We start from the raw sequence: 576,716 nt of genomic DNA on the forward strand, positions 1-576,716 counted from the left end.
ATACACAACAATGTCTTCTTAAGTGCCACATTATGGGGATACAGGAAGTTTAACTGTAAATTAGGCAAACCTGCATAGGGCCTATTGCATGGTCAGGTCAGGGGAATCTTTAAGTTAAATTTCAAGCCTTTTTGTTTTTAGGGTCTTGTTGTGGGATTCATGTTAGGATTAGGTCATAGTACTAGAACGTCATGATTTTAAATTCTCTTCAAACTTGAAAAAAATCTTTATTCACAAATATCAATAAATGACAAGGATGTTTATTATAATACTTGACAGGTTTGGGTCTATATGTGCATTGCTATATCACAGCCTATGGTTCACATCAAACAAATCTAAATAGTGTGTTCATTTGAGTCAGTAAATAACCTGAAAAATTATACACTCAACATTCCAGTTTTCTTGTATAATGTTGTACACAAAAATATATATTTTTATGGTAACAAAGGCACTGATTTGTTTTACATTCAACAATACACTTATTTTTATTCCAAAATAACATCTGTAAAAAAACAAAAAAAAAACAAAAAAAAAAAAAACATGGAAATTTGCTGATGCCATACTTTCAGTATGGCATATTTCAGTATACTTTCTGTTTAACTCTAAGGGACATTTTCTAACTTATAAGGCTGACATGAGTGTTGAGCTTTTAAGCTTTTTATTACTTGTCAGGATTCAGGCTCTGGTCCACAAACCTACCCAATTTTATTCTTTAAGCTTGGTTTTATATCATAAATTGTATTTGATTCAACCACCACATCCGTGAGGTAAGTGGCGTCCAAATTTTATTTTTTTTTTTCAGACTTGTTTAACTTGGCCAACATATACTGATATGCAGTACTCAGAGTTATACACATCAATCAATCAATCAGAAAAGACAAGAGCAGAACAAGCATAGAAATCCAACATGTTTGAATCAGTAAAGTGAGATCCGGTAGTTCCATGTTTTTCCAAAACAAAAGATTCTGTAATAATGTTTGGGCACTTTTATTTTCTGGCTTCTGCTCCAAACCACAATTTCTTCTGACTTTGTGCGAAAAGTATATGAAGGTAAGCAGAACACAATCTTTGTGGTCCTTTCTACTGACAACACATCTTTAAGGGTTGAATAGTAGCACCACTTTCTGAAGCTATACTGTAAATATTTATGACAGGGTAGATTTAGCACTTTATGTCTGTTCTTGTTTCATGTTGATAGCCCCAGTAATTGTTCTTAGCTCTTAGTCATAAACCAGGCAATCTGACTAAATCTGAATCTCAGAGTTAAACAGCAAATTCCACCATATAATTCTGACCTGCCCTACAACACAATATAATATGGCTACTATAGGATTGTCAAGTATGATATCACAGTTGTTTGACACAAAAAAAACATTGCATAGAACATTGTGGTAAACATAATTTGGTAACATATGTTATATATGAAAATGGTGTCTAGAGGTAAACCAGAGTATGCTTATCACTGTGCAGCTTTAAATTTAAAGCATTTTACAAAGCAGTAGAGATAATAAATCTGTCCAAAGGCCAACATGAATGATTTGAAATTCCATTGCACCTGAAAAGTAGCCAAAGTTTTGAAATCATCAGGTAACAGTCCCATAAACATCCTAGAATATTATAATGTCATAAGAACCTGGCATATCAAGTCAACAAATAGACTTGATAGGCTGGGTAGTTAGGCCACATGTAAAACTGCACACTATTACTACTGTTTTATTAGCTAGCTAGAACAGTTAATATGATATTAGCAATTTGATCAACAGCAACACTGAATTACTTTGGACGAGGATTTGAACCATTGGATGAGGGGAAGAGGATTTCATATGATGGAGGTTCCTCATCTGTTTGGGAGAGGAAGTTTTCAGTCATCATAGGGGCAGAAGGGACACTTACTCCAGAGGGGAGTGGGGCAAAGTGATCATTTTCTACTTCCAGTGTATTGTAAGTTGGTGGCGTTGAAGAGAATTGAGAATGTGCCTGGCCAGAGGAAGGTGGATGAAGAAGTGTTGCTGGAGGAGGAGGGTGAAGAACAGAGGCTGATGATGATGAAGAAAATGGATATCCATATGCGTTTATCTGCTCAGGCACAGAACACATGCTTGGAGCTCCAGCGTACATTGCAGCACTAGCTGGGTATTGAGAAGTGGCTGATGTAGCTGAAGAATAAGGACTAACAAAAGATACTGGAGCAGGGAAGTCACTGGTGCTCGGGCCTCCAATAGCGCCACCTGCAGTATGAGGACTATCCCAGAAAAGGACTACTGGAAACACAATCTCTGGGTTAAAGGAAAAACTGATGTCCAGGGATGCCTGTAAATAAAAATAAATGTGAGTACATGTTCAATATTCAAATACAATAAATTAATAAATTAACAGTATTAGTGGTTTTGCCTTAATGCGGTACTCCACTGAAAGTATGTCACAGTTTTGAATGGACAGGGGTGTATCGGGAGGAATCGTCAATGAAAATGTGTGTTCCTTAAGAGTTTGGGGTTTAACACACTCTCGGTATTCTCTGCAAATTACTAATTTGTCATGTTTAGTATTTCCCTTTACTCGATACTCCACATCTTGAATGAAGCTGAATTTGGGTGTTGCATCTTTGGATGAGGAATTGTTGATCTTTGCATTTATCAACACAGAATCACCTAGAAGGATACATTACTGCAGTTAAAATAACTTTTACTTCAAGACAACCAGGACAACTTTATAGAGGACCAATATCTTACCTGGGACATAACCTCTCCTGTCGACTGTAACATCCATCTGCACAGTTCCTTTATTGAAAATACCAACTTCCTTATTTGTTGAGCCTACTTGTTGGAACTAGAGCACAAAAAGAGTTGGCTGGCTTTATAAATAATTTAGTAATCTTGGCAGTTTAATATGAAGTGTTATAGTTTCTTCCTGTCAAATTAACTGTAACCAAATGACACAGTACTCACATTCATTCGATTAATATTAGGAAATGCCTTTGTCCGGAAACAAATCTCTTTTTCATCTGTACGGTCAAACCTCCAGCTTCTACACAACCTCGCTTCAAGTTTGTAAACAACCTTTCCAGAACCACCTCGAAAGGATGATGGCATGTTTCTAAAAAAATTAAAATATATATATATATATATATATATATATATATATATATATATATATATATATATATATATATATATATATATATATATATATATATATATATGGAAAATATTATAGCCTGCATATTTATTTATTTTTCTCATAATATTTTTGCATTAAAGAGGTGTAACTGAATTTATATACTTACCCTAATGGTATACCGATGCTGAATTTGAAAATATGAACCCCTGCGGGAAGTCTGGTGTCTATAAAAGTAATAAACAACTTATTAAGTATCTTTATTTTCAACAGACCTAATATAAGATGTGACCACCTAAGATGACTAAAATTAGCACGAGACAACGCGTACCTTTAGTCTCTTGAGTGATGAGAAAATGCTTCTCCTTAAACAATCTTCTGTTCGCGCTGTAGGTATGAGAGTCTTCCCCATGCTGTTCAGTCCAATGAACTTTAACATCGCCTTTAAGTTTTACGGAGAGGCTTTCGATCTTGGTTTGTTTTTCTAGTTCCAGTGTAACCTTTCCCGTTACTGTATCGCCCTCCGAAAAGATCCCATAATTGTGTAAGTCATCGTAAGTTATCGCAAAGTTTTTCAGGGAAGGCATTTTAAAACTAGGCCACAAGAAAACAAAAAATTAAAAAAAAAACGAAAGTAGCATGCTAGTTAGCGAAAAATGAAAACATGATCTTGACAATCGTTGGCCCACAGCACTGGCAAGACCACGCCTGTGATCGTGTTGAGAGCAGCAGTGGAGAGTGTCGGTCTTTGCTGCCATCTGCTGTGCGCTCAATGAAAGGTCAACTCAAAAGGCCCTCTGAGCGCGAGGGGAACACCAACACGTGCTGCTTACGGTGCCTTCACGTCCTAAAATAATTATCGTAATCACTATAAATCGACATCAAAATTGCACAAGAACACCACCTCACGTCGTAATTACCCCTGAAAAGATGGAAGATGTTTATGATACACGATCTAGCGAGATGAGATAAACTTTGACCTTTCATCATGGCGGAGAGCAGCGAAAGTGTCGTGAATGGTAAGCACTAACCAACCCTAAACCCTAACCCTAAGTATTTCATTCTGTTAAACGTTTTCTGCTGCTGTTAGCTGGTTAGTGTGTAGCCTGCATAATGCTGTGGTTTACATCATTTTAACTTCGCCATTTACGCTTATTATTAAAATAAGTAAAATAAATGATAAAATATAAAAACAATACAACAACAACAATACAATGCAATAAAATATGAAAACCCAAGTAACAGGTCACGGTCCGATGTGTTGTCTCACTGCGATAACAAAAGTAGTTGAACACAAGAAACTCGTAATTTCCACTTCACAGTTGGAAAGGTTAATCTTTCCCATACCACGTGAAGGCAGCATTAGCTTGTCTCATCAAGAGAGATTTGTCATCATCTGCCTTTTTAGAGTTCTTTTTAAGTTTCCATTTTCTTGTCTTTCATAAATACATGATTTACTTATAAATAACACACTTAATGAAAATATCTACATCGACGATTGGTATAAGTTTAACTGAATTTGAACTCAAGTTTCGCTGCTACTCAACAGAAACAAGCAAGAAACATAAACAAGATGTACACACAATAAAGAGTGATCCAATATCATACTATCACACATCAGAGCATTTTATAATTAAATATTACACAGCATTATAATATTGTGTGGTGTAAATTACAACCACCAAAATATAGCTGAATATTTACTGCACATCACGAGATAGTTTCCAACATGAATTTTTGATTTTGTGTTTCTTTTTCTCAAATAGGCTGGACAAACCCCAGTTGGGATGGTTGATGTAAATAAAACTGGAAAGAGCGCATGCACGGTTTTCTGTATTTTACCTAAAGAAATTTGAATATTTTGCCCCTATTATTGTTGGTAGGGATCAAATTGGTCAAAAATAGGGACACCTGGGGCATTTCTTGTATAAAACTGGGACAAATCACTGGTTTTGGATAAATCTGTAGGGACAGGGGACAAAACTGGGTAAATAGGGACATCTGGTCACACTAGCTAGACACTATCTTTGTTGAAGTGAATAAGTAAACACACATGTTAAAAGAATGGTGGTTTTGCAATTGATCTTTTAATGGCAAAGACTTGAATCACGCCCCTTGGTAGAAGCTCATTAATCGTGCTGCATGTGTGTGCACTTGCTGGATAGGTTGTATTGGAGAAAGGCGGCCTTGGTCAAGTCCAGTCTTTATTAAGATTAATGAACAGCTTGACATTTTTAGTCCTCTGTCTGAATCGATAATTTTAATACTCATGAGGGCCAATGGGGATCTGAGCTTGTGGAACACACATTGTGGCCACAGGGCACATGTTAAATGTCCAAGTGGTAATCAATGCAAAGAAATTAGCTATTGATCTCTTATAGTTTTGTAATAGGTTATCTATTGGTTTGCTCTTTCAGAAAATTCCAATATCAGTCGGATGGAATTGTGCTGGTAATATTGCTTATGGGAGTGTTTGTTTAGAGCATACTCTTTCCTGCAGATGTGTGTGGTCTTGGGCAGGGTCACGTTATAATTAGTAATTGTAATAAACATGTGAAGACAATAGTGATGTATGTTGACTATCTACCTTAATTGCAGTAAACGTAATCGAAGGTCTGCATCTAACATCTATAAAACTGTGTACAATTTAAAGGTGCTACAGTTGTATTCATGCAGATTTTGGGTTTTCTGCACTGGTATAGGTTAACATCGCATAGCAGCAGATACTTTACTAGAGTAATCGAGAAGAATCGGTATCAGAACTGAAAAAGCTGGATTCGTGTATTAGTCATTAATATATGTTAAGGCAATTGTATGTCAGGGAGGGAAATTACTACACATTGTTGATTTGGAAAGAAAACAGAAATATTATTTAATAATATATTGCTGTCTTAACCTAGCCTATTTTTGTTTGCACTGTGTACAGAGTATCTTGATAAACTGAACTGGATGGTTCTTCTCTGCTGGAGAAGTGGGAAGCTCTGACACAGTTCACTTTCATCAGGCTGGACCCAGTGAAGTTGCTTCCAGGAGGATCACATCACATCACTGCAAAGCTGTATGGAAGGTGCCATTTTCAATATTATATTATATTTTATTCTCTCTAGTAGGGATGCAAGAATACAGTCTGCACTGCTTTACAGTGCATTATTCATTCACAACACACTCGGTGGTGGAGAGCTATTAGACTGTTTGGCTGGCAGGCTGTACCATCAACTAATGCACACACAGCATTCATACTATGCAGTGTGGGTGAAGTGTCTTGCCTGAGGACACAACAACAGTTTTCACTAGAGTCACTGTTGCCCCACTGTGGCACCCGGTATTCCCAGCAGCGTCACATCCAAGTACTAACCAGACTCGGCCTTGCTTATGTTCAGAGAGCAGCCGGTATCTCAATATAAGTCGCAATACTGATACTGATGTTGAGTCACATATGTGTACCCTATTATATTGTGAGGATTGTATTGAATGATTTGATATTAGAGTGAGTATTGTTGCATCTTTACCCCTAGTTAGTGAGAAAATATTAAACTTTCCCTACTTGTGTTCTTTTAAAAATGCGTCGAGTAGACCAATAGAAGGTGGTGACTGGGGCTGTTCAGTCTTAACATTACACTAACAATTAGAAAAATAAATGTATGCTTCATTAAACAGTTTTTGTTTTCCCTAAAATATATATTTTTTGAGTAATACATTAAAGCAGAAAAGACTTTGATGAGTTTTGATTGGATTACTGCATTATTCCACTAGGTAATTGTACTGTGAGCATTTGCCAGTTGATAGAAACCATGACAACAGGAAAAGGGAGGTCCCTCCAGTACATTAGCTGACAGTAGTCATAAATCAGTAGAAGAGATAAGTCTTATAGATCGCCCCAACACAGGGATCCTATACCAGTGCCATCATTACAGGAAAAAGGTGACGGTTGTGATTGATTAAAATGGTGCTGGCTAGCTTAGGTTAAATCATGTTAAGTGATGTGACATTGCAGTTTCACATATCATATTTCTGTCAAGACAATGATGGTGGAAAGCATTGTCAAGGCATGATCTGACAACAGCAGACATCTGTGGGGACCAGGCTGGATTTATGGGAACGTTTTAGTGGTCTGAGGGAGATGAGGGAGAGTAAAAAGTGCTCCTTTTTTGTGCATTGTCACTTCCCAAGTGACTGTAAATTTTTCTCCAGTGCTGTTGGGAGTTGGAGACATTTACACATGCTGACAAATTGTCTGCTGTAAAAGTATTTACTGGTCTTGTTCTTTCTTTAACTTGGCTCCTTGCAAACACAACCTCAAAGTGTACCTTCTGCAAATGTATACTGTATAAAACACACCACTGAGCTCATGATACAATCCAGGGTGCTGACAATATGTTCATGAATATCCAACTTCTCAAAAAAATAAACCAATTATAATAATTGTCACTATGAATTATGTCTCAATTGTGTGAGAGTGAGAGAACATTTGTGAACATTTGGAGCTTTTGGCCCAGATAAGTGGAGCGTGTTTTGTCTAAGACAAAGATGTGTAAAATATTGACTTTTCCAAAGATAAAAAGCAATAGATTAAATGTGTTATTATTATAGCAATTAATTAAATTTATCCTTCTCCTACCAAACAAAACTTTTCTGTTATCCCTGCTTGCTAGGAAATCCCAAAAACCTGGTTTTGCCACAGGGTGGCACTATGAGACTGAGAATGTCAACAACATGTTAATGCTAGCGTCTCTCTTGCGGGGGTAGGTGGGACAGGGGAAACACACACTTGCCTTTCCGACAGAGCTATAATTTACTAATAGTGCAGGCCCGCCATTGTTGTTATCTTTTAATAGATTTGTATGAGGAAAAGCAGGTGTCTGTTGTTAATGTGTCCAATTGCCCACGTTGCCTACAGAATTTGGGGCATCCATCACTGTCGCGGCAGTGACACCCTGTCGTTCTACTTCATGCAGTGGGCCAGTCGGGCTGAGCTAGTAACAGATGAGGCTTCTCTCTCCTCCAGACGCCCACATTCACGCTGTTATGTGCTGCATGCATTATATACACACCACTCACACCTATAGCACATTTTAAAACTTGTAGTTCTTTCATCAGGTTTATAAATTTATTTTAGAAAAAACGGTAAGCATACTGTATGACCTTCCAGCTGTAGCCTGGGTTTGCCCTGTGCAGCTGTGAGAAGGGTAGACAGAGTTTCCTGATTATACCCAACAGTTAGAATGGTTTCAGTCTATGCCAGCACCACTTTAGATCAAGGCCCTTGATCTATTGAGTAAAGAAAAACAAAGGCCTTTAAGCAACAGAAAAAAAAGAATAATGTTTTAATAAAGTTTTTCCAAGCTTTATTGAAAAACCTTTTTAGTTTTTTATACTGAGCATTGTGCAAATAATTACATTTCGAGATTAAAATGTATTTTAAAACATGTTCTTTAATGGAAACTACTATTTTATTCATAACAATGTATAAGAACACATGTTTTGTGTGTTTTGTATCTTAAAACACATGTTTTTTTAATTGTGTTGTATTTTATAAAACTGCCAGTAATGTTACAATAAATACAGTAATAATAATAATTATAATAATTAATGAACTTTATATTACTTTAGTGTTTATAGTACACTTCCATAGACATATTTTGCTTTTAGGACCAAGGTCAGGCAGATGCAAGTGGCCACTTTAGTGAATGTATAATTCACTTGAGCTGTCAAAAATATGGCTGCTTATATGTGGGCAATTTTCACATTTTTTCTTTCCTTTTTCCTTCTTCTGTGGAGCCATCTGAGCCCATGAACAATTCAGTGTTTCTCATGTGTTTCATTGTCTTCTTTAATGTCTGTCAAGGAGCGCAATACACATAATAATTCTGGGAATGCTTGGGCCATCCCTCTGTATGACAACTTCAATATTTCTGCTCTAGCACAGTCCTGAGCTCAGCTTTGGTAATAATTTGCCGTTTAGCTGTGTTGTTGCTTTTTCTACAATTTCCCATTTGGAAAAGGTGAGGGAGCAGAAAACTGGGGGAAAATAACCCCTTGGTCTCTTTCTTTTGTGACCCCCAACCTTTAATTTAATTGGGCAGGCTGTGCTTTCAGTTTAGCACTCTTTGGCTTTTTAAGGTTAATAACAGGACAGAACTGTTTATGTTAGTATATTATGGATTTAACACTCACTCAGCGAAGCGTACCGCACTTGAAATATGGAGCTTACCTCTTGTCTTCCACCTCTCTCTGGCCCCAGCCCCCCAAAAAGACAAACGGTATTCAGAACAAAAGGAGGAGGGAAACCTTGCCAATTAGCCACTAATGAGACAAGCTTGTGAGGATATCCAAATCCTCAACGTGTTAACATTTACAACACATCCCTCCCACCACCTCCTGCCCATTCCCAACTCTCCCAACCTGCACCTCCCTTGTGTGCCCTTGCATCCCGCCTGTAGTAGGGCACCTCTTAGGCCCTCTGTGATTATTCACACATGGCCCTGGTGCTGCCAAAGAAAGAAACTGCTATGTGTGGCTAATGGAAGAAACTCTGCTCTCACACATGGCTGTAGTTCTTATCTCATTGTTTTTAAATATTATTAGATGATTTCTTTCTTTACTTCCTCATACATTTTTTTTCCCTTTACCACCTTATTGCTTTTTGCACATTCCTAAACGTTGCCCTGTCTTCTAAAGAACTGGACATTGGTCCAATGAGATGAGTGTGTCCCTTGCCAGCCGTTCTCAATTTTCCTTAATATAGTAAGGCCAAGAATTGGGTGGGTCGGTTGCGGTTGGGTGGCTGGTGAGGGAAACACATTTGATAAGTGAAAAATAATATGCCAGGAGAAAAGCCAGTCTTCCCGGTTGCCTTTGATATGCTTTTTATCAGAGATGCCGGTGTTGGAAGTGAAAATAAAATCTGCTTTTGTAATCACGATCTTTGGACAGCCTTGAAGGATTCGCCACTACTCTTTTTCCGGCCTCATTTTCTCCTGAGTGTTGGGAGCAAGCTTGGAATCTCAGCAGGGAAAATCAAATATGAGTTGGCCTGGAAGTGTTGCAGTAAACAGTGAGAAAACGCAAACACAGGCCAGATCAGGGAATATCATGCACCGTAATGTTTGGAGCAAAAGAAGAAATGTGTAATGGAACAGCCCAAACTCCACTCTCGCCTACACTGGGGACTTCTAATTGATTCTGTGCTGTGTTACTGTACGTCTTATGGCAACATGGACACTTTATTATGAAACAAAGCATACAAGTGTTAATAGGCCATTGTAATTTTGCAATACAGTTGGCCACGGATGACTGCTGCTTTATTGCGTTGGCTTTTTTTGAAATATTTTGAGGGCAGGAGGGAGTAGCACTTTGAATAAAGCTTAGCACTGACTGAAACAATTAAGTAAAACACAACTGAAAAAAAGAAGCAGTTGGGGAGCGCAACTAAATCTAGGGCTCAACTCGATATGTTATTTGTCAGGGGCAGAACGTCTGTGCATGTTAACTAAGTGTGCCACTGGACTTGGCCTGCTCATAATGCGTTTCTATACAAACACATTCTCTCCGGGATTTCTATTATTAATTCTGTCTGAACACATCCATAAATGAATAATGAAATAAATAATACAGTCGTTATTACTTTTGGCAGCTGGGTCATTTCTCGTTTCCTGTTTTTTTTTTTCCTACTTCTTTTTCCTGCTAATTAACTTTCCAAGGAATTGTCCCCCTTTTTTTTTAGCCAATTTTATCCGCGCACCACTAGACATATGAGTGGTTGAGGTCTAAATATATGAAAACTTGTGGGCAGACTTCCACAGGCTTTAATGTACTGTCTTAAAGATACAAATTAAATGTTTATCTTTTGTTTTCATAAATCTGTCTCGTGATCTGCACAATGCTGGTATTGACTTGAATGGTAGTGGTCATAAGTACTTATTTAATATTTGCCCTCTGGAATTATATGATATCAATGATGATTTTCTTCCCACTTTCTCCTCATTAGAGCCTTTGCAAACTTGTTCAAAGGGCTCCCTCATTTTTGTTGCATTTTACTGTTAATTAGTTTGCTTTGTAAGGTTAGACACAGGGACGGAGCAACTTTGGGAGTGTTGGGCTACCATCTGTGTGCATACGCTTTAACTACGTACAGATGGTGTGTGTGCGAGCAGGCAGGTTTCTTCATGTGTCTTCTCTCTAAGCATCTGTGGGGACTGCTTTGGTTTAACAAATATATGCCTTCTCACAGGTAAGTATAAGAGTCAAACACTGCAACTTGTCAGTCACACAACAAGCAGTGTTATTTATCAGACTATCTTTTGCTTTTACAGCCAAATGAAGGGCCAAGCGATAATGACAAAAATGAATCATTTGATATTTTTGGTGGATTATTTTGATGACTATATAAACGTGCCTGTAAATGTCTTGGCTTCTTTTGGTGTCTTTTGTAATGGTTTTTACTGTAGATGACATACATGTGCTTTTCTGTGTTTTATGTGGGGCTGCCTTGGTACCTTTCTTTGATGGGACAGCTGCCCTCAGATCTGTTGCAGTTCATTGCCTGATGCATTGCTACTGGGCATTTCAAATGACCCTCCCACAATTAAAACAGGGTTAGCAAAATGATTACTGGCCACCTGCCACATACTTTGTGAAACTGTGCAGTGGTCAGATGCAGTGTAACTATGTGACTTTTGGGCTGAGTTCCATGAAATTACTGCTTGTAATTAGCAATTAGAAGTACTGGGAGAAATCTCCTCCATCCTATTACATTTCTGGTAACTGAACACTAACGGAGTATGTTTTGGAATACTGCCATACTGTCTGTGGTTTCCAACATGTATATTTTCTCCTAAAGTAAGGAAATGTAAACACCTTTATTATCATTTAACTTCATTTGCTAATGCCGTACTGACAATATTGTAAGTTTACTGGCATTTTTATATTTATGAACGCTACCAAGAGACTTTGTTTTATACTTTTCAATTAAGACCACAATAATTTTGTAACAACAAGCCTGTCACGATAGTCCTTAAATGTCTGAAAAGTGGTCCAAAACACAGACAAAAAGATTGCTTTGTTCATTAGTTCCCCTCCTTCTCTCATTCCAACTCTCCCCAAGGTTCTATTAGGAAATAGATCCCAGGTGTTCGATAAGCCTGTAGTGGACATGACAGCAGTGCAATCAAGTGTATAAATTTAATTGCAGGCTCATTTTGTGCCGTTTATTAGCCGTTTAGGGGCACAACGCTCCACTTGAACCCTGTTATTGCCAGACAGAACAGCTGTTTGGTTCCTTACAGCTATGAAAAAGTAGCCACATGCTTATAAAAATAGTATTTCTATTTTGGTGATGCATAGTTTTGAATTCAAATTGATTACTATTTAACTAAGCCAACAAATGCATATGTGATATTGTTTATGAAGACTCAAACTGAGACTGCAAAATTCTCCTCAGGGATTTATTAAAGTTTTTCTCATTTGAATTGGATAAGTTTGGTCTCTTTGATGCTTACTAGACAACTATTGATGCAGACTTATTACTCTCTTACTGGTATTTTTCTATCTGAGTGAGTAATTCAACATTATACACAGGTTAGCCTTTTAAAGTACTGTACTACCTAAAATACCTAAAAGTATACATTTTAAGTATCTGTACTTTACTTGAGTACATTTTAAAATTGATACTTTTTATTTTTACTTCACTACATTTGAGAGCAAGTATCTCTACAACACTATGTTTATGAACTGGACTGAAACATAAATTTTTTTTATATTATTGTGTGAGATCTGCTGAAAAGGTTGAGGGACTTATTTTTTAACATGTTCATAGTTTCAGCAAACAAAAATATACAAATAAAAATATCTAGAAAACATTTATTCAATTCAGCACAATTCTTTATTAAAGTCACTGCAAGCTTTATTAGATCCAAAATCTGCGCAGCATATTTTTTACTCTTAAATACTTTTACTTAAGTAGATTCTTCATGCAATACTTTTACTTTTACTTTTTAACTTTTTTTTTGCTTCACTATATGTACTTTTACTTAAATGAGTACTTCTTCCACCACTGGCCTTTTATGATTGATACATTTATTAACAGTGAATTTGTAATACTTTTCAGAAAAGGCTTGAGTGGCCCAGTGCTCTTGGTGACTTTGTCCTGTTTGTAAGTGCGGCACACACGGTGGGGTTTGCAGATGTACGCTGCTGGTTGAAACCTTCTTCTACTACGACACCCCATTAATAAAAAGCCCAGAGAAAGCCGTGTTAATTGTTACCATGCACTTGGCCCCGGCATTCCTATAAATCAACCGACTAATTGCAACAAATTGTGGGCTGACATTAAGCTATGATTCCGAAACGGCAAATATTCATCAACATTGCAACCAGCGCCATAAAACACAGAGCGGCTATTTCCCTGGCCAAACATATATCTCCTAGCCTCCCACCAGCCCCAACAGCTATTAATTATGGATCTCTCTTGTCTTGAGCATTTAAGTGCTGCGTGGAGAGTGAATGAGATACTTGTAGACTATACAGGCATTTATGTTTCGCCATTAAGCTCACTGTACAATGTGAATACTTTGTAATAGGATTTTTTATTTACCAAAAACACTGGAGGCATTTTTCTATAATCTGATGCTCTTAATTTGTCTTTGAGCAGTCAATCTGAATGTAGTGAGCATTTAACCTTCTGCGCTGTGTTTATTGCGCACAGACAAAAAGGCTAGTTAAATCTCTGTGTGCACGCTCTGACAGCAGCCATAACTGTCAATGCAGGTGATCTATCTCACAGCCCCATGCATTACTACTACTAATGTTTCACCATCCTGCCACTTCCTCCTCGTGCGACTGGAAACACCTACAGTATGTTGGGAGTGCTGCTGAAGAGCCCGTCCTGCAGCTGTGCATCACAAGCTTAAGATGTCGAAGCCAAAGGTCACCATCTGATTTGTTATGTAGGAGTTCACAGAGAATTTTGATGTTCGCTGATCAATTCCACATCCAGCTTGTATATAAATCAATTTTGTATCCTGGTAGTTCTGTTCACAAATTGCCTTGAAGTATGCCCATTAAATCATTTCCTGTATGTATGCGCACACACACACACACACACACACAATTATTTTTTAAAGTTCTCAAATTCTAAACTGTGATACTATGGGCAATATATATACATACAAGGTAATAAATTAAGAATAGAAAAGTACAACAGAAACTTACATTTTATTCTTTTAAGAGTAAAGAAGAGTAAATGATGACTTTATTGCTTAAATTTACAGTCCATTCACATTTTGTACAATCCTTGAACCTCAACTGAGATACTTAAAATTCCATAAATGTGATCTGATAATTGTTATCAGGAAAATTCATGAAATACACATTTTTGTCAATATCCCCCACCACACAATCAGAGGGGATTGGGGTTGACTTGCTGAAGATCTTTAAAAAAAAAAAAAAAAAACTTCCTTTGACACTGTTAAACATTGACGGCCTTATTACTGCATTCTCTGATTCAGCTGGATGTGTTCAAGGATCTCCTCGGCGGTGAAAAAGGTCAGCTGCTCTTAGTTGTGCTCAGCTAGAATACTAATACTGTCCTTATTCAAATGATCTGCTCCAGCGCTTATTAAATTGATGGCCCGGGCGCTCTAATTTAATAGTGTTGCAGTCCAGAAGAGGGACACAGCTGCAGTCACCGATGAATTAGGTGCTTCTGAGGCAAAGTTCAAGCAGGAGCCCCCTTTTTTCGCTTTTGGGGTGCATTTTTCCCAGCAAATTAGCAGTCAACGGCAGTGTGCAATTAATTAGCACAAACCAGGAAAAGCTTGTCATTTAATAAGGTGCTTTTTTTTTTCCACTTACACCTCTCTCACACAGAAATATCTTCCCCCATCTCACCATAGCTCATTCTCCCATCAAATACCTTGTCCCCTTTTGTGTACATTTGTGTGTCCCTTTGTTCACGCCACTTGAATGCAATGAATTGATCCGTTAAATTAGTCTGCTATTAATACCATTTAATGTATATCTGGTTATGAGCAAGCAGGGGCTTGGAAATTCTCTGTGGCGTCAGAGTTAGAGCTCCCACTGGGTCGGCTGCCGAGAATGAAGATGGCCAACTGGCGGATTTCATCCAATAGCTGTAATTGGATAGTAGACTTAAAGGGTGTGTGTAAAGTGAACATTTTAAATATAAGGCACATATACATAATTTTTTATTATTATTATGAGGTTATTTTGGGAATGAGTGAATGTATATATTTTTAGTATTTTATAACAGAGAAACATGAAGAGCTGTCATTTGTATTCACATGTTTTTGTATTATTGTTTTTTTTGGTAGGAAATGCTATAGTACTTCTTTTTTCTCCTTCTGTCATGGTGTCAGTACTGCGTGACTGCTGAATGTGGTACACAAGGGCTCATAAATAAGAGTGTAGGGCTCTATCAGTGTTGATGGAGGTCTCTTCCCCTGCTACACACACAGGTCCTGGCCCAGAGCCGGCCCGATGCAGCCCTCAGCTAATAGACTCTAGTGAAACCAGTCAGCATTGTTGCTGTTAGATGGATGTGACCTTGATGCCATTTAGTACAGTGATTTGTGTATTGGCACTTATTTTGATGCATGTGGAAGTGAGCCTTAAAAGCCCTTTCACAAGACACCCACACATGAGTCGAGAAGATAAAGATGAAATGAAGAACAGCCCAGAAGATGGAAGGAAAGAAAAAGTGACGTAGATGAAGTAGAAGAGATTTACTCCTGGGACACATTACATAATACATCATTCACAAAGCATTGTTGCCAATATGTCTTTTATATGGCTTAAATTGCTGTTGCCATCCCAGGGCCCCTTCAGCGTTTTGACAAACACATCACAACAACACACACAAACATATTGTATTCTCTTTCTGTACAGTTGTGTACAGTTATTGGAGTGTATCACAGGCCTCCTGGGATGCCACAGTGTGCAGAGAGGAACTTGTGCTGGGGACTACTGTACGGTATTGATGGAGCTGTGTTTCTGTTAGGCAGTGAAAACAAAGTCTCCCTGATGCACAGTGTAGTGTAGGGGATCAATGCACATGGAGCGCTTCATTTCCTCAGGCTTCCGCCAAAGAAACACTCACTGAAGTGTCAGAGCTGCTGCACTGGTTGTTTGACTACAACGGGTTACCAAACCAGCAGCAGTGCTGTGCAGGGAGGAATATTCACACACAGTGATGAGAGGAGACCCAAATACCAGCGCTACGTCCCCTGTGCCACATGATTTATACAAAACTTCAACATTATCAGCTTCATTAATGCTATTTGGACACTATATAACATGCTGCTGTATGTTGATCCATGCTGTACATTTTGCATGTCAAATGCAATGAGCCCAGAGGAGCTAATGTATCTTAATCACACAGTAAAATTAGCTGTAGTGTTCTATTTGTTCGTAAAGATGAGGCTGTTTACATTTTGTATTGTCTGCTAAAATATTTTAAAAGTAAATAGTCAGTGATTAGGGCTATGTTATCACACATTAGTTTGTCTATAGGGAAGGGCTTGGCTTCTGTGCAGGATGTAACTAGACATGAGAGTGTGTGCAGGGAAAGGTTTGGCTGGCGCTGGGGATGATACAGGGCCAGAGCCTGGGGCAGCCAGGGAGAGTGAAGAGCCCAGCTGTCACCTCAGTCAGCCCCTTCTCTGGGGGCAACTGTCAATCAGCAGTCCCTCATATCGCTCCGTCATTGAAGCTAATTGCTATTGTCAACCCCAGAGACCCAGTGGATGCTAATGCTAGTGCAAATGCCCTTTTGGAGCGGGAATACTGCCTCTAAACATGAGATAAAGAAAATGCTTAAGAGCTGGGCAAGTGAATCAAAGGTGGTTGTGTTGATGCGTTAATAAGACATTAGTCAAATTAAAGATGGGATCACAAAAAATGACCTCAAACGGTAGCCAGATCTTTGGTGCCAAACTGCTTTAAAAGGCAATGCATCAGAAACATAAAACATGCAGCTCAAATGCAGAAATCCACACCAACTTTACCATAAGTGCACACGTATGCACACGGCAATAGACCTAATGAAAATAAGATGGATGCTCTTTGAGAGACGAGTGGCTGTGTTATTAATTGCTGTCTGTCCCCTCCTCCTGATAATGATGGGCTGTATCCGGGAGAATTTGCAGGAAATAGATTTTATTTGGACGGATTATTTATTGTCCTTCGCATTGGAGGGGTGGTGTGTTTAGAATAGTAGGGTTTAAATAATGGCCTGAGAGAGATAAGTCCTCATGTTAATTCTTCTTGTGTGGATGCCTTCTTAACTACGCCGTCCCCATTGCATAGATTTATCCTCACAGACACTGAGAATTCAAATAGGATATTCACTTTGCCACATGCTTTTTCATTGGCAAGCATCAAATTTTTACTTTTTTGTTAATTAGTTAAGCACAAATGCTTGTCAAATTCTCAATTGTACACACATGTGTATTATGTTTTTATTCCATAGGAGAGGTGCATATTTTCCCCTATCACTACAGTAAAGAACACAACCCGTTGTGCCAGTTGGCTGAAACAAAGAGAGTGTGTCCAACCAAAATGGTAAAAAAATGGGCTCTCTTCTTGCTTCTCGCCTTGTGCTTGCTTCATTTGTGGAAGTACAGAGGGACAGCATTATCATAAGACAACACTGCCCCCCTCAGCTCCATTCTATCAGCCGCTCACAACCCATAAATCAGAGCGCTAGTGTCATGGCGGCTGGAGGCGTGGCTGGTGTGGTGACACGGAGGAGCCTAGTGTGGGTGTGAAATCACTTGACCCTCAGCATTAACCTTTCCCAAGTGAATGGCCGCAGCTCTCGTCGGCAAGCTGGGAACAAAAGCGGACTGGTATTGATTAAACTGTGCTGCACACTTGATATTAAACACATTGCCGTATACATGCCTTTGTTGTTTTGTGTATGCTGCATCACTTTTCCACACGTAAAGAATATCACAAATTAAACCGACGGGTCTTATTTAGAGGGTTTAGGTAGAGATGAACAAACACATGTATTCACGCGGAGTAAAATCTACATGGCCTGGTGTTCGGGGGTCAGAGGTCATTCAGAGTGATAGAGAAAGAGAGCGAGAGAGAGGGGAAGGTCCAGGTCTCCGGGGTGATCAGTGTTTTGTCATCTGTAGCGGTGTTTACTTTTTTCAGCACGCGTTCCCCTCTCTTCATCTCCTCCCCGTTTTCAGATCGATACGCAGCGTCCGCAGAGGTCCAGCAGAATGGATGTGTTTCAGTCCAAGCTTAAACTGAACCAGAGACTTGACCATCTCCCACTACACTCTTATCTTCATTTTATTTATAAGCATGAGTTTTGGGGAAAAAAAATCTGATAAAAATTGCGAAATGTGTTTAAAAAGTAGGATTCTGTTCAGAGTGCACATTGTAAACATCTCCTGGAGCATTAACATTTGAGAGAAAACTCAAATATGAGCTGCTAAATTACAAGAAGACCCTGCATTTCATCTTGTAGAGGTCAACCACAACAAGATTTTTCTGTAAAAAGAAAAACATTCTATTATCTAATACAATTGCAGCCTTTGTGACTAGATAATTGTGCCAACTCAAACTGATTTCTGATGTACAGCACTAGAATTTGTTATCATTTTCTTCATGCTGTTTATCAAAGAGTTGTCATTTACAAAAAGTAAAAATAAAATAAACATTTAGCCTGAATTTAAGTTCAATTTGGATAACCATTTATGGAGAGCTCTTCACTTGCTCTTTTTACACTTTTATGAACGAGGGATGCTTTTTATTCAAGTGGCAATTTAGTCAAACCCACCTATAAAGAATAGGTCTACTTGTGCTTGTGCTGTACCCCATAAATTTGTCATTCATTGAATTTTAAAAATACATTTGGTATGTCTGTGTTACAGTATGCAACTTTAATTATGATTTAAACCATAATTAATCACTGAAATGAATTCATATTATGGTTGTACTGGATTCAAAGAGTTTTTTTTGGTTGAGTGTTTTGGGAGTCTATGTGCCCATTCAGTGGGTGATTAGTTCATTTTGAGGCAGCGGTAACTCAGTGACACACACCTTAACCTTAGCGGCAGGACAGGGTGAGTCTCCTGCATCTGTTCCAGGAAGTGTCTGTCTCACTCAGGCCTAATTGTGGCTCCTATAAGAAAGCTGGTACGTGGGAGCAGGAGGGGGGCTGTCACGTTCCCGTCACGTCCCAGTGGTCCGGTAAATAGAGCGTGTGAGTGTACTTCTCCCTTCACTCACTGATGGACCAATAGCCTGTCCCTCCCAGTCACCACTTTTTAGGTCCCCTCCTCTGTGCCCATACTTTCCACTCCTCAGCTTCCTCTCCACTTATTTATCTCTACACTGTCATGTAGTAGAAAATAATTAATTGCTGCACCCAGTGATGATTTATGGTATTACTGACATAATTAATGATACACATCAATTTTCCAGCTTAACTGAAGGGGGCTGCAGTTGCCTGTCTTGGCACCGAAAAAGGCCACTGCCCCAAGAATATGAGAACGCCCCCAACCAGTCCTCCTCTTTCTCTTTTTCTTTAGGTTTCATCTACCACAACAAGAGCGCTTATCTGTACATTGTAAATAAACCTTAAGAGGTAGACAGTTGTTTCCCATATAGATATAAGTTCAATCATTCTTTTCTCTTGTCTATACATTTGTGTGCTTGTGGACTCTATAATGGCCACTACGCGTGTGCGTAGGTATACATTGATATATGATTCATGAAGATGCGTGTGAGGCATATGTAATTCCAGCTCTACCCTCAGGACTAGAGACAACAAGGTAGTGCATGAATATTTGATTTGCAGGGAGAAGGTATAGGATCTATGCACAGCATTTTAAGCAGACAACCTGGAATATTCCTCTTCGAAATCTATACTGTCTGGGTTGTCATCATGCTAATATGTGTTATTTAATCGTCTGCACCTTTCAATATTTATGCATTACCTGGCAACGCTCGATTTAATTATTTGTTTAAGTTGGTAATGTTTATTTCTTAAACTATATTTTGAGTAACAGTGTTAGTGCCTTAAAGTTTGCCTTTATATGTAAAACAGTGGTGGACACCTGTGTTTGCATACATTTGTATATACTTTGTGGATGCAGTAGCAGGGACTTGGAAAGCCCTCTCGCTGACCTCGAGTACAGCAAACTCCATTTGAGAGTTTCCCGGTGGCTCCAGCAGCCTGCAGCTAAATGTGTGATCAGGTAGTTTCAAAAAGCGCCTGACAGTGTCAACACAGCGAATGTGGACTGGAGGTGCGGAGGGAGTCGCGGGCCGGGGATTAGTCTCCATAGCAACCGCAAAGTATCCCTGTTTGTAGACAGACAAATTCTGCTACATGTAAAAATGATTGGCAGCTCTATTCCTCCACAGCTGACCCATATAAATTAGCGAGTAAGCATTATAATACCCAGCTGCACTGGCTGGGTCTCCATACTTTTTAAAGTCCTCTTGTAAGTGCTTCTCTCTGACATTTGCATAAGAAACATGGCATGCTTTTTGGGGGGAGTCCAGGCTTGTTGTGGGGTGCTTTCATATCTTTGGCTTGACGGCTTCTTTGTGATCAAGGGAATAAAGGGGAGGGAGTGTTGCCAGATGAGAATAACTTAATTTCCAAAGCCCAAGATGAGAGAGAAGAGTTAAGGCTAGACGTTCTGGTCAAGCAATCGTCTTAGTTAAAAATGAACAGTGCCTTTAAAGGGCAAGTAGCCCAGAGACAACTTCAAAACCCACCTCATTTTTGTAGTTGAAACCACATTTTGACATTTTAATAATTTAAACCACCTGCAGCCCACACTGACAGAATAAGTGGTTTAAAAGTACGCCTTTATAACATAAAAAGACAAACATTGTAAACAGTATTTGGCATAAGTTAAAACACTTACTTGTACGTATAGTATCCAGTTGGTGATTTCTAACAATTTTCACATTTAATAGTATTAGGTATAAAACTATACACAGATATGTTTTCTGATCTTATTGATTGCATACGCTTTTATTCCGTGTTGGGATAGTCACATAATTAACACAAGGGGGCAGCAGTGTTCCACATAATTCTGTGTGCATGCTTATTAACAAGCCTTTATCATGAAGAATTTAATGCTCTGATAAATAATGTGTTTTTAGCATCACAGAATTTGCACAAAAGTACAAGAAAGCACACTCACATTGCAAATATTTTAATTAATTTTGACAGCCTTTTAGAATTTTTTAAAACTCTTTCTGACAATATAATTTTGCTTTGCTGGGACAAAAATTAAAATAATTTTCATTTCACAAGAAATCACTGGTTGAAAACTGGGGTCAAGGTTGACTCAAAGAAAGTAATCAAAACAATCACTCGTTATTAGTGTTGCATATTTATTCAAATGTCTTTTGGCTTCAGAATAATCATAGTATCTAATTACCTAATCCAACCAAATTTAAAGTGAATTTGGATTTGATTTTTCTTTTTGGTTAAATTAATTCCTCTTTCAGGACATCATTTAGCACATATTTCATATTAGTTAGTTGTGTATAAAGAAATTGGTGTCTTTGGTATATTCTAAACCTAAATAATTAAATAAAAATATTAAGTCAATATAATTTTAATATTAATCTACTGTGACTATGTTTAAATTCTAGAAGAGTTTTAGAAGCCTAAACTCACTGTTCTCTCAGACTGCCCTGTATTTTAGTGTCCCCTTCCAGGATGAGTAGTTCTTTTTGAGGCAGCGTAACTTGGCCACACACACCTTCACCTTAGTGGCAGGTTAGGGCACTTTTTGTTCCAGAAAGTGTCTGTCTCGCTCAAGTCTACTTTAGGCTCCTATAGCTGGCACATGGTGTCAGATAAAAACGTACCAATACAATTACCAGCTACAAAAGTTACATTTTGTACAGTAAATTTGCTAACGTTTTCAGTTGCTGTTTGTAGATGTGACTCATTTTACCTTTGTAGTTCTCAGTTTTACTCCAAAGTTCAAAGTTATTTATTTATTTATTTATTTTTATTCTTGCCTGGTTTCTTTTTCAACATTACTATTTTTTAATTTGCTGTAGATCCCTTTTTTCTTTCAATTTGAACATGATGGTATAAAAATTTAAAAATATAACCACTACTTGCCTAAATAAAACAGAACAACACTTGTACTCAATCTACTCATTAAATATTGTGAATGGTCTATTTTCACCTCTGATACTCCAGACTTGTGCTCACCTCTGATCATGCAGTGTATGCCCTCAGCTCTCTGGGTAGTCATTGTTTAGAGCCGCTGGTTTGCATGTTGTCACCTGTATCCCATTAAGAAAATTCTCACCTCAGCAGCAGCAGCCCCCGCTCACATGCCGAGCCTTATACTCCCCTTTTCTCTCCTCCATCGCTACCCACAATTCCACACCTGGTCTACTGCCCTTTTTCCAATGCACGTTTTGTGGAGTTGGCCTTTTCTCTCTGTGTTTTCTGCTATGCTTCGTGGAGACCTTGAGAATCACAGCCCTTCAGCATTTATATCTAGTCTGCATTTTTGGCTTTTCATTCAGTCCCTTTCTCTTGACCCACACATTTTAGTCCGGTCTATCAGAGAAGTCTGCAGATGAGTGCAGATGAGGTTCAAAGGCATTGTGGAAATATTGGTTGGTATCTCTTTGGTTTGGGTCAGGGACAATAAACTTGCCCAACACCAAATTACTTTTTTATTTTTTTTATTTTTTGTTCAATTTAATATTCTCATTTTTATTTTTTTGTTTTAATATATATGCATATATTATTATAAAGTCCTTTAATAAATGTAATTTGTGATTGGTTTTATGCTGGGGGTATTCAGCGTAAAAGATGCATTTCTGCCACCTACTGGTGTGTGAACCAGGGTTGTCTCGTTTCCCATTGTTTCTTACAAAAGGAAACAAGACTATTCAATTAAATAAGGAACTATATTCAAGTTTGATTTGTTTTGAATTTTGCTCTATTTTCAGCACTGTTAGTTTTTTAGATAGAATAAATGTTTGCACCTTCTCAGAAAATATTTGGAGTCAGAAGTGACTGATCAGTTACACATTTTTGCTAATAATTGTTTGTGTTCATGATTCTTGAACACACAGCACTAGAGTCCCGGCCCTTGTGTACTAAGTAGCTGCCCGTAGACCCAGGCGTCATCATCTGCCAGTGACATGCGCTCGGCAGGATGTGGCAGCTTCCTTAGAAACAGGCCCACTTCCAATCATCTACATGCCATAACCTTACGGCCGGCTTTGTCCACACCTCCGCCAACATTCATTTGTGTCTCCCCAGCAGGTCTGACCGCTGAACAATTCCCCAGTCGGAGCAGAGGGAAAATACATTTGACTGATTAAAGATATCTGGTGACTGTTCTACATGCTGTCAGCACCCTGTTAGTGTTCCCCCCAGCGTCTTTTTCCCCTCCTCTTTTGTTTGCTTCACTCGTTATCCAACTATTGACCAATAATTTTATTTAAGTAAAAAAAAAAAAGCATTTTTTTGGGTTTGTTGCAGAATGTCTTATTGGTGATGTGTTTTGAGAGGTATATTTTAATAATAACTTCATTTAAAACAATTATTTTTTTCTCAACTCAGTAAAAGCATTATCTCACATTGGGTTTCTGTAGCATCTTGGTACAGATGAATCTCAACAAACCCTAAATTGGGTCAAAGTACACCCATATAATACTATTTTGTCAGTCTGTTTATTTAGACTTTTTTTGTATTCCTCTGAGTAAATGCATGCTGTACACAACTCTGCTATTATGACAATGGGGCACATGCAGCGCCTCTCCAGACCAGCAGGGGACGGTATTAATTGACATGTATGCTGAGATACTTCAACAAATGTATGCACTACTAATTAGGAAAAACATTGTCTTCTTTGTTCTCTTATTTGTTGTTGATTTTATTGTCATACATGTTTGCAGCCTATTTCATGTTATTAGTTTGAGTGATTTACCCAGCCTACGTTGGCACAAGCTCACAAACACAGCGTGGCCTATAACTTCAAATAAGTTGATTGTTCTACTTTCTTCACAGGGTACTGCAGTATATGGGTCACACATTTTGGAAGGTAGAGATGTGGGAAGAAGCTTATCTTTTTTGAACATTTTGCCCGTTTTCATTCCAAGAGTCACCTCCAAACCCTAATTAACAGAGAGAAAGCCATGAAATCAAACTTCACTAATCCCAAAGGTGCCTGGGCAGGCAACTGGCACAGACAACGTGAACACTACTATCCTATTCCATTCTTTTTTAATTCATCTATGTTTTGTTTGTTTATTGTGTATTTAATCTGGTATTGCAGAGTAGAGAACAGGTGTAAAAGAGAAAATAAGTTGATGATGAAATACAGGGCATAGGTCTTAAAACATTAAACCTTGTCCACAGTTAAATTACACCTTGATGTGTGTAGCATATTTATAAGCATTAGGGCCTCGGAGTGTTTGTATGCATTTTCATTTGTCAGGGCCAACAAGTGTATGTTAGATGTCAGTGAAGGTTAGAGCACGTGGAATGGGGAGAGCAGAGGAGTGCTGCTCCTGTGTGACACCAGTGCTGTAGACAAGGGTTAAGCAGGGAATAGGGAATAGTCCTGGGGTAATAGGATGGGGGCGGAGGGTTGATGAAGGGTGAACAAAGGTGATGCAGTGTTTCACGACACGACACCCTGATATGCTTTGTTGGCTCATTTGATAGGAGCCTGTGAGTGAAGGAGCATGCCCTCTAGGGAAATTTAATAGCAGTCAACATCAGCCTTTACAATATGAAAGTAAAAAATAGGGTAAATATACTAGACAGAGAGAGGAATAAGTCAGCTCTGTGTGCTGTAAACGGACGGACTATCTCTCTTTATGATTAGCCAGTGGACCAGCTTATGATGGCTACCCTTCATTTCAGTTATCATCTGAACAGTGTGTAAGTATGAACAGTCTGTGCGCATTGCAGGGCCACATTTCATTAAACATGGAGACTCCAGGGTCTCTCCTCAGTTCTCCACATATCTATTTGATTTCTCTGATATTTATCCGCACAGCCACATTACAGTCATTGCTCCTTGTCTAGACAGAAATGGAACTGTGAGAGGTGACTTAGTCCCATGTGTGAAGTATTATTCTGAAAACCAGGCACAATCTGATGGGCTCTGAACTTCAAAGTCTGTGTCATGGGCCCAATAGCATCTTGAAAAGGGTACCAGGCGAACACTTGACCTTCCATTAATTGTCTTCCATGCATAACCACTTGTTAATTACTGGCAGACCTAAAATGGCTTCCAAAGCTGGTTATAAAAGGTCACTTATACTGTGTAATGAACAGTCTCAGTGGCTCTTAGGTCTGATGGCCTGCTACTAGCTAAAGATGTCTGAAGTTGTAACAGAAATTCTGCCTTGAAATAATAAGAGGTAGGTGTAGTCCTTTCTCTATTGTAAAGAGTGTCTATCAGTTATAATCCTATAGTGTCCTCGAGTAGAATATAAATCTCCCTATTCAACATTCACGCCAAATACTCGTGTTAAGTTGAAGCAAAATGTAAGCTTTGTGAATATGCGAGATGGCAATTAATAACCTTCATAACTTCATTGCGTGCTCTTACACCCCTCCCTCATCTCATTAGCCTCTGTCCCCATTCTCTTTATCTCCCTTACCTAGTCTGCATGAGGAGAGTATACATTCTTTGTAGTGACAGTACTATCGCACGGGGTCATCATTTTGCCTTTCCACACAGTATAACGATAAGCACTTGTGTTATTTTAAAGAAACGGCTCAAAGAGAGAAGCGATAATACGGCGATAATGTGATTAAAGAGAAAAGGTTTTACATGATGCACATTAACAGTTTTGTCCTCTTTTCATGTCTCAAGAATGATTACCTTTAAGTATCTCCTTGCTCTTTAGAGAAGCCGATGAAAGCCTCTAAATGGTAGCTTAGCAACTAAATGAACTTTCCAGGCTTCTTAAGATATTTAAGAATGCCCTTAGTTGCTTGCAATTTTAATTTTTTTTTTTTCCTCCTCACTTTACATTTTAGTTTTTCTTCAAAGATCAGGTTGTCTTTTGCCTCTTGATGGGGAAATTACATCCCGTGCCTAAAAAGGTCTCATTCATTTTTTTTTTTACATTCTTGCACAGTTTTTTTGCATTATCCCTGAATTAAATTTACAGACTTTTGATTGCGGACTAAAAAGATGAAGTGTCTTAAATGTTGAGAGGGTCTGTAACCTTTTCAAGGGGCCGACATTAGAAGTATGCAATCTCAGATAGTGCTTAGTTGTATTCTCTCACCTCTCTCATTTTGCACTTCTACCTCCTTCACTTTCCCTGCCCCTTTTAATAGCTCTTGGTATTGTCTTGGTCCTTGCTGACAACAAAGGGGATAAATGCAATGCCTACTGTAAGTCCCTGTGGTTAGGCCTTGGACATGACACGTGTCAGCCTATGATAAATTGGCTGTGTGTCTGTTCAATTTCAAATGCAAAGCTCTGGAGAAAGTGAGGAGTGAGAGAGAGGAGGAGAAAAGGAAGAAAAAGAAGAGAACAGGGTGGAAGAGAGGACAAGAAGGAGAGATACAAGCGTATTTTTGGCAATAGGACAGGGGGAAGCATCAGATGCTGCAGTTTGGCTTGATAAACTATTATTCAAGTTTAAGGTTGAGTGGTAGGCTCGCTTCCTGGTTGTAAAGGTAAAATCCTGGCAACAAGACAGGAGTGGGTAACATGATGAATTGGTAAAACAAATGAAGGAATATGATGTTTTGATTAGATTTTTGGGAAGACTTATGTGTGACTATGTGACTTTTTTTTTCTCCAGGATAGATGCAGCGATTTGCACAGAGAGTTGAACTACAGTGCTTCAGATGCTTGGTTAATAATCTGCGTGTGCTAATCAGTGCAGCTGGGCTGGGAGAGTTGGCGCTCTGACACCAGGCAGCCATGCAGAGCTTGGGAGGAGGCAAGAACTTGAGCCAAATCCAGCTTGTTTTTCCCAAGCTGAGCTTCACGGGGTGCTGCTGGGCAAAGAGAGGGAAGAGTAGCTTCTGTACGGGTGTAAGCTCTGCCTACCTTATTTGTCCATATGAAAACAGAAGGATGACAGTTGTATTAACTATGCTGTGCTGCAACGTTGCCTATAGAAGTAGTGAACTAAAACTGTGCAGATCCATTGCATCTAATACTAGCTATTGTGTGGTTAAAGCACCTTTGATATGTTTTAAGTTAAATATGTTTTTTTCATTCATCTAATAGAAATGTAAGGAAGATATTTTAATGGAGTTTCATTTCCCCACCTCATCTTTAAACTAGCCTATGGGTAACATTTAATCTTTGTAGTCTGGTGCAAGTTGTGTCTTTTTAATCATATATTTATCTTTACTGACATCCTTTCCCACATTTTTTCTATGATTTGACTCTTTTCCACCGAGGGCAATCTTGATGCTCTATAATATATAGCAAGTGAATCCCCTTTTGTACATGCCTGTTTGACCTTTAAATGTCATTTGCAGATATGTTGAGGTGGCTCAGCGCTAATGCTGAAATTTGATAAGTTTATCTCACCCCTAAATCCAAAAGGCCCTGGAGAAGGAACATCGGTGTATCTACAGACATGAGGCATAGCCCACGTGTAGCACACAAAGGAGCTCTGAATATATACGTGTGTATTTAAAACAAAACCGCAAAGTGGTATGGACTCTTGACATAAAGTGAGGTCCTAAGCATGCAAGACCTTGACTTTGCTGAGCCAGGACTAGCTTTTTCCTCTGTGATCTATCCACAGCTGAACTCTCTGACACCTCATCTGCTGTACTGACGAGACGTCGCTGGGCCTTAATTGAAGTGGGTTTGTCTCATCCCTTCTCTCCCATGATCCTCTTCTCTATGGGTCACTGAGAGGTGGGGGGAACCCCCTTGGGCAGGCCGCATTGGTGGGATTGCTATTTGCCTCCTACCACCCCGGTGAGAGGATGTTAGATTGAAGTTATTTTATGCTTGGCTTACCTCTCCCTTCCACTCTTCTGCATCATATCTTCTGTTCTCTTCCACTTCCTTCCCGTTTTTCTCTCTGGCCTCGTGCTCCCACAATCGCACCATTCTTAAAACCTCTCATGCAGTAAGACTGGAGGAAGGCATCCGTTACAGTGTGAAACTACTGTAGTGTTATGGAGGTCTTATTATTGAATAGGCATACTTTTTTCCAGTGGAGCCAAATTCTCTTTTCAAATGATTCTCATCTGTTTTTGTCATAAATGCACTGAGTTTTGAGAATAGTGTAAAGTCTGCAGGTGTAGACAAGTGCGTGATTCTGTTTGGGGAATAGTTGCAGCATCACATTTATACATCCCAGTGTGTGTAAAACATTTGAGTGTTGAGCCCTTCTTCAAATGTCTATGATGTGTATGGTGTCAGGGCTGTTTGTTGCTCTAAGTGTTGTGCGCATTAGAGGGATGAGGGTAATGATGTGCGAGGCAGTTGTGTTTTGTGCCAGGGCGACCCTGCGGCTCACATCTCATTCCCTGCCCAATGTGTTTCTGATTCTCTTCATCCCTCATCAGTAGTCACTGCCTTTTGACAGCAACTTCATGTGTATAAAGTTAGCCCACAAGCACATGTACCCGCTATGTAGGCAGACATACATTATGAACAGATATGCTGTGAAGGCCCATAGACATTTAGGCAATCTTGATTCAGTTACGTCATAATAATCACATATGTAACTTTATGTTAATATCAGCTGTCCAGTTTGATGCATTGCTACAGTGTTCTTGGATCAAACAAGGAGGGCATTGAATTAAGACAGGTCCATTTCTAGTTTAGAAATACAGAACAATACTTTGAGGTAGATGCTGCTTCAGTCCCAAAAAGCTGTCAGGAGCATGCTGCTGCATATTGACTTGTCTGTTGTCACTGTTTTGGTTTTAGATGGCTAACACCTGCTATTTCCCTACCCACAGTTCCCAGGACCTGGCTGAGATACAAAGGCAAATATATGACAAAACTCTCTTCTGGACTCCTCAGCGTTCTGGTTCAGTGCCGTAATTGGCCTAGGGTGAACATACACTGGCAGTAATGTATTTGAGAAGATATTGAAAAAGCTGATGAGGGAGACAGAGGATGTGTTGTAGAATACAAAAGTTAATAATGGTGGGGATTTTGACAAATGGATCTCCAAATGTATCCTGATATCATTCTAAATTGCATTCCTTTGCACACAGTTTTGTGTTTTTAATTTATACATTTTCTCATTGACTATGCAAGGTGCTTATATAGTAGATGAGGCTGTTTCACTTTGTGTGGAGGATAATGCATGCAGAAGTACTGTTGTGCTTTGTATATCCAGTATACAGCATACATATTCTCCTGCAGATAGCATAGACAACACAGTGGAATATTCCCATACTGTCATCACACAGACACACTGATTGTGTCTAAAAGAGTCATGGGCTCAACTCTTACACAATGTGCTTTTGAGTACATGCATATCATTTTATTGCTGCATATATCACCCCACACCAAGGCATCCAAAAAGAGAACATGATCTATACCAAAACATTAATCATCATTCATTGTATGTTAATAAATTCAGAATTTCTCCATTTACCATGCGGACGTCCATGCGTGCTGGAAATGCAACCTTTCCAGAGCTCATAAATCACACACACTGAGTCATCTGACAAAGTACCCAAAACACAGGCTGAGGCGTGCGATCCCCAGGGCACAAACACACGCCGTCTAATGTGGCGGAATCAGAGAGGGGACCATGGCTTTCTGATGCGTCTCACTGATGCTCTGCTGACAAACCTTAACAACAAGGAGCACACTTTGGAACATGGGACAATAAAAGGCGGCTGAGTCGGAGGGGACTGTGGGATGCCTCTGGCCTCCTCTGCGGTACTTTTTACTTGAGCACAGTACCTCTCTGTCTTTGTCGAAATTCTACCTACTCTCCTTCACACCATCTCCAGGGGCTAAGGCCATGTGCAAAACAACTCACTCCACTGGGGTTGGTCCTTAGTTGTGTTTTTTTTTGTTTTGTTTTGTCTTTGTTTTTGTTTCTTTGACAAAAAAAACAACTTTTTTCTCTTTTAGGGTTACCAAGTTGTAACATCTGCCTCCCACTATACTTATTAACTATTAAATATGTACTTACTGTTTTATACTAAATATAAAACCATTAAGTGGGTATGTCAGTATAATAATTTTTTTCAGGAGTGATCCGTGGTAGCTCACCATAGGACCAATTCTAGTTCCGCATGCCAATATTTTCAGAACTGACAATAGCTTCTGGATCCTAGTTGGCTTGATTAAAAAAAAATATATATACATACAGATTTTTTAGAAAATTCATTGCAGGATTTTTACCACTGTTTTTTACAAATAGTTTAGTACTACTCTACACACAGTATGGCACATGTATTCAAAATTCTGTGCGGAAAAAGTGAGCCCATTTGGGGCTTTGTCATGATTATCAGTACTAAAACAAACAAATATTTTGTATGCTAAGTTGTTTTTCTACCAGTTACTAATATACATATATATTGTATCAAGTTCAGAAGCTCATTTGGCAAACAGAAGCAAGTGAAAGCACAGAGAAATGATAATACAGTGGAGAAGAAGTTGAGCTGGTTTTGTATACATTATGGAGAAGACCCTCTGTAGTGCTATTATGAACATGATGTCATCGCATGTTAATGACCACACTATTTGCAGGGTGCAATATGAGCACCTTCTGATATGCAAAGTTCTTGGCCTACGAATGCCTGAATGTACGGAAATCTAGGAAAATAGAGATCAATAGTGTGGTGAACAGACGGCATTATTTATTCCCCCTTTTTCATTCCTCTCTCATTTTCCTCCTTTTTACCCCCCTTTGGGTCTCTGGATCTTTTCCCATCTCTTCTGTGTTGCCTGTTCCTATCCATGACTCCCCCGAGACTTTAGTAGGACTTGTGGTTATTTCTGACTCTGGAATATGGTCGTGACTAATTGATTCGACATCTGATGGAACGTGTGTAAGGTCTCTTTTTTTTCCCCTATCGCATCTTCAGCCTTGCCATTTGCTCACACAAGCTGGAACCATTAATGTATTGTGCATATATTTATGTACTATACACCAGTGTTTGATATGAAAAATGTGTTTATGCCAGCACTGTCTGTGTTTTTCTGTAAACCCCACATAGTGTTGTCCCCAGTAATCTAAATTATTACTGGACTGTTTGATGTTGTCCTTGGAGAGTAGGAATTTCTGTATACCAACGCATTCCCACAGGTCTCATAATAATGGATTATATGGCTAACACTCAAAATACACCCACTTTTGTATCTGTTAGATCGCTTTGTATTGTTTAACATGTTGTTGAGTTGTTGCACCACATAAACACAATTGAACCCAGAGACAATTTGCCGTGGGAACACATTTAATTCACCTATTGAAGTTTTGCGCTGCCTTTTCCCTCTCCCCACTGTCTTCCTCTCCTCAGGTCTTCTGTCTTTGTCTTTGCCGTGCCATTTTGGGGAGAGTCCAGAGACCTAATGAAGCGGTTCTGATGGGCCAAGTCCCAGCGGTCTTCTTGGAGCTGTGGCAGGCTGCTGTTGATGCCCTCTCCAAAGGACTTAATTGATCTAATCATTTAGCCAAGTGGTCAAAGTAATCAGTCTCTTGTGGGTGCACAGAGAAAACAATGACACGTGTTTAGTGGCTTTGGGCTGCATCCAGTTTTATGTAATGTATAGGAATAAGTGCTTCAAGTATGAACTCTAGTTTTCTTTATCTGTATTAAGTGTTCTAATCCAAAGTTTTTGTTTGTGAGATAAATTTTTCATAGTGACTTGATACATAAACTTCTCAGTCAGGCTTGCGTGCTTTGTATGTAATTTTAATGAACACAATGAACAGTGTGAAGTACCTTACAAAGTCCCCTTCATTTACATCTTTAAAGGTCTGCGAAGCAAGGCTCAGTGGAACTCTGCTCATAAGGAAGACACATTTAGTATATCGTCTGGATATGGAGAAGGCCACTGGGGAATGATCAAGTGTGCATCCCATCGACCCGCATCCTCTTCCCCATTACCCTGACATTTCATCCCTACTTTAATTCCAGGCCTTTCTAAAGAGCAGGTAATAGTGCAGAGGGGTACAGGGACCCAGAATTAAGCAGTTTTACACCGAAGGGTAATTTGGTGTGATAAATGTGCCGTCGCTGGTAACTAATAATACATATTTTAAGTAGCAGCAGTGCAGCTCAGCGGCCCAGTAAAGGTAGCATCATTATTAATGTGGGAGTCGCTGCGTGTTTTAGTCAGGGTTACGGCACCAAGGTCAGAGCTGCGTTTCACTGAATTAAAAGCCATTTTGAGCTATGGCACTGCTAATCAACTCAGACCTAAAGGTGCATAGCTCAGTTATAATGAGGCACCAATGAATTTAAATAAACAGCAAGATGTAGTGATTTATAAAGGCAATGTGCTATCCTTATAGCTCGTTAGCCATGACGGATACTCTTTATTCTCTGGGCCTCTTTACCCACAGGACCCTGAGCTTTTAACCAAGTAATGTCTGCCTCCATTGTCAGCGGATACGCATTTGGAGCAGGACACTTATCCCCGTCATTATGAAAAGTGGAGACACAATACAAGAGTAATGGTAATGTATGCCATCCAAATAGGTGATTTTTCTCCTCCCTCCCTCCGTTTTTCTGCCAATGTAAAAACTACCCAGGAGTTTTAGGCTCGTGAATTCATCACCATATTTTCACAAAGGATTTCTCAAATATTCTGAAAGAAAACATAATCCTTGACTGTGGAAATGTTTTGCATTTAAAGGGGATATATTCTAGTTGGGGAATTCATAGTAATGTTTGAGGGGGGGTTATGAAGAAGAAAAGTTTAAGTTTTTGAGCGTTTACTTCTGTAAATCATTTTTTGCATGAGCAAAATGATTTAGAGGTTTATTTCAGTTTGAAATAATTTTACTTTAACAGTCCTTTCACTATTAATATGCTGATTTAGATTTTTTTCTTATTATATTTAAGGCACCAAGTCACTTTACTCGCATTTTACTTCTCGTAAATATCTCTATTTTCATAAACAGTTCTTAACCAAAGTTGTATCCTCTTATGTAGTGGCCCGTACAGCAGTAATTGCATGGTGCTTTACTGTATTGTAGCAGTAGCCAGCTGAGGCAGTGAGCCATGCCTTCATGCCCGCCTCTGGCCGACCCCCGCCGCTCCTGTTGGGGCAGACTCAGGGCATTAGCCACTTCATCAACCTCTTTGTTGCCACCCTCTCCATTGTGTTTTCCTTGAAGGACCATGCGAATGAAGCGGTGTCTGCTGCTTCCTTGATACAGCTCATTCAGGGGACTTTATGAAAACCAACTACTCACTTGGGACAAGACCTGCTTTAATTTCTACACTGAACATATCCCAGTGATTAGCACTTAAGATTTTCAACTCACTCTCTGCTTCCTTAGATGCCATTCATCTTTTATAGACTAGGCCCATGATAATGTTTTGAAGAATATAAATGCCACCATGCATTTAATATTTACAAACAACATTTCTTACTGTATTCTCTGAAGTACTAAAATGTTGACTCTGCTCCAAAATACACTTGTTTGATTTCTCATGTGAACATGGTGCACTGTGACACCCATAGCTTTCACTATTCACACTCACTCACCAAGCCTCTCCACATTTCAGAGTAATTTTCACTCCTGACACCGTGGCTGTACCTACCTGCCAATTTCTGTCTGGCTTCCTGAATGGGTGATTTGTAAAGCCATGTTCACCTCAACACTCTTAGGATTTACTCAGGAGTGGGCCTTCCAGGCGTTTGAGCTGTCAGTTTGTTCACTGCTCACAAATGGAACGTAATAGCTACTCAGTTAGCAACAGACAACTGAATGACTTCCAGATTAAGGGAAATACAGTGGTAATATAGCAATACAGCAAGTATAAAATATATGATTTGATGACCACAAGTAACTGTGCTTGTTATAGCCATACTGGGGTCACGTGTTGTGCTAATTCCAGCCCCAATATACTGTGAATTAAGAGAAATGAACCAGGATGGACATTTCACACTAAATGTGCCAAATTGCTCCATGTAGAACTGCACTCTGCTGGAATTGTGTTTCCTTGTGATGCTTTTATGTGTGCATTGCATTATGTTTATATTTTCTGTGTCATTCTTTGTAGTTTATAAACACGCTGTGGTTGTTTAAAGGACTGGAGGTCATATATTTGTCTGCATTTCCCCATAGGTCATTGAGGTCGTAACAACCCCAAAAGCATCTCACTAGGAAAATGAGAAGCCCTACTCGGCTCCCCACTGGCGACCGGGAGCACCCCTTGCCCGCACCCGCCCTGATGATTAATGCCACCCCCGTCCAGCCACAAACCTTTCTGCCTCAGATAATGCCAGGCAGCAAGCGCGCCTGACACTTTTAATGTATAATTAAGTAGAAAAAGTCAGCACGGGCTATGCAAATTTTTTAAAATGATAAATGACGCTGTACAGCAGCAGGGATTGATTTGGTGTAAATGAAACTAATTAAGGAAATGTCAAACATAATTAATAAAACAGGTTTAAGCTGCAAAACATTGTCAATTGAATGAATGAGGAGGCATTGGCTCCCATTGTTCAGGCTTTATTTAGGTCTTGTGTTTAGCTTGTTCCCTGCTCCAGAATGCTCTCTCCCCTCCTCGCTCCCTCCACCACCAATTCCCTGAGAGGGGGAAAATAAATTTGCTTGTCTCTCTGCTGACTGTAGAAATTAATTGCTGAAATCTTGTCCCATCCAAGTGTTACATTCACACGCAGGACATTAACATAACTAATTTGAAAGAGCTCAAATGACTGCATAATGGAGCTCCGTCACCATGCATGACAGTGGCTGGTCATACCAAATTAGCTTGGTTTTATAATTGAAAATTTTCCCCTCCTTTTTAATTTTTACAACATTTTCCCCCTCTTTCTTTATCTGACTTTCACCCCTTTCACAGCTTGAAGTATCTTGTCCTGATGTCTGCTCGAGTTTTCTTGATAAGAACAAAGGTTTTATAATTTACAAAAAGAGTACTTGACCTATAATTAGAGAAGAAGGAGAGGTGGGGGGGTGGTGGTAGCAGAGTCAGATCCTTAGTCCTGGTAATGATGCTAGAGACCTTGCGGCCTCTGGGGAGCCTGAAGAATAATGGGACGGGCTATTTTTATTGGGGGAGTAAAGCAATAGGCCACCAGCCACTGAGAAGCTCCACTGCCTGGTTCGCTAAAGTGCGGCGGAGGCTAGCGGGGCACCGGCGGGGGGCAAAGGAGGGTGAACGCAGTGCCCGCCAGACTGCCAGTGCTCGGGCCTGCCCATCAGTCCTGAACGTCAGACTGATGCTGCGCTGTCGGACCTCTGCGCCCCCCACGCCAGCATCTGCCCTTGCCACATCCACAAGCGGGCAGGTGGCTGGAGGGGTGGGTAAATAAGTCCGCAAACATCTGCCACTGTGAGGGTAAGAGAGCCGTAAAGATACAAGGTGAGGTGGGTTACAGTGGGATGATGTAAGTGCTCATTATGATAACACAACAGCAGTGATGGAACTAATTAGACAAAGTACGTTGACGTGATCAATGTAGATTACGTCAACTAATGTTCTGTTTTGCTTTGAATATTCCACAGTATGGCATTGAAAGTAGCACTTGATCCAATTTCCTTTTTACTGTTTACAATTAAGTAGGCCTGTCACGATAACAAATATTGAAGCACAATAGTTTGCTGAAGAAATGACAGACTATAATAGCGAATTTATACCCCAAAATCTATTCTAAATCTACAACAAACAAACAAGCTGCAAGAAATAAACAACAGAATTAAACACTTAAGTAGTTTATTTTCTTCTGTAATGAGTCATAGAAGTTATTCATTCAACCTTTTATGACTTCAATCTTATCATATAGCAAAAAAAACAAACAGAAAGTTTCCAGTAGTCTCAAGAAAATGTGCACACGATAAATAATGACCCTATATTAAAAATATAATTGCATTTGTCATACATTCAATGATAAGTCGAATAGTAATTATCATGACAGGTTTACATTTAAGTGTAAAAGTGTATTGGGACCAAAGTATACATCAGTCACTGCACCTCTGTTGTCAATATATTTATTCATATATAAAATACTACACAGACATAGCCATCCCTGGACAAGTACTGAACTGTAAATAAGGGATAAACATGAATGTACAAACTTGGATAGAAATCCTATTGTTTAGCATGTGCCTGTTTGTGTATCAGCTGCCAGTATTTTGGTGTTTTGGTTTTACATGTTCTTAACACCTCTTGTTTATCATACTCCCACATAGCAATCCTCAGGAGTTAAAAAAGCAAAACAAGAAAACTAAAATGACAAAACAAAAGAGGAAAACACAGGGACAGCCAGTGTTTTCATTCTCTTTGCATTGTGTCATTTTCATTCTCATCTTTATTTCATTATTCCAGAGAGGACACGCGCTTGAGAAAGTTAACTCAGAATCCTCAACTTTTTTGTCTTTCCATGTATAACTTTCTAACTGCCAACTTGGTACAGCATTTTGCTCTTTCTGTTTTGGTTATTTTTTTGTGTTGAACAAAGCTTTTTCCCTTTGTATCAAATTCTTACTATCTTATAATGTACAATTATTTGTGTCTGTATTATTGTGTACCCGTAATTTGTAGGGTCACTTTATGCTTGTATTGAATATAGTATGTTTCTTTTTCCAATATATGATTATCTGCATTCTAATTCTGTTTTATGTTCTCATTTTATTGTTTTCGTCTCTTTGCAACTGTTTACAAAATACATGCTACTACAGGATAGGTGTTAATTAACAACTGTGTGAAATATGCAGAGACAAAATATTGTTGCACTTAAACTTCACAAGGTAAACATTTTAAAGCTATAATCATACTTTCTCATTTAAAATAATGATAGGAAAAGGACTACATTGTGTGCTCGACAAAGACTCAAAATGCATGGACACAAAAAATATTAGAATAATTTAATGGAACTAAATAATAACATGTACATAATTCACTTCCGCAATGGTATTGCTGTATAGCCTTTTTCTGCAAGTGCGTAGAACATGTATTTTATTACGTAAAAAAATATACGACCTGCTTTGCACCTCTTTTGAAAAGTTCTCAAAGTTCTAATTTACCTTGCAAGTTACTTTCTCTCACTTTTTCTTCCATCTCAACCCTTGAAATGCCAAGGGTCACAAGTCAAACATATGCAGCACGGATTACAATTTATTACACCGCATTTGCCTGATAATTTTTCTCTTTTGACAAGCTTAGGTAAATCATAAGGTCTGCTCTATTATATATGAGGGCTTGGCAGGCTTGATGAGTAACGCTCGCTGCTATTGGCTGTTACCCCTGTGGTGGTTAAGCTCCCATAAGACCAATAAGACTTCTCTGTGTTTCCGGCAAGAATGGAGCCAGTGCAGGAACAGGTAGAGGTCCACATATTTATAGAAAGCGTATGCAAATGTGTCAGTGCCACATTGGATTGTTAAGCCGAGAGGTGACAGTTAAGTACATGTACATAAAAGGAGAAATATATAGCCCTCTCCACTTCTCTGAGACACGTCTAATCAGTTAGGCCTCCTCTCTTCATTTCATTTGAATATATTCAGCTTGGACTTGGACTAAGGGATTGTCTCTCTCCACCCATGTATATTATTCCTAGCCACTGAAGGCTCATTATTTTACAGCAGGGTGTGTGAGAGGTGGCCCCAGTGTCTGAACTCTGTGTCGAGGCTGTATTAATCAAACTTCACACAGCAGGAAAGAGTCCACCCACTGACACGGCTCTTCGCTCCACACTTGAGGACAAAAACACGCTGCTACACCACACATTACAAAACCTTGCTTTTAAAACTAGTAGGTATGTTCAAATAATGTGATAAAACGGGTCACATTATGATTGTAAATAAGATCAGAAAAGATTAACTGTGAAAATTCCAGAAAAAAAAGTGAATCGAATATGTCCTCCAAGTACAGTAAAGTGATTTTTATCATTCAAAAATTTAATAAAGCTGGTTGCGTACCAATCAAACTCTAAAAGACAGTCTGAATTAAATATTTTTTTAACATATATTTCTCTAGCGTATTTATGTTGAGTGTGCAGAAGATTGTCATTTAATTTTCATGATAAAGGTTTCATTACCTTTTATATTGAAACGTTGTTCTTGTTCCATTTTTATTTACTTATTTATTCTGTTGTACTTTGGTTTACAGGAAAGAAGAACAGGTTAATGGCATGGGGCAACGACAGTGGACAGTGAGTAAAACATTATTGCTTTCTTGTCAAATGCCTGTTGTAAAAGATATATACACACAAGCTTGAGTTATGATAATGCTCCTTATTAAAACTTTTCACGCCAGATGACTGTCTGTCAGACTGCTCTAATATATAAGGCCCTTGGAGCGATAGTGATGTATGATCCTCAAACCTGACAGAAGTAAGAGAAGAGATAAAAAACAGTAAGACACTGCTTCTCACCGTCTCGTTTAGTATTGTCCCTTCTTCTTACCGACTCTCCATGTCTCTATCTCCAAGCATTGCCCCCTCTGAGCAGGTCGGCACTCTCAAGTGGGTTGCCTATAGTAGTTGGAGCCTATAGTTGGAGCTCAACAACACCCACTTGCAGTGCAAAGGGTGAGCATCTTCTGTTACACAACTGGCACTGTGATACTCTCAAACTCCTCGGCTTTTCCTGCTAGTCTCACTGGAGGCGAGAGAGAGGGGAAAAGTACGTGCAGGAAGTCGTGTAAATTTAAACTGGCAAACTTTCTGATGGAAATAGCACTGACCCCGGAGTGGTCTTGTCTTGAGTTGAAGCATTGTTGTAATCAATACAGGCTCTCGTGGGGATGCCCGGGCGAGGACCTTTCGTTCCCCGTTTGTGGAAATAATGGAGAAGACTGTTTGTTATTTTTTCCCAGACATGGCGCAAACTAGCGAGATATGGCCAGGGCATTGCAGGTTATGACGGCCGGCTCAGGGAAACAAATACAAAGAGGAGCATTTTATCAAGAAGCTGCAGAGAGTGTTTGAAGCAGCTGGAGCTCAAGGGTCATAGAGGGAGAGCAGGGGCTTTCGTTTGACCAGCGAGTCTTGGTCCCTGCTCACTTCCATAATTGTTAGTAGTAAGATTTGTAGTTTAACACACATATGTAGGTAAACTAAAATTGTGCTCATGTTTTTTTTTTGTTTCAGTGTTGTTGTTTTTATCTTTATGAATGTAGTTATCATATAAATACAGGAATGTTTAGAAAATTATATTATTATTATAGCATAGGCCTGTCACAATAACACATTTTGATGTGTGATATATAGAAAATAAAAATGAAAAACAATAATATTGAAACTTATTTATGCCACTGATGCAATAATATTACAGCAAGATTACCCTCCAAAAAGATTCTAAATTTACAATACAGTTAAAAAAAACACAAACACTCCAATGACTAAACAGCAGAATGAAACACTTCATTAATAAGTTTGAATCTATAATGAGACATAAAAGTTATTTATTCAAACTTCTTATGGCTCAAATCAATACACAGCTGAACAATGACTAGAAGTTCTTGACTAGTAAGAAAAAGTACTCACGATAAATATTGACCCCCAACATGATTATTCCATCTGTCATGTATTGTACGATAACTCAACATAGTATTTATTGTGACAGGCCTGTTATAGTATGTATTAGTCTATTCTGTTGCACTGTATGCAGGGTTGGGCAATATTGATAAAAAAAAAAAAAAAATAAATTTGGCATAGGAAATGTAAATGTCTTGAAGTTGAAGCATCACATAAAAAAAAAAAAAAAATGAACAAAGTTAAGTGCAGAAATATAATTTTATACCCTAACTTGGAAGATTACATTGCAAGGTCAGTTTGTTTTATTTTCAATGTGCTCATCCTGCAGCCTTTAAAGATTATTATTATAGACATTATACTCTGTATTCAACTTTTGCATTCCTCCAAAACAAACACACAAAAAATGAGATTGGTGATAGAGAGGAACAAGAAGACACCCAGTCAATTTAAGTGAAGTTTTACTGGCAGCAGAGCTATTGTAATGCTGACAGTATTGTGGGTGCTCCAGCAGGCATTCATTTTGAATGATGGAAAGTGGACATGTCTACAACTTTGGAAACAACTATTTGCCCAATAGGGTTATCAAAAAAATCGGCACTCAGATACTAATTGATACTAAAAATAACAAAACTAAATGTTAATTTGAGAAATATTATCAATACCCACCAAATTACATGATACAAATTTGGACCTTTTGTGGATAGTTTTAGATATCCATATCATAAGTTAGATTAAGAATTGAAGAAGCTATTGTTTTGTGTCCACATTTTGTTGTATTTAAATATGTTTTAATTATTAAAATTGATATTACGTCGCCTATTCCTCAGAAAAAAATTTTGTGCTGTGACAACACTATTATCTAGCTGTGGTTTGACCAACAGACAGCTACTTTCGTCTTGTTTTTTTTTTTTTTTTTTTTTTTGTCCAGTTCCATCATTTTGTGTGTTTAACATTATTACTACATTTTATTTTATCTGTTTGGAGATAGAGAAACCATGAGGGATTGTGGAAGCCTGTACTATCTTTGTGTGTTGTATTCCTCACGGGCCTTGGTGACTCTTCGTTGGCTGCCTCTCTATCTCTGTCCTTAGGTGGCTTACACAGTATCATGCTGCTGAACCATACAAATCCTAAATTAAGTGCTGTGGAATTGGAATTGGCTCTCTTGTGAAGTGTTCCACTTGCACTGGAGCTTAATTTTGCCTACTCATATCATTTGATTCAGTCTCTCCGTCTTTCTGTTGCTTGCTGCAACAACCCATCACTCTTATTCCTGATTCAAAATAAGCTCGTTTACCACAAAGTGTCAGTCTAGGTTAATGAATAATGCCACTCAACTGCTGATGTTCTATGTGCACATCACAGATTGTGGACCTCTCCTCTCTTTTCAACCATTTCTTTCTGCTTTTAAGTCTAACAATATTGGACTCTCCACGCCTTTTCAAGTTCCACTTCAAAACCCTCCTTTTTATGTCTGTTTAAACCTCTTATAATTGTATTAATGGTGTTTTTATTGTGTTCAGGTCCTGTAAAGTGACCTTTGGTGTTAGAAAGGTGCTTATAAATAAACAGTATAATTATTATTGTTAATAATATGCATTATTTCATATGGTTCCATTATGTACAATATGATTAGTCTTAAGTACTGAGTTTTGTTTATGTCTCCATTATGCCCCAGTTTTTCCTCAGTTTTTCCATCTACAAATATTATTTATCTTCCTCTAGCCTAATCAAACATTCTGGGCTATAGTTTTGCAGTCAATTCTGCTGCTTTTTCAATAGGGAGGTACTGGTTTGTTCTCCTGTATAACTCCAGTGTTGACCATATTGCTTTCCTACATTTGTTTAGTCAGTCCAGACATGCAGCCCCACCTGCAGCGATGGCCCAGACACTATTCCATATGATACTGCTTATTGTTGTAAAGAATCTGTGTGTTAGAACTGGCTTCATCCCTTAGGCTCAGTGTCTTTTCACTGTTTGATATACAGGGCTGGAAGAAAGAGGTCCAGAAACACTATATTCTCGTCTTTATTGGCCAGTGTGATAAGGATTTTGTTCACACCTGTGAGTCTTTTGTTCTGGGGTGCAATGGCATTTTGTCTCCACAGACAAGGTTAGGTTAGCTTCTATTTAACGTTTGATTGACATTATTTTAATGACATGCCATTGGGAGACATAGTATATGTCTGCAAAGTGAAAGGGAAGTTCATCTTTTTGTCCATGCTGTTCTTTCAGTCGATCACCCTATAGAAGGTATAGGGTTTTCTTTATGATTAAAATTGTATAATTTTATCTATGACAATTGGTGATATTGCCTATAGTTTAAAATATGAAAATTGCCACCCTTTGTTTGCATAATACTAATGCATGTAAAACAGTATAAATCCATGCAGATAAACTCCTTCCTAAGTGTGACACATGCAGCTTGAGCTTGGCACGGCGTCCACGTTCAGCCTGGCTGAGCACAACTTGTTTGAATGTCATATTTCTCCCTGTGTTTTGTCAGAAAATTAACTTCCTGTGAGTTTGCGGCAGAGCCGAGCATATGGCCGTAGCTCTCTGGAGATGACAGCCTAGCGGAGCGGGAGCTCGTCGGTGCCGCTGCCCTGCTCTGGCGGCAGATGCTCCGGGCTTCTCCGCGATTAAGTGGAGATCATCACTGTTTTCTTTGAGCACCGCTGTGCCTTGTACTCTGAAGTGTTCCGTTAATCACTGCCTGCCTTTTCCACACAAGCTGCCAAAGCACTCATTAAGTTTGAACCTCCTCTCACCACTGGCTTTCACAGAGAGCATGCACTTTATGACCAAAATCTATGTATTCCTTTGGAAAGGTCTTATTTGACTGATGAAAAAAATCCTGAAATGCAAAGCCAGAATATTTTAAATCTAAATAAACTGGCAGTGGGGTTAATATAACAATGTACAATCCATGAAGCAAAAGAATAATGGCTGTTTATCACTCTTTGGAGCTTTGGAGACACACATGCAGTCATAATGCAGTAAATAGCATCTGTAGCCGCCATCATTGTATTGTTAAAAGATTGTGACATGCTTTAACCCTGATTAATCTTGATCTCCGACACAAATAATAATGTGATTACAGCCTCTTCTCACAGCAGTGGAAAATACCATTAGATAGTGCTTTTCATGTTAATCGTCTGTGTTGGAAGTATACCTCAGTGCTCCAATAGGGCCGAGTAATGCTTCCTTTCTTCTGAAGACATCCAAAATAGCCCATTTGCTGCACACCCACACACACTGCTTAGCTTTCTAACACCCTTATTCTGCACCCATCAAAGCTCTGCTCGCTTGTCCTGGTGCAGTGATAATTTCCCCACAAAAGCAGAATGGCATTACTCCGCTTTTGAAAGCATTTGCATAGCAAAGCAATAACATGCACCTTGTAAATAAAGGAATTGATCCTGTTCATTGCAGGTTGGATTTCCTGGATAAAGCCGGTGGAAATGGATCTGCACACATCTCATATTGATAAGCAGGCCTTGTTTTTTCATTGTAAAGTTTTCATTGCAATATCTCTGCTTCATGATTGTGCCTGTCAGCATATTCAAACACGTGGTTCTCTGTACAGAGCTTATGAGCTGAATTTGGTTACTTTGCAGAGGAAAAGTAAAAACCAGTTTGTCTTACAAAACTGTGCTACAATACTAGCTCATTCATTCAGACAAAAATGGCAACGGCTATTTTCTATTGACTGGGGAAATTGCTTTGCATTGTTAGTTGTTGATTAGGGATTTTGTTTTATTATAAAAATGTGATTGACGGCGTCAAATATTTAGTAACAAGGGTCAACAACTTCAACTTGAAATCAAACACATTCACAACTGAACAAATTACCTCTGTGTTACAGCAAGGTACAGTGATTTTTGTTAGTTGAGGAAATTCCTTGTCAGGAGCAGCCAAGGGAGAAGGTGTCATTCTGATATTACAAGCGCACTAATAGCTTCGCCGGAGCATACGTGTATGCTGCGCTTCAGTGACAGTGCGTTCGATTTCAGCACTGACCACTGCTGATGCCAAGCCTCTGGTTCTCATCTTAGCCTCTCGGGACATGTGAGCACAGACACCCATCCTCTTCATCTCTCTTTAGATTACTCCTATGGCAAAGACTGGGCTGAGATACACCTACTGGCCATATTATTAGCTACACCTAGTGGCTCTGAATAAACATATTTCATCAGAAAATTACAATTCAGAAACATAATTCAGGTGTAAGAACTTACACCTTAAAATTTTGAATGGGCTTCTCCTGATGTTGTTTGTAACTAGAGAGGGGTGGAGATGAAATTGACCCAGACATTAAACTAAATTATGAAAGTTTAAAAAATATCTTCAAGTCTGAGAGATGTGGTTTGAATTGTTCTGATGCTAAAAACACTGACTTGTCTGTTTATATATTTGTATAAACATAAGCATTTGGGTATGCCTATAAAGTGTGTCCATTTGTACAACTTGCTGACAGCAAAGTGTAGTGTTCACTGTATAAATGTCTATCATATGTCTAATGTTACTCCACAGCTACAGGCCCATGCAGCATGTGGGAACTTTGTGTGGGTGTTCAGCGACCTAAACTTCTATGCCCATCTTCCCTTGGGGCTTTTCAAAGGACTCCTGTTCCCATTCCTCCTCCCAGGCCCTGTGCTGGGCTGAAAAATGAGAGGTAAGGAAAATGAGAGACGGGGAGGTAGTCTCAGCTGTGTTGGAAGGCTAACCTGTGCCTCTGGAGATACAGTGCCAAGACAAGCCCAACTCTCTCACTGCAAACTGCCTTCTCTGGCTTGTTTAGGGTCACATTCTTGTATAGCGACTTGTTCTGCACTTTAGAAAGCTCCTATAGGCTTCCCTTTATTGTCTTGCATTTATCATGGGTTATTATGCAGAGTTGCACTTAAAATATGCGTTATTTTCTCCGTGCAGACGACAGACTATGATGCTTGTGACCTTGTTTCCGTTTGAGTCATATGCCCCACTGTTCTCTAATATGCCCCTAGTGTATGTGACGCTGAAAGCACGTTTATTACACATCAATAATTCTGTACATTTCCCTTCTGGAAAACTAATTCTCGTAATAGGATTTTGCCAATGTGATTTGAATAATGATCTCAAAACATCCCATTTTAGGCTACTTAACTAAATAGAATATTACTGATTGCAACACTTATCCATGGTTGCGGGTTTGGTAACCTTCTTTTCTGTTTCTTGCCAACAGCCAATTTTCTCTCAATTAAAGCATGATATTAACACTTAGCAAGGCATAAACAGAAATAACCGTACGGAATATCATGCCTCAATTATGTGCTTAAGTGTGGGTGTAGAGATGGATGCCGTTTCTATAGTCAGGGTGCTGCGGTTCTGATGCCTGCATGTGTGTCTGGAAGGAATCACTGCCAGTGTTTGCAGGTTAACAGCTGTATCCCATGAACATCTCCTAAAGGGAAAGGGGCAGTGGCAAAAGAAAACAAAAGGCAGGTAGGAAGAAAAGTGGTTGCATTGTGAGTCAGTCAGTGGTACTGCCAGTTGGCCAAAGTTAGCAGGAAGCTGTCCTAGTAAATGGCAGCAGCTGCTCGCAGTTCGAGAGAGCATGTCCCAGTCAGAGGAGAAAAGCGATGGCATCTACATTAATACTACCTTAATGGCCCATCTGGCGCTCCGTAGGGTCCCTGGCTGCGCCACCGCCTCATAGGCGTTTGACAGCAGTCTCCAGCGCACCAGACGCGCATGGCATGCCAAATGGTGGGGAGACGGCTCTGTGGCGCACAGATCTGTCAAACTCCTCTCTGACGCTGTACTCACACAGGCAAAGAAGTTAAGGCAAGTTTTCACACGTGATTGGTTCTTGACATAGATTTGGGGAGCGTATGGCGGTGGGAGATTGTCTGTCTGTCTTCCCTACTCTCTCCTAAGACATCCCAAATGAACACAAAGCACAATCTATTCGATAAAGTGGCATGACCAGATTAAACCTCAATGAGAAAGTCAGGTTAAGATTAGCCAGTGGTGGATTTACTCTGGTCCGATGGAAACTTGAGATAACACTAATATTTTTGCTGCAAGTTGAATCTTTTGTAAACAAATACTGGAACAAATTTCCTTATTGGGGGGGATTGTGAAAAGGTCTTATCAAAACACCACAGGGGGTTCAGGCTATAATTGGCATAATTGGGTGACAGAACAGGCAGCAGTTCACAGTGAAGTGCAGAGATGAACTTTAAGGAGAGGGACAAATTGTGGATTAGCAGATAGCCTTCAGATAAAATGTGAGTGAGTTAATGCGCGGAAAGGTGTTTCATGGGGATTCTGTTGTACAATAACAAGTCATTTTTCACAAACCATACATACAAGTTATGCACAGATAATTTATAGTTAATTTATAGTGTTTTTAGATTCAGTTGATTTTTATCAAACTCCTACTGGTATATTCTGTTCAGTTAGTCAAATGACATAAATATAATGTTGTATAAACAATGTAAAGATATCTCAGTCAGGAGTGTTGTAAAATGTTTATTGCTGCTCTTTTTGTCACAGTTCTTCTCTAAAGGACATTTTGAGAGATGGCAGTTCAAAAATGGAAGAGCAGCTTTCTTAGTAAATGCATTTCAAATGGCTTATCCACTAGGTAGCCCCAGAGGACACCTCAGGGATAAACCTTGGCAAGAAAGGAAGATAGAGGAAAGAAAAGTGAAATTGGAAAAACGACACATCCGTGACTAAAACAGTGAAATATGTAGAGAATGGGTATCCTCTTAACCTGGATTTCTCTTTGGAGGAATCACTGCTCACATATCAACATTCACTTCCCCAACAATTTCCAATAGTCTGTGTTTACTGTTTGTGCTGGTGTGATGGTGACCGTTAAATACAAGGAATATGCATACAATACAGTACATACATAGTGCAATAGTGAATGAATCTTAAATGCCCATTTTAATAAAATAATGTACAATGTAGTTACTTAAGTCAGGGCAAAACTCTAGGCCTATAGGTTGGCCTTTGCTTTAATGAAAAGACAAAGTACAGGAACAAAAAAGAGTTTAACCAGTGACAAAGATGACAGTAAAGATATATACGAGAAACTTTTCAACTTTCACTCATATTCCCACACGTGTTATAGAGAAGGCACCTCCTTTTGCAAGCTTTTGGCCAAATAGGCCAAGTATGTGCTGTGAGTGAATCCACCCTCTCCATTCTCCATGTTTTCCTTCCTCTTGCTCGTTTCCCTACTTCTCTTTTTTTGTCTCGGGGCATCTCCGTTCCTTAGTGGCAAGCCCAGCTGGGGGGTTTTGTTGGCACTATGTGTGAACTCTCCCTGTCTACTCATGTAGGCTGGTGTCCCCCACTACACTGCATGCTGCACTTAACATGCCCTCTTTAGCATTTTTTGTGTTTAATCTTAAACATACATTATGCAAATGATTTTGATATTCAGAAAACACTGAACTGTTCATCCCCTTTACTGCCACGAGCAGTCCACATTAAAACCACTAGAGGGAGCATCATATATATAGTATGAAGTATGCTGTGGGCAATGTGGTACTCTCTGCTTCTGAAGCTTCTAAAACAAAGTGTGGAAAAATATATATAGAAACTTTAGTTACTGGTGGTTTCTTACAACTCAATATCATCTGCTTTTAGGCTGTGCGTGTGCGTATGTGAAGGTGATAATTCTTAAGTTACAGCTAAACTCTGGTAGAGTGTATAATGACAGAAGCATGAGGCATGCCAGGGCATGCTTTCAATCTGCTGTCTTAATGTAATCAACATGGGCAGAAGTCTGGTCACCCAAACTGGAACAAAACAGGAGGAAATCTGCAAATAATTTATCATATCCTGTGGAGATTCATCAGTTACACATGTCAAAATGATGCTGAGCTGAAAATTAAAAGGAATCTGTTGTCGTCATTGTTTCTCATATGGAGATGGATTGTGGAGGAAATTCAATGGACATCTTGTGAAATCCTGTTTTACATGAAATGACTGTTCATGAATTTACATTATGCATTTAGAATCAAATATTAGTCACAATAGAAGTAGTCTGTCCAACCATAAACTTTCCTTTCAAGTTACAAGCAGAGCCGATGGGATTTGCTTCGCTCTTTGTGGCCTTTTCTTGTGGCAGAGCTGCCAATGATCTAGATCTGGCATGACATTTTACATTGTGCTCTCTAATTGCAGCAGCTGATAGTGGCATAGCTCACCATACAGCTGCATAGCTCCTCTTGTGTCGGCTGCTGGCCTTTTTTTTTTTTTTTTTAACTACCATCGGGCTGTGCTGAGTAATTACATTGTGGATTCCTTGTCTGATTTTATGGCAGTCGTTCAGCTGTACAACTTTATCTGTCCTTTTAGTTTTAAATGCATTTATTTCCTCTTGTTGTTTTTTAAAGATTATGTATATCAGATAAATGTAAAGGAAATCATTACTTTATTGGTGCAGAACCAGAGCTGTCAAAAAAGGTAGACTGTTTTTACTAAGGAAAAATTTACAATGTATATTGTTAACATAGTGTTAAGTTATCGCAATATCCCATGTAGTTCTGGAATAATGTATGTTTTATACTATTGTGTGACTCGTTACTGTATCTCTTAGTGCCTAAACCAAAGGCTAGCTAAACCTGTGTGGCAGATGCAGCAGTAATTATACAGTTGTTTTAAGGCTGTCAGGTAGCAGTAAAAAGATGGGAGCCAGGCATATGGGGGAGAAGAGAAGGAGATATAGGGAGGGGGATGCAGAGGGGGGTGGAGGGGTTTTGATGGACGGACATTGTAACTCCAGCATCTGGTAATAGCTGCAGCTGCTGTATCATTTTCCAGCCACCAGCTTGCCAACTAAATAAATATTGCCACGATCTGTCTTGTACTACCAAGTGTAAATTACTTTAACACGTCAATAACTAGTTTACAATGATGTTTTTTGGTGCCATTTTAGAACATATATTGATTTCACATTGGAGGTAAATGGCATAAGGATTGTTTCCCCACTGTGTACCTTATTTTACAAAGAAAGACTATGCAGTTGACAAGGGTAGAGAAAAAGGCAGACTCTATCAGCAGTACTGCAGTACAGCTGCAGTAGCCTGTAACCCTTATAACTCAGTGGAACAATTGATGATGTGATAATTAAGTAGTGATATTGCCAAAAACAGACCAGATTCTGGTCACAATAACTTCAACACATATCCAAAGTCATACATTTGTCATATGAAATTCTTAAATTAAAGTAAATTATTTAGAATTAATAGTTGGCTAACAGTGTGTGCCTGGAAAAAAACTGAAAACTGGGTGACAAACTAGGTGCTTATGATTATCACAAATAAAAATGCAAGCATGTCTTTCCATCCATATGGGGTCCTCCTCTCCACCACAGATGTTGGGAGACCCGCAAAATCAGCTCCGAAGCCACACTGTAATCACCACAATTTTAATCACGGCTTTGCGTTGTGACCCACTTCTTTTTTGGTGCACAGATCTGATTGCACGGCACTACAGCAGTGACTAACATGACAAAACTGCAGCCTGTTATTAACCTTCACATCATCTATATGCTTCCAAGACATCATACAGCCAATCTTAATCCCAAAATTACACCCACTTGGGCCAGAAAACCTTTGCTTTTGTCAAATTTAAACATTTTCGTTCCTCCTAAACTAAAATGATGATGCTATCTTCCCATAGGACTAAACTGACATTCACATATAAAAACAGGTGTATTTATAATGCTATGACATCACACTCAGTGATGGGTAGACTAGCCCAAAATTTTACTCAAGTTAGAATACCATTCAAAATAACATTTCAAGTAGAAGTACAAAGTGGTGGTTTAAGAGTAAAAAGTATTTGAGGAAACTACTATTCAAGTAAGAGTAACCAGATGTAAATATCTGATGTATAATTTGAAATGGGAAATATCATATCTGAAAGAGCAGTGCACAAAACACAAATGTTCAAATTACAGCACGTAAAATAACCTAAACTTTTACATAAGTAAAAGTACTGGAGTAAAAGTATGTAGTCTAAAATTACTCAGAGTTGTACAGTTTCTTAAAGTTAGTCTGAGTAAATATAACTGAGTTAACTTTAGACCTGTCATTATGAAGTACGATATATATGGCTACAGAGAAATATTGCGATAAATGATAATATTGAAGCTATTTTGTGCACTGACTCAAGTCTTACACTGTTACATAAAAATGCCAAAAATATTCACTATTGCAAAAAAAATTGTAGACACGATAAATATTGAGCCCCAGATTATATTGTTCCAGTTATTACATATTGAACAAAGTAAATATGGTAATTATCATAATCTTCCTCTGATCACACTACTACAAATATATCATCTTTTACTGTATAAAATTCAGCTTGAATGAAAAACAAGGTTTCGACAAATGGGATTTCTTTGACAATACATTGCACATGCACACACACCCACAGTCACAGCATTATAATCTAGACATCAGTGATAATAAAGCAGATTGATTATTCCTTCTCAAGCTTCAACACCATTTAATTGTGTGGCTTGAACACTGCAGTGAGGGTCAGGAGGGCTCTCTCTCTCTCATTTGCGAGCTCAAGCACACACAAATAAACACAACTGAGAAATGCACACAAATTCAAAAATCACATTTGGTCTTCATCCTACTATTTCTAACTTATTTTCTCACTGTGTCTTCTCACTGGGGCCCACAAAACATGTCCAGACGGGCGTTTGCCAAAAAACATTATTTTTTTCAAACACACATGGTGCCCCGTTGTGGTCTCATTGCATTTATTTGTTGAACATCTCAATTAAAACTCGGCAGGAGGTGTTACGCCCTGTGGAGGAACGAAAATACTGAGGTGGCTTTCTGTAATCATTGTCCACAGATGCCATAGTGTTTTTTAAATGTATTATTTATTTCTGTCTTTTATTAGTGTGCACTATTTCCTTCCATCTTTGTGATATTGGATATGAAAATGTTTTCTTTGGTTTGCATAATCTTGTAAACTTCCAATACTACATCCAATATGACTTTATGCAGTCACTTTGGAAATGTAGACATAATAATTACAGACTCAATATGTTTTGCATTCTTCATCTTTGTCATTAAGTGCCTGCCATATTTGGCATAGTAGGCATCATATTGCAATTTAATTTGGAATAAATTGTATTGCCCATCCCAACAACCCATTTATCTTGGCACAATAATTTGACATTTTCTGGATTATTATTATTTCTTTTTTCCAAGCCCTTAAAATGTCCATTTGGCACAGAGGTAGGACAATCCAGGCCATCTGACATTCTCCTCTGGCCCTCTCCCTCCTCTTCACTTTGTTGTGTATCATTGTGGTTTCCGAGGTCTGCTCCAGAAATGTTCTCTCGGTGAGATTTGGTAAGAAGTGCCCTCAGCAGGGCCTCCATCTGCCATTAGGCCTCTCCACACTTTTTATCCCAAGACCTCGGAGACCCCAAACTGCCAAATGAGTTGAATTATGGCCAGTTATGTGGAGTAGACTTGGCATCACCAGGGAGAGGTCTGAGTCAGTGCAACTAACCACACTCCTGACCATTAAAAGGGGCTCTGACAAGGCTCCTTCATCTTTCCCTCTGCTCCAAAGACTAGAGCTGCACCAGTGCCCCCTGAGGACTGATGCTCTTCAACACTCTAACCAGTGAGCGAGACAGGTGCAGAGATGGCCAAAATGAGGAAATGCTTCAGTAACTATTTCAGTATTTTTTTTAACTTTCAGATTGAAATGAACGAACTCATGCTTTTTTTTTTTTAGATGTATTAAACAATAAACAGTGCAATATATTTCCAAAATACAAATATTCTTGCACCTAAGAAACTGTTAGTGTTCATTTTCATTTTATTAAAAAGAAAATGGACAGATATCCTAACTAGACAAGCAGAACACATATCATTCATACCTCTTGATGAGTGAATGTCCTTATAAACCAATTTAGCTACTTTTATTTGCGTTTTTATTTAACCACACATAGTAGTAGTAACACTTGTTAAAACAGGCATTACGACATGGTTTCTTGCCAGGGTGTGAAGAATAAAAGAGAGGCACACACATTCACAAACACACACACAGTTTTAACCACGAGGACGAGGCTCCCGCCAGCCTATAGACCACAGTTTGCATGTTGCACAGACCGACAGACACCGGAGACACAGCGCGTGCACACTCACACACCACTGGATTTGATCTGTCACAATAACAGGGGCATCATGACATGATGGATATAGCTCTTTTTGCTCAGCTCTCTTTCATTCTGACTCTCTTCGGTAATCTTGATGCAGTGTGTAATGTTTGCTGTAGCCGGCGGCTGAAATTGAATGAGTGATACAACTGGAGGTGCTGGGATTACTGTGGGCAGAATTGATGCTATCCGTCCAGTGATGTGTTATTTTGAGGAAGAAGTGGGGCAACAAACCAGAGAGAGAAATGGTCGCTGCTCTGTATGATTCTACAGTTTAAGTGGTGCAAGACAAATAGAATAACAGTTGATGTGCTAGCAGGGGTTGTAAATGCTTGAATAATTTTCCAAGATATAGACATTCATCTTCTCCATAGTCTTTTATACAGGGTTATGCATGGAAACTTAAATGCTTTTTGTCTCCGTAGCCACAACTGCAGCCTCAGCCAACTCGATGCACAACTTTAGAGGTGAAGAGGGTTGTGTCCAGTCTCCGCTGCTCTAATAGGGTCAGTGCAGAGAAGGGTCATAGGTACACTAATGACACCTGCAATAGATGCTTCTTCCTCCAAGCCTAAGCTGGGGCTGAGCTTGTGGGAATTAAAGTATGCCGCTTTGAGACCGGCAGGCTGTGCTGGGGTCAGACGCAAACCACAGAAAAGACTAAATTCAGCTCTTTCTGCAGGTTGGGGGCTTCAGCGCGGGGTCTGGGGCTATTGTTGTGGGGTCAGGTTAAAGCTGCCCAGATTGCCGGAGCAGCTGACAACCATTCATCACACTTCAGAATACATGTATGTGCCGTACAGCTGGTACAGTGTGGACAAACTTTTGGTACCACTATTATTATAAACTTAACACTGTTACTATTTTTAAAGAAATATGTTTTGTTGTAGGGAATATTTACAACTTATTTTTGTATTATTTTAATGTAGTGGTTTGTGGTAAAAATAAATTAGTTAGGATTATGTGAAAATCACTAAGGATCTCAGAATTGACTCATTGTAACTACATTGAATATTAAAATTAAACTTACTTATGAAGTTGACTGTATTAACAATTATACTAAAGTAAATTTCAGAAAGATATTTCATAAACAATGAGCCATATGTACAGCTCGTGTGTCCTTAATCTTCCAGTTACATTTCAGTCTGCCACACATGTAATCTTCCTGTGCTTCTAAAAGTAATGATAGTATTTTCAGCCTTGTTCAGACACTGTGGGAGAAATTAAATAAGAGGCTATTTTTCTCCCCCATGTAAACAGCTGGCAGCATCCCATGCTTGCACAATTAATGGGCATCTAATTGGCAATAATCATTTTTACTTAAGCAAATTTAAAATAGGCAGTTGCCCCTAGAAGAACAGCTGTCGGTGAAACCTTCTGGCAACATAGCGTGGTTGTTTGAGATAGTGGATGATAGCTAAAAGGAGGTGGTCGAATACAAAAACATTCCACTCAAGTAATGACACATTCACAAATATAAATTAATACTATCTACATAGTTTTTTGTATAATCCATTGCATTCTCCATTTTCACTAACATAAGATTTTAGAAAGTTAGTAGAAACTATACTGAGAAAAGAAACTGACAAAGGTTTAAAATCAAAACACTATTGAAAAGAAATGTATCATAAAGTTCAGTTGTGTCAAGGAAAGTTCCATTTGTGACCAAGTTTAGAGTGCTTAAGCCTTGCTCTGATGTTTCTTCACAAAAGTACTTTTCAAAGACCATAGCGACTATACTTGCTATTACTCTTTCACAGTTAAGTTCAGACATGTGCAAAGAATATTATACAGAGATGTCATTTAAATCCACACTAGATAAAAGCATCCTCAACAAGGTCACCATTCAATGGAACAATGTAAAAAGCACAGGGTTTATAGGACTCATGGCTGGCAGCAAACACAATCCAGGAATTAAAGAATTTTAACAATTCTGCTTATGCTATATCCAGTCATTTTCATTTCATTTTCAAAATTGTACACTTTTGTAATATTTTTGTGCCATGATACTAAATGGTCTTGTCTCTGTTTATAGTCATTCATTCCAATAGTTTGGTGCCACTATGCTGTGAGGTGCTAGTGCTAACCACTGCGCCACTGTGAAGGTCTGGTGTCTGGTGACTTCCTAGCTCACTGCTCATGCTGTGTTGGAGAAAAAAATTATTACAGGCAATTGCAATTATATTTGCAATTTATGTTTTCAAATAATTTTACTATTTGGATTTTAAATAAACAGAGATGTAAAGAAAATCTAGTACATTTTAAAAATTTTTGTAGATGTCTAAACCTTTAGACCATTAAAGCAGGATATTTTGTTTGTTCTGTCAAGGATATTTTATTACCTATAATTGCTGCCAGTTATTTTTCAAGAAAACCTAAAGGAACGCTGCCACTGCTCAGTTGTTTTGTTTACATTTATATTTAACATTCCGCTTGATTTTCAGGCTTGGGAGAGGGTTGTTTCTCAGGCTGACAGGACTGGGGCTTGGTCAACTGGCACATTGGTGATGACACTTTGTTGAAATAACAGAAAAAAGTAAACATTGCTAATTAATATATTGAAATAGAATAAAGCCAAACCAATTTATAATTTGTGAAGGGAAAATCCAAAAGATCATAATATATATTGTTTACCTTCCTGTTAGCAGCTGCTTTTGGATTCTTGTCAGACAGATGTAATGTGTGGGATGTTTGAAAAAGTAACTGGATTGTGTTGGGGACATGGATTAACATCATTGTTTGAGCTATAACCAACAGAAGGTGACTTCCCCAAAGCTGACTGCCATCTTATCTGTTTCCCCAACAGCGCTGTAATCTGCAGGGTGAGCATGCTGCAGATCATTTCTATCCGGCATGAGGACAATGCAGCTGCCACTTTGTTGTGCATCATGGATTACTGTATATGCATCTTGTCCCACCCTAACATAGACCTCTGACAAAGGACATAATTGAAAACGCCACCATGGTGAAATTGTGTATTGAACGGGCATATACTGTACATGACATGTTTACACTTTGAACGCCTTCTGCTATAGCACGTGCTAGTTGTCAAAGAGATGCTGTAAGCTGTGCCCTGTAGAAATCATTTAGGCTTACTTGTTTGTTTAGTATGTTTGTGTCAGGAATTATGGCTTCTAGAAGAAATCAAATGGGCCAGATTCAATTAACTCCACAGAACCTTTCAAATACTGCAATTATGTGGGAAGATAATGGATATGCTTTACCCTTCAACCTTAACCCCATCTTTTGCCATTTGTCTGTGAAGTTAATTGAAGCCTGCAGATGTTGTTTGTCTTAAGTATAAGTGCATTTAATCACATATTTTAGCTTCACATTACACTTGTTCTTAAGCTAATTAATTTCCAATGTGTATAATCTTTTAATATTATGGATTTGCATTTTATTAGCTTTAGAAGTGGGATGTTTTAATTAGTTATCAGAATGTTCTTAATTTCATATTTCTAATTTTAGAGACATTTTGCCCTTGTTATGACAAATAAAATTTTACACACCAACTCAATAGTGAATAGAGAAATGTTCCATACTTAATGGGACCAATATTTAACTTCTTGACGAAAATCATGTGATATTCTGTGATTTGTCTTTTCTTTGCAGGTTTATTGGAGTAATCAGTCAGCAGTCCAAAATAATATTATACTTTTAGTTTGTATGTTTGCTCACTCCAGTCAGAGTGTTACCATATTAAAGAGCAGCCATGCTTCTGTATATGATAATGTTCAGTAGAACACTGCTGACATGTGTGTGTCAACTAAGTAGCCCCAAACTAGCTGGACAAACAGCCTTGTGCACTTTGTGTATTTGTTTATTTTGCAGATAAGAGCAGTCTTTTATGGATAAGCTGTGGCGTTTCCCCGCTCTGTCAGGCTGGGACAGGCTGAGGGGAGATAAAATAGAGTCTGTTAATCTGGCGCTGGTGTGCAGAGAGAGTGATGTTATTGACCTACGCTGGCAGCAATGTGTTTCAATTATACACCGCCATCCATTTTTCAGGCAAGTGAAGCGATGGGAGGGGAGCACGGAGTTCAGGCCTGGGTTAGAGTCATTCTCCATCACTTATGACGTGTCTTTGCAAAGCACTTTAATTGAATTACCCAATTTATTCTTTAAGCAACAATGCCCTGGCACAGACCCATGACAATTAGATACAAGTTTAAAATAAGCCACTTTGCATAGTTAATTTTTCTTCCATAGTGTACATAGTGAAAGTGCTGAGCTGAGCAACCGTTTATACTGATGATTAGAACACATCCCTGATGAACTGACCTTACCTTATACCTGTTAGAGAAAGTCCTTTCTGTGGTGTAGTCAGGGCTCTCTCTGCCAGCTCAGTATTGTTATCTTGTTGTCTTGGCCCACGTCATCAGAGGTATATTACACCCTATAACAGAAGCATAGCCAGACTGGACTGCATTAGACTGCAATGGACAACACTATCACAGTGTGTGGAGGGTTCATGTCTCTGTGTGTTGGGTCCTGTACTGATGGTAAATAAACTAAAGAATTGTTGACTGTTGAATTTTTACTTCTGCTCAAAAACTTGAACTTGAAATAAACTGTATTGTGTAAGTGAAAATACAGTATTTATGGAGTATAATATGTTTGTGTACTCCACTGGCATCTTCTTGATTGTGCATCTGTCTTTGTAGTTCTTTAAAAGTTCCATTGTAAAGAGGGCACTTTGCTTCACTTCCCCCTTTTGTTCAGCCAAATTTTGCTGAATATTTTCTGTGTTATTTACAAATTGCACTTGGCTGAATGTGATTAATTCTAATCAAGTTCAATTTATTCTGGTAGAGCAGCTGGAACAGGCCTAAGTGGTGCTTGCTTATGTCTGTGAGCTGTCTGAGAAGATAGTGGGATTGTCAATCACATGGCCCCGGTTGAGTGTGTTAGTATCATGCTTATAACAGTTACACTGTGTCCTGCCTGTACTATGGCCTCACACCTGGCTGCTCACCAAGCTCTCTGTGCTACCAGTTTTTAGCAGGACCTGTTGTGCTCTATCTTCCAGCTCTTTGGGTCTAATCAGCTGTACTGCTCATCGCTCCACTTGTGGAGGGAGGAGCTGTGGATGCCAATGTTCTCTATAAGCATGTAATGTACACTAATTATGTTAATTTGTTGTATTGCAGATGGCCCGGTGTTGATTGCTGCTTTAGGATCAGGAGAGGCCTATCTGAAAATGAAACATGGAAAGTTATCAGATGTTCATTACACTACAACCTAAACCAAACATTATTTTGGATCCTGTCTTTTCTCTTGACAGCTCCTCAAATAAATGTATGGTAACCTAGAGTCAACTTAAATGTTAAGTTTTAAGCTAACATGCATGCATCTGTGGCCAAAATACATATTCCGAATCCTTTACACACATGTTTTTAAGTTTGTTTAAGTCTTTTTAAGTCTGTTGTTTCAGTGGCATAACAAAATGCAGCACTATAAGTTAACTTCATCTGTTTTGAATATAAGTAATGCACTGCTATTTAATTTCATAAATTCAAACTCAAGCCTATGGTCCATATGTTACATTGCATCGTTTTTTAATGTTTGGTGTCAGTAGACTCAGAACATAGCCTACAGTTAATGCCAGTGCTTTATGAGAAGTGTGACATTCTGGGTGTGCCAAGGTTTACCGTGTGTGAGACAAGCCGCTGCACTCAGCTTTCTCTGTGATGCTCAATGCTGTGGCCACTGAAACAGGCTAGTGCAGCCCCCATCTCCTTTAAACTTGGTAAAGTGAACCCTTGCTGATGTCCAAATGAATAGGGCTCTTTCATAAAGCCATGGCCATTGAACTCTAGAGACAGAATATAGCCTTAAGTCCTGCAACCTTTGTGGCTGGGGGTTCCTGCCAGGCATGATTCCTGTTTAGTGAATAAGTGGGGTAATTATGGTGCGGTTTGGGCCATGCAGCAAATGTCACCAGCAGATAAACAGTGGGAGCAACCCTGCTGTAAAGGCCTGATTTATTCACCCTGGACCTCCTGTAGCCTGCAGATGAATTGGGAGCATTTGAGTGGAAAAAAAACTAACTGGCTTGTCTTGAATCTCTGCAGTTCAAGGATGCATATAATTAGAATAAAAGTAGTTAGTGGATCATGCTCCAGGTTATTCTTACATTGTCATGCACTATAGTTTCACAGATTTCTGAAAGTCAATTAAGTGCTTACTTTGATAATAAGACATGTAACATGGATATTAGGAAGACTTGTTATTCTCCTATGTCCACTGAAATATTACATTTAAATGTGCACAAGATCACTTATTTGTACTGATCAGGGTCACTTAAGGCAGATTTAGAAGGATTTTCTTTCAAACCCTAAATGCTTTTTATTATTATACAGCCATCACCTTCTTGCTCTGTAATTGGTCATACTTATAGGACAGCTTGTTCAACTAGGAGCTAGGAGATGACAGAGCCAATGAGCATCATTTCATTACCTTCTCAAATATATAGCCCTATATCTCCTCCAGATTAGCTTTGTCTAGAATAACAATGATAGCTTTAAGTGTCTCTAATTGAGGCTGCTAACCCTCCCTTCGCATGGAAGTGCTTACTCATTTTATCTGTCCTTTTAATAATTACATTATCATTTTACACCCCTGCCGCTTCCTTGGGAAGTGGGGCCAGTGTGTGTGGTGGTGAAAGCTCATTATTGGAGCTGAATTATGTGCAGTTTATTGATCCCCATGGTGGATTATGGTGCTCTAAGTTAGTCTAGACAGAATAGTTAGCCAGATGACAGGGAGGAAACAGAAAGGCCCCAGGGGGAAATCCCTGGGCTCAGTTAGTAATTAATGCTGCCAGGTAATGGAATTTAAGTTTACACTAAATCCAGCAAAGCTGACATTTGCGACACAGTATAAAATAACATTACCATAATGAATCGGTCAAGACCAGGAGGAAGGTGTTACATGGTATTTCTTTCATATTTTTTACTGAATACATTTTTTAACAATCTACTATACATAATGATATTGTGTATTTTGCTTATTTGTATATTTTTAGCCGTTTATCTTCAGACTTAAACTACTAATATAAATACAGTTATAAAAAGGGGTAAGGAAGCTTTAAGTCATGAATCATAGATTTTAGTAGGATTTACCAAAGGTCTGTTGTACTTTGTACTACATAAAGGTGATGTGTTAACACGTGTTACCATATTGCTGGAGTGTACTGCCAGGAGCCAAACTGCACTCTAAAGGCTGCCCTTCATAAAACACTGGATCACCACCAGGCAGATTGCTGCACCTGTTAGAGCAACCTTTCACTGATACTACGCCAGGAACTTTGCCCTGTAATGAGGCAAATGTGGAGCTCAAAGCCCCTCCGTGTCTTTTGTGTGCCTGCTAATGTCCTTGGCTCATATGCTGTGTGTTAGTAAATGTGCATGTACAGTATATGTGCCTGATGAAACCGGGCCACAATGTCCACAATGGGAGGAACTTAGGAGGAGGAGAGTGAAGCCGCTGATTAGACTGGTTTTACTGCTCCTCTGACAACCTAGAAAAACACGACATTACTGACCTTGCTTAGCCCAACCCTTATATATCTAATGATCTCTGAGTACCTTAATGATACAATGTGTTCTTGCTCTCCCCCCATTTTGACTATCCTTTTATGTTCCTCTCCAGCCATTCTTTCTTTTTAGAATAAGTGCACGCACACACACACAGACTTGTCCACATTCACACCCTCACAGTACATAGCCCTAAAAACCCCAGTCAGCAGTTTGGGGTAGGAGTCTAGCAAATGAGCTGTCCTATTGAAATAGAAAGGAGAGTGCTCTGTTCTGCAGAAAATGCTGCTATGGCAAGCCTTACAGAAGAGGGACGAAGGGGAAATTGCTTGTTCGGACAAAGAAACATGAAAATGTCCTTTCACTACAAATGTACCAATTTACATTTAGGAGACTGGATATCCATTTCTTAGATGCTCTACTTTTCTTCTCCCTTTTTATGTCACAAAATGCCACTAAATGCTGTAAATGGTCTGAGAAACACTATTCAATTTAATACCTGCATTTTCAATTTATCCTCTTCTGGGCTTTTAAATGTGTGCTGTGGAGTGTGCCAGTTTAATAGGAACAGCAGCTAGTTTTTCTATATTTTAAAATTGCTATGTAGAAGATTTCAGTGAAAAATGTGAGAGCTACATGATGATACTCGAATGAACATAGCAAAAATGGGTCACCATCCAATTTATTAGCCGGTCCAAAGTCTGGATAAATATAGTGATACTTTACTTTTTTTTTTTTTTTTACATGTGCTAGCATGGGAGATGTTTCTGTATTCTGCTGTTGCTGTTAATTCCCCCATTTAGCCCACTTAAAACATAAATCTCCATTGGTGCTTGTATTCCCGCACCGCTTCAGCTCGGTAATTAAGATTCCATTCTGGCTCTGAATAGAAATGTGAAGATGGAGGGTTATCACTGGACTTCACTACCCAATGAAACACCTAGAGTGACCTCAAACATAGCCAATGGGGTCCTCCTCGCACCTCTCCTAGCCCCTCTCCCCCGGGCATCATGTTGTGTGGTCTTCTCTCTCATTACTCTCAGTGTGAAGGCCTGGGACGTGGGTGGCGAGCTGGGGAGGAGCGGAGGAGGGCTTCTGTCCCTGGATGAGTGAGTGCGGATAAGAAGTTGTTTGAATTCATAATTGTGTTCTGGTGAAGGGGACAGATTTGTAAAGCAAGGCTGGGTTCATTGTGTGGCAGTGTGAGTCCAGCGGAGGGTGTGAGCTGCTCAAAGCTAATGTAATCTACGCTATTAGAGAGGGTTAATTAGCTGCTGAACTGGAGCCTGAAGAGCACGCAGGGAAAGAGGGGAGACATGCATTGAGATAGAAGGAGGCCGGGCGGCGAGGATAGAGAGGTCTTGAGGGAGTGATTAGCTAGCGCTTGTTGTAATATAGCCATACAGTCAATAAGGCTACTCCTCCGAGGACCGGGAGAAATCCAGAAGAACAGAGAAAACAGGGAGGAAAGTTTTACCTCATAAAAAATGTCTGGAGGTCAGCTACGGTGACACATGCTCAGGCACAAGAGATTATGATTTATTATTTTCATTTTTAGAGTGAACAAACTTAAGTAAACAGTTACTGTTCGTATAATCATGTATGGATTATGAAGGTTTAAAAGCAAACAGCTAGGTAAATGTTGTTAACCAACTTGTGTCTTATTTTCTGAAACCTGAAATACACCTGCACTATCATGTCTGATAGTGCAGGTGTATGAGTGTAAAATGGGCCTCATGGTGGGTTGTTTAGTATAGTCTTTATGTACTGATACAATTTGCTATTTCTTATTTTGGACATCTATGCACTTTTACTTTTAAATTGAATATTGTCAAACACTGATAACAGTACATGTGTGAACAATGTCCTCATTAAATTGTAGTGTTGTGACAATTCTAAAATTTGAAACTCAATTTTGATACCATGGACGTGCCTTTATATTCAATACAATATTGGTATGTTGTTGCAACATAGTAGTTTCTTTAACATTACCATGTGGTATATGGTTTGAATTTCGATGAAGATCACTTTAAAACTTTTCAAGAGAAGGCTGAAGTTCCTATTAAGGCTATTTATATAATTTTTCCAGTATTGACACTTGCTTAAGTCAGTACACCTTTGATACTAGTTGTAGTACCATTGTAGTATTATTTGTATCTGGGTATCAATAAAATTTTTTAAGAACCCTACTGCTCTAATGAGGCTGTTTACAGTATTTATTTTAGAGTATTCAGCCCCATGTCCATCCTGATTCCCTTTGAGCACCATTGCATTTAAGAGGTGTAGTTCAGGCCTTGTCCCGAGGCATTCTGACCACACAATAATTACCTTAATAGCAAACTGAGCCAGTTTGCTGATATTTGTGTTTTTAACCTATTTCTCGATCTAAAGGTGAGATAATAGAGAAAATCTTGAAAGCTGGATGGAAAAAAACACAGTGTGGAGTTATACCCTCAATTTAATAGCAGAGTGAGGTGTTTCTCCAGCATCATCAGATCAATGGAGAGTAAATAGCCCACACTTCTTGTTTCACCGTGCAGTATTGATCTTTTCCTCAGCCTCCACTTCCCTTTTCCACCAGCTTCTTGTGTCTTTCAACCCCAGGGACCGCGCTGATTGCCATAGATTGGACAAGCTAACAAGCGCATGATGAGGAGCCGAGGCTTTCTTTTCTTCTCCTCGGCTTTCATTTTTTCTTCTTTGTGGCACTGGCATGAACACACAAGACAGACAGGCAGACATACACACAGGGACTTAAAAACATCACAGCTCCACCGCCATCAAGGAGTGTTTCTTTCTTGTTTCTACAGTTTTTTCCGGCTTCATCTGGGAACTACTGTACGCTGCTGTGGAGCCGATCTTGCGGGCAGGTTGCCAGGTTGATGGAACTTAACTAGATGGAGAACTCTTGATACAGTGTGCCTCTTCACCTCACCGGGAACTTTATTCTTTCCAGATGGCGCCACATTTTCTTTCGGCGAAGTATCTCAAGTGCAGTGCAAGTGGGTAAGTCTTAATGCTGTAGTTCTGTAAGCTGTGATAGGAGCAGAGATGACGAAGGGAAAGCCCTGCCTATTCCCAGCCCCCTTTCTCACTGCATAGGCAAATGAGGGCTGCAGCAAGTTTCAGTTATATGCATGTTCCAAGTAGAGGTGGGTGATTCTGACCAAAATAAATCTTTAATATTTTATGAATTATTATTTTGCAATGCTTCATAATTGTGCTCAGCTGTGCCCATTAATGTCTTGATTGAGGTTCAAGTAATCACAAAAGTGCATGAATATCACTTTATACCTTTATTTTTAAGTCCAAGTTGTAATTGTCTTTTCCTTTTTATTTTCAGCTTGTCTTTTTGAATGGTCAATACATAAAGTTTGCTGTATTTCTCAATTAGAATTTAAAAAACTTCAAAACAACTAGATGTTTTCTTGTACACAATAAATTAGCCGCCTTTAGTTGTAAATACGAGAAGAAATTACCTAGTTAAACTTTCTATTTAGCACGTGGTGTGGTCTTTTTCAGCCCAGCACACAAAGTAATAATAAATCTTGTATATGTGCTGCTTTGTGGTTCAGGATCAATATGGAGTGTGTTTATTGAATTCTGTATTTGTGTTTGTGGAGGGCGTGCATAAACTAGCTGCAGTAAGTGATCAGATGTGCTTTTAAGGCTCATTAGGATCCTGCTGGCCTTATAGATATGCTTTACCTGCTTTGATTAGTTAATGGCTCAACAGCTCTACTATGCACTGCTTATTTCTGCAGCATGCCTGATGATAAATACTTCATCTCCACAATCTCTACAATCTCCACAATCTCCACAATAACATGACTAATGTAGAGTTTTAAGAATAGTTATACATCATTAAATTTGTTTCATATTGTAAAGCAGACAGCGGTTTAAATAGGGTAAAAACGAAGCAGCTTTTTATGAACACTTTGATCTAATTTCAAAAACTTTTTTGTCAGAATGTGTTTTATTTTACCTCTCTAATTCTTTCTCCCAAGTAACCCAAGTCCACCCTTTCTACCCCGCAGCACCCCCCACATACCTGAAGACACACGCACAGATCCAGTATCTCAATGCTCCGTGCTCTCTTCTGGGCTCCTTGTGTTTGCATGTGATATTTTAGGCGACTCTGGGAGGGATGACAGTTCTAACTAGGCCTATTAGGTAACCCTCAGGGTGCCCTCAGCACTGATTTGAGCACCATTAATTTTCTATTATGGAGTGCTGAAGATGTGCCCCTGCGCAGTCATTCACCTGGCTTATTGAGTCTCACACACACCAATTGTGGACTTTTCCAGGCCAGTGTTGCTGGAGGTTTAGTGTGACCCCTCCAGGGAGCTAATTTATTATTTGCAGATATCGATCTGGCAGGGTAGGCCAGGCGAGCCGTGGCCCATGTTGACTCTGCTCTGGCCCCTGGCGTCTTTAACCCTTTGCAGACAAACACAGATGGACTGGAGGTAGATAGTTAGCAGGCATTACTTTATTAATTGTTGTTTTTGCTCAATACTTTGCTTGTTTAGATGTGAAAAAGTTAGCAGTAGGAAAAGGATAGATTTAATCTTTGTGTTTTTTCCTTTCAAGCAGACAAGTATGTATACACTCTGGCATGGCACGGACCCACACACACACAAAAAGCACACTCACGCACACTGTCTGGCCTGTCCAAGGGAAATAAAATCACAGTTAAGAGGAAGGAAAACAAATTTAGAAGGTCAGACAAAACATTTATCAAGCTGTGTATGTCTGGTGGGTAAATAACAGAGGGACAGTAAAGGGCATGACTCTGAAAGCACCAGATAACCACAGCACATCATCACACAGTCTCCACGTTCACTGTGAGAGCGGATATTTCTCAGAGGGTCGCCTCTGGAGCTTTCACTAATATTCTTTCTCTTGTATTGCTGTTTTATTTTTGAACATTAAACTGAGTTATTATGGCATATACCCTTGGGACTAAAATGTAAGGTATCGGAGAGATAAAAAGGCATAAGACAGTGGTAGTGGGGACATTGTGAGCCTTATTTGTTTCAAAGCTGCTCTTATATAATACTAATATGAAGTATGAGAAACTATTTTAATGATTTATTAAATACTCTATTATGTATTTGTAACAATAGGGACAGGTTGGAGACGGTGATGGGACAATAAAAAATGATTTATGAAGTTTTTTGAGATCAAGATAAGCAAGTACAGCAAGACAATCTCTTATGATACAGATGTGAGCATTTATTGACTCCAAGCAGAGGTTTGATGCTTTCTGTTACTTTTTGTTCAACAAGATTTTTCAGTTTATTAGGTCTGCGTAATTTTACCAGCAATTACACTAGTTTAATTGAGAGTGAAGTGAATGGTACTCCAGGTAGCTGTCCAAAGGGGAATATTGTTACTACAATGAACAGAATATCCAGATGTGGTTTGATTTTCTCTGTTGGGACATTGTCTGGGCTTTGATGTCCTTATCCAGCACAAACACAGTGAGCTGCACCATCTGCCTGGAGCACTGGTACTTGTGAAAACATACACCAAAATAAAACACACACGTTTATGCCAGGGGACCAATAAGCTTCTTCCCACAGGCCTCCTCAAGGCCTCACCACAGCCTCAGCCCCAGACTTGCACTGTCCCAACCCTAATTGGGATTTAATACTCTCACAAAATCTCAGAGGTCAAATGGTCATGCGTGTCTGTTGGCATGTTTTTGTAAGAATTGCTAAGCCTGTTTCGCAAGTGCCGAGTGTAGCTAAGAGGAGCAAAGAGGAAATTCACAGACTGTTGAGCTTTGGGGGTCGTCAGCGATGACTAACCTAAATGGAGGTGAATGATGACAGATGTCCGGAGTGGATTTATGAGAGATAATACACCAACATTTTCTGTTTTATACTGGTTGTTATGATAACGTTTTACCTGATCTTTATAGCCCAGAACATAAAATAAAGGTCAGGAAATTTCCCATGGTTGAAAGTACCCCCAACCTGTCCAAATTTGTCCATTCTGGCTCTGTGAAGACCATTTCACGGTTGACAAGGCTGTCTCTTGTTGAATTTGGCACCACCTCAAAAGTTGGCCTGTATTCATCTTCCATATTCATGTGAATGTGAGGTGGAGGTCAGGGAGAAGACGTCCCTGATGAGGAAACATGATGTAGTGAATGTTCCACTGGTCTGCAGAGCGGTCTGTGAATGCTCTTACAGTCTAATAGGACTAAGGGAAGATACTGTGTGCCCCTTCCCAAACTCTACAGTCCACTTTGTGTCAGAGTGTGGTCCAGGGAGACTCTGCAGCTGCTCACTGAGAGGAAGTCATTTAAAAGGTATTAAAATCATTTGTTTTCCTGTATTTAAATAATCTACCAGACAATATAATGTTAAGTTAAGACTTGTCTTAACTTTGCATTCGATCAAATACTGATTCAGTAGTTTTTACAGTCAATCAAAGTTTTATTTGGTTAATTTTATATTGCAGAATGAGTGTTTCCTGTCAAAAGAAAAGTAGACAAAGATAAGCAAGTCCAATGGATGTAACATAACCAAAACAATTTAGCATACAGTATTACTAACAACCCACCTTTGTGACACCAGCATGTACTTCAAGTAAATGTGAAAAAGGACACTTAAAACATTGAAGGACATCAGTGTTTGGATTTTATGGTCCTATATTACACAACTGACTCTTGACTTTAAGCCATGTTGCAGTTACCTCCTCAAAAGCTTATGTGGAGTTGTGTTTTGTTTCATTCACACATGTTTGAGTAACTCTTAAGTCTGTCTACATCCAAAGCTCAAAATGCTTTTTCACCATGTGATGTCATGTAGTAGTAGTTTTCAATTTAACACCTTTTTTCTTAAGTTGAGTAGAGACTGTAAATTCCAGGGCTGATTTTATCCATATGATTCTACTGAAGGTGTATGGAGTTTAAAACACAGTGGATCATTTCTTCTTTTACACCATGACTTCACAAGTGTTTTCAGTTTGAGAAAAGAACTCTGCCTAAATATGTAGGGTTTGTGTGTGAAACATGTGTGAATGAAAGAAAACACAACTCCAGGTATGTTTTTGATCAAGATGCACCATTATAACATACACCACAATGTGGCGGAATATGTTCCCTTTAAATGAAATATATCACATTGTTCCTTTAATTTATTTGCAATAGTGAGCTGTGAAATCTGTCTCTATACAGGTTGATGTGATTCTGAAGAACTGCTGTCAAAAAGCTTCAAATAGACCTCTCTGACACGACGCTATCTCATCACTAATCAGGCCAATCTGTTTTCACAAAGTGGACACACTCAGAGCACTATTGACAGGAACGTCTCATTTTATCTCTGTGGTGTCTTACAAATGCAGAGCAAATCAGTGGATGTTCGTGCGTTTAGGCAGAGACCATGACAACCGGTGAGATTTGGTGAGCCCTGTGCCAGCACTTTGCACTAAGTTACAGTGCACACTAATTGGCTGCTACCTGGCTGCACATCACTAGCGTCATTGAACAAAATGAAGATCTGGCTCTAACAGTGAGCTCTGTAGTGTTGGCTGAACACCCTTCAAACTCAAAAGAGGATGAGGAAGAGAAAATATCCCTGCTCCATGTCCTCTTGGCACGGAGCTACATTTCTTCATATGTCTCTGACTCGGAATTTCAGCCACAACTGTATTTCTTTTAAAGGGCCCATATTATGCTGTTTTCTAATCTATGTTATAATGCTGTTTCCTTATCGCAAACATGCATGGAGTCTTATTTACTTTCATTCATATTCATATTCATATTTATATTATTTTCTGAAATGGAAAACACTCCAGCTTGTGATGTCATGTGGTACAGGAAGTGCTCCACTGTGTTTTTAAACTCATTACACCTGCATTAAAATCATTTAGATTTCTGACCTAAATGTAAAAGGTAGCTGTTAACTTAAAAACTACTGCTTCATGACATCACAAGGTGGAATAGAGCATTCTGAGCTTTGGAAATGTAGCCAGACTAATAGCAGAATTATGTGTGAAACAAAATAAACTCCAGGTTAGTTTTAGATAAAGTAACAACATTCTAAGCTCACAAGACTCAATTTTGTGTAATATAGGCCAACTGATTGTACAGTGGCAAAGAGTGGCCAGTTTTCTTCATCAGATTTGAAAGAAAGAAAAACATTCTTGCGCTATACTAACTATAAACCATATTTAACTCAAACGACTTTGATTGTAAAAATGTGCACTGCAGTATTAGCAGCAACATTTTTATTTTATTTTTTAATCACTTTCATCCAAAAATGTGAACATGTTAATGTTGTGCTCAGCGATAGCTGCCCAATAGAAACATGGTCATCCCAGAGCCACCCTTGAGTGCCAGTGTGACCGATGGGCCCTCATTTAGCACAGCGGCAGAGCTTGTGCTCGGACCAGGAGGAGCAGATTGATTTGAGCACGAGGGAAGATTTATACTGTGCACCAGGCACTTTTGACACCCATTGTTTCGCATGTGCCCTGTCGAGACCTGTCTCCCAAAATGCATCGCTGTGTAATATATTGACCCAGAGCATTACCGTAATGTGATCACTGTGTAATTTTGATGAACTTCTCAACAGTAAACTTCTTCTTACACTAAAAACATTAAATATACAGTTTTAATGTGGTTTGTAGGAATGAAACCCAAAATACAGAGCCAAGAAATCAGTGAAGGCCATTGTTGTCTGTTGCCAACACTTAATAAAAGTGTCTGTCTTCCTCTTAGCCAAGAGGAATGTGTCCCTGACGAGGAGCCAGATAAATGGGGGACCTCTGGCTGTGTGGTGGGAGGCTTGGGGCGCAGGGATGTAACCTTGAGATATAAAGCCCCCAATAACTTGTTTCCTCTTTCATTCGGAGCATCTTGTTACTAAGTTTGTTGAGTTGTGCTTTGCCAAAATGAGATTCCTGTTGGCATTTAGCTGTAACCGATTGTATTTGGGATTTATTACTGATTTAATTTGCACTGTGACTTGACACTTCTCAGTATCACTCCAGCTGGAATTTTAAATGCAGTCTTCTTTGTTGCAAATGTTGTATTTGTCCTACTTGCCTCGAGTAAGAATTTTAGCCTTCTTTTATTTCCCCTAAATTATTTGTACCCATTATAGAGTACTTTTTATATGGGATAAACTTTTACAGTCTCCTTTCATTTCAGTAGTGCCTTCAGGGTTTACCACAGCAAATCATCTGTGTCCTGCGTGCATGATACATATTGCTTTGGCATTTTCAAGACATTGAGAAACCCCAAAAAATCTGGCTTTGTTTGTCTGACTCTAAAGGACTGCATTCGGATAACTTCTGTGTACTTTTTTGTGTGAAGTTCCCATGCGAATGTTCATTTTGAGTGTCCTTTAATATATTATTTTCTGTATTTAATTAAAAACATGCTAAATAAATTTTAAACACTATATATTAACTACATTTTAATTATCCTTAATAAAACATGAATAGACACTTAATTAAGAAATTAAACATGCTTAGTAACTGCTTAATTACTAACTTAATTAGCACAGTTTTTAAACATTTTACTGAACAGTGCTATTAAGTTATGGATAAACCATGTCACACTCTCACAAAAATATAGGAATCGACAAAAAGTGTTTTATGCTAGGCTATAACATGATAGCAAGCATAAAGTAATTTAATTACCACAAACAATTGGATTAGTCAAAAAGCTTGTGGATGTATTTGAAAAGGTTTTGCAACAACAAAAATGGTCTACATAAAATGTTATGGCTAATGGCATGTTTCTATACAAAATGAAGTGTATTCCAATTAGTCGTAAGAGCAAACGGTTTGATGCTATCTAAAATTAGCTTTCATGTGAGATTTGCTACACATTTTGTGTTTTTAGCTCCAGGCATAGTTTGAATTTGGTGTAAATCCTAATGTTAGTTCTTTCATCTCTGAAATTCCCTTTTATAACCTTGGCAATGTTTTACGTAGCTGTTGTTTTTACTGTAATGGTCACACTTTAGAGCATCATTATCTCAATACACAGATTTTTTATATTTGCAAATGACCTATAAACTTTCATTTTAAACTACCTACGCATATTTGCCCATGTACAGCCGCTCTCCATCTGGAACAAAGCTGTGCCCCCTCCCACCTAACAGATCAAGAAAGTCACCAGTTTGCTATAGAGCGATTATTACCCACCATATTACTTGAATTCCCTACTGCTTACTCTCATCTCTCATACACGCTCATAGTCTAACATACAATTGGTGACACCTGTAAAATATAGAAGTAATGATGCACTACAGATGAAAGGCTCAGTGGGCTCCCAATAGAGCTTTATAGTGACACGTTAACCTTGGAGTGTTCCACAAAAGAGGAGGTCAGACGCTTATAGATGTGTAGATGGGATGTGCAGGTTACAGGTGCTTTATTTGAATAACAAACAACAAAGTGCAGTTTTCCTTTACATTTGAAGGATAGCACCTTCCACTAATGTAAAAAAAAAAAAAAAAAAAAAAAAGTTAAAGTGATTAGAACAGCACTGCAGTTTCACACTTTTCACATATTATAACCAAGATCATGGACTACACAAGTGTTTCACACCATCAGGAAGTGTACATTATTTAGTCTGAAATATATTTAATTGAACCACATCTAGTTTGTTTGGATCAGGGCAGTTAATAGAGGTCTTTATTCTGTATTCTAATATTTCCATTCCAAACAAAATGAAAAATATTTATTGTGAATAATGTGTTGTTTAGATGTGTGAATGTGAGTATATTAGACATAAAAGAGCTGCCTCTGCCTTTCAGTTACTCCAGTGTGAAGACTAAAGAACAAAGCTGGTTTTGGCTGATGTTTTCTAACCTCCTCGGCTTTGGAGAGGCCCAGTGGGGGCTGCAGCGCGTGAGGCTGGAGAGCATGGAGCATGGGGCACTGTGTAGGCCGCAGCGCAGCATCTGCCAGCCCAGACTGTCCGTGGTTTGTTCCTTTCCCAACACATTCTTACATAATTATCTGTGATGAACTCCTCTGCAGTCAAGCCACAAATCCACATGTCAGAGGCCTGGCTTACTGAAGAAAGCCACGCAAGACCTTGAGGATGCACAAATACACACACACTATATAGAAACACACAAGACAAAAAGTTCGAGCCGTGACAAGTGGGTTTGAGTGTTTTGGAGCCAAAGCAAAAATGGTATAATCTTGGCTTGCACATTGACACTCATCCGAGTTTAGCAGACTTTACGGGCTCCTGTCATGCCCAGCACTTTCCCCCTCTGTAACTTTCTCAGTCGCCTTAACAAGGAACCTGCTGATACACTTCTGTTCCCAAAGTGCCACTACATGAAGTTTTAAACTCTGGATCTATTCATTAAAAATCTGTTCATTAAAACTTATTCATAAACCAGGTCTAATTACCCACCTCAAAAATGGTTAGACAGACATCATATTTTGCAACATATTGGACCACAAAAATATAAAACAATGGCCTGATTGTGAGTTCAAAGAAATCTCCTCCATACTCTTGCCATGTTTTTTTTTTTTTTTTTACACGCCTCTTTGGATCTGCATTTTGCTGTGTATTATCTAGTGTGGTGCCAGCAGAATAGGAGGATGGGTTGACATTGGAGTAGTGTATTGCAAAAGAGTGAAGACCGTGCCAGCGGGATAAGAGAGGAGAACAGCGGAGGGTGAGGGTCTCATTAGCATAACTAACGGGATGCCCAAAACCGTGTTCTGGAGTGGCATGTTTACGGCACCACATTTGGCAATGGCACAGTTCTTTTATAGGGTTTATTAAGGAGATAACGCCAGGCACATGCACTATTGTCTGCACTAGTCTTTGTTTGGGCTTTCATTTGTATGTTTTAATTGTTATCGGCCTTTCTTTGTATTTAATGGTGTTGTTATGGAGTGCATCCAATAAAATATGCTGTTTTGTGTACATTGCATTTTAACGCCTGCCAATTTTAACTTTTGATTCTTTCTGTGGTTGGTTGCTATAGTGAATCACCTCCTCCACTGATGTGGACATGTGCAAGTGGGATGTTGCAAGTTGTGATTGGTGTATTTAAAATATCATAATACAAGTACAGAGTTTTATAGTGTATACATAAAAATATAAAATAAATAAATTATAATAATAATTACTAAATTCAGAATGATTCAGGTTTACTTTTAATACCTTACTGGTAACCATAACCTCATAATTAAACAGTTTTTTAAGCTACTATCATTTATGCATTTGGTTATTATAAAGTGTTATCAAAATATGTGTAGTGTAGGTCTGGTATGTGTGGGGTCTGGGGAAGTGTGCTCATATAAGCCTACTACTTTTACATGTTTGTATTTTGGCTTAAGTGGCCTTTAAAAGCAATGAAATGGAAAGTGCATTCATAAGCCAATCTCGGGAGCGATCCCATTTCAGGCAGGCACAGAATGGCGCTCTTTGTTGTACTCCGGCCCCTTTCATGTCTCTGAGGTCATTTTCACAGAGCAAACAGGGAGACTCATTATCAACCTGCACCTGAGAGGTCAGCACCTGAACTCTCTCTCTCTCCGTCCGCCCCCCCTCTCTGACCCCCCTCCCGTCTACACCGCTCCAGCCGTGCCTCCGCTCGCTCCCTGGTATCCCTGCTCTGTGCTCGGGTTTATTAGCGCAGAACATCTTTTCCAGTGACTGAGCTTGCCCTTATTGTCTACAGTGGTCAGGGTCAAGTCAAGGGCGCTCAGCCTAGATTGGAATCATTTGTCACATGGTCCCGGACTGGAGCTGATTTCAGCAGAGGCGAGGGCGAGGTACACTGCGGTATCCAGCGGCACCTCTGACATGGGGAGCAGAGGAGAGCAGGTCCACGGACTACACAGATGGCCCCGACGAATTACATAGCGGCCTCTTGCCAAAACGCCTCCCTATTCCAGCTTTTTTTGCTTGCAGATTTAAGAGGGATGAAATTGGACACTGAATGGAGGACATAAATGGAACATGCTCTCTGGGTTAGGCGGACATATGCATCCAAGTGAAAAGCCCTCTCTCGAACCCTCTGTCTTCCTTGACAAACTGAAATTGCCTCAGGAGTAACTGTGATGATCTTTGGTACCTTTTTTAAGACTGAAAAGAAATAAAAAACAATTTTCTTAGATTATGAAAAAAATAGAAATTTGGTCACTTACAAGCTGGAGTTTTTTTTCCCCCAACTGTCTCCTTTATGGTCAGCAAGAGCTTGCATGAACAATGGATGATGCTGAGGTAGCATGTGGAAAATGACTTTAATACACCATACAGAATGTCTTATTGCTTTGGTCAATAGGGCCGCAGAGAAGATGGTGCATTCTGTCGCCTAGGAAGGTTAGAGCTGTCGTAAGGCCTTAGTGACTGATACCCACACCTTGCTTATGAGGTCTGTAATGGCTGAGCATGTGTGTGTATGTGAGAAAAGGGCTGCAGAGTGACAGGAAGCGTTATAAAGGTTATAGATGATGCACACATTGCTCTTAAGCTTTAGATTAGTCAATATATTTTACTTTTTACATCTGAAGCCATTTAAAACATGACACAAAGGGATGCTGAGGTGGTAATAAAACTGGTGTGACATGAAAAGCTGAAGTAACAAATACCACCCAAACCCCCAGTCAAATAAACAGCAGGCTCCCAGAAAAAAAAGTTGAATTGTGAAAAAACAAGGGGAAATAAAAGATTGAGCATCAGGCCATTTTAGCTTGTTTTCCCTTAGAGGGGGCAAGTGTGGAGGTGAAGGTCACTGAGAGACTAAGCACACAGCTCATAAACAGCACAGCTGGAGGAATCATTGAAATATAGCCCTTTGTTTTCTTGGGGCCATAATTGGCCCTGGAGCGTTCTTCCCCTTCCCGTGCTCTCTGTCTCTCCCTCCATCTCTCGTTCCCTGCACATGTTTTGCACCAACATGGTGCAGTTTAAAAATCCAGCCTGCAAAGGCTAATGACTTTAAGGTCAAAGGTCACACCTGCGGTCACAGAAACAATACACAATACAATAAATACAGAAAAACATAAACAAACATTCAGGGAAATAAGAGTCAGAACCACTGAGGCTCCTGGACTCCCCACACACCGCCTTTTTGGCTAGTAGATTCTGCCATTATAATCCTATATATATTTTGACTTGATGTGTGTAATTGTAAGACCATTTAAGTTTATCATCAGTCTTATTCATGTTTTTTTTTTTTTTTTTTTTTACGATATGACGTGTAACAAAACATTGTTTACCTAATATTTTTATCTTTTCTATATTAAGTTTAAATTTATTTCCTTCGGTTTGCCTTGGCTTTTAAGCCATGCGCATCTATGTGCCAAAACTATGTCGCAAAATATACATTTTCTAAATTCCCCATTGTGGGACAAATAAAGTTTCCTTTATCTGATCTTCTTAAATGTTGTTTTACAACTATTCACTGGTACATCTGTTCTTTTCCAGGGACAGAAAGAGACATTTGGCCCATAGTGACACTGGTGGTTTGGATAGGGCTTGGTCCCTTCTTGATGGCCTCCATTTTAGGTGATGAAATGCTTTCACAGCATGTTCATTTTCATTAAGTAGAAGGTGGTGGTACACCTCTTTAGGGATTAGCTCTGGGAGATGGCTGTCGCTCCTTCCGACTGGATGCCTGGATCTCACAGTAGTCAGGAGAAAAACAGTATCAGATCCAGTCTGAGATAGCGGGGCTTTGCGTATAATTACCATGTTAACCTAGATGATTCTCTCTGATCTCTGCAAACATCAGGGCACAGGCCCCGCCAGGCCGGCTTAGGCACGGATCTGTCACAGTGCACTGGGGGACACTTGATGTATGTTCACTTGCTAGTGCTATCTGCACGGGCTTCTTTTCAAACCTCTTGTGTGCTCCAGTGTATTTCTTTCTTAAGCAGCCCTACTTTAAGTTTATACAGAAAATCAACCAATATTAATAATGAATGCGTGCCTTGTTGTTTTCAAATGCAGAAATCTGTATAGAGTATTAAATAGACACTTTCAAATGTGTTATTATTGTTATTCAACACCTTAAATCTTCTCTTTTTTAATCTAAACCTCACCAAGTAGACCCATAAAAGATCTGAAACCCTTTCCTTTATCGAGTGTTATCCCCTGAAAGTGAGTAGAGATTCTGTCTTTGGATGCTTGCTTCCTAAGCCTTATTGATCTGTGGGCGTTTTTTTCCCCTTTGCCATTCTCCAAAGTCACTAAGCTTGCATCAATTCATCTTAATCTGTTTGCTCCTTAAACCCGGAACAAGGCATGTCTTGTTCCTGGTTGTAGGAGTCTCTCGGCTGGCTACCCTCACATCCTTCCTCAGCGGGCTTCTCCTGGGTGGCAACAAGAGGCTTTTCATATCGAATCAAGTGTTATTGAGTTCCCCTGTACACCTCTTACATTCCCCCTCTTCTTGGTTTTCTCCATTTCTCTTTTCCCTCTCCTCCATCCACTTTTAACAAAGCATTCCTTTAATGACTGTGGGATTACGGGCCAACCTTTTGCAGCCAGTCTGTGGACTAGCCTGTAATCTGACCTCATTACATCCCTTGTGACAAGCTCTTGGGTCACTTCTGAGTGACTGCATCTTATCTTGGAAGCCATGCTACACAAGTGCCTCTCAAGTTGGCTTCTAGTTGACCAGTTCAACCATACAGGCCATATTCTCATATATTTGCCACACAGTTGTTTCATCAGTTTTTTTTGTTTAGTTTTTTTTTCTCTTTTTTCAACTCTCCTTTAGATGGCACACGGGCATAAACTGTTTATTTGTTTGTTTGTTTTCTTTTTTGTATTTTTAAACTTTATAGTTGAATATTTACTGTTCTTCACGTGTTATAAGAAAAGACTAAGGAAAAGTGTGAATCCTTAACCAGCTGTTTCTTCCTCCATACTGAAAAGCTCATCTGGGCACTTCCTCTCCTTTATCCCTGTTTCCATCCCTTCATTCTTCCTGCATGTGTCCCTGCATGCCTGCGTGAGCGGCAGGTGTTGACAGCAAACTGGCAGAGTCTCAGGTCTACTATAGGGCCTGTACAGTGCTCTGTTCTTCGGAGGAGCAGGGAGGCCAGAGCAGATCCATTACATCATCTCCATCAGGACTGATTGGGGTCCACGCAGGCTCAGGACGGGTTGGCTGGCCCCAGCCCATATGCCTTTAATACAAGAACAGATGTGCTGCACCTAAACAAGGTACTCCAAGTATCACCTCCCATCTCTAACCTCCATAGTAACCTTTCTTTGCCATGTACTTGTTTGGCAGCAGGCTGGCTAAATATTGTGGTTTTCTGACCAGCAGTACAATAATTTAAAAGGTTTTGAGGGGTATTTCATGTGACCTTAGCCTGGCCAATGTCTTTTTTCTTACTCCCATTCAAATATTTTTAAACATAATATATAGAACTACAAAGCTGGTGATACTGATTTAGGAGTAAAACAAAAAGCAATACATAGTTTTTGGTCAAGTGGTCAAGTTCAATTTCCACCAAAGCAACCCTCTTCAATTAGTGGTGCCAAAGCTGTCCAGCTACAGCCAATCAAGAGCTGAGATTGCTGGCAGCTATTTCCTGGAGAGGGATTACGAACCCCTCCTATTGGGCGGGACAAGGCCTCCTAGTCTGACTTCATCAGCGACACGGCCTACGAGATGTAGGAAGCAGGTTAATAGACACTCATCAGACATCTGCTGCTGGGTTACCGTCCAATAATCTTCTCCCTGGATCTGCTGCCAGCAATTGATGACCACATTTCCCCCTCTAAACCCCTTCAGTTGCCCCCTCCTCTTCATCACCTCCCTCCTATCCCCCACTCAGTCCCTCCACTGAGCTCAGACCAGCACAGCGGCTAAAAAGAGACAGTATGTACTTGAATCTTATCACAGCAATCCAAAGGGGCATCTCGAGGTTATAGTTTTTGAGTCTGAGTTGTCTCTATAAAATAAAAACAGTTTGAATAATCTAAAATGAAACAGTGAGTTTGTGTACAATCTCTATAGCAAAAAGTGATCTGGCACAGCTTTTTCTGATTGGATTGTTTTTTATGCCCCATTTATTTGTCTTTGTCTCGTCATTTGGTGTTCACAGTGTCATCTCAGTCTTGAACCCTTCTACACAGTCAGTGTCATTATTATAAAATATTAAATAGGGGCAACAGTAGATCAATGGTTAGAGCTGAATTTATGCATAACAATTAATAGAAATTAGCCTGTGAATTGGGCATGTTTACATACATGTGTCATGCATGACCCAACCCAATCAGCAAATAGTATCACATTGATTTAAGCTGTCTAAAGGATTTGTTGTAAGGTTTGTTGAATCTCTTGCGGCAAGTAGTTTCTCATGCACCCTAAATGTTTCCTTTTGCCCTCACAACTCCAATAACTAGTCTTTTATATTGACTTTGTGTTCCATGTTGGTTGTACACTCCAGGGCACTTAATGGCTGCCCTAATAATCGTGAGCACATAACTCTGGTGAAAACCATGCATCTCCTCTCCTATTGATCGCTCTCTCAGCCAGGTTCAGGGGGCAAGTAGAGAGTTGAAACTCCTTATTTTGCTAGGTTATTTATGACTTTTTCCCCTCAGAATGATTTTTTTTCTCTTGCAATGGTAGAGTGGTGTGTTAAATCCGACGTGTCACAAGATTACTCAGCTGGCCGTCAAGTGCACATGGTCAATTTGCTATGATGAGAGGAACTGGATCACACAACTCCTGGAATCTCTCAATGAAATCTCCAGGGAGGAGGAAACTCGTCGGTCGTGCACACACATTCAAGAGGAATGCCAATCTGGTAGTCATTTCAGCTGCCAAAATCAAATGCGAGTTCAATTGTTTCCACATTTCTTAAGATAACATTATGAGAGAGGGGGAGAGTTCGGAGGACCAGGCCATTTAAGCATGTTGGTGAGGTTTCGTTGGAAGCAGAATAATGGGGTCAGAGGATGAAAGGTAGGACATGTGTATAGCCAGAGTTCAGCTACAGGACAGTACCACTTTTCTCCTGACTTATTCACACAAGCTCAATTCAGTGCTGTCAAAGGTGGTTGCAGATGCCCTGTGGCCACTCCCTGCTGAAATTAACACAATTGGATCTAATAACTTGGGGAATCACTAGAAAAACAGCCAGCTTATGAAGCACATGTTGTAGCATTTATGTACATATTATCTTTTAAAAACTATAAATGAACAATGTCCATGTTGATGTATGGTATTAAAAGACTATTTATATTGGCGCTATGACTACTTTATTCAGAAAGTTTGTGTTTGCAACAATGAGCTTTTATCCTCTGATTTCAGTGGGCGATGTCATACATGACTTGACTGATTGAAAGCTGGTACCAGTTTGAGGCGTCTCCAAAGGGAATTTAGGACGTATAGAATGGGCAAAGAGGGCGTGTCCTCCGTTCACACTTCAGCAATGCCCAGCCATGCTTGACCCCTGGCCTTCACTTCTACCACGATCATATTGCCTTTCCCAGCAAGAGCGTAATGAAGTGGAGAACATTATGGCCACTATGGTTAATGCTGGCCTAATGGAGTTCAAATAGATGACCGACCTTACTCACCCCGCTGTCAGTGGGTAAGACAAAATTAGAAAGTGGAACATTTTCATGTTTTTGTACATTACTGGTGGTTTTGTTTTTTAATTAATGGAATGCAATAACCTTTAGATGATAAATCAAGTGAAACAGTTGTGCTAAAGTTTGCAGTTTTATGAAAATAAGTTTGCATTTCTATGTATATCCAATGTAAGATGCATTATGTTTGAAAATGAATGAAGAACTATTTCCATGATTCTTCCAAAATATACTTAAATTCATAGTTCTTCTAGAGAACATTTTAACATACTATTCAATAGTTTGGTTTTGATTGTTGTGGGTTATTCTGACCGATTTATGACTGTCCAAACCCATTTTGCTGCTTATATGTTCTCATAGAAAGCCACAAGCTGACAAGTTTTGTCAAAGTCTTTGTCACAGTCTCCCTGAGCCTGTAATGAGGGACTTTGGTCACAACAGATCTCTTTCTGATCCTCAGTCTGAAGTGAAATTCCTGCAGCGAGCAGTCAGCACTTCTTGACTCTGTAGCTTGCTGCTGCAAAAATCCACAAGGAGATTTGGCCTTCCATTGCAGCCATGTTTGAGGCTTCTGTTTCATCCCATGTTCAGACTGTCCTGTCTTGGCCCCTTGATTTGCACACTACGGACTCAAGATGCCAAAAGCTGCCTTACTCTGACTTCTGACATCAGCCATCTTTAAACACTTTGTGCTTGTGTTGCATTCTGTCATATTCCCCCTCTCATGCACTTGCCCCTCTCTGTCCCTTTATGGCTATCTGGCTTACAGCTGAAACTGGTTCAGGCATAAAAGGGATCAGATGATTTCAGCTGAGAAAACTCTGGTGATTTTGCATATTGCTTTGAACCCTTCGTCAGAAATGTGTCCTTTGTACAATAATGTGTTTCGTTCTGGATAGAACGGATGAGGGGCGTGAGTATGGTCTTGTCCAGGGTTAGTAGTTAAAGCAACAAAATGTAACTTTTGTTTCCCTTTTCTGTTCCATTTCTTCAGGTAAAATAAACCAGTTTAGATAGCATTATAACATAGAAAATACTGTTTACCTCTAATGGTGCATTAAGATAAAATAATATAACCTTTATTCCTCCCGCAATGGATAAATTAAAGTGTTGCAGCGCCTTGTACAATACAGCATCTGAATAACAAATAAAATATATAATCAACAACAAAGCTATTAACTGTTAAACAATAGACTTAAATCAATCCAGTTAACTATAATATTAGAAAATACTTTGTAAAGTAAAACCTACCAATCTATTAACTGAGGTTGATATTATTGCTGCATATGGCTGGACAACTTACAGACACTATCTTTGTTAGCTTAATAAACAAAAGCACACCTCAAGTGTACAAAGTTTACCAACATCATCACCAAAAACAAACATGGACGTCTTGAAGATTACAAAAGTTGGGCGTTTGCTTGTGTGTAATATGGTGTTGTGGGCGTGTAGGACAGAGTGGAGGTGAATGTAGTGCGTGTTGTGTGAGGGGTCCCTGGAGGTTCCCCAGTGTTGTAGAATTGGTGATGGGCGTTTCTCAGCGTTCACACTTGATCTCTGCCCAGCCATGCTGAACCCCAAGACTAGCCCCTCTTCTTCAGGACATCATCTAATCTCCACTCGATGCTGTGATGTAATGGGCTGGGAACATTAGGGTCACTGCGGCCAATACAAAGCTAATGGGGATCAAAGATATGTCCAGCCCACCTAGAGACAGGTAAATGGGAGATCTTAACAACAAAATGTGGGGTGTGAGTGATTTTGCTGCTTTGGAAATTTAAAACTGTTTTATGTGCCTTTAGGTATGTTGTTCAGGATGGTCACCATTATTTTATATACATGTATATTTTTTACAGTACAATATTAGATTAATAAGAGCTTATATTTGTTTAGTCAACATGGGTAGGTTGGTAAATAATTCCAGCAGCAATAAAAATCCTATTCCTACTCCAATTCATCTGTAATCAAGGATTTACAATAAACAATAAATTGCTGATTGTTTGTGGTACATTTTGTATCACTGTGAAAACTGCCAACAAAAATAATCACCATCAAAAATAATCACCATTATACCTCCAGATTGTGCAGAAAAAAGATGCTTATTCAAGATGTTCTCTTCTAAATCACTGTTGTTCAAAGTATAATTCTATAATAGTTGTTTAAACACCAAATTATTCAAATAGGAAATGAATGTCTGTGGAACTCACATTTTTAAACAGTCAGTTCAATTCAAATCATATTTGTGATGTTGCTGATTACAGTTTATTTGCCAATGATTATCGTGACACATTTGTCCCACTCTCATGCCAAGTAATCACGGCCTTTTTATTTATTTATTTATTTATTTATTGAATATAGTCCTAACTGTGATAATGCTTGACTTATGATTTATGTGTAGTTCTCATTTTTAAATAATTACTCTATAGCAGACATACTTCTTTAAAAATTTTCTTTGAGCTTAACCATTGAATCTTCACCTGTCTGTATGAGTCAGTCTGTGTCTCTTCCTGGTCAGTAACTATGGGAGGAAGGCCATTATTCCAGATAGAGGTGTTAGATGTGGTGGGCCAACCTGTATTGATCGCCTGTGAGAGGACGCTGAGCGGGGGAGAAGCACTATTTGCTTTAAAGTTCAATGGCTCTCCACTTGTGTTAGTGCTGAAACCACAGTAGCAATCAATATCTGGACGGGGACCCATGTCACGAGACACGTTCCCCATTTAGAGACATCATAATACTCCGCTCGTGTTGTTTCCCGCCTGCTTCATTTTTCCCTCCTTACTTTCCTCCTTTGTGCCTTGGCTGTCATGTACCCCCTCTGCTTCATACAAGCCGCTTTCTTATTTTTATACTGTAGGCCGGGTTTTAGCTTTGCAGGCTAGAATCAGTGTGAATTGTAATTATAGATGATGCACATGGCTGGAAGGGAGAGATAGAGCAAAAACACTGGGAAAAATAAAAGGCAAACAGTCATTTGCAGAAAAGGTAGGTGTCACATGGTAACTGATTATATAAAGAGCACATAAGGTGTTCACTACAATGTGTGTGTGAGTGTGTGTGTGTTTCAGTTTTTTGCAGAAGAAATAAAAAATATATAATGAATTATTCTGTGCGCATTTCTTGGCTGTGGTTCAAATGCTGAGGGGAAGGAAAAGAAAAAAGGGGGCGATTGTTTCTAGTTCAAGGTGTGTAATGCACAGAGGCGTACATACATAATGGGGTATTGTCAGGGGGTTACTGCCAGGATATTAATGCCCTGGTTTGTCCATGCTATTTGGTGCAGTGTCGCTCCCTGAAGGAAACAGTGCGCGCTCGCTCCTCTAACTACTCTATCCCCTCCTCACACCCGCCTCTCCCAAGGCCCCGACTAGAGGTCACTCTGTTTAGCACAAGAGGCAAAGCCCATTTTCAGCATCATGCACCCAATATTGCCCCCTTCTCCCTTCGCCTCCATTAGTAAACATAAATGCCCTGTCTGGCGTTATTGTGTCTCAAGTGTTCAACCTTCTTCTGTGTTTTTTTTTTTTTTTCTTTCTTATCGTCTCATCCGTATATGCATATGCAAGAACGGATGTGTGCATACATTTGCATCAAGGCCCCACCTTTGGCACCAGCTTCTCCCCACCCCCCACTCAGTGCTACCTACCTCTGCCAACACTCGTCCCGGTAGCCTCCCAATGAACTTATTTCTATTTGAACATTTCCACTGTCATTTGAACTTATCCCATTGATTTCTGTAAGAGAGGTGGCAGAGGCAGCTCCTTAAAGAGGTAGGAATCGACCATCTAAATATTTGACTAAGAGGTCACCTGGATCATACCGGGCTGTAGTGGAAAACACAGGCAGGAAAAAACAACAGGCAAAGTGTGAAACTCTGTCTGACCACAGTAGTGTTGCAGCAGGAGAAGGTAGAGAGACGCTGCAGTGTCTGAAAGAAGCTGTCTTTCAGACATTGTCCACAAGAGGACGCTGCTGGACAGTCCATAGGCATACACTATGACCACAGTTAAATTCCAACAGACCACTTGTTTTTATATTGCAACCGTTTAGTTCAATTCATGATGACCATGTTACATTCTTAAACATGTTGCATTTCTTAAAATGACTGTCCTTACTCTTTTACTATTTCACAGTAATTATATGACTATAGAAGCATCAAGAAAAAATAACTTCAGGCTTTTCTTGAGTTGACTATTATTATGTCTTCCCCAAAGTGCATTTTTATAGTAAATGTGAATAAAATTGAGCCTTAAAATGAGACATAAAAATTGTGTCAATTTCAAAATGACGGTTCCCACCTGGCCCGGAGTTGGGTCATATATAGTGGATAATGTGTGTATTAAATGAATCTTTGGTGTCTTTAAAAAATACTACCTGTACACATTATCAATGCATGTAGGTAATGATTTTAAACATTGTTCAAATTTACAGCATTTGGATAATTTATCAAATAAGATTTGCCTCAGTAATATGCTCTTTTCATGATAACTTGGCTTTTTGTCTTCCACTTGTTGGTTCTATGGGTGTAGCTAAACTAATGGTAATTACTGATCTCTTTGCATTACATTCTTCCCATTAACAAGCTGTGTGTCTCTGCCTCTCTCCTTCACTGTCTATTTTTCCAGTGCACTACAATAGTACGCTGCAGTGTCGTGTGTGGAGCTGCGGCAGCGTCTGTTGTCATGGCGTTCAGAGCCCATGCCAGATGTCATAGTTAACTTTGAGGCAAAAAGAGAGAGAGAGAGAGAGAGAGAGGGAGAGAGAGAGAGAGAAGCATGCTAGAGGCTATTTTGTTGTCAGTGATTTAGATGAAACGGGGATGTTAAAATGTTACACTTTCCCCCCAAAAAAGAACCATTCGTTTTTTTCCCTTTTTAAAAACAGAGATAGTAAATATACCTGCAGGGTAAGCAGACTTTTTTTATCTGACACAAAGCATTATTTCTGAACATATTAGAAAAGTGAATAGATTTGTGATAACAATGTTTTGTATGTCAGAGTCAGAGGTTATGAATTGATTTCTATATGGCTTTCTGAGCTTCAGCGTAGTTAATCAGCTTATTTTGTGATATTCACAGATATTACCATGTTGTTCAACTTGGTAATGAGCTAAGAAAAACAAAAACATCTAATTATATTTGTACTATGTGTGCATACATGTTGTGATTGATTAGATACATTGATTTGAGAAACAGAATACAAATGCATATAAATTACTCTTCTATAGTTTAGCATTTATTATAGATATTTTCAGTAGGGATTGGTCATAAATACACTCTTCATCAGAGAAATGGAGAAATTGATTTCCTTTCTCAAAACAAAAGCGACATGACATGTTAAGAGAACCACATAAAATCATATTTATGCTCCCTATTTTCATGGGTAATGCCCAAGTACTTATAGTTTAAATTCTTTAGAACCATTTTCAAACAATTTCTCTAAATAATGCTCAAATGAGTATATTGTTGTTACTGTAAAGAGCTGCTGCAAATGAATTACACTGTAACAGTTTACATTTAGGCAATAATTCATCAACTAACTTTTATTGGTTTAATTTATGGGGAAGCAATTTTCACCACCAGCACTGTGGTAAACATCGTTAATCAAAATACATTATTATAATGAAGCTGTTTTAAAATGTTTATTAAAGAAAATAAAAAAGGGGTTACCCTTGCTTTCCACATCTTACCATTGTCATCATAATTAATCACTAAATTGATGCCTGCTCTTTGCCAATGCAGATGAGACGGGTGCCAGGCCAAGAAGAATAGTCAGACTATAAATTCAACAATAGGTATTAGGTAGGCTTAACCTTAAGTGATGAAAGAGTGTGTAATATTACATGAGTGGGCCAATGCTCTTACTGTCTTCACAGAGTGGGAGACGACAGCCAATTAGAGCATGCATATAAATGGTCACAGGAATTGCCTCATCCTCATTGGGCAGTGGGTGGTCTGTTGGTTTCTATTATATTTCATTATTGTCACTGTTTCATAAGCATATTTCCATTATGAGCAGCAATCTTGTCCATATCCATATTCTGTATGTATTGTCGCCCATGCTGATCACTTCTGACCTCCTGACAAAGTAGCTCCTGACTTTACACAGGTCTTACGTCAGTGCTCCAGCCGCCCTCTGTCCAGGCTGTGTCATTCTGTGACCACCTCTGTGCGTCCCTGTGTCCCACAGCGGGAAGAGGATCACTCAGCTGCCACCTCGGTGAATGCCATTTGTTAATGAAGGCCAAAGTGTTAGGTGATAAATATAGCAGAAGAGAAATGGCACTTGTAAGTGATCTCATTTAGGAACATTACATTTGAATTTATTGGGGTACTTAGAGGGGACAGAGGGGCCGTGACTTGCAGGGTACAGCAGGGCGATGCATATGACTTATAATAGACATTTAGGTCAGGCAACTTAGCAACAGGGATAAAGGCTGTAACTAAAATATTCCTTTAAAGTGTACGGTGCAAGGTGTAATGTACTTAAATCTTTAAGACTGTATCCTTGTATATCAGTTTTGAATTTCTGTTCAGTGTGCAGAATATGATATCAGAGACTGTACGAATAACAGATTAAGCCAACTAAAATTTTATTATAAACATCATTATGATCTACTGTGTCTGTCTACATTTTAATGCCTTGCTGGATTTGTTAAAACATTTAAAAATCATTACCATCATAAAACTGCATGTAAAGCCCTATATACAAGGCTAACAAATACAGACAAAGAAAGTGACTAGTGTTTTGGCAATGATTTGTGTAGGGACACCGCTTTCACTTCTGGACTTTTTTCTTTCATTCATAATCCATGCTTAGGAAAAGAGTTGCTTGTTTACTTGAGTTCCCTCTGAATTCATGTTTGGTTTGATGCTGAGACTACACTATACCTTTAAACATTGGCAAAGTGCAACAAACAGAATAAAAAACCCTGCAATACATCTAGCTGCTTGACACAATTTGGATCGCAAAAGACGAACAATATATTCAATCCATTTCTTGGCCCTGGTACATTTAGTAAATACAGTGCGTGCTTGGTAAGAGGGATGTTGACAGAAAATCAAAAGCAATGTAGCTGCAGCGTCTCATAATGGCGACTAAGCTCTACTTTACACTCCTGTTACAAAGATGTACGATTTGAAAACAATCAATGCCTTCATGAGAGCTTGTTATTTTTCCCTATAATAAGAGTAACGGCTTTTCATCATCCCTGCACTGGACTGATTGTGTTTACAGTGGGGCTATAAGCATTTATGGCACAAGTGCAAACAGCAATGGGTGTACAGCAAGGTAAGAATGTTCTTTGTTGTTGTGTTTTTTCCTTCACTTTTCAGGGTGCATGTAGTACTGGAGTTAACTAGCTACTATTTGTTTTAATTTTTCTTGTCAACTTCTGATATAGTTTTTAGTTTAATTATTGTACAAAACAAGATATTTGCAGAATATTGTATTTAAAATTCAACTTGAAATTAAACTCAATACCATTTTTTGTCTGTTTTAATAATTAGTACTGTACATACATAGAGCTGCTACTGTCAGAAGGGCACCATACTTTAATGTTGTGATATGAGTGGTTTGCTCTATTGTGCGTAGCTGTAGTCAGTAAATCATGCAGCTTCATTGTATGCATTAGATTTGGCCTGATGTAGGTTTGGCTTGACATTCTGAAATTTGCCTGGTTGACACTTGGTAATAAGGACACTTTTTCATTTCTTTCTGTGGGTTTGCCTGTGGCACATCTTGTGTTAGCCTCTATGGTTCTTCTCACAAATGACCGTTAAAGCACTCTTTATGAACGCCTGTTATTACTGCCATTGTCTGTCTTTCTGCTGTTTACATCCATGAGGCCGGGCCCTTTAATATGCGAGCAGCTTTAGCTTGGCTCTCCTACGGGCACACTGGTCTGTGTTTACCGTTCAGTCAAAATGCCTCCTTTCCACAAGTTTGACATGCCTTTTTGTTGCCATGGTAAGCCCTTCCTTAAAATATATATTTCTGCTTTTGGCCTGGATGTTTTTATTTTTTTTATCTCTGTGGTTTTGAGCCTGTTGCCCCCAGGGCCAGATTTAAATGTGTGTGGGTCTTCAAGGATTTCTGCACAGAAAAGCTGTTTGGAACGCAGCCGTTTTACCATACAAGTGCGACCGAATTGTGTCATTTCAGGTTTTTGAGCCATCGTTGGAACCAAAGGAAAGTCCAAAAGAGAAGCAAAAAACACAAGACAAAAGCTGGTGAAAATGGACCAGATTGGATTATGTCAGGCTTGGCATGTGCCTCCTATGAGGGAAGTCTTCGTTCTGTCTTATCACACTCTGCCTCACAGCTAAATAAATTAAAAAAGCCATAGCACAGTGCTGCTCTTTGGAAAACAACACGCCGATAGTAACTGTAAATATGGGCTTTAAGTGGTGTTGGCTTTCCACTTTTTCCTCACTAAAGAGGAAGTGAAGACAAGGAGGGAAATCATAATTCACAGAAGGCATTGAGCAAGTTCATTCATGTCACTGATTAATCTAATTGAGTTTTTATTTACATAGTTTTTACTACATGGAATGATAATTTTGTAGTATTCGGTTATTACAAGCAGTATTTAAGACATGGCATTACAATATTTGTTGTGGAATGTGTAGTTATGTGTGGCATATTATTTCCCAGTGTTTTATATCTACAACACATTTAATTAGAGACAATCAGCCTTCATATCTGTGCAGGAGCTGAGAGGCGATCGATTTGCAGTGTTCAACAGGTAATCAAGACTGATTAGGCTCCAAACATTCACTAATTTCATTAGCTCTCAGGAGCACAAGCACACACCTAATCTCAAAATACAGACTTTACCTTCAGTTAATTACCATAATGTTTCATTCATTTATCATCTACCACTTATCTGTACAGCTCCAAATGTATATAATTTATTTGTGTGCAAATTATATGAACTAATGATGAGCACTCTTCATGGTGCCACTGACATGTTGGGGGAGGAGTTAGAGAAAGAACATTTTAAAATAAAGCATTGTGATTTAATATTATTATTAAATATAAATTTACAGAATCTTGAAATGGTCGAATTATAACATAGGTTCCATGCAGTCGTTAAAATTTCGAGTCAGCCTGAACATGGAGAGAGCAACAATCATGTCATACAAGTCTAAAAATTTGGTAGAGATTGGACTTGGTCTTATTTTAACCTCTGCATTGTATACATGTGAGACACGTTTTGTGAATGTATTATGTAAAATAAGAGGTGGTTTTAGGAGGCAATTAACAGCCTTGCTATCATCAGTAGAGAGATGATGCACCACTACAAGGTATGGAGTGAATGAACAATGACAATAGTGTAAAACTTATACTGCAGTACATATACATAAATGTAAGACATTATTAGACATACCATTTGGCCTGGGGTTATATGTGCATCATTATATAAGGTCAGTAACATGACTGATGCAATCCCTCCCAAACATATAAATCCAGCTTGTGGAAAATGTCAAAGATACAGTATGGTGCAACAAAGAGTCACCTGAGCATGGATCTCCATGTGAGCCTCTTCTCGCTGCACAGTCTAACTGGCCCAGGGTCATGTGAGCTCTGATACTACAGTGGTTTGATCTGACATGCTTCTCTCATTAGAACAGGTCACGCACTCAGCTTTGAGCAGTTTTCATCATCATGGGTCTGAAATGTTATGTTCACAGATACATTTTCCATTATGCAAAATGAGGACTGGTGTAAAAGAGCATAAAGTAACATGGATTTTAAAGATGTACTAATGGTTTTGTCATGTAAAAAACTGTCAAAAGGGCAGTGTAATAGCTAGCAGCCATTTTGCTAAAATAAATAACAGAAGTGTCATTTGGATATAATGTAATGTTTGTACTGTATATGGTTGAGCAATGTTAAATAGAAAACATATAGGTTTGCCCAGTTTATATCCAGCAGCAAAGACAGCAATACAAAGATTTTAAAATGATAGAAGGACTGTGTCTGAAAAATGTTAAATTACTGAAATAGTGTTATCTTCTTTTTACACACTTTAAAATAGTCAGGAGGGCTTTAAAAGTATCTTCCCTGCTTCAGTAGCGTAGCAAGTCCAACAGAGATCAATGTTGGTATTCCCCTAACTCATAAACACTTCAGATCAAGGGCCAATTGCACCTCTTGTTTCTTTCCACTGAGAAAATCTATTGCCCAATTTATCACGTCTGATTGGTTAACACTTGGACTCTCAAAATGGAGCTCTTTATAATTTAGAAGCTCCTCTAAATGCAGTCGTCCGGGGTTACATCTAAATGTTTAAAAGTCAAGTGAAGGAAGGAGGTGCTCGGACTAGAAGTTATGTCCTCCAAGGGAACTTTACAAAGATCCTCTCTCAGATTTATAGCCACTTACCTTGGAGCCCAAGTCGATATTCATAAACACTATACCTCAAACAAAAGCCCCATCCACTATCCCCTGCTTGTAAATAAATACAGATATGCCTCTTTTACAGACAGCAGCAATCTAAAATATTACCACCAGCATCATTTTAACACACACATTAATATTTTACGGCACATTGTATTTTACCACATTGCATCTTAAACTTTCATAGTCGGCCCAGAGGAGTTTTTTTCTCCTTTGAAATCTGTATCATTATTAGACAAGATGCATGACAGATACAGTAGACAGTTTTATCTACCATATTTAATAGATAATATTTTAACAATCAATTGTGCCAAAAGCTTGTCCTGTCTTATTCACTCATGTGTACCCAGGCTAGGTGAAGAAATAAGGCAGAATCTCAAAGACCTAGAATCAAATATCCAATTCTGTATGTGATTTTACATTTTAACTAGCTGCATTTTCACTGCTCTGAAAAAGGCAGTAAGCATTTCTGCCTCTCATTAAAAGTGCACTACATAACCTTTCTGGCTGGGGGTGTCACCTGCTTGTTTCCATCGAGATGTTATTGCATTTACTGGAATGTTTCACAGTATGGCATTAAACATATTTATCTTGCAAATATTTAATTATTTGTGTTTATGATGCTAAAATGATGTCTTGGGTTGCTTCTCCACAGGTCTGACCTTGTGCCCTGGCCTGGCAGTATCACTTTTTTGACTTTATAGAGATAGATATCTTTAAATGGTGGTAAAGTTACATATTGCACCTTTAAGGGCCATGTTGGACAACAGCTCGTTTCCACTGTCCAAAGACATAGACTGGTACATCCAACAGTGAATAGTTTTCTGTCAGTGACATGTCTGCGTGTTGCAATGAACAAGTGCTTTGGTCATTGTCCAGGATCCACCACAGGCTAGAGATTTTATGCTGAAGACTTCAACAATTTGAATTTGAATTGTAATATGTCTGTAAGAGGCATTTGGATGTACATAAAACTAATAGTCTTCTCATTTGACTTTATATTTGTGTCAGTTCAGTTAGTAAATATGTGTTTAACCTTTTTTATAGTGTTTAGCTAATTATAATAGCAGTAAACTCCAACATCTGTATATTTCTTCACATCTGCTCCAGTGTAATATAGCATGTGATTTAAGTGCAAGGGTGTCAAAACAAGACTCACAAGCTGGTGCAATAATTATAAGCAAATTTAGTGTAGATAATTGAGACTGTATCTATTATCCCTGATGTTGCACTGTCAGTAATTAAGAGCTATTTTTAAATGCACTAATGTGGAATGCGGGCACAGGGAGTCACAAGCCAATGTACCTTTTTGCCACTCCAAAATCAGTAACTGCACCAACATTGAAATAGTCTAAAAAACATGCCCTCATAGGAGCTTAGTATGTTTTATTTATTTTATTGGGAAAATTTTAACAAAGAAGTTAATTTGGTCCCGAGGTGAAATTTAAAGGAAACAAGAATAACATGCCATATTCAAACAAAGTTATGAAAAAATTATTATTACTGTTTGTGCAGTCTTTTGTGTGAGTTTTTTATAGTTTATATATAAATAGATACTTCTTTGCTAATTCATTCACCATGAAATTCCACCTTCTTTTCCCTGTCATGTTTTCCTTGCAACTTTTTTCTCTTTTGGCTCCCTGCATTTGAAGCGCTTTGTACCTCTGGTGTCTTATCCAGGTGAGCAGAAGCTGATCCCCAGGCCCTTTGCTCTTGTCAGGGATCTCCTCGGCTATCGCGCTCTCTTGAGGCCCGGGTTCACACACTAAATTGATGTCTGCGACTGGAAATGACACTTTCAGCAGGATTTGGCATTCTAAACCACCTCACACCCATGTGATCTCACCCGTTCACTCTCAGAGGGATTGCCTTGAAATGTGCCGTATCTTCAAAAGTCATTGAGCATAGCAATGAAAAGCTGATACATACACTATAGGGGAAAAGAGACAGTGTTCTAAAATGCTGGCAATGTAAAACAGTTTTTTTCATGTCAAAAGCTTTGTGAATAAGTAGATATTGTCTATGGGGCAGCATAATGGATGACAAAAAAAATCAATAATCTCATTATTATTCTGTTTATTTTTTTTATAATCTGGGTAAGAGGTTCATGACAAAACAGTTAATAAATTCTTTATTCCACTGTATTTCCTATAGTAAATAAACAAAACTCAGGGTTGATGTTTCTCTCTGTTGTCACTGGGCCATTGGATATTGAGGAGTCTTCATAAATTAGAAAATAAGATATCCCCCCAAGCAGAACCTTGAGACAAAATCAGACAACTATCTAATCTAATTAGAAAACATTTGATCTGTTAAAATCTTATAAGAAAGAACCATATGAGTCCCTATGTGACGCTTTGGGATGAGAGTTGATTGGTTGTGCAAGGGTGGTCTATCCTGCTTCTTTCTGTCTGAAAAAGCTGTGTGAGTTGCCAAAAAAAGTAATTAATGCAAATACAATGTGCCAAAAGGCTTGTGAGAGCCAGAACAAGAAGATAGTTATACCTTTCATTTTCACTGATTGAATATCAGGAACCCCAGCTTTAAGCCTTGTATAAGTGCCACAACTTTATCAGTAGTAGTGGTCACATGCAGGTGCAGTTTACCACCAACATGATAATACGATAAAAAAACGCTTAATGTATTGTATGTATGTGTGCACAATATTTCAACATGTATGTTTGAAGAAAAAACTTGCTTAACAAATTTTCTTACTTTCTAACTTTGTTCAAACAAGGGCACAGTGACCATGTTTTTTTGCCTAAGGACAAGTTATGATATAATTTAGCGCTGGAATAGAGTAATAAGGAAGAAGGTGTGACCAAGAATACCTCCCTTGACTTATTTTCATCCCAGAGTCTTTCAGGGTCTGCAAGTTTCTCCTCAGGGGCTCTACACATGGGCATAATGGAGAAGGCCAAGGGTGTGAAAAGAGCACCTTTAGACTCCTCATTCAGCTCGCCCGTCTCGCCTGTGCGTGCTCTTGAGCTGTGAAGCCCCCTTTTATTTGCCCTGCGACGGTGGGAGCCTTGTAATAGGCTCTAATTGATAGGGAGGTGTTGGGATCTCTGTATGGGCTGTAGCAATGAGAGAGGGAGGATTACATGTGGGCATCTGAGGTGGAGTGTAGAGGATGAGGAGAGGCTGTGGAGCGGCCTCAGCCCCTGTTTGTAATGACTCATTAATTTCCTACTGGTTTTGTGGCGCTTTGCTCATTACTGGTCTGCAGAGAACATGGGGACAAAGCCTGGACTAGGTAGGAGGTGAGCTTAAGTAGTTGGGGCTCAACACATCCGAACAAAAGGTAAAGAGGACATTGAATGGCACTTGGAATAGATTCAGTAAAAAGTGGCAGATGCAAATTGCTGAATTTCTTGCAGCATATTTTTATTTTTAGACATTTTCTGCTGTTCAATGGTAAATGTAATTTGTCATAATAAAGACAGTAACTTCTTGTAATGGTATCATATATTACTCTTAATAAATAAATTTATTCCATACAGACATTTGTGCAATGTATATGCTGAACTTAGAGTACTTAGAGTTTTGTTTTTGTTTTTTTTGGCAGTTCTGCATGGAGTTTTTGAAAATGCTGTCATCCCACACTCCAGGGCATGGATCATGTCAATGGTCATCATTGGAGCCAATCACAATCTTGCATTGACAGGTACAGTCCATTGTTTGGTAGCAAAAGTTTTGGATTTTGGTCTTATATCAAAATTCAATTTACTATGTTTTAAATGGATTATTAATCATATGACTAGATGCAGTCATTAAAAATAATACACACCCAGTATTAAGTGTCATGTGTTCTTGAAAGTGCAGCCATTTTGTTCATTTTTATCTGAGGCTCCGATCTCTGATTCCCCGTTTGCACATAATCTAAAAGAGAGAAGAGCAGGAGAGTGAGAGAGGATACGGCCCTGGCTCCTGATCCATAGCAGTCATTGCCTGTTACATACATTTCAGAATTCATTCAGGCTATGAAGATAATCGAGGTAGTAGACAGTTTCCCCTGCAGCCCAATGGATTTATGATAGCACTGTCAAGAAAATGAGGCGAAATGACACAGTAGCTGACTTTAGCTGCAAATAATGTGATAGGCCGTACAGTGGTGCAGCAGCAGCTGCTGTCATTGCAGGTAATAGGCTATAAAGAAGCCTGATAGCAATACCTGTCATTTCTTAATGGCTGACTTCACTGAAGAGCTTTTGTGGCCTTTAACATGAAGATAATAGAAGATACAACAAATTTTACAGCTTTTGCATTGCATCCATAATTTATAACCACGGGCCTCATGCAGCAGCCACACAACAAGGACAACATGCTGCTCGAGGTATGCTAAGGAGAGATGCAGATGAGCTGCAGGGCGAGAGGGGCTGGCCCTTTATTCAAAGGAATTAATGGAGGGAAACACTTCCAGACACTATCCACTGTCTAAGAGTAAATTCCTAGGACTATAACATCTGAAAATAAGCAGTTTGAGACAAAGTACAAAAATACACACAAAAGACAAAATCTGTAATTCATAAAATGTATTTTACCAAATGTAATCTTTTGCTTTTGGAAACAGATGGTAAATGACAAAAGAGACATCATGTGTCCAGAAATCATTGCAAACCCTCAAGCGAAGGACATGGCTGAAGGAGTCTGGTATACTTCTCACTGGTAAGTCATCTACCTCTTCACATCCCTGTGTAAGACCCTGTCTGTTTATATAGTTACACAGCCATAAAACGTGTGAATGTACACCGGCTCATATGCAAAATGTAAACATAAAGGCAATCGTTGGTGTGTCTAGACACTTCCACAGATGTGGTGTTTGCACTTAGCCTGAGTTGTAGTATCGGTCTATACACATCATTCATTAAGAACTCTCCCTGGGCTAGTGCAGCTACATAAACAGAGAGGTTGAGGCCATGGCTGCTCTTTCACCTCACAGCGGTGAACTTCAAAGTCACTCCTTTTCGCTGGCCAGATGAATGATTCTTGTCCTCCAGGCTGATATATGGGCCCCAGTTGCTGCTTTTCGTACTGTAGAATGACTGCGACTGAGGCCCCGTCATGGAGCCAGAGTTGGACTATTTGTTCGTTTCAACTTTATCTGTAGGACTAGGCCTTACCTATAAAGGAGGACATCAATCCTTTTATTACAACCCTAGGGGAACCATGTCTCTGTGTTGTAAATGCTGTCTATAATTACCACTTTAAAATGTGTAATGGAACTCATGTCAGGCTTGTAAGTGAATAATTTGCTGCTGCAGTATCTTTTCCAAAAAATTTGAACAAAGCAAGAAATATCAACTTGAGTGGCAAGTATAAATAACCTGGTCACTGGCATACAGCTGACCTCACAATGTGCTAAAATAAAGTTAATAAAGATGGTTTGATGTCATTTCATGGATTTACGTTAGTATTTCTTGGTAGTATCTAGTATCTCTTGATAGCATCTGGACATTTAGAATCACCTGATTCTGGACTGCATGGTGCCAAAACTAAATTTTGTCCTCAATTGCCAAACTAATATTTAATTAACAATTTCTTAAATCTTAGTTGACCTCAAACTGAAACCACAAAGGCTGGGCACTCACAAGAACTTTCTCCAAGGCCTATTTCTCTAGCAATTTTGGTAATATTCCCAGTTTGATCTCCCGCTTTATTCTGCCATGAGGGAACAGAAATATCCATCTCCAATCAGGTCTTAATGAATAGCTTGATGAGTGTTGGGAAGAAACGAATTAGCACATAGATTTGAGTGTATGTGTGTGTGCATGTGTGAGATTGTTGCGGGGGTCAGTAGACAGGACAGGAATTAAATGAGTACTTTTGTGTCGCACATGCCTCATCCGTGTAAGGTTTCACTTATTAGGATCAGGCCACAATGAGGTGCACATGAGCGAAAAGTTTGATTGTTGAGAACTGAAAGGCAAAAAAAAAAAAAAAAAAGAAAAGAGAGACAGAGAGAGAGAGAGAGAGAGAGAGAGAGAGAGAGAGAGAGAGAGAGGAGGGAGAAGAGGGGGCTGACAAAATAATTGGAAGATTGGGCAAAAAGCAAAAAAAAAAGCAAAAAAAAGCCACTGGTATGAGAGACAGCTTGCCTGGGCCGGAGCATATTGAGGGCAGCAGGTGGAAGAGTGGCACAGTTAATTAAAACGCCTGTCTTAATGTCTCAGCCCGTCACTCGGGGGAGAGAGAGCAGCACCAAGAAAAAAGGGGAAGTGAGAGAGTTGCCAGGCTCGAGCTGGGCTGCACCCAACCAGCCATCCAGCCAGGCCACCACGCCACATGTCAGACAAGCCCTGACACCATGGCCTCATCCCCCGCTCTCCCCTTCCTCCTTTTAGACACAAACAACCACACAGGCTCAAACATGTGATATTTTCTGCCATAGTTACCTAGTCAAGCTTGTTTCCTCCTGTACAAATATGAACAAAACAGACTTGTGATGTTGCCATTTTGCTCAGCAGCATCTGTAGCATGCCTCTAGACTTCCAGCCTTGCAGCGTAATCTGTTGGCTTTTAATAATTCATTGAAAGCACTGGCTGCATGCTATGTACTGAATGCTGAGAGTAATAGGGATGTTGTGATATTTCTATCATGGCTTGTCTGAAACATCAAGTAAATCAAAGGATCTGATAAGCAGTCTGCTCGCTGTTGTTACAGCATCAGCTGTCATCACTGCCTTAGGTGGACATTGACAAATTCATTCTGCCCTGTCGGCTATGGTCTGGTAAATGATGACACCTTATTGGCACAATTTTCAAATCTAGTGAAATCAGTCATGACACAGCCAAAGAACCATGGATGTGCATGCTCAGTGAAAACCTGGACAGGATTACATATGAAAAGCCTGCATACTAGACATGGACATCTGCTTTTTGTGCTGACCGGTTGGTGTAGATGGCTAGAGTGGTTCTAACAAAGCAGAACTGTTATATAAGCTTTGAAAGACATGTTTGAACATGGAAAATATGGTTTCCAGGACAACAACAAAATGTAAATCGCACACAACCTTCCCCACATGTCCTCTATTCTACATTGTGCGAAGTGTCTAATGTTTGATCGTGCCCTGGTCCATCACTGTGGATTGCTTTGTCAATAAGCAGCCTTGTGCCTCACTGAGCAAGTTACCAGGATTGTGGGCTTGAGTGACAGCCTGGAGATGGCAGATAATTCAAAGAAATTGGAAGTGTGAAATCTTTAAGGGCCACTTCTTAACACAGCAAATGCCAGGGTATCTTTCCATCAACTGCTACTCTCACAAGCCACCCCATTGTTAATGGCGGCTTGTCTGTCCATCAAGACTGCTTCAGGAGGGATTTAGACCTGTTGCCTCCTTATCTCCCAGGTCCCCTCCAACTAACCTCAACACTTGGAGATGTGTGGGCTTGGCAAGGGTCAGAAATTAGTACATACTCCTTAATATGAAGTATCTTTACTTTACTATACATGTTTGGTTTGGCAAGTTTTCCCCAGTTCAGGATACCTCTGAATGACTTAATACTGTTGAGAGATGTTATGAAGATTTGCCTTTAAACCTTGGATCCTTATTTATTATTATTTATTTACTGCTCAAGAAAGAAAAAATACTTCACAAAACTTGGGTATTTAAGGCAAAGGTTTCCATTGTAATATATTTGTATCAGGGATATTGTATTGTCAGTGTCTATTTTTCACACAAATACTCTAAATAGTAAAGATACTGTGGAGGAATGATGTTTAGGAACATGTGTTGATAAAAAAAAAAAAAAAAAAAAAACTAGACGCCGTCCTGTATTTGTATGTTCAATGATATAACAAGAGAAAATAGACAAGAGGAAGGAGAGAGGAACTGTAGAGAAGGAAAGAAAAGAAATAAACAATGGGAAAAAGAAGAAATATATCCCCCATTTTCCCTTGTAATAGTTTCAATTCCACACCATAGCTCCCTGTCACAGAGAGGTGGTTCCCAGGCCGACACATCTCAAGCTGTTCAAACATCCATTAGGATGTTTTGTTACACACATATTACAAATACAGCGAGATGGGAGAGAAGCGGGTAGATGACGAGAGGGGAAATTGAGAAAAGAAGGAAAAGAAGGCGAGGGAGGAGGAAGCTGATGTGAGCAGCAGAGAGAAGAAGAAATTTATCAAGAAAGTCGTGTGATATTTAATGATCCTTGTATGTGCAGAGGAAAGACCACACCAGCCCGTTCTCCTCCGCCAAATACCGATCCCCTAACTTAATTTCCTGCTCAATTGCTGTTCTATAGTGCATAGTACACTGATACAGGCTGGTAATATAGAAAACAGATTGCCTGTGCGGCAGAGTGGATAAGGCTCAGGCTTGTGCTGCTGGAGACCTGCTGTCTCCAGGGGGGTCTTGTCGGTGGGCTTCACAAAACCAACAAAGCCCATCTTTCTGTGCGACTGGCAGCAGCTGGCAGGTAGATCTTCAAGCGCTGAAGGTGGGGAGGTGGATCTGCAGTACAGCAGAGCTGTGTGTGTATGGGCCGCACACAGTCCTGCTATCCTCTTTGTAGTGTAAGTCTGCCACAGTCCTCCATCTTCTGTTTGCTCATGTGTAAGTACTCCAGTCTCCTCAAAAATGTAGGCCTGCATAGACAGCAACCATCAATCACTGCACAGAGGAGTGTAACTAAAGCTGCAGTGTTTTCCCAGGGACACACTCAGAGATATGCATATACATGCAACCAGTACCTCCCTGCTCGAACGTGGAGAAATCTGTCTTATTAGTTTGCTTATTATTCCCTTATTTATTTGGAATTCTTTTTATAGTACAACTTTTGTCATCCAGTGTGGCTATATATTTATTATGACCAGTTCAAAGCCACTGTAAGATATTAGTCACTTGTGCTTTGGGAATAATGGTTGAAGCATATGCAGTGTTAAGGTGCAGCTGCTTGACACTAAGTAGGCCAGTGCAGCCTCACCATGTCTACCTGTATACACACTCTCTTCCACTTCTCTAACTTATTTCATTCAGCAAGTGTCACTAACCTAGTTGCATTTGGCTTTACACTAATGTTGGTGATGTGAACCGCCTCTGACCTCTCAAAGTGACAGAGTTCTCTTGCATAACAACCTTGTGTTATGAACTTCCTCCCCGGAGATGTCATTAAGAACGGGAGTGTTTGTCTTCCGCTTGTACAAAAATGAATATTCAGCTATTATCGCTATGCAGCACTTAGATCTGATATGTGTATTGGGTTTTTGCTTGTAGGGAGATGAATTCATTCTAGGCTTTATTTACTGTGTCAGTCTGATCAGCAATGTCTCGTTTTCCCATGTTTTCTACATGCTCCTCAGGTCAATTGACTGCACATATTTTAGATTTTCCCTAAACCAGATTTCTCGTTTGTTTTCATTCATGTCTTATTGTAGGACTACTACACTGCTAAAGATTTGTAATAACACAGCTCAGGTTTCTGCAGGGTGACCATGCCAAGAACCACAGAGGAATGGACAGACCTGTTAGGAGACATAGAGCAATTTTTTCTTTTTTTTTTTCTTTAGAAATGAACCAACTTGGACTGCTTATCAGTTGTTTCAGCAGGCTATGCTTGTGGTCTACCCTTGTGTTTGGCTAAGCACGCATTTCACCTGTAGTCATTTGTATTTTTTTATTTAGAAATATATTGACCAAAGTAGCTCCATTATTTTAGGAGTATTTGTAGTTAGGAGACTATCGTCTGTATCACCAAAGTCCCCTGAAGTTTCATTACTGTAATAGTTAATATAACCACAGGAAGTAATGATTTCTGCTCCCAATTAGGTGGATGTTTATACTGCATGTCGACAATATTTCTGATTAAAGATAAACTTCATGAAATAGAAACTGCATTAGTTCCACAGTGGGAAAGAGGAAATGGCATGTCCCAGCAGACTGATGTGCCTTCTAAAGTAAACTCACTCCCCCTCACAAAGCCTCCAACATGGCTGCCCAGGCTCTGAAGCTTTCAGGCTCGACCCCACTCATCCGAACACACACCATTTTTCTAAAATATCACCAAAATAAATCTGCAGACATTGCTTATGTTATTGTCTCCTCACAACTGCCTTCTTTTGTAAACCCTGTTTGATTCTTTTTTCAAGATGCAAATAGATGTTTTTTTTAAAGGATTTGTAATTTAATGGAGTGTGGCACTGCCGGTTCTAAAACCTTTCCAAGCAATGGATTCTTGCTTTTATGTTTTCCTCTCCTGAGCTTGGACTAACCAAACATTGTGTTTTCTTGGCAAACCTTTAATATAGTGTTCTTTTTTGGTATATTTTTCTATTGTGTGGATATGCTAATTCCTGTTTTATATGCTGTCTGAAGTATCTTTGTTTGTTATAATAAGTATTGTGTAGAAATGACCTCATAATCTTAAAATAGCATTTATATAAAAATGAACTCATGCATTTAGTATTAGAACTGGCACATTAAACTGAAACCTAGTTTTCCTTGCCTATCTTAAGGCCTATAGCTGCACTGCTAGTATCAAAGTTTAATTGCTTAAGTTGAATATATGGCTTGCTACTCAAAAGTGGAATTTAGTCTGACAAGTATATGTAATAACCTCTGATTTATTTTCTCTGAAAAGTGCAATAATAGGTTTTCAGTCTTGGGCCAATCACTGAGTGGTTTTATGAGATTTTTCCACTCTTCTAATAACATTGCATTCTTCTGGTTTGTGGTGCTGTATATACTAATATGTCGATTTTATGGTTTGAGTATTGCATTGTTCATGAGGTAAACCTCTTTTCATTTCCGCTGGTGGACAGAACATGGGCTAGTGAGTAGAAAAGCTTCAATAAACCTCAGCCTTACATTCACAATCAAGCATTATATAAAATCATACATAGTCTACAAAATACAATAGGACTATGTAACGTTTGTGTTGTCTGCAGATTTTTGACTATAATTATGATTTCACACTCCTTCATATTTCTGTACAATGGCAAAGACGTTTGAACGATTTTTACTTTGTCATGACTCATGAGATAATGGATCCTCTATTGCCCACTGTGCCATTATAGCTCAATATGAGGAAGAATCTCTCTTTTAGTTACTAGGTCTCTTTACAAGCCCTATAATTGATTATTCACTGTGCATACATGTTATAACTGTTTTGGAGGCTTCAGTCATTCCAATATTTAGAAGAACTGACACAAGAATATAAATGAAGCTGTGATATTGATTACTTGATACCATACATGATGTACTGTCTCATATTTCTATTCATATTTGTATTATTTTCTGGAACCAGACTCTTAAAATGATGGATTAAACACTTAAATGATATTGTCCAAGGCTTATGGTCACACAAACTGTTAGAAATGGATTATGCCCAACTCACTACAAAACTTTCCATTCATCTGAACATTTGTCTACTACAAACTATAGCTCTGGATCACTTTATGTCTAAGGGTGGGTGATATATTGAAAAGTGTCATGTCATATCATCATATCACAATGGTTATTTTCAAGTTGCAAAATTAGAATATCAAGTATATTGTCTTATACAAGAAAAACTATGTATAAAGGCTAGAAAAGAACTGATAAAAAAATCAAACAAACATGCCATGTAAGTCTTCAAATAAGGTAACACAGCATAAAGGGATCTTCCTGCAGTTTTGTGGTTACTTTTACAATCCATTCACAATACTTGAACCTCAACCAAGACACATTGTCATATATCGTCACTGGGATCCCAAAAAGTTGCGGTGCTTTGTTTGTTAGTATTTCCTATTGCTATTGTAGAGGGCCAAAGGTCAGTGAGTTTGCAAGGTTTGGTAGATACTGGCATAGTTACATGTCTCTGGATTGGCTCAACACTGGAGTATGACTTCCCAGGAGCACTATGTGCAACCCCATGTGAGGACAGCCAAAGTGCATTCTTCTCCTGGAGTGCACTAAACAAGAAAAACAGATGAGGAAATGAAGGCAAAAGCAGAACAAAAAGTCCCTCATAGTTCACCACAACCATCAAATCTAATCTAAGTAGGTCCATCAACATCTATCATATGTAACTGTAGTAAAGTTGCTAATATAGTTTTACACTAAATTGCCTAAAATGTTTTGTTATATTAAAATAATTCCTTATAACAGCAAGGCTATCTGTTCAGTATAGACAGCAGGTGGCTGTATGAGTATTAACATCATCTTGCTTACAGTAAGTTTTAACCATTTCTTAATGAAAGTGATTAAAAGGTTGCCAGGTAACCCATAGTTTAACTAAACTGGCAAGTCATAGATTACACTAAATCTGACATCTATACCTGACCCCAAATAAAATGTATAGTGTCTATTTACCAGACTTGTTTAATTGTGTCTGCACTCGTACACCTACTCCACTGTAACAACACCCACTCACTACACTCTCCACATCCCCGACTGTCTGTAGCTTCAGTCCTCAGTCTCCACCCACAATCCTCTCCTTCACTTCTGCTGTATCTGTCATTCTCCGACCCTTTCCATTTTGATTCAGGGACAGTAATGACGAATACACTTCAGCTGCACACAACTTGGTGAGAAAAGTTTATTCAGCAAAGTTTTGAAATTTTAACAAAGAGGATACTTCATCTTATACAGTAATGTTATAATAGTAGATTACCTAATAAAAAATGCACTATTTTAGTTATACATATGAAGAGTTCATTAGCCATAAAAAAGTGTGCTTTTAAAAAGTGCTCTTAGACTTAGACTTACTTATCAACTTAGTCTTTGTATAGAAATGTTTTCAAAACCTAAATGTATTTTAGTGCTACCTAAATAATATTCCGTCTCTTGTTGGGAAAATCCACATACATTATTGTCATTGATAATATGTGTACATAAGAAACATAAAGAAAAATACTTACTAATAAAAAATACTATATATATATATATATATATATATATATATATATATATATATATATATATATATATATATATATATATATATATATATAGTATTTATTATGTGTGTGTATGTGTATGTATGTATGTATGTATGTATGTATGTATGTATATGTGTGTGTGTGTGTGTGTGTGTGTGTGTATATATATATATATATATATATATATATATATATATATATATATATATATATATATAGGGCTGTCATGCGATTAAAAAAATTGAGAGATTAATTAATTATGATCTGTAATTAATTAATCTAATTAATCTCATTTTAATCTCACCTAAAAATTGCTGAGAAAAGCCTTCAATTTGAGGTATTTTCATTTAAATTCATTATTACATTATTGTGGCAGATCAAAAGACTAATATAGATTTAAAAAAAGTGACTTTATAAAGTAATTTATTGTTTAACAAATCTCTCCAATTTGGCTGTTGAGCCCAAGTCTCCATGAATAAGAAACTGTTTGCTGTAAAGTAGCAAAGACGAGGAAATCTGAACATAATAACTTTTGTCTACTTAAAGACAATAAAAAGTCCAGTCTTTCCTTAACCATATTAAAAATATTATTGATAGAGAAATGCTTTATATATGAAATCACTGGTTTTAGTCCTGGTTTAGACCTGGTTTAGACCTACTTTAGTCCTAGTTTAGTCCTGGAATGGATTAATCCTGGTTTTAGTTCTGGTGTTAGTTCTGGTTTAGTCCTGGTTTAGACCTGGTTTAGTCCTGGTGTTAGTTCTGGTTTAGTCCTGGTTTAGACCTGGTTTAGTCCTGGTTTAGTCCTGGTTTTAGTTCTGGTTTTAGTTCTGGTTTTAGTTCTTATTTTAGTTCTGGTTTTAGTCCTGGTTTAGTCCTGGTTTAGTCCTGGTTTAGACCTGGTTTAGACCTGGTTTAGTCCTGGTTTAGTCCTGGTTTTAGTTCTGGTTTTAGTTCTGGTTTTAGTTCTGGTTTTAGTTCTGGTTTAGTCCTGGTTTAGACCTGGTTTAGTCCTGGTTTAGTTCTGGACTGGATTAGTCCTGGTTTTAGTCTTGGTGTTAGTTCTGGTTTAGAGGCGCACAGGAGGAAGCGCGGTTTACGCCGCGTACGCGAGAAAACACGATCCACACGCGGCTCACGGGAGCACGTCGGTGTCCGCGCAGTGTCTACGGAAAGAAACGTGGTCCGCGCGTTCTCAGGTTAATGACGATGATGAAGGTGTTTGTTTGTTTGTGTGTGTTTGTGTTTGTGTGTGTTTGTGTGCGTGTCCCCTCATGTGGCAGGTCACTATAGGACAGTAGTGCAGACATCATGAGCCTATGCAGGTTGTTTTCAGGCGATATTATATTTGTTATTTTCTTTTATATTTCACGTCGGGAGAATAATTTCCAAGACATGAATGTGTTTTTACCTGTGCACTGCTGACTCTGTTCTACTGGCTCTTCGACCTCGTCCATTGTGCGACTGACGCCGCCAACGTGAACATGACGTTTACATCGCTGTTACTGCGCGCGTTTTGTGTGGCTTTCCGGCAATGAGTGGAATTACCGAAATAAAAAAATGTATAAATGTGTTTTGTGTGTGTGTGTGTTGTTGTTGTCCCAACAACACATAAAAACAGGTTTTATAATAAAGAAACTCACATACAGAAACACTAAAGTTAGAGATTAAAAATGAGATTAACGCGATTAAAAAACATAACGCGCTAAATATGACTGTAATTAATGAATCGCAATTAACGCGATAATTTGACACCCCTAATATATATATATATATATATATATATATATATATATATATATATATATATATATATATATATATATATGTCAGCTCCTATTGAGACTCACACTCTGGTATATACTGCATTACATTCATTGTGTTATTGTGAACTTTATTGTGAAGAGAAAGAGCCTTGGCTATAGGGGCCTCAGAAACACCTGGTTAATGGGCCTGAAGATTGCATGTACAGTAATTCTATTTGAAAGCCGGTGTCAGCTCTGCCTCCTCTTCCTTTTGAGTCAAGCCCTGGCTCCCTGGGATTATGTGCAGGTTATGGAGCAGGCATAGTTTAGTGGGGTCGTCTCTCCATGCTTGCTGACTCTCTAATGTGATTATGCATCATCAGGCTTGTTTACTGTTACTACTTCATTGTTAGGAGCTGACAAAAGTTCAACCCACTTTTTGCTCTGCACTCCCACACACTCATGGTATTTAAGGCGACATAAGCTGTTGCTGTCTTCTGAAAATAAACAAACTTAACACATTAAATTAAAACCACTAGAACAAATATTTCTTTTAGAACTTTTTGATATTATATTTAAAAACAGATGAATGTATCAAAAGTGTTTTATTAATGAAGGGTAATTCGGTTTAATTTTAATATGACAGATTTAGTTTAAAACAAAAATATCAGTGTAGATAAAAATATTGTATAAATAAAAAAATAATAAAGTTTAAGATCCAGTTGAGTAGTATGCCTAATAAAATGTTTTACGTCTCAAGACCCACTTTTATTCTTTGGCCATGTGGTCTTCTATGTCTTTCATTTATTTTAACTAATTCTATTGATTTTATTTATTTATTGCTATTTTATTGTTTGCTCATATTTTGCTAGTTTTCTTGTTTGAGAACTTTAAGTTAAGATTAGGCATTTGAGGATTTATTCATTTTTTGTTTCATAGTAGTATAGTTTTTACCTGTGCAGCGCCATTAATGTTTAATAGAATTTGCAACACAAAGACAAATTTTGAATTATAGTAATAATTATTTTAAATAATTAAAGTATTAAAAATCATCTCAAAAGAGATGTGTCAGATTTAAACAATTCAGCTAGTGGTTGTACTGGAAACCCACCTATGCTAATTTAATTTTCACTTGGTGACATGAATGGCATCATAAAAGTTGAACCTCCTTTTGGCTAACTGCATACTGAACCCTCCAGATCAGTTAAGTGTCTTTGTGCCCCTTTAGCTAGCACTATACCCATCTTTAACAGTAACGTATCTCTTTTCATTAGCCTAATGAAGCCATCAAGACAGCGTGTTTGTACAGAGCCTGGCCTACCTCCGTCAGACTCCCAGCCCTGTACTCCATCAGAGCTGAACGAGGAGCTGTGTGGCCTGAGGGGGGTGTGACTTCCACTCAGTGTGTCATTAGCCATTGATGTTATTGGCTCATTATCTCCCAATTAGGCCGCTATCAGAGCTAGCTGGCGTTTTCATTACGACGTAGACCTCCGTGATCTAACAAAGACCAGTGCTGCTGATTAAAGATGGTTTCGGCAATCACATGTAGTGCGGGGTCTTTGAACCCACTGTGATATAGTTAGAGCGAAGGTGATGGAACACAATGAAGCTGATTAGAGAGGGCATGTCTCTTATTGTGCCACTTACCAAGGTTAAGGCAGAGTCATACTGATTAATGTGCTCCTGGACGCTTTGTTAATAATGTACTGTCTATTATGAAACAGAATAATTGAGGATGATAACAATTAGGCTTTCAAAAATACAATAGACATCAATTGTGTTTTTATAATAAGGTCCTCTTAAGTGTAAGCAGCGACTGGCCATGTCTTCACATTCAGGATATGAACATGTAGTATGTGTGGACACGCTGTACTGGAGCTCTGTGACCGCTGAAGGACGAATACAAATGTGTGTGAGTGGAAAAGACTAATCAGGCCTGTTAATCACTGTGGGTGAGTCAGCCTCAGAGGCAGAGCAGCGCGCCGCCGCACCCCAGGTAAATCAGAATCAGGAAATATAGTCCTACAAATGTCTGGTCCTCTAAAAAAGATTATAGTGGCTATGTTTGTCCTTCACTTTGACCATGGAATCAGTGCCAGCTGGGTAATGCTTCTCCCTCATGTTGCATTACACTTGTATTTAATCTCCCACTGAATTCTTAGAGAGCCAGTGTCATTAAATTGTTAAATTAATGCTATTTTAGATTAGCTAAAATTATTGCAAGATACTTGTTATCCTTATCACAACATTGCTGTTATTCATCAATCAATTATCCATTTGGTAATATAGATTCAGAACACATTACTCTTATAGCACCAGTACACAACTAAGCCCATGACACCACAGTTATGTGGTGTCCTGGGCATGGAAACTTACTATATTGACGGTAACATTGTGTAACATAAAGCACACAAAGAGGCAGAGGATTTAGTGTGGCGATGACTTTCTAATTTCAAAACATAGAGCTGAGCCACAATCGAGCCATAATAATGATTCATTTCATCGTCCCAGTGTTAGTTTCTGCTTGGTGGCTTGCAGGAGTGCTGCATTTCTGCATGTTTACCCATTAGATGGCTTGGAGCCGTGATCCGTGTGAACTTTCTAAGTGTCTGCTTGGTGATTAACTCTACAGTGCAGCACACATCTTCCCCCTCGCTGCATAAATGGGCTCTAATTGAGGGAGCTGGCTCCTTAGCGGGGAACCACTTTCACTCTGTCGATTAAAACGTCATTTTAAGGCCAAAAAAGAAACACGTTCCCAATCACTGCCCTTGAATTATTGTTCTGTAGCTCCAGGCTTGTATTTTAAAGTCACTGAATAATTGCAATCAGATTATTCTAATCAAGTGCTGGAACAGTAATTACAGGTTGCAGTCTTTTAAGCTGCCCTGCCTGTCCCATACACTGTGCTGTGGAACATATTAAAAGTTTATGTCATGAGAGATAAATGTAATGAGAATTGTAATCTTTCAGCTATTTAAATCTTGGAAAGCTTAAAAGGTCACATCACAGTATTTTTTTATTTATTTTATTATATATTTTTAAGTTTGAACACTTTGTTGAGCTATTCCTGATAACCTATTTTTCACTTTAACTAACATTTGGTTGTAACTCTATCGTTTTCATTCGGTACAGCTACACTCCCAACTACTAAATCTTTGCTCCAACAACAGGACTTGATGCATTTCCTCCCACGCATCTCCCCCCACTGATAACCTCATCTGTGCCCAGGTCTGGATTTCATGTCAAGGCAAACATTAGGTGACTTAGTGCTGTGCCAAGCTGTCAGAGAGGCATGAGAATTACAATCTGGAGGGCTGTGTGACAGTGGAACCGTCTCCGCTAATCCTGTTTACGCACATCCGCATCACCGCCATGAAAAACCCCGCCGTGTGAGCTGGGTTTTGGTGTGGGTTCAGGGGTGTTCTTATGTGTTTTCATAGAGTTTTTGATTGCTCTCTATGTGAGCCACTGTCTTTGTATTGTGTTGATGTGGAAGGTATCTTACATGCTCTGAATGTATAATTCAATATGACTAATCATGGTGGTGGCTGCCAATGCGCTAGTACTGGCTGACAGACTGGGTCCAAAGCAAATTTGATAAGGTTATGATGCTTCATGGCTGAGGTTCAGATTCAGTAATAGTTGGTGAAAAATGTGGTGAAGCAGTTGTTAATATGCATCAATGTACATACCCATATTAACGGCCTTACATTGTAGGAACTTAGTTCCACCAACTCTCATATGCAAAACCTACATTACTAGTTATTATAGTTATATACTAGTAATAGTTATTTTATAACACTAGTGAATGGACATGAACAATGCAATTTTAACTTTTTAAACAGTATTTACAATGCCGTAACTTTTTGTCTTTTGTATTGATCTCAGATCTGGAACTGGGAAGACGGAAGGTGTATTGAGTATTGGGAATACAATATAATTTTTTTAAGCTCACCTGCTCTCGGTCTTCATAATCATTTAATCACTATCTGGTTTTCAGAGTTACACACTTTTTCTCCATAACAAGTTTCACTTTTGGCTAAGTTTTGCACAGTTTAAATACCTTTTATTTTAGGGATTTTTATTTTTCTGACTGGGTAAGTCTAGGTCAAATGTAAGAAAACTGAAAAAAACAATAAAAACTATATTTTTGCTGCCCATATAGTATTTGCTGCAATGTTGATTCATTTTTTAATACAGTTTGTGTATGAGTGCTATAGTGGCAAATTCTTCACTTATAAGGTCCATTTATTATAACCTAGTTCTGAATACAGGCAGGAATCTATTGTCTAAGGTCTTAACCACATCCAAATCAGTCAGCTGCTAAGATCTATTAAGAAGCTAGAGAAATGGCATAAGAGTAAAACGTGAGAGGTGTCAGCAAATGGTTAAGATAAAACTGGCAGGTTATTACACTTTTCTTCCATTTCAGTGTCCAATATAAAATCTTCTATTATGGGGACAATTAATTAGCCCTGCCGAATGGTAAATGTGCATCCTTGTCAGGTGGAGTGTACTCTGATGGCCTTTGCTCAAACAGAGAATGTGAAGATTTGATCTCTTCTAATGGTTCTGCAGGAAAGGGTAATCACTGCATGGTCAAAGCTAATTTGCTTTCTGCCAGATGAACTGTTGTATTTTATTGCCGGCTGACATTTTAAAGTAATTATGGCACTGTTGACCCCAGACAATTTCAGTTGTAGCGTGGTCTTGGGTGATCCTGACTAGCCCTCTCTCTTCTACTTTTCCATCTTTCCAACACCTTTTTTTCTCCTCCCTCTCTCTTTCTAAGTGGAAGTCAAAGGCGTAACAAGGTAATGACATGGACGGAGAGAGCCATATGGGGCTTCTTCATCCAGGCTCACATCATCATTACCCACCATGCATTGCACATTGACTTTGCATCCAGATAGGAATGTGCACCACTCTAAAGATGATGGTGTGGTGTGTGGGCATATGTTTTCCTGCAAATATGGGGGTCAAAGTGCAGGCATTGTGAGTGAGAAGAGGCAATGTTCTCCGTCCTTTCATCTGGAGGTTGCCATCCCATAGATCGCTGTATCGATGAGGGTGTAATTATGTGCCTCACTGATCATCTCTCTGTTTCTTTACTGCACAGGAATTAAGTAGGCAAAGGTCAGTGTGTTCGCCCTGGAAATTGCCTGCAGAAAATCATATGGCGATGAGAGCAATTATGGATTTTTTCTCTCTCCCTCACAGGACCTTATACTCTCTGGCTCGCACTCTTTTTGTCAGTATTTCTCCTTTTGTCGATGAACATTTGAGCACGTCAATCGATGCGCGCTCCTAGCAACGTCTGTATTTGCACTGCAGCTGATACCCTAAATTGTCTCTTTTCTATATTTGTGGTTCAGATTGGAAATCCATGCAGCCAGTGGTGATCGGTTGAATGTGCTTGTGAGAAATGCAATCGCTTTCACAGTATCATGCACTAATATTGTACGTCTAAACTTTTGCATCTCCCTCATAACCCAAACAATTGAATCAACTATCAATAAGTTGGTTATTTTATTCATTGATACCTACTCTTCCCTCAGTTTTGAGATTTTGGAAGTTTGGAAGGAGTCAAAGCGCAAATAATTTTAATTTAACTTAAAAATTCTTATTAAATAAGCAACAGCAACTTTAGCATTATCAGTGAACCTAACAATGGACAATAGCATCGATGGACAAAGCATTGCAACGAGCCAAAATAGGAACCTAAATATCAAATACACATCGTTAGCCTAGTAAATGTCAATCTAGTAGTCAATCTGATATTACAGGTATACACCCTTTGTCTTATTAAATTACACAGTTACCATTTTCTTTATTCTAAGTGAAAGTGTGAGCCCTGTTAAAACATTGAGTATTAAGATCAAAGTTAACCAGCTCTGTTCTGTGCTCCCTTTAGGGGTGGTGAGTGGGTATATCACCTGCTGTGCGTCGTGAGCTGAAATGTCTTCTGTGTCGCTCTTGAACAGCATGCCTAATTATAAAGGCCTTGTCAATTACCTGATACAACTTTGATAATGTGAGCCTCAGGTTAATGTGTCAGACAATAATGTTTTCCTGATCCTTGGTAATCACAATCACCTTCTAATCTAATACTCATTCTTTGCTTCTCATTAGGATTTATTGAAGTCTATTCCTGGTGCGTTGCTACTAAGGTAAAATTGTCATATAGTCTGGCATATACTGTGAAGATTAATTCTTGTCAACCTCAGCAATGTTTTAATCACATTAAAAAGGCAGTTTCAGCAGGAAACTTCAATATTTGGGATTATCATACTGACTGACAGCACTACTTATGCACTACCTTTTGATAACATTTGATAACATAGTGTTATGTGACTGTGTCATAGCGAAAAAAGAAATGTGATGAGGGCAAATAGTATGTTCATTATGAAGAATAACAAGGTCAAATTATGGTCTCAACTATTTTAACGCATTATAATTTCCAATGGCAAACAGCTTTAAGATTCATATAAACCTCTTAGCTATATTATGATATTACATACAGCAATACAAAATATCAGGAAAAACATAACATGGACCCTAAAACTAAGTTCAAGGCAACTATGCTTTTTAGTGAAAGAATATAAGAAGTCAGATGTGATTATGTGCTCCATTACAATGGGCAAACCACACAGAAAAGTCCTGCTGGGAATATAACCCAGAACCTTCTAGCTGCAATGCAAAAAAAATCTTCATTACTTCAAACCCATTGCTGCCATATGTTGCATACTGTCTGGATAATGCTATTTGCACAAATTGTCTACAAGGGATTTGTGCACAGGAACATGTAACTTGTTAATTCTTCATTTATATCCAAAACTGATTTTCCTACTCGGTCAGTTACAGCAACTTGAATATGAGATTGTGTTGCCAATATATTGACATTACCAGGAGTGTCTCTTTGTTAAGAACTTGTGGATCAGAGAGAGGCTACAGGTTGCAGGAGGTCTCAGAGGTGCTGATAATCCTAATAGGATGGCTTTATTAGGTTACACTGCACTAGTCTGTCTGGTCTGTGCCTCAGAGCTGCACTCCTCATCACTGCGGGATGAGATTTCCCAGTGAAAAATGCTCTTTAATTCATCATGCAATCAACCAACCATATAATTTAAACACTTCTATGGGAATTAGTGTAATGTTTAGATAATTGGTATGCAATGCAGTATCATCATTTTTTATCCTGGTGGAAATTGCTCAATTTTTCATTGTAAAGGTACAAATAATGTGACTTTAATTGGTTGAAAGATTGTATCTGAAGATTCTTGGCGCATGTGTCTTCTGCAAGTATAAAATAAAATGTACCATTCCACATTTTGCTACTCTCAGTGTCTCATTTTTATTTAACATAAAAATAGCATACTGTTGGAGTATAGTGGAAAGGGCATGTATTTTTGCACATATATATTTTCAGTGAATAGCAAAGGTTTTAGGCAGGTGTGAAAAATGCTATTAAGTTGAGCATTTTGGGGGGGATTCTGTAACATTAACGATGTTACCTGTTCTAATTAAAAGAACAACTGATTGGATTTAGATTCTGTGTCGGTTTTGTGATTTAATATAAAGAACATTCACTTGAACATACTGTAGTATCATGATTTTAATAAGTATCTAGCAACTATCTTTTTTCATTCCTTATTTTAATCTTAGTTTGATGTACCTTTATGGCATCCTTTGTTTCACTGTTGAACTGATATATCAATGTTTTTGTGTTGCAGCTGTCCGTGCGGGTGTGTTGTGTAGAGTTGGGGGCAGGGGCATTACTTTCACAGCCCATCACCTTCACTTCCACACCTAATTTGTCATGAGTGTCACACATCAGGGCGAGGGCTGGGGAGGGCACCGCACAAAAATGGCTGCTTCCACATCAGCGACAAGAGGAAGAATGGACAAAGGTTCAGAAGTGCTTAAATATGTGTCACTATAGCAAGCTATTATGACCATAATACTGATAAACCTTTAAACTCCTCACTTACTTTTGCTGTTGAATGCATGGCAATGTTATGAAATGGTGGCAATGCTAAGTGAGTGGGTGTGGTAAGTGTCATGGCTGACTCTGACAGATGAGCTGTGCTGTTGGTACCAGGCATCTGTAAACATCTGCCCTGCTCTTGAGTGACAGGTCATTAGCAGTTTAATCATAATCTAGTCCAGTAAGTGTTGCATGCAATTATTGGTTCATAAGCCCCTCCTCCATGTTCATATGTAATTGTTGTTTTTAGGTTTGGGGCCTTTAGCAAACCAATGGATTGTGGATTTTTGCACATGATACTTTAAGTGTTCCTTTTTTAGGGCAAAAGTTGCCTGGTCCTTGTTTTGTAGATGAGTCAAATTGTAAATCCCTGAAAAAAGCTGTTGGACACTCTTTATGTTGCAGATGACTTAATTTGCAGAAAAAAACCCTAGCTCCCTGGTCCTTCCCTGGATTCCTCAGTTTCCTTTCCTCTCTTCCCTTGCATCCCTCACTCCTCTCTCTCTCTGGGCTGTGACCTTCATTGGCGTTCCACCTGCAGGAAGCCATGTTTGATTCTCTCCGCCGAGATGCCTGCTTGACAGCAGAATGGTGTCATAGGACCGACTGGAGGAATTTCTCTTTCTCTGTCATCATTAAGGGGCTTCCCCCTATGGTGAGGGGGATGAAAAGTACGATTTAATGTTCTCTGGAGAGTGGCAGCCAAAGAAAAGCTCAAAGCCCTGCATGCTGGTTTGTGAGTGGGTCACTCTAGCCCTTGCAGCGAATGGGATGTCCCTGAGGAATTTGCCATAGACCAGCCTGAAAGGATAGGGATTAAGACCCTTTTAAGGATGAAAATATAACAAAAGGAGCACTTTTATGATGTAGCAGCATAAAATGAGGGGGTCCATTGTGTAACACATTGCAAAAGATCTTTGAAACAGGCGGCCTTGCACTGTGTGCCTGCCTGGCCCAGTAGGCTTTAGAGGCTTGTACAAAATGACTTGTCTACATTAGGGACAGAGTGGCTTTCGTTCAGGAGGCAACGCAGGAGATTATTGGTTTGTTTCTGTTTTCTACCATCGCTCCTCCCTCTCCTTCGTGTGCTGAGCTGCAGCCCTCCTCTCTGTCAGCTCAATTCAAAGTGATGATGGCGTCCCAAGTGAAAGTCGGTTAATTTGGAGCAAGAGAGGAGCTAATTAGCATGCCCTCAGGCATGGCTAAGCTAGAATAGAAGGCACCCAGTATGGTATAGATGTGAAACACAAGGCTCAGTTCAGAGGCAATAGTGACCAGATGCTCCAACTCACTGAGGAGAAGCCGATGTGGGAAAACCATCATTTAACAATCATTGACTTATTTTTTAGTAAGAAACACACAGTGAGAATATTATAAATTATATATTGTCAGTGTGGGTGCAAGACACCTTAGGGATTTCTAAGAGCATCTGAATACTAAGTGAGAATCAACAGCTGATCACTTAAAAATATGTGATGTTTATAAAGCTTGAAATGGTCCATTGTTTTAGTGCATATAAACAGCACATGTGCAAGTCCAGTGAACACTAGAGGGGGAGCTTACCCATGATGAGGCTGTGCTGGGCTGTCAAAGGGAGCTGTTTTCAGGGCCCCTCCAAATCCACGCCTTTTAGCACCCTTCCATTCCTCTGTGTCCCTCCTCCACGTCCTGCACAGGCAGAGGGAGACCTCTCGGGATCAAAGGTCAAGGGTCGCAGAGAGCGCCAAGCCTTTTTTATTGTCATTCTCTCGCAAATGAAAAGAGAAGTATTTGTGTATGTGTGAGCAGATTAAAAATGTTCCAACTGCCTCTAGCCACTTTTGGAAAACTCCCAACTCAGAGAAAGAGTCCTATAATATGTAAGTATAGTACATTGAGGTATCACATTCATGTATGTACTATATACCACCATAGATGTTTGTAGAGTAAATGTAAGACAAATGGGTTGTGGAGTGAAGTGTTTGTAGAGAGGGGGAGTGTGGATGGGCTGCTGAGTTGGTAAGTGGGGGAGAGAAGTTTAGGAGGCCGCACACTGTGATATGGAGCCCTTAAAAGGCCTCTGGAGGCAGTGTAATATCAAGAGCAGGATTATTCCCCAAACCCTCTACCCCTCCCACCTCTCCTCTGCTCTCTTCAGCTGACCCACATCACCCCGCCTTGCTCTCCACACATCATTTAAATGTCTAAAGAGTAATTGAATGAATTACCATAAATTTTTTGACAAATTCATTGACTCGAAAGCACGGGTGAGCCAAATGTTTCCTTCTATTTGCAGTGACATTTCATGCAAGTTTGCGTGCTAACTTAAACTTTGAGAAACAAAAGGCTGCTAAGTGCATGAAGGCAGCAGTTTAAATGTAACACAGACTGCTAACTTTTAAGGAGGATGTGGTGTCTTAAACTTGTTAGCAATCCATTTCTACTCCTACATATTCACTTTGTGTCAAAACCTTTCTTCGTCTTGTTTTGAAGATTCACAAACCAAAGTCAGGACTGGAGTGAAAAGGGAACTGTTCTGGGGGATGGAATTTAGCGCTGCACAGGCTGTTCTCTGACCTCGGCGTTCCCACATCAAAGGGCCTCCCCAGCCCACTTCCCTTGACACAAGCTGAAAAGAAGTCTTTAGTGTGGAGGCCAGTGCTGTGTGGAAACCTTCAGGCTGACTTGTATGCTGCCAATAAGTAGTGTTACAGGGATATGCAAGGGTTTTGGATGTGAACTGAAGCCCTTTGTTGCAAAATATAAGAAAAAGGAGGGCAACAAGGGTAATCATATTTTGAGTTTTCGTATCTTGAAAATAAAACTGTACAATTTTCATTCATTGTTATAAAATTGAATTTGTATAGAATAAAAGTGGTCAATTTGCTGTTTAGTGTTTAAGTAATACACTGAGTAGGTCAAATGTACAGAGCTTTAACATGTTTAACTAAAGGGCCAGACATGCTTACATTCTAAACCTCATATTTAGAATAGATCTCAAAACAAACAAGGTGGCCAATTATTTCTATAAACTACACTAACTTTATGTAAAAACTTATAAAACAGCAAGACTGGATTCATAATGAACAAATCATTTATTAAAATGATTCAGGCTTGTAACTTTTCTAATCCTAACTCCTAACCCCATAATTAAGTCTTTAGTTTATTAATGGTTCAGGTTTACTATTTGCTCATTATGAATTCACTCTTTCTTAATGCTTTGGTGTTGTTATTATAAATACATTATATATAATACACTTTTATACTGTTACAAAATCCTCCTATACTCACTATGATATAATTGTTGCTACTTGTGCGACTACCAGTGTGCCTACTTGTTAGTAGCTACTGCTACTGGTAGTACTTGTACTGTCGTTACTTTGACTTCTACAGGGTAAGTATGGAACAAAACTCTGCAACCATGTTTGGAGTCAAAATTAAAATAGCTCCCATATATATTTAGTTAAATGTACTTCACAATTTTGTCTTTATTATTCAATTGAAAGCGCATTTATTAAATATATGTGAGCAGGTGTTACACATACACGTAAACAGGTGTTGGTGACAAAAGACAAATAATTAAAATAAACATAAGAGTCCATTAATGCACTAATTTGCCTGAATGATAAATGTAGAATTTCAAATAAATAATCAGCCGCACACATTTACTGGGGTAGGGAATCGCAGGGTCCCTGACAATTCAATATGATACAGGATACATGGCTAGCAATACGATATTATCAAGATACAATATTATTACAAAATGGCAGATATATGTGAACATTGATATATTGCACATGATACTCTGTGATATATAGATGTTTTTATGAACCAAATACATTTTAGCAACAATATTTCTTTGTTAAACCATTTCTTGGCCAAAGTTAAAATGAAATACATCTATTTCACTCATCAAAACCATGAATATGACAAGTGTATTGCATAAACATGTTTCCTTCCACTAAAAAGCAACAAAATTATAAAAAATAAAATTGCTAAAAGATACCAAAAAATACTTTTGGCGATATATCAATACAGCAGGCCACGATAACTATCACCAATTTAGTATCGCAATATAGCAAAATATTGATATTTTTGCACACCCCTAACATTTATAGACATACTACTACTACTACTAGTACTACTACTACTGCTGGGTAAAAAACACCTATGTGCTGACAGGCAGAAAAAGTGCCGCCACCGCATGCCCCATCCCGCTTGGCAAACGGCTACATACATCACGCCTTACCTCGGCTGTCCTCCTGGCCCGCCCGCCTCTCCCCGGCCAAATCGAGCATGTTATTCTGGCTCACATGTGATTTCCCCCAGCCACCCCAGTGACTGAGCATTCCCCTCCACAACACTCGGAAAGAGCCCCCACACACACAGGCACGCACCCACACAGAGGACCAGACAGAGGAGCTGACAAAGACAGCCCAAGACGCACACACATTCTCAGAGCTGACCTCTGCTGCTGCCACCACAAGGCTGCCACTGATCTTCAAATACACCAGAGCATCAATCAGTCCAGGGCCTGCCTTTTACTGTCATTTTTCTTCTTCTTCTTCCCCCGGTTTCTGTCCTCAACCTTTCGTGTGCTCCTTGAGTATTCTTACAGGCGTCTGCTCTTTCCGACTCAGCCCGCGGAGCATAGGTCATATTCAGTTTATCGCATAGCCCCGCTAGCCTATCGCTGCAGTAAAATATCCACAGAGATACAGACAGGATAATGTATGTAAATCCTAATTTTTTGTATCTCAGGCTCTTATTTATGCCACTTTTTTATGGAAATCTATTGGAATTTTTAGTTGCTTGGATTTTAAAGGTGCTTCATCTTGACTCTCTGCATGTTGAAATGGAGGAAATTATACACAAAATTTGTATGACATATACGCCATATAACCATTTCATAATATGGGGGAATACAGACAATGTAGACAATTTAGAACAGCGCTGCAAAAAGGAAAATTGTTCCTATCTCGCAATGTAAAAAAAAAAAAATATAGTCCTGCATACAAAAATTTATTTATTTATTTTTTCACTGACCCACAAAATTATTATCTTATTAGTGAATGACTTTATTTTCAACTCTTTTTAAGTTGATTTCACAATCACTTAGACCATTTTGCATTCTCTAGAGCTACAAAGCCCAGGTTTCCACTGTACTTGCAGTGCGTTTTCTGTTAAATGTGGAATCCTTGCACTAATTTGTGGCCCTGATTTTTTTCATAACAAGTCAATAATGCTCACATTCAGAGCCCAATTAAGTGTGACTGTTTATTTTTAGCTTTATGGCAAATGAATTAAACTTCTCAGTGCACGACTATTAGACATTCTCTGGCAGCAGCAGCCTGCCAGCCTTCCAGCCAGCTCTTTGCTTTGGGAAACGTCAGGCGCGTCGAAACACTCACCCCGCAGAGCACATAATCGTGTTTACTTGGTCGAGGTCCCAAAATAAGTGTTATCTTAATTAATAAACAAATTACAAAATAATATAAAAAATAAATCGTGGGCATAGAAGTTCATCAATTACCAGGATTAGCCAGAGCAAGAAGCATGTAATCTACACAGAGACATTTATAGGGCAACGATTATGCCACCCTTCTCATAAGCCGTTATTGTGATGAAATTTGCAGCAATAAAAAGCACCTTCCCCGTTTTCCACTGACAAATCCTTAGCTCCTGTACAGAGAATCAAAAGGTGAAGTATTTAGTGGGTCCGCCGCTAATGGGGTAAAGCCGTGTGACGAATGAATTGGCCTATACAGATTTACTGCTGTGCTAAAGAGGGGAGAAAGTCAAGAGTGGCAAAGTAACTCAAGACGAGCCACAAAATGAGTCATTTTTATTAAAATGTACATAGAGGGGTATCATTATGAGGAAAATTGTCTTTTAAGTGCACTGGTGTATTGCAATGTGGATATCTGTTTAGAATTACATTAATTAATTAATTTCTTCAATCTATTATATTAGGAACATAAACTTGAATTTTTTGGCATTTTTTGATTGAACCTTAAAGTTTGGTATAGTTTTTAGTTCAGGTACCAGTACAAGTTACTTTAATTATTTAACGTAATTTTCACTTCTACTAAAACAGCTACTACTACAGTCTACTACAGATACTGTCAACAGAGATGATAGATTTTCATTACATTTATGTTATACTGAGTCATTAATAAACATGTTTCTAAACTGTAATATTATAAACAGCACTGCTTATGTTCATATTATTACTCAAATTATCAATGCTTATATTTACTACCACTACTGCTGCCACTACTGCTACACCGCCATTACCACCACTACTACTAAACCTAAAAACCTGCTGGAACAGTCTTCCTGAAGATATGAGACAGGTCTCTACTTTCTTATAACGATTATTTATGTCTTCATTTGCTTGTATTGTGTCTTTTTTTATTCTGCAAAGCACTTTGAATAACTTTGTGTACGAATGGTGCTATACACCATGACTGCTTACGTCTGCTGCTGCTACGACCCACAGTACACAAACTAAACCTGAATCCCAAAAGTATGTCACAGAAAAAGCTGTAAACACAGACTTGATATGTAAATACTTGTCTAGATACCTCTACCAAATCTGTGCACAATTTGTCCTTTTTGAAATGCTTTTTTGCTTTAATTCAAATTCATGATGTCGGTTTATCTTTGTGTCCAGGTTTAAATCGGATGGGAATTTGTAATGTGTGTATCCTTTTTACAACATTTCAGATGCTCTTACCTTATTTGTCTTCTCCTTAGCCCAACACAAGCCGTTAATTATTATGTACACTGGAATGACTGTCGATTGATGCAGTTATTGTCTCATCTGGCACACTGAGTCCTGCTTTATGTCTTTCCCAACACTTTATTTCGAGTAATCTGCTGATAGAAGCTATGGATTATGAACCGAAGCTTCCCATAAGTCGGTTTCTGGCTCTCTTACCTGCGAATTTGTAACTCTTGAGGAGGCGAGGAGGGAGGGGATAGGGATACACGGATAGGACGCGCAGGCAACGGAAATCTCCATGTCGTCCCTTTGATATGTATATTTTCAACCACTTTCTAAATCGGATATTTTTCCCCCTCCCTATCATCAAATGACACTTTCTTTTACCCATGCCTTTTTATTGAGGATCAGTTTGTGTTCCTGCGTTTCCTGTCAACACAAGTGTAGACATCTAATATAGCTTTGATATAGTGTTTGCTGGAATTTCCATCTCCACTTTTGTGATCCTTTCATGTCTTTTAACACATACACGGTGTACTTAAGAGTTTGCCTCATGTTTAGAATGTATGGATTAGCCTTGTATCATCATGACGAGGGCCTCTCCACATCAGCTCACTCAGTAATACCACTGTAAACGTGTGAAGGACAGATTTGTATGATTCTCCCATTCTGTCTTAATTTGGTGGGACTGTAACTATTGTAAATATGAATTATATTTTTACACCAATCAAGAAGCAATTTGTGAAAAAAACTTTGAAAATTATGTTGAAAATTACAGGAAGTAGAGAGTTCTAAACATCATGTGTGGGAGAATTCTACCTGCAATTTACTTGTAAGAAACACATTTTTTTCTAATACTTTAAACATGATTTAAACAAAATAAAGTTTTAGTTTTCTTATATTTGTATTTGTCGGATAATAATTTATTTATATATTAGAGGAATTTTGCTAGAATTCCTTAAATTCTGTATTCCGTAAAATTTTAAACCTAAAAAAATGCCAAAATTGAGAAAAAGAGTCTGAATGTTTAAGCAAAAATCTTCAATATAATGATATTAACTGTGTTTTAGTCAAATGAGCAGTCTAACCTGTCATACGCACTTTAATCTTCCAAACTACAATTTTTCTTGTGACTGTCCGGGCGTCATAGTTCTTGAATATATCCTCTTTATATCGTGGTGCCATACTGTTGTGCTCTCAATTACCTGGCATTAATATTTCCATGCATGCTGTGGTTGATTAAGTGCGATGTCTGCCCACTATCCATCACCCGCACCTGGGCAGCGTTGCATGGCGGAGAGTGATGGACAAACCTTTTGAGGGACTTGTTGTAAATGTCAGCAAAACATCTCCATGGGTGTCCAGGCTTCTGTCTCTCCCATTGTGTTCTTTATGGGAAGATTTATGTTTTATCTTTTCTATGTAGGATCATTTACACAAGCTGCTGGTCTTACAGTGTCACACTCTACTGGGTTTTTATGATAGTTAGGTTGTCAATTTAGGTTATGCATTTTAATGTGAAGTATTTATTACTGTATGTTGTTAACTTGCTCCTAAAGAATCTGGCAAAGTTTACCCCAGCAATTTTGGGCAATATGGGGTACATCGTGGATTGTGGACAGTTCCAGACAAACATGTAAAATAAAAGAAAATAAGAGATGTTTCTGCACTTTTGTGTGAAATGTTCTGGTTAATTCATTTTAGTTTGAACCTTAACCAAGACATAAGCATGTTTTAACACATTTCTGATAGATTACCAAAATAGCGTCCAAATATTGTTAAAGGTATACTCCCTAGAAATAATACAGATTTACAGCTGTACTAAAGAGGAGGAGGGGAGAGTCAAGAGTGGCAAAGTAACTCAAGGCGAGCTACACAATTGTCATTTTAATTCAAATGTATATACTTGGCATAGCATTTTGTCTTATAACCTTGTGCCACATATTCAGAATTATGATTTTGAATTATAATTTATATGAACTGTAAATATGTGTAAATAAGGTGGAAAAAATAGATAATACAAATATTTATTTTGTACAAATTAAACAAAATGAAACCAAATACTATGCTCTGTTTTCATTCTGACTCTTGATGTAAGCTATACCCTGACTCTATAAGTACATACAATACAGTATATACAGTCTCTTCTTATTTAAGTATCTCATATATTCCCCATATATTTTCTTCAAATTAATATTCAGAGGTTAAGATATCTCTTCACAAGGTGTAATGAGCTAGACTCCACGATTGTTACCATAGGTGTTCTAAGCCAGAGACTGCATTAGGGACTGCACCTCAGATAATTTATGAATCCCATAGCCCTCCTCAGCGGGGATTAATTTTGAATTATTTATGCCTTTATGCACGTGGAGCCGAAACATTTTAGTAGGTGTCAGACGCTCGCACACAGACGAGGCTAATGTGCGGACTAGCAGGGGAACTGATGGCACGCCTCTTGTTATTTAAAGTCTGCCTTTTTATATTATTCGCGCTCTTTTCCCCCGAGGGACTAGCGGGGCAAAAGATGAAAACAATATGTCTCTTTAAATAGAAATATACAATTCAGACAATGGTCGGGGTGATTCAGAATGGAGCACTGTAAAAATAAAAAAATAAAAAGTTTAGTGTGTGTTCAATCCTTGCAGCTCAACTTTTTCTGGCACACGTTGCGACTTATATAGGAGACTGTGAGTTATAGCTGACAACGTTGGGGGATACGACCTAAGTTTATTTAGCAAAGTGAAAGTAGAGTGCTTTATTTGTAGAATCTGTGTCAAGAGTCAAATATTTAATCATACTTTTGTTTTGACACAAATGAAATGGATGGACATTTGGAAGCCCTCATATGAGAAGGTGCTCCAGGTTAATAGTATCTTATATTCTGCACAATTTGTACAGTTAGTCATTCCTAATATCATTAGGCAAATTAGGTGTGAGGTGATTTATTTGTTTATTTGTTTAATAAATCATTTAAAGCCATTCTTGAATCTTAAGCGTGCGAGGTGGAAGACGGATAGCAGGCTCACGTTGCCCTTATAAACAGTAAGCCATATAAATCAGGTAATAAACGTACAACATGTTTTTGCACAGTGCTAATTACTAGTGTTTTTAATTTGTCCGGTTCAGGCAGGGTTCTGCTGCAGTGTGTCACATCTCATTGCTCTCCGGTGAGTAATGAATGATGTGATTCTGCCTAATTTGTGTTATGGATATTTCCCCTGCTTTGTTCTCCTAGCTTGCTGTAATTAATTTACCTCCACCGGACGAGGGCTACTTAAAAATGCACGTTTATGTAAATTATTTTTGTATTAATTTTCAAGTAGAAGGCATGGCACTCTTAATGCACTGCTCAGTATATATTCATTATCATACTGTATCCAAAGACACAGCATACAATATAAGTGCTACAGCCCTTATAACTCAGGGCAAAGCTTTGTAATTGTGTTGACAGTAGTATTGTGCTTGCTGTTAGGATCACTGCTACCATTGTAAGAGAAAGGTCCCTCATTTTCACTGGCTCAACAATGTTCAATAAATCCTGAGGTGGGGAACGTTGATGCTGGCCACTGACTGTGACACAAAAGAGGGGAATTTGGGAAGAGGCTGCAGTGGATAATGAACAGTATTTTAACTCGGCAGTTTAACCTCCGAGTCTGTCAGAGCTGACCTTTCGCCAACCCCAGCGAGAGTCTTGATTTCACTTTTTTTTCATTCTCCTCCCTTTTTCTTGCATTTGCCTTAGTTTTTATCCTGACAGAGGATATGCTAAGGGAGTGTGCGCCTCTGTCTATATGGGGGAGAGCAAGAGAGTAGGGCTGGGCTGTGTAAGAAGTGTCAAGTCCGAGACATTTACATGAAAAGCAGTTAGTAGTTGAAAGGCGAGCTGTTTCACAATCTGTCTGTACATTTTTGTTTTTTTTCTCTCCCTCTTTCACTCTCTCCATCTCTTTTATTGCAACGGGCGATGTTGAATGAATTGATGTGAGAGCAGCGGCGACCCCCACTCGTCTACACAAGACTGGGAGGTGTTATTGACTCTCATTGAGGCCTATGTGACCCTCATATCATATGACCTTTATACAACCTTTAGCTTCACCTGAGACTGACCTTGGAGGAATGTACCACTCTGCGTTTATACGACTGATGTTATTAGTGCCCTGTTTTCAGAGCCTTTCAATCCCACTTGTCCTTTAGACTGCTTTTCACACGTCTTCTAGACACTTTTTCTCTCTGTTTTTCTATGTCCTATAGTCAAAGGTAAGTCAGGCTACAAACCTCTATAGTGAGAAGATGAATATTTCAGATGACTTGTGTTTGGCTTTTTAATTTAGAAGAGACCGCATACTCTGAATGCCCTGGTCTCAAAACATGTTTTTCTTATCCATGGAAACTCGTACTGCTTCTAGCACTACTACAAAACTGAACAAAATTGACACAGATGTACTCGTGTGAGTAAAATCATTTGTGCCAAAGTTATAATTACCAAATTGTACATAGATCGGCAAAAAACAAACATGTATTTAATATTGATAACATAACAATTTCATTAAAGAAAACATGCTGATATTTTCTGTATAATTTGTTGCATTTGTGGTGAACTGTGCAGTGTAGTAAACACTAAACTTTCTCAGTGTAAGTTACATTACAATGGGCATCTGGCCTAATATACTATAATCATTTTGAAATACATAAAAATTGCATCAGTGATTTGTTTGGTCTCTAAATGTTGCAAATTTTGCATATATTAAATGGAATAGCATGTTTTGCATAGGGAGAGCGTACGTTTGATAGTGGACCCGTTCCAGAGCCATTCTATCTGGCCCATTCTTTGATTCTCCGCATATGTCTTCTAACCTCTCTTTTTTTCTCTTGTTTTTCTATGTCCCGCAGCAGAGGGTAGTGAGTGTAAATCACGCCTGGACCCTTTTCTTTATAGTGCAACCCTGATTAGTGCCCATGATGTTTCCAAAGAGGTAAAGGGGACGACTCGGAGGCCACTGCAGCTGCTCCCTCCTATTCAGAGCCTGCAGATTTATGTCCTCCCTGGCTCTTTTTCCCCTCTTTGTGCTGCACTCTCGCACTCTTTCTACCACATTTTCAACATTATCAATATCGATCGGGCCGTGCACTTTAGAACCCCTCTTTAACAATTGCCTTCCGCGGTTGATATAGGCATTAATGGTGAGTGCTTGCAGATAAAAAACGGCGGAAGGAAGGGCCGATAGTGATTTAAAACCATTTGAAAGATTTATGTAATTTCGCGTGAATGGCCCGGCTCACGTCACACAGAAGGGGATTCACTAAAGGTTCATCAGTGTAATAGTCGGATACCCACACGCTTCCCAGTCACGTATTATCTTTTGGCTGAATGTGGTAGTGTTATGGATATTTCATAGGGAGTTGAGATGAGGTCATAGTTGAGATGCCGCAGACCCTCCGTGATGTCTTGACCCTCCCTGTCTGATTAATAGCCATTGAAGTCCAGCAAAGGTCGCCGAGCTCAGATCTATTCAGCTCAATCACTTAATGAACTTGACAGTGGTCTGGACAGGTTAGCAGACATAGCATTTGCTCCCTTTGACTTTTAGATTGAATGAGCTCGCAGTAGAATGTAACTACGGTATTATTATACATGGTTAGCAAGGATCCATGGGTAACAAGTTAAGGATTTTAAAGGGGCGACTGTGATTTTCTGTAATGATAACTGTAAAGATGATGTAATCATGAGCAGGTATTTTTAGAAATAGTGTATTTCTAAGGAACCTCAGTGAGGTAGTAGCATAGGATAGTATTGAAAACAAAGTTAACTTGAGTCTGGTGATTTATAGAGGTTACCACAAATACTAATTTTTATCACTTTTATCCTTTTTTATAATTTTACTAGTTATCGTGTTAGATTGAACAATACTTTTTGAGGGACAGTATTTATCATAGGTACTTTTTTGTTGTACTTTTGGTAAAATGTTGGTTATTTTTCTGTACTATGATGAGATTTAAGCTGTACAGTGCTGAATAATGAACTTCTATGGCTCATTATAGACACAAATTAACTACTAAAGTCTTGCACCCTGTTATTCATTTACTGCAGTTTGTGTGTGTGTGTGTTTTTATATTGTTATTGATAATAATTTTACTTTATAGTTTAGTTTCAATATTATTGCTTATCGTCTTTATTTACTTGAGCAATATATCGCTCTTTAAAATGTGTTATCGTGATAGGCCTAGATCTATAGCAGTATTTCCCAACCAGGCGTATTTTGAAAACAATTTCAGATTAAAAAGAAAGGTCCAAATAAATAGTATTTCAATATAAAATGCATTTGGCAGTACATTTTACATCCTTAACTGTGTCTTGAGGATAAATGTGTAAAATCTATAATTAAAATTATAAAATTTAATAATTGTAATAGTAAACAAATGTACAGTTGCTAAAAAAAGCACTGATATGGGTGGCAATGCTTAGGGGGTACTAAAGGCAGAAAAGATTTTGCCCACAGAAAGTCATATTGTTTTTGTTTTATAATTTCCCATACATATCCAGCGAAACAAACAGCAGGCTCATCTGATTACATTGAAATAGATTAAAATTTTCAGAGGTTTCAAGATTCAGTTGTTCAAGCGTACCCCCTGCTCAGCATAAATAATTCTGCCTGAATGAGTCATTTGAAGACACTGCATGCTAAGTATACAAATCCCCCTTTCTTCCCCCGCTTCAGGGTTCATGAGGAAAAACGCATGGCCGTGAAACAAAGGCAACATCAAGCTCATAAAATTAACATAGCAAATGACCTGAAGAGGAGGCCCGATAAATATTCTGATCTTATCACCTCTAAGTACTGAGAGACGAGTTGAGAGCAGCCAATGAAAACAGCCTCGTTAATCTTCCATACCCTCGGATAAACTTTTTACAGGAAGCCATCTCTCCAGTAACTCTGCAGGGGTCGGGACAAGGGCGCCTTCTTCGAGCTTGATAGATATTTTTTGGGAGATCTCCGACTTTTGTTCAGACAGTTACACACTGACCTTGGACTCAAACTCAATTTAGTTTTCCTTTGCCTTTTCCCCGTGCCTCCCTCGTCTGATGTAGAACGAACTGTCTCCGAAACACCGGTTTAAAAAAGTGTCTTGTTTTGATGCTGTATTCAATCAGATCTACAAAGCCCAAACGTGGGGCTGTGACGGTCTTGTGTGCGCTCTCCTGCACACACTTCCCCAGTCTCGTCTTTGCCGCCTCCTAAAGCTGTTTATGCAGTAAAGGAGATGCAGCTTTGCACTAGTTTAAATGTTGTCTCATGCGTGTGTTGTCAGCTGAAAACAGTCGTTTGGAGATGAAGAGCAAATCAATCAGCCTTACTCACATCTGCCATGTGTGTCGTCTGTCTTTTGCCCTGTCATTCTCGTGTGCCGCAGGTAGATAAAAAGCATAATCCTCAGCATTTGATTCAGGTGCATGTTTTGTCAAGCTGGCATGTGAATAAAACGTGTGGCGGGCTCTCAGCATTTTCCAGTTTTTCAGATACACATGGCTCTCAGAAAGTCTGGGCCCAATTTACAAAACTAAAAATATTCCATGTACTGGCAATAATACATAAGGAAAAAAGTACTGTATTTTGTGGAAGACAAGTGTCATTTTAATTAGGTTGTTTTCATTTTAAGTCTCACAAGCAAAAAAGAGACCTCACTCTTTTTTATTATTAACAGCTACTCACATTTTTGCAGTAATGTGTAAATAGCTTGAAAAACATGCATCCTCACTATGAGCTTTTTGCCTTTCCACAGAAGTGACCTGTAACCTGGAATGGCAGTGTCACATTTTTGCTTTTGGAGGTAGATCATTTAATTGCTACCATACTACATACATGCCATATTAACGTTCCAGGCAAAGCAGTAACATCCCAATAAGAGATGTGAGGTTGACGGACCCTCTACCAGAAAAGTTACATAGCACACCTTTAAATATTTCAATATCAAATGCAATTAAGTCTTTTGCTCCCTCTGCTATGTTTCTCCCCTTCCTTCAGTCCTCCCTTCTTGGTCATTGCATCCCTTGTTCCACTAGAGACCCACGCTTCGGTCTAGCTAAAATTGTCGCCCTCCGAGAATACTTTTCCCTTCTCACAGTTCTCCTGCAGCAAGGACAGAATCAACAGTGGGATAAAAAGTTGGTGCCACTTCCACCGAATAGGGACAAATCTCATGGCCTAGTTTCTTTTCCACTAGTGCGTACTTCTGTGATTTTCTGAGCACGATATTTGAGGTTGTCTTTGTTAAGTCGCCAGTCGTGTGCTTCGCTTTAGATGAATGGTTTCGAGGGCAGAGTGTCACTGTGGGATGGACAGGTCATTTCAGTCAAAACACACCAATTGCATGTGGCTAACTGATATGGTTCAAGGACTCTGTAACTTACACGTGCTACGAGACGCCGGGGTATAAATCACAATTAATAAAGACAGTGACTACTACTCTGACCGCGCAGCCTTTCCGAATATACGCTCCTCTTGCCATCTCTCTACCCTTGTGCTGCTGAATGACACTCCCAGAATAGAGATTTGTGCGAGTCTCCCACTAGCCAAACAAGACAGGACAGGAACACAGCGCCGGTGTATTTTCGGGGCAGTGCCAGGAGGCTCAGTGTCAGCGCACCGAAGAGGAAGAGGCAGGTCGCTGTAGCACTGAGCTGGTGACCTGGCTAATTAGGAGACTGTGGGTATGTGTGTGTGTGTGTGTGTGTGAGAGAGAGAGAGAGAGAGAAAGAAGGAGAGACAGAATAGCAACCTCAGCTACCTGTCTGCTCCGAGGCTGCTCCCTGTAGTGTGACAAGAACACGTATTTATCGCTGCTATTAATGAGCGATTAGGTTTCCCCATGTGTTTTTAGCATTAGATAGGGGGATAATAGAATGAGCACAGCTGACTGTTAAAGTTAAGAAAATAAATTAGCACTGAAAAGAGTTAACAGAAAGCAGCCAATCATAACAGTTTTTTTTTTCTTTTCTTTTTTTTTTTTGACGCGCACTCCGTCTTTCCTGTCTGCGTCTAGGAGATATGATTTGGGCTGACAGTGGCTCCAGACTTCCTTACACACCTCTGTTGAGTAGGCCGGCCTTGTCTTGGCGTAACCTTTAGTGACCTCTCGTCCTCCGAGCACGACGAAGACAAAGGCTCATTAGGAAGGAAAGTATCCACTGAGATGTGTCATGTGCTGTGTCATCATGCTCTCCCTGCTCAAGTGTGCACTTTGGGTTGACTTCTGACCGCTTAATCGCATCACTTCAGGAGGCCATTGTTTCTCGTCAAAAAGAGACCAACTAAAGGAAAGTAAAGATATATTTTCTGTGTTCATGGAGACAAGTAAGACAGATGTTGTGTTTTGGAGAATGCATTAAACTTGAGGTCGGGTGAAGTTGAAACTTGTCTGTGGTGTGAAGAGAGGAACAAATGAATTGACTGACATCTGCTCATTCTGACATCTATCCTTTCCAAAGACATTGTTCGCCTATACAAACAGGGGTCTGACCAGTGAGACCAACCAAGAGAAGTACAAAGTCTATTTTCCAGACATAGAGGCTACTAAAATTTAACCCAGTCAAAACATGGGCTTGGAATCATAGGGTATCTCACAATTCAATACAATACTACATGATACATGGCTCTTGATACGATATTATCATGGCATGGCGATACATACTGATATATTGCACATGATACTCTGATATATTGCAGTTTTAAGAACTAAATACATTTTAGCAAAACCAGTACATGCAAAGTTGTAGTTGTAGTACAAGAAACCAGTCTTGGGCTCGGTCTTGTCTCAAACTCGAAGTCTGACACTCGATGAGTGCGATCATATTTTGGCCGTTGTTACGGCTGCTGCTGTCGGCCTTAAACTTGTACCAGTATGCGGGAGCTAACGAGGCTCTTCACTGCAGCCTGTGCACTCGTTTGGAGCCCGCGGACACTGTGCATCACGTCACTGCACGCACCCCAAGCATGGTTTGTCCATGTAGCATGTACCCTTTCGCACCAGCGTGTGTCACTGGGCAAGTTAAACTTTAACTCATCCTACCTGTCCATCCGCCTCACATCAGCACGCCACTCCTCACCTTTTCGCACTCTCGCTTAGGGATGGGCATTCGATGAAATTTTCTTAATCGATCGTCGGAAAAATTAACGATCGATTATCGATTAATCATTAACGTTTTTATATTAAAATGATCATCATTATTATTACTATCTGCACTACCTAATCTGCATAAATAAATTCAACTTCACGACATATAAATCGTAACGACTCTAGAGCCACATCAATCCGTTTGACATTATAATGTGTTTAATTCAGTTTTGCGCAAGTCTCACAGAAATGAAACTTAAAACCGCATGGCTAATTTGCATAAACTAAGCAAAGATAAAACTACAGTTCTTGTGCACTGATGCGGTCAATTTCTGTTGGATTAAAAGACATGACTCAGTGGAATACAGGTTAGTGTGACCATATTTGCATTTGTCAAAACCAGGACACCGTACGGGGGGTCGGAGGTGGTTACTCGTCATCGACATTGCGCGACTCTCACCAGGCAAAGCTTTTTCCCACTGGACACCGAAACATATGTTCCTGCTTTGTAAACTGTGCACATAGCCTCCCACTTGTCCCGAATTTCTTGTACAAGTCATCGTTAAATATGCATTTGTGCTTCGGTACGTTGCAGACTGACCAAATGTTTGTGTTTGCTCGCTCCTTCTGAGTGCAGAGAGCTACATGTATGGACCCCTGTTTGGTCACGCTACGCACAGCAACCTACATTCGGTTTGTCAATTAAAATTAACGTAATCGATGAAATTCTTAATGATCAATTATCGATTAATCATGCCCATCCCTACTCTCGCTCCTCCCTGCATATAGCGCACATAGGCTACCTCATCATTGCATGCTGATTAGAAGAAAAAGACAAAATGTGAAGCAAAAACTAATCTTTGTGACAGTGTTGGCACAAAGCAGGCCTGCAGCACAGACCAGGTCTTCTGCGACATATGGTGGAAGTTTGCCTAATAAAAGTGCAAAAATGCATCTGTATTTGTCTTAATGTGCAGAGGCTGGTATATAACACTGCAAAACCAGAAAGATAACTTGAAAAGGAACTTGAAAAAAACATGTTTAAAAATCTACCTACTTTCTTCACAGTTTCTATAAAGTGTGAGTGGAAGTTGTCTTAAAGAAGGGGTTTTCAAATGGTGGGTGAGAGTTCAAAAAAGGGGGACAGAGTGTTTAAATGCAGTTCAGGTTGCTTGGCTTATTTTAAGCTTAAATTAACAATTATTAGATCAAATGGAGATAGATCTATAAAAACACTGACATATATGTGCCTAAATAGCTGTAAAATGCAAATAAATGCAGAGAATTACAAAGATGGTCTTGTCTTGGTCTTGGTCTCTGCCTTTAAAAATACTCCGAGGTCTTGGTCTTGTCATGGTCTCGGGCCCCTGTGGTCTTGGGCAGGTCTTGGTCTCAATTAGTGCGGTCTTGACTCCAGCACTATATGACATGCCCCCATTTTCATCATCAAAACAGTGAATATGTCAGTTGTATTCCATAAACAAATTTCCTTCAACTAAATAAGCAATAGAACTGTCATGTGGTGACAAAAAAAAAATACTACTGGTATTTACTATTGGTGATTAATCGATATAGCAGCCCTCGACAGCAATACTGCATCACCAAATTTAGTGTAATATATATATAATATATCGATATTTCAATATTTTTGCACATCCCTGGTCATAACCACTACCACCTTTAAGGAAAGCCAAGGCAAGTTTATTTGTATCGCACGGTTTGTACACAAAGTAATTCAAAGTGCATTAAATGTCCACTTTTTGTACTATGAAAAGTACAAGAAAGAATATATTTTCATGTTTTGGCCTTACATTTTGTTATGTACGCATTGTCAACTGGTAGAATTGTCCTTTTAAACCTTCAGTTAATAGTGTGTTGATTTAAAGACCAGACAGGCATATTAGCAGTATAATACTGTACACCGCCAGTGCAGAATGGGGCATAAAGGCGGAAAGGCTGCCTGGATTTGCATTTCTTACATGATAACTGAGCTTACCGGGAAGGTGGAGATACTTACTTCTTAAAGTGTGTGGTTACCGTACATGCACATTTGGCATTCATTATAGCAGGACTTGAAATGATGTGCTGTGAAATTCACATACTTTTTGCCATGAGAAAAATGTTATATATACAAACTCAAATGCAACACCCAAATAGTAAAACTTTCTATGGATAAAGTTGAATTTTTTTCTGTGTGTATGTATATTGACAAAATCCATGGAACAGCTCATTGTCAAATCCACACTCCACATTCAGTTATATATGACAATAATGATTCCTCGCCATCTTTCAGCAGTATTGACACCTGCCTAAGAAAATTCCAACAGGTAGGCAGAAGGCAGGAAGCACCGCACTTAGTTCTATCGACATAATAAGTTCCCCGGGGTGCATCCCAAGACGTTATTACTGCTCCTGCTTCGCTCCCAGTAAGAAAACTTTGAGAAGGCAAGGGAAGCCACGAACAGAGACAGGAGAGGAGAGGCTGATGAGAGCACAGGCAAATTGGGGACACTCTATCCATCACTATTAATGAACACAACTGAGCGAATCAAGTGGTGTAAGTTAATTAAATAAAGAGAGGTTTTGTAATATAAGCAGTCAGTACATTTGGAGATTTTTGCTTAAGGGTGTAGGCTAGTAGTAAGGGGCTTTAAATATAACTGTAGAATATTGCAGGAGTTATGAGGGTAAAGAAATGTGGTTGGTGAAGTTGGTGAAGGCGCCCAGAATATAATATATCTACTCTCATATGAAATATTAAGTACAGTACATAGAGCCATATTTTAAATACAGTACCATTCACAAGCCATGAATAAAGAAAGGTATTCAAAAATTTTACAAACACGTTGAAAACATAGATCTCTATATCGGAGGCAAATGCTCTTACATAAAGCCAATCTACATCAGTTATGTATTTTAGCTTAGTTACCATCATTACTATGGAAAATACCATAAAAATAATTTTGGGACTAAAATACGCAATATCTCCACAAACTTATTTTGCATAATTATATTCTTTATAGTAAATGGTCACATTTTTATATTGCACTTTTCCATCTTCAAGGCTCTCAGCAAGCTAGACATTAAGGAACTGCTCATTCAACCATTCACACCCGAGTCTATGCAGCCACGGGGGGCATGGTGGGTTAAGTGTCTTGCCCAAGGACACAGCAACAAGAACAGGACTCGAACCGCCAACCTTCAGATCAGTGGAGAAACACTCCAACTACCGTCGCTCAGTTGTTATTATTAATGTTATTATTTGCAAGTCATGAAAGAGATAAAAGCAGGAGGTATTTATTGTAATGGACCATATTCTAGCCTCCTCTGATAAATGATGTCCAGTTCTTTAAAGACAATTCTATTACCTCTGTAGTCATGTGCAATCATTCTCTGTCAGGCAAATGGATATGCACACATGTCTCCAAATCGCTAACCAAGGCCCTATCAATACAACCCGATCTCAAGATTTATGCTGTTGCTTTAGTGGCTACTGGCTGGTGCAAATTCTCAACTTGACATCCCAACGCAGATGCCAATAAAGTCTGCTGGGACAAGAAGTATGTTTTTATTTATGGAGCGAATTCCACTTCACACTCCTTTTTGACTTTCATGGCATTTTCAAGTGTGTTGTAGTCAAAAACAAAAAGAAAGTTCAGTGTATTTTTAGCACCCGGACCTGTAATGCACCATCGGGACTCATTATTTTCTCTTAGAGTAAGCCTAACATTCCTGTAAATGCTCCACTCACATCACTGGCAGGAATAAATCTGTTGGATGCCTCTTGTTTTCATCCAGGGCAGCTTGTTATGTACTGGTAAGCCCGGGCCACATGGCTTGAATCTTTCTGCATTATATCCCTTGTTTTATGTTTTATTCTTTTACTCTCTTGCAACCTCTCCTTTCTTCCATTTTTTCTGTTGCAGTTTTGAGTTTGCCCAAGAGCATGAAACCAGAGTCAATGAGAAGCAGGGCTGTATGGGTTTCAGCAGGGGCCAGGAGATCAGACCCTGGGAGCGCTCTGTGTCACATGTGGGGATGGTTAAAGAAAGGAAGGAATATAAAAAATGCCACTATTATTGCCTAAATACAGATTTTAACAGTATTACTTAAAGTAGATTAGTTAGTAGATTAGTCAGTCATTTTGGTTAGTTCTCTATCTCTTGAATGGTCCTCAAACTGTCATCCACAGCAGAAAAACATGACTAAAGCCCAGAAATAGTGGACAAATCTGTCATGACACATTAATTCTTTTGGTAAGTGATATTGGTATATCTGATTTGCATAACAGAATCCCATAAAGAGTCAATTATGTTTCAAAATTTCTTAACATACCATTGTGTTGTCTCTCTCCACATTGCCTGTTACAAAACATAATAGTAGAAATCCTTTTCTGAGGCTTGAACATCTGGAGTGAAGGAAAACACCTTAAGCTGCTCTGATTAGAATCACACTCTGCCTTCAGCCGTGACAAAATGACACTTAAAACACCAGCCTTACCATAACACACTTATGTGGAACAATAATACTGCTTAAGTCCTCTATTAGATAAGGCTAAGCGCTGATAGGGGCTGATGATGTGAGGACTTTAGCCTTAGAGTTACATGCCACCTCAATAACCAAACACACCATGTTTTCTTCTAACCTCTTTAGCTAATTTGTTTGTGGACCTATTCAATTCTCATAATTTCATCCTAAACTCTCCTCTTAAACCTTGACCCCCTGAGTTATAGTGGGGGCCTGTGGGGTTGGAGCTGCAGGCTGGGTGGCCAGGACGTGGAGGGAGAAAGCCAGGGGAGAGGGACGGCTTTGCAGACTGCTTGGGATCTGTTTACACAAATGGGGAGCTTTTTGGTGGGAGATAAAAGTTCCTAACGACATTGAAGTGGTGTTCCCATCGTCTCTGGAAACCCTCTCACACACACTCCTCTTTTGTCACTTCAACAGATGTTAAGTACAAACAGTGGATGTGCTTTTATTTCTGTTATCTTCGTAATACCATAAGTCTCTTTGAGTCATATCACATAAAGATCTTGGCGCAGACTTCACTCACAGGACAACTTTATTGTATGTCTAACAAGCGAAGCAGACTGTGCTGACCTTAAAGACCATGTTTTATGCCCTGTTTATAAAGGTTATACAAAAGTCAATAGTCCCTCTGCTTTGTCTGGGAAACTTCTTAAAATACCTTTTTCTTAAAGGGTTCTTCAGCATTCCGTGAAAGATTATGGCACAATTTTGATGACATAATAATAATATAATGCCATTTAAGCATTTCATCTGACTTTGTAATAACATTGTGGTGTTTGATAGATTTTATAGAAATAGGAATACAACCTTATTTGTTATAATAACTACACCTTAATTAGCCTTAATGAAGCATAAGGTAAGAACAAAATGTCTGAATCAAGTCTTTTTTCATGCCTTATTGAGACTAATTATGTGTAAATTATTATAAGTGTTTGTGAATACTGTCCTTCTGCTTTAGTGTCAATAACACCAGCATTCACTGCAGCCAAAGAATCCTCAATATTTTCTTTTACATTTCCATTAGCCTATGGTCATGAGCTCTGGGTAGTGACCGAAAGGACGAGATCGCGGATACAAGCGCTCGAAATGAGTTTCCTCCGCAGGGTGGCTGGGCACTCCCTTAGAGATAGGGTGAGGAGCTCAGTCACACGGGAGGAGCTCGGAGTAGAGCTGCTGCTCCTCCACGTCGAGAGGAGCCAGTTGAGGTGGCTCGGGCATCTGTTCCGGATGCCTCCTGGGCGCCTCCCTCGGGAGGTGTTCCGGGCATGTCCCGCCGGGAGGAGGCCCCGGGGAAGACCCAGGACACGCTGGAGGGACTAGTCTCTCAGCTGGCCTGGGAACGCCTCGGGGTCCCCCCGGAGGAGCTGGAGGACGTGTCTGGGGTGAAGGAAGTCTGGGAGTCCCTGCTTAGGCTGCTGCCCCCGCGACCCGGCCCCGGATAAGCGGACGAAAATGGATGGATGGATTTCCATTAGCTTTCTCATTGCAGGAGCCTGGGATATACACATACAAGAACACAAACTGTGTGCTTGTCAACCTAATTCCAAAGAGGCATGTAAAAATCAAGCCCTCTATCTATGACCCAATGTCTGTCCGCTTAAACCTCTCCTCGGTAATCCCTTTAGTGTTCAATTAATCCACTCAGTGCTGTTCCAACTTTGTATTACACACTGATTTGTATAACCCCTCTCCTATAAGCTGCCTGTATCTGTGTTAGCTCAGCCTTTGCCTCTGCACCCTTTACCATCACCTCCACTAGCAAACAGGCAGACTGGTACACAGTGCAGCGCTAGAGGGAGGGTCTTCAAACGTGATGAATGCCTTTCTACGAAAAAGCTGTATGGAATGTCCTTGACTTTAATCAAAACTATTTGTTTTTGGGGTGGTGCGTCTGTTGTCTCATGCGCTCATGTCCACTGATAGCCTGACATTAATGACACCATAAATCAGAGCGGGTGACACCAGGGTTTTTGTAATGTTTAGGGCTGCAGCAGAGATGACGGTCACTGAGGAGGAAGAGGAGCAGAGATGAAGATTGTGTTATGGAATGCCAGATTATGTGGGAGTTAACTAGGCCCTTGAGAAACAAATGGGTCTAGGCTAAAGCCAAGAAAATCAAAGCAAGGCCACTTTTCTATGCACGATGCTGATGCAAGTTCTGTCTTCATTTCTCGAAGCTTATGCACACAGCTGATTCTGCTCATATTTCCCCTCCTATCTGTTCAAAGGCCACATACGAACATTTGTACTTTGCAGGCATCAAATGTTGGAGCCAAACACAGGCGATAAGCAACTCTCAGTGGATATATGAATGCCATGATTCTCTGCTGTTATCCCTCATCCCTCCCTAAGATAGTCTCACATAAACACACAAGTCTTCTCTGGGCTCGGATCTAAACAAATGTGACATGATTGATTTGAATGAGGCTCCGAGATAACTGTTCATCAGCCAATACTCTGAGAACAGCAGGGGCCTGGAACCCTTACCCCAGTGACAAGTTGAAAACCATGATTTTAAAAAAGCTTCTTAACCTGCAATATCTTCAACAGCAAGAGCTACTTAAAAAAAAAAAAAAAGAAACAGATTTGGGGAGACACTATATTACAACTTATTTAACCCGATAATAAGAGTGGGAGTGTACCATCATCCCCCTTATCTGAAGTGTAAATTCATGCTAAATTTGCCTTACTTGCTGTCTTTTCTTTGAAGTAGCAAAAATGTAATAAATATAGGATTTTTCCAAAACAATGTTAATCATATTTTAAAAATAAATATTTGTCCAAGCAGCTAATCATTTTATCAATTAAATAAATTCATACAGCCAATGACAATAGATAAAAATGAAAGACAAACAGCTCTGAATGGAGCATGAAAATGCATGTTTGCACACATTACATTGACTGAATCCCAATAAAAACGCTCTGCCCTGTATGGTTCTAATTTGAAATGTGACACTTTGATAAGTAGCACAGTAAGTGGTGTGTGGCTTTGCTTCTGTCACAGTCAATGCAAAACTAAGCAGCGGTACATAGATCACAATCACAAGGGCTGTTTGGTTGGATCGCACATTGCCAAGAGAAAGCTATCTAGACAGACACTGTCTGCCAAAAGGAGTGTGCATTTCTAATCCCTAGATGGCTCATAGGCGCAACAAATCTTATCTATCTACATGCTGTCAAAAATGTCAGTGCCATATCAAATGGAGGAGATGATACCTGAAGGATAGGGAGCGAAGGGGAAATATACAACAATGCACATTGCCACCAGTGTGCACACTAGCATACACCTTAACCCGAATGCACCGGGGAGACATAGAGCTGTCGTGAGTTGACAAACAAATGACAGACAAATGACATGTTGGAACACCTCCAGCAGGCCTGATAGTAATCGCCATGCGAGATTGTGCCAATAGCATCTCTTATGGAGAGCGGGGGTGAGGGGGAGGAGGTGGGCAGGGGGAGGCAGAGAGCAAGGCCTGTGTGTCATTTTACACAAACAAAACCGCTGCCAAACACCGGATCTGATTGCTTCCACTGCCGTCAACTGTGTCCAATCTAATCTGTCTGTCAATCTGGGTTGCAGGGAGAGAGGTTAAAGAAGGAATGATGGAATAGCAGGATGGATAAGAAAAAGCAAGAAGGTAAAGTGCTGTTGAGAAGGTTTTGCTACCTTAAAATATTTCAAATTAACGGTTTTTGGGTTTGGCCTTTTTATAGATATCTGGTGTGTTCCTCTTTGCCATAGGTGTCACTTGGTGTTACTTGCACGTTTGTAATTATGCCTGCTTGTGTTTGTGGAGTGTGTTACAGCAGGCTAGGTGTCATGTATCCAGCGGTGAAACTGCCAGATAATTGGCATCACGGTCAGGCTCTCGGCAGTTGGCGCTGACCCGAGTGCTGCATGTGGGAAAGTGAGAGACGAGGGGACTGTGCACCTAATGACAGAAGGACGGACTACATATATACAAAAACATGCATGTGGTTTATTTATGAGTGCATGAATATGAATATGGTGATGCTGTTTGCTAACATGTAACCCAAATCAAATGGGGGTGTATAATGTTTTCCACTTCAATATTAACAAAACATATGTTCATATAAGTAAACATGGGATAATAAATGATAAATATTGCTAATATCAATGAGAAAATGTCAATAATATATTTATAATAATACTGATTCTCTTGTAGGTCATTGTTGGGGCACAGGGAACTCATTCATTATGTATTATTATTATGTAAAATGTATTTGTGTATAATATTTAAAAACTTTAAATGGGGTATTAACTGCTAACACATATTTATATCACCATGTTACCATTTATTATTTTGAAAATACTATATTCGAAAGACGAAAACAATGTTTTATAAGTTTCAGGGGGTTTATTCATTTGTTTCTCCCTTTTGCTCCCCTTGAAAAGTCACTCCCCCTTCACTACGCTCTCACAAAAAAATCTGCGTGTATCCCCCTAATGAAGCTCCTGCACATCACATCAGGTTTGTGAAGTTGTGTACAGTTTTGTATCGTGCTTTTGCATACAGTATTTATGGAGAATTGTCATGTGACGTAGGCTTGTGGGCAGAGCATTGCACAGAATCTTACAGCTAACTGTAAGGAGGGTTTGAGTAGTGCACAGGAGAGGTCGCAAAATTGCTCAAAGATGCATGGATGACATCTACAGCATGTTTTTGATGAGGCAACAATGTTAGAACATTTTTGAAAGCTATAAAAAATCTTTTGCATAATACCCCCTCTTTTAATAAATTTTATTATGTTACTGTTAATCGCAGTTACTTAAACAATACTGCCCCTTAAGGCTTTAGATTTAGATGAGAATGTTTTTTTCCCTACTGGTTTATTTTTTTCATTATCTGACTACTTTGGAATTCAACTATTTGTTTAATTATTAAATATTGATCTAACTTAATAAGGCCTAATAATTACATGTTACACTTGGAGCACTCGCAACAGCCTATTCTCCCATATTTGTATTTGTGCTAACAGTCATATACTGGCTCTGGCAGATACAGTATGATGTGTGTGTGTTGTTTTTTTTTTTTGTTTTTTTTTTTTTTGTTTCAGCCTTAATTCAATCAAGCCTCTCCCTTTGCTGCAACCTCTTTATTCCAATTCGATTAGTGGGCTAAAGCCATCAAGATTTCCTGGACAAAATGAATGCTTGTATTAATCCCCACAATTTCCATTTAAAACATAAGGGCATCGACTTGATTAGTAAGGGCTGATGCTGAATAATTACATAGCAAACATTTGAGAGGCTTATAGGAAAAAGCACAGCTGGGCTTGCCCCCGGATGCCCTCTGGGAGACCAGTGGAGGGGGGGTCAAAGTAAAGCAATGGCAATGACTGAGGTGATGAATCTCTTAGCTGGCCCCTTATGCAATTAACAAGCAACGCTTCTATTAATTTTAGTCCCCTAGAGTGGTGACTGGTCAGATGTCTCAGGGTCAAGGGGCAAGGGTCGAGAGCAGAGGTCAAGCCAACAACAGCACAGAATAGGGCTCGATGTAAGATAAGAAGGGAGCAACAAAATGGGAAGAGTTGATGAATTTATAACTAAATCATAAGAAATTAAATTAAGAGCTTGCACTTAAACAGCAATGCATTTGGTCAAGAGTTCACTTTGTGTTTGATAAAAAAGGCTTTTACAGTGATGAGATAAGCATCAAGTGACTGTTTCATTGGATGGAATAATCTTGAAATGTATGAGGTTTGAAGAGAGAAAAAATCAATTGTTGGGTTGGACTAGAGGAAGACAAACACTGGTACGGTGAAAATTCTTTAGTGAATAGATTACAGGTTAATGTTTATCCTTTAGAGATACAGTTAGGTCAGAGGCCCAAGTCGTGCAATATTAAACCAATGATTCTTGGTCATCCTTTACAAATGTTCCATTGATTTGTTCATTGACACATTCTTACTACAGTTTTTTTTTTTTTTTTTTTTTTTTTTTATGTAGTACCCTTAAGACCTTCAATTATTATATCATAATACTTTATACGTTATACTTGCAATTTCTTCCACTTGAGTATTGTCAACATGTTGAAAAAGACAAAACCTACATCTTGGAGCTGCAAATACGTAACATAAATAACCACTAATAACAGACTTTGTGACCTCAATCTGGATTCTCTCACTCCAGTCAGGAGGCACTTCAAAAGAGGTCCAGCGGCCTCAAGGTTAATGCCTTACCAAATAAAGGACCAAGTTGTTAAAATTAACACAGTGCCAAGGCAGTTCTGTTTCCCTTTAGAATATAGTTTTCATCCTTTTATGTTTGAGAGAAAGCATTCCCACATGTTTTGGGATATGGGAAAAATGCTCCAGGGATGGACCGCCATGGCTACCTCCTGAGCCGCTTCAAAATAGCTCTTTGTAAAGTGGCAGACCAGGAGGAAATGAGGCCTGACACTATTTTGATTTGGAAAACACGTTTGGACCTTGAGTGCCCCAACTATTGTCTCCGTCTTTACAAGTCCCACAGAATATATCAAAGGTGTGTGGTAATGTCATAAGCTGTGGTTTGCATAGGCACTGTCAAAGAAAATGACATACTTTTATAACAGCAGGACTTTAGATGAGATTTTTACATTCATTTTTACATCTGCAGATTTAAATACACAAACAAATGACTTGAGAGTAGAAACAGTGCAAGAAAAGTGCGGCTAATCAAAGGGACCAAACAACATATGCTTATTCTTACCAGTTCCACTCTAATATGTGGTGCCACAGCTGACTGACATTGTTTTGTTTCGGCTGCACTTTCACCATCTGCCAGAAAATTGTCTGTATTCATTACATTGACACAAGAGGATCCAGCGAGCGTGCCCATGATTGAATGTGTGTGTTCTGATGTTTGCGTTGTGCTGTTGAACATGTGGGCATGCTTGTCATGGTTTGGGGATGTAGTTACAGTATCGATCCCTCCGAGCTGACTCCCCTCTTAGGATGCACAGGGCAGCAGGCTAGGAACAATAGAGGCTCTCATCTTCCTTTCTCTACTTCCACTCGCATGGTTTTGTATTGTTTGTAGCACACACATCAAGTGGAACTATCGAGCCAAGGGACATGGATAGGAAGAGGTCTTTAAAAGGAGAGGAAGTTGTATTGTGAGGGGGTCTTTATGTTTTTATGTGTGCGGGTGTGTGTGTGTGTATATGTGTGTGGGAGAGAGTGATGGGAAGAAGGTTAGGAAAGCTCTAGCGTCTATCTTCTTCTATCTTCCTCTTGAAGGCCGACAGGGTCCTAAGCCTGGCTCAAGGGGCTTATGCAGATGCAATGACCTTTTTCCCAGGGAACAGATTTTACACTTAAATTACCATTGGAGCGTTAGTCTCCCTTTGGGGCTGCAGGGTCCAACCCAACCCCCTAGCCGGGGTTAAAAGCCACAGTGGCACTTTGCCTGGACTGCATGCTAAATGATGTGGAACGTATGTAAACTGCAAAGAGGCCATGTCTTGAGCAGGGAGTCACGCACAGAGGTGAGTTCACTGAATGTGATGGCCCGTGTATTACACTGGGAGTTGAAAACCATGGGGAATAAGCCAGGTTCAACATTCAGGTAATGAGAAAATGGAACATGGCTTGTTATGGGAGATCATACACTCTTCCTTTGGGCCTTCTTCCTTTTGGGGTCAAAGCCTTCTCCTTATTCACATAGATTTCTTACATGAGACAACTCTTGATTTGTCAAAGATGGTGACTGGCATATGCCTTTGAGCTTGTGTTCATTTGTTTTAGATGATAACACTACAATAAAATCAGCCACAGCACAACCAAGATAGATACACTAACATTAAAGAACTATTATTATTTATTCCAAAACAGTTTACTATCTGTGTCAATTTCATGCTCACCTTACATAGCTAAAAAAATGGAGACATGGCAGAATCTATTCAGTACAAACCTGAGGTAGCTGGAACGAACATGAGAGGAAATAGAAAAACACGAATGCTGTGGTCTTATTACCTCCTTCAAACACAAGACAATGATGACATCCCCTCCTCACACCAAGAGTATATAAGGGCACATGGCACAGCTACACACTCAAAGCACATACAATTTCAGCTGGACTCATGATGGCCACAGGTTTGTTTGTCTTTAATTCCCTGCAGCCTGGGTGTAATGGGGACTCGCTGACAGCTGTCATTCTGCGTGACCTCAGCAGACTGCAGATCAGTAGTGGCACAAGGCTTGTCAGCTTCAGACAGTCCAGAGGTATGCCCATCTGCATTTACACTTGACACATTAGGTACTTGACAGAGGTGCATGAATGGAGGGGACAAGGTACATTTGAAGTGAGAATGGTGCTTAAGTACTGAAAGCGACTCCAAGACCCCCCAGGCTCAACAATGTGCCACTGTGGATATGTTCGTTCAGTGAGAGATTCTGTGTGACAGCAGGCCCAAACACCACTCACACTCCGATGGTTAAGGATGAAGTGACATTGGCCCCTCAAACTTCATCATCTATTTGGCTTTCTAAATGCGGACTACAATATGTCCAAATTCGTGACCAAACTATGTGTAAAACAGGATGAAGCCTGACTCAATAAAAACTAATAATTTATGTAATTAATGTAAGGCTCTCAGTAACACCAGAGGAATCCCACAGACATTGTATAGAAAAGGAAAGCTATGATATTACTAGAACTCACTTGTAATGTTCTGTTCCAGTCCCAAGCCTCAGTAAATGGAGAGCTGAAATTAACTGCATGTTATTTTGAAGATACATTTTTGGGTATGTACAGTAATCCACCACCTGTGTCATGGGACTACAGATGAGAAATAGCCTCCTTGGCTAATTCTGGCACATTTACAGAAATTTTAATTAATATGCACTGTCCCCAAAATAAATTAAACACATATGTCCAAATATGGTCAAATAGGAAGGGTAACTGACATAAAACATATGCCTATGCAGACAATTTTCTATGCAGCAAAAGGAAGAGAACTGAAAATGAACGATTCATTTTCACATTTTAAGTTAAGTATATATACTTTTTGAGGTATTATTTTTCATCAGAGAAGTCTCCAGCCCACATTACTTCGAGGAGGTCCTATGTGTGATTCTATTCTCCCTTTCAAATTCCAGTATTCTGCAGCTTTCCCCCTTTCCTCGGGTCGCTCCTCAGCTCATGTTGTCGACTGTAGAGGGGCTGTCAGAGATTGTGGAAATGGGAGAAAGAAGTGTACATGCTCGCAGGAGCAGAGCACGGTCGGCTGCTGCTCTAGGGCTGTTTGGGGGTTGCAGCCCGTGGAGGGGTAAAGGAATTGTGGAAAAGGCAAGGAGCTAGTCAGTGGTGATTCTGCTCTCTGACACATCAGACCAGGCTGTGAGGTTGGCGTGCAGTTCAACCGTCCCAGTGGGAGTGGGTGTCTCCGGTCGAAAGGCACAGAAACAAGCGTGCACTAGAATAAAGGTGAAAAAACATAGGATAGAATGTGGAGCAGCGATCATTCTCCGCCCTAGCTTCACCCCACTCAAACGTAGCTCTCTTATCATGGAGCTGTGCCCGGGCCATGCTCACCTCAGATAGGACAGGCTGTCTCCCTGAGCGAGGGCCAAGGGGTGTGTGTGCGACCCCTCTGCTGTGCATGAGTCATCCTAATTGGGAGAGGTGTGGGCTCGTCAGAGGATTCCCCTCCCGCTGCTCCTGCCTGTTTAAAGTGATGATCCCGGGATGAGATCAACAGTCGGACACCGCGGCTTTTATTGCCACAGAGTTTGACCTCGTTCTGTCTTCAACACCTCTGTGCATGTGTGTTTCAGATAGTGTCATGAGTCATTGCCAGTGTAGGCAGTAAACCTTGTGTGTGTGTGTGGGAATTCAAGCAGTATTTGTATTGAGGCTATCTCCTTCCTCTCATACGCACACTCTCGCCCCTCTAAAACGATTATATGTCAGCAATCCCCACAATTTGGTTCCTGCTAAAGCTGCTGTGAACTCATCGCACCCATCTAGGGAATTATGCAAGCAGTAATGCAGGTCTCACCTGCCAACACACAGTGCGGGGCTAGTCAGGGGACTGGCCGTCATGTGATAAGTCTACCCTGACCAGTTCAAAGCTGATTTGACCAGGGGCTGATTGCTGGCAGCTAATCATTTTAGCAGTACCTGGGAGCACAGAAGTTCAGGAGAGGTGGTAGGACAGGGTGAAGAGAGCAAGGGGAGGATGAGGATCTGTATTTATCTCCCAGCACATTTCAGCTGCTAGTGTACTTCTCTTCTGAACTGACAGTGAACTCAGCCCTGTTTATTTATTTACACACTATAGGTCTAGTGCAACTGATATTCCTTGGTTACACTATTCTGGCTCAGGAAATTGGTTTCAAAATGGTTATGGTTAACTATGGCATCAAAAAAAAAAAAAAGTTAAATTATCCCATCAAACTGTGTCTTGTATAAGAGGAAGCCACTGTCTGTGTGAATGTTCATGCATGTTAGCTAGTAAATAATACATTCCAAGTACTGCAGTTCATCAACATCTTGCTGTTGGTTTAATATGTTTACAAATGTGTCCGTCCACCATATTTTTCTTACATAAATATAGTATAATGCTGTTTATATAATTATGCATTGTTAATATAAATTCAAAATAGATAATCAGATATTTTATTAGTTTGATTTACAGTCAAGGTTAGTTCAATCTGCTTCGTGAATTATGGCCAAAACGTTCAAACTAAACATGTTTTGTTCTCCACCTAAAGGCTTTGTGCCAAACAACCTTGTACAGATCCATGTCTGCATTTCTCATGCTATGGAAGAAATAAAAATAATAAAATCCACAAGGCCATGCGGCCTAAAGAGAAGAAACTCTTTATAAGATGCATCTTTTTGACCTAAAGAATGTCTTATAACATGAAACACTTGAGGGCTATGTTGTATATGTGTGTATGTGTTTCCCTCCTGATTGAGATGTCTTTGTGTGTGCTGGTCGATGTGAGCAAAAGTCCTGGCAGAAGCCCTCAATCTTTTTATCCCAGTGGGGAGCAGTCTGCAGCCAAACCCAACCTGTGCTTCACAGCCTTCGATAAGCCCTCAAATGGCACAGGCCAAAGGGCCACAGAGGTACAGACACATGAAGACAGTTCAAAGTGGAAGAAGCTGCAGAAACACTGCAGATAAAAAGATCACATTGCTGCAGCAGAACTGGGTGGTCTGCATGTTCTGTGCTCTGTTGTTGCCTCGGGATGTTAGAGTGGGATTTGTTCCATTCAGGGAGTCTTTTGTGTTAATGTATGTGTGTTAAACCCTCTCTCTTGTCAATACATTATGTCAAGCTCCCCCATATATCACAGACAAGGCCCTGCGTCTCCATGTTTTGTCCCCATCATCAGATGACATAAATACTCAGTATGTCACAGCAGGCTGTGCTCCTAACGCCCCCTCAGTGCTTATCTCTACAATTGTGAATCTGTTATTCCACTGTAATGGAAACCATGTTGGTAACATCTTAACATATTACATTCAGTCAAACACACTGTGAAACTCTCTCTTACCACTGTGTCAAAGCTGTTTTTATACTGCAGGAATGTGTGTGTGTGTGTTTTGCCCAAAGCACAAACTCTTGGAGAATGCGCTCACTGACTACAAGGTTCCTTTTTTATTCTTTATTTCTTTTTTTAAGCGGACAATTCAGCAAAGCTAAAAACACAGGAGTATTGTGTGCTTTAATGTACTGAAGCTCTTGCATGTCTCTCTCGTTTCGTTTGCACACCAGCAGCGGTTCAGATTTCTTCAGGCAATTTGTTTCAGGTAACTGGAGCTTTCAACTGCAGTTGAGTGTATCCTGGGAACTATTAGGGAAAAAAGAGAGTGTTCAAGCTTTTCAAAATGTTGATGGATCCAACGTAATGAGCATGTAACTGATCACAGATAGGCAGATAACACTCTTTTTTATTGTACCATTACATTTGGGAGGAGAGACATATTCAATAGCACCGTGCAGTATAGATATGATGCTAAAGAGGCTCTCAGTAGCACATTGTTATTCACTCAGTGTTCCTGTTGGGATAGCCACAGGCTGGTGAAGTTTTTTCCCCACAAATCTTTGAATTGAATCAGTGCACCGTCAGCATACTGTAAGCTCCAAGCAAGAACCGCTAAACACATTTTTGTCAGGATTGTCTCCAAACTGTGTCGACAAGTTTTGTCCATGCGTATATGCTTCCTATGTGTATTTGAAAGTTTCTATTGTTGCTGTGAATTTGACTTGTTTTTCTCAATCTTAGTGATGCCCCAGCACCCCAAGTACTTATTTTAAATACTTTGTGTTTTCTATTGGGATGCTGGTGCAGTTTCCGAAAAGGGAGTTGGGTGCCCCAGGTAAAACGTCACTATTTAGGGCATGGATTCCACAGAGGGCATTAGAGAGACAAGAGGTTGAAACAGGTTTTACTAATGCAGACAGCTCCTTTTTAGCCTCCAGTCTTGTAGTCGTTTGAGACAGCCATTCCACGCTGATGTCTCCCGTTTAGAGGACATATGATAATGAGCCCAGACTGACTGACATGTGACTAAAACCATTGGGGGGCCTACAGCGAGGACAGTGGTGCTTTAAAACAGACTTTGCCAGGAGTCATGGTTAGGAAATAGATGAGGAGAAAGTTCCCGGGAGGTAGACGGAGACGAGATGTGCTATTGAGGTAATTATGGCCACGGTTATGGTATCTGTAGGAAAGACTGATCCCAGACCTGTGTCTGTGTCAGCAGCCGTATGTCATCCGATTGTCCTTGAAATTACACATTGGGAATATGTGTTTTCAAATGGGTTAAACATTGTGGACTGAAAATGCCCCTCAGAATCTATATTTTATTATTTATTATTTTTCTTTCTCTAACTTTGCATAAAAAATAAAGTCACATAAATGCAACCTCCTGAACTGACATTTTTTTTATGGAACAGCAATCCTTCTATATGCACTATTAGCCCTGCCTGATTGAAACGTCTAGAGACAGGATTTTGTTAGTAAGGGTCAGAAAGAGGTCAGTTTTCATTTTATACATGTTGACATTCCCCAAAAATGCCACATTCCCAGCTCTTTAAATTTATCTTGGAATATCTGACTGAATTCAAAAATACCATCTTTCAACAATGGCTGAACTATTTTCAGTCTAAACAATACAACTTCACCGCTTGATAATGTGTTGTACTTTGCACTGAGTCCCTCTAGCAGGCATGCTTTGGAGCAGTCAACCAGCTCCATGTTTGCAATGTTAATTAGCTTTCTTTAACCCCACAGAGACCCGGCTGAACTTTCTCTGACCCGTCGGCTTTTGATACGTACGTCATTTACAATTTGCCACACACAGGTTGTCCTGAGCCTGCTGCTGCCAAAACAGACAGATCTCTCTCAATCGCTACGCCTCTTTCCCCTCTCTGAAGTCAAGGGCACGCTTTGAACTCCATTCACTTTTCCCACTCATTTTTTTTTTTTTTTTTTTTTTTTCCCTCTCTCTTGCTGGACTCTCTACATCATTTATAGCCTCACTCGCCCCTACACACTGCTAATGATACAGATTTCACAGGATGTCAAAGGCGTATTAGAAGTGAGTCAGTAATGGCTGATGGCTTGAATACTTGTACCTGGCTGTGTGGATATAGCTGTCATGGAAAGAAAACCTCTAAAATGTTCAGCTTTGAAATGTTAAACTAAACATAGAACTTATAATCGCCCCTATCTTTATTTGTCATATGACCCAGAGGCATACAACTAAACTGTGTAGATCAGGGGTCTCCAACCTGTAACTTGAGAGTTACTAGTAGTTTAAGTTAAGTCTGTGGACTAATACATGGATTATGGTTTATGTTTTCTAGGCATCCAACTGTACCCCATCTAAGGCTTGCTGTGGCTTTTCAGTTTCTTGCGACTCCTAAAACTAGCAGCTTTTTTGGCCTTTTTGTTCTGTAAAGGAGCTCATGGGAGGAAAAAGGTTGGAGACCCTGGTGTAGATGATCACACTGTAAATTAGCCACATACAACATGCTAACTCCATATTCTAGAAATGCCTGTTTTATCCATGAATAAACCCTGACCCCTGCTGTGAGGTGTGAGTCCTAACCACTGCACTGATGTATAAAAATATATAAGCAGCACAAGTTGTATCATGTTTTTATCATTGTTAATTATTTTATTGTCCGTTATCGCAGGTCATGTCTATTGGTCAAAAAACTTGGATCAGAGAGCTCTACAATGAAAGACCATATCCAAGTCATATCTTAAAATTGGCTTCAATTGCAATTAAAATGTTTATGACTCCCTGGCACTAATAAATATAAAAATACATAGTAATTTCTGTAGTTGTAACTAAAACATTGCAATGATAGCTTGGTGTCTCTTTCTGGACTTAGACTAGCCTCTACATCAGTCTGTGTGAGCATAGCTGTTATGGAAAGTGACTGGGAAAGTGTCCAGACATGGTGCTGCAGATAAAATTGACACGGATGACTTACCAAATCTCCACAAGAAGGCTCAAATAGAAGACGCTGTATCACCGAAGAGTGCTTGTGGAAGACAGCATAATTCCCGCCCCCGCCGTCAACGCCACATCCCGAACGGCCCCCACCTCCATTCACTGTGATTTATTCTCCTTCCTGGGGCCGTAATCCCTGAACCCTAGGCTGCTCAAGTGGACCCTGACTCCCCCCTCTTTCCTCTCCTCCTCTCCCCCCTCCCACTTCCACTGTCTATATGGCATCATCAGCCACGACAAGGGAATAAATTTAGCCCACACTGTCTGAGGGACGCCCATGACAGCTCTCAATAAACCGCAGAGATTGTTTTTTTTTTTTCTTCTTCTTCTTCCCTTTTTAATCTTCGCTGTGGCAGACACTGGAATCCCGCTGTCAGCATAACAGGAGCATATTAGCAGGGCCATCCCCACCTGGCCCCAACCACTCCTCGACCTGTCCCCTCCCAATAATTACACCCGAGACCCTTTCCCATTAACCTAGTCCCTTTGATCCCCCACACATGCTGATATTATGCAAAACTGCTGAATGGGAGAGACTTTAGCGCCAAACAGCATGCCGTTACCCATAATTCCGATCTTCTCACTTCATTCACCTCTTCTTTCTACTCTTTTATCTCGGCCTATTTATCAGACTCTTTATCGTGGATTAAATTAATTTCAAAGGTGTCTGTAAAGGAGGGCAGAAGAAAAGGGTGCAGGGTTGGAGAAAATAGTCACGCAAGACATTTTTACAAAGGTGAATAGAGAACTTGGGGGGGTGCCACAATGAAGTATGTCTTTTAGCCCACCGTCGCATGTATCAACTTCATTAAGAGTGGGGCCGAAAAGCAAATATCGGGGGCCTGTACAATGCCGAATGTCTGGGAGTGACCTTTCTTTGGTTTTAATCATTGCAACTCTTGACAGCTTAATAAGTTGAAGGTGCCGGATTGCAGCCTAACTTAATAAGACCCACACCCGAGCCTTGGCCACCTATGATTGCTCCCATAAGTCTCTGCACATCTGGCGCCGTGTCCTTGGACCTGAGAGATATTTTCCATAACTTTCCCTATGCTCACAAGGCGCCATCGTCTGTTATTAAGAATAGAGATGATACACTGCGCAGCGTCAGTGTACACTATAGATATCACATGCTCGGTTGTCACTATTATGCTTTAAAGTGACAACTCAAATGCACTACAGCTTTAGTGCAATGTTTAACTTATTAAACACTCCAATAATTTATAGGCACTCTTTGTAAATCAAACGCGTGTATTTACTTCCTGCCTGCCGAAGTATATTGTTAGGTGCGATATATGTCATCTATATTCCATGGTTTATTACTTCTATGGATGAATTACCAACCATTTATGATGCACATAAGGTGTATAATTCTATAAGCAGTAAAGCTGGGTTTTTATGGAGTCGTAGCTTTTCACTTGTCACTCCTTGTCCCTGGTCCATAGACGAAAGAATTGTGTTTAAAGTACTATAACATCGTCATTGTTTTGTATTGAGTCACTTGTTTGATTTGATTATACAAAAATAATTGGATTATGAGGCTTACTGTAGTCCAACAAGATTATAAAATATCACTTTAAACTTTAACATTTGGGTTGACAGTGGCAGTTGGGGTTAAGTGATTGCAAAATTATCAGAGAGTTGACTGATGACTGAAAAAAAAATAAAAATAAAAAATATCATACCAAAGTATTTGAGCAAAAATAATAATAAATAAGATAAATAAAATAAGAATAATTTCAGTTTATTTTAAATATAGTAATCTAGTCTGAACTTTGTATAGGCCAGGTTTAGATGTGGCTTAAAGATATAACTTTTCTGGTAGATATATCAAGATGTGAATTCTTTGCCCAGAATGGTCCACATTTTGGCATTGAACTTAACTGTCTCCATGAAGACAAGCAGACGCCACCAGGTCAGATATGTGGCCAAGTGAGTTTGAATACATATTTTCAGTGTATTCTTTCGCATTTCATTGAATGTAATTGAATAAAGTTTAATGCCATACTGTGGAACATTCAAAGCAAAGCAATACATCTGCATGGAAACAAACAGATGTCAGATCCCCCATTTATAAAGTTATATAGTGTGCCTTTAACTATCTGTGCACACCAGCCATGCATGTGCTTGACCTTTTAAGTTCTCTGTTCATGTTTAAGGATGCCGTCATCATTACCAGTGATGTTAATAAAAGATCCTGTTCTATGGCTGAAAATCAAATGTCGTTCCTGGCCACCCACTCACTTTTCAGAACAGGTGCTCATCCACCCACTTAACCTAACATTTCCATTAGACCCAAAGCACCGATCTATCTGCCTGCACATGGTGTGTCTAAGGAATGTCTTTGCTGGAGTCTATAGCCTCCAATGGTGAGTACCTGTGTTCTGATCTGTGATGCTACAATCCCGACTTTGAACTTGAGTCATTTCAGCTGGAGATATTTTAATGAAAGCCCTTTGTTTAGGCTTCAAGTTGCAGTGCAGGCCATTCTGAGCCAACGCCTGATTGGACAGCCTTAAAGGTGAGGTTGAAAGCCTTAGTTGGAGACACAGAAGGTTGAAAGGGTGAGGTGGAAGATGAAGAGGTGGTATGGAGACAGTGTGAAGGCATTAAAGGCAAGCTGCAGCTCTTTTAAATCCACCCATAACAGAGACAGTCGAAATTTAAATGTAAATTGCCTATTAGATTTTCATGTAAAGCATTCCTATTCTCCATGGTGTCTGCTCAAAGAACGTGTCTGTTCCATTTTAGAGAATATAACGAGAATCTTTTGTATGCCATGGATCCATTTGAACTGTTAAGGTAGTATTTTAATTCCCCAAACTATAGGATTTTAGATTTGTCATAGAAAGCATTCATTTACCGTTTTCTTTTCCAGTGAAGTTAACTGGTAGTGATGCTGTTACTTTTAACCGCAGGTGGGGTGCATCCCAGATCTAACATATTTTTTGAGATTGTTTTAATGCTCTTATTTTCTTAGTTGTTGAAAATATTCCCCAAACCAGAAATATTACAAATTTGTCTTATAAAGCACATCATTTTACCTTTTGCTTTTCCAATGAAGTTTCTTGGTAGTGAAGCTGTTACTTTTGGACATAGGTGGGGTGCATCGCGGACAGTGGCAGTAAGTTCCAGTTAAACTAATATTATTCATTAAGAAAAACACATATTTTTCCAGATTCTGTTTTAACGCTCTTATCATCTTATTTGTGGGAGATATTTTTGGCACAGCGATCCTTGGTAAGTGATATAGTGCCTAATTACTCACGTCAGCAGTAAATTAGATGAAGTGGGATTTTCAGACGGCTATGCTTTTTCAAACTTTTCTTGCTCATTTCACCCTTTGGTCCGCATTCATCTTGACAAGTTAAGTTAAGAATACATTGCAGTATTTGTTCTGTACTCCCTCTTGTCCTTTGTGCAGAGGGCCAAATTGAAAGAGTGAGGCGCCAGTTTAAAGGGCAGTGCTGGGTCCATGCCTTTGGGGCTTTTACATCAGCGCTGACAGAAAGCCGTGTGAACCGCTGGGAAATGTTTCATCGGTCACAACACATTATACAGCAGGGTGAGAGCCACATGAAACTTTTCACTTACTCCGTCATTGGCTTACTTTTATTGTCCTGCTCCTGACAAATCTCCACTCAAGAGTTTAACAACGGACAGTGCTTCCTCCAATTAATGTGATTGGCCAGCTGTTTGAAATGTAAAAATAAACGTTTTGCAAATGAGCTGAGTTCATGGATAGCTGATCACACTCTGGTTCTGTTACCTTCCAAACAGTGAAAAGTCATGTTTTATCACGCTGGACACAATTTCTTACTAACTGCATTTGTAAGATAGTTTAGTAGAACATATGTTATCTGTAGTCTAGTTCACATTATTAATAGTTTATTTTAAATGTAGTAATTTAGTCAGAACTTCTTATAGGCCAGGTTTAGATTTGGTACACTGTGTAACTTTTATGTAGCCAAGCTGCCGTCCACTTAGCTCAGTTTAATTTCTCTTCAGCGACTAGGTCAGGAATCGGAATACAATAGATGGTTCGCAAAAACCCTGGAAGTGCAAGTTCGGGAACCAGCCATCCTACATTCTGTGTTGGCAACAATTCCCGAGATCAAAGAGAATGTTTGGTGAATTTTATTAAGTGGAAAGACGTTATTGCCTTCCTTCGTACGGGATTTGGGAAAAACTTAATATACCAGTTAGCCCCGTTAGTGACACATTACATACTTCACGATCAAATAGCAGCAATTGGTTAAATAAAAAAAGTACCCTCCTACTGTCGAGCAAATGAATGCTGTGAGGTCAGACGGTTTCCATGAAATGAAAAGGGCTGATGAATCAGGCAAATTTTTCTAGTAGGTTCATCAAAATGTGAATGCTTTGCCCAGAATGTTCCACTATAATAATAATAATAATAATAATAATACATTTTATTTTGAAGGCAAAATCTCAAAATGCTATATTTACTTATTTAGTAGTGTCATCGAATACAAATAGTTAAAAATAAGTTACATACTTGATTTGCTTGGAATGTTCTGAGGATAACAGATAAGTTTAATGCCATACTGCAGAACATTTCAGGCAAAACAATAAACTCTCCATGATGTCAAACAGGTGGCAGACCCTTAACCAGAAAAATTGCATAGGGCACATTTAAGTATTTTGTTCTTTCTTAAGAAAATGTTTAACTGAAAAATAGGCTACCTACTTTCTATTCTATGAAAGGTTTTCATTCCGCACTCTTCTCTCTTTTTTAATTTTAATCTTCATGATTATTTATGTTTTGATTTGTTTTTATTATGATTTTAATGTATTTCTTATTCTGTAAAGCACTTTGAATTACTTTGTGTACGAATTGTGCTATACAAATAAACTTGCCTTGCCTTGCCTTGCCTATTCACTTCTCGATTTTTTTGTTTAGTTTGTTAAATCAATATTTCCAGCCGGGGCGGTACCTTGTCAGGTCTAAAGAGACATGCTTTAGCACTGCGGTTGGCTGACCTAAATCGGCTTTGACCAACCCCTGATCATGCCTCCCACCACCTTGTTATGTATCAAACTCACAGCGGCATTATATTTGGCATCAATCTGAATTTCTCTCAGCCTACCAAGAGGAAAATGTTCACAGGGGTCAGCCAAGGGACATGGAGCCAGATCCAGAGAGTGGGAGAAGGGGCGAGAGAAGGGGAGAGGAGAGGGGAGGAGAGGGGAGGAGGGGGGGAGACAAACGGACAAGAAGGAGATTAGAGCAAAAATAAATGTTACATGGACAAGAGAGCTTTATTAATAGGATTACAGGCTCAGATTTTGAAATTTTATCAGTGCAAAATGGGAGTGAACATACTGGAATACAAAAAAATAATGGGAGGATGGGAATTTTAGAAATGTATTCAGTTAGTGGGGTGAACAAATAAAGGGGAAAAAAATCTACAAAAAATACAATAATAATAATGTCCCCAATAGTCAATAGAATTACTTTGAGTTTCCCTAATAAAGTGTAATGTATGTAAACCATTCAGTTACACATGTTTAGTGGTTAGTTATTGGTCAAAATATTAAAATAACCAATTGTGTATAGAGTCTAGCCTTGTTCATAGCAATTGCATTTCACCCTGAAGCTGTATTCCCTTATGATATATCACTCATTTTATTCAAAGGGCTTAAAACAAAAGCACTTTAATGGCCCAGTGCACTATATTGTTTATGCGGCTTCATAAAGTGATGTTTATTGACGCTGTATACAGCCCGGGCCAGGCTGCACCATTCACTGAAGACAGACAGTAAAAGACACTGCACCTTTAATGGGCGGAGATGCGTTAGCTTGTTACTAAACTGAGCAGTTAACCTTTTTGCACACATTAGACGGACCTAGTGCTAAATCTTTTTTCTATTACTTTGCAACTCAGAAAACATTGTACAGGGCCTCTCATAATAACCTTTTCTATGGTTCATTAGACACAAACTACACACTTTTTCCTATGACAATGCCCTGAAACAACTGCTTTCAATAAAACAAGCTGTCTTTGGTTTATATCACTGTATTAGCTCAGGTTTTTCTCATATTTTTTAATTTTTTTTATTTTGCAGATCCTAACACATACACATTCAAGATCAACAATGTCAATTGGTGGCATACATGTTAAACCATACAGCAATTCAAATAACAAATTATCCTATAGTAACAGGATACTGTACATCCTGTAATTTAAGAGTCTTCTTCAACAGATTTTCTGCCCTTCCCTATGTCATCTGGAGCCAATCCAAACAGACATCTTAAGGCACTTTTGAAACTGCTCTTAAGAGGGATCGCTCTCTGAATCATTTTAAATCATTTTATCCCCAAAATGTTATACTTTGTTACGATGTCTGACTGGTCTTTTAATTCTGGGGCAAAGGAAATACTGTGCTCTTCAGATGAGTGGGTGGGGTAAGTTGAGGATTGACAGTAATTCATCCACATTGCCACATTTCCATGACACCCGTGATATGTGGATGTGGTTCTGCCTTCTCCTGATTATTGGGGCAGACTTTTAAGACAGACAAGGAAGAATGAGTAACAGCACTGGATCTGGGTTGTATAAACATGTCAAGGACTAGAAAAGTTTGCATGTCACTTAGGTATTTTACTTTGAGAGAGTGACAAACTTAATAGCCCAAATCCCTGGGGTTAAAATCAGTACGCAGCACTACGTTACAATATTGGCTCTAATGCCTTAAGTGTGACAATCGTATTCAAGCATTTTAACATGTCTTTTCCCCAACCTTGTTAGTGAACCCTGTTTGTTTTTCCTCCTTCGTCTTATATAGCCCCGTATTTCTCTACAGGCACGGCTTTGGAAGTGGTGATGAATGAGTAGAAGTTGACTCATTATTAAAGGTAGGAGATGATTAATAAGGACCATGTGTGTTTTTCTCTATAGTGTAAATAAAATATATCATTCACGTAATGCGGGGCCGGGCCGGGGGAGAGTGATTTATGGTGTGTTAAAATGCACGGGGAGCCAGCGGGTGAAGCCCTCTCAGACATGCAGCCATGACAGTGCCCTAGCCTCTTGCGTTAACATGGCTTCAGGATCTCACCGCTGCTCCCTCTGTTCCCCTTATCTTGATTCAATGCCACACTGGATTTATTTGTCTCAGACTATCTGAATACTTTCCAAGATTTTTCTGCGGTCAGTACAAATAAAATATGACTACAAAAAATATGATTTAAGCTATCAGCTTAATTATAAACAATATTTCATAATTACTTAGCTGATGTTAGCCTTTTTCCAACTTTCCCCAGCAGTCATTTTTGAACAGCCAATCTCAAAATGCCATATGGAGCTGACTAACACATTTTTACATCACACAATAATAACTATGAAAACCTACAATCTATGAATTGCTGAATTATTTACAAATTCTCTGTACTTTTTAACCTCTTTTCCTATTTGAAGTATGTGCTGAAAGAATATAGAAGCAGAGGGCATGTACTATGAGCTAGCTTTAAGGGACACAGTACTCTCTGGTGATGTGCAGAAGAAGACACATTGGATATGCCAGTCTATTTGGCAGGTGGCCACCACTCTCCAGCCAGAATATCGATTCACTTTTTAGCTCACCTTATTCCTCAACTTCAAATCCTGATGGAGTGTCTGTGTTTAAGTGTGAGAGGGTGGACTTGAAACAAGACACATCTTACATGGATTATCGCCTCATCCATCTTCTACTCTGTGAAGGGCTCAATTAGAAGGAATAGCTTTGCACTTCTTTTTGTGTGCTATAACATATTTTTGTTATCAGCTTGTGTAATATGACGTTCGTGTGACTGTTTTGAGCGGCTGAATGTGTATAACTCAAGGAATGTCAGAAAGGAATTTGCATATATATATATATATATATATATATATATATATATATATATATATATATATATATATATATATATATATATATGTATGTACTTCTTAGAATAGGCTGGAGTTCTTTTCATATTCATTTGAGATAAATGTTTGTGAATTACACTAGACCCATGACTGGTTCAAAGTGTGCCTTTGCTTTTGCAATTACAAATACAAAACAACAACAACAGCAACAACATATCTTTTGAAGAGTAAAAACAGTAAAACATCCTTAAAATGGTGTTGATAACAGGAAAAAGTAATGTGACTGAAACCAATGTATAACAGATGGCCTAGAAATAACATAGTCTGAAAACTGTGTTGTTGTTTTTTTTAAATCAAGAGAACATAAACAGAGAACATACACCATGTTTGACAGTGTGTATTTGACATCAGAGACCCTGACAGTGGATTCTTGGGTAGAACAATAGTTCATATCCCGCTCATTCCCCATGTCCCTGACCTGGGGGTATCTGTGTGTCTGCTGGCATAGTCTGTAAGCACTGCCCCCCTTCACTGCACTTATCTCTTCATCTCAAATAAGAAAATAGGGGGCACCAACAGAGCCGTGTAGCTTTCTGAAGCTGCTTTTGGGTTACAGAGATTTCTCTGAATTTCTTTTTTAAGTCAAGCCCTTCCAGGCCCACTGGTGGCAGCTGCCTATTGCACTGTTCACTGGGGGCATGCCCTGGTTTCTTGTGCTGTTGTGTTGGAGTGATAGAGAAAAAGTGGAAGTGAAGAGAGAGCTTGAGGAGGCTCCACTCCCGTCGTGCCTCTCTGTCCCAGGCTCATCCAGGGTGACACACTTACCAGGCCGACTTCTGCCACCTTGCCCTGGCGCCGCGGGAAAGTGCCACTGTGCCTCTGAATGAGGTCAGCGGGTGCAGAGGGAACCTGTTGGAGAAGACTCCTAAATCAAGCCACTGCAGAGACTAATGTTAATGTGCTGTCTGGAGGTCTTGAAGTAGGTAGTGTAGGCTATAGGATCTCACAGAGAGAGGCTACAGGGCAGGGCTGCCTCATAGCCTTTGTTTACAAAGCCTGCAGAGAAGGAGTACTTTACCTGGACCCATGAGTTCACTCACACAAATCCTCCAATATGTACGAGTGAGCATAAGGAGCTTAGCCCAGAGGAGGCACTTGTGTCTGCTGTATGGCTGTCCTTTAGAAGTGACAAATTAGAGATGTTAAACAGCCAGCTGTGGTACGGGTATTACAACGAAGCATACATTTTAGGCTAAACTACATACAAAGGCTTGTATATGCCAGCAGTCATGAAGGCTTAGGCTTAGGTTCTCACATGAACTGCTAAGGATAAGTTCAAACGATAATAATTTCATGAAGAAAATATTTTGGACATTTTTAACCAACCACCATTGGAAACTATCTTATCCCATAAGTCACTGTAAACACCGTACATTTGGTGTTTAAATTGGCATAACAAAAATCTATGTTTAGGCAAATAGAAAGATTTTTTATGAAGTGGGTGTTGGTGATACCAATCCCAGTGGAGCAATTACAGGAAATTAATTACCAGCCATTCCTGTATTAATGGTTCATTCCAAAATAAAGCAAGCTAATTTGTTTATTTTGATACAGAATTTTGACTCAATAAGGATTATAAAAAGCTATTTGCAAAACAAAATAGAACAGAGGAAGGGGAATAATGTGGGGGTTAAAAAAAGAAAACATAAAAAATCCTTCAGAATGTGGTAATTAGTGGATTATGACATGTTACAGAGTGCTTCCAGAACGGAAATGCACATATTTATGCATATGGAATTTCCCTTTTTATGGATGTTTACCTAGAAATATATTGAGGATTGAGGTGGGAAGTAGTAGAGTAATGTTGAGGGGCCATCTGGTAAGAACTGGTCAAAGGAAAGGGTGAGATGACCTATGACCCACATCCCTCTTTTAGCAAACATCCCCGTGCTGCAGATTTATGGGCTGCAGAAGAACAATCGCTGATAGAGAGGAGAGCCAGTTTTCCTCTAAACCTGCTGTTGCATGCCGAGGATGGAGTCTCACTTGTTGTTCTGACCTTGGGTTTAGAAACACAGTAGGAAAATGAGGAAATGATTTAGCGATTCACCTGCCTGTGCTAACGTCTGGTCACTGTGTTTTCTTTAGAGCTGCTCCTGCGATGACGCGGCTTCTCACTTAAGTCAAATCCACTTCTAAGAGACAGGGTGAGGGTTATGTCAAAGGCTATTAGTTAGAGGGCATAGTTGAGTGGAGTTTGTTTATAGAGCAAGGATAACAGATGTGACCTGCAGATGGATCAGCTGTGACAGACAGGATTTATTCCTGTTTTTTACTAACTGCTAATGATTATTATCTTAGGACTACCTTCAAGCACTCACACTGTGCATTCAATAGACATAATACATGCATTAATCTTTTTCAGTTCCCTATATTATATATTTGTTTTGTTCCAATTCAAAGCACAGAAAAATGCACCTGAACATATGATTTTCTTCTGTCCCTTGCAGAATGCCCATGGTAGGGCCTCTCAGCCTCACACACATACTGACTGTCTCACAGCTAGTTAGCATTCAGAGGAGACATGCACAAACCCAGCGGACAAGTCATGCCATGGGGCTACTACACCGCATGCTTGCATAAACATGCTTGCATGTTCCAGTGTGGGCACTTCTCTAATTGTAGCTGTTTAATATGACATACCTTCTTATGAACTCTAAATATAAAAGGTGCTAATTTTCAGATAAATTGTGAGCACCCTACAGCTTGATCTGCAAATACTCAATACGATATGAGCTCCTATTCTCACTTGGTTTCTCAGTCTTTGTGTACTGTGACGTCACATATGTTAATATATGCTGGCAAGGATTGCATATCTTCGTAGGCGGCCTGGAATTCCAGGCATTTCTTTCTAGCGAGAAGCGGCAGGATCAGTAATGCTAACTATGTGGATCATTCAGAGAAGATTGAGAAGAGCTGGCATGCCCCCTCATAATAATGTTCGGCGTTTCAGCAGTACGTCTCAATCGAGGCCTGTAACAAGCCAATGCGTCCTTTGTTCCATCACTCCATTGTGATGAAGTCAGGGGAAAGTAGCAGGCTGGCCTTGGTGTTTTATAATGGCATGTGAGGGCTTCATTGAAGTGCAGATTGAGTGTGTGTCATAGAGGTTACGAGAAGAAGGCCAAAAATGTAACACTCAAGACATGGAATAAATGAATAAAATGAGACAAAACACATTTTCATGTTCCGATATTTGGTTAAACTAAAATTATTTAACCATAAACCATGTTGTATAGAAATATAACTTTCAGTTTATTTCAATCAATTCTAATGTTAGTCTGTGGGAGTATGTCGTTACATTCATGTCACATTCTCATTCTCTTCACACTTGCAGAAACAGATCTCTAATGTGGAGTAGTGGGCTGTCTGTCTGCCTAATTGCTGTCTACTGTACATACCAGAGCTGATATGTTCTGCAATGGTAATTGTTTTACAAACCATATGCTCACATAAAGCACCAACACACCAGTCCATCATCTCTTACAGTGCATTCAGTGTGCACTTTTAAACCACAAGGCAGATTTATGGAATATAACAGACATACTGAGGCAACCTGCTCTTTAACCTACTACCCTTTTAAGCCTTTCTCCCATATGGCTCTCCCTTCTGCAGGTAAAACTGTGTTTAATTAAAACCCATCGTGTTATTCTAAATATGTACGGTACTTTCTCTTTTCATTATCAACCAAGCCTTTGTTGAATATGAAACTACTCTTTCAAAAAAAATAAGGTGCCACATTTCTCACAGCTCTGAAAGGCTCTTTTTCTCAGTAATAATAATTAATTAACTTATTTAACTTTTGAATGGAAGTTTAGTATAACAATAACTGTACTGTGTGTTCTTTGTTCCATTTAACATTTAGTATGTTTACCTGTTTTACTACAGAAGCAAAAAATCATATCAAACATGCTGTGTATATGTGTGTGCATATTTGTGACTACTGTAGTAATGGAAGTATATAAGAGGAAAATGTAACCTTAGGGCACCATAGGTCTGAGTGATAAGGTGTATATCATTGCAGAATGACAATCCAGGCAGGTCTGAATGTGTGAAAGAGGAGGCAATATTGTCCTGGTGGGCTCAGACACTCATAAAATTAATCTATTATCTTCCTGTGCAGCTGCCATGTCAGATACAAGCTCCTTGACAATTCCCCGTGCCATTACGACTCGGTGACATTTGCCCATTCACTAAGCTCGCTGACACCAACAGGATCTGGCCTCACTGCCAAATTAAGCCGCTGAATTGGGGAACGAGAGGCAGAGGCAACCGCCAAGAGCAGCCTGAGAGGAGCTGTGGGTCCCCCTTGTGTTTAAAGACCTGACCTAAGCACCTTGCCCAAGGGTTTTTATTAGCCACAGCCCAAAACACCTCCAATATCACCACTGTCGGCTGTAATGGCATGACAAGGCTAAAGTGTCCTTGCACACCTCTTGATTGCCCAACTTCCTTCACTGTATTGGCCCTCTCTATCTAAAACTCCAGTCTGCTCGGGCAATGGGCAGTCTTTAAATGGCTGTCGCCCAGTGTCATAAGAGGCAACAGCACATGGGGCGTCTGGTGTCACAACACGGGCCGGCCGCTGTCAAGGGCAAAATGAATTTGTTGGGGGACAGAATGGTAGAAGGAGGGGGTAGAGAAGGGATATATTACAGCGAATGATGAATAACCTGAAGGCGCAGAGATACTCTGGTCGAAGGATGAAGAGAAGAAAGGTGTGGTGATGGGGGGAGTGTACAGAGAGGGATAGAGGGGGTCCGGGCCGGTGCTGTGTGCTTGCCCGGGCTTACGGATAGCACCTGTCAAAAGAGCAAGGTTTTATTTATTTATTGTTGCTCTGCTTAAGAGATGGTGAAGGTCAGGCTATGTTTCGCCACCACAGCTTTGTTATGTGAGCAGGATCAATTTATGAAATATGTCGGTTAACAATGCAGCTGATATGATCTCTGTTTCTTACTCTATTCTTCATTTTCTTGTACTTCTACTTTTACCACATTTCTTGTTGCGGCCATGGTAACACTGTTGCTAGCCGCTTACAACTCCTAGACGAAGAGGTCATTATATCATTGCACACAGGGAAGTAAATGTAACAAATATCATTCTGTTCAAGTGTGGCATTGTCAGCCTCCATTTCTTTAACACAGTCTTTACAGCCGAAGGTTATTTATTGTCTGATAGCACAATGAGGGGTGACAGCTTTGTAACTCAATTGAAAGAGGTGTATTACATGTCAATTCAACATCACAGGCTTATTCATTATATTGAATATATATTACTGTACTGTGGTGTGGCAGCATGTGATTAACTGCCACCTTTTATACTAATGCATTACTGTGCATACACTCCTACACATTGCTTTTTTACAACATGCACTGTATAATTTATGTCCTGAGCCTGGGATCTTTTGTATTATTTGAAGAAAAAAAAAAAAGCTCAACTTTACATGGCTTGCTATATAAAGTAGTCGAAGATCTGGTTCATAGATATTTATTTTTTCAGGTTAATTTGGACAACATTTGCAAATATTAAGCAGAAGACCATGTAATCAATTGTATTTTTGTGCACTTTTAATGAAAAGGAAAACAGACTCTACCAGTTTCCATACTACAATAATAATTAAAACAATATTTGTTAAGACAATAGAATGTTATTCTCAGCACAAAATAATAGTCGTTTCTTATCATGCTGTTGTGTTTTTTTCCTTATCAATATGAAAATCTAATTTCAATACTAGCTTTAGTATTGATTAGTATGAATTACCAACATATAATATTTAGCGTAATTGTGCCTAATACATGTACAATAAATCATATTTTCATCATTCACTTCTTTTACTTAGGCCAGATCTCAGATTCTTTGCTGTGTGCCCACATAGTCATTTGTGTTTGCTGTCAGAATATATGCATCTGTACTTACATAACATCTCCTGTCTTTAAATATAGTCATTAATGTTTGATGTTGTCTCTGTCTATATTACATGCCTGTTACTTGTAGCGCTTGTGGCATTGTCTTTTTTTGCTTAGTCTCCTCTTCTTCTGTCTATCTGGCGACCTGGGGAGACTGTGGCCTGGATCACAGCTCTGCCACCAGGCCCTGCAGTCCTTTCCTTGGTCACAAAAACCTGCTTTGGATCAATGGGCCATCTATCTCTCTCCCCATCTCAGCTTAAACTCTAAGGTCAAACCCAAAGCATGTCAGATCATTCTAACAATATAAAAGTAATGTGTCTTTTTTCAGCTCTGTGGTCTGACCGAAGAAAAAGGGTCTAAGAATATGTTGTTTTCCAAAATGGTTGCACATATGAGTTTAATAAGGGATTTGGTAGAAGATGGGTCATATTGTGTGTCTTCCCTTGAATGAACCCAAGATAATCTGGGACAGGAACAGCTAAGGGCGGCTCTTTTTCATGTATGTGTGTGTACTAATGTGAATTATTTTTTCTCTTTTAAGTAAGAGGTTGACAATATGTAACAAGTAACAATATGTGGAACAGCATAACAGTAGAAGTTATTGTTGATATTACAAATTAGATAAGTACAAATAAGAAATATGTTTGACTACAAAAACTAAGAAATAAAACAAACCTGGACCATGGAAAGTCATAGGAACATTTGGTTTGAGTGACATAGTTAAGTGCTCATAATATTTATATAAATCTTTATTATATATTGATATCTTGAGAGTTCTTACTACATAATTGCCACAAGTTAGGGAGCAGTATCTGCTTATTTTTACAACAAAGCAGAAGTATAACCATATCAGTTCTCTCAACGAGTTTAATATTTATAATATGTGTGTCCAGATTCTTAAATATTCTCTTGCCCATTATTTTTTTACAAAACACTTTTATGCTCCGCAAATGCTCTTTGCCCCTGAATCTCAAGACACTGACACTGATAAAGAATGTATTTGATCCATACAGTCATATCTTCTCACCCTTATTCAAACTGTGGATTCATCTAAATTCTATGAAATCTACAGCAACACATTTCTGGTTTTCCCTTTCTCTTGGTTCGCCCTCAGAGTTCAGAAGCTTGTAGGTCTTTAATTATGTATAATATTCTTTTGCCCTGTTTTATGGAAACTCCAGACTGGATTCGCTCAAGTCATCGACTTGAAAGTTTGAAAACCTCCAGTGACAAGAATATTAATGTGCCAGCAGTGTCATATCTGTTTCAGCTCATGCATATTCAATGTCCCCCCAGCTCTCTAAGATTTATGTCAGACTTTGCCGGAGTGTAGTTTTCCACCATTGGAGATAATAGCATGCTAAATTGATGTTATCTGGGCAGGTTTTTTCCTCTTTGCTCCTCTCAGGTCGGCAGGACAGAGTAGAGAGACAAGAGAACCTTATAGCCACTGTTCAGGCCAGTCAAAGTTTCATGATCACCTCCACGGGCCTCTTCTATAGCACCACTGCACTTAAAACCCACCATCATGGAGAGAGACTCGAGCATATTTTGGAAGGAGATTAGGGGGCGATTCCCCTGGATTATCTTTTAATTAAGGATGGTTGAGTTGTGCCCACTCTGGTGGAGCAAACGCCCAGCTGCTAATGAAGTTTAAACAGACATACTTTATTTAATTACTGCTAATCGCTGGGGCCCAAAGTCCAGCCCTCTTTGATCTGCCTGTCGCACTGTAATCTTCCTGGCAGATAGCATCTCCTGTTCTACCCGGATCCCTTTTAGAAGTTGCTACGGGAGGTCCAAGATTAACCATGGGTTAATTGAGACAGCCGGGTTTGGAGGTGTGTGCATGCACTCTTGTGTCTGCGTGTGTGTGTGTGAATGTGTGACAAAGAGAGAGAGGGACGCAGAGAGAAAGTCGGGAGGAGGGAGGATGGGCTGTCGGGTGATTGATGTGTTTGTGGCCTTAGAAGTCATTCTGTTTCCTCAGCCTGTGCTCTTTCTTTCACAGGGATCTATTGGTCAACCATTGGCTGACTTGAGGAACACTAGAGGGCTGTAATTATACCTGACCTATTGCCATAACCACTAGTGAAGACACTGTACTTATTTTTTCATAAGAATAAATATATGTTTGACTTGTGTCTTTTTTAATTATGTATTGTGGAGGAAGAATTTCAATGCATGGAATGTGTACACATTGTCATTATCTGTGCTCCACCATTGTCATCATTGTTCATATCAGTGAAAGTAGATGGTAAGCAGCTGTTGTCTTTGTAAGGTTGAGCGGGGTTACAGGGGGCAGCAGAGAGTACAGTGACAATGCATGGTAGCACGTGGAGGGGGCTCTCTTTATCTGACCTAGGGGAGCCATAGGCGTCCTGTTAATTGGGTTAGCGCTGGGACCAGGGGCAGGCTGTGTGACTGGAGTAGAAAAAAACAGTGTGAGAAAACCCCTAAGAGGCACTTTTCTCTCAGCTGAGACATATGGCAGAGGAGCTGCGAGCACATGGAGTCTTCATCTGCAGGGAGCCAATGATGAGGGTGTGAGAACCAACGACCCACAGAAAGATGCATGTTTCCTAAATTAATTTGGTATCCCCAAATTGGGTGAAATAGAGCCAGAGGATAGTCTCACTGTGGCAAACTGATCTCCCTATCCGTATCTCTATCTAACACGCATGCACTCGCTCTCTCCCACCCGCTCCAACACTTAGCCTTTCATTATGTTGCTATTTCTTTCCCTGCCGCCTCACCCACCTCCTCCCCATCCTCCCCCACTGCTGAAAGATTGTCAATAAATGAGTGATTTCAATCCTGATAAGAGATGTTAACTAAACCGCTGCATGCATATTCATACCCGGAGCTGTCGATTAACACCGGCTTCACCATGACACAGACTGTTTTCTTTGCCATTGTAAAAATCAACCATAGACTGTGTTAAGGCTGTTATACGCCTCGCATTGAGATTTACTGCTTTAATTACCTAAAGTAAAATGGTTTAAAAAATCATTGCCCTGCATGAAACAGCGTTGATGGAATTGTGCATTGCAATTGGTGAATAATTGAATCGTTTCTTCAGATTGTGACAGAATAGTTAATTTATTAATAGTTATCTCAAAGTCGGAGTCAAAGTCTTGGTCGGTCCTGCGGGTAGATTCGCTTTCAAGAGAATGAACTCTTGTTAAATAAGTTAGAGAACACGATCATGCTCCCCAAAAGACAGAGAAGAGAAAGAGAGAATGAGGCGCTCACAACCGGATGTTAAACCCAGTGACGTGTGGAAGGTCCCTGGGTGCACAAGATGAAATATTCAAGGCTTTAGTGTTTATTAACGGGATGAAACAAAGGGCTGCTTCCCCTTGACTTGTGCACATTGACACTTGGCACAGAACAAACAAAATCAAATATGGTATTGATCCATAATGGATGAAAAGGCCCACTTTGAATATGAAGCATGATTTAAGAATTAGGAAAGGGAGAAAGAGCAGAGAGGCACGTTAGTAAACACTTTGTCAGATGCTTCACAAATGTGCATTGTGAACCATAAGTTCTGAACTATTCTAACCAAAATATCATAAAACAATCTTTCTAATTTACCTCCAACAGAAGTCGCAACATAAATTATAGCTGTTGGACTGAAATTAAACACCATGTAAAATACTTTTATTCAGTGGTCTACCCACCAAATTAGTCCCCGGCAGATCCTGTTACAGAGTTCTATTCATTTTTGTTAAGTTGTGTAATATATCTTGTAACCGTGGTGACAGTGTTGGGTGTAAGCCACTTTGCATGTCTTTCATAGTTAAGCAGGGTCAGGGTGACATTTAATGTTGTTAGCAGTTTAACCCTTCGCCCCTGTCCTTGAGGCCCTGTCATGTCCGAGTGGCACCCCAAATAAGCACTTTTGACACGGGGGCTCCAGGCCTGCAGCCCCGGCGCTCTCTGACAGTCTGCAACAATGGGCCTCTCTGCCATTGATTGCCTTTGCAGTTATGCAAATCCATGGCTCCCTGACCCACAGAGGAAGGTATGTGCTTCAGATGTACTTCTAAGTTTGTTTATGTTTAAGATGTGGTATATTATGTAGTGTATATCATCTAAGAGCCACATAACTGATGTGAGCCATGGTATTTGTGTCCTCTCACTCACCCACATATTTAGTCTGAGCTCTACACTTGACACTGGGAGAGCAAATCCCCTGTAGCCCTTTCCTTCTGGTGGTGGTTCATATTGCGTGTCCTAATGCCTTCCCCAGCTGCGTGTTTGTGTGTCCCCTGAGAGCCCAGGCAGAGCTGCTGTACTGACCTGATAACATCTGGGAGTAACTGATGGTTTTGCCCACATGCTCCAAGCCTCAGGACCCCACGGGCGTCCTTGCAAAGGCCAGTCTCCCTTGTACCCTTTCAACACCTTCTCGACACCCGCTTAATACAAATTCCACCAGTGAAAATCCAAACACACTCTGTGTTTTATTAAAAAAGTACACCTTCAGGACAATTTTTTACCATCTTTTGAAGCCAAAGTTCTTCTCATTGTGAGCTACAGACAAAAACACTGGTCTAAATAAATGAAAAAATTGAATATGCAAAAAGACAGACTTCCTTAGTCTTTGAAATGATTGGTCATACTGCAATAAGGTCCTAAAGTCCTAACTGGTCCTACAACACACAAAAAGATGTATGTGTATATGCATTTGAAATGTGATTATCAAACAAGAAACTGGGGATTTAAGATGATGATTTTATTGTTTTGAATAATGTAATTCATGCACATATATCCAGTACTATTGAATAGTTTATAGAATAGTATTTGTATCAGTATCTTATAAAACAGCCTCACTAAGGAGTACAACCAGACAAACCGTTCATGATGGCCGATGAGGGAAAGTATATGACCCGATCCGTGGGAGGAAAAATAAACACAAACAGAATGAGTGAGAGGAGGCGGAGGAATAATAAAAACACAGAGGAAGTGTTTCCGTGCTTTCCCCAGCTGTTTTCCCATGGAAAGCCACCAGTTATTCTACAGCTTGTTACAATAGACTCAACGAGCCTAGTGGGATCTGAAATTGACAACTTGTGCCTGCTTAGTTACACTAGTTAATGACCCTAATTATCTTTCTTCTTGCTGTGAACAGTCAATAAACAATTAGTGTGGCATATGGACCCCCTAAACTCTGTTTCTATCTCCAAGACAATGGGGTGTCCTTCTGTGACTGTGCTGGAGTGTCAGCTCAGCCTGATTCAAGTATGTGGGAAACTGTAATCAATGGCTTATCTATAGGCTCTCTACTTGTCCATGTCCCTTTGCCACTCAATCTCGCATGCTGTGCTGGATGCTAAGAAACACACATGGATTCAGATATGACCAGTGGCGCAGCTTTGATCTCCTCACCTCTCACATCTGTAGTTAACACCAGGAGAGTGGAGAGGTGATTAGTTTGATTTCTCAGTGGCAGCAGAGCCAATGGGCCTTCCCTGGGTTGTCCAGTTTAAGCCCCCTTCATGACCCGTCTTCAGGAGGCCTTGCGCTGAGCACTTCTGTCATGTGTTTATGAGTCCTGTCTTTGAATGGAGCTTTCTGTCCTTAGTAGCAACAGCTTTACAGGAGAAAGTGGCTGCAGGGCGAGAGTGCTGTAGCAAGCCCTTTGAATATGGATGGAGCTCAGGTGAACTACACCTGAACCCTGGCTGTGATGTCTTTATAGAGAGGCGTTTCTGACTTTCTTTTGCTTTTCAGCCACCATCAAAAGTTCAAGCGGCACCAGTGTTTTGTATTCAGAGAGAGGAGAACCTTTGAAACCTTTGGGATAAAAGCGCTGCACAGTGTCAGTGGTGAAGGTAAAGATGTGGAAGGAGAGGGCTAAGAGGGCGCAGCAGAGGGGTAGAAAGGCTACACTTTGTTGTGTTTTTACAAAGCTAATCTGAAGCAAGCATTAACATTGATCCAGAAGAATTATTGATAAATGTTAACAAGCGAGTACACAGACACACATACTGACAGGTGACCTCTTTAGAAATCTTCAGAAATGGCTTTATTCCCTGAAATCCATTGATCAGAAATAATGACATGTAATTTGAGAAGACACCTTAAGAAAGTCATTTTCTTAATAACACATGGCGCTAAATGAGTTGCAAAGAGGCACACAGTCTTATCAAGTATTTTCTTATTTTTTGTGCAGCATAAGTTGTTGACTTGAAAACTGAAAAAAAGTGTCTGTGTTTTGAATATTCTCATTTGGCGAGAGAGGAGGAGTGCTGATCTCTTGGTACAAACAGTCTCCCCGCTGGCAAAGGTTCTGACGCCTTGTAATGGCCCTCTATGGATATGATAAGATTATTGTTTTTTTTTGGGGGGGGGGGTTTGGCTGAAATGCTTTTCTCATTAATTTTCACCTTTTATATATTGTGGGAGTTCATGGTGGGGCACAGAAGCTAGTCCAGAATGTAGTGTTAGGGTAGTACAACAGATACATAACTTAATTTAATGTCTTTATATGTCTATAATCATTTGCCTTTTCTATGGGAGGCCCAATTTACTACAAAAAATGTTCTGTTATATTGGAGTTCATATGCCACCTGTGTCACCTCTCACCTACAGTATTTTTACTGGTCCTTGCAGACCAGTAACACCATGACTTTGACATTACTTGGTTCACTCAAATTTTCCAATTTAATCGATGTGGCAAATTTGATCTGAAATTCCTTAAATATTTCCATCATGCTTTACCGTGTTGCTGTGCTGCCATTGCTCTGTGCGCAAAAGAAGTGATGCCTATTCCCAGGAGTAAAACCTACACATAATAATTACAAATCACCACACCGACAACATTGTAGTGAAGTGTTGCTCTGCTGCTGATTGGCCACTACTTGAAACATGCCCTTTTCTTTGTACCTAATTAGGATAACTCAGTGCTTCAGAACTCAGAGTAAGGCTGGCGGCTCAGAGGGATTAACTTAGTTGTGTTGGAGGGTTAGTGCAGAGATCGGCTTCTGTGTGAGGGCCTATTGTCCCCACCGGGTCACTGATCTAGGGCCTCATAGCCACTCAAGGGCCAGGACTTTACCCTCCTTCTCGCTCCACTTCAGTTAGCAACAGAATTGTCCACATTGTGTGATATGAGCTGGAAAAGAGTCCGTGGCCCCACCCACCCACTTGGTCTCCTGGAGTGTATTTTGAACACCACAACATTGCATATACGCACACACACCATGGCACAGCGAGTTGTCGCGGTTGCTCCCCGACTGCACTCAATAAGCGAAGAGAAACTCCAGCTGGGAGAGCCATTGATGCCCTGTAACAGGCTGATTGTTTCCTTGAGGAGAGGGAGGAGCAGGGAGGAGAGAGTGGGCAGGTCGATAACTCCACCCCCAGGCTTTGACTGGGGCCTAGCAGGTATAAACATCCACTTCTGTGCTCGTGGTGAATGGCCAAAGGAGAGAGAGACCCCAGGTAGTCAGCACCTCAAAGCAAAATCTCTCATCAAAATGTTTTATTTTATTCCAAGTCAAGTTACTCAAACATTCAATGTTCTCTCTAAAACCACAGCTTAAATGTTTTGGGGGTAATCATATATTTCCTTGTGTGAGAATGTGTGAAAAATTATGGAAAAGAGAAATAACATAGATTAGAATGGTTGCCTTGTAATATATTTTGTGTACACAAAAACATTAATAACTTTATAGCAAAAAATATAAATAGCACATAAAGTATTAAGGTTATTAAATAAAAAAGAACTACCTTGTTTCAGCTGCCTAGGTTCAGCTCGAGTCTTAGTTATGCTCTGTTTCAAAACTTCAAACCAGACTATAACGACAGGAGTTCTTTAAGACATAAAAAATGTCATTCTTAAACGCAGGCAACTTTTTGGGGGAAAAGCTCCTATAATGATACAAGAACTCATTCAGACGATGGAAATTCAACCTTCAATGATTCATCTCCATTTGCTTTAGCTCCGAGTACCCTATCGCTGCCAGTTTGGAAGGCATTACAGCTCAGCTCAGCTCTCCCTCTGAATGTGTAAGAAGTCACTATATAGTTGAGATGCTTATAATGCATACTCTTTTAGTAATGCTGTTTTGGATTATGGAGGAGAAGGAGGCAAATATATCGACCAGTGTGCCGTTTATCCGCTGGCGCCCCATTACCCGGGCCAGTTTGGAGAGGCTTAACACCTGTTTTTTGCCCAGCTCATATAAACTCATTCTCTCCCTCCTTCTTGCTACTTTTTGTCTTCCAATGCAAAGAGGATGAAGTCTGGCGAATGAGAAGAAGAGCTCCATTATTGCAGTATTTTCTTTCCAGAGAACGTTATTTACTAGAAAGATATCATCCTAGCTTTTAATCCTCTTAGCAGTGGATTGCGGTTGTACTTACAGCGCCATGCACCTGCTAAACTGCCTTCTCTTAAAGCTGTATAAACAGAGCTGCAGGAGCCATTGCCTTCTTGAGCTGAACCCATCAAGTTTTTTTTTTTTTTTCTTTTTTTATGAGACAGAGGCAGACGAAGAAGGCTTGAGAGAAGTTTGGAGGACACTGTTAATAACATGCAGCAGAATCACGTTAGGAGGAGTTTTAGCCATACAGAGACAGTGGTTGCTTTCATTAAAGATCTACTTTCAGTTAAATGTTTAGTCTCCAGTAAAATTGCAGTTTTCATATTTCAGTACATAAAACTTGTCATTTTTTTGTTTTATTGTTTAAATGCCTCAACTGTTTTCTGATTTCTCTTTTAATGTTGTTTCCTCATCAAAAACATACCTGGAGTTGCATTTTCTTTCATTCAAACATGTTTAATGCACAAACCCTTCATATTTATGCTGAGTTCTTCTCTCAAACTGAAAACACTCTGTTCCACCTTGTGATGTCATGTGGTAATACAGGAAGCGACCACTGTGTTTTTAAACTCCATACACCTTGACTTGAATCATTTAGACAATTTCAGCCCTGGAATTGCCAATTTCTACTGAACTAAAGATAAAAAGCTGTTAACTTAAGAACTACCACTGCATGACATTACAAGGTGGAGCAGAGCATTTTGAGCTTTGGAGATGTGGGCAGGCTAATAATTAAGGATTACGCAAACGTGTGAATTAAACAAAACACAACTCCGGGTCTGTTTTTAAGCAGATAACAACATTATAACATGGCTTAAAGCTCACAAGAGTCAATTTCAATTCATAATATAGAGCATTTGACATGTGTCCTTCCTTAGTCGGCTTGCGTCTCCACAAACTTTACTCATGCTATAATATTCAACAGTATGGTATTCACATCTCCATGGAAAATGTATGGTTTTTCAATATCCATAGAATAAGGCAGGTGACATATCACCTCCAGAAAGTTTAGTTGTGTTACCATTATAAAAAAAAAAATTTAAAACAAATTTAACATGCATTCCTTCAACCCTTTACAGACCATTACAGAATCTAAAAGTATGGTGTTGATTATTATATTTCGTTACATTTTGTTTCTTATGTTTGTGCATTCACATATTGTATTTGAGTACATATACCCCTCCTCTTTACCCAGTCTTGCAGTGATGTGGCATAGGTACTGTGTGTGAAACAGTGTAAATGTAGGTGTATAGCCGGAAAGAATGGTGGAACTTAGACCGCAGGCAAACAATATGGAATTTGAAATATTAGCTGGCGTGGTGATTGAACATGGCTCCCTTATCACTAGGTTGCCAGGTTGGCCTGCTATAACAATGACTTATCACTGGGCTGTGGAACATGGAGTATATAACAAGATTCTCTGACATGACAAACACTGCCCTGAGGAAACACACACCACACTTTGTATAGTGCCCCAAACCAGGCCATAGAGGACTGAGAGCAGAGGATCCTCACAGGACTACAGAACAGGTGGAGCACCTGGGAGTTCTGTCTTTTTAGATGCCAACTAGCACACCTTTAAATGCAGGCTGTAATATTATACACGTGTCTGATACAATAAGTTCATCTCTGTATTATCATACGCATAAAGCACCATTAATCACTGTCACAGCCCTGACAACTACTGATGTCCATATTGTCCCTGTGACCCACAGCAGTGTAAAGACGCTTTCTGAATCTCAAACTTAACCAGTATTATTTTCAAGGCACATTATTACACACTGTTTCTATTATTCTTTGCTGTTCTTGTCAGAAAAAACTTGAAAACTTGCAATAAATTGGGTAAATGTAATTAAATTCTGAGAATTTATGGCAGCATGGTGGCTGTGTGGTTAGCTCATATCTTCCTCACAGCAGGAAGGTTCCAGGTTCAGAAACCAGAAAGAAGAATTGGCTGGTGTTATTTAGTATATTTGAGGGTGTTGTTTGGAAAATCTATATAGGAGTCCATACTTTTTGTCGTCGTGGTGAGCACATCCACACTTTGTCACACATCTACATATAAGGTGTTCTGAATCCATGGTGTGCCGGCTCAAAGACTGTCAGTTCAGAAGAGCCGTGACCTTTGACATTTTGGCTTAAACAAGAACAGATGCCAGGTGAGATGACTCACATCCGGCTTTAAATATATTTGTGAGGAATGTTTCAGCCACTAGTTAATGTTATTTCTTCATCTTGTCCTCCTGTGTGCCATGAGAACATGGGTCTGATTTCTCCTCTTTCAGAAGCCTGCTTCTGTTCTGCTTCATATTTCTCATTAATTGTGTTTTTGCCGTGACCTGTTTGCTTTCTCTCTTTGTCTATGTATCTCTGGCATTGGAATGGATTTGTTTATAGTGGTGACCCTTGCTGCTTGAAGTCTTAAAGCAGCTCTGCTGTCATGAGCCAAAACTCTGGCAAGGTCAGCTCATTTCTGTTTACTTTTGGAGCACTATTTACCCTCTGGGGCTTTTAAAAGCACTTCTGCAAAACATCACTGCTGAGGAGAGCATGGGAGAGAATCGGGAGATAGGATGTCGAAAGAAAGACAAGAAATATGGAAAACTTGGAACATATACAATTTTCTTCTCAGCCATAAACTGATTTATTCCATTTCCTACTGTGAAGAAATTGAAAATTGGTAATCTGCTACAGGTAACTCCACTGATATTGATATGAATATGGTGCATTAACTATAATGGGTCTAATTTTCCCACAGCAACATTACTAAGTCTGCATATTACCAACATTCCCTAATACCTTAATACGAAAGCGATTAAAAAAATTTAGCATGATAGACCCTGAGGCTGTTGCCTGAATGCAAAGCCATGGAGTTGGGATTAACCCATCAATAATCACTATCTGCCGTGCCATGCATTTGCCCCTGCAGAGCTAATGATTAATCTCCCCTATATGGGACTGATCACTATCAGATTGATGAATGCACCAACCAATCATGTTCCGGCAAACCTCCGGCATGTACATACACCAATAAGTGATGATGAACAGCCTGTGTTGTTAGTTATTTATGCTGCTGCACAAGGAAGTCCCCATGCGTTCTTATGAGGGGCTGTGGAAGATTTCTGCAATGTATGGGCTTTACTGCGCACCCCAATGTCCTGTCCCCATAGACCGCACACACAAGCATGCATTTGTTAACCTCTTGTGTGACTTTTTAGGGATGTTGTAAAACTCCACAGCTCCTGCTCGGTAAAGCAGTTTGTGCCACTCATCAAGTGCATGGATTGGATGAATAATGTTCTTGTGCATAAGACATGCACCATGTGCCCTTGAATGAAGGATGTAGATTTCGTCCTTGCTGCTTGTTGTTGCTCAGTGCGGGCCTCGTGTGTTCCATGCTGATGTCCTTGTATAGTCAGGCTTGGCTTTATTTTCTCTGGATCGACAGAGACAGCTCCTCTTGAACTTTTATAGCTCCTCTTAGCGATGTGTATCTGAGAGAGCTGACCCCGGTCACCAGGCTTTACGGGCTTCCGCCTGCTTCTCATCCACAACTGTTTGTTTTTCCTGGCTTTGGCTTTTTTTTCCATATCGTTGTTTTTTCACACGTTCACACATGAGCAGAATTGCAATGCGAGACCAGGAAACTCACACTCTCTATTTGTACAATACATAGCATATAATGAAGAGAACCATGGCATTTATTTTTAAGGTTGTATTTTTATTGTAAAAATATATATGTAATAAAACTGTGTGTTCTGTTACATGGTCAAGAAGGACATTCAGCATAAAACACAAATTCACAATGCAACTATTTTGCTGTGCTATCCTGAATTAAAAAATGAGGAGCCTTACTATAAATTATTATTATAACAGTCATGGTTTGTTATACTGACTTAAGGTTATCTAATTACTATCATTATTATACTTATTATAATCAAATTAATATGAAATCAGCATGTATATATTTTTTCAGGGTCACATTCATGGTCAGTTACTTATGACATAAATCCTTGTAAAGAATAACTGCAGGACAGAAACCCCAATAAATGCCAGAAGCAGTAAAGGGTGCTGAAAGAGTAGTGTGCATGAGAGCCTACACAGTTAACCTACCTCTGTACTAATAGGTCTCATGCAGCCCATTTACCTTCTACTAACAGACATGCCAAGCAGCCGACCCAGAGAAGATTTTATTTACTGACAAAGTGGAATTTTAATAGAGAGAAAATCCCAAACAAGTTACTGACCAGACATGGAGAGCCATGCACATGCTTAAACTAAAATGACAGTTATTGGCCCCTCTAGCCCACAAGTCAAATCTGTAAAGCTATTTCCTGTTGTGTCACATTTCTTTGCAGGATCTGTTCCCATGCATTTGATACGGCCACAAGAACATCCACTAAAGTCTGTGTTTACTCTGCATGGAATTTATTAATCATAACATTAACTACAAAATTATTTGACAGTTTATAAAACATTACAAATTGTTTTTAAAAGAAATGTTTTGGAAAGAAAAACAATCACTTTCCTAAATTCGTAATTCTATGTGCGTTGACATTTTAACATTTAGTTCCAGGTTGCATTGGTTGTCATTGTGAGTACCAATACATCATTTTTTTAAATGCTTAACATTATTATGTTCTATAAAACAAAGACAACAACAACCTAATTACAAAATAAATTTAGGAAGAAACACAAATTTCTAAATCTAATCAAATCTTAAATGTAGCGCTAATCAAGCACTTTGTTTTCTTATTTGACCACAGAGCCAGTGTTTGCCTTGCAGGGAATTTATTTGTCCTCTTCTTTTCAGTCTGGATTTTTATGCCTTGAAGCTTCACTGGAACCACGTTGTGTACACTTGTTGTGGATCTCACTAATCCGATGAAGCAATTCCAATAAAAACAAATACATGTATTTTCCATTTTTGAATTGGTCATATTTGTTTAATTAATTGTTTTTGTGTTGACAATGAGAGAGCTTTTTTTCTTTCTTGAGTAAGTTGTGGATAAAGAGATAACATTTTTGGTTTGGTAATATGTGTTTATATTTGTATGTATTTGTATTTATAAATCTAGAGAGAATCATCATTGGATATTGGATAGATTAGTATGATTAGATATTGATTGATGGCCTTCCTAAATAAAAATTGCATCGTACAAATGCACTAGCTTTGACTATTTGTGGCTGGTTAGATCACTTATCTTAACTCAAATACCTAACTCTTGTAAGAGACTGGAATGTTGTGAATTTTAATAGATTAACTTTTCAAACCGAGCTGTTCATGACATACCTCTTAATGAACATGCACCTGTATCATTTTCCTGCGTATCCCGTATTACAATTAAGCTTAAGTCTGATGATTAAAAGCTGTGAAGTGCATTTCTCCATGACCTCGGAGCAGGCATGGAGCACACTGCAGTCCTGACCCTCATTACCTCAGTGCTGGTTTGTACACATTAGCGCCTGTTGGTGCACAGCCCACAATTTGCCAAACATCTCCACACATGCACATAAGTACCACACGCACTGCAATTAGAGCACATCTGAGCAGTATTACCCGTGTTTACACAAGGTCAGGCTGCCGACGAGGAAAGTGGGAGGGGCCCGCAGCATTCTGACACTGGCCGTAATGGTGGTTCGGCACATGGGCTGAGCATGTGTTCTCCCTGGGGTTAAGTGTGCTGTTACTTTACGTTTAGGGCTCACTGACAGCTCATGCAAATCAAGTGTGTTCTGATTTTAGAGGGGTAGTCGAATTTTTCACGGTATAAGGGGTAGCACACCTGGAGGCGAGTCATTCAGCTACTTGGGACAATAAATGTACAAGTTCATGTTAGTGGATGTTTTTTTGTTTGTTTGTTTTGTTTTGTTTTGTTTTTTTAGATCAGCAGAACCTAGGGCATTCTCATTCTGGTAGTTCTCTTCTGCTGCTCCCCAATCAGCTCTACTGTACTAGTATTTTAGTGTCATCAGCTTTTCTCTCTTTGCCTTCTCCAAAGTCTTTACCCCTCCACCTCTCCTCGACCTGGGTCTTGATCCTTACACTCAGAAAAGATACTTGGGTCGGATTAATATTTCTGCCACTTTGATGTCAGAAGTGTATTTTACAAAGACAGAGTTAGCATGTGGGGGCGATGGGCAGGGAAAGACTAAGACACAGCGCAGAGAAAAGGATGAAGAAGAAAAGGTGGCAGAAATGTGAGGGATTTGCACTTGGCAGTGGCTAGATGTATAATCCACTATGTGTGCCACTATGTGAACAAGAGTGTGAATTAGCATGCTACTATTCAAGTGTGTGAAGAGGCTCTGGGCTCATACCTGGTGTTCAGGCTTTGGCAAAGGTGTGTCGTGCTGTGGATGAACACAGGTCAACAGGGAGGACAGGCCAAGCTGCTCATTGACTGACCCCTGACAGCCAATCAGCTGCACTCTGTAGGCAGAGGGCATGTGTACAAAGGCAGAGGTGTGACTGGAGCACAGGGAGACAACAGGGAGACAACATGACTGTTCAGCATGCCTTCAGCTGACAAGCTAGAGGTGAGAGCAAATGGTGGGCAACAGCGACCTTGTTGTGGGGCCCAAGTACCGTAATTACATTAGAGTCAAACAGCTTCTTGTATCTGCGAGCAACACATGTATGCCCTACAGGAGAATCCCTGGCACCCGCTAATCCACCAAGACACAAGCACAAGAGGTGCCTACCTAACCAGAAGAAGGCTATGAGTGAATGTGTTGTAAGTTTGATTGCTTTTTGTGTTTAATGCCAGCACTGTAAGCATTGTTATACAGTGACTGCTTTGTTGTATGAATATGTATCCACAATAATGGGCTATTCACCCATAGTGTATGTTACAGTACACATGTTATGGCTCCAGAGCAACTTGCCATGATGCTTATAGCTGTGCTTGCAGGATAGGCGTCTGGTGGAATGGCAGGATGTAGAGATACTGGAGAAGGATGGATGTGTAAGAGAGGGCTAGTGTATCTCATGAGCAGAGCCAGGCGCTGCCAGAGGGAGGAGAGCTTGATCTGTTTAGTGTCCGTCTCCTGCCAGCTTTCACTGGTCATTAAAAGTAGGCTGTTATCAGACAGTGCAGGGAGGACTACCCCACCAACAAGCACACTGCTGCGTCTTCAGGTAACAGCTCCTTATCTCTCACTGATTGCCTTCACGCTCCCAATCCGTCTGACGCTGGCATCTCAATCAGTCTTTAAATAATCTGCCTCCTCATGGAGCAGCTGATGGTCTGCCCCTCTCTCTCTTACGTTTACTACGCTGCCCTCTCTCTCTCTCTCTCTCTCTCTCTCTCTGTCTCTCTCTCTGTCTCTCTTTCATTCTCTCTTTCTCTCTCTCTCTAAAACCCAAACAAACTAAATGTATTTAACAGACATCTAAATTACTTGGTGTTGCTTGAATTCCAATTACATTCAGCTATTCTAACCATACAATCTACCCTTTTTAAAGTATTGTTGAACTAAAAATCAATTACACACACAATTGAATCCGTACACTAATATTTATCTATTGAAATCCTTTAAATAACACATATTTTACAGCATGAAATGGCAAAATTAAACAAATAGCTCATTTTAAGTAAACCGTGTATTAAGTAAGTACCCATATACTTCAATATGGAAATATCTCATAATGAACTTTTTACGTAAAGAAGAAAAATAAGAGCTCTGGGCAACTCGCAGTAAATCCTTAGATGTTTAGTTTGCCTAAGAATGTATTTATTTCATCATTTGTCTCGACAGCATAATACCGGGTCTTCAATTAATTTTATTTTGTGGAATTCTTGCTTTTGCTATCCACAATATTATGGACATTCTAAAAATCAATGAGCCTGAACAAAAAGTAAATTGCATCTAGCAGTTCTTGGCTTCAAGCCATTATCTGAGTGAGAATCAACTTTTACCTCGAGTTGTTGGAGTTGTTTAGCGCTACTCCGGGTTTGTGGTAAGTCGAGCTGGCAAGTCCTCCTGCCAACAGCTGGCTGACATGTTAAACCAAACCTCCCACTCAACCTCCCACCCTAGGCCCACAGAACAGGACCACAACCGCTGTCAAGTGTGCACTAGTTATCATCCCTACACTCTCACACTCCACTGAGGGAGGAGAGCTAGTGAGCGCCGACTTATTCTGCATTAAATCTACTGTAAAGATGGAGATAATGAGCTGTGTGTGGGTGAGCAAGATTTTTATTTTGAGTTCATGGCAAAAGCTTTCCAAACTTATATTATCCATTACCATTACCTTAGTATACAACAGTCACCTATACTAGTTATATTCAACCCCAATGTACTCTCAATGAATTAGCTGTTTTGATTTAATGTTATTATTTATTTATTTATTTTCAAATTTCTGCTTTAATTAAAATAAAAACACGATTCATTATCATTTTTAATATCCAATATATTTATAAATTATGATAATATGAATTGTACACAGTAACATTTTCTACAATGTACAGAACTCTCTTTACCTTAGACAACCTCAACACATTTTTCTATACAGATTTTACAGGATCCTGGTGAGATAGAAAATATAGATAAAAGTTCCTTCTCACTGTGAGTGTGGTATGTTCAGTTTAAGTTTATACCACACATCTACATTAAATACTTACTTAAAATGATTAGTGCAGTTTCTATAATTGTATTACAGTAAATATTAGAGATTGAACTGCTGGCATTGCTATCTACTCTCTAGAGATTACATTGTATATGCGAATGTTGTGTCCCGTCTCAATTATATTTATACCTGATACCAAGTAGTTTATACTTAACAGTAGTCAGTTGTCTATTGTTGCTCTTGGTTACAGTACTGTTGTACTAGTCACTGTACTTGTTGACTGTACTGGCACCACAGAGTGTGAGTCAGATAAATGAAGGCTCCACCAGCGTCACCACTTCACTGCTGATGTCATATGGGATTTTAGACTGTAGGTGACAACCAAGTAATAACTTCTCTATCTCTCCAGCTCTGTCTCCCTGGCTCATGTGCACGGACTCCCTCCCTTCAGCCGGTACCTCCACAGCAGCACACTTCTCCCAGTCCTGGGTTATCTGTCTCTGGCTGTCTGACTGCCTCTCCAGCCCCTCTCTGTCTCTCCTCTTCCTCGGCCCTGCTCTCATCCATATAATGTGTGATATGTATCATTGGTTAAGACTACTCCAGGCCGGCATGTTGACATTCCCCCGTGCCTCTTCATCTCTCCCCGCAGAGCTGAGTGCTGTTGAGTTGTGTTGATTAATGATATTGATCGCTCTGCACACCGCTTGACTTTCTGTGAATGAAAGGAAAGAGGGAGAGGCTAAAAAGAGACAGAATGAGAGAGAACACAGTGAGATATTGGAAGGAAAGAAAATAACACACTTTTGATACAGAGTGTTTTTATCATGTACAAGGTCTGTTTCCAAGGAAACCATACCATAGAGAAGTTGGATGAACTATAGGTGGATAAGAAAAAAAAAAAAAAAACATTAAGGGGAAAATAATTAATAAAAGAATCTCATGCATCTTCTAATATGTTTGTAGTGGTCAATACTTTATACTTCTTATAATGTACCAATGTATTTTAATGTTTGCAGTTGGCATAGTCCCTATAATAAACTCTTAAATAAGATATAGCTAATATGTGACAATATCACTTTCAAGACAATCATATATGCCCTTTTATGTAATTTTGTATGTGTACATATAAGTATGAGATTTATAAAGTGTCCTCATGTCATAAATGGCAGTAAAAAAATATATATCTTAAATGTAACCTTGAAAACCCCTGTATGTCCAGTGTCACTGTTTTGTGCAGAACCTTGTCACTGTATGGGCCAGAGCATCAGTGACACTGAAGGCAGCATATCAATAACCTCTCAGGACAGGCTTCTCGACCGCAGATAACTGGTGTCAATAGCAATGAGGAGGTGTCAATACCTTTTAGAAGCACACTGTCTTCCCATGAACTTGCTGTGGGCAGATTCATTTTGATAGATTATGCGGATGATGAGGTGCTCTACTGGGAGAAATTTACAAATCCAACAAGGAGCTGCACCCTTGGCTACTGCTAATTCTATTGTGTATGTGGTCAGTTAATAGTTGTTGAGAATTTAACAAAGTGGTATTTAACAAGTGGTATTTATTGGTTGAGGTTTGGATTTCTCATGTTGCTGCTTCCTTTGTCCCAGGCTCAAGTGGACTCCTGGGGAGAGTCACATCACCACAAGCACTGATGTGTTTGCACGCTCCCATGAAAGACTCAGATTCCGGGAACATGTGGAATGCTGATATGAAGTTTGTGTGTCATGGCATAAACTGTGGATTGAGTCAATAGTCTTTCGAAATTAGTTCCCCAATAGTGCAGTGTACAGATTTTATAGAACATATTTGGTCTGAAAACATGAGAGCCCCCAGCATCTTCTGTCAAGTTGCATCTCCAAATTAACCACCTTAAAAGGGATATGCTATTAGTAAACTAAGTCAGTACCCCACACCCCTCTTAAGCATGTGACTGCCATAAGAGTGTCTCTGATATTATATCCTAAAGTGGCAAATTAGTTGTCTTAATATAGTTATGCCACCATGTCTATGTAGAGAATTGCATCACTGACTTGTGACTTTAAAAAGTGCATGTTGTCGCTGCGCTTAGATGAGTGTAACTGAGCAGAGCACAGCCTTCCTAAAGATTGTCATCAAAAGCATGATGCCATCAACACTATTCAAAAAACAGGACTTAAAAAAACACCAGACACCTCTTTTGGTGCTGTTTGTTTGTGTTTGTAAAAGTGCATTACCCTTTCACTTGTCATTATATTTGATAGTATGCATATAGGTCAAGAGCAGTATTAAATTTTTGTTGAAAAGCTTACGTTTGACTGCTTTGAACGTCCACTCTCATGCTCTGTACCGTCTGGCCTTCTCCAGTTCACCCAGCTGTCTTAACATGGGGCTGTGTTGACAGTAAACACAGCTGCAGGTCACTGGGGCCCTGCTCTGGTCGGAGACTGGGCTCACAGGGCCAGAGCGAGAGGCCCACAGTGAAACAGAATGTGTGCCCGGAGTGCAAAATTAGTGGGAAATAGTCCCACTAGATCGCTATGGTCAGATGGGGAGCTCCTTCTTATCCTGTAAACCAATTTTGGAAATAAAAAAACAGAGAGCTAAGGGACAGGCACTCTAACCAGTGATAGGTCACCGAATGACCTATACTCATGTGTCTTATTTAACGTCACTGTCATTGCACATCTGCATTTCCCATACATTTGCCATAATTGTGGAATGGATGTATCTTTGAGGATCAATAGCTTGTGATAAATCATCTTTGACATTATGTTTTTAACAGATGACATTAGCATTGCTTACAGACACACGGACATTAAGAGTCTCTGACCTTTGTGCATATGATGAATAGGTGGCCTGACCCCGTCTGCATGCTGTGGCCTGGCTGGTAGGATGCATGTTGTTTTGGTAACCAGCTTTTCTGTGTCTTCAATCACCACTGACCTTGCTTTCTTATATATAATGCAGAGATGGGTGAAATTCTTTATAATATACTTAGGAAGCTGTACTGTTGCTTGTGGACTAAAATGCATGTGCTATGTGTGCACACCTCCTCAAACTAAGACAAAAAGTGGACATGTTCCTGTGCGGCCCCTAAGGACAGATCAGGCACAGCTGTGACTTAGGGGGGTCATGAGGCTCATAGAGGTCAGACTGAGCAGACTCTGAGAGAGCCGGGGTCACAGGGCACTCCCAGCAGCCCTGGTGGTGTGAAAGGTCAAGGGTCACAGTCTCACCACGATGGGCTGCCTGGGTAGGGTTTCAGAAGGCGGCTGGGGCCAGGGAGAAGCACAGATTTATAGATACTGAAGCGAGCCCCAGTTCTCAGCCCGAGGTAATTACACAGAATATGAGCATGCCCATTGAGGCTTGGCCGCCATATTTCATTTCCACCCTTAGCCCCTGTAGACTCAAATAATACATGAGATAGCCAGGGAGAGACGGGAGGTAAAACCAAGGGGCAGAAAGGCAGAGAAAGGAAGATCCATTGATGCAGAGGAAGAAGAGAATGTGACAAATAGAAGGCAAAAGAGCTGAGCCGAAAAGTGTAGTGGAATGGTGCTTGTGGAATGAGCACAAGGATGAGTAAAGGCAAAGGGTCATATTTGTTACTAAACAAAACTCCATTCTTAGCAACAAGACCTTTGACGTCAAATTCCAGCAAGACAGGGAGAAGGTCACAGAGATCATCCCGGGGGAACGCCGGGAGCTGGAATGACACGAAGCCCGGACAGCAGGGAGTGACAGGCTCGCGAGAGGAGTACACCAACAGATGGAGCGAGGGAGGGGACTGAAAGGAAAGAAGCTCCCAGAAATTAGATTAGTTTAGAAAGTGAAGTTGTGATGCAGCAGACTTGATATCCAGCTTCAAGCAGTTTCCCGTGAGAACCTGATCGGGCCACCATGGGCTCAGCGAGACAGTTCAAACATATTTACCCCTCGTTGGAAGGTACAAATTAAATTAGGCCAGTCCACAAAGAGGAGATGTTTTCCCCTTCTGTTCTGATGTCATGGTAGTGGGCGGTATGGAGTGGGGGTCGGACCATTCTGGCCTGCATACATTTATCTTAGAGACCATTCATCTTCCAATAACCCCCACCAGCGCTCCGATTCGAGATCCTTCTGTCCCTTTTGCTCAACACTGCATCAAAGTCTCAGTGTGTGTAGTTAAACAAAAACACAAGCTACAACGGATGAATTCAAGAGCAGGTCATAGTTCTTTCCTTTTCCTGTTCACAGTTCTTCCAAATGTGTGCTCCCTTCTCAACTCTGGCCTCTCCCCATTGCTGTCCTGTGGCATTGAAAAACACATTCTTTTGGAACAATTGGAAGCGCCCATCCTTTTGTTCCGGCCTTAACAATGCCATAGCAGGTTTCATTGGAGATCATTACAGTAATTGCTCCATAATTGCGTCGACTTTAGCCTTGGCTGCTGCCCATTCTTTGAGTACATCCAGCCCCTGTCGCACACAGCTGTGGGTGACCTTATGCTATGGGTCTCTGTCACTTAGCCTCTGGCGCTGTTACAACATTCCTCTACTGATATGTTCCCTGATTTCTATATATGGACAGTTGAATACAAGTTCTAAATTTATCTACTTTTTCAACACATTGGTAGTACATGTTTAAAGCAGTTACCCTATGGAATCCAGGCTGCACATGTTTCCAGTTAACTTTTTTGGGAAAAGGAAATGGTTATAGGAAATTGCAATGTTGAAAGTTTTTTATATTTTTTCTTGTAAATTTCAATGTGTAAATGCTGTTGTAATTCATTTGTAAACTGTAAACAAGAATGAAATCAAATCTATACTAAAAGGCTTATATTACACTATGTTTGATCTATGTTATAATGTTGGTTCTCACAAACAGATAACACTCTGATCTACCTTGTGATGTCACGTGGTAATACAGTAAGTGCTCCATTGTGTTTTTAAACTCTATACATCTTTCAATCCAGTTTTGTGTATTATATGACCTTTAATTCATGACTCTTTCTTTGTTGCTGAAGCAAATATCTGCTTTTTATTATTATATGTATCTGCCTCTCATTGTCATTTGTGTATTGATTTGCCCGTCTTGATTCAACTAGTTCCATGTATCCAAGCTCCGCGCTGACACAAAGAGTACACTGTCTTGAGAAGAAGTTTGAAATTGTTTACATTTTAATATAATGCTATGCACAAGCTGTCATGAGTTTTTTTCTTCTCTCTGTGCTCTAATCTAGCCGTACCTTAATGCTCCCTCTGAGACAAACCAAAGCACTACTGTGACACTGCAACAAGAGGGAGAGAAAATCCTTGAGAATCATACAAACACACAATAAATCAATCCATTATTTACGAGTGAACTCATTCAGAAAGGAAGCATATGTAATCTACTCATCCATGCTGTGAGGATGCTGAGAGAAGAGAGGAGGAAAGGAAGACGAGTAGTGGGGTGTGCACAGGGACAAGGCAGGCGGCCAGCTGAGAACGAATTCTGCTTCTGTTGCTAACTCCCCGAAGAGAAGTGGGAACCAGTAAACAAACAAACGGAGTGAGGAAAGCGCTTGCTTCTTTAATGACAATGGAAGCGAGAGAGAAAGGAGGGAAGTCTTAGCCGTAGCCCAGTATGTCAGCTGTCAGCCTGCCTCAATGCCCTCTGCCCTGTTCGTATGCAGGCCAGCAGCCACACAAAGACACAAAGGGACATACACACAGATGGGTAAACAAAGCCACTGTTTACTATGTAGTTTTTTATTATGTTCCCAGAGATTAGCCGTTATTGATTTTTTTCTCAAGTAAGAATGGTGGCAAGTCGTACTAACTGTTACTATTATGTGCAACATCTTCTTCCTAGACTGAGAAACTCTCAAGTACAAAATCTCGCCCCTCCACCATTCCGCTCAGAGTCTGTTATGCTTCTGTCACTTTCTATCACACTGTTTTTTACCTGAAGTATTCAGATGACTCCTTTGTGCTTCTTCTTTGTCCCAAGAATGGATGCCTATTCTTTAGTGGTTCAGATCTATTATTTGGAGAGCCCAGGGTGGGGAGCGGGTGCTGCATGCGTGCACATACACACCAACGGGACCTGGCACTCCTGGGGTCATAGCCTTTCAACCTTGGGGCGCGACTTCTGCCACGGCCGCTTGACAAATCACCCCATGACACACAAAAAGGACACACCAGGGCCCCAGCGATAGAGGCCTGCTGCTAGTTTAGTTACTAGGAACGGATCAACATGCTATGGACTGTATTTTATGTAAACGGGCAAAATTCCTCAAAATATCTCTATTACTGGGTTTGGGTATTTTTTTATTTTTTTTATTCTCTATGACAACTGCCCTAAATTTTCTTGGATAAACAGTGCGCTAAAGCCCATGGTTATCTTTTTGCCAAAATGATATACTACAATATATCTCAGTTCATGGGTTTCAGCTTTCTGTTATATGGTGCCATTTTGAGGATGATCAAAAAGAGTGAATAAAAAAGTTCAAAAAATATAATACTAATATAATAACGTTCATAGCTTCATCATTCTGAACTTTACAAGGGCCTTTTTTTCGTTGTTGTAGCCTAAGCCATTTTTTCTTATTGATAAATTATAATGATAGTAATTGCTCCTTTGAAAACTGTCTCAAAGAATGGTGCCATAAACCAAAAAGGCTCTAGTCTAGTACAAAGTCGTACTGTTTGCAAAGACTAAAAGAGCCTGTAGTCCCACTGGATTTGGACAAGGAAGTCGGAAGAAGTGGGGACAAGGGAGTAAGGGGGGCAGAGATGGGGTAAAAGATGGGAGGAAGAAAGAGACATTTGGTTTCTTTCATTTGGTGGACTATGATAAATGGCTTGGCCTTTAGCTGGTCGCTGCTCCTCTTGTGTCTCCCCGGGCCTCACTTGACAAGAGGGTCTTTGAGGGAGAACGGACCCCACAAATATTGCTCTTTGTCCCAGAGCAAGCATAGCCAAGACCCCAGTGCTCCAACTTTAATCAAGTAAAACCAGCAAAGCAAGGATTGGCTTTAATGTGAGAGAGGCTTTTTTTTTTTTCAGGGTGGTGTGCAAAAATGGCATTCAGGGGTAAAGACATACGTAGGGGGAGTGAACAAGGAGTGAAAGCAAGTCAGCACACTACATTACACTGGCACGTCTCTCCATTATTCCTTCAACAAAATTCACAGCTTTGCCTTAGGGGTACGTGGGTAGATTCTGGGGAAAAGCTAAAGTCTTATAGACACCCCAAAGGCACATTACAAACTGAGTCAGCGATCAAAATAACTTGTATAGATCACTGCTAAAGCTAAGGAGGTCTACGGAAAAGGAGACTAAAACATTTCCCATACTTTGAAAATGTTAAGTGTGCATTTGTCACAGCTTCGTTCTTCTTAATTGAATTTATTGCAACATTTATGCATTCTAGGTCCTCACAATATGTTTAGATTGGTTTCCATGCTAATCTTACAGTTAATGTATAACCACCTTGTGATTACAGAATATCAGGTGCTTTGCCCTTAAGCAGGCAGAAAAAATTATCTAATTTGAACCGTTGCAATGGAATTAATGGATTGCAAAAGCTGATTAACAATGTTGACAAAATATCTAAAACAGCAAAGGGAATAGTGTTATTGTCATAGACCCAGGTTTATGGTAAATTAATTGTTTGTGTAGAAGGCCTGCCGGCATTAGGGATATGGTAAAATTAATTAAAGCGCATACTAAAACATAACAACAGGGGGAAAAAAAGGCTTCATACTCATTAGATTATAAACAGCTACGTACTGTGCAAGCATCTCGGACAGGTTTATAAGAAAATGTTTTAACAAAGAACAAAACTGCATTTGAGAACAAACAGGAGACATAGACATCTGCTAAGGCACAGTCCTGACATGCAGTTGTATAAATGCTGTCTTCTGTCACGGCATCAAAGTTTTGATAAGAAATATATAGAGCATAGTATTTTAGTTTTACACTCACTAATTAAAGCCCCGTTTTCCCCTTATATATAATTTTGATAGAATTTTCTTAACTTTATTTTACTAACTTTATATTTTTCTCACATCGCTAATCTTTTGGATGTGTTTGTATCTTAGTGGATAGAAGAAGGATTTGGGTGTTACAAATAGAAATTGTGAAAAGGTGTGTGGAGGTTACACTGGATGTGGAGGTTATGGAGCTTAACTCTTTGTATTCCTTATTTCTTAGACTTCACTCAGCTACTGTATGTCTATCTGTTGCCCGCAGCGATTGTCTATAGAAAAAAAGCTTGGATTCAGACCCCTATCACCTACTTGAATGAGAAATCCATACAATAACAAAAGTGTAAGTCTCCCCTTGTGAGTTCTATAGTGTTTATGGGACACCTGTACCAAAGCTCATTATGTGCATTTTCACACTCTTATCCACGTGTGTTTGGTGAGGGGCAAAACTCAGTGCCACACAGTGCCACAGTGCCATAATCCCCGCCCTTGCCCAGTGGCCCAGATTAAATCCATGCTTTGATCCACCCCCTAATCTGAGTTTACAGGCTCGGGGTTGAGGGCGGGTGCTGTACTCTGCCTGCCAGCTACATTCTGCTAGCTTTTTCTCTCCCTCTCTTGTCTGTCTACTTCCTCGCAGCCCCCCACTGAGGAGCTGGCAATTGAAATCTGCTTTAGAGTTGCTTAATACAGAAGCCGGCAGAATTAGACCCTTTAATGCTGGTCATGGTCGGAGATTATATCAATGCCTCTTTTTGTCACTTCTACACTGGTGTCAGACAGCCAGGGCAGGCCAGCAGATACATCTTTAGATTCCACTGTAGTTTATTCTGATTTTGAGCACACATACAATGAAGCCAATGTATGGACCTGCAAATGTACATGCAAACTTTTTCCTCAGTTAAAATTGGAAATGTCAAGTGCAATCTGTAACTCCTATTACTGCTTTCTCTGTGAATGTTCCACAGCATTTTCTTTGATACAAGTTTTTTAATGTGTAAAAATACCTTGAAAAGAATGTATTCTTAATGTGAGTGAGCTTGCCTCTCCATAGAACAACATCTCAGTGGAGACAGGTTGCTGACCCTCCTCCAAAAAGTTACATGGTTCATCTTTAAATGAAATAGGACAGGAAAAGAACTCCACAAAGACGCGTTCAATTGGCTTTAAGAATACAGTGAGACCTCTTTAACTAAAGGGAAACTAGCATTTCCAGTTCTTAATAATAGTAATAAGGCTAGAATCAGCAGACTGAATCAGGAATCAGCATGTCAAGTGTTGAGATGTACCCCCTGCACTTGTTCTTTCTAAAGTAACTCTACAGCTCGCAGGGAACATGGTGCACCTCACTATAGTCGTGTTATCAGTTTGACATGTTCTTGGTGCCAGCGTTGAGTAGTCAGACATATTCCTAATTTAGCCGCAGGGGAGACATGTTTGGCATTAGTAATAGCTATAACACTCTTCTTTTCAGAGTGGGCATTGGCTTGCTGTCTAGTCCACTCTAAAATACACAGTGCAAGTGCTCTGCAGTGTACCTTTGACTCCAAGTCAAGTTGTGTCTTGACTTTTGGCTGAGATAGATACAACTGTGCCTCCTCAGCATGAGTTTTTTTTTTTTTTTTTTTTTTTGGATATATGTAAGAAAGAGCCGTTAAGTAGAACTGAGTAAATATGTGGGTACCTTGTTAGGCAGCTACAGGGTCAACTGTGTTTTTATACTGTTAATCACTAAGTGAAAAGCCTTACGTTCTTCTTGTGTTTTTTTATGAGATGTCAAGAATCTACTCTGTCTTTCTATATATATCTGGTATGCCGAGTGCCACTTTGTGCTGTATTTATTTATTTCTGACAAGTGGGTAATTATTTATAATTAGATATGATTGGAGAAGATTCATAGAGTAAAGGTGAGACCATATAAGTACTTAACCTATGGTGTGGAGAAAAAAAACAAAAAAACACTGTAACTCACCTACATTATGCAAGGTAGATTTTTATTATTTAAATGACTCATATCCTCATATGTAAGGTTTTTCCTAATAATTACTGCAGTGTTTCCCTTGCAGTTATCAGTAGGAAAGTCCAAAACAAAACATTAGCATGTTGAGTTCATGTTTGTTAGTGCGGTTGGTCTAAAGGTTTTAACAGTACCGTTTGAACCTCCGAGGCCCTCTGGTCATGTCACACGTCTATCATAGCAGCCTTCCGCCAATTGACATGTCAGCTGCTTGGCCCTGACCTAGATTACCAAACATGTATGACCTCTGAGCTGCTTTAAGTGCAGATAGATCATTGTCTAATAAGCAGGACATCTCCCAACTTGCATGGTAGTAAAAATAGGAGGCTAGACCGTGCTCCCTAACACCTTTTAAGCATCTCATCTTTGACACTTGGTAACACTAGTCTGAAAGCAAATGTGTCAGTCTTCCCAAAGGGACTTTGAAGGGTGTGAAGGTTGTCCATAATGCCAACAGCACCTCCATTCAAGCTACGCCCATAGGCTTTAACTGGTGGAGGTCTTTTAGGAGGCTTTGACCTCAGGTTCGCTCCTCTTGCTCCTCCTTTTCACCGGAATGAGAATTGTGTCTAAATGACTTGGCATGGAAGGGATGTAAATGAACACTGGGGGTTGTTGTGTTCACAAGCAGCCAAGGTCAGGCATCCAGCTGTCAGCTCATGTTTGGGACTAATCGTTTATGTGCCTGCGCCACTCGGCACCCTTTCCCTCATTCTCTCCGTCTCTGTCACACACCTTGTCCCCAGTCTATAACTCAATGCCCCATGTTTTATCACTCCACTCTTTTTAGCATCTGTCCTTTGTGTCCATCATTCATATCATCGTTCACATTGCATACCCATCGACGAAGACCTTTCAGCCCCAGCTAACTCTCTTGTTATCACGTGGCTAATGATTTGTTCAAATACAACTTTACATACTCGTAAGTAAAGTTTTCTATTTTGTTTTTGCTCTGTAATGTTTTGATTTCAGGGCAATTACTTAATCCCATTTAATTTATATGCACTTAATTCCCATCATCCGCACTTAACTTCTCATTGCTACAGACTTACTCTCAAGGCCATGGTCAATGCGTATCTCCCTGGTGTGTCCAAGCCCAGTCAGCCACGTAAAAATGTGGCAGGTTGCAGAGTTCAAGTCCTTCGAAATGTGAATCGAAACAGCTGCCACTAATCACTAGCACAAGCTGGGCTTAAGGGCCTCTCAGTTTCACCCCTCATCTGCCTGGAATTTTGAATTTCCTGAGCAGAGATCAAATGGCAGTCCGAGTCACAGAGACCTTTGATATATGGACACCCTTTTCGCTAGGGACTTCTGCATCGGGATTTACGCTTGACAACACACTTGGTGTCACCTCCGCTCCCGACGGGCGCTCTGCGACCTCTGGAAACATAGGGCCTCTTTGACAGGGCCACAGTACGCCCCTCCTCACAGCCCCCTGGAGTGACCAGCAGTTATTTATTAAATTTGTTGTGCCCACCGTGCTTTGGTTTCAGACAGCCACTTAGGTTTGGATTGCACTCTGGATTTTTCAATTATGTGGTTCATTTCACCTGCTTGTGTTCCTTTACCCCCCAGGATCAAGGGCGCTAGAGATCATATTTAATTATTCCAAAACAAATACATTTAAGCGGACCCCTAAAGATATATAACATCATCCTACTATCTATTATTCTATCACCCTTCCTCCCCAAAAATGAAAGGCAAAACTTCTAACTCCTGGTGAGCACCACATTACTCGTGTCAATAAGGAAATTTGTCTAACTATCAGGAGGGTAAATAAAAGGGTGAAATATGGGATTTCCAGAATTCCTTGCTTGTCATGTCTCATATGGATCACATTAGCGGCCACTTTGATTGACAGATGCTCCTGTGTGCAGCCAGAGGGAGAGGCAAAGAGAGATGGGAGATGATTATATCCCAGGTAATAAGTGTGGGTTGTCCACAGAAGGCTGGACGATGCTATCTGGAGTGGATGAGGCCTGTGGATTAGAAATGCTAGCCTGCCTCCTCACTCCATAATTCATGTGAAAAGAAATGTGCATTTGCTAAACAACTCTATTACACTATCACAAACTAACAATGTAAAAAACTTAAAAGATGTAGATGACGCCTGAAATGTACTTTGCAATGCGTAAAATATTTTGCTACAATGTTTTATGTGTGTGTATAAAAAGCCAAATGATGCTTTAGACAAAAATAACATTAAAGTCATCGCCTGCTTTCATTTAAATAAATAATTGCTATTGAAGACTGAAGGCTGCAAAATGAATCAGCCAAACTGTGTCACTTTCTTTTATAAAGACCAAAATGTTCTGATGCTTACTGTGAGCATGGGTGCACATGCGTGTGAGAGAGGGAGAAGGGGCACTAAAAGCTAAACGACTCCTTGGTTGTATTTGAGAGATCCCCTTTCAACAATCACAATTTATTATTCACCAGCGTTCTGGGATGATGTTTGTGATGGTGGGGCGGGGCACTAGTCAATAGAAATGCCAGAGGAAACACTAGGAGAAGAGAATGGCTGTGTTTTGCTGTCAGGGACCTTTTTTAGAACTTCAGTTTCCTTCAAGCTGCTAATTACATAAATCAGGGCAATAAAGAGAAATAACAGTGTTCAGTAGGTGCATGGTGACCACTCCCTGACCCCGAAGTGTGGGACCATCCTGACCTTTAGGCTTGAGTTCAAACGGTCAACTGCGGGTCACTGGCAAACTGGTGAGGCGGAGTTTGCCAGAGGGTTTCTAAAGACTGTAGTAGAGCGTGTGCATATGTACACCCTCTGAGGCACAAGTTCTGATCATTATCTACCAGTCCCTATCTCTTAGTACACAGATCACTTAGACGTAAGCCCAATATCAGGCATGAACTACACCACATTACACTTGTTGGACTGCTTTTATACCTTATACCTATAGCCGCTTTAGATTAGATATTGCGATTTACACTGTGATTTTTATTTATATTATGGTCTAATACTAATTACCAGAGTAGAGCATGATATGGCATGTTTAATTTGGTAAAACAACAAATGATCTTACTTTGATTTCTGGCTTTTTTCTTTATGGTCAGTTTAATGCCAATTGCATCAAGTGTTATCCCTATAGTGCGTTAAAATTGTTTTCGTGTTTCCCTGAATCACTGAATAACTGGATTTATGTGTCCTTAATCCACAATGTCAACCAAAAATAATTTATCAATGTTAGCAAAACCACACAGATATTTCTATTCCAAGAAGTGTCAGAAAAGTAGTGATAGCTTCCCTCCACTTTGCAATCACCTCTAGCATTCCCCCTCCTCCCCATTCTTCTCGGGGCCAGAATGTGAGCATCACTCAGACTGTCTGTACAAGCCAAGCACCTAGTTCATCAGAGACACCTTCTGTGGCCCCAAAGCTGACCCGTTCTCTCTGGGGGTCAGGATAACAGGCTGCAGGGCCAGCACAGCCCATGAGAAATGGTGCAGAGACAGACAGTGCTCATGTGTGCGCATATGTGTGCGTATATGTGTGCGTATATGTGCGCAGTTCTGCTGGATTCTTGCTCCGCTGCATTTGGAATATATGTTGTAGTGTGTATAATGTGTATGACTCGGCTGTCAAGAAGGGGCATGTGGAGGTTACACAAACAACTAGGGTTATTTATACTTCTAGGAAATGATGGTGGTTTTGAGGCTGCTCTGGTCGGCCATCTTAACTTGTTTCAGGCTAGAGCTTTGCTACAATTACTTGAGCAACTTTTAATTGTACTTCCGTAGAGTTTTAATATTAAATTTTTTTTCTTTTCTCACTATTTAGACTTTATAAACTACTTTAAATACACATTGTGATTGAAAACAAGTCATTCAGTCTTTTAGTAATTCAGCACAAGGACACTGGTGCACTGAGAACTGAAGGCTAAAAGATTGTAGCTGCTAGTTTCAAAGTTGGTTATACTTCTAATAAGAACATCTATGAATAAAAAAACAACACAAAGCAAGGTATGTATTTGATAAAGAAATAAACATGATTAAAACACATTTATAATACAGGCAATCTAAGTAATAAAACCTTATTTGATTCTAACATCAATGTTACATTTTTGTTGTTGTGATGTGTGAATATTGCACTAAAATCTTTACTCTTGCAATATTTACATAATAGAATTGCACTAGCATGCTGTTGTCAGGGCCAGCCTCAGTGGCCAAACTATATGAGTCCTCAGCTCTGAAGTGTACCCTCCACAGATGGTCTAGTAGCACTTAAAAATTCACCCCCAGGGTTTTACTGCCCTGTTGTGCAGAAGACTGTCACTGCACCGGGGCATGTGGTTTAGATATGGGAACAGCATCCTCAGGCAGCTCTCATGGTCAGGCACAATAATATGTCTCCACCCCACACTTAAAAACAACTGCTTATACCCCTCTTTATGACCACAGGCAGCCACCTCATGCATCATAAATCTACCTGTTTTACCCTGGTGTAAATAAAACCCATGTAAAACCAATATATTGTATCATATTAATACAGCCAATCAAGAAGAAGCAGAGAAGAGTATGAGCGATATTGTACCTGATGTGACTAAACTGTATCATGCAAGATCATACAAGATGCTAATAATTTATTTTAGATTAGTGTAAAACAGAACTTTGAAACTGACTCAATAATTTTGTTGTGTGTCATATATACTGGTTTTCAGATTAAGCTAATTCATTAAATTGTACAGATAAGTAAATAAAACTACAAATTTAATTTAACAGCCCCTTTAATTCCCCAAATACTTGAGAATTTCTATTGAACGTTTAAGACATGCAGAACAAAACTTTTCTGTCATTTCATCTTATTAAAGCTTCCGTTTCCATGCTTTTTAGTCACTGGACTGGCCGTCCTGTCAGACAAGCAGCTCGTCACAGAGATTTACTGTCTTTTACTTCTGAGAGAACACCTGCTGTTACCTCTCAATCAGGCAGCCCCTCTGCCTCTGAAGTTGCTCTAAATGGGGAAAGGGACACATCCACAAATCAGCATTCACTAATTTGTTTATTACCCAGGTTTTGGCTGTGTCTCCTCTACTCCCACCCAAGCTATTAAGACTGCCTTCACTTACCTCCTCTCACTGTATTGATCCCTCTATAAACCAAAACAGACTGTTAGATCTTCAGACTGTGCTTGTCATGTGCATTAAGGCATGTAGTGAGTGGGTGTGGTAATTGCCTCCAGCATGGTGCCCCTCTGAGGAGAAGTGAATACACCCTTGTGTTTTTCATGTGGAATCTAAAGATACAATGTCAGTGCTGTATGAAGCTCCAAGTTTAGAGCATGTGAAAGGTGGGGTGCACAGCTTGGAGGGTCCGCTGGTACTTCCCTTGCTCAAATTCCACTGATATGACTTTAATCAGGGCTAATCTGCTTATCGCTCCCCTTGGGCAATGATCAGCCCAATGCTTAACAGACTGAAGGGGCATAAGATGCATCACTTAAATGCAGTAAGTGTGCTCTAAGTACCTGTGCTATTGCACTCCGGCTCGAAATGCATACTGTGACAAGTATAGTCCTCTGTAAACCATGGTGCTCTTCTTGATCAGTTATTTAGCTAGTTATTACTTACTGAATTAGTTAAGTTAAGATTAAGTTTAAGTTTAAGTTATAGTTATAGTTCCTGGCAATGTCTTCAGATATCTATCTTGCTGCTGCTGAGTGACAGCACTGGACTGTGGCTATGCTTCTCTGCACAGAGATCTGGTCTTGGAATAAAAAATAAAAAAAAAGATTTACCAATGTGATTTAGCAGCTGCTAAAATAAATATATCCTTAAGTGTTTTTTTTTTGTTTTGTTTTGTTTTTTAAATAGACTTTAACAACTGAAGAGAACTGAAGTATTTTCTCTGCAAAAGCAGTGTGCGGTCCCCGTATCTGATTCTTCCTAATGTGTGTCTTACACTTTCTGATGGGGTGAATGTGATTCTAGATGAGTTCACAAGCTGTGTCAGGACACTTGTCACCTGTGCCACCTTGCGATTATAGATTATCAGATTAATGCTGATGCTTCACGTGGGCTCTCCCTCCATTTTATTTGATTCAGAGTTCAGTGAGGTCGGGCTGAGGTGGAAGTGCTCTGACCCCCACAGTGTTTGATTCATTTACGCACTCTAAAACTGGATTGTGTCCACTGGCTGCACTTTTCTCTTGGTTCATATTTTCTTTCTTGTACTTCGGTTGGCTCCTATGCTTTTGTTGTTGTCCCAGCTTGCTTCGTGCCAATCTTTTCGTGACTCCCATTGACCTTTGATTCTGCTCATACATGTCCCTTCTCTGTGGACAAGCCCTTATGGAAGTCCTCCTCATGTTCAATGTGATCAATAAGGTTAGGGGACCCTGCACACAAACATGGCCTCAGACTAAAGAAAGGATTAAGTCACCCCCGTGTGTGTGTTAGGGGCGTGTTGGTGCATCTTGTGTGCTGTGTGCATGACCCTGTCCTTGCCTGTACTACGTGTTCGCATGGATGGTTGTGTTTCAGGATCCAAGTTCCCATGACTTGTAAATAAATGCTGTTGTAATCTTAGAAGGGTGGATAGGCTAAGATCAGATGTCACGACCTCTGGCTGTAAAGGTCCTCTAGGGTCACACACAAACACACAAGCATCCAACCCATTGCCATTTAACCTAGGATGAGCAGAAGGGTGAGCGAGTGACCGCTGAGAGCGAGGGATTAACAAAGATAGGCAGCTCTAACAGCTGGTTGGCCTTTTAGAGATTCCTATTATCCACATAGCATGGTATTAATAGAAATTTGTTGTAGTCTTGCTCAAAACGGTATCCTGTTTTCCTCACCCTAAACAACTCTGGTGGGAAGGTCATGGAAAAAAACAAAAAGGTGTCAAAGATGAAAATGAATACAAATGTGATACAGGACTTTGATACAGGACAGATATAATGCATCAATATTTGTTAACTGACCACAAAACTTCCACTTCCAACGTAGTTGTGCTATATTTTTTTTTACATTTTGACGTTATGTTGTTATAAGGTGGTAAACACTGGTAATGTCTTCTGTCTGATAATGCATTGCATTATGTGTTGTTTTGAATAGGTGATGCACTGTGGCCTACATGTGAAATGAACACAGACATTTTGGTTTATGCATGTTTCATTCATTTAGGACATTTAAGGTTTGTGTCTATATTTTAATAGTGCAGATTTGCAGGTTTTCTTAGCTGAGCTCTGGCTTCATTTTCTTATCACATGTAAACGTGTGCAGTAAGAGGCCATGGTCAGACCACAGAGCACTTCTCAGCCTAACTCGTCATGGGTGTTAGGTGTTGTATATACAGTTGTAGTTTGGTGCAGGAGGTCTTGTGTGCCGGCATTTGCATTTACTAACAGATAAAGCTCACAGGAACACATTTGCTGACAAACATTCTTTCCCTATCTTTCTACAACACACACGGCGATACATAGACGCATTTCCCCTTTCCCCTGCCCTCTGTAACCCAACATCCACACTCCCAACTCCCACCTCTCTTGTCACCTCCCATCTCCCAGACCAAGGTCAGCTGTCCAGGCCTGCAGCTCTTGATGTAGAGGCTTTGACCCAACATGGCCACCTCTGTCTCTCCAGAGAGATTAACACAAGGCAGGGACAGAGGAAACTGAGCTCCACATGGCTCCGCGTTATCCCGGCCACTCTCTGTCTGCGCGCTCTCACTTCTCATTCTGCCTCCGATAACTCCTCACGTCTCGGGCTGCATGGGGACCAGGAAGAGCTGCAAATTGAATATGTCTGGCAGTCAGATCTGTGAAGACTCATGGGTGATGTTAGCGAGAGAAGGCACCGCAAGTGTCCACGTATATTGTCACTCTGGCAATATTTATTCAGCAATGTGTACAGGGAGATAAGTGGGCTTTGTAATAGAGTTTTGGGTGTATTTTATTTGGTGTATATGCTGTGAGATATGCTATTTGGGCTTTTTCTTAACCATTAAATCACTGAAGAGGTTTGACAAACATAGTTTTTTTCTAGATGTATCTAAAAGTTTGCTTTGTAATCTAACACAAATATGTCTGAACTCTTGGCAAGACAAAACCATTAGCACTTTGTGTGTCCACTCAAGCTACGAGATAACAGGCTGTATCCAATATACAGTGAGACAGTGAGGAAGGCCGCAGTTCTCTTCCACTGCAATTCTTAAATCAATAGCCAGTGTTATAAGGAAACAGGTAGCTTTTATCAAAAAACAACAGAACATTGTAAACATTTTAGAAAATGTAAAATATTAGGCACACATTGCTTATACATAAATGTCACAGAAACTCCATTGCCACGGAGTATTTCCTCTTCCTCTTCACAGCAGTATTTTTTCCCCCGTGGCACTGGCTGAGGTGTAAGGGTTGTTGTACCGGCAAGCGAAAGGTTAAACAAAGTGCTGTGACTGTCAGGCTGAGTGAAACCAACTGGTGCAGGGCTATCAGAAGATAATCAAGGCTAATAGGTACATAATGGCTAACAGTGGGACTGCGCTGATGCATCATGGGGGACACATCGTAGACAGCATGACCTCGCATTCCCACCGAGACATGAGGCAGACACAGGGAGTTTCACCACATCTTAATATCACTCCGGCCTGTATACATATAACATATAGTGCACTGTTATGAATGTTTAGATTTGTTTATTTAAAGTTTATCACAATATTAATAAAGAAACTATGAGGTAGTGTTCTGTTGGGAATTATGTCACAGCTATTTTATTCAATTGGGATTAAAGGCAATGTTGGTGACCTCTATAGTGGCTGAGACATATGGTTTCACTTGTGTCTAAACCAACAAACAGAATGTTTGTATATCTTATGGTCAGACTGTAAGATCCTCAAGGACCAATGATTTATGAGTCTGTGAAGCAAAGATGCTGAGAGTAATGTCAAGAGTCTGCACACTGTGGTAATGTGGTGGTAACGTTATATACTGTATGTATACTACATGTATAGTATACAATATAGTCTTAAAGGTGCAGCCACCTATTCATCTAGATGTTCCACAGCATGGCATTAAACTACTCGGTATGAATAACTATACCTTCATTAGACTTAATATAGCATGAACAAAGGCTTAATTTATGATAAACAAATAGTTGATTGAAAGAATGATTAAGATTGATCCAGACTTAGTAATGACTTAATTAACGGGTTAGGATTTAGGGTTAGTGTATTAATTAAGTAGTTAAAAAGCCTAAATCATTCATAATAAATTATTAGTTTGTTATGAAGTTTTTATTCATGCTTTATTGTGAATAAGTGTAGTTATGATGAAGGGTTACCGGGTATTCTTTCTTGCATTTATTCAGTTACTGGCATTATATGGCAAAAAAATGTAAATAATAATAAATTAATTAAACTTGAAAAACATGCTTTCTTCCTATGAACAATCAACCCTTCATAGATCTGACCTGTAAGTTGGCCCTCTGCTATAACCTGCTTGTTTCTGTGGAGTCAGTTAGTTAACATCTCCATGGAGACGAGCAGGTGGCAAACCACAAAAGCTGCATAGTGTGCTTTTTTAAAATTACATATATAAAAATGCAGTCAATGTGCCTTTGCAAATAAAATTAAAAAACATGTATTTTCAAACTTCTCTATGCTGACCACACATTTCCCGATGAATACATTATGTGAAAAACACTCGGCACAGCGCTGACACTTTGACCTAGCCAGCTCACAGTTAACATGCTCTAAATTGATGCAATTGAGCAGAAAGGGTCAGAGGATCATGTGTTAACGAATGTACACATGCCCCCTTCTCAGTACACTTTGATGCTACCCGCCAACAAGTCCACTCTGACAGAGCTCAGTTGATCTGGACTACTCTCCAATGACTCACTCTTCATAAACAAAGCCAGCTTTTGTTAAGACCCACTATATGTCAGAACCATCATCTCGACTATAGTAGAGAAATGTGGGCTAGAAAAGGGGGGTTATGTCGGGGTGAGGGGCAGGGGGCTGAGGCAGAGGTCTGGATAATTGCAGCACAATGGAGATGGTGTTTGATCTGTGAGGTGTCCAGGCTTATTTTGTAGGGGTGAATGTGCCAGGCTCAGGAATGTTGTAGCTCCGAAAGTTTATCAGGAGTTCACAAAGTGTGAAGTGAGGAGACAGATAGACACAGAGAGAAGAGAGAGAGAGAGAGAGAGAGACAGTGAAAAAGAGAGAGACAGAGTGAAAGAGAGAGAAACACAAGGGGCACTCAGAGTTTAGCCAGCCCGCCTTTTCATTATTGGCTAATTATCCCTTTAAAGTCTTTGAGAGGGTATGGCTGCACACTCTGTCCACATGTGTTGAATGTGTTCCATCATGTGTCTCTAGCTGTGCATTTGAACTGAAGTGAGAAAGGCCAGTCTGGGCTGTGGTGCAGAGCAGCCGCAGCCTCCTGATAGCGGGGCTAAACTGCTGGAGAGCAGAGAGGGCCCGCATAACGCACAAGGCTCTTTGAACTCTGTCTGTACTCACTGCTGCAGAGCTTGAACTGGGTTAATCGCTATTAATATTTAACATGCTGCCAAAGTTCCAGCCCAGAAACTATATCAAAGCCAAGAGCTCCATCCAGCAGAGCCCTTTCAGTCCTTCTGTGTGCCATAAACACACTGCATACTGGTCAAAATCATTCTTTCATTTGATATAAACAAGGGAATATTCTCAGCAATAACTTCTACATGTAATCTTGTAAAAAAAATATATATATATTTAAGTGTTTGTACCATGACTTTGTATGTGTGTACTTTGGACATTTGATACAATGGTGATACATTTGAGTGTATTTGAAGAATAAGCTGGTACCAGGGTTTACTGTGTAATTAACAGTGTTGTGAGGCTAGAGCCTGTTATGAAACAACTACAGGTTGCAGAGTACTGTTGCTCATCTCTGTCTGCCAGCTCACAAACCCGATTATTTCATCAGAGTTCAAGCCTCTATTGCCTGTGCCACTGCGGTCTTTTTCACTCTGCCCTCCTCTTTACAGCTTTTTCTCTGTCTCTCCATCAGCTCTTTTCTCCAGCCTTTCTGTCTGTGCTCCCAGCTCTGGGACCTCAAACAGCATGGTTAAATACGTAGGCCAATGTGTCGCTCTTCAAAGAGACTCAGGTAGTAGATATGCTGGCAATGGGCCAGATCAAAATGAAGAGTTATTGTAGAGCTTGTGGCTGCACTTCATGTGGACCTCAAACCAACTGTATTAAGGGGCCCCACCTGGGCCCAAATCTTCCCACAAGGAAACTGAAATATGGCTCTGAGTCCCTCCTCTCCCCCTGAAAAACCCACTAATACCACGCTGGGACCCTTTTTATTTCACTACATAAATCAGAGCAGCAGGATGAGGAAGTTCATTTGGCGTGGAAGAACCTATATTAGTTTAGCCACTGCTGTAAAGATTCTACTCACTACACAGTATATCTTCATGTGCTGTTGAGTAAAGGGACAATAACATATTTCAAATAGCAGGTTTGGCTTTGATTATTTAAGATTTACAAAATGTGTGAGTAGTGTTGCCACATGTCTTTCAAGAGAAATATAAAAACAAAGAACTGCAGTGGTACTTTTGTAGAAGACAAAAGCTGGAAGCAATTTGTGTAGCTACCAAATTAAAGTTATTCAGCACCAAGGGTAATTTAATTACCATTCTTTAAATGTTTGAATGACTTTGACCTTTGGAGTACTCAGGGTCATCCAGGTGTATTTACTTAAGCAAATTCTGAATCAGTAACATGAAACAAGTTTTCAAATCGAAAAGGCCTCCTCCTCGTGTATCTGATTACCCAGTACAAGTTCTTTGTGTTTGGAAATTAAATTAATATCCATCCAGCGTGTCATTAGCTCAGTTCTCTTAAAACTCTGAAATCCCTCTTAGGTCCTCTATATCCCCTCGAGCAAACATATCAGCATTGTGCTTGACAACCAAGATCCCAAAAAAATCCTAAATCTAGACAATGAAAAGCAATGAGAGAGACATAAACAACATATGAAAAAAGCTGACAGGCCTTCCCAGGATGCACCTCACCCGGCATTGCTCATGAATGGAAACAGGTGTGTGTGCTTGTGTGGTGGGTCCTGAAGAATGGGTTCTATGTGGCATGTCTACTGCCTGGGTGATTTGGGTCAATGGAGCACATCTGGTACTAGTCACAACAGAGTGCACACGTCCTGGGCCCTCAGACACCCCACCAGGCGAGCAGGGAGAGAAGGAGCATGGGCGCGGAAACATCTGGCTTCTCTCTCACTCACACACAAAGGCTTTGGGGATTTGGAACCTTTTTTTGGGCTAGCGTGGATTATTCCAGGTGCATCTGCAGCCAGAGAGAAGAGAATGGGAGTTGTGTTTGCCTTTTAAAAGAGTAGACGATAGCTTTGATTGACAGCGTTTGAACCGTGTGCTTCTTGACTTCTGCTTATGCCATCATAGCTCTCGCAATTTTCCATTTCCTTTTTAGCAGTGGAGAATAAACATAAACATTTTCTAACCCATTCTGTGATTATTATATCACACGCTCAAACAAACAATAATTCACTTTCAACTTGTTACGGGTCATGAGAGGCCGGAGTCACTGCATAGATGGGCTAACGGTGCTGTCTGATGTCTGCATGTAACTATAAACCGTATTATTAACAGAAAGTACACATTAGCATGCTAGTTGTTAGCTTCACTGCCACTGCAAACAGAACTCTCTGTGCTGTGAAAAGCACTTACAAAACTCATTGTGATGAGTAATTGGGATGTTCAAAATGCAGAAGGTAAGAGAAGAATAACTGCAAAAAATTTAAAATTGACTACTTCTGTTTTTCATATTTTTTGTGTCAGTAAAAATCAGGTATTTAAATATAAAACACCCTGACCTTATTCACACTATGTAAATGAGTAGTACATTTTATCTTATTTGTGAAATGTCTGAAAAAGTTCATTACAGGTTCATTACTTGACTTTTACTTGTTTTAATGGAGATGATATTGCCTTGCCTAGAATGTTCCACAGTATTGCATTAACTTACTGGTCAGATCTGTGAAGAGGAGACCCTGCTTACAGGAGAAATACATGTTCTTTCTTCTAGATTTTCGAGAATTAAAACCCTTCCTATGAATTGCTAGACCCACACGTTTTATGCAATAACATCTCCATGGAGACAAGGAGGCAGCAGACCATTTGAACAGTTACATATTGCTCTTTTACATGTAAACTTGTACTGTAGTGAAAAAGACACTGTCATACACAACAGCTTTCTCAGTCTTATTCTTTCTCTCCCACTTACTTCAGCCTCTTCCTCCCCACAGGCCCGAGGCAAAAACAATAAACATGATTGGCTCTGGGTGAAAAAAGCAGGCGGGCCACAGTGAGGACAAGCATGACAAAGGCCAAGTAAAATTGATTTAGAGTGTATCAGTCTGTGTGGATATGCCTCTGTATGCTTTCTGAATGTGTGTTACTGCTGGATTTGAGATTTCTTCCTGCAAGTGAGTTTCATGACAAGTATGGGAAGTGATAGCTTGTAGAGCAGAACATTTCCTCCTTTCACTCGCTGCTGAAGTAGTACGAATCATATACTCTAGCACACCTTTTCTCCAACAATCCAAACATAGAAGATAAATCTGTTCCAATCTTCAGTACAATGTCTGGATAAAAGCCTACGGTGAATAAAAGCACTGGGGCTTTCAAATTTGACCATTTAATTAAAATGACATTGTAGTTGACCAATCTCTACGCAGTAAAGGAAAAAGTTGCTAAGTCTCCACATTGAGAGGAAACAAAGGTTTTGAAGATTAGACTTTTAGATGCTTTATGGACTCCATTGAGAGATCTTTTACCATTGAGAGGATCTAGTGAATAGACTGATGGACTTGGACTCAGCATAGATATAGGCTGAGTGATGCTTGTGTGATCACACACATTTCAAAAACATGAGTTGTAATATTGACCCTTCATGTTCATTTAAGGTTATATTTTGTTTTAGAAATAATTTAAACTGGCATCAATAATAATTTCATCAATGAGATGTATAGTTTAATTTAGTCAGTAAAATTGACTTTACTGCCACAAGAAGACCTCTTCTGTAGCCCCCTTGATTAGAAAGCCCTCTGTACTATTTTGTTGCACAACTTGCAATATAATAAGTACTTCAAAAAGGACTGAAACTTGATCCAAAAGTCTTCTGAATTTCTCACCAAATAGAATAACATATGTTTATTTTTATTTTTGCTGTATTGTTATCTTCGTGTAGGGGGTGGCATTGTGACCAGCTCTGCTCTACTCATCTATTGCTGTACGGTCTTTGGCTCAGAAATAGACATAGCCCACACACAGAGGGGGAGCTTCTATCCCACTTGGACATGAACCAAAAATGCAACCACCAACTCAGTCCGATTTGTACTGCAACCTTATATCCACATTTGGGAATTCCAAGCCCCTTTATAGCATTGTTTTAGTGAGTTACTGATATGTAGAGGATGAGTATGATAAGCCTGTACATTGGAAAAATATTTTTATGACTCTATAACTTCATCTGTGGTTTCTCTGGGAAATCATGTTGTGTGGTTACTCCTTTATCCTGTGGCCAGTTGGCTCATAACTACAACCAAAGAAAGGATTTGCATAGTTATTTTTAATATGTGTTAATTACATAAGTCCCAGTATTAAAAACAGGATGCCGATACAACAATAAATATTTACCTTTGGAATGGTTAACATAAGGAGTAGTAGCAATGACGCAGAAGAACAGAATGCAGTTGGAATAAACAAACAGGGAAATAGGTGGATTTGAGCGTGCAACACTTGGGCTCGCTCCTGCTGTGCCAACTGTCGAATTCTGTGCGCTTGGATGTTGAAGAAGCAGAGAGAAGTGTAACGCATCAGACTCACATTTGGTGCTTCCTTCCTTCACAGTTGTTTGAGCACTTAGGTGTCAGCTGAAAGCGACACTGTGTATAATCCTGTGATATTTTGTCAGATCACAAAAACAGTGATCTTTACATTTTGAAGTGCACCAGATATTGGCTTTACATGCTGTTTGGGGGCATTACATTGACTTACATACATGCCTTGGAGACTGCTCCTCATCTTAACCTTAGTTACTACTTTCCTAATATTAACCTAAACACTAACACCATAAAGAGCACTATGTAACTTTTATAGAAGATTTGTTGTCCCTGCTTGGCTTTCTTGAGATGGTCTTGCTTTGCCGAGAATAATCCACCAAATGGCATTAAGCTTATCCATCTCTATGGAGACAAGTGGGTGACATCACCATGCCAAGTTACAGGGCAGATCTGTAGAGAGGCGAGCCTGCTTCCGGAAAGAGTGTATTTTTGAGAGAGTGAGAGAAAACACTTATAAATCACTTCTAATTGAATAAATGCCAGTCCATGCTTATCATATTATCCATAGACACAAGCAGGTAGCAGAAATATTACATAGTGCAACTTTAACCTATTTCTTATTTCTTATTCCTTATTTTATTTCTTTGTAAATGGACAGCACATATTAATGAACATTAAAAATGTAAATATGTAAAGATTAATTTCCATCTTCAGTCCCTCAGCAGGTTGATGTAAAATCATCAACCAATATCTGAACGAGGGATGCACCAATCCAGCTTTTTCAGTTCCGATACGATACTAAGGCTTTAAGTATCTGCCGATCTCTGATATTAAGCGATGTCATTGTAGAGATTGAAAATATATCTTTTTCTTTCAAAACATAGTTATCAAATTTGAGCCAGTTGTTACATAACTTATTTATCCTGCAAGTAACCACAGAACAGCTTTGTATGAATTAAAGTTCAAACATTATCAGATGCCCTGGGCTTACATCAGTCAGTAAATAGTCTCAACCCATAAGTAGGATATTGACTGAACCAATATCATGGAACCTATACCTGACCCAGCATATTTCCCTGGATTGGCACTGTTATTTGATACCAATATTGGTATCGGTGAAACTCTCATCTGAACCTTGAATGATATTTTTTATTGAAAAACAAAGGCTTTATGCAGTTTTGTGTCCATAAAGTGGGTAGGTCCACATGAATTAAGTATGTGTATACCAATTTTAATCCCCACAATGTCATAAATACTACCCACTCTACAAGCAGCTGCCATGTTTATACTGCGCTCCTCATGTCTGTGTCCACTCTGAATGTGTCTGAATATGTGTGTTTATGTTTTTGTCCTTGCTTACCAACGCAGAAACAGCCCTGACCCTGAGGCCAAGGGCGGATAGTTGCAGTATTTTCTGCTCGACCATAGCACGGCGCATGCCAAAGTATTTCTGTTTACTTAAAACACATTTTCACTGTAATAAGCACACACAAACATACACTCACAGATTGAAGTGAATTTGTACTCAACACAGACGCGCTGAATCCCTGAAAGCCTCTCACCTAAGCCTCCATATGCTGTAATTACTAGACAAAGACAGGTTATTAGACTCCCCTACACATTTACTGTCTGTCACCGTAGCGACTATATTACATGGTTTTAGCCACGGGGACCTTTCTGTGAACTTTTGAACCCCTCCCATAAAAACAGCAGTGCCGCATTGCTATAATTCTGTTCAATGTTACCTTTAAGCCCTCAGTAAGTGGGATTTAGAACATAATGCCCTTATGCAGGCTGTTTACACAAGATCCCCACCATACCAGCCACACACTCCAGCCCCCCTTCCGCCTCAAATCACATTTAATAGGGCCAGTTTGATCCCATGCCAGCATAAGCATACACTTGCTATGACCTTGGTTGAATTTAATGGGGGTTAAAGAAGTTTTCACATTGGCAGCGTGCACATTAATAGTTTGTCTGGAGGATTTGGTAAATTGGAGGAGACGGAAGTAAAAGTCAGAGTGTCCGATTAATTGCGTCTGCCATTGGTCCCGTCCCCCCTCTCCCACCAGTGCTCAGACCCATCACATTTGGTTCACCTTGTGGAGTGGCTGGAACATTCCATTCGGGTCAGGACTAAAGCTATATCTCAAATTTATCATCATCCTAATATTGGCAACGTACGTTATCAGTATCATTACAAGGATCAGAAATGTGTCATCTTTCACAGTATGGCGTTAATCTACCTTGCATTTATTCAATTAGTGGTGTTTTTTTATTGCTAAAAAAATCATACTTATTATGAGCAAGCTTACCTCTCCACAGATGTTCAGATATAATATGTTTAATGCCATACTGTAGTATGTTCCAGGCAAAGCAATAAGATCCATAGAGACAAGTGGGTGGCAGACCCTGCACCATAAACACCACATATGTAAGTCTAAAATAACCGTTAAATCACACATACTCTCTGACATATAATTTACTTAATTTAGTGTTTAATGTGTAGCAAGGAAGATAAACACATGCAATGCGCTTTTCGATTCATGCACTCACTCTACCTCCTGAGCTAAAGCTGACTGAATAATAATTAAAGGGCCCATGCTATTATTTTCTGATGTAATGTTGTTTCCTCATCAAAAACGTACAGTACATGGAGCTGTGTTTTATTTCTTCCACAACACTCAAATCCTGTATATTGTGGCTGAATTCTTCACAGTGTTCCACTGTCATCTTCATACACCTTTACTGGAATCCTTTGGATAATTTCAGACCTGGAATTGCATATCTCTACTGAACAAAAGGTGAAAAATAGCTGTTAACTTGAAAACTACTATGTGACATCATAAGGTGGAAAAGAGCGTTTTGATGTTTGGATGTAGATAGACTAATAATAAATTACTGTGAATGAAACAAAACACAACTCCAGGTATGTTTTTGATGAGATAACAGCATTATTCAATCATTATTGAACCAGCTTTAGTCCAACTGGTGAATCCAAATAAAACAGCATCAATCATACTGGATTATTATTGCCAAACTCAACTTGTGTTTCTGTTATTGAGCTACCTTTTAGGACATTCGTCCCAAGAAGACTCAGAAAAATGGCTTCCTGAACCATCGCCACACACATCCTCAGTGTAATTCTTGCCTGTGTTTATGATTCCTCTTATATCACTTATGATTTTATTGTTTGTTCCACATTTTACTGGATTTCCGTGGATTAGCAACATTCATAGCCTATTAAACATTTTCCAGTTATGGCAGTGCCAGCGTCAATAATGTTATTTTCATGAGTGTAATATATAATAGCGTGATTGCTGCACGAGCCAAACAAGTCTTCTAATCCACTGTAATTGGTTGGATTTTTATACTGTGAGTCAACCCTTGTCTGCCTGCCTGCCTATGTGCCTTTGATAATCCAATATACATTACATTTAATCTTTACCCTCTGTGTTGGGCAAATTAATTAAATATTGACACGGAATCTGGCAAAACCACAGAAAACAGAATGTTACAGCTAAAATGATTACTTCTACGACAGAGGTACAAGAGAGACAGGAGGATGGAGCCATGAGAGGTATGATCCATCTCGTAAATGATTAAAGACACAGACAACAGTGGAATCCTGTAACCAGCAGTAACAACCACATCAACATACTGTTTCTTTGCTTTCACTTGTGCAGCCAGTATTCAACCACTGCACTGTATCATTCTGAGTTCCTCTACATACTTGACGAATAGACCTTCACTAAGACACTGGTCGAGTATACCATAGCAAAATTTGACCAATCTTAAATGCTCACTTTTAGTTTGTTAGTAAATGTTCTGACTACAAAGTTTTCAATGATAAGGATGCAATGAATGCAATATTTTATGGAGACTTTGTGATCCAATTGCATCAAGAGTCATTGTCAGCATCATCTTGATCATTTGAAATGGTCAAGACAAAAAACTCCTGCAATTAATATCTGTGATCAAACTAAGCAACAGGCCATGGCATCGTTAAAAAACTGCACGTACAGAATAAGCAGCATGTGTTATTGCTGAGATACATTCTGTTCAAACTAAAAATGTATTCCTCCAGTAGTAACCTTTGTTTGACCTTTTGTCCTTTTGGATAATTGGCCAATATGTTAAAAATGCACTGTACAATAGGGCAAACAGCCAAACATCACTTTTATCCCCAATTGTTCTTGTAATGCCACACAGTCCAATTCTCATGCAGTACTGATAAATCTTTATACAAGCATGTCTTGGATTGTGTTTATAGTATCTGTCTATTTGGAGGAGTCAACAGACGCGGTGACGATGGAGTTGATTTTATTAGGGAAGAGATTAGGGTCATGTTGCAATAAACTGGCTGCGGTCTTATTATTGGGATCTGTCCGCTGGAGTTTCCTACTGCAGAGAGAGACAGCTGGCCCTGTAACGTGATCCAGACCACCAACTACCCTTTTTACTACTTTGCAGCCAAGTCGAAGCCCGGGCCAAGGACCATAGCGCAATTCAATTTGCTAAGGATGTGGACATGAAGCGAGACAAATGTCTCTATGGCATCCCAATACAAGAACATCTACTCATAAAATAAGAACTTACAGGGGTGGTAGCAAGGCGTTTAATTTACCCAGTTAAAATGATTTGATGAAATAGTTTATCATGTCATTTTCCTCGAGAAGAAGGGTCTTAGGAATGGTTTGGGACAGTCATATATTTGCTTGTTTCCTGTGAATGTTGGTCGAGCTGCCTGTCTTATTGACTAATGACTGTTTCGCCCTGCAAGGAGACTGCTATTGGGATTTTGGGCTGTACAAAAATAAGTTGAATTGTATCGGGTATATTTCTGTTGTAATCTGCTTTACTGAATATATTGTTTGGATTCTCTATTTGTTTCTTAATGTTACTTATTATTTTCAGTTTTGGTCAAAAACTAGTTGATGAAGTTGTCAAAAAGTTATTTGATATCCAGTAAAAGTATATACTTCTTACATTACACTGTGCTTAGGGTGGGGATCCAGATGTTAGAATTTACAATTTGTTTTGTGTGCTCTACAAGTAAATTTACTTCAGCTTAAATAATATCAGTTTAAAGGTGCACTGTGTAACTTTTTGGTTGGGGATCCGTCACCTGCTTTTTTCTGTTGATACATCTCAGCTCTGCCTGGAATGTTCCACAGTATGACACTAAACAACTCTACCTTACAGTTATTAAATTACAGGTGGTATTATAGCTCAAAAATACCTTGATAAACAGGTATTGTGACTGTGAGCGGGGTTGCCTCTCCACAGATCTGATCTGTAACTTGACTTTGTTAGGTCTTCTTTAAGATAAAAAGGTTTAATCCCATACTGTGAAACATTCCAGATGAGGAAATAACATCTCCATGGAGTAAAGCACGGATCCTCCACCAGAAAAGTTACACAATGCACTTTTAAGAGTGCAAATCACTGAAATGATGGTCTGTATCTACGTCCAGTTACTTCATGCTTGATTTGACTTCACCTTTACTTTGTTACCTTACTTAATATTTTAAAGAACAAAAAAAAGCAGAGAATGCTTTTGTATTCTACCCACTCACTACCCACAAACTGTTCAAAATGGAGTTACAGATTTGCCTTCATTGGGGAGATAAATAATGTTACTTTTCCCCCTGTATTGCTGGGAATGAATGTGGAGGTGTTGGGAAAGGCCCTCTGGCTGCTGCTGGGCTTGTGAGAGTTGTGAGAGTTTGTTGGGAGGAGGTTGGTGCTTGTGTCTTTCTTCCATGTGGCTTCACCAAATCCCTCCTGTTCATGTGTGAGCAGTGAGCTGGCCCCAGGCTCATGTTCAGATATGGGTGCTAGTGATTGGTTTGCTGCCAATGGGGTCAAAGGTCAAGTTGCTCTGTGCGCTTTGTTGTTGTTTTCTCACAGTCACAGTTATGTTCGCATTTTCCACTGCAAACGTGTTTTATGACCACGCTCAGTGGTGGGAAGTGGATGCTGTATTTGGAACATGCAGGTTTGTCTCCATTTGTAAACATGTTCTTTATTATCTTGTATAACAAGCGACCATTTTATTTATAGTTTTTCACAGTGTGATATGTTTGTGTAATTTCTATATTCAGATAGGACTCCCTCTGACAGCCTTCAGCAGGTGTTCATACAAAACCCTTATCACTTTGCTGCCAAAAACCAAAACATAGCATTGCTGATTAAAACTGAGGGAACTAATTAGTTGTTAAGAAAAGTCCCAAGTGAAACAAAGAGAAGCAGAAGATAATATTAGGCATATGTCATCAATTATTAAGTTCGTGGTAGGAGACAGAGAAAGTGCCCTTCTTCAAAGAGCATTCATAGTGTAGTTAGATACATGAATAATTGTGGTTACTAGTGCTAATTTACTTTTGACAACAGGTATACCATGATGGGTCATCAGAGCTTCTCCCAGGTGCTGTGTAAGTTCATTCGGCCTATATTGTTCTATACAGTCACTTAACATATTCTTTTCTGCCACAAAGAGTAAAGTGTTGGTATTGGAAATAACTTCATAGAGACCCAAACACAGATCCCAGCTCAAAGGCCAAAGCTCTGATATCACAGAAAAGCATGCAAATGTTAGAAGATTTTCCATAGTGAACCTTCAAAGGAAGTCTTGATTTTGTTTTTTGTTTGTTTTTTTGATAACAGTCCTTTGCCAATTCTGTGAACTATCTGAAGTTAAAGCAAGTAGGTTTATAAGAATCGAAAGGAGTTGGTTGTGCTGTTTTTTTGTTTGTTTGTTTTTGAAGTTTTGGTTGAAGTGCTGTCAAATATAGACTATTAGATTAAATAGGGTTTCAGTTTTCCACTAGATGTACTTCAAATGTGCATGAAATACTTCTGGCAATATGAAAGGATGGTATTAAGACTACCCCTAAACCAAATTTAACATTCTGACTTGGTAGCTCGTATTCTCCTCTTCATCATCAAGATATTTCGCCTGCTCAGCTAAAATTAAGTTTTGCTAAAATCCCCCGTCTGCACGCTTCTTTCACACTGTTATACTCTCCATATTTCTCCACTCCTCCCCACTCTCCATCCCATCCTATTGTCATCCTTCTATCCCCGCCGTTTCCATATTGGCCTTATTGGGTCTAGCAGCCAGTCGCTCTCCTTTATAGAGCGAGGAAAGGCGCTTGAGCAGTGAATAATTCTGAACATGATAAATCCTACCTTAAATCCAGCCATGAGACTCCAACAGGGTTCCACATGTAATTCTAAGCCCTATTATAGGGCCACTAATGCCGGTTGAGGATGGCGAATCACGGCGCTGCCTGGAGCCATGTAAGAATTAGAAATAAATATGCATCGGTACCAGATAAATATAGCAAGCGGCAAATCTGCTGCAAAAGTGTGTGTGTGTGTGTGTCCGTGTGTGTGTGAGAGAGAGAGAGAGAGATGGAGGAGAAGTCACAATTTGCAGGCAATGAGAAGAATTCGCAACAGCTCTTTGGATAATTGATGGATTAAATTCAGTGGCTAAGGGCTTTGAGCTAATGTGCACCATCATTTAGGGAGAAGAAATCGCAATAAAATGTTTTGGTCATATTTAAAGTAATGTGATTACATTTGTGATTGCACATCTCATTTCAGGCCTATATACTGCAGACTGGTGTGTTCAAGGTGGCCTGTAACAGTTATTTATCTGGTTGCAGATTGACTAAAAGATGATCAACTGATTTAGGTTCAGTGTGTAACTACGACTGGGCAGCATTGGCAAACATAAATCACAAATCAATGCAAATTTTACATCATAGTGAAAATGCTGACCTTTTACATTTCTAAGTCTTGATAACCTCTTGAGTCTTCCTTATCCTCCCCTGATGCTCCCTCAAACAGGCGAATATATTGTATTAAAAATTTGTCTGTTAAAACCTCTATTAGAGCACCCCTATGGGTTCTGACATTAACAGTGAAACTTGATATTTTCTGAAAAAGAATTCTCATGGATTTGCTCTTTTGTCTCTCATGCGTGGGGTGCTTGGTACTGTGACATCGTATTCAAATGGGCTGGTTTTGTTGACTTATTAATTGCGTTTTAAGTGAACATTGCGGGGTTGAAATTGCATGCTGGGAAATTCTCTTCAAATGCTGGTTAGGGTTGCAGTGAGTGAGATAGATTCTTCATCTCTGTCTCCTCTTTCCCTTCCTCACTCTCCCCATCAGTTGTTGCGACTTCTCGGTGGAACACTTAGCCCTGAGGAGAAGCTGTGGGGGTCTGTAACTTTTGATGAATGAATACATTTGACTTTTATCTGTCTGTTTAATCTTGACTTCCCTATCTCCATCTCATGTTTGCTCTGTGTCTGAACCTTCTTGTCTGCCTGTTTTGGCCTCTGCTCCTCACTCAAGACCGTGCTGGCTGCTTTAATTGGATTGTGCTGAACTCTGGCTCAGAGTTGCATCTCTTATGATCATCGCAGAAGACTCCCTTTGACAAAGTTTCCCTGTGAAGTTTGACTTTGTATCATTGTATAACCTTCCAACTGCTACAAGAACTCAACTTTTATTTTGTTCAGGTAGAGACTTCACATTTGTTATCAATTATTTTCTAGAACAAGTTGTACTAATCAAAACTTGGAAGTAGTATCAAATTAGCACTGTGGTTGGAAAGAGTTTCTTGAAATAATACTAACATTCAGTGGTATAAAACAAAAGCACTAACAAAAATGTTTATAGTGCACCCATATCTTATAGCCACAGTTGTCCTGGGACCACTTATAACAACCTGTCCAACTAACACCTGACACTTTTTACTTTATCTCTACAACTTTCTGATTAGCTGAATGGCTAAATCTAATCAGCTGTTGCCCCCCAAACGCTGCACAAAGCTGAACCATAGACTGATATAAATGGACATAGCTAACCCAAATAGGAATAATGTTCATGGAGGCTTCCAGCTCCTTCGACTGTTTCCAGCTGACTTATTGAGAAATTGTCACTCCTCCCTCTGTAACTGCTACAATGAGCCTCATCATTTTGATCTTAATATGTCCATATTAACTCTCTCTACATGATCTCTGTGTTTTTATTTCACTATTCCTGTGGACCTTGACTCCAAATGCACCCCTATAACTGCCAGCATTGTGAGCTTCATTTAACTGGAGTTGAACGCTATGGTTGACATCACACTCCCTTAGTCCACTTCTATATACAGTCTATAGAACATTGTTTCCCAAAGACTGGGTCATGACCCTCAGGTGGGTTGCAAGAGATTTTTTTGGAGGGTTGCCTTGTCACAATCTGCATGTAGGTTTGCAGTATACAGTTCTGACAAATGAGAGCAAGTGACTATATTGTTCCAATATGGCTGGTTCAGTTGAGTGTTGAAAAGAAAAAGAAATGGGATACATTTAATGTCCAAACAGGAGACTTATGGATCCTTTTACTGCTGGTTCAATTACTGTTTTTCATTGTTTAAAACTTGAGTAATACTAATTGTTCAGAGAGAAACGATCACTCAGTTAACAATATCCTCATTAATGTTCAATAATGGTCAAATCCACCTTTATTTTGTGACTTACGAATAATGTCTATAGACTTGGGTCCAAAGGTTTGTGACTTTTAAAATATGGTTCCCCAGAAAAAAAGTTTTGAAAACACTGCTATAGAATGACAACTATAGAAAACTACTTTGGTTCTGTGTATTGTTAGCACCAAAATATTACTGAACTAAAACCTCTTTATGCAGAGGCAGGCTCCTTCTGGAAACTCAACCCACTCAGGGTTGGCATCCTTGGGCTTGCCCCTCTGCTTCTCTGGTCTCTCCTCTGTGCTCCCTCTCTCTTGTTCTCCCTCTCCTCTATGCTCCCTCTGCTCTGCTCTCCCTCTCCTCCCCGGTGTTTCTCCCTTCTCCTCCCTATGCAGCATCCCTGAGCTGGATCGAGATAGATGATTAAGACATCAAAAGCCAGCGCGCCTCACTGTAGATCAAAACTACAGGGCTGACGGGGCTCCCAGTCTGATCCCGGGTAGACTTCCGCTGCAGCCCCACAGCCTGAGATTTGCCATTCCCAGCAGCTCTCCCTGTGCTCAGCTCCCATTAGTATCTCCATGCCAATCGGAGACTCCCCGTGGGTTCGACATGTAGCCAAGGATGAGTCAGGGCTACGCAATCATACCCATGGAGCGAGAGGGGGGAGGGGGGCAGGTGCGGGTGGTGCTACAACCCATGGTGTGAGTAGGGGCATCACCAAATGTGCACGTGTGTGTGTGTCTGCGTGTGTGTATGTGTGTGTTTATCATAGCTTAGGGCACTCATTCACCCCCACTGTTTTATCATCCCCAACGTTGAACAGCAGAAGCCCATCGCGCTCCCTCTCTGTATCTTTTCGCTCCTTTTCATTCTCACTCTCTCTCCCTCGAGGGGTTTTAGTTCATGTGATTCCACGCTCTAGCTTTAACTTAACTTTGCCACTTGGCAGCCTTGGAAGATTTTTTTTTTCAAACTTCTATGCTTGTCTCTAGTTTTTACTCCTGCTGGTAAAATGGTGATAAAGAGAACGGGAAATACATACAGGATTGTGAGGGGGAGATGATTTTTTTTTGTCTTTTAAAAATGAAATATTCCAATAGAGTCAGTTGCGAGAGCTGCTGCTGAGGACAAATCGTAAAAAGGGGGAAAAAATTAATAATTGTGGTTTCCGTTCATGCATGAAAATAATGGAAGAAAATAATTGGAGTTTTACAGACTTGGAGAGTTAATATTAATCAAAATACAAAAATGGGGGGATTTATGAAATGATTTGTTGTTAGTAAAATAAAGATAATACTGGTCTGGTCCCAACACACTGCAGCAAATAGCGTTATTATCCACTAACCTCTCTATTTTCAGACTATTTCCACAGTAATTTTGTGCTAATGTCATGGTTAGTTCAGGCAGCAGCCCAATCATTACAGCTGTAGTCTATGAATAGTGCTTCTATCCCTGGGAGACATGGGATAATGCAGTCCAGCAGCTACATACATTAAAACATAAGCAGTCTGGACTTACTTTTACAAATGGTTGTTAAAATCATGTTTAATTAATATCCACTTGTAGTTCTGAGCAGTGACAGTGGAGTTATACAGTACAGTACGAACTGCTGCTGCCGATTGGTCAGTACGTTTTTTGCCAGTCAACCAGTGAGCCGGGCCCCGGGGCTAAGCTCATTAAGGCAGGAGAGTCCCCTACTATCTGTCCCTCCTGCTATGCACCTAAGGGCCAACCTCCTCCCTGTCAACTCCCTGCCTTTAATTGAGATCTCACTCGTCTTTATTTTAATGTCAGCATTATAACATTTTCCAGTCATTGTTTTGTCCTAGCGCTTCTCGAGTTCTTACTTTTTCCTTTATCGCTTCTAGTGCTACCAGAAACAGTTTTAGGGGGATCTTTCGGAGAGTAAGCACTTTCGCTTTATGAAGATGTGAAATTTATTTTGACACTGGGCTAAAAATAGAGTGGTGCTATAGTGATATGGCCTTATCTGCTCCTCACCCACCACTGCTACCCCCGCCACTCTTTCTCTCTCTCACTCCCTCTGCCAGCTATCTGTATCACATTTTTAATTTCTGTGTTAGTCTGTGACTAGCCAAGCCAGACCAAGTTGTTTCATTTATATCACATTAATATAGCAAACAATAGAGTGGCACCAAAGTCAGAAGAAAGGATTATAAAAATGGTCAATGGTCACATTTTTTTTATACAGCGCTTTTCTACCTTCAAGGCATACAAATCATTTTACATCAAAAAACCACTCACCTATTCACACACACTCATACACCAGGGTACATAGACACTGGGGGCGAGGTAGGTTAACTATCTTGCCCAAGGACACAACGATAGCATTGATCTGTGGGAGCTGGAATCTCACCGCTAGCCTGTGGGTAAGTGGATCTGGCAATCACACCAACTGAGGTATTGTCGCCCCCAAAATAAGTTTTTGTTTAGCGGCACCAACAAGCAAGATATGCAGGGGTACACCGTTCACCTCCTTCTCCCGACGTGAAATATAAAAAATAACAAATATAAAATAACCTACATCTTAAATGTCAAACCGGAGCTATTGACAATGGTGAAAACAACCTGCATAGGTTTATGATATTACCACTACTGTCTTAGTGACCTGCCACACGAGGGGACTAGGACTACACCAGGACTGAACCAGGACTGATCCCAGGACTGAACCAGGAGGACTAAAAAAGAACTGAACCAGGACTGAACCAGGACTAAACCAAGACTAAATCAGGACTAAACCAGGACTACACCAGGACTGAACCAGGACTGATTCCAGGACTGAACTAGGGGGAATAAACCAGGACTGAACCAGTAATGAACCAGGACTGAACCAGGACTAAACCAAAACTGAACCAGGTCTGAACCAGTACTGAGTGTCGGGATGGCCCGGAGGTGCACCCGCATAGACTGTCGGGTGATCGCAGGCAAAAGGACCGGCACAGCCTTCACCTGATTGTGCTTTGCGGACATCCTACTTCAAAGGCACGGGGTTCTCTCTCTCGCTCTCAAGTCCCAAATTAGTCCTGGTGTAGAAATGGTTTAGACCTGGTTTAGACCTGGTTTAGACCTGGTTTAGTCCTGGTTTAGTCCTGGTTTAGATCTGGTTTTGTCCTGGTGTAGTCCTGGTTTAGACCTGGTTTAGTCCTGGTTTAGACCTGGTTTAGTCCTGGTTTAGATCTGGTTTAGTCCTAGTGTAGTCCTGGTTTAGACCTGGTTTAGTCCTGGTTTAGATCTGGTGTAGTCCTGGTTTAGACCTGGTTTACTCCTGGTTTAGACCTGGTTTAGACCTGGTTTAGACCTGGTTTACTTCTGGTTTAGACCTGGTTTAGTCCTGGTTTACTCCTGGTTTAGACCTGGTTTACTCCTGGTTTACTCCTGGTTTAGACCTGGTTTAGACCTGGTTTAGACCTGGTTTAGTCCTGGTTTACTCCTGGTTTAGACCTGGTTTAGACCTGGTTTATACCTGGTGTAGTCCTGGTTTAGACCTGGTTTAGATCTGGTGTAGTCCTGGTTTAGACTTGGTTTAGTCCTGGTTTGCTCCTGGTTTAGACCTGGTTTAGACCTGGTTTATACCTGGTTTATACCTGGTGTTGTCCTGGTTTAGACCTGGTTTAGACCTGGTGTAGTCCTGGTTTAGACTTGGTTTAGTCCTGGTTTACTCCTGGTTTAGACCTGGTTTATACCTGGTGTTGTCCTGGTTTAGACCTGGCTTAGACCTGGCTTAGACCTGACTTAGACCTGTTTTAGACCTGGTTTAGTCCTGGTTCAGTCCTGGTTCAGTCCTGGTTCAGTTCTGGATCAGTCCTGGGTTATCCCTGTTTCACTCCTGTTTTAGTCCTGGTTCCTTTCTGGGCACATGTGTTGTATCCTGTAGGTGATTATGAACGGCGTTAATGTTAATAACATGATTCCGCATCATTTTGAGTAACAAAACATCAAATATTACAGATTTTTGCTGGGCTGGCGCTTTTATGTTTTTACTGAAAGTATTTATTTATTTATTTTTTTAAATAAACAAATAATCTAAATGACTCCTGTCAAATATGTAATGTCAAATCGGCTGTTTTCACTAGTTTCTGAACAAAATAAGAGTAACATAAAACCGGACTGAAAGTTGTACTCTGATCCATTAGACAAAATGCATCTTCAGTAAATGTTCTTATAAAGGCTAAAATGTCTGTGCTAAAAGCTGGACATGCAAATAAATTGCAAACTGGTACCAGGAGAGAGCACAGTGAACACTTATATTAAAAGGATTGTATAATTAACTATATCCTTAAGCCAATAAGTGTCCATGACCAGGGTGGTTAAATTGTAACAAGCCTTGGGAAGACATAAAGATGATTAGAATGACTACTGGCGACTAGCCCAGATATAATTCATATAGCTAAATAAATGTGTAGTGCATGTGTGTTGTATAGCTTGCACTACCACCCTCTCCCTGAGCTGATATGATGCAACTGGATAAAGAGCAGAGCAAGGCAGCATGGATACACATAAATGCACTTTAGCCAAGCCAGAGCTCTCTTACATGGTTTTTCATCATGGCTAAATGTTTGTTTACCCCCAGGGACATTGGCATCATGGGATCATGTCTATGGCCGTGTTATAAGGGTGAGTATAAGCCTGCAGGGGGGCCTTAACCTTAACATCACCCTCTGTGCCCTATAAAAATGTGTATACTGTAGGCTTTCTGTACCAAGCGCCACAACTGCAATATTAAAAACAGAAAAATACATTACGTTGACTACATTACCTTACATCTTGTATGCTTATTCACATGAATATTCACATTAACAGTTTTTATTATTGATTTTGTCCAAACTGGTGAAACAAATCAATGTTTACAGAATAAAATTCAGAATTTAAAATAATGTATTAAATATTAAAATTTTTCCATCTGACCACAGACTTTATAAAGAAATGGACTCACAGAGTATAACGTCAACCATAGTCTTCAGCTCTAGTCAAAAGAAGCTCACGAGGCTATCTGATGTCATGGTGAATTTCGAGCTGAGTTCCATATTAAAAATAGGATTTTATTTGTGGACAAAATGACAAAATAAAAAACTGGGTAATTTAAAGTAGGTTAATACAAACATTTTAAGAACAAAATGAAAAGGCTCACTACAGCAGTGACAGAGAGAGGGGGGGGTGACCATTTTTCAGTGTAGTTGTTGGAGCTGGAAGAGCACCCATGGTCACTTCCTATTTGGAACGTGACAGCTAGTGAGTTTGCTATGTTCATTTATATAAACATTTTACGCACCCAACACAGCCTTTGCTTAAAATTACTGCAGTTCAAGCCTGAATACACAAGTAATGTAAAGTGTACATGTCAGCAGCACAATATTTTCATTAGAAACCATTTAATTCCAAAGCCTCCTGACTCCTGCCTCCAGTTTAACTTGTAATCTAATAAATCTAAAAAAGCAATCAGCCACAGACAATGACCATTCAGCTTAACCCGCCTGGCCTGCCTGACTAGACAGAGATAATTGTCGTGTAATGCGGTCAGGAGGGCAAGGAGGAGCAGAGAGAGTTTGAGGGTCAGTCAGCGCCCATCTCTTTCACTGGAAATAGCCTCTAAATGTGCTAGGCATGGCTCCCATTATTAGGCCTTTCCAAGTTGACGGGAAGGTGGCCAAGTCGTGTTTACATTTGCCGGTGATATTTGGGTGGGGGAGTGGGCAGAGAATGTAGAGAGGAAAATAAATTACCGCAACACTCGGAGAAGTGCGAGGCAGGTAATTGCAGTTGACAGTCCAGTCTGCCACACAGTTAATTTGAGCCACTGGTCCCCACTATCTCCTACATATACACTTCCATTTCTACTATGTGGCAGAAGAAGTACTATGTCGTCAGCAAGATACCAACATCCAGGACTTTCCCCCCAAGTGCACACTCTGCATCCTTATTTTTCCTATAGTTTAATTTTCCCCTGAGAATTATTGAATTTTGGGAGTGGGTGATAGTGTACCTGTCACTGATAGGGCGTCTCTCTAACTCCATATGACAGGTGAACCGCTATATCTGCAAAGGAAAATAATCCCTCCATGCTTTAAAACCAGCAAATTTTAACTCTTCTCTTTTTGAGAAGAGAAGGGAAAGGCCTCTTAGGTAAATCTGTCTTGATCACTTAATGAAAGACGATATTGAAAAAGCTGGTTGATTTTCAGAACTTATTGACTCACTTAAGTGTTTAGAAATCTATTTGGTGACAGCAAATATTCACCATCCAGAAAAAGTTGTACCATACTCAGGTTTAGACCTGTGTATCAAAATTTGGCAACATCCATGTTTGGGCAATTGGACCATATTGTACAGCCTCTCAATGTCTGGCCTGCTTGTAGTGGTGAGGCATGGTATACTCTATAGTCCCTTTGTGAATTTTCTCATTTTGTGACCATTTGTTGTGGTTATTTGACAACATTAAATTCAAAACCAGAACTGGAGTTAGCTTTAAAGGGATTTCCCAGTCTATTTAGTGTCTGTAAACAATAACTTCTTTCACCTTACAGGGCTTTGCTGGTCTCATCATGAAGGTTGGTAATGCCCATTGGCCCTGTGGTGCTCCGTAGATGACATCCACTGGTCCCACGTCCCTGAAACCACTTGACATTTCTATCGACATTTACCATAGTGCTCTCACATTAAAGGCCGTGACATTTCATTTGCACATGATGTTGATTAAAATACACCCTATGGTCTTAAGAAAAAAGAGGTGTAGGCGGTTTGTGTACCCTCAACTTTGGGAAACTAGAAAAATTACTCAATGGGATGCTAAAAAGGAGAAATGATGACAGGATTTGATCTTTTATATCCAACTGTACAGGGACACTCTTTCTGCACAAGGCAATCAATATGTTGTTTACTGCCCTACAGGATGCAATTTTGTAAAGATAAAGCACATTTTAAACAGTGGTAGCTTTTGGTTAACCTGCTTTTCTTCTTCCATTGGGTTGTAGTTAAAAGCACAAGTTAGTTTTAATGAAGCCAAATGTAGTTAGAATGCATTAGTGGCCTGGTTGAGGCCACCTGCATAGTGCTGCTGTCTGCTGTGTGTTAGCCCCAGCTGGGCCTGTAGGATCTGACCCCAGGCCAGGTCTCACCTGCCAGCTCCTATCTCCTCCTCCATTTGTGCACTGGCCCTGGGCCTGTCACTGATGGGCAGCCTGCCGTCCAGTCTAAACGGCTCATTTCCAAATCTCCAATGATGTAAGCCTCATTCTGCCCTAAACAGTAAGTGACAAGACACTTCCTGTGTTTCCCAATCCATGTTCGTGTGTGTGTGTGTGTATTTTTAAATAGTCTGACAATCCCTGCAGATTTAAACTGCACTGAACCTGCACTTTGTTTTAAACTCTATTATAGTAAGTTAATAAGTAAAACCTGTGACATTAAGTCAAAATACATTAATATATATATGCTTAGCCACCTCCAAGCGACCAATAGAAATCAAGAAACGTAACATAGTGACCCAATTAAACCATTTGAAATAATACTCAATGATAGATTAGCTGTTAGAGTGGGAGAGGTGCATAGGTTAATCATAGCCTGTGAGCACACTCATGTAATGGAACCATAACAGGATAATGACTTCACTTTGACTTCAGATTTGTGTCAAAATACAAGTGCACACAACCTTTGCAGACAAAATACTTTAGTTTCCCCATCCGCTTAGTCAAAGAACATTTAAAGACAGTAATGAGTGCATCCTGCTACAAGCTGTTTTATCACTAATATGTTTTAGCGATAAGCTAATTTAGCAATCATTATAAGAACAATTGCCCTTATACCCTGCGTCTATTTCCGTAATTGCTATAGCGACAGCATTGCCTGACATAATAGCTTAAGAGCTTTGTTTAAGGGCTGATGCTGTTAGCCCTCCATTTGTCTTTATAGATTTTTTAACAGTAGAACAAAAATAAAATATATTGTATACTAATGTCAATTGTTTAACTTGGTAATTAAATTAAATGGTTTTTAATAAATACTTTTTTTTTATTATGGGTTGTATCATTGTGCCTCAGAGGGACTTGCAGCAGCTCTATCTACTATTACAGTGCACATATTCTAGACTATTGAGTTATGGAAATGACAGTTATATCATCAGCTCCATCAGTGAAACGATTTGGAGAGTCTACAGAGGCAGACACAAACAAACCCTTTTCCTGATACTCCTTTCCAGAGCATTTGGGTCTATCTGAGCTGGAGGGGAGGACAGCGAGCCTGCAGAGAAATGGTTAGGGGAGAGAGAGAGGGAGAGAAAGAGAGAGAGTAAAGAAAGAGGGAGAGAGAGCAATAGAATGAACGTAAAGTGAGCTAAGGTAAAACAAAGAGACAGAAACAAGGGGAAGAGAAAGGAGAAGTATAAGCCTAAATTGGGAATCTATTACTGAGGCCTGGGTACAGCAGCCACTCTCTGTCTGCCGTAAACACACAGAAATGTGTTCAAGTAAAGGGGCTTTATAAGTTTTCCCTTCTCCAGAGTAATGTGCTTTGAATGGCTGGTAAAATGGGACTGGGAGAATTTCATTCCCGCTGCCTCCCCAGGCGACTCACCTTTGGCCCACCAATGATATGAGCCCTTTTCTATTTTTTCCACTTTTACTCTCCCTCGCTCCCTCTTTCCATCTCGCTGGCTGATGGAGAGGAGAGGAAATAAATGGGGGCTCGTCCACAGCAGGGAACAGGGGTACGGGGGATGGAGGAAGAGCAGCAGACAGAGGAGGATTTGGGATGGTGCTTATTTATTTAGTGGAATGAGGCAGGTGTGTTATCCACACTTCAGATTAGCTCATCTGTTTATGCTAAATGTCACACTGCGGGAAGCTTGGCCATGTCAGAGGAAGTGCAAAAGACCATTTCTCTTCCTCTCTTATGCTTGTAGCAGACAGAGAGCCCTTTTTGTACACCTGTAAGACCTTAAGCGTGGTCTATACATTACCAAGTACAATGAGACTTTTATTGAATAAGCTTAACAGGTTTGTAGGTGGTCATTATTTTTATTCATACCTTCTCTCAGCTCTGAAGTGCTAGTCCCGGCATACTGAGAGAGACTAAATCATGTTTTATTTCTAGGTTTTGTCACTACACAATAATATTAAATCACAAAACCCTCGATGTCAAAGCTTTTAGCACCCACTTAAGTGTGACTGATGGGATTTAAACATTGCAAAAGTTGTTAGCAATATTGTAATAACAAAATTCTGGGTTATTGGAATGTGTTGAAAGTCATAGTCGGCTACACCACTTTTGTAGCATGTAGGATTAATAAACAAAGGCTAACTATGGCTGATGTGGCTTACTTTAGCTTTCTGTAAACACACTCAGTATTATATCAGTGCAATCAAAATAGAGGTTCTAATAACTGTGATAAAAGGAATAGCTTTCTTCACAGCAATGGTAGTGGTTGTTTGTACAGTAATGATAGTTTTTGTGGTTGTTTTAATATAGAGCAAAAGTGCATTCATTTGATGTGTTTTACCATTGAAGTACTGTTGTTATTGAGCATTTGTAAATGTCTGCTTCCACCTATATAGACTTATGATAACCATATAGTTTCAGTGTATAGAAATGCCCTTGTAGTGCTATAGCTTCCATGCTCTCATGGTCCTTACTGGCTCTCTCTCACCTGTCGGGGCTCAATGATGTGTGAGAGCCATGCCCAGTGCTGTTTGCAGCCATTAGAAGATGCTAGGTAATGCCTGTGAGATGGCACCTCTCACTTCTCCGCTGCTGGGAGTAAATGGAGCAGCCTTTCACAAATAATAAATCCCCGAGGGTCCTTTCTGTGCGTCTCCCCCTCACCTCTGAGCACTGGCTTTTCATTTGTTTTATTTACATAGCCGCCTTTATGAGCTTTCATCAGCAGCTCTGCTTATATATGAAACTAATGGCTTTTCACAGGCGTCATTTGAAAGTGTGAGTGCACATGCTTGTTTGTGTGCATGTGTGCATTCATCTATATATTTTATGGTTCTGTTTGCACCCAGGAAAATTATGTGCATGCATGAGTGTGTGTATGTGTATATGTGTGTGTGTCCGTGCGTGTGCTTGTGTTGTCTATCTTGAGTGATAAAATCTACATTTTTTATCAGGCCTTTATTTTCCATACATCTCCCTGTTGGTTCTGGGCTGTTTGCCACCACAACTAATTTGATTTCTTGTTTTATTTATTTGACCACAGTTTATCAGATGAAGTACTTGGATGTTTATCCTCCGTCATCAATGAGTGGGGTTGTTTCTCCACAGATCTGACCTGTAACTTGGCCTGATGATGTCATTTGTTTGTCTCCATAGAAATAGATACATATAAACCCATACCCCAATAACATCTCCATGGAGACAAGCTGTTGGTCTTGGGTTTACCACAAACAACTTGATTTGAGTTTCATTTACTTGGCCACAGTTTATCAGTTCAAATGTTTGTGTTTATCCACTAACATCAATACAAGAAACATTGAGTATGTAGCCTATACACAAAATAATCCTGTCTTATGTCTTACAATCATGCTTAAATTGTTCTGTTAGAATTTTTAAGTATTTTTAATGGAAAGTAGTCACAAACAACACATTTTCCTGCTATACTTAAATCACTTTTGATGTTGCACCCAATGTTATGCCAAAACAGTGGACAAATCATTGTTCTATGTACATAGCACTGCTTTTACAAAACTTTCCGTGATATTCCATGTGCAATATTACAAAACAGCTGAACAACCACTGTATTCACTGTATTCCCCTGATTTCACTTGAACTTCTCCCTAAACTCAACAAGGCACAGCGAAATAAACACATTTATGTTGTGGGAAAACTAACACATCCAGCACCTCTGCTCTGCACCTCATGCTGTTTAACACCCCATGTGCCCCCCTCAGGCTGAACACAAATGGGTCCAGCTTAGGGCCATAATTGCTCTTGATCCTTGGGCTGTGAGCATATTCCAGTGGTGGGTCTGGCTCTGGCGCTTGTTATGTGTGAAAAGGTGGCAGGGGAATGCTGGCCCGTAATTAACAGTGTGCAGGGGACTGTGGAGTAGCACATTTAAAAGTGAATGGGGGAGGCCAGTTCTTTCTGCGGCGCTGCTCGGCCTCTGTCTCCGCCCCCTCTGTTCCTCGTCTATTCACTCCTGCCTGTTATTGAAGCTGATGGGTTTATAGAGATTTTCACACTTTTGGACGCAGGGCTGGTATTGTGAATTTGTTTTTTGCTCGCTGCACGTTTTCTTGCCTCTTTGCTGAAACCTGCCACACGCAAACACAGTGCTCTGCCATGTGTTCTTCATTTGCACTGCTTCTCACCTGCATTCCAGGCCTGCGTTGGATTTTAAAGTGCTTAATTATTCACAAACTACCACATTCACTGAGCTTAAAACACATGATGTTTGATTCTGCAGCAGTAAAATGTTTAAAAGCTGCAAATAACTGTAGAAATTTCAGCCATTTACGCTGAAACACAAACACAACAACAATCTGAACTCTGTATAGCATAAAATACCCTTGAAATCTGTAAATTCTAAACTTAAATTTCAGCTCATCTTTGAGACTCCAGATATTAGTTATGTCACTTAAAATGACTGGATCTTGAAGGCCAACACAGTAGATAATAATAAATAATATGCAATAAAATCAGTGTTGCTTGATACACCAGTACCAGAGTGCAGATAGTGTGCATATAGTGTTTAATGGACTGTTATTTTGAATATTTAGTAGTTTTGAACATATAATCACTTTTGATTTACAAATATTCCAGACTTCCAGATTTAAATGATGTGGCTATACTGGCTCATGCAAACTAAACATGTGGCAATATGAATACTGATCTGTCCTTCCTTATCTTCCAACACACAGCAGCCTCCTTGTTTTTGCCCGGTGTCTCTGTTGTTAAGCACTTACTGAAGTCCTGTTTGGTCCATGTTTGAGCCTTATCAGTGACAGACCCCTTCTCTGTCACTGTGTCTACAAGTGCAGTCTCCAGTATGTACAGATTTAGTCTGCACACTTTTTCTCAGGGTCCAGATGTTTACACAAAGAAAGATTTTGAATATACTGTGATGTGGAGCATGTAAATAAAATAACATGGTGATTTATTCCATACAGTACAGTTGCAGCCTTGATTTGAGCCTTCATATGAGCTAGCTTATTTTTGTTTATGAGGAGTTGTTGAGTTATTGTGTCATCGATTTTATGAGCTGTTGTGAAAAAGTAGTTCGGTTAACGCAAAAAAGGAAACATTGCATTTTGTGTATATGTGGAAGTAGTCAAATTTCACTCTAGATAGAGCAGTCCGGGAGTTTTCTGAAACAAGTTTATGTATGTTTATATAGACAGACAGGAAGTAGGCTAAGCGATGAGAACTTCCCTGACAGCATTGAAGATAAATGATTGCTCTGCTAAATGAAGGAAGCCAAGGCCACAAATGAGCCATCACAAGGAAATGCCCAATGTGGACTTCGAAACACTTTCTAAGGCCCAAAATCCACTGTGCGCTAGTGGGTCTTGTGTAAGCTTGCCCCGTCTGTGTGTGGTGCTGGGGTAACAGGTGGGGGGTATGCTATGTCCTGGTTAACAAGAGTGTTATTGTGTTGTCCTGTGCTGCATGACTGAACGTCAGCTGTGTTGGGGTCATCCTCCTTCCCCCTTAACCCCCGGAACACTAACATGGCAGCCACGCATGCCCGCACTCACATAACACGCGCGCCCTCATGCACAAACGCATATGGACTCAAGGACACACCCAATCACGCGCGTACAAGCACATTCTGTTATGCATCAGTTGGCGGTGGCCTCTAATTGAATTGGGGTATGATCAGTGATATTTCTGATCTGGTGGTCTGCTGGGGAAGTGGCATCTGCGCTCGCCAGCTCCCTGCAGCCTGCGTGAGACATGGCTGCTTCAGAGATTCTGCAGACCCCCTCCCTCTCTGGTTCAAATATACACTTAGCTTTGTAAAATCACTCACACAATGGCCCGAGGCACTCCACCAGTTCTGTAACACTACCCTACGACAATACCCCCTCAACTGCTGGGCTGTTTACTTTCTGAAAGAGTTAAAGTCCTCCACTTAAAGGATTACCTTACGCTCCCCCCACGTTACCCCATACCTGTGCCATATGATTTCAATTCAATGGCAAATGCATTTACACGAGATGCTGTGAAATTGTAACACTATTATATATATTATGTGTGTGTTCACTACACATAAGTAAACACTGGTTCAGATAGTGATGTCTGAGCTTTGTCTTGCTTTTGTATTTTTAAATATTTATTAGTATTTTAAAATCAATAGCAATGCCTGCATACTGATGTAAAGTTCGCACATTAACTTTTCACTTTTGTAAAAACAAAACTGATTTATCTAAAACCTAGCACAATTATTTGTATTTTTTAGCATTATTGCAGCCACATAGCTTCATTCCTCTTCAGTTTGTGCATTATTATTCTTTTCAATATTGTATTTGGAAAAACTCCCTTGTTATCAACTATAGCAATATTAGCACTGATATAATGTCTATCCACACTACATACATTTGTTCTTAAGTGTTATGTCATAGATATTCTTAACTTTCTTCAATTGATGGATTTCAGCATTCCATTATATGCAGCATATTGAGGACTTTTTCTGATTCCAAAGATATAATAATTTATTTTAAATTGCTGATCACAAAGGCAACGGTCCTAGATTTTTATCATTGTGAAACCCATGAATATTTTTAGTCCTTTTTTATTATTATTAAGCACTTTGTAAACCTTCTTGTAGTTGCCTGATGTGGTGTGCCTCTCTTGTCACTTTTAAGTGGATGTCAAGTGCTCTACCTTCTCTCACAAACGCCTCACGCTGAGAGGGGAGGGCCGAGCTAAGCACTGAGGCGGAGCTAGAAAACGTAAGTGACCAGCTTGTTTACTAACAGACTAATTGTTGCCCTCCCCACGTACCAGCCCCTGTAAGGAACTGTATGGCCCCCTGTGGAAATGCCTGACTTAGTGGTTACTTGTGAAACTTCCATTGTAAGTCAAGCGGGATCAGAGCAAGCAGGTGTGCCATCTCCTTAACTACAAAAAGACACACACTGTTGCTATACGTGCTTGGATTGATTGTCTTTTATTTGAAGATTATATTTAATGAGTAAAACGTGCACTACGCTAGTAGCTTTTCAATTTGCTATGGAGCCCTGGCATTATTTCTTCTGATTGGCTATTGTCTCAAAGATGGCCACATGAAGGTCAGCAGATTCCAGCTTTGAAGCCCTGTACTGTCTTTATCATGTCTCTACAAGGCAGGAAATATCAGGCTTATGGTTTTATTTGGCCCCTATTCTGTGGTCAGTAGATGTCACTTTCACAGTAATCTTTGGATAAATATGGAACAACAGAACAACATTCTCAAAAAGTATGCAGAAAGTAAAGTAAGTCTTGATTAATCTTAAGTGAAAGTAAATGAGTTAATATTGGGGGAAAGGGTTAAAACTACAATCCAAGCCATAGCTTTCCAAGTGATCAAAACAAAAATAAAATAGCCAATCTTTTCAGTGACCAAAAGTCCTCAAATTGTCCTGTGACAGAAACCTGTGAATACTACAATATTATGTTGCTATTACTTTAACAACAAATAAAGTGAAATGCACTGTGTCGAATGTTTTCCATTTGTTGGTGATAGTTGTACTTAACATACTGCTGCTTTTACAACTATTATTATGAGTGCTATAGAGCTTGGGATTGTATCGTCACACATCATAGAATTTTAAACTTAATCTTAAACCAATGGAGACTTTTAGATGATAACAACAAAACACATTTAAAGTATTATTTAAAATAATATAAAAAAAAATAAGTATTCTGACATTATACAGTGATAAATAAGGTTAAAGATTAAGGATAAGGTATACTTCATTATCTCCATAGGGAAATTTGTCCTCTGCATTTGACCCATCCCTTAATGCCGCTTGGATATCTCCTCAAGAAGAGTGAGCACCATCATAATGCAGTTCTCTGGGACCCACCTCTGGACCTCATCTTCTTGCTAGGCTTGGTCAGGACTACTGTAGCTGGAGAATTTTACCTAGTACATGTTTTTGGGTTATTGCCACATGAAACCCATCCAGACACTGTGATCATGCACTCGACACAGAAGGGCCTGGGCGACTTTAGGATCAAACCCGGAATCTTCTTGCTTAGCTTGAATGCTAACCACTCAGCCACCAGGGTTGTCCCATGGCTCTTTTTGTTCTACGTTTTAATATTAGTTTTGCTAATTGTATATGAATTTTTTGACGTTGATCCCAAGCTAATCTACTGCTTTTGCTATTATCACTACCACCACTACCACCACCATCACAATAGCTGCTTTGTCCCTGAGGTAAAATTTGTTCTCTGCTCATTCCCAGAAATAACACATATTCTGCTACAACCTACTTATAATATCATACAGGTTTAATGCATGGATAAAGATAACCACTTTCTATGACCTTTTTTTTTTTTTTTTTTTTTACAACAAAAACAAAAACAGTTAATGTAAGAAGTACATTAACTGTTGATGCTACTATTATCTTGTCCATCTAATTCCCTTTGAACCACATTCTTAAAACAAACTCTCCTATGGTTGGACTCACACAATGTCACAAAGTCACGCACGCACCTTGAAGGCCCCCCTAAATTAACATAATGTCATGCTTGGCCCTTGGAGAATGCAGTAGACAGCTGACTACTGAAGCTTATGAGAATGCTCAGTTGTCGAGAGAGTAGAATTTACATGAAGGTGCCGCTTCCACTTTATGTGCAATGCCTGACCCGTGCATGCCGGCCTCGTGCTCGTGTAGTCAGGGCTTGTGTGTCAGGGAGAGGTCAAGTGATGAGCTGCATGACTTTGTTTTTGTGCATTGGTGTGCTCTTTGTCTATGTATATAAGACAAAGGACCCAGAAAACCATCCCGCAAGGACTCAACCATTTCTTTGAAGTCACAGCTTTGACCTTGTGAGGTGTGGGAACATACATCCTGTCCTATATTGTGCAGCAGAGACATGAGGAAATATGGAACAAAAACATTCTGCTTACATGATGGCATTTGTCAAGTAGTTTAGCAATTTCACTGTCTTCTTTAGAGTTTATAGAGTGGGCTTCCAGGAGACCTGTGTACAATGAGACCAGTGCCCTTTTGTATGTACATGCTTCTTTAGAGGTAAAATTATTGGGACAGTTTTTTGTTGTTTTTTTTTGTTTTTTGAACCATTTTTAGGAAGCAGTATTTACAAATCTATACAGAAAAAAGTTTCGCACTAGCTCCAGCACTGATAATTAAATTTTTGTTCTGATCAAATTCACACTGTTGCTATGACTTAATAAATAATCTTTATTTGTATGTTTCCTTTCACATGTTGTTTCACAGATTTGAAAACTCCAGAACAATCTATAATTTCTTTAGGCAAAGCATTGTATATACATTATCTACTCCAGTTACATTAGCTATCCTTTAAAAAGGTCACAAGGCTAAATACTATTATTAAAAAAATGTTTGAAACACATTTTTCCAGTACCTAAAAAACACTGGGTTAAGTATAGTCAAACAACATGACATGTTCTAGGTTCTGTTCATTTTCCTGAAGCAGTGTGAAATAGCACTGACCCTACAAAACCTCTGGCACTGGAGTATGACATGTCACGGGGCAGCCCTACATCACTAACAAGTGGCTACTGTGAAAGGCCAAGTGGCTACACAACACCACTGTTTTCTCCTTCAATATTAAACACTATGCTTTAGAAGGATTGATTCTGAAGTGATATTGTATGACTTAATATACTGAAAGAATTGCTTTGCTGAGTCTATGTCCATATGCAGTCCAATGCAAATTCCCATTAATTAGGTAGGTGCTGATAACTACAACTTTTTGACTTACCTCCCTTTGAACACCAAGTCATTTCCTTTCTCTTTTTATACTCAACAAACATATTCTTTGGAGTCTTTCCCAGAATACTTTGGCAAGCCCTATAGCCAGTCCCAATCTGCTCCCTCTACTTGATTTGCTTCCAGAGGACGAGTAAGGGGGCACTGAAGGTAGCAGGGAGTGGTAACATTACTGTCCTATCAGGTGTCTTCTAAGATTATGGAAATGGATTGTGCTGGTAGACGAGCATTGAAGTACCTTACATTGCAACATTTTTTATCTTTCAAATGTCCATCTTTAAATTGACTTTTTATGACTATTGATTTTTTAGTAGTCATGAAGAGGTGATGAGTTGTTGAGAGATTTAGACATGTTATTGGGATGACTCATGCCTGAGATAAGGTACACTGTTCTGGTCAGTCATGTGACTCATGTTAATGCAGTTAGTTCCCACCTAGCAGTAGTGTCATTATTACAGGAAACTGTATATTTTTTGCTTTAAACAGTTAAACAGTTAATTTAAAAAGTAGTTCAGTATTTTTCCTGACCTTTACTGACCAGTCTGTACAATCAGCCTCCTTATTTTTTTTTAGCTGAATCGTTTAACTGGTCTTTTTTCACATTTCCAAACATGTGTATCTCTCCATGTTGGCTCAGAAGGGCTTGAAGAGTACATTTATACCAGTTTGTATTCAGCAATGGAGCGTTTCTGTTGGAACCAGTGACTAAGTGGGACTTTCTAAATGACTGAACTCATATCCACTGGCCAATCATGCTCTGGGGACTGGCTGCTACTGTAGTCTGGCTGTAGTCGCTGAGCTATCATCAGCCAACAGCGTTTTAGCACTGCACTGTGATGTGCGACTTTATTTGTAATGTTATACTCTTGTCCTTGAATCTATAATAATAATTGCCTGCTAACACATACATTTTGTAATATCATTGGTACTGCAATCATTGACCCCAAATGCCCCAGAAAAATCTGTCATTAGTCTTTGCTTTAGTCTGCTTTTTACACATCCATTCTAACATTCTGTGAAGTTATGTGCTTTCACTTGGCTATTGATAAAAGCTACATTAAAAGAGAGTGACTTTCATGCAGGGGAGAGCAACCTTTGGCAATGGGCCTTGATGAGACTGCTGGCCAGGTTTTCATTAGATGAATGCTGTGTGGGACCAAAGCCAGATAAGAAGGGCGCCAACATGTGGAGCCAACCAATATAGTTATAGCAAGGTGCTCTCTATTCACTTCCTCTACATCACTGTCTGTCTTTGTCCCAGTCACTGACTCCACATCCTTTTTTCGATAACCTGAGGAAGCAGGCTGGGGCTTGTGGCTCTATGCTTGTGGCAATGCACAATTTATATTATTTTTCCAGTGCATTTGATTTGAACAATATACATTAATCAGTCAGTTGCAAAATCTTATGCACTGTAAATATTTACAGTAGGCCAAAGTGAATAATCAAATTTTAATCAAATCTCTAATTTGGAGAGGAGTTCAGGGGAATAAATGTTATTTGTTTATTGTTGTCCATCTTTTTTTTTTTCTTGTTGTACTCCCCTGAGGTCTTAAACTTCTTCATGAACATTCCTACATATTGACATTCCATCTTATGTAGATGTGTACATATACATTTAATGTGCCATGAAGCTGTGAGTTAGTAGACATTTGAGTTGTGTTCACTGGCATAAGTGTGATCAGTGTGACTTCCTGTTGTGAAAATAGGTGTTACTAAAAGTGGGCCTTTGTTTAGTATTGGTGTATTTCCACATGGCATGGTGAGTCTTATCCCTGATGGTGTTTAAATTGGTGTGTGCGTTTGTGTGTGCCTCTGCAGCCGTGTGTGTGTACATGCAACGCGACAGATAAGCTGATTAGTGTGAACTGTGGCCAGGTTCATTTGCATACGTTTCTTATCTCATTAGATTGGTATCAGCCACTGTCACCATGCGAGGGCCTTAACCAGGATGTCTTTGTAACGCACTTGCTCACGTCCACACACACAGACACACAGACACACACACTGGTGCTTCACCCTTGATCTGCAGGCTCCGAGCTTCTCTTGTCTCTAACGTGACTCCAAAACTGACACGCCAATAGAGTACATTGTGTCTTATGCTCACGGTATTTCTCTCACAAGGTCAGGGAATCATTCCTATAGGTGGCTTTAGATCTGCTGCTTTCTTCCCTTGTTAGCTTTCTTTTATGCAATACTCTTGAACTTGTGTTGAACATGTCGTGTTCAACCACTCACATATATAATATGGTTATTCTTAATTTCTGTACGTTTGTGGAGAGACAAATATTGTCAGAAAATGTTTCATACTTTTTACTGATAACTGTTGCAGCATTGTGCCTCAAGGATGCACATTTGTGCCAGTGGTACAGGGCAGGAATTATTTAGCCATAATGATAAAATGGACAAACCAAAATAGTCTCATTCCTAATTAAATGTCTCTCTTCTTCTTATCTATGTTGTCAAATGTCTCTGTTGGCAAAAATGAGAACACATTTCTTAATTTATAAATAACATATACATGTTCAAATAGAGTTCAATTGCTCAAGATTACACAGTAATTACTTAAACATTAGCCCAGCATTCTAATAAGAGCCCACAGGTTTACAACCCAGTGTCCTACAGTTTACCCCTGTAAAAGTTTTGTTCTCTTCTTATTGACGAAAGCCCGCCTTGTTCATGCCTGCGGGTTAACTGTTAGTCAGAGTTAGAGGGGTAAAGAGAGCAGCAGAGACAGCCCTCACATCTTGCCTTCCTTCAAGAGGCTAATGCTTTATTTATAACACTGCACCCCCTAGGAGCACACCTCGGGTCCCCGCGCAGCCCGCTCTTCCCCACAGGTATACCCCGCGCTGCTGCCTTGTACTCTGCTACCTAGTGCACCTTCACATGCCTCTGCTTTCAACATCCCACTCCTGCGGCTGCATTAGAGGAACTTATGGGGAGAGATACAAAGACACAGTGTGATGCACATATACAATCTGCAGACTGAAGCGCTTTCACAGCCATGGTCTCCCTTGTCTCATTGCAGCTCTCTGGTGTGTTGGAGAGAAAGCGCTGAATCCCCTATCCTCCAGCCCTGCTCACTCCCACCGAGCCCAGGAAGCACCACAGTGGAGAGAGAGAATGGAAGAAGTATGGAAAAAAGAAGGAACTGTGGAGGAATGAACGAGCCAAATCAGAAGGAGGAGAAAGGAGAAGACAAAGGAGTAGGAGGGGGTGATCGCGGAAAGCCCATTCTTTTTCAACTTGGAGATGCTCGGTCCCCCTCTCCTCACTCAAACCTGCATTTCTGGGTCACTAGAGACATTTAAACTGCACTTATAATTAACAGCTATTTTTAAACAGGGAGGGAGAAGTGGAGCGGTGGCGAGGTACAAAAGCATTAAAATTGCCCCAGATTCGCTATTGAATAGGACACATCAAGGCAATATGCTAGCAGATCAAAGTGAGCAAGGAGAAAAGGAGACAGGGCCGATCAGTGGGGATAAATTGTTCCCTTTATATTGGCATAAGAAAAGAGCTCTTTGCAGCTGAAACAATTTAATAACCGCATTCATTACCTCTGTCCAGCCTGTCTGTCTGTCTGCTCCACAATGTGCATCTGCCGCGCGCTACCTCCTTTTGTCTCGCTCCCCACTTTCACACTCTAACTTATCACCAATTTTCCTTTTATTCCACACACCTTTCAGTCCGCTTCTTTATGTGCTAATAGTCATTGTCATCCCTAGCATCCTTCACCTTTAACCTGTTCTCCTCACTGCCCTTACACTTCAGTATCTAGTGCGCCAGAGCTTTTGCTGAGCTTCTGTGCTGCGGGCCTTACAATGAAGATGTGCAGCGCCTGACACTCTTGGAATGAGAGCCCTAATAGAAGGGGAAGCGGTTATCACAGGGCTCCCCCAGGACCAGCCTCTGTGAGCCTGCCGCTAATTATGGCGTATGCAAATGAATGTGCCGCATTAGGCAGGGGGAGCCTGTCTGGAGCTGTGTGCAGATGCCTTGTGTACTAGTCTTTGTTTGTGTGTGTGTGTGTGTGTGAGTGTACGCTATATAGAAGCATTAATACGTGTGTATGAATGCACAGAAAACGGAAGTGAGTTCAAAAAGGCAGGCCAGCACGCATCTGCACTGATTGACTTATTCTCCTCTCTTCTATTCATTTGTATAAGCCAGGCATTACGATAAGAATGGGAAGGCATGTAACACATTGTACATTAATGGGAGGTTAGGAGAACAGTTCTTAATACATTCCTATAAATATACTTTTCTCTGACAGCAGCCTTCCCAAAGAAGGTCTCTATTTTAACTATTTGTCTTCCTTTTGTAAGCATTTCTGTACAATTGTGCTCACTAGATGTGTGCACCGAAGCCCTTTTCTTATCCCTCTCCTTCTGTGTGGGAGGCTGAATACATTTAATTAGATTTTTCTATTTCAGAATGTATTAGTAGCAGCACTTTTATGTGACAACTATAGTCTATTTCTTCGATCGTTGTGTGCGTTTATGTCCGTATGTGTGTGTGTGTAGCCTATATGTTGGCCATCTTATCTCCCCATTAGCCTCTTGTGCCCTGACCAGTATTCCCTCTCCCCTCTTCCTGCTTTCTCTAATGGGTAATTTAGCCATGCTCGCCTGACATCTAGCCTATTCCTTGTTTAGTTGCCATGGATACACTGGCCTATGGATTGCTCCCTTACTCCCTTGGCCTTGTTGTGGATGCTATAGATATCTCAACTATTAGAGGGCAGTAGAGCTAAACACAAACCATCTCTCTCTTCCCCTCTTTAACATCTCCATATGCTGCATGGAAACACTATTTAGCTGGTCACTGAAGATGTGTCAGTTATTTTACGTGAACGGAGCTGTATGTACCTCTGGTTTTCTTGCATTCATAGACATAACAGGTGTTATACCTTCAAAAACATAGATTCTGGTGCCTCCCCCCACAGATCCGAACTGTAACTTGGTCTTGTTGTATTACTTGCTTGTCTATGGATATACATGAGTTAAACGCCATACTGTGGAATGTTTCAGGCAAAGCAATAACATGCTGTTATGCACTTTTAAGATTTACTTTCAGTTGGAGGAGCTTTGTTTTTCCTCTTTTTGTATTATGAGAAATAAAATGCGTCTCTAATTTTATGGCACCATCAATATTCAGTTGGATACATAAATAACCTGTACTGCAAAATATGTTTTAAAACATTTTGCACATATTCACATTCAAAATATACCAAATAATATTAGCAGATATTCAGATTCACTTAGAGCTACTTTGGTCAAATTGCCTTAAAATTACATATCTATATATTTAAAAATAATGTTATATATAATTAGATTATTTTTGTCAGAGCTTTATCTTACAGTAGAAGGAAAAAGATGTGTAAGGTAGCAATTACACTGAGGAAAGATGAAGAAGTTGTAGCAGTAAAAGCTTGGCTGGGCCTACAGAGAGCACATGACAGTCACTGTGGTTTCTTTTGTGGAGCGCACAGAACTTTTGCCTTACGTAACCCCTCCCTGTGTGCTTTTTCAATTATTTGGGGAAAAATCTTAAGTGTGCACTTTCTAAAACTTAATACTTTTATGTGTTCTCTGGCAGAGAGAGGAAACGGGAAGGCATTAGAGATCACATAGAGGAGACAGCTTTTCTAATAGAATATTCTAAAAGGTAAAGTTTAACATTGGAAAAACTCTAATATTCAAGACATATATCTGTGTATGTGCAGATACCAGTAGAGAGTGACATTTAGAGGCAGCTTCCCCCTTAAGTGCCCCTTTCCTCCCTCCTCATCCCTCCTCTGCTCCTCTGTGGGGTTAAAGCGCACCTTCCCACTAAAGAGCGTTGGGGTCACGCATCTGCATGTGAAATGTGAACCCACTGACATTCCAGTTCAGGCCTAAGCCGTGCAGCCTTTTGTTCACTAAGGTGCCAGTGTCAGGCCAAACAAGCCCAGTGGAGGTCCCTGAGAAGAGGAAATATAAGATATGTACATGGTCATCAATGCATTCTCTTCAACATCTTTATTTAGACGTCATAGTTAGAGTTAAACTTTGAAGCTCTCTGTCTGATGTGGAGTTTTATTACAGTCATTTGGGAATTCATTAATTGTAGAGTATAGTCATATTTATACATTTTGCTAAAGAACACACAACATATATGTTTATTTTGAAACTTGTTTTGTGAAGCAACCCAGAGAACCTGTATGACCAGGCCAGGGCCCGCTCAGTGTGTGAATTAAGTTCTAAAGCACAAAGGCCAGCTATTCACAGCACTGATGGACTCCTCTCTAGGCTTTATGTTCACACTGGCAGCTAAACAGAAAAAGAGGAAAAAAAAAAAAAAAACAGTAGAAAGGTCTGCAGAAATAAATCATGTACTATTGTAAATATAAAGCACATAAAGACATGGACACAAGTACACAACACATCATGATTTGAAATATCAAAATCTGAATTCTGAATAAAATACAACTTTAGTTTAATCCTGAAAATGTATTAATCTCAAATCTATTCACAGAACTATAGCAAGAACTATTATACCTTACTGATGGCAACAACATGTACTTTGATGTCAATGTTGTTGTGATTTGTACACACTGTTAAAAAACAGCATACTGTATTAATGATGAAACATAAAAAGACACACTCAGTACTGAAAGTCTTTGCATCATTTTCTTTAAATTTGAATACTAAAACATATTTAAATAATACAAGTAAAACCAAGGGGAATACATTGCTCATAAAGTGCTCTCCTCCCTGGGGAGAATGCCACAGTGTGAGTGATTTAGTTAGCATTACTACATTAGAGCTGTCCATCCATCCGGTCTGCTTTTGCAAACACATCCATCGCAGTCCTAGTTAAAACACTGGGGGATCTGCCCACTCCCCCTCCACCTCCAAAGTCTTTTATGATGTCCATAAAATGGAAGAGTGCAGCTTTACTTGAACTAATAATATCTGAGCTTACAGGCCTGTGATTGATGATCTTTAAAGCCAGCCCGATCGGTCTCATCTTTCTTCAGATTTTTATCACTGACTTGTTTGCAGTCATGTGCAATCACAAGCACCGGGAGAGGTAACAAGTGCTTGATGTATGATGCTTGGGCCACTTTTGTCAGCTGTGCATTTCCCTTTTCTGCCTCACCTCTTGTTTTTTGTTCTATTTTAACTTTAAGTGTTCTGTTAGTAGCTACCTTCCATCCGGTTGCTGCACCTTGGCTTATTCTGTTTTAGTATTCCTCTCTTTTCACTGATAGAAGTCTACTCTTGGGGGGAAGGGCATGAGGTGGCCAAAACATTTCTCTTCTTTTGTTCAGTACGTGTCCATGTCGCATTTATAAAGTACAAGTTGTTATTTTTTAAAGAGTAAAAGTTTTGAGGCTCTTAAACCAACAGACAACCAACATCGCATAAAAATCTCCACGTGTCCATGTTAACACACCAAATCACATTTTACAGAATCTAAGAGTGTCTTTAACTTTATATGCTTGAATGTATATCTGCTGGCCTTGCCCTGCCTCTTCCTGCTGCTGATATGAAAACTCCACATGTAACTGGAACTGTCATGGCCATTCATTTATGAGTTTTGTAAAGAGTTGCTTCATTACACAGCCCATAGACTGCCCATAGCTCCATTGCTTCACTCCCTTCAGCCACACTCTTCCACTGGGTTTGGGCGTTTATCGATGGAGCTGATGTATTTTACGATGACTGGGTGACAATGCTTTGGCACAATGGTGAAATAAACATTGAGGGGAAGGTTAAGGAGACAGGGGGACCAATGAAAGTGTTTGACGTGGGTTATTATGGGCCGTGACATCCCCTTGGCTTTCTACTTCACATAGGTCCTTGTAGCAGAGCACATTTATATACTGGAGGTCTTAGTTAGTTTCAAAGCAAGGGCAAAGCTTGTCTTGTCCCTTCCCCTCTCTCTTGCCCTTACATCTTCTTCTACCTGTACTTCTGCTTTTCTTTACCAACATTTTTTTCTTTCGCTCCCATCTTCCTGCCTCCTCTCTCTCCTCTGTCTCGGAGCCGTTCTGATGATTGATTGTTTCTCTGTGCAGTCTGACAGGATGTAGCACACTGGCTGCCCCTGGGGCCCCTCGCAGACTTGCACCACCTGATTAAGACTCCCCTTGTATTCAGCTGCATGGTGCCCTACCAAACCCACTCCTATCAACATGTACAAAAATAATAACAAAGGTTCCTCTAGAAGATACCATTTTGTTTATTGCAAGCGTTTGAAAAGGAAAGGGTTTTTTTTTTAACATAGCTGATAGCTTCTGTCTCCTGGGCTTTGGTCTTCTCAGTATCAGTAGCAGCAGTGAAAGGAGCCAAGCAAAAGGTCTTAAGCCTAATAAAGTCTCTGCTACATTACAAACACAGTCAGGTCTAACCCCATTACGCCTGGTAATAGTTTTTAAAGATATAAATCTCTTTGTTTTCCTTCTATTCGGAGGAAAGAATGAACTTCAGCTATAGCGCTAGACTGAAGTGAGAATGATAGCGTTTGCATGCTACCACTGCAATCAAAATGGAAATAAAAGCCAAACAAGCTGGAAAACAAAAATACTCTTTATCTTGAGTTTATAACAATTACATTAACCCAAATTACATTAGATTGTTCATATCTATAGAGCCTATCAATATCAGTTTGGCATATTGAATTAGCAGATGCGCCAGTGTAGTGGAGATTATAACCTACACAGACCGATACATTGTCAGGATCTCAGGAGTCATGTCTGGGTCCTTAATGTCAGCTGCATGACAACAGGGTCAACTGTCTGCTCAAGTTCAACAGACCAGAGACCCTCATTTGACATAACATCCCATATCCAGTTTGTAACCCTAGACTAAACTTCATAAGGCAAACTTCGCGAGAGGAGATGCAGTATGATGTATATCCAGTGTAAGAGCAAAAGTATAACATTTGTGTTGTTTGAGAGGGGAAGTTTTTCATTGAAGTTGCTTGTTCTTATTTAACATTTAGTCTTTATTAAGGCAAATTAATGTGTAGTTATTATAAGGTGTAACTTAACACTTTACTTAGTTGCTATAATGCCTGTAAAATGCTGGAAGAGGAAAGTGAGTCAGAGCCTTGTTAAAGTCTATCTGGACATGGTTGCAGATCTATGTGTTGTTTCAGATTGTCGATTGCAATTCTGTCCATAATGTAATGATTAGGTTAAATCAGTGGGCATGTTAAATAATAAAGGAGCCGCTCTGGTGATGGTGGAAACCCCCGGGCCTGGTTCCAGCACAGTTCAGGCCTCATCGAACCTTGGTCTTGTTCCAAATTGATGTTATAATATGCTAGCCCTCTGCTGTGGTGCAAAAGAGCAATATTGATATTAGAGTGGTAAAGGTCGTGCGTGTGTTTTGTTTGTATAAAGAGAGAGTTAAAATGTGCAGAGAAAGCGGTCTGTTGTTGGGCTTGCCTGTGTCAGTGTGCACATGCTTTAAATGCATGTGAACATAATGTACAATGTATTAGCCTGTAGGTGTGCTTGGTATTTTAGCATGGCCACATTTGTATCTGTCTCTGCTTTCCCTTTCACCTTCTGCTGATAGCATCAGCACACAGAGTGACTGATGACACTTGTTTCCACACTCGGCTGCACCACGGCCTAATGTCTCTTTGTTTATTAATTAAGTGCAGGACATACATGCTGAGAGACACCTATTGATTTCACTGCATTTTTAATTGACTGTGCTTCTATAATCATATTATTGTAGGAAAATTATTACACAGTCTGTGTGCTTTCTCTGTGCTTTGGTGTTTATCAATATCTTTGTAGCTTCCTATTATTTCAAGTCATTTTAACTTACTAGTTGTTTTAACCCCCATTGAAAGAAGAAGTAAACTGTAACAGTAAAGTGTGGGTTTGATTGTGATGTTTGAATATGTACAGTATCTATAAAACTGCATACATTAGTTTGTGAGTTTGTGAAGCACATGAGCTTTGTCTGTTGTGCCAATTAAAGGCGCACAGACAGTACATGGTTGTCATTACATTGAGCAGTCTGCCTGTGAATGTAACAGATTTGGGTGTTTGTGTGCAGTCAGTGGCAGTAGTTCCCTGGTGAGTCTGACCGGGGGTTACAGTCTATCCAAAACGTCTGTCTCTTGCTCACCACCCAGATCAGCCCGTTCAGCTTGGCTGGGCCCAGTTGTCTTGGTTTGTACTGACGAGTGTCTGCTAAAGGTCTGTCTGGAGTTCAAGTACATTCAAGTCATCTGCCGGCCTCCCACTGTGCCTGACACAGATGGCTCCAGCTACAGCTGGCACAGCATGGAGCAGCACCTGACCGTGCCCATCCACTCACACATGTGCTTGCATGCACACACACACACACACACGTGCACACACAAACACACACAGAGAGAAGATCTTATACATCTGCTCACTTACTGTATGTAAAGGCTCAAACTTACAACACATCAGCCATGCACCTTTAAAAACACTCACAGCAGGAACATATGCCACTTCTACAAACACTCACAGTACCTCATATGAATTACCAATTAAAAAGCAAGGGTGCTACAAGATATTTAAAAAGTCTGAAAAATTATATCATGTATTGTTTCTGCTGGTGTCCATTTGTTAAATTGCAATAGCTCCTTGTCATTATAATTTCAGGGGCAACGTGGTTTAGGTATGTTAGACAAGGTGTATATCTCAACTATGATATTCTCTACTCATACAGAAGCTTTGTTATACAACCAGTCTATATGAACAAACTCAGAAATACAAAAGCCACATTTCCTCCAACGAACACCATGAAATCCATTAAGTAAAAACTATAGTTTCCCCTAAGTAAGCCTCATTGTGGCATTGAGCTATGCAGACTTTTTCTTGCACATAATTTCATTGAGTTTTAATTAACACAACAAGGATTCAGTGTCCTCAGATGACATCACTCGGAGCAGAGACTTTGCCTCATTATATCTTCATGTCTCTTAAGTCAAATCAACCATTTCTGTAAACCCTTGTGAAGCACTGCTGTTTTGATATTGGGCTAGACAAAGAATCACTGAAATTAATTGAACTACAGTTAAGAAAACTACAAGTCACAGGCGATGTAATTTGGGTCATTCTTCTACAATAATTCTGCTTAAATTGATTCGTGCTCTCCTCAGTCCAAGTGCTAAACCCTAACCTGACATCATAGGCAGTCTTTGTTCTGGCCCCAGGAGCGCAGCATATTTACTGCTTCTGCTGCACCACATGATTGTGTTAAAAGAGCAGCCGACAGAGACGTCTGCTGGCGCTGCTATGTGCACTTTTTCTCCGGGAAATGCCACTGCTTCATTAAATGGACTGCAGTCGACATATTAAGTTTGGTCCCATTTGAATTCATGCCGCATTAGAGAGTATTTGGAGTCTGGGGCCTTACCTGGCTCTGCTACAGTTATGTCTTTAGGTGATCTATAAAATGTTATTATTTAAAACAAGCTCTTTATGGATTGCTTACGAGGCATGCTTAGCACATGATTGATCTGACCTTTCAGAGACCGTCGTTCTTTGGGAAAACATCAACCTTAACCTTTTTAGTTGGATTACCCTGCCAGCGTCTCTGTACCAGCGCTTGTATACGCTGCTGTGTGCTTAGATGAATATGTTGGTGATATTTGTCTGCACCATATTCAATTCATATGTGTGTAATGTAAAGCAACTTGCAGTGCCTGTTGTATATGCTTTTTAAGGTTGGCTTCACAGAGATGAAAATAATGCCTCTCTGATGGATTGATCAATCATGTTTGAAAGGTTATCTGTGTGTGTGTGTGTGTGTGTGTTTGTATGTGTGGGTGTGTGTGCGTGCATGTGTGTGTTTGTGCATGTGTGTGTTTGTGTGACTGCAATGTACGGCTTGATGCAAAATAGAGATTGATGGAGGCTTACGGTGAGGAGGATACTCTGTTATCTCCTTGTAATTAAAATCCACCTCATAAAGATTATTGACTCCCCCACCCTACAAACCAGCATGCTCCCTCGCTTGGCAGAGTTTGCACAGCGCTTCTTAAAAAATGAAAAATAGCATATTAAGCAGCACATATTTCCCATTTATGCAGAACATTTAGATGTGGTTAAGTTATCGTAATGTGCAATAAAACCTGGATGTGAAATTTGTAATCCACTTTGGAAAATTGCTTACGATATTGCTTTAACATCCCCTGAAAGAGCTTTGGAGACGTGTGTGCCAGCTTTATTGTATGCCATAATTTAAAAGTCCTCAATGCAGGCAGTAAATAGAAATTTATTAGTGGCAGGTTTAAATGTGCAGACTGGAGTAGCATGACTGGATGCTTGAGTTCTTTCTATAATCCTTGGGGTGTGTGTGCTGGTGCCAACGTGTGTGCATGGCTTGGTACATCAGACATTACAGGAAATTAGACTGTGTTGTTCTTTTTTTTTTTTTTTTGGTTCAAATGGTTAATGATGTGAATAAAGATTGAAATTGATTGCATAGTTGTTTTACCTTTTATCTTTTATCTTCCGCAGGTGGAGAGCATTTCCTATGGGGTCTAATCCCTTCTGTTTCATGGGTCAGTGACCATTCCGACCTCAAAAGATTTTGGACCCCCCAGCTGGCTTCACTAGCAGGTCAAAAGGTACGTGTTTCTAAAAGAAATCACAAACATTGAAAACTAAGAAAAAACATTGGCACTATATTGTGTTGTTGTATAAAATATTATTACATTAACTTTTATTAAACCAGCATAATGTCTCACTATTTGAAGGTGATTAATGCACTTAAGAAAAGTTTGTTGAAAGTACATTTTGTTTTTATTTCTCCTATTTTTCTAAATAGTCTTCATATCCTTCCCACACTCTTCACGTTGTCTCTCATCAAACCATCATTCACTTGCGAGGGAGGCATCATTAATGCACAGTAGGCCCCAGCAGCTTGATGTGTGCTAATTATATTGTGTGTTTTACACGCCCCGTGACTTTTGCTTAGTCAGTGATGAGCTCAGGCTCTGGTAATTGTTTTGTGAATGTGATGAGTTTCTGAAAGCCTGTATGTGACTGTGAATGTTTAGTATATGTGAATTGTGAAGCTTTCATAGGGGATTTCACAGCGAACTCACATTTATGCACTTTTTTTCTAACCCCATATATCATACACAGATGCTAACTTTAGAAAAGATAGTGTTAAAACTGAAGATGACTCTGACAACTTAAACCAGCACTCAACTTTAAACTCCATCCGTCTGCACAGCTCTTTGACACACACAGTCAACCATGACATTGCTTCTCTGCTTGTATTCTTCACTTCCCTGTGATCCCTTCAGTACTGTACATCACTCAGTGTGTATACCTGCAAATGCTTAGCCTTTGGCTGATCGTGCTGATTGGAGATGTCCTTTGGCTCACCTGGGGGCTTCCAATCCTATTAGGCCAACCATCCTGAGCCTAGCATCCCCAGCAGCGGCTGTTTGATCACTGGTGCTTAGAGCCCACACTTGTCCTCTTATGTTGCTGTTACTTATGGAGGAGAGCAGCAGCAGTGCCCATATTTGTAGGAGGTTCAAATGCTCTTTTTAACTCTCCAGGGGGCAGAGGGGGTAAGGTCTGGGCCCACCTAGCAACGTGACACACTATTGCTACTTCAGCTACTGTCAGATATGCGTCTGACTTGAGTCATTTAAATACTCAATATATTTCATCCATGATACAATTCAAATCATGATACATGATACAACAATCCAAAACACTGTTCGGCTGTAATCTTCAAAATGAATTAATTGTAAATTCCATCCTTATCATTACTTTCCTAGTACCGTTCTTTACTTGCACACTAGCGTCTCTCTTGTGGCCCCTCCCCCTTCCTGCGTTGCGCCCAGAGCACCTAGGAAGAGCCATGTGTTTCCAAAGTGGAGTGGATGGGAAATCGAAGCAGGGCTTCTGTGTTTATCAAGCCACAGCTCCGTCACCTCGCTCCTGCTCCCGTCTGGAGGCCCGAACAAATTGGTGACAGCAGAAACAACTATACAGCTCACATGGTCCTGGTCCCTGCACACACACACACACCCAGTGGAGCACCTTGGCCTCTTTAGTTTTATTGCTGGTGTCAGGTGAGGAGGTAGTGGAGTAATGTCTAATGTTAACCTCACACACACATGTATATAGAGAGAGTATATACACATTGGTTTGCAGTCCTGCCGACACTTCAGCTAACAAGACCTGTGAACTACAGTGACACAGCTCCCAGACTTGTCAGAGTTACACTCCTGTAATACCAAGCTCAGGACCAGGCTGCAGCCTAAATGTATTTCATTGGGTTTTATAAAGCAACAAATCCACATACTAAATAATATTTCTTACTCTATCTAGAAGATTCTTATACTTATGCCATAATTTGGCCTCTTATATTATCTGGAGAGTACCACTTCTCATCTCCCATTATATGTCTGTGACATAGTTACCTTGTTAATGTAATATTGAATTTCACTATGGCAACTGACAGGTACATGTACTACTTCTATCATTTGTTCTGGGTAATGTTGCAATGCTCTCTGTAATACCATGTTTTCTCTGCTCAGCAGAGAAGGCAGGGTTGACTTGGGTTAGAGCCCTCCACAGCTGATACCTTGAAAATGAACTGCACAAACTACGCCTGGCCATTGTGTCTAAGTGCTTACAATGATGCCATTTAAGAGTGTATTGATCCTTGTGGTACAGGGTCAATCATTGGATCAATGCACTGTAGGGTTGGCAGGAGACTTGACTGACTGTATGAATGACTGGACAGTTGGATAACGGATGAATGGGTGAATGATGGTGAGATAATGGTTGCCAGTAAAAAAGATGTATGTATGGAAATATAGCAGGCTCATTATCAGGTCCTAAATCAATTGGTGTCAAGATTTAAACCCACTACTCAATGTCAGTGTCAACGCTTTATTCTCAATTAAAATATTACAAATTTTACCAAAATAGATTCAACCATTTTCAAAAATGCTGTTCTGCCCTGTCACATTGTCCAAGAGGAATAGTGGTTGCTGTAACACACCAACTTAAAATCAATATGTGTTTAACTGTACACCATATTTTGACATTTTTATTGCTTTTCTCTTGCTGCCACACAATTCTCAGTGACACTCAACAGATACCCTTAAGCAAACATTGATTGACAAATACAGCAGATTTACCTTGGAACTTATGGACTTACCCAGACCCAACATGGATTGTAAAGGGGACCATGGGAACACCTCCACAGCCTATTCTAGCCCTTTAACTGGACATTCTTCTGTTCAGTGTTGTAGTATACATTCATACAACTCATCTTCTATAGTGCTATAATGGATCATGAAGTTTGTATTAAAACGACACAATTAAATTAGATTCTGGATAAAAAAATACATTATTAAGCTAGTGTGTTTATTTGTGTGAAGTATATTGTATGGCTCACATCCCTAAAGGAGTTATATATAAATATGCACAGTACTATAAAGGGAGAAGTCAATATATTCTGTAAATGAAGAAAGACTTATTGTCATTAGCATCTTCACAGTAGATTGCTGTTTACACCAGGGTTCATTGACCTAGTTATTCAGCTCCTGGCAGCTCAACATTAAGAACTATAACAACAAGCAACACAGGGGAGCTGTCCGGATCCTCTTTATTCTTTTACATGTGAAATGCATATGAGAAGAATATCCATACTCTCTGCCTAACATGCAGCAGTCACCAGGGGCCAGTGGAGGTTGCGGCTTTTGACAAAGTGCAAAAAGAACAAGGCTACTTAAAATTCTGTATGAGATGTCAATTGTGCCCTCTGCATATTTCTATTGGAAATTTGTAAATAGATCCTTTGTAAATAGCTGCTCTCTTGCCAATCACCCTGACTGCTCTCTGCACTGCAGCATTAAAAATTGATCCTTAGCTGCACCGGGGTGAAATGCTAACATCACTGCCAAATGACTGATTAAAAAGAAAAACCTTTAATCTTTGCTTAAAAGTGTCTACTGCCTTGGCATGCCTCCCCCGATGCTCCTCTATCTTCCAAGGCTGTAGGGGGGGCTATGGAGGGGGGTCGCCAGGGGGGAAATGGGGTCACGCTTCATGTAGAGTCAGCGGTGTACAGTGATCTGGCTCCAGAGGTATAAGCCATTTTTCTAACGGAGGATCTAGGAATCGACATGCAGTGCTATACTCAAAATTTAACCTCTAGCCAAAAGGTTAAACACATATTTGAACGCCAAGCCAGGGAAGCAGATTCTTGCTAATGGTTTGCAAAAACTTATTTCAAATATGCTCAACAACAATACCAAAGTAGGCTTTCAGCAGGCTTCTTGACTTGAGTTTGTGTCACGTGTTAACTCCTACACATGATTAAACACAAATTTAAAAATATGAGAATTGACCTAAAACAATTTCAAGTGCATTTTCTTTGTTAGTTGCTTCTTGGAATTGTTTATGTTTGAGAGAAAAGTGGCGAATGGGCTCACTCAACACAAGCTGTCAGCAGTCTGTACCTTTGTAGAGTCTGAGGAGAGAAAGCAGAGAACAAGTAAGATAAACATGTCCCTCCTCTGCTCTGTGGTCCTTTTATTGACTTACATGTGAAGTGTACAGTCTATTCACTAACTTACTTACTATCTCGACAGCCACTCTTGATGGATATCTTCCTCTTCTACACTCCCCGACTTGCCTTACTGATTCCCAAGCATTGTACTAACGCAAGGCTTTCCAAGAACCATCTGCCTATTCCAAGTCCAACAAATCAAGGGTATAAGTGACAAATTAGGAGTGAACAAGTAAAGTGCAATAAAAAGCAGTACTTAAAATATTTGTCCCAACCAAAGATGTATTGAGGAGAGCAATAAACTGTCCCCAAATTAAACAAAATCAGTTCCTGAACATTCAAAGACCAGAAGTAGCATTGAGCACGTAGATCAGTGGTTCGTAAAGTTTTCACGCCAAGTATCACTGAAGAAAATATTTGGCTTTCTGAGTACTAACAGATCTAAACCAGGTCTAAAAGAGCAGTAAGAAAGTTCCAAGCAAGGACTAACTCAACGGAGGACATAATAAGTGACAAATTAGGAATGTAAAGTGCAACAGAGACTAAAGTAGTACTGAAAATATTTGTCCCTTACAAAGATGATCTTAGAGGAGTAATAAGCTTTTAAAACATTCAAACACTTTTTACGCTAAGTATCAGAAAAGACAATACTTAGTCCTCTGAGTACCACCAGATCTAAACCAGGTCTAAAACAGGGCTATTTTGCATAAACTCCAATAAATCTAAAACAGTAAGATGGGACTTCAGAATGTGAATAAAATTTTACTTACTCTAAATTCAGAAAATATTTTAAATCTGTGTACCACCCAAAGGAGCTTGCACACAAACAGTGTTAAGGGTACCACAGTTGAAGAACCACTGACCTAGGAACCCAGTTTGATGCCAATAGTACATCTTTTCCACTGTTTCGCGAACCATGCTTGAGTTATTATTTTCACACACATCTGTAGAGAACTGTAATTTAATCAATTTGTAGTAACAACAAAGCTCTTATTGAGAAAACACTGTATATTGGTTACATATAATGACTACTGCCAGATGAAGTGAATATTGAATTACATGTGCAGTCATAATGTGCCTGGTCAGCATATGTTAGCATTCATTTTATGTCAGAAGGTGTAATTTAACCTATTAGTAGCTATTTTGACATGCTACACAAGTAAACAACTTGGCTCTTAAATCAAAATGTATTCCTTCAGTGTGGAATACATGACACCCAGTAAGCTGTCACCCTTCACCACACACTTGGTAGGGAGCGCTCACCTCGCCCCATCTCTCTGTCATTCAGGTGTTTACTGTCATTCACACTCAGGCTTTTGTATAATCCTCTCACCACACCTGAGTGCTCCCCCGTCTATGTCACTGGATTTACTCTCTCTCCCCCTATACTCCTCCTGTCTCTCGCACGACCCCTCTCCTACTCCTCCCAGCCTTTTCCATTTTGCATCACAAACCATCTTTTTTACCCACATTGTCATCTCCTATGTAAATAACCGCAGATAAAACGACCGTAACAGACATTTTTGAGATTTACACAGTGCGCCTATGTTTTCAGTCATTCCCCTCTCATCAGACGGTTTGTTTGTTGAAGTGTCTTTGCCTGTAGCCATAAATTAGGGCTTGTGATTTAACTCATTGAGACAAAAGAGAAAGACAACGGAACATGAATAAAACAAATGATGAGAGAAGGTGTGAGATGGAGAGAGGAGGGAGGAGAGAAGGCAGAAGTGGGCCAGTGTGTATCTCTGCTCTACTTGGGTTCATTAGGAAGTCTGTTTTTGGAGTGTGTGGGGAAGACTGTGTTTGTGCATGTGCTGGAGATACTCACAGGTTAATGTGGGACACTGTAGCCATGGCGCATGCTCCGGCTTCTATTAAAATTGTGTGTGCTGAGTAAGAGATCTCCCTTGAATTATTTATCACAGCATTTTAATTGGTATCAAGTTTTTAAATGAGGTCAAATGCTGTGTTTCTTTGAAGATGCTTGATGTTAGCTTTAAGTCTGTATAAATAAAGCTCAAGTGATGCTACGTTAGCATTAGTGGACTTGAGCATCATTATGGTTTTTGTCATTCAAGCCATAGGCCAAGATAAGTCATTATTTTTCAACATAATACAAGTTTGTGCTATACACCAAAGTAGCTATTATATCAATATAGTAACAACTACAGTAATGTATAAATAATAGGGATGTAACAATAACCGAAATATCATGATATCATATTGTCAAAGTTCTCACAATAATATCGTAGACCATCACAATATATCGAATTACAAGTCTCTTTGCTTAAATTCAGAGTTATGGTGCAGCAATAGCTAAAAAGAGACAGAAGGAACTACATAGACCATGATCCTTTGCTCTATTTCAAGAAATAGCAGTTCTAAGCACTTTTAAGTCTTAGTTCTTTAGATTAAGTCTTGTCAAGGCATTTTAAGAGGAAAAAGTAGCATATTAACAGTTCTGTTAGCCTCCACAAAATATCACAATAAATATTGTACCGTGAGATGTAGATCGTGAAAATATCATACCGAGAGATTTAGATATTGTTACATCCCTAATTGTGAGTCTCTCCACTATATCGTGAGCTTTCCCACAATTTCGCAATAAATATCATACCGTGAGGTTCATACTGTGATGATATCGTATCGTCAGACTTGGATATCCTTACACCCCTAATAAATAACTATGTCAAATGGATGAAGTGGAACACCTGCTTGTCTAGAATGTTTCACACTATCGCATTGCAGACATTCATCTCCCTGGAGTAGCACACCTTCAAGTTACATATCAGATCTACAGTGAGGTGACTCCACTCATGTAAAGAAATAACATCTCTGTGGAGACAAGTGGCAAACCCTGCATCAGAAAAGTTACAAAGTGCACCTTTAACTTCTGTATGTGTGATATTATGTTTTATGTATGTCAATTCTACAACATGATTTTTTTGTTGGCAGATATCAGAGCTGGTTCAACATGAGCTACATCAAGCATGGACCAGAGTTTTTAAAAGAAAGAAGGTTGGATTCTGAAAAACAATGGAAAGATGTATCAAACCAAAATGGGAAAGATTTGACATTGCATGGCTCAGCATTTTCTGGGATCAGCCTCACAAGAGGAAAGGGCCGGACCGCAAAAGGATTCTCATCAGCAAAAAGTACCCAGCAACAAGGGAGGAAAAGGACACAACAGGCCATAAACCAGGAAGCAAAGGTTGTTTTTACCATCATACAACTTTTACCATTACACTCTCAGTGTTCAGGTTGTAACAGGACATCAAAGCATGATTTAAGAAGCCTCTGTACTCAATATTTATCAGAAAATAACAGCATTTTTTTTTCTTTAGCATTTTTGAATTTTGAATAAATTTGACTCTTTGATTTTTTTACCCTTATTGTCTTCTGTTTCTTCAAAACAGAACTCCACAATTTTGTAATTTGGTCCAAAAATCTGGAGCCAATACTAGCTTTGTTCACTGTTCCAGGATAAGACCAAACCCTCCTGGGAGAAGTCCGGAGTTGCAAGCCACAACCTCTCGTCACCATACAGACTGTGAATCAAACAGACACAAAGGTCACTTGTAGTGTCGTCCTGTACAACACAAAATAGAGGCATCTGTTTGTTCCCTGTGCGTTTGTAAAGAGCTTTAAGTCTGAGTCTAAAAGCACTTTTGTCTGTGTTCTGGTGGAGAAAATATAATGTTGCTCTGTAGCTTACACTTCATGTTAGTGTTTGACCCTGATATAACAACTTTGAGTTTTAGGTGGGAATAGTGACAATGCGTCTTCTATATTTTGTTGTAAAAGTGAAACTGTTTTGTTTGTTTGTATGAATATATTGTATGACTTTAATATCTTGCAACAATAACTGCAGTCTATGTTTGTTTATTCTATAGTGTGGTATTAAACATATAATGGCCGTTGTGGTCTTAGGCTTATGTAAGACATTTCACACTTGGCTGTTTTAGGGCTGCCTAGAGAGTTGCCTGTGTATTCTACCCCGACTCTTCTTAGTGCAATAGTAAATGGATAATTAAATTGTTAAACTCAAATGTCCAGTTTTGTAAATGGCACAGTTTAATTGATTAAGATTTCTTGCAAGTAATTAAAGAGATAGGACATGAACTCCATGAAGGAATGTAAACAGAGAGCAGCCAATCGGGTGGCGCGCTCCCCGTGGTTTGTTTTTGTGAGTGTGAGTGAGTGTTGGCTGTGTGTATCACGTCTGCTCCCTGTGAGACTCCAGCAGATCGATCCAAGGTGAGACCTGTCGATTAAACACCTTGAGCCGTGCTCTCTCCCTAACCCCAGGGTGATCCAATCCCACCCCCTTACACACACGCACACACACACACTCACACACGCACCCACGCATACACACACTAGACAAGTACACATACATGCACACACTACACACACACATATATACGCATAGCACACCAGGCTCTGCCTACACACACACACACACACACACACACACACACACGGTCTTCTGTCATTCGTCAATACCTCTATTGGAGCTTCATATTGATCTGCTCCACCCAACTTCTTCACCCCATGCAAGTACAACGCCAGGGCCAAATGACGACTGTCAGATTTACAACATCAGATCAAAACAAGTTATGACACTATTTAAAATGTTGTCACTGTGCAATACATATTACTCTCTATTTCATCTCTACTTTCTATTGCTTCTTAACTTTTTTTATTTGATCAAAGCAAAACATTTCAAGATATTGGGAGGGCTATAAACTGAAGAACAAGACCAGTTTGCAACTAAAGTGGCAGATATCTGTAATCGATCTAAACAGCAATTTGTTGCAAAATGTAAAATCTTGAGAAACCTGATATTTACCTGGTAACATCTCTGCATGGAGTCTTGTTTCCCAAAATTCTGACTTTTCTCTGCTTTGATACCCTGATTGTGTAAATAAATAATTGTTTGTACAGATTTTGGTTGTTTTTATGTACATTTGATGTCTCACAACACTGAACACTTTTTGTAATAAGGTCTTACAATAAAGTTATTATTGAACTCCTCCGGGCTGCAGTGTTTCTTTGATTTAGCACTGCAGGAGGGGATGAGTTACAGCTGACACCGAGAATCTGCCGGGGGTGGGATGGTAGGCACACAGTTCATAACTCAGCTGCCGAATGTGTAGTTAGTCAATCACTTGATCTGTAATCACAAATGCTGCCAGAAATTACATGAGTGATGAGCTGTAATAAAAGCACTTACTTTTCCTGCTCTGTCTCTTAAGTGTTATTGGCAGACCCCTCTCTCCCAGGAGGCTGTGGCTGTGAAACCAAATCCCGATATAAACTGCCTCATTGGTCCTTGCCTCACGCTCTCTCCACTGCTTGCCTGTGTCTATGTGCTAAAGTAGGCTACATTACACTGCAACACAAAGCACTTTTTTGACACGTACTTTCTTCTTTTCACAGATTGCCTGGTTTCAGGACAAATGATCCTTGCTCCTTTAAAGACAGCCATCCATGTCTTCATCATTTATAATCTCGAACGTCTGCTGTGGTGCAAAGAAAAGGGAGACAGGTGTAACCTTTTAGTATCACTTGACTTGAGATATTATAATGCTGTGAAAAGTACACCGATCAAGCATAACATTATGACCAGATGCATATGACTTAGTGATCTATGAATGGAAAATAAAAGTGCTTGTTAAAAACAGATAAATAAATAAATAAACATTGTGTTTCACACTGATTTGCATATATGTTCTTAATAAACTAGAATGACTTGGACTTAGACAAAGTTTATTGATCCACAAATGATTTGGACACAACATCACTATATTATAATAACAAAGAGTAAAAAAATATAAATGGTAGTAATAAATTCAAAATAAGTAGCAAAAAAGCAAGAGACTAGTGTCAAATAAGGCATACTTAAACAAATGTAAAAAAAAAAAAAAAAAAAATATATATATATATATATATATATATATATATATATATATATATATATATATATATATATATATATATATATTATTTTTTTTTTTTTTTTTTTTTTTTTTTTTTTTGAGCTAAAGTAATATTACTGCTTCATCCTTGTTTTTTCCAGACCCAGTTTGAACACAAACCCGATTTGGTCCATACTAATCTGTGTTTCCATATAAGCTCTTCCACTACCAATTACATCCAGTTTTTTAAAAATATAACTAAATGCATGTCTTATCCATTATCTGACCCATAGAAAGATGTAACAACATATTTGTATTCAATGTCCATAATGTTATACCTGATTGGTGCCTATGATGCAATGCCGTATTTTCCTCCCTGACTGGAGCTAAGCAAACCCTGATAAGCTGATGTACATCTAACATTGAGGTGATGAAACATCTCATGGCCAGATCTTTTTTTCCCCACAGCTCATAGCCTGTGGCAGTAGGGTTGTGCATGACAAGTTTATTGATACGGACCTCTGTAATAATTACACAGCGTCTTGCATGCGCTATTGATCAGGCCTATTGATAAACTCATATTTTACTGTAAAGGTCTGTTGATTTGATGCATTACAGCATAAATCTCTTTCCACAAGCAGCCAAGCTCGGAGCGTTCCTCTGTGATTGATGGACCTCTAGATAAACAACATGGAACATACACTAAATATGCACTGTTTAGAAGGGACACTATCGCTTCAATAAATATCTGCTCCGATGGTATCCCTATGGCACAGTTAGATAGCTTAGGTACATTCAGCCTTGCCCATTTGATGTGATGTGTAAGTGATGATGTTATGGGCTGTATGCTTCATCTTATCGTTCGTTCTATTGACAGCAGGGACTGAATCTGCATGTTGGTAATAGATTCTGATGTGGTTCAAATACCCTGCCGTAAATAGGGAACAGAGATGGATGATAGAACATGCTTGTCCTGTATGCATAGACAGGCGGCCACTATAAGAGTCAACTCAAATATTACTGTGGTGGGGTCCCTAGTCCCAAGTTTTGGACTGGCACAAAGAGCAGTATAGAGCCAAAAATAGCCATTACTGATTAGTTTTAGGTACTGTATAGGTAATTTTATTGTCATTTTTTTTATTATAATTATTTCTGATAGCTAGAACCAATACCAGTCACTATGGACCTTAAGAGAAGTATATTCCAAAAGGCACCCTATAATTAATTATGTCTTGCATCATGTCATTCATCTATCAATTGTTACCACTTTGCTCAGAATGTTCTGCATTATGGAATTAAATGTATGTCTTGCATCTTCAATTATAGAGGTTTTTATTGCAAAGGAAATTTCTTGAAAAACATGTATTCTTATTGTCAGTGGAGTCACCTCTCCACAGACTTGACCTGTAATTTGGCCTGATGACATCATCTGTTTGTTTCCATGTAGAAAGAAAATTTTAATGCCAGACTGTGGACCATTACAAACAAGGCAAAAACGTTTTCATATAGACAAGCAGGTAGTGGACCACCCCAGCAAAGTGCATCTTTTAAGTTCAAGTCAAAAGTTCTTGTTTGTGCCACATTCCAAGCCTTCTCACGCACACAGGAATATGCTGAGACAGAGAGCAATGTGGGAAATTGGTCTTTTAAAGCTCCAGAAAGTTGTAGCAGCATCCACAACATTATTCTTTCCAGAGCACTTTAAAATCTCCTCTTAATTCTCACCGTTTCATTTTGCTGAGAAAGCTATATGTGAATTACACTGCCCATTCTGAGCACAGTCTCTCCATTTGTACGGCAGCTGTTTGAAATGCTAATATAATGCTTGTGAAACAGCAACAATAATGCTGCTGTGTTCCCCAGAGCTGCAGGGGAAGAAATGGTGAGCAAGACAAAGGCAGTTTTTAATCTGAGCAGGAAGCATCCAGTGGCGATTCAGTGTGACACGGTGATTGATATGAGTGAGTAGTCTATTTACCGAGTCTGACGGGATAGGAGAAAGAGAGTGTTTTCTTCCCATCCACGAGCTTATCTTTCGCCATAAATCACTGCCAATGGGATGCATAAATGTGGATGAGCAAATGTCGTACAGCCCAGGCTCAGACGGATCTACTTTGACCTTTGCGTTTGCCATTGGTCACTGGTACTAAACGCATACCATGACCTCCTCTGACCTCCGCCTATTCATATTTTATAACCGAAAAGAGCTTGTGGTCACTTGACTTGTATGGCCTACTGTAGCTGCATCCAAATGAGATAGCACACAGAAAGAATCCAATAAGTCATTTGTTTTGAACATTACACTGCTTCACCAAACAAACATTTTAGATATTCAAAGCTATGGACAAGTCTTTTTCTGTCTAATCAGTGGTTGTCTTTTTATAGCACGACTTCCATTAGCATGTTCCCAGCGGCACTCCATGATGTCCTATGTCAACCCTAACCTTTGACTTCAGCCAGTGCTTTAAGGTTCTGCTCTTTGCCCTCTCCCATTTGACCTGTCTGAAGTATACCTTTATAATTGCCCCTGTCGCTATCAAATGCACATATGAGCAGGCGCAGGGGCACGGGGCCAAAGCCTGTCCTGTAACCTTTTGCCCTCTCATTCATCCATTCTGCTTATGGCCAGCACCAAAGACCACCTCCCCCTCGCCCTCGGTCCCATACTGTATTAGTCTGCATGTCTGCATTATTGATGGTGCTTTGGAAATATTTTATTGGTCAGTCATGACCTTTGACTGGGGCAATGCAAACACTAACCCCCCTAAAGCTCCGTATCGACATGGATATATAGATATGATCAGCTGGCTAATAGAACTATGGATTTAGAATGGCCCAAGATGTAGTCATTTAGAATTTAGCGTTGCAGGGTCAGCAGTGCTTTTTTACCGCACATGTCAGATCAATACATGAAACATATACCAAGTTACAAGGACACACAATACAAAAAATAATAATTGTGATTATTCTGATATATTATTATTTTACTTAATATTAGTATTGGTGTGAAGGCAACGTTTTTGAGCCAGCTGAAAGTATGTTTAAATGAACAGGGTTACATTCGGAAACTAATAGTAAGTTTCACATCACCTTTATATGGAATGATAGTTTGAGGTGGTAATATTGTTACGTGAAGAGTTTTTACTTTACTTTTATTCTTAGTTTGATATGAACCGGACAGAAGCTGCAATAGTTGGTAGTATTTGTCCTCTGCTCTGAAGGTTCCTGGTATAATAATCATTGGTACAGAGGTCAGATCCACTGACATATAGGTTGGCAGATAAATCCCAGCTCTCACAGGTGCATGTTGTTTCCTTGGGCAAGACACTTAACCTGCCTCGCCTCAGTGTTTGCATACACTGGTGTATGAATGTGTGTGAATGGATGAGTGGTTCCTTGATGTAAAGTGCTTTGAGTTCCCCGAAGGTAGAAAAACACTATATAAATGTGACCGTTTACAGAAACCTTGTTTTATGCATAACTGATTTATTATAGTCTTATACAATGTGCTACCACAACAGTGTGTGAGGAAAAAGACATAATTTAAAAGAAGAAGACATAATTTCAAAGAAGAAACACATTTCTTATTTAAATCCCTTTCTTTTCTCACGAGTAGAGGATGTGTCACTGGTATTGAAGTGCCCACAATTAAGATAAGCCCAACCACAGCTGGACAATTACCTGCCAACTAACCTTTTCTGGAGCCACTTAAGAACGTAAGGACCCCTGAGGACAGACGCAGGCACTTGAGCGAGGTGCAGAGAGGGGATGAGGAAGAGGAGAGCTCTGGAGTGAGAGCGCTCCACAGAATGGGACCGAAATGATGGAAAAGGAGAAAAAGACAGTATCATGGTGAGATGACCTAATCCTCTGTCTGAGAGCTGTATTTGAAGGAGCTGCTGGTGTTAGACATGTGGGGCTTTGTGAGGGCTTGCCCAGGAGAGGTGAGCTTAGGGGGGATCGAGTGGAATACCACGGCTGACCAGGTGTCTGTCCCCAAGCTCAGCATATCGCTCTGTACATCATGTTACATTCATCACTGGGAGATGAAGAGATTTTCTTGCCACCCAGTCATTATCACATTGTATACAAAAGATAATTCTGCTTATGTGGCTTCTGTGGCCAGAATGCAATTATTCCTTTACCAGAGTGACTATGTCATTCTTCCACAGTATGTATTAGTCGCAGACATTTACCAAATATTAACTGAATTTGTACACTTTATGGCAACCTACCACAACATAATAATGTGGTTTGAAAAGGAACATGATATCTGACTCTATACAAACAGACTGAAACATGTAAGTACATCATATACATTATGTTTTTGTAATGTATTTATTAGATACATATGACATACAAATCTTTCATTGTATTTCATTTGCAGCAGACACCCTCTTACGAGCACAGTTTGAACAAGGCCCACTGTTTTTGTCATAGAAATGCCCCAATGTAAGCTATAGATTTAGGGGGATTTGTGTCAAAACTTACTTAAATATTTAGTTACCTCTTGCTCAGTTTGACTCTTGTTGAGGATGATAAAGTCTTTTCGGCTGTGCAACAGGCTAGGTTTCAGCACTATATGATATCAGATCCCCAAACCCTGCAGGGCAGCCACAGCAAATCAACAATGGATTAATGGATGTGGTTGTGCTCGTAAATCTTTCCGGTAATGGAAAGTGTTCTAGGACGGTCATTCTGTAGTGTGTGCTTAATGTTACAGGCAGTTTTGGTTTCCCATCCTTCAAAGCTGTGACAGGGTAGTAAAGATGTTGCAGCATCTTATGTCTCTGTTAAATCAGTGAATGTCAGGAATGCTGGATTGTCATTCTTAATGCTGAGTGCTGCATGCTGATTCATTGGTTCACAAACATTACTATTGAAATAGGAACCTATATGCACAGTGCATAAAGCAGGAAGGACACAGAAAATGTGTTAAAGAGACATCCACTAATTTACTGATGTCATACAACACTTGAGTCAAAGGGTGCTAAGGCCTCATCATAGATAACAATACTTAACAGTCAGCTATTCCTGCAGGTGTGTAGGGAATGCTGCTAACTGCTTCCATTACTGAGGAGAATGGCCCAACTCCCACAGCCCCCTCCAGACAGCGCTGTCATTACCCATCCATTGTGGAGCCTGAGAGGGAGCTGTAACTATACTAGACTTATGGCTTTGTTAGAGCAACTAGAAGGTCTCCTATGGCTCAGCGCTGGATAAGGAGGGATACTGCTAAGTAACGGGCCAGATAGACTGATATAGATGCGGTCCAAGATGAATCGAATTGTACGACACCAACCCCCTTGATATGCTTCCAAGCAGAGTAGAGCTATCGGGGTATGGGGGAGCATTATGTGGTGCTATTTTTACAAGAAACTGGTTGATTTGTCTTAGACCATTACCGTCTATTACAGCTGCAAGTCTTGGGGAAAAGGTGGGAAGCGGCAGACGCTGGCATTCTGCCTAAAGAGAAATCAATGAAACAAATTAATCCTTCGCAGGCTGCGGTGACACAGTAATCCATCATTCAAGGGGTGCTTTTACACACTGAATCAGGAAGCAAGGCGAGCGAGGGAGGAGGAGGAGGAGGGAGAGTGGGAATGGGGTGAGGGGGGTAGTGCTGGAGGAGAAATGGGGGAGTCCAGGGCCTAGGGAGACAGGGGTACACATCCTGGTGGGTGGGAGCATGGAATCAAGCGGCTGGGAGCACTTCCTGTGTGTGCTGTAAAGAAATGGATCCGACTAAACTGCATTAACACATAAGACGATGCTGCAGTGGTGTCCCCCTGTCCTGCTTCAACCTTGTGAGCACATCTCATGTTTATACCATGTCCCTTTATAACAAATACACTTTGATGCTTTTTTTTTTTTTTTTTTTTTTTTTTTTACTGATACAATAATGATCCTTATGATATGATAGAACTCTGTTAATAATTTTTTTTTCAAAATGTATTTAAGAAAAAAAAAAAAAATTTCATGCTTTTTTATTGGAGCCTGAGCTAAATCCTTAAAATATTTTCTTATTCAGCTTTGGAGCTTAATAAAAAGGAAAACAGCAAAACAGCACATAATTATAAGCCAATTAACCAACATTTTATGGTTTTCTTTTTTTTTTTTTTTGACCCAATGATATACGGACAAATAGAAATTGTTTTTTTTTCCCTATAAGATACACCACATAAAGGTGAAATAAACAATGCTCCAGAATGGCTATGTAAAATGGTATTGTTTTCCTTGCTCAGCCCATCATTAGGCTTCTAAGCTCCAGGTGTCCCCTCCCACGCAGCTCTAAACAGCTCTCATTGCCCTCGCTGCCAGATAAGTAAGGACCCTAAATCATAACACTGCTTTATTATTCAAAGCAGAGAGTGGCACTCTGATTTGCCATGGTGATGCTTTTGTGCACAGCCAATTAGGGCACAGATCTGAGCCTGTGCAGCTGAGTCACATGACCAGATGTCCTATGAGGAAGCAAGCGAGTCCAGGCCAAGATCCATGAGGAACAGTTGTCCCCCGCAAGATTCAGAATAATATCAGCCACCATAAACGTCACCATGTATTTGAGAAAAAACAAAGATTACACACTTAGTTTGGTTTTATTTATTTTATTTTAAGTCAATTTCGGAATGTAGTCACATAAAAGCAGGAAAACAAAGTGAATACTTTTGTATCAGAGCGCTGCTCCTCATTGACATTATCTGGCCATTTATGGATGGTTACTGAGAATGCAATACAAACCCTATCTAGAAGTTTCAGCTTTCAAAAAGACAAAAATAAAAAAGTAAAAAATTCTGCAGCTGTAATTGACCTGCAAAATACTCCAGGAAAAAATGCCACTGTAATTTCTCCTTAAAACATGAGGTAGCAAAAAGCCGTAAAGATAGCAACAAACAGAAGGCAGAGAGCAGCGGAGAGGAAGGGTGAAAGGAGCTCTCTGGTGGTCAGTGGAGGAGAGGAGGCGAGGAGGGGGATGGTGCAGGGGTAGGAGATGGAAAAAGTGGGGATTATTGCAGCCGAGCGGATGGTGTGAGGGAGGCAGAGTGAGAAATGTTGCCGGAAATGCTGGAGCCAGTAGTGTGTGTAACAAACCACACATGAACATTTCTCATCCTTGACATGGCTGACAGGCTCTCCAAACACACACAATGTGCACGCAAAGTGCCGCCTTGTAATACCCCATAGCCACTGTTAAACATGCTTTCTCTTTTACATCAATCTATTCACCTACAAGATACTGAGAATTATCTGTTACAGTGTTTGTAACGGTAGCTCTCTGACTGCCATACAATGAGGTGAAAATAGTTAAGGAGTGAGGGATGATACTTATGAGGAAATTGAGAAAACAGAGAAAAAAATTGTTGAGGAATGTTTGCACCTCTGGCTTGGAGTCAGTCTTCTCATTTGTCAGGGCTTGACCCCAACTCTGTGGTCAAAGGTCAAAGGGAACATCTGAGAGAAATGAATTTAGCTAACAACACACATAGAGGAGTAAACACAAAAATACTATTATATCAATGTAACTACAATATGAAATGAGGCTGTCAGAGTGTTTTACCCCATAACAAGAGAGTAGCTGGTAAACTTTCCCTGACTGCACTTCTCAGACTGCATGTGCCTCAATAAGACAACGGTTTGTCTGATAATTACTATACAGTGTATAAAAAAAAAATACTTTCTAATACTCCAAAAATGTATAAGTACATCTGGGGAGAGTTGATTTATGTTTTGATTACAATATATGTAACATATGAACTATAATTAATAAATGAATATACAAACCCATATGAAGTAGGCACTTTAGAGTTACAGTGGAATAACAACCTGTCCCACTGTTGGCCACTGTAGAGCACCATCAAATCCACCACTGTTCTTGTTCCTCGGCCATCATGTTGTGGTCTGTAAAAGAGTCAGGCACAAATCCAGGTCAGTTAGGAGGCAACAACAAGAGAACTTTGAGCATGGGTCACAATTAAGCATGCTACGTGATACAAGTGCTTTGGTGCCTAATAAACCAGGTAGCCACAATGCGCCTGCACAAAATGCATTTCTTGCTATTATATTTGCCACTCAATATTAAAGTGTTAAAAATGTTTAAATTGTGTGTGCTTAATGTAAATAAGCTTCAAGCGGATATCATCAACTTGCCGTGAGTCATTTTTAAGTGTACAGCTTTGTCAGTTTTTGGCTGCAGACATCACAGGTGCTATGCATAATTCATGTTAAGAGTTCTGCATTGATAAGGTCACAATCTGTCAGGTCTGGACACTCAAGGCCGCCATCCCATATTCACTGACCACTACAGCCTGCTCTCATGCCACAACAGGCAAGCATGAAAGGAGTTATCTGCGAACTGTTGAACAATATCATAATGTATTTCATAATATATATTTCAAATATATATTGCTGATTAAGATGATAGTTTATGTTGGTTTAATCCATCGCTCATTCAAGTCAATTGCTTAAAGTTTTGATAAAACAGAATGTCCAGGAATGCTCATGCTACATTCACTATTAAGCTCTTTGTATTAAGTATTTGGTTTTGGCAAATAAAAACATTGCAAATGTTTTGTTGACACAGAATAAATTCCCTACACATAATAATTATCATTTCACTTTCTTTTAAAAACTGAATGTTTACATTTCTGTGTTACCCTGCCCAAATTTCGGTCACTTCCCCTCCTATATTCCCCCTTTTTTTTCTAATACACCCATATAATAATTGTAATGCTCTTTTATTTATGTGTCGGGGGGCTAATCCCATCATTTTGAGGCTAAACTATGTCTACTGCGTGTTGTCCGATAATGTGGGTGGGATGAAAAGTAATCTGCGTGCAGAATTCATAAAGCTCTCCTATCCTTGTTGAATTTCTCAAGAATTCCACCTTTGCCCCCAAGTTTTCCTGAAATAAATTACTTAGGGAATGAGGTATGTTACTTTTACGCACAGTCTCATGCTCTCACATTTCTAACAGTAGTTGGCCTATTAAAAAACATATTACTTTTCATATTATTGTTGTAGACTATTTTAGCCTTTAATGATAATTTTATATGAAGACAAACTGCTTCCTTGTGCCAACGACATTACGCAAAGAAATATAATCTATTGTTAAATGGTTTACGTTTACACGTTTCAAATACGAACTTCGAAAGGCGGACTGCGAAAATGTAAGAGTTGGCTGCCATGATGTCAATTACGTTTTCCAGGACATCCAGAGATAGGGCGCACCTTTTCCAACCCAACAATAATTAGTGCGCCGCAAAGTTCTAACTTGTGTATAATTGGCGCGGTCATTGCTTATTGCCATTGGTTATGGCTCAAGATACAATACTGTGCCCTAAAAGGAAATTTCATTTATTTGATGGAAAGTGAAGGGTGCAATTCTCCAGAGAGATTTCACTAGGCCTATATTAAAAAAAACAGCCAGACCCGAGCACAGAAGGGTACGGTGACTTTACAGTTTAAACTTAAGTGCAGGCAGTGTAGAAATAAAGGAGATAATTTGTTCAAACTCAGAGGCCGTGCTGGTTATCATGAAATGCGCGTTTAAGTAAAACCACTGTGCACAGTTTACTAACCGCGTTAATTAGTGTTTCCCGCTAAATTGCCTCATTTTAGGTTGAAAAGACAATAGGAAAGTTTTTTTTTCTACTTTTTTTGCGCACATAGTCTTTCCATTAGGAACAATTAGATTATGTCTATTGTAGTTGCTGGTCCATAGAGGAGGGAAAAGCCAGCGGATAAAAGCGATTTCAAGTGACCTTCTTGTCCCTTTCACACCATTCTGACCCCTGCAGAATAATTGGGGGATCATCTGTACAAAAAGTGGGAAACGGTGCCCCCTCCTTCTCCAAAGCACTCTTTACCCACCTCTGTAAAAACGCAGCTACTCCAAACACTAAAACGGCCAGCTCAATACAAAGGCGAAAATGATAAAGATCATATCCTACATGGGACAATGGTACCAAAAAGTAAGTTAGGAAGTATTTAAAAGTTCATATTACATTTTGCAAACATAAGTTATTTTAAATTTAATAATTAAAATTCAAAAGTTAGTAATTCATTAAAGTTTAAGTAAACACTGGACTGGAAAATATTAATGTCGATTTACTTCCTCAAGCCTCTAAACTGTATATTGAGCAATAAAGTGAGAAATACACATCAACAGACAACATTTATTATTAATGACTATAACTTTCCATGGAGCACACTGGAGCGTAGTTGGCTGATTCGGGTGGCACCTGATAGTTTGAATTAATTCTATAATTGTTTATGAACACATCACACCGTTTCCTCTTGTTAGTGTTTTAAATTAAATATCATGCAGCCGAGTCCTTTGGCAAAAAGAGAGTCAATGCAAAAACCCATGGCACTTTAACGCACACTGCTACACACTGAAAACGGTGTGGTTAGCCTTGATGTGATTATACCTGATCAATACAAAACAGAACGTTTACCAGTAGTGGACAAGTACTTAGTTTGTGTCGTTGTAGTAAATGCCCTGAACGCCTTTTCTGCTGCCGTTTTATTAGGGGGCCTTGCACTTCTGACCTCTCTGTTTCCCCAAATGATTGTGGCGTTCGTTTCTTTGACCTGAGTTAAGGCTGTTCGTTTCTATGATAAATGTCCCGGATCCACAGATAACAATGATTATTATGTACGAAAATATATAATTTCTCTCTTTCTATAGGCAATGTTACAAAGTATAATCATTTGCATCCTAACTATGACAAAAAATGTCATAAACGTCACTGAGTTTCTTGTTATTAACTATAACAAAGTTTTAATGTAATTACTAAAATGCGTTTCAAAGTCAACTTTTCCATAAAGCTTCTGCAAACCGTCTGAGCGGTCCTCTACATGTCTATTATTAATTTAAGACGTTCATTCAGTTTACACGATGATGTTAAGCCAGGGCTAGTATTACGCGCATACCGTTTATTTACTCTGAACGGAGCGAGGGGAACACACTGCTATCCCCGATCAGCCCTTTAATCGAGTGACACTATCACGCAAACAAACAGACTAGTATTGATCTTTTCATTACAACAAACACCCGTTGTAAACGACGAGCAAAAAGAGAAAATACCGCAGCCCGTGTTTGTTGGAGTATTACCTCATAAAATAAAACAACTTGGAGGAAATAGACGAGAACTGATATGCGCGATACAAAACGTGGGAACGTATACTGGTTTAAAAGTTGTGGTGGAGTACAAAGTTAGGTCAGCGGTCATGTAGCAAGTCACACAGGTCCATTCGTTTTCATTCATGCGCGCGTAAAGGACAGTTAAAACCGTGCTCACCTCCAAAAATGCGTGTTTTCCAGGTAAAACACCTCTCTTCTCCGTTCAGCGTCAGCATTCTCCGGTGCCTCTGCTCTTTTTGATGTCCTGCTGTCCGGTTTCTTCTTTTCTCTCGCCGTTCACCAGCTTTCTATTAGAGCCTCTTTACTCTGATCCCATTCGCTGTCCCTCTCACTCTCCTCTTCTCTTCTCCCGCGGTGCTCCCCCAATCTGTGGAGTTAAATCTTAATGATTCACTTACAGCGGAGGAAAAAAATCTTTGTCCGATTTAATCTTATTGGTTTCACCTTTTCAAAGACTCCAAGACATGGTCGTGCAGTTTTTAGCAGTGTCCAAGACAGGGACGCGAGGAGAGCTCTCTTGTTGAATACTTAAAAACAACCCATCCCTCCCGTGCGTTTGTAAAGGGGCACTTGCATATTTACGCTCTATTATATCGCTTAATGTCTTTGTGTGCGTAAAAGCATTGTAAACAGCGACGCGTGTCTTTTTACGGGCAAAATAATTTGGAAATTCTGAATATACAATTTTTATAAAGACTTACTTAACTTTATTAATTTGGAATGTGGCGTTTAATTACTAGGAAACAAAAGCAATTTTCAATTTATTTAAAATACTGAAGTGGAGAGTTGTGTGTGATGTTTTACTTTACTCATAGTCACGTCGATAAGACCATTTCAGAGATTTAATTGTTAATGCTGGTAGCTCCTCCAGTTGCAGTTGTAATTGTGCAATGTACGCTAGATGGCAGCGTGATCCAGACATTTCTTAACTGCTTAGCCACAGATGCACAGAAAGCCGGGATCCCCATAGCAAATCCCCTGCAACTCTATGTGATTTTACATTACTCTAACTATTAGCACATAATATGTCACCGCGTTGGCATTCACACCAGATCATAGTCTCTCAAAAATTATGAGATACAAGTGACCTCCATGCCGACTGACCGGTTTTTTGGACGCGAGACTAATTTTCGTTATCCATGTTTAGCTATCTTTACGCGCGCGTCTTAACCAAGATGTGCACTGTTATGTTAGTTTGACCAAAAGTGAAGATGATGCACACTACCGCAGTGCGCATGCCAAACACTAAACACTGGACACATAGGAACACGCTCTAAACCACTGACGACACATTAATTTTCACTAAAAGAGACAGCGCTAAACACATGCATGAAACTTTGGAGACTATATTCAATCAACGTCTTGCTCTCGTTCTTCGTTGTGTGCAGTTGATTTGTCTTGTGTATAAGTGTATTGTTCCCCTTTTGCCTTTAACCCGCTTTTTCTCTTATTCTATCCAGGGCTTCTTCCTCTTTTTGGTGACAATAGACGGCCCATACTAATCAGGTTTCAAAGTAAATAGCAGCGCGGGGCGAGCTCAATGTAGATTGCGCCTGTCAGAGCCCCCCAACCTTTCAGCCGAGGATGGCGACACTGTAAAAAAAAAAGTTCACCGTCAAAAGCAAATCTGCCTTTACTGTATAGACAACAGTACAGGACCAGGCAAAGAGCGCACTGTAGCTAGATGCTCACTCTTGGTTAAAACGGTTTATACACCCTGATACCAACATTATAGCTAGACCACGAGTCAAAATGTAGTCTGTGGGCTTTAGTCTTTTAAACGTGTCTAAGCGTTTGTATTTAAAAAAATAATATATTCTGGGATTTCCAATGTATTTTCCTCAGATTCATAATATGACTTTCGAAGATACGAACAGTGGAGACCCCTGACTTCAGTTTCATGACATTTTTTACAGTGAACGAGCGGAGGGGGACTCTAACCAATGGAGAGAAAGAGAGGGCTTGGCTATAACCTTAGCCTCCCATTTTCTCTCTCGCGCGCTCCCCCCTCTCCTCCTCTCCTCCTCCTCTATGCAGGGCTCTGGCCAGTCAGTCGCCTTTGATTATCAGTCTCCAGCAGCCCCTCTCTTGGCTCCTTGACATGAGCACCATATAAGGCGCAGCGATCTCCATAGAAACGTGTCAGTTTCAATAGTAGTGTCAAAGTTCACTATATACAGACATTCGCGCAGATCCCCCGTTTCGGAAACATTGCTCTGCTGGTCCTCTCGTTTAAGCGCATTCATTTTTGGTCTCTCCTTCTTCTTGCATATTCTATTAGTTGTTGGTGTTTTTCCTCTTCTTTTTTTGAATCTTTTTCTCTTCGTATCTGCCGGGAGAGGAGAAACTATACATGGGCACTTCATTCCGCGACGTGGTTTGCCTTCGCAGACGGGAGAGGTGATGAGGCTTATCTGAGAACATAGATGTAAAAAGCTCCAGCGCTTCAGTTTTCCTCCTCTCCTGAACGACGAAGACGGGAGTGTTGAGGAGCAAGGGGAAGAAAAGAGAAAGGAATTTATCTCCGCAGCTGCACTTCTTTGGATCGCGTCTTTGCAGCGGAAAAGGTTTTTCTACTCGTCCCTACGTCCATGTGAATTGCTCATCGTTTGTTTGTGGCTGTTTTATAACAAACTGCATCTGTCACGTTTGGACTCGGGTTTTCCTACAAAATTAGAGATTCCTGAATGGCTGACTGCAATTTACCTTGGAACTGGCCTCCCGACACTTGCGTATCCTGATCGGGTGTTTCTTTCATCGCCCCGCTGTTCTGAATGTATTGATCGCATTGTACTCCATCGTATCCCATATGAGTCTGCGTGCACCGATTTGACTTTGCACTGTCCTGTCTTTTAAGATCGCCCTTTTTTTCTCCTGACCGCTCCACAAACATCAGCGACCATTTCGCTTTATAGCACTTTCCGTGGCCGAGATATGGCAATGGTAGTTAGCGTCTGGCGAGATCCGCAGGAAGACGTGGCCGGAGGACCTCCGAGCGGCCCCAACCCAGCAGCGCAGCCGGCGAGAGAGCAGCAGCAGGCGGCGTCTGCGGCACCGCACACTCCGCAGACCCCCAGTCAGCCAGGACCCCCGTCTACACCGGGGACCGCGGGGGATAAGGGGAGTCAAAATTCCGGACAGAGTCAGCAGCATATTGAATGTGTGGTTTGCGGAGACAAATCGAGCGGCAAACACTATGGTCAATTCACCTGCGAAGGATGCAAAAGTTTCTTCAAGAGGAGTGTACGGAGGAACTTAACATACTCATGTCGTGCCAATAGGAACTGTCCCATTGACCAGCACCACCGAAACCAGTGCCAATACTGTCGACTGAAGAAGTGTTTAAAAGTGGGGATGCGGCGGGAAGGTGAATATATAAATTGTAGCCTATTTGAGCCTGAGTGATTACGCATCCTAGTTGCAGGCGTATGGGGATGGAATGTTATGTTACACAGATCTAACATAGGTTACTTGGAGTCTGCTCATACAGAAATATCCATCTATATTTTTAAAGGATGTTTCTTTGAATGTTATGATTAGTGACTGCATTTAGAATGAGGTACAAGGCCAGTTTAGCCACAGTAGCTACAACAAGCTTTTGAACATAGCTCGCCTCTAAAGCGTCCAATGTAGAAGTAAATTTTGTCTTTCCTTTGCAGTATAACCCTGATTAAGCAAATACTACCACAGGTCTGTTGTTATTTATTATAAAGGAGACGTAGAGGTTGTCAGTGACTGTGTTTAGTCTATGAACGACTTCCCAGGCTACACCAAGTGTAGCCTACATGTTTACATTGGTTGTTGTCCAGTGTCATTTTAATTACGTTTTTGATCGTACAATGAACAAAATACAAATCCACGCCTTAAGCTCAATATAGACGAGTGATCTGTTCAACACACTGCTCCCAACTTGACCATGGCTCACTGTTTTTGCATGCTGCATCTTAGGCCGTAAAACTTTATAACATCACCATAGACTATATATTTTATAATTTAGTAAAAGCTTACGTAATTTACCTTTGCTGTTTACACCAGTCACAAGCCTCCATAACACTCACATTCATATTTTACAATTTATATTAAATGGTTGGCGGATTACTTTAATTTACTCATGACTTTTTTCATCTGGATATTTTTTGTCAACGTTATTTAGTTACTTTGTAATTATGGATTGCAATTGTATTTATTTATTTATTTATTTATAAACGAAAGGGTTATACCATTGTGTAAACAAACCACCACATTTGCCATTATTGAAAACAGGTTGAGCAGCAATATGCGCCTAGAGGGGTCATATTGTGTAATATATTAATTCTACAAATTGTATCAGTTAATGCATCATTACATTTTACTTGAGACGTGATTAGTCTTCTCTGGACAAGCAGGGATAGAAATAGAGGTAGCCTACTTTGTCTGTTTTAGATTTCAGCCCTTCAAAAGACAAACACATTTGTCACATGATTTAGAAAGCTACACGAATTAACATTTTACTGCGTTTTGTGTTATAAGCAGGCTCATGAAGTTTAACTTTGCAGTTGTATTACTCATGGACAATGTTTACCAGTCCTGGATGCACATTTCCTCTTTTTCTCTTTCTTTTTGTCAGCGGTTCAGCGAGGACGAATGCCTCCAACCCAACCGAACCCAGGCCAGTACGCGCTGACCAACGGGGACCCCCTGAACGGCCACTGCTATCTGTCCGGATACATCTCGTTATTGCTGCGAGCAGAGCCTTACCCAACCTCCCGGTACGGGAGCCAGTGCATGCAACCTAACAATATCATGGGCATCGAGAACATCTGCGAGCTGGCGGCTCGCTTACTCTTCAGCGCCGTGGAGTGGGCGAGAAACATCCCTTTCTTTCCCGACTTGCAGATCACCGATCAGGTGTCCCTTCTCAGGCTCACGTGGAGCGAGTTGTTTGTGCTAAATGCGGCCCAGTGTTCCATGCCTCTCCATGTAGCCCCTCTGCTTGCCGCGGCGGGCCTACATGCCTCCCCGATGTCGGCGGACCGTGTCGTGGCTTTCATGGACCACATCCGGATCTTCCAGGAGCAAGTGGAGAAGCTTAAGACACTACACGTAGACTCAGCAGAGTACAGCTGCCTTAAGGCCATCGTACTTTTTACATCAGGTGGGTGTCCAACATGTCACTACGAAAAACAACAAACATATTAGGCCCCGTGAAATATTACGCCTCTTCAAGTTGTTTGTGTTGTGATAGAATAGTTTTCTGTCGACGGCTTGTTATAAATCACGTTTCCATGTCACTTAGCTTTACCGTTAAGAAGTAAAAGCAACCAGTTTTACATGTAACCTTCAACTCCCTTGCTTTTAGATGATATACACATTCCTGTGTTAATGAATGTAGTCCTGTTTGTGTATTGATAATATTACATAGATTTGGAACAGGTGTCAGATTACTGTGCGTAAAGATGAATAGTCTATCTGGTGATTCAGTGTATGACGGCTCATGCACATGGATATTGGTGCATGCTTTTATCCGTGTTTTGTGTACAACACATGTCTTGGGAGGGCAGGAAATAACCCACAGCAAAGAAAAAACTGATGGAAGTTGAGTCATAGCCCATATATCACAGAACATCGCGTATGGAGCACTGCTCTATGGGTTTCAGACTTCTGTAAATTGTTACTTTCTAGTTATTTATATTTCCCGTTTTTCGTGTTGACTCTGGTAAGAAAGCAATAGTATAACTGCCCTAATAATGCCTGCTTGACTTCAGGTCTTGGTGCTCCAATTTACTGTGTATGAGCTTCAGACTAGTATTTCTTGTGGTTGGTACCATTTGATTGCTCTATGTGGTGCCTAACGTCTCACTTTAAATCAAAATTTGAACTTTAAGAGCTCTTTATTGCTTCATTAATTAAATTTTATTCCTATATAATTTATTTTATGGGGAAAATTAAATTATATTTTGTAATTTTGTTAAAATGTATTTATAAAAAAGTTGAATGTTCCTTGAAAGCTAAAAAAGGTGCTAGTTTCTAATAATATAATATAATATAATATAATATAATATAATATAATATAATATAATATAATATAATATAATATTGTGTGTTTATTTTTTAAGTGTAAGATTCTAAAACACAATTAGATTAAAGCAAAATAACATGTATTTTACATTTCCAATTCATACATTCGGTTTATTTTCCACAAAGGTAATGACAGAAAGGAGACCTTGTGTCATGTTTTTTTTTTTTTATAATAAATACATTAATATAACAGCGTTGGACATAACAAGTGCCTGGCAGTGTACTGGAAATGACATAAGGTGCATAATATACAGACATGGCAATACTAAACTTCACTAATAGGCTAATGATCATTGCACAAAATCCTTTCACCACACAGTGTTTTTTAGTTGTTTACTTTCCTGTTTTGCCCACATAGAATGCTAGAAAATCGTTAACAAAAAAATGCGTCGTCTTGTGGTGTTTTTGAATAGGCTACACGGGGGTCATGGGGTGCACGTTTTACTGGCTGTAATCTGAAGGTTTCTTTTTAGTTTAAGTTATTATTTCAGTTATTCTCATCACAACTAAATTTGAACTACACCCCCAAAGCTTCTCCTCAGCGTTTATCCAGACAGATTTGCATAGCCTACACAAGCCACAACCGGCCTCCCAAAGGTCACAGTAAATCACCCCGGGTCTTCTCCGTTACTCCCTGGTTCATAAGGTTATTGTGTCCCGTGGAAGTGAGTTATAGCTCAGAATAAAATCACCAAATAACTTAAAAAGCAGTTTTAACAAAGACCGTGCTGTTGTAGACTAGACCTACTGTTTGCAGAATGAAACTGTTGTTTTAGCGACACACACGCGCTTTATGTACTTGGATTTTGCTTGTAATGTTTGCAAGTAGACCGTGCGTAATTTACGCTTGGTTTTAGTCCCGATTACCGTTCGTTACATTATGTTAATTCTCAGTTTTCTCTGATTTTGCACCGTTGACTTAACCTCATCCAATAAGTTGGCCACCAGGTTTTGTCTTAGTCTCCATCAAAAACAGGCCAACAGTGGTCTGTGGAGAGAAGAGGGTAAATGACTTAAAAGCTTACTGCAGACTAATTAGGTCACATTACAGCCAGTGTAATTTCAGATTCATCAGCGCCATTTATGTTGCCTTTTGCACAAACCCTTGCTCTAGAGAGGCGTGGCTTTTGAGCATGTTATACTTTTATCCCAATAGTCACTTTTTGGTCCTATTATTTGTTATGGGGACTGGCAATACAGACGTGCCTCTGCGGGGTCGTACGCCTGAGCCCCTTGTTTATTTTATACGACAGTAGCACTCGCTCAATATGATGTAGCATGTTTGGCCGCGTGTCTATTCATTACGCATTGCCAATAATTCCTACAATAAGCGCTCTGTTTATGTATATATGCTAGAGTTTAGTAAAATAATAATAATAATAATGAAAAAACAGGTGATTACTCGTCATTTTCCAAAATCTTGAATGTAGGATTAAAAATATTTGTTAAATGCTATTGTAGCCTTTCTGTTTGCGAGTGTCTAACCACGTGGGTTTTACTGTGTGTCCCGCAGACGCTTGCGGCCTGTCAGACGCTGCCCACATTGAAAGTCTACAGGAAAAGTCCCAGTGCGCATTGGAGGAGTATGTAAGGAGCCAATACCCGAACCAGCCTAGCCGATTTGGAAAGCTCCTGTTGCGGCTGCCTTCCCTGCGCACTGTCTCCTCGTCCGTAATCGAGCAGCTGTTCTTCGTCCGCTTGGTAGGTAAAACTCCTATTGAAACCCTCATCAGGGATATGCTATTATCCGGGAGCAGCTTCAACTGGCCTTACATGTCCATCCAATGATCCTTATGCGAAGGTGGAAAAAGCAGAGGGGGTCAAACGGACCAAAACACAGTCCCCCCGACCTATATGCTTCTCCAAGAACTACTACTATAGGACCTTTTGTGATAAACTTAGAAGACATTACTTTTTCTGTCTTCTGGGACTGAAATGGAATACGTAATGTACAGAAAAAATATTGGAACCGGACTTTGTGTAAATTTACCCATCTTCAAGAACAGTACACTTCATTTTGTAAAATATTAGTCTTTATTTTCTTTTCTTTTTTGTAAAAAACGAAAAACACAAATAAAATGAAAACCATCTTATGCGCAGTAAGAAAAAGACTTAGCGGGAAAACAATGTTTCCAAGCAATTATAAGAATTGTCCTGTGTCTATGTACCTCTCTGTTTTGTATTTTTTCTGGTTCTAAACCAGGCTTTCTGTGATTCTATACTAATAATTTTTGATATAACCTTTTGCTTCTTATAATGAGTGCGATATATGTTGTCTAAGCTATGTTCTCCAAGAATTAAAATTGAAGTGAGAATTTAAAACAGAAAAATAAAGAAATTTAGACAATAAGATTCAGTCTAATCGCAATGACAATATCAATAATGATGATGGTTGAGCTTTTTTTGTTCCCAATTGATACGATGGACCTGCAGCAGCAGCACACTGACCTCCAGGACATTTTACTGAAAAAGGACGGCCAAGAGCGAGCAAAGGAGAGACATGAAATCAAAAGCACTTTTAATATATCATTTCGAATACATTTTTGTTTGTTTTGTCTTGAACGAAAACACTTTTCATTGTTTCTTGAATTTTATTGGTTGTTGCCTTCAATTTGCTTACTTCATGATGCAGCTTTTGCAGAAGGGTCGGTTGATGAAGTTGTGTGATGGTAACTGTACTATTAAAAATGAAACAGGCAACAATGTCTCCTTCTCACGCATTTACTTGGCGCAATTGTTAAGTCAATATGTCCATATATATATTTATGTCATACTGAATTGTATTCATATTTTAATTCTCACACAATGACGTGGGAAAATGTGGGATTGTAAAATAGACACGAGAATAAGCGGTAGATATAGGCTAAAATTGTCACCATATAGCCTAAGAATATTTTGATAAACACAAAAGTAGGCATGTCTTTACATATCCTTAAAATATGTGTGTTCTGTATTTTTCTGACATGATACCTCCAGCTCTGCCTCTCGTGGTTTAATCAAAGTGATTCCCCACAATCCAGACTATGTTTCCTTCTTTCCTGGAGAAACACATTGATGGTGTGCCTCAGTATTGACGTAGGCGTCTTTCGGCAAAAGGTTTAGGCCCTGCTGCAAAGCTGCTGTGATATGCGTGATCAATCTGGAAAATGTATTTTACAGCATGTAAGCCAGTCGATATGAACACCGAACGTGATGCATTGTGTGGCAATAGAGAGAGAGAAAGAGAGAGAGGAAGAGGGGTGGAGGGAGGTGTACAGAAACAAACGAGAGGAAAATGTGTAAGAGGAGACAGCATCAGAAAGAGACGCGGCCTTGGTTTTGCCTGATGCATTCACACTGTAATGAGTACATCGATAAGTCCTCAGTGTGTACATAGTTTTCATAGAGTCTGTGCCCTTGGAGCGCGCGGGGTGTGCGCGTGACAGGACCTGGAGCCTCCGTGTTGTCATTTGCTGTTGACAATTATAACAATTGCCTTCATCATCCCACCGTCATTCCTCTGATGTTTCTTGTTGGTGTGCCATATCTCCATCCTCACGTGCAATGACTAGACAGGAGCCCACTTCCACACAGCTCTGTCTGAATCTAATATCGCCATATTTGTTATCTTGCGTATAGGATTGGGGGATGGGTGTTTGCGCCCCGTGGCTTTATTTGTCAGTATTGCATGTCTCGTCCAGAGTCGTTAATATGAAACTATTAATTACTTGGCTCCTTAGCTGTAGGTTGTTCTTTCAGTTGTCCTCATATGCTCTCATATGATTTTATTTGTCGCTGTGCCAACAACTCCTGTTAGAGGTATACTATTTAGACTGTTTAGAATATATACTTGCAGTTTTAATGTGTCCAATTACTATTTCTGCTGCTTTTGTGTATGTCTTAGGTTGTATTTTTCTCCAATACTCAACAGGTCACGAGTCTGACTAGATTGAACAGATCGTGCACCTGATACCTACCTGACAATGGAGCTAGGACAGGGCATGGAATCATTATCTAAGTTGCATAAAAGATACGTAATTCACACTCGTGTATAAATATCCAGAGGTTTTGGACATTTTGAAAGAAAGCGTAAACGTAGTTTCTATCCGCTTTCTTTTTGTAGTTCAGTTAGACTCACATTTGAAACACTGATAGTGATTAAAAATACAATAAAGTGCCTAAAATCTCATGCATGGAGCAAAGGCGCAAGCCTTAGCAGCAAATCAAAACGCACAAACGGGCCATGTGTTCCCAATTAACGTGTGTACTAAGAAGAAAACTCAAAGAATAGGAATTTCATTTTTCAAGTGCGATAGGATCGTAAATGAATACATTATAGGCCTACAACATCCCAAATATTTATGTAATTACATTTTATTAACAGGAACAGACATTCATCACAATTATTGTCATTTTAAGCGATGACAACTTATCAGTCCTTTGATTTAATGACAAGCACAAAGAAAAAAAAAGGCTTAAAAAATGGCCTGTCCTGTCAGAACTGTGGTGGGTAAGGGAGATGGATTTGTGGCACGCTGTAGGCCTCATTTGTGTCTCTGTAATTTCGGAAACTCCGGTTACCAAAGTGTTACTGCGAAATGAGTTAAATAACCATTTACCTTTGTCTGGTTTCATTCATCAAACCACAAGTGGAGGACTCCTAACATGGGGGCTATTTGTTTGCTTTACACAAGCAGCTGGGTGCGATTTCACGTTTGAGATATCTGTCTGAAAGCGAAACATTTATTATCCCATGTTGTCAGGAAAACCTATTTCTCAAAAAAAGTCTGTGCAAGTCGTGTTTTAAGCGGCAATGGATATGTCCTATTGGCGTTACACGTCACTTCATTTCACTTACAGGAGCTTGCTTTCTCCTCCGACACATTTGACAAATTCCGCTGTTTGAGACAATAACCATTTTCAAATAGCGGCTCCTTTATGTGCGCGTGTGCGGGATGGGCGGGGGGCTTTGAAGTATGACGCGGCTTATTTCTCATATTGTCTCATATAGTGCGTAACGGCGATGGCTGTAAGTGCTTTGCTCTGCCATATAATGTACGTAATGTTTTTTGCATAAAACGGTGAGACAATAGGCTAATAGTAAGGTTGTATCACTCAGTGACAAGTGACTTCCTTGTTGAATTGCCATTAAATTGAGAGAGACGTCACAGTGTTCTATGCTCCCCTAAAGCCAAAGGATCAGCCGAACATACGGCTGCTTGTACGAGCAGAGGCAGTGGCTGGCTTTATGTGGATACATCTATACGCGCTTCCTCCGTGCAGTGCGTAGCGCGTAAACGCCACAGTTTACGCACGCGTGCAGAAAGAGATGGGGAGAGGGAGAGATTGTGGGAAAAGCCCAGATAGCTGTGTAAGCGGATCCCTTTGTGTTGATTTAGGAAGACGTTTGCTGTATATAACGTTCAAGGCTGATAATATCATTGCCTGGCCAGATAAATAAAGCATTGGCCAAAAGCATTGGGTCAGCTATCGATCCGCTTTCTGCCTGCGCGAGGAGGGAGGGAGAGAAGAGGAGGGGGCTGAGAAAGGAGAGGAGAGCAAGGAGAAAGGCAGGGAGACCTCACTCATTAGCATTCCACAGCCATGGACTAAACGCTGACAACTAACAGAGATATCCAGCTCTACACCACACCACACCGCTGCCTCTCACCCGTTTGTCTTTATAGCCCCTGGCCCTTCATTTCCAGTGGACACCCATGTCTTCTTCATTCAGTCTTTCTCTCGTCGTTACATTGGTTTTATTTGTGTGTGTGTATGTGTGTGTGTGTGTGTGTGTTTTTTTGTTTTTTGTTAGTTTTTGTTTGATTGTTTGTTTGTTTTTTACTCAAGCGTTTTGTGTGATTTTGCTATATATATATATATATATATATATATATTATTTTATTTATATATATATTTTTTTTTTTTTTAATGAAAAGATAGTTACACAAAAAAGGATGACAGAGCAAGTGGAGAATAACAGTGCCAAACACATTGTCTTTGCTTTGGAGTGACTAGCTATAACAGAGGGAAATGTTGCAGTTAATATAAAAAATTAACAAAAAGAAAGACTGGGTGAATTTTAAGATGATCAAAATTTAGTTCCCTGAATGTTTGTTTTAACTTGAGGAGCCTAGTGGCTATTTAGACGTCTTTTTCAGAAGGGTATATCTTAATATGGGTTGAAGTTGTGACAGCTGTTCATCTGATCTCTCCTCCCACCCCGGGGCCCCCCGGTCTCTGTCTTGCTTTGTTGTTTTTAAAATATGCATGTCTCTCCGGAATGCCAGTCACGGGTCCAAACTTTGTGTGTCCCAACCTCCCACATGATGAAATGATCCTTTTAAAGCGGACTCAATATGTCTCTATCTGCACTCCTCTTCCCTCTAAAGCTCTACGCAGACACACACCACATTCATTAAAACACAGACTTTTTCAAGCAACCAGGAAAGAAGTGACTGGATCAAGTCAACTCTGTCACTGGATGGATGGATGAAGATACGCAAGAGGAAAAAGAGGAAAGTAAGACAAGCTTTCACTTTCTGTCTGTCCTTCGCAGCTACTCGTCTGTGTGCGTGTGCGCGTGTTTATTCCTCTGCGTTTGCCTGGTGTTGTTCCTGTGTGTTCTCTAACTTGAAGCGGATAGAACCAAGGGGAGTGAGCGAGAAGCGGGGATGTGTGAGCGAAAGGGGAGGAGGGTTACACGTAAAAGATGTGAAAGAGGACGGACAGACATGCACTCGCGTGTTTGTGTGTCATCACCAATACATTTATCAACACTTGGTTAAGACTTTATCTGTTCAGTTTTCATGGTAGAGTGTGGTGCGTTAATTGTTTTAGGCAATACACCCCAGAATCTAAAAGAAAAACACCCGGATGTGCAGTCCGGGAAGTGATGAGTTTTAGAGAGGAAAATCGTAAATCGGATGCAACAAGAGAAACTCAATTCCGTCTGTCAACTTTGAGAGGATGCACCTAAAACTTTGACAGCTCGACAAACTTGACCAAACGCCACACAAACACATCACATACATGACTGCATGTGGAACTGATTGGATTCTAACTTTATTATCCAGATACTATAAAGTATATATCTTACTATGTATGTGTAATAGTTTGTGGACAAGCGCACCGCAAAAACTGTGACGCCAGCAAACATTTCCAATTTCTTATGTGATGTCATTCGTTAGGTTCAGTGAGCCCAAAATGGTGTTAAAGGGGTATACACTTTATATACTGCTTATTTTGTTAAATAGGTGGATATAAGCATTATCCATTAACCCAAGAGGTATAACGACAGTTAATTTGGTTTAGCTAGATTCTTTTTAGGAATGGGCATACAGACATTTTAAGGGTACCCTAATAGTTTCCAAATGGCGTTTTACTCAACAGTCTCTTGATGCAATTACATAGGCATGCATTTATGCATGTCAGTGTTATTCCATATCATGCTTTGGCTGCACAATTGTATCATGATAGACAATTACACAATCAAAGGATAATTTTCAGTCTGTACCTGGAAGTGCTATGAGGGCTCCCACTGATTCCTTATAGTTTTGGATACTCAGTGCTCTCATTCCTTTCCTGTGCCACCCCACACAGACATGTTGATAAATACATGTCCTTTTTCCATCTGAGTCAGCATCATTCATCACATACGTCCACGTGCGCACTGGCATTGTTGCGCGTAAAATGTAGGCAGAAGAGTTAGGCGTGAAACAAATAAGAAATGTTGGTGCTGCCAACATTGAAATTGTCTTGGCATAATTGTGTGATCATGTACTTATGAGTGTGTTGCTGTAAATTAATAACTGGCCTAGGCTACTTGACAAACTTCTAACCGTGCGTTTTGATCCTATATGTTGTACGGCTTGCTTAAGGCTTGGACCACTCTACAGAAGACCAGTCGCCCTGTGGTTGCAAACTCTTTGTGGCCCCACATACCGCCGCTGTGATTATAGAAGTGCCTCCTCTCCCTTGTTAAAAGCTCTAATCTAGCCTCTGTGTCGCTCCTAAAGCGGGCGCACCATGCCGAATGTGTGTGCGTGTGTGCACGCGCAGGAGAGGGGGTTGAAAGAAAAAGGGAAAGGACAGAGTGAGGGAGAAGGAGGGGGCAACGGAGTGGCCCTTTCCTTCTTTTGAGTGACACGACCTCTCTCTTCTCTTCAAAGGCCATGCAGAAATAAACGCATCTCATTTGAATGGCGATTTTATTCTTTCGGTGGTATTTCGCAGCCAACATTTCTGGAATAGAAATGTGTGTTTTTTGCTGTCTTGAAATCAAGAGATGGTTCTGGTGGCGGGCTATTCAATATTCCCATCTCTCCACACGTTGTATTCGCAAGTCTCAGAGAGCTGTTTTGTCCATGCTGCACTACACTATAACCTACCCCCGTCTCCAAAGCTGTTCAGATTCATTTGCATCTGCTGATGATATCAGTAAAGAATTGCTGGCACCGTATGAGGTATGGTGGGGGGCTTATTTGGATAAAACTGGACCGCAGAGTGGACTGGGCCCTAAAGGTCAGTCGCCCATTCTTGTTAAGGTGGTAGGGGGTGGTGGGGGGTGGGTCGGCGTGAGATTGCCAAAGAGGCTTATTTGAAAGCGCGCGTATATTTGAGGCAGGGGAATGAAAAGAAGTGAACCACAAAGCTTATCATACTTCAAATACGCCCTGTCACATCTTCACTTGGCCCATTCCATGCGTACGGTCATTTTGTGACGGGTGGGCTTTCTGCAGCCAACCGTGGAAGTGCATGTAATAGAATACAAAGCAATAACAAGGCAAACATAATGAAATACAAAAGAAAAAGTTTAGTAGTCCTAAAGACAACACTTTGTTGTAAAGCTGTCGAGTTTCTGTATTATAGAATATTAGTTTTATTTTATACAGGAATAATAACAAACACTGCCCATGGAAGCTTTTAGCCAAGTATGTGATGTTCTATACCTACCAAAGAAACCTACCAAATAATAATAAAAAAAAAAGTTTTATATTTAAAAAAAAATAAAATTAAATCCATGAATAACAGACATACATTTTCAATTTTAAAACAGTGTCTCCTGTGCCAAAATGTAGGCCTATATTTTACACTCTGTAGGTCTGGTAGATCATTGTTGGGTTGTATTTGCTTGAGTCCTGTATGTGTATTTTACTGATGAGTCGGTGGTAACGATAAATGCTGCAATTGCTGGTTGTCGCAGGAGGACTGACAAGTAAAATGAAGACAGGGAAAAGATTGCCCTCACACCTCAGTTTGAAGACCCCCTTCTAATTCACGCGCGGACTATAGTCATGCAATTCATATAAGATCTGTCAGAAAATATAAGCTTTTATCTTCATCAATAATGTCTTAAGTTAACTGCACCATGGCATTGATTGCTCCACCGATAGAAAGCTACTGGTTCCCGTGTTTGTGTGATCAGCCTTTACAAGGCTATCGTTACTCATCATTATTTCTCGTGTACTACCACTGCTACTGCACTGTCATTAAAGGAAAACACTTGTGTTTGGTTGCTCATGAGAGTGGGTACATTTGCACTATTTGCGCTGAAGTTTTTCATACGCCTGTAAGTAATCCCATGACTAGATTTGACATAGTGTGTCGTGTCAAATTAATTCGCAACTTGTCTCTGGACTTGGATAGCGTTTGTTTGTGGTACACAAACACAGCCAGTTCAGTATCGACCTGTTTCATCAAGTGAGTAGTAGCACTGGTCTCCTTTAGCACAACAAATTAGATCAACTGTTCTGTAGGCGATGTTTGTGAAGTTTTAGGCTTTAACATAAGACTTAAACTATAACATAAAACAATCCAGATTATCTCTACCAACAAGGAGAATGTGAGACTTTCTACCCAAGTTGAAAACAGCCTTCCAGAGAGCACAGTCCTCTCGGTCTGCCATGTGCGCGAAGGGAGCCTCTGTGCGTCAGCGCACTCTCCCGGCTCTGATTGTTTCTACCTTTGTTTGCTAGATGGCGCTCTGCCTTATGGGACTCTTTGGCCCTCTCTCTCCTGCTCGGCTCACACAATACACCGCACTGACACACTTTCGCCGTTTAACCAAGATTTACAGCAGCATTAAGTGAAGCCATGTAAACCTAACAGCTCAGGGAAGTGAAGAAGTTTCACATTTTAACAACTGTGCATACAGATGCGATAAAACAACACTAAAACTATTTTCAGATACAACTGATCCACTTGAACATATAGTGTGTAACAAGGGAATCGTGCGCACTGTAATCGCATTACAGAATTAGGCATAATAGGCTATGAGGCCAATAAACTACTGCAATTTCTTCTCCGCAAGGCTCTGTATTTACACAATAGCGTTTTTTCTTTCTTTCTTTCTTTTTTTGTGTCTTGTTTAGAAAACAAAATCAAATTGTATCCATTTGTCATTAAAAAATATTTGTGGACGATGTTCTTAAAACTAAGTCGTAACATGTAATGTGTTTTAGATAGGTTACACCGAGGCAAATAAAAAAGTCGGTTTGTGGCATTGTTTGCTGAGTGGCCCACTCCGCTCTAAGATATACTGCTGCACTTACACTTTCACTAAATAGCGTCTTGTCGGCGTCTGACGTTGATGAATGTGTCGGAGGCTAGCAGAGCCTTTTACAGCTGTCTTTAAAAACCGTGGCCCCAGAAGCTCCACACACACGCACACACGCAGGGCCTCGGCCATACACTGAAATGTGAAAGGAGGAAAATACTCGACACAAATAAATCATTTTAAATATTTTATTCAATATATTATACTATATTATATTCCTTATTTCTTCAGCACGCTATAGGCTAGTATTCAAACAGACAGAGCGTGGTGATGAAAAAACCCACACACATACAACAAAACGCCATGACAAGGAGAGGTGCTTTTATATGACCATTTTAAAATAGGCTATAGGCAAAATATTAAGCTATTCATTTGTAATAATTGTTCGTTTTACACTTATCCAATGGGAAAGAGGTACAAATAAAAAGATAAGTGGTTTTCATATTTTAAGAAAAGATGCATTTAAACTTTGGTACATTCATACTAATACATTTATTTATTTTCGAATGTAGCTTAAATATTAATTGCCAAACGTAGGCCTATCCACAGTACTCGTGTGTTACACAACGTGTAGGCCTACAATAAGTAGGATACTGTGTATATATGTTTTATAGGCTACACTTGCAAAATACATAATTACTAATTAGGTAAAAAAAAAAATGAATTTGCTTGATAAAAATTCAAACCTCATGTTAAATGAAAAACGAAAACACAGAGCGACACCATTGTATTGTGTGGTGCGTCAAAGCAGGCTGAGATTGTGTCCACCTGCTGTACCCCCCACCGTCTTTCAGTCATGCTGGCCTGCGCTTGCCTCACAAAATGTTATGAGCCTGAGCTGGATTTCACTGATGCTGCTGGTACACAGTGGCCACGAGTCCGTCATACAATCTGAATGTTTGTCTAAGGCTCTGGCGGTATTTGTTTTTCTACGCCTTAACAAGCCATCATCTCACACATCATGCATATAGAGCTGGAAGCGCGCGCAGAGGTATTCCACAGGCGAGGGGGCAGGTTATGGGTTCAATTAAGGTAGAATAATGCAGTGGAACAAAGCGCACGGTGACCTGCAATGGACGAGCAAACGCAAAACAAAAAAAACACCATTGTTTTGACACATTGTTGGATCTTTGAATTTGGTTAGGCGATGAAAAGTCGACGTAGCCTAGCCTACTGTATAAACCTATTAGAAACTGAATAAGACCAAACAAACGTCTAGACTAATTCGCTCATTTTGACATCCTTTCTATATTTTTGCTTAATCAAATTTACCACGTTTAAGCTTCTGTAAGGATTTACTGCCATAAGCCTGCCATTTGGATAATATCCCTCAAGGAATGACAGAAAATAGTGAGGTTTGCCATAATTTCTTAAATAAAAAAACAAGATATTCCAGTGCCACAGTGGGGATTTTAACGAATTAAAATATCTTACTGCTCGCCTGTGATAAAAGAGACCGAGAAAGGTATGAGATTGAGGCGCTTGCTTGTTAAGTAACTTGCTGTCAGTATAGTTAGCAGTGCTCTGATATGGACGGTGGCTGCAGAGCCTCATCTCTTGGGGTTTTAATTAACAAGCTGTCTCAAAGCCGTAGAGCTCCATCAAACAGCCTTCTTTCTCTCTTCCCTTTCTCTTGGTCTCGGAGTGTGTCTTCATGTAAATCCACCTCCCGTCTGCGCCTTGGGCCCTCTTTCTCCAACTTTAGAGGATGCTATACCAAAATCTACTTGTTACCACCGCGTGCGCAGCTCTTCAAAAAGAACAGCCTTTATTTCTTTATTATTGGGACCGCACATTTTTTATGGCACAACCATTTGGAACATATTCACGTCGTGCCATTATTAGAATAGTTTTTTGAAAAAGGAATTTCTTAGGGTGCATATTTCATAGGCGTCTTAATTTTCATTTAAGGTTCAACAAGAAAAGTAAACTCAATCAATGAGCTAACTATAATAATGAAGTAACTTTACTGATAAACTCTAAGTTTAATGTAGGAAAATGTCAAGGCAAGGAAAAATACCGAGCAAAAAGTCCCAAACATGCCTGTTAGAACATTTGGTTGAAGAGTTAATTCCAAATTGCTAGAGTGGACTTTATTTAACAGTTTATAACTTTTTATCTAAAGTCCTGTGGAATCCAACTCATGTTTTATTACAGAGCCTTTAGCCCTCAAACAGCGCCAGTGAGCAGTCAGTGGTTTTTGTGGAGGAGACTTCTCTCATCTCCCAATCTCTCTATCTCTCTGCGTGAGAGCAGGAGGAAAGTTGGTGGCCCACGCGGGGGTAATTTGATAGCAGGGGAAGGTCAAGACAGTGCGCTGTCCATGGTGCTGCGTCGGTTCAGCCTGGATGTTATCATCAAATTAGACAAGACAAGTTTCAAATCGATGCCACCCCCCGGATGTCAGGAGAGCGCCAGCAGTAGGAGTTAAAGTCCTAACAAGTCCCCCCTGACAGGTCAACACCCCGACACAAACACACACCTCTGATGCAGCGGCTCGAGCACACAGGTCAGCGGCGCGGCGCGCGCACATAAGCACCAATCCCGATCAACTTGTGGACTGATAAGTGGATTTTTGGATGGCTCGCCTCCTGTAACCAAGTCTTAAGTTTTATTATATTACGGATAATTATGCAAAATGTATAGTAACTACTATTTTGCAATAAGTCTTTAGCAAGAACTGTTATTTCTCATCTAAAACAGGTTGTTACAGGATAAATGTGTAGACGGTAAAATGACACGTCCAGCATATACATTATAACCCAATTTAAGATGTGGGTGCTTTAAAGGATGCATGATACAATCATTATAAAACAAGAAAACATATATTTAATATTTTTAACTCATAGTTTTACTTGGCGACACTCATAAGAAGAGGGTCTGCTAAAAGTTGATTTGGTTTGTGCCTATAAAGGAAAAGGAAAGAGTCTACCAATGCACTGGAAACAGATCCCCAATGATTGACTGGGAGTGAGGAAGAAGAGAGGGAGATGAAGAAGGCACTGATTAGAGGTGCTGCCAGTCTGTCAGCGGCTGACAGCTTCTGCTGCAGGGATAAACAGCAATAAAGTAACGCGTTAACTTCACACACATACACACACACACACACACACACACACACGCACACACACACACACACACGCACAAACACAGGCACGCACACGTGCACGCGCACATGCACGCGTACGCACGCTGTTACGCACAGTGCACCACCAGAGAAGCAGGTAGACCCACTCTTCTCTCTCCGTGTGTCCAAACGGAGCTTCTTTTCATCTTGTCTGCTGACTCAGGTAGCGGACACAATGAGGAGAAAGGAGGCTTTTGAGGGGGACAGAAAAAACGGTATATTTGAAAGTGTCATAAAGAGAACCAAATACACAAGAAAAGCTGCAGGTGATTAAATGACGCAAGGGCATTATTAACTTATTTAACTCGGCAGATTTCCTGAATGAACTTCACTTTAGGGCCTGGCCAAACCATGAAATGCACATCAGAACGTATCTGCCAATCTTCCGCACCTTTATGTATCTTTCCATCTCGCGTCCCCTCTAACCCCTCTGAGCCGAGCTGTCTGTCATGCTGTGGCCCGGCTAATTTGAGTTCATTGGATGGCAATAACTTCATTTAGACGTTCATCTCTTTTTTGGGGGCTGTGCGTAATGAAAACGCAGGGTGCAGCCTCTAAAAGGCCTCTCATCTCGGCAGTAATAACCTGGCTGTTGGATATTCTTACCCTGGCGCACCGGATAGCGTGTTTATCCTCCGAGGGCTGCGTTCACATGATGAAACTCATCTATAATGTGTGCTTTAATATATCGTCTACTGCACCACAGAATTTCTAAAGCTCACAGAAAAAAATAAATTAATAAAGAAAATGAAAAATGAAAAAGAGTGGCTGTTGGAAAAGTTTACTTCTCTAATAAACGTTGGTCCATGCAGTCTTGTTATGGTTATTAATGATTTTTATTTAATTGTGCTTCAAATTATAGAAAATATTTTAAAAGTATGTATTTGGTTGAAGACTCTATGTATTTAAAAGATGCCTATGAACGCGTCAAATAGCCTAATCCATAGCCTACGACTCCATATTGTGCCAAGAAAACAGCACAATATGGAGTAAAGTAAATAACATGTAACTCATATACTTATTAGGGTAAATTATTTAACAAAAAAAAAACAAAAAACATTTAACAATAAAATTGCGTTGTTATATAATTTTGAATCGCGCAGTAAGGATCATTATTCAAGGCAATTATTAACAATCGTGACAATAATAAAAATATTAGTTTTAATTACAGTCCAACTGTTTACTACATTTATGTTTAATGTCAAAGCTCACCGAGGCCTATATTAAAATATATATATTTTTAAATATAGGCTACATTTAAACACTTTCTAAAGGTAAGTGAAATAAATTAATAAATACATAAATTGCGGCCTACAGTAACAAATATTTTAATTTAGGTGGCCTAATCAAATCATATATTTCTTGATGATATAAAGAATGGCCTAAAAGTTTGCAAAAATTCTAAAATTCTAAACCCCAAATGAATGAAACTTAAAAAGAAATAAGTAGTTCCCATAGCCTAATTAACTAAATTATTTTGCATGTAAGGAAAACAAAAATTGTAGTGAAAATCTGTCATTCATTTGTCTTTTTCTGTCATATTAGGCTACAAACTTTGGAAAGAGATTTGGAAATAGACTGTGCTATAAATAAGAGTTTTTATCGAAGAGGCCTGAGCTTAGAGGCCTTAGCCCATACCCAACACAGTTTAAAAACATTTTAGTCACTTTAGCCCTTCGTTTTGTGCCCTTGCCTTCTTCACTTCCCCGAATCATCAGAGAGCGTAGCTTCGGAATCTTAAAAGTCAGAGTCCATTCTTCAAATGTATTGCGTTTCAGAGGCTGTGTTTTACTGCGGGAGTCTCGGGCCAGCGCGGTATCAGAGGAGGTGTAATTGAGGGGGCGGTGAGGGGATAGAGTAGCGCTCCGCCTGAAAGCTGCTATTAAAGCCAAATGGACTGAACACCGTAAAACGGCTCTGCCAACAGCTGTCCCACAATCCAACTATTATATATGCCACGAAGAACACACATACACTAACATATTAGGGCCATACTGCTGATGTAGTGGCTACTTAAAAGTATTAGACAGCGACGGGGAAACTCAAAGCTTGTTCTGGTAATAGTCATATTATAGGCATATTCCTACAGGGACTTGGGTCTGTGTTTTGAGGTAATTGTGGTCTCCAAAGGCATTTTTCACTTCACCACAAGCTCTTCTCTTTTTATTAGAACCTGGGGAGTTGCGTTTTTGCTGGCGTTTCATCTGCATACGGAGTCATAGCCTATATTTTTCTACGGGACACAGGTGGTGGGTCATGGACCCTTGTTTTGGACAAGAAAAACTTGTATTTATCACAACACACATTCTTTTGTTTGAAGACAGATTTGCTTTTATGGTCATTGGAGTGTTACATTTAAAAACATACAGCCATGCGATTCTATATCAGCCCAGGTCCACTCCACCTGAGACCCCTTGCATCTTTGCACCAGTTTTCGCCATGCAAAGACTATTTCCCAAATGTGGTGCTTTGGACACAAAGTGTTTGTGGATCCTTATTAGGGAAAGGGAGATTGAAGAGGAGTTTTTGCCATTGGAATAAATGGCTTTCTCCGAAAGTCAATGAATATGTAATGATGCCTAACCAGCGAGTTATATGCTGTGGTATAAGGGCCTCTCATATTAAAGACTTGGAGCCCTGAGTAAGAAGCCGAGGCAGAGGAAAAAGGAGGCGAGCAAATAAAGAAGGGATACAATGTTGAATACACCATGAGCTTAAAGCGCACATTCTGCCTCAGTCAATGGGGCCAGATGAAAGTATTTGCTCAACGAAAAAAGAAAAGGGAACGAGTTTTAGTGGGGGTAGGGTGCTAATATTTTTTTTCTAACTTTGAGAATATATAGTTTTAAGCAGTTGCGCCAATAATGAACTCATGGAACAAGAGAGTTCCCGGCATAATTTCTTCTCTCTAAGTTTCTTAGTTACACCCGTTAAAACATTGATTGTTGCAGTTAGCTGACCCGTAAAATTTGGGGGTGAGTTTTCTCTTCTTAGCTGAGCATATAATTATGCAAATAGAGATCTGACAGTGATCCTCTGGAGTAGTGTGCGTGCGCGTGAAGGGGCTGTCAGAAGGGTGACATTCCAACTTTGCTTAGTGCCTGTTTCTATTGGGGAGAGTTCATCTTTTGGTGCGTATCAGAGCGCGCCGGTGCAAGCAAGCGTGACGACGATCCTCTTTAGGAAAAAATTAAAATATCAGTGTGTTCCTCTAACTACTTTATACATGTCAAACCCATTCTACCCTCCCTACCAGAATAAATCATTTGATATTACAGCTGGAATCCCGCCCACCCCCAGCGTGCCAGATTTTGCCAAAAGCTCCACCAACGAAGACACGTAAGGAATTAGTGAGTTGATACGCAAAACTGCGTCAACAATATTTCAAAATGAAGCCATGTGAGTGAAATCAATCATCCAATCCTAGAACGCGCGAGGTCCTGCTTTCTTGTTGTGCTCGTTACTCAAATGAGAAAACACATTAATATAAACTGCCTAAGTTTCAACAAAATGCTCCATAAAACTTTTAACTACATTGGGTGGACCGTTTAAGTTAAGTTGGACTGTTTTCTAGGCCTTTAAGTGGATTTTGGTCGCTTGCTGTGCGCCTGTTCACGTGAATAGCTCTTTTAATCAGCAGCCTGACACAGAGCAAGGAGGACTCGGATGGTTGCACTTGTTGTTTAGAAGTTGTTGGTGAAGATTTCTAAAGATTTATTGAGGGGGCGTTTAATGACCTGATCATTTTGAGCACGTGAATACAAACGGTGCAGTAAAACCTTTGCGTAATGGATGGGTGCGTACCCTCGCAAAATTAATGATCAAAATATAAGTTAGAGCTTTTGATTGGTTGTTTTCGCTATTCAAATTTTCTTGCAATATCCTCTAAATAAGAAAACCTGTATCTGCAGGTTTCAGTTCATTATAATATATTTTATTGATAAGGTAGAATCTTTCAAACTTTCAACGGGAGTAGGACTTTCATGGCCCTTATAAAACATCTTTCTTGTTTCACTTGTCTATCAAAAAGCAAAGCATATCTCTTAAAATGTATTTCATAATTAAACCATGTAGTTTAATAGGCAAAACTCAGTTTCAGGTTTCCAAGTTCTTTAATAGTTTGAGCAAACTAAAAGACAGCATTAGAAGGCTTTCAAACAAATCTTTCATTTAAAAAATAACAAAAATCTATGGAAATATTTGCACATAACCAAATCTGATATATAATGTCTAATGCTAAAAAAAGCCTTTCTTTTTTTCCCTTTTTTTTCTTTTTTTAATTTAGTGCATCATATAAAGCATCTACCAATGAAACATCTTCAGCTCTTTTGTGCTTCAGATTTTGGTTGCTCTTACATCTTTAATTCCACTCACATATGGCTTGCTGGTTATTATTAAAAACAGTGAGCTGTGTGTTGTTTATTCCTAAGGCAACAATATACAAATTACAGCAGGAAAAATGAACCGATCGCAGGTTCATAGCTAAAAAGCTGAAAGATGAGCAATGGTATCTACAAACAAAACTCATCAAATCAAATAATAAGCTACTGTCTTTGCTCAAACCTGGAGAGATCCGAATCAAATTAAAAGGAAATTAGGCCCACAACCATCAGCCACAGTTGTCTCATTACAGCGGAAAGATAATCCACAAAAGCCTTAAACCATACACACAGTGGGCAGCAGAGGCACAGGCACGCAGTGGAAAAAGTTAAACAAGGAACTATTTGAAGTGCATACATATTTGAGAATGTGTCTTAGGTATCACAAGATTTACTATCCAGTTGGAGATTTACAAATGTCATGAAATATAGTCTATTTAGCCTTGAGTGTTTCATTAAACTGCTTGGTGGAAAAAGTGTGTTTGTGTCACAAAGTCAGACTATGAGCTGAGCTTTACTTTGTCAGGTCTAAATGAAAGAAAAGAAGGGGAGAATAGATATGTTATACTTATACAGCATCTAAGGAAATATCACTCAGGCTTAGAATAATATAGAGATCTTGGATTTCCTGACATGTGTAAGGCGATATAAGGGGATTTATGAGGGCTGTGAGCTGACTTCTGGCTCCTGTAAAAATGAGATATCTCTCATAGCTATTTTGATGCTTGACTTTAAGTGATTTTAAATATGCTTCATGCTTGTGATGTTTTCAGATTCAGCACAGGACGGGCTTGTTTTATTTGTTTCATCACATTCAATAATCCCCACACATCAATAACACAGAGAGCAAATTGAAGAAATACATATATTATCAATCCAAGAAAGATGGACATTCACATTCTATACTTTAAAATAGGACAGTAAAATAAATCATAGGTGTATGGGATTACCTTGTGAAAGAATTGCATTTGAAGTTTGCATATGTGAATAAAAAAAAACAAAAACACACACACACACACACACTTTTCATCTTATTTTGTCATATAAGAAAGTTATAAAATCACAAATTGAGGAGATTAAGTAAAAAGTATAAATAGTGGTGTGGTAAAACATCACTTGACAAAAAAAAAACAAAAAAAAATTATATTATAAATTTGTTTTTGTGATCTTTAGGCAGTAGAAAACAGATCCTTTCATAGCAGTACTATATGAACCATTTGTGAAGATAAGGACATTGATTTTGTACACCTTAGAATAGGATTTTAAAATATACAAAGATGCATCAGAATAATTAAAACAATAAAATAATGTTGGAAAAATTTTGATTAAAAAACAAACAACCTTTTTAAATTAAATTGTGTTTAATAAGTCAGATGCCCTTGAAATATGATAATGGTGTATTTGCAAAAGTAGTAAAAACTAAAATTTGTTGGGTGTTGATATGGGAACAGAACGCATCAGCATCAACAGATCTCCTTGAGGACCAGGCGTTAGGACCAGGCGTTAGGACCAGGAGGATGGTGGGAGTATTTGAGACGGAGGGCATGGAGGCCATTAGCTCAGTTCAGTGTGATGTCAGGACAATTAGAGGAGCAGCCCGCGCACAGGGCACAGCGCCTGTCAGCCTTAATCTCTGCTGCGCCGGTCCACAGACGCAGCTAGGCCACAGCCCACGGGAAGCACTAACACTTCAGGTTCATATTGCTTTGACAGTAGCACTCATCTAGAAGTAATGCAAAACGTTATTGTGATTTATACATGATGTACTCTTTGCTCTCACATCAGCAACATATAATGTGCTTGGAGTCAGGGCGACATTCATGGAAAATAGAGAGGTTATAGGAAAGCATAGAAATGTAAGGTGTATTTCTTTGTTAAATCTTAATCCAATACCAAGCCCTCCCAGTCCATTGTTGTTGATCTTCTATAAATCCTGGTGTTTGCTTTTGTGAGATCCGCTGCGTGTGGTAACTATGTTGGAGGTCTCCTGTGCCTCTTCGTACTCCTGCGCCTCTAGGAGCTCATTGAAGAAGCGAAAGATGGAGTCAAAACTGTTCCAAGAAGTCAACTCGTGCTTCTCTGTGCCTATGGAACACAACCACAAAAACACAATGTTAGCAAGACTAAATAGATAGAATTTATTGAACAATCCTTCTAATAATAATATCACCATTACTGCCATTACTGCCATTACTGCTAGTGCTATACATGATTCTCATTCAACACTTGAGAGCTGAAATCTTGGAAACTGTAGCATAGAATTAACTACATTTTGCTTTTGTGTACTACAGAGCATCCCTTGAGGTTTTACACTGCACCATGCAAACCACAGGAATCATGAGAGCCATCAGGGCCTCTGACCCATCAGCCCAATGGGAAGACTTTAATATGTTATCCAAGCGGATACCTGAAAATTAACACCAACGCATGGCCGTCTTTCCATTTCAGAGCTTCGAACAAAACCAGAGTTATGCACAATAGGCTCCCTAAGCAAAACCAGTCGAGCGGTAGTCATTCATTCTAAAGGGCTGATTGAGGAAAGTGAAGACAGAGCTGGGGAGAGGCTGCAGCGGGCGGGCGGGCGTATCAGGTGGTCTGACAGTGGTACACAGGAGGCAGGAGTGCTAGGTTTCCCTGTGACCTCCTCCGGGTTAGCTTGTTCCCAAGTTGGGGTCACATAGGAGCTTGAAATCTGGTACATTCTCCTCAGGTTCCTGTGCATCAGAGGTTAGCGTATCACTGGGCAGCGCTTTGGTTGGATAGGTTGCACACTCAAAGACCGTTTTTATGTTCACCCATGGTGCCAGCTAACCACTGTGCCACTGAACACCTTGCCAGTCATTGGACAGTTTTTGATAAGGATGCTTGGGGCTAGAGCTTGTCCATGCACCATAACCAATCTGTAAAATGCTAACAGATAACGTCTTTAGCTTTGGCTATCATCTCAGACACTTGGCAAGACCAGTAAAGAAGCCAAACCAAGAAACCTTCATGCTTTCTAAAAGTGTTGCAGGGCTGATACAAGATAGGAGTTTAAGATAGAGCTGTACCAATAGAAGGATACGCAAACCATATACCAGATAAAATCCTCGGAGCCATACCATGTTGTTACAGCTTGTGATTTGGACAGCATTTATAGCAGATAAAGTTATTCACCTGTCCTTTTGGATTCTACTATCTGAGGCCACAGCAGCAATCTCACAACATCTGTACTGATTTGGCATATTGGTTTTCACTTTTATACCTGATGCCCTCCCTGACAGAAATGTCTATTTATGTGGGCATGGGTCTGTCACAAGTAGTAATCTGACTTTTGTTTTCAAGTAGGAGAAATTGTACACAGATATTTATAAAGCATTAAATAAAGTATTAAAATAACCAATTTAGCATGATCAACAGTACATTTTAGTGCATTTTGATAGACACTGCTACTAAATAAAACATGACCTTTACCATAGGGCCTTTTAGAACTAGACCCAGACTTTTATTCAGTGGATTTTCCTTCCTTCCTCCTTTTCTCTCTCTCTCCCTTCGGCGTATGTGGTGCTGGCTATAAAAAGATAGACTAGAAGGCCACAGGGATACAATTAGGAAGCACCTTAGAGGGTCTGCTGCCATAGTCGGGCCTCGGCTGACCAGCGAACTGACCCTATGTTTATTAGATTGACCCCTGCCTGAGCGCATTAATGGAGATAGTGTGTTTCAGTGGAGGATTGTGGCTAATGTTGCTTTTTTGGTCGATGTGTGTAGAGCCATGTTTGTGTTTGTGTGCGTGTCATTTGTGTGTACATGTATGTATGTAAGGACGGATTTCGATCATGGGAAGATAAGGGCCCTTTTTCTTGACGCTATAAAGCCAATAGACTTCTCCTATGCGCCTTGGGTCAAATTTACTGGCCTGGCAATCACAGGAGTCAATAACCCTGCACTCCTGGTAACCGTGCTACCTGTGTCAAGCTCAACATAACACCCTTTCTTGGGAAACAAAGACACAGCCCTCTCAGACCTCTAATCTATCATTTATATCCAATTTGAGGCGGTGCTGATCCTTTTTCCACCTCCTCCTCCTTCATATACTCTCCCTTCCCTTTCACCTCATCAGACTCTCACTTAAGTTTTTTTACTTGTATTTTCTTGCCCTGTTTTTCTCTCTCTTGCAGAAAGCGATCAATGCTGCAGTGCTCCGCTGTTCACCCTGAACTGGCGGTGAACTTCTCCGGAGTGCCGCCAGCCTCTCTCCGCTCTCTCCACCCCACTATCCCATCTCCCATCGCGGTTCGGGGTCACCAGGGGGGCGTCTCTGTGCCAATATGTAAATGAGTCTGTGGCCCTGCAATGACTCGGATGTGAAGCTCCGCCTATCTCTGTGCTGTGGATGCTTTTGCGTAAAAAAAAAGTAAAAGGCGTTATTCCCCCCTTACATACATTCACACTCATACACTGCTTGCACTCTCCCTCTAAACAGGCCCTTAACAGCCATACGTCCTCCCCACCCGTTAATAGCCAAAGTGTGCTGAACCTAATGGAGGTTGTCAAAGCTAAGAGCGCTGATTTAGAGGGAGAAGATCCAATGACCAGGTTTCACTAGGCACTAAAGGCGAAAAGAGAAAGGGCGAGAGAGCATTACCTCAGCTGTGCCACAAATCAAAGTAATATCTTTAAAAGATGCTACGATCGATGGGGTGACTTCTGGCTCCGTCTTGCGTGTAAAGTGAAACCATTAACAGGCCATGAGTACTACTTTATCCACAGTTTAGCTAAATGGACTAAAACAAACGTAAATTCTATGTTTATATTATTAAGTACTGTTACTGTATAATATTACTCAAACTGAAGTTAAGTCAAGCAAAGTGATACTTAACTAATGGTCAATGTGCATTTCATTCCTATAGCACATCGACTAACTAATCAACTAACATAAGTGTACATAAAATACAAATGAAAACAGATCTGATTTAAGGTAAGAGGTAGTGCTATGCTACTGACAACACTATCACACCTGCTAAAAGTACATTTTTACTCTGACTATAATACCACAAAGTAAAACTGATCACTGATTACAGTACTCCAGCTATGTCTACTACAAACCAACATTACTATACTACTACATACAGTGCCAACACCATAACCCCTATCTATTTAGTTTTTATCTTACTTCTCTTTACTACCAAGGTCAGCAGTAATTGTACTTGTTTAGAGCAACTTAACTTTAATGCATTTTTTACAGTGCACTTTTGGTAATTGTGATCCATTAGAATTTTAAATAAAGCAAGCACTCAAGGCCTATTGTGTGTGTGTATTTCTTGTAAATTATCCTGTGTTAATTTTAATGCAATCACTGTAATTTCATTAATGCAATCAACTATAACAGAATTATGTTTCAGATTTATTGCAATAATATTATTATTGTAAGCTCCATAACACTGAATATTGTCCTGGGAAATAATAAATATAAAAAAATAAAATCATACTAATAGTGTGGTTAACGGTGAACAATTAAAGCAAAGGGGCCTGTAATAGCTGGCACGTGCACACATGTCGATAGTAATATATCAGTGGAAAGTAGCAGGATGAGTAGTGAAAGCTCCCCTTCTGTGGCTGTCCTGCCCCTCACCTCTGGCCTGTGCTTGACCACTGTGTGTAGTCTGTCTGCACAGCGCCTCATCATGTGACAGGGTCCAGACCATTTGATCCTGTGCCTCTCCGTCATAGCCACTGGAGCGCCTTTCAAGCTAATTGGGCTGTTTGAGATGATGTACATTTCAATAGTTTTTGAAAGCTTATGAGTAAAGGTAAAAAGAAGTCTGTACACGTAGTCAGTGTGCCTTATTCGACACTTATTTGAATGTATTATTACTATTCATATTTTTGCTTTTTAATAGAATAATATATAGTCAAGTGTGAGCTATGTGTCCAAATAATTTCCCTTGTGAATCAAACAAGTCTAAATATGTACTTAGGCTAAAGAATGTTTACAATAAAACAATATATCGAAGGCAAAACAAATGTACAAAGTATTATTATTCACTATTAGCATCACAACTTCTAAGGGTATAAACACTTTTTGACAGTGACTGTTATTATAAGAAAACCTTGATATGTCCCACAAAGGGGAGACTGCAATAATTTCTTATTAAAGCAAAAATCTTAAATAAAAAAGTAAAATTTCATTAAGTCAATATCTTTTCACATCTCTACAATACACCACAATGGATATTAAATTACTGCAACACTTATCTTCCCTTTGCCAACAAGGTCAAAAGAGGCTTCTGTTTAGATAAAATACTGGTGAAAATGTTCAACTTCAAATCCAAGAAAATTAACACTTTTTACCATGAGATACCTGAGTAAAAGTATCAAGTTACTTCCCACCAGAGCAGGTAACACAAGTGTATGCAAAAACAAACTCAAAATGTCCCCCAGCTGCACCACTGTAGTTGTTTTATCAAAGGAGCAGCAGAGTTTGAAGACAAAGGAAACATGGAAAATCCTGCATAGCTATGGGCCATGCTTTCTTCCCTGTGCACCAAACACGACATGGTGTTACAAATGGTAATCACCTCTGATTGTCACAAATTTCCAAACAAACGATAGGTGACTGTACCGCCAAAGTGAAGCCTCGAGTGATACTCCGACAGAAAGCTTAAATCAAAGCATGCTGTCTATAATTAGCTTCCATCTGGGCTACATTATTTAAAGCCTCACCAGTTAATTGCTTGTGTACAAATGGCCTATTTTACTTGAATCAAACTCTTCTTTTGCGTTTTCATAATTATACTGATGTGAGAGGGGCATATTTCTTCACTTCATTTATAACACAAATACATGCTCAAATTTTTAAGAGGACTCCAAGGCAAGAAAGTGTACAATTATGATACTTTTAGTGCAAATGGAATTACATGAAACAATGACGCGAGTGCTTAATCAAATATAGTGACATTTGGGTTAAACATTTAATGAGCTTCAATTTTGAAAAAGCGATATCATCAGAATGTGATCAGTGCAAAAACAGACTACATCTCAGAGCTAATATGCATGATATTATTGCTTGTGGATGTAAACATTTTCTAATTTCCTCTTGTCAAAGTTTTCATCAAAAATCTATCAGGTAGCATGTCTTCTTATCGATTTTAGCGGGACGGAAACCTAAGCTTTAGTTTTATCTTGATGTGGGGCAGTGCATTGTGGGTCCTGGCTGGTGTAACCTTAACTAGACTGCTGTTTTTGTGGAAACTATCTTGTGCATGGATCTACGGCGGGGAATCGCTATCTGTATCCTGGTTGTCAGACGATCGGATTTCCGCCTGCCTCTCTCCGATATTAGATGATCCCTGGCGTTTTGTGTATCTTTGTGCGCCGGCTGGAACACTTCTCATTGTGTTGCCTATCCATATGGAAGTCAGTTATATGTGTGTTGTCATCTGGTTCGCACCGACATGCGCAAAGGTCAACAATGTCATTTTATCCCTGGTGGTTGACGGTTGGAGGAGGGCAAGACACGTTGCCACTGGAGACAGGGTCAGGGAGAGCCAATCAAGTGACAGGAACTCAGCCAAACTGCCAACAGCAACTCTGTCTGTAGCAACCAAACATGGAGATGTCAAAACATTAATTAAATTGGACTCCAGTCTCCTTGTCCACCACTGTCCCCCACACATTTGAACACAGGTGAGGGCAGCCAGGTGACAATCAGAGCCAAGAAATATCAAACTACTGAAACACACTGGAGCGATGACTTATATAAGAAGTTATGTTACTGTGAAACAAAGCCATAGTGGGTTGTGTTTTTTAAACCAGCCGATACGAGAAGACCTTGCCGATTCATGTTGTGTCCCTGAACTACACAGTCATTTGGGTGGAGCCCTGATTTATGCAAAACTGAAAGTGGGTTTGCATTTTTTGTGTCACAAAAGTAAGGCAAGGCAAATTGATTTAAATAGCACAATTTTTACACAAAGTCATCTGAAGTGTTTAAAGTAAGTATTTTTAATGAATGCATAAAATAGAACCAGTCACATGGCTGTATAAAAGCTGATGGTTTCAAATTAATTAACAAAAAAATAAATAAATAAAAAAACAGACCACTCATAAGTGCCCCATCTTGATTCCAAACATTCTGAAAATATGTGGTACCTTTCCACAGCTTTTAATTATGGTGCTTATTATTGTGAATGGTTATCCAACAAATAACAGTCACTTATTACACTTCTAGAGACGTGGGACCTGAATCAGTAGCTACAGGAGTAGCTTTTTGGATTTAATATTTCTATAAACACAAGAAAAATAGTCCACTTAAAGCAGGTATTTGAATTAGCTGTTTTAAATTAAATGTAATAAATCCAAGAAGAGAAAAACTTGCAACTACAAGTGCTCTACACAAAGGACACCATAGCACTCTTGCCCCCTTCATCTATCCTTCCCCATTTGCAGCCTCTCCACCTAGACACCGAGACTACCCTGAGTGCTTTTTATTTTAACGTGAATGAGTGGCCTTGGCCGCCATAAAGGACCCTCGCCTTTATAGACTTGGAGCGGAGTATTTACAAGATAACCCTGGTGCAAGGACAGCGCTGGCTATTTGATACTAGTGTCACACTCCCCTCTGTTCATCAGTGAAAATTCAACGCTCCGACATGATGCCCTTGTCTGCATCAGGACCTCTACGTGTCTGTTGTTTCACCATTTTCTACTTAAACCACAGAGACGTGAGTGCCGGAGACCCTGTGCCTACTGTATTAAAACACATCTACATCTATGCAATGTTACAATGTATTAAAGCCCACTGTGTTTATAACATTGAATTAAGAAACTGTGAAATAAGACACTTAAAATAAAACTATCAGAAGAGAGATAGAATAAATATTGGCGTTACTGTCTTGAACTGAACCATTATAATCCACACATTAATATACTTGAAATATATAAGAATATATGACAGGGGCCCAACTGAAAGACAGATGGAGTGACCTGGGTGTATGTATGTGTGGAGGGGTCTGTTGCCACCCAGACATTAGCACTGTAAACAGTGCGGGCCTCCTTCAATGTCCAGGCCTTTTGTTAATGCTGCATCACCATTGGTCAGAGCTTAAATGGCAAACACTTGGGGGCTGCTAGCTCGCCTGACACGGTTTTGTTTTTGCCCTATTGAGGGCCAATGGAGAGCTTCTGTTTCTATGCCCAGGCACAATGTGTCTCAAAAGCAGTGTGGATGAAAAGAGAGGCCCTCACAAAAACTGTCCATTAGTCCATTGGAGCCACTGCTTCATGCATATATATGTATATGTGCCTGCATTGGCACAAGCACATACTACACACATGATGCTGGGGCGAGGGGTACAGGCCAACAGCCCACAGACAGTGGTGGTGAGGAACACGGGCACATAATGATCAATACAGTGATCATCACATTCACATAGACCAAGAAGAAGTCTATCAAGTCATTTTGCACATTTCAACATCTGTGTGTCACTCGCACATGGACATGGTCAAAACAATGCAGCACATGAAAAGCAGACATAAATGCAGATGCCTACTCATGAAAGAAGATGAGAAAGAGCTGGGGACAAGAGTTATTTAAGAGCAGTGTTCACATCAGAATAAACACTAAAAGACTCTTTTTACACACACTGACTACAATGGTCACCAACACATTATGCAAAAGCTTTCTTCTGTCATCAGATGTGTATATGTATGAATAACATAATGTAGTTGCACAAGTACAATTCAAAAAGGGACTATAGTCATACAGTACTCCACTTTACAATATATATGTGCGGACTGAACATTCATTTTCTTCTTCATTTTCAAATGCTGTAGTAAATTTCACGTATTTGATGAGCTACTTGTCATATGACCTTGTTATGGCATACATTGAGAGGCACTTAGAGTGTGTTGGGAAGAGGACAGTAGAGTAAAGGTCAGGTGGGGGAGAGCCAGGCCAGAGGTGGTGATGGAGGAGTGGGTGCTGAGGGCGGGCCAGGTTTGAAATAGATCACTTAAGGGAACAAAGTGTAATTAATGGGTGGCCACAGATAAGAGGGCTCTGCTCCTATCGGGGAATGTGCTAATGGAGTTGACACACACTCAACAAGATCAGTGGCCAACCATCTTTATGGGAGATAGGTGTTGGTAAATGTGTCCATGTTGTAGTTTTTAAAAGCACAAAGTGAGTAATGACGAAGGAAAGTGACAGGTTAACATGCTTCCACCATGTCTTTGGACAAACCCTGTAATCAAGAAAGCTTACACTAAGAAATGTGTGAGTCAGTCTTTGTAGCTCACATCAAACATGACTGATGTTATTAGACTGTGAGCCTTCACAATGCACTGTTTACGGAGAGACGGAGCAGGAGGAAATGGCCTGGTCAAGAGGGGATCAGACCTGAGGTGTTCTGAGAGAAGCAAAGTGACACCAGCCTCTCCTTAAACTTCCTGTCTGTGTATGTGTCTATGTGTAAGTCTGCGTGTGTGTGCGTGTGTGTCTGCGTCAAGGGAACTGGACTGGAGACGCCTGTGTGTATGGCTGTAACAGTTAGACATTTGGACCTGAGGTCACAGTAGGTTCTGCCCGCGTGTGCCTGGACAGAGAGAAGGCTGTGATGGACAGGGCAAGACAAAGAGGATTTCCCCTGTTTATCTGACAGAGCAGAACACAAGCAGATTTCATGTGCATGTTTGGGACAGAGGAGGAGGTCAGCCCTGCTGGGTTTGTGTATCTTGGAGTGTGTGTCTGTTTCAGGGTCACACACCCTGAGGCCATCTCCTTCACTATGGTTTAGTCCAACAAGCCAAGGCCACATTAACACATCGCATGACTTAATAACAGAGACCTGTGGCTTGTTGGGACTACTGATTCATGTGAATAAAAAAATACACATATTTCCAATGATTATGGAAATAGACCACTAAACAACATGGCAGTCACCTTGACAAGTCAAGACATATCATCTCAAGTACATGTAACAGTCCTTAAACACAGGAGCATGACCTCTGCACCAGCGGGCTGAGCCCAGCACTCCAGGAGAATCTTAAATTTTACTTTGTGTTCGTAACAGTGTCTGGGTGGGGCTAAAAGTATGTGTGTGTATTTGTGTGTGTGTGAGAGTGTGTCAGATGTAGCATCAGGAGGTTAAATAGAGAGCGACGAGACTGCGATCTGTCAGGACAAGGGGAGAACATCTTCAAAGAGTCAACATCACAGTGAGGCGCACATACAAACACACTACGGACTGTCCATTGCTCCCAGCATATCTCCACTTTGTCCTTGGACTGTCTGAATACCACTGGAGGCAAGCATGATTTGAGAGAGCAAGTGGGAACGAGTGAGAGGGGAGAGAGACAGAGCAGAGAAAGAAAGAGAAAAATGAGAGAGGGAAGCAGAGGGAGAGCACAGGCGCCCCTCAATGACATCTACACAGATAAGTCAATCTCCAGAGCTTCTTTTCTAACGCTATCACTTTCCCAGGCACCACTGTTTCTACATGCGCCTGAGTGTGTATTAACTTCAAGTGTGTTTCAAGTGAGAGTTATGCACGTTTAAGACACATACACAGGATGGAGGGCAAAAACAAACATTTGGAAGATTAAGTTAACGTACTGTCTGCATACTGATAAACCGCAACCGTATTTCTGCTGGAGGAGACCGAAATATACAGGGTGTATGATAGCCACTTTTATTAGCAGTTATAGCTATAAAGTTTTGGTGCTAATGCTAAATTAGAGTGGTCTGACAGGTTCTGGGGCAAATATGAATAGAATTTGGTTGTTTAGCGCTCCCTGACTTCTCTGTGCATTTAAACAGAGTGAAAGAGGGAGAGAGGCTGACATGGCTAATAGTTCTGGATAACGGTGGGAAAAATGGCCATGAAGAGAAAGTATGTATCTGTGTTTTATGGGAGTTGATGGTATATACTAGTGTAAATGGACATAATTATCGTGACAGCCACCTCGTTAGAAATAGGAAGTGACTTGACTTGAAAATGTCGCATATCTCTGTAACTACCGTTGTGAACCTCATCATTTTGGTCTTAAAATGTTCATATTAACTCGCTCTACATGATCCTGGGGTTTATTTCAATATTCTGTCTCTAAATTAAGATATGAATATTAATAACATACCAATCTGGAACCTATATTCCCTGAATTGCGCCCGCTAGCATTAGCAACAGGTTTCATTTACAGTGCCATTGTAAGCACCTGCCTCCTTCCAAACCAGCGATGCGATCACCTTCAACAGCCTTGTTCCTGATTGGCTCTTTGGTTTCCTGCTCGGATTTCCAAATATGGTCCCTGGATGCAGATTAGCCACTATAACCGCTAGCCTCACTGAGCTTCATTTGGTTGCAACTATAGACTGTATAAAGAAGTGGACTATGCGACTGTGATGTCACCCATAGCATCCGGCTGCACTCAAATGAAGCTTGCGATGCTAACGATAACAGGAGCAAATTTGGACCCAGGTTCCATATTAGGAATAGGATTTTAATGGACAAAATAGCTAAGTAAAAGACCCTGGATCATGTAGAGTGGGTTAATACAATTATACGATTATTTTTCAAAATGACAAGGCTCACTTCAGCAGTTACAGAGAAGGGCAACAATACTCCAATGGGTCAATAAAAGCCAAAAGAGACAGCATGTTACCTATTCGGAACATACATTTTAAGGGACAACTGAGAGGTGACTGGCTAAGAAACAGTAAGATGAGACTGAAATTGCTTGACAGATACAAACAAGTCAGAAAAATAAGAAGAAAACTTTAACACAAAGCTTTGGACCACAGGTAAAACAGGTCTTCTGCTGCCACTGTTACCGATGGAAATCTACAATCAACCGTGAGGAAGAGTTAACCTTTTGATAAGTTCATTTGAGTCCCGGCTGTATGCATTTTTTATCACACTATCTGAGCCAGAAAGAGAATAATTATCCTCTCTATCCATGGAAAAAACGTAGCAAAAAGAAAAGCAATGCTGAGGACACAAACGTGGCAACAGTGTGATCAATTCCACCAAAAAACGCACAGAACATAATGCATAATACAAGAAAGTCACAAAAACATACATACTTCTACATGTAACATCATATTTTCAATAATTAAAATCTGACCAAGTATGACTGCAATGTGAAAAAGTGAAAATCTGAGAAGGTGAAACGGAGTGTGAGGGGAGGCAGTAGAGGAGATAAACTTGCCTGTGTCATAATTTAAACTGCAGAGGTCTCATAGTGCTCTATTTACAATATATAATTTATAACGCCTAGTTCAAAAGTGTCTTTATCTTCACTCAGCGACTAAGTGATATGATTTCTCTTTTTATAGAAGCCCCCCTCATGTCTGTCCCAGGCATCCCTCAGTTAAACAGAAGGGGGATTTTGCACTGGTGTTCAACTATACAGACTCCCCAGGGGCTATAGCAGAGCAGTAAACCTTTCCTAACCTCACTGTCTTAACAGCTCTAAATACAAATAGAACAGCATTCAAAAATGTTGGTCATATACAGCTTTTTACTGTAGGACAATTGGCCACATAGGGCCACTAATGTCAGACTGACTTGTATAATGTTAATCATAAGACTGTATGTAAATTTTGTATGCTATTAATTTTAGGAATGGTTTATATGGATTTTTTGAGCCAACCAATATCAAAATACTCAAACTAAAGGGCTCATATTATGCTATTTTCTGTTGTAATTTTGTTTACTCTTCAAAAACATACCTCGACTTGTGTTTTGTTTCACTCACACATGTTTAACACACAACCCTACATATTTAGGCTGAGTTCCTCTTTCAAATAGAAAACACATAGAGTTTTTTTCTGTTTAAGAGAGGATCCACTTTGTGATGTCAAGTGGTAATAGAGGAAATGCTCCACTGTGTTTTTACACTCCATACACCACATTAGAATAATTTGGATAAGTTCTGCCCTGGAATGTCCAAGCTCTACTTAATAAGATGTGAAAGGTAGCCATTTGAAATTTGAAAACACCCACTTTATGACATCTCATGGCTGAACAGAGCTTTGGAGATGTACACTGACTAATAATAAAAGATTACACAAACGTCTAAATAAAACAAAATGCTACTTCAGTTTTTGAGGAGGTAACAACATTCTAACATGACTAAAAGCTCACATGAGACAATTTAGCATTATATAGGTCGTTTAAGCTTTTAAAATCCATAACAAGGACCATAAATCTATGTTAAGTGATAGGAAAGTTCTTATTTTAAGGAGTGATATGAAATAATTGTTGCATGATTATGTAAGCACAGCTATATTTTTGGCCCAATTGCTCTTCTATTTCCATTTTTACTCCGAGTCTGTTCAAAAAGATAAATGCACTAAGGGCAAACTGGGAATGACACATGGGCACATAAAGTTTGGTGAAGTGCAGAATAAAATATTGGTTCCAAATATTAGCTAAATGTTCAATACTGGACTGATACCAGTATACCGAATCCCAAGTTTATTTAACACTATATACTGAATGTATGAAGAACTGAATTTCCACCATGTTAAAGGGTCTATGTTTGGCTAGTCAGTTTTATACTGTAGGTCAGAAATCTATAAAATAAACACCTCATCCATACTGACCAGCGTCTCAATTTGCATTATCCATGATATTAAATGGCCCCTCGGAGACAAATGAAATTATTTTGATTTGATTTATTTGGTTCCTTCCTCTTCTTCAGTGATCCGTCTACATAGTGTTAATGCTTGCAGAAAATTTGCTGGTAGTCTCTGGGGAAAGAGGGTTTTCTGTGCTCTGTGTGTCTTCTCTTCTTCTCGTGTATGTTCCCGTGCAGCTGAGTGCTTCTTCTCTGTGCAGCCTACAGTGTGCTCCATGTGCAGTGTCCCATCAGGGAGTGCACTGTGCCATGGTACAATAAGCCATCCAGAGGGAGACTGCAGCCCCTCTCCCTGTGGATGCTCCTTTCTCTGCTCCTCTATCTCACACTATGCACAACACAATCCTCCTATACTGTATTTATCTGTCACTACCTCAATTACCCCTCCCTCCCACATCTGAGCCAGAGGTTTCATCCTTTGATATTTTATTTCTGAATCGACCACCAAATCCCATCACTATACTACATTTTTACACATGGTTGCATTTGAGTAGCAGTAGTAGATGTGTAAGTTGTTGTTACTACCAATTCACAGCAGTAAAGATAAAATGAATAATAGATGTTGAATTATTAAGAAATCTATAATGAGCATGGATCTCTCACACCAAATAATGATCTTAAATGGCTCCACAAACTTGCCATATTAATCTTAAATCTTTATTAAATCCTCTTTAAGTGCCATCAGTCACATCTTCTGATTTGAACAGTACAGTCATTTTCTGAAGCTAGTTTCAAAAATGTATTGTCTTCTTTCTGTGGATAGACCCATTTACATAAACCATAAGCATAAACCAGGTCAACAAATCTGCAATCTGACAGTTAAATTGCAAATTCTAAAATTGAATTCAAATCCTCGAGCTCAGTTTTATACCATAGTGATTCTACAATGTTATGATGTCATACGTAACCTTTTCTAATATATTGCATTATAGGTTAATAAAAGGAAAACATGTATTTAACTGAGAGGAACCTTGGACTAGTAGAAGCAGAGAAAAGACTAGAAAGAATAAGGTGTGAGTAGTGTTCCCTTGACCTGTCCTTAATGGGCAAGGTCTCCTGTTAATTAAGGCTCTTGTGCGTCCAGCAGCATGGCTATTATGATTATGCTGCTCATTGGAGATTAACATGGATGCCGCTAAATCCACATAGAAATCCACTTTATTCAAGACCATGTCCTTTGTGTTGTCTAAAGGTCCATATCAGCATTAGGATACGTGGCATGTGCAAATCTATTTTACCTGGTCTGAAGGAGATAATGAGGAAAAGAGGATGAGTTTTTGAGAGTGTATTCTGATGTGAAAAGTGCCGATAAACTGTGAGGGTTAAGGCTAATTCACCTCGCGCAGTAATGTTCTTGGTTGAAGATGGTACATTGTCCACTTGTTCTCCTGTGACCGCAGATGAGCAGGGACACATAATGTCAGAACCACTGTGATGGAGTGCAATCGCAAGGTGAAGAGGGATCGGACTGTCTGACAGCACAAAGCCTACTCTATAACACAACTCCAGTGTAAATGATCAGAACAGTACAAGCTGAGATTCCACATACACATTTGCCCTTTTAGCACACACACACGCACATGTCTAATAAGCGATTGATACAGCATGTTTGTTTGGGTGGAACTTGAACCCGTCTGTGGCCCGGGGCCTTGGCAGCAGGTGTTAGAGTGCCATCACATGTACAGAGCAAAACACCTGGGCCCTGTGGAGCTGTCACACAGTCCAGAGTGAAACTGACCCAGGAGCTGAGGGGGGCACACCTGTGTCTATGCCACACCTTCCCATCACAGCTTTGTCACTGGGAGTAATGTAAGGGCTGTTAAACTGGCACTTCAGCCTACTTACAGCTCTGAGGGCAATAACTGTCAGTTACATGGGAGCTAATGGACTAAGAGACCAAGGGGGCGTCAGCTCCTTTACCTTTGTTAATATCTGTATGATTACTTTACATAGAGCTCATTGCGTGTGTCATGCGTGTGTTATGTGTGCAAAGAAAAAGTCTATCATAAAAATACCTACCAAGTTGACATAGAGAGAACAGATTTGCATTTAATAAACAGCAACCATTAAAGCCAGCCACACACTGTCTCTGGGCCTATATTCGAACCCAAGTCTTATGTTAAACTAAAGTAGGACTAACACCTTGTACAGTAAGAGTGTTGGGGAAAACATAAAGAATGGAACTTGACACAAAAGGAAAGACATTGCAAGTGAAATTGCAATCAGAGGCACAATGTGTGTAGTTGAGATAGATGCGCCTGGGGAAATGGAAAAGGGAGGCACTGGGCTTATGGGTCCTGTCCTGCCCTCGACCTGAAATGCTGGCACACCCTTTCTGCTGCTGGCTAAATAAAAGGCCCCGGGGTGGGCCGGGCCGGGCGGGCGGCAGGAGCAACAGACACAGAGTCGGCATTACTCAGCTAATCTCATTAGGGAGGCAGCCCTGCCAAGCTGCCAGGGGTCAGCCAGAGTGCCACGTCACTCATCACACCTTTGGCACTCCCGCTGACCCCAGTGCAGGACTTATGGCCAGTCGAGGTGAGGGGTATTAGGGGTGCGGCGAGAGCAAAGAGGGTGGTGGCTAGTAAAGCTAAGAAGCACAAGATTGGCTTTGATTAATGTACCTAAATACAGTTTGAGATAACAACATAAAAAGAAGAAAGAAATACAATAAAACAAACCAAAAAGAATGAGGGAGTAGGAGGGAAGACAAAAAAATAAAAAATTAACCGAGACATAGACACGAATAAGCAGCTTCCTCCACTGCAGCGTGGTTTAATGTATTTACAGTGGATTGCATCAGAGTGCAGTACTTAAAGGGGCCAGGGCAATCCAACAGGGTCATCCCTAGTGTGAGAGGCCTCTCATATAGTCTGCAGCATCCCTCAGATCACCACATACAGAACCAAGCACCATGTCACCATCTATACACATGTACAGGTGAAGGAAGATTACATCAGAATGCAGACAAAGGGCAAACTAAACACTATAGCTTTTATACTGTCTGAATATAACATGTGATTTCCAGTCTAAAATTTAACACACTGACTTGTGTGCTGTTGTGAAATAGTACCAATCATAATTGAGTTACACTTTTTTGCTTTTAAGCAGCCAACTATAGCACTTAATTACCAGCACTGTTTAAGTCAGGGGTCTCCAACCACCATGTTGGGTCCAAAAACAGGCTTTTTAAAACTTCTTTTTATAGACTACCACCATATCTATGAGTCTGTACTGCAAATTTACCGGGTAGACTGCAAACAAGACAATTTTTTTAAACTGTTGTTAAGAGTTTTATGTATTTTGTGCTGTTATTACCAGCCCCATCCTCGTTCACCGGTCATTGAAAATAATTGAGTGGGTATTATTAGTATTACCGGCTATTAAGATATTTAAATATAGTCTATAAAACATGAATTAACAATGGCACACACTTCTGTGTATAAGACCCAAACCTTATAATTGTAACTCCTGAGTAATGAATTTCTCAAGAAGGAAGCAATGAGGGCATGGTGGCAGCTGAGGCCAACAAAGAATATTATGCCAACTATAACCCTAACACATACATCTAGTGGCTCGACAAACCATCGATTTGGTTGTTGTTTTTGCATTAATGTTCTTTTTTCATACATTCAATCAACCAGGGGTGTCCAAATCTTTTTTCTTCAGACAGAGTAATAAAATGATAAATATATAAAGAGGATGGCCATAGACTGCTTGTCAAAAAAAGTAAATCAAAAAGTGTTTGAGAGCTTGGGATCCACACTTCTTCAACATTTTACACAGATGTGATTCTGGTCACTGATGAATCTCCTTGTTTTCAGATGGGTGTGATTGACAGCTGGATTCAGCCAATAAGGGACACGTATAGTCCGTCTGTATCAAAACAAATACAGATGAACTATACAGAAAAAGAAAAAAATATATATCACAAGGGCCTGAAAAACATTGTGCATTTCAGCAGAATCATTGAAAGAAGCACTAAACTCTGTTAATGTAAGGTGTGAGAAAAGTCATTGTGTTTGTAAATCATGGATGACCAATGAGCTCCTTCATTTTACATGTGTTACGAATCTGATTGGACGATCATGTTTGGTTAGGCCTGAGATGCAGGGAAGGCTGTGGGGATCAGAATAAATATCCATCTATAGAAAAATACAGAGAAGAAACATGTTTAGGCAACGTTTTATAAAGTAAAAATATAGCAATCTGACCCATTTTAATAGGAAGCTGAAGCTCCCCCATCCAAATAAATGGATGGGGGAGCTGCATCTGGCCTATAAATCATAGTTTGGACACCCCTGAATGTAGAGAGCTGGCAGAGTTGCTTGGTGTGATAGCCAAACTCGCTGTTCCCATGCCCACCTTCAGCCCCTCTGCTCACCTGTGGATAAAATGCTACACTTGAAGTCACATATAAAAAAAAACAAAACTAAACTAAACTAAACTAAAAAAACAAAATAAATAAATAAATATATATATATATATATATATATATATATATATAGTATATATACGTTATAACGTTATAAGTAATGTCAATTGTAAGAGGAAGGCACATATTTCTATCTATCAATGAATCGCTTGATAAATACTAAATTTTTGCCAGAATCTGTCCTTGTAATAAATAAATGCATAAATAACAACTTTTCAGATGATCAACGAAACAGTTGATGCTTTATAATGGTTGTCTTTAACTAAAAAATAGATACTTATTCTGACTCACAAACATGACTTTTATAGCCCAAAACCTCACTTGTCAACCAAAGCCTTGACATAGGATCTGCTTCTTCGTCCTTTCATTGAGAATGCCTGTTCATTGTTCTTGGTGTCAGTACAAGCAGAACATCTAACTGTTCCATATCAAGGCACATTTTACTGCTACTAATGTGACTTAAATACCTTGTTCCACAGCTGAGTGGGCTAGCACCTGCTGCAAGTGGCTAGCCTATTACAGCCCAGTAAAGAGCTGTTGCTAATTTTCTGATTCAATTAGCATGCCTCAGAGCTTTCAGTCTAATTGCAAACTTCTTCATAGTTACCTCCCTGATTAATCACTGCCCATCTGTGAACCACTGAACACCAAACTTTGTTTTAAAATGCCTGTTTCAAATAGAAATGTTAGTGATACTGTCAGTCATTTGGGCTCCATTGCTATAACATTAAAGGTTGTATGGAGGATTTTTTTTTGTTTCAAATTGTCAATGATAGCATTATAGAGGTGCAGTAGCCTTGTAATTATGATGACCAAAATAAAGAGAATAAAAATTCATCAACTCTGGACGTGGTGGGGCCAGCTAAACATTTGCCAATAGATAACGACATTGCCTCGTTATCTGTTAGCTGACAGGCTGTCAATCAAACTCCCTACGTTTCTAGCGTAACTGACTTGCCTGCGCGCTGCCGTTACGTGGTTTACGTACACCTGTCACGCAGTCCACAGACGCAAGACGCACAGACGCTGTTTACTCCACCAACACAACAGTTCTTAGCGGCTTTTTTTGACCTATATCTTCCTCGCAGTTTGCACAAAGTTTGTTGCAATGGCAGACAAGAATCCAGGAGCAGTTAGCCGCAAAAGAAAGTCTGTTTTTGAGATTGCTGAAAGAAGAAGACAAGGGGAAAAGCAGCGAAGCCAAACTAAGGTGATTCTTGTAGATTCATTCCAGCGATGGCGCAACTGAAGCAGACGCAGGGTCTAAAGACTGACGCACTGGTCGCCAAATTACTCCTGGACAGGTCACTTCTGCTTATTATGAAAACGTTTTTCAGGACACGAAAGCGATATCCTATGTCTGAAAACGTAATTTTCAAGGCAAAGAAAGAGTCCGCTTGCTGCTGCGTGTTGTAGCTAGTTCATTCGCACTGAATCTCCGCGCAACCTTCTCTGCACCCCTTTCCTGCTCCTGTCCCCGCTGCCCGTTCCGCTCTTCCCCCTGCTCCTCACTTCTCCGGGCACGGAATCTCCGCGCACCGCTCCCCTCTCCTCTCTCCTCTCTCCCCGCTCCGCTCTTCTCCCTGCTCCTCACTTCTCGTCCGCGAACGAAATGTCCGCGCACCCGCTCCCCCCGCTCCTCACTTCTCCGTCTTGCCTAACCAACACTGTATTTAGTTGTTTACAAGTCATGTGCAGCGCACCGGCTGTAAACAAACCTGTTTCTGGCGTAGTGAGGAGGCGGGAGGAGGCGTTTCTACGTAGGGAGCTGTAGGGGAGGGGGGGGTGGTTTCACGCATGCGCAACATTTGAAAAAGGACAAAGTCGCTGGATTTCTCGTTCCTTGGAAAATCCTCTATACAACCTTTAAGGCACATCTGATTTGTATTCTATAAATGATAGAACAAGACAAGACATCAAACTGTGGGCAATATGGGCCATTAATGTGAGCTACAATATAATATAGTATTTTGTACTATATAACTTTGAGTAAATTGATAACTGGGTCAGAGTTATTCCAAAACAGCGAGGTGTGAGGTGTGAATTACAGTGTGTACATGTATCAAATGTTGCCACAGAAATCAGCAAAAAAAAGATGACGCAAATGGAGGTGACACTGGTACTTGTGGTCAGATGCAATCAATGAACAGCAGCAGCTCAAATAATAACATTTCAGAAATTAAGAGAGGAGGAATGCAAACTGTAATCACAGTTAATTTGTGAGAGTAATAGCACAAGTCTCATGTATTATGAGGTTACTGTACCATTGAATGGGCTAAAGAGACTTCCAGCGATCATAGCCTGGGCTCATCACTCCCAATCCCACACAATCCTCTTCTCTGTTCTCCAACGCAGCCCTATTGACAAATCTAAAACCAAGGTCATAGACATGTTTACACAGCCTTTAGCCCAAATTACATCATCCAAACTCTGGCCTGCATGTGCATCACACTATCAGAGAGGGAGAGGGACAGACAGAGAAAGACAGGGAGAATATATATATATATATATGTGGTGTGTGTGTGTGTGTGTGTATATATATATATATATATATATATATATATATATATATATATATATATATATATATATATATATATATATATATATATATATATATATATGTGTGTGTGATATATATGTATATATATGTATATATATATATATATATATATATATATATATATATAGTGCTGTCATGCGATTAAAAAAATTTAGAGATTAATTAATTATGATCTGTAATTAATTAATCTAATTAATCTCATTTTAATCTCACCTAAAAATTGCTGAGAAAAGCCTTCAATTTGAGGTATTTTCATTTAAATTCATTGTGGCAGATCAAAAGACTAATATAGATTTAAAAAAGTGACTTTATAAAGTCATTTATTGTTTAACAAATCTCTCCAATTTGGCTGTTGAGCCCAAGTCTCCATGAATAAGAAACTGTTTGTTGTAAAGTAGCAAAGACGAGGAAATCTGAACATAATAACTTTTGTCTACTTAAAGACAATAAAAAGTCCAGTCTTTCCTTAACCATATTAAAAATATTATTGATAGAGAAATGCTTTATATATGAAATCACTGGTTTTAGTCCTGGTGTTAGTTGTGGTTTAGTCCTGGTTTAGACCTGGTTTAGTTCTGGTGTTAGTTCTGGTTTAGTCCTGGTTTAGACCTGGTTTAGACCTGGTTTTAGTTCTGGTTTTAGTTCTGGTTTTAGTTCTGGTTTTAGTTTCTGGTTTAGTCCTGGTTTAGACCTGGTTTTAGTTCTGGTTTTAGTTCTGGTTTAGTTCTGGTTTTCTGGTTTAGTCCTGGTTTAGACCTGGTTTTAGTTCTGGTTTTAGTTCTGGTTTAGTTCTGGTTTAGTCCTGGTTTAGTCCTGGACTGGGTTAGTCCCGGTTTTAGTCTTGGTGTTAGTTCTGGTTTAGAGGCGCACAGGAGGAAGCGCGGTTTACGCCGCGTACGCGAGAAAACACGGTCCACACGCGGCTCACGGGAGCACGTCGGTGTCCGCGCAGTAACTACGGAAGGAAACGTGGTCCGCGCGTTCTCAGGTTAATGACGATGATGAAGGTGTGTGTTTGTGTGTGTTTGTGTGTGTGTTTGTGTGCGTGTCCCCTCATGTGGCAGGTCACTATAGGACAGTAGTGCAGACATCATGAGCCTATGCAGGTTGTTTTCAGGCGATATTATATTTGTTATTTTCTTTTATATTTCACGTCGGGAGACGATGTGTTTTTACCTGTGCGCTGCTGCCTCTGTTCTACTGGCTCTTCGACCTCGTCCATTGTGCGACTGACGCCGCCGACGTGAACATGACGTTTACATCGCTGTTACTGCGCGCGTTTTGTGTGGCTTTCCGGCAATGAGTGGAATTACCGAAATAAAAAAATGTATAAATGTGTTTTGTGTGTGTGTGTGTTGTTGTTGTCCCAACAACACATAAAAACAGGTTTTATAATAAAGAAACTCACATACAGAAACACTAAAGTTAGAGATTAAAAATGAGATTAACGCGATTAAAAAACATAACGCGCTAAATATGACTGTAATTAATTAATCGCAATTAACGCGATAATTTGACACCCCTAATATATATATATATATATATATATATATATATATATATATATATATATATATATGTGTGTGTGTGTGTGTGTGTGTGTGTGTGTGTGTATGTATATATATAATATATATATATATATATATATATATATATATAAATTCTTCTAAGAAAAAGTGCTATCCACAAACTACAAAACAAAGAACACAATTTATATTGTGCCCCGCTCCCAATCATGATGCATAACATGGTGGCTGCACAGAAATATAACACCAATATGTCAGCTCTCTTGATTTGAGCACAATTTGCATGGTTATAATAGCTTATTGAGCGGCCCCAGGTTGAGCCAGGCCAGGCGGTGTCACTGTAATGACTGCTTGTGTGCCTCCAACAGTTGATTTCAAGCCTCTGTGGCTCACTCGCTGCTCTCCATCTCATCAATACCCAATCTTGATAATGCTTCTGCCGTCTGACAAAATCTGCACAAACACCTCTGCTCTCTTCCTGCGTGACCTAACCTCCTTTAAACCCCTCACCTTCACTTCTTTTCCATTTTTCTTTTTAAATTATTCCTTTATCATACAAACATTTCCTATGAAAATCAATACAGGCACTATTCATTACATCTAACAAAATAATGTTTTGCAATATTTGGCTCAGGGGTTAGAGCACTTGTCTACCAACCCAGAGGTTGGAGGGTCAATTTCTGCTCAGATTCATTTGTGTTGTTGTTGTGTCCTTAGGCAAAACACTTCACCTAATATAAATAGGGAATGATGGTGCTGTTCAGAAGAGTTGATGCCACAGATTGGTAGTCTTGTGAATGTATTATAATAATTATTATTTTCAACCAACCAACCAATAAATAAACAAACAAACAATCAATTCCTAAAGCCTAATAAATACTATTTCATAAATATAGGTTAACACCTTTATTTTGCAAAATGAATGTTTAAACTGTGCAGATTTTATCAGCATTGTGGATGGAATTTTGTGTAAGACTATGATTACCACAGGCCTCCACTCATCATATGCACTTAGTTTATCTATTTTTTAATAACCACAAAAGTAATAAAATATCAGAGTTCTGTCCAATCCAGCCATATATCTCAATCAGGCTGTTATAAAGTCATTACAGGACAACAAAGAGCCAGAGAAGAAAAGAATAAATGAAAAAGGCTGGTGGAACAGGCGAGCAGTGGTCCGCAGTCAGGAGGTCAGAGTGAAGGCAGTGTGGCCGTGCCTACTGTGGCCACTCAGCTGGAACTAAACATGGACGCCGCGACGCCAACTACTGGAGCCTTGCCAAGTGTTTCCCTGCTGGGCTCTGTCAGTCTTTGCTCCGAATGGGTGGGAACTTCAGACTCTAGCCTCGGGCCCAATCCTATTCCAGCCTTTCCTCCACACTTTGCACTCATTTAGACATAGACCGTAACATTTCTATTAGAGCAAGCCTGAGGACATGGATTCTGTATCTTTTCACAAAAAATATTTGGCTTTCCAGGAACCATTTTTTAAAACCCCAAAGGAGCTTGGAGAAAATGTTAAATAAGTCATAATATAATTTTTGGGAGTATTTAATATGTTAAACAATTAAATACATATAGAACATTGTCATCATAGGTCTATTGACTTCCTGTTCAAAACCCCACATCTTCACAGTGGAATTTTACCATAACAAGCAGATTTACATGTACATGAAAAACATATACGTGACATTGACATTAAGTTTTTAGTATTGTCTGAGTAAACTTTTGTTGAGTCTAACTAAAGCAGGACTAGATAGGTAATCAACCCAGGACAAAACTGGGCTAAAACTGGGGCTATAATTCCAATGAAAACGTTGTAGCAGCAAAGAGATATGGACACCACAGTACCTCAGCACGCATACACACAGACCATCTGCGCACACCAACACATGACAGAGCAAATAGGATTACAGTACAGAGGAAGACGAGGCGGATGATCCAAACACCATAATATCATTTCCAAGAAGAGACGTGAATGGGGCAGGGCTTGGGGGCATGGGTGGGCTACGATCAAGGGTTTACTACTGGAGCAGGGCAGGTTTTAATGATCGGGGTCAGACATACAGTATACAGATTTAATGGTGGTGTCGTCTGTGGACAAAGGCATTGAGCTTTCATAAAAAAAATACTAAAAAGAGGAAAGAGATGTACCAAAATGTTTATAGTACAGTTATTTATTGTGTTGTAGAGTAAACTTGTGAGCTGTTAGCCCATGCTGAGTCAAGGTTACAGGTCAGTCTTAAATCAACATTTTATCACAAGGTCAGAAGCACATGTACCGTGTGTCAACAGTAATCAGCCCTTTGAGTAAAACCCTTGATCTCCGATGATTTTTCAAACAACACATTCCCATATGAAATCAAATAAAATACTTTAGTTTACAATCAGGATAAATCAAGGATTACCATGTACTTTGTCCACTAATTTAAATGTAAAAGATTACAGATGCAGGAGAGGATTAAAAACTCTCTCAAGAACAGAGCACTGAAATATGATGACAGAAGAAAACAAGTTAAAAGAAAAACAGATTTAACACTGTGAACATATAGAAAAACTAAAAACGCATTTCAAAATGAAACCTTTAGTAATGTTTTATGATAAAGAAACCCACTTGAGTTGAGTCAAGGTGCCGCAGTAGTGCATGCAGATGTGTAAGTACACATCCTGTAGTATACCTAAGTGGTGACGGCCTTGAGTATTCCAGATGATCTAATAGGAGCAGCACATTCACAGCAACCCTCAGGAGCCAGTCTGACATGTGACTGACTATGACACTTCAAGGTCAAAGGTCAATACAGATTTCAGCAAATCTGAACAGGCACGGCATGAGCTTATATTCAGGCATGGGGGGGCATGGCTTGGCCTCCAACCCTTTCCTGCTAAGACCCTTGAAGTTTTTTACCCTGACCTAGACTTGACTCCTTATGAGGGATGTTAGCTATACTAATTACTGCCTGATAGCAGCCTTGTGCCAAATGCAATTCACTTCCCCTCAGCTCTTCTAGACAGAGCTCGATTGGCTGGTGCCAACCTCTCTTAGTGCTTCTGAAGTGTTTTCTACATAATGTACTGGACCCCACCTTTCCCTCTTTGGAAGGCACTCTTTTCTTTTGTTTAAGGTTTTGTTATCTGACCACATGTTGTTCACGGGGCAATGTTGGGACCAAGGGAGTATTTTCTGAAGGTCAGCAGGCATGCAGCCGAAAAGAAGAAAGCATTTCATAATCCAAACAAAAGGGGATTAAAATGGAGTCAAAGATGGATTTGCAACTGGCACTGACCTCTCCTCTTTACATATGAAGCTTTAAGATAATACCTCCTTTTCTAAGGACAAAAATAGTGCACTATATTCTGCACCAAACCACCACCAGCCACTGTCCAAGGTTCATGTCTGGCCTGGCCGTATGAGTAAACTACTTGCTTCAAATGCTGTCAGTTCTGGGAAATTCCGGGTGGCCTCAAAACATTGCAGGCTTGTCAGTCATTATCAACAGTGAGTGGACAAATTGGTGTGTATCAGTGTGTGTAGATGTGTAGTACAATCTGGGAACATGCCTGAATCTGTGATCATGGATGCAGTGTGTGTGTGCGTGTGTGTGCCTGCACAAGCGGCCTGTCCTTTGTTGATTAGATAGGAGGCGGACATACCAGCTGACCAGCATACAAGCTCAGAGGCTGTAGAGCTGAAGTGCTGTTTTTCCATTGGCTCTGTAGTTTAGCCCTGAGAGGCTAACAGAGGTGATAACCAGTGTGTCTCTAGGTCAACATGATAACAGCCAAGCACACAACATTCTTCTTCATGGGAGCCAACTCTTGCACGCTGGAGGTGTATGTACATCTTCAAATATCATAACATTACAAAAGAGGGTCAAAGGGAAAGGACTGCATGTTATGAATACAACAGCTAGAGGTTACGACTAAATATTCACTTCTATTACTTAATGCATTGTCACTTTTCATCTTAACAAAACCAAATGCATAAAATATTGTTTGGATAGCACTGACATACATTATATATTATATTATATGGAGATGTTCATAGCTGATGCCGATACCAATAACTGATCTGATTGGACAATATTTTGAGACCAATATTTTGTATTATGTTAAAAAAAAAAAGTTTCATAGCAATGATTGATTGATAGCAAAGGCCTGTTTCATTACAAACATTTAAAGAGTGGTGCAGTCGTATTCCTTACAAGGTCCTCTTCAAACTAAAAACTTCAAATAAAACTTCATTCCTTTATGCAGATGTTTTGGCTCAAACTAAACAAATACTGTCTGATGCCAGAAGTTTAAGGTCTATAACTGTTACACTCAAAATGCAAATATTGGCTGTCTATTTTCTATTTTGGTAAATAACATGAACTTTGTGCCAGTCAATTCGAGTCAGCTAACCCAGAGATCAAAGGTGGTTGGGTGCTGTCCTGGAGCAGTGACATGCCAAGGTGGCTAAACATTAGTGGATAAACAAGTGAAGTAAGACGGCAGTGCTGAGGATTAACAGCCATAGCATCAGTGAAGGATCTGTGCAGTCCATCTCATTACTCCCAGGTACAATATGCACAACAACTCCCTAAGCACTTTATAATTGCTGCTTCCCTTCCCATAAAGCAGCTGTGTTTACTACTCCCTTTATTCCTCTGTGCTATCGCTGTGAGAGAAGGGGGAAAAAACTCCTTCTAATTGCCACATTTCTCTAATACCATAAACACACATTGGTTTGACCAGTTATTTGTGTACCGTGAGGAAAGGTTCATTTATTTTTTCATTATTTATTATTTATTTTTATCTGTGAGAGTGGAGCAAGGATCCAAGGTCGCTCATGTATTTCATGGCTGTTTTAAAACAATATTTCACAACATTTGGAATTACTATTGTCATTATTCATTATAGCATTTTTAAATACCCAAGAGAACTACAAAAACTGGCATTGAGTTTTATGCAATACACGAACCAATGTTATATTTAAATCATCTTAAGGGTGCTGCTGGTTGGCTATGTTTTGTGGTATTTTGTAAAAACAACTTATTTGAGATTTTCAGAGGTAGGATTCTGCTGTGGCGCTGTGTGGTGTGGTTAGTTGGATTATATCTATTTCTAATCCATGGTAGCAAGGACCCAGAATGTGTTAATAATATCCTGCAGCTGACAATTTAACCTTTGATGTATTTTATTTATTTACTCTGTGTAATAATTGTGTGAATTTTCTCTGTTTTCTCAGTTTGATATTGTCACTGTTGTCAGCATCAGAACGTGTTACAAGCCGTTAGTATGTTGCTTTCTCTAAGTAGTTTGCCACATGCCGAGGTCAGGGGTAAAGGCTGGGCGGATTAGAGCCTATATCAACTCAATGAGAAGAGGCCATATGGGCAAATGAGATCCATGTCCATGAAGCACTAATCTGGGGATGCCCTCTGAGTGACCAGGGATGGACACAACCTACAGCAGCTAAGAGGCTTGGGAATTCAACAGCAAGCCCGTGGTCCACCGCACTACTGTAGCCTGTACGTTAGCTTGTGCGTTAGCTCCCCCATCTGACCCTGGCAACACAGAGTAAGGCAAGAATCGACACCAGAGCACCAAAGCTGGTTAAAACATGATCTGACTAAAGAAATATCTGTCAACACAACAGAAACTAGAAACAAACAAACAAATGTCTTAAGAGAAATATTTTTGACAAAAAAAACAAAAACATAGAAACATATAGTTTATGATAAAACAGCAAACAAAGAAAGAACAATCATAAACACTGCACATATTAGTAGCACAGGGTCCATCTTTGGGCATAAACATATTTCTGAAATATCATATACTGTAATTCCAAATGTGATTAAAGGTAAATTACTTTTGCAGGAGGAGAAAAATATATGGAGTTATTAAAGGAGTGTGGAGTGAAATGCTGTGTTTTGCCACTGGCGAAGCATGGCTGCATAGAAAGAAGAAAAGAAGTCAAACAGGAAGGCGGGGGGTATTTATTACAGATTGCGTTCTTGTGATTGGTTGCGTGGCGGGTAGTGGAAGGACAAATGGACAAATCTGTGGAGCTAATAAGAGTGAATACTGAACAGCCCTCATGGGCAAATCTGGTACTAAGATGATAATAAGATTATAAAAGCCTACTATATTGCAGCAAATTGTATAAGTGTTTCATTGAACCTTGTTGAACTTTCATTTATGCATGCAGACGCTTTCCCTTTTTTCTCTCCACCTTCCCTTTTACCAGCCTACAGTAAAGGTTTTTTTTTTTTTTTCAGAAAGTAAAAATTGAGAAAATGACTGAAAAAACTAAAAAACTCTTGTGCAGAGTTTACCAGTCGAGGGTTGAACTGCAGATCACAGACAGGGCTTAATGGGCAGACCTCTAGTTAACATAATCACAATAGCCTCACAGATAATTCACGGTGACTCTATGGGAGATGTGATTATAAGCACGTCACACCTTGTCAACTCCTTTCACAGACGCACATGTCACACACAAAATCATGTTGAGATTAAACATCTTCTTTTGTGGGCTGACCAAATACACTGTGATATTTCTCTCTTCTGTAACTGAACCATTCTACTCAATAGGCTTTCTAAAAATGCCCTAAACTCTCTGTCACATCAAAGAGTGGATAATGAACAAGTTTGACAGAGCTGTAAATGGTGTGGTTGATGTTGATCATGTTCATTTTGTCAGTTGCTAATAGTGAAAGCTTTGTCTTCAGCTAGAGCAGACACATGTCTATTGACTTTGTTGACTTATCGTTCTAATCTGGGAGAAGATACAAGCCAAGAACCACAACGAATCAATAAACAAGGACGGTCCCCTACAAGTGCAGCACAGAACAGCATCAAAGTGGTCAAGCCTTTCATTCACATAGAGAGGGAGGAATAGATCAGGTCATCACAGGACATTACATGGACCAGCCCTACTGTACCTATCCATGAAAACAGACATGGAACAAGTAGTCTCATCAGCGTGGAGTGTAACAATGAGACCCCAAAGCCCCCAAAATCAGATCTGACATTTTTTTTCCGTTACATAGTTCTAATTGTAGCTATGATCTTTATTAGGGAATTAAATTACACCTAAATCGCACATAACTCACATAACAACAATTAAAGCTACAACTGTATGGAATTATGTATCTAGTGTGGTATGCTATGTAGACTGTTAGTTTGTAAAAGTGAAATTAACATGAACTATTCTGCTGAAACTTAACCAAAATCAACCCAATTACTTTCCTTTATAATGAATTGCTCTCCCACAAATGTTACTGGGGCAGCGAGCCTAGGTCAGATGTGTTATAGTCTGGTTTACCACAGTTTTCCGGTCCATTTCCTGTGACAGTATTTATTTAGTCTATCAAAACACTAGAACACATATGTAAAAACACCAATGCATACACACAGACTTGGTTTTTATGTCATCTTCCAACAGGCTGGTGGACATCCACAAACCCAAGCTGAATAAATAGTGGTTGGAATAGGGTGAGGTTAGTTTGAGTGCAGTTTCCTCTCAGAGTGAACTTGAATGAGAGGGCTGGTCTGTGGTGAATGGGTGCCGACAGATAGAGATGTCTCACGGTCAACGGTGCATAGATCACTGAGGTAATGGTTTCGCTCCAGTTCAGTGGTTTTTAAACTGGGAAACTGGCATCTCTAGTATTTATGCAAGCTTAGAGTGTTAGAGCTTTAATATGTAGTTACTCTTACTTAGTTATTACATAGTTATTTGATACAATTTTTAATATTCTGTGAAAAACTGAACCGGTTCGTATTAAATAGCTTGCAGTGGTCCAAACATCGTCTTCCTCCTACCATCTTCCATCCGGATTGCTCACGGTGATGAGTTTATTATATGAGTTTTAAAATGTTTTAAAATTAGATGGCACACAAAGGTCTCATTTTTGCCTTAAAAAAAGCAAAGAAACTGGTACAGACTCTTTAAGTGCAGAATTTGTTGTCTTGATTGCTTGGGATGGTCCTAGTTCATAGAGTGGTTGACTTGGTTTTAATTTTGTCAACAATTAGGGATAGTAATTTTTCCATTACAATTTCGTGTCAAGGCAAATATTTTCTCAGAGTGCATGTTGTGTGAATAGTTTGAGAATCTGTGGTCAGACCTATAGTAGAAGATCACCACAATGCTAATGTGCTTTCTTGATATATTAATAACCTTCAGCCACGGAAGGATGAGCCTTGGGTAAGGAAGAAAGGCGGCGTGACCTCTCAAGTCCTTGCGCACAAATTATTTCTCTGTGCTATTTAAAGATTGCATCACTTTTAGCCAAATCTCTGCTATTTTAATAAAAGGTAGAAGAACAATGAACAATAGTCTCCAGTGTAATTGCACGAGGCTCACTGTAAAAAGGCAAATCAAAATATTGCACAAAGCAGTAGTAGTGTTTATATTGAGAAGTCTTTTTCAACAATCCATTAGAGATAATTACAACCTTGTGTTGGGTTGCTTGTACCAGAGCAGGGTGGGTAATTAAACCACAGGTAAGACATTAACTTACTTTTGTTAGTCATTAATCAGTGTTTACCTTCAGAGGGCTCTCCCATTGTAATTAATAATCAGCTTGGACAATGAGTAATCACCTAAGACCAAGTCTGTGCGCATGCGTGTGCCTATAATGTCCTGTACTTCATCTAAAAAGCATCTCCACTGGTCAGTCATTTTTCTTTATTACAAAACAAGTCAAGTAGAATGCAAAGTATCAAATTCAAACTAAGTCTCACCCTCCATATTTGTTAATAAATAGTAAATAGTATTTATTGCAAACAAATCTTGGAAGGACCATACAGAACGCCCACCCATCATCTCATCTTAGCTTCAGGGCTAATTTAACACATGTATAGACACAAAAAAGGTTGCAAAGTCAGATGTATTCCACACTATCTGCATACTTAATCCTGGTAACTCATGTTGCTCAAAAGGCCAGACAGTTTAGCCAGACATAGAGAAACAAATTTAGACCAAAAATTTGAATAAAAGAAAAATTTGAGCCAGTTAAAATAAAAATAAAAATAAAAAATCTGACATAGGATTCCAATGGCAGAGCCCTTTTATTTACTTTTGTCATGCAGCTATAAGAGTTTCACTTCGTGTCCTAGCATAAAAAACACAATAAATATACCAATAACAGCACAACTATAGGTCTACCACAACAAGTGTACTTTCCTACACAGTTACACAGTTGCCAGGTTAGACTACATGGAATGCCTGTATGCAAGATCTAAATGGGATGTATCGGCATATGTCAAAATGGCAATAGGATTATGAGGCCTGCCTTCTTTTGTAAAGCAGAGAAAAATACTCGGCCTGTGTGCACACAGCACTACCATAGCAATAGCTACCGTGACAACATCAGCTATGTCTGAAGAAGAAGAGGAGGCTGTTGGGAGCTGTGTGTGATTTGATTGAAGCTTCTGGCCATGATGTCCTGACAGCCTTCCCCTCAACCTTTCCTCCACCTCCTCACCTCTATGCTCAGTGCCGCTCTGCTGTGCCCCACACCACAATGGTGCTGCCTGTGAACCTGCTAGGCTGCCAAGGACACAAAGATGACCGCGTCAACCTTTGACATCTGAGGCTGCCACCAAAAGACCAGAGACAAGCTGAGTTGGCAGCTCTGTTAACATGCCACAAACTCACATCTTTTCAGCTTGGTTCAAATAGTAAAAGTCAATAGAGCACAAGTCAATAGTTCAAACATACAGATGGACACTGTGTCAGGCAGGTCAGTGTCGGAACAATGATAGGCATACCCACAGTTTCAGAAGCGAGCCCCAATAGCTTGGCTCAAAGGTTACTGTCTTTTAGAGCTACACCAGATATATCAAACTTCAAGAAAAAAATGACATTTGAACACGAAATACTACATAGGTTTAGAAATAAAGGCTGGGTGACATTTCAAGGAGCTGATTCACTGGACGATCTTAAGGCTACCCACCTACACAGCTCTGTGTGGAACACGCTGTTTTAGTGACCAAGAGGAGATAGCGATGCTCAGTCTAATGCAGAGCATGTGTCAGATGACCTATACATTCACCAGGAGATTACTGAGAGGTTATAAAGAATGCTGCTGATAAAGAAAGGATTTATTTTGTTCAATCAAAGTTTATGTCGACACAGTAAAAATAAGTGGGAATGCAAACACTCTGTGCATGGCTATACTATGTGTCTCTCTTTAAAAACAACACTGCAATCATAGGCTTTTATCAACGCTCATGTTGAGGATTACAGCTTTCATCCCTAATCCTACATTAAGAACACATTCTCATGATGCAGTGACATCACAGAGACCAGTGCACTACAGAGAGGGCACAGGGACAGTGCCAAACACCACAGGAGAGGATTCAGGAACATAGGATGGAGTGCAAATGAGAAAAACAGAACACATACAGTAACAAAATGTAAGTACGTCTATTAAGAGCAGCTTCTCTATACCTTTGTCATTTCCTAAGATTAATATTTTATATCTATATACAATAATTACAGAGTTAGCCCATTCGACCAAAATTTAGACCTATGTAATATCAGTAATCATAATGTACTCTTGTGGTTATTATTGGTCATGTATTTGTGTGTCATTATGGAGCATTGTTTGTTGCCAAATAAACTCCACACTAGTAAAAAAAAAAAAAAAAACACCCAGTTGTTACCTGCAGAGACTCTGGGGCAATCTGGCAACATGGAATCCAACGGTGTGTCCAGTGGTTCTGGACTTGACACCCAGTTACAGCAGTTCTGTCGAAAGAAAATACAATACCATTAAATATTGATATTTTATATTATAGTCAGTAAATTAAATTACAAAAAAGTTAAACTAAAAATGATTTGGAAGACAGTACAGACAGTGTAGAACGTGAAAAACTGTGCATGGAATCTTGGGCGGTCGACAGAAACGAGCAATTAAGAGCCCTGTGACATGTTGCTTGGACAGCTTGGCGTTTGTTTGCGGTGTAGAGCTGAGGCCTTCTACCACAGTGGATGAGTGGGCGCCCTGGGGGAGGGTGTCTGCCCAGCTTGCTGACCCATAACCTCCTGCAACACCCCTTGTTCTCTCAAGCCTCTGCGGTTGACAACTCCACTGTCAAAAAAAGGGAATACCTCTTCATCCATTTTTTGTTGTCTTCATTTTCTGTCGTATCTAAGACTTGCTATATGTATAAATAAGGAGCACCTTAACACAAGGTACAAACATGCATTTTTTAGTTTGTTATGCCTCAAATGGCTTATAACAACATATCAAAGAGTGTTTTTTCCCTTGACCGCGCACTGGCCATTGGTATTCTGAAGCTTGGTAAGACTAGAACAAAAACAAGTGAGAAGAGGGAGGAGAGAGGTGGGCTGAGGAGGCATGCTTGGAGAAGACGTTCCCCAGATAAGATAAAAGTTCAATAGAAGAAAGAGAAAATGTAAAGAGATTAGAATGTGCAGCTGGCGTCCTTCTGAATCACTGCTTATCTGCCCTTGTTTACTTTTCCCTGGCCCCTTGACAGCCATTACAGTGCGCCGCATGCTTATGGGTGCATGTGTGTTTGGCTCAATGATTGCGTTGCAGGGGGTCCTCCAGCAAGATGTGAGTCCTCCAGATATGAAAACACCAAATAATGCCTTTGTACTTTTTGCCCTCAGTAACCCTAACTACCTACCACAGAACATGATAATGAGATGATATGTCCAAAATATGTAAGTATAGACCAAATGTCTACACAACGTGTTTCATTTTATTCCGTTTTTTTTACTTCATCCAATTGCCACTGCATAATGAACTCCTCTGAATGGACAGTGATTTAAGTGTATCAAACATTCTCAATGCAACTTTCAATTTATCCAGGCATAGAACTTACAGATAAAGAAGAAGAAAGATGGCTCAGTGGACTTTTTTTTTCCTGAACATTATCCAGGTCTTATCCAGATCTTTTCCAAGAACTATGTTGGAAAGAGAGTGAGGAGGAGGGCTGGAAACAGAGAACGATGTCAATTGTGAAAATGGTTTTCCTTTACCATGCCTTATGTTATTCTTTGAGACAGGTCTCTAGGGTACAGTGCTGTAGCACCACAGAGCAGTATAGGGCTCATTGACTGCTGTATCAAGTTTCTCATTGTTTCTCCTTTAATTCATTCAGTGTGTCTAGAGGAAGATGTCAGCCTGACTCTGAGGCAGCAGGCTCAGGGCGGCTGGAGAGATGTGAAGGAGTCTTTCAAAAGGCCCTCCCCCTTCACCTTCCCTCAAAACCACCAATAGAGGGATGGCAGTGGTGGCTTGAATAGATTTGTCAAGGCAACAACACATATACACACACGCGCGCGCGCGCAAACACAGTGCACACACACTGCATACACCGCCCCAGAGCTGTGGGAGACCACAGGCAGAACAGCAGTGGTACAAGGGCGGGCCTGCTGAGTGGGATTAGAGCGGGCGACAAGACAAAAGGATGGCACATAGCATCGAGCTGCCTCTGATGGACCGCATCGTCACTTCAAGCCTGTGTCTGTCCATCAGTGCCACCTCTGAAGTAAGGCGAGAAAGAGAAACCAACATGTAAACACATTTGACTCTTATGATGCATGTAGATGGCAGTGCCTACCTCACATCACCTGCACCAAAGAACAACCTTTAATATAGCAGAGATAGGTGATAAAGGTAATGACGAGGATAATAGCAGAGCCACTATCCCTTATTTTAGGGGGAATGCTTTTAAGGTTATGGCTGCACTTATGTTACCTAAATGCACACACTGACACTGTAATGGTGGCCAAATGTACCACTGAAAGTAGGATGTCAAGGTCCAAGAACTTCTAATATCTACTGTTGGAGACACTGTCTTTAAAAGATCTTTAAAGGAAAAGTCACGCTCAGGTGTGTGGTTTTTACCTCAAATAATTAGTATTAACAAATACTTAGTGTTGAATGATCTAACTTAACTTTTTTTTCAATGCCACAGTCATCTCAAAGTGAAAATCTCCAAAACTCAAAAGTACAACTGTGAGTTCATTCAAATGTAAAATCTATTCCATTTTCTTCCTGACAAACCCACCAAACTGAGTCCAGTGATTCAAAGTGTATGTAACCATAACACACATGACAGCCCACAACTTAACTCCTCAGAAACTCGTCCCAAGTATCCTGCCTTGCTCTTCCCAGAGTGTGCCCGGCTCCCTCCCTGCTCCCTCCAGTCGCTGTATAAACTCTATGGATTAGGATGGTTTATTCATGACTGTAGTGTACCCAGTGTGTGTGTATATGTATGTATGTGTGTGTGTGTATATGTGTGTCTGTGTGTGTGTGTGTGTGTGAGCTCTAGGCAGGCCACTAGAGTGTGACAGCAGGCCAGCACAGTGACAGGAGACACCTTGGAGACTGTGACAGGCTGCCAGCTGTACACCATCATTGGCATTTCTCTCTTTCACTCACTTCTCCTTCTCCATGCTACTCATCTATCCTCCAGAAACATCTCTTCATCTCTTCTCCTCCCATCTGTATTCCCACTATTCATAAGCTACCTGTCTTTATGTCTTCCACACCTTCCCTTTATGCTACCTTGGCAGCGCGTGGGAATTTTAATAATTGATAGTTCCTCAGACTTTATATTTGGCCCATTTCCTTCCCATTCTCAGTCATAGTGGCATCTATCTTGTTTGCCTTTACCCATACCCTCTCGATCCTCTCCACGTCTAGCTATATAATTTCTCTAGGGCACGAAGCAGGTCACTCCTGTTGTGACCTATTTGGCCTATATAACAAGGCCCAGCAGGCAGTGATCTCTGAACCCTATCCAATGCCTTTTACTATCCACTCCTCCTTGGTCTGTCCCACCATCGTATGACCTCCTGAACTTTGAAGTAAGAGAATTATCTGTACAGAATGGCGCAATGGAATACCAAAGCACACTGGTTTCTCATGCATGCAGTCAAATGGGTATGTATGTTCTTTTACATTCGATTGCAGGGTTAGCCTTCTTCATATAAGCATCTTATATTCAGAAAAGAGATTGGCAGGTGGAATGGGTGTGTTTTTTACTCTGTCTCTCAAGGATATACAGAAAGCGAGACATTAAACGGTGTTACCAGCACTCACCCATATTGCGCCTACAGAATCATGAAACATCATAAAATTTGAGCAAGCCTAATGTTAAACAAATGGAGATTTTAAGATGCTAAATACTAAACACGGTGTACATCCAAATGTGTTCTGATATATACAGTAGAGTATTAAAGCCATTTTGCTTTCTTTCTTTTATTTGTTTTACATTATTTTGGCTAAACCATCTCTCTGGGCATTCCAAAGATTCCATGTGTGGTTGATACCAAGTTCTATAGGTGACATGAACAATATTTTTTTCAAGATAAATAAGAGGCATATTCAAAGATTGGAAAATCCAATAAGATGTGATTTTTGAACAAACAATAGGCTATTTAATTCTAGAGATAAATAGCTCAAGGTGGGGCAAGGTTGCAAGTACACTCTAATAACCATCTATACATGATATTTTTTCCAGACTCAACAGAGTTCTCTTCTTGATTGACCTGTATAATAGATTTATTGTGCTAGATTTTCATAATGAATATCATATCTTTTATAATTAGATGTAAAACCTGAATTAAAAACAGCACAAGGTGAAAGAAACCAGTACAACCTAGAATGCACAGTCAAATAACATGCACAGACATCCAGAGACAAGCAAGACACCTGAGAGTAAAAACGAAATACAGCTCGGCAAAATGGGAGATGACAGAAATATTACAAACAAAAGGCTAGGGATATAAAGTAGGATGTAATACAAATAAAGAGTGTGTGCATGTGTGTATGTGACATTTGCATCCCTGGCTCTGAAGCTGCTCTAGTCTGGGCTAGTCCTCATCTGTATGTGCATACTGAGTGAGCCCAGGTGCAGCGGATGGCGCAGAGGTCACACCAGAAAGGGCAAGTCCTAAAATGAAGCTAACACAAATGCACATGTGCGCGTGCATCCGATCTCACACGCTTAAACGCTAGCACATCAACACATGACGCCACTCTTAAGATATATGCATGCCCAGCCACAGACACACAGCGCTTCTTTAACTGTCTAAGTTATTCATTGACATGCACCAGGAAAAAAAGAGAATAAAAACGGTTTTCCACTTCTGGGGCAAGATAGAGTTTCAAAAGTCTAGTATCAAACTGGATAAATAAGATAGAGATTAGCTCAGTATTAATTCAATCACCCCCTCAATTCCATTAGGGGCAATAAAAACACAGGAATTCACCATGTACTTTTATATCAGTACACAAAGCAGGATATGGGTGTGTATGCATCAGGAAGGGCTTTTGATATAAAACATTTGGTAAATCAATATGCAATTTGGTGCCAGACAAAAGATCATTTGCTGTTGCCACAGCAGAAGAGGAAGGTAAAACCATTCAACCATTAGGGGCTGGAGATGACTGTAGCCTTGGTACTTTAGGTTTGAGACAGAGTACACCCATTCTCATTGCATCCACATTGAAGGACATGTATGTTTTGTAAAAGAAAAGACAAAAGACTGTTAAAATGAATAGTTAACATGTGTTTATATTATGCATTGTCCTATTCTAAAGATGCACTTTAAGGTTAAGATATGTTAATCTGTTTCCCAATTAAAAGAATGAGTAGTGTTTTGCAGTATCTGAGCATTATTTACCTGCTGCATCCAGTCTTGTGTGCTTTTCGTAGTCTCTTGTAACCAGATGTTATGAGCTGAGTCAGTCAGGGCCACAGCACACACTTTGTTCTTCACTTCTGCCTCTCTCTGGTTCATCTATAACAAGAAAAAGACAGTATGTTAACAAATTATTTTTTATGAACATGACCCATCAAAAAATTACATTATAAGTCAGTAATCATTATCTGTTTGGGAAGGGTTTCTGTTAATAATACCATTGTAACACACTCTAACCCTGACCCAGCCATACTGATTCAGTCCGCTGTATACTGTAATGTTATAGTGAAATATGAAAGAGCTGTACCACGAAAGAATGCCCTTGTCACGTTGTGTGCAAATGTCCTTTCCTGCACACGTTCAAACACCTTGGTCCCCCTGCTTAATACCCTCTCCCTTCACATGTCAGACGCATGTGAATGTGAATCTTCTTATTCCCTTCTGAATGTCAATGCCAAGGAAAATGTCACACAAAGGACTTGTTACCACACTACAATAGACTTCCCACACTGCTGGTCTCACCCCTAGAGTACTGTAGCCAGGCCTTGGGAGCAAGCATTTCAACTCCTTTTAAGCTTTAAGATAAAACTGCAAAGAATAGGGAACAGGATTTACAACAATGGCTGAACAATCACTTGGGGAAAGTGTGGATAGTCATAGATGTTGGTACGAGGTACAGGGCTATTAATTGATAAATTGATAAAATAGAAGGTTGACAATTGGTCATGGAGAAGAAAAGGTTAATGTGTCAAAGATTCTATAATTGGATGATAGTAAAAATCATGTGGGAGAAAGTGAAACTGTGAAGTATGTAAGAATGTATGTTTAAAAGTAGCACAGTTGTAAGTGTTCACCTTCAGGACATAAGGAAGCTGGTTTGGTACGTTACTCAAAGTACTTTGTTGTTGTATGCATTGCAATTAGCTATCAGTAGAAATTTGGTTTAGTCTTGGAGATACTGATTATATATAGGTATATCGGTGTATACTTGGTCTAATTTTGTAATAGCAAAGATTTTATTTATTTTATTGTTTCTTTCAATAATTTATGGTGGCTGGAGACCCAAGTCAGTTCAAAAAAATCTTTAACTGCATGGCCAGCACAGCGACTTCAAGTAGAACCTCTGTTACATGGCCAAGCAGCTAATAGTGTTAGTTTTAAAGGTTCCACTGGTGCCTCTTAGCCATGCTGCAGATAGTAACTGGTAGAGTCATAACCATATAAGCGCACAAAAACGAAAGTCTGTAGTGAATACACAGTAAACACAGTCTCACACAACTCTACTTCCTGCACATCTATGACTAGTTAAAGTAACCTTCCTTTGGCAGAATTGGGCCCATGGGAGTAGCAAAGTCAACCTTTTAAAACAGGACATGTCAGTCAATGTCATGCAAGTTTCATATTTAGTAGCAAACATGCTTCGAGATCTGCAGACAATACTTTAAGTTCAGCTCTGCGCTTTAATTTTAATTAAACCCATGATAAAAAAAAAAGAAATATCGATTTGCCAAATGTGTAAAAGATAAAAAAATAACATTTGAAAAACAACCCACTCTCCATCATGACCATTCCTTTTGACCCTAGTTCATAATATTTCTAAATACAGCTCTTCTCTAGCTCTTGACCATATCGACTTCAATACATACAGTACCACTAAAACACCTTCATTTGCACAATACATTGTAACTGACCTTTCACATGGCTCTTGGTATAGAATAGTGTTTAGCCTTTGAAGCTGCTTCTTGCCACAAAGACCGCTAATTGCACCTTTTGTGGGGCATAATCTTATTTTCACCACTGGTTCACTGTGGGATATGTGATGGGTGTGTGTTTGTATATAGGTGTGAGCACTGTGTCTCTATGAACTGAGAAAGGAGGGCATATTAATCATGTTTATTTATCTGGACCAGGACTTGAAATAGGCGACGAGACATAATTTAACAGCATGCTAAGCTAATCTCTGGTTGAGATAAATACTTCATTTCTCTCCTCTCCCTGTGATGCTCTTTTTGCTCGTGACTGCTCCGCTGATGCAACATCTAAACACCGGCAATAATAAAGACAATTATTTAGGCCTTTGATAATTATGTGTCAAAGGCAGCGAATGCCACTAGATAATTGGGCAAAAACTGAATGGTAATCCACAATGGAGTTCCCCATGGGGAAGACGGGCAGCACCGTCCCTAGAAAGAATGCAGAGAAAATGGGGAAAAAACATGGACAGAAAAGAAAGATGAGCGCTCTTTAAGGGGCCTTGCTCACTGTCAGATAGTCAGTGTGAAAAGCCACAATTATACATGGAGAGAGTGTACGCCAAACAACAGATAGGACGACAACAGATACAGGGAGAATGACTGCATGAAAAAAAAAAAAAAAACGAAATAAAATGCATGCTGTTGGTGTGGGAAGTGGGAAAAACTGTGCAGAGGCCAAGGGGAAGACTGAAAGAGGAAGAGAGAGAGAGGGCCCCCTGTGACGATGCCAGTCAGAAACCAGGCTTATGATGTGGCTACGGAGCACACTGCCAACAGCCACAGATAATCTAGGACTACCCACTGAGCACTGAAGCACTGCTTAAATATTTGATTGATTAACTGTCCCGACGCTGCCAGAGAGCAAGAGAGGAGCAGCGGAGGAAAAGCCAGGGCAACACAGCACAAATAAACAAACATGGATACAAGTGCATATGGGGACACTAACCCATATATCCCAGCAGGCCAGCACTGGAACAGGAATGTACACTGCATAGATTGAGAGCACATGTAGAGGCTAAGAATATTAACACACAGGCAAGAATAAACCTACATAAACACATTTAGTTTAGGTTAACTGTGGCAATGACTTCTTGAATCATAAGGGGCATGGACTTTCAGACATACAATGGTCAAACCAATAACTCTTACACAGAGCAGTGACTAGACTGGAGTCCAAGCAGCAGCACATGCCAGGCTGTTTTACAGTATACAGTCTTATCCAATACAACCTACTGGCCAAAAAAAAATGCAACTAAAATTAAATAAAAATTGAAAAAAAAAAAACAACACAACAACAACAACAACAACAACAAAAAAAACTGCAGTTCCAAACCCAGACTAGAAAGTCCTAGATTAGTTTTAGTTATGGTTCATTGTCCACTCTGTTGTATGCATAAGCCATTTAGTTATTACAAATATCAGGTGTCATTTAGCATCTGAAAAAAAGAAGAGAGAATCCCTTTGCAGGCCAATGCTGCCAATATCCACATAGAAGAAACTGATCCCGGGTCATAATATATTGACAAATAGTGTGACCATTCCACCCATTATTTCCAATACACAAACACACATACAGACACACTCATTCCTGTCAATGGCGGTCTGTATAAACACCAGGCAGCTGGCTCCAACACGCTCCGACACCCTCCACAGGAAAAGACAATGCAAGTGCTTCCTGTGGCTTTGAAGTCACAGTCCCAGGTCGCATGTTGGGCCCAGGCTTCCTCTGTCTTAACCACAGGAAGGAAGCTCTCTCGGGCAGTGGGGTACAATGCCTTGGGGAGGGCCTGGTAGCTATCTATGTGTGGCAGTCAGTGTCAAGAGAAGTGTAGTACTTGTGAGGCCACATGTTTTGACTTTATGGACAACTTCAGCAAAAGTCTTTAAAGCACATTTGACAGATTTACATGTTTTCAGTTGGATAGTAAGTGGCTGTTGTGAAGAAGATTTACATAAAGGTGCTGTCACACATTTGATGGGTCAAAACATAACTATTGTCTGTATTAGACGAGCTTTGGCCCTTGTTTACATTTTGGTTGGTAGGTAACAGTTAAAGTTACAGTTATCTGCTGCTCATGGCCAACCAGGAAGTAAAACAGTAGGGTATGATTTATTTATTTATTTTTCCCAAATCTTAAGTATTTGTTAAACTACGTATATTAACTATGTTTTAGTGTCATTTGGAGTCTAATCAGTCTTTAACTTTAAGTATTATCAAAGAAGAACTAAGGAAGGCACAAGCAGATAGCACTCCTGTCTCACAGCAAGAAGATTCCAACTTTGCTAGTTTCTACAGTGTGCCTCTCTTGTGCTTTGATTTGTAGGCCATCAGCAGCACTGGTTGAAGGTAGATCATTGTTACATTAGAAATAAACTGTTAGGGGTCAATTCTGATTTGGCAAGGAATAAAATGACAATGGGTAAAATGTCTCTAAATAAATGTAATTTTAATAAAGTAAAAATCCTGAGTACTACTGTATCATATCTGCTGCGCCATTACCGCAGTCTGAGACCCACTGCTCTATGGGCTACTCCATTCTCAATTTGTGTGGTCACATGTCAGTGCGAGGGTGCAAGGCATCGGGTGAAAACGGCAATGACTTCCTCTTCTCTTTCCTCTTTCCTTGAATGCACATGCACGACAGGAGCAAAAGGAAGGTGGCGGGTGGACGCGGCGGGTGAAATTTCAAAGGGGCATTGTTAAACTATATGAGTGACAGGACCGGACACGGGGCAGCGGCAGTGGGTGCATGTGTGCGTATACCTGTCGGAGAACATGCAAACACACAATTATCAGGGCAAGCACAGAGGAAAAGGAAGGCCAATAAATATTTACTGACACAGCACAAGTGGAGAATGGGAGTCCACTGCTGAAACAAAAGGCAGAGGATGGAGTGCGGCGTGCCAGGAAACCAGACGGCTGCACGAGCTGAAGCGGCCAGTGCCCATCAGAAAAACAAGGAAGGGAGGGAGGGCACAGGAGACAGGGGCTTTCTGTAGTGGACATTTCTGAACATCTGCACCAGAGTGCAATAAAGAATAGTATATAGTTTTGTTTCGTTTTACTGTGTATACAGTTAATACAGTAATTTCCTGTGTGGTACATCATTTTGTAACACCAACAAGTGGCAATATTAAGACATATAACCCAGTAGGTCCCATGTATATTTTATATATAATACTTTTTAATTTAATTCAATTGTTGCATTCCTGGCTTATTGGGATAACAGAACAGTATATATAATTGTTTTGATTTTAACTTAACAAAAAAGAGAAAGCTCCATAAGTTGAAAGGAAGTCTGTATTGTTTAGTGACAGCAGCAGACATTTTCAGAATGATAATTTCTAATTAGACACATCCTTTAGCAATGTAAATTTGCAGCATTGCAACTAATTAAACTCTAGTGTTAATTAGAAGAGTGAAAAAAAAAGCACATGGTACAGTGGGCAATGTCTTGATTTTCCCAGATCAACTGACCACATTAACTAGCTGCAGTCTGCTGAAATGGAAAAGTTACTTTTGCCTGTCAGAGACTGTCTAGGCGTCGTTATTTTGAGCCCTTCTGTTTTCTCCGCCTTTCTTTTGCTCTCAAAGTGTTTCTTGTCTTTCTCCTTGTCTCTCAACCCTCCGGCAATGCTGTAATATAGAAACCTAACCTCAATATTTTTTTCCTCGTGGTGCTGGGACTTACTGGCCCATTAAATTTGCCTTCCCATGTGTCAGCTTCCACATTTCCACCATGAAATTTCCTCATAATTAAACTTTCTTAATGATTTATAAGCTATAATAATAGCCATAAGTATTTGAGAACAGGTTAAAGGCAGAGCCTCTAAGTGCACGCTGGGGCATACCCTGTTTTAACATAGTTTCGGATGGGTGACTCTAGGCTGGATATGAGGATGGATAGGCACTGGGAGAAGGGGACAGACAGAGGGAGGGGGGGAGTAAGAGGGCCTAACAAGGGAGGCAGGAGGAGAGGCTGAGACCTTTGTGTCGTAACTCAGCCTGATCCTGACATGGAGAAGTGAGAGCTGAGCACACACAAACCTCAGACAGAAACAGAGCCACGCACACGCAGAGAAGACATACGCACAAGACGCACAGAGGCCACGGGACGGGCTGGACGAGCAGCAGGCACACTCAAATCTGTGGGCAGAGGGAGCGGGGACAGGCCTTTGCAGCCAAATATTAACACAGAGAACTCACAGTTAATTAGTTATACATCCATTAAAATAAATGATTAGAAAATAGTCAATTGATTTGAAGGTTAGCCTTTGACATATACACTTGCATCAGTGCACAGCCGTGTGATGAGCACAAAGTGAGCACATGATCTTGTGGGCACACAGACCCGGCACACACAGATGTTTGCTCTTTGCTGCCTCTCTGACGGAGCGCCTGATATGATTGCCACTTAGGAAATCAGTGTGTTTTCACACCACTCTCAGCTCTGCCAAAGCTAATGTGTTAAATATCCATCGGGTACTGCTGTCCATCGCCGGGACTACACACTGCCTTGGGGGCTGATAAACACTCATTTCTTGTACTAACAGAGATCACAGTTGGCAGCCCAGCCAAAAATTCTAAATTGGGGTGCAGTGTGAAAATTTAAACATGCTATGATGTGGAATTTTCACCAAATTCTTCTAAATTTGGTGTTAGGAGACTTACTTAAATTAGAAATTGTAATACTTATCACCTTCTGAGAGATGAAGTTGTGCTGTAGAAATGGACTACTTTAGTTAGTAATTTGCTTTTGTGAAGCTCAAATCAACACATGAATCCCAGTTATTTTAAGTGTTTTGAAAAGGTGTAGACTGCTAATGACAAAATCTAAATATCTCAGTGGAGTATTTTTCACCTTAGCTGTGAATGTGAAAAGAGGAAGAAAGCTAAATGAAAGCCAAAACATTGTGATCGTTTGAGTGTTCACTGGTAACTTCCAGGACCACTTGACCTTTGCCTGAGAAGCAGCACACGCAACACCCAGAAAAAGTTTGGGAAAAGAGGAAAGGGAAGGTGCAGTAAAAGACAGGCCCAATGAATGTAACCACAACATAGCAAAAACTCACACTCTTTGTAGGCTCCTAACTTTGTGGGCAAAGAATAAAATAATAGTAAATCTTCAGGCAATAATGAGATAAAATACAAAATGAGATATGAAAAAAGGAAATGCATGAGTGAAAATATTAGGCAAAAATGTAAGATGCTATTTATTTACTGGAGAAAAAAAAAAAAAAAGATTAATACACTTTTTCTTTAAATCTCTTAAAACAATTCAAATGAAATGAGGACAAAACCCTGTTCATTTGTTTAGTTGTTGTTAACTGAACAGATTTTAACTGTATTGTAGCACGGACTCCAGAAAGGCTTGTGACCATTTAAAAAAAAAACTGAAAGCACTTCTAATAAATAAATAAACAAACAAACAAACAAATAAATAAATAAAATGTGTAAAATAAAACAATAAAAAATTTGAAAAGTACAAAATATTGGGCTATAAGATTAGTTAAAAGTTGTTAGTTAAATGAAATAATACTTGAAGAATTACATTATTATCTTTTACTATGGCAAACACAGACATTTCAAACACACCTTGAAAACATTGTAATTCTTAATGAATTAAATGCAAAATTGACTAAAAGTACTCCTCTCGTTGAAGAGTCTTTCAAGTGATATTGTTGATTAAACCCAATGCCTGGGAGAAGGCTGAGGAAAAACCTGTCTGTACACAAACACACAACAATATACAAAAATGCACATACACACACTGGCTAGAAAGTATAGCATTAAGCGCATAAAAAAGCAATTAAATCAAAGTGGTATAGTGCCTGAAGCGATGAGGACTGTCAATTCTGCTGGAAATGCCACAGAAGATTACAGTTGTGGATTCTATAAACCTTTTTTTTTTTTTTTTTTTTTTGATTAGGAGAGTCAATTATTTCTCATTACTGGAAGATGCTATTTCGGCAAAAGACCTTGTCAGTCAATCACACAAGAAAAAAAAGTCCTATAAAAGCATGAATAGTGCGAGGCTGAAAGAGGTGCAGGGCTTTTGGAGAGGGGGCCATGCTGACCCCTATCCCCACCCAAACTCCTACTAGTAGTCAAATTACCTTTTTAACTGCTACACCTCTGTCAGGTCTTTGTCAGCGCATGGTAATTAGGCCCTTCCACTGGAGAACATTTGAAAAGAAAACACAGTATATTTATTAGTTTATCTTCGAGAGCGCCATTTATGTGGAGCTGAAGGTAAGTTTGAATGCAGTGATTATCTTGTCATTTTCAGCCTGTTTTTCTGAGCGAGTGTGTCAGTGTGTGTATCTGGGGTGTCCGGATACCAACTTGCCGTGGACATATATTTGTGCGTCTATATGTGTGTCTATGGTGCACTATATATTCATGCATTCATGGGGAGCGTTGTGCACACTTCTCCCCATCCTCTTTGTTCTGCTTTGGGTTTGACACATCGAAACAATAGCTGCGCTTCAGTTTCGCCCCAGCCACAGCCCACCAGCAGCAGCAGCCGCACACCACATGGACTGGAGCTGCCAATTAGCACTATCAAACAGCCATCATAAGCTGTCTACTTACCACAAAAAGAGAAAAAAAGAATCCACAACAAATCAATAATTCACCATTTCTGTCGAAAGCAATCACACTCATTAACAGAATGGAGGGGCGGGAGTGAGACCGCTAACTGTGTTGTTTTGATACTTATAGATATAGAATGAGTTAAGTTGTACTGACGCAGACAAAGCACATGAAGTTGCAGCAAAGTCCAGCAAAACTTTTGAGTGAAGTTGAAAAAACTTTCTGACTGAAGTTGAACAAAGTAGGTGTTTTAATGATTTGACTCATTTGATTATAGCGATATCTAAATCAATAAATCGCATCCTATCACAATATTTATTAAAATATTTAAATAAATGAGAAACATTACTGCAAAAATGAGAAGGACACAAAAGTAAGTACCATTCAGTTAACCTCATACATCAAAACATTACATAAGTACTTAGTTGATTGATTGACTGCAATGCATTATTTGTATCATTAGAAACAAATAAATATTTAAGTGATTACAAAACTGATTCTTTTGGATTACGTGTGGATATTGATTTTATTTTGTTTATTTATTTTGTTCATTATTTATTTATTTGCAAAAAGCAATATTTAATATTTGTAAATTAAATGAAGAGATTAAAATAGCTCAGTAGAAAAGCACTCTAATAATAATTTCTGCCCATAACTTTGCAAGTATGTACATCTTCATTTTAGGATTTTGTCAATTATTTATATACTTGATTTACTGTGTCTGGTGACAAGTGAGGGCTGTTGATTACCTTATATATCTAAACTGACCCAGCGGGGCTAACAAAACAGTGCTCAGAATAATCAATAAACAGCCCCACATCACCACAGTCCCCTTCCCCTGTTGTGTAAGTGCAGTACCATGCTGGGCTGACTTGTGCTTAGAGCAGGCCATTCTGACCGGCCGACCAAACCAGACGACACTTAGCGGCCCCTGGGACGGACAGAGTGCGGCGTTTAGGGGGGGACCTGTCACATACTGGGGGTCTCTGCGGGCCAGAGGTGAGCAGAGGTGTCTGGGAGATGCCTGTCGCCCCTCTCTGTGGTCTGCACCCTTTTCATTAACCCGCACCCGTGGGTTACAGCGCACACACTCCAGGGGGGGAGGCAAAGGGAGGGGTGTCATGGAGATGCACAGGACTGGCCCGACTGACCACCAGAGACCCACCTCGCTGTCTGTCTGGAGCGCAGGATCAAGACTGCCTTTTAACAAAATGCCAGCACAAACGGCAACCCGTGCATGGCCACTCCAGCGGGCACAAAAACCACATACAGTCAAGTGTGGAGCAGGGAAAAAGATGGGGGAACAAAGGACAGGCAGTGCCCCCTAGTGTTTTCATCAAAGAGATTCGACCAACGAGCCCCCAAAAACAATGCCACACAAGTCGAAGCTGGACAAGAGAGCGGGTGGTGAGTAATGGTAATGAGTATAAGGAAGAAGTGGTGTTTGAAGTGAAGTAGGCAGAGGACTGGAAGAGAGGGGACAGAAGTTTACTGCTGATCTAAGTGGGACATCAGCGTGTGTGATGGACATTGTTTTGATGATGCATAGAAGGTAAGGGACAAGTTAGCCATGCTTGATTTGAATATGTAAAACTAGCTAATACATTTCAATCAAATGAAATCATTTCATTGTATAGCGTCCATGTGATATTTTATGGTGTAATTACAAGTGATAAGGAGGCAATTATTTATAAAAATACTGACAATGATATATTTACAATATTAACAAGACAAATTTACATGAAACATATACAACAAAGTGTTTAGTTTTTAAAAAAGGACAAAACAGTTATTGTCATTAGTGTTACTGATTTGGGTGAAAAGTCCATAAGCCAATTATATTGCACACAACTCATAAAAAATAAAAATAAATATCAAGGTAATTTAATCCTGGTTTAAAAGGCAGAATATATTTTCTTCACAATGAATATGAATATATTAACAATGTAGGTTTCAAAATCACATTGATTTGTTAAATTAACTTACAGATACAACATCCATCTACAATGTCTACCCTATAGTGTATCAAGGCCCACTGCTCATTCAAAGATAGCTAACACATCAAAGAATCCACTACCAGCAATCTTTCCATTTCTTTCTGCCTAGCTCACTCGTATACCTTCCCTTTTGCTCTTACCATAACCCCCCATCGTATTTCACAGCACATAAAGCCTTAAAATGGCACATAAAACAGTTCATCTCTTTTCACTGTCAGCTTTCCAGGCTTCAAAAATTAAATAGGTTTTACTGCTGGTACAAAACTCAAATGTACACATGAAAAACGGCCCGTATTGGAGGCTATAGAGTTACTTATAGATCAAGTGAATAGCCCATAAGGAGTATTCAAAGCTCAAAGTGAGGAAGGGTGTTTTAGCCATATACTATTCTTGGGCGAAAACTAAGTAAAATATAGTGCAAGAACGGCATGTCTCTAAAGCTACAGGTGATGCATTCACTCAAAAACCACCCGGTAAAGCTAAAGAATACTACTCTGACCCTGATAGTGGTGGTTTGGAGTAGGCAAGACAGTATACAAAGAACATGAAAGATGTGGAGAGATGAGTGACGTCTGGCTAGAGTTGGATGGAAAAAAGACTGAAAAAGAAAAAAAATAGGAGGGCTGAACTTAAACCTTTGAGTCAGAGGGCTGCTGACTTTTGCACCATAAACCACATAGCTGTTCCCTCCCTTTCAAAACTCTCCCCTCCTACATTCACTTCCAAACTATTCACAATCTTGATGACAGGGAAAGAAAATGACAGAAAATGCAAACATGACTGAATCGGAGTGATGCCTACGTGACAATTTGCAACCCTGTATGTCCTTAAGATTCCTTTCGGATATTGTATGCATTCTTATGAAAGAATTAACAAGGGGGGAGGACGGGAGGGAGAAAAAAAATGACATGTGACAAGCGGATTCATTTGAGCTGTCAAGATGTCATCTTTAGCACATTCAAACCTCGCGTCAGACGCTTGTATTCTTGCGCTGGTGAAGGTGACCTAGGTCGTAGCCGCTTGACACACCCAGACACAGCAGGTGAATGGGAGGAAAACACTATGGTTGGGAAAAGCAAGCACAAGAACACATGTGACTGAATGATGGACCACTAATGGATTTAAAGCAGCTATTCAAGATCTTAGCATTGGCATTGGATTAACATTTCTGCTTTGGCGTTGTCAGTGATTAAACTAATAGCACTTTAAACTACATTTATTTGAATAAAAAGGGTCTAAAATAAGTCTGTGTTGAGGAATTAGATCAGTCAGAGTAAAGTACCTGCTGTATTGATAGCAAGTGGAAATGATGACGCTAAACAAAGCAAAAACATCAGGTAATAATGAAAAACTTTAATTACCACATGCAAAAAATAAACAAACAAATAAATAAATATACATTGACCAGCAAACATTGAAAAGAATTGGAGGGTAAGACAGAGAGGCAGACGTCAACGATGATGCAACATGGCGAGAGAGAACGAGAGGAACGAACAAAGCACCCTACTGCTCCTGCCCAGCACAACAAAGGCACCCCAAAGCATGATGGGAATTGTGCCGCTGTGTGTCGCCGCCAAAACATTTGATAAACATACATTGTAACACACAGACAATGCAAGATCATATATTATTATTGTACATAAAGGATTTGCATGTAAACAAGTTAATGAGTGACACACAACAAGTCACCAATTAGCACTCAACTATAAAAGAGGCAGTGCATTTTCAAAAATACTTGTAATACATTTGGATTTGAGTTATTCTGTGGCTACTTTTACAAGTACAGATAGGGTTTACCTAATACAAATTATACTGCACTTTCCCCACATGCTCCTTTGTAACTCTTGGTGTTAAGTAGAATTAGACTGATATATTGGACTATCCTAAAGAGGGCAGTGCAAAAATGTGACAATGCTCCCTCATCCACTGTGCATTAAAACAAGGTTGTAGGTAAGTGTGAACAAAGTCAAACTCGATTATTTGAAAATGACCAAAATCTGCCCTCCATACTGGCCCAAAAACATCGGCACAGGTAATCGGCTTCCAGCTGCTCTGCATTCTAAACAATCGGTACTGGAATCGGCCATAAATAAATGCATTCATCATGACCTTCTTTAGGCCAATTCTGTTGAAATATGAAGTAACATAGTTAATGTGCAAAAATTTGGAGCTGTATAGTTAGATCAAGAACCTTATCACTAAGATGAAAGGGTTAGTATTATAATTTGTGAAATCCCAATGTTATCAATATAGAAAAAAACACCTACTAATCCCCATGAAAGTATGACATCACCAAATTCTTAAAAAGCTTATTAACAAAAGCTAACAATAAATAAAGGCAAAGCTGTTCTGTGCAATACCAAGTAGGTTGTAGTTAACAAATTAAAATGATGCAATGTAAAAGCAAACACCAAAAGCCTTGAAATGCTGTTTGAATGTTACTTTGTTAAAATGTACGATTACAGGCTGCAAAACTCAGGTAAATAGGTTTGAAAAGACAGCTCAGTTGAGACACATGCTGAGAGGGCAAAACGCAAAAGGAATGGTGAGCTTAATATACCTTCTGAATACTAAATCAAAGCTAAAATATGCTAAATTATGATATTGACTCTAAACTTTATCTGTCTTGCTTTCTAACTCCTACTATTTCCTATGCACACTCTCTCTCCCTTCCTAAGGCAGGTCTGCTACTCTGGTGCTGCAGTTGAACTCTGGGTAGCACTGTCTCCGGGAAATAAAAAAAACAAAAAAACAAAGTGATCAATGTTGAGAAGGCACGGGGCGCTCATGGACAGGCCAATCAATGGTGGAAAGAACCTTGCCCAGGGCCTTATGCAAATGGAGGCACGTCCCGTAACCTCGGGAGCGAACATGCGCACTAGATCAATGCGGACGGGGGTAGAACCTTACAGCAAGATCAGCTCCAGCCAGTAAATATGTAATGATGAATCCCTCAAGAGTTTACTCGAACTCACATGAACTAGCTCAGAATTCTCATATCACCGAGTGGCAGAAGGGATCGCAAGAACACTGACAATATGAACTATTGTACACAGAAATGAGAATGGTTGTAAAAATTCACCTAAACAATATTTGATTGTCAATTACATTGTCATGGTAAATTTTGCAGCCATAGACACTAAATTATACAAAAATATAGTAACCATAGCTACTGTTTAAAGCAAATGTGGTTAGTCAAACTTATTTGGACTTGAATAAGAAGATAATCTAAGAGTATGTACCATAAGTTTAAGTGCAAGACATCTACAGACAGCTGAACTTCTTTATATTTATGTATGAATAAATCAAAATATATCTAGCAATATATTGATATTTTGTATGATTTCATAATGACATTTTACAGAACTATTTCCTTGAGTAAACTGTCAAGGGTTCCCAAAGATACACACAGTATGACGTGACAATAGCAGTAGTCTAGGCTGATTATCCTTTGGCTGATTAGGCACAAGAGAACATGAGTGTGCATACTGTATGATGACAAATCCTTACTGCCTCTATTATTATCTAATATACAGTACAGGGCCTACACAGTTGCAAATTGTTTATCTGTTCAAAATATATAAAACAACTCAATTAATTCATTCAGCCTACAGCAGATTTTCTGATAAATACATTACTTTGATTTCAAAGAGCAAAGCCTGGCGGAGACAAGAGGTGAGTATTTTGAACCTCTCCACTCCTCTTCACAGCCAAAAATGTAATCTAGAGACCAAAGATGCTCCTGAAACATAGAGAAACACCAACAAAGGTGCGAATAATGGCGACGTATTGAAGGGAATACTTCACAAAGCCTATTGTGCGAGTATCCTTTTCAGGCAGCAAACCCGCTGTAATTTGGTCTGCGTCATCTGCCTCTAGTCACAATGCAGCAGTACAGCTTTGAAATGGATGGCAAATGAAGGCCATTTGTACATAATCACAGCAGATAGAAGAATTCAGAAGACCTACAATGTGTTGTTGAGGTGGAAAGAAAGACCTTGGTCTATCTGTGGCAGCCAGCGCACCTATGGTTTGGCAAAGAGGGTGTTTTTTTTTCCTTGAAACAAGCAAATCAATTCAAATCAAATCAGCTTGCTAGCCGTGACATTTAAACAGTTCAATTTACATCCTTATGTTAAGAGGAGAGCCGTGCTCGAGATGCCTATTCATTCTGAAAGAAATTAGACGTCTATATTTCAGCTGTTTAATAGAGCAAATATGCTGTAGCTTGGCTGAGGAGGAAACCATGTCTTTTCACGGTGCACAAAAGGCAAGCCATTGTCTGTTATTATCAATGAAGCACGAAAACAAAAAGGAAGATAATATACATTGTATAGATATGTTAGGAAACGCACAGTGCATGATAGGGATGCATTACAGCAAACACATAGCAGTGAGAACGTAGCAGCCCTACTGCACACATGCACTGGTACACTGGTACACTGGTGTATGTCCTGAGGGCTGCTGTCCTGCTGTGCAAGCTGGCAGCCACTTTTGTCATGGTGGTCCTTTTGTTTCACATCAAACAAAACGCCACAGCTTTGCATACGGCTTCACTCATTTCTGCTAGTGTGCCCCAGCAATTTATCATCTCTTCTCACCTTCTGCTCATGGCCTTACCTCACATGCTTAGGATAGTTACTCATGCAAGCTTGATAATACAGGCTAGTAATGGGCACTTTCTGACACAGCCATTATAGGTGCAAAGGTATACTGAGAAAAAATGGGTCTCTATGTAATAAATCACACAAAATATTCTCAGCACTGAGGGATTTATACCAATAATAATCACCCAATGAAATTTTCCCATAGGACAACACTCAATAAAAACACTTTGCACACAATTATTATAAAAACATAGATATGCAGGTACATTTCCAACAGACAAGAAGCTGCTCTGCGAGAGCTCTGAGCATGGGCCCACCAGCTATAGAACCTTGAGACATCCAGAAGCTAAAACAAACAAACGTTTGTGTTTTGAAGGAAGAACGACAAAAGGAGATACACAAGCTGCATTTAAACATCAACAGCTCAAACAACAAACTGTTCCTGATTCTTGGAAACACTAAGATTTGCTGTTTTTTGTCAAGTTAGAAAAATGGTAAAACAAAATGAAAGTGAAAATATACAGTTTTAGAAACACATATTTAAACATCACATGTCTCAACTTTTATTTACAATAAGCACATTAAGGTCTTGCATACATTGCATACAAGAAAAGAACCCAAGAAATGGAACACAACTGAAACAGCTGTAAAATTGTAAGAATCAAGACAAATATTTTGAAAGAGGGTCCTATTCTGTGATTCTCTGAGTCAATGTTCAGTATCCTTTTTAAAGACCTTGAGTCTGACACAACCTGACACAATATGTGTGGGAACAATACAATACTGTATGATGAATTCAGTACAATACTATATGGAGATTTTCTTACAACAATTACAATGCTTATTCTGAGAAAGTTAAACAACTTGTTTAGAAAGGACAGAACAATGTTTATAAAACTTTTAATTACATCCAGGTATAGCAACTCTGGTGTAAAACTGGAGTCCCTGAATATAGAACTTCTCCAACTTTGAGTGATTCAGTGCTGGGTGTTTGATCCCCCACACAGCACTATAGTCATGCAGTCCACAAGGACAGACATCCTCTATATGTGTCTGTACCTCAAGTATACCTTCCCCATCTGACACTAAGTCTCAACCAACACATACAGAACATCAAAACTACAGAGAAATTCAGCCATATTCATTATAGTCACAAACAGATGGTGTTGAGCGACATTTTTACACTGCACAACTGTACATACTGTTTGCCCACCTAAACCATGTTTTTGAGGGGCTGTAATGGTGGCTGCAGGGCTGTCTGGTTGGCACCCACACATTAGTGTACTGGGAGACAGATGCATTCTTACATAAGGTTTATATAACGCAGGGCTGTCCAAACCAATAAAGATGCTCCTTTTTCACTTGGTGAAACCTACTGAGGTTATAGGCAACAACTTCTTGCATAGCAAGCACACACAGTTAGATGAAAATATTGACCACATTCATTCATTAAAGGGACTATACTTTTTTTGTGATTATTCACAACTTACAGGTACAGATGAACCAAAAAAGTAGTATTTAAGTATTTTTTAACTATAGACCAAAGGAGATGGAAGATGGCAAAAGGACCGTACACTAAACATGGGTTTTAGAGCAGGCAACAAGTGAAAGGAAGCCAGAAAAGTGTATAAAGCATAAAATGTGAAATACGATGGACAGATTCAATGATAACTGGAAAAGAAACCAGGGAAAAGGGTAAAAAGTGCAGCGGAAGAGAGAGAAGCCTGCAGCTAGGCTCTCTTTCTCTCTCACACTCATTCAAAGGCAGTTAGCTCCTCTTTGATGTATCTATAATTAGTCAGTACACACTGTGAAGTGTTTTAAAAGAAATCAAATTGCAATGAAACACTTGAGTGCTCCAAACCGGGGCTAACATGCTCTGGAGCAAGGGGAGCGAGCAGGAAAAATTAATGGCTGGCCTTTTTGATGTGCTTGATCAGAAATGTATTTATTAACTGCAAAGGGGAGTAGTAATTAACCCACAGACAGCTTGTTTTCTCTGGGTCTTCTCATGTGTCAAATGGTTCATCCCGCAAGGCTCCAGTCTCCTGCTCATGCGCACACACGCTCCAGAGCTGTCCCTCTGGACTACTTTCTCCACAATTAAGTAGATAGTGAGTGCATATTTCTGCTTGTGTCATGGACTCTAATAAGTGTATATGCTCAGTGTCACACGGAGTCATCATGCAGTTACAACATACCAATTGATAAACATGACTTTTTATACAAAGAAAAATCAATCACAGAAAGAGCTGACCAAAGTATGTGGATAAAATTCAATGTTCACATATCAGACACTAAATACTTTGATTATGATATTACTCTGTTTTTGGGGTATCATTATAACAAAACTACTCTGTCAAAAGGCCTACATTACATTTAGTTTTCTCTTTTATACAGCATGTCCTTCCAAACACACTCCTCTTTCTGTACAATTGGTGTCAAAGATACAGAGGCCTGTGGATTTCGGTTACTGGACTACATGGAAAATATGATAAATTTAACTACCCAGTCACAGATGTACAGTATATGTTTAAATCCACATTAAATGGATGTACTGATATCATGTACCACATGACAAAGAAGAAAAACTCTAACTGTAGGAAACAGAAGCAGTCAAAAAGATACAAATAGAAGGAGTAGATAGTCTTCGTCACACAGCAAGAAAGCCCTGGAGATTGTGGAGCTGTCACGGACAAAACACTGCATGAATATTTAGCAGGCAAATTAAAATTACAAAATAGTAAACAAAAAAGAGTAGGTGGAAGAAAGGAAATAAAATATTCCTGAAAACACCACTGGGACAAGTGGCCACCTTAAGCTTCCTTCTAGTTGTTATTGTACTGCACCTCCCTGATAGAAATAGAAACAAATACGCCCTACATTGTACGTTATAGTGATTGTAAATTACTGTATTGGGACCAGGTAAGAGACAAAAGCAGAGAGTTTAGATCATAAACTGAAGCTGAAATAGTCAATATTTTCATAAAGTGCACAATTCTTTGACAGACGCTGCATTTGACTAAGTATAAATATCAAAACCCCTCTTACATTTAAGCATTAATACCAGCTAGCTCCTGTAGAAAATGTGTATAGACAATATTGCAGAGAGAAGTGTCATCCACCCTGTGTGTAAGCACTTTTACCTCCTTTCATGATGGGTGTGGAAGGAGGAGAGTGCCCCAGGACTTAAGCTAGTTTGTTTAGGAATCACTTTTCATAAAACTAGCAAAAATTAAATGTCATCAATAATTAATGGACACTTCACTTGGCTGCCTGTCTTTTGGATCTGCCTCTGTGTTACATGTAAGTGAATGTAAGAGGCAAACCTTTACCACTGACTTATTGGACAAATGTTCTGTTTCAACTTATTTCCTGTCATATGGGGGATAAAAAGGACAAACGGAAAAGCTAATCACTCACCAGCTCAACGAATGAAAGGCCTCCATAGCTGTGGGCAATGATGAAGACATTCTTGGCTGCAGCTCTGGACACAAAGTGGTCCCACACATAGAGCACATGGTCCTCAGAAGAGCCATTATCCTGCAAAACAATGAAACAAGGCAACTGAAAATTATACATATTTATAGAATACATATGAACAAGTATAGTTATCAAATGGATCAGAATGAATATCCCCTTATGGCCCAAAGTTGGCTACATACCTGCAAGCCCCACTAGCTATAAGGCATGCACAAAGGTGAAGTGTAATAAGAGAGATGTCAAGCTATAAGACTACAGGTGTGAACTCCCACCTGGGGGTCATCACAAATAAAAAAACAGACTTAAATGAAAGAATGAAAATAGCTGTGGCCAGAGGTGATTTCCATAAACAGCCTTGGTCTGGGTAATCAATAAGGCTTGCATATTGCAAATGCCCCAAATGTAAAACTCAATAGGCGAGGTGACGTAACGTTTAAATCTTAATTTGTACCCTGTTGCTGAATCGATGGCCCATCTATACGCCAGAGGAGGCATAATGGGAACACACGAGTGGAAGGTCAAAGGAAAAAACAACAGCACTGAGACACACAAACAGTCGCATCTGCATATGTCCTCAATCTCCAACTCTGCCCGCCAGATACACACACACACACCAGCATGGCCAGGAGACATGTTTAATTAAGCACACAGGTAAGCACTTAGCCAAGGCTCGCAGAACAATAGCAAAAGTGCAGCCATGAAAAGGGCATCCGTTAATGAACTTGTGACATTGATTCTAGACTTTGATTTCCTTTCAAGCTGTCTGGTTTACAATAGAAATCAAACACACATTCCCACAAGAGGTTACACTGTACACAGGACCTCACTGTTGACTAGATGCACCTGAGTTATTACAACCAAGTAGTACTGAAACATGTCTTTTCACAACACAATCACCCCATTACAAGCTTACAACACAGAGAAAAGTTATTTACATTTACATACAATATTGTACAGACACAGTAAGGTGTAAGGGAAAGATTTGAACACTTCATGAATTACAATTCACCAAAATGTATTGTATCACACTAAACACACATCTTTTTTGTCACCTTACATCTAGAGTTTGACCAATATGAGATTTTTCATGGTCAATACTGATACAGATTGTTTACAATATGGAGCAGCTGATGGCTAATAAGCTTTACCCATAATCTGCAGATTTTTATTATTTTCTCCAAATTATGCAATTTAAAATGACTACAAACTCACCCACAGCCCCCCTTTTAAAAAAACAAAAAACAAAACTACAGACCTTTAAAAGAGCCATGCAGTTATCTTTTCGTACAAGTGTTAAAGATTTGTGTGTATTATTTAGGTAGCAGACTGACCAAAACAAAATATCGGCCTGTGCTGGAGATTTAAGGCCGATAACCAATACGCTAAAAAGTCCAAATAGCAGCCCGATATAGTGGTCTATCTCAACTTACATCCCATCATAAGAGCATAACCCTAAAGAATGTCTGAATCCATCATTTTGGCATCAAATTCCTACAACATACATTATTACTTTGTTTATAAAAATTTATCTTCTGCATACAATATTTCACAGTGTGAAGAATGTGAGCTCAGTTAATCAACAAGCTATTGTTTTGTGTGACTGAAATGAATGAATGAATGAATTAATTAATAAGACAGAGGAGGATATGAGACATACTTGCTAGTTTTTTGTTTGTTTATTTTGAAGGGTGCACTATCAAAGACCGTGAATGTGGTTAAGCTTTAGTGATGACAAAATTTTAAGAAAACCACACATTACTCACACATTTAACCCTTTAAAAAATCTTGTCATTCATAAATAATTGTAATGGAGTGTTCCTGTATGCAAGTGTGCACACAGTTGTAGCGTTTGATTATGTGCTGATGTGTGTTTTTGTTGCCATGTTTGTCTAGAGGTAAATTAACCTGTCAGAGTGTTTGTGTTTACTGCGAGATTAGCATGAAAGGGTTGTAGTGTCAGCAACCACCACCTCCATGGAGTGTGATGCAAGAGCTGGCAACTTGGCTCTGCCCTGCCCCTCCTGTGCACAGGCCTCTGTGTGTATGTGTATGTGTGTGAATATGTGTGGTGCATGTGTGTGTGTGTGTGTGTGTGTGTGGGGGGGGGGGGGGGTGCAGTGTGGCTGAACTGTCTGTCTGAAAGGCTGTGACATCAAAGAGCTTTGAAGTCTCCCTCGTCTAACCTCTATGTCAACAGAACATACTGCATTAGACCACAGCCTCCATCATAAGGGAGACATACATATATAATCATTAACTGGGCCAAATAAAAACACATATGGCGTTTATGTTTAAGGGCTTGCAGGGTTCGCCACTTGCTTGTTTCCATGGAGCTGTTATTGTGTGTCCAAATGTTCCATAACATGGTATTAACTAATCTGGCTAGCAATTATTAAATTTTTTTATATATATTTATATATATTTATATTTATATATACACGCACACACACACACAACTTGCCTTAGTGGTATCTCCTGTTTGTCTCTATGGAGAAAGGTAAAGAAAGTTTAATACCACACTGAAACAAAAGCTTTATTGCCATTGTCAATGAGCAAAATTCACAAACTAGGAATGTGCTTCGCCATTACTGTGCTACATAAAATAATGTAGAGGCATCAAATAAGGCATTAGAAATAAAATAAACTTTGACTGGCTACAAATACAAAATACACAGTGCAGATGAACGGAAGAGTGCAAAACTAGTGTAAATAGATGAAGCTTGTTGACGTGAGTTATTTAAAGTGACAGGTGTTATGAAGTGTTCCTGAGCCCAGTGCCAGAGGACTCATGAACTCAAACTCAAAATATTCAGAAACAGATTGTGGGCATCCGTGTGTGGTAACACTCAGACCTCTGCCATCACCCCAATGACTAAAACAACACATTGGAGTAGACACCGATGAAGATTTTGTTACCACTGAATTCTGGCAAAACTTTTGGGAACAGGTGGCAGAATGACTGACACACTTCCTGGTATGGTGGCACAGTAAATTACCTGCACACCATTTGCAAACAGTTGCAATTATTTCCTGGGGTTAATTAGCTGCGCTGGAGCTTCCTACCCTGTGAGACTAGTATATCTGTCACCACTCTTCGCACAGCATCTAACCTAGTTTATTTTTCACACTGTTTCTGTGTGGATCTGTCTGCCAGCTTTGTCACAACAGTGTCCCAGCTCCACACCTGTTGCCAGCATCCTTCAGCCATGACTGTCACGGGACATTTGAGGGTGTGCGCTGCTTGTGATTGGAGGTTTATTGAGTATAAAGAGGTCCATAATGTCCCCTTGGTGCAATGTAAAAATTGGAATTGGACCCCTTCAGGACTGGACACATTCCAGCAGCAGCAGACAGCTTATTAAAATTAAAGAATGAATTAAAAGGTGTGCAAACCATAAGAGGGAAGAAAATTATAGAACAATAACTACAGAGCAGCTTTGGCAAGTTGAATTAATAGAGAGTTTGAAGGTTACATGTTAGGGCATAAAAAAGATAATATGAATGAATACCATTTGTTTATATTTTATATAAAAGTTTTACTAATATTTAAAGTTGTAATTTTCAACTAAACTACTAAATTTGTGACTGACAATCACTATTGCAATCCAGTTTGAAAGCAGAAGGGTCGGGGATCCAATCATAGCCACTTATTTGGAGTACACATCTCTTCTCAAATGTCCTCATCATAATTTAGAAAAAATGTATAACTCCTTTCACTTCAGATTAACAGCAATTAGTGCTTTGCCTTTTCACTAAAATGCATGGACCATGAACTTTATTTGCAAGTTTAGTAACAGTTAGCCAGAGTTTAAACTGCAGTGGTTCTCATTTATCCATAATATTTTCTAGTTGCAGTGCTTTTAATTATGTTTTGTACTCTTTCCTTGACGACAAAAACATAGACTATCCAGAGAGTACAAATCTGTCTCTTCCAATCGGTCTAATGTTTATTCAGTGTAATAAGAGGCAGTACAGACAGTGAAGAGGGAGACCGTGTTGTAGCCAGAATAACAGTCTTAAGGCCAACACAAACCTAATGTCTGACCACTGCAGGAAACAATGAATCTAACAGCGTCAACACAACCTGACAAACAAGTCCTTTAGACCTCCCTGCTCCTCCCCTCAGCTCCTCCCGCTCAGTCCTCTAAAACACAAACAGACTTCAGGAACTGCCCATACTGTTGCTGGATCACAGATGGGAAATGTCAAGAACCAGTTTTGGACCGGAAGTGGAGGAGAGCAGAACTGGCATAGAGACCGTTTATGAAGATGAGTGTTGCACGGTTTCAAAAGTATTCAACTAAGATGGGACACCGCAGCATTAGGGCTACAAAAGAAAGATTTTAGTTTGACTTGTCACTTCCTTTAGTGGCTCCCCTAAACGTTGCACAATGTAACTTTTCAGGAGTAGAGTTCATCACCTGCTTATCTCCATAGTGAAGTTATTGTTATTGCTGAAAGATTCCACAGAATGGCGTTAAACTGATCTATTTCCACAAGCAAGACAAGCAGGCGACACCATCAGGACAAGTTACAGGTCAGATCTATGGATCTCACAGTTAGAATGTATGTTTTTCACTAATAGCAACATCAGTAATTGAATACATGCAAGATAGGTGGAACCTTCCAAAGAAAAGCAAAAACATCCCCTGGGGGGAAGTAGGTGACAGACACTCCACACACTGGAAATTTACATGTTTTACATGTACATTTACATGTACCTTAACTTAACTTACATTCACATCACATTAAATTCATTTTTGGTCTTTTTTTTTAACCAATCCCCCACCTGACCAGTGAGTCACTTCAGCTTCCCAGCCCCTGGAATAATTCCTTTTAATATGCTTTGATTACTCTCTGCTGTCATTCAGTTAGTCTAATGATTAAATAATAAACATACACTCATTAATAAAGCCAAATGATAATTGATATAAATGAGTTTGTTGTTGTGACAAACCGAATTAAAGCTTGACTTTAGTGACATCACTTTATAATTTCATTTCTGTCGATGTGTATATGTGCTTTTGACTTTCTTCTTCAGTTTTGTCTTATTCTTTTCAAGGCACAAAGAGAGACACCGCTGAAGTTACCTAGAAGCTGTCTGAGCGCTGATGGCCCTGGATAGTAAGGGGGATAAGGAAGGTATGGAGCAAATTAGCGACAGAGATGGGAAAATAATGACTATAGCATTGTGGGTAATTAGCAGGTATAGTGCCTATGGAGAGTTGGGAATATAATGATGTGAGAAAGAGACAGAGAAAAGGGAGAATGAGGTGAAAATGTGTGCAAGACTAACAAGAGGGGGGATAGTGCGTACGCGGTGAGGGAGTGGTAGAGACCTGCAGGGAAAAATGTGTAGGTGTGCTATTCAACTTTTCAATAGGGGAACATACAGCCAGTGTGGGAGAGCCAGCATGGAAACTAGCCATCCGCACGTGCAGATTAGCGTGCTCGGACTGTATACAATAAAAAAGCATGACCTTGGTGGGGTCAGCCTGCTCTGACAATATTTGCCAAGGCATTGTTTCAAATCAATAACTCATTAACAAAGTACAAAGGAAGTTGCTGTGGGTTTGTGAGATTCTTTATTAGAAAAGAGCGGCTCCGGGCCAGAGAGGTCATCGCTGTGACATCTCGGCTAGACTCGCACTGCCGCCCGGATTGTCAGGTGAAATTACTGCAAGCCATTAATTGACATAAGGCAAAGGAGAGCGGGCAAGCAGACAAGGCGCTGTTTGTTCCAGGATGACCCTGAGGTGCTGGTTGTGTGTGTGTGGAGGTGTGCGTCTGTGTGCGTATGTCTCTATTCGGGTCAGTCTGTATCTACAGCAGGTCTGTGTGCCGGCTAAGACTGAGGCGGCTCAGTGTGCAGGAGGTACAAGGGAGGGCAGGATGGATGTGTTTGATGGTTGACCTGACTAGAAGATTGGGAGCAGGGATCTGAGACTAGAGCGGCAATGCTTCTGCCTAGAGCAAACACACAATCACATGGACACAAACAGATGTTCGTGCAATTAACACACACAGCACATACTCACAAAAACTAAAAATATATATTTTCTGTAAATAACACCTACTCAAATAAAATGCAATACACAAAGGTTAAAGCTAATAAATGAACAAAAGGAGTGTACGTACTGAAGAGATAGTGAAAGGAGTGCATTAAGTCAATTTGTTTTCAGCACCATGCAGGTGGTGCTGCCCCCCGGCCCTGGTCATTGACCTCTCCTTTGACCAAGTTCAAAGGTTAATCAAGTCCCTACCTGTCCTTGGATATGCTGAGCCGTACATCCTGGCACGACAACAGGTCGCAGGCCAAAGAAATCCTGTCTGTATAATTGCATGTGGGCTACAGATTGGGGCAAAAGGGGTGAAGGTGACAAAGAGCAGGAACCTTCTCCCTGAGGGAAACACTGTTGCACCATGTTGAATGCAATTAGCCCTGTGTATGTCCATGTCTTAATGTTCACTATCAGAATGTGGGAGTATGTGAGTGTGCATGTTTGTGGATCCTCAGGGCAGTTTGTAGTACACTGGGAAAACAGGACATCACTGCTAAAAACAGACAAGGACAAGACTCTGAGGCTGCTGCCCCAGTGGACAACTGCGGCTGGGAATAACTGGTCCTGCAACCACTGGGCCAACATAATAGATGCTGCTTTACTTTGGAAACACAGTATGGTGCAATACATCTTAATATATTCTACTTTATTGGACACAACCATAGAGCAAAATGAAATATTGTGTGCATAAAGAAATTATTCTAATATTCTTAATAATTAAGCCTGCACAAATATTAAGACTAATTTAGGATTAAAATTTGCACCCAAACTTTAATATGTTGTAATTAAAGGGAGGAAAAGCAGTGCTTTTTCCCCGTTTGCTCTTTTTCCCCTTCTTCTTTCCAGGGCCTGCTGGCCTAATCCCAGCCAGCCAGCCTTGGGTGAACTCTTTGGAAGCTTCTTAAGCCCATGAATGTGGCTTTTGTTCCTGCCATTCCTCCGCTTGGCTGACAGAAAATAGCTAACTGGATTACTGCTAAAATTCAGAGTAAAGTGAACTCCCAAACTTCTATATGGCAAAGTGCGAAGAATGCACCCTCCCACACCCATTTTACCCCACGGTTATCCACATCAGCATCCCTGCGTTCACTTTATACCCCCCAAACCCTCTTGCTGTCTGCTCAGGCCTGAACTAGCACCCCTCTAAACATGGTGCACTGGGGTGTGATCGGGAGGAGGAGGATTAGATAAGGTTGAAAGGTTGCGCACTATGGACCCAAGGCTAAAATGTACCAATCCTAAAAGCAGTTAAGAGCTTATTAATGTGTGCAAGGAAGCGTATTAATCAACACATCTCTATTAGACAGTTATAATAAAGTGAGGCTACCCAATGCTTTTCCATATAACTGTTTTTACCCTGTGAATTCGAACTAGAGAGTATTTTCCAATTATTCAATCTCTATTACGTGATGAATGCTTGAAGTATGCTAGAATGTGTGTATCTGAATAGCAGCGTGCAGGTGGTCTAGCATCTCAGCAGGAGTTAAGACTGTGAGGTGTATAGAAGAGAAAGCCTTGTTCATGTGTGCCTTTGCAAGAGCGCTTTGCGAGCCTGGCTGGGTGCTTTAAAAAAGATGAAAACAGGCTGGCTAAAGAGGTTTGATTTGATCCACCACCCAGCCGGTCCAACAAAGGTGAAGGAGAATGGCACACGGGCACCCACACCCACACTAAAACCTCAGCTCTTTTTGTACCTGCTTCTTTTGTGACTCTCTGTGCCCTAGTCCATCACCGTGTATACGCTTATGTGTGTGTGAGCGTGACAGATTACCGCGCTCTGGACAGAGGCAGAGCAGAGTAAAGTAAAGCCATGAAGGAGGAGGCGAGGTCAAACACACATGCATCCTGCTGACTCTGGGGTCAAAGGTCAAAATTCAAGTGGCACCGACACAGAGCCGAAGCCCTCAACCATTAATCTTTATCCACAATCTGCAATCCCTGCATCTGAGGACATGTGTGTTCCTCTGGAAACCTCAAGGTCCAACCTCAGAGTCCACACCCGTGAAACTCAAAGAGAAATATTTATACTGGTATACAATTATACATCATCATTAAAAACAAGTTTCACTGTATTTCTTACACTTACATAACAGGATAGGACAATTATTAGGTTCATTCTTTAGGTAATAAAACTGCACATCTATTTAAAATAAACAAAAAAAAATTAAAAGTATGTAATAATTTACTATTAATGTGAATGTGAAAGTGGGACCACTAAAATATATATGGTCAGAAAATAATTTATAAATAATCATAAAGTACTATAAGCTAGGACTAGTTGTATTGTGGAATGCCCAAGGTAATATTTATACACAGGCATTTTTGCCTTATTATGGTTTTTGTGTGAAGGTACTGTCAAGAAAGTGAGAAAAACCCTCTGCTGACAGCTACAAAGTGACTGTCCCACAAACTCTTATCAATGATTCATCTTTTTCACACACACATGGGTGAGTGTTTTTTGACTAAAAATGATAATAAGCATTTTAATAAATGCAGTGTCTGACAGATTCACAAAACAGTAATGACTTAACTACTCTTTATTAAAAAAAAAAAACATACTGTATTAAGATTTACGATTAAGCAATTAACTTAAAAAAAAAAAAAAAAATCACATAGATTATTATGGTTATTTTACAGTTTGTTAATTGTAAACTGCAATATTGATCTGTGCAATTTTTGGAACATTGGTGTACAATTCAAACACACAAGCAGTGCAGGGCTGTGGGTGGGCATACATGAAAATTTGCACTGATGCCGCAAATACAAGACAATGCAGGACTACTCAAACATGAATGAATCGATCAAAATAACTTTCAGTAAGCTAATAATGAAGGAATGCCATTGGTTAAAAATGTATGCATGTAAAGAAGAGAGTTCATTGTGTAGGCATATTATTAAGTTAGGAATCAGGTGTGTGCACGAGTGTGTGATTGGGGTGTGTGTGCCCATTCGAGTATGATAAGAATGCTGCTGTGTGTTTGCCGAGTGTGCGTTCGGGAGATAATAATCCCAGCGGTCAACACGAGTGAAGGGCCAAAGCTGCACTGACCAGCCCACCATATGAGAGCGCGAAGGAGAGGGAGGAAATGAGGGAGAGAGCCATGTGGTTAACACTTGCTCACTGAGAGGCGACTGGAGCCCAGCCAACCTCTTCACACACAGGCTGACCACACAAGAGCCTCTCTTCTCCCTCAGAATCCCATCCTCCAGTCCTCATTACCTAACGATTCCCTCTCCTGCCTCCTCTCTTACCTCACATCCTACTTCTTTCATCACATTCTTGCCTCTTTTATCAAACTTGTCCAAAATCATACCTCCCATTTTCTCACCTATGCCTTGGCGTCTTCTCCTCCTACACCCTTTAACTGTCAGTCTGTCCTCCTCCCCCATCATGTCTGCTTATGATGAACACCCATCGCTCTGCCTCTACGTCCCAGTCAAACATGTCCCTCCTCATCTCCCTGTCTGTGCAGAGCTGTCGTCTTGTGTTGACTTACTCGTACAGGGATGCGCTCCATCTCAGCCTCCTTCTGTGGGTTGCGGTACTTCTCGTAAAATTCTTTCTTCTTGCTGCCCTCTTTGTCATCTTTGCGTTCCTTCTTTTCAGCTGGCTCATCCAGTAGTTCGTCCTGGGAGCCAAGAGGGGAAGATCTATCTGGTTTCTCAATCTCAAGGTAGTTTTCATTGGGGTTTAGCACCATTACGCCATAGCCTTCCTGCAAAACAATATAAAAACATTTGAAAAAGGTGTATTTTTGTAATTTTTTTTTTTTTTCACAACACAAATGGAAAATACACGTCTTTGTTAATTAAGTTAATTTACCACAAATATTTGAAGGTGTAGTAATAGTAAACATGTTGATAGATAAAGGTGAGGAGGACAGAGTAGTGGAATTTCAGGGAGAGTTGGAATTCACTCTTGGTAGTATCAGCCAGAGCAGTGAGCATTTAGTTGAAAGGGCACATGTCACTTAATATAGAATTCAATTGATTTTTCCATCACCCTGTGTAAAGGCAACAATATACATTTGTGTCGAAGTAATTCTAAGTCATAAACCTACAAAATATAGACTTTTTTTTCCATTTTCACATCAGAACATGTTCAGATATTTATTAACAATGAAAGGTTAACATAATAAATAAGGCAGAGGAAATGTGCTGAATAAAAGGAAGTTTTCATCAAGACTATGTAGACTTTTAATTAACTGTGCTTATTGTCCCAAGCACTCGCAAACTAAAGCAGGAAATGGAAGGATTCCTGTTGCACTCTGGCCATGCTACTCACATAAACTCTATTGTGACTACACACGGACACACAACGCTTCAGATTTAAAGTTACGCAACACAGTATATTAATTGTTGTCACATAAGCAAATACACCATTCATATGTATTGTAAAAAACTAAATGTCACAGAATAATGTTATGACTTCCAAATTAACTATATGAAAGTGAGAGAAGGCACGGTTTGATTGTAAATGAATGCATATTTGGATGTATTTTACTTGTGTTTGTTAACCTGCTCAGGGACAGCAGATGGAAACTGGCTTTGGCTTAATCTTGTGTAAAGCATCTCTTCTTTTATGAGATTAAAGTGTTTATATGATCCCTGTTAAAAAAAAAAAAAAGAAAGAAAAAAAAGAAAAACTAAACAACAAAGGTGACTGTCATTGTTTTGTTAAAAGTTGGAGATAAATTACAAATATTTCAAATTATATAACCAGATTTAGAGATCATGTTTTGATTTTGACAACAAAATAAAGATATGTGACACAGTACTTGCAAGCTCATGGTGTGTTTTTGCGCTATACATTCCTCAACCTAAAATATTAAAATAGTACAAATATTACATTGCACCTCTAAAATAAAATTATTACATATTGTGCGTTTTGATCCTCTTGGACAAAATATTCACACATATGCAGATCGAGTATAATGAGAAATAGGAGAGTGGAATAAACACCTTAAGGAGAGTAATAGATGAAACAGAGTTGTAGCCTCGCTCAGCATCATCTCTTCCTTAATAAGTGTTAACACAATGTGCTTGCCTGGAGTCCTCCTGCGCCCATCACCATCAAACCTTTCACACAGCCCTTTCCTTAGCACCTGCCGTGTGTTGACAACAGCAACATGACACTTTCTCACTTATTTAGATTATCAAATCAGCCGGATTCTCACTTGCTTTCAAATTCAGACATGACTACTCGTCCCTCTCTGCATGCATATACAACTTAACATTTGACAAAAATAATATAAGCATTAATTAGTAAGTGAAAACAGCATACATAGACATATTTATGGATATCTGATAACTACTAGTGCAACACGAGCAGTAATAAATTCTAAAACCAACTGTATATATCAGAGTACTTTTTTGGTAATTTAAATGCATGTTTTTATGCAAACTCAATCAAAGAAAATACTCAGTTGAATATACAAAAAGGTTTGCAGACAGTATATAAACTCAGAAAATCCAGGTTCATACCAGCTTTGTGCCACTGCCCACTGGTGGTAGCCTGATAAAATAACTGCCAGGTCCAGCCTTGCCTGTGATAACAACATACAGTACCTACAATTTGTTCTGTAAACTATACGTAGACTTTGAAATCAAAGTACTGAAACTATGACAACATAACAGAAAAGTAAGAAATACGTGAACTCACTTTTGAATCGGAGCACCATCTTGTCCTTAGTTTCTGGATAACATGGTCAAAAGTTAATAGTCCAGGAACACAGGTGACCGCTCATGCAAACCCAAAGTGTGATACAACTACACATACTCCTTAGCAATATTACTCCACCTCAAAGCCATCCGTTACGCTTCCTGGCCTTAAGAACACTGATTCTAACCCCAACTGGTCCAGTTCCTAGCCTTTAACTTGGGAATCCTAACCCTTACTGGCCTATAGCCTTTTTTCAATGCTGATAGCCCAAATATAGCCAACACCCTTTGAGCTGTCCAGTCACCCAGAAGGACATTGCTGCTCAGGCAAACAGTGCTGCTTGGTCATGAGGAGCAGGGCCTCAAAGTTCAACTCCGAGTCGGAAACCATCATTTAATCTAACACTGAGAGGTCTGTGTGGTGTCAGGCTAACACTGCTGCTCCCAGTCCAGGCGTTTCCTTCACTCAATCCCCTCTCTGTCAAACAAACACAAAACAGTAGGTCATGATCTGGTTTCATCCATGTATAGTTTACTGGGGTAATAGTGTTTGATATATCTTTGCTAAATCACCTCTAGTAAAACTATATTAAAGCAAATGGTCCCGCTCAACCAAATTAAAATTTTAGAATTGGGAGTTTCCCATAGAGAATGCCAAGTCTCTTGTCTATAACCCTTGACTTAGGTCATGTGGTCTTTTTATCTAAAGCTAACTGTTTCGTCTTGCCTACAGACACACTGGCAGATGGACCCAAAAATGGAATACATTGACTAAATCTGATCATTGTGCTGTGATGTGCTGTCAAAGTCTGTCTCAATCTTATACAAATGCAGGTTGCAATCCTAGGTCACTCTCCTTTATACAGCTAAATCTCTAGCACAGCCATTGCACACTCTGGGCTGTATGCCTTTGTCCTGTGCACACACTGTTTTAAATAAGACACACGCAGATCTGATTTGGTCCTCTGCTGTAGAGCTTTGGCTCAGCCTCTTCCCATGCCCTGTGGTGCCCTGTGCCACCACCACACTGAGCTCCTGCCCCAGGGCCAGCGGTCAAGAGGGTCGCCCCATCCCCTCAGAAAGGGGGTACTGCGACCCCTCACCTCGCTCCGGACGATCCCTAGCTTGTCTTTGTCAGCCTGTCGTGCACCAGATAACACAACAAAGGATGCCGATGCTACGGAAACCAGTGTTGTGTCAGGGTCGAAATGAAGCCTTAGTCAGTACTGACTCAATAATTAAAATATTAAAAACCTCTAATCCAATACATATGGATGGGTGAAATGACATATATGGAAATTTGTAATAGATTGAATGTTCAATAATGATAATAGCAATTTAGAGTTGCTTATCAATATACTTTTTTTGGCATGTCATAAAGGCAAAATAAAATCACCTTCCAAAATTAAAAGAAAAAAAAAGTCCAAATAGTCCTTTGTTCTCTAGATTAAACTGTCATTAAGTGTTAACTATAAACATCCCTGCACCTTATAAGGCTACTTTTCATGCATCATTCAAATAGAGTAAGGAAGTGTAAATAAGACATCCCTTTAAGACAGTGTTCTTCTCTTTATCCAGTGGTGTTGTAATGAAATGAAATGTGTCTAATGTAAAGGAGGAGCAGGGAGCAAGGCGGCCGGACTGAGAGGGTGTTTCATCTGTTTGCGTGCAGCTCGCCGTTAGCTTTGATGTGAGGGCTCTCATGTGGTACGCACAGCTTTGGGCACAGGGAAGAGGACAGCACTTGACAGGTACAAAGCATGGCTATGAACGGCCATGGGTGCACGCGGTGACAAAAGGGGCATGATAAATTTGAGATCCCTATTTGATTGATAGAATGTTAAAAAATCATTATCATTGCTCAAATAAAGTAGCTAGACCACCGCACTATACAAAATCTGCAGCGTGTAGGTGGTCATTAGGGCTCCTTCTCACTTTATTAGTTTAGGTTAGTGCCTGTTAGGATCTGGGTTAGCGATGCTTCCTCAACTCAACATCAATTTCTCTTTACTTCCTTGTTTCGCCCAATATGCAGCTCCCGATTCGCTCATCAGGCTTGAGTGACAGGGGTGGATAGGGTCACCCAGCATGCCATATCCAATAAGAGCGTGCGGAGGGGAGGGATGTCGGCCAGGCAATACAGTCAGGTTTGAGATGTGAATGATGGCACAAAGGCTTGACTCAAAGACGCTGTAAAAACAAAAATGGCACCTGAATTTGAACGCATGCAACGCTGGGGATCTATATTTTTAAATGTAAATATATTTTTTAACAAGTAAAGCCCTTCTTTGTCAGGGCGACCTGGCAGTGGGTGACCTTGCCTGTCTTCCATCTCTACGTGAGCTTTTTCTGTATGCGGAGGCCCTTTATCCATCCGATCCCTTTCTTTTTTCTTTTCTTCTCTATGCTCTCTCTCTCCCTGAGGCAGACATCCCACACAGATCGCTCAGTTCTGTCAGATTAAGTCACAGTGCCCCCTTTCTCATTTTAGCGCCGCGCCATTCTGAGACCACCTCCCCACCCGCACCCCGCGAACGCCGTGTTTCTCCCCAAGTAGAGAGGTGGGAGCCTGCTTACTGTACCACAGGGCAATGAAAAGATATGTGTGAGGATCTTTGGGGTAATATACAAGCGGATGAGACAGCACTGTCATCAGCCTGTCAGCGCAAAATCAATCATGGCCTTGATAAGTCGGGATTCCCCTGGGACCTAAGAGTAGTTAGGAAACAGATTTTAAATTATATTCTGGGTATAGTGTGAGTCCATGCAAAATAATGTAAAAATACATCTGAACTGGAACATTCTTGTCACTGTTGTAAATTTCTGATTCAAAAGTATGTCCTTTCAAATGTAAGCAGAGAGTTGCTCATGCAAATCCAAACATGAGGAGGAGGGTTGCATCAGGAAGGGCATCTGGCATAATCAATAGGCAAATCACAGCACAATAGGTAGCAGCTGAGAAGGGAAAAAACAAATGTGAGGAATAATATAGGGGCAGTTTCAAGCCTGTAAATTAGAAAAGGTTGCAATACATACCTAGAATAATACAAGGTATGAAGAATCAATGTCAAAATGACTACACAGGATCATAAGATGGTATTAAAATCTACATCACTCAAGCAACTATAGCCAGTACAAAAAGAGAAGTTAAAGTTTCATCTTATCTGCCCGCTAAGTTAATTTTTGAAGAAATGGGCTGATGCGGAGGTTTCCTCTCTTATAATCATTAACATTTAATTAAGTTTCCCTCAAATTAACTTTCAGTTTTAAGTTTAAAGACTTTGAGTTCGCTATTTGCCTTGCTAATATAGCCATGCACTCATTTGGTCAATGTAAATAATACACTTAGCTAATGATCAACTTTTTCTTGATCCTAATGAGCACAAATAGTTAGGTCAGGATTAAAAGACTAACCTTTGGAGCAAGTCAAGTATCGGTGTCTGTAATAAGAAGAAGTGTTTTTAACCTTGGCATGGGACGTCTTCGCTCATTTGGATATTGTTTGTATGTGTGGAGCTGAATATTTATAAATGAGTTCAAAGTGGAGCAGTGGGGTGGAGGAAGTGAAGAGAATAGCACAGCTTCTGATCCCTGATGCCTCCCATTCTTTTTAAGCTCGCATTTACATTTCTTTCTATGTGTTTTGCTTCTTTCTCTCATTGCGACGTGTCTATTTTCAGCATGTGAGTTAAAAAAAGAGAGATAAAGACATATTCCAGACAGTGTTGAGTAACTTCAGTGCCAATGTCAAGGCCAGGCATCTTTACCACAGTCAGCGTATGTGGCTGTGTGAATCTGTTTAACTGCTGCTTAAAGGTGGTGCATGCTAATCAAGTAGGAAATATTTCAGTGTCATAAACATAAGTAACCTCCACACACATACACATTAGCTGACATGCACATCGTAAGGAGCACCTCTTCATCTGCTCGCAGCACGACACGCGGAGGGAGGTGCAGGGTTGGGGTTGGGGGTTGCTACATTGGGGGTGGGTAAAGCATTAATCACCGTCCAGGTGAAAATTGTCAGAGCTATCGATTGTGCAAGTAAATGTTACACAAGTCATTTGTCAACTTTTTTTCTCCAAACGGAGCAGCGTGTCATTTGCAAAGATGCTACTCAGAATGTAAACTTTTCACTACAGGCAATCAGGAACTGAAAGTTGTGTCTCAACACAATATTTTTGTATAAAAATATGGCACTGATATTCCCAAACAACTATATATACAAGGTAAAAGGGAACCAGAAGTCCTCAGAACCCTTTGCTCTGTTACATTTCTTCAAAAGTAAGCAGCTAAACAGGTCTTAAACTTCAATTCTTTCTTTTACAGAAATAATAATAAAATAATATAAAACTAATGATTGGCTCTTTTGAAACAAGATTTTAAAATGAAAAAAATATATATATATGTGCAATATTGCACATTCATGGCAACCATCTGAACAGTCACCAAAAACAAAAATAAAAATGTTCCTGTTTAACAACATTTATACACAGTACTTCATATTCATATAAAATTCATATTTTCAATTAAGTTTATTAAGAAGTATAACGCCTGAGCTCGTAAGGAAGTACAAGAAGTGTGACGAGTCCTCAGCCCTCAGAGGGAAAGCTATGGGGAAATAAATACAGAAGGCTTATTCTGATGCCGTTAGCATTTTGATTTATATATTCTATATTGTCTCCCCTAAGCATACACATGTATTTTTAATGAGGGCAGAGAGAGATATACATCATGGAATGATAGGTGCCTCCCTGCCCTCCTGCCTAACTATTTAATGTATAAATCAGGAAGAGAAGGGAGCCAAGAATGGGCAAACATGGAGTGAAGCTATCCCAGGAGCTGTTCATGAGGCCACCATCAACCAAGACGCACACTGGATGACAATGTCTTTATTAAAAGAAACTTAACTTTGAAAGAATTAGCAATAAAAAGATAGTAATTGTAGCTTTTGCTAACTAATAGATGCTAAAACAGAAGTCTATGTAACTAATGTGGTCATGTATGTAAAATATGTATATAAAAAAATAACAGCCATGCCAAGGAATGTTTCTACCTGACCATCTGGACAGATAGCTAATGCATTAACACACATGAACCCACACACTGTGGGTGCAAGACACATGACCATATGTCCAGACTTAAGCAGCCGGGGTCACCCACTGGACACCTTTAGAATACAGTATCCATCTATGTCACTGCAGAATAAGGAATTTACATGGTTAAAAGACAAATTCCAAAAAGAAAAAAAAAAAAAAAAAAGAGGCCAAAATGGTTTATCTTGTGTGTATTTTAAGTCATTAATGTACATTATAACAATACTTAGTAGTAGCACATGGGTTATTAATCTTACTGAAGATCACAGGAAAACTCTGACCTCCAAATGTCAAAGGTCAAAGTAAGCTTCCCTCACCTCTGCCCTGTTATTGTGACCTAGGCAGAACCGCACAGAGCCATATCAATGTTCCTGTGTAGAACAAATTGCCATTTTAATTGCAACTTAAAACTAAACTAAAGTACATGTACATTTAGTGTATGTAGGAAATAAATAGGATCAGTAACAAAGCAAAAGATGGCGCATATCTCACCTTTACCCTTCTGTTAATGACCTCTCTCTAAGTGGAGCTGCACTGTAGGTCCCCGAGTCAGGGGAGGTCGCCACAGCCAATCACAAGCTGTGTTTGAAGTGTGAAGGGTAAACACAGTGACTGCTCTGCCCTGCCATTTACTCTGCTTATTTTCACAGGATGTAACCTAGAAAGGAAGAGGTGCTGGAGAATACAGTGCATCTGTGTATGTGCGCATGCATGCGTTTTGGCGTGTTAGCGTACATTTTCCATAGTGTCATTACCACATGGTCGGGGTTTATGCTTCAGAGCGCACACATGGGGCTACGCATGTATGTTGGAATCCCCTTCATCCTCTCACCATACAAATATATGTGCGGAAATTCATGGTATGGTAACTAGGAAACCATGCATGGAGCAATGGACATTTTCCTATTAACCCAATGTAGCCTTCAAGAATGGTGGAAAGCAATTAACCTAGGAAAGTGGCTGTAAAACACATCTTGATCTCTCTCTTGCAAACCGAACTTCTCAACCCCAAACCATTACCCGTAATTTTTACTACGAATGCTTTCAAAAATGTACCACTTTTTAGAGACCACCTGTTGTCTATTATTTTTACATACTGCTTTTCTCATAAATCATAACACTGGTAATTAATCAAGCTGTCAAAACAGGGCCTGAGGGTCACCTGGAGGGGTCAGAGGTGGACGAGGGACTGGTGGAGGTCAGGGTCACACCGCATTCCTCATTATCAGGTTGTGGATGGGAGAGCGAGCAGGCAAACAAAAGCGAAAGCAGATGGGAGAGAGAGGGAGGGAGAGGAGAGGTAGCCACACACTGGGGGAGAGAAAGTGGAAGGAATTGACAAACAAAAGTTAAACGAAGCTGTCACATGGGTGGAGATGTGTTTTAGGTATAGACAGTACACTCTGAAACCATGTTTTACCCAACTTAAATAAAGTGGTGAAGTCATTTGCCCAAAACTGTTAAGTTCACAATCTCAAACTAATTATACATTTTAGAAAACCGTAATAAAGACACCAATTATATATATATATATATATATATATATATATATATATATATATATATATATATTTTTAAAAAACTTTTTTTACTACTTACTTTACTAAATTAGGCCTTTAAAAAAAAAATAAAAAAAATTGAACTTTATTTTAGACTTAAATTTTTTGATGACTGCTCATGGGGTTCAGCTTCCTAGTCCTACAACATTTTGAGAACTTTATCCCATTCAAAAATTATAATATTTAGTTTCAAATTTGGTAACCTCTATGACAACAGTCAAAATTTTTCATCGCTCTGAAATCCATGGATTGTATACAAACAACTTATTTAAGTAACATGCACCATAGGGTTTTACGATGTAAGAAAGGAACAAAAGAATGCTACAAGATGTTTCTAGAGTAAAGAGGCTGAAATTGTGTGCGGGTAGAAGAAAGGAAGATGGTGTGGCTTATTCAATGGGAAAATAGGGAATCAGCTGTGGAAGTAGGATTGTTATCTTGTTCGGGGCACTCCTGGTGAGTGTGTGTTTGGGGTGAGTGATGAGACAGACTGATATCTTTCTAAGAGGAGAGTGTATCAGTGTCTCTTTGGGTTGAGAGCCAGTTCACAGATGCACCAAGGCCACGGTCCTGGAGTGGCACGTTTCCTTTCCACAATACAGAGCTCTGATTAGATCGCACTGATTAAAATGGCACCACACGAGATCCATACACACAACATCTGGAGAAAATGTCGCCTTGTTTACGATTAATACAATAATGGATTTAATATTGCTGTCACTATTGTTATGAATTTAATATGTAAGTCTTATTGTGTTGATAATAGAACAAAGACATGAATATATATTTGCAATGTAAAGTTATGTGCGTCCCCCTGCTCAGAATTAGGCGTAATAGGCTAGGAAAGATTACTCGAAAAGGAACAATTTAAAAAGTGCAAATCCCGCGAAACTCGTCCCACGTACAAGCCCCCCCCTCCCCCTCCCTCCCGCCGCCAAGTGCGAATTCTCAGGCGTGGCTCGCTCTATCAAAAACATCACTCTTGAATGAGGCGCCGACCATTGCGCAAAATTAGCTGTCACCCTTTTCTCAAAATCTTTGTTAATCTTGTTTCCAGTGTTTGCAGATTTATCAGCACATGCATCAATGTCAGCTCCTTGGTTACTGAGCCGCACTACTTGGGAGAAGATATAATTAAAAATGTTTGGGGCATGGGGGGTGGAGGGGCTGCTGAGGAGTGGGAAAAACGGAGGAAATGGGGTGGTGGTGGTGGTGTGAGGTGGTGTTTGAAGAAGGAAGGTGAAGTCTTCGCCTCATCTCCGACAGTCCCCTGGGAGCCCAGAGAACACACAGCTCCAGCGACAAGAGACAAAAATCGGACCGGCCAGCACCTGGCTTTCCCTTACATCCCACTATTGCTTTGGTGTGTTTCAAGAGGAAAAGTTCACAGAAAAACAATATCACTTAATCAAATTCAATGTCAGATCAGGTTTGTTGAATAACTGACTTTGGTGGAATAAAGAAAACATAAAAGTGACCAAGCCACAGATACGGGGCGCCATGGTCAGTAACTGTGTTCATCTCCAGAGTTAGGTCACTCCTCTTCATAATATTCAGGGAACACCCTCCGGTTCTTTGGGTTTTTTTCTTTGGGTAGATTTTGTGAATATTAGATCATTCTTGGAGATAATAGGAAATTCCAGAAACAAGTTCTAAAGGTACCATGTGTCATACAGATGAAAAAGCTCAATGATTTCTGGTCCTTTGTGGTTACCAGTGGAGATACTGGAAATTTTGGATTTGCAGTCTAAGTGGAGGAAGAAGAGAAGTTACCCAGTTAGATCTGACAACTTGAGGAATATAGACATAATTAAACATAGTCCATAAACAAAAACTCCTTTGATAGGATGTATTCCTCTGAAGTCAAATTTATGGTTTAAAATGCAACATCGATAAGGTTTATCAATAGTTTGCTGCAGCAGTGAAATCAAGTTTTATCGTAGTGATTAGGACAACATTTGGAGGGCATCCAGACAAAGTGCAGCTCTTGACCAGATATAGCTGGTGAATGGTACATTTAATCTTGCTTTTCTGTGGAGCTGTTACAATGGCTCACATATTCTCTCTGTCCTGTCTTCATCTGCTCCTCTTCATCCCGCTCTTCTCCTCAGTCCAGACCTTTAAGTGTGGTCTGGCAGGTTTGGCTGGGAGGTCGCGTATTCCCCCTCTTCATTAGTGAGAAAATGGACTCTGGTAAACGCTTGTTAAAGCCCTTACCTACACTCCCCCAGTTAATGGGAGTGATCCATTTGTGTCCGTTTCTGCCTGACAAGGCTTTACTGGAAGATTAATAGTGCAGTGTCAGGCCATGGCCAGCCTCTGTCCCGCTCTCATTTCCTTTCTTCTGGGACGCACACATGCAATAATGGAGCCCCGTCTTTTGTTGTAACACCATGATTAGCCAGGGAGAAAAAAAACACACAGGACGACAGATTGAAGAAAAAAAAAAGAAAAAACAAAAGGGGAAAAAAATCCAAAATTCCTAAAGGTGACAGCTTAAGATTTAGTAGTGATCTTAGTGCGTATTAATATTAATTGATTTCCGGGCAAACAGAGATAAATTATCTATTAAAATGTGATGTAAAATTCTACCTCTTTAACTAGACTTTGAATTTCAACAAAAAATGATAAAGTAAAAAGTGTACACCGTGGGAGAAATAATAGAGACAGGAAAAGACAGAGAAAGAGAAAGCTGGGAGAAGTCCTAAAGGGCCACCCAGGGTTTGGTCCATCAGCCAGGCCCCCAGCCATCGCTCTTCCTTTCAGGGATGACACCGTCAAGTGCTCCGTCCCCTCACTGAGTGAACAGGATAATCGCTCTTAATAATTACACAGACATTCCCTGGTAGCCTGTCCCATACAGGCAGACAGTTGTTCAGGAGAGAATTCCTTCATGTAACAGCGCTGGAAATGTGCCATACAAATGCAGAATTAAAATTGTATGCAGAGCACTTGATTTTGTTTGATATTTTCTTCTTTATTTCATCTCTCTAGGTCTCCTGTCTCTAGTGGCTCCTGTGATGGGCAGATGAACAATCTGGTAAACATACAAACAGAGAGCCAGGCGACCTGCAGAACAACCCCCTCCACACTACATCACAGTGAGCCAGCCCAGACAGAGCAGGGTGTTTCTCAAAGCAGAGGATAGGGGATTGGGTCTGGTGGTGTCTCATTAAATTCTTGGGATTGTCTAATTGTCTTTCGTGGACCTCAGAGAGACAAGTACATTATACTCATTGCAATTAACTAAACAAAAGAGCCGAACCGCCCAAGCGCTGGGGACGAGGCTGGGCTAGGGGGAGTAAGGCAACCAGCCGGGACCAGCACAACAAAACACCAACTCACACATGGAGAGCAAGTGCAGACAAATGGTAAAGGACAAGAGAAAAGATATGGAGGCGAGAAAAATAAAGAGGGAGAAGAGTGGGAGTGCGAAGTGATCTTGGATTGGCCAGATGTCAGAGTTGGCTGGTCGGGCGGGGTGAGGCACCAGAGGAGGAGGGTGTCTGTGCTCATTTGAGACGCACCTTTGTGCTGGACCTGTCTTGTTTACTGCACTACAGCTTAGCAGTGCGAGGGTCCTATTCATGGTCCAGGCCTTTCAGAAGGTACTGAAGGAGCCCTTAAGCCCACTTAACTACCATTTTCACACACTCTGCCTGCTCTCCTCTTTGTCCTTGCCTCCATTACATCAAACGCAGGAACAAAGGCAGGGAACAGAAACTGGGGCTGGCAGAATGGCGGCCATCACAAATATTAATTTGAAAAGGTGTTGGAGAGAAGAATCTACTTTTATGCACAAGGACAACTTGGGATTTTTTATGTTCCTTGTGGGGGGGTGCTTTCGAAGCTGCAATGAGCTTGGTTTTCAGGCTAAAGGGGAGGCCGAGGACTTGCAGCACAATTATGCAAGAATAAGGGTCTTGAGATGTGGCGCGGCGCTAAAGACTGGGCATACATAGGCGCAGACACACGCACGCGCACTGCCTATTAAAGGAGCTCTAAACATCAGGCCTCATTCACTTAACAGAGCCATTAGGCAAAGCAACAAACTCAAAGAACACATACACGCTTTAGCAAAGAGTTCATGTGACTACAGCATGGATCAAACAAGAAGCAACCTACTACACCAGGAAAGCAAAATATAAACCAATCAAAAGGTTGTAGACAGTACAAAAAATAAAACATTTTGTCAAATGCATTTTTCCACAAATCTGAGGAGATAACCTAGAATCTAAACTGTGTATGTAAAAGTGACCTTGAGGTGACTGGTCTATCTTGACTAAACTGGCGAAAAACCAAGATCTTAAACCTAAGCTCTACAGGTGCACACATGTCATTCAAACTGGTTCAGGTCACATGGGAGAGAAGGTGAAAAGTTTATACTGGAAAAAAGTGCCCACGCCCTTTAGTCTGATGTCATCACTTACACATCCTCAGTGCACTCAGTCATGGCCACTGTGCTGGTGTGTTGAAAAGTCTATCCTGTGTATTGTTATGCTGTGTCAAGCGAATCGACTGCACACACACATATGCGCACACACACAAAAACAGGGATTTTATGTATTTATTTCCTGCCAACAAATCACTCTTTCCATGCCTCATTTCAAACCACACCTTGGCCAAACCTGCTTCCAGATTTTTACAAACTATCTACTTTGCAAACCGTTAAGTAGGCAAATAAGTAAAGCAAATAATATAACAATGTACTGTCACAACTAGGCTAGGCGATTATGGCATATACCAAAAACAAGAATAAAGGATCATTTTTTCCTCATATGATCAATCTTGATTTTTTTATTTCCAAAAAACAAAATAAAAATGGCCTTCAGTAAGGATTTAATGCACTTAAACAAGGCATGCTTTCAATGTATACCATTTAGTACAAAACTAACCCAATATATTGCAAGCCCTTTTCAAAACCACATGCTTGTACTGACAGAACATTGACTGGAGACCTGTCAATTAAAAACGATTGGATTAAAAATGTATTATTAAACATGACTGAATCTTGAATCTCGACTGAAATTTGGTTAATAATGACCCGGACCTAGTCACAACATTTGCATTGTAAGCAATAATTTCTATATAATGTCCAATAGTATTATAATTAAATGTACCTCTAAAAAAAGAATATGCTTTAAGTTATTTTAGCTAATTGGTGTGGCATATAGTTTGAGCACAGCCACTGAACCTGTCCATTTACCAAGGTAATCTTGAGAGGGAGGGGCAAGCCAAAGTCTGATCTCTGACAGAAAACACCACAGAGAGAGCCAAACCAGGGGAGACATAGGCACAGCAAAGCCACTAGATGGGGGAGGGATATTCTATTCACCCGTGCGCCACCCCCCTTCAAAAAAATATACACATTTACAATTACTCATAATCTGCTTATGTTGCCAGCCTGCGGTGGGTTTGCTAACATTAGTGGGGACATAAGCGAGAGACAAAGCCGGTGACAGAAAGGACGATCTCCAGGTGTCCAGTAATAGTGGGGCCTGAAATACCTTTTACATTGTGTTACTTTCATCTACCACACACTGAGGCTTAAACATCACACACAAATGTTTGGCTTCTAAGCTAGAGGAAAAACACAGGCAAAATCGTAGTGAGAATGAAAATCTCCACTCATTTTGATACAACTACACAAAAAAAAAGGCTAAATATGAAGCATTTGAACAACTGTAACAGATATATTTAAATGTTGATGTGCATATTTAAATGTTTGTAAATGTGATTATTCAGAAGGAAAAAACAGACCTCACCTAAGAGCACTATAGCAGACACAGCAGTAGCCAGTAGGAGCAGTAGCAAAACTGCTGGAGTAATCATAGATGAATTAATAATATTCAAAAGCTATATTAGTATTGACTGTGGTAGTGACAGTGGTATCAGTAGAATTAGCTTTAACAATCATACTTGAGGTTATAGTAGCGTAAAAGTTGATAGTATCAATAAGAATATAGTGCTTAAAAACTTTCAGATTATGATTCATATTAGACTAAGTGACTAACTGCACTGAAAATATGGGAGTAAAATATACTATACAGTATTATACTGCAAGCATAATACCAAAAAGTTTTTGAGGGGTTATGCTGATGAAGAATGGTGCTAACATTATTTAACAGTTCAACAGAAGAGACTGAATCCGTTGGGAGTTTTCGGTTTTGTTGATATTTTTTTATGAGAACTACTTTACTGCAGATTAAGTTTCAGCAATGGCAGGAACACAGTAAAAGCACAGAACAAATAAATGCTTTGAAATGTACACTCAAAATATGTTTTACTTAAACACAGTTAGAATGTAGTAATCAGAAAGTTTAATAAGTATGACATATATATAATATCAGCTCCAAAGTATATTAAAGGAAAAGTACGCATTATAAAAAGTAAACTATAACTGAAAATTGCTTAGGTAGTGCATTTGCATACAGATTTTTGCCTGCTCATTATTGCTCACAAAAAAAGAGAAGTAGTTACACACATGAGAGGGAGTATACGCGTCTCGTCAGCGCTAAGGATATTTAGAGGAGAAGCAGGTTCTAACAAAGTTTGTTATTTATTTATTTCCCACAATGTGATTGCAAACTAAGTTGCTGAGGCCTGAAGGTTTAATGTCTGGTAAACTTGTAAATTCTTGCTTATGGGAGCGGAGATGGGAAGCAGAGGGGAGAATATTGTCTGTGCAGTAAAAATACAGCAAGCTACAATGTCTCAGGAGGGAAAGTGGTGGGTGTTTCAATGACAAAGCCGTCTATTTCCATGGGCTCTGTGCGTCTGATCTCCCTGTAGTCTCTCAAAGCCATAGCCTTGATCGGGGGCAAACAGCAAGTCTATGTGTCTGTGCGTCTGCATCTATCAGCCAGTCGCACTTTTAGACACCATGATAGTGAGTCATGGAGACAATATAGCACCATGTGGTACCTCACTGGTCATTTCACATGTTGCATTATCATAACCAAGCATATTTATGATTATCATGTTTTTAATATAATGATGATGTTACCGATCAAAATTTAGGAAATATATTTTAAAATCTAACAAAATCAATCAAACCATGTACGGTATACAAAGTTCAAAATACAAGACCCTTTTAATTTTTGGTTGAAGTTAAGGAAAAAATAAATAATAATAAAAAATATATGCAGACATTGAGATTAATGGACAGACATCAGAGAGCAACTAAACTATAGCCAATTATGAGAGAGGAGAGGAAGCATCTGGGAGAGAGAGTGCGCCTTGATCAAGTCTGACTGTATACTGCCACCTGTGTGTCAAATAGGGTATAGCAATGTTTCAAACTTAAGCTGTAGAAATAGACTGTCTATGAACTAAAAGTATTCCCCATTACCACCTGCTCAAGACATATCTCACCACTTTTTTTTTGTTAACATCTTCTGGCTGTATCAAAGCATCCTACTACTAGAAAAACAAATGTATAATTATAATTCAATTAGCATAAAAATGAACTATTCTTCAGTTTGGCATAGATTTAGGAGAATATAAACTTCCCCTTCATCGTCAATTAGATGTAAGGGATTTTCCGCAGGGGGACTGGGGATGGCTGCCAGGCAGGGCTACCTCAAGTCCCGGTTCAAATGCAGGTTCCAGTTCATCTACAGTTCACACATACTCGCATCTTTTTGAAGCCGCTAAGGATCATGATTATTCAGGACAGAGAAGAGAGGCACTGCATGTCATCAGTACAACATCGACCCTCCTATTTTCTACCCCCGTACACAAAATATAACTCCCTTTAAATCTCGGTGCCCTGAACTTAAACCCACGAATGACCCCATGTGTAAATCCTCGTCAAGAATAATCGCTCGTCTGCACTTCTCGTTTTCTAAGCTTTCCACTACTCTAAACATTTCTCTGCCCTGTGTGGTGAACTTTTAACAACGCGACCCAATGGATCAAGGCTTTTATACACTACAAAAGACACAAAATAAGTAAGAAACTGATCTGGCTTGATCATAATATCAACATGAATGAATAGCATATACTAGTCTTTTCTTTAATTAGATAAGTTTCTCTTATCTTAAAAACAAAGACTGTACATTTCATTTTTTCACAAAATACAAAATTATACTGTATCTTATTGTAATATGTTTGTGTTGGGGAGTGAACAATTATGGCAAAATACTGAATAAAAATTTTTCTTAAAAGCATTATGATTAGATTTGCAATGTGTGTTGTACTAATAGGATTCTGCTTCTGCAAACATTTAAAACACGCTAACTAAGGCATTAATACTTGAGAAAAGACTGAAATATGAGCTGCTAAACTAATACATTGATTCCATATGTTTCAGAACCTGTTTATAGAGGTTTAAACTACAAATTAATATACATAAGACAGCATTTTCTTGTTTACTAAGTAAATTATGTTACTTAAATAAATGCAGTCTTTGAATTGTAACCATTCGAAGTACAGTTTTGATTCATTTGCGTTACATCTTGCAGCTATGGGGTTGACCGTTAGAAAAACATGCTGCCGTTCACTGACCCACTCATGTAAGTAGAAGCCGCTCATATAGTGACATAGCAGCAGATGAACATTCTATACACCCCCAGTCCACTGCACTGAGCATGCTCCCCTAGTCTCATCAGACCACCTCCTCTCCTTCCCTTCTTGCCTTTAATCTGCAGCAGAAAGTTCACCCAGAAGTCAACAGGGCATATACAGGAGCTGCGCCTCCAGTGCCACACGTCTCACGGCTTACACTCGCTCGCATGTACAGGCAGGGCATCTGGGACACACAGTGGTACAGAGCAGAATACAGAGCAACAAGGCGAGGTGCAGCCAGGAGGCATCAGCATTTTAAATTAACCCTTGATGAATGCAAAACAACTTGGTGTCAGAAACTCCCTTTGTGCTTTGTGATACTGAAAGGAAAAGTGAGTAGAACAAAGTAAACGATTGTTCAAAAAGACAAACATTGAACATGGATTTTTTAAGTCAGATGCCTTGTGTGACACTATTCATTTGGACTTCGCACAAAATTGTATACTATCTACAATAATTTAGTTTCAAAATGACAAAATGAACTTCTGGCCCTCTATAATAAAGGCGGAGAAACTCACCACTTCACTGAAAAGGAAACTTTAACCGAAGATATGAGAAAAAATGACTTTGGAGAAATTGCTAATAATGGAATATAGAGACATCACGACAGACTGAAAGAAAACAGCAATGAGAGGAAGGCATCAGAATGTAGGTTATTGCGGTCTCACTGCACCACTCCTGAATTTCAAATAAGAACCCTGGGCAGAGCAGAGCAGAGAGCAGGGGAATGAGAGGAGGCAGGGTGAGAGAGGCTACAGCTAGCACTAGAGGCAGGCAACAGAAAGTGCTTATTAATGAGATATCTTAACTAATGGAGTGAAACAAAGAGAAAGTGAGGAGATGGAGAGGAGCACCAAGTGGCCAACAAACCTACAAGGACTATTTTACGAGAGATTTCAGGCCTTCCTTTAGATATACCATCTTGTCCTTCTTTATATTAGTTTATACTTATACGCTCATAAAACAGAACATTATCTGCCATTTTAATCTATAATTGCCTTAGTGTAATTCTGTCTCAAGACACATTGGTTAAGACAGACAAATTGTAGGCTCTTTCTCTAATGGCTGGTGAATTTGAGGGGCAGCTCTTTGATCTGAGGCTGTCGGGCCTGAACACTGGCTGTGCAGGGTGGTCTCCCATCATGCTCGGCTGATCACAATTGCAGCTTTACTATTGGCTGCCTGATAGTCCCTCCCATCGGCCGCGATGCTACACGCCTCTGACAACTTCATTAGCTCAATTCGACCCTCCGAGTGCGCCCTGACACACAGGGCTCTGCCAGCAAGACGCTACTGCAACCCAGGCAGGATTACCACGGCAAGATTATTTACTTGTATCAGACTTTGGAGAGAAAATAAAGTGAGAAAAGGAAAAAATAATGAGTCATAGTTTTGAATAGACAAGATTTTAATGTAAGGTTATTAGACAATCTCTGTGCCAGCAGCCGAGTGTAACTTTGAATGACATTTGAAATTATTGTCATATATGTACTCACATATTACTTATTTAAACTGTAAAGACTTGGTGTTTACATTTTCTGTGTTCACACCATTCGGACATAAATAAAACATAACATCCTGCTGTGTGCCTTCTGCACAGCTGTTGTGATGTCTCTGTTTGGGACACCTAGTGGTCAGCCCATAGTGATTTTAAAGTTGTGGAACAGGACAGTGAATGTGTGATACTGGGGTTTAGTAGCAGGTCGTTGCAGCTAATCCTGCCTCAACATCTTTGTAACTCAGTGGTGGATAGGTGAACTGTTGAACCCTGTCCCTGCAGCTAAGGCTTGGTATAGCAGCAAGCTAATTAGCCAGTCACAAGGATGCTATCGCTCCTGCCCCACTTCTGCTCCTTTTTATCTCTCATTCATGAGCCCTTGGTGGTGCCCTTGGCATAGGCTATGTAAACTATCATTTCTCACCAGCGAACACACTAGGCCTGGCATTATAAACCATGGCACAGGTCGGATAATGTGCACGCAGGCTAATGAACTTGTTGAGGTGATGCAGTGCAAAAAAATCAAAAGGGAATTTACAAGACAAAGCTCGGATTTATTATGCAAGTGTTTGCATAAAATGTACAGTGTTAACTATAATGCTAATTTTAGGAAAAAGCATCTTAAATTATTACTCTCCAGAATCATGTGATTTGTTTGGTGAACCATTAAATTTTTACATAGTCCTTACCTGTAGTCGGAGATAGCATAAACTGAATGCCAATTTAAAACTCAAATTGATTTTATTTTTGCCAGAGAAATGAAAGACCAGACTCAGGAACAGAATTAATAGCATAATCTAGAATCAGCGTGAATATAAACCCAAAAGGGAGTAATTATCAAGGAAATCATAAAACAATAGTATTCACACTGCTGCTAAGACCTCACATTGACAGATAAAGATAATCTGTAAAAGGTGATTCTACTGGTAGTTTTTTTGTTGTTGTTTTTTATGTCTTTGGGCATTTTATTTGTGAAAAGAACTGTATTTGTCTTAAAAAGGACCATCATTGATTTTAAGTTATTTTTTCTGTATCACTTTTTTAAGTTATTTGAAAACAAAACAGTAAATGGAATTATTTATCCACAAAATGAATGTGTTCAGGCTCTTGAGCAGAAATGGCTGCCTGGCAGAGAAAGAAACTCAATTCCGCCTCCTGCTGAGGGAGAGTGGAGTGCTGGCTGTCGACAGGTACACCAGCCCACTACCACACGGCTACTGTTTTAAGAGACAAGTCAGAAGTCAGGAGTAAATAGGAGAGATAGAGTGAAAAATGGAGAAGGAGAGAGGTAATAGATTTGAGAGTTTGTGGGGAGTAAACAGATGGAGTAAACACAGCACAAGGGAAACCGGGAGACTCCCATAGAACCAGCTGAATGTGTCAGTGACACGGCACTGCACACGCAACAAAGTGTTCTGAGGGCAACATGCACATGTACATGCACACACACATACATACACATACACACACACATATACACACCCACACAATCACACACGGTTCACCAATTGGCAGGATGCTGGGACCCAGAGCTCCTATCCAGAGCACTGACAGGCACACAGAGAACAAGCTGCCTGACAGCTCATGACAACTACTCAGCTTGTGAAAGGAGAGAGACATCCTTTCTCTCGCTTCTATTTGTCTAAGTGCTCTAAAAATGGGCAACTGAAAACAAATGAATAATACAAACATGAGCAGTGTATTTCAGTCAATTGTGAGTGTATGAGGTCAAAGGTTGATTGACCCCATCAGCTTCTTTATTTTTGTTGGCTTCTCTAAAACTCTATGGTGTCTTCACTTACCAAACTTAGCGGCAGTGTGTGCTGCAGACTAGAACATAGACGGGCCTCGAGGCCTGTCCAAGAGAAAAATGGCATAAAGAGGAAGAGGAAAGCGGGCCAATTAAAATTGGGTAATGGGAGAGTAGCTATGAGCCGGTGTGTGGCTGAGGGCCCAACTTTCCCAGCTTGTTCCTGAATGTGTGTTTAATGCCACAGGCTCTAGTCCACAGCCAAACTTCATTTAGCAGTGCTGCAGCCTGCTGGGTGAACCACACATCCACAAGTTAACAGGTACATGGTCTCTGAACTCCCCTGGGATCTCACCCATACCCTAAGGCCCTCAGAACTCATTTATTCATTGATGACCATTACTGATCACAGCCTTGTGGCCACATCTCTCTATCAGGAACTTCATTACAATAAAGATTTACTGATAAAAAAGTTTTTCACAGACTTAACAAAACTCAACAAGCAACAGTGGTAAATGAACCATTTAAATAGCATCCAGGTTTTATGATCTCTACAATTAACTTCTTACACATTTTACCAACTTTTGACATCTGTCTACATATGTGTATAACAAAAGTATAGGATGGGAAAGGTTGACAGTAAAACTTATCACAATACACTTAGATGTATGGTTGTACGTTCAAGACATTAATCCATTTAACTGACCACCTACAATAATGAGCAGTTGAGCCAGAGTCTGTGACAGGATTAAACATAGACCGTGCACCAGAGTGTCAGCAGATACACACACACACACATTATCAGACTGACTGTCAGTGTGTGCCTTCTTATTCTATGTGGTAATAGGCAGTCAGCTTCACAGCCAGAGCATGACCTAGAAAGTGAAACCACACGGCAAGGGACTAAATGTGTCACAGGGGCTCAATCATTCTCCTCCTCTCTGAAGACATGCACCAAGAGCAAAGAGTGAGAGAGGGAGGGATGGAGAGAGAGAGAGAGAGTGAGGAAGGAGGGAGGGAGTGAGAAAGGAGGAAGGGAAAGAGGGAGACGGAGGGGGAGACCAAGGCTCTATCACACACTCACAAGCTAATTAAGTCATTTGAAATAGCCACAGAGGGTACCTGTATGCAATCTAGCCAAGGCAAAGGGTTGATGAGGCTCTGTAAGGCCCCGGGCTAACTTCAAAAAGAAGGCAAAGATGGAACGAAAGAAAGGCAAAAAAAGAGAAAGGTGGTGTATTTTTAATTGAAGCCCAACTTGAAGAAGACGAGTATGTGAGTGTGTGTCTCCTCATGTCGGGAAGCAAGAAAAAGGTTAAGCATGCCCCCAGCAGAGAATGTCTGAGCACACAAGCTCTCAATGGGGAGCAGGTGGGAGGACGCTGTGTTGGAGGGACAGAGAGGTGAGGCAGTAAGACCCAAGATAATTGAGAGAGTTCACCAAGCGGCCATGACTCGTGCTGTATGTCTAATGGTTATCAGAACAATCTGGTCAAAAACTTATTAGAATTTGTTTTGAAATTATAGACTATAATACTGAATGGTAAAGTAACAGTAGTGTCCAGATAAGATAGGAAAGTTCTAATTCAAGGATAAGTACTCTCTTAATTTAAATCTACACATACATATGTAACGTTTACAGTGTATATTTAGGTGATTGGTATATGGATGTGGATTCCAGAGTGTGACATTAAACCTAATTATTGTATGTGCATTGGAAAAAAAACACACATTGGAAAACATTCATTGTAACAGTGACTGGGCTCACCTCTCCTCAGATCTGATTTGTGGATCAGGGTGGGCTATATAGCAAAAGGTTCATTTCATAAATTTGTGATTATATCACGATTAATGTACATGTCAGAGTTTTCTTTTGCATTTATGTGGTAAAAAAAACCTCATCTGCTTCTTTTGAAAGTTCACTCTTGATCAGAGCCATAACGAAGCTCTTTAATAAGAGAAGCGGATGGGGAAAAGTGGCCATATTTGAGCGTAGACTTAAATTTAGGAGAAAATTTGTGAATCATGATATGATGATATAGCTGGTTATCACAGGGATCAGATCACAATTCATATTTTATCACTACAGCGCACAGCCCTATCTTGGCTTGGTGGCGTCACCTGTTTGATAGAAATAGCAATAACATTTACAAGAAGACAAAAGTGTGGCGGACACTTAACCAGAGATGTTAGCACAGCTTTCAACAATTATGTAAATCTGAAAATCATTTGGCTTTTGGCCTATTGTTGACATTTCAAAATTTGGAACCACTTTTCACATAATCTAGTGTAATAGATTGTATGCAGAAGTCCACAGCTGTACTGAAACCACACACACCTCTGTGAAGGTTGTGGTGCCATGTCTCCTTTTGCCAGGGGCAGAAGCCTGGCGACACCAGCCTCTGAACTGGGTCACAAGTGTAAAGAGCGCAGCATTGGCAGTGTGCTGATCACAGGAGAGGGCAGACAGAGGCTTGGACTGAGAGTGATTGGGCTATTCTAGGTCAGCTCTCTCGACAATGCACCACTGTCTCCTAATGTTTAGGTGCCGCAAAATGGATACAAAAACACAGACGAAAACCATACTAACTACATAATAATAAAGTTGCCAAATTAACAGTGCCAATGAGGTTAAAGGCAGCTTAGGAACCCTTAGAATTAGTTACATCTCACTATTTCAGTTCCAAGACTAATAAAGCTGTATGCAGCAGATCTCCTCAGCAGCCTATAGAGAGAGAGATCAGCCTGTGGACTTCAAAGGGGTTGCAACTAGGTCACGGCAAGACACTGCAGTCAGCTCCGGCATGAGTTTGGTCTGAGACATTTCACTCTCTCTCTCCTCTGTGTGTCTCAATACAATGATATCAGTGAAATTAAAATGGATTATGGTGGCCTTCTTTCTTGTCGTCCCCCGAGGTCGTACAGCACCATGTCATGTTACTGTTAGTATAATGTGACTTCTTTATCACTGTCCATCGGAGCTGCAGCTCAGCACTTTAACTTATGTTTAATTTAGACAGGGACAGAGAGGAGGAGATGGAGAGAGGCCATGAGACGAGGCTAAGAATGCAGAAGCAGTCCAAGTCTCCATGGTCACATATCGCCTTTCTGATCTGTCAAAGGCCAACAAGACAAGATAGAAGACTCTGCACAGTGAATAAAAAGATAAGAAAATATAAAGGTGACTAGATATCTTAGCAAAAGAATGTGTAATGTCATCTTGATAAAAGCAAAACTTCTTAAAAATTAGTATCAGGTCAATTGCAAGTTTTTAGCTTTTAACCATTTTACAAAACAGTCCACTCATCAGAAACAAACTTGGAGTTGTACCTAAATTCTAGCATGCTTCAGTAATCTCTGTTGTTAAGCCTAAGTGATCTGAAAATGCAACCTCCACCAACTTGGTCAGGTGTATCTAACTTTGCATGGCAAAATTCACGAGAAACTCCAACTCATGAGAATTCATCTTGAGATGCTCTCGCTGTAAGATTTAGCATGTGAGTGGCCCAATCACAGAGCAGTATTGAGGTTTTTGAAGAAGCCAAAGGCCAAGCGCTCACGTGAACCTACTAGTAAACAAACATGCCAATGCTGACAGATGTACTTCTGGCTATTTTAGCATCAATACAGATTATTTTACTTGTAAAAATGTGCAGAGGACAAACACATTGTGCATTTGTGGACAGGGGAAATGTCTGTGAATTTTACAATCACTTTCAGCAAAAGCTTTCCGAGATTTGATACACTGTGAGCCAGGTTAGGGTCTATCCCCTTCTAATTAAGGAATCTATACTCTATCAGGAAGTCATCGATGCATCCTACAAAAACATACAGTGAAAAATCTATTTTTGTTCATGTTGGAAATATAGTAGAACTTGGGCTTGTTGCAGGTCATGATGATGACATAAATCACCTAGTAAGACAACAAGTAGTAAGACAAACTCGAGGTACCCAACCCTTACAGATTACACTACAAAAACAGCATTTTAGGTCAAATTGTAATGGCAGTCCATCCTTCTTTACTTTGCTGTCTGAAAAAGCAGTTGAAATGAAAAAATAATGCATATGAATAGATTTCAATATGTAATTCCCCTTTCTGTATCAAGCACCCCTGCTTTAATATTTAAACTAAACAGATTTAAGGCAGCAGATGAGTGTTAGTGTTTGTTTGATTTGTGCTCTGTGTGCATGAGTGCCTGTGTATTCTGTGGGGTGGCTGTGTCTGGCTGGGCTCCTCACACTCTGCATTAGGAGCTCAGGATGACGTTCATGTGAGTGACATCAGAGGCGACGGCAGCACAGTGGCATATGGTAACTGCCTGCTAACCGCAAAAACTTGACATCAGCGCAAACAAGTCAGCCAAGCATCACCAGTGTGTGCTCCTGAGAGGGTTTGGATTGTCAGCATATGCGGAGATAATAACACCTATCACAGGCTCCATAATGTCACATAAAGGGAACGCATAGCCAGACCCAATACAACAATAGAATAGTCAGATATTGACTTCTGACTGAATCAAAAGATGTTATACAAAGGAAAAAAACAGTGGGGAACAATGAACATGAGCATTTATTACTATGGTTCTGGAAAGAGACGCTGAGCTAAGCAATAATCTTAAATCTTAAAAGGAAAATGTCCAAGTATATTCAAATAAATAGACCAAAGGCTAATCCCCCAGATTGTGTAGTCTTTCTTAACTAAACCAAGATAATTATCTGGAGGTACATCCCTGGTAGCTGCAGTGCAGTCACCTACAGCCCACGACAGCTGGCCACAGAAGCATTGAAAGATGGACAATAAAGTATTTTAACTTACCTTAGAAAACAGATATCCCTTTCTCAAACACACCAATCCAAAATATAACATTTATTGACTTACTTAAAAACAATGTACATTCAGTATAATGCAGATGTCAATATTGTGAAATCACCTTTCTGTCTTCAGTGGAAAGGACCAAACTCTGCAGTATGTTTGATAACAAGACAAATGCTATTCTTGATCCCATCTTTACTTATATCCTGACCAAGCGCACACACATACAAATTCACTCATATGTTTAGCTTATTCACATCCCATATCCCACATGAACATATCAGGGTACTTAAAAATGCTAAATAAAAAAAGCAAAAGTTTAATCTATAATGTAAACTATTGAAAGTTGATGCAAATTCTCTGTACTTAAATATCTTTATGTTAACCAATTACAGATGATAAAACAGTGCTATAAACTAAAAGTATCCAAGAACAGCAGACTCCTTCCAGCCTGTTTTATTCTCTCCAAACACAAAAGCAGCAGTAAAACAATTACGAATAAGAAATGTTGTTGTTTTCCTCTAACCCCGGTGTTCCCCTAGAACCTTGGTAACCTCTATTTAAGCTCTAAGTTCCCGCTCATCGATCAAAGTGGGGAGCGCCCAGTCTAGGATCATGACACTAGCGCTGGAGAGCTTAAAGCAGGCTTCAACTCTGACCCCAAAAGATGCTCGCTGGATGATTGTGTGTATGTCTGCATAGTGTGCCTAGTGCAGTGTAAATTCACAGCCAGTCGCCTATGCACTCACCCCCAGCTCCTTGCAAAACTCAATTTCCTCCACGTTCGTCCCGAGCTAAGCACTTTTTAACCTTTGTTGCAATGGAGAATACTTGGTGAAATTTACAAGATGAAAGCAGCATTATGTACAATGTGTGTGGTTTGTTTGTGTAATGGGTTGGATTCACATGACACCATAACATTCTATAATGTTTAAAACTGACCTGCAGAACAGGTCAGATTTCTATGGTGGGATTTGCTGTTTAACTTTCATATGCCAGATTTGTTGGTTCATGGTTAATATCTCTGTAATTATTGGGTCTATGCACTATGTAAAAAAATTGGCAGAGTCCATGTGTTCTCTGCCAATATAGATCAACAAAAGTGAATATTTTTTCCCAAAATTCTTTCACAAGCTTCAGAAAGTAGTGACATTATTAAACCCAAAAGATGACATTGTTGTCAATTCAAAGGACACTAAGCCACAAGATTAATATGTCAAGATTGTGAAGCCAGTTCCTAATAAATAATTAAATTATTCAACTTTTCTAGATTATATGGCTGAATATTTATTTCAAAAATATTAAATCTCTCATAAGTTATTAAGGTCCTGGCCTCCCCCTGAAATTGTGTCATCATCACATTTGCAACCTATTAAAGTGATTTAAGCGTGTATTTGAAAAGCTAGACGATGTAACTGCACAGGTTGATGAATTGTACCTACTATTGTCTGAGCTGTGGTTGTGTATGCGAGTGCTGTCCAAAGAGGAGTGTTCCCATGGAGAGAGTGAAGAGGTATCCACCGCTCTGTGCCTGGGGCCCTCTGGATGAGAGACTAAACAAAACCTTCCCATTGGGACGTGCACACAGCGCCTGTAGCAGCAGATGACCTACTCCCCACCTCACACATGAACACACACTTTCAGAAATACACACAGGGGGAACGCAATTTGATGATTTAATTTGTTAATTTCAAGTATTCTTGCTAATAAAGCTTCACAATTAGATCAAAGCCTTCTTTCACAAATCTTACATTTTTATCCTCTCTTTCTCCCTTCAGTTGTAAGTTGTAAGTGACATAAAAAAATATTCAGACTATATAATTGCACATATAAGATATGGTTACATTGCTTTTAATGGGTTTCAGTTAAAGGCTGTGAACTTTTTGCCATTCAAAAGCAAGGATATTTTGTGTTAAATTATTAAATGTGATGGCAATGATTCATTTATTTTTTATCATTCTGAAACCGATGGATACTCAAGAGGATCTCCTAAACCTTATATTAATTCCACTGAAATAGACAACCTAGATATCAACATAATGTGTTTGTATAAGCCATAGATCCAGCCATATTTATCCAGTGAAATAAAAGCTGTGTTTCTTCATGGATGCCTGAGGATGAACATTATCTTCTTTACATCGTTTTGTGATTGACAAATGAATGCTCCGACTCAATGAGGCTACAATCAATACATTGCTGTGAGGTGCATCCATGTAAACTCAAACAGCATGTTCAGATATATCTACAGTTACCCCAAGCATAACAGCTACACACAGACCAATGTGTACAATAACAGACACGTAACTATTTCAGAGCGAAGTACACTATTGAAGTGCGGACAAGGGGAGTTTATACAGTACAATAGATATGTTCTACAGACTCCAATGTCTGATGAGATTTTGAATAGACTGGCATTGCTGTTAGAACTAGGGATACAACCACAAAATAATGTTTTTGCTCTTTCTGATCAATTTTTAATTTGGCCCGTGCAGGAGAGCCTTTGGCGGGTCTGGCCCCAGTAATTATGGTGTGTTATTGACAGCTGCCTTCCTGCGGGAGGCTATTTAAAAAAGGTTTAACCTCAGAGCAGGTCCGGGCCCCACACCCACCTTTGAAGGTGTCAAGTACATTGATCTGAGCTGCAGGACGTGCTGGGACCTCCCAACCTGGAGGTGAGTGCAAGTAGCTCTGAGGGTTACAATTACAAGGCCATGGCAAGGCCGGGAATCATCTGACCCTTCCATACATCCACACGCTGTCCTCTGGCTAAAGCTGGCTAAATGATACAATGATCTCTCATTGGACTCTGCCACCACCTGATGCCCACAGATACAGCATGTAACATTAGTGTGTATGCTTAACTGACTTTACATGGAATAAAACACACAAAAATTATAAAAATACAGGGCAATGATATAAACCAGCTACAGAAGCAAGACACACATTTTCAGACTTTCCAGAAACAACAGTAGTTGACAGAATTTAATCACCATAAGACCGATTGGTGAAATTGACAATAGGGCCCAAGGATGCTCACATTTAAATGTTATACAGTATTTTATTTCTAACCAGATTTAAATGGGCTACTATATTCAAGACCCTATGAGAGAACCAAACCCTCACCATAGTTTTAATTGAGTCTGAAAACTTACAAACTCAAAACCAACTCAGACTTAACCAGCTACCCATACCCAGACCAGACAGTATAACTAATGATCTCACCTTTCAATACACTCCCTCCTTTTTCAATTATTATAGTGTGTCCTCCCAGTATCCTGATTCCCTCTGTCTCCTTCGCTCCCTCCAACTAACCCCGTTTTTCGCGGCCCCTTGGCACCCTCCACCTCCACTGTCTCGGTCTCAGGATGCGGCGCATTGACAGGGCCAGAAGGTAATGATACAGCTGCCATGATGCAACAAGCAGACCTGTCGACTGTCAGGAATTGAAATCATGAAGGAATAAGCTGTCATTAAGAGGCCCTCTCCCAGTAGTGGTGCTGTCAGACGCCTGCCTTCTGCCTACTCTCTCCGGCTACACTCCCATCTCTCCTCTGCCAGTCCCCACCCCATTTGCAGTCACTCCCTCTCCCTCTTTCGTCCTGCTTCAATCCTCTCCAAACCCCTTCTTCCTCTTCTTCTTTCCCCCTCTGTCCGATTTCAACCAATCATAATCTTTCCCTCCACTCCCGCACTCACTCCCCAATCACATTTTTTTTTTTTCGCTCTGTGGTTGTTTCTCGTGCCAGCTCCTCTCACCTGTCATTTTATCTTTTGGGCTAACGGAAATGTATTATTTTCTTATGCACACACTTTATGCTCGCAAAGACAATATTAACAATTAACAATGCAATAACAAACATGGTACTGTTCTGTTTCTACAAAATGTAATCACCACTACGAGAAAAGTGTGAAAAGGAGGTCTAAATAAGGACTTGGCAGAGGGAGGGAGTGTCAATGAATGAACACTCGGTTTTCCAAGTCTGTTTAGACTAACTATAGCACAACCCGGGCAACTATTGTACCCATTTTTACACTTGGTATGTGGCCCAGAGAAGAGCTACTTTCACTGTCAACACAAATTCAGAAAAGTAAAGATAATTGGTGGCATGTTAAATGCTGTAAATAATGTAAAGAAATGAGCAGAAAATCTCTTCAAATTGTATTTGCTTCCTACAAATATTTACAATTTTATTTATTTTATTAAAATATTATATAAAAAGTTATTCTTGAATTAAATTATCATATTATTAAATTCTGCTAAATATATCCTTTTAAATATGTGTCTGAACATTCACAAGTTGATTGCTGGTCCAAAATGAGGAAAAAGTGTAAATACATTCAAAACTCAATCTATCATATACATTGTGGATTAATTATAGAGTTTCCCATTGTTTGATGCTAATATAATTTCCCATTAAAACAAAGTAAGATCAAAGAATGCTCTGCCTTTAATGTCTAGAAATGCATATTCTTTTGTTGTGAACATTACCTCTATGGCTCTGGTGATGAAGGGGATCTGCGTTCCTGAGTCCAGGTCCTGGTTGATGATGAGCCTGCGGGCCCACTGTCCGGCCCGCACCACCCCACTGCCCTGGATCAGCACCAGCAGCTTGGAAGGGTTGGAGAGGGCATCATCCGTCACATAGATAAAACTGGTGGGCTCCTCCTCTTTTGCATCCACCTAACACACAAATGATATGTCTCTCAATAGTATTGCAAGGAAAAACTGAACAATTATACACGGAAAACAAATACGAAGGAGCATATTATACAACAAAAGTATGATGGGCACACACACACACACACAGAATATATATGGCAATTAAGTACAGTGACCACGCATTAAAAATACAGTACACATAAATAATTTAGGATTGTCTTGAAAACACATGATTACCTCCGCCAAGGAGGTTATGTTTTTGCCGTTTGTTTGTCTGTTTGTTTGTTTGTCTGTTAGCAACATAACTCAAAAAGTTATGGACCGATTTTGATGAAATTTTCAGGATTTGTTGGAAATGTGAAAAGGAAGAACTGATTTCATTTTGGGGGTGATCCAGAAGAAATCCTGGATTCTGGATCACTGTGAAATTTTAGTTAACATTGTGGTAAATGGGTCCAAAAATTTTGTTTCTCAATATCTCGGTTAATTATTGACCAAACCCCATGAAATTTGACTCCGGGATGGACAATGGGATCCTCCTTCATATTCCAAACGCTGATCCGGATCTGATCCAGAAGACTGATTTTATCGCAATTTATATACAAAATGGGGGTAGTCCTTAGCGGAGGTCTGCGCTCTCTGAGTGCTTTTCTAGTTTAATATGGATTTACACCACCTTTAGTCCTGGATAGGAAAGTCACAATATCACACTTTAATGTTACCATTTTTGTCAGAGTTAACATTGTAATACATCACTCAGTATTGGTTAAGATCTGTGTGCTAGTTTTTGTTTGGGTTCAGTCCTGGTTTAGTCCCAGGTCTGCCATTGTTTAGTTGAACTATAGCCCTAGCCTTAAATAATTTAATTCGCTTTTAAAGAAGGCTCAGTTTGATCCACGGATTCCAGACTCTTGTATTTCGGCATCTAAATATGAAGTCTATCAGAAACTTAGACTCAACTCCAAACACCTCTATAATTAAACATTGTAAGCATAAATTTTTATTTTTGCAAGATATCTGTGCCAACCTTATACTGTATATAAACTACAAGTCAACTTTGTGCACCGTCCATGAATATGTGTGCGTCTGCTGCCTGGGAAAATCTGTGGAGACAGTGTCCATAAAAAGCAATGGGGTGGCAGCTGCAAGAACTTAATCCAAGATGACAAAACAAGGCGAGAGCCAGAGAAAATCTTCATTCATTCCCCTTCCCTATACTTGGTGGCGGTTAATCTTCTTAAAATCTGCGGTCACAAGTTCAACACTATACAGGTGGACACGGACCCACCGCCAACGCACACTCACACTCACTCACACACACACACACACACTCACAGAGGCGGGTGGGCAACAGAAAACCAGAACAGAGCAATTTTCTGGAGGAATAATGAGATAAATAGGGCAGGCAGATAAACCTGTAAAAGTGTATGGGGGCTAATGAAAGGCGCTGTGTCTCTGGCTTGGTGATTTATGGACACTGTTAGCGCTGGAGCTGCTATGCACTAAACACCAGCTCTAGCTAACATCCCTATAAACGCGGCCTGAAAAATGATCACAAGATTTATAAACACTGAAAAAAAAAATAGCTGGGACAGGAAGGTAAAGGGGGGCAAAAACATGCTTACAACAACAAATGGGTGGGATCAAGTGGGTGCTCTGAGGATGGATAAAGAAAAGGAAAGAATAACTCGCAGTTACCATAGTAGAAAAGTCCCCTTCATAAGCACTGAATGCACAACAGATTAGGCATCAGCATGCAGCAGCTCAGGAGCTTTGAAATGACACATCACAATACAGTTCATTTGTGCCAGAAACACTTTTTCATAAACAAAGTGGGCAGAGGATGGGAGGGGACAATTCAAGAGTAAAACCATAAGAGACCAACAAAGACTAATGAGGATAGCGATGTCATCAAATTAAAACTACATTAAAACTTGAGAGTTTGATACCCAATACCAATTTTATTAATGATGATGAATGATTAAAAATGCTCTTTTTTACACAACAGAGTAAGTGCAATTTATATATTGCTACTGTCTTATACTAATTTTGAAAAATTAACTATTCAGGAAACCAACAGTGTTTCCCATTAATACGGAGACTATGGTGGCATAGTATAAAATTGTACACACAGCAATCTAAAATCACAGTCCAAAATAAACTGGATTATAAACAGTATTGGCATAACATAATCAGACTTGGTTGCTTATTGTATTATCGTGAACTGAAAAGAGAGACTACAGTTTAAAAATGACTGATTTAATCATTATAAACATTATTTTGTGCCCCTATAGTCTTAACAAAAGCCAAAGGAAAAGGAAAGACAACATCCAACTTTGTTCTATAATGTAAATATATGATTTTTCAATAGATATTGTTTAAATTAGTATTTTGTTTGATCAAGATTAGTAGTTCATTAAAAGCAAGTTGTTGTTGTTCCATCCATCCATCCATTTTCGTCCGCTTATCCGGGGCCGGGTTGCGGGGGCAGCAGCCTAAGCAGGGACTCCCAGACTTCCTTCACCCCAGACACTTCCTCCAGCTCCTCCGGGGGGACACCGAGGCGTTCCCAGGCCAGCCGAGAGACATAGTCCCTCCAGCGTGTCCTGGGTCTTCCCCGGGGCCTCCTCCTGGTGGGACATGCCCAGAACACCTCCCGAGGGAGGCGCCCAGGAGGCATCCGGAACAGATGCCCGAGTCACCTCAACTGGCTCCTCTCGACGTGGAGGAGCAAGCAGCGGCTCTACTCCGAGCTCCTCCCGTGTGACTGAGCTCCTCACCCTATCTCTAAGGGAGCGCCCATTCACCCTGCGGAGGAAACCCATTTCGAGCGCTTGTATCCGCGATCTCGTCCTTTCGGTCACTACCCAGAGCTCATGACTATAGGTGAGAGTAGGAACGAAGACTGACCGGTAAATCTTCACCACAACGGTCCGATACAGCGACCGCATCACTCCCGAAGCTGCACCGATCCACCTGTCAATCTCCCGTTCCGTCCTTCCCTCACTCGTGAACAAGACCCCGAGATACTTGAACTCCTCCACTTGAGGCAAAGACTCCCCACCCACCCGGAGAGGGCAAGCCACCTTTTTCCGGTCGAGAACCATGGCCTCAGACTTAGAAGAGCTGATCTTCATCCCAGCCGCTTCACACTCGGCTGCAAACCGCCCCAGTGCACATTGCAGGTCCTGGTTCGATGAAGCCAACAGGACAACATCATCCGCAAACAGCAGAGATGAGATCCTGTGGTCCCCAAACCGGACCCCCTCCGGCCCCTGACTGCACCTAGAAATTCTGTCCATAAACACACTGAACAGAACCGGTGACAAAGGACAGCCCTGGCGGAGTCCAACATGCACCGGGAACAGGTCTGACTTACTGCCGGCAATACAGCTCCTGCTCCGGTCATACAGGGACCGGACAGCCCTTAGCAAAGGGCCCCGAACCCCATACTCCCAGAGCACCCCCCACAGGACACCACGAGGGACACGGTCGAATGCCTTCTCCAAGTCCACAAAGCACATGTGGACTGGTTGGGCAAACTCCCATGAACCCTCGAGCACCCTATGGAGAGTGTAGAGCTGGTCCAGTGTTCCACGGCCAGGATGAAAACCACACTGCTCTTCCTGGATCTGAGGTTCGACTATCGGCCGGATTCTCCTCTCCAGTACCCTGGCATAGACCTTACCGGGAAGGCTGAGGAGTGTGATCCCCCTATAGTTGGAGCACACCCTCCGGTCCCCCTTCTTATACAGAGGGACCACCACCACGGTTTGCCAGTCCAGAGGTACTGTCCCCGACCGCCACGCGATGTTGAAGAGGCGTGTCAGCCAAGACAGCCCCACAACATCCAGAGACTTAAGGTACTCAGGACGGATCTCATCCAACCCCGGAGCCTTGCCACCAAGGAGCTTGCCAACCACCTCAGTGACTTCAGCCTGGGTGATGGATGAGTCCGCCTCCGAGTCCCCAGCACAGCCTCCTCCTTGGAAGACGTGACGGTGGGATTGAGGAGATCCTCAAAGTATTCCTTCCACCGCCGGACAACGTCCCCAGTTGAGGTCAGCAGCTCTCCCCCCGCACTGTAAACAGTGTTGGCGAAGAACTGCTTCCCCCTCCTGAGGCGCCGGACGGTTTGCCAGAATCTCTTTGAGGCCGTCCGATAGTCCTTCTCCATGGCCTCCCCGAACTCCTCCCAGCTCCGAGTTTTTGCCTCCGCGACCACACGGGCTGCAGCACGCTTGGCCCGCCAGTACCCCGTCAGCTGCTTCAGGAGTCCCCCGAGCCAGCAAGGCCCGATAGGACTCCTTCTTCAGCTTGACAGCATCCCTTAATTCCGGTGTCCACCACCGGGTTCGGGGATTGCCGCCGCGACAGGCACCACAGACCTTACGCCCACAGCTACGAGTGGCCGCATTGACAATAGAGGCCGAGAATGAAGCCCACTCGGACTCCATATCTCCAGCCTCCCCCGGAATCCGGGAGAAGTCCTCCCGGAGGTGCGAGTTGAAAGTCCCCCTGACAGAGGGCTCCGCCAGACGTTCCCAACAGACCCTCACTATACGCTTGGGTCTGCCAGGTCTTTCCGGCTTCCTCCTCTGCCAGCGAATCCAACTCACAACCAGGTGGTGATCAGTTGACAGCTCAGCCCCTCTCTTCACCCGAGTGTCCAAGACACGCGGCCGGAGATCAGATGACACGACTACAAAGTCGATCATCGACCTCCGGCCTAGGGTGTCCTGGTGCCACGTGCACTTATGGACACCCTTGTGCTCGAACATGGTGTTCGTTATGGACAAACCGTGACTAGCACAGAAGTCCAATAACAAAACACCGCTCGGGTTCAGATCGGGGAGGCCGTTCCTCCCAATCACCCCTCTCCAAGTGTCACTGTCGTTGCCCACGTGGGCGTTGAAGTCCCCCAGGAGAACAACGGAGTCCCCGGTCAGTGCACTGTCTAGTACCCCTCCTCCAAGAAGGGACTCCAAGCACTGCTGTTCGGTTCGGCCCGTAGGCCGACACCACAGTGAGAGACCTGTCCCTGACCCGAAGGCGCAGGGACGCGACCCTCTCGCTCACCGGGGTGAACTCCAACACACAGCAGCTGAGCTGTGGGGCAATGAGCAGGCCCACACCAGCCCGCTGCCGCTCCCCGCGGCCAACGCCAGAGAAATGGAGAGTCCAGCCCCTCTCAAGGAGTTGGGTTCCAGAGCCCAAACTGTGCGTGGAGGTGAGGCCGACTATATCTAGTCGGTAACGCTCAACCTCCCGCACAAGCTCAGGCTCCTTCCCCCCCAGCGAGGTGACATTCCATGTCCCCAGAGCTAGTCTCCATGTCCGGAGATCCGGTCGTCGAGGCCCCGCCGTCGACTGCCGCCCAGGTCTCTCTGCACCGGCCCCATATGGCTCCTCTCACGGGTGGTGGGCCCACGTGAGGACGGCCCCACGTCGCTCCTTCGGGCTAAGCCCGGCCGAGCCCCGTGGGGGAAGGCCCGGCCACCAGGCGCTCGCTGACAAGCACCCACCCCAGGCCTGGCTCCAGGGTGAGGCCCCGGTGACGACAATCCGGGCGACGTAACTGGCCTCTGTGTTGCACTCATCATAAGGGGCTAAGTTGTTGTTGTTCTTGTTTTTTTTTTTTTTTTGACATACCCACTCAAAGCAGTTTGCTTTCACGTATTATTTTATAACAAAACACACATTACAATAACAGCAGGAGCCAAAGTAATTTAATAATAAAAGAAGGTGTATGTTTCTTGGTGTGGGTACTTACTGGCAGGTAAACTCTAGTCATGTTGCACTGTGTCTCCAACAGCTCATAAACATACTGAGTGATAATCTGTTGAAAAGAAAAGACAAACAAAAGTAGTTATTTGACACTGATGAATTTTGCAAAGGTTTTCCATCGCACCACCTCCTTGACAAGACGCCTTCCTTTTATCAATAGTTAAAACAAGTACATTCACTTATGATGCTATGTGGATGAATTTATTTTACATTTTACTGGTGGAGAGTTTGTCAAATTCTTTTCTCCATGAAGACATTATTGCTTTTCCTGGAAAGATTCACAGTATAGTAATAAACCTTTCTATCTTCATGGAGACCAAACCAAACCAAGTTACAAATCAGAACTGTGAAGAGGCAACCCAGCTCACAGTCAGAATGCCTGTTTTTCTAGGTATTTTTGAGCTCTAAAACCATCTGGAATTTAATAAAAGTAAAATGGAGCTGTTTAATGTTATATTGTGGAACTTTCATGGAACAATGACATATCCGTAGAAAAAAGAAGGTGACGGACCCCCAATCAAAAAGTTACACTTACACAGTGCACCTTTAACTGTATAATAAGAGCGGCAAGACCAGTTTAGTGAGTTTATGCGTAGATATTTAGGAATTTCTGGTGTATAAAATCTGTATACAAAAATGGGGATAAACATCAGGTCTCCATGACTTAAATCCTGATCAACCACATGGTTTAATATTCAGATGTGGGTTATGGTTAGGGTTTAGGTTAAGGTTATCCTAAATATGGCTAAAGTTAGGATCAGTCTCCAGGAAATAAATGTAAGTCAGTGTATTGTAGCCATTACATCTAAGCCCAACGGGTGAGTGCATGTGTGTGTGAATGGGAAGCACTGTGTAAAAGAGTGTTAAGGTTGTAAGTGCCAGGAGAGGAAATCTGCTCTACGGACACTGGTCTGATGTAAGTTATGTTTATCCTTGCAGCCAAAGCACTAAAGAACCTTGTATACCGAGTCATTCCAGCCCCAGGACAAACCTTTCATGGTTGAGTGGCATTAACAATTTTCTTTTCCATTTTACAGTGCTTTTCAGAACCCTTTTTCACTTTTCCTGGTTTAGGTACAGCTTAGAAGAGAACAGGGTATTGTGATTTTGTTCATCAGAGCTGCGTATGTGTATTTGCATTGGACATTACTATTGGATTATTTGCTCAGCTCGAGTCCTACTGGAGTTGGCAACATCTCTCTGAACTAACTTTAGCCAAGTGTGACAATGCACTGGTCACACTAGCCAGAAAAATCTGCAAAAATAACATACTTGGACAAGAAAAAAAAACATTTAACAAACTGTCTAGTACGTGATAAATATAATATTAATGGACAATCATACCATTATTAATCCCATGTATGTCCATTGAAACAATTTAAGTGTATGTATAAGGTGGTAACTAACAGAAATCATACAAGGCCAGGTATAACTCAACTGAAAAAAAACAAAGCTGAGCAAAAATACACTATTAAAGATTAAGACTCCTAATTCCTATCTGTTTTGATTCACTTGCATATTGTGAACATACTCAGTAATAGGAACAATAATTTGACAGTGTATTTAGTTACAGAATACTGAATGCCTGAATTACAATATATTTTGTAATGTATACAGATACACAGGTCAGAGTACTGTATTCTGAATACGCAACTGTTGTTTCACTGTTTGTTATCCATTTCATTAGGGATGAAAAAAATCACACATGCACTCACTACAAGAACGGTGCTTTGTGTTTTTTTCACTAGTTCTGTGTAGTCTGAAGCTTAAATTTTGTGCTCAAGTACTGGAATGTATTTATCTGATTTAAGGAAAGTAACTGTATTCTGAATACTACCAAATGAAAGAGTAACTGTACTGAAATGCAGTTACTCAAAATGACTATTGTAAATACAGTATTGTCGGTACATGTATTCGGTTACTTACACCCATCACGATAACACATTTTGAAGTGCAATATATTGATATGGAGAATATAGATGATAAAGGATAATACTTGAAACTAATTCAGAGCAGTTTTATACCACAAAAACTATTCTAAATCTACTATACGGTTAAAAAAAAAAAAAAACACACTGCAGTAACTAAAGGGCAGAACGAAACACTTTAGTTTGAATCTGTAATGAATCAGTTTATTAACTGAACCTTCTATGGCTCAAATCTTATAATATAGCCAAAAAATAACCATAAAATTTTCCAGTAGTGCAAAGAAAAAGTAATAATATACTGCTCCAGCTTTCATACTAAAAGATAAGTCAAAGTTATTTTAAAGCACTGGACATACTTGAGACATACATGTTTTCTGTATTTTTGTCTAAACCTGAGAAAATTTCTCTGAAGCATGTATCACACAACTGCCTGCTGTGCCAGACCTGGAGGACGGCGTCTCAGCAGCTGATCAGTGCAGTGAGACAAGCCTCTTCGTCACCTAATTACCTGTGTGTTATTAGGGCTTAATGAAATGCCAGCAGGAAGCTACACTGAGTGCCTTCATTGTCTACAATACAGGCTTAACACATGAGGAAACAAAGGCACACCACAAACTCTTATGTATGTGGAGTACTCACTCTATATATTCTTTCCATTAATTTTTTGTTTTTGTTTTACCTGATGCCTTAAATATGTTTGTGTGTATGTTTTTATTCATGCAGTAACATTGTACAGTAAGCACTAACCAAAAAGAAATATGAATTGTACAACATTATTGAAGAAAATGCAAATTTCCACCTGTAGTCCCACCTCTACGCGCAACTATACTAGTCTTCTTTTTTTAGTTGTTTGACTTTTTTTTCATAGCTCCGGTGTATCTTTTTATGCGTTTAACTTAATATCATAATATTGTAGTACCCCAAATTCTTAAACTATTAAACTTGAATACAACACTACAGCAAGAACAGTATTCTTGATTACTCATTTACACTGAGTTCCAACATTTTAATGGACCAAGATCAAGGTTGAAAGAAGAAGAGTGAAAAGGGTTTCTAAGCACTTGCTAAGTTGATGAAGATGAAGTGCTGCAAGTCTCCTAAACTTTGAATTATTTTGTATACAAATTGTGCTATACAAATAAACCTGCCTTGCCTAAATAAAAAAGGGTTTTACTGCAGGTGAGGTGAAATGTTTGCACAAATCTCAAGAGTTTAGGGATAAATTGTGTTTCAATCAAGTCACAAACCACTGACAGTAATCCTTAGATCTAGATTAGTTGTAGTTATCAGTGGCAAATGTCTGAAAAAAATACAAAATGCATTCACACAACACATTTTCAGGAGCCTGTGATAAATATGAACATTCATGGTTCTGTTTAGGTGTTTAATTTTCAATTAAAATGGTGAGTGTGAGTAACTAAAAAACTGTCAAGTTAATGCTGGCTAGTTTGTATTGTAACTGTAATATTTCAGAGCGATTTGTTTAAGACTACAAATCAGTAGTAATAATAACTCACCAGTTATAGGTCCAAGTAAGTCAGTTTGTGAAATGTCTCTATATGACAATAAATGTGACCAGAAACATGTTTCATTTAATACTGTGTCTGCAGTATAGTGTGTGCGTGTGTGCGTGTGTGTGTGTGTGTGTGTGTGAGAGAGAGAGAGAGAGAGAGAGAGAGTGCAAGCACACATAACTGATGCACACTGTACCTCTTGTCTCACAAGTCCAGGACCCTCTCCAAAAGCCACTTAGCCATAAGAAACAGAGAGCACGGAGAGGCTTCTAAAGCTGTTTATATAATGAGAGTAAAAGAGCAGCTCTGCCATATCACTGACTGCACCCAGGAAAAGCATTCCTCTTCTCCAGAGAATAGAGAGGAAAAGAAAAGGAAAAGAAGATCCCCTCAAACAATACACAACAACAACAGTAGCAACAGCAGCGGAGCATCCTCACAGGCGGGATAAAATGAAGTGCATGAGGCAATAGAAAGGTTGTTTATTTTAAGTCGGCCTTATGTACCAACAGTAAGTAGTATCAAAATAGGCCCCATTGTTGTGAATTTATGATCTGTCAGTCCAAGAGAGAAACAAAGAGAGAGAGAGAGAGAGACTGGAGTGTATCCCATGAGGTCTCTGTCATTCTTGTGTCAGAGGAAACAGAGCTCCCCAGGGGAAGACAGTTCTCAGGCATTCACTGACAGAAGCACTGTTTACACTGCTGACTGCTGTTGTAGCCTCTCCTTAACACCATCCTGTAATGACCTTCTCACTCATGTGTTAGACCAGCGGACACAATGAGCCTCTCTGTATACTGTGCACCTAAAGTAGCAATATAACAATAATATAAAACACCAAATTTTAATTAAAGATGCAGCATGTAACTTTTCAAGTGGAGGGTCTGTCTTCATGGAGATTAATATATTACTTATTTATTATTATTTGGCCTGAAATGTGTATGTCACTAAAATTGTTTATCATCCATTTATGCAACAATTTTTATTGCTCAAAAACACACTAAGCACTAATTTATACCACTGACACCATAACCATAAAGCAGGATGTTCCCATTAAAACCTTTTCTAAATGTACAAAAAAACAACAACAAAAAAAACAACAACAAAAAAAACACATGAGCTCCAACTAATAAATAACTGAATGAAACACTTAAGTCATGATACAAATTAATTATTCCAAGCCTCAACAGCTCAAATCTATTGTTATCGACTAGTAAAAAAACTACATGCATTAAATCCAGAACCCCAAAAAGTAATGTCCATCTCTCAGTTATAACAGTAAAACAAGTCAATATACTGATTATCATGACAGGACTACTTGCACTCTTACTGCGTGCAGACCACCTCTCCACAGACCTGACCAGTAAAATAGTATAGTGACATTTACTGTTTCCAAGGAGATATTAAGTTTATTCTGAAACATTCCCACAATTATCTCCATAGAGACAAACAGAGCCCAGACACTCCACAAAGTTACATATAGTGCATCTTTATATAAAGATTGCACTCTTTCTTCCAATTCATTAGTTATATTCTCCCTCATCAAATATCCTGCACCTCAGTCTCTCTCAGCCGAGTATATCTGCCTATATGTCAGTGTTCCCTTCTCTGCAAGGGAAAGCTGAAGCAGCACTGATGAAGTGTTTGGGGAATGGAGACATGATAGGAGCCAGTGAATCAGTTCGGACAGCTGTCATTTACAGTTCCACTTTAAAGAGATCCTATTAACTCCCAACAAAGAGCTCTGTGACTTGTATAGGGCCTCAGGGTATTTTGAGGGTACCGACAAAACATCTACTCATACCTTCCATCGGCAAAAATATTTAACTTAATTTTTAGATTAAAGTTATAGTTGTAAAAATAGTACTGTAACATATGCTATGTTAAGAGCATACAGACAGCTGTAAAATATCTGGTAATGTACAGTTAGCAGTATGTTATATGCCATAGACACTGAATTAAACGAATGTAGACAGTCATTTTCTAGACAAAAGATAACAAAGCTGTGTCACAGTTGTCCTGTGTATTACTGTCTGATTAATGTGCAATTATCCCATAATGCTGCATGACCAAGTCTAAATGTTTCATCTGCAGCGTGAAGCTTTTCATTGACAAAGACAGTTACAGTGGGCTACATCAAAATGAGTGTTTATTATCTCATGTGCTGTAGCCTGGGACAGTACAAAACACAAACTGAATCATTTGGAAACATGTAATGTCAGTCCTGCCCACAAAAGACAACTAATTAGAATAACATAGAAATAGCAGAAATGCTCTTATTCTTAGCTTAAAGCCCAGAACACACATTTACTGAAATGTAAAAGGACCAGTAAGAAAGAATAAAGACAGAGAATGCCTGAGACTGGGATAGATGGAGAGAGAAAGAGAGCTTCTAATGCAGCCATCTGGCTGGCTTTACATCATTATAATATTCTGATTCAGTGTGTGTCTGTGTCCACAGTGTGTGTGTTCAGAAATTTGTGAGTGCCTTCCATTCCACAGATGCAGGCAGAGCAGTGAAGAATCCTCATTTATTAACAGCTTAATAGAGCTCCATCTGGGCCAGACCCTATGCTTCAGTGCTATCACACATATTCATCAGAGAATCAGAGAAATCACAGAGACCACGACTGACACCTGCACGGGCAGAGGTGACCCTCCACACTGTGCATAACACATGTAAATCTATCAGCTTCAGCTGGCCCTGTTCAAATCCAACTAACTCATCTATTATTACCAGTGTCATTTCAGACCAAACTTAGTGTGAGATGAAATGAAGCGGGACAAAACTGGCATAATAGACTAAAATGTCAGTATTTATGAATTGTTCATTTCAAGAAAATATCTTGAAGGCTACAGCAAACATTGATATAATTTTAAATTTCATTTCTATAACCTGATAGATGACAGCTTGTGTACACAGGACATTTCTCAATTATAGTAAAAATGTTCTGGCGATTTTAAAGTATGTTTGCAAAACATATTTTGTCCTATATGTAGAATAAAAAGATATGATTTACTATACACTTTGAGCTCACATTTTGTGTCTATTTATTTCATTTGGTTGGAGGCCATCACACATACTCCTCTCCCTCCTTCTATGTGTCTCTCCATTCAGACGAAGCTGAAGTGCAAATTGGACATCTGGTGCTGTGATGTGTCTGACAATACAGGCCTCCCCAGCCCCCTATCAGGCATACACAACCATAAACATCCATGGACACACACACGCACACACACAGACAGGGGCCTCCAGCATACTGTACGACAGTGAACAGAACAAGAAGGTGAACAAAATAGAAGTTAGAAGGTGTTTAAAGCTATGGTCAGCACAGAGCTAACTAAACCTTAGGAGTCAACATTAGAGGACATATATACTGACATAATCATATGGACAAAGTGCTACCCATCTATCCAGGGACAGATCATTCTACATGGACACCCAGCAACCCACTTACTACAAATTAGCCTTGGTGTGGACATATAAACAGAGAATGTAACACAATGAAAGGCTGTCTGAGTTAATTAATATTAAGCAAATTATTTGCTCTGACAGTGACAAAACATTTATACTGAGGGTGTGACATTTTTTGGATTATCTGGCCTTCAGGATGTATGGGTTTATATTTGAATTTATAATTATTTCCTTTTTTCTGTACTCTTTCAAAATGTTTATTGCTGAGCCTTTTTAGATGTTTGCCAGATAGAGCCTAAGCAGCCAACACAAGAGAGCGAAAACATTTTACAGGATGCTCTTCTCAAAGGAGTGCCTGTATACCTGCACGAGAAATAATAAAACACCAGGTAATCCTACAAACAAACACATCACTTTGCTTTGAACATCAAAGAATATGAACAACAATTAAAAGTTACACATGACTAGTGGATGCAAATGAAAGTGAAAAAGTGATTACAAAGAACATTTGTCTCATTATCTTAATGCAAACTGTGAGTGCTCTGTAGTATGACTGCTTTAAAAGGAAGTTAATGCAAAGTGCTGCAACCCCTATATTTTTTTAAGAAAAACACTTGTATCACTTTGTTTTACTTGAAGCTTAACGACTTCCAACCTCACAAATAAATCATGAGCAATAATGGTGGGGTAAGTTCTAGTAGTAGAAGTAGTAGTAGAACAGGTATTGGTCTACAGAGAATACTATAAATGTTGGCACATCCATAATTCTTGTATAGCAATAAGAATCTTTTACACAAATCTTAAGAATGTTTATTACTAGGCCTGTCACAATAACAAATTTTGAAGTGCGATATTTTGCTGAAGTAAATACAAACAATACACGATATTATTACCACTAATCAAAATGATCCTCAAAAAAAAAATAAAATAACAGAATGCAACCCTTAAATAGTCAGTTTGTGTCTATAATGAGTCATAGTAGTTAATAATTCAACCTTCTACAGCTCAAATCTTATCAGAGTACAGAAAAATAAACAAAAATTATCCACTAGAATAAAGAAAAAGTCCCTATGCAAAAATATTGTTCCATCTAACATATATTGAACAATAACTTGATATAGCATTTATAATCAGTGCAGTATTGATCGTAACCCATGTATTACACTTTTATTTTTTCTGTTTTGGATGCATGTTACCTCTCCAAGGGCTTCATAGCGTTTTTGGTTCCAGCGGTGGAGATCCTCTCTGGCGTTGAATACAAAAGGTTCCCCAGTCCTGATATGCCTCAGCTGACCATCTGAGAAGAAGAGATGGTCAAGAATTTTGCTTCATTTTCATTCAAATCTAATATTTCATAGAGACAGGTAGTTTGGACTTTGTGTAGTTGAGCTTTAAAATAGAGATTAAGTAAATATCTAATGGATTTTTTTCTGACAAGCATTATGATTGAGATTAGATTCACAATTTATCATTTTAAAATCAGGATTCCGTTCAAAGTTCATATTTTAAAGATATCAAGGTCCGACATTTGAGATAAGACTCAAGTTTTATCTGCTAAACTACTGCAAGGATCCAATGCATTTCAGAGCATGTTTATAGAGGTCTAAGCTACAGAGTTAGCAGGTTTTATATATTTTCATTTTCAGAAGAAATAATGTTACTTTGATAATTGCAATCTTTGTAATTTGTTAATTGCGACTATTTATATTGTGGTATATTGCAGCCCTACTTTGTAAGACACAGTTTCTTCTTATTGTGTTTTATAACTCTTTTCTCATCGCTGGTATGTATAGGTTCTGTGTGTAATACAAATACATTTCAGGTAACCAATACATTCTGGGTGGCAACCTGAATGACAAAAAATACATTTCTCTTTCACAGCCTCTTTACTCCGACATGTCTCCCCATCATGCCTCCTCTCTATATTCTGACCAAGTGCTGTAAGTGGTACTCACTCCATTCAATAGCCAATAATAGCAGTAAAAAGAGAGTCGAGCTGTAGTTCATAATTATAGTAACTGTAAATAACACAGTGCACCAGAAAAATAAGGTGGGGTAAAGTAGCAAATGAGGTCATTAAAAAGCTGTGCTATTGGAAGTTGTTTGTAGTGAGTTATGGCACCGTTGCAACACACAAAATTGTCTGAGAGGAAAAAAATATCCATTTGCAGCCATGATACAGTGTAAATTATAGGAAAACTAAAATAGCAGTAAAACATCTATGAATGTCACCTTTGTAGGACAGAATGCCTGGTTTATTCCTTAACAATGAGTCCATATATTCTCCAGTTGACAGTGCACCACAACTATTGTGTGTTTAATTTAATTTTGACCTTTATAACTGCAGAGCCTAAAAGAGCAATCCAGGAAAAGGGGGCACATATTTACCTATTGGCTTCGGGCTATCATAATGTTCCAGATATTTGAGAACTTAAGTCTATTGTAATATGTAAATTTGTCATCAGCATTAACATTTTTACTGTTATAACCCCTCTATCAATGCAGAAACCTAACCTGCTGCATATTGCCTCAGTTGTTACGGTTGTTAGACAACTTGTAAATGTGAGCATGTTTGTCACAAAGTTAAATTTAAAAGTAGACTTGTGTGCCTTGGAGAAATTGCAGGCAATGGGCATAAAGTTAAAGTAAAGCAGAGGAAAAAAGTACCTTGAAGAAAATCAATTATGCATTCATGGTGGTGTGATGATCTAAACACTAGTGCCTAAGAGGAGGAAGAGAGGAGCTATAAATGAAATCTAACAGAAAGTCGACCACGTGTATGTGTGGCGGTTTGGGGGAGGGCTGGGGGTGATCAGCTTCATTGCCTCCCCCAACGCATCCTCTCAGAGGAATAACGTTTTACCAACTTTTCTTCTCCTTTTCAGTCATAATTAGCATTCTGTTCTCAATTTGGCCGCTTAATTAGGTGTACATAACCTTGGATTTCCAGTAATGGAAAACCGGAGGGCTAGTGAGATGAAGCCATCATCTTCAGTGATTAAGATACCTGCAAACTATTGTACACAGGCTCGTCTGTATTCACATCATTACATGGTCAAATTAACATTTTTGTTCCACCTGGCTCAGTCAAAGGTAGCCTGGGTATAGCTAAAGAAATGCCTGCTAGCCAGAGTGACTGTGAACTGACATACTAGAGACACTGCCTGAGGGCTATCGAGGCTTTAATAGAAAAGACACCCTTCAAAAACAAGTAAACTGGAAAGCCATACCGATAGTCGGATGGTTGGAGATGTCCTTTTATTTTGTGAGCTCAGTAGGTTGAGTGTGTGGGGGTTTTATTTGGGAGATTTTTAAAGGATGGGGCCAGTAAAAGATGCAAGAAAGGTGGTAAAAAAGCAGAAGGATGCAGGGTTTGTGAGAGTGAGTGGCTGCATGGCAGAGTGAGCTGTGACTAGGGCAGGCAGAGGAAGAGGCTGGTGCCACACTGATGGCTGAGGGGTAAGTCTCTGGTGTGTCTGTTTTTAGGCACAGCGAGGTTATGCAAATACTACGTCAGGCGCAGGGCAAGGCTGAGTAGGTTACTGACGGGCCGTAGAGTACACAACATGTCCCCCACTCAGCCAGCCAGACAGCCAGCAGAGACACTGACAGAGAACAGAGGGGGAGAGAGGGAGAGAGGGAGAGAGAGAGAGAGAGAGAGAGAGAGAGAGAGAGAGAGAGAGAGAGAGAGAGAGAGAGAGAGAGAGAGAGAGAGCAGGGAAAACAACTAAAGGGGAATATTAAGAGCCAGAGGAACAACCATGGCCACAGTAACTATAACTCACTGACTCTTTCTGCCTGGTCTAATTAAATCCACATAGACCTAGAGACTGGTGTGGTGAATTAGCCTTGGCTGTGATACATATTAGTCTATGATTAAGCTTATAAAGGAGATTAGTAATTGTCTAACTTTTAAGATCTGATACTATAACATAGACATCAGTGACTTCATTGGAGTCATTGTTTATTCATGTGACAACATTTTATATCTCTCTGGCACTGTAGCCCTGACATAAATGCAAAAATAATTCAGTGCAATCAAAACAGGTCACAAGATTCTACAAATGTGTGAGGAGATATTTTATGGCTTACTTTCATTGAAGGCATATTCAAACTCCTCAAGTGTTTTGGGGAAAGTAAATGGTGGCTCATCTTTCTTCATCAGCTCATCCAAGTCTATTCTTGAAAGTAAATCTAAGAAAAACAAACATGTCAAGAATAATAAACATTGTATGGCATTGAGAGTCATTTCATATTATCATGTCATTATGATCAATAACCCAAATTATTTTCAATACAAACCTAGACTTAGATAACAGCAAAATATTTATATGGTCTACTCTTAAAGGTGCACTAACTTTTTCTGGTGGAGTATTTGCTACCGGTTTGTCTTCAATTATTGCTTTGCCTGGGATGTTCGACAAGAAGATATTCAATGGATACCCTTTATCCTTTATCCAGTTACAGGTGTTTTTCTGTTTTTTTTTCAATACTGTGACCAACACACATTATTACTGTGAGCAGGGTTGCCTCTTCATAGAACTGACCAATAACTTAGACGTTCTAGGCAATGCAATAACATGTCAAAACACACAATTACACGGTGCACCTTTAAGTACATGTAGTTGGATATAGTTTGAATGGTGTATTAAACAGCAAAAACACAATAGCAAATTCACCACTGCAAAAGACTCTACTCTTCACCTTTGAGCGCAGTAGTTTTCTCCCTGTCCTCCTGGGAGACCTGGGCCATAGTAACAATCCAGAAGATTGAAAGTAAAACACAGTGATCAAGGAGCATGGATCTCAGCCTCTAGGATGTTCTCTGTCAAAGTAAATAAAATAGACACTTCTGAATGTTTTGACCATATAAACCATATGTAAACATTTACAGTCCATGTCATTAACATACTGTATGGTCATTAAGAAGTACAGTCAGAGTGTGTCAAGTAATGGTTCCAAATACAGCATTGTCACATGACTGCATACTTAAAAACAACCATATATATTATAGATTAGCCCACCAAAAGATTTAGCTGCCTGTTACTTAGTCAATTACATGAAGCCAATGTGATTTAAAGCTGTCAAAACAAACCTAGCACACGTGCAAAACAAAGTTAGCACAATGGTTAGGCTAGCCAACTTCTATTCGAATACTCATCTTTATTGAGACAGTAGAGGACAGCTTATAAAATATGTAAAGACAGAGTGAAACTATTTATTAAGTAGGGTATGTGTAAGTGTTTTGAAACTTCACAATGTGGACATTGGTTTAACACAGCTATGACTTTAGAGCAGGGAGCTAAATGTGCTTTATATGCGTTTATTTCCCTTTAAAAAGATGGACAAGAGCTTGCATAGCGAAAATCAGATGCATGCATGTTTTTAGTTTCACTCACGAACCATCAGTGCAGGCGCTTCTCCATTCGCGGCTGCTTCCTTGATTTTTTCAAACAGGAAGGACTCTGAGCGGAGCAGCATGGAGCAGCGAAACTTCCGGGTTACCGGGGCAACGGAGTAGAAGAGAAATTTAAAGAGACAGTAGCACTTCAACTGTGACCGTATTTCTAAAGGTATTTTACAGAATTTTGAAGGAACTGGCAACACAAACATATGGAGAACTGAAGTTGACATGTACAAATCGTATTTAAGGCAAAGGAGAAATGCAATTTGTCAACTGGACCAAAGTATATTTGGTCAAAACGTATTCCACCAAATATACTTTTGTCCAGTTAACAAATTGAATTTCTACTTTTGCAATGGATTCTTTCTGGACGACTGAGAGATTTTACACAAAATCGTATTTAAATAATTCAAATAAACACTTTGCTTAATGAAATGAAATGAAAATGAAAATTTGCAAATAATCAAATATATCTATATCTATCTATCTATCTATCTATCTATCTATCTATCTATCTATCTATATTATATATATATATATATATATATATATATATATATATATATATATATATATATATATATATATATATATTCATTTCATTATTTGCATCCTGTCTGTAAAGGCCTTCTGAAACCAATGAGCTCCAGGAGGTTTCCCTTGTGGGTCAATAAGATTAGTCTAAGATCATCCGTTTGACAGTGACATTACTTTGGTTGATCAGAATGTTCTCCATTTAATAGCAGTTAGCACTTTAGCTTTCATTTTCATTCAGGTTTTTTTGGAGAGGAAAGGTGTTCAAGTTTTTAATTCATGTCAAATAATATCCTCTTTCACAGTGGAAAGGGGATATTATTTGAGATGCTTATGCTTTTAACATGCCCAACATTTTAATAAATCTCAATGAAGCACAGCAGAATAAAAGGAAAAGCATAATTTGCTTCCAAGTATCATACAATACAAAAAGGCAAAGGCTTTTGTTCAATGTCCACTCCTCAGATACCCTCATACAACTTACTCAATGTCAACTTTTTAAAGGTGTGTATTCTAGTAGTGTGAAGGTGCCATCACATATATAATAGAAGATAGTACAAATCTAATGAAGCGTTGATGAAAAAGGTAATACAGCTCAAAATTGCTGATAGTGCAGATTTTGAAAGGAAATAAAAGTCAAACATTAATTATTGACACAAAATTGATCACACAAAAAAGTTCAATTTTAAATTGTATTTAACTCATAAATAACAAAAGCACTCATTCTACAAAAATAAAGAATTGCAATATTTCTCAAGATTAAATAAAAGTATCGTAAGATCATATAAAACAGTCATTGTCCCTTTTAGAACGAACAGCATTTTGGAACATACGGCGATAAAAATACAGAGCATACATATATATATTTTATATTTATTAAACATAATATTCTAAGTTCTCTTTCAGGAGGCAGGAGAAAGTCTGCTGACACCTGTATCTTTACAGTTGCTGTCTGTAGAAACTCCCACTCCCTCCTAAGATCACACAGTCCTGTCTTGTCCTAGGCAAACAAATCCACGCTCACCATTTCCCAGAACTGATTTCAGGAGGTGTGCTCCACAAGGATGAGATATGTCTGATGCAATGTGAAAAAGCAGAAACCAGAGATTGTCGCTAGTGCAAAATAAGAGAAGCTACATGTCTGTCATGTTTGCTGTTCGTAATTTTTTCTTTTTCCTTACACCAACTTGTCACTCGCAGACCAAATGGTGGTTTGCCAGTTTGTGAGCTGCGACTTGGTATAAAAAGCAACATTTACAACATAGTAAAAATCCTAGCCGCATGGACAGTTATTGGGCAGTGCTTTTATCGACTGCTAGTGCTTCCCCCTGGGTGTCTTCTCCCTGTTGCTCGACTGCTTCAGAAAGATCCCGTTGTCCCGAGTTACTGTTGTAAACAAAATACACTCGCCGAAGATCTTCAACCATAGTTCTCTCTTCATCATCCAGCTCAGCATCACCTCGCATCTCCCACCTGGAAAACACACAAGGAATCCTTATGTAATTGAGTTTAAAAAGTGAAAGTATGTTTATATTCTTTAATCATTCATTAATTTTTAAAATCTTTCTCCTTGCTTTAAATCCACAACCCTAGTGGCTCAGCAACTGTATATAAACGGCATACTAATTTTATATTTGAATGCAAGTGTGTCTGTGTTTGTATACAATATTTCACACATAACAGGTTTACGACACAGTGTGACTCTGAGTGCGAGGAACACTGTGTTCAGCATACATCTGAAAACTGCAGCTTACCAACACCCGACTTTTACACTGAACTTGTCGAGTTATCACCTCTTTTTTCACTCCTGCTACGCAGGTCAGGCTTGCACCATTCTGACTGCGGTGACATACTCTCACACAAGCCTCAGACTATATTACATATCTGTAGGACTCTGGCCAACCTGTGCCATCTTATTTAAATATTATCTAAAGGTGCACTATGTAACTGTATGTAACCTGGAGAGTTGGTGGCCACCTGCCTGTCTCCAGTGAATGATTCTATTTCTTTGCCTGGAATGCTTCACAAAATGGCATTACATCTTATTTCTATGGAGACAAGCAAGTGACGCAATACAGTTTTTTAAAAAGACTGTTTTGGGCAATAAAAATACCAGTAACTTAATAATTACAAGAAAGAGAAAAGTTTTGTGTCATACTGTGAAACATTCCTGACAAAGCATTAACATTGCAATGGAGACAAGCAGGTGGTCTGCTTGTTAAGTAAAGCACCTTTAAAAAATAAACAGAGATATAACAAAGAGAACGAAAGAATGGATTCCAAATCTCAGTTGTTAAATAAAGGTCAACATGCATGCATGTTTAAGGGATATTTATAATCTAAGTAGTCTGCTTACACAAACCAGTGTGTTTATTGTTCTGGGATAGTGAGAGGAATGGCAGAACTGAAAAGCATGCATAAAACCACATTTGATAGAAAGCAGATAACTTTGTGACCCTGGAGGGTAAGTAAAGATAAAAGTTGAAAGTAAAGAGAGAAGCCTCTGTAGCAAGTACAAGTAAACAGTTGGTAAAAATGAAATGAGTTCACTACAAAAGCAATCCAAACTTACTCAGTGAATCACTCAAATAATCCTAAAACCTCAAATATGTGGTACTTGCACTTTATGGATGCAGCGAACATATCTGAATTGAAAGGGCCATATACAAAGACATCAAAGCTACCATACACTTGCAGAATTTCAATTTAATCCTCCAAGTGACTATGGTCAGTCACCTCTATATGTCACATGAAGGCAGCCTTTGAGTCACTGCGTCTCCTTTTCACCAAAGACAGACAAATATCACTCTGACTGTAATGCAAATGATCACTTTCTCATATCTGTGTAACCCCAGCTCTTCTCATTTACAGTCTCTCACTAGATCTATATAGGTGCATCATTGAACATATAAAACTTGATTTTTTTCTTTTTTTATTTAATAAACACAGAAACATCCTCATTATGCTATAAAACTATGGTCTGGCTGAATTTATATATTTTTTTATTTATTTTTTTTTTTTTTCATTGAGAATAAACACTGTCTGTCACCAAAGACAGAAAATAGAGGGAATGTTGATGGCTTTTATGGCTTCAAGCAGAAGGGCAGACAGGCTGCTCCTATATTATTTTGTTCAGTGACATAAAATTAAACTCAGTCTGACTAAATAACTATAATGGGATACAAATAACACGCAAACAACCAAACAATACAAATGTCACACAGCACAAAAACAGAGGGGAGAGCGAGAGAGCAGAAAGCCAGGGCCAATAAAAGGAAAGAAAGGAGAGAGGGGAAGGAAGACAGGAAGGTACGCTAAAGGTTTTTCAATGTTTAATTTTCAAATAGGATTAAGCAGAATGACATTTAGCTGAAGGTTACAGGCTCGGCATTGTCTTAGCTGATATTGATATGCAGGAGGCGCCCTACTTGTCACCGGGACAAACACCATTGATGAATGAGAAGCCTTTCCCCAGGAAGGTGTTAAGTGCAAATTTGAAATGAGAGAGCAAGCTGAATGTAGCAAAAGAGAGGAGGTAGCAGGCAACAGCGCTGTACGCAGAGACACACACAGATTGAATTACCACAATAGTCGGCTATGTATACTGCCGCTAGATAATAGTGGCAAAAAGTGTGAATTGTTCAATAGGGTATGGGGGATGCGTATTGAGATTGGCAAAATGAGACAAAGACAAAGATGGGCTCCTGTCTTGTATGTAATTTTAACATGTGCTGAACAACATTGCCTCTTAGAAATGCATAAGTAGGCTCAAGTTGACAATAACTTCACTGATATATCCTCATTTCGGAAAGTTTTCCATCCAGAATTTACATCTTAATAAGGGGGAGTCTTACCCTTTAATTCTTATGGGCCCCCGCTCATTGCTCATGCATTAATACTGGAGCTGCTGACTTTGCTCTTCCTCTGAATACAGAATAGGACACACATATTAAGACTGGTATATTTACAGGACGGATGCCACACCAGATCGTCACATGAAAAGGCTCAATCACATGTTATTCTCCAGGAGCACAAGGCAGACAGAGTTGGGACACTGTCTAAATGCAATGCAAAGGTGTGCCTGTTTTGTATTACAGACTTCGAGGTGATAAACACTGAAACAAATGTGCTTCCACTCCAATAATATCACTATATATTTTAATTTATGTTGATCTTGACCTCTTTGTCCACCAAAGTTAATAAAAAATATATTAGTAAAATTTTACAATTTTTGTTGTTTGATCAATTTGAAAACCTATAAATATATTTAATCTCATTGTAATACACAAGCAGCCTGGATAATGCCAGTGGAATCTATATTTTGACACAAAATAGCCAGAGTACAGTGGTAGCATGCAGAAGTGCTGAAAGATACTGGGAGACAGTGTCCAGTGTTTGTGGTGCAGCTGTCAGGAGCTGAGTGCTTTTGTCCCAGGGTGAGCTGTTTGTGGCTGGGTGCAGAGGGTGCCCTGGCCTGCCTCTCTGCCACTGGGCTGGCTGTTTGTTTAAAAGGCTGGCCTGTCAAACACAGAGAGCAGCGACAGCCAGACACTGGGCTAAATGACTGTGACAGCAGCCCTAATCAGAGGCTTCACACATTGCCGCGGGGCCTGGAGGATCCATCATAACCCAAGCCTAAATATTTAAAGTGCTAAACTTTCCAAAGGTCAGACCTTTCCATGCGAGCCAGGGCGACATGTGTCAGAGAAGTATAAGCGAGGGGCTGAACAGCACAGATTGTGAGGGAGAATATTGCTGCATGTCTCCTCCACTAACGGTCATTTTAGCCCTTTTGGAAAAGCACTTTAGGAGCAGTTAACCTGACATGACATTTGTTTGTTTTGGAAGATATATTTGGTTTAATCCTATTTGAAGTTCTAGTCTTTTTTGTTTTAAAAGTAATTGTAGAATACTTACTTTTATTTTATTTTATTTTATTTTTCAGTGAATATCTTTTTATTTTTTTTTATTTTTTTTTTGTGCCTTGTCTTATTTACTGAATGTGAAAAAAAAAGACAAGAGTTTATCAACATTGCAAATGTAGCCTACCATTCCAGTAAAAACATTTGATAACCACCTAACAAAGCCTAAAATATCAAATCTGAAAAGCATTGGGGACAAAAAAAAAAAACAATATTCCAAAATTATGGAATGAGACAGGATGTTTTGCATTGCCATCTAGTTCAGTTGGGGTAACTGACAAGTTCACAATACGGGCCAGGAGGTCATCTCTTCAACTCAATTTCCATTGAGAAGCAAACATCCAATTCAATTTAGATATGTGCCTGTGCAGGGCCGCGAGCCGGAGGGAGATTGTAACTGACAGCCATTGGACAGCCAGCTGGATTTGAATATTGACGAGACAGAGACTTGACAGAAGGGATTATGCTCTACCTTCTGACTTAGTAGCCCTTACACTGATCCATTGTATTGTCAGATCAAGTCAATGTCAGGCCTACAGTATGTCCAAGGAGCGCTCTGATGCCACTCCGGATTAGAGCCCACCTGAGATCATTCACCAGCCACCACCATGTCCACTCTGGTCCAAAAGATGCACTAAAGAAATATAAACCAAAAGGGAGTCAAGTGGGAAATGAGAAAAGGAACACAAATATGAATGGACATTTGTAAAAAAAAAAAAAAAAATTAGGAGGATAGAGGAAAGTAACTGACTTTGCACTGAGTCCCAAACAAAAGACTAGTTTGGGCAATCTATGGCCATGTAAATATTGACACAATTCACCTTGAAATTTTCTTTTACTAGCAGCTTTGATTCTGGAGAAAGTAGATTCTTCCTTTTATTTTAGATTTGATTTCTTCAAGTTGCATACACTGTACTTGCAAAATAAATGTTTAAATATTTTCTTGTTGCAACATGGAGAAATACATGTTTAACAGTTCTAAAGACTTATAGTGAAGCCCTGTTAACTTTTTCAATGCAAAACTTGAATGAGATGAGAATTAACAAGTGAGTCATGTTTGGGGTCAAGTCCACAGCTGGTTGCAGGACATTAAAAAAGATAACGTTCAAGCTTTTATAAAATTACATAATGACTATGACATCATAATATTATCCTGAGATTATGATATTCATTCTAAAACCAATTTACCCAAAAGTCACTTGAGATTCCCATGGCTCTTCACATGTTAAGTGTGTGTTTATGTGTGTGTTTGTGTGTGTGTGAGATGGTGCAGGTCAAAGCCAGTGCCTCATCCATGTCAAACGGGGCCTGTCTCTCGCCCAGCACGCACTCTTGAATCTGGAGGAGCACGGAGAGGAGCCAGCCACACATCGCTGATCAAAGGGCCTCGGACACATCAGTGAAGGCTCTTTGAAAGGACATCCACAGTTACACAAGTTGACACTCGGGTGTACGTGCCTGTGCCCTGACACACAGCTCAAAGATGGATTATGCATGCACACATACACATGGCCACATATGGTGCAATACAACATAAATGTATAGTATATATATTGTATTTGAACTATCAAGAATCAGAACACTCTAAATTACCAACATTAGGCTGAAAAAGCAGATGTCTTGGCCTGGTCTTTAAAATGAGTGAGTACTGGCCATAGTTGGTAAAGTACGCTCCAGCAGCCATGATGATTCTTTTGTGGTAATATTTATAGGACAGTGGCTCTATCATGCATGTAAATACTGTTTAGGCTTTGTATGTTGTATAGTATTTTCTATTACACTGTATTGATCTGAATTAGAGACCGACAAGTGGTTTATTTTAGACTTCAGAGAAACACATGGCTGAAAGGTCTGCCGATATGTGGGGTAGATTTGGATTATTTTTCTCAAATTATGTAATTTAAATGTAGTACAAACTCACTCTTTCTCACTCTTTTTTATCACAAACCATGAGCTGTGTAGTCATCATTTGTACAGTTATTTTTTTCACACCAAAACAGATAGATGATGCTCTAAAAAGTACAAATATCTATCTCTAATCTGAATTACTAGAGTCATCCAGTCCAAAGATTGCAGGTTGGGTCAAATGCAGAGGGCAAATTTCCTCCAAAGACAATAAAGTTCATCAAAAAAGAAAAAAAAGTGATTAATAATACCATATGCTAAGAAAAAAAAATAACATGAGGGATTGACTGTATAGTGCAGTTCTGTATCGCCTGTGAAAATATTGTTTAGGAACCGATATGACAGCAAGTACAGTGAATCTCTATTGCATTACAGTATATCTAACAAAAATGTTGCTATTTGTAATTGGTGGTCTAAATGGGCCTTTGTGCCAGATACCATTACTCCTTTGTACACAAATATGGCTATGTGTCCTTGCATCACATGACTGCATATTTCACATCCCACTGTCTGCCTGTTTCGAGCTCCTCACTATTCTCCTCTGTCGACCGAAGGGAACTTTGTGTAAATTTGCAGTGGCTTAATTACTGAATAATTTAGACTATGCTTCAAATTAATGTAGACATTTCCATATTAATGTGTTTGCCTACTGATTTCACGTTTATTTGTACTGTGGACAGGAGGATGGCAATTATCACAGCGTATCATAGCTGTTGTGCTGGTATTTCCAACATCATTAGGTGTCTTGTCCACTGCACTGTGACTGGGACTGTTGGTTTAAATAGCCTCTCTGCATCCTCTTCTATATTAACTCTTACTCCCAACAATGTAATATTGAGTTTGACATAGTGCGCCCCAATTTAGAGGCTGTACTGCTACTGCCACCTCTGTGTTAAGTCAAGTGGTCAGCACAGAGCCTGGGATTCCAAATACACACTGAGCCATGCATGTGTTGGTGGAAGGGTGACAGGTCCATGCCCCTCTTATCTCCCCCCTTCACCCGCTCCTCCCCTCACTTCTCTTCTCTTCACTGCTTGGCTCTTGTTAGGGGCCTGGTTAAGTAGGATGGCACCTCTCACTGAAGCAGACACCCAACAGGAGCTTGTGACACAGAAATGCAAGCATTCCTGTCTATGTGTATGACCTCTCTAACTTGAGCTACAGTTGGAATAAAAATGCTCTTTAAAGGGGTACTATGCAACTTTTCAGGTGCAGACCCCATCATCCGCTCGTCTCCATGGAGATGTTATTGCTTTGGTTGGAATCTAACACAGTAGGGCACTAAACTTATCTCACTCTATGAAGACAAACAGGTGACGCCACTTGATTCCAGGCAAAGGAAAAACATCTCCATGGAGACAAGCATGTGGCGGACTTCACTGCTGCGCTACTGTGCACCTTTAAGGCTTCACCTCTGTACCTCTCAGAGCTTTGTGCAAAACTTCTTTAGACTTCGACAACTAGCGCAACTATAGAACAGAGAAAAATTGTTTCTATTATACCTGATTACCTGTATTGTGTTATATAAATCCAACACAGCAGTCTAGACATGAGAAAATATTTGATTGCACAGATAAGAAAACATGACAACATTTCTTATCTTGCCCACATGGCCTTCATAGCACCACCATTACTCTGTCATCACTGTCTGCTGTGTGCGGCTGCGGTAACAAGGACAGGCAACCAGTCAGTCGTCAAACCTGGCAGCCATAGGTAGTCATGGGCAACATTTTGAGGACTTTTTACCATTCAAATGTTATATATTTTGTTTTAAATTGTTAATAATTATGACAACTGTAAAATGTTTTCATCATTCTGAAACGGATACACCAAGGACATAACTGTAAACTGTTTGAGAGAAAAAAAAACACATATAGGGGCATAGGTGTGGTCCCACCAAAATGTAAGACCATTACTCCAGTTGAAAATAATGATCACCTAATGTACAATCTGATATGCCAAAGATTTCCATAACTTCACATCTTTTACTTGGATAGATACACTAAATTTAAGAGCTCAGAAACCGCTATCACAGGTGGTCAATGATATGCATGTCAACTTAGTTCATTACTTTTTCTTTGTCACCACTGTTTTAAAGTCATGTTCCTACTAAAAAGTACTCAGAATAAAGTGCATAAAATATAACATATAAATTAATGAACAAAGCTGAATTGTTTAAACAGCGAACAAGCATTTATGCAGTCATATAGTGGGAAAAGAATGTTCCTTGTGATTTCACCTCAGCGTGCTTCGAGGAAAATGTTTTATTTATACAATATTCTCTTTGTTAGTTGTGCATAGAAAGAGTGTGGAAGCCACCACAGAGCACTAAAGGTTGAAAAGCCTGCACATATAGACACACACTTTGCTCCCAGACACTGATTTAACTTGCATGAGCACCTGATTGATTATAGTATGTTTTAATTTCTGGGAATATTATATCTAAAATACTTGCAAGTATGAAATGAATAACTCTTGCATCCTAACAATTTGATATAATCATTCACACGCCACATTATTAGGCAAGATGGGTAAAGTGTTTGCCTAAGGACAGAACAGCAGTTGAGTGTCAGGTGGCACCTGTCAGTTAGGTTAAGGTCTTGTATAGATATAAAAGATGGGAGGAGCATGCACTCTCATTAGACACATGGACATCAAATCGACAGCAAGCAAACAGACATGCCAATTAAGACAATAGTTGTTTTGAGCATTCACAAATTCTGCTAGCACAGACTATGAGGCAACAGACCACATATAGAGTATTGTGAGAGAGTTTTCAAGAGGAACACTCTGACACAAAAAGCATAAGAAACTTTGGTATAGTGTTGAGTGTGGGTAAGTGACAAGGGAACAGTTGTATTCTCTATAGTGATTGACTTTATAGCAGTGCAAAATAATAAACAAATGTCACCCAAATCAATCTCTGTAGCCAGCACATAATTCATTTGTGAAAAAAGTAATATTGTTGTAGAACTTCTGATGGACACTACACTATATAATTACAATAAAGTAGATTGCTTGGCTTCAGAAAACCATCAATCATATACAGTGAAGCCATTACAAACATATTCCCTATAGAGAAGCATAAAGATATTGCTATCGAGCTCTGAAAATGTCAGGGCAATGGAAAGCCTGGCATTGTGCAATTACATAATGATTATTGCAAAAGTTTCTCCCCCTCACTCAGTGATGCAGTAATATGCAGTGGATGGCCATGGGGGTTCATTAGTGAGAACAGTCTGCTGTTGAAAAGCTCCAGTTTCACCTCTGATCCCAGCTAATGTGATTTGGACCTCAGATTGGTAGTGCACAGATTAGATGCTAGCTCACCTCAGGGTGGGAACCAGAGAAGGAGACATACATCAATGTTGTTTGCATTCAAACTCAAACCTCTTCTCAAGTGTAATTTGCTCTGAAGCTGCGGCAAAAAATGTCTAGAAAGCAATAGTGTAATTTGTTTTCTGGCAAAGAAGAGGCACTTGGTAATCCACTCTGTTACATTTTAGAGTGCATGATTTGGGCTTTCATAACAAATCAATTGGTTTGTAGCGAGTGGAGCGGCTAAGGATGACAACTGTGTTAGCATTCTCGTCTTATTAGCTCATGGCTTACCCCCACGGCCCGCACTGCCAGTTGCAATGTCAGGCTACCCCTTCTTTCATTTCCTTTTCATTAAGCTCCTGCTCTCTCTGTCAGTCCTTAGCCTGTGTCCTCACACACTCACCACCTTCTTCCATATACCACCACCTCCATTATGTCTCTACCTTCCCCTCACTCCTCTCTCCTTCTCTCATTAGGTCATAGTTGTGGTGATTTGTCAGAGTGCCTGTGTTGATTAATAGGCCAGTGGAGCCCCTATATTTGGGGGCTGTCAGCGGGGCTCCGCAGTGCCAGGGCCGCCCAGCTGAGCTCCCTCACCACCCAGGTGGCCCCATTTGGGCTAAATGAGCTGTGAAGGGTCCCGGCTATGCCCGCCTGCCCCACACTAAGGCCTTCCACACAAACACATACACATACATGCACTCATACAGACAGATGGATATATGTATTCTGCAGGCACACATGCAACAGCGCTCAACACCCTGACTCTTACTGCCATGCACCCCTGCGTTCCCACATGATTTGTCACACTCCATCAATAGACAATAAGTTACTGCCACTCTGGCCTGTCAATGGGCCCCGTCTTCAGCAGATCCCTCTGTGCTGTCTCATAGGGGGCGAGGACAGCTCAAGTGGAGGGAAATGCATTGTGGGTTTTAACAGAGAAGTAATGCAGTAAAGTTAGACAACCTTTCATCAGAAATGTATAGTGGTATTATAGTTTGATTAACAACATGAAACCTGACTACTACTGTTATTGATTTGAGTGTGTGTGTTTTTCCTGAAAATCTCACCCTTTCATCCCTTTTCCCTACTAATATTACCAACAGGGAGTGAAATGACAATAACCAAATCTCCATTCTATACCTCCCCCATACATCCCCCAGTGGAGGACTTGAAAGTGCTTGTCCTGATGCACAGCCAGAGTATCCAGGTTCAAGGAAATGGCTCTGGGTGTGATGTGCATGCGCAGAGTAACATGGTTCAGCTGCTCCGAGCCAATTGCCTGGCCTTGGAGTCAGCAGCGCCTTGTGTGCATGAATGCGTGTCAATGTGAACGTTCCTCTTTGCAAGATTATTTTTGTTCCCCCTTAAACTATGAGAGTGTGTATGTATGTGCGTGTGTGTGTGTGTGTGTGTGTGTGTGTGGGGGGTGGACCTTAGTGAATGAGATCATCCTGGCATGTTGTGTACGCACATCCACACACATACAGCACCACAGTGGCACACACGCCTCCTCAATGATTCAATCTGATGATGGGTATTGAAGGGGAAACTGGAATCTTTCAAGGTCACAAAAGTCTGAATAGGAACATCCAGCACTGGCGGCCATTCTGCCACTGTCTCTGCTCCTACACTGTCATTACCGCTGGCCAGCTAGCTCTCATTATCAACTTACTTCATCAAATACACTTCATTATCAACCTATACTTAACAGACAGATGGGACGGGCCCTCCAGCAAAATGACAGAGTAACTGGTATAAAGTGATTCTCTTTTTAAAGTCCATTGAGTGAGCAGGTCATAACACATATAGACCCCTGCTATTAGTTTATGTGCGATTTACACCCGATTGGACATCTGGAGAGTGAGAATTAAAGTGGTATGTTTCTTCAGAATATACTGTTTGATTGTACCAGTGGCTATGCATTATAATTACATGTGTAGTGATTATAGTCATTATGAAGTCGTTATTTCTGAGACTGGTGAGCATATGAAAGGCGGATAGATAGATACACTGGATGAATAGACAGCTGTTACTGAAGATGTAAGTAACAGACAGCCCTATCCGTGCAGCCAATATGGACGACCATGAAATTAAGACTCAACATATAGCAATTACAATGACAATGTGCTTTGTTCAACGTGTCAAGTATCAATCTAACACTTGCCAGGCAGCTTTCATATCATAGCTAATAGGCAGTTGGCGGGGCCCGGGCCGTTGCCAACCACTGAACCGAACTATTCATAGGCCGGCCCCTGTCATTGTGCTTATGCAGTTGATGTAACAGTAGCACACACATCAGCTATATACCATGTGCCCCCACCCCATGCAAATGAGCGCATTAGAGCGGACCTCAGAGAACGGAGCGTGGCCAATAAATCCAGCCGGGTTGAGAAATGTAGCCTTTACCATGCGTGTCCAACCCCATCTATTTAACCTAATTACACACACCATACCAGGTAATAAAAGTCTCCATGCCATCAATTCTGACATCTCATCCAGGGCACCGCAAGGAATGTCTATTAGGACCTATAAATCCAGGGGATAGAGATCTTGTGAAAAGGTGCCATTGCCATGTGTATCCTGGAGAGAGAAAGTCAGAAAGTAAGTTACTCCCACACAGATATGATGAGAGTGTGTGTGTGCGCATGTGTGTGTGTGTCTATTCCACTGTGAACACTCCTAATGTAGTGAAATTCAAGAGTAAGCGTTCCCATTTGCCAGTGTGCAGCAGAATTTAAGTCAAAAAGTGCCACCGCTGCATCTCATCTTTTCACTAGATTTTCTTTATTGGGCTTGTTCCAAAAAGCATGAAGACAATACAACAAATAGCTGATTCAGATAACATGTAACCAAGTGCGGATTTTAGCTGGCAATTTTCCATGGCAGGGTGTTTGATCTTGCACAGGCCTGACTTTTCTCATGCAGGATGCTGGTACTTTCACTTTTCAGCGTCATGCCTTGTGATTGGACAAGAATAACACTATAGCTCATACTGAATGACTATGGTTTATGTTTGACCGACAGATGACTGAAGATAAATCAATGTGGTTTCAGTAGCTTCTCTTACATTCCATTTCTTTTGTCTGCAGGGCACCTGAGTTACACCTGAGCCGACCCAACTCATAAACTCTCACTCAGGAAATCAGGGGTCTATTGAGGTGAGACAATTTAGAAAGCAAAGGATGACAGAAATGCAAAACAAGATGTGATAAGGAAGTCTACCAAAACATCCTAAACTTTTAACCCTTTTGGTAACAATTAGTCATGATGAAAAAAGAAGAGACTTTTGTATTTGAATTGGAAAAGTAGTTCAAAGTTGACATGAAATACATAGTGAAATATATTTAAGATAATTCCACATCACTACTTCAGTTGTGAGGTAAAAGGCCATTATGCACAAGAATGTGTCGCTTAGTAGAGAATTCAAGTAAAAAAAAAAAAAAATTAAAGATAGCCTATGTTTAATTACAAATTTGAAATCCCAGAACTATTTTAGAACCCTCCTTGTAGTTAGCTGTAAGATTCTGTGCAATGCTCAGCCCACAAGGCTACATTATCCATGCTCCCAAACAACAATTCTCCATAAATATACAAAACCATGATACAAAACCATGCTAGTATAACAACTTGACAAATCTGACACTATGTACAGTAGGTTCATTAGCGGGATGCACGCTGATTGTGTTGTGATAGTGCTGTGAAGGGGGAGTTACTTAGTGCGGAGTGCAAAGGCAGGGGAGTAACACAAAAGTGAAATTTATAAACCATGTTGTTTTCAGAGAATATGGCATTTTCAAAGCAATTCAAAATAACATGGTGATGTAAATATGTTACGTTATATGTTAAATATGTTAGTAGTTAATATCCCAAAGTAAAATACCCCCTCTTTAAGTCTTTTTCTTTCATCTCCCTCTGTATTAAATTAACTGCATGTAGCCCACCCTGTTTTCAATTCCTGGCTGTCCCAGAGAGGAAAAGGAATCACACCTGGAATTTTGACTCCAGGATGTCATCCATGGAATTCCACTGAAAAGCTAATCCATCAACCTCACACGGAGAACAGTGTAGGTGTGTTTACTTTCTATTAAAAAGGATTACTCTATTACAAAAAATACTGGGCTTGAAAAGGCAGCTCAGACTAAATGCTTTTGTAAATTGATTTATGACTGACTTATCTCACAAGCAGAGTTGAATGTGAGCAAGCTTTGTTGTTAACATAATAACCATTTCAAAGAGAAGTTGGTTTCAAAACATCAGTAGCCTGCCTCTGACGAAAATAGCACAAACAAAGTGTATTAGACTCTCCTTAAATCTAGATTCATAAAACAGAAGCCCTTACAGATGTAGCGCATTATTTATGAAGATACACACAGTGCTGGTTAAATGGCGATTTGCTGTTTGGTTTATGAAGATAATCCTCTTCTTCATTGTGGGGAATGTTTTGGTGCATTGTGCTCCTACTCCACAGTGAGCTCCGGGCTTCAAAGCTACCGTGGCGCAATTGTTGCCTCAGTCACCCATTATAAACAACGTATTTTTAGAGAAAAGGCTGTAATTGTGCAAAAGTGTGGCACAAATGGCTTTGTAATATTACTGTGCGCCTTTCTTCAATGCACGCCATACACAGGACCCTGAAAGCTCATGCCAATTGAAGTTGGGCTTTCATCCAGCATAAAAGCCATGTTTGCAATTGAGCTTTGGTACTATACCTTTACTCGCCTTTAGCCTCGGCCCTCCTGTCTTGTTTCATACGAGTGCACAGCCACAAACGCTTCAGTAATGGGCCTAAAATGTCTTCCTTGAACAAAATAACTGTTTTTGTGGGTCATGCCGAGGCAACTCTTGTACAACTTGATCGGACCACCACTAATTCCACCTCTCTATTCTAATAGTGAAAAGCATTCTACAGAGGCTTCCATTATTCAGGCGAGCTCGATACGTGATACACAAGTGAGAAAAAGCACACAGCGGTGGTGAAAAACACAGGAGGAGAGGATGTGAGCACAGGTCAACCACCAGGCTTTTTTCTTGTTTGAAAATGTCAACATGAAAGGGAGGCTTCTCAGTGACATTAGGGGCATGCTGGTGGGCTTCGGATGCTGTTGCAAAAAGAATCTCAAACCAAGAGCAGTCCAGAACAGCCTGGTGACTGCACAGGTCTGACCTGACAGATCTGAGAGCATGAAATTCCTGCTTTTAGTCTTAGGAGAACAACAGTACATTCAATAGCGGGAGCATCTTTTAGGATAAATTGATTCTGTTCATAGGATGCATGGTGGACTCTCAGCCCTTCCACACAGCAGAAGGTTGTGGGTTCAATCGTCGGGTCAGTTGGCATTAAATCTCATTTGTATCACTGGGTTACTTTGTATACTCTAGCATCTCTTCACCTCTCTAATATGTGTCTTAAATTGTAAAAAATCAAATAAGAGAATGAGTCCTCTGAGTTCTTTGTGCTAGTCCAGTTGCTGAACTGAAAGTTAAGTCATGTGACAACAGTAACATGTGACATGGCAAATCTGAAGCTTTCTAATCCAGTCCAACCCATAATGCAAATGCAGCCGCGTGCTCGCCTTTGACTGCTGCTGATGTAATGCCCAATGACATGTATCTTCTATCACATATGAAAGGGTGCTGGTGACGTGCTGCCCTGGTGCGTCTGTGTGTGCGTGTTTGGGAGGCGTGAGCAGGCTCCAGACAGCGGCCACTGGGAAATCAAGGAGCACTTTGTCATGCATCCTTAAATGTGTGACACTGCGTCTCAGGAGACACGGACTGATTGGTCTACGAGGCATCGAAGAATGACGGCTGAATGATGGTCTCCAGGGGCCTGTGTGTGTAAGATGTGTGTATACACGTGCACATGTGTGTGAGGACCGGGTTACACATAACGGACAGCACTGTGACATCTATGGATGCCACCCTGTCAAAGCCAGCTGGCTGCTTGCAGTACTCAGGCAATGAGGGGAGTCAAACTCACTACTGTAATCTTAACAAGCAAAACATCTAGTCTGTAAAGTTAACCAGAATGTCTGATTTATGAGATAGACATAGAAAGGCCAGTTTAGTGATTTGATTGTTGGCCCTATATCACATTAGTGTACTAAAAGTACTGTGACCTGAACTTTACATTTTCCATTATAGGGATGAATGTTCAAGCCATGACAAAAAGTCTCTGTACTCTGCGCATTTGACCCTATTCTTAAACTAAACTTAAGTCAACAAACCATTATTAAAATATTAGCAAATGGACATTTTACATTAGTGGTATTCTCTTACCACAGTCAGAAACCAACAAAGAGCAAAGGCCAATGTCTGTTTAAATGTCCCAGATATCTAGTTTAAAAAATACAGCATTTGGTCTGCACCTACCAAAAGATGTAAAAGATTTGTGGTATATTGTAGCTTTTGTTGTGATTTTGTGCTGTGTGCTATGTGTGCTTTTATAGCGTAGTCTCAAAATGTGTCAACATGTTGTCAAAGACCCAAAATGATACACCACCTTTTATAAGCCCTTTGCAGTGTGAGCTATTACGTCAAACTGGTAACATATAAAAGAGGGGTTGATGTTCTCCTTTTGAAATCATTATTTGCTCTTACTCATTGTAATTTGGGTCAATAAAGCAATAAAACATTATCTTGAATTGCAACCACCACTCACTTGTTTTGATACAGTGAACCACAATGACCCCATTGCAGTTACATTATATTAAGCTTTTATTTTGCCAATACTAAAATAGCTGCACTTGTAACCTGTATATAAATCACATGAGCCTGCTGAAAAGAGAAAAGCTGAAATCCAAAAAACCAACAGGGGGCAGACATAATTACCGTGCATGTGCCTCTTATTTACAATCTCTTAATAAGCTGCCGACACTGTGCAGACAAAGGCTGTCATCTTTATTTCTAGTTTATTTTTCCCGGCTCTTGTATTTTCATTATCAGATCGGAGCTGCCGTGGAGTGAGAGGGAGTGTTTAACTTTGTCTCGCCGGTCACTGGTTCTGATAGATGTTCGCAGCTCTCACCACTAAGAGGCACGGAGAGTGAGTCAGGGAAGGGAGGGGCGGATTTACGCTGGCACCGCATTTTTGTCCAATTAATAGATTGCCAGTGTGTTGTGTTTTGCATGACAAAGGAGGGTAATATTAAACTGCCATTTGTAATGAAAATGCACTTTGCAAATTAAAAAGTGCAGAAACCCAATTTTTCCTACCTCTTTAGGAAATAAACAGTCCTTAACCAATTAAAGCGCATTGTAATAATTCTGTGATTTATTGCAGGTTGTTTAACTTTCAAAACTCGGCTAACCTATATTAAGGTCACAATCCATCATGTCTCGCGTGGAGTGCCGTGGAGTAATGGCTGTTGTATTAGCTGCTTTTGATGATAGTATGAAAGAAGTATTAGCACTTGTCAACAAAACTGCTTACAACATAACATTAGCATGCATGAGCTGCGTTGCCTATTCATTATCTTGGCAGCTGCACACATGCGGTTACTGCCTTATAAAACACTTTTGCCAGGCCTGGAGCACATGCACACTGTTTGTGATAGAGTGGCAACATACTGACCAATGCTAGCCAAATACAGTTTCATTGCAAGCAGCTAGTATGAAAGATTTAAGGATTCACACGGATCAAGCTGCATATTAGCCCTGATGACTCTTTTTCATCCAAGCTCCACTTTTTATGTCATAATCAAAGTGGTAAATACCCACTAGGTGACAAGGGATGAATAGCGGGGAGGACAGGGAACGCAAAAGAGATGAATGCTCAAAGCTAACCTCTTTTTAGAGTATACCGTCTGGTTGATTGGAAGAAAAAAAAAAACAAAAAAAAAAAAACACATTGGCAAAAAGCACGACAGAAAACAAGACTTGTAAAAGCCGTTGAATCAAATACTAAATGACGATAAAGAAAAGGTTTAGTGGTAAGGGATAAATATATTGAAAGACACGATGATGGGGTGAAGATTGTGAACGTCAGGGGAAGCGATGCAAATATGGCGAGCAGATCTGGCGTTGAAGGGCACGGCAGGGTACCAGGCGAGCAGAGAGCGATGCAGAGATGCGGGGCGGTGTGACATAGTGACATTTCGCCTCCACAAATGGGCTCTCTGGCTTTAACCGCACAGTCTGCCGTGATGCCCCCCGACTGTGAGCCAAGAATGCACTTAGCTCAACGAGAGCAAATGAATGGGCCTGTTTTGACTTCTACCATTGCACTCCTCCTGTCTGATAGCTGGTGCTGGGCAGAGAGAGGCTTTGTGGGGCACAGGGATCCCAGAGTGTTTAAACAGACCAGCTCCACACTCTAATTAGTGTGTTAAATCAGCACGGGAGTAAGATCTCAACTTCTGAATGTATTTCATCTGCAGCATCTACAGTTGGTACTACGGAGAGAAGAAAGAACAGAGTAAATGTGAGTATTTTTTGTATCAGTCCCAGGATTTAAAAGTGAGGGCTGGATTTGGAGTGACAGCCACAAAATGCTGGCAAAAACTCTCAAAAAACTAATGGTACATTAAAGGTACACCATGTAACTTTTACTGGAGGAGGGTCAGTCACCAGCTTGTCTCCATGGAGATATTATTACTACTAATGCTTTGCCTAGAATGCTCCTCAAATTATCTGTCTCCATGGAGACAAGCTGGTGAAGCCACATGACACTTCAGATCTGTGAAGAGGCGACCTCACTCATAGTAAGAATGCATGTTTTTAAAGATATTTTTGAGCAATTAAAAAACTAGATAGATATTTTATTCCATAGTCATAACATCTCATTTTGGACTTCTGACAGGACCAAAATGGTTCAATAATATTATATATCAGCTGTTACATAAATCAGCCATTTTAAGCATACTTATGTAAAGTAACATCCTTTAAAAAGATGACAGGAGTGAAGCGGTTTATCTATAGATCCATTTCAGTTGATAATATTGTGACAAGCATTTGGCATAAGGAGTAATCTGACAGCTTGGAGCCACAGAAGCACCTGACAAGCTCAAAACATGTAAACATCCAGCCATTCACAAGCTACAACTACACCATCTTTTCAATAGAGCTAATTGCATACAGAAAATGTCTATATCCTTGAGCTCCACTATACCACAAGAGGAACTACTATTTGTGTAGGAAGATATGTAATGAAGTAGAGCAGGTAAAATGTAACTTAATGGTAATTGTGGCCCTACAACAACCATATAGGACGCACAGAGTAATACATGAGGGACTTGGCTATATGTAGCATTGGAGATGTAGCATATAGTTCCCTATTACAAGTCTCTATGGCTCTGATCACTTAGTCGGCCTACTCCTTTGCTTAGTGCGTTCATATTCAAATCGGACACTTTTTCTGTGTAGCCCTGGCTCCCAGACGATTATTCATGTGCGTTTAACTCTCAAACAGCCCCTCATTAACTGTGGCACACTGGGCCATACGTTGGGCCAAATTACTGCGCTTTGACATACACAAACCAGCAGGGGGGGTGTGGAGGGAGCGAGGGAGGGACACGGAGAGAAAAGAGGAGAGTCGTGTGGATAAAAGACCTGGCTCTCTACGTGGTTCTCTAATACCACAGATAATGGCTGCCAGGGTCTGCAGCGGCGGTCTTTTAAGGCAATCAGCAATTTCACTTTTAGAAGAGTGTGCTAGAGCTATGGAAGAAGGGGTACTCACACTTAACTATTATGAACAGTATAAAGAAGAGGAGTTAGTTTATAGTATTTAACAATGTCAAAACAAAATATTAAGAGTATTCACTGGAAAAATTTGGAAAAACAAGACTGCAAAAAATAAAAATAAAAATCTTATCAAGGAGGAAGACAACTTCAATTCATTAACATCACCAGAGGATAGAATGAACAAATATGGAATAAAAAAACATTGTTCTTCTATGCTTAATAAAGGTGTCTGAAAAAGTTAGTCAGTTCTTTTAGCTCAAAGTATATTCATTATCAGATTAAACTGAACAGATAATTATAGCTTAAAATGAAGGTATTAAAGAAATGATAGGGACAACAATACTAATACTATTGCAGTAGCTTTACTTAAGTCAGGGGAAAAATCAAAACCTTTTTCTTCACTTACAGCTGATGCCCTAATAATAGTGATCACAGTAATAGAAGAAAATCCTAACAATGGATCTGGGCGATAGAGAAATCAGGCCTTAAAGCTGCAAGAAAATTAGCTGGAGAATCAGCAGTCTTCACTATGGTGAGGTGATTAGTATCTGTCAGATGGCTATGCAGCATGGACCACTATATGCAATTGGAATAATAATAATGGTATAGTTATAGTAGTACAATCTAAAAGAAGTAGGACTATATAATTATATTCATAGCTGATGCAGCTTGTGTAATATTTGTCCCATCCATGTATACCTGAATAACTAATATCAAAGACCTACATATAAACTTTTAAAAACTCAAAAAAAATAAAAATAAATTTATTATCACATATTTTTTCCCATAAAAATATTACGTCTCATCCAGCCATTAAGTGTTTGACAAAAACGACTAGTGAAAATGGTGCCGTTTTTGGAGATTATTTCTTTTTTTTTCATCATATCTTTCAAAGAGTTGAGGCGCAAAGGTCACAAAGAACCCAAGGCTGCATGACTCTGTGGTAATGGCCATCATCTGCTAATCAAAAAGACATGTCAATGTACATCTTTTTTTTTTTTCTTTTTTTTTCTTTTGGAGAGAACAAACTACTTTACTTTTTGACCAGAAATATAATGCTGAATTTCTTCCATGGATGCAATTCACACTTGGTATCCACTATGTTATAAAGTCGGCAGGACTGTCCCCAAGAACGTCTATTTGAATGTTGTTCTTCCGTTCTTCTACTTATATAAAATTCAGGACACTGCTGGAGGGAATAGCATTGATTTGTCTTCCATGTCAATTGTTACTGCTCCATTTTTCAAGTCTGAAAGTCCTTCTTCTTTTACTAAAATAATCAAAATTAATCCACTAACAAAGGGTGCCCTTAATTTTGTACAAGGAACAGGTAAGATTAGAGCAGATTATTACAGTTTCACCAAAACAAAAACGTTATCATTCAAAAAAAGACATTTCTCATTTGGGATTAATAATGATTGGAGAAAAAAAAATTTACATTTAAGTGCTTACTTTTTTTTATTTTATTTTTTTCATATTACTATAATAATATTCATTAGATCGATTATATAAATCTCTTTAGCCAAGAAAGAAAGAACCCAGAAGTATCACCTCTAACCACTCCACCACCCATAGCCCTTTACCTTTGTTGCCATGTCCTCTGTAGCTGTAAGCCTAAAATCCAGAGCTGCAGAGATACTTGACCAGATAGCGTGGCTGAAACAGGGACAGTCATATCAGTTTAAAATAAAATTGGACATTATCAGCTTCCATCGCCTGATCATAATAGCCCTCAATGAGAAAGAACACATTTTAAATGACCTCAACCATCGACTCTGGGCTCCACATAGCCATTACAAATCAGCCTTTATTGAACTGGGGGCTGAAAATCACTCATCACTGCATCACATCAAAACGCACACTAATTTGACAGTTGCTGTGAGAGTGACCTCAGCATAATGCGAATAACTAGCCTTTATCACGGAGAAGAATTGAGACTAATTTTACATAAGTTGTCACGTCTGAGGTAGGACCTTAAGGTTTGGACGAGGGGGGGGACCATATGCTGGGTATGTGACAGCGGCATCACAACACAGAGGTGTGTAGTCCTGGTGGGATGGTAATGGGCAGGATGTGCGTGTATGTGTATGATTGTGTATGTGTGTTTCCATGACGGCCACAGATGTTGCCGTCAGAGGTCTAGTGCAGATGGCTGTAGGTGTAGTGCCAGTGATCTGCTTCCAATGAGAACAGCAGCCACACACTGCGCCTGGACCTCAGGAAATGTAGCTAAGCCAGAATGTTTAGCACTATCATTTTTTACATTGTACCATATGGTTTTGGACACCAGCTTGGCCGTGTTAGCCATTGTTTTTGATGAACTACAGGCTTTTCAGGGACATTTCAGCTGCATGATAAGTAAAGTGAAATTGTATAATGTGAAGTATACATTTAATAATGTGACATGATAATGCTGATTTTTTATTTATTTTATTTTTTTTACTGTTCTTCTCACTAAATATATAAACAAACTGGACATTTCACACATTTTGTTGACAATTATTCATTAAATTATATGGAAAAAGTTAAACATAAAAATGTGTCAATCTTTACATTACTTCACAAACATGCAATATGCACAGTGCATATAGCATAATATAGGGCAATTAGAGAATTTTTGAAACTCCCAGATCAGAGACCATGGTCTCATTCATAAACAGTATGCAGACTCCCCATCTCCCTGTCTCTCCCTCTCCTCCTCCCTCTCCTCTTCCCTCTTCTCCTCTTGTCAGTGCCTCTGTGTGCCTGTGTAGCTCAGTGGCTAAAGGTGTCCTCTGGGGAGGGAGGGGCCTCAGGGGATTTGTGTTAGTGCAGAGTGCCACCTTGTTGTCAAGCCGGCAATGACACATTTCTGTGAAAGCTGCTCGTGACAGGCACCTCCACAAGAGAAATGTCAAATCATGATGCATGGCAAACATCTATGAAGTGCATGCACAGATATCTTCTCTGATAACTATTAAGATGAAAAGGCAGACGGAGGATTGCCCTGGGGCCAGGCAGATTATGACATGAGTGAAGACTGTGTGATCCGACCTCCATTACCTCATGACATCCTACACTAACAGCTGGATGTGACAGCTGGATTAAGCTTATTACTACACGTCATTTTACTATATTGTATTTAGGGGGTGACATGGAGGTACATTCTCTATACATTTCAAAATAGTGTTATCACAAAAGATTAAATTCATAAACTACTTTGCCCAGTTTAATTAAAAAAATTACCATTAATGTCTTTAAAAAGAACCTAAGAAGTTAAAGTAGATAAGAAGACAAAATGAACATCATTGGCTTAAAAAATTACCATTAATGAGAAACCATACAAAATAAGTATTGCTTGTATATTCCTAGTGTTGGGCCTGTAGAAATACAAATGTGGTTATAGTAGCACAATGGTCTATAACCATAACCATAAATCGATTTTTTTGTACTGAATACTGATATGGATTAATTGGATATTGTGCACCTACATGTCCATGTCTGAAAGAAAACCTTTTTTTAAACTGTATATCAGTCTGGCAAAACCTGAAATATATTTCATTCATCATCAGTGACGGAAAAATTGCACCACTCTACAAAGGATACTGCCGGCTCAGTTGACATTCCTCTGCTCACAGTTAGGTCACCTACTTCATCAGAGTTATAATACTCCCTACAATAGAGGCACAGATTTAACAGTACTACCACAGTGTGTTTATGTCTTCTGGTCCAGTACTGATGGTAAAATAAAGTTATTCTATATCATACATCCAGAGTCTCCTTCTCTTTACAACTCTTGGGCTATTTTAATTATTTCAAACAAGTTATTATTAACAATTATTAACAATATTGTCAAAAAAGAACCTCCCAGCATAGCTCATGATAATAAATGATGTGCAATGGCAGGAATGCAGGGAGGCAACTGTAAGATTTTCAAACTAGCATTCCCTATACACAAAAACAAAAATATGCAAGAACACATTCATTTCTGTCCAAAGTTCCCCTGAAACCCAGAGACGTGTGAGGTTGCACATAGCTGGTGGGGTGCTGACAGGCCACAGAGGGGACTATGCAGAATTAAATCACTGTCCTGCCTGTGGGTGGTATAGGGACCCTCTCTTACACACCAAAACACGAGGCTGCGCACACTTGAAAACACGCTTCCCTTATTTTGAAGCCACACTGTTCACATGCACACCCCCCAGCCTTTACAGTATCTCTGGGAGTATGCAATGGGTGTATGAGGCAGCTGCATATGTGGCCCCATGCATAAACAATGTGCCCTGAGAGACAGTGCACTGATACTATGGCCCTTAGCACATCTCCCATGAGCCTCAGTGCCCCCTCCATAACTGTTACCCAGCTCGCTCCCTCTCTCCTCCCCTATATAGGCACAATATACAGAAATAAAGAACGAGTGGCAATGCGGGGTGGGGGCTGGGGTGTGCATAAAAAAGAAGCATGCTCAGGATACATGTAAACATATAGATAGTGTGGCGGGGAGGCATCTGAGTGCAAAGATTACCAGAATACTGTGGAAATATCATGCTGTATGCATGTACAAGAATGATCCCACGGTCAGTGACCTGTCTCTTCTGGTTCTTATCCCTATTACTAACAAGATAACATGAACAATAGAAAGAAAATGACAAAAAATGTTGCTATAATATTAGTACTAGAAAATATCTTGTAGTTTGGATTAAAAAAATAATAATATAATTATTCATTAATTAATTCATAAAAATTTTAAAAAGCTAATGCACACATTCTACAAAACATAAAAAGTCACATTATTTTGGTCTTTGAGAAATAATCATCAGTTGTTTTTTTTAAAGATCTTTTTAATTAAATAAATTGGTTGCCCTGTTGGTAAAAATAGTACATAGCAACGGTCCGTACTTACATTGGCCACACCAGTGAGCTTGTATATAAACATATTATATTGGGAATAATAAATGTTGTGAAGTTTGTCTATGCAACATCTGAGTTTCAGTGCAAAACATGTTAATTACTTGGTTTGATATCACTCTCTGCATTGCTTATTCTTGTTTTTCTTCATTTTCTTGTTAGATCATTCACAATCAATTAGTGGTATTACAATTAATATGTAGGAAACAAAAAAGCAGCATTTGAGAATTACAACAGAGATAATTGAGACATCCACTCTTCCTCTTTCACTTGAGCTGGAGAAGGACAGATGAGGTAGAAGTATAGATAGAGAGAGGGAGAGAGGAGAGGAAAGAGAGAGTCTAGTGGGAGGTGACAGTGGTGAATGTGGCTCTACTGTGTGTCTGACCTGATTGCAAATAAGCAAAGAAGCTCCACCATGGCCCAGAAGCACTTCCTCATGCACACAAGTCTCACAAACACACAGCTCTGTCTTTAATAAGACTGCTTAATGGTATCTGTACATACACGCACAGCTCTAAATGTGTGTGTGTGTGTGTGCATGCATGGTTATGTGTAACTGCTGAAGGATAGGACAGGGAGGTGGCGAGGGCTGCTGTAGTGAGACAGAGGGGGGGCACGGAAGGAGTGGCAACACTTGGTTTCCGAAATGCATTTGCAATTTAAAACACGTTTTGGTATAATGAAAATGTAAAGCAGTGGTTTTATTTTATTCAGTGTGGCAGGTTCAGATTCCCAGAGAAGCTCCACTTGAGCAATCAGTCCATTAATAATTGAATTTTGTTCAGGAGGTGCGTGTTTGTGTATGTGAATATATGAGTGTAGGTTTGTGTGTGACTGTGTGTGCTCTTATACTAGTGTGTATTGAGTGTGCACGTGAGCGAGAGCTCTCCTCTTTCCAGCTGCTGACCCTAATATGAAGCAGCCAATTAGAGATCTTTATTTAATTGCTGGGCGACTCGTTCTTGCTACACGCTGCTGCACTCTGCCAGCCACTGGCACAGTGGCACTGGGGCCAGGCCAGACACACACACTGTCCTCCAGTGCAGGAAATACCCTGATGATCATTCCCACAGGATCACACTTTCCAGTAGCTGGGATAATAAAGGGCTGTATTATAAGAAACAATTTACAGAGAAAAAAAGAAAACATATACAAATGACCACATGGATGAAAATGAGACATGCAGAAACAAAGCCTCATGAAATTCATTTTCAAGTAATTGTCACCTTTTTAAATGTGTCATGTTTAAGTCAGCAAGTATTTACTTTGTTATTCACAGACTGACCTAATGGTTAAACAGTTTCAAGAATTTAATACAAGGTCTGTGATCTTAAACCAAGGTTAAAAACAATCATTAGCACTGACATTAGCATTATTTGGTACTAGCAATAAGTAATAATCAATTGATTCCCTCTTATGGACTTGGATAAGGTATAGTCATGTTGACTGACCAACATGTGTGAAAAAAAATGTGCTGAGTAGAGCTGAGTATCATTAAGAAATACATAGGCCACAGTGCAACACATATCTTTCGATTCGATACGATATATTTCAAAACAATTCAATACGGTTCAGTAAAGAATAAAGGCTAAATCATGGCTGTGATACTAAAAGTCTTCTTTAAACCACTTTTTGTGGAAAGTTAACAGGTGCCAGTTTTACTCATCAAAACAGTGAATATGTCAAATGTACTGCATAAAAGAGTTTCCTTCATCTACACAAGCAACAATAATTTAGTAAAATACACCAAAAAAATACTATTGGCAATATATTGATACAGCAGCTCACGATATCAATACTGTATCATCATTAAACAAGACGATATATCAATATTTCAATATTTTTGCACACCTCTAGTATAGAGTATAATGTGTAGAGTATACTACTACTACTACTACTACTACTAATAATAATAATAATAATAACAATAATAATAATTATTATTATTATTTTTATAAATAATAATAATACACATAAATATGAGTGATATTGATTTCAGTGTTTCACTGCTAATGCATCATGTAAAACTTTCAGTGCCATCATTATGAGTCTTGTTAGTTGCTTGCACTGATTGCATAAGCGTTACTGTATTTCATCAAATTCCACTAACTAAACCTGATCATAGATTTCTGTGTCAGCTTACAGTTATGTTTCTTTACTTTGCACCTTCCTCTCACAGTTGACTCATCTCTCACCTCAACTTTCCTGGCCTCTCGTGACCTAAATGGTTTGGCCTGCTCCCCTCTGCACCTCTCGTACTGTGGCTCTATCTCTTGCCTTTGCCTGGCTGTCAGACACTATCAGATCAGTAGTTAGATCCATGGCCGAGGCCAAGTTGCCCTCTCCACTCTCAGCACCATAACACATCATTGCAGCTGACAGCAGGGCTCCACAACACTGCGTGCACTGGCATACACACACACACACCCACACTCACACACACTCATCTTTCCTTACTATTTTTCTATCCATCTTTTACAGATTTCATAATAATTAGTCAATAAAATATGTAGCTCTTTCATAAATGTATAAGTAACCATTCTGGAGGTCTTCTTCATGTTTCTTGTATTAGAATAAGGGGTGTACTGAGAGTGAAGGATAACCTCAGCAGTAAGCATTATGCTGCCGGAGAGAGTTAGCCTCTGTATAACACTTCCAAAGAGAGGGGTAGTCCCTCATAAAAGCCGTAAGGGCCAACAGATATGTGTGAATCTGTGCAGTGTGTGGGCGGGAGTGTTTTCAAGGCAGACTTCTGACTTAAAAACACATTTTAAACTAGACTGTACACACAAACAGACACTCGAAAATGCACCTGAGAATACACACAATCACCATGTAGAACAACAAATGTAACACTTTGCCCACTTTGATCGGCTACTCAGAAAACAAGCTCATGGGGGGCTGTGGGATGGGTAGGTGATTAGATATGGGAGGGGAGGTACTGAACAGATTTGGAATGTGCTGCCCAAAAAAGTGCCCATGTCCCTCCCCTCTGGTAAGATGACAGGGGAGAAGGGGGAAAACAAAACACACTAATCTTCTGGCATCGCAGGAAGCCACAAAGCGTCATTTACACAGCAGAGTTAACAGGAGAGTACCGGGCTTCCTGATTTGCAGTGAGCAGCCTTGTTCTAGATAGAGATATTCAGACTGTCAGTATAAACTGCTTCTGTTTTCGTTTTGCATTTATTTCAATGCCAGACTCAGAGCATAAATTTTTCATCACCTGCTAAGCTATGAATAAAAGATTAAAAAAGGAACTGAGAGGGGAGAGGATAGGAGGCGATGCAGGAGGGACATAGGGAGAGAGAGAGAGAGAGAGAGAGAAGGCAAGAGGAGGTACAAAAAGTCTAACAGATGTGGCACATGTGGCACAACACGGCGCCACTGTGTGCATGAGGTCTCTCACTCCCATAGCCTTAGCCCCTCCTGCTCCACCCAGTCCATACCTCAGGAGGAGCACATGGCTGCAGTGTAGGGTAAAGATGCTATAATGAGCGTGAGGCAAAGGAGCTCCTCACCTTGGCTTTTTATAGGATTACCTGAGCGCTGAACCCTGTGCTCTGTGAGGAGATTCATCAGTACAGCGGTTCTCTCTCTCCCTGCCCTCAGCACTCTCTGACAGCAGGGCCAGAGTGAGATGTCGAAGACTACTGGAAAATTTGCTACACAGAGCTGACAAGTTCAGTTGTGGGTTAAAGAAGAGAGAAGGGGAGGTAGCAAGGGATGGAGAGATGGATGGAGGGATGGATATAGGGGTTAGGATAAGGGCTTGGGAGCACCAACTGTACACCCCATTTGAACTAAGTGGTAATCCACACTGAGCTCACACCATTACTTGTATTCACCACAGTTATACAGTATTTATTATTCACTGTATTCTACAGTGCAGCAGCTAATGAACTGCCAGTGTAAAATTAAAACACAGAAATTTTCTGCCAGAAACACAAAAACAAAGAGCACTCTAAACCATGTTAATTAGAATACACTTACTTCAAGAGTTACACTTACAAAATAAATAAATAAATATAATTATATATATATATATATATATATATATATATATATATATATATATATATATATATATATATATATATATATATATATATATATATATATATATATATATATATATATATATATATATATATATATATATATATATATATATATATATATATATATATATATATATGCGCCTCATATGACCTTGTCACTTGTCAAAAATTAATGCCCAGTCTCCTGAAATATATACATTATACGGCACTACATACTGGAGCACACTCCCACATACCATATACAGTATATTTTATATAAATATGTGTAGCCAGGAGGTGTAGTGAACGTATGTGCACAGTGAAATTCATCTCTGGTTAGAGAAGAGGTAATATATCCCACCAGGACCTGTGTTCCTCGTAGCAATTTAAAATAATTATTGTGAGACCCGAGCAGCGAGACGTCAGCCCCAGCCCTCTGCATTTAAATAAGGTTGTGTGCGTGTGTGTGTGTCAGTGCACCTGTGTTGATGTGTTGATGTGTTGCCGGCTGAAAACCATGATGAGGGACTGTCCAATTGGATTCACACAGCATCATTTTCTCTTCAAGCTACTAAATCATTGAAAAGCCTAAAGTTTGGGACTTTTCCACAAGAGGTTTTAAAATAACAGTTCAAATATCATAAATTTCAGTTTTTGTTTCAACATTTGTGACAAGACGTTGGCAAATGAGCTATGAATGATTCATGGGATTTTGTGAAGATATCAGTCCTCCATAAAACTCCATAAGAAACCAAAATTTAATTCAAAAAGATATAATTTCACAACTTCCTTTAAAGTTCTATTCGATACAAGCATTCCAACTATCAACTATAAGACAGTCAGTGCATACAGCCCAGTGTCACAACAACAGATGCCTCCAAGGGCTTCACAAACTGTACATCCCCTAAACAGACAACAATACTTTATTTATATCGTGAAATACAATGCAAACAAGATAAGAGTCATTAGGCAGGATTATTGTTATTGTAAACATGAAAAGCCATTTAAGGTCACATATGGATTCAAAAGAAGTTGCTTATCCAGAATGTGTGAAATGATAGTGGTACAGTGACAACAGACACTATTACACAAACAGTATTAATATAGACTTGAAGAAATGCCGAAGCATCGACATAACACCACAATAAAGTGATTCAAAAGTGTTATTTTTACTAGAAGAAATAAATAGCATTTGGCAGGTTCACAGTTGCAAAGATAAATAAAAATGTGTGAGGGGTTTTCTAACATGCTGCCACTGGTCTGCCCTATACAACACATATCGCCTACACCCTAACCCCCTGCTAGGCGTCACCTCACATCACCACCTACTCACCACCTCAACTAGTTGTGTTTGAACCTTGGTTGTGCTATTTTGTGATGGCCATTTTGTTCACTTAGCTCTAGCACTGTGTCCTTGTTCTTGATTGTGAATGTGACCCTCTTTTATACTATATGATCTTGGACAACATTGCGGCACTTGGCATTGAAACACCATCTGAGAGAAGATCAGAGGTGAGGGCCATGCCAGGAGGAGTTGGCATGTCCCTATCACCCAACCATTACTGCTGCCTCCATCTGTCAATCGGTTTAATGAAATTACCTCACTCACCGATGCACATGCCCATTCCACAATCAAATTCCTGGTATGGCGATCAACAACCTCTCATTTTGAATCTCTGTCAAACTTATTTTAGGCAACAAAACAACAAACATCGGCATTATAACTTATACATATTGAGCAACACAAAACACTAATTAAATTTCCCTCCATTTAGTCACTTCCTTCCTGTAAGCCCATTTGCCCACGCTCCAAATGTCAACAGGATTGGGGCACGTTGAGTGGCATCTGGTGCCACATCAACCAGCGCTCACGGATACAAAAAACCTCACAGCACGCCGAGTTAACCTGGAGTGTGGCCAAACCAGCAGCCATACTCGCTAGCTAAGTGCCACGGCACCAGTCAAGTGCCCGTTCGGCTGAGCGCCCACCCGCATCAGTGCATCTTTCACACACACACACACACACATCCATACTTGCTGGCACTCTCAACCCCCAATGGCACTAGGCGATGACAGGCAAACAGAAGGGCCCTGCCTTGCTGAGCTGCTCCCTGCCCCCAGCACATACTGTACAGCTCCCTAGCTAACCCCAGAGCCATAGAAGCTCAGAAAGTCTCGCTGGCAGTCTGTTAGTGCAGGCTACGCAAACAGTGTCAGTTAGAGTAACAGTGTAGCTATGAGCAACTATGGCCCTATCCAACATCTGAATAGTGATGGAACAATTAGACAGATGCCAAAGAACGTAAATCCATACATACAAACACACAAGTGATTTTATTAAGGATAGCCCTTGAGATGCATCATCTATTTTTGAGGGGGTCCTATCTGTTTAACCTCATAACACAAATGTCCTGTGAACTTGTACTATTTTATATCAAGTAATTGACATGACAGAGATCATGAACTATGTCACGAATGAGGCCTATGGTAATGGATTTGAACAGAGTTTTGATAGGTGACAACTGCTTTGCCAGACAGCACCAAACAATGTTGTAAATATTGGGATAGCTGAAAAACTATGTGTGAAAGCTGCCCCTGAAAATGATCTTTTAGTTAGTTTAGTTCTTGCAAATAAGGTAAGAAAATGTTTGGTCAGTGAACATTTGTAGTTCAATAAAAAAGGACTGTACCTATGAAGTCCCACTCCAGCCTGTACCCTCAGCTTGGCTCCCTAAATGAGAACTGACTCAATTACATCCCAACTAAGAGTGCAGATGACAGTGTGAAACAGGCCCAAAATAAAACACATCAGGCTGTTCAAATGGGCTGGTTCAGGACCACTGAGCAGCCAACGTGCCAGCCAGCTAGCCAGCCGGCCAAATCCATATAGATCTATGGTGGGATAAAAAAGCGCATGCAAGCTCGAAAGCTAGCCATGGTGACTGAGCCCAGCATATGTTCTATTCCAATCCATGTCGCTCTTCATTTGCCTGTTCGTTTCCAAGCTGGCCACTCAGCCCTCCCAATTTATAATCCCATTTTATGTTCTTTTAAAATACTCTGTGGAGCTATATTGTTGTCCACAAGCAGACATTTTAGACAAATAAATAACAGGCAATATTCACTTTGTTGTTGATTCAAAGCATTGTCTTTGCCTTTATCTGAAAATTACACATGCACTGACCTGATCCCGGCACCAGCTTTATGCAAAAATGCTGTGTTTTTTATTACTTTTAAAAACTTAACATTTTGTCATCTATATAGTATGGAAAATCAAGATTTATAGGAAATAAGTTAGAAGCAGTGTCTGTAGGGCTATAGGACTTTTTCTTGCAAGATACAGACGTGAACTATTAGCTATTATTTCATAGTAACTCAAAAGCACTAATACTTGTATCTTCACTTAAGTGATTGAGATTGTGTGCATAGAGTGTAGCCAATAGCACACCAAAGAGACTGAAAATAACTTGTGCTGCACCAGCTCTGAGCCCAGGACAGACTGAGGGGTAAAACAGAGTTCATTAAGAGATTTCAAGGCACCTGAAGTTCATTTGTCTCCCTGCAGCTTCAAAACAAGATAATAGGGACACTGGAAGAAAGCGATGGAAGCAGCATTTCAGTTTTTTCTTCTTAACTCCTGACAACTTTAAACACCATCGTCCCTTTCATCATTATCTCGTCAAATTTTCTGTATAAATTTAGACCTGTATATGGTTTATTCCACCATGCCTCCATAATGCAGTGCAAATACAGGACATTTAATCACTAATAAATAAATATTACAGCCATTTCAAAGGGGGGGGGGGACAATGACTGTATTCTCCTTAGTGGACCTTAGTGGACAATGCTGTGGCTAAAAATTGGATTTATAATCCCACTGCTAGGGTCATCCAAGTGTCACTTGAAGACATACGGCAGGGTGACTATGGGGTGCCCCTTGTGGTGTGGTGGTGTGTGCGTGTTCAATTAGACTTTGCACACATGAACGCTTGGCACTGACTTGGGACTGTGTGTGTTACATGTGTGTGTCCATCTCAGAGGCTGATTAAGATGCACTTTTTGCCTGCGTGGAGGGACACCTGGTCTTAGTGGGAAAGTGGGCTGTGGGCCACCAGGGCAAGGCCAGAAACAGTACAGAGAGAGGCAGGAGGGAGGCAAGATGAGCTACTGCGATACACCCTCACTTACACACACACAGAAAGAACAGTTCATTTTGCTGTGGTCAGATAAGGCCAAGCCACATGGCAAAGATGGAGAAACACACTGTGCCAAGAGTTAGATAACCTTGAGTGGGCAAACTGACAGGACACAAATAGAAAACAAAAGCACTCACATTCATTCAATACAGTCATGAGGTCTGCAGTCAACATAATACTTTATTATCCACTGTGTCCTCTTCAGGAAGTCTAACTCACTCTTGCCACTAAAAATGATTTAAACTGTCTATATACATTATAAAAAGAACACACACTGTCATGTAATTTTTAAACTTTTAATAATATTTACATTATTGACAATGTACATACTTGATGGAAAAGAGTTGACAACAGAAGAAAAAATGATAAGGTGGAGGAGGGGTATATACACTCACACCTGCATTGAAAGAAGAAAACTAACAGCTTGTAAGACTAAATTAACAAAGCTAAGCGTGAATGGCAGTTTTCCTGGCGTATGCGTGGACTATAAGTAATTGGTGCGTGTCTGTCATTGCCAGCGACAGCGAGGAGAACGTCTTCCTCAGCTGCTCTCCTGTCTGTTTTGTTCACTGCACTTGTGTAAAGTGGGAGAAAATAAGTGTCATTCATTGAATGCAGCTATTCTTTCCATGACAGCTTCATATCTGTAAGTTGGGGGAGGCCACCCTAAAATCCTCCTCTTTTCTGGTAACGCCTTTGACAGGGTGTTTAAAAAGGGCCCCACCTCTTTGTCCAAGGATGGCTAAGCACACACACACACCTACACACTCTCTAATAAGTTTTTACACACCCACTGAACAATGTCCAGGCCTAACAATCAGCTGCACACAGGCAGACTCCTGAAGAGTCTGTGGAGAGAAAGCCTGCCCTTTGTGCCCCTGTGCAGCCACAGCTCCTGTTTTAATACAGCTGACCAGAAGGTTCAATACACGCTGAGCGGCAGACTGTATACCTGCATCAGGCCATCTGTCTGACCTCACCACGCACATCTTCTCAGCATCTTCACCCTCATTTATGGGACGGTCACCATGGTAACGGCTAACATGGCTAGTGATCCTCATGTCTATAAAGAGCTAAGAGACGTTGTCCCGGCACAACCTCATGCAATATACAACTAACAGAGGTAAATCAAGATATTTTTGAAAGATCTAAACATAATAAATTCCACTTGAAGTACTTTTCAGGATGAATGACAAGCTCATAATAAGACAGTAAACAAGTTGACACTACTTAAGTTTAGTCAAGAAAACATGGTGACAGTCATCTACAAAAACTAACAAAAAATAGGAGATTAACATTGATACACAAACACAGTTGAAACAGCATAACCTTAACATTTAGAAAACTATTGATTAGATATGAGGGAGAAAGCACTGCAACAAAGTTGATGAAATAAAATGAACTGAAGTCTATGGCATATGTTTTATTAAGCAGGGCCAATTAATCAGAGTGCCAGAAGGAATGTGTTTTGTTCATTTAATATTACAATGCCCCGCATTCTACTGTGCTGTTTTCTTTGTATACTCTGACTGTTTAAGAGATGTCTATGGAGTAATTCTTAGCAGAGTAACCTTTTGACCTCTCACATCCGGCTGACCGCCAGACCACACTGCTCCATGACTGCAGAGGCTATGAAAGAGACCAAGCCTGAATATTTCAATAATTAATCAAATATTTATGGAACACTGAGACGATGGGCTGGGGAAGTACGGCACAGGAGTGGAACAACTGCATGAAAGGGTGAAAGTATCTGTTATGATTCATGAATAACATTGTATTTTGTTTTGGCTAACATTGGGGTTGTAGAAAGTGTACTGTGATGTACTGAATATGTATAGATCATTATGGATTTTGGAATAGGGCTGATATGGGAAAGAAATCTAATTGTAATTTTCCTGACAAGCATTCCAATTCCTTTTAGATTTGCACTTAATGCTTTAATAATGTTCTGTTCAAAGTTACGTACTTTAACTGTGTCCTGAAGGATAGGCAGAAACACTGAAATATGAACTGACAAACTGATACAAGAATCACATTTCTAAACATGTTTCTACTGATATAACATTAGCAGGTTTATGCAGAATAAGATAGGATATTTTGTTGCTTGTGGAGGAAATTATAGCACTGACAAATGTCAATCTTTGCGACTTACTAATTCAATTGCTATTTTGATTCAAATGTGATTAAACTTGCAAGCCTTTTTCTGAACATTTTGCCATATGAAGCAAGTTAATCAAGTAAGATTACAACAATACAAACAATAAAAATATGCTTAATATACATTTTAAACCAATGACAAACATATATGCTGAGCTATATATGACATCTATAAAATGATTTGTTCAGAAGAAAGATTACCTGTCGCAAGCCTGCATTACATCGGATTAAAGTACAAGGTGCGTGGCTCAAAGGCAAAGGGTAGTGTAGAGAGGAGAGAGAGAGAGAGCCCTGAAGCCCCCATTCTGATGTGTATGTTGTTCTCTATTAAATTAGCATGGGTCCAATATTAAAATAATAACATTTTCCTCCACGGTAAATGCTTTGAGTTCCAAAATCAATACCACTGCCTCATAATGCCAAAGTACCATTACAAGTAATAAGAGCTTAGTTGTCACAATTTATTGGGCATTAGAAAAAAATAAATAGTGCGTGCACATATTATAGATTAAATAATGGCTGAAATGTCACCAATTCCTATGTGTCTTAATGGGATTTCTTCTGTGTTGGTCCCAAATTGTGATGATTAAGAATGTGCAGAAGGAAGCACTTACTACACCCTCTATATGCATTGCTCTCCACTTGAATGAAAAAAGGAAACCCAAGGCAAACTTACAAAGTGAAGGATTACCTTGTGCTTAATTGCCTGATTTAAACATCCTTTATGCGCTCACCATAACTAAAGGCACCAAAACCTCATGTCTATCAGTATCCAAAAAGAAAATCCATTAAGGGTACACTTGAGGAAAAACTACTGCTGAAACTAGGAATCATTGATTGTCACTTACAAATTAGGGGAATAAAAAGAACAAAAACAGGGAAGAAGAGTGACAATTGTATCATCTTCGGGTTGATAGACGGTGAAGACAGAGGGGTGAAAACAGAATGATAGGGAAGTATACAGCTGTCTCACGAAGGCCTCTGTCAGGCTCTCCATGGCCTTATTGGATGAACCACTCTCAAGGTACTCAGTCTCTATTCAGTGCACGAATCAATGGCTCCTGATTAGATTTCGGAGGGTTACTATGCTGTTTTTGTTTGTTGTGACATCTTCGCCGCGCTTTGTGAGGACTCTGCGCTCCTGTCTGACAAAAGCGCCACCTCCTCCAATGGCGGAAGAGACTGAGGAACGTGGATACAGGACCTGGGGGAAGGGGATTATATAGTAGACCGTCAAGGCTGATTGGTCTTTATGTTGCAATGCATGTTTAGGTCTGCAGACAGGATTAAATGGACCAAACTGTATTTTTTTTTTTTAGTCACTCTGTAAAATGTAAGTATGAAGATGTGAGTAGAAACTTCATAGTTGTTGATAGCCTTGGATCTCAAAGAATTATACTATTTTTGGTTTGGTTTTGAGTTTCATGTACTCATTGATCAGTGTTGTAATTGTAATAGAAGGACAGGGTAAATTGTAGTGTATAGTAGAATCTATTGTAAAAGTGAAAACATTTAGAACTTTAACCATGTTTTGGTTATATTCCAGCAAGTCACTGATCTATTGACAGAAAAGTATTTCATAAAACATATATTTAAATAAGTGTATCCATTATGGTAATGACAGCTTTATTCAAATACACAAGCAATTCAGCAAGGACAATATAATAATATTTAATATGATATAATAAATTCAATTTCTGTATTTCATGGCTCTACCATCTTTTTGAGTCTTTAGTCTCATTATTATTTATAATGACTAAATAAGCATTTATTAAAGATTCTATGTCTCTTAGAATGAGCCCTTTCTACAAGTTTAACAGTGTGCATCGAGCAGTACAATCCTCAGTATGGACAATTTATAGTGTAAAATATTTACCAGAAGCAGTTTGAGGAAATATATCCCATTGCATCCGAGCCAAGTCAAGGCCAACCCTCACAGCGATCCAGGGTAAAACCGCCTATGTGATAAGAGGCTGAAAGAATCCGATAAGCTCTAAATCTAAACAGGGCCAAAGCATCTGCCTCAATAATAAATGTGCCATGCTAAAAGGTTACTTGAACTGGCGGATTCAGATTTAATTGAGGCTATGTGATGAATAATTAATCTTTTTCCCAGAGAACACAAGGCACAGTGGACAAGCTAATGCGGAAATCCCATAGCGAAAAAGAAGAAAGAGTTGGCAAAACAGACGAAAAGATGGAGGGCGAGGCTATTCCACAAAGTCCTATGAAGTCCACCAGAGCACTGCTACTACACTGCGCGGTCAGGGCATGATGTCATCTGCGACATCATCACCCTGGTAACCGACCTGCGCACAAGGGAATAAAGAAATCAAGCTTTTAACGTGTGAACACAAACATTGAAGAGGGATGACAAAACTGAGCTAAAAACACAAAGCATAATCAAAGCATCAAGGGGATAAACCAGCGTATGATTAGGAGTTAGTTGTAATGCTTGCATTTAGCATTACAAAGTCAGTATGACAGAGCATTTAACACAGTCTTTAATCTTTTCAATCAAATTGCTTGGCCTGTTTTTTCTGTGTAGGTGTTTCATTTGGGGACATCTACTTAGATCTGTGGAGTTTAAAGCTGACTGCCACAAACCTGTTGAGGCTAACAACAAAAGCAAGCTGGTGCTACTCATTGCCCCTTAAAGGTTCACTACACAACTTTTCTGGTGAAGGGTCTTAATTCCATAGAGATGTTATTGTTTTGCATAGAATGTTCCACTTTTTCCCCAGCTGGCTTCAAAAACTGTTCCCTACTAGATCTATAAAATACAAATACTACAGCCTTTCTGTGTTATGTTACAATGATTCCAACCAGTGTACTGTTCACTGTACTAAAACACAATATATACATGGAATGTATTAAAAAGCCTATGCTATATCGATATGCAAATGAGTGCACACTAGGAGGCAGGTGATTTATGAATCATTTATTGATCCTTACAGCAACTTATTAAGTGCAGTGCTGCTGACCCCGGATGGGTAAAGAACATTCAATTAAGTATGAATAATCCATCCATTGTCACCCTTTTATCGATCTATTAAGCAGATGTGCATAGAAAGAACAAATCCTTTGCTCAAATCCCAAAATTGAATAAAGAAAGAGGACTGTATGTCCGTATAAAATTTGCTAATCCCATAGTTTAGACATCTATAAGTAAGGTAAAAAATGCATGAGATTCTTGTATTACCAGTTCATATTTTCTTTAACTCCTAACATAGAAAATGTTCACTTTCAAAAGCCTGCCATTAAAAAAGAAATATAAATAGATGGAATTGAAACTGCAGTGCTTGTCGGATTTTTTTTTTTTTTTCAAAACCATGTAGCTTTAGTGCAAGATGTGGCATCTGATGTTAACTAATCAAGTCATGAGCTAGATTATCCAAAAGCCATGACGATCCAAAAGCCAAAAAGCTCAGAACAATATTTCCTACATTTTTAAGAATAATGGACCATAAAACGAGGAATGCAGAGTCCTTCACAAGTCATCCCTGCTTTGTCCCTCTCGGGGGTACTAGGCTGCTCCACTGCGCGGCTGCTCTGACTCTGGGCTCCACATTGCTGAGGTAGCGGATTGTGGTGGCGTAGAGATGCCTCTGTCAGAAACGTGCTTATCCTCTCACTCGAGCCACCCTCTTATACATAAAATATCAAACATCTGAGGGACAATATGCTGACCTGCCATGACCTCCACACATGCCTTAGCGCACAAAGAGATACACTAGCACACACGCACGCACACACATACACACGCACACACACTCACACACACAGACTCAGGAGCATGCACAGATGAATGCTGGCATACAGTGACATACACAAACGCACAGAGCCTCACATCCCCCACTCGTACGTGCCTGGACTTTCTTCCCCATCTCCGCCACATCCCTCGCATGATCTATTTGCGACATCTGGCGGCGCCCGCTATATTCATGGTTATAAAGATACAACAGTAACAGAGTATAGAAGGAGAGAGAGAGAGCTGGTGGGATGCTGAGGTTTCCTGGGATGATTTAAATTGAGAGAATGTTAAAAGGGAAAGGGTTGTTAATGGGAGATAGATATAACTTGAAAATGATTGGCAAATTGAGTAAAACGTTGAAAAGCTGCAAGCACATCAAATTCCGTAGCTAAAGGCTTGGGTACCCCCTAGTGGGAGCCCAGCGGCAATCTGGCCCTTTTGGATCTGACTGGGGGTGTATGAGGGGTTCTGCAGCAGGCTGCCATGAATCCATAGGGGTCAGAGGTCAGCTTTCTTGAGTTGCAGTGACATCATAACAATGGGACACTTCTCGAGCCTCAGAAACACAAGCTGATCCATTCTGCTGAGGCTAAGGCACCAGGCCCCTCTTTTCCCACACATTCACACCCGGTGCCAGACAGGCAGAGAGCCTCACCCCAGAACCCCCAGCCCCCCACCCCATCCCTTTTGCTTTCTCTCCGCTCCTTCTTTCAGAGGCTAGATTAAAAGAGATGGCTTAATTCGGTCTAATTATCTACCCTTACCCTCTCCCTGCATCCTCCCCCTCTTTTCTCTGTCTCGTTCTTACTATATCTCACTGTGTGGATACTAATTAGCTGATGTGAATTGTATCTACTATACAAATAGACTGAGCAATTATGTAAAAAATGTATAGGCAGCTTTTTAAAACATTACACATTCACAGCTCCAGTATAAGCCTGAAGTATTCCTCCCCACTGACACATTACATAAACTGGCTTTGATGTGGACCAGACAGCACTATGGTACCATGACTGATGATATTCATCTCACATTATGAAATTGCAGAGATAATTGCAAGACATAGGGGGAAAGCTGGGTTTAAAAGCTCTAAACACTGAACAGAGCTGTCAGCTAAACCTACAGCACTACCGCAATTTCAACATGGGAAGGCATTTGATCATCACTCTAAGTTTATTAGAGCCAATAAATGATGCATTTTCATTCACATCTTCATTTGCTTTATGTAATAATCCTGCAGTTGGAGTGCATTCATATACACGTTACATAAGCAGAAATCACATTAATGAGATCATACACTTGTGTTGAAAGTGCTAATTAGTTGCTGGGCTGAGGCTAAGGAAACTAGGCGAGGATCCTAGTGACTTCTACCATTGTTTCCTAATCCCCTGCACACATTCATAATTCATTCCATCACGAACAGCGATGATACAGCACTGCTCATTTTGTGGTTTTTTTTTTTTTTTACTTTGTCTGTGGTAGAAAGATGATTTTTTTTTTCTCTTTGTTTCCCTTTACTTCTTCCTTCCTAGCTGTGAGGTTTTACTGCGATCATAATAATATGTGCAAGCCAGGGATGTACGCCTCGGGAACCAGCTGTCGGCCACTTTGACAGCTTCATTTGCAGTGTCGCTCTTTGATCCTTCCTGTCACTGATATCCAACGCCACTGAACATACATTTGCCCCTCCAAACCACATATAAATAAATAAAATACTGAACTGTGTATTATGGAGCCAAGCGAGACAGGCTAGTTGGTTGTTTTGCTACATCTGCTGTGAAGTATAGCTCCCGCCTTTCAGTCTCCATCCACCGCTGCAATGCTTCGCCACCCTCAGGCCTGATCTCTTTTGTAAATGGTCTCTGACACACACCCACCTACTCGCACAAACAAACACATGTTCCGCACTGTACCGAAATAACAGCTGAATCCTGCCCAAATGTAACTCCCCCTTGCATGTAGTATAGTGCATATTCCCAATGTGCTCCATTACTGCGAAGGCAACTGAGAAAGAGAGGTGTTGTTAAGATATGAGGAGGTAGGTGTAACACGGAAAAAGCCCCCAAAAATACAGATGCAGCACACCTGGTCTAATGTAGTGATGCGGGGGGGAGAGGGGGAGCAGGAGAGAGAGCCGGAGGGGTGCTGATTATGATCGCTACTGTCAGCTCTGAGATGCTCTGATGACTGAGATACAGCCATATCTGCTCTCAGTGATACAAATACATAGAGACAGATGTATGCCCACACTGGCCCTCTACTCAATGCAATCAGGAAAAAGAAATAGTGCTAAAGATAATATGTGGAATGGATGAGTATGAGTAACTTTTAGGATTTTTTGGGTGAATGAAAAAAGATAAATTGCATCTGTTTGTTCAGTACTAATATGGCATTGCTTTGGGTTGACTTAAAATTATGAGATTTGAAGCAGAACTCATACTTCATATTGCATTTGGTATTTTTATTTGTCCAGCCAGACATTTTTTTTTTTTTTTAGATTTGGATTGCTTTGATAAAACATCAATACTTTGGAGAGTGTGTGTATTAATTAAATTCACTGTGGTTAAATATGACTCAAGTACTCTCAAGCTGATGTAGAGTGTTGAATAAAATTTTATATCCAACTCTTGAACAGAAATTTATATTAGAATTTCCTGCATTGTTTGTAACCCTGAAACATTTCTAGCAGTGGCATCTCAAGTTTTGAAGTACATTGTGTAAGTACCAATTCTGCACCTATGAGCTTTTGAAAACAACACAAGAGGCAGAACAAAATACGAGATGAGTGGGTCAGACTTTCATCCTAACATTCCTTCTTGAGGATCCAAGGAGGACTACATTGATACGGTGACAAGGTGAGAAAAAACAAAACATTCAAAAGGACAAAGTGTGAGTGAGGGGGTCGGGGCTGGGTCTGGCAACCTTTCAACTCCCACTACTTTGTCAGATTGTTGTGTACAGCAGAGAGGTGACAAAAGTCTCTGTAAAGGACACAAGGACAGCTCACCTTGAGAGGGTACAGGAAAGAAAACTTCTAGATTCTGTATGACTCTAAAGAACATGCAAAAGAATAGCTACCAGTAAGGCCAGAATGGAGAAGAAGAGAAAAGCTGTGAAGTGTGGCTAACCTTGAGAACAGTGAGGGGCGCAGGGAAGGTCTACCACATGCTGATAAGAAGGGCTCTTTTAAGAGCTGGAGGAGGAATACTCAGACGGAGGGAATAGGCAGGCCCAATGATTGCAAGGTACAGTCCAAGGGTCACACTTTGAATCAGAAAGGGCAGACACACACACCTTGACCATAAGACTCCCATTAACACACACACATAGATAAACTGATATGCAGTAGTCTTCTGCCATTACCAAACCTGTAGAGACAAATTATAAAACATTCATCATGAAAGGAAGAAAGATAGAAGGAAGCAGGACTGGGAGCCCCGACAGTAATCTAAATGTCCTTTCTTATGATTGTCATTGGCATTCTTGTAGACTGGCATGTAACAGGACTATATGTCAAATATCACTACTCTCGGCTCCGTCTTCTCTAAAGGGTAGAGCGGTATTCAGAATGTCACCAGAAAAAAGATGATTCCAGCCAGCCTAAGTCCAGGACCTAAAGAATCTATCAAGATCACTGAATGTCTCAGGTAGCAAATTCAATCACACAAGCTGTTCTTAACAGCCATGACAAAAGGCAAACAAAGTTTCTTTTTGAGAAAATAACAAAGAGAGAATTGATTTGAGCAAAAGCCCATTCACCTTAAGAACAATTCCACTGCTTTAGTTTTTTTATTTCATTTTCTCCTCCCCTCTTCCCTTTTCATTGTCTTCTGTCAAAAACAACTTGGGCTAACATAGCAAGCTGTCACATCAAGGCCATCCCCTGCATCTTACAAAGGGGAGAATTCAGCAGCAGCTCTCCGACAGGCAACCGTCATCTACACACAAGATGCATAAAGACTGGAGGGAAAAAGCTTTTTTTATTTGAACCAGAGTTTCTGCCCTGAGGACAAAACCATTACAGCACAGTGAGGGAAGTTTTCCATGCAATAACTGAATAAATAGAAAATGCTTGGGGAAGAAGAGATCAAAATGCAAACCTTTTAAGTCATTTTATGTGTTATAGAATGCAATAAAAGAGTGGAGCATTTTCATTCTGGATAATGTCATTAGCGACAAGGTAATTGTTATCTTGCTGACAGATGTACAAACACATTGGTTACCAGGCGGCTTAACCACAATGTATCTGCGATCTGATCATAAAGCAGCGCTATAACAGTCTTTCATCACAGACGAGTGGACACACACCCGCGTACATGCTCACTTTCAACATCGGCAAATGCTTTCAACCATCAACATCATAGAAGCCAGATAAGTGTGCCCCCTCTTTTGCAACAACCACTGGGGAGGTGAGAGGCCTTGTAGTCAACATACTGAAAGACTACTCAGTGATCAAAGACTGAGAAAAACATGACCCGTGATGGTTTCTCCAAGATAGGAGTAAGAGGGGTGGTGGGGGGCAGCAGGTAAAAGGAGAAAAGAGTTGAAAGAAATAGAGAGTAAAGAGCTTCATTTTGGTGAGGTGAAAACAGTGTGCAGAGGCCAGCAGTGGCACAGGGCAGGTATGGAGTTGTCTTTTACAACCACTGATATACAAGAGTATTAGTTTTACCTTGTCCAGGAAACCAAATAAGATAAGATACAACTTGATTTTAGAGAAACCCAATCCCTCAACACATGGGGGTCTGGATGGCAAAGATGCTGGACTATGCAAAGGGAACACATGAGAACACCTGGTGGTTGGTTTGTTAAATTTAGAGACAAATTCTATGTATGTATTGATCCGATACTGGTATTGGATATTGGCAATGATAAAGAAAAATATGCTGGATCGTATATTGGGTTCCAAATATCGGTTACACCCAATATCCTGGTTGGAAATATAAATTGATGTAATAAGAACATTTACTGGGGTTGAATGATAAATGCCATATGAAGCAATGCTGAGTGATTCAAGAAGTGCTTTATAAAGGCAAGGCATTGTCCCATGATTTGCAAAGAGTAGACATCCAGACTGACTCAGGGATCAATTAATGGCCTGTACGGGTGGTGAGAGCACTAACTATTCTTCCACTATGCCCTCATACAATAAAAGAGAAATATTCAAACCTATACCAGGAAAAAGCTGACTTCCGCCAGCACAAAAGTGTACGAGGAACACGTGTATGTAAGAGTGTTGATTTCAGGTTGGCTGTTCACCCTGACTGCCCATAGATTTGCAAAGACAAGCATCAAGTGCTCACCTGTAATGGCAAAGCGGCAGAAGGGCAGGATGGGTCATTTCAATTGTGTACAAGTGTGTCTGAGTAGGCCTAAGTGTTTTGTGTGTGTAACTGTGCATGTGTACTCAACTGTGAAGTATGCACACTGTGAGGGAGAAGTAAATATACAGAAAAAGTGGAAACAAGTGTAGAGGCAGCACTCGGACAAAAGCTACAGACCACAACGATGGCCACATTAGAATATGAATCTGACGCTACTGTGATTCTGGCACTTAAAGAGCCCCAAAAGTCAAGTGTCAACTATTACGTGTCATCAGCGGCGACGCAAGGTCAGCCAGTGGGACAGATGAGGTCAGCCATGGCGCTCACCCTTTCTCTCAACATGCACCATTAAACAGTCCCATAGTGGGCAAAAAGACTGGCTGTCATTTGGCTGGAAAAAAGGTTCACTGGCGACAAGAACATATTTTCAACATTTTACAGAGACGAGAAACAGTACTTTTATCGAGGTAATGTCACTTTTAATCAAATTAGTCAAACAGAAGTAATGAGCAATGATTTGATATTTTACATAATATTTAACATGCGTAGCCTTTCCCAGATGCAGCTCATTCCCTCTGATTAACTTTTAAACAGGTACAAATAAAACGCACATGTAGGCAACAGAATGCTGAATGTATAAAATGCCTGAGTTGTTTGCTGCTAAACCGGCTCTGTAATTACCTGAAGCATGTTTTAATTGTTGCATGTTCTACTCTTAATATTAGTCAACGCTTTAGTGGCGCTCCAAGTGAGATTGATTGGATAAATCAGTCGGAATTATGGGGAAACAGGAGGCATGCCAATCAGTGGAGTGTGCTGTGTGTCTGGGTGCATGCCAGTCTATGAGCACACACATGTACGTTTGTTGGGATGTGTGTGAGTGCGAGAGTCTGTGTGGAAGTCTAAGGCTGACAGCTGGGCTTGTTCAAAAGGCTTACTGAGCATTCTGTCTGTTTGGGAGGCAACAAGCGCACTATCTGAACAGGGATCTAAAACCTGTGTCAACAGCAGAGTACGACTAGTGTAAACAGCCCCAGAGTCAACATGTTCAAACTCAAATAACCATTCCACTACAGTCTATTGTAAAGAAAACAAGTCAAACATTTGAAAAGTCATATTTGTAATGAAATTGGACCAAATAAAACACACTAAATACAAATACCACACAGACTTGTCAATAAAAGTGGAATATGTTGGTTTTTTTGTATGTGGCTCCTTTCTTATTCTCTGCATACATCCTGCCAGTCTATGACGCTGCTCTGTGTATGTGCACAGCAGTATGTCAGTCCATCAGCATGTCGGCATCACAGCCCTTCACTAAGTCCCAGATTAACAGTGACAGGCAGAGATCCCTCTAATTATCTCTTCCTGGACCACATGCAAATGGAAAGCAGGCAGAGCGCAGTGATTGGCTGGGGCAGTCTGGGCGCTGCCATTGGGCTAATGAGCCTGGCGACAGGAAACAAACTTGTGATGCACTACCAAAACAAACTCCTCTGTCACACATGCTCAGAAAAAAAAAAAAAAAGTGTACATGCTCGGCTGATGTCCTTCTGAATGGTGCTTATGATGTTTAGGTTGTTCTTTACATAAACAGGAATCAACCTATTTACTAAATAAACAAATGCATGCATATAATATATGTATGCAATATAGCATTATTTTCATCTGCTTAAATAACAATACCATTTAAGACATCACTTGCTGCTGTTTTGTTAACAGATATTACTCTTATACCAGAGTTAATTGTTAGTTGTTAGTCTAATTGTTAGTCTAGTAACTGTAGAGTCTCATGTATAAGTTCTTTCTAAATAGATTGCATTTTTCTAAAGATGAAATGTCGAAATGGGATCGTTGGATGCATTATCAATACAAGGGCCCATATGGTATTTAGGTAACATACTGTATATCTAATAATGTTCATATACAAAGAAGTAGGGGCAGAACCAATAAAACTACCGGTGAAGATAAATTATCATTGACCCTGAAGTAAGACTTTGAGTTGTATGAACAGATGCACCGCAGTGGAGGTGAGAGAGAGGAGGTAAAGACAGGCTGCAGATGAATACAGCAGAGGGGAAGCACTGGTGGAGGGGTGAGAGAGGCAGTGCAGCCTGCTTCACTGGCTGACAGTTGACTCTGTTGGATGTGACTTTCACAGTCTGCTGGCGGTTTGTGTGGAAGCCATCACATCTGTGACTGGCCGTTTGATTAATGAGCCTCTCAGCTTGTCTGTGCAGTTTGAGAAGGGGCCACGGCCTTATCCCAGGCATCACTGATTTATTCGCCTTCAGAGCAAACCCCCAAATATCACACACACTGAAATGTAAGAGTACAACATTCACACGCACACAGGCAGACACATGTAAGCTCTCCACGAGATGAATACAGTATACAAGTTGGCGCTGAGCACGTGCATGTAAACTGGCAGACATGAGAACAAATGGCTGTGCACAAGCCTCCTCCACCACCTGCTTAGGGCTAATGTGAACCTAAAAGTGTCACTTGTCCAGGACTAGTGCAAAGAGAACAAACCATGTACAAGTATGCAGATAAAAGATGTCTTCTGTCTCTGCAAACACAAACACACATCCTCAGATGTCAGTCAGTGGTGGAACACACTTAAGGGGATCAACATGAGAAGAAAGAAGCCCTTGCTCAATGACACATCACACTTTGTTTAGTTTTTACTGGCAAGTCTTTTGAATTTCTGGCCTTGTATGATGGAAAGTCTGATTATGTTTTTAGCAGTAGCCATGAAATGTCACAGTGGCTAACCTTGAAGCTCTACTACTGTGTTGTTTAATGTTGTAAATACTGGAGAAACCACATGTTCAAGATGTGAGGGCAACATCACTATTCAAGAGAGATAAATTGTAAAATACTTGCAGGTACATAAACGCACATGAGTGCATGCTTTCCTTTAGGCGCACAATACCCCACACTGAAACACAGCCTCTCATTCCCTGAAGCATAAAGTAAGACCATTAATCCAGACACACTCAGACACAGCTTCTCCCTAGGTTGATCAGCGTCCATGGAGGAAGACGAACATTCTGACATATTTGTTTTTATTTTATTCCCTGAGAAAAAGGCCTGCCATATGGCAGCGCCCGTGAACAGATGGCGTTTGCCCACTTCCTGAAAGCACAAGCGTCTATCGCCGCAATTTAAGGAGTTGCTCAAGCAAGAGAATGCCACAGACTGGCATTTTTCCACAAACTGCTATTGTTATAGACCTGGGGCTAACTGCAACAACAAGACAATGCAGAGGAAATGCTTTAGTGTTCAGTACTTACAGTGTAACTTACCATATTCAATTACCAAATCCAACAGAAATGTGACATAAAAAAGTGATATAAAATGTATATGGGCAAAATGAAGAAGATTACACAGCTCATATCAGTTACCTTTTTAGGATGCAGGCTACACAGCCGTGGGCAGGCTTGTAGACGTTAGCATGAATGTCCTTGGTTGAAATCAGGTTTTTATGATGAAGTAGAAGAGCTGCCCTGTGACACACAAAGCTTCATCTCTCATACTTGGCAACACCTTATCAACGAGGTCAGACGACCTCCATGACACAGACACACCGAGGCAGCTCCAAAAGTCACCTTGGAACAACACAAGTCTCCTTTCACACTTTAACTCTGCTCTGCACTTCCAATAGACTCAAAGGAGAAATGACACAACGGTTATAGTTCACAAAGGCCTCACAATCATGGTTAGGAAAGAAAGGACATTTGTACCATTAATTCACACATATAAAAGATTATGTTGCTTTATATAAAAAATATGCTCTGACAAACTGAATGAATGTTCAGTAAAGAAAAGAAGACTTCAAGGGGTAACCAAGGACAAAGCAGATGAGTTAACCATTCATAAGTCACTAGCTTAAGTGAAACTTATTCAACTGAATCACTTGGAACTTGGAGTCTATGCCTTTACAAGGCATCTATCTGAGTAAAAAAAAAAATTTAAAGGCACTTCCCCTTATTAAAGGCAACAAAGAAAAACAATAAACAACATAAACATAAGCTCAGAAAGTCTTAAAAAGTTTGGTGAAGTGTGTAGTTCCTTCTGAACAGGCTGTCTGTGAGGAGGCCAGGTCAGCCCGTCAACCAGGCAACCCTGGGGGTCCAGGGGGTGGTATTAATCAGTCTGGTTTCTGCTGAAAAGCTCAATCTGCAGATGATGGATGAGCCATCGTGGTGAGGGAACTCAAGTGACAGGTGACAAAGAAGGACACACACACCTGTATAAATCCACTGGCTCCTGTCTCTGGGCCACAGTGTAACAGTGTGGAGGCAGCAGGCCAGTGTTTATGTGAGCAGAGTGTCTCAGCATGTGATGCTGTCCTAATGAAGTCATTTGAACAGTGATTTAATAGCCCCAGTGTAAAAGCCTACCACCCTTAACTCATAGTCTTGCTCCATTAGAATATGACATAAACCCAAGGCACAATAACCATCCTTCCACTGGAACAATAGATATGAGGTCAGCAGATCACAGCAAATTGTATCTATGTGTGTGAGGAGAAGGTGAGTCACTAAAGGAGAATACATTTGTAACAGATATACCTTAAAGCACCAATAGTACCAATAGTTTGGAACCATGTTCCTTTCAATTTAATATGCACTGTAAGCAGAACTGAGTTATAATACTTAAATTTACTCTTCTTGCCCTAAAAGGGCAACAAGCAGAATTTAAGGCACACTGAGATTTGGGTAAATTTCATTTTGTGTATGTATAACTCTTGTCTGTGTCCTTCCGCCTTTTGATCTCGTGTCAGTATTGACAAGCCCAATCTATTCTGAAGTCTTCCTCTTATCTGATTTTATATTCCCTCCGTTCAGCTCTTATTCATGACTGCCCTAAAACTAATTTGCTTCAGTCAAGCAATGACAGTATCTGTTTTAACATGCAACAAAGCAGCATACAAAAAGAGAAAGAATAGCCGACATGTGTGTAAGAAGAGGAGCAAAGGCATTGAGGCGACCAAGCTCATCAGAGCAGAGCACTTCACCCTTATTAGACCTGTGTCCTTGGCAGATGCAGAGCTTGCCCTTTGTTAGAAAGGTGTGCATGTGTTACAATGGTGGTGATTTAGAATGGATTGGGTGTAGGCGTGGAGACAAGGTGCAGTAGCCCCATGGCTCCTGATAGCTGGCAGTGTGACAGCTGTGAATGGAGAGCAGGGAACAGCCTGAAGTATTGCCATCTAATATGTGTCACATACCTACATAAATATTTATGCCCATTGCAAAGCTGAACAGGAGAGAGCGGGGGGGCTGATGGACTTGGGCGAAAACTCTTCAATCAGGTGACCAACATCTGAGATAACCACTTTTCATCTTAAGCCAGTCTGTCTTCTTCTGTGGCTGTGAGGTGTTAAAGGGACTAGGGAGCAGACCTTTCAGCACTCTCATCAATCATTCCGTCATGTTAAAAGAGTGTATTAACATAGACACTTCATTGTAACGCATCACAAATGATACACACTATGTTTGTGCTAAGAAAATTAGTACACAGTATCTTGAGAAAACTATTCATAGTATTAATAACTTTAGGGTCATCTTACTCCCTTCAAAGGTCACATCACAGCTGACCAACAGTGGTCAGCTGGTAGGGGCACTGCAAACAATCATACATGTATAGTCACATTCAGTCATTGTGTGTCAGCTACTAATTTAGCTTTACAAGAAAGCACCATAGATGCATAATAAGACCAGGCAAGGGCACACCCCTTGGAGCCTGACGAAGGTTTAATCAGTGGCTACTCTGTGTTACTGCAGCTTTAGTCCAGAGAGATCTCATTTCACTTAATTTTACTTTTATCTGTTTTGTATTGTGTGAAGCGTCTTTGAGTGTCAAGAAAAGCACTATACAAATGTTATTTATTATTACTATTATTATTATTATTGCATTATGACTCTCTCCTTGAGTGTGATTTATTTTTTGTAAAATTAAATGGCTTATGTTCGTCTTACAAGCCAACATAAACTTTCTCTCAGTTTGAATTTCTCAAACCACCTTGTAATTTTTAGGGACCCTTGTTAGCTCCACCTTAGCTGCCAGTGTGCTTTTTGGTCAGAACTGATCACGGGGTCACATTTCTGTCTGTTAGACAGATCGAAACCAATACAACCACCATCTCTGATTCATCTTTCTTACTATACTTCCATGACAAGCACCAGAAAAAAATAGGTATCAGGTATCGCCCCACCCAAACAATGAATCACTTTTGTGTTTTGCTAAACACAAGCTAAGCTCTAGCATAGACCTTGTTCAGATAGTATAACTTAATAAACTAGAACCTATTCAAGAGATCATAGATCCAAATAAAACATTGAAACCCCAATGCCCTAGTTCCCCATATCGTGTAATAGGTAAAAACGCTGTTTTACCTGTTTGCCAGCAGAGTTTTGAAGGTGACCTCACTCATGCCCTGAGCCATTGGCAGCAGCCTTGGCCAGTCCCATGCCCAGTCGACAAGCGCACTCTGTTGATGTATGAGGATAGTGTATGGTTAGTTATTAATCAGGGTTAATACCATCAGTGCATTACCTCTACAGCTGGGACCCACTAACAAAGAGGAGGGGGTCCCCAGCACTGGCCACTGACACTGTGCGATCAATCATGTCCGCACAAGAAGGTTTTTATTCCAATAAGACAGCAATTAATTTATAAATCCATTTGGGGGGATGTAGTCATCATTTATAGAAAGATAAATCAATTTTGGAAGGCAGTCGTTTCTCTTATGTTTTTTCTTCAGTGGCAACTGGCCAGACCTCTACTCCTATTCCTTCCTTTCTTTCAGTCTCTCCATCCAAGCCTTCTCTCTTTCTTATTTAACACACATACACACACTTGCCACTTGCACCACTTTGAGGAGGCAAATAAAAATCAGATTGCTTTGATTGCCAAAATGTCACTCTTAACTCCGGGCTGAGTTTTATTGACAAAAGAAGGAGAACTTGACTCGCTCCCTCTATCCATCTATCCGTTCTGTGCTCTTTCCTCATAGGTGATTGATGGATGTAACTTCTTCCCTCCTCCCCCTATTTTATTTGACAAACAACACAAGCACCTCAAGCGGAGAAGGCATTTTAATCATTCTCTTAATAGGATGTTTCTATGCAAAGCTATGCCTCCTCTTGTGATAAGCCCAAAGAGGCAAAACAAGTCTTGGGGTTCTAGAAAAACAATCACGTCATTAAATGTATACACCTAATGCACTCACGTAAATAAGATTAATCTGCATCCTGAGGGGTCAAATTTTGTTTTCTCGCCTCATTTATTATTAATGTTCTTTTTGGGCTGCAGGTGGCGGGGGCCTTATTAACTATTGGGTTTAGGTGGGGCAGACGCCAAGCAGTGGGCATTTAGTTGCAATCCTCATAGAAAAAATATCTTAAAGCAAATCTAAAATATGCTTTTTAATGTGAGAGAGGGAACATCATAATGTCACTCCTGGGAAAAGGTTAAGAAAAACACTCATCATTTCATTTTTTTCTACATGAAAAGCTGATGACCTGAAAGACCTCACATGTTCAGACACAATATTACCACATCACCCATCTCACTAGACATCATACATCAACCTTCAACAGTGGGCATAAAGTTAAAGTTATAACTTCTACACAAGCAGAATACAGAATAAAGCACATACAGAATGAACAATATGACACTAAATCAAAACTAGACATAATTTAGAGAATGACAAACCTGCTCAAGTTTCTTCTTGCCAAGATGGTCAAATTGGTAGAGGGGATTAAAATGTTGCATGTCTGGATGGTTTTCTTCTCCATATAGAAAATTCACCAGTGAAAAGTCTGAATGTCCATGTAATTTAGATATCAATAGATCCTGCATTAAATGGAAGCAAATGTATTAGAAAAGGTACACTGCAAGTTACAGTATTTATTTATTTAATGTATTCTGCAAGCAAGGATTCAAAATAGTATGCAGCAGTTTTAAGTGTCTGTGGGCACCCCAGTGTGAATCCAGTGTACTCCCACTCATCAGCCTGGGTGATGGACATGGCCTCTGAACCTACTTCACCTCATCTCTAGCCCAAACACACACTTACATCTTATGTCTTCTTACTGTGACCTTGCTGCTGGAGTTTGAAAAATGTTTTAACAATTAAATGATTAAAGCTAGATACTACATGATAGCCATTAAAATAGTTAAAGTTTTAAGGCTGATGCAAGTTAATAATAATTAAATAATGTATGCGCAAAGCAATTAACTGTTACCACAGACTTTTCAATAAGAGAAGCGATTCGATGTCCTTTTTCTGTTCTTAGAGCCTTGAGAAAAAACAAAACAGAAACGGAAACACTGAAGAGATATACAACTGTCACTTTAAAACTGGTTAACTTTTCTCTTATATAAATAGTTGCACTGCATCATTAGTTTATAATGTTTAATTTCTGAATGAGCTGTAACTCCACTCGGCTCTCTCCTCTCTGTGAAATCTACTGTAGGCAGGGCCCCTTGAGGTCAGCCCCAGAGCAGAAGATCAGAGTACGCGTGTGCACTAGCTGCTGTCCTCTTCCCTCTGTCTCTCCCTGGTGAACAGCCTGCAGCCTCAGGCCAGCAGCCACCTAATTGCTGAGGAGAGGGAGTGTTTCCCTACCTCATTGCCTTGGATGATGTGATAGATCTGCCTCAGGTAGTCGCTGCCACCTGCTTTGTGGCAGACCTCCAGCAGCATCAGGCCTATTTTCTGCTCAGTCAGTTCAGCCCCAGCCACTCCACTCTCTTTTTGCTCAAATACACTGGGAAAGAAAGACAAGGGAGAAAAAGACTATAGAAGAAGTTGCAATGGGACAGAAATACAAAAAAACAGCAAAGAGGAAGATGGGGCACGTCAACAAGTGTGCGAATATACCTCAGGCTAAATGTCTTATTCCAGCCATGAATTTGGAATAAAATTGGCAACTTGCTGCAAGAAAATTAACTAACCATGTCTGTTGACTTTTACCACCAATGCTTTAATTGTACAAACGCCATTTACCCTAGAGGGCAAATTAATTTATTGTTGCCAGTTTCTCCACAAAACACACTTAACACATGTAACAAACATGGTTGACATTGTTTAAAAGTGAGAGAAAGCCATAATTATTGACTGACTGATAACAAAACAATTCAGTGTTTTCATTACCATTCATGAGATACATAGAGCATTTTGACTGAAGGATGTCTGTGCACTAAAAATGATTGGTGTGTGTGTTTTAAGCGAGAATGGTGTGTGTGTGTAATTGTGTGTCAAGGTCTTCATGCATGTGCGGCATGGAGCCCTGGCAGGCGCCTGCATCATTTTCCTGCCCTTCCTGTATGGATGGACATGATACTATCGTCCATCAAACATCCTCCTTCACATACAGTTCCTGTCATTGTTCTCTCTCTTTTCCTGGCTCGCCTTCTCTTGCCCGCACTCACTCCCTACCCCTTTGTAATTATAAGGTGGCAGAAACACTGTCGCCTGTCAGGAAGCGATTGGCTGCTTGACATTGAGAGCAGGAAAAGAAAGAGGAGTCCCATCTTGTCCGTACATCCCTCTCATTCTTTTGCTTGGCGGCCCGGCGGTGGTATGTCGGTGACGGTGGCTGTGCATCCGTGTCAGCACCTGCGCTGTATCCTTTCCTGTCCATCACTGTGCAGGTGAAGCAGATGATTGGATTCAGTCAGCGGGGTGATTAATGAGGGCCCCTCCGGATTTGGGACAGCCTATCAATCATGTCATTAGGGCCAATGTGCCCTGAAAGAGGCAGACCTCCGCCAAGGAATAACTGCATTCATCTTCATCTGTGTATGCATCCCGTCAGCCCAGCCAGGGTCACCATGATGGAGAACAATAATCTTCTCCTCTACAAATTACTTTGCAAAGACAAGGTGGGTGGCATGGAGAGGGGGTTACAGTTGAGACAGAGGGTCGGTAAGTGGAAAGAAGAAACAGAGGTATGAACGCTAAAACAGGACAGATGTTTAAGTGGACATGTATTCTCTACTTATGGGATGAGATTTCGTTCTACTCTTTCAGTGTAGGATAACTGACCGGTTCTCAAGATATTGTGTAGTTTCCATCTTGAATAACCACATAGTGCCAGTGTGAGATGCCAGTAAAAAGCCTCTTTTTTCAATTGATTGTATTGGCCCATCTCCCCCTTCTTTCCCAGTGTGTTGTGATTGTTTACAAGCCAGGCGTCACTTCCCTGTGAAGGTTAGTTTAATGAATAGTAATGATCCCACTGACTGCCTCCGACAGGTGATACATAATCACTCTTTTGCCTCTTTCCCACTCAGGCCCCTCCTCTAACCCTCCAACAGATCTGTTGCTCTCTCTTTTATATAATCACACCCTTTTTTACTGTCAGTTAAAATAGGCAGTATTTCCAAGAAGCGAGCCTAATTTTGTGAGTAATTTTTAAAATTTAATTTTTTATTTTTAATTGTGCATGTTGAGCACCGTAGTGGCCTTTTATGAGGATGGATGCACTCAGAGTTTGTTATGATGAAGTGGGGACCAGCAGACACAATTTCTGGGAACAGGCTGCAGAGCGTTGAGCCAAAGGTCACAGAGCAGCCCAAAGTGAAAGCTGTTTTCCCATCACTCGAGTCTGCAGGGCACTCCATCAGACAGCATGTCCATCATTTACCCAACATGGCAAAATATTGATCTTGTTTGTGTTTGTTCTTTGAAAAATGATTACACAGAACAAATTACTCCAGAATTTAATGGCCTAATTATAAGGATGAGTAATATTTCTCACTCACAAGCTAATAAATAGCATGACACTTTTTAGTAACTTTAGAAAAGTATAGCAGTTTTACATGTGCTACATTTGAACTTTGTACTGTGAAGAAGGTAGAATTAACCAGTATCTTAGGTCATTTGATAAATGTAGCTCTGGTTTGATTTGATCTGTAGTCATGCAAAACATTGTTAAAAATATTTAAAAAAAAATTCTCACCTCTCAGAATAGAGTCTCTGAGCTTTCTGACGTTGTATGTTTATCAAATCAGGCATTTTGTCTTCACTGGTTTGCAGAACAATTTGAATGGTAAGCTTGGGTACACCCTATCAAACATGCATTAATTATAAAACATGTTAATATTAATTTATTCTATTTTCCAATTAAATATGCAGAACTATGTAATGCATTCCAACAAGTAATAATAGCACAACCAATCAATGAGACTTACCTTGTGTGGGACCCCTATGGCAGCCTTTAGACATTCTGCCAATAGTGACAAACTCTCTATTGCCTGCTGGTTCAGAGCTAAACCAGTGATCTTTTCTAGTGTCTCCGGTTGTTCTATACTCCGAATGAGACAGCCCAGCAAAGCCCATATCAAAAGGCCTGCAGAGCGGAGGGACTGGGCATACTGAGAGAGGTGCTTTTCTGCCTCATGGAAGAGTAACCAAATGGGAAGAGGTAGAGCTTCAATAACCTGGGGCAGGCTGGTGAAGACTAGAGACAAGGCTTGGATGATGAAAGCAATGAGAGCTGAAAAGTGGTACAAGTGAGTTTAGAAATAGCTACTGGATATTATTTTTGAGTTGAGTATCTCTACATACATTTGTCTTTTCCCTTTGGTTCTCGTGCGTAGTTCCACTCCTTAGGTACTATAGCCAGGAGGCACTTCGGTATGTCCCACTGGTTCAATTCCACAGGAGGATCAGCTGTGGCCTGCCAGCCCATCACTATGGAGACCAGATGCACCAGGAGGCCATTTGTGGACTTAATGACACTTTCTCTAAGACATTTGATCACTGCTGGTGCCGACGATGGAGTGTCTAAAAGAGGGAAACAGGTAAACAAGTAATCACAGTATGTGGAGTTAAAGTTATTTGATGTGCAAAAGTTTACTACTACATTCTAGACTGATTTTTATTCTTACTCAAATACATAGAGTGTCCTTTATGCACACTGTAACTTTTCTGGTTGGGGTCTGACACATGTTTGTCTCCATGGAGATGACATTCTTTGCCAGGAATGTTCCATAATGTGGCAAAGCTATATTTTAAAAACATGCTTTCTTAAGGTGTGCAGGCTTGCCTGACATAGTGCACTTTTAAACCAAAACACTCAGTAGTAAGTAAAAGTAAAAAAAAAAAAAACTTTAAATAATTCACTCACAGTACATTGACTACTTAATAACTTGTACAAAACTGAAAGGAAATCACTGTTACACAATATTCTAATTTTTATTGTACACAACTCTACAATCACTTTGTCTCTTAAACAAAACTCTTTAAAAGGACTTCAGATGCTCTTTGCCTTTCATTGCTCTGCCCTTTACTATCTTCGCATTAAGCTATGACACATATAACACATTGTTGGAAGGCATAAACTTTCTACAGGCTGCAATGTCGACTGTAAAACCAAAGGCTACAGGAAAGTGATATAGTACGAATAGGGCAATAGGAGCACAGGGAAATCTCCAGAGGCGCCTAACAAATGTGTGACCTACAACCCCGGCAAAAAGTGGGGACAGGAACAAAAAGTGATATAGTTTTTCAAGAGAAATATTCTATGTCAGGTGAGACCAAGGCGTATTTTTCAAAGTCACCCGGTTTTCAGACTTCATACCGCCTGCTACTGTATTGACTGGTGTATTGATTTGAAACAAGCAGCAACTGTGTGATGAAACAAGAGTGTAAGTGAAGAAATAGAGAATTTGGGAGTGTTATCTGTGAAAGTTAACTCATGGAAGACTTTTAATGAAAAAGGGGGGCACTGGGGGTATCCTGTAACCAAAATGACGTTACAAAGATTTGGCACAGTCCAATAATTAAACTAATTGCCCCGTGAGAATTTTGACTCATGATTGGATGACTTTTTGTAGCACACTCTAGTTCTTCTTCTTCTTCATCCCGCCTAGAAGGCGTTTTCATCTGAATAGTTATATAACCCTCATTCTTAATAATAATTCCTAGCAATAGGTGAATCAATACCAAAATATAGATATATCAACACTGATGGAAGAATCCAAACATACAGATTCTCATCAAAAATAAGGATACTAAGAATAGATTTTAAAACGCTGTTAGTCAAATTTTAATACATATTTTAAATGATTGTTCATATTTATCTGCATATATGTTTAATTTTTAAATCAATCCAAACTGGAGTAAAGCGATGACAATGATAGCCTCTATATCAACAGCACGGTTAAATTCTTTATAGTAATGTAGAGTTTCATTGATATCTGTATTAGAGGGATATCATGATACTTAGTATAGCCATAGTTTTACTTGGTATAACTAATAATTACCAATCACCCAAGATTTGTAATAGAACGCATATCATAAAAAAGCTTTGAAATGAGTTACGATAACTTTGTAATAACACTGTAAAGCCTAGCTGATAGTTTTATATAAGTATCAATACTAAAATATGATTTGTTAGCATGTAGCAGCGCATGATGGAGTTACTAGATTCTAAAACAAGTTTATAAGGTATAAGATGGCCATTAATTTACTCCCATTCTAAATCATCCAAAGTAATGGTATGGCGTTTGGACTTCTGAAGGACAACTTTACGAAGGCAGCTGATTTACTTTACCTGCCAGTGTAAAGAGATGCTCCCAGAGCTGTGCCCTTTCCATGTATGGCTCAAGAGTCTGAGTCAAGGCCTTTGGAGCGTCGTTTAAGCAAATTAAAATGTTGAACAACGCAGCCATGAAGTCATCGCCGGCCTTACGGTTTTCAGGAGATGTAGTAATGTCAGCCTCCTGCCAAAAATCTGGAAATAAAATTCAAAAATAAATACAAATTAAACTGAATTAAAAAAAAATATATTGCTGGTGAGGCACAAGACAAGAAGAATGTGAGCAAAAATAATGAGAATAAAATAAATGAATCACTATTTTCATCATCTTGATAGCTTTTTTGAAATTGTTTTTTAAAAACAAATGAAATGGCTTTCAATATCAATTTCCTGAACAGTCCTAAATAAATTGCCCAAAAATTAATCCAATAAAAAACAAACTTAATAGCAAAAATAACAAAGTGAAAATGTCAAGGCTGCCCAATCTGACACAAGAGAAAGAGTGAACAAAAGGCATTGTGGAATAGCAAACGAAAGAAGCACATCTGTGTTACATGAAAAAAACACACACACTGAGAGAACAGAAAAACAGAGAACGAAAACCATTTCAAAGCCCCCGGCTGTGGGATCTGCAGCTCATGGAGACAGGAAGTGAAAAGGAAGAGGTTTTGACAGGGTGTCCTTGTGGGGGTTGTGTCTGAGCAGAAGGGCTAAGGATGGAGGTGTGTGTGCATGTGTAACCCATATGGATGTCTGTGTCTTCTGTCCTTACGTGTGTGTGTGCGTGTCTGTATGTGTGTGTGTGACAGGGGTGGCTGAGGAGAGGCCCATCGCTCCAGAGGTGGCAGATATCCAGCGGTCTGTCAGTCTGCTGTGTAGGAGATGACAGCTATTTGAATAGGAGACTGTATGCAACGCAGCAGTCAGTGAGGGGGCGCTGTGATGGAGGGCAGCAGGACGTGGTTCTGACTAATATTGGACTATTTTAAAATGACAGAGCTAAAATAGGTGCTGCATTATAGGGCCAAGGGTATCAGTCAAACACCCCACCTGTGTTCCTATGACGAGTTACTTGCACTTTCTCTGATAAGAATGTTTCATTGTGTACTCAAAAGTTGTTAACCACTGTGACCTGTAATCAGACTATATTAAACTACGCTGCAGGTCATATCAGCGTCTTGCTCTCTGCTTGCCAGGTAATTGGTTCAATGTAAGTGTAACCTCCGACTGTTGTGGCACACAAATAGCATTAATGCTGAAAGAACTTGGGTGACTAAATAACTTGTATGCAGTCTACATAAGTAGAAAAGGTGGGAAAGGTGACACTGTTCTGACAAGGGCACAGCTTTGAACAATATAAGTTTGTATCAGAGTAAGCTAATTTACACCATTTTATGATATGGGAAAAAACAAACCAACAAAATTTGACACTCACAAAATTAAATATTAAAATCTTACTGTTTCTTATTGTGAGTTCAACACAGTACATTTTTATTTAAGAGTAAATATCATTCATTTCATATTCTGTCAAATCTTCCTATGTATTATGGTGGTATAGTCATCATTCAGTCAAGTTGTTTCTTCTGTCTGTCTGCTTGGTTAATTAGCCCGTCATCATGATAACACATGAAAGTCAGCGCTTCCAGCATTGATTTACGGCAGCATGCACAGAGAAGCATTGCGACGGCTGAAGCCGGACTCAGAGCAAGCGCAAGAATGAGACAGTGAAAGTTGTTATTAATGAGGTGGCTATAATGTGAAATAATGTGCGAGTGCACAACAGTCTTTAAAGGTTAGACTGTTTCCAGAGAAGAAGAAAGGGGAAATCTTTAAAGGTCAGCCTGCATGCTCTGCCTGAGCCTGTTGAGTGTTTATTACTCTGCTCTATTGATTTAGTGATGATGATGACCAAGGTAAAAATTATGCTGATTAGAACTTCATAAAACAAGGGAAACCTCATATGAGGACTTGATTAGGGCCTTAAAGTACAATATTGCCTATATTTTACCATTTTTATGTAACTTTATATTTTAAATATACTTTTCCCCTATATACCTAATTAAAGTCAGACTTACAAGAGTTTTTCAGAAGTATTCTGGGCAGGTGACAGTCTCTGTACAGCAGTATCCGGAGAAGCATCTTGGGATCATTTCCAGGGTCAGAGGTCAGCAACCTTAACTGACATGTAGAGGCTGCCTGGTCCTTGAGGCCTTCACTGAGAAAAAAACAAGAATAACAAAGTTGACAGTTGTGCAGTGTCAGGTGAGTATACACATGGCAGTCAAGTTAGCAAAAGATAACAATAGATCTCTCTGTTCAAGATCTAAGGATTCTAAGGCTAAGCTAAAATAAAAATAAAAGTACATTGCTATTACTGAGTCAGAACTTTGTAAATGTGTTGTATTCAAAGTTATTAAACAATAGAGAGAGCTATGACAGAATCAGTTCTAATCTTGGCCAGCTAAAAGCAAATTAACATTTGGGAAACGGCCAAATACATGAATATACAGCAGTGCCCCCCTGCTCCATCTTTTGTATAACCAAGAGGCTGCAGCCAGCTGTGGGTAATGAGCCGTGTCCTTGCTGTGTGCTCTTGTAAGTGTGTGCACACAGGCTTTAGTGGTTATGTATGAGAGCAAGTGTGAACACATGCTGATAAGCGACGGCCTGCATTTTACTTTTTACATCTCTATAAATTCTAATGACAAGAAAAAGCAGGGTTTGTCTAGTGTCTAATAGCTAAAAAGGGCTAGTGTGTCCAGATATTAACCTATTCTACTGGAGCCAAAAATCTGTGGAACCCCGCTGCTTGACTGAGAAAACTAGGCCTAAATCTGACAGTGCAATTTATGATGTCATTGGGACTGCAAATCCCCAAGAAATCCTCTTTTAACTGCTCTGATAAATCTGTCCCACTACAGCATAGGGTCAGCTTACAGAAACACAACACCCAGATGTACTTGGTATGTACACATTCAAAGTCAAAGAGAAAGTTTAATATAGCTACAAATTTAAGGCTTAGATCTTAATCACTTCTTTAGAATTTGCTGATGTTTCTCCGTTTTATTTCATTACAAAAACAATAGTGTTAAGTTAATGGCCATGTAACAGGAAACCATGTATTTGGCCCACATTCTTTGGCCGGCTCTATGCATGCTGACAGAAGGTGAGAGAAAAGAAATAAAGAAGTTGCAAAAATAAACAAATTTCTGCAGTCCAGTGCTTAAAAGTTACAGAATGAGAGTTAGCTTGATCTGTGCTCCATCAATGAGCAGTGACATCACCTCTGGCTGTGCGGGAGATGAGAGCTTAGCCGGGTGAGTTTGAGTATGATTGCACCTAAGAGGTCAAACCCTTAGAGGTAACTGTGGACACATGTTAAGCATAAATACTTTGAATCACAGATTCTACATGACCATCACGGTAGTTAGTAAACAAATAAAAAAAAAATATGTCTGTGTCATTTTGTTTCCTTGTGAATTAATAAATAAACTAACTTGAACTTTATCCTGGTGGCTCTACTTACCCCATGACTTGATCTGTGAAGAGGTCAGGGTTAATAGCATTAAGCCATCGGACAACAGGGCTGTAAACAGGCTGTGTAGTAGGGCCAGGGTTATTGACAAATGTTCTAGGGAAATAGAAATTGGAGAGTGTGTAACGTATTCCAAATGTGAACTCTGTAATATCTTGTTTTACGTAAGTTTTGTCTTAATTTGTAAAGACAACGCACTGACCTATACAAAGAAGAGAGAGGTGAAGTGACAGTAATGAGCACAGTGAGCAGTCTATTGCATGAATTGTGGATAGCGTTTGGCCACTTTGAGGAATTCATTATAGCATTTGTCTCTGATGAAGGAGAGATGTGCGCCAAGGCCTCTGGAGTTTCACAGACACTCCACATCAGCTCTTCTACATAAAGCAGCACTGCAGTGATGTCACACCTAAAAGACAGCACAAAATCATGTTTAATATAGGAAATGTTGGCTTGATTTTTTTTTTAAAGAAAGCTTTATAATAAAAAGTTGAATTAATTGCTAGGATAATTTTGCTGGTCATATTAATTAAGACTGAAATGAAAAACACTGAATGCAAAATATGTAGCAAAGCGATAATATCCAGAACGGAGAGAAATAAAGTTGCTCAAAGTCACAATTTCATAAATTATTCATTCACTCCCCATACTGGTGGTGGTAATCTACTTCTGTAGCCACAGCTGCTCTGGTGTAGCCTGATGGAAGACAATCTGCATTTACAACATAGTGGTATAATTTAATAGTTTAATTCTTTCATTACAATATGAGTCACATGTTACAAAAATTTGTGGCATTAAATTAACTAAATATTTTCATAGCTATCCACCTTCAAGTTAAAAAAAAAAAAATCATATAAACAGATATCAGGATGTTAGGTTACATACAACTGTTTTGTTTTTATTTAACCTAAAAAACATAATAAATTGAAAGGAGTCTATACTAAGTTGCCATGACAGCTGTTTCATTTATGTTTTTGTAGGTTCATATTACACGTTAGATACAATACCTAATCCGCAGGTGTCTTTTGTATGAAGGCCGGGCCAGAGCGTATCTTTGCAGCAGTAACTGTAGAGTCTCTGACAGCACATTCCCCAGCAGCTCCTTAGACAGCGCCGCAGGAAGGACAGGCCACAGATCACTGCGGAGCCCACACAGGAAGTAATACCACATCTGCACTGAGAAGGAACACCGCTCTCCCTGTAGATGAGAGGAAAGTGGAACATAGGAGGTTAGACGAAGAGACAGATTATCATATGGACCTTGACAGAGAAGCAATGCTAAGAAAACTAAAGCAGTATGATAAAAATAGTCAAAGAAAAAGAAAGAGGAAAGAAAGATAAAGCTGGGTCTGTCAACAGTATTTTTTCTCAGTGGTCACGCCACCTGCATTCTGCACCTGGGTTTCTCCTTTCCAACTGGGAATTTACTTTAAAGTCCTGAAGAAGAGAATACATCACAACAGGCCTGCTCTATAACACAGATGTCTGCATGAACAAGTACAGAGAGAATGGAAAGGAAAGACACCCAAAACATAAGCAAAATAGAAGATACAAGCATCTTTCACAGTGAAATGGGGCATTATCAGGACTTCTTATAGCAATTACAAGATTATTTGGTTAATTGTCATTATTTGGGTGACAATACTGTACATGTCAAAACAATATTTGTGAATGTCTATGCAATTTATACTCCAAAAGCTCATATCACATTAATTTGAATTTATCATGCAGAAAGTTAAATTTCATAAAGATGACCACGTACTAGACTAGAAATGTGGTAATCTATTAAACAATGTGATGAAAACTTCTATATTGTGAGTGAATAATAGTAAAACTATGAGGTTCCTTGTCACAATAATTATAGCACTTGTCACGATATCTCTAGGAGCAAAAGAGAACATGCACATCTTCACACCACATACAAAACCCAACAGAGAGACACTGAAGATCACACAATGAAAAAACTTCAGCTCATTAGGCTTTTGTTGTTGCCTTCCTCTCGCCCCTCAAGCCAGTCATTTAAGGATTGGTGGCTGATTAGGAGCGTGACCAAAATCTATGTCCGGGATTAGACCGCCTTCTCTGCCTGTGGACTCGCCAGAGCAAAGCCAGACATTGGACCCAAACCAGAAACATGCAAAAACAACAAGTGTGGTTTGAGTTTTATCTGTTCGTGTTTAAATTTAAATTGCAAGGTCAACTATAAAGGCACTCCCTGTAGGAATAACTGACTGGCAACAACGAGGCAACAGGAAACGAGTGCTGCAAAACACTGCAAGGAGTTGGATTGACTTTGTTGGAACCAAAAGCCAAACTTTCTAAAAGAATAGCCAGTGTCTGTGTGTACACTTTGTGAGAGAGGAACTGAAACATTAGGGTTAGTTAGTGTTTGTGTTAGTGTCTAAGAACTGATAAAATGTGAGGCCTGAGACAGGAAGGGTATTTGATATTAAACAAAATAAGAACATGTTAAGAGGTGACGTAAAAATGTTATGGCCATTTAACTGCACAGTGGATAGCATTACCAGAAGTCCAACAGAGGAACCCTAGGCTGTCATCCATAGCATAAATGGGTAAAGATACTATACAGGTCTGAGGTATAGACAGCTGCTCTAGTTCAGTGACACATGCATTCATGTGTACAGTGCACACAGACGTGGCTGAATAAAAGCACACACCTGCACTCAGCAGGTCTGTCTGACACCACTGACCCAGTGAGAGAGAGAAGAACAAAGGGTGGAAAAGGCAACAGTGAGGTACAGTAAAAGAGAGAGAAAGGGTTTAGATTGGTTTAAGGGCATAAAGGTAGGGGAGTTCCAGGGGCCCTATGCTGTTTCCAGACAGTCCCAGAGTAGACTGCAGACTTCAGACAGATGAATCCCAAGAGCCCCGAGGGCAGCAGAGAAGCCACAGATGTTCTCAGACAGCACAGAAGAAGGTTTGCTTAGAAAGAGGCAGAGTGGGAGGTGAAGGTGCATTGTATGAATGAAAAAAGCAGATGCCAGAAACCTTGAAAAATCTATAGAGAGTTGTCGCTAACCCACATGGCATTTGAATTCAAAGTTGGAATGGAAAAAAATACAAATTAAGTAGAGCAACTACTGGGACTGTTTTGCGATTTTGTTCTTCAGTCGTTCTGCTACACAGTGGGTTTTGAAGATAAACTAAGTGCTGTACCTCATGGAAGGGCTTGGGGTCATCCCAGTGGTGACTCTCATCCTGCAGAAGACAAGTGGAGCAAACCTGGATGCAGTAGGTTGTGAGCTGTTCTCTGATAGTCTCTGCTACGTCTTGGCACTTTTGAATAGGCAGCAAGGTCAGGGGTCTAGACACAGAGGAGGGAAACAAAACCTTGAATGTAAGAGAAAACAGTCTGCAAGGGAAGAAAATCTGCCAACGATATTTAAAATATTGCATAAAAGACAAGGGCAGTGGGGGTCAAGTGTGTCTAGAAACATTTTGGTATATATAACTAATCTATAATTAATTAGACTTTTTCAAAGAACGACCATTTAAAACGAAGGGCAGATACATTTATTTATTATCTGTTAAATCTATATGGTGTAAAAAAAAATATTTTTTTTTTAAGTTTCCAGTTTCCAGAGGGAGGCAATAGTTAAACAGAGGTGCTGAGGGCTTAAAACCAAGGGAGCAGGGCTGTGAGGTTTTATGACCAAAGGGGCATAGAGCAAGTGCAGGCGGGGGTGCAGAGGGCCAGAGGTGGAACAACAGGGGCACAGAGGGCACATGAGATGCCTTTAGAGGAGATCTGAGCAGAGCAGAGGTTAATGGGAAGGATTATGAGGCATAAAAAGCCACCAAATGTAGACACAATATGGCTGTCATTACGACCTGCCACTCATTTTTATGTCTTCCCCCATCAGCAGGATACTTGGGCTCCCATTTTAACACATTTTCCACCACAGGGAAAAGCCCTTTATTGTAAAATAAGGTAAGGGATAAAGAAAGACTTACAAAGGACATATAAGACCTTAATATCAAAGTGTTGATGGGCCTAAGAAATCACTATAGGTAAACAACCACGTTTAAGTTATTGAGCAATCTCCTACAAACTACAAATATTTTTTGGAAAATCTTAAATTATTGTTTCACAACTTTTTGGATAGAAAGGGGTAAAACAACATTAACATAAAGGCCACCAACATGCGACAAAAAGCCCACAACACAGACACAAGGAGAATCTTACGAGATTTTATATCTCCGATTGCAAAGAGCACAGTAGTGTCAGCTGTTTCCTGCCTAAGCAAAACCACTCGGTCTCTCTTAAGTGTTCAAAGTATCAGAGCACTGCACTTCTGGTTAAGATGAAAGTAAAAACTTTGTTTTTATTATTTGTGAAATGTGGTGCAATGCTTCAGATACACGATTTTTAGTGGACATAAGGTTGGTAATAATGTACACAGGAAGTAGAGTCACTATCACTAATCTGCAGCTTCACCCCGATCCGCGCACTGCATGGATGTATACAAACACATGTGAGGAACTACTCTTGCCTTTTTTTCAAAAATTGAATGGATTAACAGCTCTGTTTTGTGGACTGGATGTCATTATTTTAAATTTACAAATTTATGAGAGGTGAGTAATAATTATTTCCGCTATTTCCTGAATTTGTGTCTTGTGTCTCTGTATCTGTTCCACAGTTGGCCCCGACATTCTGCTTTATTGGCTGTTACTGCAGCGTTGCTGATGTTTGGCAATTACGATCTGACAGAGCAGCTCAAATCACACTGACACCACACACATGAAGAGTGCAGTGGCTTCAAAATCGCATACGAAGACACAAAGTCGGGTCATCCCTTCTCGAACTCAGGGAGTAGCAAATCGCTGCCAAAATTGGACTAATTCTCCTGTATTGTGTGGCAAGTAGTGTGTGTAAGACAAAACTGATCCAAATGTCACTGGTATTTATCCCGCAAGTAACTACATAACAACTTAATAACTTAAACTTAAATAATTGGAGGTTACAAGCATTATGCGCCTTTCTGGGACAATTATGACCTTATTACATATATGCATATACCCAAACAGGATATCGGCTGATATTTGAAAGCCAATACCCGATCCAAATTTTTGTTGGATCAGCACTGGTATCTGATATCTGTATTGGATCAGTCAAAGACAGAAAGAGAAAAATGCATGTGATTAAACATAGATGTATTCGTTTAGCTCTTGTAGAAACTGACTTTGTGCTATACTTACACTTTGGTCGCAACAGTATTTGAATCCTTGAGTTTGGCAAGGTAGTGCTGCAGTTGCTGGTGCAGGTAAATGACAGTGGCCAACAGAGCTGGCAGGTTCTTCAGAGGGGCTGAGGATGGTACCTCACTGGCTCGCTCCTGAATGCGGTCCAGCATAGCAAACGCCCCAGTGCTACACGCTTCCACAAAAGTTATTCGAACCTCCAACAGAGAGCTGTCCCTGCAGGCTGCTGCCAAGGGTAGTAAGGCATTCAGCTCCTTCATGACGGCTCCACAGAACTATGAGAGGAAGCAAGACAGATATCAATATGAAGGAAATCTCTCAGAAAACATGGAGGAAGGGAGCTCATTAGATGTAAATAATGAAACACTTTCTTATGAGGATGACAAAAGATTTGAGATTGAGCTGGATATTATACATGCTTTTTTCCTAACCTTGTGCAAGCCATTATAGCTGAAAGGCAAACATGAGTACAAATGTAGAATACAGATGTAGGCAATAAAGACACGCTCGCCAGTATGCTGCTGAACATGCATACAGCGTATCGGGTCAAATAAAACCTTTACTTCAGAGGATACATCAGCACTTGTCTAATTCCATAACGGCATGCATCACGTTAGTCACATCGAAGCAGAAACGTTACAGTGCGTTGGCAGAGAGGTGGGGAGTCAAACGTGCTGAGAGGGAAGAAAAAGCATGCGGGTCAAATAAAGGTGAGGAGAGAGAGGGTGCAGGCCATTTTATGAATTTGTAATAAAAATAGCACTTATTCTGTACACTTCCACAGCAACAAGTCAAACATACATCAACTATACACATGCATGCAACTAGGAATAGAGCCAAAGGACAACAATACATTTTCAAAAGGAACTAAATTCTGAATATTGAAAATATTTTAATATAACATAACACAAAATCTCTACATCTGCGGCACACACTATACTCAAACCAACTGTTTTAATTCCAGAGAAAGCTGTTAACTTCCTCATTGTAAGTACAAAAGATTAATAGGTCAGTTCCTTAAAACTTCAGACCAGTTTAATCAACCAGTTGATGCAAGATGCAACAAATTAACTCATTCCATCCTTTTATAACTAGGTACAAATAATCTAATTACTAAATCATGGGCTCTAATATGTGGTAATAATACAATATATCAATCAATAAAGCAGCATGCAGTGCTGTTGTCAAACTAACTTTTCTATTACTGGACACAGACTGAGCATTCAATGAGACCTTCGACATTCTGTCAGATCAGGGCTCCAGCATGTGCACACAACTGACAGCCTTACAGTCTCTTTACACTATTTGCTCCATAAAAGCATCCACTGGGGGTTAAAAGGCCTGGGAACAATGGCCGTTTGGACAATTAAGTCAATATCTCAGTACTTGTAGTCATTAGGAGCTTAGCTTGGAGAGGGAGTGAGATGGAGTAGGGGCAGACATAACACCCTGCATTAGCTGCCTGATGGAGAGACCCTTGAGAAGTATCACCCACAGCGCTGGCACACAGCTCAGCATCCACACAACGTTGGAAAACAAGCACATGCACATCCTTGTCGAAGTCAGGCTGAGACCTTAACCAGCTGAGATCAAAGCCTAAATCCCACCAGGACCACCGCAGCAAGGTGAAAAAGATTGTGTAAAGTTTTAAGTGCTATGGAGGCCTGTTTGTGTGTGAGCAGAATAGAATTTTTTCTTTAAGTAGTAAATGCTGTGGAATGCTAAAAAGGCTGCTATTAAAAGCAGATGAAGCAATAAGCAATGAGCCATGTAGGATAGAGGCATTTTCGCTACACTTCTTTGTACACAGTTGTAACATTATGATAACCTGTCTTTTTGGATGGGCATGTCTACCAGCCTTTATGTAACAACTGTAATATACATGCTGACACCCAATAATTTTTTCACCAGCTTCTACAGACAATGCACTCAGATTTGGAGATGCTTTGTCATGTAGTCATTAGAATAACAACATGCTCAAATGCTTGCTTAATTGTACTGGTTCTAAAATGGCCACAGACTACTTTATAAGCTGTATCAAAAAAATATATCATTTTATGTTTTACTTCACCATATGTAGTTATAACACATAAAAGATTAACTCATATTGGCAAATCAATTTGTATGTATAATGAAAGTAACCTATATGCCTTCCCCAGCAGGTATACTTCACAGGCTGCACACTAATTTGTACAGTGCTACTGCCAATGGTATGTGTCAAAGGAGGACAGCTGCTGAAAGGAAAAAAAAAAAAAAAAAAACTCTTTTATACTGTATTATCTCCTATTGAATGCAAATTCATGCATGTGTAACCTTTGAGTAGCAACAGCTCTCATCGCAGAAACAGTGACCTACTCATAAATCTACTTGTACAGGTTTGAGCCCCTGACTGATTTTGACAGTAGCATTAACAACCACAAATCAGTGTAAACGGGTTTAGAGGGGGATGCAACTGAAGTGAGAGGATGAAGATGCATTTTAAATCTAGTTCAATATAGACAAGTGACTGTGTTTGTCAACAAAGGTCTCCAGTGTAGTTATCATTATTCATTATTTCCAAAATGTAATATACAAATAAATAACTGTATAGTATAACTTTGGCTGAAGAATAACACAATATAATAAATAATAAATTGTCTTTTTTATACCATGGTCAGTGAGAATTGTAATGCTAACTGATGTGCATTATCTTCGTATAACAGCACAGGCGGTCCCGCAACTCTTATCACCGTTCTGTACCACTGCACTGTGAGTGAGCAAAGACTAAAAAAATATTAGAGGGAGCCAAAAGGTTGTCAGATTTAAAAGTGAACTATTTTCAGTTTATCCTTACTTAAATGTTGATTGCAGTATGTAATGTGTGTAATAATTTGCTAACCATAAATATTTTGTGAATGGTATTGGCATTTTCCCCAGCTTCATCACAAATGGGTTTGTGCAGGATCAACACATACGTGAGCAATCATTTTGGGTGTTTCTCTGTTGGAGTGCAGATAGTTGCTGATGGTGCTGCTGGTAAGATCTTGTGTGCGTATGAGGGCCAGAGAGGTTTCTCCTGCAGAATGTAAGGCCTCCTCTAGCTGTAGACTCTTGGTGCAAATATCATCAAGGACCACTTTAACACAGTGAGCCATCTGAGGAACCAGACTCTTAAAAGCCAACCTCCAGTCAAACTCCAGAAACTGCACCTATCAGAAACAAAAAATATGGACATCAAAACATACATGTTAATGCCATAGTACTTCTTAAACAAACTGTCTTACCTCAAGATGCTGTGGTGACTGGGCAGTTACTTGGGCTTTCTTGTTATATGCTGTGACATCTAAGCTGGATTTTCTTCTGGAGATTCCTAAATGAAAATGCATATTATAGACACTTAGGCAGGTTACAGTCCACCCAGTGTCCTTATGGTCTAGGAATTTAGTTATATAACATTGCTGTTGTTGAAGTTTTCAGCTTGTCCAAGAAAGGGTGGAAGTAAAAGGCTGGAGACCAACTGGATGTTTTACGCAGGAGAAGTTTATTTACCATCAATAATATGGACCTGGGTGGACTTGAAACGTCAACAAGGTATGATTTCAAAAGACAACATAGTATGATCTTTGAGTGTTCAAGCCCCTTTACTATGCTGCCGGAGGAGGAGGTTTATAAAGCAAGTGAAGGCCAGTAGACACCGATTAGACAGCAATATGCCACAATTTAGATAGTGGTATGCCAATGATATGCCAAGGGAAGATCATGGTGTAAATATAGCTTTTGTGTCAATGTTAAACTGAGATGTACGTGGAAGATAAATTACTTAAATTCCCTTACAATTACAAGTGATTAACTACTGACTTAAATGATGACATATGACACTTTTTTATTCAGTTTAGATCTCAAGAACCACAGCATAATATTTTGGCAGAGGTGTATGCCCCAGCAGACTAGTAATTCTCTCTTAAATTTTCCATTGTAAATTCCATGAGTACAAAAAATGTCATGCACATGGAATTGTCACCAAATCCTTATAGACACCCTCATAAGATATCTATGTGGACCCTTCTGACAACATCAAATATATGCACATTAGTAGGTATGAATCTTTCCATATGATTCATAATATAGTGTATGATATCATGGGATAAAAGCTGGGCCACTTGCCAGTTGCTTGTAGCCTGCATTAAAGACTACTGTGCATAAGCCAAAAATGGGTCACATCATTTCTATCTAAACTAAGGCATATTGACAGCAGAATAACTGTTTCGCCCTCAGAGAGACCAAAGAGATGGCAAAGACATTTATGCATCTAATTTTGGGGGCTTACTTTTGATTTGAACCCAGATTTGGTAAACCACATATGGAGCTATTCTATAGGGTCCAAGGCTGTGTGAATGTGCGCGGAGGTGGAAAGTATAGAGGCAGTGATGGTTGTAGACAAGCGTGGCAAGAGTCCTGGGTTAGGTTTTGCAATTAAAAAGAGCGAACATCAAGGCCACATTTTCCTAATCAGAAGGCGAAGAGTGAGACCCCAGGCGAGGCAATTTATCCGAACAAGACCGCATGGAACGGAAGGAGGAGGAAGTAGTGAGCGCATCACTTTTTGACCTTTAAGCCCATCTGATGAATTTCTGGTAATTAAGCCGTTTGATTGCCTAGAATTAATGATTTGGATAACTGCCCTTTAAAGGCTGTTTACCTCTCTGTAAATTGAGCCTTTCTGCAAGTCTTGTTTTTGTAAATTTAACCTTTATGGAAATTACACCATGCACCAAAAGCTTTCATTTAACATCTTTGCCTCAGCAGTTCAAAGGGGTGAGAGAAAAGGGATACTCAAGGCGGTTGTAAGACCCAAGATGATTCCCAGCTTAAATGTGATGTTCTCTCAAGCACAAAACTACCCACAAGTTATACAACATAATATACTAAAGTGAAAATAAGAAAAATAAAAGGGTACACTTAAAAACAAATGGAACACCATTTATTGGTCAAAATAAAATCAATAAATAAAAATGTTTATGCATCTTCAAACAAATTATGTCACTATCTTTAAAAAGACCAAAAAGTGATTGCAGTACCTTTAACACAGGGAGGGTGCCCAGTACAACTGAGGTCGGCCATCTTTTTGGTCAGTTCTTTTATGGTGCTCTCAAATTGAAGCAAGGTGCAAGCCAGTTGAGTTAATGCCCCCAGCTGGTGGGAGGTCAGACTGAAAGTTCTGCTTTTCATGAAAAGCTCTACAGGTGCTGCGGAAGAAAAATAAAACATAGTGGTTAATATTGACATACTGGCTGACAAACAACAAATAAGAGCTGTGCTGAATAACAACAGTGGGAAAATAGTTCTTCAGTTCAACCTTCCAACCTACATACACTTGTCAGAAGCAGCTCCTTTCCCTGAGTCTTGCCAAGCACAACACCTTTTATAAATATCGACCTGTTCATGTTTTCCCAATACACTGCATAAACAAAGACAAAGGGAAAATATGCAAACTTTTCTCCCAGAGAAGTCACACATGTTCATGCTGCTCTCTCTCTCGACACAAAACTTTCTCCCCTAACCCGCAGATGACCCCCTTGGCAAATATGGATTTCCCATTTTGGAGGCTGCCAAAGCCATCACCCGGGGGATGTTCCGCATTAAAGCCGGAGAATGGGAAGCTTGGAGATGTGTTGCCGTACTCCCAGACACATGCACAAATACTTTTGTGTGTCCGCCTAAATGAGCTGCTCTATTGCAAAGGCATTTGGGAATGGATGAGCGGAGTATTAGCTTTGACTCTTAAAGCCAGGCGATGATTGAGTGCTGAGAAAGAAAGGAGAGGGGGCCCTTTTTCAATAATTGTTACATTATTGCCTGTGGATCCTAATGTAATCTTGCCATATTGTTAAACAAAATCTGACAATATGACAACACAATGTCCCCTAGGATCTTATATTAATCATGCATGAGGCGTGAGTCACTGTGGGTTTGGGAGTGTTAGTATGTTCACATGCATGTCTATGAGCAGTGCCTTTTTGGAGAGTGGGTGTCTGGCAGCCTGCACACATGTTTATGTTTGTGTAATGCCACTCATTATGACTGCCCTGATTTGGAGAAGACTCAAAGTTGCACATGTCAGTCTGCAGGATAATTGCCACTGCAACCAGACTTCATGGTCACCACCAAATATATTCTGACCCCAAGCTTGTTTTTGTTTACAAGTCTAAAAGTATACATGTATTTATGTGCGCATGTCTGTGTGAAATCACATTGTTACTTGGTGTCAGTCTGAATATGTGTGGATGTGTGTGTGTAATTAAACTGCATGTGTCTACAGCACAGCAGATCTTCTGTAATGGGGTCCAGTGGGAGTCTGCTTCTCTACATGCGTGACCTAGCTGACACTCAAGTGCAGCCTTTATTTTTAAGCTTGCACATCCATGAATGCAGTGACACTATTTATGAACTATTCAAAATTTTAACATCATGGTACAAAGTACACAGCTTCTTTGGGATAAACCAGACAAGGGCATACAAAAAAATCACTCGCCATAAGGCATAACCTAAGCTCATGTACCATCACCGCACATTCTTTCACACTATTCTTTTCAATTGCTGTCCTGTAAACATGACCTAAGGACATCTACTATAAGAGAACATGACCTTGATGTTTAGCCACGCTCTTGTCTGCATTGCGTTCTGCCATCCATGCTATATAGGTATTTATAGTTGTCTTACTAGCCAAATAGCCTTATAGCCCCATAGCCATAGCGGTCTAGTATATCGCCATCTAAAGCTCATTATACCTTTGTCACAACAGTAAGGCCAAATGGAGGCTCTCATAGTCAGTTGATGGAAAGGGTGTGCTTAAAAGCACCCAGGTGTGTCATATAGCATGGTGCATAGCATGTCTCTTAGAGCAGAAATGAGTAAGGGCACTAGCAGCTAGCAGAGTTCAACTAAAGGTCAATGTACTGAGAATCAATAAGAGAGTGGTGCAGAAAGCCAGGTCTGGAAACAAGGCAAAATATGTTCATATAATTTCTCCTTGATATGACAACACAGTGAGAGGAGCTACTTTCAAATAAAGTAAAATCAATGCTTAGTCTCTCTACTTCAATGACTATAAAAGCACAGCCAAGCATATCAGAGATGTATGCCATGCAGCAAACATTTGTAACAGTGTCAGAAAAATAATATGTTGGAGAATTTGCAGTGGATACACAGAGGGCAAGAAATTCCACTTAGGGAAAAACATCTCTGTAGCATTGGTCTTCAGTGGCTAGTTTCAGTTTGTAGCTTTTAACAATGACAACAATGTAACACAAAGCAGAAGAAGCAGAGCAGGTATTTTTGGCGAGCCATCAGTCTTCTCCTTGTCTGTCTCTCCTGTGGGTTCACAATTGGTTCTACGACAAAGTCTTCCCCACGCACACACAAGCACAACACAGCGATCTGACTGGCAAGAACGGGGAAGAGAGAGGGAGAAAGAGAGAGGAGGGACAGAAGGAGAGAGGGAGAGACTGAGAGATGGAGGAGAGGTGGAGAGAGAAAGGGGGTGGTGGTATAGAATGAAAACATGGGGAAAGAGAGCGAGGGGTGGGATAAGGGAATTCCCTTAGCAGTTGTTATTGATTCCGGTGTTTACGGGCGAATAGTTTAGTGCCGTTTACAAAACAGAACAGATGCAGCCAGTGAGCAAAAAGGTAAACAATTGGTGTGTGGCGGGCTGCCAAATCCCCAGTCTGATGTATTAAACTCACGGTGAAGAGCATTTCCCCTTTGGCTGCTCTTATTGCCACTTCATTTCCTCTTTGCACACAAACACACTTCCTCCTTGTTTCCTTCACTCGTCTGTTCTGAGTCTTTCTTCTCTTTCACCTCCTGGTTTATACAGACAGACAAAAAGAAAAGAGTGTGGGGTGGCTTTATCGTTTGGCTATTTTCTGTCCTTCTGTGACCCTGGAGGCTGGTTCTTCCTAACAGAGCCATTAGTAAGGGGAATTGTATGTGTCTGACATGGCCGAAAACCAATTATTAGATACTTTCTACCAAATGATGCCCAAGTCTTTGGGGAATGGGTAATCATGCAATAATTTAGCCACTGATTTAATTTCTCTCCAGCATAGCAGCATAGCAGCATGGCATCTCTCCTGTTCTTATGACCTGTCCCTCTTTTCCTCATCCACACATCTTCTGTATGTCTGCAAAGTAAATTAAAAGATCATCAAGATGTCTGCTTACATGTTTACATGGAAGTAATTTTAACTTCCTCAAAACCTGTACTGGTGTACTGCAATTCAAGTACGTATTAATTATTTACAATACATGAGAACATTTTTGAAAAAAGCAAGTGAACCAGAAAAACAAGAAACTATGTTTGCTACTGTTATGAGATGATGTTTTTTTTTAAACAAAGCTAAGGGGTAGGGTGCTTTGTTTCTGTTATGTTCAAGCTTTTGTGCATGCTATAATAGTTGGACTACGTGCACTACTCTGTTAGAGAATCTTTCTGTGTTCATGACTTTTTGGCATGTCAAACAGGGTCATGTGCATTGCCCAAGGGTACAAATGTGCATGAATATGTGTGTATCTGGGTAGAAGGGCTATTAGCGACTATAGACCGCCTGCTAGGCCCAGTGACAACCAGGGTCCTCTCTGTCAGTTGCGGCCCACTGCTTCTTCAGACAGCCTTATTATTGGAGGTTTCCTGCTGTGATTCTGCCGTACACACACTGACACAGTCACCGCACACCACCCAAGAGCTGGTCTCTGGTGGCCCTTTCCCTGGGTGCACTCCGACCGGCCACAGCAGGGGCCACCTGTCCTTGACAAGGCAAGAGTAGAAATATCTCAATTCAGTTCCCATGTAAAATAGTAAAGTGCTATACTTATTTTAGAAGGCAACTTTTTAGTTCATTTGTTCCATGACTATACAGTTTGTCTTTGTTAAAGATTATTACAATGTATGTTCTGATGCTCCTCCACTCCGCATTAATAAAACAGATGAACAATAAGGCAATGCATTGTCTTCATAAACATTTCATTAAACACCCTTGTTTAACGTCCTTGCCCTGATTGTTTGCTAGCCCTCTGCCAATCACACATCTTTATATCACATTGTATGGGCTGCTCTCAAGACTGTCATTTCAGCCTGTGCCTTCTTAATAGAAGGTGCCAGGAAAAGGTTCATATCCTTGAGCTTTTCAAGAGTGATACACAAAAGCCATTGTGACCACTCAGAGAAAATGGGGAAAATAAATGGTACGCATAATACACATTCTCAAGGGCCACGAAACATATTCTTTTCTCTCATTTCATAGGATTTGGAGAGGGATCCAATAAACACACAGATACACAATCACAATGTTAAAACCTCTTCTCAAAACAATGAATAAACAGCCTCCTCCTCTGCAACTTTCTTAAATAAGGCCTGCTCATCGTGTACAAATACGCAGAAGGAGAGTCCCATAAAAAGCGTCATCCATAAACTGGAAAAGTCACAGACCCACCCCCCTCCTACCTAGCCCATAATTACATGGCAGCATGCGGGTGCACATCCCCAGCTGACAGTGTGTATAAACTCGGGCAGAGATATGATCTAGTGAGGAGCTGCTCTTATTAAATATTAACAAACGCCATTCCCAAGTAGCCTCAATCCCCACAAGCACCCCAATGCCAGTCAGAGCCACACTACAGCTACTATCTCGCACCCCCCCCCGCACACACCACCCCACCACACACACACACACACACACACATACACACTCCCCAATGAATAGGCTAGGCTTTCTCCAAGAAAGAGTTCAAAGAGGCAGAGAGGGCGAAGAGGGGCTGGCAGCGGGGTAAATGTGCCTGCTATACATGTACTTGCAATCCCCTTTTTATCTATACAGGGAGCTGCCGCCTTCGTCATATGGGGAAATTAGCAGAAGCTGAATTCAAATCATTGCTATCAGAATAAGGCTGGAAAGTGTTGAACAGAATCTCCCAGCCCCGATTTCACCCCTGTGGTCGATTGTTACAGAGAATAAAATGTGTATGTGGGGAAAAGTTGGATGTGAGAGCTTTTGATGTCTTACAAAAAGACTTGATCTCATATGTATACATATGCAAATAACTGATGCCATATGGAAACTTAATGATGCATTTTTAAAAGGGTGGTATTAACTGACTCTTGATCACATAATTTTGAAGCAAGTTTGCAATTAATGTGCACATGCAAAGACAGACAGAAACTGTGTGTGCAAGTCTCATGCCCCAATTGAGAGATTCCTCTTATTGGCAACATGCAAAATTAAAACAATGCTAAAATGCACATATTTGTGACAGTGTGTCTCAGTTGTGAAATAAGCAAAAATAGCAGTTTTGTACAGCTTAATAAACTAAAAAAAGCACAGTCAACAATAATTTTATTTCATCAAAATATAGACACAGATGTGAGAGTTTTGAATAGTTGTTCTTGGCCAACCTGTCTGACAGCTGAAAGCCTGTGACTACTGCTCAGCCTATTACAGTGTGAAAACAATAAGATAGAAGATAACAAGAAGTGGACGTCAAAAATGTAAAAATGTAGTAGTGTGAGTATGAAAGAATAAAGTGGGCTGTGTGTATAGTACATTGTGGGAGTCCGCCTTAAAGTCAGAGGGGTTAAAAGAGGAGGCAGATCTGGCTGTGAAAGCTGTTAAATGGTTCAATAGTTTGACAGTAGCTGATGCTACAGACAGTGTTGCTCCCCTGGGAGCCCACACAGTCTCCCATGCATGGCTCCTATCAAAATATACCTACTGCCTGGCTCTAGTGTAGAAATAAACAATAACACAGCAGGAGGGAAGAAAAGATCTGAGGAGTCACTGAATATGTATGGAAATGTTTTCTTTTTACCTTTGTTATAATTGTATTGACAATTATAACCATAGAATAATATTGTACATAGTACCATGTAAAAGAAAATTAAGGATTAATTTGGAAGATACGGATATTAGGAGCCACAGGCAACTGAATGTTTAATATGTGGTCTTGCAGTTTTTGGAGGAGATTTCAAATGTGAACAACACTTAAATGTAATCCCAATTGTATAGCTCAAAGCTGCGTTTGAGCTGATCCAAACACACACATATCCACACGCAGAAAGCAGCCCAGGCAAAAGTGCTCCATTTTAGCGTCATTACACAGCACGGGTCCCCCGCTCCCTTTGGAGCCATGTTCTGCCTCCGGTGCTACATTTGACGGTTTGTTGAGCGGCACGTAGGTGTGTAGCTTCCGCCGCGTTACGTGATCAAACAGCCCAACTGACGCATGGCCAATTATCCTGGCTGCCTACTCTCATCTCACGTTTAAGGAGAGGAAAAGTAAAACCAGGGAGGGAGATGGAGCCGAGACATGGAGGGAGGCTGCTGCTGTGTTTATCCAAGAATGGCAGATGTAAAAGCCCTCTTCTTCCCGTTCCACAGGGAAGCTGACATGTGCACCATTTTTTTTTTTTTTTTTGAAAAGTAAACAATGGCTCATACACTTTACTTTTTGTGTAAGAATCTTTACCACCAGCATGCTTTAAATAGGCCAAAACAAACAAAAGGATTTGGGGGATTCATAAATCTAAAGTGGCATAAAGTCTGGTGGTCTGTTGCCCTCATCTTAATATACAGTATAAGGTAATATCACAGTCTTTCCTGTCAGAGCAAGACAAGTCCAAGTAGATTCATGGTCTTGCTAACCAGCTTTTTGTTAAACCACTGTTCTTTACAGAGAGACACTTTACCAGTGTAGAATGTTATCATTACTGATGTTAGCTGTGGTTTTAGGTTCAAGGGTCTTACATAAAAGACTTCTAACTGACTTTTGACTGTGTGCATCTTATGTTGGAGTTTATCTTAGTTCTATAGTTCTTATTATATAAAGGTAGTTCCTGAGTGATTCTGTATCTGCTGCTCCTCTGCAGAATAGTAGTTTCTTAGTAATGGTAGGGTTTAAACTTCTTTCCTTACTCAGTATTCATTTCCTTTAATCCTGATTGACAATATTTAATGACAATATTTAGTTGGAAATAGGCAATAGGCAGTAGGAAACACAAATGGCCTACATAACTAAATAGGGGGCAATTTACCTGTTGATTGTTGAGACTTGGCCAAAAATTTCCTATTCTTGCTGGTGACAGCAGTGTTATCCCTGAGAGCCGCCTCACATTCTCTCTCCATCAGAGAGGCCAATTCCCGGGCTACAGTGTTCAGGTAAGTTGTACTGAGGAAACCCAGGATGCTGTGCTGGTCCACTGAGTGTGAGAGGACATGGATCTCCTCATTTAGGATCTGGGACAGGAGGGGTACCACAGAGCGAAAGCCCACTGTCAGCCTGTCAAAGCTGCTCTCACCACTCGCACTGGAACTTAGGGTGGAATGAAGAAGAGTGACTGTGAACTGGGTCCTCAGAGTCTGCAAATAAGGTGACATTAAGTACTTGAGTAAAAACAAACACATTTCATTACATAGATGGTGACAATGTACATTTCAGGTGTCAAAACAAACAAATAATTACTGATGAATTTTGGCTACTCAACACTACTAGTCACAAATAAGAGAGTTTAGCAAAATTGTGGATGTGGTGGTTTTAATGCTGTTGAATTAAGTTTTGTGTTGGCTTTACCTGATAATTTGCCAACACCTCTGACTCAGGGTAAAGGAAAAACAGATGTTGCAGACAATAGATTCGTTCAGAGATGGATGGGTTAGAAGAAGCGCTGCCTGTTTCTGAATACTCTAAGATGTGAGGAGACAGCCGATCCAGCAGGTGGCGGCGCAGCTGGAGACGCACATCATCCCAAACTGTCTGGATCTGAAAATGACAGGTTAGAGTAAAATAGGGAAAATCATGATTAACAGTGGCATTCTTTCCCATATTTTACACAATACCAGCCATGCAGGTATAAGAAATCTAAATCTAAATTCTTTACATTAAAGGTGTATAATGAAACTTTTCAGGTGAAGGGCCGCCTGACCTGCTTGTTTATAAGGATTTTATTCTATGCCTGAGGTGGTCATCAGATCTGTGCAGAGGCAAGCCTGCTCAAGAATACACATTTTCCAAGGTTGGTTTTAGCAATAAAAAAGATACATTTGGTGCCATACTGGGAAACATTGCATGCAAAGAAGCAACTTTCATGGAGACAAGCAACTCTCAGAAAATTCTGAAAAGTTACATAGTGGAACTTTAAAACACTACCTCGATGGATGATTCATCTTGAACTGTATTGATGAGATCTGGCTGAGGCAAAGTTGATGAATACAAAAGAGAAGGAGTACGTGGAAAGCACACTCTACAGCGTGATGAAATGTCCATCAGCAGTTCTAGTGTCACCACCTCTTTGCCATCCTCTTCTGACCTTAGGTAGAGTTGCTGAAAGTATGAGGGTACAAAAATAAAAAGTAAAATTCAACCAGCTAAACTGCAAAAAAACTTAATTTATCAAGTTTTTAAAAGAATAAATAAAATAAGTCACAAGTCAAATTAAGATATCAAATTAATAATTAGATCAGATTTTTGAATTATCTTTTTAAAGGAAACGAAAGGAATTTAAAGTCACTTCTTACCAGTGCCCTGAGGAAGTCTAGTTGATCCTGGTATCCCGTAGCAGCAGACTTGAAATGCATTCTGAAGGGGAACCATTTGAGGCACTCACTGGACTTTGGCGGACTTTCTGATCGAAGGTCTTCTATTTGGGTTTGGAGGTCTTTCAACGTGATACTATAAAAATGGTAAAAGCAAATAGTTAAAGTAGAAGAAATGTAAAACAAAGTACATTAAGATGAGCTATACTCAATACTAGGGGTGTGCAAAAATATCGGAATATCGATATATCATATCGTTTAATGTGATGATACAGTATCGATATCGTGGGCTACTGTATCGCTATTTCACTAAGAGTATTTTTAGGTGTGTTTTAATAAATTATTTTGTTACAGTGCTACAGTTTTGTTGCTTGTGGAGTGAAAGGAAGCTCATTTATGCGACACATTTGACATTTTTACTGTTTTGAGGATTAAAATGTTTGTGTTTCATATGAACTTTGCACAAGAAGTAATTTAACAAAGTCTTTTAGTATCACAGCCACGATTTTGCCTTTATTTTTTATTGAACCGTATCGAATCGATTTGAAATATATCATATCGAATCGAAAGTGCACTGTATCGAGATATGTATCGTAGCCTGTGTATCGAGGTATGTATCGTATTGGCAACTCCTTAATGATACCCAGCCCTACTCAATACACAGAAGGCAAGTTAAGCATTTAAAATTTGCTAATATCAGGGTTAAGTTCTGTAATATTGTTGCTTTATTATTGGGAAAATACTTGATTTGTGATAGGGCTGCACAATTAATTGTAGTCAAGTTGATATAATCAGCAAATCGCAAAGGGTCCAATTATTCACATAATATAATGTCCTCCGCAAAGAACTAAATATCTTCTTTTTTAATAGAAAACAATTTGTTATACCTGTAGGTTAGATCTCTACAAACAAGATCTGAAATGATTGGGATTCTTGTATTAGCTCAGTTTATATTCCACTTTTCTTTTAAATGTTAAAGCTCCCTGAGTTGTTTGTTTCTAGACACAACACTTCATTTTCCAAAATTGTGCAGCACTAATTTGTGAACTTATATAGGTATTGGGCCACAACAGCATATCAAATATCAGTATCAGTATCGTCTGACAAAAACGATATCGGAGCATGCCTAACCGCATGTATAAAAGTGGATCAGAATCTTTTATATCACTAAAGAAATTTAACAACCAAGCGCTTCTTACAAACAAGAAAAAGCAAGATATATCACTGTTAAACCAACACAAAATTACCACATTAAAGATGCACATGGACCACCCCGTCACTTTTCACTCTCCTGTCTCATCCACTGTCTGCGCATAGAGTGGAGAGAGGCGCAGCAGCATCAACATTAATGAACATGGACGTGCTTATAACAGTGTGTGAGTGTCTGCTAAGCATCTGGTGTGAAGTGGTGTTCAAGACATCGGTAGGCACCCACCCTCTACATATTACGTCTTACTTTACAATGCACACACAGAGCAGGCAGCACAGCGCTTTTGATTTTAACAGACTGCATCAGCTATTCTGCCTCCCTCCTTAATATGACAGATTAGAAATGACATCTTTGGGCCTGACATGTTTAGTCATTTCCATGCAAATCAGTGCATATACGTTTCCCCCATGTACCACGGTGTGTCTGTGTGTGTCAACATGTCTACATTCTTGCATAATTAAAACATTCAACTGGGTACGCCACAACTATATTTATGCGCTATCGTGTAGTATTAAGCGTGCATGAGGAGAGTGTACGGGTTGAAATGTGATGCTATTTCAAAAATAACAAAATGAATAATTGATTGTTTTTTACCATTTCATTGCATCTCATTTAAGGATTTTGCTTTTGTTATGCATTTTAAAACCAACCCCAGAAACACTCATATGCAGTTTGCCATTATATCACAATGCTAAATATGTTGTTAGGAATTAATTTGTTAAATCTGTTAAATGTGGAGTCAAGTTTGTCTAGACTTTTCTTTATTTTTTTGATAAGCAATTATCTCCATCACCTAAGATTTTAAAGGTCATATATTACAAAAATATACTTTTATGAGCTTTAAGCCATATTATAATACTGTTACCTCATCAAAAACATACCTGGAATTGTGTTGTGTTTCGTTCACACATATTTGAGTAATACTTATTAGTCTGTCTATATCTACAAAGTTCAAAATGATCTGTTCCACCTTTGATGTCATGAAGCAGTTTTCAAGTTAACAGCTACATATCACCTTTTGTTTAATAGAGATTGGTATTCCCAGGGCTGAGATTATCCCAATGATTCTAGTAATGTTCTATGGAAGTAAAAACACAATGGAGCACTTCCTGTATTAGCACATGACATCACAAGGTGGAAAAGAGTACTTTCCATTTGAGAGAAAAACTCAAGGTGTTTAACACGTGTGAAAGAAACAAAACACATTACCAGGTATGTTTTTAATGAGGAAATGTAAGCATAATATGGGCATTTTAACACAAAATCTTTGTTCCTCTGAATACTTTGGTTAAAAGGTTGTATTACTGGTCATTTATCATTTTTTTAGTTGACAGCATCACAGATCTCAAATTACAAACTACTAAATTTAAAGATAACTGACCATAGACTAAACTACCTACCAACAGAACAACTAAAAAATAAAAAAATAAAAATCTCCCTTAGAGAAACTGTTTGGTTTATTAGTAAAATGATTTTGCATGTGTGACTATCCAAGATACAGAATGCTAAAGTCCCATTCCCCATCAGGCAGTTTCTCCCCCAGCACAGGCCTATAAAATGCCTCCTGCCTGCTCCTGGGCCATGAACGGATCCAGATGTCTTGCAATGACAACACATTAAATAACTGTTCAATCTGACACACTTTGGTTTCAGAGGGCAAAATCTCAAGAGAAAAAAATGGTTTCAATTTCCAACATTCAAAATAGCAATACAATGTAATATTACCAAATAAATCTTTACTCTATGGTCAGATACAACTAAGCTACTGCCAATAAATACACAAATTCAAAAACAAAACATATGGAATTGTGCTAAGTTGTCAAGATAATTCCTGCTAGTAAATTTTTTTTTGCATAAAATTAACTTGCAGCATTGAGCCCTGTTCGCGCCTTTATTGTACCCCATAAACATGGATGTGCGTTCTGGGCTCCACCCCAGGACTTCACGTAGACAGCAGGTTTCAAATGGGCCTCCATCTGTAGCAATCTATTCACAAAAGTTCATTAAAACACAAAATGTAATTAGACCATTCTCTTTTTTTTTACATGATAGTTTTATAACAAAGTAGAGGTCAAATTAAACTGCCTTTTCTATGGTATCAGTGGGAATTACTTTTGCCATATGTGAAGAGAATGAGGATGGAAACAGTTGCTTTGAGAGCATTTGGATTCATAGATCTGGACAGAGAATAGCATTTAGGATTGTACATTTTTTCTGGCCCTACTGCCCATTAACCAAACATACTACTACCAGCAAACTTCCACTGTAGTAGTTTCAGTTTTTGCACGCTGTTTTTACCTCTAGAAAGTAACTCACCTAATTTTCCTTACTCCCTTTCAATATCCCTCCTTAGGGTCTGGCTCTGTAAGTCATAAAGTCAATGTGGATAGTGTGTGTCTCGAAGTCCATCAGCTCTCCTCCCTGGTGTGACCTTTTGGCCGCTATAGTGTGAAAGCTACCTGCAGCCTAATCAACTTGGCAGGATTAGCTGTGAACCTGATTACTTCTACTGCCTGTAACTCAGACACCTGCAAGAGAGACAGGGGGTAGAATGGGAAAAAGAGAGGGACTCAAAATGGGCAGAAAACAGAAAACTCACACCAAATAAAGCTATTCGACCGTGTGAGGTGCTACAACAATGGACGATTCTGTAATGGCAAATACTGGGAAACAGGACTCAATAAGAGAGCAGGAGATTGGGGTAAGACGAAGAGGAAGCCACAAGGAAAGAATTCTTTAAGCATCTTGACAAACATGTCTTCTGTTGTATGGTAACACTGAGAGGCAATTTTATACCAATCTGGCTGGAATAAAATGAGTTTTTTTTTTTTTTTTTTATTGATACGTAATATATATTGAAAAAAATAAAAAAAATACATAAATTTTATATATATATATATATATATATATATATATATATATATATATATATATATATATATATATATATATATATATATATATATATATATATATATATATATATATATATATATATACACATACACATACATACATATGTGTGCGTGTGTGTGTCATTTTCACTTCAATCTGAGATAAATTTGAAGGCCTTGCTACAGATTTTTAAATTGGAATGACTACAAAAATCCAAACATGGAATATAAAACAAAAATTCATATCAGACCATTCCTGATTTATTAAATTATTTATCTTGTGTTCAAAATTTCATTTAACTGTCTATTGTTATTATTTTTGTGTGTGCGTGCACAGTATCAAAAGTGGCATCAAGTACCAAGGTAAATTATTTTTTGAAAGAACTCTTTGTTAGATGACCAAAACTGGTGGCCAACTAGTACTAGGTAGCCCCCTAAACACCACGGCTGAAAGAGAATAGGAACAAGCAGAGGTCTTTTATTAGATATGATGGCACATTTCACAGCTCCCTGACTTACAGAAACCCAATCCTGCGATTAGTCAGCGCTTTGACGTTATCTTAAGTTCCTTGTCAGAATTAATTTAGTGTGGGTGGGCTGTCTGTCGTGCTGCGCTCCCCTACCCTCTAACAGGAGGAGGGGGAGTCGGAGGCAACGGGGGCAGGAAGATCCTTTTCAAATAAGCTCCAGTCTCAGTCAATGCCAAACCAAGCGCATTAGAACCAAATATCTCTTCCATCAAAGGGCTCCATTCTGTGAAGGGGAAGACTGTCTGAATGAACAGGCTGAAAACATATCCCGTCCTGACCACTTAGTGCCCTCACCCCTGAGCTCCCTCGCCACCCAGCCTGGCCAGTGATACAGGAGAGGAGGTACAACTGATAGACTTCACACACGTGTCACACTCTGCTAAACACAAAACCAGCTACATACTGTGAAGACCATAGAAAGCTGTATTTATTCAATGAAAAAGAATCCTGGGCGGAAAAGGGTTTTGATTCACTTGCTTAAATATATCCCCCAAATCTTAATCATCTGAAACACTGGATCCACACGAGAGCACACACATATATCAGAGTATTGACACTGCAGCCTGATCAAGATTGGCAGGTTGGCTAGTGAGAGCTATTCGCTGCAGTAGTGTGAAGCTATAGCCCTGTTGGCAGCCTCCTGGCCCATGCTGACACTTCATTACAGGTCTTTTCTTGGTGGCCTGCCGATCCCCACCACTGAGCTACTGTCCCATCTGATGAAAACTAATGGATTACAGCATTTCAATTTGAGGGAAGCCAGTACTGATGTCAGAGTATCTTAATCTCCTTCAATTAGGATGTAGTTCTTAGACAAATCTCTGACATTTTAGAAGACATACTGTAGGCTGAAGGCTGGTTGAAGGCCCTCATAGCTATGGACAGTTTTTTTCCTTTGCTCAACTCAACTTCCGTAATTTGTTCCAAGAACTGATCAGATTATTCCACAGCAGGCAAGTGTTTGTGTGTCTACAGCCCACCCTGGTGGAGGTAAAGGAGCCCCCTAGACCTGCCCTGACACACAGGGCTCACCTGAATTGGTCTCAGAGGAAGTTAGTCTGATCCTGACGGAGACACTGACCAGTGGTCCCCTACAGCGAGTGGAGGATTGCCTTATTTTTAGCCCCATTCTCCATTATCTGGACGCTTTGTTCTCATAATGGTTATCCCTCTCCCATCTACAGGAACACAAAATAACCCTTTAATGCTTAGAAAGCAGAAAAATGGTGCAGCCTTCGGTAATAAGCCTTGAATTACCTACCCAAGGGTTTTCGTTTCAAGATGTGGAATCTTCAATTATTATGTTCCCATTTAGAAGGAGGAAGGAAAGAAAGACAGATAAAGGGCGGGAGAGGGAGACAGTGTGGAGGGACGAGTGGCAGACACTAATGGTGCCAGAGTGAGCCTTTGTTCACTTGTTACATTTAGTTTGTCCTTCATCATCTGCCCCCAGCTTCACAACGCCACACAATAAAAGAGCTGAAATATAGATCCTCTTCTCGCCTCTCCCCACGTGTCACTCTTTATCAATCCAGTTGCTCCAAAACTATCCTTGTCACTGCCCCAGTCTCCCCTCACACACAGGTACTGTCTATGGTTCCGTATGCATAGTTTGCTGTTAATTCAACTGATACTCAACAGCTCTCTGTGCTGCATGTTACATTTTGTAAGAAATTACATGTCTTTTATTCTGTCCTGTACTGGTGGCCAGTAATATTTCCACATGTTAGCAGTAGCGCTTGTCAGTGTTATCAAATAATGTCCAATGAACTGCAGGTGACTAATACAGACAAAAATTAGTCTTCTAAATAAGATGTGGGTGAAACTAATACTTACCTTTGCGCATTACTTCTGGGTTTGTCTTCAGTGTCTCTTAGGTCCAGCTGGATAGATTTTCCCTCAAGAGGTTGATTTCCCAAAGGATGGTCTCCAGTAGCATCCTCTGACAATTCCATGACCAGTTTAGCTACAGAAAGTATGCAAAAAATGTTTAGAATACAAACAGATTTTTTTTTTCTTATGACCGATGATGCCAATAAGCAGGGCCATTATATATTCTTTACCAAATATAACATTACTTAAAGGCTGATAACTGATTTATATAAAAGTAGTACAATTAGTACAAATAATGTCTGAAACTTTATATTGGTCTATCCTATTGGCCTACCTAATTTAATCACCGACAGCTTAAACACAGTTAATTTTAAGCTGTTAAATAACAACATAAAGAACAAAATGTCTACATATTTGGTAAGATAAATTAATTTTTGTCATTGATTTAAGAAAAAAGAAAAATAGACAATACATTGATTTGGTGGAGGATTTATACAAACAAATTTTCCTATATCTATTTTAAGTGACCTCTTAATAAATTCTAAGAAGAAGCTTGAGCTTTTTATTGTCAACACTGTCATCAATATGAATCAGCTGAAAAGTAATGGACAGTGTCTGTATCAATTTAGCATCCTCACACCAGCTCTCTCGCTGCTTCCTCGTCATTGAGTCTGATTTTAATAATCCTTGTCAAGTGCCGTACAGCTCCCACACTCCGGTCTCTGCTGAGTCTTGGCTGCTACATGGTTCTGCTCTGACAGGGCACTCAGGAAGCTCAACATTTAGCCTCCACAAAGGGAGGCATATCCAGCTGGACAAATATTATTTTCCTCCTCTGACAGCTGCACCAGTTAAGTCTTTTATGATTTTCTCTAGCTCATTCTCTCTTACTGACTCCCCTCATCAGCATACTCCCTCTACGCCACTTTATGAAGTCTATGGAGCCTTAGACGAAAGAGAGAATGATTCTCAATCCAGAGATTAGAAACTTAACATTGTATGTGTATGAACTGATTCAGACGGTGTTTATGATTTCAGGAAGTAGTAGGTTTGCAAATAATTGAGACCATATTTGTCACCGGCCAGATGGACAGATAGTCAAACTTGTAATAAGTCTATTGGGGGGTCTATACCTCCTGGTCTGCCAACCATCATATGCTAAAGACATAAGCACATGTACATCCAAGTGGGGGGTTCTGTCAGCAGCACACTGGGCCTCATTAGACTACACTTTAAATCCTTTAGTCTCCACTGTCTTGTCATTAGCTCTTAACAAAGCAGATGTTGTTGGAGCCCAAGTGTGTTACACAGTGTTGCAACAGGGACACAGAGCCTGGCATGAGATGCTTGCTTGACTAACATATTCGCACACACATGCACACACATACATACACACATTTTCAGAAATCACACTGTGCATTCTCTCCCCGTGCTGCCTGTCTACCCTCACAAGGCTCACACACAGCCCCATTTACAGTAATGAGGTTGTCCTGAAATATTTAGCAGAGTGTCCCCCAGGCAGCCACTTTAAAGCCACTTAAAGCATGTCAAGTTAAAGTCAACAGTGTTTTAAGCGGGGTAACTAACAGTCAGCAGCCACAGAAACATAATAAATAAATGAAATAGGTGGATATTTCAACATAAAAACGACGAACTGTGCCAGAGCCGCAGGTGGGAGGAGCATATTATTTCCTTCTTCCACTAATGCCCACTAACAATAACATATAAAATAAAAATGAACAATAATATCCATTAAGATATTAATATTTACCCACAATATCTTTTTGAGTACCTCTACCCGTTTAATAGTTTGGCAGTCATTAGGCTCCGTCTTTACGATTTAATGTTAGCTAAACTTGTGTAAATTGCCTTACCTTTAAAATTGTCTTTGAGCGCGCATCTTCATGAGGATCTAACGTGATATATGAGTCGTGTAAAAAAAAAAGATTCCCTGTAACGAGTTAGCAACTCGTGCTTTTGCATAATGTACATAGCAAATACATTTTATTGGTATTACTGAATAACTGTCAATAGCATGTCTATTGTCAGCGGGTGAAGTTAAATTAATCATACATGGAGCATACCAAAGCTACGTTTAGCTACCTTTTAGCCCATAAACCTATACCAACGATACATCCGTACATCACTGACCCTCGTTTTAATCACATTTGCACATCATTATTCAGACAGTGCTGCTGGAAATGCACGGACCATTGTTTTTTCCGGGATAGAAAGCGTCCGTAACAACAACCCGGAAGTAGATCTTGAAAATCTTCCGTCGTTCGGAACAGTCCAATGGGGGAAAAAATCTGGAGGGGTGCATATATCCATGAAAATAAATATGTTTCGACGCATTGAGTATACATTGCTTTTTATTCAAAGAATGCTGTTATATCAACTTGGATTTCATAGATAGGCTGTAAATGCATAGATTTATACGGATATCGTCCTTATTCTGATTCTTTCTGTAGCCCAACTCCCCTATTTACATTTGCCGTTGTCACTCATCGGTGGTCATCGTAGGTTGGTGACGGCGGGGAACAGGTTCGCGGGGAGCGCATAATGTTGTCATCTGTAAGATCGCTGTCTTTATATCTGTCTTTTCCAATAAGGTAATCCAATTGTACTGTGAATATCCACTTGTTTCATCCATGACTGTGGAGCAGACACACTGGGAAGAGTTGTTATGAAAAAGGTGCAACGAACATTATTAGATGTAAATATACATAGGTGGATTAATCAATGATCTCTTCTGTGATGATCATCTCCTTCTCAGAATGGCAGAGGGCTCTTATGTCTTTCAAATATCCGGCATCAAGAAACCAGAGATAAAGAAGTGTTTAATCAAAGGAATCCGTAAACTTGGTGGAAAGTACATCGGCGGTTCGGTAAGTCCTGTCTATCCTGTTCTACAGTAAGCTTTACTAAATTGTTATTCATTATACTAATAAAACAATGAGCAAACTGATGTAACTGATTCATTTCTGCACACATTATTATGTTGGTCTATAGCTTTTTACTACTAATAATAATCATCATAGAATTTATATAGTGCCTTTCAAGACACCCAAAGAGCTTTTACAGTGCATTATTCATTCACTCCACACTCAGCGGTGGTAAACTACTATTGTAGCCACAGCAGCCCTGCCAATCTGTGCCATTTGCCCCTCAAACCACCACCACCACTCACGACTTTCTTACTAGGCAATGTGGGTGAAGTGTCTTGCATCAGGACATAAAAACAGTTTTTGCCACTGGCACCCCACTTTGGCACTTCGTAGTCCCAGTGGTCTCACATCCAAGTAGCTTCTGAAATCTGACGAGATCAGGCTTTGACAAGCTGGCCACCAGCCATATTGGCCTGTGTACAATTTTTATTTTTTCCAGGTCTATCAGCATTCCAGTACCCACTTCATAGTCCCACAAGTTTTGCCCAGTGAAAAGTTTCTTGCTGCATGTGCTGCAGGTAAAGAATGGAATACTATAATCACAAATAAGTTAACTGCTGATATGTTCAGTCATATTGTTATTGTAATTCTATGTTCTATGTAATATTTGTGTTTGATCTTTTTAGGAAAGTGGGTTGTTACTCCAAATTATGTTTTGGACAGTGTAAAAAATGGGTCTTGGCTTCCAGAAGAATTGTATGAGGTCGCCATATCCACAAGTACAACATCTGCCTTCTACCCTGTCAGGCAGTGGCGGGAGAGGGTTGCCAGTGGAACGCTGAAAGGGGCTTTTCAGGGATGGCGAGTTCTTCTGATGGTACAGGAGCCAGCCCGCAGGGCCATGTTTAATCGGTGAGCTGATACATTAATCTTCAGGCCAGTACAGTCTGCTTTGTTTGCTTGACATGAACCTTTGGAGTATTTTGATTTTACAATCCTTCATCAGGCTTTTGAAGGCAGGACGGGCAAAGGTTTTCCACTACAGTCCTCCCTCATATGCCTCCATTACTCATGTTATGGCCAAACCCATTACAGAAGATATAAAATCCCATGATGCTCCATGTTACCCTGTTAGTCATATTGTTCAACACCTTTTTGGAGTAAGTCAAATGTACTCATATATGTTATAATGTTTTAAAAACATATTTTAACAATGTTATATTTTATATTATGTTTTTAAATTATTATGTATTATTTATTATGCCAATTGTATTCTTTTCTTTTAAAAATAGAAGAGATATTTGGATATTAATTTCAACCTATCAGAAGATGAGACAGAAAATGAAGAAAGTAGCTTTGTTGCTACATTTTCCAAGTTTGAAAAAGAACTTAAAGACCACATGATTCGACAAAATGTTTGTACATATACTAAAAAATATTACTTTTAGTCTTCCAGCTTTTATGTGCATTGTTATCAGCTTTAACTTGCTCTTGGTTTTTAATGCTGTTTCTCTAGCGCCATCCACGGCTCCTCTATTGTGAATTCCAGGGTTACAATGACCCACACCGTCCACAGTCCGAGGTAGACATACACACACACACACACAACACACACCCAACACACCCTGTCCACCCATGATCGCACGGCATCTGTCTAAAATTACTTTGTTTCATCAAGATCAGGTCATTCAATTACCTTTATGTCATACATTTCAATGGAAACTGACATTTAGAGCAAGGGCGTATCACAGCCAGGTCACAGATTTAACCATTACTGTCAGCTGATCTGAAAGTTTTGATTGGCATACCTATTAACAATACCCTCCATTGTCCTGCCCATACTTTACCCTGGTGGATCTCCATAAGATTGCTATTATATGAGTTCATGTATTTCCATTACTTCCTTCCGAGTCCATATGTTTTTGCCAAGAGCTGTCCGTGTCAAATGACCCAAAGGAACTTGTGATTCACTTCCAACTTCCATTACCCTTCTGCCCCCATTTCTTCTGTATGTACTCTTTGCTTCTTTTCAGACATGTTTTCTCCTACTTTTCATACTGTTCTTTTATTCTTGTAGGGCACGGAAGCAGACTTTAGCCAAATTGCTACTATGATAGAGTGTGGTCTCTTCACTGAAGCCCTTGACTCAATCAAAAGTGGTTTGTTCCCAGGCCTGCTCCCACCAGCACAGTGCTTAGTTTCATTGCTTGAATATGCCCAACAGGTAGGACTGGATTTACCAGATTATGCATTTGCATTTCCAAAATAAAAATACAACATATAACATGGATGTTTATGAGATAATAAACATTTTCTTGTTAAATTATCTAGTTTTCTTATAATTTCTACTGTTTTCTTATTGTTTGTAAAGCATCTTTGAGTGTCCAAAAAGCACTACATATAATAATTAACTATTATAATAATTATATATAATAATTACTTTATTATTAATTGTTACAGGGCAATGCTACAACTGTCTTCTTAAGAATCTTCATGCAGTTCTTGCATAGATTGGTGGTTACAAATCCTCCGTGGAAAGCTCCAAAATCAGTGAAGAAATATTTCTCCAAGGTGTTTCAATGTCCTTGCTGTAAATCGGGACTGTGGCCATTTTTAGAGTCCACCATTTGGTAAAATAACAAGCCTTTTTTATGGTCATCCTACATTTGACTTCAGGGCACACTTGTCAGAGTTCACATTTCACATAACAATGACTGGAATATCAACTCACAGCCGAATACAAGAATCACATTACAGAACATATTTGTACAGATCTAAACTACAGGTTGAGCTGTTTTTATGCAGAATAATAAATTATGGTACTTGAAAAATTGCAGCCTTTACTAGTTGCATCCATTGAAAGTTTGACATTACATTACAAGACATTACATTCCTAAGTTCAGTCAATGTGGTTATTTAATTGCAACAATTAATTGCAACTGAGCTTTTAATAGAATTGTGACTTATCTTTCAGCCCTAACAGATATGATTTATTTAACACATGTATTCATGTGTGTCACAGTTATTGCCTGTTGAGAGATTCCACGTGTCATCCACTCCCAGGACCTGCTCTGCCAACACTGTTACATTTTCACAGTGACCTTCTGGCATTTGTTCTCAAGCTATTCAAAGGAGAGCTCCACGCTATCACCACCACTGGGTAACAACAGTAACAATGGTGCATTCATTTACAACGCTGATAAGTAGTTTGTATGTTAAAATGTAATTATGTTGTTATTTCTGACCTAGCATTTATCTTCAGCAACAAGTATGTGAAAACCTGCAGGATTCAGCCAGAGGGTCTTTGATATTAGGTACCTTTTGGACAGTCTGGGAGCGTTCGACTCTGTTGTCAGTAGCTGTTAAACAACTGACACAGCTGTTGGTTGAAGCTACATCAGAGGTATTACAGGACACACCTTATAGTTTTTTACTAGTACATTAGGAGTTATTAGACTACACAATATCTCTACCCTGTTTTGCAGTTTTCTTACGCAATACTTATTGATGTACATATTTTATTGTGTAGGATGACTCAAAGAAGACTGAAAAGCAAACTGAAAAGCAGGAGCTAGTCTATATGACTGGCATTCTTGTGGACCTTTTGTCTGTAGTGGTGGAATTTTGGTGTCAACACAACTTTAAACTGAACCAGGCCCTAGTGGAAAAAGGCCTGAAAGATTATGCAGAACACTTTGCAGTTATCAGTCACAGTATGTAATAAATGTATAATTAATAAAGACAAAAAGTCATATCACATGTAGTTTTAAATGACCTTTACCTGCAGAGTTGCCACCAAGTCTTCTGGCAGAGCTGATTGCTGAAGTTCCCTCCAGCAGATTGAAGATGGCTTTAGCTGATTCAGTTTTCCGGTCTCTTTGCTGCAAAAATGGATTCACTGTTGGAGATGACCCTCTCTGTCTCAAAAAAATAGTCAGTGTGGGATTTATTTATATCTAATGCAGAAGGGTATACTAAATTCTAGTACACATAAAAGCTAAATAGTGAACCAGGCATTGGCATTATAAACTTTGCATTATTACTTTGTATGTCCTTTGATATACAGTTTGTGAACAAGTATTCTAATCTAATTTCATCTGCCTTTTGTTTTAATAGATGCTGTACCTACCAGCTCTGGATATTTTAAGTCAGTCTCAGACACTCTGTAATACTGAGGCTGGGCTCACAGACTGTGGGTAGGTTTCTTATATTTATTTATAAATAGTGAAAAATGTTTGATTCAAATATTGAGTGAAACACACTATATTTGGGATTGCACATACTTCATATTGGGAATGTATTTTGAGTTTAGCTAGCATAGCATTTTAAAAGTTTTGATTAGTTCTTTTGACCAACTAAAAGAGAATGTATGTAGAAACCTGAGTGGAAGTGAACAAAGGCACACCTGGATAGTAGAGAGGGGTGCATGGGGGTAAGGAGTGCAGATGCATGAATGGAGCGACTGAGGGGAGACAGGCAAATGGAGGTCAGACAGAGGGTGAGGAGCTGGCATGTGATGGGTCATGCCCAGGCCTGATCCTATCAGTGTGTGTGGAATGACAGAAGGGGTGCACAGGGAGGTTAGACCCCTTCATACACATACACACTCTGTTTTGGACACCAGACTGACAGACATACAGATATCCCATCAGGCCTTTGTGTCTTGCCTTACGAACAGCAGCTCTTGGCTCTAACCCCTCCCTAACCTTTCTTGATCAGGTCTCGCATACTAAATCCCTCTGCTGTCTTGAAGGCACTCTCACACACGCGCGCACACACACACACACACACACACACCCATACACATACACATGCACACAAGCAAGCAGAGTCGGTCCACAGCCCTATCAGACATCTGCTGCTCCACCAGCAGGTAGTTGGCCTGGAGAAGGGCAGGAGTCACCAGGGAGCAGGTTCAGCAGAAGGCTACAGGTTCATGTTGGACCAGATCCTCCCCTCCCTCATTCTACCACCTCGGCTGTTTTTTTTTTTTTTTTCAAACTTTCTGATAAAGTTTACTTTATTAGGACTTTGTGTGTGGGGGACAAATTGAGAGAACATATTGTGATAATGTATTTATTTACAGTAGACAACCAGGCCCAAGCCATAACACTCACATGCTATCCACATGCTTCATTGGCTGTGAGGTGGAGTGAGTCTAGAGCGAAAGGCTTTGCTTGTAAAGTTCATATAAATAAACAAAAGATGGATAAGTTTATAAGTTGGATGAGTTTCCTTTTGTCAGAAGAAAGTTAATGCATATCTTGTGTTGTGACTTAGATGTACTCATTATTGCAGAAACATTTGCGAGACTATATCTGTGCTATAAAGGCAGACGGTGCAGCTCAAAGATGAGGTTATTTACTGACTGTGTTGTCCACCTGAAGCAGACCCTGAGACTGGGACTTATACAGACCAAGTATTGTCAGATGCCTCTACAGATGCCAGTCTGTGCAGACAGAGGACACTTGGGTGAAGTGGTCTGAGATTAAAAGTGCCGTAGCCTCTTCCCAGACACACTTCTGGACCATGCAGTCCCACACAGAGCACATCTCCTCTCAGCCTTGTCCCTGTTAATAACAAGCAACGTGACAGGACGCGTGTTTCCTCCTCACTGCTGGGAGCTCCTTCCTGGCTTCTGAACAAGCCAATTACCAGGGAACAAGCCTCCTCTCTGTAATACGGATGGCACTCTGCTTCAATGAGACGCACGCGCAGATGCGAGTGCATATACACATAGACACCTGTCAGGCTCCATGCAGGCTGATCTCCTATACCCACTCACAGGACTAGTGACAGCCCACAGCTATTAGCACGCCACTACTTTGAAGAGGCTTCACTTTCTTTTACTAGTTATTCCTCCTAATGTGCTTGCTCACATTGAATCCTGCGTGTCTGGGTTTGAGGCGTTAAGTGGGAGGAAAACGCTTTGGAGACAGAAGTGAAGGAGTGTGTGTGAAGTGTGTGTGGCCACACAGTAGGGGTTTGACAGATATTGTCACATTTCATATAGAAGATAATACAGCGCTGCATTCATTTGTTAATGACACTTTTGTACTGTAGAGATGGTTGTTCTGGTTTAAGTAGCCTTGGGTCTTTATGCTAATGGTCAGTCACTGAAAGTGTGGGTTTTGTGATTAAATATTATTTACATTTCACAATTGTCTTAATAGACCCTTGCGTTTCTTTTTATCTTCATACAGACTTGAAAGCACATCAGATGGAGTCAATGACAGTGGTGCAGAAAAAGGCAACATTCTGAAAGGCCTCAAACGTGTGAATGCAGCAGGTAAGTCTCACTGAGTAGATGTGTTAGAGCAGCACATTTGCAAAGAGCAGACTTTTAATGGACTAATGCACAGCACTAGGTCATCAGTAAAGGGGGACATGATAGCCCTGTCATCACTTTCTGTTAATTCAACAGCATGTAATGTATGTAAGAGGGTTTGATTGATCTGTATCACTGTAGTCAGCTGTTGGACTAACTCATCTTTATAAATTAGCCGTATGGACTTGTATTTTTCTATTTATCTCATGCCTTTGGCTTTGGTTTCTTTATCATTTTCACTCGCTACCTGAACACTACCAGATAAATAAACGCCACAGGAATAATGCGTTTTCCCACACAGAACAGTGACACACATTAGTGCTCACAGTGCGCCTCAGATCTCCATTTTGGGGATATTATTGCTGCAATTAGGGGAGCACAGCAGATATACAATGGGCCGCACCAGTGGAACTTCCTGCAATTAGAGGCATGGTACTCTGTGTGAACTCTCCAAGGTGTCAGAGCTCATATCTCCCCCTTCACCTGATCAGAAAGGCCCTGTGCCGGAGCGAAAGAGGGGCGCGGGGGTAAAACGGAGGAAAGGGGGGAGCACTGTGGCAGGAGACTCAAGGCTGTTGGCATGTGTTGTTTTTCTACTACGTGATCCCTATACCGATGCGGTTGACATTAATTTTTGATGAACCATCGGCACAGCATCTTCCCCTCTCGCCCTCTCATCCCGGCTTCGTCTCCCTCCATAGCTCCTTGCTCCCTCTCTCCCCACGTATTGTATGTATGCTCAATGCTTTTCTTTTACCTCATGCTGCACCTCTTTGCTTTGGAGCTTTCGTCTCGTCTCCTGGAACCTTCTTGGGAGCTTTGACAAAGAAGCAGAGAGGAGTTCAGGGATTTGGGATGAACTTATTTTTTTTTACTCTTTTTTTTACATAAAGTTCAGAAAGTTTGGAAGGTTTCAGTCCTAATCCATAATTTGGAATGTCACTGGATTCCCACTAGTTGCTGAACTTAAAATAATTTGTTTGTTTTGAGCTATATATGATATTTAAAGCATTAGCAAAGTTATGTTTTGCAAGACTTCCTCTACAGTATTTTATTCTTTCTTTCTAGTGACAACCAGAAAGAGCATCCTAAAACAAATTTATTCGATAAATTATTCCAACTGTAAGAACTGTAATTCAGGAATAAATGATGCCACATAAAATAATGCCTAAATACATTGATATGTTAATTTACCAATTTAAAGCACGTTGTATTATATTCAAGATGTATTTGTGTGAGTGACAGCTTGTCTTATCATCATGCATAAATTAAACACATACAATTAAAAAGATGACAATCTGTTCTCATAATGTGCTGCAAAAATATCAGTTAAGGTATTAGTGAAAATACAAAAAAACGGAGCTTCTTGCTCTACCAATCAACAGGCCAAGCGTCACTTTACTGGAGTGTTGCAAGCACACTGAAGGACATAAAGAGCAACACATACATTTAACTTTTCTATTAAAGTGTGAAACTGGGGATTTATAGAAAAGGACAGGCAGATTTATCCTTTCCGTGCTTGTAAATGCTGAGCATGCAATTACCCCTATAATAGAGGCGTTGTGTCCAAATTGGAGCCATTAAAGTGATTTAACAGTGCATGGATTGGCCCTGGCATTTGCGAGGATGTGTACACATGGGGTGTAGTGGAATGGGTGTTTAATCACTGCGTTTTAGAGCCTGGTAATGGCAAAGCAGTTCATGTAGAACAGTGACATGCCACACAGTACAACTTACTCATTAGAAGCCAAGTTTCAGCTGCCTTCCACTGTCTTTTTGGCATTATGGGTGGGAAAAAACCTGTGTGTTTAATGTTTGCTAGAGTATTTCTTAAATTGTGGCATTGATGAAAACCAGCCATTGAAAATAGACTCATTATGATTTAAAACAGTACAACTTAAAAATGCTGTGTGTGTTTTGTGATTTGACCTATTTAGACATAGAATAGTCATGGGGTTACAAAATGTATGTTTTACTCTACTGGCAAACCTGGTTCAAGATAAAATTGTTGAAGAATCTACTCACTGACTAAATGCATTTCAGAAGTTTAACTGACTTGATGCTATTGACAGGCTGTATGTTTCATTGTAGGGAAGCTATGCTTGCCTTGGTAAGAATATTTCTTTGTTAATCAAGGCATGACATTTAATATATCTTGTGCATCTTCAAACCTACCTCCCCTAGTTGAATAGCATTTTTTCAAAATTCTTTGAAATGCAAGAAAGCCTTTACTCTTTTCTACCCCTTTTATTTTTACCTTTCCTCATGCACCTCCCTTTTGCCCCCACCTTTTGCTCTGTGCGCACTGGAGTGGAGCCCCCTGTACAGGCGTGGCGTCCCGGGGTGAGCTAGTAAAGCATTTATTATAGGCTTTGCAGTCCTGTATTATACTGGCAAGCACAGCGCCACTCATGCTTGGCCTTTAACTTCCCTCTGAAGTTCAGCCATACATGAAAAGGAAGGGGGGCTTTTCGACTTCTTAATATATTCCGAACTGAATATTTCATTACAAAAAATTGTGTGAATTTGAATGTGGAAAATGCCATATCTGGGTACATGTTTTGTTTAGAAAAATACAAATTAAACCCTTTTCTTAATATTTATGTGGTTAGCTCATGTACTATATCACGTGATGACTTGCAAATGCAAAGAGGAAGCGTTTGAACTTTGGTTCTTTGAAGAATCCTTTTGTAGGGCTTTGTGCTTGGGCTGTGTACCATTACTTCCTTTTAAATGACAGTTTAGAGCAAGTGGACATGAAGGAGCACTACTTTCTCACCACTACAATAGTTTGTATCCAGACATTGTAAGTGTAAGTGGGAAGAGTTAGTCAGCCAAATTAGCCTAGCTCTCCATCTTTAATTTATTCTCAAGCCTTTTCCCTTGAAACATCTCCCTCCTTTTTCCATTACGCTCCTTAAATCGCATTGGCCGGACAGACTTTCCAGTGTTTGGGGACATGATCAGTGCTTTTATTGGTGTTTTGTATTTTATGGGGGAGGACAATGGGCAGGATGCCGGTCACACCCTAATTTTTGGATTTCTCTCTTGTCTTCCGGCTCTTCCTCCTTTCTGTTGGTCGCTGTTGTGTCCATGCCAAAGGAGAGACACTCCTCCACAGAGCCTGCAAGAGGAACCAAGTGGAAACAGTACTTCAGATCCTGGCGCTGCCTGATACAGATGTAAATGTTAAAGGTAAGGACTTTTTTTCCTGTAACATTGGCGGTAAGCGTCATCTCGCCCCGCTCTCTCCACTGGCTGTAGTGCAGTGAGCGATGGTATCATAGAGGGAAAAAGAGTGAAATAGGAGCATGATCGCGTCACTGGTGAGGGTAACCTTTAGCTAAAATGCAAAGGGTGTGTCTAAAAGCATCGAGGTGGGTTTGGTGATTTATAGATTTGCAGTCGCTCGGAGACTGAAGGTGTCTGTCTGTCTGTGAAAGTGGGTGTCTATTGTCCCTTTAGGTGGAACAAAATGTGTGAGCTTTTAATCGCTTATTGTTTATTATACTTTTTATTATTGAACTATATTCTCCAGAATAATATTTCTACATTTGATTTGGGACTGCATTTTAATAACAATTCTGAGTGCATCTCAGATAGTAGGATATATTTTAGGCTGCATTGAATTGGTAGAACAAATAAAAAAAAACTAAATAAACTGTGCTTAATAGTAGCCTAGCATGGCCAAACCGGACTTGTGAACTGTACACTGAATGGTAGTGCTTCCTTTTCACTTATTTTTTGCAACTATTACATTGTTTTGCATAACCAAAAGCTAAACTCCAAATATATACCAAGTATACTAGATATTTATAATAGTCAATACTAGCTGGGGTTAATCAAAGAAAGGGTGTGGTTTAATACTGTGTTTTGTTTAAGTGGTTGGATAGTGATATATACAATTACTTTTACAATTACAATAATTGTTTCCTAAACTACCAAACATGTCTTACTTCTTCTTCATCATCTCTATATTAACTACTTTTGACTTGAAAGTAAAGCATGTCTTAAGTTAGTGTTCTTATACTTTTCTTAGACCATGCAGGGTGGACCCCACTGCATGAGGCCTGTAACCACGGCAGCACAGCATGTGTTCAGGCTTTGTTACGTCATCGTCCTGCTCCAATTGTCAACAGCCAAGTGGGCGGAATCAGCCCTCTGTATGACGCCTTGCTCAATGGCCACATGGACATAGCCAAACTTCTATTGGAGCATGAAGGTATGTTTCATGGGAACTGTGGGGGACACCTCTAGGGCTGTAGCTCATTAGTACATTTAGTCGATCAATCTGTCATTGGAGTGTTAGTTGACATTTTTTAGGACATTAGAGGATTTACATTCACACAACAGAAAGAAGAATATATGGAGTGAGTTAGCTTTAGTTTTGGGAGCAACAGGGCAGCCAGGAGTGGCATTTGTGTAAGATCCTAATAATCTGGAAGCTTTTGCCATCCCCATGCCGTGCCCCCTTCTAGTCAATGCACAGAACAGAACAGAATGTCTCAACCAAGAATTTAGGTCCAGCACTACAAAAGTATAACAAGTGTTTTGTTTTGGTTAATGATGAATTACATTTGATGGGTATTATGATTGTTATTCACATGTTTATATTGATATAAATATAGTATGACACATCCATGTTGACAAAATATATTTAAATTTTCTAATTCCCGAGTTGAGTTTGTATTATTAACTTATGTGCCATTCCTTTGCCTCCAAATGTTTAATGAGATGGATACTTTCCAACTGGGCATGTGCTTCTTGAAGAACATTCCCCCCCTCCACTTAATCTGTCTTTCTCATCTGTATTTAAAAAAAAAGCAGCACTTGTCAGATTGATGGAATCATTTAATGTCAAAATAAAACACCTTTAACACATCCGGCCGGTTGATGGCAGTTGAGCTAATCTTTAGAATTAGCCATTTAGCTAATGATTTAATGCCATTGTGGTTTGCTGCTGTGGCCAAGACAAGCTTTTAATTTAATGCGACCAACAAATGTAGCTGTGTTTACTGACAGATTGAAAGCTGCTTTTGACCTCATGAGTGGGAGCAGGCTGATGAAAAGCAAGGGACTCGTTCATTGCCTTTTACTGATACTGATGTTGTAGTAGTGTAGTTGCATTTTCTGTATTTTTTGGCTTAAACTAAAGTGATTTAGTCTTTAACAAAATCATATGACAAATAGAATGGGCTTTTGGGACCTTTGAGCCTCACTGCTACTCAAATTCTTGTGCAGTCAATAAAATGTAGATGATCTCTGGCTCATTGCTTGTCCCTATAATCCTCCTGCAGTTTTTGAGTACAGTACGTGTCCAAACTGATTACTCCATCTGCTCATAAGTTGTCTGCTAATGTCTGCTTGACGTGATTAGAAGAGTCAGGAACTGTCGCGTACAAAATTCATACATAGTCGTTTCAGTGGAAATGTGTCATAACAGAGGTAGTTTGGTGTGTTTGCGTACTGCACCGCCACTGCTCAGGAGGGTTGAGGTGAGCGTGATGGGTGTCATCACTCCGGCGCAGACGAGGGGAGGGTGGGGTTGAGGGGTGGGGGAGTGAGGGGGGCGCTGCAGCAGGTGGCAAAGTAATGTGTGTGTTTTCTGGAGTTTGGGGAGGGGTGTCATTTGCCAGCGTCAAACAAGTCTCCCAAGTAACATACCTCTGCCTCAGCTCACTTCTCAGTTTGACTAATTATAGTTAATTTGATTCGACTTTCCCATTAACACATGTACATATTCTGTCCTCAAAAATAAATTAGACTGGGATTGTTTAGTCCCGGTGAGGAAACAAGAGTGCTTTTTCCTCCCGCTAACAGAAGAGAGAGCAAATTAAAAGAGGTCAGATGAAGAAGCGGCTTTCTGTATCTGTAAAATTAGCAGCCACAGTGGAGTGTGCATGTGTGAGTGTGCACGTGAGTGTGCATGTGTGAGTGTGCATGTGTGCATGTGCAGACGTCTGGCCTGTTGTCTAGGTCAGGTCTCTTCACTGGGACCAAGGAGAGCAACACAGATGAGAATATTCCGTTTGAAATACCTGCAGGCTTGTAGGCTACATGAAACTACTTTTCACACCCTCACTGTAACATTCCTTATTTTTTGATATTGACTAGTACAAGTTGACCTCATCCCACCTTTAAGTAGAAACGCAGTTGTGTTGGTCACAATACTCAAATATCATGTCATAGTGGAGTATCTTGTTTCAATCCTTTTTTTTCCCTTCATTTTTTCTTGACAACCTTAGTCACAATGGACTTTTAAATATCAAGATTGGCTAAAGTCTGTACAAAAAAGCTGAAGTATTTTGGATTTCAAAAGTGTCATAACGCAGACAAAACATTCATACAAAAAGACAAAAAGAACAAAATATGTTGTGTGCCAGGTTTTATGAAAGGTGTTCATTTCTACATGTTTTCCCTGGATAATAATTGTAAAAAAAACGATGTCTACTCTCATTTCAGAACTTTGGGTGTGGGATAATGCTAGTACTGGATTTTGACTGCTTTAGTCTAGAATTTGTAAATGGATTTTTAAATGTTTGACTGAAGCTCCACATCTTGGTTAATTATCCAAAACAGTCTATAAGTCCTTTCCAGGTTTTCTAAACAGAACAGATTTTTGTGCTTGTGCCTGCAGTTTTAAAACCCATACATCAGACTGTTTTAAAAATGTTTGGCTAGAGAGACTTTGCTGCTTTATCCCAGAACAGGAAAGCAGACTAGTGGGCCAGATGCATTTTCATTGCATTTGGCTTTTTATTTATTACACTGTGTTTTTTTTATTATTGAGTGCTAACTAGATCTGCTGGAACTATATTTCTCATTGAGGCCTTCACCCATGTCCTAGTTGTCTCCAATAGAGCCGGGGCTGAACTCGGTTGCCAGGGTTTTCGCTAGGCTAGAGAGGGCAACACTGGCACACAAACAAAGCGCTCGATTTTGGTGATCTCACCCTATTGTAAGCCTGTCTGCTGCTAGGCCCGGGCTATGTGCATTTTAGGATTGAATTGTAAAAAAAGGGGGTGGAACTGACGGATCCTCCCCCCTCTACCTCGGTTCCCTCAAGGCTTAGAGAGCTGGCAAGAAAAGGATGCCATGGCTGAGGGCAAGGCTGATTCCACACGCCCCCTCCCCTCTCCCATCGCCCAAGGCTGCCCCACATGACCCTGTCTGCATTTCTGTGCTAGCATAGACGAGTCCTTGGCTATATTATTTTGTATACCCCTATGTATGCATGCAAAATATTTCCCTGAATCCAAAATGCTGTAATGAGCATCTTCTAGCTTCTAATTAAGAGAGTGCAACTGCTCACGCATCCCCCCTTCTCGGCTGTGTGGATTTTTGCGGGGTGGCCAGGGCACCCAGTACTCCTGATTGGAATGGAAAAAGACCTGAAGCCGTGTGGTTTGGGACATGGCATGCACACACAGGGGGCGTGTCTGTAAGTGGAGTGGCAATTGATCATTTACAATAGTCCCTATTAATCATTTCTGGCGAGTTGTGAAAAGAATGGCCTTAAAATGTTATCACTTCACCAAACTATAATTTTACTCACTAAATCAACTTAATTGTTGAGAAATGTAAAAACACCAAAATCTGATAACTGGCTTTAAAATGCCAAAATAATACAAAAAAATAGAAGTAGTCAATAATTTATTTCTAAAATTATTTCAAATATTATTGATAAAAGTGTTTCCAGAATGCTTCTTGTGGTGAAAATGACTCAAAAATAACCATGCCCAAAATGTTCACAATTTAGATGAGAGGAACTGAGAAAACAATGCGGGATTGTCCCAACCTCACTCAGATTAGGGGAGAATTATGACCTGCTAGTGTTCCTGAAAAACTCAGTCATGAGCAACACATGTGGGCCTCAGTGCAGAGCTATTCCCTGTGCAGCCAGCTGTTTGAGCTGTGAGGCCCCGAGTGACGGCCCCGAGTGAGGTCCCTGCACCACCTGAAGCTTCATTGTTCAGCTGTAGGAAAAAGCCCCCCAAATCCTCAGAAAGTCTCCTCCATTGTACAAAGAGGGCATTAAGAGGGCCTCTCAGGTTACATAATCTTTTACAGAATACTTTCCTCCACTCAGTTACTCATGTTTAATTCTCCTCTGCAAAATCCAAACTAGCAGGTTTGTGTACAGGTGAAGCCCAATCTGCAACCTGCATCGGTGAATCTTGATGTGGGTTGAGGATTGTCGTTTGTCTTGTTGGATCCTTCCATCTTTAACCTTGGATTATTAGTCTAGTTGATTAGATTTTTTTATTGTTAACCGATATTTCAATTAATAAATAATTACAGTCTTATTTCACTCGATCTCAGCAGTGATAGATTGCTGTGTGACAAACTACTTGTGCAGCTCAAAAATCCTGAGAGATATAACCACTGTTTAGCAGTGGTCTAAACACCGTTGTGGTGTTTCGTCTTTTTAATGCTGTTTGAGTGTTGTGAATGTTCATATTTATGCATTTTTTAAATACCTAAACTGTATTCATTACTGTATCAACCTAGCTTGAAAAAAAGGTTGATCTGTGTTCACTTCTGTGCACAAAAAGAAAAATGCTTGCTTGATACACATCATGCAGCAGTCCCTGTAGATTATAATGTGAACAAGCTGAAAGATGTCATTTGCTCCATGGCACAACAAGCACACAGTCCCCTTAGACCAGTGTAGTCAGTCATGGTTTGTGCCTATTTGTCTATTTCCACTGTACACACACACACACACACACACACACAAAAGGTAGAGCCTCTAGATTCACTCACATTATTTTCACCCACTTTTTATTTCACCATACTTCCACCTGATCTATGTGGGGTTAAAAGCAAAGCAAAGCACACATACTAAAGGTGAGCCCCAAAACCTCCACTTTGTAGTTTGTACCAGAATACAAAGGGCCAGGACCCATTATATACTCGATATACAGATAATAGTATCCTCTTTTCTGTTAAAGTAAAGTATGAATACTTATAATCTCTAATGGCTGAAGAAAACTTTGAGGTCACAGTGCACATTGTATGTATATACAGAACTGTAAATATATTTTGCCAAGCAGATTACAGAGGCCATGGCAATAATTCAGTTTTTTTAGAGTCCTCTTCACCCAGAAGTATTTTAAATAGCAAATGTTTGTTTCTACAACAAAATAGCTGAGTCTGAAAAACATGCTTCTCCATCAGCAGACAAGTGTTTCAAGGTTGTGTTGGTTTTTGTACACTCGGTTGGCTGTGATTGTAAATGGGCAGCAGTATGTTAACACATTTTGTTTAGTTGACCGTGAAGTTCCAAGGCCATGTTCTTGCACCTAAAACTAATACAAAATGTTTGCTAATAAAGAGAATATTCAATAATAATAAAGTATGAATAATACAAAAAAAAAATAAAAAAAAATTGATTGCTTTCCAGCAAGAATTTACAGCAAAATATGGTAATGATCTTTGGTAGAAACTATTATCAGTTAACATTTTATAAATGCATATAAATCTTTTCTATGATTTTTTAAACAGATGCCAAAATCCAGTGCAAAAGTGTTAACTCCATTCATGTTTTGTTTTGTTATGTAATGCATTTTTATCTTTAGCCAAAATGCCAAATATAAATAATGTGTCAAATATTTCTGTACAAAATGCTGTTGAAATGTTTTTGATTGTAAATAAATTTTATCCATTTAATTTAAAATGTGACAATTCCAAGCATTATACAATGTCTATAAAGAGGCTGCTGTAGACTGTGGTAGATGATTATAAATCCTCTTTGTGTGCATTTTCAGTATTACACCTTGTCCAGGTACTAGCTCTGCTGAAAGAGACAAATGAACACATTATTCTTGTGCGCCCGCTCGCCTCTTTCCCCTTGTGTTTGATGCGTCTCTGCTGGTTGCTTTGGTGGTGCTCTGGTGCTACACTCGGCTGGCCTTGTTGTTCTAGTGGCTATAGCCTCCCCGCGCTGCTCCCTGTGGAGGTGGGCTGCACGGTGCCCCTGGCTGCAGTTCACACACTCTCTTTTCCAGCCTGTGATGGGGGAGAGGAGGAGAGGATGTTTACCGCGCTATGGAGCTGCCTTAGACCAGAGACATAGAGACATAGGGGGAGGGCTTGTAGCTGCATCTTTTCTCTTCCCCTTTGCCTCTTTTTGCGCCAATTTCACTCCCTCCTCCTCCTCTTCCACTCCTCCACAATATTTCTTGTCTTCGCCTGCCCTCTAAAGGCTAAAGGGCTCCGCAGTTCTGCATAATGTTGTGTGTATGTGGCTACATCTGGATGCATCAGCCGGTAGCTTGCCGTGAATTACCCCTCCCTCCCGGGTCTTAGCTGGGCATTTTCTCTATTGCAGGCACACACATGTTGAGTTTCCATGCTTTTTGTGGACATTATGTTGACTTGGATTTATTTGATGGAGACTTATCTTAAGCTTAACCATAGTTATACTTGCCTAACATGCATAACTCTTTTGGTGGAGGTCAGATCTGTGAAGTGGGGACCATGCTCAATGTACAAATCCATGTTTTTCCACTAGTAAGTTCCTTGATCAATTTAACATGTAACATAAGTTAATTCCCATACTATGGAACATTCCAGGCAAAGCAATAGCATCAAGGAGATGGCGGACTCACCACAAGAAAAGCTACATTGACATTTAAATCTTGTTGTTGATTTAAAAATAAAGGATTTACTTCATGGGAACCTTATTGTTGTCTCCTAAGGAAGGTTGCAGGTCCCCATGATTTGAATATGTATACAGATTTTAGTCCCCACAATGTGATAAATACCTGCATACACACACAGAGCAGGAAAGTGTAATTACCTTGTGCTGTGGTGTAACTCCCCCCGGTGCGGTGTTTATCTCTACAGCAGAATATCTTGACACTCAGGCCCCAATACCTGGATTCACATCAGTCGCTGTCTTTACACTGAAGACATTCCCCTGACAACAGTCTCATAGCACAAGCTGTGGGGAACTTTAAAGCACCTGCCTGTGTTATTCTTACCTTGTATAATGTTCTAATTAACTCGTGATTATAGTCAGGAAACTGAGGTGGGTTTGTCCAGTGTGTAGAGGAATGTGGAATTCAACAGGGAATGTGTACGGTAACAATTTTTAAAACAAAAACGCTCTCTACGGCTGCACAGTAAATTGGAAATTATTATTCCCGCCTATGTCCTTATTCATTTGCATTATAGTCAAGGCATGGTCTTGATTATAATCCTGGCTGAGTTTAAGGTCTGCGTATCAGATTTTCCAACAAAAGTAGTAGTAAAATGGAGCACTTGAAAAACCTGGCAGTTTTCCTCACCTATTCCACATTATTATATTTTTAGCACTTTACAAAAATGTGTTTCTGGTTGATGGTATATGGATAAACACATCTATTATGTGTAATTTTAGTCTCATAATTTTATTTTATTTTGATTGAGCTGTAACTCACGAGCCCTAACCCTTTTTGCCCATGTCAATGTAAACGTATACAAAACATATCATAAGATCTATTTTATGGAAATTGTGCTACAGGATATTGTCCCATCCCTAACATCTATTACCACTTTGACACATTTTATCAAACTTAAAATATGGAAAGAGTGACTTAATTTAAAGAGCCCATATTATGCTATTTTCTGATCTCAGTTATAATGTTGTTTCCTCATCACAAACATACCTGGAGTTGTGTTTCGTTCCACTAACATGCAATAAACATGCAGGGTTTGTGTGTTAAACACAAGCCCTGCATGTCTAAGTTGAGGAATAAACACTCTGTCCACCTTGTTGATGTCATGTGGTAATACAGGAAGTACTCAACTGGGTTTTTAACGCCATAAACCTTCACTAGAATCTAGTTAATTTCACCCTGTAATCACCGATCTCTACTGACAAAAGGAAAACGGTAGCTGTTAACTTGAAAACTACTACATAACATCACAAGGTGGAACAGAGCATTTCAGACTTTTGAGATGTAGACAGACAAATAATAAAGGATTACTCTAACATGTGTGAATGAAACAAAACTCATCTCCAGGCATGTGTTTGAATAGCAGCAACAACAACAAGAGTCAATTTTGCATAATATACTACCTTTAACAAATGATTCGTTAGTTTACACTTCCTACTGAATTAGGTGTACTATAACCTCCTCTATGTGTCAGACCACGGTTGGCTTCACAAGCGCACAAGCCACTCCTACCAGTTAAATGTAACAGCGAGGACAGCTTGTTACAGAAACCCAGTGATTATGACCCTCTGTGAACAAGCCCTTTCTTTTTCCCTCTCTCTCTTTCCCTCTCTCTTTTTCTCTCATCCCTCTCTCCCTCCCTTCCTCTGCTCCTCTCTGGTGGCCACTTTGATCAAATTGCTGCTCTTATGTCCTTGACTGCTGCCCCCGATGGCTGACCTCTGCATTTGAAATTTCCTCGCTTATGTAAAAGTTTATGTAGATTAATGCCACAATTTATGCAGATTGAGTTTTTCGCCACCACAGCTTGAAGCGCTAAAAGGTAGACGAGCACTGACCTTCCTTGCTAACAGCTACGTGGGCTCTCACCGATTATCTCATAACAGCAATGAAAGTTCAGCGACAGAAAAGTGATAGAGAGCTATTTCAGAATTTATAATCCTCCCATTTCAGCTCTATCTAAGAAAAGGCTATATTTGCCCTTTTTTGTCCAGACCAGGGTGTGTTGCATCCTTACTGAGTAGTGCACCTGTTTTACTTGACGGTCTTCAAAAAATCACATCTTTGCAGCAGCAGTTGTAGGCAACAAAATTATGGTATTACAGACAACCAGCCTTGCATGTAGTCCATTACATTTGTCCATATTGGAGAGATGGCCGATATTGGCCGATACTGACAAAAATGAATATCTAGTTGTTGTTTTTTTAAGATTAATTATATTCAGATCCTTTCATTATGCATCGGGAATGTGGTATATGTGCTATATAGCTTCTGCCATTTTATATCCTTGTTTGGAAGATTACACTCAATGTTTTTTTCATAGTTTAAAGAATAGAAATGTTCTAATTTTGCAAATCTCTCAAACAGCAATGGTGCTGCTGTTTTTCAATACATCTGGCACCTCTACTCTGCAGTTCAGTGTTGTAAAACATGGTCTACTGTCAACAGGGATATCAAGCTGTTTTTGAGCGGCTTGTGTGTCACCCGAAGCCACTGCAAAGCTGTAAACTCCATCACGAGTGGCAGCACTATTGGCGAGGTTGAACAGTCAAGTGCCATCAAGAGCGGTTTGCTTCAGAAATGGTGTATGTGAAAGCAAACAAAAGGCTCACACTTGACTCGACCTGCTCTCTCAGTCTGAGTGCACACAGGTTGTCCGACTCTGGAAAAGTACATTTGCAGGTGAACAGACAAAGCCAAAAGAGAGGCTGAAAATGTCAATGTTATGGCTTCTATACTTTTTAGAAACACATTCAGCTGTGACAAGAAATGGACACATCAATCACAGGTCTCCAGCTTTCATCCAGTTCTGATACTGATACTAAAGCTTTAAGTATCTGCCGATACCTGATAAGAACTGATACTAGTGCAGAGACTGAAAACAGCATTTCCTTGAAACAAAAATACAATAAGACAAAACTAATCCAAATGTGTTATGTAGCTGTTATTTATCCCACAAGTAACTGCAGAAAAACTCAAATGTTCAAATATTGTTAGACTATGACCAGGAACTGAACTTCGTGGACCTGCCAGAATGGCAAGGATAAGAGCTTTGCCACTACAAATTAGTTTTCCTATCTGCATCTTTTCTTTACTGCCTTCTTTAGCTTTCACTGCAGGGAAGATAACAGCAAGCTTGTAGCATAGCATCAAAAAGTTAGCTCCCATCAGGTCACTAACCCTGTGCATTTCTTACACAAACACAATGTGATCTGCCAGTCGCACGGTTAAGACAAGGTGTCAGCTGAAGTTAGCGCTGAACTGAGCTAAAAGGCCTGGCTGGCACTACAGCCCGGTGGGAAAACAGCTGTTCACTTAAGCTCTGCTCCACTGTTGTGTGTGCGGATGTGTGTGGATGTAGTGTAACGTATTTGTTCAGTTGTGTGAGTCTATAAACTATTTATGTCTGTTGCGGTGTCCCACCATTGACCCATGCTCTGTCTCTTCCGCCTTATTTGATGATGACACTGCCTCGCGTGGGCTCACTGTATGTGCTGTTTCTCTCACTGAGACCATGTCTGCTGTGTGTGGCTCATTCATAAACTATTATTAGACCAAAGAGAAACCACATAACAGGAAGGAATATGTGATGTAATAGGTTGTGCTCATATGGTAGAATTCCTACATTAAAACTGAACCGAAGGATAGGTTAGAATACTCTGGTAAAATTGGCTGTTTAGATTGCAGATTTGTTGACCTGGTTCATGGTTAATATCTCTGTAATTACTGAGCTCAAGCAGTGAAACAAAAACAGGCAAAGTTCAAAGTTGTCTCTGTCAGCATAACTAAACAAAACAGTAATATTTTTTTTAACAATAGCTTCAAAGAATGGTGCTATTATTAAATACTGAAGCGGTGATTCATGTCACTTGAAAGGACTTTAGGCCCTAAGATTAATATGGTGCTGATTCCTACCAAATAATAAGATTCAACATGTGGCAATTATATGTTGGGATATTTTTGGCAAAAACCGTGAATCTCCTATAGCTGTGTTTCACAAACTTTTTTTTGTGGACCCATATTTTAACCCTCTCCAGGCAGGCGTTGCAGATTTGCAACAGCTAAATACCAATTACCTACTTACTCCAAATCCATATTTTATGAGCTTTTTTTACTCAGGAGCCTTTTTTCCCATCCATGATAAACGTGGACGATGCAGACTGTGTAAGAATGGCTACACACAAACGGCCTGTCAGAAGTGCAAAGTACTTTTGTTGTTTACAAAGGATAAAAATTGTTTCTTGGAGCACCACATGAAAAAGTGATGTTGTTCTGCCACTGTAAAGCTGTTACACTGTGCTTTTTGTTTTCATTGTTATGAAAAGTGGTGAACACATAAAGTTAGTGTTCATATCATTTTCAGTCTTCAGTGTTAATTTACCACACCGGACCAATGCTGCAAATCTCCAACATCCCAGAACACACTGGATGTGAAGGTCTCTCTCAAACAAAAGTCAGGATTGTATATTACTACCCCATATGATAATTTTCCCCAAATATCAGATTTTTTCCTGTTACTAAAATTTTATTTGAGTCTGAGAGGGTTAAAAGTCACAAACTTTTGTGACCCAAGTCAATAGACATTATTTGTAAATCGCAAAATAAAGGTGGGTTAGGGTTAGGTTGAGCATTAATGAGGATATTTTATTGTTGACTGAGTGATCGTGTCTCTCTGAACAATTAGTATTACTCAAGTTTTAAACAATGAAAAACCAGCAGTAAAAGGATCCATAAGTTGCCTACTTGGACATTAAATGTAGCCTGTTTCTTTTTCTTTTCAACATTCAATTGAACTAGCAATATTGGAACAAAATTAAACTTATATTGCAGACTACATGCAGATCGTGACAAGGTGACCCAAAATCTCACCTGAGGGTCATGACCCAGTCTTTGGGAAACAATGTCCTATAGAACTATATTCATGAGTTCCAGCTTTTGGTTGTATGCACAGTTTGAAAAAAAAAATAAAAATAATAATAATAATTTAATTGCAATTTCTCATCACCTTGAAATCCACAGATAGACCTCTTCCCTCCATTTCAAATTATGACAAAAATTATATAACATGAACACAGCCTGCTATGAGTACAATGTTATGAAAGAATCAAGTAAAGACATTGATTCTCTTTTTTATGTCCACAGGTTCGGTCATCCTGCAGCAGAAGAATCACAGTGGTATGACACCTCTGGACTTGGTATTGGATTCTGCTCAGAGGGAGGAGCTTTTGGACAGCGCTCTGACGGGAGACCGCGCCCGGAAAAAGAAGCCCACTGAGGTTCTGAACCTGCCCCTCCTGGAGGCTGGCTCCTGCCTGCTGCTCCACCTGCTGACCGCCTACCATCAGGAGAAGGGTCTGTCCATGTTTACTGAGGCTGGAGCTCAGAGTCTGGGCCAGAGGCTGGTCAGAGCCTTAAAGATGCACTCCTTTGAGACAGTGACTGCTGCATGGATGGACCAGCAGGCTGTGAGACTTCTGGAGGATGTTATGACACTAATGGAAGCAGGTAGAGGCAGTTATGATGGACAGGTGTCTCAGCCAATCAGAGAGTGTGAAGGAGAAAACACACAGTTCTTGATGGAGAGACTGGGAGAACTCAAGTCAAAAGGAAAAGAGCTAGATCTCCATTTTAAGAAATCTGGAACTCTGAAAAACTGTTACTGTGTTGCATGAATTATTTCATGTTCAGTTAAACTTCGTCTACTGAAGGTTATGGTGGATTTGACTAATGTAATGTTGTTAATATGTTTTTCTACCTTGTATTTTTTTTAAACTGACTAAATAAAGGTTTTACACTGCTGTACTTTTAGATATTTTTTAAATTAATTGAGACATTCACACTCATAGAAAATTCTAAAAAAAAGATTGAATTTTATTTTACTCTCTATTGTTTTTCAAAATAAACAGACATTTTCTTGCTCAAACCAGAAATATATATTCACGGGTTTGCTACATTTCCTCATCTTTCATTGTCTTTGCTCAGACTTTGTTTTACTGCATGAAGCAATGTCACAGGCAGGCAACAATGCAAGCGCAAAAAGACATAAGAAAATAAGGCAGGCATACACATATTTTTTAACATTATTAACAGGCATACAGTATAAAATACCACAATAAATATGTACAGTGTCATTTGAAAAATAAATAACTTTCTTTTCAACTCAATAAAAGTGCTAATTTCTATCAGTCTGGTTTTGATACATTCCATCATAAATTATCTCTACATGAAAATAACACTTTGGTTTGCTTTCCAAAACCAAAAATTTGTATAAAAATTACAACTGAATAATAAAATCTCTGTAAAATAACTACATACAAACACCAACGCACATTTCTGTAATTCAATCCATTGTGAAAAGCCATCCTTCATGAGAGAAGTGTGTTTGGTAGGGCAGGCTATAATCAGTCTGCAACACCGCTCTAGGGGGACTGTCCGTTATTGTGTTTCCGAGTGGATTCCTCAAAACAACAAAACAAAATCAATGGCCCTCTAGAGTGACACATCCTCGCCTGTTGATATTTAAGCATGGAGATGGATGGGTGGAAAGAGAGAGAGGGCTGAGCGGTTAAAGAGCACATGCAATGCTTAGACGTTTGACAAAATGGCAGAAAGAAAAGAAGAGGCAGGAGACATGGGAGCACCAAGATGGAGAGCCAGGGATGAGGGGGATGAACACGAGCCTTCTTGAGAGGAGGCCGAGCTCTGATCTTTCAACAGATGCTCAGAGAGAAGCCCACGGGACCCCAGCCTTCAGACAGGGTCACTACCCCGCTACACTGATGAATGTGAGGACCACAGAGGAAGCATGACAAAGAGAAAATTCCAAAATATGACTGGAAAAATGGGATCACTATCAATTTTAACTTTCTTTTTCCTTTTAGAAATGAAACATAATAAACTGTTTTCTCATTTTTATATTGATTTGTGGTATGGCCCCATGTAACAAAACTACCAAAAATTAAGTTTAAGGTTAACATCTTAACAATATTGTAATAAGAACAGAGCTGTCTCCCACAGAATTACAAAGCATCAACTAAAAAAAACTGATAAATGATAGACTAAAGAGACAGTTTCAACAGTGGTCATCTGGAAACTGTTTTTGCGATCAAGAATTTTTGACTCCCATTCAGAAGCTATTTTCAATTTGTTGTTACTAGCTTCAAACACTGGGAATTTATCCTACTCTGAGTTACTTAGTCCAATCCCAAAGAGAGGAGTTTTAGAGTGAAACTACCCTGCTCATCTTTGCTTGTCTCTCTCTACACTAAACCACTTCTGAATGAATTAAGGATTATACTGTCTCAAAATGACTGATGTTTTGACTTAATCAGAATTTGGTAAATTAACCCTTATAACACCATCATATGGACAAAAGTGAGGCGCTTTTTTTTTTTTTTTTTTTTTACCCAAAAAAATTCAGCAGGACATTTCAGTCCATAGTCCTCCCAGAGCCTCTTTTTGTTTAAATGAATGGTAATTCCTCTCCCAGCTGCATGAATAACTGCCACATCACAGACATATGTAGACATATTTGAACATGCTGACACACACAGACTGGATCTGCACTTCAGGCTTCAGCTGCAGGGGACACAATGGTAACACATAGCAACATTAAGGAGAGCATCATGTCTTTGATTGCATAAACGTGCAAACACTGCTTTAGTACACACACTGTGGTTTACATACACCAGCTCCTGTGAGAGAGTGAGAGAGAGAGGGAGAGGCAGATCAAAGTTGAGCTGTGGGCACATGAGGTGGGGCAGATGGAGAGAGCGGCCAGCCCGGGGCACAGCATCACAGAAAGCATGTTTATGTGTCTGTGTGCCTGAGAGCCACACAAAGTAAAGCAAATGGGATGTTTGGTTTTATCTGAGTGCTAGTACAACATAGCCTGTGCATTCTTTGTGCATCTGTCTGTAAATGGATGGAGCGGTGTGTGGCCACTGGAGCTTCAACACACACACTCACATGCACACACATCGAGGGGAGATGAGAGGAAAGGAGACCAGCCTTTCAAACATGATTAGGGCTGTGGCTGCCACAGGCCCCACTCTGCATAGACTGTATGACATCTACATTAACACCTTTACACTGGCTCTGCTTTGGCTTCTCTCTGACAGCACCGACTTAGAGCTGGGCAAAAAGTCTGGCTACAACCACAAATATGTAGCCATTTAATTGAGACTGTACGGTAAAATCATACACAGTGCTGTGTAAAACCTGTGTGACAAAAAAGCAGGAAGACGTTTTCCTGAAGTAGCATGCGTAAAGGGCTTCTCTGGACACAGACAGAAACACAAGCCCACAGCTTGTTTGTCCACTTTGTTTGTGGAAGAGGAAGTATCTGGAGGCTACCTCTGTAATTGCTAATCAGCTCGGCTGGCGGAGTTAAGTGGAGACGATTCAAATTACTGGCAGCAAACATAACATCATTACAACATTCAAGCTGGAAGTATATAAAAAAAACTATTAAAAGTATAAATACATCCCAAAAAAGCATTTAATAAATATTGAAAATTGTCTGTTTCAATGTGATTATGTCAAATGTAATGATAAGGCTTCACTTCATGATGAACACAACTGAACTAAAATGTCATTTTGGAAAAGTAAGTTCAGATATTAAAACTTGTAAAACCTGTTGTTGTCATCGTTTGACAAATAGTGTAAATGTAAGTCTTCTGAATGATAGATAGAAGGATAAGCACATGGATGAGAGGAGCAATTCCACCATTGAGACCTTCAACTGATCACATAAGAGTCCAGGACACTTAATGTCTTTTTATGCAAATATCCATCATAGTGTTCAGTCACTGGAAGTACTTCTTAACTGGAAACACATTACAATAGTTGAGCTGAAAGGGTCTGTCTCCTGCACTCCTGTGTGTCCAGTGATGGAGCAGCAGAGTAAAGTGGAGAAAAGAGGAGATGGTGGGCGGACAAAGTCATCTACCCGGGGTTGTTTTTCTTCCTTTTATTTGGGCTGGGATTGGGATCCACTTTCAGCTCTCGGTACTGCACCTGTTAAAACAAACACATACAACACACACCAACTGGTCAGGTGGAAAGAGCAAAGGATGCTTGAATAGCACGCAGCCCTCCAGAGGCTCTGTGAGTCCAGCTGTGTGGAACAGTGGCCTCAGGGAAGGGATTACACACTCTAGTATACAGCGCACACACTGTACACTATACACACACTGCAGCACACAGGCACACTGATACACAAAAGATACAAACACACACAGACTCCACAGATGTGGAACAGTGGCCTAAGGGAAGAGATCACACAAACAAACGGAGAAGAGGCCAAGGGCTCATGGGAAAGCTTGGAGAGACAAGAGTCAGCTCTGCATGGGAGGATATTAGGGAGGGAGAGGGCAGAGGAGACAAGGTACAACTCACACTCCACCTTTTAGGGCCAAAATCTTAGTTAAACTGGCCTTGCATCTAAGGCATAGATTTCAATTTAATGGAAACATGGTATCTAAAACTAAGAGATAGTGAATGAATTGTATTAAATGTATTTATTGCAGATAACAATGTAATAGATATCATTCTCAGGCAATACACTGCAATGAGCCTAAATTAACTTCTTGCATTTTTACATGACAGGATCATGCCTACGGTGGTCACATGGCACACTTGTTTGAGTCCTAATTTGACAAGAGGCTTCCTGAGCACAGACAGAATGCGAGCCGACTGCTTCAGAGTGATGGACACTTGAAGAGTGTGCATTACAATGTGTGAGAGGAAAGCAGCGCACACTGTCACTCCAGCACTTTCTTACTCTGTGACGCGCACACAGCCTCTGACAAGGACTAGCCACTAAATCAGAATACTAATAGATAAAGAAACAGCAGATTGAACAGAGGCACTATGCTGTATGGGTATGGCTGGTGTATAGGACACTCTGTGTGAGTGACTGACGCTGCCTCTGATTCTCCAGCTACAAACTGACGTCAACATGGCTCCTCTGTTCTGTCTCTGCAGTGGACGGGAACAGTAGCAAGTCTTTTACATGGAGCTTGTACTGGTTACTGTGTTGTCATTTAGTGTTTGCAGTATCTATAGCTATCAAGATTCACTTTTTTACTTTGTACTGCAATCAGAAATACTAAGGTAAAGCATAATAGCTCAACCTACTAATTTAATTTAACTACTTACATTTTCTATTAACAGTCAGAATTATAAATGCACATTCCTTAGTTTTTTTTTTAATTCTATTTTACATTTGTATGTTCCTAAATTGGTTAAACAACTTGTTAGAAAAATGTAAGAGTAAAAATAGTAAAATTTTAAAAGGGGGATCCACATAGAGATAACATGAACACAGGACTACAAAAACAAGTGAAAATCCCAAATTTCAGGGGGTGAAAGGCCAACAAAAGCAAACAAAAGTAAGACTGAACACTGCAGGGACACTGGGAGGGATATCTGTGGACACTCGTCTTGTGGGAGTGAACTCTTTCATGGTTGGGCCAAAGACAGCAAGTTAAAAGTGCGAAAGGACAAAAGGTTTGAATGAGACCTTGCCATAGTAACAATAATTCTAACAACATCAGCAACATTCATTTGTTTGCCAAGTTTTAGCTGCCTTGACTTATCCAAAAGTAGGGCAGGTATTGTGCAGGATCACTGACTGTTAGTGGTCCCATTACACGGCCAAACGCCTACAGCAGCAACAAGGAACACAGCAATTTAAATCAGTGTTGACATTTCTGTCCAAACAAAACTCCTCGCAAGTGTGATAAAAAATGAAAAGAAAAGTTTGCATGTCAGGAGAAAGTATGCGTCTCTTCCTGTGAAGGGGAGCAACAAACAAAAAAGAAAAGGTAAGATGGAGGAGGGGGCATATCTCAATCAAAAAAAAGTACTATTTCTCTAAAGGCCTGCCAACTGTTAGAATGGCATCACAGCATCAATTCAACCTTACAGGTGACATGTTTGCATGATGCTATATACCCTTGGCTCCCTGTTCACCTTACCACACACACATGCGCGCACACACCCACACACGCACACACCCATACACGCACACACACACACACACACAAACACACATACACACACACACATACAACAGCACACCTCTGCAGACAACAAAGAAAGCATAAAACACAAGGAGAAAGTGGGGCCTTAGGAAAATAAAAGAATTCAGAATAAGATAAAAAAAAAAGGGGTGGTAATGCTCCGGATAAGCAATTTGGTATCATGAGAACTTAAAGGGAACATCAGCAGGAGAGGCGCTCTGTAAAAGACCCAGCACAGCTCAAAGGCTGTGCCACCCTCGCTCCTCTCCCCAAATGTTGACAGTACAAGTGCAAAACAGGCTTTGAAGTGCGCTCCGCTGAAGGGGCGCCATGTACCCAGCTTCGTTTAACGGTGTTACCCACAAAGCATCCTGGGACCTGCTCCTCTGCCTCCCTCTCTCTCCTCTCTGCCTTCTGAACCATTCACTGTGTTTTGATGTTGCTGTTGTGGGTAGAGACAAGGCGAGGTGGGTGACAGAGCATAAAAGGTGCTGTAAATAAATGAGCTAAAGAAAGGTGACGGGTGCCATGGTTTAATGATACTCTTCGGCGAAAGCACCAAAGTCAGCAGGTTTCATCTTTTGGGATGCCAAATAGTGCACAAGGGTTATTAGGTGTTTCTAAGGAAAACAATTATACATCACACTTCACAGGACTGCTATGGTAAACGGAAAAGGTGTACCAAGGTGACATCAGCCACTGGAATAAAAGTAGAAACACAGTCAAAAAGTATAAAGTAATTTTACTGGTAGGACACTGACTAGTAGCTAATTGGCTTCACGCCGGGATATGTGGAAAATGTTCAAAAAGGACAACGACAAGGAGAGTGAGACCTCTGGTAGATGTGAGTGATGGCATCTGGCTCCACTTCAACCTTAAACTGTCGCACCTCTAACATAAATGTTGTCCAAAAATATTAACCTTGCTCCCCACTGCTCATTGTGCTCGAAATGGCAATCTATGGTTATTTTTGAACAGGGGTTTTGATCCAGCTCTTTACACCCATCATAAAGGGCCACTTGGCATGCTAATTGCCTTGCCCCTACTTATGCACTCACAAGCTCACACGGCTAATGGTGTCGTAAAACATGCTAGTGCAGCGACACCAGGTTGGGAATACTTAGCACTATAAAGGTGCTCAGTTTGGCCTTGTTTAAGAGGACACACAGAGTTGTATGATAATGGCCATGGAGATAGAGCTTCAGTGGCTAATACTGAAAGATACAAGAAAACTCCAGGGGAAAATGGTGGCTCTTTTACAGTACAGCACACATCAAGGCAAAGTTTTAACACCACCACTCACCGAGGGACTTAATGGTTTAAGTAAACTATTCCAGTGGTAAAAGGCAACTATGCACTGCTGGGGATAGAGTTGTTACAGAGCCTTTTGCAGCGTTGTAAGGGCTCAGTGTCAGTGAAAATATAAAGTTACTGGATTCTCCCTTGAATGAGCAGTTATATAGTATATTTTTATCATTCAGATGCTCCCCTTTTGCCTCAGTGAACCAGTCGAAATCATAATTTTGCATATTCTTTATGCCTGATGCCCTATCATTTCTGTGATTGGTGCCACCACTACTGTACTGTTAAAGATGCACTATGCAATTTTTCTGGTGCAGAGTGGAGAGTAGGGATGGGCATTCGATGAAATTTTCTTAATCGATCGTAGGAAGAATTAACGATCGATTATCGATTAATCATTAACGTTATTATATTAAAATTATCATCATTATTATTACTATCTGCACTACTAATCTGCATAAATAAATTCAACTTTACAACATATAAAACGTAACGACTCTAGAGCCACATCAATCCGTTTGACATTATAATGTGTTTAATTCAGTTTTGCGCAACTCTCACAGAAACGAAACTTAAAACCGCATCGCTAATTTGCATAAACTCAGCGAAGATAAAACAGCTCTTGTGCGCTGATGCGGTTCAATTTCTGTTGGATTAAAATACATGATTCAGTGGAATACAGGTTAGTGTGACCATATTTGCGTTTGTCAAAACCAGGACACCGAACGGGGGGTGGGGACTCGTCATCGACATTGCGCGACTCTCACCTGGTAAAGCTTTTTCCCACTGGACACCGAAACATATGTTCCTGCTTTATACACTGTGGACATGGACTCACACTTGTCCCGAACGCAACGGAAAGCGTGGAATTTCTTGTACAAGTCATCGTTAAATACGCATTTGTGCTTCGGTTCCCTGCAGACTGACCGACTGTTTGTGTTTGCTCGCTTCTTCTGAGTGCAGAGAGCTACATGTACGGACCCTGTTTGGTCACGCTACGCACAGCAACCTACACTCGGTTTGTCGATTAAAATTAACGTAATCGATGAAATTCTTAATGATCAATTATCGATTAATCGATTAATCATGCCCATCCCTAGTGGAGAGTATGCCATCTGCTCATTTACAGATGTAACTGCTTGACCTGGAATAGTCCAAAGTATGACATTAAACTTATCTAACTTGCCGAGACAAGCAGGTGATGCCACCATGCCAAATTCCAGGTTAGATCTGTGGATCCCCACTCAAGGTGATTTGCTTTACAAGATACTTTTAAGGAATGAAAAACACATGTAATTGGATACATGCAAAATAGAAACATTTAACGCTATACTGTGGAACCTTCCAGACAAGGCAATAACAAGTCCATTGAGACAAGCAGGTAGTGAACCCGCCACCAGAAACGTTACATAGTACATGTTTAAGCTACGAACTGAGTAGAAAGTGACTATGTGTTTGACCTTTATCAATAGGTGGTTAGTGCCTCGTCTGTTCAAATTGCACCTCTAAATGATGCAGAACATTAGACTGACCACCCTTCAGCTACTTCACAGGCGCAAGTGCTGTGAGAGCATGTTTTCGTGTTAGGTCAAACCAGGCTCAGAAATAGCACTTCATCAGTCATCCCCAGTGTCGGACACATGGAGCTTCGGGTGCCAGTGGGTGCCATGGACGGGTGCCCAGGAGGAGCGGGACCATTGGACCTCTGCACCTTGAGTGTCATGGGTGAGCCTAAGGGCCTCAATCCCCATGGAGGGCTTTGACCTGGTAAAGGGGGAGGCAGTAAATGAGGTGAGCCCAGCACCAGAGGCACGGCGGGATGCACCACAGAGCAGAACGTTCTGATCTGTTTTTAGCCCAAAAGTGCAGAACGCGGCACAAGCAGAGGACTCACCTTTGTATCCAGTCACAAAGTAATTAGCACATTTATTAGATGTCAGAGCGCTCATCACTTTTACTTGCCTTCAGTGCCACAACTGAAAATTGCAGCAGGCCCGTGAGAACAATAAAGGGCTATTGTAGCAACTGCACATTCAAAGCTGTTTTTGAATTCTCTTCTTTAATATTTGGCGTTTAATTTGTTTCTCGCCTCCTTATTGTATTCATTCTCTCAGCTCTGTTCATAGAGCCTCAGGATTGTCACTGAAACCTGGCAACAATTACCACTGCAACAGCTGCAGCAATAAGAGTTTCAGTAGCGCTTACAGAATGAGTTATACAGTAGGCTCCAGCCCAGCAGCACGGGCATCAGACCAGAGCCTCCTGTCTGCCCTCTCGTCCCCAGCAGCAGGCCCTCATTAGGGGCCTTGTAAAGGCCTCGTACCTGCCGAGTCGGGCCCCTTCCCTCCTCTCACCCCCAGGCTCCAGGTGTGTAAGGTGGCTGCACTTCACTAAAGGGGACAGCTTGGGCTCATTTAAACACATGGCTACCTGCCTCGTGCCTGTACGGCTGCAGCAGGCCCCTGGAAGCTATGAAAGTGTAAAAGTGCAGCGGGCTGAGAGGGGAGAACACAGGGGGCTGGCAGGGTGTAAAGGGGACCATGGATTATGACCCTGTAAAGATGAAAGAAGTCATGGGCACCAAGCAATCAAAGAGGAAGTGTGTCAGCGCTGATGTGGCAGGGGATTGGTGCAATGGAGGCCCTGCCTGCTCGGCCCCAGTCCGAGCGCATGTGTCTATGTGTGTATACAGACTGGTGTATGTGTGTGTATGTATGTATGCAGAAGAGTGCATGTGTGTGTGTGTGCAGACTGGTGTGTATGTATGCAGACTGGTGCATGTGGTTGAACTTTACACAGCAGGGCTTAACGGCCGCAGCGGACACCGTGGGTGCCGGATAACACCACGACTTTCACAAGCTGCTGCTTAATTGCTGTTTAAACTGCACGTTGTCCCAGGCTGCACAGCACGTTACAAAGTTAGCATACACATGCACACACATGCACGCACACAGCTATATTTTACACATTTAACGAAGCATCTGTAGTCTTTAGCAACAAAGTTAATCTGATCTCACGGTTAATGTAGAAGCAAAACCGCATGGGGCTGGTTAACTCCAGGTTTACACTCTGTTCCAATTACTAGCATAAATGGCATATAACAGTTTGTTATCAGAGCAAATAGACCAAATCAAATGTGTTACATGTGTAATACATGAACAAATATTTCAAATGTTCAAATAAGCAACATCAAATGTCAAGTGACAAACTTAATATTTGCAGGATCAAAGGTTGGTGAGATGTTAAAAATATCATAATTTGGCTGAATATGGAAGATAAGAAGATTAAAGATTAGTTCACAGCTGTCACACTTTTAGTAAAAAATATTTGACCTACCACTTGTACGTCTGAGGGCACTCTGGAAAGAAAGTCTAGCAGCTCATTGTTATCTATTGTGTATGGATCCCGCAACTTCTTGGTAAATTTATTCACCCCTGTTGCAACAGAATGATGACAAAAGAGTAAAAGTTTATTTCATTTTGATTCAATAACAAGCACATATATATCAAATGTTTGGTGATAAAATATATTTCCTTACCCCAGGCTAGAACTATGTATCGCAGAGGAATGAAGTAGACGATGATGGTGGCTACTACAAGAGCCACAATAGCCAGCCAACTCAGGAAAGGCACAGTCCAGTTAAATGTGCTGGGAGAGAGTAGAAAAGAGGTTTTGAGCAAACAGGCATGGCCACAGTCACTCCACAGAAAATAGTATAAGGACCCAGGAAGGCCATTTAATGCTTTTCAAATTAAACCTGGATCTTTCTGAATACCTCCATGCTACAAATTCCTCACAGCATCTGCAGGAGGAAATTGTGTTTACTGAGAGTCGTAGGTCAGTAATGCAAGTACAAGCAGTCCAAAACTCCATCAAAATATTATCAATAAGATGGCATCCTTTTAAATGAAGGTATGCCACACAGTGTTCAATTTAATTTAAAATGTTTTTTTTTACTATCTGACTGATGGTATGTTTATAGTTCAAAATGCTATCATCAGAATTCCATGCGATTTGTATTTATTTGAATGAAAGTGTGAGATTTTATATAAAAGATTATGGCAAATACAAGCCTTGTGATATTTCAATGGGAACAGATGATGTTTTCTTTTTCAGATGATCGCTTAAGTCAAACGGGGTAATGTGGGGTTAAGTGAGATGTCAATACTATTTGTCCTTGAGAGTGAAGGTCAGACTGGCATCCTAAACTAAGCAAAGCTCTGTGTTATTCTAGATTAGCAGTGGGAAGGAGAAGCAACCAGGCATGATGGAAATTAAAGGTATTACTTAAACAAAGAAATAGGATTATTGGCGTTCAGCATGTTCTAGGATTTTATTTCATAATTTCACATAACTCAGACCGATTCACTATTTTCAAGGGTATATTTTAACACATAATCCATGTTAGACCACAAATCTCATAACTTTTTGCTTAAGTAAGACAGATACCTCTACATGGCTTTCAGTTTCCTCTGTATAGGTCCTCTACAAATTTGTACAAAATATTCTAAAGGTTGGAATGGAGGCAGCTGGAGGCAAATTGAAGTGGAATATAATGTGATTTCAATGGAAAAACCTGGATTAATCACAGAATATCACAAAATATGAAAAATCCAGGGAAATTTGACAAATGAAAACCATTGGATACATGTGATGAGTCCAGTTTAAAAACATTTACAGTTGTGATTTACATTATCTGTTTATTTAAAATTCTTATGCATAAGAATTTTGACAAAGTTTTAATGGACAGATCCTTAAAGAAACTTTTATCCTACTTCATCTACAAATACAAAGCACATTTCACCATAAATTATACTGTTTGTGCTCACAAATTTTGAGGTTTGAAAACGGCATTTTTTTCATCCTTCTTAATAGAGAAGCAAATTAACTACAATATGTATCTTGGAAATTGAAAAGGGTTCTTTATTTTTTGTTATAATGTTGTAAAGCTATTAGCATTTAGATCTGTTAGTCAGTTAATCATTGAAAATGTAAGATATATGCTTAATTTGCCTCCAATTTTAAATATTCTGGATTTTAAAGGGTCTATAGGTGCCATTTTGAGTATTTGAATATATTTTGATTGAATTCAGTCCCAAATTCTACAGTTGAATTCTCACCTCTCCCCACCTCAGTTTTAAACGAAGCCCAGTTTACAATGTTATGATGTCATGTTAACCCAACCTAAATGTCTGCTCATAACTCACTTCTTTATCCTTTCTCCGTACGAGGCCACTTCATCCAGGGCGTTCTGCACACTGATGCACACATCCTGGATGGCGTAAAGCTTGTTCATGAAACCTTTTCTCTCAGAGTCCTGTAAACAGCCAGACATTTGAGTTAAACACAAATCAGGTGGGAAAGAAACAGGATCGGAAAGAGGAAGAAGGGTCTAGGCACAAGCGCCTTTCTGAAAACAATCCATTTAAAAAGCGTTTCAAGATTTGGGGTGGGCAGCCAAGTCACCGGATATCCCATGTGAATTGACAAACTGCTTTCATTCTAGGCCGTAATAGAGACAGAAAGTCAGCAGAACAAATCAAAATGCTTCTTCTCTACAAAGACTCAGAGAAAATTTGAATATTTGAATAAAGAGGCAGATTTAAATTTGAAGCCAAATGGATACATCAGTCTGTTTGCAGGCTCTTTCTCTCCCTTTTGATGCCAAGAACACGGGTAGACCAGGCAGAGCACGCTATTGTTCTGCGCCTGGCACGCTCTGATGATGTCACCAGCCATGACATCATTATTATTAGCGCTGTCACCCATAAAGAGCTGGTCCTCTGCAACTATTGATGGTTGAGAACTGGTAGTAAATTGTGACCACAAAACTAAACATAAAAAAATACCCCAGTGGAGATTAAAGATTTCATGCAACAATCAACAAGCTGCCTGCTGACTGACAAGAAAGGGACAGGACAGAGTAGTATAGACAGTCATGCTTCGGGCATAGGGTCATCTGTAACAGGTAAAGAAGCAGGAAATCTGAATATGAATATACATGAATATAACAGATTCAGTGAATTATTATATAAACAAAAGAAAAGTCATTTCTCATGTTTTCATTTTCTTTCTTCTTTTAAATGACTTGAATTTTATTTAATTATCCATTTATTGTGTAGGCAGGAAAATCAAAAAATTTGGAAAATCATGTTTTTTTGTTTTTGTTTGTTTGTTTTTTTGTTTGTTTGTTTTTAATAAACATGTCAACTGTGAAAGACATAGTACTATCCTGATTTTACTTTATCACTATTTTTACATTGCAGTTCTCAAAGGATAATGTTTCTTTCTCCATAATACCTCCCATATGCTTATAATTATATACTATACTCCTATCTGAACTATTATCTACTATTATTAGCTCACTGTGTCTTGTGGACTCAGTGCAATAAGTAAAGGTCGAATCATTAATAACAGAGTTTTTGTATCATTACACTTTACATTGCTGCAAAAGTTGCGTCTTATCTGCACATTAAATGTAAAAGACACTGATCCTGCAGCTTCACCAAACAATTTGCAATAATTAGCTCAGGGACAACATGGAGAGTATTACCAAAGAAGATGAATGGTCCATGGTACATTGGAGAGTAAATCTCCATAATCTCAGTTTCAAAGTAGACAGTGAAGCGGTCAAGAACACCCCATCTACAACACATATATGAGGCCCCAAGGCTTTGCCAATGCACTGCAGCCTATAGAACGAGACCCAAAAGACCACTGGGTCAACCCCAAACCCACCCTCCTCTTTTAGCTCTGCACTCAGATCAGATAATGTGAAAAATGAATCGTGGGTACACCACGGCCTCCGCAGCACAAACCACACAAGACAAATAGATATAATTAGACACCGTCCCTGGGTTATTTTTCTTCGCAAATATTTTACAAGATCCCATGCGCGGAGTCCATCTGTTTTTCATTGCTAGCTCAAACAAATCTAAAGTAAAGCCTGTTGTGGAGGACTGGGTTAGGCCTGGTCCGGTCGGGTTGGGCCAGGTCAGGCTGCTTGGGGAGAGTGTTGCAGAGCTCAGGGGAGCGGTGTGAGAGAGCGGGCGGAGGCGGGGGGGAAAGGTCAAAGGTCACCAGAGTATAAACCATTGCCACATGCCCCTCGGACTGCGGTCTGACTCCTATTTCCTGTCTTCAAACACGGCCAGGGGAGGCGGGAGGTAGCAATAACACAGAGAGCCGTGGAGATCCATGTTTTCCCAGCTTCTCCGCACACTGCGCACATATGGAGCAAGGCAACCTGTTCCTATAATGGAACCTAATATGCACACAAGCGCACATGCACACACACCCTAGAGCTATTAGATAAGGTTGATATGCGCACCTGGTTTTACTGTGTGACTCTACAAACAATATTTTATTTCGATAAAGCTTAGCTGAAAAGGGCTCTTAATTTATAAAAAAGAATACTACATAACTTTGCATTGCCGGATAGACATACAAAAATTTGGCAAGAACACATACAGCAAAGGCAATTAAAAAAAAATGTAGATGGGTTCCCACTGAGCTGTATTTAATTAATTTTCCAATACAAACTTCAAAAAGAAGTCTTGAATTCTGCCAGTGCTTCCCCTTTATTTGGCATTAGCATATTTGTCATGCACTAAAATGTATAATTTCCCCCTGATGTTGGTGTAACTTTGGGGGTGCACCACCTGCTTTTCTTCATGGAGATGTTTTGTTTTACCTGGAAATTTCCACAGTATGGAATTGAACTTCTCCAGAATAGCAGGTGACACCACCAGGACAAGTTATAGGTAAGATCCTGCTCACAGTAAGAATGCTTGCTGTTTAAGTTTGTTAACTGAAATTAAATAAGTGCAAGATAGTTATGTTTAATGCGACACTGTGGAATATTCCAGGCAGAGCTATAAAATCTCTATGGAGACAAGCGGGCCTCTTATCAGGAATGTTATGTAGTGCACCTTTAACAATAATTTTGCAATATTTTGAATTCCTTTGGGTGATGGGCTATGTTATTGTTTAAATATTGATGATAGGAGTCTGTTGTGAATATTACTTGTAACAATCATTGTAGAACTAGTTCAAAAAATATAGAGGGCACTAAATGTGACACTTGGGGGTTTAGACTATTTCAGAGGCGAGCATGAGAAAAATATACTGAATTAAACTGCAAATAGCGTGATTTAACTTGTGACTGAAATGTCTCTATGGCAAAGAAACTACTTGACATCAATTACCTCTCATCATTTTGGGCTCACAGACGTTCAGTGTCTCTATGTCCTCTTCTTGGCTGCGGCTTTTGCGTTTTAATTGCTTGTATCACATTTAGCTTCTGTGGTTATGTCCAAAGTTTGCATCATTGTTTGTGGAAGTGCGTATAGATGAGAAATCTCAGCCAACCAGCCATTAGTTGAGTATCCTACGTGGGTTGCACCTATCATCCAAGACTACAGGAGGCAGCGCTCGTTAAACTTGATGTGAGCTGTTTGCATGTGTTAAAGAGAAAGCCTCAGTGACACCGGGGATACACGCTGTCATAGGAAAGAGCTACGTCAGGCTAACCACACTGCACTTGCTGGTATATTGTGGTAAACAAATGTGGTAAACTCCTTGAAAACACTTGATTAAATATTTAACAAAGGGCTCGATGCACAACGCCACTGTGTACTCCAATGCTCCAGTTTCCAAACGATAGCATCATAGCGGAGCGCGTCTATATGCAAAAGTGCAAAGTGTGCAGATGTAAACTTTGCAAAGACAGTTTGTTCTATGCTGACCCAGGGCCTAGAGCTAAACAAGAGAGAGGTCACCCAGGACTCAGCCTATTACATTGGACTCAAATATCTGCCCTATATCTACTGCATGGCGGAAATAGGGAATAGCATTTGAGACTGTTTTAACCTCTGATCACATTGTTCTCCCCACTGGCTTGCACCGTAAAAATGATAAAGCTAACAGATATAATGCACTAGCGTATTTCCCATCACACAACAAAATGAGTCTGAACCACAAGTGGCTTCTCAGCTCATTCCCGCTGTTCTAAAATTGCACCTGTTTTTCTTTGTTTTTTCATGTCTTTTGCCTCTTTCGCTCGCGCAGCACAGTAAAAATTGAAATGTCATATAAAACGTGACAGGATGCTAATATGTGGCTCCCAAAGGGCATCTGAAAGCGGTCATGTTGATTTTGTAACTGCAGGGAAAGTCGACAAGCCTTCCATTTCAAACACAGGGAAAGAATAACAAGAGTAAAAAAAAAATAGTTAAGGGAATAGTTCAGAAAAAAAACCCAAAAAAACACCAATTTGGTTTCTGCAAATTTGAAATTACAAATGAAGGAATTCTGAATTTTAAATGTAGTGTAAAATTTGTTATTTTGTTTAAGGCTTTGTCCATAGAGTAGAGGTGTGTCAATATTGCAGACTGTTGTATTGATATATTGCATTATTTGGCACATTTCACATAATTCAGTTGTGGCAGCACTGCTTTTTTAGATAAAGCATGTACTTCATTAAAGGAATGTCATTAACTGAAAAAAAACATATTTAGGAATTACAGAATATCATGTTAATATCAATATTTTGTATCACCATATCACACAGTATAATACATTACATATAGACTGTAGTATTGGCATGTTTAAGATACCTTTATAACAGAGTTACTAAAACAAGAAATATTGAAATTTGTCCTAGCTCCTATGGGATGCGCAATGAGTCACAAAAGTCCTTAGGGAGTTTTGAAGCAATCTCTACAGAGAGTAAAAGTTGGGTTCCCTGTGGCAGAGAAGGGCATCTTCACTCTTTCAGGAAGTGACAATAATATGAGACAAAGGCCTGGGGACCAGCCACAGAGCTGGCACTGCGCCAGGGCCACACAAACACGGCAGATGTTCCTGTTTTGAGATGGGTTTGTGTTAGGCTGTTAACAAATTATTTCTCCCATATTAACAAGTAATTCATGTCAGAACTAGGGATGTCAAGATGAATTGGTTAATCGATAATTGCAGTCATGCGGTTCACAATACAATCAAAATTTTAGAAGTAGTGGTGAGTAATTTCAATTAGATTCAAAAAGCAAACCTGAATGTAAAGTAATGTATTCAGTGTTATATTAACATTACTTTATCATTCAGAAAATGTAATAAAACTAGTTGCCAGTGTTGGGAAGGTTACTTTTAAAATGTATTCCCCTACAGATTACAGATTACATACCCCAAAATGTAGTTTGTAAAGTAATCAATTAAATTACTTAAAGTGAGTAATGTAATCTGAATACTTTGGATTACTTGATTTTCTGTAGAGAAGCAAAGACTCGGATATCTTCACATAAGATGTTTTTTCTGCTAAAAAACAATAAAAAGCCCAGATTTTACTTAACCGTATTAAAAATATTATTGATAGAAGAGGAGGAGACACGGTCCGCATGGCATGGTTTAGTCCTGTTAAATCCTGTTTTTGTCCTGGTTTAGATCTAGTTTAGACCTGGTTTAGATCTAGTTTAGACCTGGTTTTAGTCCAGGTTTAGATCTAGTTTAGACCTGGTTTTAGTCCTGGTTTAGATCTAGTTTAGACCTGGTTTTAGTCCTGGTTTAGACCTGGTTTTAACCCTGGTTTAGATCTAGTTTAAACCTGGTTTAGATCTGGTTTAGACCTGGTTTTAGTCCTGGGTTCAGTCCTGGTTCAATCCTGAATTATTCCTGGTTTAGACTTGGTTAAAAAAAAAAAAAAAAGAAAAAAGAAAGGGATTTAGCCCAAAATGTGAAAACAGGAAAATACCGCCGTGTAATCTCATTTATTTCAACAAAGTAACTGTAATCCAATTACCACTCACTGAAACAGTAACTGTAACTGAATACAGTTACTCATAATTTGTACTCTGATTACGTAACTCCGGTACATGTAATCTGTTACTCCCCAACACTGCTAGTTGCACACTAATAGAATAGTAACCTATTTAACCAAAGTACATAACTTTCACAGTTTGCTAGTCATGTCAACAATGTCAACAGTGTGTATACTGGTAATCCTAAACCTGTAATGTTTCTTCTACACAGAATCATTGTAAGAGTTAATACAGGAATACTGTTTACAACTGCTGGCTATAATAACACAAATATTGGTTACCTAATACAGTACTGTGACCAAAAGCTAATATTAGATTGTGTGGAGGGTCATCCCAGTCCTTTAGGACCAAAGGAATGACGGTACAGATCCAGAGTCCGTTACAGACCACTTTAAGAATCTCTCTGCTCATAAAAGGTCGCTCCCAGAAGCCAATGTCAAAGCCCAGCTACAACTGTTACAACTGTCAACTGAAGGTGGGGGAGTCAGACACAAAGGGTCTCGTGTTAATTAGTCTCTCCACCTGCTAGTCCCAGTGCGAGGATAAATATACGCATATGTAAAAAGCGGCAAAAGAAAGCAAGGGGGGTTGTTAGAGGAGGTGATGACTTATTTGCAGTGTGACCTATCCTAAAGAGTGTTGCCGAGCGTGCATTTGTGAGCTCTAATGTGTCTGGGTGGCAGGAGGTTGTTTGCTACTGATCATCTTTAGCCATCTCCCCTTGGGCTCTCTCATCACCTCCACAACACCAGCCACTCCATCAGCTTCAAGGTCAGCCCCGCGTACACAAATGACTAGCAGCCCAAACTTGTGCGCTTGATGGCTTCCCCCTTTTCGCCTCTGTGCCTCACCTCTGCTCCCCTGCTCCCGTGCTCACCTTCCCACGTCCTTCCCCATTATCCACTGTGCCACCATGTGATGAATGGGGAAACATTACTCCTGTCCTCTGTTGGCCTGGTTTAGCCGCTGCAGCTCATCTCTCTTTACTCTGTCTGTGTGGCACTTTGGCGGTTGGTCTCGGCCCCAACTATAACAAATACAGTTCACTCTTTTCAGCATCTCGCCTTTTAACCCAGTGACCTTTTAGCAGGGAAGTATTATTTAGGCTATAAAATGTTTCACTAAACTTTTTTTTACTCAAACTCAAATTGTATTTGCTGCATGGCTTTGATTATTTTCAGCTCATCAGAAAATCAATTTCTTAAACAAATGTAAATAAGTATTCATAATTCATTGCACCATTGTGACAGGCAATAGTAATGATAATTTCTACTGTGAGAAAGAGGATTGTCTAATCCGACAAAGTATCATCAGCTCAGAATAATTACATGTGAATTGTAACCTTCACCATCTCAAACTTTGCAAACTTGCCGCTCCTTTAATTACATATTCATGTTCAGAGACATGCTGGCAATAGAAACAGATGTAACAGCCACTGTTTTAAACTTTGTTTGGGAAGAGCGAGAGTGCATTGCTCTGAAGTGAAGGGATCATGTCTTCAAAAAAGTAAATAAAATATGCATCCTCTGTGCTCATTACAGATTTATGACTCTTGTTAAAAGAAAGGTGGTGGCTGCTTCCTAACATGTCTGACTTTCATATTCAGACGACACTGCTGTCAAGTGTTGTGCTCCACATTCTGCCCAATGAGAGCGTGAGGGAGCTGTTGGTGCATTCGCTAACACAGGAGTGAGTTTGGGCACACGGTGCACAGAAGAACAGAGCTCACCTAAAACACACACCATCACCACTGCCTTTGATGCATAGTTCATCAGTCACACAGTTCAGTTGGCTGAGTTGCTCTTGTGTACAACAATAACAGTGAAGGGAGTAGACACAGCTACATTAGCTGTAATGAGCAGAGGGATTTCAAAATGTTACTGTTTCTGTGGCAACTTTTGAGGGAGGACTTATAATATTATTCAAACCACACACAGCCACACAACACAGCACACAGTGTATGAGCAGACCGCTCTGGAAAACTCTCATTATAACATTAGTTTAAGTGCTTATTATTGCTGACCTTGGGTCATGAGGTGTGTAGAAATGTACTGGGGAAAATATGTAATCATTTTATCAATGCAATTTATAAAGTTTCTTTTTGTGGCATAAATTATGCAGTTTATACACCTTATGCCCCCAGTCACTGCACAAATATTCACTATATTATGAACACATTCAAGTCACTCCATCATGCCAATAAACTGTATGATAGAGATGTCAGCAAATGCAAATAAATACAAAATCCTCTTGTTTACTTCTTTACAAAAATGCAATGATGTTTTGCAATACACTGTAACTGTATCCAGTGATTCTTAACCATGTCATCGCTGTCAAGTCACACATCAACCTCTTTAGATGACTTCTTTCTCTCTTTATTGCTAAAAATGAATTTAAGTCCATTCTTTTGACTCATACTTGTGTTATTACCATCAAAAAGTGCCAACTACACTCAAGGTCAGAAATGGTGTTTATGTCTTAAAACGTGAAGGAATTTGCAACCCATTATTTTTTTATTTTTTCTGTGGGTTTTCAGTCAAACAGGACTACAACACTACAAGAAGTGAGACAAAAGACTGGCAGCAGCAGTGGCCCATGCTGGGACCCCATCACCCTTACAGGAGCAGGCAGAGACTCTGACAGAGGGGAGGAGAGCGTGCAGAGCAAGGGGCGACTGACACACACACACACAGAAGTGGAGCCCCACAGGACGCAGACGCTGGACAGAGGCGCCCTGAAGCCCAACAGAAAACACAGCAGTGGGTTTGTGCCAGAGCTGCACGCATGCCGCCACTTACCACCATGGCTCGGATCCACTCAAAGTGCCAGGAGGCCAACATATCCTCCAGAATATGATTTTTATCACGGCTGTCCTCCCACGGGTCAGCTTTAGGCTCCTTGTGGATAAATTAAAGTACAATTTGCTTTATGACCCAGACACAAATAAGAAGGACCTTATGATGGTCTTAAAACAATTACAATGTTTTCTTCCCAAACATCCCCAGCAGAGAATTTAAAAATGAGACTTATCCACATAGTAAAAAGGGCAAACAGTTTTTTGGTTTCTAAGTACTCACCTTTGAAAGATTTTTCACTTTGAACTGTGAATATCAAAAGTGCACATGACTGGCATGACACATACTATATAAACTGGTACAACAAGATGTCCAGTGGCCATGAAAGTAATTACTCAGACCCTCTCTTTCTTTATCGTGACACATTCTGAGAAATATTAGACAGCAAGTGAGCACTGCCTTAAAAGATGTGTCAAAAGTGGTACAAACTGACAATTGAAAGAATTAAATAATTAATTAAAACTGTCATTATGATGTTCCATGATTTGCATTGGACATCTATCAAAACAAGTTTCAAGTGATGAGCCCTCAGTAGATGATGCACATAAAGAGGGGGTTATAAACTACAGGAAAGTTCTAATCCAATTGCTTTAGATTATATAAAAAAATGTTCCAAAATATAGTATGAAGAAGAAAGAGCATTAGACAAAGCCAGTTATACGTATCTAAGGGAAGAGGAGACGGAGCTAACTGATTCGACTGATGTTCGTGTGACAAAGCCAAAAACAAACAATACTGTGTATTTTGCATAGAGAAACAATACCTCTGCCTGGCTCTTTCACCCTTCTTTTTGTTCCTATTCCTCTCCCTATTAGCCATACATGATTAAAATGTTCCTACTGGTATCTCTGCTCCACAACAAAAACAAAAAATGGAAAAATGAAATGCAAAAGTCAAAAGCATGACGCATTTCACCCTCAAGAAGAAAGAAGTAACTTTTTTTGTTTGCTCTCCAATTCTCCTCAGCAGTTGAACCCTGTGATACCTGAGGACACCTCGCTCAAACAATAGCCTTGGCAAAACAACACTTCAGTCACACTCTGCATTCATATAATTCCCAGTGCACTTTTTAGTCCAATTACAATATGCTTTGTTCTTATCTGTAGGATCGCTGTAGTGCCGTGACAGGGACTAAGAGAGGAGTCTGGAAGGTGCAACAAAGCTCAGTTTGCAGATATCATATCTCTGTTATTATGTATTCAGGCTGAGACAAAGTGCGTCCTAAACTTCAACAATACATGATGAACAAACTCTCAGAACTTGCTTAATCAAACAAAGAATAAGACGATTTTTGATAATGAGAAAGCTGAGATAAACCCAAATCTGCCTTTTAATACTGGCCACGAGCAAGGACTTGTAGATGCAAGATAATATGATAATATGAGATAATATGGTGTTAGGAAAATCATTCCCAGAAAAAGAAATGTTATTATATACAACTGACACAACTGATAAGACCAAGACTTTATTACCTCTAACCTATGTACACTTCATTTACTGCAGCTTAGCATGCCAGGTGTGTAAACACAATGTAATACATAATATTAGAGCAAATGCAAAAGCTAATCTGTTTTTAACTCAGCTGGTTGGTGGCACAGTGAGCCAAAAATAACATGGTAGAAGCCACAAATAGGTTAGAGTTTGACCCCCATCTAGGATGAAAACAGATGTCACTGCTGCTGAATGAGAAATGCCTCAGGGAACCACATCTATAAATAAAGATGGGGCAATTCACTTTTACAAATAAATCTTCTCAGACTAATGAAAAATGTCCACTTTATATTTAGCATATATTGTAAAGGTGAAATAGGTAGAAAGGCGTGTTCTGTGTGAGTATTGTAGATACAGGCAGATAGACAGAATGAGAAGGAGAGGGGGAGTGCACCAGCAGTAAGCCCGTGAGCACGACATGATTGCAGTGTGTATCTTATCTATGTCAGGTCCTCCTGAGGCTAGTGGAGCCTAGCTGAGCGGAGCACTAGCGCTTCAGTGACCAGTCAACCGTGTGAGGGTAATCTCCTCACTCCTTCACAGTCTCTCTGTTCCAGTAAGCCCCCCTCCCCTCCCTGTGAGCCACACACACGTACACGCTCACACAGAGCAGCAGGCCAGAGGAGTACACAACACACAACAAGCACATAAGCTGAGCACACCCAGGTGACTGTCTTATGTGGGCTCTGGACAGCAGCCCCAGGTGAGAGCTCACATCACAGGCTACATTGAGCAGTGAAAGCCCTGCAGCCACTGCTACATATAGGAGCTCAGCAGAGGGTTTTGGCTAGAATGCGCTCAAGTCAAATACACGTCATCTAGCACACTATTTGTAATAACATGCATGATGCATGTAGAATATCTGAAATTTGACTGCACATCAGTCCATATCAAATGTTGCAACACTAATTTAACCAATTATATGTTAAATCTAGCTAGCTTCCATAAATGTGAGCTCTGTCTGAAAGTTCTGTTAACCCTCTCCAGGCAGGCGTTGCAGATTTGCAACAGCTAAATTCCAAGTACCTACTTACTCCACATCCATATTATATGAGCTTTTTTTTACTCAGGAGCCTTTTCTCCCATCCATGCTGATAAACGTGGACGATGCAGACTGTGTAAGAATGGCTACACACAAACGGCCTGCCAGAAGTGCAAAATACTTTTTTTGTTTACAAAGGATAAAAAAGTCAGAATTGTATATTACTACCCCATATTATAATTTTCCCCAAATATCAGATTTTTCCTGATACTAAAAAATAATTTGAGCCTGAGAGGGTTAAATGTATATTGTCAGTAAAAAAAAATTAAGGAAGAGTTTCAGTAGATCCTTAAGGCAAAAGATCAGTATGTTGGTGATATAAATATTAAACTTACATACTAAATGCATTCATAAACACTATAACTCCCATCAACTCACTATGAACTGGTTTTAAAGTAAAACTAAAAGCTTTCCCCCTGACTGTGTAGTCTGTCTCAGTGTTGGAGCAGCAGTTGAAGGTCAGCATATGCACAAACACATGGGAGGAGAAGGAGGAGGAGAAACAGTGCAACATTTTCAACATTCTTTCAACCTTCATGTACTTGCCTGCTTTAACAACTCAGGCGTCCTCATCAATTAGGCTCGATGCTCGACTTTCATTGAGATTAAGTGACTAATATTAGCGCTCGCTCACAAAAAGACACTTTTCACGTCTGCCCAACAATCTGTTAAGCTAAAACATGTGGCAAAAAACCTGCAAGGGGTCCTGTATGCAATGAAAAACAGGTGCTCTACTTTTTGGCCATGTAATACCCCATTTAGCCTCTGGAGCAAAGGTTATCCAGCTAATAGCTGCCTTGTGGTGCACTGGGAAGAACAGTGCACATGGCTGAAGTAAACATCTGGGACAGATTGTACATACTTGCAACATATGCTTCAAGTTCAATTAAAATGAGGCCTTGGCACATTTATTAATCTTTTTTTCCTTTTCTTTGCTCCCTCTTCTCCCTCTGCTCCCCTATAGGCCTATATAAAAGAGCAATCCTTTGACCTGTCCTTCAGACTGGCTCACAATCTAAAGCTATAGCTCATAGCTGGAGTCAAAAGCTCATATCCAGTGTAAAAGACTGATGTGTTAAGCTTTGGAAGTGCATTTGTTCTGCCCTTAACCAGGTCTGATAGAAAAAATAGTTTGGACATGAAGGAAAGGGGAGGATTGAGTGAAGGGTAGACGGAAAGTGGGAGGAGAGAGATGTTGGCAAAGCCAAAGTAAAATGCCCCCTTTTAACTCCTCTACAGCGCAAATGAAATGCTAACAGTTGAGGGGAGCAATAGATCAAAATGTATGAAGCTGGAGTTGGTAAATTGTAGCCTTTGTGGTGGCTGCGCTATCCGGCTTCCCAGCCCTGTGTGAGCAGAGAGCAGCAGAGAGCAGGGCCTTCTTATGTGGAATAATCAGTTTGGCTCTGAATCTGACAGAGGCCGCACAAGCCGCCGCCGCTGCACCTCATTTCAATATGAAAGTCTAAAATGTTTTTCATATAATCTGCTGCTTTTCAAATGTATTTTTATTTTTTTTCCCAGTGAGGAGGTAGAAAATGCAATGATGGAGGACAGATGTAAAAAAGGGGCATAAAAAATGTTCAAGGTTGCCTAACGCATATCTTCAGTCAGTGCCCCCTGTACACTGCGGCCTTGGAACTTCAGAGGAGCAGAACTTTTCTTCAGTATCACTGTGGGAGAGAATGTAATGCTCACATATCTTTGTGTGCACATCACCAGTGCGTCAGGCGGCCTGACTGATTGCCTGACTGGCTGGCTTAAGAGTGCGATGACTATTAGACCATCTGGGGCAGTGTAAATGTTTTTTTAACCCCTTTGTTGCACGCTTGCACTTATGACCCATCACAGAGAACAGCAAGGCTGGAGATGCATACATTTCTGGAGTCCTCGGGCGAAAATAACTTTAAAATATCAAAATTGCTCGGTCAAAGGCCTTCTAAAAATTTCCATTGCAAACTGCCAGAGCTCATTGAAAACCAGACCATGCAAATTACCATATCTTAGCCTAGTAACCTTTATATTGCTGGAGTGTGGCTGTAAGGCATCAAGTATCACACCATATAATTCACAAGTTGGCTTTTTTCCAGTCAAGCTTTCACAGTAAATTATAAGACTTAAGTCAGAGCAATAATTTGGTTTACTTTGTCTAAATGTTTTAAAACTTTACCTACACCCCAGCACCTCGTACAATGACACAGAGAGAGTTGTTGCACTCTGAAATATCATTCCCAAGTGGAACATTGTGCAAAGTGCTGTAGCCTATCCGCTCGCATTTGTCTCGGTAGCTGTTCCTACAGTGTAAACGAGCGGAGGCAGTAAAGCAGCCACCTGTTGTTACCTGATAGTGTCTGGACAAGCCCAGATGCTGTTTTACTGGGACATAAAGGACCTAAACAGCTAACTAAGCACTTTATATGGCTACATGTTCACAGGAAGTACTAATGCCATGCCAATTCTACAGTGACAAAGCCAACAGATAGTAGTAATTTGAAAAAAATATGTTTACTTTTATAACAGTGTATGCATTTTTTAAATTTAAATAATTAACTGAAAAAAAGGTCTTTGCTAATATTTTGAGAAAAAAATATTATTTCAGTTGCAAAACATTCTCTACAGGCAAAGGGGAGTATAAAGATAAGATTCCAGTGTTGCAATGCACAGTTCAAGTCAAAAGTCAAATGTACTACTGCACAAAGGTTAAATAAATAAATTTAACTGAAGTTTTGCAGTAAGAGTAGTCACGGTAGTAATCTTCAAAGTATTAATTAACACAGTATACTTTATGTAATATAGTTTTAGTGAAGCACACATTTGTACAGTGTACAGCACAAACCTGGAACATGCTTAACATTTCTGTGTATCCAGAAAAACAAGTTCATACCATCAGAGCAGACTTTAAAAAAAAGTTGCACAATCTTTGCACGTGTGTTTGCACCTTAGGCAATAGTATTAAAAATGTAGAAAATGAAGCTGGCCCCTCCCCTAGGCTAGTGCATATGCTAAGTATGTGTGTTGTTTTGTGTGACTGCACTTTTGACACCAGACATAATTACCTTGTCATCTTTGTCAAACTCCTCATCTTCGTCCTCCAGCAGGTCCTCCACCGCTTGCTGACAGTTGTGACAATGAGAAAAGCAGAAAAGACAGAAAGAGAAAAATAAAACAGTTTACACAACCGCTATGATTCAGATGAACATTTGAAAAACAGAAGGGTTAACGTCATCAGAAAGCAGCCAGAAAGACGTATTAAAGCTGATTTGTTGTGCTTATGTCTGGCTAGCGTGTTAATGAGTATGGGATGATATTGCATTGCTAATATGTCAAGCGCTTTAGATTGTTAATTTTAGAAACAGTCTGTTGTTCCAATGTGTTGACACTTCTGGAAATGTAAGCAAATGCTTTGGCTTTGAATATCCAACGAGCTAAGGATTAAACTCTATTCACTCAGTCAAATCACATTGCACAAAAGCCAATATTATAGCATACAGCGGGTAGAGCTGGCAAAACTACATCAGACAGACTAGCACTGATTGCTTGTTTGCGACCTTCTTGACCTTTGCAACTATTTCTCACCTAACTTTTCTTTTTCTTTTTTCAAAACCAGCATTCAGCGATTTTGACAGAAAGGTGCTCCCAGAGAGAAAACACAAGGGAGGTGCGCAGTGACAAAGAGCAACTACGCGATTCACTGGTTCATGGATAATGGATCTGTAGCTTCAAAAATCCAAACCGCACTGTACAGGCACTAAGGAAAAGAAAATGGATTCCGTGTAAACTGTGCAGGTTTTTGGGAACAAAGAAAAGAGTATTGTGTACAAAATATAGAAAGACAAATAAAGGTCGTGCACTAAGTACAATGTATACACGTAATGCACTGTTTCACAGGTTATTAGTATGTTACTTGAACTTGTACTTAATCAGATAGGTACAAATAGATTTAACATTATAGAAATAAAGAGTTGAATTCAATGTATAAAAGCTGAAACCATATATTTTAGGGCTCAATATTTATAGCACCTACAATTTCTTTGCAATAGTAGGGAGATTATTGACATTTTTATGTAATAACGTAAGATTTGAGCTGTAGAGGGTTGAATAAGTAACTTCAGTGGCTAATTATCAGTTGATTTTGCTATTGATTTGCTGCAGCTCATGCCTTATAATGATACGGTCTATTTAAAAGTTGGTTTACTGGGATTGTCCTGCCTTTTGCCAGTAGCATAAAGTAGTTTCAGTAGTTTATCATTTATCACAATCTCTCTCTGTTCCAATATTTTGTGTGTCAAAATTTGTTATCACGACGAGCCATGGTACAACTAAACTGCTAAAAAAAGAAGTTAAAAATTTTCAGTTACAGATCAATTTACACCAAAATGGTTTATAATTTTTGCTTGGTCTATTTCTGTAGAGTTCCGAAATGAATGACTGTTCACTTTGTAAGCTTTCTCACAGCATTTTGACATTTTAGCTCTAATTATGTATTTTATTGAATGTACAAACTTGATTGTAACACTATCTCAAAACAACAGACCCCTGCTGCATCTCCAATCCACCCTTATTCTGTCAATCATGGTTCACTACTACAAAGTCACATTGTTGCTCTAAATTTACATAAACAAACAGCCATATCATAAGCTCTACAGCTGTCAAACGAACCATTCATCTATTCTTACGCCACCCCCAGTATTGGGAGAAAACTTTGAATGGTCCCAATATCACCATAACCACATAACCTCCTCCAGAATGGCAAAAAGTCGTTTAGAGAAATCCAAAAATCATTACTTAACAAGACAATAGCTTTTGTCCCTTTTTGTTTTCATTGGAATAAGGGGGAAACTTAGTGGCAGCTGACATAAGCTTCTTATGTAAATGCAGCTTCCCACACAAACAAAGAGGAGTTGAGAACAGGCTTGTGCGGTGCTGTGTGCCAGTGTACACGCTCTATCAATAGCACAGAGTCACTAGGGCAAAATGCGTACACACACCACACACTCCTTCCTCCATCTTTATTTGGTTATACCCACTTCATTGCTGCCTAAACAAATGACACACTTTGCATTCCTCCCAGTGATACATTAAATACATAACTATACAAATATCAGGATGTCAGGAACAGCACTATGGGTCACCAACCATGAAATTTTTCAACATGACCGAAATCGAGACAAAATATCGACTATTAAAATAATTGTAATTATGTTTTGATATCAAATGACTATAAACTGGTTCTGGTATTGATCCCATACAGAAGATCCCATACATAACGGTCGCCAGTCCCTTCCACACGCCCAAGGCCAATTTATTATTATTATTTTTTACTTATTTATTTATTATTTACTTTTTTCTTCATATCTGCCATGTTTGTTTTGATGAGGACATGCCATGGATTTCTTTGAATAGCTGAATTTGTCACACACTCAGGGAAAAAAGACCGTAGCTCAGACTTATACACTTATAGAATCAGTAAATGGTCTTGAATTGTAACAATCTTCTATGTCATACTATTCAGTGAGTGACATAATTTACAGTCTCATCAAGTTTTAAGATAAGATTTTTTTTTTCTCTTTTACTCTCAGTATGGTACAAATAGGTTTATAAACTATAAAAAAGATGGTACACACATCGGAAAGGAAATGCTTGAGCACAGCTGACAGTACAGACAGACTTGTTACAAAGCAATGAAAACCTTCTGGCATCTCTGAATAAATGAACTATAACTGTTTATAAAGTCATCACAGTTCCTTCACAAATCCTTTCATCCGTGCCAAAATACAAACATAATGGATTCCTCCACACTGAGGCTTTGCTGGGGCACGGCTGGCACACGCTCCCAACTTTAAACAAAGGCAACGAGCATGAGCGGAGCACTGAAGAAGCATGACCTAAAGAGGCAGAGAGAGTGATAGTGTCATTTGTCTAGAGCTTACCCCCTCTCTGCTCTCTCTCTCCTCTCTCCCCTCTATCGCCTCTGGTTACAGGGAGCAGCCGTGTTCCCCGTGATGAGACACAGTGTAAAATTAATAAATAAAAAGACACGGAACATGTCATGTGCCCTGAAGATTGCCACGGCTAAATGCGTGCACTAAAGCTACTGTCTCTGTAAGGGAGGACATAAATTACATTCTGTGCGCCTGATGAATTCCAAACATCTTTCTTTATGCCCCTACCACTCTCTATTTGTCCTATACTCTGCTCTACTTCCAAGACCTGTTTGGTGTATGATATCATTTGTCTGCTTATCCCTCCATTATCACGTTGTTTGAATTACTATCATTACAGCATGCCGGCATCAAAGACCCGCTGTTGACTGGATCACGTCGAGGCTGCCGTTGCCTGTAGAGCCGCTCCAGTCAATTCAATATCTACTGAGGCGGGGATTAACATATTCAGACCTATTCAAATGATACAGGAGCAGTGTGGCTACTCTTACAGATTACACTGCTCCCTGTAAATGCACACAGAGATGGTGATAATATAAAACACAAACAAGTCAAGCAATGACATTGAGAGTTAAATGCGATGTGAAAGTGTGCGCCTTTTGTGGTAAAGATTATTTCCGTTGTTTTGTTATTGTTTTGATGTGTCTTGTTGATATTTTGCAACCTTATGCCCTCCCTGGATTAGAAATGCATATTGCGGGCTGGTTTCACTGTCAAGAAGTCAAATACAGCTATTGGGGGTCATATGTGTATTTTTGTGCCCATCCCAAGCCTGTACAGATAAGCCACAGTCAAAATACACAGATGAAAATACAAATACAAAGTGCTACATATGGGAATTTTTATATGCTATAGAATTTATACTGTATTTGTTTTATATTATGTAATTGAATCTAATGCATTCTGACCACCATAGAATATTCTAAAAACTATGACAAGAGTCAGGCTGGACCCAGAAGGAGAATGGGCAAGGTCCCTGCAGGTTTGTAGTTAGTGTGGCTGCTGTTGCCTTGTTACGTGAGTTGTGTAACAATGGAGTCAGTTTTACTTTCATTGAAGTAAACTTGACAAAAACACAAGCACTCCACAGAGAACCAGCAAAACCACAGGCTGAACAAGTAGCCACATCATTTTCACCCTCGCCTGGAAAACCTCTGCTCTCTCCAGGGCTGGGCTCAGTCTCACTATCTCCACTCCTAACCTTCCCAATGACAGCTGCGGGGGGAATAGACGCCAAAGCAGACATCCTTGTGAACATGAAGATATACTTTCTCCTCCTGTTTTCCTCCATTGCTCCCTCTCCTTCCCTCCATCGCCCTGCTGCTCTTCCTCTTTGATACGTGAGGGGGTTTTAACCTCTCCAGCTGCTGAGCTTTGGCCGACTGGCTGGCTGGGGGATCTCAAGGCCCTATTTGGTATGCACTGTCCACCGCGGCTTCGTCTGTGTGAGGATGTGCGTATTCTCCGGCTTCAGCGCCAACTGGGGGAGGGCTGCTCGTCTGATAAGGGCTGTTGGCGGAGTCTGGCTGACCCAAGCGGGCCCTTCACAAGCTGTCAGAGCCGCGGCCCTCAGAGGGGGGCCCTTCCATCTGCACTGCCCCAGCCAGGGCACACCCAGCAGGGGGCCAGATAGGGGCGAGGCTGGGGTGCTACAAGAGCTGGATGCTGGGGGTGGAGGTGAGAAGGGGGCCTCCATATTCATGAAAGCATCACCAAATCTGCAAGCGCTGACAAAGACGCGTTTTGTGATGCTTATTTTTATAATCCATGCACAATGTATGTTTTTCATCAAATGACCGATAAGTGCACATGTATGCACTCATGTGGAGATCACATTTGTATAGGACCAGCGTCGCCTGATAGCCAGTGAATACAGCACTTTCAGTAACATTTCATCTCTCACACGCGACAACTTTTGTTTGGAAATCAATTGCAGAATGGAAGCTTGCATGTACAGCACTTGATGTGTGATCCATTGCTCAAGGCTTAAAATGGAAAGTCAAAAAGTGTTGGAAAGTGTAGACAAAACAAAAACAACAACAAGCATGGAGGCAGACATCGCGAGCAGCTGATGTTGAGCAAAGAGTAGCGACAGTTACAAAGGTTCAGCGGAGGCAAACAGGGGAAGGAAGAGGCAGCGACAACAAGATGAAACGGGGCGGCTCTGCCAGGATCCAGGCAGTGGCGTTCCTGATGCTCCCGATGCTCCCGTCCTGCCTCAAAATCTGCCCGTCGCCTGTCTTTCTGCCTCTCTTCCCTGCCATTCTGCTGCCAGTTTTTAGCAGAGACAGAGCTGCAGAGAGAGAAGGCGAGATGATGCTGGGGCGGCACGGGGGAAATCAGCGGGGCACAGGCGCTCCCACTTAAAAGTGACATGACCTTTTGATTTTGTCACCTGTCACCAACTGCCATGTCTGACTCTGCGCTAAGGAGAGTCTGCAATCCACCGCCGCACGCCTTTGCCTCTGTCTTTCTGTCGATCCAACTTTTTTAGCCTGTCTCCAGCTCCCACTCCATCTCCCTTTTGCCATTCTTAGTTTTCCTTCCAAAGTTGAGTTTTTAGTGTGAAAGGGGTGAAGTGTAAGTTTTGGTAAAAGTTCATTCATAATAAGCTGCGTTTCTCATTTTCTTTGTTAAATATTTATTTCTTTGCTGCCTGTGCTTTACATGGGTCTTAACGAGGGCAGATGTCAAAGTATGGCTTGTTTTAGAGATTAGAATGTGTTCAGAACAAAATAATAAAAGAAAACTGAAAACACACTGAAACACAGTTTAAAATCAGGTACTGTTATTTGAACCAGTCACAAACGTAATCATAAGGAAGGACTTGACATATTGATATATAAGTCAGATTATAATGCAAACCCCTGCACAACAGGGGGCAGTTCATTTGCATAGCTGCCCCCTAGAAAGACATAGATAAACTGGATATTAAACATTTAGCAAAAAAGAGCAAAAAAGCACAAAACCAAAGCTTGTCCATGTCAAAAATATTATGAAGGCTGTTTTTAGACAAAAGAGGAGCCTATAATTTCTACAGATCAGCTAACCAGTAACATAAAAACACTGGTAATTAAAATAATTTGGTTTACTGATTGATGACAAATATTTACTTTTACAGAAAAAAATAACTCCTAAACTTAGGATTTGGAGTGTGCTTGGAGGCAGTCATCTTCATCCCCACCACTGGAGAGATGTCTGTGAGTGTGAAGTATCTCTGGGCCATTAAGGTCTTCTTTTCTGTAATGGCTTGGCGGATCCAGTGGGTGAATCTATGTAATGGTCTGGAGCATGGGATAAAGAGGATGGTCCTCCAGTGTGACGAGGCCTAATTGCCCGTCATCTTGTGGTAGAAAGAGACATCACTGAGTTCTGTATGTGCCCTCTACGACAGGCTGCACTGAAATTAACACCTTCATAACATCTGCTCCGGGTCTTCCTGGGCCAACTGAACAGCTAGGAAGCACTACTTTTGGGATGTGTCCATATTGGTTAATCTTGGAGCCTATCATTTGAATGCAGTAATCCAATACACTATGGCTTAAAGCTACACACATTTATACACATGGCTTACAGGTTTTCTCCCCCCTCTTCACTGTCCTCTGGTTGACCGCATCCAGCCATCTGACTCCAACATCTTTGCAACAAGCTGTAGGGGAAATGTTCACCCATCTCAAACAGGAATCCAGAAGTAGAATTTGCTCAGATCCTTTTGTTTATTTGTTTGGGTGAGCGTGTGGAAAGTGTGTCACGGAGGTCAAGGCAGTTGCATCAGAGTTTCACAGGTCAGCGTGTTACAAGATAAGAGAGGGGGCGCGACCTCACTGGTGCATTGCCTTCCTTTAATCGCTGTTTCTGAAGATGCGTAGACTGCTCGGAAGGTACCGGTCAAGGTTGGGGCGAGGGTAAGGAGCACTGATCCAGGAACTGTTTTGTGAAGCAGCGTGTAAGCAATACAAGTTAAGGAGGTGACCCTGCCATGTGAATTACAGCGTGTTATGAATAGTGTGGTTGTTTGTGCACCATACACACACAACCAAGAAGAACTAGAAAACCTAAATATAAATTTGAATCAAAGAAATAGGACTGGGTAATAAGGCAAAAGATGAATCACATTTTATTCATTATATTGATCATCTTGCTATTTAGTTTTATTTTATTTTTTAACATGGAAAGTATTGATTCCATGGATATAATCAAAACAGTGCCATTTGACTAAAAATAGCCAATTTTACTCCCCCAAAGTCCATCACATTCTTTTATTGACAGAGGATTGGCTGTGGACCTCTCAAGTATCCCAAGCTGATAATTGATTATAAAACATCACTGAATTGAATCCCGATTCAAATTCAATCTTGATCCTGATTCAAATACCAGGGAGGTAAAGGAGTTTAAGAATACACTACTCCTCCTCTCGTCTTCAGATTGAGTGAATGGAGATTCCTCTAGCATTACTCTTTGTCCAGACTACTGGAAAAAACACATTTCTCTGGATGCTGACCCTTCACATAAGCACAAAGCTTTAATTTGGTGTGTTGTTTAAAGTAATTAAAAGTACCCCTCGCCCCCTTTGTTTTCTTTTTGATCCTTATTCTCTTCCCTGCCAAGTACACAAAGGGAAACAATGACTTCAGCTTGATAAGGACTCAATAGCCAGTGTACAGTACTGCGTGAAAGTAGACTGTTATACAAGTACTGCAATGAATAAAGGAAGGTGTAACAACATATAAAACGAGTAGCTCTCTGAACAGAATATGCCTTGCACTCAAAGATTGTCTAATAGTGGGATAAATGCTCTTTTTATTGAACCAAAAAACTACTTAAACTAAACATCTTTGCAGCTGTCTTTCAAATTGATACTAAATTGTTTAAATCACAATTTATCTCCAGACTATAAGATTTGTTCAGGGCTGTATTTCTTCTTATGCCTTTGCTGTTTGTGCATTGCCACACAGTCAGAAACTGAAAACAAACAGGAACAAGACTCAAGGGATTCAAGGCGTCTAAATGCGCAGCAAACAAAAACACAAAGAAATAACACATACATTACTGCATTATGGCTTTTAAATCGCATACATACCCAGACTGTAGAGTAAAGCTGATAATGGTTTGATCCTGACACAGAAAATTACAATTGTAGCAGAAGAATGAAAGACAGTGACTATCTTTGTGTCGTATATGCAGCTCCAGATCTGGTCTTCTTATAATAGTCACAACGGGAAATAAAGCAGAAATAATGCTTCTAATCTCTGACAATTAATCCCACTTTTCTAGGATGAATTGCTGCAAAGAATGTCTGCACACACTCTTGCACAAGCACAGCTATCCTATATGCATGATTGCCCACACATACAGTATGGAAGGCAAAGGACATGAAGACGTGGCTACAGAAGCAACATATTAAGAACCCAATAAAAACAAACGGGAATTATCAACATGCATATTTACTATACTTAAGGAAGGAACCGGAGGTAGCAATGAAATATAAATTACAGACACAGTGGCCACCTTATCTGATACACCTACATTGTTATTATCGACCCCATGTAGTAGAAGTGCATAAGCAAGTTATTTTCATTACATATTATGCTAACTGTGCAACTGTTTCAATAGTATCTTCTGTAAACTAATGTAGAAATTATAGATACCCATAATCAATGCAAAAACTACTCATTTGAAGAATCAATATAATATAATTTACACCTCATATAAATTACACCTATCCAGCTAAGATTTAGACTGGCCTTGCTCTATATCAGAACAACTTTATCAACTTTTTTGCATAATCATTGTGGGATCAAATATCAAGCCTTTCCCCTAGTATCAAAACTGAAATTTTAGTATGGTGACATTTTTATAAACACAATGGATGGTTGTGTGAAAATAGAAGAGCAGTTTTTGGAATACTCTGTGCCACATGCAAAATAAAACAACTTAAAGCAACAATGTAAGTAGTCATGTCATGTTTAGTGCAAAGCTACTAAATCAATGTTGTACTGGAAATCAATTTGTAGTAATATAAACCACAAGAAAAAGCAAAGCCAGTGACTATGCATGTAATATTGTAAATATATTACAAGATATTGTAAACAACTATCATTTAAATTGCTGTTACTACACAGACACATACCTAAAGAGTATCAATAACATGTTAATATACCAAGCATCTTTGAAAGTACTTGAGGCACAATGGCACTCATAAAAAGTGGAAAAAGCAATCCTCCATCAAGTGTAAGTTACATGTGCTTATATGTGAAGTGACTGCCACATCAGAGAGATATGTAACCCCTGCCTCCTTGTTTTAATTAGGAAGTGCATGGTGAGCGGAGAGCATTAGCACTGAATAAACACATCAGGAACTAGGCACAATGCTGCGGTTTCGTCTCAGGGCATCTGAGGCACTTTTTGTCAAGCAATGTCGCCATCTACAGGCAAGATGGAAAAGCCACTGAAATGTCATTCACAAAAGTGGAGCTTTTTCATATAAACCCAGTAAATGTAGTTATAACAGTAGGGATTAAACTCAATACAATTATTACAAAATAGGGAGAAAATAGGTAGAATGTCTATTTTAATTAACTAGTTGAAACCACAAGCTAAAATGCAAAGGCTTAATCTGTTGTTTACATTTTAGTATACTTTCTATTGTGATAGCATTTGACATAATGAAATTTTGTTAATTCACAATTATGCTTTAATAAAGTCTAATTTAACCCAAAGAAGAACCCTTAAAATGAAGTCCTGTATATACTGTACATTTGGAAGAATCAGGGACAGCTTGGAAGTCTGAGTGCAGTGTCCGAACTGGATATTTCTAACTCAGAAAAAGGCACTTATTAAAATTAATCACTTCATTGTTCACGCTTGCTCCGTAGTCCAGTTCTCTCGCGCGTTTTCTCTCCCTTACTCTCGGAATGATTAAAACATGTCTGTTTCTCCATGACATTGCTTTGACATTATTTAATTGGTAGAAGAGATAAAAATAAATGAATTAAATAAATATAGTACCAGGTAAGTGCCGTAACGTTGCTCAAGGTGACAGCCTATTATTTCTGCCTTTTCTTTTGGCTGAAAGGAACGCAATGGTGCGAAATGTGAGATTGCACTGAGAATGCTCTTCCTCAAGGGGCAGATGGGATGTTTTTCAATTTTTGTAGAAGTTCTGTTTTATTCACATCGAGAGTAATTTTTGTCCAGTGTTTAGAGTGGCAATTTAATCAAAAAGATATTTTTAATTGAGTTATGCTCATCTGCCTTGTCTCGTGAGGGACACTGACATCTATCTGCATGACACATTTGCATATTTTGTTTGATTTTGAATGAAAACTGTTCAAAGATGTGTGTGTTAGATAGAGAAAGGGAGGTCTAACTCACCATATCTTGCCTGGTATCTTTCCCCGATGCGATCAGTATGTAATTCCAGGCCAAGGGTAACAGCAATGCCATGGGGATCATATAGATTTCAAAGTTCCATACGAAGATGACAAAAAGCTGGGGGAAGAGAGAAGAGGAAGATAAAGCCAAAATATAATTTTTACTTACAATTATTACTCAAGTAAAAGTCAAATGAACCCATCAAAATAACTAATGTAAAGCAGCTCACTTTTTTAAAATTAATGTAACATACACATGTGCGTCAGTGGCTAAAAACTTGAGTTAGTAATTTGCAAGATAATGGGTTGAAAGTTTAGGCAATATACTCAAGTAAAAGTATACTGCAAATAGTATGCTTTAGTATTGAAGTCAATGGGACTATTTCTGGAGAAAAAAATGAACAAAAGTTAGTGGTTCCCATATGGGAACGAGGCTGTCCACATTCATATGCAGAATTATAACTGTTGTGGAATAGGGTTCAGTCAGAGGTACAGGTCTGGTGCGACCGTGACCTCCCCAAAAAAGCTTTCTGGACCCTAAGCTTTAGCGGCTGGTGTTAGGATGAGTACAAGACGTCAAAAACTCTTCCCTTCATGCCAATCATCCCACCAGCTAAGGTCATGTACTTTTGCAAAACAACCAAACCAAAGCTGACCCCTCCACACTCAAAGGCCGAACCTCTTCAACTGACCCCACGCTCCCAGTACCCCTACACCCTAACCTTGTCACTCCAAACCCCAAAACCCACTCCTCTGGCTGCAAAAGAGCCCAGTGCCCTGCCTAACCTCCCTGCTCACATCTGCCAAGAACATAACCCCACGATACCTCCCATCTCATCTCCAAACAAGAAAGAAGCATCTGAGAAATTAACCTTTGTGAAAACCTTGCAATTGATTTTGGCAGGCCTCTTTAGCACAAAAAAGCAGAAGTTTGGAAATTATGTGAGAACCTTTAGGAGTAATCAGGACAATACTGCCACATGTCAACCACACAATTACTTACTTTGCATCCTCTTTTTACAAATAGCGAAAAGAAGAAAGAAATTATTAAAATTTGTAATCATATGCAATATTCATATTCATGTATCAATTTAGTAACAATAAACGAGGAATAAGGAACAAAATTCTTATATCTAGAAATGCTAATTTTGTTCAGTTTTTATTTGATAGTTTTATTTAGTTACACAAAAGCAAATTTAAGGGTCTGTTCCAATTATGTTAAGATGAATGACAACAGCAAAACAGAAAACATAATAATCATATTCACTATTATTTGTGCATGTAAGGCAAATAGGTGGAGAGGCGAGAATTGCTTTTGTTTTTTATTTTACAGTGGAAGGTTAATGTGGATATCGGGGTTCAACAGTCTATTTCAGAGAGTGTATTAGCATATAGTGAGGCAGCGGTGTCGTATCTGGCTTTCACCCACTCACAAAGTGCATCTCTTAAATTTCAGCAACCAAGAGTCAAAACAACAATTCAAGAATAAAAATAAATTATCAAAACTTTTTTTTTTTTTTCCACAGAAAACTTAAATGTCCGATGTCGTAACTTTGACCACTTTATCTACCCCATTTTGTAATAACCTAATGTTCTTGATGGCACTAAAGGTTTTGTCACTTTATGTAATTTAAATTTTATGAAATAGAGTATATTCATAAAAGTGAAAAGGATACAGTTCACTGGCAGAAGTGTGTGCCCATTTCTAGTCTGCTTTCATTGCTGCTATATTTATCCGGCTTTCTAAAGTGGTAATAATGTACAAAATGTGTCATGTGTAAAGCCGTTAAACACCAGAATTACCTAAGTAAAGTGGGTCACTGAAGTGCAAAAACATCACTCAAACAAAGGAGCTCACTTTGTTTCTCATCTATTCTCGTGGCTATTAATAACATACGTTTTCTAGCTCACACGCACATCGGCACACAACAATACCTCTTTGAAACTCATTGTAATAAAAACTGTAACCATATAGTTGTATCATACATTTTCAATTTGGTACTTTTATATATTCTTGTAATCCACTGCCATAATATTATAATTTTAAATAAAAAATCTTGTAGCCTGCGGTAGTTTAACCTGTTGTCCCCCTTCATTCCTCCACCATTTGGTTCTCGTAGCTGAGGGCCAGATTTTGACTGGCAGCTGGAGGAAGCGGACACCAGCAGTGACTGGCCCTGCCCCGTCTTGGTGCCCCCCGGGCTGAGTAATGTGGGCTCTACACTCTACAGCACCTCTCCTCTAGGGCCGCACCATCAGAGGCACCAGCTCATAGTTCACTACCCAGACGGCAGTACCTGTGCCTGGGGAGAGGGAGTGGGAAGAAACCCGCTGTGGATGTCAGTGACCACAGAGGCGAAGGGGTGAAAAAAGATACAAAAACACACCGCACCAAAAGAAAAATGGAAATCTAAATCTTATGGGGGAATGCAAGTGATTTGTAGACTGTCCGGTCCGTGGCTGTGCACATGATGGGAGAGGGGTTCAGGTATTCAGTTAATAGAATATTTAACTTAAATGTTTCTTTACAGGTTATGTATTTTTACTCTACTAAACGTGCTATTAAGAAAAAACAACAACAAAAAAAAAACAAACTATTAATCAGTCAACTGAATAAGGTTAAAATAAACTTCAATTCAACTTCAATTTGGACTTTTTAGTAAAACCTAGAGTACAACTATTCTTAAAAAAAAAAAAAAAAAAAAAAAAAAAAAAACTAAACTAAAATTCACAAAAAAAAGAAGAACAAAAAAAAGAATTTTGCATATTTTAAATCTGGTATTCTGTATCTGGAGACGGGTACAAGTGCAAAAACACACTGTTATCATTGTTCTGTTCTTTCACAGACTGAAACTAAAACAAAAGTTAAAAATAAATAAAAATGGAAGAGGAGTCAAAATGATTTATTTGGGCCCTCATTGCAGAGCGCTGGAGATATATCTTATGTTATTTATGTGAAAACACAGGGCTGGTCCGTACGGCAATGAGCCGCGGCTCTGTGGGAGGGTAATATTCAGTGCTTTGGCTTACATTAACCACTCACCAGGCTAACTTTCCTCCTGCTCTGTCTCAGTGGAGTGAAACTGAAGTTTGAATTTCAGACTTCCCCTTTATCTCCCTTACATCAATTTCAACACTGGCACTAAGTGATGCCAGATAGCAGCTAGAAGTCCTGTTAAGTTTGAGAAAAACTGTCCTGCTTGTGACTGGACCCTCCACTCATTCAGTGGTGGTAGACTGCCCCCTGCTGTTCTGTTGTAAAATAAAGAAATGTGCAGTCTCCACTTAATAGACTGAACTCTATAAACAGAAAAAGAAACGACTGAACTGTGCAGAAATAGACTATCACTGCTCATTCACCAAATGCACCTTTATATAGTAAATATAAGTGCAGAGCACCATCTCTGATGACTCAAAGTCAGAGTCAAACAGGCCTAGTGCGTTTTGTGTCTAAATCTCCAGTGATTGTGCTGACTTGGTATTCTCTTAGTCATGCTATTAGATTTTAAATCAACCATTTTGCAAATCAGGTGAGTAGTAAAATGTGAAGGTATATCTTTTCAAAGCTGTCCCTTGCTGTGGGCAAAGACGAACTCCCAACTTTAAAACTTTTAAAAGTTAGACAGAATCTTTGAAGAGGAGTCAAAGGAGCAATTTAAAGAGACCTGGAATGGTGTGTGCTCGGTGTGTGGGAGTCTCTGTACTGCGTGTGTGTATCAAACTGTGTGCCAGACATGTAAAAACACACACACCGCGACATATACACTCCAGTAGTTTTCTTCTGTACCTGTCTATGCTCTTCTCCTTTTTTATTTCAGTAGGGTGAATTTTTATCTAAATGCAAAGCAGGTGATAGGTGCTCCAGTTTCCTCTAGAAGTAGCTCCCTTGTCTGGGCTCTCTTCCTGATAAGAGTCCTACTTTGCCTGACATAAAAGAGGGCGGTATCATTTCCCCTGCCTCCTCAACAACCCCCAGCTCTCTGCCCTCGCCCTTCCCCAAGCTGCACAAAGCTGCCTCTATTTGCTCCCAATTCAGGGCCCAATTGCAGATAAAGTTACAGCAAATTTGTTTGGAGGAAGAGCTGCTGAGGCCTGCCGTCCCTGGGGCAATAACAGCCTTGTCTTGCCTTGTTGGGCCGTAGGGAGAGCTGGCAGCGGCGGGAGAACATAACCCAACAGTGTGTGGCCCACAATGGCCCCGGCTCTCTGGGAGGGACCAGGCCAGAGATAAAGAGAAAGCAGGGATGGAGGGAGAGGAGTCTGCCAGCAGGTGTAGAGAGAGGAGGATGACGCTTAACCCCGAGACAGAGAGATGAAGGCCAGCACAGGCACGTCAGCACACAAGGCAGCCGTCACACAGGACAGGAGCGAACTGCAGGCCCGTCCACTGTGCCAACGCCTGAGGCAAAGCTGCCACAGCGGCTGATTCACTGTGGGGACGGGTGGGTGACAGCAGTGTGGGTGTGAAAGAGAGAGGAGACGTGGTATCTCCTCTCACGTGCACAAACACACACACAACACACACTCATCACAGCTGGCACTAATGGGCACCGTGTACATGCGGCTGGCATCGCAACACTGGGCAGAAGGAGAGGAAGAAGTGATTTTGAGTGATTTTGTCGAGGGAGTGTTGTAAACTGACACCTTATGATAACTGCATTTTCATATGTAGCTACTCAAATGTACAAGCACCCGCATTTCTTGCCCTGCAGCTTACTTAGTGGTTCACAAGTGCATATATTTGTAAGTTTACAGGGTAAATTAGTCACAACTCCACCTCTGCAGCGACAGCCATTTTGGAAAGTTAAGTGTAACATCTGTCTAGAGAGACAGCCAGACAAGCAGTGCACGTGCACATGTGAGCAGACACACACATGCCGCTAATCACACGCAGACACAGCACACCTTGGTGAACGCACCACCTTGGCCAGATGGCCCCCCATAAAAAGCCACTTAAAGAGATGAGCGAAGTGATTAAGAGGCCTCTCAAAGTGAGGTGAAATGAGAGGGGGATGAAGAAATGGAAGTGGAAGCAGGGAGGAAGTACCTGTGTGTGGAGGAGAGGCCCTAAATACTGCCATGCTTTTAGCTAAGTGCATATTTTTATACAATAACACACTCCCAAAAGAGCACGGGGGAGGAAGCACAATGACACCTACATTTCAGACTTTTTAAAAAACTGTAAAACACCATGTCCTTGGCCTAGATCCATCATTTATCATCATATGAATACTGTGAATATAAGTAAGCACAATGAGAAAATGAATAGTGGGCCCGGTGTATTTAAACCGCTTGAAGATTGTGATGACAATCAGAGGTTACATTATCAAATGTCTCTCTTTTCAAACTGCAGAATGCCAATTCCAATGAACTCATTTCATTTAATTTCATATAATGAATGTCCGAGTGTGTGAAAGTGCATAATAAATAGGCCAACAATCCTTTTCTTTTGTCTTCTCTGGCCCATGTTTTGAGTTACCAATGCACCCCGCTTTAGCATTTATAAAATGCATGTACAGTGATGGAGCTGGTGCCAAATGCCTCTAATGTTTTATATGTGCTATTGGGTGTCATTGGTGTAAAGGGCTGGGGTGACGTGGGTCCGCCTGTCCTGTTACTACTTAAGTCCAAAACGTTGCTGCAAACGGGATTAAATGGCCACTCTGTCATTCTAGGGTAAGGAGCGCACATGGAGCCCATCACCTCCCATTCTGCCATGTCTTTTACTGATGCTTCTGTGCTCCAATTACTGCTCACCTTTTAATACCACACACTTGACAGGTAGAAGAGGGAGATGGGGGAGACGAAGAGAAGCATGATGGGAAAGAGTGCGATTCTAGCTGCTCATGTCACGTGAATAGCTTGTCACATTTAACTAGACTTTTTTTATATATACCAATGTCTCTGGACCTCAGCTACACTTGCGTTTATCCCGAAAACCAACTGTCCACACACCAAAAGCAACAACAGATTTCTATACATCTGCCTTGTGCACACTCATTTTAAAGCCAAAAAAGTGATCTATGTCTGTTGAGTGGGCACAGTGCGGAAAGACAAAGAAATATTACATACTTCTCTTGAGATATACATACATAGAACAATTATTTAAACATTCTACATTTTTAATAGAAATTAAGACAATTTATTCTTAATAATTTGATATTTGATTTAAATATATTCAGGCATAAGTAGAACTAACTATACTACACTAATCATCAGAGAATTGGTCCTAATATATGTTAAAAAGTTTTACCACAAAACCACAATATATTCTTCTACTATAGATAATGTAATTAGCATAGTAAAACATAATAGTTTCAGTATAACAGTATTTCCTAGTCTTAACACTGCACTTCACAAGTGTTGTTAATTTTCATATTTAATTAAAAACAAATAACTGCAGATATTTACCACAAATGCACAGATGCTTCTCTGTGGACATTCCCATTCAAAACAGCTGTTGATGTAGCAGCCTGTGTTGATGAGGAACATGATGCAGCGGCGGACTCGGTTGAAGTTCTGCAACAGGAGCTGAAGAGGGACAAACAAGAACTTATTAAGAAATTATTTATGATAAAGCAAACACACACCCAGCCAGTTACTGTAGCAAATATAAATCCACGAGAATTGTTAGTTCAAAAGTCTATTCAATTTGTAGCTTTGGCCTCTCATTGACTTCAACATGAAAAGTCAAATTTCAGGGGCAGGCAAAAGTCTTTCCTCATTACAAAAGCTATGGCTTAAGAATGCAAATATTATCCAAGAAAATATCTACTCAAAGCATGACTACAGCTGACTCACAACTATGCTTCTTTAAGTCTAGTCTCTAAGTAATAAAGTTAAGCACAATCACAACAGTTTCTTAGACAGTCACAGGATTGTGCTCCCTGAGGGCTCTCTAGGCACTTGGCCAGAGATGAGAGAGAACTGGCTAACTGCTGTCCTCCCTCTGGGCTGCCTACCATTCAGGGAATAGCAGCACAGAACGCCAACCGCCCAATCAGGTCAACACCAGGAAAAAGCGCTCCCACCGGACCCACTGTCTCTGCATATCGTTCCTCACCATTTCTAGGCCATTATTTTACTTTCTGGAAGACTGGGCCTTTGAATCCACAGTCTGAACAGTGCAGGTGCAGGTTTCTAGGAGCACTGTTCAACTGGTCTCACAGTTGTGTAAGATGAGAGAAGGATGACACCTGTTTGTAATGTTGATGAGCTTTTTATGCCAAACTCACAGTGATCGTACAATGTCCTGCTGAGGACACAGGAACCCTGAGGTCTGCAACACTATGAAACATCCATTTCTATTTGTCAGTCCTGTACTCTGTTTGGCTCATTATAGCAGTAAGTACGGTAATAAATATGAACATATTCCCTATAGCTGAACTAAAAGAGGAAAGGTCGTTTATTAATTCAAGTCATAATTAAAACAAAATGGCTGGTGTTTTGCAGGCAGCAGATGAGAATGCCGCACAGTGAGTAAAAAGCAACAGCGGGAGCTGCTTGACAAAAGTAGCTCTCACGGGACAATCCCTCCAAAGCAGTGGTGACATCATCATTGGAAGACGCTGCCCAGGGTCATCTCTGTGAGTCAGAGGTGAAATGAAGACGAAAAAAGGAGTGCACACAGGAGAGGACCGGGCAGTGCTCTGAAACAGAGGGACCGAGAGGGCAGGAGGAACAGGGAAAGGGTACGATTGTGGGCCTGACAAAGAGGTGGTATGGGACCCGCTCGGCTATGCATGCTGTAGCTGTGACTGCTGTGCCCAAACGGTCACTTATATGACATGTGTGATGTGGGCCAGCCCCTGCTATTCAGCCTTTGTGGTGCCGCCACACTGAGCGGCGTGACAATGAACTGCAAAGCAGCAGTGGCAAAGAGGGCCAACTATAAGGATGGCCAATCTACTTATGCACCCCAGAGCTGACAGCTTGACATTTCTATTCACCGCTCAGAGGATGTAGGGGGGGCGAGATGAGAGAAAGCAGAACACAGAGAAAAAAATTAAATGCTGTTTTTTCTTCAATCACCCTGTTGTATCTTGCCCACACAGTTGTTGTGCATTACAACATGCCACTCTCCGGGCGTGTTGCTTTTGGTTTTGACAGTAGTAGAATTGGGGCTACAGTGGTAGACAGCAGTAAAAATAAGGTAGAGCTGTAGTACATAAGCAGTAGGTGGAAGTACCTGCTTGGACACTCTGGGTTCATCCTCAATGTATTTCTGCTCAATGGGGATCAGCGTTCGGAGGCCAGCCTTCACCTGGTGAAGCAGCGAGGACTCATAATCAACAACAGATGGTAAGAAAAAACATATCATGAACTTATCAGAGGCACATATCAAGCAAAGGGATATGAAGCAATTTCTCGAGGAAGATTGTGTTTTTTTAAACAAAATATTCTAAGAAAGCATTAACATAGCAGTTTGCAGGCATGTATTAGAGGATGATGAGCAGCACTGAAAGCTGCAAGATGGCCGCTATAGGACACACACAGTGATGGTGATTGTGTGAACAAAGGCTGCTGAGAGGGAGTCTTCGATAATTAAAGCCAAAATCAGGACAAGGGACAGGGGACGAGGGATGAGATGGAGCTGGAGAGGGAGGAGGGACAAACAGAATAAAGACAACAGTAGCATGGGGAGAGGTGCAGCACCGATGGGGGTGCTTTGCTGGAGAGAGAATGAGAAAGATAATGGGAGTAGGGGCAAAAAAAGTCAGTGAATCAAAAAAAGCAGAAAAGGACTTACAGCATTAAAAATCACGTCTATTTCGAGAAAGATGACCCCTTTTGTTGGCCCTGTCAGCTCCTTGCTTTTCAAGGCGTAGGCTTTGCGTTCTCCATTTTGGATCTGTGGGAGAGGGACATGACAGGCGTCTGTCTGGCAATACCCGGCTGAATCGGCTCCCCAGGCCACCTTTGAACCCCAGCTGCTGCCGCTGACAGGGAACCCAAAACAACTGTGGCAACTCTGACAAGTACCTGTTCATTACCCAGAGCAGCTCAGCTCTGTCAAACAGAAATTAACTATCCTGGGGAATCACACTGTAGTGCAGAGCACACATATACTGTAGTAGACACACAGAGCGCTTCAGATACCAAAAACACACAGCGTCTTTTCTCTCCAAATGGCAGCATTCTCTCCCTCAATCAGTGTCATTTCTACATCCGCTCTTATCCACCTCACACCCTTTTTTCTTTACTATCACAAGCACTTTTACTTTCCTGACATTTCTTTTGTGAAACAGCCTTCTGTGTAGTTGCAGAAAATAACCTGAGCCCACTATGTGTTATCATTCTTTCTTCTGCTCTTTATGGAGTTGATGTTATTCCCAGGAGTAAAGGATAATCCACACAAACACTGTTTCTGACTCACATTGAGTAAAGGAATTGCCACTTTTCCCAGGAAGTCTGCACTTCTGTCGCGGTCCTCGTCGTAGACTGTGACCTCCAGAACTGAGTGGATGTCCTTCACATTACTGAGCCACAGAGACACCACCAGGGAAATAAGATGTCAGATATTTAACAAGAATGTGAGAACTACATACATCAAGTACTTCAAATGTTACCAGAATAAAGAAGCCATTAAATATGATCGTCGTAATTATTAAAAAAAAACAAAAAACTTATTTTTGTTCTCTGTTACAAAATTTGGTTTATAAAAATACATTGTGACTGTAGTTTTTTTTGTTTTAAATTTGGAAAAGAACAGAAGGAAAAAAAAAAAAAAAACTCACAAAGTGAAAACCTTGTTCCATTCAGGGTTGAGGTTTTTGTAGACCGTGTGTGTCTGTAGCCGATCATTACTCAGCTCCACCACACAGAAAGGATCACTTTTACCTGCAAAAAAAAATAAAAATCCATTAATTTAACAAAGTAATTAACATTTATATCAAAAACACAACTGCTAATAAATTATAAATACCTAAATACTAATAAAATATAAATACTACAGTAAAAAAAAAATTTGAATTCAATGATAAAAAATAATAATAATATTAATAATAATTTTACTAGACTAGATAGTAGATTATGTTCTGTAGACTAATGCATTATTATGTGTAAAATGAGTGCGCACAGTCTGACCTCCTGAGGATACAATATACGGAATTCCTATCTATAGATATACTTTCTATTTGTTTACTAAGATCTCACAGTTGAGTTTGTTTGTACATGAAGTAAAAGTGACTCCCCACACTTGCCAGCCCGCCTCTTTTCCTAACGCCTCCAAACAACAGAAGTATTAATTCCAGCTTTGATCATGATTTCTTATTAAAGCATTTGGGAGCTGTTGGGCTGTTTGTTCCTGCTTATTACTTGAAAAGGCTAGGTCAGGAAGTTGTGAAGAAAATATGTCCCAGGGAAATTATTTGAAAATATTGAAAAATTACTGAAGCATAAAAAAACTGGAAGACGTGAAGCTCGGTTTGTGTGTATGCGTGTGTGTCATAGATTGGTGTGGTTTTCTGTAAATGTTGTGACAAGGCCAGGACATTTAGTGGGTCTGCAAAGTAAATGTCAGGGTGATCAATGCTGAGCTGTAGGTGTTGCTTTTCATATGTTTGTGCTGGTTTATTGATGTGGGGGCTTCAAGTGGAAATTGACAGCTGTGACTCTTGGTATGAAATCGACAACAAAAATTAAATACAGCAAGCATTTCTTTAAATGTAATATTAGTGATTATTGTGTATAGACAAAAATCTGCTTATATTTAGTAAATTAGCATATATATGTAAAATAATAATGAATTGTACTACAGAATTAAATAAACTTCATTACAGCACCATGTAGACATTTTTGAATGTAAAATATTCATATACATTGAAAGTAGTGTGTCACAATACCAATTTAAAATCACATAAGGTAAATTAAAAAAAAATATATATATATAAAAGCATACTTTTCAACACAATTTCATAGTTTCTTTAATGTAATAATGTGCTCTTCTATTACTTCTGATGTAGACTAAGACCATTCTCAAAATTTCAAGAGAGGTCCAACTTTATGTATTTTTTAGTATTTATACCTGCTCAAATGAACACTGTTTTGATTTCTTTTACAACTATAAGTGAAACTGACTTTGTTCACCTAATGCATTACACAATAATAGAAAAATATAAATGGCCCTTGTCAATATTCTCTGTAACTTTATGTGGACAGTACTATTTATTTCTCTAGAAAATTTTATTTTTCTGCCCATTATCCGTTGTCGCGTCATGTGTGCGTTCTTGTGTGTGTCACTGGCAGGAACAATATCTCGGCAAGAGCCACATAAGAGCCCTCACCACATGAACACCATATATTAACAGCGCCGGCCAACAGTGGGTCAGGCTCAAGGTGAGGGCGCGACAGGCGGACAGACAAACAGACAGGAGCGCGGGCGAGAAGGGGTCACAGGCGCGCTGAAAAGAGAGCCCCATCTCCCTACCATTCACACAGCCCCTCTCCTCCTCCTCGATGCCTCTAATTCAAGTGTTTTTGTGGAGTAGGTCCTCTCAGGCCTGGAGTAGGATAACTGAAAATAGTCTCTAAAACCAACAATCCCCTTTGTTTGTCAGCTCTTGTGCCTCTGAGTGGCGACTGGACTGTTGGAGAATTTCAATGGTGACACACATTCACAGTATCGAAAGAAAGTAGTGAGGAGATTTTTTTTTAAATCTGTAAAAAAGTGAGTAATAATTAGAAAAGTATTAGTAACTAAAAGGACAGACATTTGTGCTCTTTTGTAATGGGAAAAAAACTTTAAATCTGTAATTTTAGTGACCCAAACTAAAATAAAGTCACAAAAAGTATTTGTTATACTTACATAAAGGCATACAGTTCAATGTTTAAATGTGTTTATCCAGAAAAGCACACTATAAAACAAAAACTGAATTAAAAATTTTTTCCACATTATATCTTCTTCGTAAAATTATATTATTTTATTTGAAAGTTGTGTTTGATTTCATAAGGGGTCAAGCAGCATAAACTACTTTGCTATGTATGCTACACCTCATAAGGTGGGGATCCTGAAGCACATATCACACCATGAAATAAGTATTACACCTGTCATTCACAATTTAAATTGCGAATAATATGATTAAACAGAACCATGCATTTTTCAGATTCACTAAGTCTAAAACCACCTCCAAGGCAATTATGGCAAAGCGCACCTCCTCATCTCACTTGCATCATAGTCATACTTATGCTTAAGGCGTGGTGAAATGGCTTTGCCGCTTTTCGGAGTAAAAGGCTGTGCCACAGTACCCAGAGGGTCCGGGCACAGGGGGCGGGCTCTACTTGGACATTACCTGGACCATCTCTGAGTGGCACTCAAACAGGAGCGTGTAATTGGTTAAGACAGCGCCTCTAGTGCTAGCGGCCAATAAGGTGAAAGTTCAACACTAACAACTGTGCACCTCCACCGAATCATTAAAAAACTGAATATTACATAGAAAAGTGGGGAGTGGGTAGAAATTCATTTCCATATCATATATTGGATGACTGGATTTAAATTTAATCAGAGATGATTGGCGGTAACAGGGTAATTGTATGGAGCCTTGCATCTTTATATTTATGTGTTTTAAACAGCATACAGTACCAGATGAAAAAGTATAAGGCTGAAAACTACACTGCTAAGTAGATGTTATGCTTCACTTTGTACTAGATCACATATCAAACATATATTTTTGGTTGTATTAAAATACTAGAATGACTTCTGTACATAATTCAAATGTATTTAAATAGATCTGCCTTATTGAACACTATATAACTATATAACTATATGCTGTATGAAATAATGTTTTCATGAGGACTTTTGGAAATCAAGTATTTTCATAGATCTTTATGTTACATGTAAGTGCTACACTACATATAACTTACATATTTCTATGTTTTTTATGTAAATTGCAAGACGACACAACTATAAACAAATATCCTTCATAGTCTATTTGGATGAAGGTAATAAAATCAAGGATTGCTCCAAATCTTTTGGAAAGCATACCTAATGCTTAAGAGGGATAAGCTACAGTATTTGCCCTATGTCACACCGGTTACATTAAACCAAATTTGCTTTAATTCATAATTGCTATGAGCCAACAGAATAAGTAATTGTGAACTCATAGTCGGGTCATGATAGAGCAAATGAAAGCCAAACAAATTGCCAATAGACGTTCCACATTTGTACAGTTTTACTCCTTTGACAGATGCGCTGCGCTCAGACTAAATGATGAGGTCCACGGCGAGGTCAGCGAGCACATTTCTGCTCCGAGTGAAATACAAGAGGCAAAGAGCCATTTAGGCCTGCACTCCCGGCTGCTCAGGTCGCCCAATGCAATAACCCAAATCAAGCAGCTCCACTCTGCTGCTAATGGGGCTGTGCAAAGAAAGAGGGAATCTCACAGCAGCACACTCTCAGGGAGGACACACAAGCTCAGTCTCATTCAGCTGGATAATACAGAGTGAAAAAGTAGGCCTGTCCACTGCAGACCTAATTAAAAGTAAGAATTAATGGAGAAGGGAGGATTCACAGAGAGCAAGCAGAGAGAGGAGAGGTGTGGCTGTGTGTGTGAGGGGTGTGTGGGGGGGTGGGTTGTTGGTCCAAATGTCTTGCTTTTTGTCAATTATTCAAATGACTATTCGTGCATCACTGTTGAAACAAATACATCAAATAATTTAAGACTTTAGGGTCTTGTTTACAGGTAAAATCATTCTTTTAATATCACTGTAACACAGTATTTACTCTTAATACCATGTACCTGCTCAAGTATGTGACCTGGCACTACTACTTAGTAATCATATGGTATGAGTGACATGTACTGTAAAAAAGTGTGACCTAGAACACATTTAAATTGTTTAATAATGAAAGCTAATTTTAGATTGTTCTCATAATATGGCTAATACTACCACTATGGTTGTCACAATCTCTACTTCTACTACTCCACTAATGTCATACTTACAAACTACACAACAAACTAGCATTACTAATAGAAATATACTTATTACTACTGTTATACTTTTGCATACTAGAGCAGCATCACTCCATAAAAGAGGCAAAATAAACAACTGAAAACATATACTATTCAGTATAAAATACACAAATAGCCAACATATTGTTGAAAATGTTCAAAAATAACTTTAATGTTAATCTACTTCATATACTCGAAAAAATAGCTTACTTGAATATCAGTATGTTTATTATAATTGCAGTGGATACCAGCTTAAGTACTGTCACTTACCAGTCACGTCTGCGGCCATCAGCCCCTCTGCCCGGATGACTTTCACCTGCACCACGCCGACATCTTTCAGGTTGTGAAGCGATCTCCACAGGCTCTGAGACAGAGGTCAAAGGTCAAAGAGCGTTGCAAATTAGCACAGAGGAGAAAGGCGGGTCAATAGGCTGACATTTTAGCGCCAGAGAAAAGGGTAGAATATGTCCTTTAACAGCACCTATTTGAAAATGTACAGCTGGCATTTACAGTCACGCGGAATCTAATTTCACTGAATAGCACAGATGGCTCCTTGAAATATATTTTGTAACTTTTTAATGAAATTGGACTTAAGTGATAAAGACGGTGTCAGGTGCAACAGTAAATTGAGAAAGGTCAAATATAATACAATGTAAATGGAAGCAGAACAAATATGAATCACATTAGACAAGTTCAGCATCACGACTTCTAACTTTTAATTTAAGATTTCAAAAATTCAGTCACAGTTGTGTCCTTCTTTTTTAAAAAACATTAATCTACCACTCCGATCAATTCAAATCACTGAAGGCTTCAAGGGGATGTCAGTCTGTTCTTTTTGGCACACACTGCATATCTTTATTCAAAGTGCTGGCTGCTGATTTTTTCTTTTTTTTTTTTTTTTTTTTTTCCTTTTTACCACAAAAATTGATTTCTTACATTGTGCATTTGAAATGTTAAGGGCTATAAAATTATTGCTTTCATAGAATATAATGGTATAGAGGATACAAAAATAAATGATTAAAAGTCATTAATATGCACAGGTATAGCATGTTGATAACTTGAAGTGCTTTTAAGTGAAATTTCTAATTATAATTTGCATTCATGTGATTATTAGTTTGCCTGAAGCATGTTGATAGGTCTTAGATAATGTTGTGTAATATATTTCTAGATGTAAACACGCTTTATATGCTATTGTGTTGTGTGCTCTATATGAATGCCATATTAGCAAATGTATAGTAATGAAATTTTAATGAATGAGTATTTTCTAATTAACAATCATGATAATTAAATAAGCAGAAATAACCAAGCACCCTTATCATATCTGAAGCTATAGAGTTGCTTCTTAGATTTGATCAACAAAATGAGATGCATAGAATAAAACAGCTTGGGTATAAACATTGAAATTAAGTAGCAGAAGAGTGCATGTGTTTAAAACTAAATGAAAAAGCACTTCACTTCACTATATTTCAGTATTTTTTGGCAATAGCCCCTCCATCCCCACCGGAGTAATTATAATTTAAATTTGAGAGTCAGGGCCGGGCTACAGACTTAATTCATTATTACTAACTCTGTCAGAGTCTTGCCTGTTTCCAGCGATATCATTGTCCAAAAGCCTTCTAAAGCAGATGAGAAGGGAGGGAGAGAGAGAGGGAGACAGATAGAGAGGGAGGGGGAGAGAGACTAAGAAAAAGAGAGAAACAGGAAGATGCAAAGGAGAGAGGGAACAAGTGTGATCTTTTCTGTAGATTCAGCTGCAGAGTCAGAGAAAGGCCAATGGATTAAAGTGTTGCACGCTCCTCATAAAACAAGAACTACTACTTACAGCTACGTTAACTTCACACTTTGCTAAAAGAGGTCTAACTATTCCACAGTGATCTGATTTGGTACTCATGCTAGTTTACATGTGTTTACAGGCTTGAAAAGAGCAAAAGATCTTTGTGAATTTACCACTTTACAAGCTCAATATGGGTTTTAGTGTAATGTAAAAGTAATGCCATGTCCATAGCAATTAACAATTCATTAAAAAAAAAAATCTTTTGAATGACGAAAAGTACACAAAATGACACCAATAAATACAAAGCTGAAACCAGTGAAAGTGATATGTTGATATTTTGAATTAGACTTTCCCTCTGACATTAACCAAGCAAAATTACAAGATGCAAGATTACACATAAATCATCTCTCTAAACAATTATAATAGAGCAATATATTAAATTCATATGTTTAAAATTAATCTTTGCACAAACCCATCCTCCACCCATACCTTCCTTTCATATCCTATCATACATATATACTATAGTCTCCCTAAGGGGCCATTTAATGCTCATCCTCAACACACGATTAGCAAGACCCATCCTCCACGAGTTTAATAAAGTCCCTATCAGAATCACAGAACGTGGTGGATTGAGAAGACAGAGAGGTAGAGAAGAGGCAGGAGACCAATCACCCGTTCCCTCAAGCAACCAGCAGGCCTTGTACCAGGTAAAGACTGCAGCACATGAAAGGAAGGAGTGAGGAGCTGATGAGAGAAGAGTGAAGAGAGGAGGGGAAGACGGACTTGGTGTTCACAAAATCCTCCCCCGTCCGGCGTGTGATTGACGTTCTGTCAGTGTGACGTCTGCCTCTCTGTCACATGCCACAGACACACACACACACACACACATGCACACACAAATGAATCAGCTCTGCCATGGGCTCATGACTAGCTGTCATTTTTGCATCGTGTCACCTTTCATCAGCACAGAAAAAAACATCACACTCGGACACACAAAGACAAACACATGGATTCTGAGCCACAAACAATCAGATCAGAATATTTAACCAACTGCCTCTAAGAACCTCAGCTTCCGCTAAATCAAATTCAAATCATGAGATCAAGTGTCAAAAGCAAATTTATTTCTTTTGCTACGTACTACTAATTCCTGCATAAGTAGTTGTTTTTACACTAGACTAGAACAATGCAGAGTAAGCATAGGTGTGTGGGCGTTGAAGTGCCACCACTCCAGCAGAGGTCACTGTGTCCTCCTCTGCTCATGTGCCCATCTTAGGACCACCTCAGGTCCATTAAGAGGCATTAGTGTGTGTGCTCTTTGGCCATCATAATGCATAAATCTCCCTTTGCCGTGTTCCTCTGGCCCCCTCTACTTCAGAGGAGCAGTAATTAGTGATGAAGGAAAGGTTACACTGGGTGCTAATAGATCTAAGACAGACGCCAAGTGAGTGGACGGCACACAATTGCCTCCTTCTGCAAGAGGAGCTAAAATAAAAAAAATAAATAAATAAAAATTGTTCTTTCAGATTGTTCCAACAGGCAACATATTGAAAGAGCTGTAGTAACCTACTTGATAACAAAATTCATTTAAATAAGCATCTTCAAGGGGATAACTTATTATTTCACCCCGCAAAATTCTATTGACCTGGTGATAGTAACAATATTATTGGTTACATGTTTTTAAAGGAAAAAACAAATTCTGACAATCATTAAGTAACCTCTTTAGTACAAAATACTGAGCATGACCTGAACAATAACTTCTCCTACTTAAGTTTGAACTGACTTACCCGTTGAAATTGATGATTTTTCTAAAATAATGACGACACAGCCATAATTTTAATGCTACCCTTTCCTATCGTAATTTTATGAAAGAGCTACAAGAGGAAGTGTTATTGGCTGTCAACCACAGAAGTGGTTTCTTTGTATAAAGGTTAGTTGCACAGCTGACTTTTAAGTGACGGCTTGTATCAGTCAAATGCTTATTTGCTTAGAACTCTCACACTATTATGTTCAAAAAGAGCCACTTGGAGTTATCGGTGCTCTATAAAGGTTCATCTTTAATAAATTCTTCACCTGACGGTGGGCAAATGTACTATTTTAATCTGTAGAAAGCATTCAAATTATACCCTTGCTCTGCCCCTTCATCTGCAACCCCCACCTCCCTCTAAAGTCTATCGTGCTCAGCGAGGGCCACAGTGTTGACAGACAAAGAGCCCGGGCGTCCAGAAGAGTGGCACAGAAATGGGCTGTGCAGGTAGTCGAAGGAAAGGAAAATGTCTTGCCTTTAGCCGAGCAGAAAAACGGGGTCTGGGCGAGTTGTGAGAGAGGTGAAATAGCTTTTTCTTTTCATTTTACACGCCTTCCCTTCCTGCTTCAACCCTCACCCCTTACCTCTCGGCCTCTATTACACACATACACTGGTGCACACACACACTTGTGCATACACACGCATACACCATAGAGCTCCTCTTCTGTCGTTTATAGAGGCATGCTTGTGTCAGTCCTAGAGCTCCCCCTTCTGATGAAGACTAGTCTCTGCAGTGTGGGATTTTGGTTGGTATGCAAGTGGCCATTAGGATACGGTAAGGGTACAATGGTTTGAAATGTTTGGTTCTGAGTAAGATAATCATAGGATCATCAAATTAACTGTTTTAATATTCATTTTCAATTGCTTTCAAGATACATTAATTAGAACAACTAAGAATTTTCATTTGGAAAATAGCTATTCGATAGCAATACAATACAATATCTTTAAATGAGTGAGATAAGACTTAGATAATTCTTATGAAACTGCTTGTTAATGCTGTTTGAACAATATTATGATTACAAAGACGGAGACATTGTGAGGGGGAGAAGGGCCAGAGGATTCTCAGTGTCTCTTGTACGACTTTCTCTCCACAACTAAACTCACATCAGTGACAACTAGACAACAAGTCAAGACATTTACCACCCGAATGAGAGAGTCCACATGCATTAATCATAGATATGCAACACACTGCAGGCTGCTGATGCAAATACTGCACAATACTGTGGCTGGTAATCCCGGCAACACAAACAAACAGTGCACAGCATGAAAGCTTTCCAAACTCCTCTGTATCAAACAAATGTTCATCTAACCTACTCTACACTTATATTATCTATTACTGATCTTATTCAACTTTAATACAATTTATTTTGACTGGAGTGGACAGTGTGCACCAAATTGAAACTTATTTTATTTAAATTATAATTTTACTGTTAAATAAGTCCCTCTCAAATAATTTTACAGACACAAGCTGGTGTTAGTCAACAGTTTTTCAGTTAGGATCTCTCTCCGTTATTGTTGTTCAAATCAAACACCTAAACGTGATCATGAACACTCTTATTGATCACATACGCCTGCAAATGTGTATTGTGTCATCATAGTAACTCCTAAATATTCAGTCAATAGAGATACACGTATAACACCCCCAGCATCATGTCACACAGTACAAACCTAAAAATTTCAACAAAGTAATAGATAGTAATAGTTTGTCACTCTCCAATTTAGTTGTATTCTCTACAGTCTAAAAGGGAGCTTACATATCTCTGCATGATCTGGTGCCTCTCATGGGGGTCGTCCAGCATGTTGATGGACAGGTCAGAGATGGAAACTGCGGCTGAAGCTGTGAGTGTGACCAGCAGCACCAGCACACCTTCACCTTCCTCCAGGGGGAGCTCTAACTTATGAGTATGTTCTTTACTCAGGAGCGATAGGTCAATCGTACACCTAGAAAAAAAACAAAAAAAGGTGAAAAACTATGAAAAAAAAAAATTAACATTTGCTTCTGTACACACCTAAATATCCCAAAACATGAATACAAGATACATTTTTCATCACGTCCAAGGTGATTTGATTTGAAATGGACTTAGTTGCCCATACCCTGGACATGCACAAAAAGTCTACTTTGTGATCAGGACTGTAACTGTAACTGTAAGTATAAGAAGAAGTTTATTTGGGGTTAAAGTTGCTCGGTCATTTATGGAGATCTAGTCTGGAATTCTTGCTCAAAAAAGCTTAGTGAATTGATGATAAATTTTTAGTGGAACCTGATCAGAAAATACATGGCATGCATGACTGTGTGTGCTTGAGAGATTACAAAACAGACAGGTAACACATGACATTATGAACAGACACTTTACACAAGCTGTTGTAATGTTAGGCTTGATCAGTTTGGCACACCTTACCTCCCCATGAAGTCATCTTTTTTCCCTGCATCTTTGTCCCACACTGTTATATCCACATAGCCCCCTTGTTCTTCATAGAGGTGGAAATCAAACTGCTCTCTCCACTGTGGGTTTAAGGTTTTCGGCATTGTCTGAAATAATATTATGTTATGTTATAATTTTAGCACTTTAATATGTTGTGTTTACGTTATAGAATTTGGTTATGTCATAATTTAACATGGAGGGCATGAGTTTCAGTTTCTTGCGACAATCAAAACTAATACTATATTTTATTGTATCGCCCATGGAACTGTTTTGAAAGAAATACACAAATGTTGAACCTTATCAATATTCTTAGTAATAGGCTTTAAAATTTGCCATATTAATCAAACAACAATCATATTTGTGATTGAATTTTTTTTTTTTTTTTTTACCAATTTTTGTTGCATGTGGATAGGCCCAGTAATGACAGAGACTTTTTAATTGTCACATTGCAGATATGCTAACCTGGTTTATGTTTAATAACTCTGTAATTACTAAGTGTCTAGGCCTATCCACATGAAACAAAAATGGTATAAAGTTCAACTTATTCTCTGTCAACATACATACACAAAAGTGGAGCTGCTTTTTCACAAAAGCCTCAGAAAATAATCCCAGTACTCAACTCCAAACATGTTATTAGCATGAAAAGGACTTAAAGCCCTAAAACGAATGTCAACTTCAAACTAATTATGATATGGTTCAACTTTTGTGGAAATTTCTATCAAAATCAGTAAGCCGCTGCCTTCCATCTGCGATTATGACAACATCACGTGTTGAATGTGAACACAACCCACTGATCCGGACCTTGCTTTTGTATTTCTGGTGGCCCATCCTGAACTTGATGTAGGGGTCGCTGAGGCCATTGGCGTCCATGGGCTGGAGATCACGCCCTTCGATCAGACTGATGCTGACGATGCCTCTCCATAGCTGGGCTTTTCTGTGCACATCTGACAGACGCATGCTTTGATACTGCAGCAGCATGAAAAAACACATATACATACAAGAATTAGTCAATATAGAAATAGAAATGCACGCTAAAACAGGTATGGGGTGGGCGATATTGGCAAAAATGAATTTCAATCTTTTTTAAATTTGTTTTATTTTTTTGCATCATCAGAAATGTCTTATGTAAATGTCTTGGTTGAGGTTCAAATATCACACAAAATGTGAATATATCATAAAAGTGTAGAAATATTATTGTAATACCCTCCACTAGATGTTTCTGTTAATTTTATGCTGTTTTTGAGGTCCATTTTTATTACTATGCAATATGTATGAAAATATACCCTGTTGTATTAGAATATCTCCAGAACAACAATTGCAATATTATCCATTTTTCAATATATCTCCCACCTCTAACAGACACGCAAGGCAACACAGAGAAACACAAACAAAATGATAAACATGACACATTAATGTAGCGGTGTTCTTTTTTTAGCAGCAATTAATAATAAATAAAACACACATAAACATACAAGTGAATCTATTGACAGTTACATGGTTTCATCACGCTCAAAACTTTTTGTAAAAGAGGGTTGATGGTTCTTCACCACAGATAACTGTACACCATTATAAGCTTAATACTACATTTAAGGTGGACAATGTTGGAAAAACGTATCTTGATATTTTTTTGATTATTCAGATGACAGTATGGAGAAGGAATATTAGCAGTCTATTCAAAATGTGCTCAAAATGTGCCTTAATGTCAAAGTTGGGGCCCGACGAAAACTAAGTGGACTGCAAAATCATCATCTTAAGAAATATTACTTTTTTCCCCTTGTAGGTAAGATAACACTGCATCTCACCTTATTATTTTTTTTATCATATATTTATTTAACTAAGTCTATTCAACACAAGATTTATTTTCCATTTTAACAATATTTTCATAATATAACCACTAAACAAAACACCACGATTAATAGTTATTTAATAGTACAAATTGGTTTACCTCATTACTTAAACACTGCAACAAAAATGCTTTTGATTCAGCTCTATCACTTCCACAATGACAATATTACAAATTCACATAAATCATACTTCTATTTTAAGTACAGCTTTTCCCTACAGCTTTGGCACTTACAGGCCTATTTAACCTCCCTTTGAATTATGTCAGTATCTTTCTCTAAAACAAAGAGCTGAGTATTTATTTGTCAAACTGATACAACCCGCTCTCATGGTTCCTCTCTCCTTCTCTCTCCTCCTTCCTCGTTAGGAGAGAATTTATTAGCATAGCTTTTGTTTTGCGGGTGAATTTCATTAAACTCTGAACAAACCCTGCCGCACAAGCACTAGGCCTTTGATCTGGAGGACGGAGCATCTTAATTTCCATCCTCGAGACATTAAACAATAGCTTCATGCAATACAGCCAACTCCCCCTATGCAAACTGCCGTATCTTCCACTCTCACTAACCCACTGTATGCTAATCATGAGGTCATTCTTATGTCCTCCGATACTTGGTCCTAATTGTTGCCTTGTTTTGTAGCTCCATATTTGTTTTTCAGAAAAAAAACCCCAAAAACATAGGCTATTTGGATTCCGAATGTGCATCTTTCTGCCAAAGCACAGCGTGAGACCAATCATGCAGTGAGATTTGTGGAGTCTCAAAGTCTCAAAACAGACCCTAAGATTCAATTTTAAACTAATGTGGCCTTGTGGATGGCGATTTGGCAAAATACGTGGTGGACTACAATGAACAAATACAGAGAGACATTATAATTATTCCTTGCAGCATCTTGTTCAACAGATGCTTCATTAAAAAGTGGTTGTTTAAAAATAGCTAAGTAGAGTGTATGTATGAGTCAGGAGGCAGGAGCAGCCTTTTGGTGGGCTTACACAGTAGTAGTTTGTTAGTGTTTGAGCTAATTCCCGAGTCACAGGCGGGGTGGCCCAGTTAGGGAGGCTTCAAAGACTCGGATTTGGGAAGCGCACTACAGCAGGACGTCTGCCCAGCCAGAACCGAACGAGAGCACAGTCTCCTGGTGCATTTCAACTGTAGGCTGATGCTAAGAAAACTCCTTTTGTATACTGTACAAGTCCAACAGTGGCTTAAAAATGCACTATGTAACTTGCTTGTGTCCACAGAGATATTACTGCTTTGATTAGAATGTTCCACAGTATGACATAAAAAGTATGTATTTACACTACAGTAAATGTATTTGCAATACATGGAGACAAGAAGGTGACACTACCAGGACAAGTTACAGATCAGATCTGTAGAGGAGATCACACTCACAGTGAATGCATGATTATTTAAGTTTTGAGAAATTAAACACCTGTAATGACAAAAAGAGTAAAGTGAAGTTGAATGCCATACTGTGGGACATTCCAGGCAAAGTAATGACATCACTATGGAGACAGGCAGAGAGCAGACCCTTCACCCGAAAAAGTTACGTAGCGCACCTTTAAGTAAGGACAGTTTAAAAAGTCACATGCGAAATGCATGCTTTTCTATTTAAACAGCCCATATAATCACAAAACCTGCAAAGTTGCACAAAATAATGAAAAATAAAAGACAACATATGTGGCAATCAGCAATATGATGTAACTAATTAGGCATAAAACATCTGCTAAGGCTAACTAGAATAGAGCAGCATTAAAAACATATAATACATCTAAATCAATAATGTCCACACACAAGGTGCTATAGACTGTATTTATATAAACATGGAGACTTGCCAGGCATTAACCAACTTTTGTTAAGTTAATAAATGCTTTATAAGAAATTGACAGACAAAGATGAATGATATACTGTGTTATATTGCAGCTGTAAATGTCATCACCAGAGAGAGACGCACGAAGGCAACCACATGGAGGAAAAATGAAAGTGACAAAGGAGACTCCATCCATGAATGGGACCAGACACCAGTGCAGAGTGCAGGACAGGGGGATGCAGAGCAGTCAAGTTACTAGTTTTAGGGGGTTTCATGCTGGTTTAGTTTACCTTACTGGTTCGTTTCCAGTTCCTTCTCAAAAGCAAGGTCTGTAAATGAGACAAAGTGGTTACAGTGCACCCCCTAGTGTCTCAAGAGTGCAGGGTCAGGTGTTACAGGGCACAAGCCTACTATGGGAGGAGTTAATTCAAAGCACTCTTGTCAGTCATGCAAATTTAAGTGAGGTAATACTTGGAAAATATGCAAAACATGAAAATTGTCATGAAATTCTTATCATGCAATCTTGTGCTTATGTGTGGTTTTAAACAATTGATAATGAAACCAGAGAATAGTCTGGTAATCTCAAAAATTGCTACTTTTGCCAGTTACAAGTAACAAGTACCATATTTCATCAACAGATGGCAGAAAAGTGCATCTCCAGTGCACTAGTCTAACCTTGTACTAATTTTCCTCACAGTTAGCAAAATCAAAAAAGATGCTTAACCTAAATAGAGTTTATTTGTTCTGTCAAACATGGACTCTGTGAACTGCAGCACCAAATAAGCAGCAGAATTAAGACATCAGATCAAACAGAATAAAATATTTCCCCCATGACACTGCCTTGTTCCGGATCAACATGCAGGGGTCCAATTAACCAAACAAATAATTGAACAGAAATAAATGCAACTCTCAAACACTAAGCATGTCCACAGAGGAACCAGCCAACATAATTAGGAAGAAGAATCTAGTGCTCTTTGAACATGGAACTTTTCCACCAAACATATTAATTACACTTGTGCTTATGCATATGGATCTGTCGGGTTGAAGAGTTTCTAGTGCAAGTGAACACAAGTGATACAGCCTGTGTTTGTAATGTGCAGAGGCAAGGTTCAAATAACTGAGACTACACTTTAGATGAACTCAACTCTCAACTGAAAGGAGGTGGGTAGAGTAGTTAAAATTAAACTTAAGTAACTAAATAACTATTACTTCAAAATAACAGTACTCAAGTAGAAGTACAAATTAATGAAGTGAGACTAAAATAAATATTTGAAGAAACTACTATTCAAGTAACAGTAATTGTAAGAGCAACCTTCGGGATCTCATTTATAATTTGATTAGAAGGACAAAATGTAAAATGGTGCACTGGTATTTTCAAAAGATAGCCAAAAATGAGAAAAAAATATATAACATAATATATACTGTACATAATCAACACTACTACTCAAGTGAGAATACTGTTATACTGTCAAATATATTTTTTCCAAAAAGTTATTCAAGTAATGTAACTGAGTAAATGAGTACCACCAACGCTGCAAGTGAAATCATGTTAGGAATTCTGGGCAACACAGGGCCACATTTGCCTGTTTTAAGATAGTTTTACAAATCTGAATGAGGGGCAATGATGTTCCCTTACAGCGTCTCTCATGTCACCTTCCTTTGGTGACAGTGTGACCGCCAGTTCCAAACTTCCAAGATTATGTTCAGGATACTGTGGATCCTTTAGATCCAGTGTCACGTCCAGTGTCCTACAAAAAGACAACAAAGTGAAAGATGATGAATGAATGTGTGCATTTCAATGTCACAGTCAGACTCTGTGTAATTGTGTGGTATACAGTGCAGTTTAAGCCTTGTGAAAGACGGTTTTCTATCATAAAAACAATAGAGTTTGTAAACCACAAAAACAACTTCATGCTCAGTATTTTTGTACAGTCATGTAATGTTAAGTTAGAACCACAAGAGGGAGCACTTGTAATACTTTACTTTAACTTAAGTTTACACTTGAATCTCTAACGTTTTATTCAAATTAATGACAACAAATTTGTTTTTAGATCTGTAGAGACTATACATAGAAATCCACTAACTGATGCAATATGTTTTTGTATTCTGTCCAACTGAAAACGAGAAAAACAAACAAACAAACAAAAACTTAACATATTACACCAACCCCACATATTTATAGGCCAGTCTAAGATAGGAAACACAATAATAAATAACTCCCACTTTTATTAATCATGGGTCATTTGCATAGCATTTGAGGTGCTTCTAACACAGTGACAGTAGAGGGCAGTCTTATGCTATATTTCACCACCACAGACCAATGCAGGTTGATTATTAAAAACCTAGTAATCTCAAAATTTCCAATATTGCCAGTCACCATGTGGATTACATTTACCTCTGATGCTCCAGTGACTCCAGGTGGAGGTAAGCTGAGCCCATGAAGTCATCCTGAAGTCCAAAGTCATAGTCAAAGACCTGGACAACACAGACGGGAGAAAGGAGTTTTATTTCATGCAGGAGCATCACCTGATATAACAAAAGCTCCTGTTACCTTGACATAGAGTGGCTCCCTCAGGCTCTCCACCAGAAGACTCACTCTCTCGTCCCACACAGGGTTGAGGTTTTTATGAATGGTTTTACTTCTGAACACCTCCTTTCCTCCAAGCTTGAACTTCACATAGGGGTCACTCGTCCCTGTGACAAAATGACACAAAAGGGCTTACTGTTAATGTGTG

The 576,716-nt window shown here is 39.8% G+C and overlaps 6 protein-coding genes and 1 long non-coding RNA gene across 12 annotated transcripts in view; 3 read left to right on the forward strand and 4 right to left on the reverse strand.

Moving 5' to 3' along the window:
- Positions 1-240: 240 nt before the first annotated feature.
- Positions 241-3,830, reverse strand: LOC110153787 (arrestin domain-containing protein 3-like). The gene is made up of 6 exons (XM_020917712.2): positions 3,446-3,830; positions 3,284-3,341; positions 2,946-3,093; positions 2,730-2,826; positions 2,392-2,648; positions 241-2,310 (listed from the first exon to the last, which is right to left on the reverse strand). The coding sequence occupies exons 1-6, from the start codon at positions 3,699-3,701 to the stop codon at positions 1,774-1,776; spliced, it is 1,353 nt and encodes a 450-aa protein (XP_020773371.1). The 5' UTR covers positions 3,702-3,830; the 3' UTR covers positions 241-1,773.
- Positions 3,831-3,994: 164 nt separating this feature from the next.
- LOC129411208 (uncharacterized) lies at positions 3,995-248,765 on the forward strand. The gene is made up of 7 exons (XR_008633188.1): positions 3,995-4,133; positions 6,041-6,181; positions 38,387-38,429; positions 92,040-92,138; positions 93,045-93,139; positions 241,393-241,502; positions 248,378-248,765. It is a non-coding gene; the product is annotated as an uncharacterized LOC129411208 (long non-coding RNA).
- A 15,814-nt stretch (positions 248,766-264,579) lies between these two features.
- nr2f1a (nuclear receptor subfamily 2, group F, member 1a) lies at positions 264,580-271,239 on the forward strand. Its single transcript, XM_055162106.1, has 3 exons — positions 264,580-265,857; positions 267,097-267,624; positions 270,061-271,239. Exons 1-3 carry the CDS (start codon positions 265,425-265,427, stop codon positions 270,333-270,335), a joined length of 1,236 nt encoding a protein of 411 aa, XP_055018081.1. The 5' UTR covers positions 264,580-265,424; the 3' UTR covers positions 270,336-271,239.
- A 15,065-nt stretch (positions 271,240-286,304) lies between these two features.
- On the reverse strand, positions 286,305-401,668 carry fam172a (family with sequence similarity 172 member A). Its single transcript, XM_020917606.2, has 11 exons — positions 401,572-401,668; positions 400,873-400,993; positions 400,261-400,362; positions 397,365-397,465; positions 389,298-389,363; positions 383,354-383,545; positions 353,417-353,635; positions 343,798-343,917; positions 325,404-325,520; positions 320,396-320,480; positions 286,305-288,675 (listed from the first exon to the last, which is right to left on the reverse strand). Exons 2-11 carry the CDS (start codon positions 400,967-400,969, stop codon positions 288,515-288,517), a joined length of 1,260 nt encoding a protein of 419 aa, XP_020773265.1. The 5' UTR covers positions 400,970-400,993; positions 401,572-401,668; the 3' UTR covers positions 286,305-288,514.
- A 1,180-nt stretch (positions 401,669-402,848) lies between these two features.
- Positions 402,849-490,887, reverse strand: kiaa0825 (KIAA0825 ortholog). Its single transcript, XM_020917583.2, has 23 exons — positions 490,535-490,887; positions 488,664-488,793; positions 482,176-482,329; positions 481,808-481,981; positions 481,232-481,420; positions 480,696-481,020; positions 473,686-473,853; positions 471,892-471,977; positions 471,583-471,816; positions 468,626-468,903; positions 466,583-466,730; positions 464,413-464,603; positions 463,608-463,814; positions 463,397-463,501; positions 461,946-462,085; positions 459,886-460,065; positions 457,896-458,114; positions 457,520-457,824; positions 457,288-457,394; positions 454,950-455,091; positions 454,034-454,174; positions 452,713-452,807; positions 402,849-403,579 (listed from the first exon to the last, which is right to left on the reverse strand). Exons 2-23 carry the CDS (start codon positions 488,780-488,782, stop codon positions 403,396-403,398), a joined length of 3,891 nt encoding a protein of 1,296 aa, XP_020773242.1. The 5' UTR covers positions 488,783-488,793; positions 490,535-490,887; the 3' UTR covers positions 402,849-403,395.
- A 236-nt stretch (positions 490,888-491,123) lies between these two features.
- On the forward strand, positions 491,124-514,342 carry slf1 (SMC5-SMC6 complex localization factor 1). Of its 4 annotated transcripts, XM_055161401.1 has the most exons (19): positions 491,145-491,204; positions 491,273-491,355; positions 491,437-491,548; positions 492,048-492,126; positions 492,235-492,460; positions 492,555-492,708; positions 492,841-492,963; positions 493,065-493,130; positions 493,626-493,772; positions 494,009-494,178; positions 494,571-494,708; positions 494,798-494,951; positions 495,078-495,261; positions 495,336-495,481; positions 495,665-495,744; positions 497,752-497,837; positions 500,979-501,071; positions 501,916-502,098; positions 513,683-514,342. In XM_055161401.1, the coding sequence occupies exons 3-19, from the start codon at positions 491,438-491,440 to the stop codon at positions 514,210-514,212; spliced, it is 2,670 nt and encodes an 889-aa protein (XP_055017376.1). In that variant the 5' UTR covers positions 491,145-491,204; positions 491,273-491,355; position 491,437; the 3' UTR covers positions 514,213-514,342. The 4 variants fall into 4 exon arrangements, with proteins under 4 accessions (XP_055017377.1, XP_055017376.1, XP_020773254.2 ...); XM_055161402.1 differs by having other exon boundaries at positions 491,124-491,204; positions 491,273-491,548; XM_020917595.2 differs by having other exon boundaries at positions 491,170-491,355.
- An 85-nt stretch (positions 514,343-514,427) lies between these two features.
- The window catches only part of mctp1a (multiple C2 domains, transmembrane 1a), a 106,567-nt gene continuing 44,278 nt past the window's right edge, over positions 514,428-576,716 (reverse strand). Inside the window, exons 3-22 of one of the 3 annotated variants that reach the window (XM_020917527.2) lie at positions 576,533-576,675; positions 576,377-576,456; positions 575,618-575,729; positions 574,272-574,310; positions 571,135-571,299; positions 570,310-570,440; positions 569,665-569,851; positions 564,603-564,696; positions 560,124-560,226; positions 559,763-559,865; positions 559,136-559,237; positions 558,575-558,649; positions 556,798-556,917; positions 550,388-550,504; positions 540,128-540,184; positions 534,482-534,580; positions 526,077-526,186; positions 524,408-524,517; positions 524,206-524,303; positions 514,428-517,558 (exon numbers count right to left, since the gene is read on the reverse strand). In XM_020917527.2, the coding sequence (XP_020773186.2) occupies positions 517,487-517,558; positions 524,206-524,303; positions 524,408-524,517; positions 526,077-526,186; positions 534,482-534,580; positions 540,128-540,184; positions 550,388-550,504; positions 556,798-556,917; positions 558,575-558,649; positions 559,136-559,237; positions 559,763-559,865; positions 560,124-560,226; positions 564,603-564,696; positions 569,665-569,851; positions 570,310-570,440; positions 571,135-571,299; positions 574,272-574,310; positions 575,618-575,729; positions 576,377-576,456; positions 576,533-576,675 (2,117 nt within the window). In that variant the 3' untranslated portion in view covers positions 514,428-517,486. The remainder of the gene's footprint in view (positions 517,559-524,205; positions 524,304-524,407; positions 524,518-526,076; positions 526,187-534,481; positions 534,581-540,127; positions 540,185-550,387; positions 550,505-556,797; positions 556,918-558,574; positions 558,650-559,135; positions 559,238-559,762; positions 559,866-560,123; positions 560,227-564,602; positions 564,697-569,664; positions 569,852-570,309; positions 570,441-571,134; positions 571,300-574,271; positions 574,311-575,617; positions 575,730-576,376; positions 576,457-576,532; positions 576,676-576,716) is intronic. The other 2 variants (XM_055161398.1, XM_055161399.1) reach the window with 2 other exon arrangements.

This window comes from Boleophthalmus pectinirostris, unplaced genomic scaffold (assembly GCF_026225935.1).
Source record: "Boleophthalmus pectinirostris isolate CB_2022bp ecotype Guang Dong unplaced genomic scaffold, ASM2622593v1 HiC_scaffold_4, whole genome shotgun sequence".
Lineage (NCBI taxonomy): Eukaryota > Metazoa > Chordata > Actinopteri > Gobiiformes > Gobiidae > Boleophthalmus > Boleophthalmus pectinirostris.

Bases quoted from the DNA above. Each gene is read 5' to 3' on its own strand.
- fam172a (XM_020917606.2), bottom strand. From the start codon at position 400,969: ATGCTCCTTGATCACTGTGTTTTACTTTCAATCTTCTGGATTGTTACT. The intron at 400,363-400,872 runs GTGAAGAGTAGA...TGTTTTTCTTAG, and splicing joins GAAAACTACTGCGCTCAAAG to ATTTACTTTCAAGAATAGAC. The intron at 389,364-397,364 runs GTAACATGCATC...TCTTTTCAACAG, and splicing joins GCTATGAAGCCCTTGGAGAG to ATTATCACTCAGTATGTTTA.
- LOC110153787 (XM_020917712.2), bottom strand. From the start codon at position 3,701: ATGCCTTCCCTGAAAAACTTTGCGATAACTTACGATGACTTACACAAT. The intron at 2,649-2,729 runs GTAAGATATTGG...GTATCCTTCTAG, and splicing joins CAGGAGAGGTTATGTCCCAG to GTGATTCTGTGTTGATAAAT. The intron at 2,311-2,391 runs GCAAAACCACTA...TTTTATTTACAG, and splicing joins CAGTGGAGTACCGCATTAAG to GCATCCCTGGACATCAGTTT.
- kiaa0825 (XM_020917583.2), bottom strand. From the start codon at position 488,782: ATGGAATTGTCAGAGGATGCTACTGGAGACCATCCTTTGGGAAATCAA. The intron at 481,982-482,175 runs GTAAGAAGTGAC...TCATACTTTCAG, and splicing joins TAGACTTCCTCAGGGCACTG to CAACTCTACCTAAGGTCAGA. The intron at 471,978-473,685 runs GTACTGCAATCA...ATTTTCATTTAG, and splicing joins GCACCCTCCCTGTGTTAAAG to GAATCTCCAGAAGAAAATCC.
- slf1 (XM_055161400.1), top strand. From the start codon at position 491,223: ATGTTGTCATCTGTAAGATCGCTGTCTTTATATCTGTCTTTTCCAATA. The intron at 491,273-491,436 runs GTAATCCAATTG...TCTCCTTCTCAG, and splicing joins TATCTGTCTTTTCCAATAAG to AATGGCAGAGGGCTCTTATG. The intron at 497,838-500,978 runs GTAAGTCTCACT...TCCATGCCAAAG, and splicing joins CAAACGTGTGAATGCAGCAG to GAGAGACACTCCTCCACAGA.
- nr2f1a (XM_055162106.1), top strand. From the start codon at position 265,425: ATGGCAATGGTAGTTAGCGTCTGGCGAGATCCGCAGGAAGACGTGGCC. The intron at 265,858-267,096 runs GTGAATATATAA...TCTTTTTGTCAG, and splicing joins AGTGGGGATGCGGCGGGAAG to CGGTTCAGCGAGGACGAATG. The intron at 267,625-270,060 runs GTGGGTGTCCAA...TGTGTCCCGCAG, and splicing joins CATCGTACTTTTTACATCAG to ACGCTTGCGGCCTGTCAGAC.